This window comes from Podarcis filfolensis (genome assembly GCF_964270895.1).
Source record: "Podarcis filfolensis genome assembly, chromosome: 12".
NCBI lineage: Eukaryota > Metazoa > Chordata > Lepidosauria > Squamata > Lacertidae > Podarcis > Podarcis filfolensis.
In genome coordinates this window covers 8,809,830-9,386,545 of record NC_139614.1, presented here as the reverse complement: position 1 = coordinate 9,386,545, position 576,716 = coordinate 8,809,830, and the positions used below count along the sequence as shown (strand labels likewise).

The window sequence follows — 576,716 nt, the reverse complement described above, 5'->3', positions numbered from 1 at the left end:
ACAAACTGTAGATGTGTCCAGTATATCTGAAGGAGCATCTCCACCCCCATCGTTCTGCCTGGACACTGAGGTCCAGCGCCAAGGGCCTTCTGGTGGTATTCTCAATGCGAGAAGCCAAGTTACAGGGAACCAGGCAGAGGGCCTTCTCAGTAGTGGCGCCCTCCCTGTGGAACGCCCTCCCACCAGATGTTGAAGAGAACAACAACTCCCAGACTTTTAGAAGACATCTGAAGGCAGCCCTGCTTAGGGAAGCTTTTAATGTTTGATGCATTACGGTATTTTTATATTTTGTTGGAAGCTGCCCAGAGTGGCTAGGGAAGCCCAGCCAGATGGGTGGGGTATAAATAATATATTATTATTATTATTATTATTATTATTATTATTATTATTATTATTTATTTCAAGTTCAAATGCCAAAAAGCAAAGAGAAATATGGGAAGAAAAGAAAGCCCTAAGGGATAAAGGAAAAATCCCAAACAGTACAATAAGGACTGAGCATGCTCAGTGGACATAGAACGTTGACAGATCATTGGGGTCGGAAAACCAGGAACTAGAGCGGTAGACTCATAATCTGGTGAACCAAGTTCGCGTCTCCGCTCCTCCACATGCAGCTGCTGGGTGACCTTGGGCTAGTCACACTTCTCTGAAGTCTCTCAGCCTCACTTACCTCACAGAGTGTTTGTTGTGGGGGAGGAAGGGAAAGGAGAATGTTAGCCGCTTTGAGACTCCTTCGGGTAGTGATAAAGTGGGATATCAAATCCAACTTCTTCTTCTTCTTCTTCTTCTTCTTCTTCTTCTTCTTCTTCTTCACACGACAACATTCCTTACTCATCCCCAAAATTCACAATGTTCCAGTCTCAGCCCCCTCTGGCACCTGCAGTTTAGGAAGAATAATACTGTCCTTCTGGAGCCCCAATCCCTTAATCAGTATATGTGGAATGCGTTGAACTCTAGAAAGTGTCATACAGGTGCTAAGCATGAAAGATGAAACATCGCTGAGGAAAGCACAGGAGGATAAGGAGAAGCCTGGCTTTCGTTCTGCTCCCCTACTTTGCAAATAGCATCCATCTTTTCAATAAATATATTTGGTTGTGAACCACATACTTGTCTGTGATGATTTCTCAGGAAATGTAATCTAAGTGTGACTGACTGGAGATTTTTTTTAAAAGAACTAATCTGATAATTATGGTATCTCAGGCTTTTCTTTTCTTTTTCCAATAAAAGAAAATTCACATTTTTGAACCTGTTAGGTGCATTCATCCACAGTTTCAAAATATTTCTGCCTTAAATAATTATACAATCTTTCTAGCTTATTTACTCCCTTGAAATTTATTTGCTTCCTCAAATAATCTAATCAGCCATATCCCTGGTCTGCTTCTGTTGCTACTCCCAAAGTCTTTATTTGATCTAAAAGCTGCTATTTTTTCTAACTTGGTTTTCTTTCTTATTTTCCTCCTTTAAAAATAAAATACAATAAAATAAAAATACTTCTGATAGATCATTTCACAGCTATTCTAGATTACTGGACAACTGACATTTTGCATCATGCCTGTCAGAGCTACCCTAGGTCCCAGCTCACAAAGGACCAACGCTGCTTCGTTGTTAAGTATAAAAGTCTTTATTGAAGTTCAGTTTCACTTCCAGAGCCGCAGCGCGCAGCCCCACGTCCAAAGTCTCAGACCACTGATGCTCCGTCTGAGTCTCCTCCCCCTTGACACCAATTTAAGATTCTAGCCTTGCTCCACCTTCTCCGCTGCTCCTTCCTCCTCTGGGTCCGCCTGCCCGCCGGGGTTCCGCCCTTTCTAGCCTCTTCTCCCGCTGATTCCCCTGAGCCTTCTCCCTCCCTCCGGCGGGCTTTAGGAGCTGGTTCCCCATCCGGGTCTCCTGCTGTTCCGCGCGCCTGCACATTTGAACTTGGCGCGCGCGCCCAGCCAGCAGCTTTCCTCCTGACCGTTCCACTGCTGCTGTCACTGCTTCCCCCATCGGGGGGGCTAGCTGCAACTGACCTCCCCTCCGTTGGAGGCGTGGTCAGCCCTGACTCCCTCTCTGGAGGAGACACTGCTCCTGACACATGTGACTCCTCCCCCCCACTACGCTCTGGTGGGGAAACTGGTCCTGATCCTCCACTGCTGCTTTGGGGTTCCCCTCTGGCTCCTTGTTTCTGGTGCGTCCCCCCTGGGACGCCCCTTGCCCTGACCATCGGCGCCCCCTTCTGGGAATCTTCTGATTCGCTGGAGAAGCTCATGGAATCTCTCGGGCCACTGTCATACTCCCCTACGCTGCCCTCGGATTCTTCCCCTTCGCTCTCCCAATCCTCTCTCCCCAGTGCTCCTGCTCCTGATTCCCTGACAATGCCCATGGGGAAATATTCACTTAAGATTTGATGAATGACATTTACCACCTTTTCTGCAACACATACCAAAAATACAGCCAATGGCCTTTTTTGCTCAGAGGCAAAATATCTCTGATTACCAGACACTGGGGACAAAGCAACAGGGAATGGGTATCTTGGGTGGTATTCAGCTAAGTTTTACTCAGAGGAGACCCATTGAAATGAATTAAAATGACTGTGGTCTATTATTTCAGCAGGTCTACTCTCATCAATACAGTTAGCTCAGTTGGTTGGAGCATGGTGCTCATAACGCAAAGGTCACGAGTTTAATCTTCTGACAGGCTGTCTATATATTCCTGCATTGCAGGGGGTTGGACTAGATGACCCTCGAGGGCTCTTCCAACTCTACAATTCTATGATTCTGTGAATATCACTCCATGGCCTGCTTGTGAGCTTCCAGGGGGGTCTGATTGATTACTGTAAGCTGCTTGGGACACGACTGGGTGGAAAGCCAGAATGTTATGGTTGCTGTTGCTTAGTCGTTTAGTCGTGTCTGACTCTTTGTGACTCCATGGACCAGAGCACGCCAGGCGCTCCTGTCTTCCACTGCCTCCTGCAGTTTGGTCAAACTCGTGCTGGTAGCTTCGAGAACACTGTCCAACCATCTCGTCCTCTGTCGTCCCCTTCTCCTTGTGCCCTCCATCTTTCCCAACATCAGGGTCTTTTCCAGGGAGTATTCTCTTCTCATGAGGTGGCGAAAGTACTGGAGCCTCAGCTTCTCGATCTGGGATCACTGCCTTGCCGTGGTGAAGGGGCTTGAATAACTCAGAGAAGCTATGAACTATGCCGAGCAGGGCACCCAAGATGAACAGGTCATAGTGGAGAGTTTTGACCAAATATGATCCACCTGGAGGAGGAACCGGCAAGCCACTCCAGTATCCCTGCCAAGAAAACTCCATGGACAAAGACAACAGGCATATAAAAGCCAGAATACAAATAAACAAAACAAAACAAGCAAAAGGTGACCTTGATATGATCCAGGAAGGTGAAATGAAGGAACACAAGAGGTTGTTTTCTGCTGAGTCAGACCATTGATCCAACCAGCTCAGGGTTGTCTGCAATGATTGACAGTGGCTTTCCAGGGTAGCAGTCAGGAAGCATTCCCAGTCCTACCTGGAGATACAAAGAATTTAACCTGGAGTCATTTGCATACAAAGAATTTAACCTGGAATCATTTGCATGCAATATACATGCACTATGGCCCTTCCCCATCATGTTCTTACCCATGATGATCCAAATATGCATGCTGTTCTTTGTTAGCATGCAACAATGTTTTAAAAATATCATCCTCACTGTGTATCTTGATGTATATTTGCCACAATAGGGCAAAGGACAGCAGGTTTGCTTGAGCATTAGCAAAGCCCAAAGAGGCTATTCTTCCTTTGGTCTTTGGAAAGGCTGTATGAGCGTCTGACCCATGAATGAATGTAGCTTGATCTCTCAACCTTGACCACAGTTTTGAAATCTGACCTTCTCCAAAAGAACATTTAGGAGACAGGGGAACAGCTTTTCTTGATCATCTTTCCGTGTCTATCATAATAACTGAATTGGTCTAAACGGATTACATATCCATTTATATCTCTTTGGAATGCAGTTATTCCCTGGCTAAATGAACATTGTCAGCTCATATTCTCCAGCCAGTGATTTGACAGGTTATGACAGCCAGCTGGATAGTCATTTTATTGTTGTTGTTATTATTATAGGCTTACAACTTAGCTGCAAAAATGAACCACGGCTACAATCCCGGTGAGGCTGCGTATGCGAATGTGCTGAACAATCGAAGAAGCAAACTTCAACGATTCTCTTTATCAAACAGCGTGAGAAATGGGGAGCTGGGAATTTTATGTACAGCCGTTGTGGGCTGGTTGTTTTTGATTTTGCCTCTGGCTTTTCTAAATGCAAACAAAATGGACACTTTCCTTCCCATTTTTGTCATCTACCTTTAAATTCTAGAGCTACCTCTTTTAAAGGAACAGAGGAAGCACTTCAGATTGTACGGCTGCCAGCCATCATTTCTCCGTGCTTTTTTCATTTGGAATTGCTAGCCTCTAAGAAACTCCAAGATAAAGGAGAGCAAAGAACCATTGGGGAAGGCAATGGCAGAATGAAGGACATGCAGAGGTGGGTGAAGAACATTTAAGATACAACCCACTTATATTGAAGAGGGCAGCAACATTCCCTTGGAATTGAATAGCTTGTTATTGGGCCCCATGAAAGCAGAAGCTGGCAAAAATGTGAATTCTCTTTAAAGTTATCTTTCTGAAAATAGTTCAGTGCAGTGAAGAAAGCATACACACACTAACTGAACAGTATATACAAAAAAGAGAAAGACCAAACCCTGGGTAAAAATGCTTACAAATAATACGAATATTGCAAAACATCGATATCATATTGCAATCCAAACTATTTTGAATCCAGTGGTTCAGGTTCCACGCTCTGGAGCACCAGAATACAAGCTCAGTCCCTTCCAATATTTGAAGCTGGTTATCGCATCACCTCTCTGTCTTCTCTTCTCTAGGCTAAACAAATTCCCTCAGTTGCTCCTCATAACACGTGCTTTCCAGACCCTTGATCATCTTAGTCTCTGCACATGTTCTAGCTTGTCAATATTCTTCTTAAACTGTGGTGTCCAGAACTGGACACAGGACTCCAGGTGGGGTCTGACCAGTGCAGAATAGAGTGCCACTATTATTTCCTTTGATCTGGACACTCCCATTGATGCTGTCAAATTGCATTAGCTTTTTTTTGCTGCTGCATCACACTGTTGTCTCGTGTTAAGTTTGCAGTTTACTAAAACCCCTAGATTCTTTTCACATATACTGCTGGCAAGCCACGTGTCCACCACCCTGTGCTTGTGCATCTGATTATTCCTGCCTCTACTGGTCCGGGGGGGGGGTTACCATGCGGCGTGGTCTGAGTCCGGTCCTGGGTCGAGGGTCTGGAGGCTGTCTGTCAAGGGCGAAGCAGAGTCCAAGGCAAGGAGCCGGGCGTGGTCAGGAACTCCGGAAGAGCAGGTCAGGGTGCTGGCAGGAACAGGTTTCCAGTGATGTTGCTCCCGCAACCTGGGACTGGGCTGACTGGCCTTTATCTCCTCTGGGGCCTAGGGCAGTCCCGGCCCACAGGTGACTCGCCTCTCCTGGCCTGGAGGCGAGCACTCCTCCTGAGAGAACTTCGTTCCCTCCTCCTCTCTGCCCTGAGCCTCTGAGGCTCCGGAGAGGCTGGAGGGTTACTGGACCCAGAGGCAACCTCACCTTCCTCTGACAGGGCTGGGAGAGGAGCACCTGCAGGCAACAGGTCCTTAATCACCTCCGGAGCCAGAGTGGATTCATCTGGTGTCTGCTCCTGAGGATCCGGCACAGGTGCGGGCCCTTCAGATTCAACCCCTGCCCTGGCTCAGCCGGCCCTGGAGGCGGGGACTCCTGTGCAGGCTGGGATTCTTCAGGTTCAGCCTCTGAATCAAATTCCCAGACCATCACACTGCCTAAATGCAGAAGCTTGCATTTGTCCTTATTATAATACATTCTCTTAGTTTGGACTCAGGTCTGCATTTCGTTAAGGTGCAATCCCCACATTAGGCAAAAATATTCCTGCATTGCCGGGGTTAGACTAGATGACCCCAACTCTATGATTCTATGGTTGCATGCACGCTGTCATTGGGTTCTTATGACCCATGAAGGTAACCAAGAAGTATACCTTGGATCAGGACCCTGCTGATGTATGCATCAAAAGCAAATTTCTTTCCTTTTTAAATTTTTATTGCAAAGTAAATAATCAATGCCCACAACCACTCCCCTCTCTTCCAGGGAGGAGAGTCTATACCAAACCATACATAAATAATAATATAAAGAAAGAAAAAATGGAGAAGAAAAAGAACAAATGCAAAGAAAAGTAGTCAGTAAAAGAATAAAGAGAAGTATAATATTTCAATACAATAAACACTATCTTACAAAATAATAGTAATAATAGACTTCCATCACTCTCACAACACTTCCTTTCACATTTCATATTTTATTTGTATTTTGATATTATTTTCATCTTAATATATAGATATGTATATATGTATGTTTTCCCTTTTCCATTCACGAGGTCATTCTAGACGCAGCCAAAGTTTTACATTAGAACCTTGTCTTTCTAAATAATCATTTGTGCACTTTCATTCCTTCTTGACTGTTTTCATTGGCTTTAGTCTTATTATATCCGTCAATTTGGCCAGTTCCAAATATTCACAGAATTTACATAGCCATTCCTCTTTCGTCGGTACCTGGTTACCCTTCCAGTATTTATCCACCAGGATTCTCGCCGCTAATGTCACGTACAAAAGCAAATTTCATAACACACAGTTATGTGTTCTCTGGCCATTTATATCTTTTCCAAAACAAATCACATTTAATTTTTACAAGCAGCAAAGAAAGCCCTCTGCTCTTGGAGTCATTTTTTTTTTAAGGTATGACTGGGAGAGGTGACAATCATTCAGAAAATGTATCTGTGCACACACTGAGGTCTACTAATGTCTGAAACAGTCCACTTGTTTCTGCTTGCCTTCGTTGCTGCCTCCATCCTAAAATCTGGGAAGAGAGAACCTCTCACAGAAGATTTCTCAAGTCTGGTGCAGATCTGAAAAGACAGGGTAACCTATGACTACATTCACTGCTGGGTCTCAAAAGGGCAGTGTCTGATGCTGTGCAAGCAGCCGCTGAGCGGAACAATTAGTCACGACAGTCCCTGCACTACCAGGTGCATTCACCAGAGAAGATTGCCAGACCTTTGCAGTCCAAAGACTACGGGGATGTGGAAGTTACTCTCCGACAAGCAATGATGCACTGATGTGGCATTCTGGGGGACTGCTGCAGGATGACTTATGCAGAAGCAGTTTTAAGGCTTCATTTGTTTGTTTAATGGCACTGTTCTGCCAATAACTACAAGGACAACGAAACAACAAGGGACGTGGGTGGCACTGTGGTCTAAACCACAGAGCCTAGGGCTTGCTGATCAGAAGGTCGGCAGTTTGAATCCCCGCGACGGGGCGAGCTCCCATTGCTCGGTCCAGCTCCTGCCCACCTAGCAGTTCAAAAGCACGTCTAAGTGCAAGTAGATAAATAGGTACCACTCCGGCGGGAAGGTAAACAGTGTTTCCTTGCACTGCTCTGGTTTGCCAGAAGCGGCTTAGTCATGCTGGCCACATTACCCAGAAGCTGTCTGCGGACAAATGTCGGATCCCTCAGCCTATAGAGCGAGATGAGCGCGCAACCCCAGAGTTGTCTGCGACTGGACCTAACAGTCAGGGGTACCTTTACCTTGTTTGCTTAATGGCACTGTTCTGCCGACAACGAAACAACAAGGAGTCCACTTAAATTCAAAGCCTCCTTTGCACCATATTCGCCTCATGGAGCTACAATCCCAGAGTTCCCTAAGGAAGAGGGATTGGTGGTTAAACTACTCAGAACTGTGGCTCTGTGAGGAAAACAGGTTTCCTAGCAACTCTCAATGACAGTTTCCCAGGATTCTTTGGGGGCAGCAATGGCTGTTTAAAGTGGGTCATGCGGCAACTAGAATAGAGTGGATGCAGTAACCAGAGAGATGGAGGTTCCGATCCTATACATTCTTACCTTGGAGTAACTCCCACTGAATTGAACAGAATGTACTATTAGGTAGACATACGTAGAATTCTGCTGCAGCAATGCATGCCATGCTCTTTGGCTCCCAATATTATTAGGGATTTCGTTGATCTCTGTTCAGAATTGGGGTAGTAACTGTCGGAATTCAAGCCTTCAGTCAGAGGAATTTGCCACTCTCCAGGTGCCCGGCTTGGATTCCTTGTTGATCTCCCCCGTCAGCGGCTCCCGGCAAGACAAGGCGAGATCTCTTATCGGCGATCCTTCTCAAACGTGAGAAGAACACAACCACTCCCCCTGCCATCCCCAGGGAGGGGAGAGAGACAGACAGAAATGTATTTACATGCCTTTATTTCTGTCTTTCCAGCAGAGAAAACGTGTCTGCACTCTCTTAACATCAACAGCAGAGAGAGAATAACTCCTCCCATGTACTTCCAGTACAGGGCCATGTGACACTCTGAGCTAACATCCGGTGCTCAGTGCACAGAATAGACTGTCCCTTGTTCCCACGGTACAGTCCCAAAACATCAACATCCTGTTTGGCTTTCCAGCCATCTGGAGCACTCAGCCAGCATTGCTCCTTTTCGTAACATCCTCCCCCAAAAGAATCAATGCGTGTTGCGGCAAGCAAAGCGTGATCCAGAGAAGAAAACAAACAGTTGTTATACACATAACACTCCCCTGTTGTTACAGTTCCACCCTTGGAACTCCTCGCCACTGGTTTCCCCAGTGTACCTCTCTGGTTGTCTGGCTTCCAAGGAATGAGTGCATCTGCATTACCTTGGCTAGCGACTCTCTGTTGTGTCTTTGTCTCTGACTTAGACACAGCTCCAACCTGTCCTCGGTTGTGTACAACAGCAACACATGCAACAGCTAAGTTAGCAAACTCTTTTGAGTACCTTTTGGGTGGTTCACCCTTCGTAACTCTCTCAGATCTGCGTATGAGGTGCTGATCCTCTCTGCTCACTGGTTCAGTCTCAGGACTCTTAGGAGAACCAGTTCCAATAGTAAACAGTGGTTCATCCTTCACCTGTGAAGGTCTATCCATTGTGTGAGATTTCCTCTCAATGACTGTGACAACTGAGCTCTCTGAGCTATCACTGTCGCTCTCAGTACCACTGTAATCTGTAAAATCATCATCATCATCTGAATTGTCCTCTGTGGGAAATGTGTGTACTATCACTCTCTCCTGTTCAGGAGCACTCTCTAGAAATTTTGTGAGAATCACCTGACCAGATTCAGACAAAATTACTCTGTAGAGACCCTTTTCATATCCCACAAAAATGCCTCTGGCATTCTTTACTCCACCTGGAGCTTCTGTCCTCACATGAGACCCAAAAACCTTGAAATGGGCAACAGAAGGTTTTCTATGGAACAGTTTCTCAAAAGGAGAACTTCCCAACTCTTTTGAAACCTTTCTCAACCACGTATAACAATACGACATTAGCGACTCGGTCCAGAACTCATGTGGCAGATGTGAACTAAGCAATTGCGCATTCATCCCCTTTTGCAATTCTTTGTTCACCCTTACACAGACACCCCTGTTCCACACTTCCGCTGAAACAGCAACCTTGTGTCTTATCCCTTTCTTCTGCAGGAACTCCTGAAAATCCTGTAAAAGAAAAACTTGCTTCTCATCTGTTAAAAGACAATCAATGTTAGCATCATGCATATTTTTAACCTTGTCACAAAACTCCTGAAACCTTTCCAAGGCTTCCTGTGGCCTCTGTAACACATAAATCCAGACAAAGTTAGAGAAATGATTCACACACACAAGATAAAATCTTGCATTGCCTCTAGATGGTTCTAGAGGACCAATTACATCAGCATACACCCGCTGAAACGCTCTGTCGACCCTGGCCATCTTCTTGGCGCTCGTTTTGGTCACACCTGCAAGAGAAATCAAGTTGGACTCAGAATTACATTCCATGTAATCACTTTGGTCAAAAGTCAACAAATACAGTCCATCTTTCTCTCTGGCAGAAAGATACAAATCTCCATCTTTGAAGATCTTGCAGCTCTCAGCATCATAGGACAGTTTCAGTCCTTTCTTTGCAATCTGCGAAACACTCAGCAGATTGAACTTCAATTCAGGAACCAAGTAAACATTGTGTATAGTCAGGTTCAGACTCTTAAGATACACAGTTCCAATCCCGGTCGCGTCCAGCTCCTGACCGTTGGCTTGTTTCACAGCGAAGCTTTGCTTCTTAAACGTTGAAAAGAGCCCTTTGTGTGGGGACATATGACAAGTACAGCCCGTATCGATTATAAACGAGTTTCCAACATCTGGCGTTGTTCCTTTCGCCATCAAAGCCTTTGCAGGTTTCACCGAAGACTTGGTATGACCTTTGCCTGCTGCCTCAGGCTTTGCTGAGCGGCCCTTAGCTCCTTTAGGCTGGCGTGGCTTCTTGCAGTTCCGCTGAAGATGCCCAGCCTGTCCACAATTGTAATATCGGACAACGTTCAAAGCTACAGCATTCTCTTCAGTAGCAACATCAGTGGGGGAATTAGAACTCCGTTCCTCCCTCCCCCTGTCCTTAACTTCCAGAGCAGCAAGGCGGTCGTGTTCATTCAAAACAACGGCACACACCCTCTCCGCGGTCAAATCTTGCGCCAGAAGGGAACCAAGCTGACTGGCAACGGTTTTGTAAGTCCGATTTAGGCTGTTTATCATCATGAAGCAAAACACTTCCTCCTGTAGACGGAAATTGCGTTCCACCATCTGTTGGCACAGATATTTCATTTCCGTCAGGTGCGCTTGAACATCTCCATCAGGCGCAAGCCTCAGATTGGTCAGCTTCTCAAAATACAGCAACGCTGAAGAACCAGCATCCCTCTGATGTGTTCTACGCAGCGTTTCCCAAATCTCTTGCGCGTATTCCAAATCCTGAATATGCACAAGTTGATCATCCGAGACACACAGAATTATAGCCGTCCTGGCCTTCACATTCTGTGATTCCCAACCTCGCGTTGGTGCTTGAGGGATGGGGTTCTCAATCACCCCAAAAATCCTCTGATTCTGCAGCAGGGCCTTCATCTTTACAGACCAAGATGAATAATTGTCATTAGTCAGGGGAGGCGGGTAAGGCAAGCCTCCCCCCTTCTTGGCATCCATTTTGAATCCAAGTCTCAGCTCTCACTCTCGAGCCTGTAAAATCCAAAAGTCTCTTTTGGGTTGTTTACTGCCTCTCTGGCAGGCAAAACTGCAAGTTGTCTCAAAGTCCTTGCAAAGAAGCGAAGACAAAACAACTTTCGCTTTCCCAGGCTCTCACTGAGCCAGCCCCATGTGTCAGTAACTTTCCACTTTACTGACTGTTGTTGCCTAGCAACCGTGCATACCTTTCGTCAGATAGGATTTCTTATCTAGCCACAAGTATTCCTGGTATGCAAGCCTTTGCTCTCAGAGCTGTTTTTCCAAACGCAGCTTCTGTGAACCAGAGAATAAATCAATCTGCGTTCACACTTTCAGCCCGAAATTCAGCATACCTTTTTGGGGCTCCGATGCTTGGAAAACACCCCCTCTCGGTGTCCATCCGTCTGTTCAGCTTCTGGCTGCAATGCAGACGTTATCTTCTTTCCTTGGTGCAGAGGATGGCACACGATCCATCAACCTCTCACCTCTCATGCTGATTCCCATGGATCAGATAACCAGAGGCGTCTGCTACCATTTGTCGGAATTCAAGCCTTCAGTCAGAGGAATTTGCCACTCTCCAGGTGCCCGGCTTGGATTCCTTGTTGATCTCCCCCATCAGCGGCTCCCGGCAAGACAAGGCGAGATCTCTTATCGGCGATCCTTCTCAAACGTGAGAAGAACACAACCACTCCCCCTGCCATCCCCAGGGAGGGGAGAGAGACAGACAGAAATGTATTTACATGCCTTTATTTCTGTCTTTCCAGCAGTACAGAGAAAACGTGTCTGCACTCTCTTAACATCAACAGCAGAGAGAGAATAACTCCTCCCATGTACTTCCAGTACAGGGCCATGTGACACTCTGAGCTAACATCCGGTGCTCAGTGCACAGAATAGACTGTCCCTTGTTCCCACGGTACAGTCCCAAAACATCAACATCCTGTTTGGCTTTCCAGCCATCTGGAGCACTCAGCCAGCATTGCTCCTTTTCGTAACAGTAACATCCCCACCATGTCTGGGGCTACTTAAGAAAGACCCACATGCTTGGAGCAAAACCAGAAGGCAGATCCTGAAGTTGGCCTGAGAAGGTTTTGTACCACTTTGTGTTAATATTTTAAATTGTGAACTGCCCCGAGATCTATGGATGAAGGGTGGTATACAAATTTAAATAATTAATTTAATTAATAATATTATAAAGCGATTAATTAATTAATTAATTAATATTATAAAGTGATAGGATACTGCTTCACGTGTACAGTGCAGATGGGGCCTAAGATATAAAAACCAGAAAGCAATGTGTCTGCAACAATGAAAACAAAAGCCACTCGCCCGCCCCCAAATTAAAACACTGGCTTAAAAACAGAATGGCCCAGATTACATACACCTGGGTGCATAGGATGGTCTTCACCTGGTTCCTCTGAATACCAGTTGCCAGTAATCACAAAGTCAGGCAAGTGCTGCTGTGCTGAGGTCATAATTGCAGGCATCCCATAGTCATCTAGTTGACCACTGTGAGAACAGGATTGTGGATTAGATCGGGCCACTGATCTGACCTGGTGGGATTCTTTTAATCTTCTTCATTGACACTGACAGCTCTGTATATCTACCATGTCAGTATGTGATGGATGGTGCTGGCTGGTTGAGACAGACTGGTGTCAATCCATGATATTTTTGGATTTGGGATATTTTTGGAGTGTATCTTCACTATAAATATCCAGTTCTCTATCTGCTAAACTCTGCCATCCAGCTGATGCTGAGATAAATCTACAGTGGGTGTGTTCTTGATAGCTTGACAAGCTGTGGGGGAAATTGGGAGCCCAAGCAGCCTTTGTTCTTTAGTGGGCAGGGCATCTACTTGAACCAAGGATATATGGATTCCAACTTCCACTTGCAGTGCAATCCTAGCTTTGTACACTCAGAAGTAAGTCCTACTGAATTCAAGGCGGCTTCCTCTGAGATAGCTAGGGTTAGGATTACAGCCTCAGTCATGAAGCTCTGGTGTGAGCACACAAGCATCCCCAGATTGTCGTTGATGGTCAGTGAATGCTGGTGCAGGGATTGGGTGGTAGGTGGTGGCAAAAAGAGCATGGAGATTGGGAAGGGTGGGTGGGTGGGGAGAGTGTACAGATTGAATGGGGTGTGTGTGTCCCGCTTTCCCATCCTAAAATGTTTTCTATCCTTAGATGTCATGGTATTGAAGGAGAATGAAGGGAAGGAGGAGAGACAGGCAGAGGAAGGGGGGCAGGAAGTGGCGGTGGAGGAAAGAAGGGAGAGCTAGAAGGAGGAACAGCTCACAGATGTTGGAACAGAGCCTCAACACCGCACAGGAAGTTCTGGCACAGACAGTGAAGCAATGCCTGTTCCGTCTGCCCAGGAAAGGAGAGTGTTAAAGAGGAGGGGACAGAGACATCACATGAAAATTCCACGTCTTTTCTGTTGGAGAAGGGGCGGGCGTAAGGCACTCCAAGAATCTGAGCCGGATGATTCGGATTCATGATTGTAACGTGCTGCTTGTACATATGTAAAATAAAGGCTGTATATATGTATCTCAGAGTGAGCAGAGGCATTTCTTGCGGAGAGCGTTCATAAGCCATCACATTAGATGACACCCCTGACCCAGGCACCCACTGGATGATGCAAATACCTTTCCTGACTTTTTCAGGATTTCTGAATTCAAGCCCTTTATTGTTAATATCCATTTTCCTGGGGATTAAAATCCTAACTGTAGCCACTTAGAAAACACACACATACACACCTGATATATAAAGTAAAGGCAATCACTGTCATCTCTTAAGTACCCATTAATCTTTAAAGAGATGCCTTTTGTTTTATACATTGATTTTCTCAAAGTACACAAATGAAAAACACCAGCCACCGCAGTAACCTCAGCTGCAAGCCAACAGTTTCAGTAGGGATTGTGGCTGCTTAAACAAGAGTAACAGAAGTTCAGAACCAAAGTTGTGTCTCCTATGTGTGATACAGCAGCAGAATAAGATGAGTGGGTGGAGTCATTTTTTCTCCAGAAGTTGGAAGAACAGTAGACGTAATGCAAGAACTTCAGCTCAGCTCCTTGTCTCGTCATCCACCCAGGCCCTAAAGAGAGCTTGAATATTTTACAGAGGAGGTCAAAGGTTTGCTTAGCCTCCATTGCATTTTGGTGCATGAGAGGGCTTGCCCGGTTTTAACCTGCTGTTCCCAGCTCCAAATATTTGTGATGTGAGTCACCGCAACTGAATCAATTGATCGATAAATGCAGAACAGCATTCTTCCCATCTCCTTCCCTCTGACTGTCCCTTCCCATTAGCTAAGGGGGTGGACTAGCCACTGTACCTTTTGCTTCCCTCCCCATTCTTCTTTTCCTTTCAAATTGTGCCAATTTGATGATGCGTCTGTGACCAGGGGATGCTTTATTTTTTTTTTAATACCACTACAGCACTTATAAGGGTTTAGGCTCTTCATAAGTGTTTCAAACAACAACTTACTGGCACAGCATGAATTCTATTGCCAGAAATTCTCTCAAGCCTCCTGCCTCTCACTCACTCACTCTTTTTCTCTCTTCCATTAAGCATTTCTATATTTGAGAGGCAACTGAGAAAGGATTTAAAGCCATATGTGAGTAGAATTCATTTTCATGGTTTCCAAATGTTAATATCGTCCACCCAAGTCACAGAGAGTTCATTTTAAGGATGTGGCTTTACAAGAAAGAAAAAAACAACCACCTCTGGTTCAAAGCAAATAAACAGCAGAGCTGCATTTTTGAGACTAAATCGTCTATAGCAAACCCAGCCATGTGTAGTACTAAAGTATATGGAAGATGCGTGCAGGGAATAACAGTTAGTGGGATCCTCTTCCTCCTTATCAGTGTCTAGATGTGGAATTCTTTTCAAAGGTCTACTATGGCAGTCTAGAAGCCAACGTTGAAAGTTGAGAAGCAGGGTCATTATCTGCATTGCTGATAAGTCAGACTCATCTCGCTGTGAACTGTCATCAGGTATAGCCATTCCACCAGGCTGTAAAAGATGGAGAAGAGGGAAACAGTGTCGCTCCAATGGTACCTCTAGGGTACCACTTCCATCAACCTTCTCCCTCTAACAGCTGACACACAGCATTCCTTCCATCAAGCTGCAACAGAGGGAAAGATGGAAAGCAGTGCTCGTCTCTTTCAGCTGCTTCCATCCAAGCTGGTTGTTCTGTAACTATTATTACGACTACTACAATTAATGTATTAATCACCTCCTAAACTGCCGTCTCAAGAACTAAGTTGACTGAGGTTGCTCTTTTCCTCTTCCCCCCAGATGCCATGCCTCTCAGATTGTAAGCATGAGGACAGGGGCTGTCTCATCATTCATCTTTGTCAGCTGTATGAGTCAGAGACTGGGCATAGGAGGAATGGTGGAGACCACCTCCCCATCCTGACCCTTTCAGGAAGGAGGAAGACAGTATAGATTTACAACAGGGGGTTGGGGGAGGTGGCAGCTCAGAGGCAGTTGAGGGGGAAAGTTGGGAAACCATGGGAAACACAGAACAACACCCAGCTGACATGTTGTCATTAGAAGGCATTCCAGACCCTCCAGCTCAAAGAACCTGGCGAGCCTTGAAAGTAGGAGAGCAAAGAGCTCAAAGACAGAGGGCACGTAGCAGCACCCATAGAGGAGATGATGAGAATGACAAATGAGGAAGTGGGAGAGACTGGGGGTGGAGATTTACTCGGGACAACCCCATTATCCAAGAGGCTGGATTCTATACCCTCTCTCTGTAAAGATTGAAATAAAAAAGGACTGTAAGAAACTTTTCCTTGTCTTTATACTTTCCTGGGTAACCAGCTGGGAGTCGATGACAGCATCCTGACAGTATGGGAACATTTTTTGGCTAGGGTAAAAATGCTTCAAAAAATGAGCAGCACATCAGAATTCTCAGATAGTACAGTTGGGTTTTAAAAAATCATATTTAAGGAAGATGATCTACGTATAACAAAGGCACCGGCCAAACTTTTTAGTTTTACTTTAGTCATTGTCAGGGCCTGTTTAAATATTTTCTCAGCAGTGAAGCTGTTCTGAAAATAACTTCCATGTCGTTGGGCTCCGTGTAGCTGTGAGAAGAGAACATTTGAATCTCCTTCCCCCATGGATCTGCCAGATTGTGTGGGAAGGTGTCCGTGCCAATGCAGCTTCTCCCCATGTGGGAAAGAGAATTCAAACATTCTTGTAGCCACATGGAGTCCTGACCGTGTCGAAGCCATTTTCAACAGCTGCCACGCTAGCGAGAGAAAGTTTGAATTGGGGGCTCAGTTAGATCTTGCCTCAGGTGTAGCTCAGAGCTACGCAGGGAAGCAAAGGGTGTCAGTTTTTAAAATAAATATTCCAGCCTAACTAATTCATGAATTTATGAATATGGTTTCTACCAATATTCTAAATGCCACCTGAAATGCTAGAGAATGATCTTGCTTCCAGGGTAGACCCTGTAACATACAATGCCAGCCAGTCAAGGCTCCCCACAGCAAGTCTGATCCAGGGGTATATAAAGGTCTTGCCTTTACCACAAGAGAGATAAATTAGTTCCTCCTCTGCATGATGCGCAAGAAGCACGCAAGGAGGAAATGGAAGCCACAGTTGGTTTGAGGTCACTCCACACCATACATTTAAAGCACTCCTTTACCACTTTAAGAGCCATGGCTCCCCTCAAAGGATCCTGGGAACTGTAGGTTGTTAAGGGTGCTGAGATCCTTCACAAACTACCACTTCCAAGATTCTATGGGGAGGGGGTAACTGTGACATAAAGTAGTATAAGAGTGCTTTAAACATATGGTGCGGATGTGACTGAATGCCTGAAGGCATTAACAGAGGTGAACAAATCTACTGCCAGTCTGTATCACTTTGGCATGTTTTTACCTACAATTCTGTTCCATTCCATTTCTGCATTGATCTGATTTTTAAAAAAATCAAAATTGGGCAGTGGCAGCAGCCAGATTCCCGCCCCCTACAATTCTTCTGGGAACAATTCTAAATTATGGGGTAGTAGTGTTCGAAATAGGGACGAGGGTGGCGCTGTGGGTTAAACCACAGAGCCTAGGGCTTGCCAATCAGAAGGTCAGCGATTCAAATCCCCGCGACAGGGTGAGCTCCCATTGCTTGGTCCCTGCTCTTGCCAACCTAGCAGTTCGAAAGCACATCAAAGTGCAAGTAGATAAATAGGCACCGCTCCGGTGGGAAGGTAAACAGCGTTTCCATGCGCTGCTCTGGTTCGCCAGAAGTGGCTTAGTCATACTGGCCACATGACCCAGAAGCTGTACGCCAGCTCCCTCGGCCAATAAAGCGAGATGAGCGCCGCAACCCCAGAGTTGTCCGCGACTGGACCTAATGGTCAGGGGTCCCTTTACCTTTAGTGTTCCAAATGGGAAATTTTATAGTTAAAGAACAGGATGGGCTACTCACTGGAGGATTTTCTCCACTTGAGGCTGTTTGGGGGAAATGCTGTAGTTCAACTGCTTTGCATACAAAAGTTCCTAGCCTCAAACCCCAGAATCTCCAGCTTGGGCTGGAAAAGACTCTTGCCTGAAACCTTGGAGATCTGTTGCTGATCAGTGGTGACGATGGTGAACCAGATGACCTGAACTGGCACAAGGCAGCTCCTTCTGTTTCTAAGTGGCGGCGGCAAAGCTGTTTGCAAAAATGAAGGGGGGAAAATGACTTAAACCCTCTGCTGCCTCATCTGTCCCCAGTAAAAAATCACTATAATTAACAAACACCACGATATCTACAAAAATGACTCTATAAAAGTGTGTGTGTATTTTCAGTGAAGCCTGATTACAAAGTCAGCCCAGAGCTACACTATACATTTTAAGTGGTATGATGCCCCTTTAGAAATTCATGGCTTCCCCCAAAGAATTCTGGGAGCTGTAGTTTGTTAAACATGCTGAGGGCTGTTAGGAGACCCCCATTCCCACCCCCCAACAGAGCTACAATTACCAAAACTCCCTGTGAAGAAGGATTGACTGTTAAACCACTGCAAACTGTTACTTGGTGAGCAGAATGGGGTCTCCTAGCAACTCTCAGAACTCACAACTACATCTCCCAGAATTCTTTGAGGGAAGCTATTACTGTTTTAAGCTATTACTGTTTAAAGTGGTGTCATAGGGTTTTAAATGTATGGTGGGAATGTGGCCATGTCTTCTGCACTCTCTCCTTCAGGAAATGTGCTATATACAAGTTGTCCTTAACTCCCCACTATTTTGACAAAAGAGGAGTACAAAAGAAAGTAATGAGGGCCTTTTAATTTGTTTGTTTGTTTGCTTGTTCATTTGCTTTATATATTAAAAAAACCCTATTACGAACCTATTACGAATAAGTTCCATGTAGCTGTTATATACAGTACCGGTATGTGCATTTATTATATCTTTGTATGTTTCCTTGGAATTTGTGTAGCTATTACAGTGGTACCTCAGGTTAAGTACTTAATTCGTTCCGGAGGTCCGTACTTAACCTGAAGCTGTTCTTAGCCTGAAGCACCACTTTAGCTAATGGGGCCTCCCACTGCCGCTGCGCCGCTGGAGCACGATTTCTGTTCTCACCCTGAAGCAAAGTTCTTAACCTGAAGCACTATTTCTGGGTTAGCGGAGTCTGTAACCTGAAGTGTATTTAACCTGAAGCGTATGTAACCCGAGGTACCACTGTATATTACAAAGTGTCTATGTTTATATGATTTAGAACTACGAACAGCTGATGAAGCCCCTTCGGGCGAAACAGGGGAATAGTCAGGAATCCTTGCCTTGTTTGCCTGTGCCAGCATCTACCAGTGCCAGTTTCTTTTGTCTACCAACTTTATCATCTTCATTAGACACTTAGATTATTTCATGTCACTCTTCTAAGGAATACGTCATACAGAAAAATACAAGAGAAGATGAAGAAATTAGAAACGAATGTATTACGGCACTGACAAATAGGATTTGTATTTTGTACATACTGGATTTGGTTGTCAACTGAATAAGCTACATTTCAATATATTATGTCACGATGTTGATTTTGACGCTATGAGAAGCGGTATCTAATTTTCGAGAAGTAGTTTCTAGTAAATAACTTTGCAGTTGTTATCATACAGCCTATTACGTCTATGTGTTTTTTCAATTGGATTTGCGTAATATAGGCATTCTGGTAGCTTTGTTTTTCTTTGTTTTATATGGCAACATAGTGATCTGGCTCCCATGAAATTTGTTTCCACGACAGGGATTTTCATTCCAAACAGGCCAAGGTTGTTACTGAATTTAGCTTATAGTGACATTTGAAGTAAATTTGGGAGGGTCTTCTTTGAGCAGCACATCTGAGAGGTTTTGACAGGGGGAAAAGATCAATAAGACCAGCAAATTTTCTTGAGGGGAAAGGGAGTGTTTGTTCACAACCAGCGGCTAACATCACAGGCCATCCATAATATGAGCAAAATAAACATCTCCAGTGACACTCTGGACTGTCACATTTCCTCCCGCAGAATAGCAATCCAACATGGCTGCTCTTCTACCTTCTGCTCAGAATGTTATCAGCAAGTTATTTTTGGATTGCTAGCGAGGTTACTCTGTGTCTGCATGACTTGTCCATGCAACATCGTTCAAAACAATATTTATTATTCATACGGCAAACATATCTCCCATGAAATGGACAGTTTTTGTTGCAATGGAAGCTTTTTAAGGGTTACAGAGAACGATAACAAAGAATGTCACTTGGAAATGCATGTGAGGAAGAGGAATGGACCTGACGCACATTTCTCTCGCATTTTACATTTATGCATTTCTCCCTTCCCTTCTCTTTTACTCTATCCTCATAAGTTTTGCTTTGGCCTTCAGTGCCAGGAACTGCCTCACAGTCCCTTAAGTTTCTCCTTGCCCATCCTAGAGATGAGTGAATCTGTCAATTTCAGTTTCTCTCATTTCCCCAGTCTTCAGTTTGGTGCTGCACATTTCCACATCAGTTTGCTTTTTCTTTCTTTTTTTAAAAAAGGAAAAAGTCATTGTGGAATATCTCCGGCATTTTAGTGCAAATCCCCTTAGGTGAGTGAAGTTTACACACTAAAAAAACCAAAAACATGCCAAAACTTTAAATCAGCAGAGTTAAAAGCCACCCATATAATCAGTATACAGAAGCAAAATCAAGCACTTCAAAGTAATCCATGAACAGTGTCCCAAATGGCCGTGCTGATTCACCAACCTCCCCCCAAGGCCTACGTGAACTGAAGGCTCTTTTGTATTTCCACTTCTGGAAGCTGTTTCATGCCCCAAATATTGAAAGTACAAAGCTGTAGCACATGGACCTCACCTGCTAGCAAATTCCTACATGAGCATTGCTTCCAGGGGCTACGGATCTGAAAGTAGGTGAGAGCCGAGGGCTAATCCTTCACTTGCTAGCCTTCCCCAGGGATATTGATGCATTAGTACTGTAGCTCCGATACTGACGACCTGGGAAAAGAAAATACCGTGTGTGTTGGCTGTGAATCACTTGTGTTGGCGGCCAGCTTCAAAGCAGAACTGACAGTGATTCCTCAGCTTTTATAGCTGAAGCCTTGCTCATCGCAGTTCTGCTGGAAAGAGTCAGGCACCCAGTGAAGAACATGACCTGCAGCAATCCCAAAGGCTACAATTTCTCAAGCAGGTACATTCTGCAACATGTCCTTAATGCAATAATGGTGTGCTAGTGGTAGATTTATACTGGCCCTTCGACACCCCATTCCACTTTCTTAGTTGTTCCATGATGCTTTCCCAAAGTTAGGGTGCCTAGAAGCGCAGAAATGGCTGCTTACACAGTCTGAGGTGGGTGGCGGTTCATCATCATCATCATCATCATTTTATTTGAATGCCGCCTTTCATAGTTAAAACAATGCTCGAGGCGGCTTACAGCATGATAAGATTTACAAAGCAACATAACAAAAATCACAAAAGTCATAAAGACTCTCCTCGTGCAAGAGAGGGGAGTGGTTGTGGTCGGGAGCCGGACTCTGCCTCAAGCAGGAGGCGTTAGCCCCCTGCCTCCCACTCACCTGGCTGGCGCCCACGCCCACAGGCAGGCACCCAACCAGGTGCCTGCGAGGGGGCGTGTTTAGCAGCCTAAATTGCTGCGGCACCAGCCTTCCGGCCTCACTTTTCGTCGTCCCGTCACGAGTCACCCACCCTCCACTCCCTTAGAGCTCAGGGTCTCAGTTTTCTTTGGGCCTTGTTATGGACCTTAGGTTGGTCGCCCTGGTTGTCCGGGGGGCCTGGTAGGAATTTTTCCATTTGGCATTAGGCTTTTTGTTTTCTTCGCCTACCTCGTAGCAATCGTCACAACTTTCGTGGTATTGGTGGGTAGGTTAGGCATTGGAATAATGTGGTGTGGTGTGTCGAAGGGCTAGGTGTGGTCATCGCCTGCGCCTTCAATTTTGGGTATTCCGTTAAAGGAATCCGGCGGTCGTGTATTCTGTCCGATGCCTGCATGGCGGGAGGCCATGGCACGACCCTCGGTGACATCAGGGGAGAGCTTATAGTTGGATTAGCATCAACAGGCTCCACCTACTGGTGAATAAACCCCCCTGTTTTAGACTCACCCCTCTCTGAGGGGGTGGAGTCAGCTGACATAATCCAATGCCTAAGCCAATACCTTTTCACTTGCTGTAATCAATAAAGTTGTGGCCTTTTCTTGCCCATTAACCTTATATCACGTGTCCTTGCGTTTTCATTCCACTACGCGGGGATCGGGTCCTCAAACCAAAAACAATAAATAAAACACACCAAAAGCTACACAACCAAATGGAAAACAATTTCGACATCAATAATAAAACCTAAAACTAAAAATACAACGTTATCAATTACAATTTAAAATGACATAGATAAAAAATATAAACAATTTGAAAAAGAAGCCCTCTCTGTTGAGCAGCAGTCATTGTGGAGACTGGCAGGCCCTGCCCCAAGCTAGGTAGAGAGAGGCAGGGCAGGGCCCTTAAGGCTCCCAGCAAGTTGCGGCCCATCGCATCCGGCCACACAACCCCTTGGAGCAAGCTGTATTATGTGGCTGACAGTTGGAAATCCCTGGGTTGGCCCATAGCTGTCAACTTTTCCCTTTTCTTGCAAGGAATCCTATTTGGAATAAGGGAATTTCCCTTTAAAAAAAGGGGAAAGTTGACAGCTATGGGTTGGCCTCAAGGCACTGTGGGGGTTCCCACCGAACTCCCCTTCTGAATTTGTCCAACCTGGCTAGGCCTAGGCGGCAAGGCTTGGGAGCAGACTGGACTACAGCGGTTTTCACCCCAGCCCACACCCACACCATAAAAGACGGCCGGCTCTCTGCTCAGCACTGCATTCGGTCATGGAGCGACAGAAGAGGATCAACATTGAAGACAGAAAAATGTTTAAGATAACTTTTGTCAAAAACCCAGAAGCTTTCTTATTAGGAATAATAGGAGATGAAATACCAAAGGGCTTGAAAAGACTGTTTATGTATGCATCGACAGCCGCAAGAATGCTTTTTGCCCAGAAATGGAAGGAAGAGAAAGTCCCAACCAAGGAAAAATGGATGACTATCTGAAAATAGCAAAAATGACTGTGAAGATATGACACCAAGAGGATAAGAAATTTAGTAAGGAGTGGGGGAAATGCATAGAGTATCTTAAATATCACTGTAGATATCTAAAAACATTAGCAGGATTGTTATAACACTTATAATGTAATAAGACTAAAGTTAAAAATGGATATACTGTAAAATGAATTTGATAAATGTAATTAGACGCAGTAAAAGAATAGATAAATACTGGAAACTGGGGTGGGGGTGGGGAGTCCAGGGATTCAAGGAATCTCAGATGTGTAAAAAATTGAAAATGATTTAAATGTATAAGAACACTGTTAAAAAAATGAAAAATAATTTTTTTTTTATAAAAAAGACAGAAGACAGGAAGAGTGCCAGGATAGAAGAGCAGAGCGAACAACACCAGTGCAGCAGAACGGAAAAACACACCATGAGGGGCACTCTTCCAAAAAGAGCTGAAAGCACCAGGACACAGAAATACACTATAGTGCAACAAAAGTGAGATGGCAAAACCAAGCAAAATGGAACATCTGAGGCAGAAGAAGTTGTAGGATTCCAGCAGTAAGTTTTGGGACAAGCACTGACTGGAAACTGGACAAGCACTATGTCTCTCCCCCCAAAAATTTCTGGGGTAAACTATTGAAAGCCAGCGCCAACACAACCATGAGCACAAATAATTTGGATGCACGATAAACAGGATATCTGGAGGAGACCTCATTTGCACCAAAGAGCATGGCCCCTGCTTCTCATCTTGCAGATTGATCTTTTGCCTGAACGTTCTCAATCTTTTTCTATGGAAACTGGTCAAAAAGCTCTTCCCTGTGAGAGAAACACGATCATACCCTGAGCAAACATGACATACCAACCCAGCAGTGTACGCTGACAATGGAAAGGCCTGTCAGGCCAAGTTGAGGGAAGAGTTGCTCCACATGGTGTATGAGGGAATTAAAGGGGGCTTGCGATATAAAATATTAAATAGTGGTTTTAATCAGCAACGAGATACGTAAGTTAGCTTAATTAGAAGTACATATTATTATTTGACTTTAAGGCGGCCAATAAAATATTAAAGCAATCTTTGAGGATATGTAATCAGTGAGGAATAATATGTTGGAAAATGAGTCTGATGTTGTAATTGGTGTATGCAATTAAAATGAATTAATTGGAGTTGGGACGTATGCATACAAATACGAAATCAACCAATTTCCAATATTAAACTCATAATTATAAAGGCTCTAGCAGAAGAGCTTTAAGAGGCAGCAGCATTGACTTTCAGAAGTAAGCTTGGTGTTCAAGTTGAAAGGTGTTTGCATGCAAAACCTGAGATTCTGTGCCATGAGAATGAAGGCAGGGCTAGAGTACACACTTTGCATGTAGAAGCTCCCAAGTCCAGCTTCTGATAACTTGAGTTACAAATCAACAAACTCAGATATGCAGATGACACAACCTTGATGGCAGAAAGTGAGGAGGAATTAAAGAACCTTTTAATGAGGGTGAAAGAGGAGAGTGCAAAATATGGTCTGAAGCTCAACATCAAAAAAACTAAGATCATGGCCACTGGGCCCATCACCTCCTGGCAAATAGAAAGGGAAGAAATGGAGGCAGTGAGAGATTTTACTTTCTTGGGCTCCATGATCACTGCAGATGGTGACAGCAGTCACGAAATTAAAAGATGCCTGCTTCTGGGGAGAAAAGCGATGACAAACCTAGACAGCATTTTAAAAAGCAGAGACATCACCTTGCTGACAAAGGTCTGTATAGTTAAATCTATGGTTTTCCCAGTAGTGATGTATGGAAGTGAGAGCTGGACCATAAAGAAGGCTGATCGCCGAAGAATTGATGCTTTTGAGTTATGGAGCTGGAGGAGACTCTTGAGAGTCCCATGGATTGCAAGAAGATCAAACCTATCCATTCATAAGGAAATCAGCCCTGAGCGCTCACAGGAAGGACAGATTCTGAAGCTGAGGCTCCAATACTTTGGCCACCTCATGAGAAGAGAAGACTCCATGGAAAAGACCCTGATGTTGGGAAAGATTGAGGGCACAAGGAGAAGGGCACGACAGAGGACGAGATGGTTGGACAGTGTTCTCAAAGCTATTAGCATGAATTTGACCAAACTGCGGGAGGCAGTGGAAGACAGGAGTGCCTGGCATGCTCTGGTCCATGGGGTCACGAAGAGTCGGACACGACTAAACAACTTGTTACCGGAAAAATCCGAGGGCTCCCTTGGACAAAACAAAGACACCAACCAGGATAACTTGGAGCAAAACAGCAGCCTGTAGGCTTGGCCTTTATTGAACTGTTGCAACAGGGTGTTCCCCTCACTTGAAGGAGAGAGGAAAGACACAGAAAAATGGTGTGCAAGACCTTATAAAAACTTTTGAAATTCCCATCCTCTAGGTCAAGCCCACCCCCAGAAACACCATGCATATATTGCGTGGACAGGCGGAGTCCCCAGATCCCACGTGGTCCCCCCGTCATGTGGAATAACGACTCAAGACAACGTGCTATGGGATTAAATTGGCCACAACTTTATTAAATTTCAAATGTGGGTAGACCTTGGCTCAGGCATTGGGCGTTCTCCCTCCCCAGTCCCCAGCCGGGGATCTAGGGAGCATCAGGGTTATCCAGTGTGGGGGGGGATGGGCCGGCTCTGGAGAACATATGTTCAAGCAGAGATAGCCGCCCCCGTAACGCCGCCGCCGCAGGGGAGAGCAATGACGACCTTTCGGCGTACGGTCAAAGCCTCCCTTCAGAAAACCCCTTTAACGGGGAACCCTGGTATCGCCGCTGCAAAGAGGAAGATGGACAAAAGGATTCAGCCCAAGGCCTGATACCGCCAAAGTTGTGACGTTTTGCTACGGGAAAGGCGAAACCTGCCAATGCAGGGAAATTCCTTTCCGGCCCTTTAACAGCGACCTTAACGTAGCAGCGCCCGCATACCTGTGAAGAAAAGTTAACCTGCAAAACCTGTGAAGAAAAGTTAACCTGCAAAATAAGACATTAACTGAGGGTGGGTAGGGTGGGAGAAGCTCTGGAGCCAAGTGAGGATTCCCAGGTAAGATCCTCCCTCTATTGTGTGGGCAGGTAATACCTCCCCTACCTGGCCTGGTCTCCTTGGCAACGCTTCCCCCAGGTGGGATTGGACAACTGACTGAGGTAGGCGGAGACCTCCAGGTATCCCACCTGAGGGAAGGCAAAGCCAAGCCTATGCTGATGGAGCCGCTCCAGATCTAGGGGCTGCACGCGTCCACGCAAAGGGCGCCCCCCGTTTTAAGCGGGGAGCGGTCATTACAGAAAGGAGAGGTTGAGGGAGGAGTTGTGGTGGTAACCTGAGTGTCCTGTCACCTGGCTGGTTCCCTTCTCCTCCTCCCCATGAGTCATTTTCTGAAGACAAAAGGTAGTCGCAGTTTCCTGCTCCCTGAGGGAAGATCTGATCATTGTCCTTTGTTCTAGTCCATGCTGAATCCACTCCCATATGCAAGTTCTTTGTGATCTTGATTGTCTTCTGTCTAGGACCATCAGGGTTGGCATAGCAACTGGGCAGGGCTCCTGTGGATGTGCTGGGCTGACCTGTATCAAACCTTCCCCATTTTGTAGTCCTTCCTTCATGGAGTAAAATAAAAGTGGAACAGTGCAAATCCGATGTATAGTTGATTTTCTATGAATTTATAACAGAAGTGTAGTGTATGTAGTGTGTGAGTGTGAGTGTGTGTGAAGTTTGTACAAACTGAATGATTGGGGGGGTTTCCTGCTACAAACTAAACAACAACAACAAAAACAAAGGAAGCAGAGGTGAGAAAGAATGCCTCCTCAATTGCTGAAGAACGGTTGCCAACCGGAGTAGATCATTGATTCCTAAAAAGAGGACATTAAGTTCTCTAGGTCAACTCTACTATTAGTCAGAGTGAGGTCTCTGAATGTCAGAGACTGGCTGGATGAGGAAGAGTGGTAGAAGCCTCCTGACCAAGACCCTCCTCACTGGAAAGCACAGAGGGAGAGGGTTTGGATGCTGGCTCCTGGTGGTGAGAAACCGGACACACCCCAGAGTAGTGGAAGAGCTGGGAAGTACTGGAGGATGGGAGCTTAGAGGATGGTGGAGGAAACAGGCAGGTGCCCCAGCACAGAGCAGACACAGGAATCGGACTTAGCAGCTTTAGTATAGAGCCACCCGGACAGCTTCTCTGCGGACAGTCTGCAGCCGCAGCCGCCCCCCGCTCCCAGAACAAGGTGTCTATTGCATATTACAGAACAGAGAGCCAGGCAGAAACAGTGAGGGTGTAAGAATGTAAGAATGGGGTCAGAGGGGATTTATGTCAGAATGTCAGGGAAAACCCAGATGTGATGGGAAAAGCAGTGGAAACAGCTCCAAAAGATTAAAAATCACAATTTTGGTGGGTTTCTTTTTTTTAAAAAAAACACTCAACAATTTTAGGGTCTTCCTAAATATGGCAAGGGACACGGGTGGTGCTGTTGGTTAAACCACAGAGCCTAGGACTTGCCGATCAGAAGGTCTGCGGTTCGAATCCCCGTGACGGGGTGAGTTCCCGTTGCTCGGTCCCTGCTCCTGCCAACCTAGCAGTTCGAAAGCACGTCAAAGTGCAAGTAGATAAATAGGTACTGCTCCAGCGGGAAGGTAAACGGCATTTCCGTGCACTGCTCTGGTTTGCCAGAAGTGGCTTAATCATGCTGGCCACATGACCCGGAAGCTGTACGCCAGCTCCCTTGGCCAATAAAGTGAGATGAGCTCCGCAACTCCAGAGTCGGTCACGACTGGACCTAATGGTCAGGGGTCCCTTTACCTTTACCTTTAAATATGGCAACCCTACTTGGGGCTCACCGTAGACAGACGGAGGGGTCTGACACAGAGGGCTAGGAGTGAAGGGGGAGGTATAAACCAGTCCAAGCAACAGCTTCATCGAGACAGGAGCAACCCTTAGATGTCTCTGTGTGTTCTCTGTTCTGCCTCTTTAATAAAGAAACTAGCTGCAAGTTGCCAGTGTTTCCCTGTCTTTCTCTGATCTGTAAACACCCTGTTCTTCTTGTCAGCTCTCTGACACTGAATACCAATTGCTGAGAAACATGAAGGGGTCTTTGCTTTTGTCCTCGTGTCCTGGGGGGAGGGGCTTCCCATGGACACCTGGTTGGTCACTATGAGAGCAGAATGCTGGATTAGACAGGACTTTGATCTGATGCACCAAGACTCTTCCTATGTTCTTGTTAAACGAAATCCCTCTGCCCCCTTGGAAAGGATTTCTTGGTCCATCTGAGGCTACAGGTATTTTTTTTGGCAATGTCTGAACAGCACAGATGAATGAGAGTTTCAAAGTTTCTTGCATGACATTAGCCCCCAAAGAACGGTGTGTGGCCAGACACCATGAAATATATATCGGGTTCTGCTTTTCACAGCTCCCACTTCAACGCAATATGTACTTGTCTCAATTTGATGCAAGATTTTCAATAATTCCATATTTTAAACAAATCAATAACAATTACCCGTCCCACATTTGAAAGAAAAACAGCTGGAAATGGAATGGCAATTCTGCAACTAAAATGCACATCTCAGCAGTCCATTGAAATCAGGTCAAAGTTTTCTGCAGCTCTCCTCAAGGCACAGACATCCTGGCTTGCTTCTATGATTCTCCAAACATTTGCTAGTTAGTACATCTCTTCCATTCTGATGGATTGTAAAGAGCAATTTTCATAGGCACAGAAGGCTATTATTGAATTAGGGCATACTTTTTTTTTTTTTTTTGCCTATTATATAGTACACCCACACCTAGAAATAAAGAAGTGATGAACTTGAATGTGGGTTAACTAGAGCTACAGCTTGATTAACTTTCACTGTAGATCTACAATGGATCTAACTGCACTGGTATTTCTCAATGCAAATCACCTCCCCTTAATGACTAAATGAGCCTGACCCAATCTGCATGGTGTTGGAAGTGCAACAGCAGAGCTCATCCTGTTTGTAGCATACGGGTTAATTCTGCTATCAGTAAGTCAGCTGACCAAAAGAGGAGGAGGAGGTGTGGCAGAATGCCATGATGTTCACAGAGATAGCTGGTGCTCTGATTGGTTGTGTAGTTCTGAGGGAGTTTTCCTCAGAATGGGGCCATCCCACAACTTTCCCGTAGGAAAACTATCTGTTTACCACTGAATTGGAGCAAATGTCATTCAGGTTTCCTTCAGATTGACGTTTTTTCCAATTTCACGCTAGAAAGTGAGTATTCTAGGGGAAAGGGGAAAGGCAAAACTGCTTTGATCGTGTGTTAGAAAGCATGGGACAAGCAGAAACCTTCTTGGACTCATGCTTTCTAAGTATAGGACAACTGGAAGTGTGGTGAAACCTATGTTTGATTGACTGTCTCCCCACTATGTACAAGGTCTGAAGTAAGAAAGACAAAATCTTGGGGGGTTCTCCTAATATTATATGGTTTTGTCCAGTTTTTCCTCAAGTAAAGTGTTATCAGGATTTCTTTTCTCCCTGGATCCCATCTGTGTTATCCTACAAATCTGAGCTTGGAGACTATTGGTTGCTGAAGATTCCAAGAGGAGACCAGACCCAATGGGACATCCATTGGAGCCCTTTGCTTTGCTGTTTTACCCACCTGCTCAGCTGTGTTACTCATCAAAATCTATATATCATAAGTACTAAAGCTTTATTCATGAACAGGGTTGCCATGTTTACATTTGAAAAAGAGGCCCTATGTCTTTAAGAGCCTGGCTGTGTGGCTGCTCCTCCCATCTTTGACCACTACTGAACAGCTGTTGAGGAAGGAGATACAAGAGCTGGGTTCATGCTGTAGTGGCCTGGTTAACCGCACACTTGATTTATTTATATCACTGATATCTCTTACATTTCCTCCAGGAGTTCAGGGCAGAACACATTGTGGTTCTCTCTTTCACCCCATTTTATTATCACAACAACCCTACAAAGTAGGGTTTGCAGACATGTCCAAGGTTGCTCAGTGAGATTCATGGCTGAGTCCAGATTTGAAGCCTAAACTATCCTTCTGTCTTCATGTGTAGTGGAGAATGTCTTGTTTTAGTATGATGCAAGTGTGGTGTAGCAAGAGTCTGTGTGATGGAGTGGTAAGAATGTCCTACTAGAACCTGGCAGGGCAGGGTTCAAATCCCAGTTAGCCATGGTCTCTCAGTCTAACCTACCTCCCAAGGTTGTTGTGAGGGTAAACCAACTTGAGCTCCTTGGAGGCAAGTAGGATATAAATGCAACAAATGAATAAATAAGTGCTATACCAATGGGCTCTACATGGAATAATGGGGTGCCATTTTGTCTTTGCAGTGAAATGTCCTGGGCCAGCCTTTGCACGGGTACAGCATCTGGGCAGGATGAACCAGGTTCTTCCTTTTGCCCAACCTTCTCTCCCACTCTGAGGAAAGGCCTTCAAGGTATGGAGGTTCATTTGCATCAAAAGGTGGCATGGCAGAGAGGTGCAGGCATACATACCATACGCTGTTTTGAAAACATCGCCTCAGATTACCTCGGGGCCTAACCTATTCCTGATTAGCTCATTCATTACCCAGGCAGGGCTTGTCAAGACACAAAGGTCAGGAGGGAAAGGGGCTCCAATTGCTTGCTTCAATCCCGTCTTCTTCTCCCTTTGTAGCTGCAAATGTCTTTGACATTTATGGTTTACTCTGCTGACATTCATTTTGCCTTGTTAACATGTATTCTGCATTATGGATTAAATGCAAATGAACATCATCATTGAGAGAGAGAGAGAGAGAGAGCGTATCTGGGGGTGAGAGAAGAAAAATGCTTGTTAAATACCATCCCGACACAATTTCGGTTCAATGTATGCTGGTTTCAAAATCGCAGCGTCCTTTGATGCCAGGCCATGAAACACAACCCGTTTGTCTGAGCCCTGCAACTTTTATCCACCCTGTGCACAACAGCACCGGGGATCAAAGCCGCTAACTTTCCCATCATCTCCAGGACAAAGATGGCTATTCAGACTTCAAGGGCTGTGTGCACACAATCACACCCCTGGCGGCGGCAAAGGCACCAGAAAGAAGCTTCCACAAAGAACAGAGAGAGGCGTCAGCCTGCAAAGAAGAAAAAAAGCAGACCGAGAAGGTGAAAGGGAAATAGGAGTGAGGGGAGAAGAACAGGGATGCGGGCTGGAGAGGTAATTCAAAGGTCTGTAAGTGGAAGGACAAATTCAGTGAGACACTTGAAATGAAGGCAAGAGGAACTCTGAAACATTTCAAAAGCCAAGGGGGCTATCACATAGGTCCAGAGAAAAAGCCCAAATTTAATTAAGGGGACATGAAAGAAGCAAAGGGAAATGGCAGTCTGTGCCATGATGCTGTTTCGCACAATGGGACTGCAGAGACCCCTTTGGTTTTCGTGCTAATTCATCAATGGGGGAAAAAGACGTCAGAATTCATACAAATCTTGGCCACCCTAGCATTTTGGAACATGTCATTGTGTCATTGCAGGGAATCAGGTGATTGATGCAGGTAGATTGACAGGCACATTTTAGCACTTAATACTACTGTTATGGAATAATATCTTCAACAGCCAACCAATGGCCATTTGGTAGAGCCTGGCGCGGTCCTCACTGGATAGCGAAGGCAAAGCTGGGATATTCTGTACCTAATTTTGTCACTGCGTTAATGAATATTCTTCCCTTACACAACCACTCCTCCCCAGGGACCAAATTAGGAGGAAATCCATATTAATTTTTGCAAACAAATCCAACTATAGGTAAACTCTGAAAAGGATACTGTTCGCTTAATGATTGCATTAATGCCATAGACATACTTAACCGTTTGCCTGAGCACACACAGGGTTAAAGTGGCGTTGGCAGAAGGCAGGCAGGCAGGCTCCACCCCCAGCGTCGCCAGACACAATTAACGAGGAGATCTGAAGAGTTTTTAAATGTATTCAATTAAACACTCATAGAAATTATTCCTATGAATGGAAACTCTAGCAAGCCAGGGTTGCCACTCACAAGGAAGTGTCTAAGTACATTTAGTTTTAATGTGATTTAAAACTCTCTTCAGATCTTCCCACTCATTGAAAATCTTAAGAGCAGCTGGCCTGCCTGGTGACACCGGGGGTATTGCATGCATCCTGCCCCCTGTTTAATCCTTTGCATATTCATACAAATGCCTAAACGCAGCTCATCATGACCTGAGATCTGAGTTTTTCATCAGCTGGTAACTTAGTTTAATTTTTGTGAGAAGAGATCCTCTGAACCAACTTGGAGGATAATTTGCTTTAAAATGCACACCCCAAACTCCACCATATACAAATTCCTTCTTGTTTAGAGATCCTTCAAAGAAAACCCTAGCATTTGAAGCCTTGTCGGTTTTGTAACTAAGGTTAGCAAAAACATGTTTGATATCCACCTGAGGGAGGAGGAAAACTTGAGAATGTACCCATATACATCTACAAAGGATTAAATCCTATAAAATGTGATGTGTCTCACTTCAATGCAAAGTTATACAGAATCAGGCAGCAAATGTTGGCTATAGAGTTGCCAACTTTTCCACTGCTCCCCGCTCCTGTTTCTCTCTCACAGCAGATTGAGGGGCAGACATTAGCAGGTGATAACCTAGTTAGCTCATGGAATTTCTTCTGATCAGGTTGTGTCAAAGGCACAGGAACAGGCCACCAAGGCAGTTAACCACCACAAGATGAAACAATAGCCACTAAGATAGAACCGAACTGGATATTATATCAGCAGATGAGTCAGCCCAAGCTATTAGGTGCATTGAGGCAGAGGAGCTCTTCTGAGGAAGAATTGTTGGTGGCGAGGTGGGGCAGAGAGAAGAGGAAGTATGCATAACCCCTAGTGTGCCCCCATATTGTCTCATACAAATCCATGTGCAGTTCTGGAGCTGAACTGGGGAGAAAAAGCAAGAACTTCCCAGAGTGTCATTGGCAGAGCAGAGGCAGAGTTAGGGCAGTGTGACCGGTTCCATCACACTGCCTAAGCCTCCTCCTTCTCTAGGTCCTTTCCAAGCAATCTGAGACTATGCCAGCGTGCCTGTCTTTTCTCCTCCCACTTCATTCCTCTTCTGGTCCTAGGAGATCAGGAAGGGAGGGGAACTGGTTGTAGCAGAAGGGGGAGACACTTTGGTTTCTTCACCATCCTGCCTCTTGGCCTCCTTCCTCTCCAGCTTCCACTTCCACTTCTGATTCTGGACTTCTCTCTGCCACAGACTCTCCCTGCTCACTAAACCCTGTTGTCTCTTCGGCTTCCGATATCTCCTCTTCCCAATCTTCTCCCTCTGACCACTCATTGTCATACCACTACTGATCCCCGGGCTCTGAGCCTTCTTCCCCTTGGGGTTCTCCACCTGGTGTCTACCAAGATTCCTCTGTGTCCAGCCAGTCCATGACATTGCACCTCTAAAATTCTTTGAAAATGGACTGGACAAATCCATGGAAGATGGATCTATCAAGGGTACTAGATGTGAAAGCTAAATGGAGCCTTCTTGTTCAGAAGCAATCTATTGCTGAATAATAGGTGTTTGGGGGACTACCACATTTCTTTCCTGGGTGTTATCCTTCCAGTGAGAAACAGGATACTGGACTACATGGACCTTTGGTCTGATCCAGTGGGCTTCTCCTTATGCAATTCCTGATAGCTGGTTTGACTCTCATAGCTTGTATAGATGTGTTTGTTTCGAACCCAGAATCTTGGTCCAGTCATACCATCCAGTTTTATACCATTTCTTCTCAATCAAGGATGCTTTGCAATTCACCTTAATCCCCCCTTTTAGTCAACAACTGTTGTTGGTAACTGTAGTAAAAACAAATCCCAAAGTGTGAAAATAACATGCTCTGTTTGTTGTTCAACATGGGGCGATTAAAGAAGCAAGTGTGATAATTATTTAATTTTGCTCATTTTAAGCAAATCAGTAATTACTTCATCTGTCCCTTCTCCCTATTGCTCTAAGGAACACTTCTTGGAAAATTTATCTTTGTTTAAGAAGTAGTATGTTCTGGAGAACACACAGAGGGGGGAAGGCATGGTTTTAAGGTTTCTAAAGCAAAAGAGAAGCTAGGCCATCCACACAGTTAAACATGATAACATTAGAAGAACCAACTATACAAAAAGCCACAAAGAAGAATAACATACATGTTAGTTTCACAGCTAGTTGGCTTCCATCTCCAGACAAGGGTCAATAACTGACATTATAAGAACAGGAGACAAATGTGATTCAGTTCACATTTGAAGGTTGAATTTATAAAATTCACAGTTTCTGAAACAGGATGAGCACTGAAACACAGTCATCATTTGAAATATGCACATCTCAAAATTTTGCAATGTTTACACAAATGCATATATATGGGGTAAAGTATGCTTAATATATTAGTGAAAATAGCATACAAAATGCTTGGAAAAATTACTGCATGCACAAATGTGCTTATTTGGAGAAATTTGTTCTAACATGTCATTAAATAGTTTTGGTGAAGTGAGCAGAAGAGCTTTCTGTTGTATCCAGTGTTCGAAACTCCCATTGTTCTAGGCGCATTTTGCGACAGAGAATTTCATTAGTGAGAGCTGTTTCTGAGCTCTGGACGCCGTACTGCGCCTAAGATTTCAGATTAAAACTGCAGAGTGGGAGGAAAAGAGGACCCTTTTCTGCCTCCCCACATCCAGCCACTCTCTGAAGACTGGAGAAGAGACCCTCTTAAGAATATTAGAGAGGTGGGCAGGGCAAGGTCTAGACCATGTGGAAAATGAACATAATATTTTTGCTGCAGTTCATTCATTTTCAGCTTTGTATTCTTGGTATAAAAAGCAAACCTAGACATTCTGCTGCTGTGCCCATAACCTAGGCATAAGGTACCATTTAGCAGCTCCTAGCTTTCATATCTCAGTTTCTAACACTGGTTGCATCTCCCGGGGCACACGCATTCTGTGCATCAGGGTAATGCTCCCTGATGTGCTGCTCCTGCCGATTCCCTACCAAAGTTGACAGGATCACATGCTTGTGTGCAGGATACAGCTCATGAGGCGAGGAGCTCAGCTGGCCCTTTAAACCCATCATACCATATTGTTCCGTTCAACAAAAACACATCGCTTCCACCCCTTCCGATTTAGTCTGAAAGCACTTTTCAAAGATGGCCGGGTGTGGATGTGTTCCTGATCTCAGAGTCAATGTTAATTGACTTTTAACAAGTGAAACAAAAGGAGGAAGAACAACCTGCCTTGCCGCGGGCATTCAGTTGCATCCTCCACTGTCTGTGCTCAACGATTGCTTACCAAAAATGAATGAGAGGCTCCTTTCAATGAAGCCTGTGTGGAACGCATTATATTCATTCAGTTATAGATAGTGTACGTGCAGCTATTATCCTGATGAATGGGTCTCCCCATTTCAGACTTGTACAAAGGACCCATCTCCACAGGTGGTGCTGAATGACGCTCTCATTAGCAGCCCCCTCGATAGAATCCGATCTTCGAGAAACAAGTAAATATAACCAGCCCCCTCGCTCATTGAAACGCTGTTGCGGGGTCAAGGTTGAGACCACAATGGAGCGCCAAATCTACAGAAAGCGCACATATTATACCAGTGTGTGTTTTTAAACAGTGAAACGAGCCGCTAATGGATTACCTCCTTCAGACATGATGTTTCCTGGAAATGGGAACAAATTGTATTAATGTAGCAGTATTTAGCCTTTCCTTAATCATGCTCCCTTGAAGCTGAAATGCCCTTTTGCAAGGAACACTTCCAGAGAGTGAATTGGAAGAGATGGTGGGGGTGGGAGGGGGGGGAGGTGGAACGCAGGAGGGCAGATTACTGTAAGAGGAGGGATTAGCCATTGTTAGGAGAATTGCATTCACAGTGCCTGTAGCCTTTTAAGAGCTTTATGCTACGCCTGCTGCTCCAAAGCTCTTGTTGCACAGAGACGCCAGGGCCCTAAATATATCGAGCTGATTTTCTAAATTCAGCCTCGAAGGGGACAGGCATTGTTCCGATGTGTCTCTGTGCACAGAGTGGGGCAATAATTCTTTCAGCTGGAGAGAGAGAGAGAGAGAGAGAGAGAGAGAGAGAGAGAGAGCGCTTAGTTTGATACTCAGAGACTGGAGGGAGAAAGGGGGCTCTCTCTGGAGCGCTCATCTATTCATTTGGTTGGCACAGTTTGAGACCTGCTTTCAGAGACATTTCCTGCGGGTACTGAATGAATCACCAGAGATCAGCAGCATTCCAGCCTGTCCCCATTCGGAAAGGTATACTGTACGCTCATCTGTGAAAACCACCTTCCTGTTCCCAGTCTCATATGCGAAATACCAGTCTTCTGGTGGTTCCAGAATTGAAATGGTTAAACTCAGTATAGATTTCATTGGTTAATGGTGTAAGCTTAAGCTGAAATGAATAACAGGGTATGTTGCAGCATTCTATAGCCAAAGTCTCCTGTCTGTATACGTATAAGCCAGGGGTTCCCAATCTATGGTCTATGGACCACCAGCGGTTTGCAAGCTTCAGTCAGGTAGTCTACAGTGTGTCTGTGGATTTCTGGTTGATGACAGGAGATGGCACTTCCATTCCATTAAATACTGATACTGATTTTAATAGTATTTCACTGCTCCTTTCCTTTCTTATACTGTATTACAATTTTAATTCCATGGGATACAATAAAATGCAGCCCACTAGAAATAAGATAAGCAATTAAAATGCAATTAAAATCATACCACATCTAGGGCAGTGCAAGAGGCAGAAAAATCATTAAGTGGTCTGCCAAGAACCTTAGCAATTTTCAAGTGGTCTTCTGGGGGGGAATTTGGGGAACAATGCTCTATGCCACTGTTCTGGAAGATCCTACACCCATAGAAATCACGCAAATGTTCCTTGCAGATTTTTTGACCAAACATTTAGGTTCTACATATTGCGTAATAAATGGATGCGTTTCTGAACCTATTTTATCCCAAAACATTCATTTTGGTACATTTTTTGAGCTGGCAACTCTCACACTATTTGGAGAAGGGGAAAAATCTGAAGAATATGTATGCTCTGACCTGCGTATTAGCCTGGTATATGTGAATTAGGTTGACTGGTTTAAAAATACAAAATTATCTTCCATCCCCAAGTGACACATGTGTGTTATGGTTTTTATTTTATTTTTTAAATAAATTTTTATTAAGATTTTACAAAGAGGAAGGATAAAAATTCTCAAAATAAAAAACCATACATTACAGAAAAAACAAAACACACAGAAATACAAAAAAAGAATCACAATTAATTAAAAAAAAAAGTTAAATTAAACAAAAAACACAAAAATAAAAACAAATCCATTATTCCCAATAATCTCAAATTCATATACTTATGTTCTTGACCTCCTCACGCCTCCCCACTTTTGTATTCCCATATAAAAATTTAATTCAGCAAATTCTTACCCTTTTTCAAATATTATAACTTTATACCATAACATATTATACATCAATATTTTTAACCATTTATCAATACCTTTTTTACATAATCTTACTAACTTTTGTCACTAATTACCACTTGTTACCAATCCAAGCATTTTTAACATTCATTAAGTTTATAGTATTTCTGAAGATAGTCTTTAAATTTCTTCCAGTCCTCTTCCACCAACTCTTCTCCCAGGTCTCGGATTCTGCCAGTCATTTCCGCTAATTCCATATAGTCCATCAGCTTCATCTGCCACTCTTCCAGGGTGGGTAACTCTTGTGTCTTCCAATACTTTGCGATAAGAATTCTTGCTGCTGTAGTTGCATACATAAAGAAAGTTCTGTCCTTCTTTGGCACCAATTGGCCGACCATGCCTAAGAGAAAGGCCTCTGGCTTCTTAAGAAATGTATATTTAAATATTTTTTTCATTTCGTTATAAATCATCTCCCAGAAAGCCTTAATCTTTGGGCATGTCCACCAAAGGTGAAAGAATGTTCCTTCATTTTCTTTACACTTCCAACATTTATTGTCGGGCAAATGATAGATTTTTGCAAGCTTGACTGGTGTCATGTACCACCTGTATATCATTTTCATAATATTCTCTCTTAGGGCATTACATGCCGTAAATTTCATACCTGTGGTCCATAACTGTTCCCAGTCAGCGAACATGATATTATGACCAACATCTTGTGCCCATTTTATCATAGCAGATTTAACTGTTTCATCCTGCGTATTCCATTTTAGCAGCAAGTTATACATTCTTGAAAGTGTTTTAGTTTTGGGTTCTAACAATTCAGTTTCCAATTTTGATTTTTCCACCTGGAAACCTATTTTTTTATCCATGTTATAAGCTTCTCTTATTTGAAAATAGTGCAGCCAATCTCGCACCTTATCTTTTAATTTCTCAAAACTCTGCAATTTCAATTTGTCTCCTTCTTGTTCCAGTATTTCCCAATATTTCGGCCATTTGGCCTCCATATTGGACTTTTTGAAGACCTTTGCCTCCATTGGTGACAACCACCTTGGGGTTTTATTCTCCAATAAGTCCTTGTATCTTAACCAGACATTAAACAATGCTTTCCTGACAATATGGTTTTTAAATGCTTTATGAGCTTTAACCTTGTCATACCACAGATATGCATGCCACCCAAAAACATTATTGAAACCTTCTAAATCCAAAATGTCTGTGTTTTCAAGAAGCAGCCATTCTTTCAGCCAACAAAATGCGGCCGATTCATAATAAAGTTTCAGGTCTGGCAGGGCAAATCCACCTCTTTCTTTAGCATCCGTTAGTATTTTAAATTTTATTCTGGGCTTCTTGCCCTGCCAGACAAATCTAGATATATCTCTCTGCCACTTCTTGAAACAATCCATTTTGTCTAAAATTTGCAAGGATTGAAACAAAAATAACATCTTTGGCAATACATTCATTTTTATAGCCGCAATTCTGCCCAGCAAGGAAAGCTTCAGGTTTGACCATATCTCTAAATCTTTCTTCACTTCTGACCAACATTTCTCATAATTATCTTTAAATAGATTTAGATTCTTAGCAGTCATGTTAACCCCCAAATATTTGACCTTCTTTACTATTGTTAGGCCTGTCTCCTTCTGAAACCTTTCTTTCTCGATCGGTGTTAAATTTTTCTCAAGAACTTTAGTTTTTGACTTGTTCAACTTAAAACCAGCCATCTGCCCAAATTCTTGGATCACTTCCAAAACTCTTTTCGAACTAGATTCTGGCTCCTGTAATGTTAATACTAAGTCATCTGCAAATGCTTTCAATTTATATTGCTTAGCTCCGACCTGAATGCCTTTAATCAGACGGTCCCTTCTAATCATGTTCAGTAGTACCTCCAGGACTGATATAAACAACAATGGGGAAATTGGGCAGCCTTGTCGTGTACCTTTCTCTATCTTAAATCCCTCTGTCACCACATTATTAACAATTAACTTAGCCTTTTGTTCTGAATATATTGCACTTATACCATTTGTGTTATGGTTTTTATAGGCATGACGTGGGTGGCGCTGTGGGTTAAACCACAGAGCCTAGGACTTGCTGATCAGAAGGTCAGCGGTTCGAATCCCAGTGATGGGGTGAGCTCCCGTTGCTCGGTCCCTGCTCCTGCCAACCTAGCAGTTCAAAAGCACGTCAAAGTGCAAGTAGATAGATAGGTACCGCTCCAGCGGGAAGGTAAACGGCGTTTCTGTGTGCTGCTCTGGTTCGCCAGAAGCGGCTTAGTCATGCTGGCCACATGACCCGGAAGCTGTACACCGGCTCCCTCGGCCTGTAAAGCGAGATGAGCGCCGCAACCCCAGAGTCGGTCACGACTGGACCTAATGGTCAGGGGTTCCTTTACCTTTATAGGCTCTTTCAAAAGTTTTGGAGGGTGGATGGTGACTAACAGATTGAGGTTGAATCCTGACAAGACAGAAGTACTGTTTTTGGGGCACAGGAGGCAGGCAGGTGTGGAGGACTCCCTGGTCCTGAATGGGGTAACTGTGCCCCTGAAGGACCAGGTGCGCAGCCTGGGAGTCATTCTGGACTCAGAGCTGTCCATGGAGGCGCAGGTCAATTCTGTGTCCAGGGCAGCTGTTTATCAGCTCCATCTGGTACGTAAGCTGATACCCTACCTGCCCGCAGACTGTCTTGCCAGAGTGGTGCATGCTCTAGTTATCTCTCGCTTGGACTACTGCAATGCAGTCTATGTGGGGCTACCTTTGAAGGTGACCCGGAAACTACAAGTAATCCAGAGTGTGGCAGCTAGCCTGGTGACTGGGAGCAGCCGTTGAGACCATATAACACTGGTCTTGAAAGACCTACACTGGCTCCCAGTACGTTTTCAAGCACAATTCAAAGTGTTGGTGCAGACCTTTAAAGACCTAAACGGCCTCGGTCCAGTATACCTGAAGGAGCGTCTCCACCTCCATCATTCTGCCCAGACACTGAGGTCCAGTGCCAAGGGCCTTCTGGCGGTTCCCTCGCTATGAGAAGCCAAGTTACAGTGAACCAGGCAGAGGGCCTTCTCTGTAGTGGCACCTGCCCTGTGGAACACCCTCCCACCAGATGTCAAAGAGAAAAATAACTACCAAACTTTTAGAAGACATCTGAAGGCAGCCCTGTTTAGGGAAGCTTTTAATGTTTAATAGGTTATTGTATTTTAGTGTTCTGTTGGAAGCCGCCCAGAGTGGCTGGGGAAACCCAGCCAGATGGTCAGGGTATAAATTATTATTATTATTATTATTATTATTATTATTATTATTACATGGAGGCAAGAGTCTGCTCCAATCTTTAGATGCAGATTATATGACATCTGCATGTCTGAAACCTCTTTGCTTGCATGACAGCATGATGATTTGGTGCAGGAAGCCTCAAATGTGCACTGTGGTCCACCATGTAACTGAAGTCTCAGGAGGTACCATAACTTAGCAGAATTCAGCCCGCCACTGAAATGAGAGCTTCTTGATTTAGGAGGGTAGTTGAAGTTTGGTGGACACCCAGGTAGAAAAGCCAATCTTCCTGGAAATTTTTGCAGCAGAATTTGAACAAAAGATTGCTTGCCTCTAAACAAGGCTTAGGAGCCCATTCCCTGAAGACAATTAAACTGACAGAGAAGCCAAACATTTTATTATAGATTGACAGTTCTTCTGGTATAATGTTTCCCAGGCCTTTGGATTGGGGAGATAATTAATATGTGGCAATATTTCAGCTGCGGAAAGAGAGCTAGTACAAACCCAAGGACAGGTGGCCCTAATAGATGCCAGAGATATTTCCACCTTTGCATCCTTAATTTGCTACATTCAAGGGTGTTGGTTAGAATGTGAGTGTTGAACGTATCAGTTAACATTTTAATAGGGAGAGGGCAGGACAGTCGTAATTTTGGCTTTCTGTGGAGTTGGCAGAGTTCAATATGGAAGGCACAGAGGCTTGCAGAAATGGGTCAGCATTTTGGAAACAGCCCAAAGTGTTTGTAGCTCTGTTGAATAAATGCCACCAGAGTCTCCACTCTGCAATCGGCTTCCTTTGCTCCAATGTCTCCATTCCCACCCACACACTTGCTACCATCACCTTACCTGGTGCTTTTGAACTATCATGGCCAGACTCTCGGGCACTCAGGTACAAATTCCTGTCAAATGCCTGGAGCAGACAGGTGGCAGATTGGACAAGGCAGAAGGTTAGCCTGGTGCCCCTCCTTCAGTGAAGGAATGCCCAGTGTGGCAGGTATGTAGGAAGCTGCTTTTTACTAGTGCTTTGCTGAGAATTATGGGGTGTGGGTGGCGCTGTGGGTTAAACAAAAGCGCCTAGGACTTGCCGATCAGAAGGTCGGCAATTCAAATCCCTGCGACGGGGTGAGCTCCATTGATTTCAGTGGGCCTACCATGAATAAGGGGACACGGGTGGCACTGTGGGTTAAACCACAGAGCCTAGGACTTGCCAATCAGAAGGTCGGCAGTTCAAATCCCCGCGACGGGGTGAGCTCCCGTTGCTCGGTCCCTGCTCCTGCCAACCTAGCAGTTCGAAAGCACGTCAAAGTGCAAGTAGATAAATAGGTACCGCTCCAGCGGGAAGGTAAACGGCGTTTCCGTGCGCTGCTCTGGTTCGCCAGAAGTGGCTTAGTCATGCTGGCCACATGACCCAGAAGCTGTACGCCGGCTCCCTCGGCCAATAAAGCGAGATGTGCACCGCAACTCCAGAGTCGGTCATGACTGGACCTAATGGTCAGGGGTCCCTTTACCTTTATCTTTGCTGAGAATTTATTCTATGTTTTGACCACTCTCTGTCAATTAATGACAAAAGGAATTACATTCAAAAATTATCAAAGGAGAGGGAATAAATCAGCAAAATTCTCATTGGTGGGGTGTGAGAGCTTTGTTATGCTTACCTTAAGTGGCCAAGGGGTTTTGTAGGTGTCATTTCTTCTGGTCTTCAAGTCATCTCTCTGGTCACCCTCTGCAGCCTCCCTGGGTGCCATGCTTCCTGACGTTCTCCATTACACTTTCCTGTAATTGAAGGACAGCAGGGAGTCTGCCTACAATGCACCCAGCAGCTGTTCATTGTTAAAATTAAAAAATGAAGTCTTTGGGCTTTGAAAGAAATTAACAGTTTTTTAAAAAGAGGAAAAAGGAAAAGCTTTCTTCAAAAACAGAACCGGCAAGCATGTAGATCTCAGCCTCCCAAGCTTCAGTTAAAGCCCAGGAGAGACATTTTGAAGGAACTCTTTCCACAGGACTTTTTCAGATGCAGGCAGGGTGCAGGCCACTGGAGAAATGTTAAAAGGAAAGAGAAAATCACACACTGTCCTCAGCCACCTCACAGCGATAAAATAAACTGAACCCTATGCCCACTAAAACCACTACGAAATTCTGAAGAAATTCTGAAGCACCTTGTGAAAGAGGTAGGGGGTAAAACCCAGAAACCTCATGCACCAAAGAAGCAAACTTTCAAGAAATTGGAGAACAGGTGTTGGCATAGCACTACCTTGTACTGGGTCAGATAATTGCTCCACCTAGCTCATTATTAGCCACACTAAATTGCATATGCTCTCTGGGGTTTCAGATAGGAGTCTCTTCTACCCTATCTGGAAATGCAATGAATTGAAGTTGCATACAAAGCACTGACTCCTAGATTACTTGGATCACCAGGGCCAGGTTTTACTGTTCCTGACAAAATGGCCTGCAGTTATTAATAATGTTAATATTCATAATCATATCTTGTTATGCCATCCTTTCTCGAAGGGTGACATACCGTATTTTTCGCTCCATAAGACGCACTCCCCCCCCTAAAAAGTAAGGGGAAATGTGTGTGCGTCTTATGGAGCAAATGCAGGGGGGAGGCAGGCAGGAAAAGCCCCCAAGAGCCGCACACAAGCTCCGTGATGCTCTTGCGGGCTTTTCCCCAGGAGGGAGAAGGGGCTGATGCGGCCAGTCAGTCCCTCCTCCCTCTTTGTAGAAAAGCTCGCAGGAGCTGCACGCTCCTTAAAGGGTGCACGGCTCCTGTGGGCTTTTGCGGGAGTTGGGGGTATTGCCATAGCCGCGCACAGCCCCTCCGGCTTTTGTGGGAAAATTAAATGGTGACTAAGCCCAGCTGCCTGGTGATGCTCAGAGATCCGGGATGGAGATAATATGTTCAAAGAGGGACTCAGAGTGACCATCAATGATGGACCCTGCCTCAGAATGCCCCAGCATGCTGAGCCCTGAGCCTTCATCTTAAAGCTTTATTGAATCTGGATCTACTTGCCTGGGTCTCATTTGGAATGGAATCCAGGATTAATCTTGGGATGTTCAAGAGTGAGGTACTGTTTCTCCCTCTATTTATCTGTAGCTTGGAGAGCTGAGCTACATATTATATTTTTAGGTGTGCAGCTATGTTTTTTCAATGTGCACCTCAGAGGCAATCTTTGACTAAGACAGTTGTGTATTTGAAAGCACAGGTAGGCGCCAGAGAATGAAGATTGGCTGAAACTGCTTGTTGAGTTGATACTCTGGCAAACCCTGGATTCCTGCCATGGAATGTGTGGAATGACTTTGGGACATAGAGAAATCGTAAAAAGAAGGGGGTGAAATCAAACCTGGGGGGGAAAGCAACAGAAAGGGTTTCCATTTACCTCAAGCTAGAGGAAAGAGGGGGATGCGGGTGGCGCTGTGGGTTAAACCACAGAGCCTAGGACTTGCCAATCAGAAGGCTGGCGGTTCGAATCCCCACGAGGGGGTGAGCTCCCGTTGCTTGGTCCCTGCTCCTGCCAACCTAGCAGTTTAAAAGCACGTCAAAGTAAATAGGTACCGCTCCGACGGGAAGGTAAACGGTGTTTCCGTGCACTGCTCTGGTTCGCCAGAAGCGGCTTAGTTATGCTGGCCACATGACCCGGAAGCAGAATGCCAGCTCCCTCGGCCAATAAAGCGAGATGAGCGCCGCAACCTCAGAGTCAGCCACGACTGGACCTAATGGTCAGGGGTCCCTTTACCTTTACCTTAGAGGGAAGAGGAGACAGGAGGATAGCCTGATGTTTGGACAGGTGGTGCCTCTGTGTTTTTGTGTGTGTGATTTTGTTTTTTAAAAGATTTAGTATTTCCACCTACAGACATATAGAGGGAATGGCCACCTCAGCAAGACAGCAGTGTCAATAATCCTCCTAAGAACATGGCTTTAGGGTTGAGAGGCAGGAGGCAAGGAGCAAGCAGCTCACACTATTGTGCCTTGCATCTTGAGGATATAAATAGCTGGATGCTTTTGTTGAGATTTCTGCATTGCAGGGGGTTGGACTAGATGACCCCCGGGGTCCCTTCCAGCTCTACAATTCTATGAACCTTTGTGAGCAGGCACTCCTGATATGCCTTTGTAGCTTGTAGAGTGTAGAATAATCCTCGATCGATAGAAAATAACAGCCAACATACGTACAAAAACCCGCCTCAAACCTGCCTGGTGTTGTTGCTCTTTTGTTAATCTGTCCTGATGCTTAGGCCTTGATTCTATTCAGCTGGACTGCTGATTTATTTTAATAGCACTCACCAGAGCACATATAGTTTTCTGTCATCAAAAGGACGTGCCCCGCTTTTAATGCTGTGAACAGTCTCTCTCTCTCTCTCTCTCTCTCTCTCTCTCTCTCTCTCTCTCTCTCTCTCTCACACACACACACACACACACACACACACACTGCTTTGTTCATTTGAAAAGAAAAGAAACTTGATGATTTAAGTGTCTTATTGTCAGCTGAAGGTTAATTGGGGTTTTCTACAGGGCATTCATCCTAAGGCAGCAGTGCCAGGTGAGAATATGAAAAAGCACCCCTTTGAAGACACTGACCTGGTAAAACAATGGCCTTTTGATTGGGCTGAGGATCTCAGCCTCATTTTCATACTCCTTTGGAACAAAGGGAGACAGATCCATCCCCCAACCAACTGCAATGCAGATTTCCTTCCCATGTCTCCGCCTGAGCTCAGAGCTCTCTCCTTTTGCACCACTGTGTCCATTTATCACCACAGATCGGATCACTGCAGGCACTGGGGGTCTTAAATCTGATAGAGCTGACACAAGATGCTTCTGCATATACCATCAGAAAGGCAGTATTCCATATGCTCTCTAATTGCTCTGAATTTATCCTATTATTTCAACATTTAAAATGTTGCGGAATGTAATTTAGATGTGTCAGACTCATAAAGTGCGGGCCCTAGTGGGAGTTCATTATTGAAAAAAGATACGTCCACCAAGGCTTCCATGGGCAAGATGCCCAAAGCCTCTTCATTTTGCTTACCTCACGCCTGGCTTTTATGGGTTAGCAATATTCCCACTCCTACACCAGCCTCCTCTCAGTTACATTACTTTTGTTTCCAATCAGTCCTTTATTATTTCCCCCCCATTCAGATTATGCAGATGTTTTCCCCCTTAAAAAGAAAGAAAGAAAGAAAGAAAAAGATCTCCCGAAAATATAAAAACAGCGATCGGGTTAAGAGAAATGAAACCCCTGACGTGAAGATTTCTGGAAGGCAGAGTGGTTTGTTGGAAGCTGATCGTTCTGTTGCCTGGCTGGATAACATAACAAAACCCAATAATTAGTCTTCTCCTAACAGAATGGCCTTGGCAGTGCCAAAACTAATAGAGGCTTACAAGAGACAAGCAGCCCTCCCATTAGAACACTTGATCTTGGGTTTTCCAAAGGGATGAAAGCTTTTCTTTTACTTACATTTTGGCCTTTATTGTGCTGGTTGTGGGAGTTTTAAAATGGTCAAGCCTGTGCCAAGGAGCATTAATGCTGTGTGTTTGCGTGTACATACATACATGCATGCATGCATGCATGCATGCATACAGACAGACAAACACACACCTCATTAGAATGCTCAGTGCACCTCAGCATTCGTTGTCCATCTCACAATCCTTAAGGGTAGGTGAGTGATGATATCCCCATGCACAGATACGGTTTGCCTAAGTTCACCTAGCTAAGTTATGGCCATCATTTGAAACACAAAGGACCAAATTAAGCCATTAGTTCATCTACCCAGTTGCATAGCGTGGGTTGCCATTGCCTGGGGCTGCGTGGAGGGAAACAGACGGAGTACACATGTGCATTTGACTGTCTAACAGTGTCTGTTTCACACGGGAGATTGCAGCTGCAGGGATAAGGAAAGAAGCTGTTGTTCTGTTGTCTGGAGAGGTCCCTTCCTGGTTTGCCTGGAAATGCTGTTTTTAACTGAGCCCAGTGACAGAAGTGCACAGCTGTATTGAGGCAGCAGTGGGAGCTGAAATTTCGTGTCCCCTAACAATCTTGCACCCGGGGCAACTACCCCCGTGCCCCCTCCAATGCTACGCCACTGCTTCTACCCAATCCAAGTAGTGCTGGAGAAAACTTGAGGCTGAAATTTGGACGAACTGCTGCCAGTCAGTGCACACCAGCTTTCCCAAACCTGGTTCCCTCTAACTAGAAGTTTAGAATATTGTACAAGCACTCAGGAAATCAAGGTTCAAATGCCCACTCAGTTAGGAAGCTTACCTTGGGCCAGCCGTTAGTGCTTAACCTAACCTGCAACACAAGGTTGTTGTGAAGATAAAATCTGGAGTGTGTGTGTGTGTCATGTTCATGGCCTTAATTTTCTGGGAGAAAAGGGGGAATATAAATGTAAAATGCTTCAAGGATAGGGCGGATGGGAGTTGCACCTGGAGGGCATCAGGTTGCAGGAAGGCTCATGTAGACAGTGCTTGTGGGATATTTAAAATGCAGTCAAACCAACAATTCATGATTTGCTAGACAGGCACATGATAAGAGCTGAAGCTCACAGAGTTCTCCTGTAAGGTTGCTAGAGAGAACTCTGTGAGAGACACTCCCACTATTCCCTGACGGGGGGGGGTGTAGCTATATACAGTGGTATCTCAGGTTAAGTACTTAATTCGTTCCAGAGGTCCGTTCTTAACCTGAAATTGTTCTTAACCTGAAGCACCACTTTAGCTAATGGGGCCTCTTGCTGCCGCCGTGCCACCGGAGCATGATTTCTGTTCTCATCCTGAAGCAAAGTTCTTAACCTGAGGTACTATTTCTGGGTTAGCGGAGTCTATAACCTGAAGCATATGTAACCCGAGGTACCACTGTATTCCCCTACCTGCCTGGGCACACCTGTCTTCCTTTTTCCATCTTTTTCCACTCTCCCAGCAATGTGATAACACCTACAAAGTCTGAGCTCCGAGCTCAGACTACTGTGCATGTTAAGCTAGACTTAAGTATGTCTTTGCAACTGAATTACCACTGTATATGTACTGAATTACCATTTTAAGCCTGAACAAAGCTGCTGTACAGTTGCAATTATTCAAACACCATTGCAAATCAGGTTTATTATCGAAATTTACAGACTTCCAGCTGCTTTCAATGAGCAAATCAAACCAAAGCAATTGAAATAGCTCAACACAATGGATGCTTCAAGCGGTTTCCTCAAACTCAGCTGAAATGGCAAGGTCACTTCCGCCTTAAGGAGGAGGTGGTGTTGCGGGCTCTCACGAGCCCTCCATGTGCACAGGGGGTGGGTGGCCAGCCCTGCGGGACTGGGGGATTCCTAGCTGCATCACTGGCCAGGCCGACCAATCTGGTTGGTCTGGGGGTGTGGCCTTCCCTATAAACGCAGGACGCAGCCAGGAGATCTCTCTCTTTCCAGCTTCCAGCTGCTCCAGTTTTCCCACCCTCCTGCCCTTTAAGGTTTTCATCTCTTTTGACCTTGCTATGGACTTTGGTTGGTCACCGTTGAGGGGCCTGATGGGAATTCTTCCACTTGGCAAATTGGCACCAGCCACTTGGTTTTCGCCTACCTCTTAGCAAATTGTCACAACCTTTTAAGGTTTGGCAGTTAGGCATTGGAATATTTCTGGAGAAGAGAAGAGGGGAGGTAGCGCCATCACCTGCCCTTCACATTGAAGGGTATTCTGTTAAAGCAGCCATTCTCAACCTGTGGATCCCCAGATGTTGTTGAACTACAACTCCCATCACCCCCAACTAGCAAGGTCAGAGCTCAGGGATGATGGGAATTGTAGTCCAACAACATCTGGGAACCCACAGTTTGAGAACTGCTGCGTTAAAGGATTCCAGGGGTGTGGCCCTGTGCGAAGCCTAGGGAGATTAGGGCCTAAGGCACGACCTCTATCAGTGGCCCCCAGGGGAACTCCTATTTGACGTGCATCTGCAGGACTCCCCCTACTGGTGGTTAACCCTTCCCGGACTCCCTGCAGATGGGCTGGAGTCAGATATAGTCAGTTAGATCCAATGCCTAAGCCAATACCGCTTATCATCTGTAACCAATAAAGTTGTGGCCTTTTTCAGCCCATTAACCTTAAATATTTGAGTCGTGTCTTTATTCAACCAAGGGGGGGAGGGGTCGGGACCTTGCCACACAATTTCTATACTGGGGTGGGGAGAGTTCTGTGGCACCCCTTGACACAAGTAGGGCAAGGGGGCTCTCCAGCTTGATGATGATGATGATGATGATAATAATAGTATGTTATGTACTGAGTTGAATAGGATCCAAACTGCAGCAGTCTGATTGGTCCTAGAACAAAAGGATCCAAAAGGCAGCAGTCTGATTGGTCCTAGAACAATAGGATTCAGAATGCAGCAGTCTGATTGGTCCTAGAACAATGCAGCAGTATGATTGGTTGGCAGGAACCACCCAATCATGCTCCAGATAGAAGTGAATCCACAACCTGATTGGCTTACAGTAGAATTCCGGAATTAGCCAAACATGTGCAGCCCATTGTGTAAATAATGTATATAAAGCAGATACCTTGAGGGGACTTTCATTCATTCCTCCTCACCACTATGAGCTGAATAAAGAGCACGAAATCACTTTGCGACTCTGAGTATATTTCATAGTAATATAAATAAATTTTTATTTATACCCTGCCCTCCTCGGCCAGAGCCGGGCTCAGGGTGGCTAACACCAATAAAATTACAATAAAACATAATGGGGGGGGGACAAACAAACAAACAAACAAACAAAAACCAGTTTATTAAAATACGGGTTAAAATACAATTTAAAATGCAGCCCCATTTTAATAGTAGCCCATAAATCAAAACCATAAGGGGAGGGAAACATAAGAGTCAGACTGAGTCCAAACCAAAAGCCAGGTGGAATAGTTCTGTCTTGGAGGCCCTGTGAACCACAGCATGTATTTTATTAGGACACGTGATTTACATTCCAGTACACTGTAGATCTGAGCTCCTGGCTGTCTTGCCTTGCCCTCAGAAATGAAAACTGGAGTTTCATTTCCATACAACTCTGCATTTCCCCCCTTTCTGTCTGCAGTCATACCCTCCAAAGCTTCAAAAACAAAGCAGAAAGATGATGGCAACAACCCAGCACTCCTGCCAAGCCACCCACCCTGCTCTTGCACATTGTTGAAGGCTCTACCCTGTCTGATGCATGCTTATTGACTAATTTATGTACTTTGTAAAAGTCAATTGTTCACCAATTTAAAAGAGATTGACTGGTGTTACTACTTTCTCTTTCCTAGACAGTAGAAACAAAACTAATTGACTTCCTGGATTAGTGAAACACAAATGTAAACATTTTAAGTAAACGTAGGAGAGATATTTTTAAAAAACAGTTAAGTATCTTGGCACATATTATATTTGATTTATCAGAGGTTTTGAAGCCTTTATGAACAATCATGGGATTTTTATTTATTTAAAGTTCATGGTAGAAGATAGGAAATCAATTAAATTATTGTGGACTGAGAGGATTGCTTTGGTTAAAATGAATATTCTAAAATTATTATTGGATTTAACGCCATTTCAATTTATTTGTTTAGTTTCCTAAATAAAGATTAGGAACAAATTAAGAATGAAAGATCAAAAATTACTGTATAAGAGAGGGGGAAAGAGAATCTACAGCAAGTGTCAAATACTTTATTAGAGGGGGAAATATGATGGTATGAGGCTGTACAATTTTCAAAGATTGTCATGGATAAAGATTATCTGAATTTTGATTTAGAACACGATTCTGTTTCAACTCCTTTAAATAATTCCTTATGGACTATTACAAGATATTCCAAAATGGCAGAGAAAGTGAAGGTAGTAACACCAGGACAATTTTTGATAAGCTGGGAGAAATATCAAAGAATCATTAGTCTTGATGTGTTGAATTATAACCTATCCAGCTTTGTCACACTAAGAGCAGACACATTTAAGTCCATAGACTTATGTTAACAGACTGTACTTAAGTCCATGGATTTCAGTGGGCCTACCATGAATATGGGGACGCGGGTGGCGCTGTGGGTTAAACCACAGAGCCTAGGACTTGCCAATCAGAAGGTCGGCGGTTTGAATCCCCGCGACGGGGTGAGCTCCCATTGCTCGATCCCTGCTCCTGCCAACCTAGCAGTTCGAAAGCACCTCAAAGTGCAAGTAGTTAAATAGGCACCGCTCCAGTGGGAAGGTAAAAGGCGTTTCCGTGCGCTGCTCTGGTTCACCAGAAGCGGCTTAGTCATGCTGGCCACATGACCCGGAAGCTGTACGCCGGCTCCCTTGGCCAATAAAGCGAGATGAGCACTGCAACCCCAGAGTCGGTCATGACTGGACCTAATAGTCAGGAGTCCCTTTACCTATACCATGAATATGACTAAAGTCCCACCAGGATGATACATTTAAAGCAGTATCATACCGCTTCAAATAGTCATGGCTTCCCCCAAAGGATCCTGGGACTGTAGTTTGTTAAGGGTGCTGAGAGATGTTAGGATCCCTCTGTTCCTCTCACAGCTATGAATTATGTGTACAGTGGTACCTCTGGATATGAACGGGATCCGTTCTGGAGGCCCGCTCGTATCTTGAAGTGAACGCAACCCGTGTCTGCGCAGGTCGTGTTTTGCCGCTTCCGCGCATGCGCATGAAGTCATTTTGACCATCTGTGCATGCATGAGCGGTGAAACCCAGAAGTAACGTGTTCCGTTACTTCCGGGTCGCTGCGGAGCACAACCCAAAAACGCTCAACCTGAAGCAACTTCAACCGGAGGTATGACTGTAGTGGCTTAAAAGCAATTTCCTCTTTCAAGGGAACACTGGAAATTATAGTTCTGTGAGGGGAATATTTTTTTTTTTTAAATGAATATTTATTAAATTTTCCAATTTTATATAAAGACAAAAAGAAAAAGAAAAAGAAAAATATTAAAAACAATTCAGTTTCAATATCAGTTTTTCAGTCCCATGTTTCTTTGACTTCCTCATACCTCCCCTTCTTGTTCTCTAGTTCAATTTGTTAATTCAGCAAATCCTAATCTCTTAACATTCCTTTTAAAATATCACCTTATTTTCCACTCAACTTTTTTTTTTAAATTTAGTAACAAAAACCATTATAATCCCCATTATCTTTATCATAACAGCTGGAGACCACCAAAGTTCAAACCAACATCTTTTCAAAGTTCATTAATTTTATAATATTTCTGTAGATATTCCTTAAATTTCTATAGTTCTGTGAGGGGAATAATAACTCTGTCCACTTAACCTACAGTTCCCAGGATACATGGGGGGAAGGTGTGCTTGCTTACAGTGGTATGATACTCCTTTAAATATATTGCGTCAATGTGGTCTTAGTTGGACAACACCCATCTAAAAACGTAGTATAAACACCGACAACTGAGAAACACTGGCCTGCGAGCGCTCCAATTGGAGAGCTGCCTTTATCAAAGGTGTCATGGGCTTCGAAGATGCTTGAATTCAGGACGGAAGAGAGAAACGTGCTAAGAGGAAGGCACGTTTGGCAAACCCTCTCCATGATCAGCTCCTGCCCAGAAACCTATGTCCCCAATGTGGAAGGACATATGGCTCCAGAATTGGCCTCCACAGTCACTTATGGACTCACTGTTAAAACCGTGTTTATGGAAGACAATCTTACACGGCTACGAGAGATCGCCAAAGAAGAAGAGTTGGACAACACCCATAGAGTTGGAGGAGGCCTGGTAGACCACCCAGTATAACCCGCTGCTTAATGCAGGAAACTCAGAGATAGAGATCCCAGACAGATGACATTGAAGATGAAGATCAGCCTAAGGTGTACAGTGACTTCTGCCTCTTTTTACTTGAACCCAGTCATCCTCACAATGTGGCTGTCCATGACGGACAGAAGATTTCTCTGAAACCTTTGTGCTTTGGTTTGGCTAGGGGACTCCTTACTATGAGAAGCAGAAAAGGAGTCACCAATGGAAGCGAAGGCGCAGAAAAAGCTCAATATGGAGGCCAAATAGCTGAAATATTGGGGAATTCTGGAACAAGATGGACATATGGAACTGGCGGAAATGACTGGCAGAATCCGAGACCAGGGAGAAGAGTCGGTGGAAGAAGACTGGAAAAAGTTTAAAGACTATTTATAGAAATATTGTAAAATTAATGAATGATAGAAAAATGTTGGAATGAAGTTATATGGCTTTAGTAGAAAGGTTATAAGGAACTAAGTACAAATAGGTTATTCGTGTATTAAAGGGAAAAATAAGGTTAGAATATGTTAAGATAATTACAGGACAGAAATCAGAGGAAGATGGAAAGGAATTGCTGAAACAATTAATTGAAGTGGAATACAAAAAGGGAGGTGTGAGGAGGTCATGAGGAGCTTCTTAACCTGAAGCACCACTTTAGCTAATGGGGCCTCCCACTGCCGCCACACGATTTCAGTTCTCATCCTGAAGCAAAGTTCTTAACCCAAGGTACCATTTCTGGGTTAGCGGAGTCTGTAACCTGAAGTGTCTGTAACCTGAAGCATCTGTAATCCAAGGTACCACCGTAGTGAAAATGATGTTTTGGGAAAAGGAAGCTGGTGGCTGGATTTAGTTCCCTTTGTGCTTTGTGACATGCATCTCTGTCTCCTACAGATACACTCTGTGAAACTGGAGCCTTTAAGAAAAAGTGTAGGTAATAGCAAGAACAGTGGCTCCATCCCTTTAAGTCTTTAAGCCAAAAAAATTGCCCACATCTCTGCATATCTTTTCTTTTAAAATAGCAAGCTGATTTGTTTCTAAAGACTATAATGTAGGTGGCAACATCAAACACTTGCAAATTTGGAAATGTCATATTTATAATTGTATGTGCGTCTATATTCAGTTGAGCGTACATGTTATGAAACAGAGAACGGTTAGAATGTTTGATTACTTATATAGCTATAAATTCCGACTACTTTTTCTCGTGTTTCTATCTATGAGCAAACTTCATGTCGTCATACAGATTTTATTTTTACTTTCTATGCCGCACTGCATTTTTATTTTTATTTTTTTTTTGAGCAGCAAAACATGAAAGAGGAACGTGGTGCCCTCCTAGCCCATGACCTGAGGACAGTGGTGAGTTTGCTCCAAGCCTTAATGAGGGATGGATCCTGAAGTATCAAAACCCAGCTGCTTTCATGCCAAGAAGGATGATGATGTGGGCTGCCTTAAAAGGCAAGTCTTGTCTCTTCTCACCAAGGTTTCTTTCCTCAGCTACATACCTGCCCAATGGGTCATTCTCGCTCGCCCCCCTACCCAGATGCTAATACAGCAGTGGCGAAGTACCATTATTTTAGGGATGTCTTTATAATTAGCAAATGGAAGTACCATTTTCCTACCTCCTTCATGCTGTAGTATTTCAGGAATGAGGAGAGATGGAGCGAGCAGTACAGTAATTTAGCAGCTTAGCAGAGGACACTGATTCATCGCAGCTTTGAGGCTCAGCATGGTGACGAAGGTATGTGGATGTGACCCTGAGGCATCTTCATTCACCCAGCCTCTCAGCCAGCCAACGTGAAGAGCTCTGGAAACGGAACCCCACTTGGGCCTGGCAGTTTCACACCGAAGCTGCCCAAGTCAATGTGATACAGGGTGGTTGGAGACCTCCACAGTACACCTTTAAGGTGAGCAGGTGTGAGCAAGCATGGATCACTTGACAGGCTGATCTGGTGCTTGGAGCCAGGATGAAGTCACACAGGAAAGGTAGACTGTGTGTGAGAGAGTCTCAGGCACAAGGCCTTCCTGGTCCTACCTGGAGAACGAACATGGAGCAGAGCATGGGTGCCACCACCGTTCTTACTATTCCCACTGAGTGGGGAGATATATTCATATACAAACAACACCCAAGTTGCATTTTGAGTCATCGCGTGAAACAGCAGAGTGCATATAAGCCCGTCTTGCCTCTCCCCGTTAAGCCACTGCCCCACCCCTGCTCTGTCCTATTGCGCCCCCTTTTCCTGCCACTCCTGGGTTTGAAATTAAAATATTTTATTGTCACTTGTAAACTTGTATACAGTGAGATTACACGAGTACCCCCCACTCAGCTCTTAGTCTTAATTACCCTTGTTTACTGACGCACACCCACCAAACCCGAAAGTCAGTTGCCCTGTTATCTTTTCATTCAGCAGTCTAACAGCCCACGGATAGAAGCTGTTCTTTACCCTGTTGGTGCGACTAATCATGCTTCTATATCTTCTGCCCAAGGGTGTGAATCATCCCTGAGAATTTTCCTCACTCTTCTGAGGCAACATTCTTCCGCGATGTAACCCATAATATCTTGTGCTGTATTCACCACCCTCTATAGGCACTTCCTATCAGTTGATGTCAAACCAGCGTACCACATTGTGATGCAGTATGAAAGGACACTTTCTATTGTGGACCAGTAGAAGGATTTGCGGCAGTGTGCAGCGCTTGCATGGTTGCAAATGCTTTGAGCAAGTGCAAAAATGGTTGTTGCCTGTATGCATAAAAATATAAGAATGTTGTCATGCTGCAGTTCACGTGACCGCAAATAAGCGAGGCAGTGTAGCAGCAGAACAGCAGGGAGGCAAGTGAGCAGGTGGGAATCTTGGACAAGCCACAGACCAATGACCAGGATGGGCTGAGGGAATTCTTCGGCAACCATCTTTCTTTGTTGTCACTGCAGCACACGACACATTGTTTCAACCTCAGCTGCATCAGAGGCTGTAGAGGAGGGAAGCTGCAATGGAGCAAGATGGTTGCTGGGGAGTTAGTTCCCTGTTCCTCTGTGGATGACCTGGGCCTTGTTTTCAGTTCATGCAAATTGTCAGGGAAGGAGGGCACAATTTGGGCAAGCTGTAAGGATGGTTTGGGCCAGGTTAAGGGGAGGGAGTTAGTGAAAGGGTGTGGATGTGGTTGGCAAGGTGTAAAACAAGAGGGGGGAGAGTTTGGTGAGGGGTAAAGGGGAGATGTATTTCTGGGTTATTTGTGGGGCCTGCCTGGTGTTTTTACATGAGTGCTTTTATTTAAAATGCATCTCTGGGTTATTTGTGGGGCATAGGAATTCGTTCGTGCTTTTTTCCCCCAAAATATAGTCCGGCCCCCCACAAGGTCTAAGGGACAGTGGACCGGTCCCCTGTTGAAAAAGTTTGCTGACCCCTGATCTAATTGCTCCTTCCTCTTCTCAGTTTTTCACAGCATGTTCTTTTCATGGACATCCAAAACTATAGGGCAGGGATAGTAATATTCTCCCAATGTGGTGGACTACAATTCCCATAATATTGATAATTGGCCATGCTGGCTGGGGCTGATGGGAATTGTGCTCCAACAACATCAGGAGGGCCCCATATTTTCTGCTCCTGTCATCGAGTATTCTGGAAGAGTCTTAAGTTGCAGTCTTCAAGTACATCCCTATGTAGAATGAATTGTCATGTTGGGGCTTATGCCAAGGAAAATTGCAGTTTCTTGGCAAGCCATAAGTAGGCCAAGGTGAACCGCAGACATAATTGTGATGGGGACACAAGTAGTGTTTAAAGTTCCCATAACTCTAATATGATTCTGAATGCTTGTCCTAAAGATAGTGTCATAAGCATTGCCCCTTTTAGAAATAAATCAGGCAAGGGAAGAGTCTGTTGTTATGTGGCTATAAATGAACAGATGAATTAAACATGGATCAGAGATGAAGGTTTTGCATTCCTTCATTTTACACTCATGTCAATAAGCTGCGGTTCCCAAATCATAACGCTTTTGACTAAGGAATTCACGTATACATTAATGAGGTCTCCAGAGAGTGATCATTATATTGAGGAGCCTTTTCTGCCTGGAAGGAGCTTGACACAAGGTTACATCCCTGGTTGGTGTAAATCAATGCATCTCTGCTGGCTTGAATGTTTTGCCTACTCCCTGATCACAGGCCTGAGGCTCTGCTTAACATCACATTGGCTGTGATAGAGCTAAATCCATTGCACACCAACAATGGAAGACATAACCTTTAGTTGAAGATCAGTAACGAAACTGATTTGGTCAAGAGTTAACAGTCCACTGAAAAGTGTGGGACACAGTGATTTCCATTGAAAGAGAGAAAAAGAGAGAGAGAGAGAAGAGCGTTATGCATTATGAATTATTGCCTGGTAATGATGTAATGCTACCAAATTACCTAACCAAGCCATCATATATTGCAACAAAGGTGGCGCTCAACTAACTGACTGCTAACATCCTACTGTTATAAGATAGCCTCTTCCCTAAGTGCACCGACATGTTTGTTAGCGTCCACAGCAGAATGGACTCTTAGCTGCCTGACATTTGTCTCCTCAGTCTGCCCGGCGGGCTTGTGTAATTGAACACAAAGAGTGGAGAAGTGGATTTTGCGCAGCCAACTGACCCTTGGCCGGTGCCACTCACTACCTGATACTTGCTTAACTAGAGGGCTGTCTGAGAGGTCAGGCCGGCTCCCTTCAGAAAGTCTGCTGATGAGCTGGTACCAATTAAACTGGCTGGAGTTCTCCTGCCACTTCTGGATTGACAGTCGAGGAAGCCCCTGCTTCTTTCAGCCAAGCGTCAATCTGTTCACTCTCCCAGCCCCTGCGACTGGAGCGGCCTGGTCCCTTTCTGGCCCATACCAGGGCTCTGTCTCTTTGCTTTCTAGCCTTTCTCCCCACGGTAGTGACATTTGGAAAGCACTGGCTCTCTCGCACCATCTGGCTCCTCGAGCTCTGCTGCGGTCTGTGACAGCAGGGTATGCGCATGAATACAGATTTCCTCTGAAACTGCTGCGGCTGCTACTTTTCACCCAGCACTGCCCTTCTCAGAAACAGGAATCAGAGTTGCAGGTGACTTTTCAAGAACAGGGATGGTTGATGCCCGTGCTTCTAAGGATGAGCGCTGGGGATAGATGATTTCCATTCTGTGGCAGTTTTGCACATGTTCATTCCTAAGTCCCATTGCTGCATAAATCTGTGATTTATTTTAATTTACCGTATTTTTTGCTCTATAAGACTCACTTTTTCCCTCCTAAAAAGTAAGGGGAAATGTGTGTGCGTCTTATGGAGCAAATGCAGGCTGCGCAGCTATCCCAGAAGCCAGAACAGCAAGAAGGATTGCTGCTTTCACTGTGCAGCGATCCCTCTTGCTATTCTGCCTTCTGAGATTCAGAATATTTTTTTTTCTTGTTTTCCTTCTCCAAAAACTAGTCTTGTGGTCTGGTGCGTCTTATAGAGCGAAAAAAAACGGTATTTAAAATTCCATAGATAAAGTTGTACAGTGGTACCTTGGGTTACAGACGCTTCAGGTTACAGACGCTTCAGGTTACAGACTCCGCTAACCCAGAAATAGTACCTCGGGTTAAGAACTTTACCTCAGGATGAGAACAGAAATCGTGTGGTGGCAGTGGGAGGCCCCATTAGCTTAACCTCAGGTTAAGAACAGTTTCAGGTTAAGAACGGACTTCCAGAACAAATTAAGTTCTTAACCCGAGGTACCACTGTATTTCAATTTAAACACCAAACACTTTCTTAATGCATGCCTTTCCAAATGTATTTGATCCCAATATACACATCTGAATGCATTTGCAGTTTGCTTTTTAGCTGATAATTGCATTCCAATCCATGTATTAGAGGTGCAAAATAAATTGGCTTTGCTTAAAAATCTGGACTGAATAAAATTTTAGCAGTACAAATCAGACAAAAGAGAGAACAAGTGGCTCTCCAAGCTTCACACAGCAGTAAACCTGTCCGGGAGAGTCGTGAAGGTGTCAGAGCAGAAAGGAAGAACATAGAAGCTGGGATTGCTTCATCTTGCTCAGTACTGTCTGCACTGCGAGCCATTAGCTCTCCAGAGTTTCAAACAATGGCTCACTAAGCCACAGGTTCAGCACCAGATTTAGGGCCGTCCGAGTGGTTCTGCCACATAGGGTGCCAAGCTGAGGTGGCGCCAAATTGAGAAGATCCATAATTGAGAAGATTCATTTGGGAGCACAAAGTTTTGGGCTAGCACAGGGCGCCACATTATGAAAGATTATGAAAGCCTACCCTGAGAGGTTCCCCAGCCCCATAATAAATAAACATGAAAGAATATTCATTTGTTAAAAATTGGGGAAGCTATTAAAAATTATTTGGAAAAGAAAGAAAATAGCTCTCATTTGCCAGTCACATACAGCGTGGTTTTCAGCTAAGTTTTACTCAGAGTAGACTGGATTTAGCTATGTTCATTAATTTCAGTGGGTCCACACTGAATAAATTTTAGTTGACTACTACCCATAGGGCCTGGAAGGAATTGTGTTCAAAGCACCCTATGTGTTCTTTATATACCTTCAGTACAGAAAACTGAAATTGAGCTCTGCATTAACAAGTGAACGTAGATAACATTGTGGATTAAGCATGGATTAAGTTACCTCCATGCCCTAAAGGAAGAACTGCAAGTTTCGTCGGCTACTCAATTTCCTCATGATTGAATTTCCTTGTATCATTAGGCACAGCAAGAGCTGATTTACGCAGCATGGCTGTGTGGTGGTTCAGTATTACTCATTAATGAATTAATTATTCAGCCCCTTAAATATTTCTCAAGACTTTGGGATGAGTTCCAGAAATTCGGGCCTCTTAGTCAACCAGCGGGTTATGAGAAACATTATCATGTGGCTGCTCATCTGGTGGCATTGTTAGGCAAACTGTGAAGTACTGGAATGTGTGAGGCATCTCAGATAACCCATAATGATGGGCACGATCCATCGCTTGCTCTGCATGTAGTTCTGGAAGGAACCTTGTAGAGCTGAGGGGAGTGCTGTCTCTGCCCCTTCTTCATCCCACTGTCTGCAGAAGGACACGTATCATGCCAGACTCACTTTAATCCATCTGGTAATTACCATATTGGCCTGAATATAAGCCTCACTTTCTTTCCAAATTCTGACCGTGAAAAGTTAAAGTGCGGCTTAAAATTTGCAACCGTACAAAAATTGGGTGTAACGATATGGCTGCTGAAACAGACCTACGGTAAAACGGAACAGGTGTGAGTGCCTGCAGAATTTTAAGGGAGTAGCTTATTTCTGGGTATTGTCTTTCTCTCTCTCCCCACCCCCCGAATTTTAAAGGTGCGGTTTATATTTGGGTGCAGCTTATATTCGGGCCAATACGGTACTGTCAAAATGAGGCCCACATGAACCCCCATAATTAGAATCTGATTCTCCTTGTTGTTGTTTAGTCATTTAGTCGTGTCCGACTCTACGTGACCCCATGGACCAGAGCACGTCAGGCACTCCTGTCTTCCACTGCCTCCCGCAGTTTGGTCAAACTCATGTTGGTAGCTTCGAGAACACTGTCCCACCATCTCGTCCTCTGCCGTCCCCTTCTCCTTGCGCCCTCAATCTTTCCCAACATCAGGGTCTTTTCCAGGGAGTCTTCTCTTCTCATGAGGTGGCCAAAGTATTGGAGCCTCAGCTTCAGGATCTGTCCTTCCAGTGAGCACTCAGGGCTGATTTCCTTGTGAGAGTCCCATGGACTGCAAGAAGATCAAACCGATTCTCCTTAGACATGCTTTATCTCCAGGACTGCAGTTTCACTGGGCATACAAAGAATAAGTCCATGTTCGCTGGTTAGTTTTTGTAACAGAGTAAGGATAGATTGACGCGGGTGGCACTGTGGGTTAAACCACAGAGCCTAGGACTTGCCGATCAGAAGGTTGGTAGTTCAAATCCCCGCGACGGGGTGACCTCCCGTTGCTCGGTCCCAGCTCCTGCCAACCTATCAGTTCAAAAGCACGTCAAAGTGCAAATAGATAAATAGGTACGGCTCCGTCGGGAACGTAAACGGCATTTCCGTGCACTGCTCTGGTTCGCCAGAAGTGGTTTAGTCATGCTGGCCACATGACCCGGAAGCTGTACGCCGGCTCCCTCAGCCTATAGAGCGAGATGAGTGCCGCAACCCCAGAGTTGGTCACGACTGGACCTAATGGTCAGGGGTCCCTTTACCTTTACCTAAGGATAGATTAAGCAGTCCAATTCAGTCCCATTTCACTCTCACTGGTCTTCAATCATAAGTCCATTCCTCCCCATTTTACACTGGTTTTTTTTTTTTAAGAGTGCACATAAAGCATTTAAATTGTGCCATTTTGTGCACCAATGCTTCACTGCAAAATATGAAGCATGTGATCTGACAGAGAGTTGCATTCTAACATGCTGGCAAGTATGAGAGCATCCGATGGCGCTGATCCACTGTGAAAAGTGGATCAGACAAATTCCTCCTCCATCCCCAGCTCAGATGTTCTGGACTGACTCCATCATTTCTGAAATCTCATCATCGTAATAAATCCCGAGAGCCTGTTGATGGCTCCCAGAGACTCACTGGCTCTGAAGAAATATATGGAGCTATGGCCTGGGATGAAAAAGAGTATCTGTTCCACATTAATGTCAGGGATACAGCCTCAGGATATTTGGTTTTCTGCTAGAAAACCTTGGAGGTTTTTGCGTAACACAGTACCTCTAGGTCCTTTGATGGAATTGGTGCTGATTAATAAACTATAAACCAGCTAGGGACATTAAATGAGAGGCTTTATTTGAACAGCACTGCCTCAAGGAAGAGAAATACATGTACCTCAGGATTTGACATCTGCCATTCTTCAATTATCAAATTATTTCTTTTGGAGCTTTTGGGAACAGCAGTGTCTTATTCATCTTCCTCCTTTCTTTAATTCTCTGCTCCTGACAGTAGCTTGAAAAGAGTTGTTGTTTTTTTTAAAATTGCTTGCAGGAAAGGTAGGCACTGTGCAGGCCAGATATTGCTAGATTACTACAACTCTTCTAATCTCTGACCTTGCTGTCTGGAGCTAATTGTCAGGGATCATGCTGAGGATCCTGAATCTTCCCAGGAGCAGTGGGACAGTATAGATTTGGAACAGTGGTTTGAAGAGGGACATAGTTCGGAAGACAGAAGTTGGGAAGAACTGGGTGGTGACCAGCTAAGAGAAGAAGAACTGGAAGGATGAGAGTTAACAGACTCTCTCTCGTTGGAAAGTGTCCATCCACTCAGCCCAAGGTCAACAAGAGCAGATACAACAAGAGCAGCACAGAAAGCAAAGTGGTTGCGAGATCAGGTTGCAAGACATAGAAGGGACGTGTATGACGAGGGAGGAAGTGGGTGGGATCCTTAATTGGGAGCACTTTTGTCCTAGGCCTCGGCCCAGTATACCTGAAGGAGCGTCTCCACCCCCATTGTTCTGCCCGACCACTGAGGTCCAGCACCGAGGGCCTTCTGGCGGTTCCCTCATTGCGAGAAGCAAAGTTACAGGGAACCAGGCAGAGGGCCTTCTCGGTAGTGGCACCCGCCCTGTGGAACGCCCTCCCATCAGATGTCAAAGAGATAAACAACTACCTGACATCCAAAAGACATCTGAAGGCAGCCCTGTTTAGGAAAGTTTTTAATGTGTGACATATTAGTGTATTTTTGGTCTTTGTTGGAAGCCACCCAGAGTGGCTGGGGAGGCCCAGCCAGATGGGCGGGGTACAAATAATAAATTATTATTATTATTATTATTATTATTATTATTATTATTATTATTAATGGATCCTTTGTTCTTTCGCTGTGATCATTAAAATCTCTAAATGGTAAGAGACTCCTTTCACTTTGTTCTGCTTCTCTACTGCCAAAGGGAGGGGGGTAAGCCGAGTCCCTGAAGCTGACACTAATGGGAGTTGGGGTTCAACACGATCTGGAGGTACCATGCCCTCTAATCTTTATTTGCATCCTCCATGGAGTTCGTGCAAAGCAGGCAGGGATGGTGTCATTTTGCTGAGAGCCTGACTCCTGACAAGGAAAACTAGCACATCCTACCTGCTGGGTAACTAGTGAGGAGGTGTAGCTTCTTCATAATCTCCAGCTAGGGGTGCAGCTGGTAGCCAGTCCCCAGCGAGGGGCCATAACAACTTGTAGTAGACCACATGTGCAGGAGGTCCTGAGTCCAGGACCTCCCATTGGGTTGCATGTAACCGGAAATACCTTGGAAAGCCACTGCCCTTCAGAGCAGATAATACTGGGTTAGCTAAGGAAAGAGGAGAGCGCAAAATATGGACTGAAGCTCAACATAAAAAAAACTAAGACCACGGCCACTAGTCCCATGACCTCCTGGAAAATAGAAGGGGAAGAAATGGAGGTAGTGAGAGATTTTACTTTCTTGGGCTCCATGATCACTGCAGATGGTGACAGCAGTCACAAAATTAAAAGACGCCTGCTTCTTGGGAGAAAAGCAATGACAAACCTAGACAGCATCTTAAAAAGCAGAGACATCACCTTGCCAACAAAGGTCCTTATAGTAAAAGCTATGGTTTTCCCAGTAGTGATGTATGGAAGTGAGAGCTGGACCATAAAGAAGGCTGATCGCCAAAGAATTGATGCTTTTGAATTATGGTGCTGGAGGAGACTCTTGAGAGTCCCATGGACTGCAAGAAGATCAAACCTATCTATTCTGAAGGAAATCAGCCCTGAGTGCTCACTGGAGGGGCAGATCCTGAAGCTGAGGCTCCAATACTTTGGCCACCTCATGAGAAGAGAAGACTCCCTAGAAAAGACCCCGATGTTGGGAAAGATGGAGGGCACAAGGAGAAGGGGGCGACAGAGGACGAGATGGTTGGACAGTGTTCTCGAAGCTACCAGCATGAGTTTGTCCAAACTGTGGGAGGCAGTGGAAGACAGGAGTGCCTGGCGTGCTCTGGTCCATGGGGTCATGAAGAGTTGGACATGACTAAACGACTAAACAACAACAAAGTGTTAGGTAGGGTAAGTTGGGACCTGAAAGCCCATGGGCCAGCTGGCTATCCGGCTTTTGGAAACACCAAGCAAAGTATTTTGACAGATGGGTGAGGCAGAGAGATCTGGAGGGCTGGATTCAGACCCCAGGCCTCTCATCTTGCTGGATCTCCCTTGTGATTTCTCTGTTTTCCTTCCTCATTTCATTTATCCCTTACTATTTCATTTCTGTCCTTCAGCTTCTCTTTAAAAAAACAAAAGCCCACCTAAGCAACAAGAATGAAAACAGGGTGAGCTTAGATGAACGATGAATATGTGGGTCTTCTTGGCTAGGAACAGGGGTTGGATTCAATTCAGTTGACATTTAATGGTGAACCTGCCTAATTCTCACTTGCCACAAGGCTATGCAAAGTGAAACACAGACATCCTTCAAAATTTGCAGCTATCTGAATTTTGCGATGCAGCTCTCCAGCCAGGTACTGTATAGTAAAATGCACACAAAGGTCTGCATATAAATGCACATGTTATTGAAAATAGCATGCAAAAATGTGTTAGATTAAAGAAAATTGCTTTGCAAAAATGTGTGCATTAGGCAGAATTTGGGAGAAATTTGCACTAAAATACTGATACGTTTTCACGAGGGCTCGCTTTTTTAAAGTCACAAACTGATGTGGAAATGTGGAAAACTGAATTTGAGACTCAATAAATGAGGAACTGAGAGAAATTGATATATTTGACATATAGACATATTTGTCTGTATACCGTTGGTGCACCAGTTGAAGGGCAATCATTTCAATGGGGGAGGCAGTTGCACAGAACCAAAACACCACTAAAGGTAAAGGTAAAGGGACCCCTGACCATTAGATTAGTTGCAGACGACTCTGGGGTTGCAGCGCTCATCTCTCTCTATAGGCTGAGGGAGCCGGCGTTTGTCCACAGACAGCTTCCAGGTCATGTGGCCAGCATGACTAAGCTGCTTCTGGGGAACCAGAGCAGCGCACGGAAACACCATTTACCTTCCCGCCAGAGTGGTACCTATTTATCTACTTGCACTTTGACGTGCTTTAGAACTGCTAGGTTGGCAGGAGCAGGGACCGAGCAACGGGAGCTCATCCCGTCGCGGGGATTTGAACCGCCAACCTTCTGATCGGCAAGCCCTAGGCTCTGTTATTTTGCATCCCAGATTCCTCATTTGCAGTTTAGGGCTGCCACATAAAGAAAGCACTCAGGAGCACCAAAAGCAAATAACTGATCTCCAGAGAAACACAAACCACCGACCTTCTAAAGTGCCACAGGTGGCTGTAAACAACTTCAACCCCTCAAGAACTGAGTACTGGGATGCAGAACACGTTTGCTGAAGTGGCACTGATTTGGTAGGGATTGAGAGAACTTCTGCTAACCTATTTTTCTCAAATAGGTGAATATGAAGCCGGAAAAGCTTTGGGGTTATTTTTATTTTCCAAAATGGGGAAATGATCAGAACTTCCTGATGTGAAAGCTTGAGAAAAGGCGACCTGGGGAGCTAATTCTCTTGCACTTAAAAAAAGAAGAAGTAAAAAAATCAAAAGCCATCCCAACAACTTTGCGAGCTTTCACTTCCCTTTGTGAGCACAGCAGGTAAAGGAGGTTAATTGTCGCTGCTAAATGTACAGCCTTGGCCTCCGAAACACCGCAAGAGTGAGCATAGAGGCTCTGCTCTGACATGTGCTTTTGAAAGTAGGTTTCAGCAATTAATACTGATTGCTGGAAGTCAAGGGTTCTGGGAGGTAAATAGAGGCCTGCTGGAAAAGTAACGGCTGAAACAATTGTGCACTTGGTAAGCAATGCACTACTTAATACTGCAAAATGACTGACACTACAATACAAATACGTCAGTTTCAGGTAATGTTAGAAATACATTTCAGGACGCAATTGTGTTTCAGGTATAAGGCAGGGGTGGGCAACCCCAGATAGAATGATACTCTCTCTCCTCCGCTGCACACTGTTTTGAAGGTTCTCCAGACCCTACAGAGAAGATTGCTGGAAGCCTTTGCACTGCCTTCTGCTAGCACACCAGGTTAGTTGAATCCAGCCGTTATAGTGGGGTAGGAGAGCTGGGTTGTGTGGAAATCACATCTGTCAACCAATGCATCCCTTTGGTTTCAGATAGCACATGGGTTGATGATTCCATTTTCATGGCCTTCTAGCAGCTATGGTGGCTCATTTGCCAGAAGTAATGTAAAGGTAAAGGGACCCCTGACCATTAGGTCCAGTCGTGACCAACTCTGGGGTTGTGGTGCTCATCTCGCTTTATTGGCCGAGGGAGCTGGCGTACAGCTTCCAGGTCATGTGGCCAGCATGACTAAGCCGCTTCTGGCAAAGCAGAGCAGCACACGGAAATGTCATTTACCTTCCTGCCGGAGCAGTACCCTTTCAAACTGCTAGGTTGGCAGGAACAGGGACCGAGCAACAGGAGCTCACCCCGTCATGGGGATTCGAACCACTGACCTTCTGATTGGCATGTCCGAGGCTCTGTGGTTTAACCCACAGCGCCACCCGCGTCCCTCAGAAGTAATGTATTTACTGTTAACTCTGGAAATGTATATTCAATTCTGACCAAACTCAGCCTCCTAGAGGGTAAGTGCTTGTAGAAACAAGCATTCTGTACAGAAGTAAAATATACATTCATTGCTCCATCATCATCATCATTTTATTTGCATGCTGCCTTTCCATAGTTAAAACAATTCTCAAGGAGGCTTACAGCATGATTACATAATTACCAACATAACAAAAGTCATAAGCGATAAATAAAAGACATCAAAAAGTACACAACCAAATGGAAAACAATTTCCACATGAATCATAAAATCTAAAACTAAGGATACAGTACAGTGGTGCCCCGCAAGACGAACGCCTCGCAAGACGAAAAACCCGCTAGACGAAAGGGTTTTCCGTTTTGGAGGCACTTCGCAAAATGAATTTCCCTATGGGCTTCCTTCGCAAGACGAAAGCCCATAGGGAAATCTCCAGGACAGCGGGGAAGCGCAGCGCGTCTTCCCCACTGTCCTCGGGCTTCCTCCGAAGGCTGGCGGTGGGGCGGAGAGACCTCCTCCCGCCGCCAGCCTTCGGAAGGCTCCTCCGAAGGCTGGCAGTGGGGCGGAGAGACCTTCTCCCCGCGCCAGCCTTCGGATGGCTGTCCTGAAGACTTGCGGTGGGAGGAGGGTTTTCCTTCCCACCGCCAACATTCAGAATGCTGTTCTGAATGTTGGCGGTGGGGAAGAAAAACCCTCCTCCCACCGCAAGCCCCGGGAACAGAGGAGAAGCGCTGCGCGCCTTCCCCTCTGTTCCCGTACCTGTCCTGAAGGCTTGTGGTGGGGAGAAAAGCCCTTCTCCGCACCGCCAGCCTGGCAAGCGGTCTCCATAGGAACGCATTAATTGATTTTCAATGCATTCCTATGGGAAACCGTGCTTCGCAAGACGAAAAACTCGCAAGAAGAAAAAACTTGCGGAACGAATTAATTTCGTCTTGCGAGGCACCACTGTATTAATATCAATCACAATTTAAAATGACTTAGATAAAAAAATAAAAGCAATTTTAAAAACAAAAACGGAGCCCTCTCTGTCGAGCAGCAGCCACAGCAGTCCTTTATGGAGACTGGCAGGCCCTGCCCCAAGCCAGGTGGAGAGAGGCAGGGCAGGGCCCTTCAGGCTCCCAGCAGGTTGCGGCCCATCGCTTCCAGCCCCACAACCCCTTGGAGCAAGCTATATTATGTGGCTGACAGTTGGAAACCCCCAGGTTGGCCTCAAGGCACTGTGGGGGTTCCCGCCGAACTCCCCTTATTAATTTGTCCAACCTGGCTAGGCCTAAGCAGCAAGGCTTGGGAGCAGACTGGATTTACAGCGGTTTTCACCCCAGCCCACACCCACACCATAAAAGACGGTCGGCTCTCTGCTCGGCACTGCTTTCGGCCTTGGAGCAACAGAAGAGGGTCAACAGAAGAGGCAGCTCCACCCACCTTTGTCTCTGGTCCCACCTCCCACTGGCATGTGGCCCGCAGAAGATTGCCCAGAGGGGAATGCAGCCCTCTGGTTAGTGGGATAACTAGCCTCCTATAACCAACATGCTTAAGTCTAATTAGTGCATGAAGGGGTTAAGACCATAGAGTAAGCTGTCCTGCAAGGCTTAGCTCACTTTGAGAGGGACTAGGTAATCAAGCCGTTGTTTCCTTGCATTCTACCTGAGAAGCTCAAACCGCATGGCTCTTACAAGCCTCTACTGAATTCCTATACTATACCTATACTAAAAATTTAGGAATGCTCACCTCTGTAATGAAGCCAAGTTATACTGCCTGTGCAACTTTTTATAAATGCACATGAAAAAGCACATGAATCTGACCTTTGGAGAGTTTGAAAGTAAATCATTTTAACTTACCATATATGTGGTCTTTCTCTGTGCTAGAGGAAGTGGGGAACTTTGGAAGGAACTTGGAAGGGAATGTTTTAAAGGTCCAACAGCCAATATTTCCACACTTAACTTTGCTGCATATTTTGTGGTTTTAAATCTCTGCTGGCGTTCTCTCACCAAAGAGTACTTGCCCCAAGCCTGGATACTTTTTCCCTGCCACCAACATGGTTTACCAAGGTCCCTCATCCCTGGTATGAGGCATAAAAACAAGGCAGGTTTGCAAGCAAACCCCTTGGATTTTTTAACATTTAGAGTCCCGGGGCACTCAAAAGCTTGCACACTATTTTATGACATTTTGTTTGGCTAATAAAGGGGTTGCCCTAATATGGATTCTATGTAGAATGTCAGAATAAATTTCATTTATTTATTTTATTTACATTTTATTGATTCTTTTATTTATATGTTATACATTTATTTACATTTTAAACATTCTACGTTATATATATTTATGTACATGGTTCTCTCCCTTCCCATTTTGTCCCCAGAACCACTCTGTGAGCTAGATTAGGCTAAGAAGCAGTAGCTGATCGAAGGTCACCCGATAAGCTTCATAGCAGAATGGGGATTTGGATGCTGGTCTCCGGGGTCCTAGTCTGATACTCCAACCACTACACAACAAAAATGCATTTTTTTGCACGCATCTTCCCCACAATATACATTCTTAGTATATTTTTCTTGCTGTTGGAGAATTGCATAAATGAGAAAAAGAGAACTTTGATTGTGAAGGAGAGCTATGTTTCCACTATATAAAGGAAACAGTACAATATGGGTATGTCTTTAAGTTAACATCTTACATTAAAAATCTGACAGTACCAAACTATCGAAGGCTTTTCACCAAAGCCAGACTAAACGTCTTTCCTTCTGCAGTGTTGGATGGCAGGTGGAGAGGAGTTCCCTACCAGGACAGACTTTGCTCGTGTGCTCAAGACATCGATTCCATAAAACATATTTTGTTGCATTGTGCAAAATACGAGCAAGCCAGGGCTGAACTGATACTCCCCTTGCTGGTACCTTTCCCAGGAAAATCAGAGGCTCACTATGTCAGGTTCCTATTGGAAGACCGGACAAATGCTAGAACATTAGCAGTGGCAAAGTTTTTATCAGTGGTTGCAAGAACAAATAATCCCTATATTCTGAACAAAATGCTTGTTTAACCTGGAGGTAGGCTGTATGAATTGTGTATTGCTTTGTAATGATTTGTTGGGTCTGTGGACCATAATAAAGATTGATGATGATGATAAAGGAAACATGGAGGAGTGAAAATATGAGTTATGCACAGATAATGTGATGGCCACAATGTCCGTGTTGGAAGAAGCTTCAGTACCCATCATGTGTGAGTTGCGGAATGTATGTATTCATGAAGCACATAAATGGAATCTGAGTGATCAGTTGTGTTCTGTATAAGCCACCAAGGCATGTGCTCCTTTCACTCCCTTGTGGCGCAGCCAGCATGCTAGGTGTGTTCCTTGAGACTCGATTAACATTCTTTCGAAGCGCCTATAGACCTTGTTGCATTTAGTAACGGCATCACTTTTTCTATACAGAGCATTTGGGCTGCTTGCATCATATGCCAGATTTAGCATTTGCTGCCCTGTTTCCATGGTAACAGATTGTGCTTAAGTATAGGTGAGAATGGGGAGTTAATTTTAAATGTGGGGGGGAGGGGGGAAAACATTACAAAAGCATCCATGGAAATGTACTTTACGGAAATGGGAAGGTAGTGCCAAGTGGGCTTTTGTAAGCAAACTAAAGCAAATCTATCACCTTGAGGCCCTGGTCCCACTGAAACAGAAATATCACTGTGGTTCTTGCAGGAGTAGCGTCAAGCCTGATGATGCATTGACTTTTCCTGCATACACGTCAGAGCCAATCCAAACATGACATTTCTTAAGGATGCTTCAAGTTCCTTCGCATTCTCTCACCCTCTCCTTTTTTGCAACCTCCATTGCACCCTCATTTTCACCTTGGCTTCCCCTTCTCTTCCACCTTCCCCCTTGCTTTTCTCAACGCTCCCTTGCTCACAGACCACCCCCATTCTTATGCCTTCTCCTCTCTCCTATTCTGCAGCCCCCTTTGCACCCACGTTCAGGACTGATATATGCTACAAGTATTATTAAGATGGCAAAATGGGAGGCTTCTTTCAGTCCATCAGAAGCATACTTAATAATTAAATCTTTATTGTGGTCCAATATAATAATAATAATAATAATAATAATAATAATAATAATAATAATAATAATTTATTTATACCCCACCCACTCTGGGCGGCTCCCAATCGAGTGTTAAAAACAATACAGCATTAAATCTTAAAGACTTCCCTAAACAGGGCTGCCTTCAGATGTCTTTTGAAAATAGGATAGCTGTTTATTTCCTTGACATCTGATGGGAGGGTGTTCCACAGGGTGGGTGCCACTACTGAGAAGGCCCTCTCTCTGGTTCCCTGTAACCTCACTTCTCGCAATGAGGGAACCGCCAGAAGGCCCCTGGTGCTGGATCTCTTGGCTGAATGATGGGGGTGAAGACACTCCTTCAGGTATACAGGACTGAGGCCATTTAGGGCTTTAAAGGTCAGCACCAACACTTTGAATTGTGCTCGGAAACGTACTGGGAGTCAACGCAGATCTCTCAGGACCGGTGTTATATGGTCTTGGCAGCTACTCCTAGTCACCAGTCTAGCTGCCGCATTCTGGATTAATTTCAGTTTCCGGGTCACCTTCAAAGGTAGCCCCACGTAGAGCACATTGCAGTAGTCCAAGTCCAAAGACCCATCAAACAATTTCAGAACAAAATACAGTTAAGACAGCCAGCCACCAAAGAGTGAAAAACCGAGGTGGTCATTTTGTTTTGTCTCAAGCATGATGATCCTTGTTTCTTTTAACTTCCGAGAGAAACTTTGCCGCGGCCAGTGTAATATCATTAGACCCGTCATCCAAAAGATATTTAATATGGGAGGCTCTAGATTTCCCCGGCAGATTTGCCAGTACAGTGGTACCTCGGGTTAAGAATATAATTCGTTCTGGAGGTCCATTCTTAACCTGAAACTGTTCTTATCCTGAGGTACCACTTTAGCTAATGGGGCCTCCCGCTGCTACCGCACTGCCGACGTGTGATTTCTGTTCTCATCCTGAAGCAAAGTTCTTAACCTGAGGTACTATTTCTGGGTTAGCGGAGTCTGTAACCTGAAGTGTCTGTAACCCGAGGTACAACTGTAGAGGTTTGATCAGTTGGTCCCTTGCTTGCTCGTACTGCCCACAATGCAGTAAGATAAGCTTCATGCAATCAATGTCCTGGGAACATAAACAAAGCCTATTCTGATAAGGGATGCCTCTCAGCCTACCATTTAGCTTTTCCAATGGAAATACATTTAGTCTGGCTTTGGTAAATAAATGCCGATAGGTTGGTACAGACAGAAGCATTCTTTGAAGTCTAATTCAGCATCAGATGTGCCTTTGGTGTGGGAGTCACATTTGACCAGGAAGGAATAATCCCCCTAAAATTGCCCCCAGGCTGCAATTACGTAGGCTTTTTTTTTTTTTGAGAAATATTTATTAAGATTTTACAAAAACAAATATACAAAAACACATAATAAAAGAAACAAAAAAATAAGAATAAACACACAGAAAAAATAAGAAAAATTAAAAACAATTCTTTTTCATAACTTAAAACTCATTTGCTTGTTTCTTTGACTTCCTCACACCTCCCCTTCTTGTATTCCCATTTAAATAATCAAATCAGCAAATCCTTACCCTCTTTCATTTATCTTATCTCTATAACTTAACATTTTATAACTCAGTATTTTCATCCATTATCAATTCATTTCTGCATATTCTCATTAACTTTGTTGCTAATACCACTTATTTCCAATCCAACATCATTTTAATTATGTTTTTACCTATTTATACCCTTTTTCCATATTCTTAAAGCATTACAGCTGGAAACCACTTAATTTCTATCCAACATCATTCTAACATTCATTAATTTTACAGTATTTCTGTAGATAGTCTTTAAATTTCTTCCAATCCTCTTCCACCGACTCTTCTCCCTGGTCTCGGATTCTGCCAGTCATTTCTGCCAATCCCATATAGTCCATCACCTTCATCTGCCATTCTTCCAGGGTGGGTAAATCTTGTGTCTTCCAATACTTTGCAATAAGTATTCTTGCTGCTGTTGTAGCGTACATAAAAAAAGTTCTATCCTTCTTTGGCACCAATTGGCCAACAATGCCCAGAAGGAAGGCCTCTGGTTTCTTCAGGAAGGTATATTTAAATACCTTTTTCATTACATTATATATCATCTCCCAGAAAGCCTTGATTCTTGGGCACGTCCATCAAAGGTGAAAGAATGTACCTTCAGTTTCTTTACATTTCCAACATTTATTATCGGGCAAATGATATATTTTTGCAAGCTTGACTGGGGTCATGTACCTCCTGTATATCATTTTCATAATATTCTCTCTCAGGCTGCAATTAGGCTTGAGGTAAAGCTTTTAATTTGCTACAACAAAAATGTTTCTTTTGAGCCTAATTTCAGCAGAGGAAGGATGGGACAACCAGGAAAGACCTCTGTGGACACATGTGTGGCCAACATAGCAGCATCTGACTCGGTATTGTTGGAAACAGAATGTTGGGCTGGACTGACCTTGGTCTAATCTAGGAAAACATATTGTTATGATGTTTTGGGAAAAGACAACCAGCTCCATAGATGCTAGTCACACAAATCAATTGGCTACCCGCTGACAGTGCAACACGGCCACGGGTATTAGCAATCTTTGTGAAATCCAATCTATAGGTGGGCGTGCAAGATAACAAAAGCATTCTGGGAAATGATATATAATGAGTTGAAAAAAATGTTTAAAATAACATTTGTGAAAAAAACAGAGACTTTTTTACTAGGAATTTTAGGTGCAGAGATACCAAAGGAGCAGAAACTATTATTTATGTATGTGATGACAGCAGCACGGATACTACTGGCCCAGAGATGGAAAGAAGGTAAAGTCCAACCAGAGACAAATGGCTGATGAAGATGATGGACTACGCTGAAATAGCGAAAATGACCGGGAAAATAAAAAACCAGGAAGAGAGAAACTTTAATAAGGAATGGGGGAAATGTACAACGTACTTAAGAGAACACTGTAAAGAACTAAAAACTTTGGCGGGATTTGAGTAACACTTGTAATGTACTAAAGACTAAGGTAAAAATGGACTATTTTAGAGAAAATATGCGAGGCAGTTGAAAAAGATTGAAAATGGAAACCATGGAAGGGTGGAGGGGAGTCCACGGATTCAGGAAATCCTAAATGCTGATGGTGATGTTTAATGTTAGAATTTAAATGTGTAGTGTAAAACGGAATAAAAAAGATTGTACAGATTTGAAAAAAGGGGTGGGGGATCCAATCTATAAACCAGAGACAGGCAGACTTGCAGGATCTACTTAAAAAGCAAAAAACAAAACTAGAACCCTGAGGAACTTTAACTGGAGCCTGGTACAAAGCAGACACACTTAAAATTAAAGAATTCTAAGTTGGAGAATTTGTTCTGAGCAACAGAACCGAATGGAGCCCACAATTCTTCCACACTAAAACCCATTCCTGATTACTGCTCTCTCTTCACACTTAGGGATGGGTGACTCTGTCCATTTATGATTCTTGTCTTTCCAATCTTAAGTTCAGCTCTATGCATTTCCATATCAGTTTGCGATTCCTCCCCCCCCCCCATGAAAATCCATCAGTGCTTTAGTGCAAATTTCTCCTTATTAAAAAATGTTAGTATGTATTTTTGCCTAATATACACATTTTTGCAATTTGCCCTAATATAATGCAGTTTTGCATGTTATTTTCACGAATATGTGCATTTTAATGTGCACTTTACTCCAGTATCTGCATACCTGTACACATTATGTGGCTGGACAACTGCACTGCTCAATTTGAAGAAGAATGAATTTCAAAGGGTGGCTGTGTTTCAGTTTTTGTATAGGTTTGGAAAATGCAAATCAGGAGGCTATGCAAACTAAATCAAAATTCTACCCCACCTCTATTCCTTCCCCCCACTGCTTCCCCCCCCTTTTCAATTTAGAGGGTAGAGATTTTCTACCAATTTTTGTTAAACAACTGGAAGTCAGACATCCTTGCATAGATTCTTCAAACCACCCAAATATCCACAGGTAGCTCCCATTTTAACTTCTGCTCACCCTTCTTGTATCCTCTTCCATTTCCCTGCAATCATCTGCATTAAGGTGCCAACTAGCACTTCTTAGCTGCGTTGAATTTACATAACTGTTCGTTGACACTTGGAAACTTTTTCGTGAACTTCTTAAATGTCTGATCGCAGACTCATTGTTTTAAAATAGACATCCCACTGTAATGAAGCTTCCAGTGCTGGAAGCCAAAAATATCTGCTAAAAAAGACAATATTTATTAGAAGCCGTTTCAACAGTTTGCACATAGCCGATTTTCTAAGAATAGGCTCTATATAGTATAAGAAGGCCATTATCCTCTTCAAGATTTGAACCTGAAATCTGAGAGAAGCTCCCCAGAGTTTCTTTCCCAGGAGAATAAAAAACCCTCAGTCTGACTGCTCCTCAATCATCCATCTGAGAATTGAACCTAGAAACTGTTGTATGTAAACTAGAGATGTGTACAAGCAGTGACAGGCCTTGGCATCTCAATTTTCAGTGGCACCCTCTTCAACCCCAAAATCTGGCACCACTCACCTCATGCCTTCTGTTGTATGTCATAGTTGTGGTGCCTGCTATGGCAGCCCATAAGCTCCATGCCTGGGACCACCACACAGGTACAAGCCCCTTTGATACAAGCCCCACAAATCCCCCAAGTGAGTGTCAGGAGTTCAGCCTACACTTGAGTAGGACCCTGGTAGAGACACATGCCCAACTGGCATGTTCTCTTCCTCCTGGTCAATCGTTCGGGAGCTTCAAAATCTTTCTTCAGCCCGAACATCACAGCGACCGATGCCAACAGATACCGGCACACTTAGGGATCCACAGAGTTTGCGCATCATGCGTGACAGATCTCAGCAACTCAGCATTTTGGCTAATCTACTTTATTTACATATAAACATACATGGATCACTGCAACATGGCTCCCTCTCTCTCTAGCATCAGACAGCAAAAGAGAGAAAGAACAAAGGACAATAGTCCCACTTCACGGAACACAGTAACACAAACATCCTGTTTCTGTCACTTCCCACTCTGTGGAGTCAAAATATATACCATCATGTGAAAGACAACAATCCTATGACTGCAATCATGGAGCAGGAATTCTAACAGTTAGGGCCTGACCTGACCTGACCTGACCTGACCTGGGGATGACCAGGCCCAGGCTCTGCATTCGTTCAAGAGAGAGAGAGGGCAGGTAAAGAAATCACTGCATCTTCTTCACCCATCTTTCTTCCAACAGCATGTCTGATCATGGTTTTAAAGCCCTGATTAAACCTAAAGCCCTGATTAAACCTACAGCTAGGATAGGGGCAGAGGATGTGCCAGTTTCAAACAATTGGCAGTTGGGGTCCTGTATAATATTTTTCTCAGACAAGCTGAAGGCAGCTTTATGCAAGAGATCGTCTACAGCTCACAGTCATCCTCATATTTCAGGTGACTGACATCTTGGAATCTGGAATCTAAAAATGCTCTGCCAGTTCCAACTTCTGGGAACTTCGCTTCACAAGCCAACTTCCAGGCAATCTGAAACTGTATCCTCAGCTGCTGCAGCAAAAAGCTTAGTCACCCCTGTTCATTTTTATTTTTTTAAATTGTCTACAACTGCACAATCAAGAGGTTGCTGCCTGACTCAGGAATGGCATGTAGAGCTTTTAAGCCAGTACTATTGAACAACTGTTTTGTACATAACTGGCTTCTTGCATTTCTCAGAATTGCATCAGTGTTTTCTTTTGATGAGGGAAAATGAATTGATACACGGAGGCTTTACTGGGGCCAAGGCATGAAAGCTTGTGTAAAGTAAACACAAAAGCACAGGGAAATTGCCATTTGCAAACATTTACTGGGCAGCCCATACCCTCCAACATCCTGCTGATGAAAATCAGGTCACAACCAACTTAAAACCGTCCCCTGCCAACCTCCCTGTCCCCTCCACTGTGGTGTTTGCCCTCCTAGGTGTGTGACATCATACTGGGTTCATAAGGAAAGGGTTAACTAATTGTAAAATGACTAACCAATAGGGGAGGAGTTAGAGTTAGGGTGGTTGAGAAGTCAGTCTGGAGTTAGAAGAGACAGAGAGGATAAGTCTGTGGGTTGGGCTAGTCTGATGTGAGAGAGTGAGAGAATTTGTTAAGAGGAGTCAGTCAAACAGTTGAGATAATCAGTCAGAAGGTATTAGGAAGGTATAGGCCAGTAAAGAAACTAAAGTTAAGATACTGGCAGGAATTTTATCTGAGAAACCATAAACTTGTTAATGTTTATAAGATAAACTTGTTTATTTGGTTCAATTTCAACAACTGTCTGGACTCAGTGTTTTACCCGAGAGTTACGGGTTGGTGGCAGCGGGGAAGCGAGCACAGTGGTGGCACAGGGATCAATAGACTGTTAAACGTCCGGCGACCCTGTGTGATCGCCACATCCACAGATACATGCATGCCCCTCTGTGACCCCAAATCCCACAGGACACCTTGGCAGAGGCCCTGCCCCTGTTCACTTGAGCCCCCTCTTGCCCTTGGGGCTCACCACTTCCCCCAACTTTTTGCCGCCACTTTGCCTCTCCACCTCGCCAACTCCCTATCCCACCCTGCCCACAAAACACCCACACACGGGCCACAGTGGCTGCCCCAACCAAAGTTCTGAGCTGGGGTACTCAGGGTGCATTTCCAGAAGCCAGCGCCACTTGAGCCACATGGTGCAGAGGGGAAGAAAAAGGAGGGGTGTGGCATTTGCCCATTCATTTGAAAATGTCTGTACAGGGGGAGAGAAAGAGTTAATAGGTAGACCAATAGAAAAGCCAGAGGCGGAGCCTACCTGTTTATAAAAGGGCTTAGCCCGAGGTTGGTTTTAGTTGGTTGGTTGGGAAAAGGCAGTTGGGAAAGCAGTTGGCAGACAGTTGGAATTAGAGAGACAGTTAGTGCAGTTGGTTCTTGTGTGAGGGGAGGTAGAAGAGTTAGAGACAGGATAAAAATAAGACTAAGAATGTAAAGAGTAACAACGTTTTGAATGCAGTTAAAGTAAGAGCTGTTCGACAGTGGAATTTGCTGCCAAGGAGTGTGGTGGAGTCTCCTTCTTTGGAGGTCTTTAAGCAGAGGCTTGACAACCATATGTCAGGAGTGCTCTGATGGTGTTTCCTGCTTGGCAGGGGGTTGGACTCGATGGCCCTTGTGGTCTCTTCCAACTCTATGATTCTATGATTCTATGTCCGCAATAAACTGCGCTCTTCTTTGTTAACTTAAGAACCTGGCTGAGACGAAGTGATTTACCGGGGAGGACCTGGTTGGTGGCAGCGGATTAGTGGTGTATGGGTCAATAGTCCATGAGACGACCGGGGGCTCCGTACAAACGCCACAAGGGGGAACATGTGGGAGCAAAGCAAGAGCGTGCCACCAAAAGACTTTCATCTTTTGGTCCCACGCTTTGGCGGGAGCCAGCTAACTCATGCCAAAGCGTGGGAGCCAAAGTGAGACATCCCAGGATCCAATCAGAAGCCAGGGTGGCTTCTGTAATTCTGGAATGTCCCGGTCAAATTGGGACTGTTGAGGGGTATGCATGTCAGACTGTTGGTCATGTATTGTCTACTGAGATGTGGATTGATGTTTTGCTGTGTTTATATTATGTGGGAAGCCGCCCAGAGTGGCTGGGGCAACCTAGTCAGATAGGTGGGGTATAATAATAATAATAATAATATTAATAATTGTTGTTGTTGCTGTTGTTGTTGTTGGTACTACTACTACTATTAACTTGGAATCTACTCCATGACCCAAAGTTCTGCCCCACAAAAAAATGCTACCAACTATTCATGTTTTTGTGGTAGCTGCCTAACTTTTGCGCCTAATGTGGCCATATACTTCAGGAAAACTTTAAGATTCCTGGTTGTTTTTATTTGAAGCTGGAGAGAGGAATTGAGGAAGCCATCCATCATTCCAGTTATACCAAATGTTCTTCTTATCCAGGAATTGCTTATTGCTCTTCTCCATTTGACCGCGATGTCTCCTTGACCATAGTTTTGACAGTAGATGTGTAGATTGTAAATAAGTAAGGATGCATTCCTAACCCCTCATCAATGCTGGAGGTAGTGGGGCCTTACGATTCAGCAGGTGGCACTGTCCACTGACCTCTGTTAATCTGGGCCCACCAAGGGCTGCATAGCAAGCAATTCTGGTAAGTTTAATGCATATGGTAGAGCAGCCATGGCGGATTAAGATGGATGACAGTATGTTGTGTCTGTGTTGTTTTTGTGTAAGCTGCTCCCCTGCCATGGCCACTGCCTTCCCTTTTGCTCCCTCATCCCATGCATATCCAGGACGGTGATGCAGCCCTCCAAATCCTTCAATGGGGGCTGAATAATGACTTATTACATTTTTATTATATAGACAGACCATTGTTCACTAAGCTTTCTCTTCCAAAAGACCTCATATAAGCATTTCTTGAAAATCAATGAAAATTAAAGTTAAAAGAAGAAAGAAAATAAAATTAAGTAGGACTCCTTCTAGCAGAGATGTATCACCATAAAAAAACCTAACTTGTATTGGTTCTACTGCAATCCTCCTTGCTCTATTAAGTGCAAAGCGCTTTGCATGTATTTTCTGGTGATACTATTCTGATTATAGTTAAGGAAATGACTGATGCTAGTTTAAAGATGCTTGAAACTTAAGAAATTAGTTTAATGCTTGTAACTTAAGCAATTACTTTTAATTTAAAATATTCCCTGATGCACAATAGAGATATTGTGTTAAATATAAACTGCTCTATTTTCAATCAAATGCATTTCAAATGGTACAATATCTCCCATTATGCCCCATTTGGGAGGAACCTATTTCCTTTGAAAATCATGACGCTATTACTACTAATGTAAAATTCCATATTTTTCTCTTTCTCTCATACTCACTCTTGATAGTAGTTACACTGTCCTCCTAGCAAATCACAGAATTATAAACCATCCAAATTTCAGAAAGTTAAACTCTATGTCTGAGAATCTGAAGCTCTCTGTATCAGGTAGGGATGTTGGCATCATAGGTTTTTATTATCTCTAGCACTGAGCATTGGTAAAGCAGATTTGAAATCTTCTGCTAAGCTGCCTGATCAGTGTGAGAAGTAAATATATCAAAGAGGTATCTAGAAAGTCATGCAGTGCTGAGGAGAGGAAGTTGCTCCACATTACACTGTAGTCTGGTGCTCTGCAGTTCACATCCATGCCCAAAGGATGGATATAATATTAGGAGCTATTATTATTAGGGCAGTGGGTGACACTGTGGTCTAAACCACTAAGCCTCTTGGGCTTGCTGATCAGAAGGTCGACAACGGGGTGAGCTCCGGTTGCTCTGTCCCAGCTCCTGACAACCTAGCAGTTCGAAAACACACCAGTGCAAGTAGATAAATAGGTACCGCTGTGGTGGGAAGGTAAACAGCGTTTCCGTGCGCTCCAGTTTGTGTCACAGTGTTCTGTTGTACCTGAAGCAGTTTAGTCCTGCTGGCCACATGACCCAGAAAGCTGTCTGTGGACAAATGCCAGCTCCCTCGGCCTGAAAAGCAAGATGAACATCACAACCCCATAGTCGCCTTTGACTGGACTTAACCACCCAGGGGTTTATCTTTACCTATTATTATTATTATTATTATTATTAGTATTATTAGTATTAGACACTTTTTCTTGCCAGGGGAACTCAGCACAATTCACAAAATGGAACATAACCACCACCACCCAAAAAACTCCACATACATTAAAACCGTGTGTGTTTGTGTGTATGTGTGTTGATGCATTAAAAACATCCAGCACATGTTAACAAATTGACAGACACAACAAAAATATTAAAACCTATTAAAACTTGAGGCAGTTGTCCATAGAAGAGCTTTTCCTTTTTGAATAAAGTCATGCAAGAACTAAGTATCATTTTGCAAGAGATGGAACAGGCCTACAAGTATGCATGGATATGTACTTCTTTGTGTGCCTCCTCCATGAGAGGTCAGGAGGGTGACAACACAAGAACTGGCCTTTTCTGCAGCGGCTCCCCATTTGTGGAATGCTGTCCCCAGGGAGGTTAGGCTGGCCCCTTCATTATACACCTTTAGGCACCGGGCAAAATTGTTCCTCTTCAACCAGGCCTTCATCATTGAGTCCTTCACTCACCAGCAGAGGGTTCAATCCTGCAGACCAAAGGGAAGGTGCTTGTGAAAAAGCCTGCAGCAGGAGCCCACCCTTGGTCAGGGTAGGGGATTGACACAGCTTTTTCTTCTTCCCCCATTTCCTCCCCAACGTCATGTTTAATTAAGGTTTAAACTGTGTTTTTAATGAGGTAAGGAGGGCTGTGCACAGCCCTACTGTTTATAGCTAGATCATATTCGTATGGCAATGTCTGCCCTTTCTTATTCCCGTGAGTCATTTCAAATGTATGGTACTCACATTCACAATTAAATTGTTTTAATACTTTGGAATTCGTACATTTGGTTCCTGACCTTGGATCACCCCCACTCTTTTGCATTACACTGAGCTGATCTGCAAGACACACTAAGCCAAAGCTTGGCTTAGCGGGATTGCACAAATGTGTGGACTCCTATAAAAGGAGCTCCCAGCTGCTTTGCTGCTCGCTGGACATTTTTGCTGATATGCTAAGCTAAGCCAAACTTTAGTGCAGCGTGTCATCAAAGTAGGACTCATGGTTAAGCTCTCTCTTCATTGGAGGTGCCCACAACCCTTGGCAACAGCTCATGGTTAGTTTAGGGAGAGCTAAATCAGGGTCCTTGAAATATACTCAGAGTCCTGCAGTTATTTCATGCTCTTTATTGCAGCTTGTAAAACAGTGAATGAATTTCCCCTCAATCTTCAGGCTTTTATATACATTATTTACACAATGAGTCCCGTCTGATTGACTGATTCTGCTTCCCTTCTGGAGCCTGATTGGTCTTCTCCTGCAGGCCAATCAGTTGTTGCATTCTATGATCCTACCAGCCTAATAGGCTGATTAACTTCCTCTTGGAGCCTGATTGGTCTTCTCCTGCAAGCCAATCAGTTGTTGCATTCTAGGATCCTTCCTGCCTTTTGTTCTAGGATTCAAGCTTAGTACATAACAGTCCTTGTTTTGGATGACACGTGGCAGCAAAAAGGAGCAGGGGAAATCTCTGGGAGTCCATACATTTTTGTAGCCTTGCTAAGCCAAGCTTTGGCTTAGCATGTCTCATAAACCAGGCCATTGTTTGTAACTTCTTATTCTTTTAGAAGCTTGGCAACCTACTCACACTCAGTGCTATTTTTTCTAGAAAAAGAGTGCTGAAACTCACCATGAACGCCTCCCTTGTTATCTTATAAAGGCAATGGTGGCCACCTGAGAGGTGCCAGAACTGAGTCCCGGTGAGTTCTGGCTGAAAAAGGCCCTGCCCACACTGTAGGTCCTTGTCAACCGCCAGAGGGTCCAGTGCTCAGAATATCTGCAACCTAACGTTGCTATAAATTGTGCTTGGGAACTAGTGGTCAATGAGCCAGCTACCTTGTAAACAAACATGTTATCAACATTCAATAGCTTGAGAGGGGGGGGGAGAGAGAGAGAGAGAGAGAGAGAGAGAGAGAGAGAGAGAAAGAGAGAAATTCTAGCTTCAGATAAAAAGTCTTTATTTACATTGATCCTCCCGGCTGTTTGACGTGAGGATACCTCATTCTGCAGCTTAATTGATATCTGACCTTTTCTCCATCTGTTCTGTACCACAGGGCACATTGTCTCTCATGTAATTACATTTGTGCCATAAAAGATCTAAATAGTTATTGACAATAGAATGTGATCTTTACAACTTCTTAATCCATCAGCCCAAGATGGTTAGCCGATGCTTTAAGCCTAACAGTTTAATGCACCGACAGGCCATAAAGAGTGAGGAGACAAGTCACTGAGGAGTTTTTCTTCTTGTGCTCCACTAAAATGAATGCGAACAGCACAAGAGAATGACTACAGCACAGTGGCATTTTTGTTCAGCTCCCATTTATTTCAGTGGGCTTAGGAAGGATAATAGCCTGGTAGATTGTACCCTGAAAGAATGATGGCTGGGAAGTTATTACTCAGTTAAGGAGTGGTTCCTGGGATTGGTGACTGTTTGCTTCCTATTTTGTACCTCTAATTTAAAAGAGAAAAGGTGTCTTAGGCAAGTGGTAAAACCATTGCAACCAGACGATCGGGGTGCCAGTTTGCTTTAGAGCGGCCTGAGGATTTATTGGATTTCAGAAAAGGATAGTTGATCCCAGTGCTAAACTATCTTTACTAACATAAAGTGGTTGTCCATGGAGTGGTGCTGGTCCCCAAGCAATCGACTTCTGGTCCACGGCATCTCCACCACAGCCTGGGTTGGGTAAGATGCTCAAGGACCAAATATGCTACTGGTCCTTGACACATGGGGAGGGGGCTGGGGGTTGCCAATCCACCACATTAGATAGTTTGAGAAACACTGGTCTAACCAACAGGACAATGCAAGCCGAATATGGACTTGGGTTTGTGTGTTTATGTGCATTAATCTTATTTATGTTATTTCCTAACCTGAAGTAGGACTGGGTTTTCATAACTCTTTAAGGAAACAGAGTGAAATATTTGCACCCATGTTTCACAAAGTATGTGAAATGAAGAGTACATGAAGTGTATCTGGAAAGCTTAGATAAGGCACTAGAAGGTAGGTGGGTTTAAGCTGATCCACATTGTACGGTCAGGCAGTGCAGGATGAGACAATGAATTTCCATGCTGGATTGAGACATGACTAACATGGAGGCAACAGAATGGGTAACCTTAGGCAAATCAATATCTGAACAAACGTTTTGTCCAACAGCATACAACAAATATATAGAAATTATGAGATCATGATGACCTTTAGAGTCAAGGAGTCAAGAATGTCTAATGTTGACAGCAATGATCCTCAGCGCTGAGATACTTAATCAAAATAAAGTTCCAGGGCAAATTATCTGAACTTGGATCCCATTGAAAATCAATGGGGCAAGTCTGTCATGACTAAAGTCCCACTGGTTTCATTGGGAACTCAATGCAACTAATGTAGCCCACTTCAGTTCTTATTACTGCTTGACAAAAAGTTTGTGTAAAGAAACATTGTGCTTGTGAAGTCTAATGCTTAAAAGTTATAGGATACTAAAATTTAGGTTGCCTGTACCAAACCCACTCCAGTCTGGTGTATCTGATGCAGAGGAAATTTCATCTTGAATACCGGTTTAATCAAATAAAGTTATTTAAAGAGAAACCTATCCACAAAATGTCCAAACGTAGGCTTTGTATTAGGACATCTTTCTTATGGCAAGACAAGTGAGATCTTAGTTCAAGAATGACTTGGAGATTCTTTCCTTTTGGGCTGGGATCATTAAGGATGGCTCATTTATTCCTGAGGGACAGTCGAGCTAAAGCAGACTGGATGTAAAATGGCAGAATAGACTCACAGGAGGCTGCTTGACCTGACTGAACTAATAGATGTGCATTCATATCTGCAATGCACGAAGCTGCTGTTAAAAATGACTCTGAGAATTTTCAAGAGGAAAATAGGTTGGCTGCGAACCAAAGATTAATGTGACTCCAAAGAACTTGGAATAAATTTCCCTTGACGACAGTCTTGGAGCCGTGCAATTTTTCATATATTGAACATGTCTGCTATTGTTTGAGTTTGTTTTTGTCAGAAAGCAACAGCAAAAGATCTATATTCTGCTTGGAGCTATTTTCATTGTAAGCATGGGACGGCAAAGCTCTGCTCAGGTATTCAGGAGCAGAGATCTGGAATCGTGCCATAAAGCTTCTTGAGCAGAAGGCAGGTGAAGATGAATTGGAAGCTAATGACAGGATAGCAGTAAGCCACATGTAATTGCTATGAGACAATTTTGAAATATACAAATAAATGCTTGCTGAGCTCAGTCGTAAGGCTTTGAGCCTATAAAGTCTAAAGGGCAAGAAAGCTTCAAGGGGTCTGGGAATTTGCGGGGGGGGGGGGGAGGGAAATCCATTGGACTAATGAAAGTGCTCATTATAGAGTTGCAGCCAGAAGGCAAGGTTGATGCAGTTAAGTCCAAGTAGTAAACCAATTTACACTGATTTAGGTCCATCCATTTGTGGATGAAGCTGGCGTAGTCGACTGTGCTAATAAACAGGTCTGCAAAATCCACATTCTGTTTCAAAGTACCCCCAACGGCTATGGTTCGTGGAGATGAGGAGCAGGGTGGCAGCAATGTCCTTCCAGCTATGGGAAGCTCCAGGTAGACAACAGTGACATCCTGCAGCCTAGAGATCCCCTAAGGCAGGCATAGGCAAACTCGGCCCTCCAGATGTTTTTGGGACTATAACTCCCATCGTCCCTAGCTAACAGGACCAGTGGCCAGGGATGATGGGAGTTGTAGTCCCAAAACATTTGGAGGGCCGAGTTTGCCTATTACCTGGCCTAAGGTCACCACCACCTCATCCTGCCCCATCCTTGTCCCAGTGAGTCCCTGCAAGGGCACCACTGGATCTGACCCCACTGATCATTCTGGGTTGTTACTTGGTAACAACAGAGAAGCAGATATTCTCAGCGATGTTGCCTTCTGAAATGCCCTCCCTTGGGTATTGGTGAGGCAGAGACAGTAATGGTGTTTTAAACACATTTTAAGAACGTACGAGTTTTCCCAAGCTGTGCTGAACTCCCCCTTTTAAATGTCTAATTTGTTTGTTTCATACACTGCTCAGCTTTATTTGTGAGATATAGTGTTGTGTGTGTGTGTTTTAACAGAGAATTTTAATGAATGTAATTGTTTATATTTCTTATTATTTTTAATATAAACCGCTCGGAGCTTCTATTAAGTGGTATAGTTTTGTGATAAACAAATATGAGCTATTGATTTTCAGGGGATCTACATTTGCTAGCTCAGACTGAACCCAACGCAAGGCAATTACCTTCAGGGGAAGCCTAAGGTGCTGCAGAGGTCTGAGTAGCAAGGTGCCTCAAACTAGGATATCGGTGGCATCAAGATGCTATTAAGGCAGACTAAAATGAAAGAGGTTTCAAAAATGTTTGCTCTATTTTTGAGAAATTGCATAGAAAGAAGGAGAAAAGACATATATATATATATATATATATATATATATATATGCACATGGGGTTGAGCCATCTGCTGATTTTCAAATTCTGATGTTTTAACAAACTGCACAAGACATATTGGGGGTTGGTAGAGGTCCCCCCTTTCTTTGATGAATTTTAGACAGGTGCTCAAGACATTTTTATTTTGCCAAGCTTTGAGTGTATTTTAACCTTGCCTTTCGTCAACTCGTCTTCGTTTGCTTTATCTTGCCTTGCTTTAATGCTCTCCAGTTTTAGTTGTAATGAGCTTTTAATTCTTGTCACCTGCCTAGGAGGTAGGTCTGGGCAAATCTGTCCATGTCAGTTTCCCCTGGTTTCTTATTTTTCCAACCTTAAATTCAGTTCTCCACATTTCAGCATCCGTTGTGAATTTTGTTGGTTTTTTAGTTCTCATGGAAATTTTATTGCAGTTTTGTAACATGCACACATTTGTAGAAAGCAGTTTTGTCTGATCTAATGCATTTTTTTCATGCTGTTTTGACAAATATATTCATTTATGTGCACACTTTAGCCTAGTATATGTGTTTTTTGTATGCATTACTTGGTTGGAAAACTGCACTGCAAAATTCAGAGAAGTATAAATTTTGATGAATGTCCATGTTTAGGTTCACACGTTGTTTTTGAAAGTGCAAATTAGGTAGGTTCATCTTTAAACGTGAACTGATTTGAGCTCTGCCCCCTCCCCCCCTACCTGGGAGATCCATTTTAGGGGCATGAGGTAGTATAGAAATCTTTCTGTAAACTTTGCTACAAAGGCTGACCAAATTGTTGGTCCTCATGGAGTTAACATTTGCAGCATTGCCGTCAGAGAGTGTTCAGAATCAAAATGCAAAAGCTGATCAATAATAATTCATTTTAATTTTTAAGTGCCAAGACATTTGTCGCAAGGCTAGGAGATACACTGCAGTTGCTCCTTCTGTTTTTTTCTACAGTGATCTATACCAGAAGTGACTTAAGCACACACACATTTTCATAAATACATATGGAAGGACTGGCAACCCCCCCAACACACCCACCCACACATCCCTACCTTCTAAGGTTCTTCTTTTACTTATGCTGACATACCCAGAGGAATTACGGAATTATTCCAAAGCCTTTCCTATTGTAAGATATTTCATAAAAGTGTTTGGGCAAGATACTACTTGCTTATTAAACAGGTTTCATCTTCCAGCTGAATCATATACAGCAGGCTGATGAAATGCTATCAGGTGGGGGGAAATATAATAAAATACCCCAGCACTATTCACATACTGTTGCACCCAGTGCTGCTCTTGCACAAACAAAACAGACTTTCACTAGCACAAGAGGACTCCCCCTTCCTCTCCCCCTGCTTCACAGACACCCCCCATTGCGCCCTCAAAATCTTCAGAGGGTTGGGGCTGCAGGGACGAGGAGAAGAACAAGAAGTCCCACTGTTTGAGCAGAAGTCCATTGACACAGCATTGGATACAGCCCATAGATTTTACCAGTCGACTGGGGACAAAATACTCATGCATTTGATTGCATCACATCCTTAATCACGGAGGCTAGCAATCACCCATTTTGTAAAGCAAGTGAAATGAAGGTGGTCTTTTCTTCAAAACACACACACACACACGCACACAAAAACAGATAACTAGAGCAAGTGAAATTGTTTTGTCAGCAGAATGATGGATGGAAGGACAGAGGTGAATGCCGGAAATTCAGGAGATGATCCAGTAATTGCAACAAGCGCTCCTGCTAGCTAGGGGTGATGGGAATTGTAGTCCAACAACAGCTGGGTTTGAGAAGTGCTGCCTTAGGCAGTGAAATGTCTTGGGATGGCATGGACCTTTATTGCGTACTGATGTCTTTGTTGTAAGTAACCGAAGGGTGACAGACAAATGAACCAGAATCATAGTGCTGAGTGTGTCGTGACAGTTCTGGGGTGTGCATTTTCCTTAGATGAGCCACAGTGGACACAGACAGTCTGAGCTCTACATAGCCTGGACCTCGCTTGAGGTCCCTGTCCCAATCTGAACTATGGTGCTATCCCAATCCCAGCTGGGCAGTGGTGAGGATGAATGGCGTGGCGAGGCCACTGTTGTATCTGAAGCCTTGCTAGTCACGCTGACTAGGGTGGAGGGCAAGAGCAGGGAAACTGCTGAGCAAGCCTTGCCCATTGCCATTGTGTGACAGCAGTGGGGACAACACAGGAGCCCATAGATTTTACCAGTCGCCCGGGGACAAAATGTTCATGCATTTGATTGCATTGCATCCTTAATCACGGAGGTTAACATCACCCATTTTGTAAAGCAAGTGAAATGAAGATGGCTTTTTCTTCAGGAACAAAAAAAGATAACTAGAGCAAATGAAATTGTTTTGCCAGCAGAATGACGAATGGAAGGACAGAGGTGAATGCCGGAAATTCAGGAGATGATCCAGTAATTGCAACAAGCACTCCTGAGGTTAGAGTCACCGGCACTCTTTTGCTTTCTCTGCCTTTCTTCAAACAAAAAAAAAAGAGAGCAGGAGCTACACCCGCATGAACATCTGCTGGGTGAGTTATGCCACCTCTCTCTCCATTTATAAATTCATCACCTCCCCAGGATCCCAGATGAGTTTTGCTGCTAGATGCAAACACACACACACTTCTTCCTTTTTTTCAAAAGTGAACTTTCGGGAGCTTAACAAATCTCGATTGTCTGTCAGAGTTTCCCTGCTGGTAAACAACACATTTTAGTAAGTGAAAATGTCTTCAAATATTTATATGAGGGGGAAATAAAGCTGGTTTTGTTCTGCTAAAAGGGGAGCTTGAAATGCATGGTGTGACTCATGCATCATGGGCTTCAGATGCTATTAAAGCAACGATAGAGAACCTGTGGTCCTCCAGATACTGATGGATGGCAGTTCCCATCATCCCAAATCATTGGTCATGCTGGCCAAGGCTCAAGGCCAACCTCATCTCGAGGTCCACTAGGTTCCCATTCCCATTTCAAAGTTTAGAGTCCAGATCCAAAGTAGACATTGATGGCGTGAACGCATTTGACATACATGTTTTGTGTTACGGAAATAGCAGCCGTGAAGAAGCTTAAGCAACACCAGGACCATGGAGGGAGGAAATTTTTAACACTCTCTCTCCTGCTGCCCTGTCCTAACTGAAGCTACTAGCTGCGTTTCTAAGGAATCTCTCAGCTGGGTCTTCCCTTGAAATGCAAATAGCAGCTTCAGTTGGGACAGGACAGCGGGAGAGAAAGAGCTAACATTTGGGTTAGGTGAAGCTACATACTGAGGGGTGATGGGTAGAAGAGGAAGGGACCTGCATGAGAGGCCGGCCAGAGAGGTTTCCTCAGAGTGTGAGGCTGAGGGAAGAGGGGAAAGCTGGGAGGGTTCACTCTTCTGTATGTGGAATAAGGATCAATATATATTTGTGATAGAGGGCTTGGTACTATATATATACATTTTCTTTCTTTCTTTCTTTCTTTCTTTCTTTCTTTCTTTCTTTCTTTCTTTCTTTTCTCTTCTTTCTTCCTGTCTTGTTTTTATTATTTTTCTTTAGTTTGGTTTTTACTGTATCTTTTGTCGAAACCTCTCAAAAAAATTTATTATATATAAAAAATACAAATAGCAGCCTCAGAGAGGTGATTATTGTCACTATCATGGCAGAGAGAGACCATCATGCCCCGAGGCTGCTCAGGATTCCCTGCAGTTATCTGCAAAACAAAAATCTTACAAGCCATTGATGTTGCTTACTAGTTTGGCTCTCTGAGGGGCATTCCTGATCTCAGGATCATGATGTGCGGAAATGTCCGGAGCTTATTTAAGGTTGAACAGGGTTTTCTGGGCTGTTTGGCATAAGCATGCCTAGGTACACCAGTCGTGAAAACCTTCCCTCAGTCATTTGCTGTGAGCAGGTGTTGTTGCTGCTGCTGAGCCTGTGATGAGCTATGCCAAGACATGGTCAATCATGGCAGAGAAGTCTGATTGAACTGGAAACTGTAAGCCTCCAAACTGATTGCATGATACAGCCCTTGGCAAAGGTTATATAATCACCAGTGTCTCCAGAATACATCTAAATATTTTCATTGCTACAGTTTCCTGAGGGGCAGCTGCATGCATTAATCTGTTGCAGCAAAAAATGATATCAGAATTCATGAAGATCAAATACCTCAAGAGTCTTTTGACCTGTCTGATGACCAACTAAATCATTATGGAGCAAGCTTTCACAAAAGGTGATCGGATTTGCATGGTCTATGCCATTTTGGAATTAACAAACATGGTTAGGAAATGGGTGCTGAATGACGTTGAACTGTGTGGTGTATTCTAAACATCAGAAATCTAGCTTCTTCCTTTTAAAAAAGGTCCAGAAATACTGCAATGCAGAACATTTTAGGAACGACAAAATTGGCCATAGAGAGGATTTCTCTTTCCCAGTGTGATGATAAAGTTTCTCTAACATTCTTGGATAAAGATTATACTGGGGACGATTCATTTCAACACAGAGGTCTTTATAGTCCTCATTATATCATTTATGATATGTAGAGAAAAGTTGGTAATAGAACACCTGTGGAACACCTGCCCCGATGAAGTTCACAAAAGTCTAAAGGTATGTGTTTGAGGACTCATGCTCCAAGACTGTTATTTATTTCAGTGGGAATATTCATATATGCATGTGGTTTGTTTGTTTTTTGTTTTGTTTTTTTTAAAAAAACTATGATTATCTAAAACGAGCCTTCGGGGTGGGGACAGGCTATACTTTTAAATATTTGGGGCATAAGGAATCTCTTCCAGAAACTAAAATGGACAAGTTTATAATACTGCTTTTTATAATAAATATGAGGAAGTCATATATCTGAATCACATTACTTAGATTCTATAAACATGAATGCTTTTTCTCCCTCGTGTTTCTCATGTGGGGACTATTCATCAAGGTCTGGTTGGATGCCAGAGACTTTTGTTAAAACTTTAATGGATCCCAGGCTGGGAGATGTTGTTGTGATGCTTGTTTTAAGAAGAGTTTCCAGTAGTTTTATTCTTTATAGCCTGGGAATTCACTCTACCATCTCAGCCGAACCACTTGTTTCTGCTTATAAGAGTCCAGTGTAGGATTTTAAACTAACAGGTCAGAAGATGATCCAGCCCAACCCCCATAGTCTTTGAAACCCGAGTGCCCACTGGTCTTTGTTTACAGATTCCTCGTGCAATGGTTGCACCCATGCTTGCCTTGCTGCAGCGATAGGCTATGCACACCTCACATATTGCAGGGGTGGGGAGCGAGCAACACGGAAGTTAGCTTTGCTGAATATCCAGTCCATAGAGAAGATCAGATGTGAGATTACTGCCTGCCCAAAGTCCATTCAATGCAGTTCACACATTGATCTGCATTTAAAAAAAAAACCCACACCAAACAAACCTAAATGAAAATGTATACAGACAACCCCTGATTTTAGCAGAAGTTGTGTTCCTGGCCCCTGCATGTGTTGGCAGGGAGGGCATAAACCCAGCCCAACCTGTTCTGCCTCCTTTCTGCCCCCATTCTTGCCCTCTTCAGGGTCCAAAATGGCTCACACGTCGGCCTGTCACGCATCAACTGAACATGCACAAAATGGTTGCCACCTGTATTTAAATGTCCTTTAATGTGAAATTCTCCCTAATAAGTTTACTAAAAGAATAGCTGTTCTCTGAAGTGTCTTTCCCCCCACCCCTTAAAATACACAAATTTTTAAAAAATGTTGTGTTATATTTCTTTGATGTGTTAGAACATTCACTGCAAAAGGTGGTGGAAAACTAAGTTCTGGTGCTCACATTAGTTTGGGGTGTGTTGATCAGGCCAATTGATATCAGAATTCATGAAGATCAAATACCTCAAGCATCCCTACACTTACGTCTCTCAAACAGCCCTTCCACTGGACAAGAAGAATCCACCAGAGGGCTACAAGCTGCAAATAATGTAATGTTTATTTCCAGGTCTCACAGTATCTCGACTTTAATTTTTCTGTGCAAGATGCAATGTTGTTTATCAGATGCTCTCCTTTCAAATTAAAGTATGAATAATATATTTATAATATACTCTGAGTGGAAGAGGCTAAGTCAATAAGACTCATTGCTGTTTTGATATACCTTTCTCTTTGTATAGAAGATTTTCTCCCATAGCATTGTTTGATAGGTGAGCTTTTCTGCTGATAAGAACCCACTGAATGGTTGTTGTGAGATAGATGATACTACTGCAGAGTCCTCTGTGGTATATCCCAAGCATAGCAGAACAATGGGCATCATTCATTTGTAATTACCTTCCAGTCCTTGGATGAATGATCACTTTTCCCATCGAGGTGTGCAACCATTCCTACAACAATATATAAAGTTGCTACAAGAATCGAGAGTCATCAGTCTTCATAGCAGCCATTTTACTTTGAGAGATGGATGTATATTGAAATACATGACCTGGTTACTATGTAGGACTTTGCAGCTTCAAGAAAAGAAAGATGTCAGTAGTGATGAAGCATGAAACAGAAAATAATTACATCCTGCTTGATTTCTGGGTGACACCAGCTCTCAGGAAATATAAGCTGGTCAGAGAAAATAGGGACCCTGATAGGATTTGGCTTTCAGGGTTATTCAAATGTATCCTTTGCCTAGTAAATCTTATTATACTTCTCCATATTATTAGTAATGGGAGTGGGTTTTCTGGGGGGGGGAGGAAATATTTCCCCTAGAGATTAGAGTTTGTCAGACTACATGATAATATATGATTTCCCCCTAGCTTGATTTAGAACTACTTCTTGAGCCTTCACTAGGCTCCAAAGTCTAAGCAACAGGGACTTCCTAGTGCAAAGATCCTTGGGAATGATAGTTTTTCAAGACTTTCAGATCATTACTGCAAGCTGTGAACATCAGTTCAAAATCTCTTATTTAGATGGAAATCCTAGGTGGGGGTAGAAGCAAGAAGAGTACTTGGCTTAAGCATCTACGAATGGTACCTAATTGTCATAGTTTGACTGAGCACTTCTGATGCCAGTGTCTTATGTCCTTTGATGCTACCAATATTGGTACAGTGAACAACCAACCAAGTTATTTGGGCTTTTAGTCCTTAGCTTCAAACTTTCTTCTTCTCCACCTCGGCTACCTCCCCTCTCTCTTCACTTTGTCCACTTCTGTGTTGGCCATGTGTCCTGGTTTGCAGTACTTTATTTGAAGGTCTGTCGGAGGGCAGTCATCTATTGGAAGGAATCTTCTATTAGAAGAGCTGTCTGGTCCATTAAGAATCATAAGAAGGGAGAGCAGAAGCCTTGAAGTTTCCCATCAACAGTTAGCAGCTGGGAAGCCCACAAGCTCCCTGGTCAAAGTCTTCCCCACTGTGCTGTACTTCTGTTTAAATTATAGCAATTATTTCTAAATTTGCATCTGCACATATACATCCTTATTCTGCACTTTGACAGCCATAACCTGCTTTCCTTCTACACTTTCTGCTCCCAATTAATTCTCGCCTACACACCTGCAGTTATTTCCCCAAGCTTTAGACTTATCAGTTCTGTCAGGGAACTGTCATCAGTGCCGGAGGGAGAGAGCAAAATCCAGAGGGATTCCAGAGAGCGTCCCAGGATTGGGAGAGGCAGCCCATCTTTTGGGGAAGAGAATCAGCGTAGCACCAGTGGAGAAGGGGGGCAGATGGGGGAAGCGGCGAGGCGGTCCCATGATTCCTTGCCGGGGACCAGCGGGGAGAGGAAGGGTCCTCCGCTGCCTACGCCCTCCTTGCGCAGAAGGCTTTCGCGCAGAGAGAGTAGGAGGAGACTAGGCGTCAAAGAGCTTCTTTGCTGGAAGAAGTTTAAGAAACGCCCACTGACGGATTCTGCCAGCGATTGAGTCAGCCACGGGTGAGTGGCTGTCCGGACAGAAAAGGTTCACTCAGGCAACCCAGCCAGGTGTTTGCACCGGCTTACGCACGAGCAACCCCTAGAACCATTACAAGTTCATCTTTTTCTTTTCGAGACGGCGACTTCTGTCTTAAGCAGCTACTGTCTTGTTGGTGCTGAATCACTAAGAGCAATAGTGATGACCACTAGTCAGATATAGACTAGTGTAGAAACAGGCTGTGTTAGACTACCGCGATGTGTTATATGTGGGGCTGCCTTTGCAAACTTCTCAGAACGGACATCTGTTCAAATAAGGCAGCTGCTGAATGGCTCACATCTTTGCCATTCAGCTGCACTGGCAGTCTATTTCCAATCATAAGGTAATTTGAAATCCTGGTAATTGCCTTTAATAGCCGAAATGGCTTTGGAGCAGGCCTCATCTGGAGCACCTCCTTGTTTCACAATCATCCCAATACTGAGTTAATCAACTGATGACCTTCCAAGCTTGCCCACTCTCTGATATTAGGCTGCTGCTAATGGGAGATGGGGTATTTTAATGGGTAGCATACTGCTCTGGAATACCTTCCCCTAGGAGATCCATTTTCCATTGATATGGAGATGAAGACACAGCACCATATCTCTAGGCATGGTTTACTGAATATGGTTTAAACGCTCTTTAGGTTTTCAATCTTATTTGCTTTATTGTGGAAATTGGTGGCAAGGTTTAGAGGACAGGGCTATGTGTTATGGAGCTATGCATGCCGCATGACCTGGGCCTTGGACTCCCTGAACCAGAGGCTGCTCTCAAGCACAGTGGAAGTTGCTGCCTCCTCACCAGCATTGAAGGAAGGATGTCAAGAAAATTCCAGTGGAAACAGAAACAGGAGCAGAAATTGCCGATGTTCAGTTCTTCATCTCATGTCCAGAACAGAAATTAATCCAGTGAATATGATTGGTGCTTGCTGCCACCGTTGCATTCAGTCCACGAAACGATATCTAACAGATTACGTTCTTTCACCATTTCCATTGTGTTTCCTTTGCACTGAAATGAATGAGGTGGAATAATGTAATGACAATGTAATGGCATAATTACTTATGTACATTTTGCTACATAGTGTTGCCATAGTGGACAGTGAAAGATGAACTTCAGAGGAGCAGAAGCAATGCTGCATGTGACAAATAGACGGAGGAAGGGAGATCAATGACTTCTTACAGCCCTACACTGAAGTCAGATTCAAATAATAATAATAATAATAATAATAATAATAATAATAATAATAAAATTTTATTAATACCCCACCCTCCCCGGCCAGAGCCAGGCTCAGGGCGGCTAACACCAATAAAATCACAGTAAAAACATAATGGGGGGGACCAGTTTAAAATACAGGTTAACATGCCATTTAAAATGCAGCCTCATTTTAAAAGTAGCCGATAAATAAGACCACAAGGGGAGGGAAACATAAGGGTCAGACTGAGTCCAAACCAAAGGCCAGGCGGAACAGCTCTGTCTTGCAGGCCCTGCGGAAAGATGTCAAGTCCCACAGGGCACTAGTCTCTTGTGATAAAGTCTTCCACCAATTTGGGGCCAGTACTGAAAAGGCCCTGGCCCTAGTTGAGACCAGTCTAACCAGCTTGCGACCTGGGACCTCCAAAATGTTGTCATTTGTGGTACCCTAATGCCACCCTCTGTCCCCGACCTGAGATAAAGGAGTGCAGCCATTGTTGGACTGTGCCCTGAATCCACACGTCGGCAACAGGCAGCTGTTACATATAATGGACAGCACCATTATGTACTTCTCCTTTGTGTTTTTCAAACTTGGGTCGGTTGTTGTTGTTGTTAGAATTTATATACCGTCCTATACCTGGGGGTCTCAGGACAGTTCACAGAATAAACAGAATAGTTCTTGTTGGACTAGAAGTCCCATCATCACTGAGCACTGGTCACCTGGGGACAAAATGCTCATGCATTTGATTGCATCGCATCCTTAATCACGGAGACTTGCATCCCCCATTTTGTAAAGCAAGTGAAATGAAGATGGCTTTTTCTTCAGAAAAAAAGATAACTAGATCAAGTGAAATTGTTTTGCCAGCAGAATGACGGATGGAAGGACAGAGGTGAATGTCAGAAATTCAGGTGGTGATCCAATAATTGCAACAAGCACTCCTGCTAGCGAGGGATGATGGGAATTGTAGTCCAACAACAGCTGGGTTTGAGAAGTGCTGCCTTAGGCAGTGAAATGTCTTGGGATGGCATGGACCTTTATTGCGTACTGATATCCTTGTTGTAAGTAACCGAAGGGTGACAGACAAATGAACCAGAATCATAGCACTGAGTGTGTCATGACAGTTCTGGGATGTGCATTTTCCTTAGATGAGCCACAGTGGGCAGTCTGAGCTCTACATAGCCTGGACCTCGCTTGAGCTCCTTGTCCCAATCTGAACTATGGTGCTATCCAGATCCCAGCTGGGCAGTGGTGAGGATGAATGGCGTGGTGAGGCCACTGTTGTATCTGAAGCCTTGCTAGTCACGCTGACTAGGGTGGAAGGCAAGAGCAGGAAAACCGCTGAGCAAGCCTTGCCCATTGCCATTGTGCGACAGCAGTGGGGACAATTCAGGAGCCAGCAGATTCTGGGGCAGCTCAGCACCGCCTACAGAACATTTGGTGGACAGAAGGTGGAGTTCAGCATTAAGGGAGTAACAATGAGGTCACTTTATCCAATCCAAATCCAAATCCCCAGTCCTTTTAGGAACTGCTGCTTTTCCAATGCACCTTTCAGTTGATTCAGTCCAAAGCTCACCCATCAATTACAATATCTGAAAAACGAAGAAACCAGCCAATGAGGTAATTATTTTTCCACACTCTTCCTTATATCTGTTTTTGTGATTAGAACAATGACTAATTATGCTAATAACGTTCTCTCGCCCTCCTCTTTTATCATGGTTTCTTCCTAGTCTGAAGAATAGGAGACAATCCCAACAATGAATTAATTACTCTAAAATCCTTGGCTTCTTCTTTATTACTTGCTCACCCAGCTGCACCCCTCCCCTCGATATGAAAAGCGACAAGGATAATTACAGCCAGATTTAATTTCGCTGGCTCTTTTCTTTTCCGTGTCCCTCCATTTCTTTTCTAATTCCTTTCTAACCTTTCTGTTCACTTGCTACTTTTCTTTTGTCTTTCTAAATATATCTCCCCATACTAATCCAGGTTAGGAACTCAGGAGCGGGATTGAGAAAGCCCAAAATAACTAAAATTATGAGCCCAAAATTGCATGGATTCCAATTTATTTTTCAAGGGAGAGGAAAACCCGTATATCTTGGCCACAAAGGACTTGGACATGCTCAATGGGACATTTGATTTCTTCTTCTTGAGCAGAGTCTGACAAATGCGCCATACACTCCCTTTTAATGTCTCTTCCACACACACTGCCATAATTTAGATTTCAAATACCAATCTCTGAGATTGCATTTTGTCTTTTATGCAATGCTGTAAAACAGGGGGCAATAATGTGGCCCTCCTGGTGCTCTTGTATTCTAACTCTTATCCCCTTTGACCCTTGACCAGGCATCCCCAAACTCAGCCCTCCAGATGTTTTGGGGCTACAACTCCTGTCATCCCTAGCCAACAGGACCAGTGGCCAGGGATGATGGGAATTGTAGTCCCCAAACATCTGGAGGGCCGAGTTTGGGGATGCCTGCCCTTGACCATGAGATGATTGATCATATGGCGAGGAAGACTTTGTTCTTGTGTTGCCATTGGCCCTTTCATAAGTTAATTTTGGGTGAAACAGACTCCGTTAGGTGAATGGCAAAGGTCGTGAGAGGTGAGTTTTACGGGTAAGGGGCTATTCTCCTTTTGTCCATCACTGGAGGATCATTATATTTTTAAACTGAATCCATGGCAAAGACAAGTTTGCCTCTTCGGAGTTCTGATATGGCATTGTGCTTTTTGAGGTGGTCTGTGCTGAGTAAGTAGGATTGACTCTGGATGTTGTGAGGTTTGTGGGGTGGAGGAAACAGTTGATCATGTTATTTGGGATTGTGTGTGGCATGCATAAGATAGAAAGTCTCATCTTTCTAGGTTTAGTGATTTGGGTCTCACAAATTTGTCTTGTGGGGGCTGGTCTCTTTGGGACAATAATCTATGGGGCTCAGTGCTGGAGATTTTATGACCGTTTGTGAAAGGCTCTGAGTGAAGTGTGAGTCTGCTGGTGCCTGTAGGTGGTAGTAAGGGGGTCTTTTACTAGCCTTGCTGTGCCATTCAATCCTGAGAAGGAGGAAGAATCATTATTGGAGCAAGGACTTCACTGGGAGCTCTCCATGGTGCTGCAGCTGCCTTATTGCGCCCTATGAGCTTCTCACCAAGGCCAGGCCAGGACAACTGTGATCCTTATACAGTACTCTTTGGTGCAGTTCCTAATGTCAAAAGAAATCTCTCCACCTTCATCTTCTTAGCTGAAAGACACAGCTCTTGTTCAAATATGATAATGATGATGATGCAAATTTATTTGTACCCTGCCCTCCCCAGCTGGAGCTGAGTGGAACACAGGAGGAGGAGGAGGAGGAGGAGGAGGAGGAGGAGGAGGAGGAGGAAGAAGAAGAAGAAGAAGAAGAAGAAGAAGAAGAAGAAGAAGAAGAAAAAGAAGAAGAAGAAGAAGAAGGGGAAGAAGAAGAAGAAGAATTATTATTAATGGTTAGGGCTAAGGTGAAACTCCTTGCCCCCCTTTTAGCAAACATTCAGAGTTCACCCTAGCAGGATAAACTTTAAAGATTGCCTCACTTGCAGGCAACCATTAAATTGCTTTGCAGCTATATGAGTAGCAAGACTCATCTCTGAGCAATATCAGAGTAGGCTCTCCATATTGCTGCCTTTTCTGTCCCTGAAAGTGGATGCAGCCACCTTTTAAAGAGAACCAAACCTCAGGGCTAGGTACAGTCCCATCCAATCATTTACATCTCTTGCTAAGATAGGTAAATCCAAATCCACAGGCGGTACAGCAGTCCCATCGAGAGAGGTAACCTGCAGCCAAGTGCTTTCCCAAGAGACTAGGAGAGATGCCAGTTTGGTAGTGAAAGGTGGCATATCTCTAGCAGAGCATTGCTTTTCCGGGGAAACCCCCCCCCCCGCCCCCCAAAATACTGTACCTTTGGCTGTGAAATCAAACTTGAAGAAGCTTTGGCACAGTGCTAATTCACCTTTATCCTGCCTTTATTCCAAGCAGCTGAACACATTACTTTAACCTTGGAGACACTTGGGAGGTTGGCTAGTCTGTAAGAAAATGAACTTTTCCAATCCACTCATCGAACCTCAAAGCTAGGAATATACTTCAACTTGGGCTTCCTGCTTCAAATCCCAGCCTTCTATCCCCTAAACAACCCTGTTTCTCTTTGGTGCATATATATATATTTCAAATGTTTTACTTTTAACAAAAACTTCATCTATTTCTCCTTGAGCTCTGCGGGAAAGACAGAAAATTCATGACTACAGGTTTCTTTTCCCCAAGCCAGCGTGTATAATATGCATACATTATGCTTAATAGGAAATATTTGTATGCTACCCCCATTGCTATTTCTAGCCTGCAAGCGCCAGAATTAAGTCTGAAATTCATCATTTGAAGATACAGCTCTGACATTTCACTGTGTGAGCAGCAATGCAAACAACCAGGCGTGTGATGCAGGTATGTGCTTTCAGTGTTACTTTGGCCATGCCCCTCCTATCTGCTGACAATTAACAAGTCCCATCTGGAAAGGTGCAGAGCCAGCTTCTCCTCCACTTTGAGTGACCTCAAATCATAGTACCCCTCAGCTCTTGAGAGTACCAGAGCATCACTCAGCATCTTGAAGATGAAGGCGCCCTACAGTTTCCCCCCAGTTTGAAAGTAAATAAAAGTTGCAAGTCACTAAGATCAGAGAAATGGTAGATAGGGGACATGTATCTCCATGCTGACATGAAAGGTTACCCTGATATTGTTCACACCTAGCTTCTCAGCCTTCATATTATCTGTGACAGGGGTGGGGAATCTGTGGCCCTGCAGGTAGACTACAACTCCCATCAATTCCAAACATTGGTCATGTTGGTCTGGGACTGATGGGAGATGGAGTCCAACAAGGTCTGGATGACCAAGGGTATATGGGATTCAGCCCCCCCCCAACACCTCCTCTACGTCTTCTCCTCTATCTGTTTGCCTGCACACAAGTGGTGCTGTGGGTTAAACCACAGAGCCTAGGACTTGCTGATCAGAAGGTTAGCGGTTCGAATCCCCATGATGGGGTGAGCTCCCATTGCTAGGTCCCTGCTTCTGCCAACCTAGCAGTTTGAAAGCACGTAAAAGTGCAAGTAGATAAATAGGTACCACTCCGGCGGGAAGGTAAACAGTGTTTCCGTGCGATGCTCTGGTTCGCCAGAAGCGGCTTAGTCATGCTGGCCACATGACCCGGAAGCTGTACGCCGGCTCCCTCGGCCAATAAAGCGAGATGAGCGCCGCAACCCCAGAGTCATCCGCAACTGGACCTAATGGTCAGGGGTCCCTTTACCTTTTTATGAGGAGATCAGATAGGCAGTCTTAACTCCCAGCCTAGTGTCCGAATGGGTTGGCCATTGTTCCATTAATTTGGTGGGTTCACTAGTGGGAGGGAAGGGCAGAGATATATAGCCCAGTGTTTCAACTGAGGATTAGACTACAACTACCTTGCAACTTTGTGATCATATTAATAATATTAATAGTGTTTCCTTTACATGAGCAGACAATATTTAAACCCAGAATACGGTCCAGGGTTAAAGTATGGCAGACAATCAATAGCATTCTGTCTAAGATATTTTATGTAGATGTGCATTTCAAGAGGTAAGGAGGGGAGGTGACGACATAATTTGCAGGTATAATTTTGTAATACAAAATAATCTGAACAGGAAGCAAAGGTGAAGGACATCCTACCCAGCTTGTTTGTCATTTGATCATCTTTTATTTTAATCACAAGCATGTTACCAAATTAGCATTACCCAGTGTTTTAATTTGAATGAGTTCCAGTCCAGTTAACTGGAAGAGCTAAGCAGATACTTAACACTTAATAGATGTGATTATTCCTCTTGTTTAACATCTTAATCTTTGTAATAGTTCTCTTCCTCAACATCCTCACACTGACACACACACAAAGATTGTTCGTGTTAATGAAAGACTCAGTTAGGTTTCTGCAATGCTCCATGACAAGATTGAAATAAGGATCTTTCACCTATGCACCTATGCTTTCAGAACATGGGTTATGCATATCTTCCTGCAGTGACAATTTACAACGTGTCCCGTAGCTCACTTTTAGAATGCACACAGAAGGTCTCTGGTGCAATCCTTCTGCCGTTAAAAAGGGTTCTTTGTAGCAGTTGCTGGGAGAGGCCTCAGCCCAGGACCCTAAAGAATCATTGCCAGTCAAAGTAGACAATACCGGGATAGATGGGGAAATAGTCTGACAATTTCATTTATTGTCCTTTAATGTAAGATATGAACTGGAATATGAGCCAGAGCCAATTTCCTGCTTCAGAGCTTCTTCGGAGCTGATAACAAGCAAATCCCTATGTATGCAATTCCATGTGTTGATTCATCAGACCTCCAAGAAAGTGATTGAACCAAGAACCAGACATTCTGGAAGACATATGACTTCTGCCCAAAACCAGTAGTCCTCCATCTTCTCAAGTTCCCCCCTCAGTAATGTCTAGTCATTCTGCTTCTACTGTCTGAGGCAATGTGCACTCAGGTCCTGCTCAGGATGCTGGAGTATAGATGGGCCATTGGTCCCTTCTTAAATTCTTTGAATATTCGATGTCACCATGCGGCAAAATTCTCTAGCCTTGCGAGCTGCAGCCAATGAAGTTGGGGCAGGCTGGGGAAACTCACAGGGCAGTGATGTCATTTGCATCTCTCATATTACTGGATGTTCAAGCAGGGAGACAAGGGACTGCTGTCGCTGGTCTTATTCTGGCCTGATTTATGCTGGCTGTCATGCCCCTGTGGTGCTCCAATTCCACAGAGACACTCTGAAAGAGTAAATTCAAGCTATGTTTTGCTTTTCTAACGTAAATTAGGCCCTCTGCCTTCAAGTTCTATTTAACACCTACCTTCCGCACCATATAAATAGTCAGCGCTGTCCCTCACAGCTAGTAAATGTGACACTTTATGAAAAACCAAATCTGATACTTCTTTACATTTATTTAGAGTGCATAAAATAACATACATGATAACATAAAGATTGCATAAACACATGGTAGCGTAAAGATTGCATAACATACATGGTAACATAAGATTGCATCAAATAACATACATGCCAAATATTCTCATCTGAAGAAGGCAAGAGTGTGGAAATCCTACCCATAAACACATTTTCTTCCAGAAACCGCCTTCATGCTTTGGATGCTTGTTTAGTGAGCAAATTATTCGAGATATAGAAATGCCAATAGGCTTGACTTCATTTTTACATAAACTTTTAATGAATATCTCATTTGGTCCCTCCCAGAGTCAGAGACTGTAGTGGGAATCCAGTTCGAATATCCCCTTGACAGAAGATGGAAGGGGCTGTGGTCTGAATCGCCCTATGAATCACTTTCAGCCCAAATGAGAGAACTTTAATTGAAGGTGGCCCACACCTGCCATTTAGAGCCATGCCAGCTTTCACTTATGCAGCCAAGCAGCTCACCCATGTGCTGCAGGGGCTGCCAAATGGTGGGCACCTATGGGCACATGTGGTAGGACTGCCCCAAGATTGCAGATTTCTCTTATTTGGTGCTTTTAAGTTTATTAATTTAATAAAGATAATAAGAAAGCTCAACAACAACAATCACCTGAAGCTAATAAGTACAGTCATACCTCGTGTTGTGTTAGGTTCATGTTGCGTCTTTTCAGCTTGTGAACGCAGCAAACCCAGAAATGTATACTTCTGGGTTTCACCACGCGTGAGTGCGCAGAGTTCTGCATGCTTTGTGCATGTGCAGAAGTGTTCTGTGCACTTCACACATGCACAGAAGCACTCTGGACTCAAACGGATTGAGTCTGTAACTAGAGGTACCACTGTACCTTTAAAATTTGGAACTCATCTCTCACTTTTTGATGGTAGCAAAAATGTCTATAGCAAGGTTTTGAAAATGCTTGAGCTAGTTAATTTGGACTATTGGTACTCAAAGGTATGACTGTTAGCCCTGTTCTCTTGCCTTTTAAATCCCATAAAATCGAAGTCGTTAGGGAGTTTAGTAAATACAGACTTTCTTGTACTCCATAATTAGACATTTCAACGAATGCATAGCTTAATATTAACAGAGACAAGTGTGAATCTTTTCATTTTTTTACTTGTTTTTCCTATTAATTGTATTCTGTCATTTTCTCCCCTGCCCCTTATTTTTCAACATTTAAAAATGAGCTATTCCCCATTGGAAATATCTGGTTAGCATTCTATTGAGTTAGTGATACTTGACTATTCAAAGGATCCAATTCCATCTCCTGTTGACTTCATAGTAAGTTGGTATTGCTTTCAGTATGACTGGTGGTTAACAGTATATCCCAACACCCTAACCCCCCCCCCTGCAGCTCTGTTTGCCTTTAAATGGGGAACAACGTGCCGTAAAGTACTAATATGCAAAATAACACATTCAAAAACCATTTGAAGATGCTACACTTGTACATCTGCTTTTGCAGACAGATGCTGAATATGCAATGTCACTTTTTAACAAGGCAAAGATATCTGTGAAATTCAGAAAAGATGTGTTTGTGAGGTGACTATAGTTCTGTGGCACACAATTCCTACAGTTTGGGCACCATTCAGGCCACCCGACAGCAATTATATCCAACTAAAAGATGGGCAAAGGAACTTGATTAAAACTGGCTATTCTTTTAAGTCAGGCTTATATTGCAATGTGGCCTCACTCTCAAAATAGCCACAGAACTGAAACAAGCATTATAAATTCTTATCAGGATCACATATTAGCAATACTCAATCACATTCTATTAGCATCCTATTACATTATTACTCATGTTCGCTAATACAGTTTCCTGCAGAGAAAATTATATTGTTAAACCACGCTGCTAAGAAGGAATCCGAAGAGTATGATTGAAACTGCAATTATGAAAGACACTTGTTAATCTCACAGACAGCAGGTCCCCCTCCCTGTTCCTGTTACAGGTTTTTAAAGAAGTCCTTTCTCTACTTCTCTCAGAGGACATAGCTAAGTAGTGAAAATGGACTTATGGATGAAATGAAACAACATAGATTCAGAAGATCTTAATTCTATGCCATAAGCTTCCTAGGTACAGCTGTATGAAATTTTACAAATTTGTTACCAAAGTATAATTGACTTCCCTTAAAAGTATTCAAATGTATCCCCTGAGCAGGAATGTCAACATTAAATTTAGAAATCTAACTTTGGAAAATTAGCTACAGGAAATCTAGTTACAATATTCAGTTGCATGCGTCCACTCTGGATTTTGGTAATGGTCTCAGTGCTATTTTTCTTCCGACTTCCTCAGACTATTTTGGTAATTTTACCTGAAAAGGAACCTCCAAAATCATTTTGACACTGCAGTCAAACACAGGGAGTTTTGAGTAAACGTGCATAGAATTGCATAGGAAATTTAGCTTGGGTGACCTGTAAATTGCAACTCCCTTGTAAACTTTATAATTTTTAACTGCCAAGGGTTCTTAAGTAATGAAGGGCAGTTCAAAAATGGGATAGATTAATTAATTAAAGGTAACTTTCTGGATGGGGAGAACTTTTAAAGAAGCCACATGTATTAACTTTCTCAAATGTTCTTTCTTCTGTCTAAATCAACAAGGAGCGAAGACATGAAGAAATGCTGCAGGAATGTTTCTCCGTGGTTTAAGCTGGAAAATCGGAGAGACGATCTAAAACTGTTTGGAGCAATAAGGCCGTTCCCCTTCCCAGGGGGGAGGGGTTGCAGGCTGGCTACATATTCTCTCTGTGTTCAGCGGGGTGTGTGGCAATGCTGCCCGCATCACAGGGAGTCCTGGCCGGGTCATGGCCCCCGGCCGACCATTGGTAAAACCTGGTTTATGGGAGGGGAGGTTGTGGCCTTCACCTGCCTCTCCTCTTTAAGGATACAGTGGTACCTCAGGTTACATACGCTTCAGGTTACATACGCTTCAGGTTACAGACTCCGCTAACCCAGAAATAGTACCTCGGGTTAAGAACTTTGCTTCAGGACGAGAATAGAAATCGTGCTCTGGCGGCGTGGCAGCAGCAGGAGGCCTCATTAGCTAAAGTGGTGCTTCAGGTTAGGAACAGTTTCAGGTTAAGTACGGACCTCCGGAACGAATTAAGTACTTAACCTGAGGTACCACTTTATTCCGTTAAAGGGATCCGGGGCTTTTGATCTTGTCCAAAGCCCAGGTATGGGCTAGGGCCATGCCATGATCCTTTCGAGGTCCCTGGGGGAGCTCACAGTTGATGTACATCAGGCATAGCCAAACCTGGCCCTCCAGCTGTTTTGGGACTACAATTGCCATCATTCCTGATGACTGGTCCTGTTACCTAGGGACAATGGGAGTTGTAGTCCCAAAACAGCTGGAGGGCCAAGTTTGGCCATGCCTGATGTACATCAACAGGGCTCCCCCTACTGGTGGTTGACCCTTACTAGGCTACCTGCATGGTGGGCAGGTATCAGATATACTTGGTTCAATTCCAATGCATTAGCCAATACCACTCACATCTGTAACCAATAAAGTTGTGGCCTTTATTAAACCATTAACCCAAATTCTGGTGTCTGTGTGTTTTATTATCCAAGAAATGGGGGAGGGCTCGGGGCCCTGATATGCAAACACAAAAAAATCCAAGTCAGAAAAGAGTTGCAAAGTACTCCTCTCCCAATTCCATGCGCAGAATTTGCGTGGACAGGCAGCTGAATTTAATCTTTGTAATGCCAGAGTGCAGTGTCTAGCTAAGGGTGTGGAGGGTAGACCACACAACATGGATACCTCCATCCTGCAACACCTGCTGCTGTTCCACATTTCTCAACATTTGCTGACTGAGGTGGCTGCCTCACTGGACTTGACTCCTCAGCTTCTTTAATTGATGCAAAGCAACTCTAAGAGTCATCACCCTGGCCAATTCTGTGCTGCATGAACCCTTATTGGTTGGTATTCATAAAGAAAATTACTGGAAGTGGTTTGGCGTAAGCAAATGTTGTTTCTCCCCCTACACACCAAAACAGCATCACCTAGACATGACTTGACCTAATGGTGTGGTTGGACCATGCTGGTCATAAGTACAGCAAACCAAGCAAGCTGCACATTTTAGTGTGCAGCAGAACTAAAGGGGATGGAGTAGAATTCATTTAAAAATTAAACCTACAGATATTTTTATTGTGGGTGTTGATTCTTGATATTAGTTATTCTTTCCAAGGACCTTAGTCTGAAGATACAGAAAATGGATTTGACCCTAATGCTGAAGACAGAAGCAGAAGACGGTAGAGGAAAAGATGTCTGACTGGGCACCATCACAATGATTTCACATTACTGAGCCAGCCAGGTGGTAACAATTGCCTCCATGGTACCAGTATTAATGTTCATCCATGCATCTTCATCACCCAGTGACTGAAACATCAAGAGATGACTTGACTTCCCAACGTAATACACTCTTCTCTGACAAAACAGAACAGTAGAGCTTTCAAATGATCTCCCTTCATATACCACGGCTTTGAATGGAGCCGACTCATTCAGCTGAGTCACTGACAGATGCGAGATCTTAGATAAGCTTTAAGTGTTGCGAGACATGATTCTGAATGCAGATGTCTGAATAATTTACAGACACTCATATGCATAAGTGAAAGAGGGATGTGGGCATTTGTTGATTTGGGAAATGGGAAAATTGGGAGGGGAGAAGTACGCTGAAAATGAAAGTGTTTATAAAGCTCAGGCTGTAATTCACTGGCACCTTCAAGAAAAAAACTTTGGCTAAGGTAACTTTGAATTATGCAAGTGCTATAGGGGAAGTGAAGAACCAAAAAATAGTGTTGTGTTGTTGTTGTTTTCGGTATAAACATAAAAAAAAAACCTCCAAAATTGATAACAGGGTATTAGGCTAACAAAAATGTCACAAAATATTGTTCCAGTTACAGATAGGTAGCCGTGTTGGTCTGCCATAGTCAAAACAAAAAAAATTTTTTCTTTCCAGTAGCACCTTAAAGACCAACTAAGTTAGTTCTTGGTATGAGCTTTCGTGTGCATGCACACTTCTTCAGATACACTGAAACAGAAGTTGCCAGATCCTTCTATATCTCATTATACATGACAAAGCCATTTTTCACCTTCTCACCCCTTGCTTTTTCCTGTAAGACCTATTGCAGTCATTAAGAGTCGTCAACAGGCTCATCACAGCTATCTGCCAATCACCCATTCCCACCACCCTTCTGAGTAATACCCCTCCCCACCTTCTCACTATATAGAAGGATCTGGCAACTTCCGTTTCAGTGTATCTGAAGAAGTGTGCATGCACACGAAAGCTCATACCAAGAACTAACTTAGTTGGTCTTTAAGGTGCTACTGGAAAGAATTTTTTTTGTTTTGTTTTGACAAAATATTGTGCACACTTTCCTGGCCTTAGGAATTTGGATGGTAAACAGAGCAATGGATGCAGGGAGAACATGAAAGAAGGAATGGGGGATGGGGTCACAAATATTCAAAGAAAACTCAACCTGAGACAGCACAGATTTGAGGTTGCCCCAAGGACTGCAGGAGAGAACGAACATCTGATGATAGACACCAACACACACATATTTGTAAATGAGTCATTTTGTGATTTTTTTCTTGGTCAAATACAGCTACTTCACTAATAGGGATGTTGGAATGTTGCTTATGGACCAGAATTTACCTTTTACATTTACCTTTTGCATAAAACATAAGATACCTTTGTGAGCATGTGCTTTTATAAATGGAAAGGGAATTCTTTTCCTGCAATATATGTGTGTGTTGGCTTAGCTTACATGTATTAAGAACTAATACATTTAATCTTCTCAACATTCCGAAGCTTTCCCTGTTCCATTGTCAAAGCAGCCCCTCACTCGGTTTTAATGACTTTTATAATTCATCATAGATTTGAACAATGAATGCCTGTACATGTGCCTTAATTACAAGAGCAAATTGAAGGCAGTTATATTATGCATGAATAGATGGCATATTAAACTGACTAATGAAAAAGTCAACAGACTGAGGAGCACAATATGGAAGTGGGTTTAGCACATAATATACGGTGCTGTGCTTCTCAAACTTGTTTGGGAATAAGTTGGCGACCTGAGAGGAACTGCAGAGGCTGCTTCTGGGAGGGGCAGCAGTCGACTGGGCAAACTCTGGCTGATACAGGCAGAACAGTTAGTTCTGCTTCAACCCCATCTCTTAGTCTGGAGTGGAGAACCCAGGCTGAATTCCTTCTCAGGCAACATGCCTCAGTGGTGCTGCTCAGCACCCTCTAGGAATCTTTTTGAACTGCAGTAATGCCTCTCGCCTGACTGCATAGATATTGGTGCTGTGTTTTTCTCTGTATCATTTTTTTTTAAAAAAATTCTTTATTATTTTTCCATTTAAACATGTATAATCACATCATTATTATCCACATAACTTCTTTGGCTCTTTAGAGCCTGTAGACTTCCTTCCCTCCCACCTCTTGGCTTTCAAAACTAACCTTTATATAACAGCATTTTATATACAGTAGTACCTCGGTTTAGGGACGCGGGTGACGCTGTGGGTTAAACCCCAGAGCCTTGGACTTGCTGATCAGAAGGTCAGCGGTTCGAATCCCCGCAATGGGATGAGCTCCCGTTGCTCGGTCCCAGCTCCTGCCAACCTAGCAGTTCAAAAGCACACAAGTGCAAGTAGATAAATAGGTACTGCTCCAGTGGGAAGGTAAACGGCGTTTCCGTGTGCTGCTCTGGTTCGCCAGAAGCGGCTTAGTCATGCTGGCCACATGACCCAGAAGCTGTACACTGGCTCCCTCGGCCAGTAAAACAAGATGAGCACTGCAACCCCAGAGTCAGCCATGACTGGACCTAATGGTCGGGGTCCCTTTACCTTTACCTACCTCGGTTTACAAACTCAATCCGTTCTGGAAGTCCATTCTTAAACCAAAGCATTCTTAAACCAAGGCGTGCTTTACCATAGAAAGTAATGGAAAATGGATTAATCCATTCCAGACGATGAAAAACAACCCCTAAAACAGCAATTTAACATGATTTTACTAGCTAACAAGACTATCGATCCCTAAATTGAAGACAATAATCAATGTACCGTGCTATAAAATAAACAAGACAGTATTGTAGATGATAAAAATTAATTTTTTTTTTTCTTACGTGCACTGATGATAGTCTTTGTTTGGATGGGGGACTTTTATCCATTTCTGCAGTCACACAAGCAACCAGTAGCTGAACTGGGTTCCACACAGTCAAAAAACAAGTCAGAAAAATGAAGTAACAAGCCACAGTCACAGAAACGAAGTCAATCAACATTGGATGGGCTCCTTTGCCTGCAAATTTCACCCACTTATGTGAAAAGGGGTTATTATAGCCATTTTTAGATTTCCTATTGTAGTTAAAGGGGGCAAACAGAGTTTCAGATTTAACAGGTTATCTTTGGATCTGAATAATTAATCCAACCTGAATGACACATCAGGCTGCATTTAAACACTTCATACAAGGTGAATATTGTCATTGCACATCCTTAAAAAAACAACACAAATGCTTCTTTCACATTAATCAATGTGAAATGACAGTCACGATGTAGAAACAGGTGTTCTACCAACTATTCAGAAAATTTTGATGCCAAAGAAACCTGCTGCCTAACATTCATTTTTATTTTATTTTTTTTAAAAATGTTTTGTTCGCCGCAGAGTTTGTAGAAGATTTATTTATGATAAATCCTCTTTGGGTATCTTTCTGGTTTGGACAGCTGTCAGCAAGAAGCAAACCTGCCTGGTATTTATCCAACATCTGTTCTGTTTTGCTGCTCACAGGGAGGCTAGTAACAATCTCCTGGCAGGTTCAAGAAATATAGTCCCTTCAGCCTGACAGCAGACTGCAGACCCTTAGATCACTGGACAATTTACAACATATATTCCTGCTGTTGCTGCTACTACCACATTGAAACATTTCTGCAACTGGGTGCATATTCAGAAGCAGACAGATGACTACCCCATACCAGATTAGATTTTCTACTGTGTCACACAGTGTTGACACTTGTATGAAAATTACAAAACTTTGATCCTTTGCTTATATGAGAAAATATGGTTAAGACTACTGGAATTTTAGCTAAGCTGAGATTGCTAAGCTGTCATGTTTAATTAGAGAAAAATCATTACTGTCATTAGTTAAGGACTGGGAATTTCTTAAGGACTTTTTGCATGAAAGAGAAAATGAACTTGTAATATCTGGATTTGAAGACTGAAAAAATACTGGCTTATAGAAGATAGAATGGTTGGATTCTAAAGAATGAATATTATATGTAGCTGCAGAGAGCCAGAAGTCATTTTATTCTACTTTATCTTTCTTTAGTTTGTTCTTTCTTTTCCTTCTTTCTTGCTTTCTCCTTCTTTAGATTTCTATTTTTCTTGTATTTTCTTCCTTCCTACTTTGCATTTTTTGGGGGATTAAGTAGCTGTTTTATTTCAGTATATTATAAAAAGATACTCTAATGTGTACGTATTTTTGTATATCTTTGAATAAGTATCAACAAATGAAATTTTAAAAGAGAGAGAACTGAAATTGGAGACCATGATCATTTGTGGAGGCAGGCATGTTTAAAAGCAATATATAGCGATTTAGGAATTCAACCCAATTGTATTTTCTAACTCTACTCTGTCTGTTTGTGACTGTATCCTGGCCTTTTTTTTTTTTTTTTGATACAGGAATCTTCGTGAACACTACAATAGAACTCCAAGATTTATTATCAAAACAGCCAAGATTCAGTAGTGCAGTGCTAAATCCTGCCCTTTCCTGAGCATTGCAGTGAGAATGATATAGGGTACTGAGTCCATGTGGTCAAGATTCTAACTAACCAGCAGGAGTGCTAGACATATTGAGCATTGCCAGATCTCGCAGCCCCACATTCTTCCACATTCTCTTTATCCATTATGCAACCCACTGCAAATCTTTCTTTCTTCAACCTCAGCTTTTCCATTTCCTCCAGAAGTGATTTTCTGCTACTATTTTCAGCCTCTACGGCTAATGCATTAATCTCTGCTTTCTCTCTTGGCTGAATCCTCACAATTGCCTGGTGTGCAGCTCAGGCTCTCCTAACAGGACACAATGCAAATAGAACATCATTTCTCGAATCCTTTCAGGGAAAGGTGTTTTCCTCAACCCGGCTCCCTTGCTTGAGAAATGCAGCATGTTGTTCTGGGCCATCAAAAATGACTTGCCTGCAGAAAGTGGTTCCCTTTCCAGCCATAATATATAAGGCAATGTTTTCATATATGTTGTGAGCCACTTTGGGTGGCATGTTCTCAAAAAGCAGCCTATAATTATTTACACCAATAATTAAAACAAACTATGCGCCCTATGGGACGCGGGTGGCGCTTTGGGTTAAACCACAGAGCCTAGGACTTGCCGATCAGAAGGTTGGCGGTTCGAATCCCCACGATGGGGTGAGCTCCCGTTGCTCGGTCCCTGCTCCTGCCAACCTAGCAGTCCGAAAGCATGTCAAAGTACAAGTAGATAAATAGGTACCGCTCCGGCGGGAAGGTAAACGGCATTTCCATGCGCTGCTCTGGTTCGCCAGGAGCGGCTTAGTCATGCTGGCCACATGACCCGGAAGTTGTACGCCGGCCAATAAAGTGAGATGAGTGCTGCAACCCCAGAGTCGGTCATGATTGGACCTAATGGTCAGGTGTCCCTTTACTTTTACTTTTTATGCACCCTATGGATTTCCATCACATCCATCACAAGTCTCCATGCTTCCCCTCCCCGTTATGGAAGGCTTAGAGGACGCAGCAGCCAGGAAGCCAGACAAAGACTTTCTCATTTCTCTTGAACAAGAGCGGCGTGGCACAGGAAACTCCTGACTCCACTAAGTCCAGTGCCATCTAGTGACTATAAACTAAATAATGACACTATAGCCACACATAGTAAACTGGAATCATTAAAAGTTGATACCCGCAGTGCAGTACAGTGGTGGTTTTTCAAGACCATTGCTCTGAATTGTCTCTTACCGATGCACGTTATTTATTTATTTCCAGTCTCTAGGATGCATCCCTGATGAAGAAAAGCAAACGACATAGTTACAGATTATCTTCACGTGGTTGCATTTCATACTGTTTAATTGTGATGAATGGTGGCAGAATGACAAAAGCTTCCCAAACAACACGATGCTGTAGCATAGGAGGCTTTTAAATACAGTGGTATCTCCAGTTGTGCACGGGAGCCATTCCAGAGCTCCGGTCGGATCCCGAGGTGTGTGTATCCGGAGGTGTCGCTTCTGCGCATGCGCATAGAGTGCTTCTGCGCATGTGCGCGCAGCGAAACCCAGAAAAATACTTCCGGGTTTGCCGCGCACGTATCCCAAAGGATACGTAACTGGAGGTGAATGTAAGTATTTTGTTTTTCCCAATATTTTTTATTAATTTTTTTCAAATATCTCAAACACAATACAGCTTAACAATATTAATCTCCTTTAAATTTATATCTTACCCGAGTTAACTTCCCTCCACCCCTCTTCTGGCTTCTCTGCATTGTTCTTGCTTAAGCGTGATTACTATATATATATTCTGTAAGTGTCTATAATTCCTTATTAATTTTTGTATTATACTTTAGACAGACATTCCTTGTTGTAATACAGCATTACATCTTGTGGTCTAACCAAACGTTTACAATAAACGTTATGAGTTTTATTTCAGTCCTGTGAGTGTCTTTATTTATGTACAGTTTTCTCTAAGTATACCATAAATCTGGACCATTCTTTTTGGAATTTCTCATCATCCTGCTGTCGGATTCTTCCACTTAGCCTTGCTGTTTCCAAATACTCCAATACTTTCTGTTGCCATTCTTCAATTGTTGGGATATCCTGTTGTTTCGTAGGTGAACGTAAGTAGAGGTACCACTGTGTATGGTTAACTTCTGCAGCATCATGTAAACATGAAAGTGCTAGTGGCAGGGGCAAGAGGACTCCCATCGCTACAAGTGACAGAGGGATCCATCAACGTCGGAGGGGAGGCAAGAATATTTTATGGAGGGGCGAAGGGAACTTGGCCCCTAGGAGCTGACTCCTATGGTTCTATGTATGAATACTGCTTGCTTGCTTGCTCGCTTAAGAAGTTAAGCATTGTCATTCTACAGTGTTTTCAAGGCAACTTAATAAAAAAAGGCCAAAAAAACTTTAAAATATTTTTGAAATCAGACACACTTTTAAAAATAATAATACAATAAAACCAATAAAGTAATAGTTTTAAAAAGTCTCACATATGCATAGTAAACAGCAATAGCATTAGTGCATTTTTTTTAAAAAAACAACAACCCAGGCAGCAGATGATTTAAAGTTACACACTAAAGTTTATTACCCCCAAAGGGAAAGCCTTCTGATTGTTTTGTTTTTTTAATTTTTAATTTTAGGTCTCAACTTTCTGGTGAAACATGGCAAGGAAGGGGGCAAAATAGCCATCTCTAGAGTGCTATCATTTGTACTCTTCCACATATTCGTGAAAACAACATATAAAAAAATGCATTATATTAGGGAAAATGAGTTGTTAAAATGTGCCTGTGGCAAAATTACATAAAAATGTATATATTAGCAGAGGCACTTGTTTTGTTTTTGTTTTTAAACCTGATGTGGAAATGTAGAAAACTGAACTTAAGTTGGGGAAAAATGAGGAAAGGAAACCACGAATGGCTTGATGCAGTAATTTAAACTCCACATCTTAACAAATACATTTTTGTCCATGAGGAAGAGGAGGAAGAAGAATAATCTTATTTTTGCTTCTACAGTTTGGTACATGAGCCTGCTTTTTCAAAGAGCTTTTAATTACACGCTGGGTAAGGTATACCAAGACATTTGGCAGTGTTTCAGAATCATTTCTACATATAGCCAAGAAATGTATACAAAAATAATTTCTGTTATTCCATGCAATTAAAAATAAAGGTTGCGAGATTGGTAGTTCCAAAAAAAGAAGTCTTTGGTGAGCCAATAGCAGTGATTTTGACAATTCTGCTTCCAACGAGCTCTTTCCCCTTGGACCTGATTGCTGAAAAACTCAAATGTACCATGGAACACTTAATTGTTGAAGATCCAAGTGGAGAGCAGAGTGGAAAGCAAATTCTATGAGGAACAATCAAAAAAGTTGGGTTCACATTTCAGTGGCAGGTAAATATCAAAAACAATGCAGAAAACAATGCAACTATTCATGTAACACTTGTGGACTGGGAAAAAGAACGGAATGAATACCACTCATATTCACTTGCATGATTTCTCAGGTGAACAGTCAAATTGCAGCAATTTCTGCTCCCATTTCTAATGGAATTCTCTAACATAGCTAGTCACAGTGCCCCCCAGTATGGGAATATGTGCTTCAATTTTAATTGTTGTTCTTTTTTTTTTTACAATTACAATGTTTGTACAATTACAAATAAAATTATATGCAATCTTTCTTCAAATCTGTGTTCTCTCTCTTTTTTTTTTTTTGCTCTTTTTCATTTGGTTTTCAATTGGCTACCAGGAATGGAAGACCCACTTAACACACATTGCGCAATACCTACGACTTGCCACAGACATAAACAGTTGAAAAATGTTGCACCTGCCAATTTATCCGTTTGTGCTATCCAGAGGTGTGTGTGTGTTTAGCAGGTACTCGGGGGAACTAAATTCCTTTAAAAAAATTTTTAAAAAAACAATTATTTGCCTGAGCCAAAAATCCACTTACAGTGGTACCTTGGGTTACAGATGCTTCAGGTTACAGACTCCGCTAACCCAGAAATACAGTCATATCTCAGGTTGAAGTAGCTTCAGGTTGAGCGTTTTTGGGTTGCGCTTCGTGGTGACCTGGAAGTAACAGAGCGTGTTACTTCCGGGTTTCGCCACTCGCGCATGCACAGACACTCAAAATGACATCACGCGCATGCACGGAAGCGGCAAATCATGACCTGCACACGCGCAGATGTGCAGACACGGGTTGCATTCACTTCAGGATGCGAACGGGGCTCCAGAACGGATCCTGTTCGCATCCAGAGGTATCACTGTAGTACCTCGGGTTAAGAATGTTGCTTCAGGATGAGAACAGAAATTGTGCAGCGATGGTGCAGCAGCAGTGGGAGGCCCCATTAGCTAAAGTGGTACCTCAGGTTAAGAACAGTTACAGGTTAAGAACGGACCTCCAGAACGAATTAAGTTCTTAACCCGAGGTACCACTGTATATCTGTAATCCATAAAGTTGAGGCCATTTCTAATGCACAAAGCATGGGAAATAAACAAGATGAGCTTGAGCTCTTGGTACAGCAAACTAAATATGACATAATAGGCATCACTGAAACCTGGTGGGATAAGTCCCATGATTGGAATGTAATAATGGAGGGATACAATCTATTTCAGAGAAACAGACCAGACAAGAAAGGAGGAGGAGTGGCGTTATATGTCAGGGATGTGTATACCTGCGAAGAGATCCAAGATTTAGAACCTCAAAGCCAAAGTGAGAGCATTTGGGTCAAAATTAAGGGAGAGAAGAATAACAGTGACCTCATTGTGGGAGTTTACTATAGATCCCCAAGCCAAACAGAGGACATAGATGATGCCTTCCTGGAACAGATGGCCAAGCATGCAAAAAGGAAGGGAGATAGTAGTAATGGGGGACTTCAATTACCCGGATATTTGCTGGATGTCAAAATCAGCCAAGAGCATAAGGTCAAACAGATTCCTCACTGGCCTTGCAGACAACTTCATTGTCCAGAAAGTGGGAGAAGCAACAAGAGGAACAGCCATTTTAGATCTGGTCCTAACCAATGTTGATGACCTGGTTAGTGGGGTAGAAGTGAAAGGATCATTAGGCGCGAGTGATCATGCTCTTCTGAAGTTTACTATACAGCGGAAAGGAGCAGCCAAGCATACTAGGACTCAATTTCTTGACTTTAAGAAAGCTGACTTCATAAAACTTAGGGAAGTGCTGGGTGAGATCCCATGGACAGTAATACTAAAAGGAAAGGGAGTTCATGATGGCTGGGAGTTTGTTAAGAGGGAGATAGTAAAAGCACAACTTCAGGCAATACCAATGAGACGGAAACATAGAAGGTGCCTAAAGAAGCCAGGGTGGCTATCTAAAGAACTTTTAACTGAGTTAAGATTAAAAAAGGATGTGTACAAAAAATGGAAAAGGGGGGAAACCACCAAAGAGGAATTCAAACAAATAGCCAGCACATGTAGACACAAAGTCAGAAAAGCTAAAGCACAGAATGAACTCAGGCTTGCTAGAGAGGTTAAAAGCAACAAAAAAGGCTTTTATGGGTATGTTCGTAGCAAAAGGAAGAACAAAGAAACAGTGGGGTCCCTCAGAGGAGAAGATGGTGAAATGCAAACAGGGGACACAGAAAGGGCTAAACTCCTCAATGCCTTCTTTGCCTCAGTCTTCTCCGATAAAGAAAACAATGCCCGACCTGAAGAATTTGGAGCAAATGATTCAGCAGAGGAAACACAGCCCAGAATAACTAAGGAGATAGTACAAGAATACTTGGCTAGTCTAGATGTATTCAAGTCTCCAGGGCCAGATGAACTGCATCCAAGAGTATTAAAAGAACTGGCAGATGTGATCTCAGAACCACTGGCAGTCATCTTTGAGAATTCCTGGAGAACAGGCAAAGTCCTGGCAGACTGGAGGAGGGCAAATATTGTCCCTATTTTCAAAAAGGGGAAAAGAGGGGACCCAAATAATTACCGCCCAGTCAGTCTGACATCAATACCAGGGAAGATTCTGGAGCAGATCATTAAGCAAACAGTCTGTGAGCACCTAGAAAGGAATGCTGTGATCACCAATAGTCAGCATGGATTTCTGAAAAATAAGTCATGTCAGACTAACCTGATCTCATTTTTTGACAGAATTACAACCCTGGTAGAGGAAGGGAACACAGTGGATGTAGCCTACCTTGATTTCAACAAGGCATTTGACAAGGTGCCCCATGATATTCTTGTAAAGAAGCTGGTAAAATGCGGTCTTGACTATGCTACCACTCAGTGGATTTGTAACTGGCTGACTGACCGAACCCAAAGGGTGCTCATCAATGGTTCCTCTTCACCCTGGAGAAGAGTGACTAGTGGGGTGCCACAGGGTTCTGTCTTGGGCCCGGTCTTATTCAACATCTTTATCAACGACTTGGATGATGGACTCAAGGGCATCCTGATCAAATTTGCAGATGACACCAAACTGGGAGGGGTGGCTAACACCCCAGAGGACAGGATCACACTTCAAAACGACTTTGACAGATTAGAGAACTGGGCCAAAACAAACAAGATGAATTTTAAGAGGGAGAAATGTAAAGTATTGCACTTGGGCAAAAAAAATGAGAGGCACAAATACAAGATGGGTGACACCTGGCTTGAAAGCAGTACATGTGAAAAGGATCTAGGAGTCTTGGTTGACCACAAACTTGACATGAGCCAACAGTGTGACGCGGCAGCTAAAAAAGCCAATGCAATTCTGGGCTGCATCAATAGGAGTATAGCATCTAGATCAAGGGAAGTAATAGTGCCACTGTATTCTGCTCTGGTCAGACCTCAGCTGGAGTACTGTGTCCAGTTCTGGGCACCACAGTTCAAGAAGGATACTGACAAACTGGAACGTGTCCAGAGGAGGGCAACCAAAATGGTCAAAGGCCTGGAAACGATGCCTTATGAGGAACGGCTAAAGGAGCTGGGCATGTTTAGCCTGGAGAAGAGGAGGTTAAGGGGTGATATGATAGCCATGTTCAAATATATAAAAGGATGTCACATAGAGGAGGGAGAAAGGTTGTTTTCTGCTGCTCCAGAGAAGCGGACACGGAGCAATGGATCCAAACTACAAGAAAGAAGATTCCACCTAAACATTAGGAAGAACTTCCTGACAGTAAGAGCTGTTCGACAGTGGAATTTGCTGCCAAGGAGTGTGGTGGAGTCTCCTTCTTTGGAGGTCTTTAAGCAGAGGCTTGACAACCATATGTCAGGAGTGCTCTGATGGTGTTTCCTGCTTGGCAGGGGGTTGGACTCGATGGCCCTTGTGGTCTCTTCCAACTCTAAGATTCTATGATTCTAATCCAGATCGTTGCCTGCTTGAATTTATTAATCACATCTTACATTTAGCCACTGCCGGGGGGGGGAGGATGTGGCTCTGCAACTGGGCCCGCAACAAACAAACAAACAAACAAACTTGGTGGTGAGTTCCCCCACCTTTCCCCCCAGAAAAAAAAGCACTGGTGCTATGTCAAACTGAAAGATAATGCCCAGAAAGGACATAGACTTCCTGATTCTTCACTGGTAGATGAGTAGACGTTATTTATTGGGATGGATTTTGTAGCTTCATTCCACTGGATGGGAGTTGTTTTCTAGAATTCATGTACGTATGGCTGAAACATATTTATTTTATACAGAGCACTGGCAGGGCCCGTTCCCACAGTTTTCTTTCTCCCTCTGGCTTTACTTCCTCACCTTTTGTTCCTCCTTCAAGTTCCCCCACCAGCTATTGCTGGTATATCTCCTTGTGCTGAAGCCATATTGTTACAAAATGGGGTTCTTTTCCTCCATTTGCTTCTCTTCTCTCATTTCCCCTCCCGTCTTTTGTTTTTGCTGGGACGGACGGTTGTACGAAACAAATCCAACTAAAGTACCAAGTAATGAAATCACCAACTTCTGCCTCAATGAATGTTTACAACCTTACTGGGTGCTACTTTTCAGATAGTAGCCGTAGCTACACATTACTTTTCAATTTGATTTTAGTATAAATTAACTTACCGTCATGGAAGTGGATTTAAAAAGCTAATAGCCCTAAAAGAATTAAGAGTCCAAAGGAATGGTATCAGCGCCAAAGCACATTAATTGCCTTTTTTTCACTTCATGCTGGTGAACTATAGCCAAGATAATTGGCCTAATTGGAATAAATTGTTTCTTTAGCCAGGTATCCTCTTTCGCTTTAGCCTGATTATTCCAAGGCTTCATCTTAGTCAGATAAAAAACAAATGAAACTGCTCTCTCACTCAATCTGGGCTTTTAATATTTTAGTTTTATGGCTGACGTTGGGCCAAGTAAGTGCTGCTACACCGGGGATGGAGAAATCCAGGCATTCAGTTTCTTAAAAACTGGTTTGGTGCCAGAAAATAGGGCCTGACCCTAGGAAAACCTCAAACATATTCACTACATTTGAACCAAAAATGTCATCTCTCAATAGCACATTCAGGTCACCAAGCACAGGACTTCATTGAGCTGGTATATCCAGTGCTTTTTTCCCCTGGGGGTACGCAGGGGTACGCATACCCCCTAAACAGTCTGTGAATCTCAATTTAGTTTCTTCTTTAGCATGATGAATCATCAGTTCCGACAGCGGGCTCATTTCCTTTCCCAGTGTTTCCTGAGCCTCAGATGGAAGCGAGCGTTTAATGTGTGAAGCAGTGTGGAATGTGGATATGTGGTGTTTTACTGATGAAAGTCTGGCCTCATTGTGGGGCAGTATTTCAATACGAGTAGGAAGATGTTGGGTGGGATGCGGGTGGCGCTGTCGGTTAAACCACAGAGCCTAGGGCTTGCCGATCAGAAGGTCGGCAGTTTGAATCCCCGCGACGGGGTGAGCTCCCATTGCTCAGTCCCTGCTCCTGCCATCCTAGCATTTCGAAAGCACATCAAAGTGCAAGTAAATAAATAGGTACCGCTCCGGCGGGAAGGTAAATGGCGTTTCCGTGCACTGGTCTGGTTTGCCAGAAGCGGCTTATTCATGCTGGCCACATGACCCGGAAGCTGTATGCCGCCTCCCTCGGCCAATAAAGCGAGATGAGCGCCGCAACCCCAGAGTCGGTCACGACTGGACCTAATGGTCAGGTGTCCCTTTACCTTTTAGGAAGATGTTAGTGCACACAACCTCATGCCAATGTGGAAGTTACTGTGAGCTATCAGCTGTGTAATATGAGGTAATCTATGTTCTTTGTACTTTTGTCCATTTACTGTATTTATTTTCCCCAATTTGAACTATAAAATGGTGATTTTCTTGTGTCAAAATGAGAGTACTCTTAAACGTTTTTTTAAGGGGGGAAAAAGCACTGGGTATCTCACACCATGAGGTAATGATGCATATGATTGGTGGAAATTGAAATGCTTTGTTTAAAACTTATAAATACCTCTGCCTGGACCCTTGGGCGGGGTTGCAGTTTTGCAAAAAGATTTGACTGTAACCTATTGCTTTGCAATAAACAACAACGGACTCCTAACTCTTCTTGTCTCTGAGTTTTATAGGGGTAAACTCAGAAGATAAACCATTTTTGGGTTACAAGAATAGCACAAAGTTAATTAAATTTGCCCTTCATCCGAGGATCCCAGGGCAGTTTACAATATAGAAACCACAAAAATACATACCATATTAAGTACAAAACAATAACAATAGCCCTTCACATGGAAACACAGAGTGGCTAACAATCCAGTATTGTATGCATAGCAGCACACAGCAGTAAAATATCACTAACACCACATCATAGCCAGATATGAAGGAGAATAAAGCATCAACAGTAAAAAAAACAAAAAAAAAACAACAACCCATAGAATCGCCCACAAATACTGATTATATCCCAAAGGCTTGGGCAAATAGAAATAGGTTTTACCTGGTACCTAAATGTGGCCAATGTGAGGGACAGTCAAATGTTATTTTGGAGGCAGTTCCAGAATTGGAAGCCACCACTGAGAATGCTCTGTCATGCATCGCCACCCGCCCTGCAGAATCTAAAGGCAGGGCAACAAGCAGAGCACCCCTGGTGGACCTTGATAGTCAGGTAGGACAGTCTTGGAGAAGTTGATTTATCCGGTGCCTAGATCAGATATAGATTTATGCACTGCTTAATAATAATAATAAGAAGAAGAAATTTTATTTATACCCCACCCTCCCCAGCCAAGACCGGGCTCAGGGCGGCTAACCATCAATAATAAAAACAAGTTGATTAAAATACAATTTAAAAGATTAAGACACAACATTAAAACATTAGGGTGCAATCTCTTCATAGGAGGAGAAAGGAAAAAGAAAGAGGGGGAGGGAATCAAACTGATTCCAAGCCAAAGGCCAGGTGGAACAACTCTGTCTTACAGGCCCTGTGGAAAGAAATCAGATCCTGCAGGGCCCTGGTCTCATGAGACAGAGCGTTCCACCAAGCCGGAGCCAGTGTTGAAAAGGCCCTGGCTCTGGTTGAGGCTAATCTAATTTCCTTAGGGCCCGGGACCTCTAGGGTGTTGCTATATACGGACCTTAAGGTCCTCCGTGGGGCATACCAGGAGAGGCGGTCCTGTAGGTACGAGGGTCCTAGGCCGTGAAGGGCTTTAAAGGTCAAAACCAGCACCTTAAATCTGACCCTGTACTCCACTGGGAGCCAATGCAGCTGGAAAAGCACTGGGTGAATATGCTCCCATGGCAGGGACCCCGTGAGGAGCCTCGCTGCAGCATTCTGCACCCGCTGGAGTTTCTGGGACAGCTTCAAGGGCAGCCCCACGTAGAGTGAATGACAGTAGACAGGCCTGGAGGTGACCATTGCATGGATCACTAGATTTTTAAAAAATCTAAGCAGTTTGAATAAATTGGTATGAAATGTTCATTACAATAGCAATAAAGACGGTTTTTAAAAACAGTTTCGGTTCAATTCGTTTTTCAAAATACAAATAAAACCAAAACATTTTTTTTAAAGTGCACATAATCAATCAGCAGGGAGTTCCAGAGAATAGGCCCCACTAATTAGGTAGGTTTCAATTAAAGTGCAACCTGAACAAATGCTTGTATGCACATTCCCACTGAAGACGCCTTAAATCCCTGTGTCACTTATACCTATTTATGCAGCTACAACTTGCTCTGCTTTCTTATTTCATACTCGACTTTGTTACATTCTTTGCATCTTTGGTTCAATTAAGGTGTCCCCCCCCCCAGCTCAAACAAATTCACAGCCTCTTTTGCAGACATTACTTTGTTTTCAGCATTCTGTCCAACCCTTTGGCTTAATCTCCACAGAATTCATCCTCTGTTACTCTTGTGAAGAGGACCCTCTCAGTCCTTCCTCTCCAGAGTCTCAGCATCAAGAACTGTCTTCTTCTCTTTGTCAGAAGTTGCAGTCAGGCAAGTTTTACTTATCCGCTCGTCTGTGGAATGTTTTAAGATTCTTTCAAGAGTTGGGATGCCAATAGGGGGAAAGGCAAGCTGGGGGAATGGAAGCTGACCCGTACCTCAGCAGGAGGACTGAAGAGAAGCCTGAAAGAGATCCCCTCTGGGAAAGATGGCTATGCTCCTCTCTTTTCTTATAAGCTCATTTGCAAGATCTTATTTTGCCTCCTATAAAGTGGAGCCAGAGAAAGCATCCAACCCATAACTTGTCATGGACGGGGTTAGGCAGCAGAAATACTGATGTGATAAACATTATAGTTAGAATGATGCAGAAATGTGTCTTCTAAAAACTAACAAGGTTTTAGCTGACTGTCGTCCATTTATTCTCACCGGTAATGTGTGTGCTTTTGTATTTTATGTTACGTACTGCAGTTTAATTCAATGAAATTATAAAGGCTTGTATGCATTTAAATTTGATCAGTTAGTAACTGAATTCTAGAATTCTAGAGAGTCCTCTAGCAGTTCTCGTGTGATTGGCTAACATTGGTCACATGGGAGGTATCTAGTGAAGGAGCGACTCCATTTTATGTGAAGCAAGATGACTGTGTTTTAGAATCCACTGTGAACACTGCTAAGTTGAATAGAGTGTCGGGATGCTTCTCCTCTGCTTGAAAGAAAGAGAGCAAAGCTGCAGGAGAAGGTAAAAGTGGAAATGTCTCATGGTCTAATTGAGATACAGAAGGCTGAGTGCTGAGCTCTGGAAAGGGAGGAAAATACAGTGGCATAGCGTGGGTTGTCAGCATCCGGGGCAAGGCAAGTAATTTGCGCCCCCTAACCCATGGATTTGCGCCCCCTAACCTGTGGATTTGCGCCCCCTAACCCTAACCCCCAGATGTTGCGTTCGGTGCGGCCGGCCCCCCTGCACCCCCCATGCTACGCCACTGGGAAAATACAGTTGTTTGGAAGTCAGAAGAAGAGACTGTAAGCCCATGCTTGGAGAAGCATGTGACTGTAAATATTATGTTTTAATTCATCCATAACTATGTCTCTGCAAGTAAAGTTTTTGAAGGTTAAAGTCTGGGTGTTGGTTCAATGTCCAAAGAAGGGTGTCAGTCATATACAGTGGTACCTCGGGTTACAAACTTAATTCGTTCTGGAGGTTCGTTCTTAACCTGAAACCGTTCTTAACCTGAGGCACGCTTTCGCTGATGGGGCCTCCCGCTGGTGCCACGCGACTTCTGTTCTCATCCTGGGGCAAAGTTCTCAACCCGAGGTACTACTTCTGGGTTAGCAGAGTTTGTAACCTGAAGCGTTTGTAACCCGAGGTACCACTGTATATGATTTGAGCTTCTTAGCTGTGATTTTGCTACTCTTAATTCAACAGTTTACTCAGAGGAACTGTGGCTGAGGGGGTGCTGAGACATGGGAAACATCCTCAGGACCAGATTGAGAGCCTAGTGGGCCACATTTGGCCCTCAAGTCTGAGATTCCTCACCCCCGTGCAGGTCCATTGGCTTCTGAATATGGAATGGAGTGTGCCGTATTGTCCTTTGCCTTAGGGACCAAAATGTCTTTGACGTGGTCCTGTAGAGAGCCCCCTGTGGCCTCAGTTGTACAAAGATACTCCTATCACCCCACACTGTGCTATCAGCTGCTGGGAAGGCAGACAATATCATCCGGTTACCCAGGGAACCCAAAGATTCTCTTGCTTTCCTTGTCATAGTCAGTGAACTTTGTACATATTCATAGCCCCCACAAAAGGCTCAAGGAAAGGGGGAATTTTAGCATCCTATGACTAAAGCTGTAAAGTGAGGGGGAAATTCATGGTTTGCTTGTTTTTTACTGCCTGCCTAGAACTGCAGAAACAGACAGAATGTCAAGGTTGTACTAGCAGGTCATTATATATGTTTGGTGGGCTGTAATAGCATGGTAGGTTAGAAATGCAGACTTTCATTTGTGAGCAAACCAGCCCTAAGGATGACCACCCAGATACGCTTCAAGTATGAAAGTCTAAATGTAATACAGAGTTTCCTCAGGTTAAGAACTTAATTCGTTCTGGAGGTCCGTTCTTAACCTGAAACTGTTCGTAACCTGAGGTACCACTTTAGCTAATGGGGCCTCCCGCCGCCGCCACACGATTTCTGTTCTCATCCTGAAGCAAAGTTCTGAACCCGAGGTACTATTTCTGGGTTAGCGAAGTCTGCAACCTGAAGCGTCTGTAACCCAAGGTACCACTGTAAAAGCTTCCTGTGTTTGCCTAACCATGTCTACTCAGAGGTTAAGTCCTACTGGATTAAATGAGTCTTACTTCTAGGTAAGTAGGGGTAGAATTGCAGTCTTACATTCTCTTAAACATCTAAACACTGTATAAATATATGCATCGTCAAATGCTACAAATGGAATAGAGCAGAATGATCTGAGTTTCAAAATGTCTGCTTGAAGCTCACAATGGGGCTTTGTTATCTGTCCCTGATTGGAAGAAGTTATTATTAATACTTTAATTCAAATGAGCTATATCTAAAGAGAGCCTGGTTTTTATATCTTTGATTCATTAAAACGATAAGGCTCTGTGCCGAACAATTGTCTTGTAATTATTGCAGTTTTGAAGCACAGCTTTGGGTTGCTACTTGTAAAAGGGTATCAGCAAATCAGACTTGATGAGCTATTGTCTGAGGAAGGGTTGTTTTTTTGTTTTTTTGCTGATAATTTGACGTGTTTGGAGATTTTGTGAAAGTTGCGTGCGGAGCAGACAAAGATATTAGACTTGTGACAGATGTGAATTAGAGCTCAGTTTATTGGATAGATTCAGCCATTGTTTTATGAAGATGTTTGTTTTGGAATTTTTTTCTTACAGCCACAATTTGCCTAAAGTACAACTGCTGTTTCTCATCAAGACATCAGCTACTTTCCTTCCATCTCACTTTGTTTTCTAGTCCTTTCTGTTTCTAAGGTACTGCTTATACATATATGTGCATGTGCTATGATGTGCATCCTATATAGAAGTCACGTGAGCACAAGCCCCTCCCCCCATGTCACATGGTTACTGGGAATCACAAGTGGGGAGAGTGCTCTTTCGCTCAGATGCTTTTTGCAGGCTTCCTACAGGCATCCGCTTGTCCACTGCAAGACCCAGATGTTGGACAACATGGACCTTTGGCTGAATTGAGCACGGTGCTTCCTATGTTTCCTGGGCCTAGTTGTTGTTGTTGTTTAGTCGTTTAGTTGTGTCCGACTCTTCGCGGCCCCATGGACCAGAGCACGCCAGGCACTCCTGTCTTCCACTGCCTCCCGCAGCTTGGTCAAACTCATGTTTGTAGCTTCGAGAACACTGTCCATCCATCTCATCCTCTGTCGCCCCCTTCTCCTAGTGCCCCCCATCTTTCCCAACATCAGGGTCTTTTCCAGGGAGTCTTCTCTTCTCATGAGGTGGACAAAGTATTGGAGCTTCAGCTTCACAATCTGTCCTTCCAGTGAGCACTCAGGGCTGATTTCCTTAAGAATGGAAAGGTTTGATCTTCTTGCAGTCCATGGGACTCTCAAGAGTCTCCTCCAGCACCATAATTCAAAAACAGAGATGCAAATCTCAGGGAGGCTCAGTGGGGCCTGGCCCCTCAAGACTGGAGGGCTCAGCCCTGTCCCCGCAAACTTTGGGGGTCTGAGCTGTCCTCTGCCCCATAGAGTTGGCACATATGCCAGCAAGTGATGTTCAGAGGCATCCCAAGTACTTTTGAATACCTGGGGCAGGCATGAATAGCTTCAGTGCCACAGTGCCAAGGTTGCTTGCAAAAATGCACAGATTACGCACAATTGCATTTTAAAAAATGCATATATTGGGAGAAATGTGCACTAAAGTGCTGGCAAATTTTCATGAAGTGTTTTTTAATTGCACATCGATGCGGAAATGTGATGAACGGAATTTCAGATTGGAAAAAAGAGAAGTGGAAACAAACTAAAATTGACAGAGTCGTTCATCCCTGAGTGAGTGGAGGGAGGGAGGGTCATAGCTCAGTGGTAGAGCATCTTCTTTCATCCAGGTGGAGCTGGGGGGAATTCCCTGTATGAAACCCTAAAGAATCAGGCAGTGTAAACAATACTGTGTTAAGTGAACCTTTGGTCTGGCTCAGTATATGGCAGTTTCCTATGTTCCTTTCTTCCTTAAATGCCTTAGAGTCATAGAATCTTAGAGTTGTAAGGGACCCCTACGCCCTACAATGCAGGAATCTCAGCTAAAGCATCCATGACAGATGGCTACCCAACCTCTGCTTGGTTGGATGAGATGGCACCAGAAAGATGGAGAAGGAGCTGCTACTGTGAGAAAGCAAAGGTGAAATTGTTTATTTATTTATAAAAATCATTTTTATTAAATTTTCCACTTCAACAATCCAATCCAATCACCTTAAATATTCCAAATTATACATATACATATAAAATAATCTGAATATTCTGCCAAATTATAAATTTTTAATAGGACTTCCCATGATTCAAGTTCGGAGGGTTCTGATCATCTCATACTTCTACCGCTTTTCATAGTCACTTCCGATGGTTCCTCTAATTATTTCTGTTGTTAACCTTCCTTCTTTCACAGCCTCTGAGTTGTTCCCACAAGCGAGTTAAAACAAGCAATGATGTGTTTCTGTGTAAATTTTTATGTCACAAAGGTGACATTGTTTAAACCAAGAAGGGAAGAAGGGATTTTTAAGAAAGAAAGAAAGAAAGAAAGAAAGAAAGAAAGAAAGAAAGAAAGAAGGGGAAGGAAGGAAGGTGTGGGAAGGTTTAGTTTAGCAGAGTTAAACAATCCCCTTTATGCAGCCATCAGCTTGTTGCTGACTCGTCTGAGTTCTTCTAATAAAGATGCCTTTCCTGGTTAACAATCCCTTTGAATCCCTCTTAAAGAATACACACACGAATCTGATTCATGTTAATATAAAACTATTTTACTCTCAGATTCATTCAGGTTTACAGAACTGTATCTGAAGGCAGGCTTAGGTTACATAACAAGCAAATAAACCATAGCAGAGGGAAGTTGGTCCTGAAGTGACTGCAACTGAGCAGCTATCCTTCAAAACTACCAGCAACCGACAAACTGGCCGTTAGTTCTCTCTCGGAATGTTGCACTTGACTGCACCTTTACATCCCACAGAAGGGAGGGGGGAGGGAGGGAGGAGGGGAGGAAGAAGAAGAAGAAGAAGAAGAAGAGGAGGAGGAAGAAAGGCAGGCAGGCAGGCATCTCTGGATGCTACAGTCTCTTATGTCTTATCACTAATAAATGAAAAATATAAACCCTTATCCTCAATGCCTAAGGTGCCCCCAAGATGCATTGGAATGTATCCCACCCCCCTTTTCTCTTTTCACCCATTCACCTCCCCAAAACATGACACATACATTTGTCTGAGAACATTCAGTTCAGCCCTCATTTGTATTAATGGATTCTTTTCCCCATTTGCCATGTCTACAGTGCTCTTCAGCCACGGACACATCTCCTGTCTTCCTGCCTTTGGTCACTCCTAAATCACAGTGTTTGAACTTTACTCCTAATCTGCATCCTCCAAATTAGAATAGTCTTCTCAAAGGACATGAAAAAGCATCTCTGAGCTTTGCTTGTGCTATTTTGGGTGTGCACCTGTAGGTTGGAACACAAAAGGCTGAAATCAAATGCATATTTTAAGCAATGTAGCCTGTGTGTTGGAATTGTAGATGTACAAAATCCCACCACTGCAGTCCCAGAAGATCCATAGGATTGTGATTCTAACTTTTCACCATCTGTACTAATGCTTCTGCAAGTGCCTAGAAAGACCACTGCTATTTGTAATATGTGCCATGAGAGAGCTCATATTTATGCTATATTACCAGTAGAATTACTACATACAAAATGTAGTGAGATAAATAAAGCTGTAATCCTATTCAAACTTGGTTTGGAGAGAGTTCTATTGAACTGAGCGAGATTTGCTTTGAAGTAAACATGAATAGCATCAAGTTGCAGACCACTTTTGAAGATGGTGTTGCTAAGAGTGCACCAATACTATAATAAACTAACACATAATGACTATATCTCTAGACAATAATAGTGCTAATGATCACAAAGACCATGGTCCTAAACATATCTACCAGGAAATGTCCCACTGGCTTCATTGGGATTTATGGATTTATGGATAACTAAACATGTTTCAGATTGTTTTACAGTGGTACCTCGGGTTAAGTACTTAATTCGTTCTGGAGGTCCGTTCTTAACCTGAAACTGTTCTTAACCTGAAGCACCACTTTAGCTAATAGGGCCTCCCGCTGCCGCCACACAATTTCTGTTCTCATCCTGAAGCAAAGTTCTTAACCCGAGGTACTATTTCTGGGTTAGCGGAGTCTGTAACTTGAAGCGTCTGTAACCTGAAACGTCTGTAACCCGAGGTACCACTGTACTTGTCTCCTGCAGTAATAGTTGCACAAGTATATTTTGATAGATATAAAAGTGTTTTGGATAGTTCTGCCCCTCTTCCGATTTGCCTTCCACAGTAATATAATAGTAATGCATGCTAATTTGGATAGATTTGAAGGAGAAATGAATGTTACATATTTCTTCAAGGTAGTGATTTAAGATCCAAACCCTGCTTTCTTGGAAGTTTGAGTCCTAGCCTTTGATCTGATATCATTTCCATCAATTCTCTGCTTCAAAAAGTATGATGATTAAGGTGTGTATTTTAGGACACTGCAAGTCTGCATGCATAAACACAATGCGTCAAACACTGCGGGCATAACCCAACTAAAGTTAAGTAATTTGAAGTCACACTGATGTCAGTAGGAAAGACTTGATTCCCTCTTGTTCTTAATTGTTTCATCGCTAACTACGGGCCATTGAAAGATGTAACTTTGGCTGGATCATGTCGTATATATCATTCCCCTGCTCCTGCAGCCCCCCTCCCACAAAAAAAATAATTGCTGCAATTTCAGTGAGCACAGGATCCAATAATTTCTTACACAGAGGGGTTCCTTGGATTAAGACGAGTTTGTTGTGTGCATTTTTAATTAAGTACCTTGAAAGCAGCCAGTCAGGCTACAATTTTCATAACCTTCAAAGCTGCCCTTTTTGTTTTCGTTAGAAAGAAGGAAATGGAATCTGAAGTTTTATTGTAACTGTATGTCACTGCCCAGTCCCTCCCCCCACCCTCTTCTGCATTGTTCATCCATTAACACGTAGATAATGAGCTCATTGCATTGCTGCGGAATACACTTATCGCTAGGATTCATTATTCTGTCACCAACGATGCTATTTTTAGTCCAGACTCCAGCTGGCAGGAGGGGAGAAAGTGAATAAAAAGGAAATTGCCTCAGGTGCTATTAGTGCTACCTAGCTGCATACAGTGTCTAATGTTCAACATGAAGTGCAGCAGAGTGCATGACTCCAGAATTAATTTCTTTAGATTGAGAAACAATATTCCAGTTTGACTTGTTCTTGAAATAAATAAGTGCCACCTGGCTTCTGGGAAGCAATTTCCTACTAATGCATGACAGGGTGGAGGCAGGTGGAAGCTGGTGATGGCTGAAATGCTGAGCCAATCTATTCTCATCCTCGGGTGGGATGTAACGTTAGGCGACTTGGGCTGAAGCTGACATCGCCCTCATTGCATTGGAAGGTGCTCCTCTCAACAATTTGTGTTGGTGAATGTCAGCTTCAACCTCCCCCCCCCCCCTTAGATGAGCTTTGTTTGTTGTTTGTCTTCCCTTGCTAATGACCACTCTGCCATTTCAGGAAGGGGAGAGCAGATTAACCGCATTCCTTCCAGTAGGTCCAAGCCATCGCAAGTCCTTCGAGCTATGTATCTGGGTCCAGAATGATACTACATTGTATAAAGGTAAAGATAAAGGGACCCCTGACCATTAGGTCCAGTCGTGGCCGACTCTGGGGTTGCAGCGCTCATCTCGCTTTATTGGACGAGGGAGCCGGCATACAGCTTCTGGGTCATGTGGCCAGCATAACTAAGCCGCTTCTGGCAAACCAGAGCAGCGCGCGGAAATGCCGTTTACCTTCCCGCCAGAGTGGTACCTATTTATCTACTTGCAGTTGGATGTGCTTTCGAACTACTAGGTTGGCAGGAGCAGGGACCGAGCAATGGGAGCTCACCCCGTCGCGGGGATTCGAACCGCCAACCTTCTGATCGGCAAGTCCTAGGCTCTGTTGTTTAATCCACAGCACCACCCGCGTCCCTACTACATTGTATAGTGGGGTCTTTTTCATATAGATTCCAGGAATTATGGGTAGGAGTTTGATGGTTGTGAGGATTTGTGAATGCAGAAGTACCAACACATATATTCACGTCACCCCAATCTAAGGTAAGCCAACTTGCTTGATTCATTGAGAAATCCCATCCTCCTACTAATATAAAGAAGTCTTTTCATTTCTTCCCACCATGAATTGCTAAAAAATAATAATAAACAAACCCTGAGCTGAAAGTCCTGGCCCAGGTTTATTCCTAATTTAACAGTTCCTCTTGGGAGACAGAACCAAGTACTTCAGGACCTAGAGGCACATAAAGCAGCCATCTTGCTGAAGCTAAGCAGATCCAGCCAGCACCCAGATCGGAAAACACCTGGAAACTCCATATCCACCACCTTCAGTTCCATGATGGAAGAATGGCAAGATATAAATGTAACAAAAGCTCCAAAATCTGAGGAAGAAATCCAGTTGAGGAGCATTTTGGAAGCATCTTAGTTTTGAAGGGGGCTTTTGATGTGCATCAGGATGAGTTTATTCTTCAAGATTCTGTTTCAAAAAATGCCTTGAGGTGACATGCCACATAAGGGAGAACAAATATAGCAAAAATATTGGATTTCTAACTTCTTAAGCAGCCTCAGCAGATGTCATGCTTACCCCCAAGAATAAAGACAGAGAAAATAGATGATCCATTCTTTCTTTTTTTAAGAGCTAGTTTATAACCCAGGCTGGTTTGATTCTGTATATTGGTAGATTGAGGCTGCAGTTCCATAAACACTTCCCTGGGAATAAATCCTATTGAACTTGGTGAGGCTTAATTCTGAGGAGGCCATGCATTGGGTCTTACAATGAGTAGGGTTGCATTGAAGTCCATTGGGGGAGACGGTGGTAGCAAACTATCTGAATATCCAGCAGCTGTGAATACATCAAGGGATCAAGGTTTCAAATTCACATATGTCTCAGAGGCAGTCTGCTAATACTGTGAGCACTGTTTTATCAAGTGACAATTTGCATGTGCGAATGAGATCACACTTTTTTAAAAAAAACAAAAAACACTGCAGGAGAATTCACCTCAGTTTGCCTCACATGCAAACACTTTTCAATGGAGTCAAATCACACATTTAGCAGTATGTCTTCACGTTCAGATATTGGCTGGTTGTTTCATGTAGACAAGGGTGGGGCATCCCAGGCCACTCCTCTCGCTGGCTGCTCCCCTCTTGTTTTTGCCTGGCCAAAAAAGTTTCCTTGAATTGTGATGACACCTCTTGCTTCCCTGGATCATAGAATAATAGAATCGCAGAGTTGGATCATCTAGTCCAACTGCCTGCAATGCAGGAATCCCAGCTAAAGCATCCATGACAGATGGCCATCAAACCTCTGCTTCTAAACCTCCAAGGAAGGAGAGTCCACAACCTCTTGAGGGAGACCATTCCTCTGTCCAACAGCTCTTACTGTTGGAAAGTTCTCCCTGATGTTCAGTCAGAATCTCCTTTCTTGTAACGTGAAGCCATTGGTTCAAGTCCTATCCTCCAGAGCAGGGGAAAACAAACTTGTTCCTTCTTCCATGGGACAGCCCTTGAGATATTTGAAGATGGCTATCATATCTCCTCCCAGTTTACTCTTTTCCAAGAATGGATGATGGACAGATGCCTGTTTGTTGGAGGGGAGGGCAATAGAAGCCTATATCCCTGTGGCTGAATGTAGGCTGTTGTACAGAGGTGAGAAGTCCCTCGTCCTGTCCACTTTTTGCCTCTGACATATAGCCTGGGAAGGTTGCCCAAAAGGAAATGCAGGCCTTGGACTGAACAAGATCTCCCACTTCTGATGTAGTCATGTAAGCATTTAAGGGATGCATTTGCATCCAGGAATGTGATGTCCAATGCAACACATCCATTGTTGCAATCAGCATTCCCTACAATGCTCCAGCAGAAAATTATATGAGCACAGTGATATGTTTTTTGGTGTTGAGTGGAGATATAAATTCCTTACAACCAAATTCTCATAGAAAGAGGGGGGGACAGCAGTGGAGAGACAACTGCCAACTTTAAGGCCATCTGTGATTTATAGGACAAGCAATGAAAGTGTCACATTTCCGCAAGTTTCCCCCTTGATGCTTAATCTAAGAGGCCACAATAGGTATGCATATTGCAGCTGCCTTATTTGCTTATTGATTTCAATGCATGCGTTTTGATTAGGCTGCCAAGGTGACATTAAAATCCTTTTTTGCCATGTGAAATATGATTTATTTTAGAAGCTGCGTAGACTGATTGATCAAAGAGCTCTCTAAGTAGTGTAGAAATAAAACTGTAGATAAAGCTCAGCTAAACTGCACAAAACAATTCTAAAACATGCGCTTAGAACAGTCATCATTAAAAAGACCCAACTTCCAGCAGCAACAAAATTTGAAAGAAGTGGCCTCACATTTCTTCAACATTGTGTTTCATTAATTTGATCACAAACTAGATTTTCTTCATTAGGCTAAGGAACAGGAACCTACCATTTGTAGAGGTATTCCCTGCCCTCCCAATATTTTATATAATTCTGACTTGGTAAGTGGGACCCAGTGTAAAATAAGAGGAGAAAAATGTAGGTACAAACCATTTCTGAAGCAAACATCCTAGGGATGAACTTTTGTGAATGGCTTTTTAAAAAGTAAGTTGATCTGAATTAAATAGCATTCGGTTCTTTGCCTCAGACCTCATTACTTCCAAGCCAGTCTAAAAAAAATGAAGACTATAATAACCACCATTACATCCTTAATTAAGCAGTACAGGACAAAGAACGAAGAGGCTGTACAAACAAGGAACCTCTTTGTGTATGCTGATGTGAGAGATGGAATTGTTTGGAATCACATCCTGTGTAAGGAATATGAACAAACAAAGCTTCATCAATAATTTCAGCAGATAATTTTAAATGAACCGAGCGAATGTGGCATGATCTGGCAGGGATTTGGAAATGGACTGGCCAAGAGTAACAAATGGTGACATTACTGAAACAAAATATACAGGATAACAAAGGCTGTGGTGTAATGAATCAGAACACAAAGTATTGTTCGACTCTCATTATCCCTGGAATCTCCCATATTGGCTTTAAATAATAGATATTAAAACCAAATTGAACTAATCCTTCTTTTGCATTCAGGTACTGCCAGCCTCATTATCCAACATTTAGAGGTGCATTGATTAGTTAAAATATGAAAGAAACATGTAAAAATAAAGCATAGAAACTACAGCTGAGGAAGCATGTAGAAAAACCTTCTTACACAGCTGAATTTCTACACACACACACACACACACACATACACACACACACACACACACAAAACTAGCTGCTTTGAGAATGGGGGAGGGACATTCTGTGGCCCTCGATATGTTTTTGAACTTCAGCTCCCATCAGCCCCAGCCAATATAGCCAGTGGTAAGAGATGATGGGGATATTTAGTACAACTTGCATCAAACACTCTTGGTGGTGCAAAATTCTGCATCCTCTCCTCCTGTTCCATACCACTGGTGGCTACCACAGGGGCACAGAACTGGGAAATGTGTTGGTGTTATGACAAATAGAAAGTTCTGTTAAATATTATGGCAGGAAGAAGAGGAAGAGGAAGAGGAAGAGGAAGAGGAAGAGGAAGAGGAAGAAGAAGAAGAAGAAGAAGAAGAAGAAGAAGAAGAAGAAGAAGAAGAAGAATTTTATTATTTATACCCTGCCCATCTGGCTGCTAAGTACAAGCAGTGTGGCGTGTTTGACGCTCAACAAAGTCAACAACCAGCAGATGGAAAATCTATTAATACGTTTTTCAAATCCCATAATTGCTATTTTATAAGCAGCTTATCAAACTTATGCCACATCTGGATGGCATTCAACACATACAAACAAACATAATTTTCTTTGTATGCCACCTTTCCATAGTTCAAACCATGCCCAAGGCGGCCTACAACATTTACAAAAATAAATACTGCACATAATTACAAGCATAGTAAAATAAATGAGATTCCAGCTAAACATCAGGAAGAACTTTCTGGCTGTAAGAGCTCTTCGACAGTAGGACAACCTCAGAAGGTGGTGGACTCTCCTTCACTGAAGATTTTTGAGCAGAGGTTGGATGTTCATCTGTCCCAAATGCTTTCATTGACATTACTGCATAGCAACAGGTTGGACTAGATGATCCTTGGGGGTTTCTTCTGTTGAGAGAGTCAGAACTTACAGGGTTAAGAGTTCTGAGTGATGACGCCTCACATTCTGAGAGGGCGGGCATAGAACACGGAAGGGGTGTGGTTTCTCTGTGTTCTTTCAGTCTGTGTGTTTGCTCTATGGAGGAAGGAGCAACATGAGTTGCGACTCACCGGGAAGATTTACGATGTGTTGATCTGTACGAGAATAAAGACTTTAAGATAAGGAGAGCTGCGTGTCAGCCTGAGTTATTGCCACCACACGACAGAACGTTTCAAGCTTCTACTTCCGCTGTGTTTTACGCTCTGCTGAGTCAAAGGTCTCCGAAGGGTCAGAGGAGGCGCAGGGAAGTGTGCCGGACCCCTTGACTCACTTCCAATAGGTTATGGGAGATCAGCAATAAAGATAAGCAACGTTCGTGCGTGTGAGAGGGCTGCACCCAGAGGCCAGCTAAGGAGAAGCTGGTGCCAGCAGAAGCGAAGGGAGCTCACTGGGAAGTGAAACTGCAGGCAGAATCGGCTGAGGAGCAGCCAGAGGCCAGCTAAGGCGTAGCTGGTGCCAGCCAGGAGTTCGCTGGGAGGATCTGATCTGCCGGACCGGGAGGTACCTGTAAGTAGGCTGGGCCCCCGGGGGAGAGATGGCAGACAGCCATGAATCGTACTCCGTCCCTTTTGAAGAGGCAGACGGGAAGGAGCCCTGGGGAGAGTGGCAGGCACTGAGAAGAGTGGGAGCCACATCAGAGGGGGCCAGACGCCAGCCTGAGGGACGTCCAGGAGGGGCTGAGGAATGCCCAGAAAGCCCAAAGTGGGCTGAAGCCGTGTCTGAAAGCTGCTGCGATGCTTTGACACGCCAGAGAGATGAGCAGCCGTGTGCTGGGAAGCTGCTGAAAGCTGGAAAGAGGAAAGCAGTGGCAAGCTGTTCCTCTGCAGGCTGTGCACCTAAGTTTGGGGGTGCAGGCCAGAAAGGCCATTCCAAGGGTCTTGAGAGTGCCCAGGCTGTTTGGCAGGAGCTGGAAGGGGTTTGCAGAGAAACCACAGAGCTGGAAGCCAAAAGCCATTTTCCCAACGGCAGAAAAGCCTCAAGGAGGAGGGCTGCTGGAGAGGTTGGGGGGGCAGAAAAGACCAAAGGCAAAGTTGCAAAGTTTTCCATTCGGAGATGTTTTGCTTGCGGTTCTCCGGAGCACCTGCGCAGAAGCTGTCCACAGCGAGACAAAGGGCAGGAAGGTCCCAAGGACATTTCCCATGGGAACCAGCCAGGTTTCCATGGCAACAGACTGAGCAGGCGTGAGAAAGTTTATCAGCTGACTGCTTCTATGGCGGTTTTGGACAGCAACGACACCTGCAGCTCCAAGGTCGGGGGCAGCAGGAAGGCAGTTGCTAAGGCAACAAAGAAGGTCAGCTCCGGAGGGGGGAGAGTGCTTCGTTGGGTTGTTGACTCAGCTGCGAATGCCCATTTGGTATCAGCGCCACCTGATGGACAAATGTGGAACTGCAAGGCTGTTTCAACTGAGAAAACAGTTAGATTTGCTACAGGTTCACAGGGCCGTGTAACCCATGTTTGTAACATGTTCGTCTCTTTTTTACAGGCTGAATTGAAGGTTTATGTTCTCCCTGAGTTAAAACATAGCCTACTGTCTGTACCATGCCTTTTGCAGGAGGGATATTCTGTGAGTTTTGAAAAAAATGTTTGTACAATTTCCAGAGATGGGAAGGAGCTCGTACGTGTTGGAAAGGATCAAAACAACCTCTTTGTTTTAGAATCACCTCTGGAGGGTGAGGGGAATGCCGGGAAAGCCACTGATCACACACATGTGTCGTGTGCTTGCGTGTGGCACAAGAGGATGTCACATGGGTCCTGTGAGGACGTCCAGATGTTATCAGAGTGCACCAAAGGTTGCAAGGTAAAAGAATGTGGTAAACCTTTGAATTGCAAGGCTTGCAGGAAAGCCAGAAACAAGGGATTTAGCCATCCCAGGGTGGAGAGAGTGACCACAAGGCCTTTTGAGCTTGTGCATGCAGACCTTATAGGTATGCCACAGCCAAGTCTGGGCAAGGCCAAGTGGCTGATGGTGCTGACAGATGATTATACTAGGAACGCATGGGTTTTCACGCTGAAAGCTAAGGAGGTAGCAGCGCAACTGATCAAAGATTGGGTTGCGGAGGTGGAACAGAGGTTCTCCACCAAGGTGCAAGGTTTCCAGTTTGACCGTGGTTCTGAGGTCACTGGGTCTGCTCTAAAGGGTTTCTTTCGCCAGAGGGGGATGCGTCACAAGGTGACTTCTCCTCAGAAGAGTGGCGTGGCAGAGCTTAGGAGTAAGGATCTGGTCCGAGCATCCGAGATCTTACTGGATGACTCTGGGTTGCCTCACAGTTTTGGGGGGGAGGCAGTGAAAACGGCCAATTTCACGATGAACAGGTGCTACAATGCAGTGGTATGTGACACCCCATATTTCTTGCTCAACGGACAGAAGCCACATGTGCATTTCTTCCGTTCGTTTGGTTGCAGAGCCATGGTGCCTGTACCAAAGTGGTTGCAGCAAGAGGGTGGTCCAAAATACCAGGAAATGATCTTCTGTGGGTATGAACCCGCGACCAAGGGGTGGAGATTTGCATACCCAGAAGGTGATCAGACCAAGCTTCTGGTCAGCAAACATGCTGAGTTCAAAGAGCAGCAGGGAAATAGGTCAAGGCGCAAAGTCAGCCATGACGCTGTCTCAGATTGTCTGTCTGAATCCGAATCTGAGCAGGAGGGAGAGCCAGATAATGGTGATCTGGTCGATGATCAGGATCAGGACCAGGGGGAGGCGTCTCCACAGGTTGTGAAAGGAGTGTCCAAGAGTGAGCCCTCATCTCCTGTGCGCATAATGGAGAAAGCTCACAGACGTGTCAAGTCAGAGGGGGAGTCTTCTGATGAGGAAGACGCACATGCTGGCCCCAGTGGGTCAGGAGAAGAATCCCAGTTTGTGCCCAGGCGGTCTTCACGGGCAACAAAGGGAATTCCACCTGAGAGGTTTCAGGTCACAAATGCGTGGGTTGGTTTCGCACAGTGCGAACCTGAGGTTTGTGAGGTTCAACAGGTGCCTAACAACGATGCCAGGAAGGGGCGGAAGGCAATGGGGAAGGTGTTGAACACTCAGAAGTCCTCTCAGAACGTGATTCGAGAGGGGGTGTTGAGAGAGTCAGAACTTACAGGGTTAAGAGTTCTGAGTGATGACGCCTCACATTCTGAGAGGGCGGGCATAGAACACGGAAGGGGTGTGGTTTCTCTGTGTTCTTTCAGTCTGTGTGTTTGCTCTATGGAGGAAGGAGCAACATGAGTTGCGACTCACCGGGAAGATTTACGATGTGTTGATCTGTACGAGAATAAAGACTTTAAGATAAGGAGAGCTGCGTGTCAGCCTGAGTTATTGCCACCACACGACAGAACGTTTCAAGCTTCTACTTCCGCTGTGTTTTACGCTCTGCTGAGTCAAAGGTCTTCGGAAGGGTCAGAGGAGGCGCAGGGAAGTGTGCCGGACCCCTGGACGTAATTGACTCGGTGGCCTCTGCTTTTGCAGCTGGAGTCAGTCCAGGTCCTGCCCTCTCAGGCCAGGTTGAAAAAAGCCTGCAAGACAGGGAGCAGGTCTTCTCGGACTCACAACAGCATGAGCCATGCATTATGGTCCACCAAGTTCCTGATAAATCCCCTATTCTGGCACCACCCTGTTTTGTAGTATTTAGAAAGATCTCCACTGAATGAAATTGGCTGCTGTGCAGTGAGAGGATCATCCTATTATGGCTTTACGTCACACGGAGGGAAGCTTCATACATTCACTTTTGCACTTCTTTTATCTCTGCGTGTTACTAGCCATTATTATTACATCTGAAGGCAGACTTGTATAGGGAAGTTTTTAATGTTCAGTGTTTTATTATGCTGTTATATATATTGGAAGCTGTCCAGAGTGCCCAGATGGGTGGGGTAGAAATAATAATAATAATAATAATAATAATAATAATAATAATAACAACAACAACAACAACAACAACAACAATAATACAAAATTTGGAGTATTAATGCCTTTTTAATTTTACCAATCCACTTATGTGTACAATACCAGTGATATAGCAATGCTTCTCCAATTTGTTGGTTAGAGAGAGAGAGAGAGATGGGCCAAAATTGTGTGTGTGTGTGTGTGTGTGTGTGAGAGAGAGAGAGAGAGAGAGAGAGAGAGAGAGAGGTCAGTCTAAGGGCATCCGGACATTCATGGAAGGGGTTGTCAATTTCCTTTTCTGAATACAGCCCTTCATGTCACATTAAATCCTACTATGTAACACCCCCCCCCCAGTCCTTCATGAGAAGCTTGTGAGATATGTAAAGGTAAAGGTACCCCTGACCGTTAGGTCCAGTCACGAACGACTCTGGGGTTGCGGTGCTCATCTCACTTTACAGGCTGAGGGAGCCGGCGTTTGTCTGCAGACAGTTTTTCTGGGTCATGTGGCCAGCATGACTACTAAGCCACTTCTGGTGAAGCCAGAGAAGCGCACGGAAATGCCGTTTACCTTCCCGCTGGAGTGGTACCTATTTATCTACTTGCACTTTGACGTGCTTTCGAAATGCTAGGTTGGCAGGAGTGAGATATATAAGGAGCTGCAAAAAACCAGAGCTCTGGAATCCACAGTGCATGCATAGAACATGGTGTATATCTATTTGTATCCTGAGCACAATGTCCTGCTTCTAACACGCACTGGGTGGGGACCATCATGCAGTTTCCAAAGAAAGCAACTGAGTGCAGCTGCATTGACATCTTTGCCCAAGTGCCTTCTGCCTGTGATTTTAGTCTTCCAAACATTGATCGGTTTTGTCATGCAGTCTTCTCTCGCATCTGAGAGTTTCCTGTACGCTCCATAAAGTTATGCCAAGGTCTCCATGACAGACAGCAGAATGAGTTTTTCGTTATGTGGACATCCTCAGAATTAGATGCACCGGAAGACATATGGCTTCCTCCTCACTCCCTCTGCAACAGTGATTTTTGAAAAAGTGATGAGGCAACATTGCATTGTGATTTCTGCTCCCTCTGCTGGTGGCAGCAAATAAAGCTGATAGGAGGAGGCGAGGGGGCGCAACTGCAATAATTGAGAAGGCTGGGATGAAAGATCTCTGAGAAGAATTTACTGAGAAATCTTTGAAATTATTATTTGGGAGGCTCTTTTTTTCTGCCCATGAATAAAATCGTTTGGCTGTTTATCCACTTACAATTATCTTTTGTTTGTTTGTTTGTTTGTTTGTTTGTTTAGTCGTTTAGTCGTGTCCGACTCTTCGTGTCCCCATGGACCAGAGCACCCCAGGCACTGTCTTCCACTGCCTCCTGCAGTTTGGTCAAACTCATGCTGGTAGCTTCGAGAACACTGTCCAACCATCTCGTCCTCTGTCATCCCCTTCTCCTTGTGCCCTCCATCTTTCCCAACATCAGGGTCTTTTCCAGGGAGTCTTCTCTTCTCATGAGGTGGCCAAAGTCTTGGAGCCTCAGCTTCAGGATCTGTCCTTCCAGTGAGCACTCAGGGCTGATTTCCTTCAGAATGGATATGTTTGATCTTCTTGCAGTCCATGGGACTCTCAAGAGTCTCCTCCAGCACCATAATTCAAAAGCATCAATTCTTCAGCCATCAGCCTTCTTTATAGTCCAGCTCTCACTTCCATACATCACTACTGGGAAAACCATGGCTTTAACTATACTGACCTATTATTATTTATTTTTATTTTTATTTTTATTTTTATTTATTTATTTATTATTATTATTATTATTATTATTATTATTATTATTATTATCATCATCATCATCATCATCATCATCATCATCATTTATTATTTAAATATTATTTGAAGGAAACACTTGGCTTCTTCCAGTTCTTTTCTCTTAGCCCGTTTATCATGGTATGCTTCTCGCAGCTAAGTTATCAAATCCCCCCGTTAAGTAAACTCTGGGTTCCTTGTGTTAAAACAGAATGTGTTAGATTCTCCGTGAAGATCATATACCTGTATTTTCTGGATATTCCAACAGGTATTGTATAGGCCTCAGAAGAGCAGCCCAACCCACCCCCAATAAGCCATGGGGAAAGGGGTTCGGGTGGAGCAGATGGGTATCCCTGTGTCCAGCTGTGGCGTTTGCCCATTCGTTTGAAAATGTCTGTATAGGGGGGAGAGAAAGGGTTAAAATGTGGACCAACAGGAAAGTCAGAGGCAGAGCCTACTTGTTTGTGGTTCGAGGACCCGACCCCGCGATGTGGAAAGAATACACAAGGACACGTTATATAAGGTTAATGGGCAAGAAAAGGCCACAACTTTATTGATTACAGCAGTGAAAAGGTATTGGCTTAGGCATTGGATCTCTCAAGCAAATGGGTTTATTCACCAGTAGGTGGAGCCTGTTGATGCTAATCCAACTATAGGCTCTCCCCTGATGTCACCGGGGGTCGTGCCATGGCCTCCCGCCAAGCAGGCATCGGACAGAAATACACGACCGCCAGATTCCTTTAACGGAATACCCCTAAATTGAAGGCATAGGCGATGGCCACACCTAGCTCTTCGACACACCACAACACATTAATCCAATGCCTAACCTACCCACCAATACCACAAAAGTTGTGACGGTTGCTACGAGGTAGGCGAAAAAACCAAAAAGCCTAATGCCAAATGGAAAAAACTCCTACCAGGCCCCCTGGGCAACCAGGGCAACCAACCTAAGGTCCATAGCAAGGCCAAAGCCCCAAGCCCTAACTCAAAGGGAGTGGAGGGTGGGTGACTCGCGGTGAGACGACGATGAATGAGGCCGGGGGGAGGCTGGCGCCGCAGCAAAAGGCTGCTAAACACGCCCCCTCCGCGGCCCCTGGTTGGAAGCCAGAGCAGGGGGCGTGGGCGCCAGCCAGGTAAGGTGAAGGCAGGGGGCTATGCCCCCTGCTAGGGGGCGGTGCTCGGCTCCCGCCCACAACCACTCCCCTCTCTTGCAGGGAGGAGAGTCTTTATAAAAGGGCTTAGCTCGAGGTTTGGGTGTGGGTAGTTGGTTAGTTTTAGTGGGTAGTTGGTTGGTTTTAGTGGGTTGGTTGGTTGGTTGGTTGGTTGGTTGGGAAAGGCAGTTGGAAAAGCAGTTGGCAGGCAGTTGGAAATAGAGAGACAGTTAGTGCAGTTGGTTCTTGTGTAAGGGGAGGTAGAAGAGATAAAGACAGGATAAAATAAGACTAAGAAGGTAAAGAGTAACAACGTTTGGAATGCAGTTAAAGTTTGTTTGTGTCTGCAATAAACTACACTCTTCTTTGTTAACTTGAGAACCTGACTGAGACTAAGTGATTTACCAGGGAGGACCTGGTTGGTGGCAGCAGATTAGTGGTGTACGGGTCAATAGTCCGTGAGACAACCAGGGGCTCCGTACGAACGCCACACCAGCTTCTGTCAGCAGGAAAGCTCTGTCATTGATGGGAGAGCTCCACCCATGAGGAACACCCCTAGGCATCTAATGGCAGATGGAGGAAGCTGCAACTGGTAGTTTTGCCACTGGTGGCAGCCAGCAGAAGCTTCCAGAATTGGACATTTCAGGGGCAAGGAGGGGGCTGGGCTGACACAGGGTCCTCTGGATCCTGAGCCGGTCTTGCTGCCATCATGTGACAACTGCAGGCACAATGCAGTCTACTGTACTAAGCCTGGGAGCTGGCACACCAAAGGGGGCATTTTTCCTTCCTCCACCTTCCACCCTGGCCAGCGCAGTGGCAGGGCTGTGGATGTGGCCCTGCCTCTACCACTCCATCAATCCCCACCGTTGCCAGTCGGGGGTTAGGATTGCCACCTAAAAGACGGATCAGGTTGCTTAAAAGAAAGGCATTTCTGAAAACAAATTTACTTCAAAATGGCAAATACTGGGGGGCCACTAGGTGGCGCATTGGAAGATGGTTGACAATAACATCTCTCTGACCCACACGAGGTAATTTGGAGGCTATGATGGGGGTAATTAGCCTCCTTAACCCCCCCAGGATTGTGGGGGGGGCAGCCCTTGCCTGCTGTGCCCTATACCACCCCCGAATTTGTGGGGGTGGGGGCACTAGGCACAAAGCCCTCCTGTGGGATTCTGGCACTCCTGGACACCATCCCTGATTCGCGCCGCTAGTTGCAAGCATCTTCAAAAGAAACAATTTGGACGAGATAAATTGCACATGCTTCAAGGAAAAAGGGGAGTAAAGACTGCTGACAGAAGAGATCTCTGATAACAAGACAAGAATAAAATATGAGAAGATACGTCAAGATACGGTATGACTGAGGGGGGAGGGAGGGAAAAACCTGCCTTCCTTTTTCTTATGTGATTTAACAAGAATCCCCTCCCCTAATGAGTCAGAAACTAAGGACTTAAGCTGTGGATTTAAGGCTGTGTGGAGATAAACTTCAAACCAAAGCAATGTTTCAAGATGAAGCTGGAAAGCTAAGAGTTTTGGAATGACGCAGTTAAAAATGCCGTCGCCATTTTGGGAGGCATTGTTGGAGCTCTTGGGTCTGGGAGGAGAAAGAGAGAAATAGAGTTGTTTACATATCGTGGATCAACTTCTCGGTGGGACTTAAGAGCGACAAATGCCAAATTTATGATGGAAAGAGCGATGTTATCTACGAAGGAGATATATGGAAACCATCTGGACTTAGTGGAGGAATGGGAAATCCACACAGGATTATTATTTTGCTTATCGGCTTAAGGAGACTAACAGAAGAGATCGTAAAGGAAAAATAGAAATTATATGAACAAGATATGATGTGGAAACACCAAGATAAGACTGGGTAGAATTATGAATTTTGTTTGGACTGATTGGGACTGATTTGGACATTAACACAGTAATAAGAAGATGATCTGAATCCCCCTTTGGATCTTGAAGTATGGGTTCCCCCAACAAAATTTAAAAATTTGGCTTTGTAATTTGGAATTTATGTGATGTGATTTAATTTGATGTGATTGGCCAGTTAATAAAAATTATTTTTTTAAAAAAATGGCAAATACTATGCACGCCGTAACAAGGTATGGTATGAAAGAATAGGGCGCAGAGAAGAAGGGCAATACTGGTTGCTGCCATAAGCACAAGCACCTCTCAAAAGCTTTCTAAGAAGCTTTAAAGGCCTGGAGCTAAATTTCCAGTGAAGGATCTTACTCAGTTATCTCTCTGAGCTGTCCCACTGGAGGAAAGAGAAAACCAGGAGAAGGTATCCTGACACAAATTCAGGGAGACTCAGAGATGGAGGAACTTGCACAATTTTAGTCTAAGTTATACCCTTAAACTCATGTGCTTTGCTGGCAACATCTAACTTAAAATAACCCCTTTAATAATAGATTAGTTTGTAAGCTCAGTATTTGTTTCATTTTTATGTCTCTTCCCTGGTAATAATATTAATTTAATAATATTAAATTTAGGAACAATCCTTTCTTGTTTGTTGTTCTTAAATAATGAACTGCCTCGATTACATGCCAGCATTTCCTAAAGCTCCGAAGATATTTTCACTATGTCTTCATCATAGCATGTTACCCAGTAATATTAATAATACTAGCTTAACCCGTCTCTTAAGGTCTTTCTTTACTGTTCTGGAAATAGGATTGAAGCAGATGAACCTAGCTGGCAGACAGGGACCATGGGCTTCTCGGTGAAAGGTTAGCTATCTCAAATTTAATATGAGAGTGAGTATAACTGATACTTTTATTCTTTTTCAATATTTCTACGAGATCATAAGCAACAACACAATCACGAAACAAAGATTAATACCAAGCTTTTCAGGCAGCAAGAACTTAAAGGGTTCGTTTCAAACTAAGTGAAATGATGCAGTAGGCACCAGAACATAGATTTCTGGGACTGTACTATCTCTGATGTCCGTGGCATGTGGCTTCCTCCTTCCACCAAAACAATACAGTTTTATTAATTTTCTGAGAAATTTTTTCCCCCTCAGCCAGCCTAAAACTGTTCGAGAATTCTTCTACCCCTCAAAGAATATTTGACAAATCCTGCCCCCCCCCAATAAATGGGATGGAGAATTTTGGGGAGTCCGTTCCCCAAACACAACCCAAGAGTTCACATTTTCTAAACTGCAGCAACACTTCATACATTATGTCTACATGAGTGCCCAGCTCTGTAGTCTTCTTTAAAGCCTCTGGATACTGCTCTGCAATGTTTTGATGCATTAGAGCAAAGGCCTATCTAGTCTGTCATTCTGTTTGGCCAATCAGAAGACTCTGCTAAGTCCACAATTCAGACATGAAGGTAGAAGTCCCCTCCTGCTGTTGTTCCTGATTGACAGGTACGCTGCTGTCATCCCCAAAGCAGCATGCAGCCATCATGACTAGTGGCTTTTTGTAGTGGCTACTGTTCTAAATGAATTTCTTTTGTTGTTGTTGTTGTTTAGTCATTTAGTTGTGTCTGACTCTTTGTGACCCCATGGACCAGAGCACCCCAGGCACTGTCTTCCACTGCCTCCTGCAGTTTGGTCAAACTCATGCTAGTAGCTTCGAGAACACTGTCCAACCATCTCGTCCTCTGTCATCCCATTCTCCTTGTGCCCTCCATCTTTCCCAACATCAGGGTCTTTTCCAGGGAGTCTTCTCTTCTCATGAGGTGGCCAAAGTATTGGAGTCTCAGCTTCAGGATCTGTCCTTCCAGTGAGCACTCAGGGCTGATTTCCTTAAGAATGGATCGGTTTGATCTTCTTGCAGTCCATGGGACTCTCAAGTGTCTCCTCCAGCACTATAATTTAAAAGCATCAATTCTTCAGCGATCAGCCTTCTTTATGGTCCAGCTCTCACTTCCATACATTACTACTAGGAAAACCATAGCTTTAACTATATGGACCTTTGTCGGCAAGGTGATGTCTCTGCTTTTTAAGATGCTGTCTAGGTTAGTCATTGCTTTTCTCCCAAGAAGCAGGCGTCTTTTAATTTCATGACTGTTGTCACCATCTACAGTGATCATGGAGCCCAAGAAAGTAAAATCTCTCACTGCCTCCATTTCTTTCCCTTCTATTTGCAAGGAGGTGATGGGACCAGTGGCCATGATCTTAGTTTTTAGTAGATGGCTCTCCTCAGATCCTGAGACAGCAATTTTCATAGCACAACTGTCCTGAATCTCCTGCCATCATCTCCATTGGAAAGACCTCAGTGAGTGTGTCTAATGGAAAACATTCCTTTCTCTGATCCCCTTTTTATGTTACTGCACCTTTTGCGCTTTAGAGATCCATATGCTTTTTAGTCAAGTATTTCCTATGTTTTATATTACGTATATGGAACCAGCTTGCACAACAATGGGTTTTTAAAAAAAAATTCCTGAGGAGAACAGGTTTGAAAACCTTGTTTTCTCTCGCTCTGAATATCAGACTGGGAGTGAAGAAGAAAAGCACAAACAAAGGGCATATTTTTTAAAAAAAGAAAAGAAAGAAAAGAAAAGAAGGGGGGCGACATAACTCAGATGTTAAGCCAGAGTGTGTGAAAAATCACTTAGAAACCCTTAGGCATCTTTCTTTGAAAACAAGACTGGGAGATTTGAGGGGCATTGGTGTAGCCCTTAGAGGGAATCCAGGATATTTCAGAGTGATTGAAGATCTAGATAAAGGAAACAGGACAGGCAAAAAAACCCCATGCTAAACAGAAAAGCCACAGGCAGGTTTTGGGTTTTTTTCGTGTTTAGAGTTTCAAATACATCTGTAAAAACAAGGAGACTAAAAAGTTTGAAAATGCTTTGACATCTAATATACTTAGGCTACACAATCCTATAGCAATTTTGCTAGGAGTGAGTCCTACTGAATACAAGGGGACATACTGTTGAGTAGACACGTCTAGGGTTGTCTGAATAAGCATTCAGCATCTAGATAATATTGTTAACAGTTTATGGGGGTGGGCTCTCTTCCGAGACTGTGTTTCCCTTCAAGTATTATATCAGAAAGTTTGAATATGATAGAGCTTGGCCTTTAAATGCAAATTGTTCCCCTAATGCCTACTGAGAGGTCAGTAGTAGTGCCTGCGAAAGCTAGTGAAGGAATGGGTCTCCCAAATCTAAAACCTGACTGTGCAGTCAGTCTGAAATGGGCCCCAAAATCCCATTTTTCCTTCTCCAAGGGTGCATTAGCTAAAAATCATTAACTTGAGCTCTTGAGCAAATGTATAACAAGAACACAGCTGTATAAACAAAGCTCTCTCCTTTCTCAGTCCGTGACGCCTAAGGAATGGCCTTGTCAGTTCCAAAGTGGAGCACGGATGACACATCTGGGACTTATCTTACATCCTGACCACACTGACGCACAGACCTTGTCAGCCCCCCGGAAACGGCGCCAGGAGTGCTCTTAGAGTTGGTGACCTTCTTACCCCAAGATAGGTAATACAGGAACAGGAACACCCTTTTATGGTTAAGAGTACAGGAGCAGGAACATCTGTGATGTCAACTTATGTGTATAAGCTTATGTGGCTGGATTCCTGGGGAAGGGGGGAGAGGGTGCCTGGAGGATATATATACTGCATGGAATCTCTCGTTTTTTGGGACTTGCTGTGGACTGACCATGCAAGTGCCTTCTGCTATCCGGAGAGCAGAATAAACTCTTTCTCTGAACCAAACCTCAATGTTGTTTGACTTCCTTCCTCCTGTCCGGGAGCAACGCTTACCCAACCAATTGGTAAAGTCTAATAAGGCTACACTACCAGTTTGAGTCCTAGCCATCTCCAATTTGGACAAGGACTTCTGAATGAAATCCTGGCATTCTGCTGCCAATCAGTGTAGTCAAAGCTGAGTCAGATGGACCAGGGAACTGACTCCGGCACAAGGCAGCTTCCTGTGTCCCTATTATTGTCTAAATCCTTTCAACAACCCTTTAAAGTTGGCCAACCTTTTCATCCCCATATTGCAGAAAGGAGAGCTAAGGCTGAAACATCATGTCTCGATTAGGATCATGTACTTCAGAGCTTTCCAAATTGTGTGTCGCGACACATTAGTGTGTTGGCTGCAGTGTATAGGTGTGTGTCACACAAACACTCTCTGTGCTCCTCCCGGGGCTGGAAAGAGGTTAGTTTAACCTCCGGTTTGCTAGTAAAACTGAATTACCGTGTCGTGAAATGATGCATGTCTAAAAAGTGTCACCAACATGAAAAGTTCAGAAAGCTTTGACGTAGTTTACCAACTGCCGATGTAAAATGTGAACAAGGGCATTCGTGATATTTCACACTTGGAAGGGTCTTACACAATTAAAAACAGGAGGAATATTTCTTCCCTCTCCCTTGCCCAGAGTTAAAGATGGCAGCTGTTTAAATGATACACATTTAGGAACAAAATTCTAACACTGTAGTCCTATGCATGGTTACTCACTGTGTGCAATGGGGCATATTCCCGGCAAAATCTGAAATTAGGAATTGCAGCCTAAGCATGCAGAGAAGTGTCCAATTGAGCACAGTGGGATTTAACTTCCAAAGAAACATATACTTAGTGTCAGGCTGGAAAAAGACAGGGACAGGGAAGAAATGCAGACGAGGAGGTGACTCTGATGTCTTTGGTGACAACCAAAGAGGGAATTCCTGCAAAAGCAGCTTTCCATACCATGGTATTGCAATGTTGAGTCAAACAGTAATCTCTCCCTCTCTCTCTCTCTCTCTCTCTCTCTCTCTCTCTCTCTCTCACACACACACACACACACACACATGAAGTTTTCTTTTGTACAATTTTAAAAACAGCCCAGCACACTCTCACTTTCCCACAAGGGGGAGCCACTACTGCTTTCATGGTAATGGATATTACAAAACAACAACTGGGTGGGGGGGGAGGGATTGACTATAGAAAGACCTCAGAGATTTATGTTTTCAAATGGCTTGAATGTTAAAGCCTAGCTCGTAATTTTTACCTGGCAGGCTCATAATTTTGCAACTACAAAGCTGACAGTATCAATACAAGAGAGACTGGCCAGATTAACTGTCTTGATCTGCCTGGGCTGAGAAGCTGAATTTCACCTGGAACACAGACACCTTTTCGTTGTAGTTTTTGTTTCTTGGTCTTTGCACTTCAGTGTGGAGCTCCTAGACAAGGGAGGGGAAAATTGGCCCTACCACCCGACCAGCAGAATAACAGCAATCTAACAGGCAGCTGCCCTACCAGCCGTTTCCGTGGAGTTCCTTGATGAATGGAGATGACCAGCTCAGAGATCTGGACACCATATTTTGGGAGATCTGAAGGAAATCCACCAGCCATGTCTGCCAGGTGGTCCACTTTGAAGAAGGCAACATTTGGGGGGCAAGTAGCTCGTGTGTGATGATATAGTCTCTCTCCAAATCTTAATTTCTCACCCTTTAATTCAGCACCCACAGTCACTGCAGCTCGTATTTCTCTCTCTGCAGGAACCACCTATGTGGTACCTCTTACAGCTTTTTGTAAACAAAATCTGCCCTTATTCCCTTATGGGATATACAAGAGCCCTTTATAGAATCCATTGTAAGTTGTCCATAGGTAGGAGAAAATAACAGAGGCCAACCAGAGAATATTGAGATGCAAAGCAGCTAGTAAGCCTGATCTTTATTAAAGCTGTTGCAACGGGGTGCTCCCCTCACACACAGGAGAAAGGAGGAGGACCCAGAACAAAGGTGTGCCCGCCCTTATATAGACATTTTAAATTGCCTTCCCTAGAGCTCAAGACCACCCCTCCATACATCATACATACATCACAGAAGGGGTGTAACCCAAGACCACCCCCCACAAACATCATACCTACATCATAGAAAAGGCGGTCTACAACAGAAATTTGAATGTTGTTGTTTTTCCTGTCTGCCAGGATATCCATAGCTGTCAACCTTCCCTTTTTTTGCGGGAAATTCCCTTATTCCAGTGCCATTTCTCGCTGCTTCCCACTGCTATCCCGGATTGTTAGATATCCCGTAGACTGTCCCCGGGACAGGTGAGGCTGCTGATCCCTTATTTTCAAATCTGAAAGTTGACAGCTATGCAGGTTATCTGATAGTGCCTTATCTGATTGCCTTTGCTGGTAGTCTGGCCATTCATTTCAGATGGTGATTACCCAATTCCTGAGACAATGGTAAGATTCCCTCACCCCCTCCCTCCTTGCAAAGAAAACATTGGGTCAGTTTGGGAGTCAAAATGGTTTTGGGGTGGTCTTCCTGTGCTGCTCCAGACATGTGGTCCACATATCTATGTACATGCTTGGTTGGTACATTTATGAACATTTATTATATATATAAGACCTTAAATTTTTTATTACAACTAAAAAAAGTCTCAGCCTATATGCCGTCAAAAATCCACAAATGCATGAGAGACTATTTGCTATTCTTGCTCAATTCCTGCTTGCACTAACTTGGTCTCTTCTACATTCAGCATAATCCTTCAGACATGCCCACACAGCATTGGATGCCAGGGTGGAACATTCTCCCTCCCTTCTGTTTTGAACAAAGAAGTGCAAAGAGCTTCTCTCTGTGGATGAGGTTCTCAGCAATGGCTGGTGCAGATGCCTTCATTCCATTGATGGGTTGGGGGACTTTTGGGGAGCATGTCCACACCCCACTGTGGTCCCGTCTCATTTTTAAGATGTAGCAGTCATTTTGCGCCACATCCTCCCATGAGATCCATTTTATTTTTTTGCCAAGCTCCATGGCACCCATTTTGTGCAATGTCATACCACCCACCCACCCCCAACATGGCATCCATTATATGAGAAACGCTCTCAGCATTCTCTCAAAATTCCCAACATGGCTATTTTAGGGTTTCAGATGTATGCAGGTGTAGAAGAAGGTTGTTTTTTCCCCACTAAGATTTTATTAAGACCTTTCCTAACACATTACGATAAATAAACCTAATCTAAACAAAAGAAAAACACAAGGAGAAAAAGCAAAAAAGAAGAATGCAAAGTCCTCTCTCATAGGTAGACCTTAAGTTGGGTTACACAGAAAGAGGTGAATGCTCCCAGCTCCCACACAGGAGCTTTGATTTCTTCTCCCAGCTCCCCACCCTGGGAGATCTTGCTTGCCTCTCACACAGGGTCCTTCACCAACCATCCATCACCTTCATCTGCATGCAAACCCCTCATTAACCCCGAGCAGAGGACAACAAAATATACAAAAGAACAGAGCAAAGCAGAAGCAAGAACAAAGCAAAAAAAGACGAAAAGATAACAGAGATAAATAATGTTAAAGGAATAAGAAAATAATAAAGGAATTTTTAAAAGAAAGAGAAATAAATAAGTAAAAAGGGGCTTCCAATAGTTTTTCAAAAATATTCAGATGTTCACTCCAGGGTGGCATCTATTGTAGCTGTTCCTCCTTCTGCTAGATGATTTTTCCAGTCTTCAAGTCCAGGCATCTCTCTGGGTTTTTTGAAGATTTCTCAGTTCCACGGCAGAAGAGTAGCCCTTCCACAGCATTGGATAGTAACCCCATTGTCTCTGTTCCTCAGAAATAATATGATAGGCAGTAGCCATCGTTAATCACCACCTAATTATCTCTGTTGATTGAGTCTCGACAGGAGACGTCTAAACAGCCATGATTCCTTCCCAGAAGTACTTCAGGTATAGAAGAGGGTTATGAAGCAGGGTGTGTGTGGAGAAAACACAGCTGAAAGAGGAGGGGAAATAGGACTAAGAGAGTAGCACAGGATAATGGCAGTGAAGCTGAAAGGTAGAACCACAGGAAGACAAGGAAACAGCAATGGAGGCTTCCCAGCTCCACATTATGAAGATCTGATGGTAGGCAGTGGTAGTGAAATTATGTACTGTGCCACTGCATCTAGGTTAAAAGTGGTTGACACCCCCAATTTTTTTTTAAAAAAGGGCATATCCCCAAGTATATTGGAGAGAAAGCTTTAACATAGTCCTCTCTGTAACATATAATATAAAAAAGACATTTTTATATTTGCCATCAGAATTGGTACAGTTGAGAATTCTACCCCCTCTTTTGAGTAGTGTCCAGGGCTTCTCTGAACAGGCAGAAATTAATAGGGCACCAACCTGGAAATTTGGAAGGGAAATGTATCGTCTCTTATTGTACAGGTAAGCAAATAAATAAATGGGAATACCAACTTTTAAACTGTGATGTTAACATCTGCTTACAGGCTAGCACAGATAACAGACTTCACAAAAGAGAACATCTCACCCATGCCTTGCCTTCGTAAAATTAATTTTGACACAGTTTGGGCCAGGAGTTGGGGGGGGGGGAGACCAATAAACAATACTTGGACTGGTGAGAGGTTACTTATTGTTGCACGGAAGTATGAGAGGAAGAAAGCTGTCATATTGGTGCCTAATGTACTGAGTAATGGCCTTCTGTAACGAGTGCTTTTGCATTGTTCACATAATGACAGATGCAGGGAATTAATTTCTTTTAGCATGAAATGTTCGCTGACGATAAGGCCTGAAATAAACGCTGGCATACAACTGTGGAATGCCCTGAAACTGCTCCTTGGTGACAAATGACGGCCAAGGAATCTGGACCCATCCACGCAAGTGACACCTATTGAATTTATTAGGCATCAGGTTTTAGAGAGGGAAGAGCGCCATTCCCTCCACACAGACCCCACTTTCTTGCAGGTCTGATATTTACAGATACAAAATGCGGGTAACCAAAGAAAAATATTGAAAGGTCTAATGTTACTCTGTAGGACAAAACTGAGATACCTATGTGTCAGACTTGCTAGTACAGTGGTACCTCAGGTTAAGTACTTAATTCGTTCTGGAGGTCTGTACTTAACCTGAAACTGTTCTTAACCTGAAGCACCACTTTGGCTAATGGGGCCTCCTGCTGCCGCCGCGCCGCCAAAGCACAGTTTCTGTTCTCATCCTGAAGCAAAGTTCTTAACCTGAAGCACTATTTCTGGGTTAGCGGAGTTTGTAACCTGAAGCGTATGTAACCTGAAGCATATGTAACCTGAGGTACCACTGTAGTTTTCTCTCTCTACATTTTGAGGTTATGGTGAAAAGGAGAAGGATGCATTTAGGTTCTTGTTCATAAGTTGCCCAAGCAGTGTTGAAACCATTTCTCTGCAACTTCATTGCATACCGCTGCAGTTACATGTGGAAGCCTGATACCACATAGACTGAGCAATATCACAAATTGCCCAGCTCGTCAATGGCTACTAGCCACAAGGTCCATGGACTATGCACTGTCTCCACAGTGAGAGGCAATAGCTCTTCTGATTACCAGTTTCTTGAAACCGTGGAAAGGGAGAGTGCTGTTGTGTTCATGTCCTCATGGTTTCCCACAGGCAACTAGTTGGCCACTGTGAGAAGAGGATTGCTGGAGCAGATGGGCTATTGGCCTGATCCAGTGGGCTATTCTTACGTTTCTTAACACCCACTGCATATAAATGAATATTTCAATATGAATTCTCGTGCAGACTTTGTGTGTGTGTGTGTTTAACACAGAAATGAACAGATTTAGGCTTGAATACATACATATGTGACATGGACCAGAAGTGGACTGAAGACCACCACCCTAATGGACTGAAGACCACTAACCCAAATGCCTTTCAAAGAGGTTTAGACAAATTCATGAAGGATAAGTCTCTTGGTGGCTAGAAGCCATGATGGCTACATTGTAGGCCTCTGATTACCCGTTGCTGGGAACTGCAAGTAGGAGAGTGGTGTTGCGCTCATGTTCACCTTGTTTGTGGAAGAGGAAGTAGCAGAACCCCCTTCTCTAATGGAGGCCTTCAAGGCCCATTACTCATGTTGGAAACCAATAATACTTTCCGAAAATATCACGATACAGCCATGGCAGGGCTTGCACGTGTGTGTCTATCTTCTTTAAGCCCACAAATGTGCTCTTGAGTGTCAAAAGTGGGTCTGTGTGCAACTAAATTCTCTTTTATTTCTTTTACTTCAGTTCCCAAGATACCCCAATTTATCTGCATAATATTACGATCCTTGTAGGCATATATTATAACCCCTCCAACCATTGTATTGGCTTTTGACAGTTTCATCAGCATAATCCTACCTCTCAGGTCACTTTTCTAAAAAGAAGAAGAAATAATCAATTCAATAAGCTTTCATATCAATCCCATTGAATTCAGTTGACTTCTGGGGCAGAACCCCTGTGTGCTTGTCTGAACAAACATTAAGTGTAGACCAAAACCTGACTGCTGTGGATGACAGGGAAGCAGCCCTCCTGCCCTGCATTCCCACCACAATTTATTTTTTTGTTTAATTTGTGTATCCCTCCCCGCCCCCAGTGATCTGAATGAATTTGAATCAGCTCATTAGATTTCAGAGTGGTGTTGGACACAATGACTCATCTGTAAATTAATATTGTCTACCCTCAACTACGCTGCTATCTGAAACACTTTAATCACAGGGAAGAATCACAGTCCCAAGAAAGACTGTCTATATTTGAGTGAATTCTGCAACACTTCATTAAGTAATGGTATAATTTATGTGCCCTGGGTCAGCAAATGTTTTGTGGTCCAATTTAAAATGAACTGACCACTGAAGGGCAGAGGTGGAAGAAGGGCAGCTAAGCAAGTACTTCTGTGTGCATATGACAGCCATTTATACACAAATGGGCAAAAAAAGATGATGAGAAGACCTTGGCAGCTGTATAATAAATCAATATTTAGCTCCAAGCTAAGGGAAAGGGTATTTCATAGTCTCGCTGAACATCCTGAAAAATGAAATGGCTTCTTCCTCAACAACAACAACATTTAAATAGCATGCCTGAGTTTAATTGTCAGAAGGAGTTGGAATAAAGGATTTGCTGGGTGCAGGAATAATTGCACATCATTATGAAGCTCTCAGTCATTCACATTAGACTGGAATATTGCAATGCACACATGCTCTCCATTAAATGCTGCATTGAGTCCAGATTCTAGAGATGTTTTCTGTTTGCTTCCCCCTTCCTCTCAGAATGATCCACCAATCGTGCAAACCAGACTACAGGAACTCTAGTCTAAACTCTTGGACTGGATGGGAGAAAAGACTTCGGATTCTTCTACTACTTGGAAAAAAGTTGAGCTGGAATCAACTCAACTTGTACTTCTGTTTCACAGAGGGTTGTCTGAAAGAGTTTGTTCTACCAGGAGGCAGAGTGAGGAAGTCTGCCTCAGGTGGCAGATTTTGACATGCCATTAAAGGATAGCAAATTTGTCAATTATTTAGGTTTGTATTTTTACCACTGTGAGGGGCTCCATTTGGATTTTCTGCCTCAAGCATCGAAACATCTTGGGCTGTCTCTGGTGTCAAGGTTCAGCCTAGAGATGTGTGTTGTGCCTTTTAAATCCCCAGTGAAGCGAGAGACAAGATGATAAAGTTCTGCGTCGCAAACTTAGTTTCAAATACTTTTTTTAAAAAAAGGAATTAACATCAAATTTTATCACAGATTATTAAGTTCCATCAACTCATTTTCTTTCTTTCTTTTTTTCTTTCACTACCCAAATGATAAGGCACCAGGGATATTTCACAGTTCTACTTATTTCCAAGAAAATATGTTGAGAGTTGCAGAAAACATTGGCTGAGATGCAGCCATCCTACTTTAAGTCATTTTTAATGAGTCAAAGGTTACTTTCAACACCACATTTGCCAAAGGAAATTTTCTCCAGCTCCAGCTGACCCAAAAACACACAGACAACTTTCTGCTATTCTATAAATGTTCAAATTTGTGGGTCTAACATGGCTGTGTATAATAAGGGCACAACTAAAGGAGAAAACTAAAGGAAATTCTTTGTGTTTGAAGACTACCCCCATCAAGTAGAAAAATGGGAGGTAGACCAATTTTCAAAACCAGAAGGGGAAGTTGAATGAGAAGTGTAGAAATATACACTACACTGAAAACACTATTTTTGACCTGAGCATGGTCATACATGGAAACGCCTTACAAGGAAATGGCTTCTTGAATGGTTCTGGTGATTTTTGCCACAGCAATTCAAAAAGAGAGATGGTTACAGTAACATGCTAAGTTAACAGGTTTTGCTCCAATGTGCATCACATAGTACTTCTTGTACTTACTTTTTTGGATTGCTTTTGCCATTTATTTATTTTTAAATTATATCCTGCCCTCACCGCGTCTGAACTTAATTGCGATTAAGTCCAATTGAGAGCAATATTATTTATTTACTGAATTTATACCCTGCTCTTCCTTCCCAAAGGAGCCCAGGGCAGCAAACAAATTCACATTAAAAAAAAAAACATTCTAAAAATGTAACAAAATACTCTTTTAAAAAAAATTATTGTTTAAAAGCATCTAAAAGCAGTTACAGCTGAAAACAACAGAAAAACAATTACAATTAAAAACATGGTTTCATCCATTATCTTCCTGTTGCTGGGAGTAGTATTCGTCAGCCACCAAATACTGAAAACAGGATTTTTTTTCAACTATATTTTGAAAGTTACTAGTGATGGAGGGAATGCATTCCACAAATGAGGAGCCACCACTAAAAAGGCCACTGAATAGGACATAAGTTATTAAAAATCAAAGCTCCAAGTAACTTACGCATATGGAGTTATATATTTTGCGTTGTGTTTTTTTTTAAGCATTACATTCAGTGTTCTACAGAGGTCAAGCTGCTCTACATGGGTCAGAGCATAATCTAATATCCAAGAACAATTGCACTAAAGTTGGTGATTTACAAGAGGTTAAGACTTTGAAATGTGTGCAATGGGAGGGGGTGTTTGGGGCTATTTTTTATTTAATGACATCTTGATTCTAGTTTAGCCACTGGCTATTTTTATATGTCACCAACCTTGCTGCTAAATGAGCTTCTTTTCTGTGCACTTTGGTTGACAGGCCTTGGTATTTCACACTGTAGATTTGAATAATCTTAGGTCTTCCTTAGGGGAAAGAAACTGTCACATTTTCTATATAATGAACTGTAGTTTTATGGCACACGGCACTGCATGCAATATTAAGTTGCAAGCGAGAGAAGCCACCTGTTCTAGATTGCAATATGTCAGCCACAGGTTATGCATCTCCTCTAATGAGCAACTGAGGGTTATATTTTGACATTTCTCTTGTTTTATTAAATAGTAGCTTTGTCTAATTTTTATACACCTTCAGCTGATTGCTACATTCTTCTCTAGAGAAAAAAAAAAGTTTTTTTCACCAAATTTAGGGTTTTGTATTAAGATAGGGCCATCAAGTGATTAAAGACCTTTTAGGAGATTAATAATCTTGGAACTAATTGGTAATCAATTCTAATTCAAAACATTTGCATATTAATATCTCAGTATATCTATTGAAACAATTGGAAAACAAGGTACAATTCAATAAGCAAAAGCTGCGAAAGAAAAGGCCTCATTTAATCGTGGTCTCTTTCCTTTTACAGGATACTGTTAGGACCAGAATAACCTTTTAAAATGTGTGCTTATTCACAGCCTCACCAATTATCATTTGCCCTCAGTGATTGATCAACTGAAGCAAGTTTATTCCTAAGTAAGCCACACTGAGTACTTTCTTTGAATGAAGTCAGATTCAGATAGGGAACGGAAGGGATTGTGATTCAGTTAATATTTAAAGGCAAACCTAACTAATCGAAACTCTCCAAGACAATATGTGAGTCAAAACCCAGCCAACTTTTGAATTTTGCACGTCTCTGAATTTTGCAATGCGGTTCTCCAGCTAAGTCATGTGTACAAAACCACACACACACATGAATGAAAATAGCATACAAAATGCATTATATTGTGGAAAGTTGCTTTGCAAAAATGTGTGTTAATGAAAATTGCATGCAGAAATTTGTAAACTGGGAAAAATTCACACTGAAATACTGATGAGTTCTCATTAAGACTAAAAAAACAACAACCGCTTACTGATCTGGAAATGTGGAGAACTGGAGAGAAACAAAAATTGATAAATTCTTCTATCCTGAGATTCAGGACAGACAAAAAGTATTTCATCACACAACATGGCCATAAACTAAAGAATTGGCTCTCACAAGGACTAGTGATGGCAGTCAACAGCTTTAAAAGACGATTAGACAAATGAAAGATAGTGCTACCAATGGATACTAGCTATAACAGCTGTGTTCTACCTCCAGTGTCAAACACAGTATTCCTCTGAATATCATCTGCTGGGAATAGCAGGGGGGATCTTATAGGTTTGAAAACAAAAATGAACAGCTAGCTGCAAAACATTGCAGAAAAAAGAATGGACACGATAATAGCAACATATATTGCAATGATTTTACTGCTCTCCTATGCACCCTTACTTGGGAGTAGGCCCTACTGAACTCAGTGATATTTACTTCTGAAAGAACATGGGACCAAGCTGTAAAGCTTTGAGATCCACCGTAATTAGGGGTATGGAGTTGATTAATCTGCTGCATGCCTTCAGCCTTCCAGATGTTGAATGACAACTTCCATCATCCCTGACTATTGGCCATGCTGGTTGGAACTGAGATGTTGAAGCCCAACATCTGTTGAGCAAATAGTTCCCAATTCTTGATTTACTGGTTTAATGTATTTGATGTGGGGGGGGGTGTTAATGCCCCCAGAACCACATGTAATTCTAACACCATGGATTTGTATATGTTCTTTCAAGCGTCTTTTTCTTCCGGATTCCCACTCTTCAGTCTACTTGGTTTGCACAGCTAGCATCACAGCACACACACACACACACACACTGGTAAGAGAGTTGCCTCTCCATCGTGCTCTCTTGAGAGCCAGTGTGGTGTAGTGGTTAAGAGCAGTAGACTCGTAATCTGGTGAACCGGGTTTGCTTCCCCGCTCCTCCACATGCAGCTGCTGGGTGACCTTGGGCTAGTCACACTTCTTTGAAGTCTCTCAGTCCCACTCACATCACAGAGTGTTTGTTGTGGGGGGAGGAAGGGAAAGGAGAATGTTAGCTGCTTTGAGACTCCTTCGGGTAGTGATGAAGTGGGATATCAAATCCAAACTCTTCTTCTTCTCTTCTCTCATGCTACTGAGAAGTGGTCACCAGTTGCATGAAGGCCAGCTGCGCCAGTCTTTGGGGGCAAAAGAGATGTGCATGTATTTTAAACCTTGGTCCCATTCCCAAATAAAGTGAGGTTTGGTGGGCCTATTTGGTCTTAAAAATAAGAGCATAGAGAGCGGACTGAAACCTGCTCCCACCTTACCTTGCTGTACTGCGTAGCTGTAAGCAATTTTTTCTGTCTTGGCTCACTTCTGCTATCTGAGATTCAGTCTGGGCAAAAGCTGTAAACAGCAGACTCACAAACTAAGCCATGTGCTCAGTTTACCCATTGTCACGGAGGTGCTAACTAGATAAGAAAGGCCTCCATGAATGGTCCCCAGGCGCACGCTTCCCAGTGGCATGTGATAGCACCATAGCAAAGCAATTCCTGTGTCGCAGCTGCTGTGTATGAAAAGGGCTATAGGCTTTTAGGTTGCAATCCTATGCACCCAGTTTCCTCGGAATAAGCTGAATGCAATGGTACTTGCTTTTGAGTAGATGCTACCCTTTAGTGGCGCAATTGCCTGGTTCTAAGATATTGGGACAACAACATATCCTATATTATGATAGGCAGACATATGCGGCTAACAAACTCAGCTAATGCAAACCATTTCTAAGCATTCTTCGTGCTGCAATTTTGTCATTGGATATGACACATTAACAAGAAGTAAAGTTGCAGAACAGAGGTCTTCCTTCAAAATAATTATTCAGATGCAAAGTGCTGACAACCCCTAAGTAAATTTCTTAAAGAATTGCTTAGCTTCCTGGTAAACATCAGCATGTATCCAGTACTTCAATTTATTTCCAAGACATTTCCCCAACATTTCCCCCTGGGGCTAAGATATTATTGTATTCTTTCCCCCCACCCCACAGATGGCCAGAGAAATTAAAAACAAAACAAAACATTAGATATGAGAAATGTTCAAGGGAAATTACAACAAACGTGTACGTCTCAGCAAGAGTTGTTTGGGGCTTGGGCTATAAAAGGACTAATGATTTTGTGAACTTTATTCTTCATTCTTAGTAAAGAGTTTAAAAGATGTGTAAAATTCTCCTTGCTGCACCACATCAGAATAAACATATTGATCGAAGTTTCCAACCAACAATGACAACAAAACCCCCAAACACATTTATCTGATATATTTAACTTGCCTTCTACAAAAGCAGTTCTTCAATCATATAATTTTCTCCTTTGGCAGATTTTCAAAGTTTTCATAATATAGATTGATCTGTAATTTCAGCCCCGACAGCTGTGGTTTGGTGTTAATTCTGTCTGCTCATGAAACCAATCTACATAATAAGAATCTGAAACAATACCTTCTTACTATTCTTTCCTCCCCACACTCACCCCAGGCTCATTTTCTGAATAACAAATGTTATGCCTTACATGAGTACTAGCCGCAAAAAGACAATGATGGCTGTTGCTATGGGGCAAGCAGAATTGTGGAGATTCTGCCCCTTCCTCAGCTTTTATAACAGTTGGACAACTATAAATACATTCACCTAAGTCTGACATTGTAAAATATACTTATTAGGGAGGAAGCCTTCTTATAACTGGACTTGCTTCTGAATAAACATAGGACTGTACTTAGGGCCGGCTCTATCATTAGGCAGTGGGAGGTCACCTCCGGCATCTGATTTTGGGTGTCATGTAAGGGCAGCAAATTGCCAGTTATTTAATTGATTATCATCATATTTTTGCTGCCAGGGAGAAATGCTTGTGGGATTTTATGCCTCAATTGCCAAAATAATTTGACTGGCTGTGAGTGTTATCTGCCTATCTTGACTTGGGAAGCAAATGTATGATACTTCTGGACTGCTTTGCTTCAGAGTACAGGTGGGACATCAGATATTCGGATTCTCTTCCCTCTGTTAAAAGGAGTTTCACTACACATTTAAAAACAACAGCAGCCCTGGCAGGTCAGTGAGAAGGTTCCTTAATTTGCTAATTTTGTCTGTGCAAAGAGTTCGTTTATTTTTAAAAAATGTATACTGCAATTTCATTAAAAAGTATGAAACTGTTTACAACAATTAAAATACAATCAGAGTAACACATAATTAAAGCAGATCACCAGCTGAAGGTTACAGAAAATGTTTTCTTAATTGCCTGCATAAGCCTAAAGGCAGTTACAGGTATATGTTAGATACTGGTATTCATACTTCACCTGAAACCTGAACTTGGCTTCCTTTTGGTGTGTGTGTGTGTGTGTTGTGGGATTGGGCGGGGGGGGGGGGCTGCATTAACTTTCATACTGATTTGTCAAAAAGGTTCTGCCTTCCTGAAAGGGCAAATTTCAATGTGCAAATTGAAAAAGTATGCTCAGCACTAATGGTAATAACAATATTATAGAGAGGCGCTTGGAAAACTGGACTTTGACATTAGAAAAATGTCTGCAAAAAAAGTCAGCTGCAAAAGAACTGTCTAGTTTGCTCAGTCCTTCAACCACAACTTGTTTTCACCCTCGTTTGTCTATTCAGCGTTGGCAAATCGCAGTATGGCAGTAGAATGGAACAACATGTGGCACATTTTCCTTGGCAGGGTCTAGATTATAGATGAGAGGTGGAGAACCCATGGCCCTCTAGAATGCGTTGGGGAACCTCGGGGCTGAGGGCCAAATGTGGTTTTCTAGGTTTCTCCATCTGGCCCCCTCAGAACTGTCCTCAAGTCACATGACCTACTGACCCTGCAAAAGCAGGAGAGTGAGATGAGGAAGTCTAAAAGGCAGAGATGAGTCTGGCTGGTGAAGGGGCATGGATCCCTCTCCTGCCTGCTGTGACAAGGTCCCCTTCGACCTCCCAGAACCAGGAGAGGCATGAAGGGGGTGGAAGGGAAATTAATGTCATGCAGACAGAGTCTCAGATTGCTTGGGGAAAACCTTGGAGAGGAAGGGACTTAGGCAACTGTGGTCTCAACAACTGCTTCATGGGGCAAGCCCTACCAAAGAAGAGTTATTGTTGTTGTCTCTGAATGGGACGTCCCTGTTTTCATCAGAGAAATGTTGAAGGGTATGCCCTTCACTTGCCTGGCCTGCCTCTTCTTCCTCGTCCTCCAGCTCTGAAGCTTCTCTTATCTCTGCTTCTTGCCTCCCCACTGATACAGGTCCCCAAAGACCACTGCCCTCCTCTCCTGAGTCAGACTCCAGCCCCTCTTGCCCTGGTACACACTCATCAGTATCCTGCCAGTCCCTGACATTGGGCAGATGAGATGAGGCAGACTCTTCTTATTTGATGCCTAGTTCTCCCTTCGCCCCATGGATTTCTGTTCTTCCAACACTGTATTCTAGATCTGAAGCAACAATAAAAAAAGCACCCTGTCCTTTGATTCTAGGAACAGTCACGTACAATTTAATACAGGCATTTTTAAAAAATTGAACAAATAAAGAAATGCAATATATAGATTAGTGTTCCTTCCTTCATAACCTAAGAGATGTATATTTTTAATTAAGATGATGGGCCTATGTCTATTACCCTTTCTCTCCCCACTCCAAAAAAAAAACAACGCAAAACAAAACAAAACAATAAGCCTTAAATGTGAGCAACTGATTCTGGCTTTCCATTGTGTGGTTTTTATTAGCCTGCAATTTATGGCTCATCCATTTGCTTTGTTTATTCATGTAGTCTAGTTTGGTCTTGATAAAGATGCGCCACCTCCCTTTCAAGTGATTTTCAAGATATTATTTTAATTGCACTAAATAATTGAACTGTTTTGCATATACAAATAACAATTTATTATTTTGCTGCTGTGCAGAGCTTCTCCTCTCTCTCCCCACCCCCTTCACATTTCCATCATAAGCAACATACAACAGAGATTTGATTAATCAGCACTAGTAACAGATGCTAAGAGTCAAGGCTCCATTAATGCTTTCTGAATCAAAGATGGGCTGTGCTACTAAATATTCATTAAATTTCAGATTCCTAGCATAGTTAAATATTGACGGCTGTTATTTTCCCCATGCCCCCTGCTGCTCTGTACCATCCAGCTTGAGACAGATGCTGTGATGTGCTATACTCTGTTCCCACTGCCTTTCCATTTTTATGTTTGCAGCCTCTCTGCCCTGATGAAGCTCTGCAGGTGTCCTTTCAAAGAAACAGGATGCTTCTTTAACTGTCATGCGCAAGCCTGTTGGCAAAGGTCTCTATTGTAAATAGAAATAAATCACTGCTCTAAGGCAGATGTGTTACAGTACTAAACTAGGAAGATGGTCACCAAATCAGAGGTGTGTGTATCTATGTGCTGTAGCTAAGTAGATGTGTGAGGACCACATCCTGCTGGCTTTGCCTCAGGCTTGTTTTTCCTTCCTTCCTGCTTTGGCAGACTTTGTCCCAGCTTCTCTAATTTCTGCACTGTGATTCAGTTGTGTTTCCGGACAATAGGGATGATTCGGACTCAGGCTGCAGTCCTAAGCACACTTAACCAGGAGTAAGCCCACCTGAACAGCACGGAACTGAATTCGAAGTAGACATGCATAAAGGTAAAGGGTAAAGGGACCCCTGACCATTAGGTCCAGTCATGACCGACTCTGGGGTTGCAGCGCTCATCTCGTTTTACTGGCCGAGGTAGCCGGGGTACAGCTTCCGGGTCATGTGGCCAGCATGACTAAGCCGCTTCTGGTGAACCCGAGCAGCACATGGAAATGCCATTTACCTTCCCGCCAGAGTGGTACCTATTTATCTACTTTGGTGTGCTTCCAAACTGCTAGGTTGGCAGGAGCAGGGACCGAGCAACGGGAGCTCACCCCGTCACGAGGATTCGAACCGCCGACCTTCTGATCAGCAAGCACTAGGCTCTGTGGTTTAACCACCCGCGTCCCAGACATGCATAGGATTAGTTAAATTTTAGTCCCATTGAGAAACCGATTGAAAAAAAAGCACTGGCTAGGTGAATCTGTAAATTTCAGTTTCTCATTTTTCCATCTTTAAGTTCAGTTCCTCACATTTTCACATAAGTTGGGGGCGGGATTTAAGTATCGTATTCATAAAAAAAATCTGCATTTTAGTGCAGATTTATCCTAGAATGCATGTTCTATATGCAGTTTCTCCTAATATGCATATTTTTTTGCAAATCAGTTTCCCCTAAAATAATATGTTTTTGCATGTAATTTTCCTGAGCATATGCAGTTTTCTGGACACATTACCAGAGCGTATGCATTTTAGCACGCATTACTTTCCAAGACAATGTGAGAACCAGAATACAGCAAAATTCTGAATTTGGGAATTTTGAAGATATGATAGCCATGTTCAAATATATAAAAGGATGTCACATAGAGGAGGGAGAAAGGTTGTTTTCTGCTGCTCCAGAGAAGCGGACACGGAGCAATGGATCCAAACTACAAGAAAGAAGATTCCACCTAAACATTAGGAAGAACTTCCTGACAGTAAGAGCTGTTCGACAGTGGAATTTGCTGCCAAGGAGTGTGGTGGAGTCTCCTTCTTTGGAGGTCTTTAAGCAGAGGCTTGACAACCATATGTCAGGAGTGCTCTGATGGTGTTTCCTGCTTGGCAGGGGGTTGGACTCGATGGCCCTTGTGGTCTCTTCCAACTCTATGATTCTATGATTCTATGAAGAAAATGGCTGCATTTTTCTCACATTGTCTTGGACGGTGCACATTAGATAAGTTCACTTTCTAATGCAGAATGGAGTGAATTTTCCCCTCATCCTTAATCATGCCCCTGTCTATATGCTTTGTGGTGAGCATTCTTGAATACCAGGAAAGGCAGGTTACAAATATGGAAAAGACAAGGCAATAAAAGAAAAGAGAGAACGGAAACATACACAATTCCTATAAGAAGGGTAGAGTTGTTGTGTGTCGAGGTCCCCAATCCACCCCCCAAAATAACTCACAACGGACACGTAATTTTTTGTTTAAGATTTTTGGCATGATTTTGGCCATAACTTTATTAAAAGACAAACCGTGAGTGGTTGTTTAGGCATTGGTTAAGACTATCTGTCCCCCCGCCTGGGGACAGAACTGACTTCCGGGTACCACCGAAAGCCAGTGTGGGAAAACAAGTCGTGGAAGAATTGGAGCTGAGTCACAGACCCTCAATTCTCACCCGCCTGCTCCCCGAAGGCTTGCCGGCCCTAGTCCCATTCCAGGGATTGGAAGAATAGATGGCAAGCCCCAGGATTCCTTTAACGGAATTCCCTTTCCGCAGCAACCATGGAGGGGCAGGCCCAGCCTATCCTAACCCCTCCTCCACCAGATTTATAACCAATGCCTAACCACAACCTTACAAGTTGTGACGATTTGCTACGCAGTAGGCAAAAACCACCCAGCCAGCCAATTTGCCAGGTGGAAAAATTCCTACCAGGCCCCTGCTCAAAGGCAGACGACCCCATGACAGGCATAGCAAGGTCAACGCAACAACCCCTTACTCTAGGGCAGGTGGGCGGGTGATCCGTTGCACGCAGCAAAAGAGAAAGTACAAGGCTGCGTGCAGAGTATTTAAACCTTTTACCCCTCCCACCAAAATTGCAACATAACTTTCCCCCCAGCAGCTCAGCAATCCAATCACTGCCCCCTGGCCATCTTGGAGAACTTACCCAGCAACAAAGGGGGTGGCTCAGTAGACCCCACCGCAACACGTGCTCTCCCTGAAGGAGAACACGCTTTGTTAGACACACATCAGCCCCAGCCAACATATAGTTAAGGTGTTAGCAGAGTGGCTAGAATAAAGCAGACGGAGTCTAGAGAGAGAAGAAATTGATAATACTTTACTGATAACAAACTGAAGAACAATATATAACTTGTGGAGAATATTATTTACAGGCCTAGTTGACAGCAAGGAGACATATTCAGTGACACATTCTGAGGTAAACCACCTTCAGAGCTGCCTCCCCCCCCCCCAGCTCCTCCAATTGTCTGGTCTCAACTGTCGTTCTCTCTCTTGGGACAGTTAAACTCCCCAATGACTATAACTTTTGGCCAGAATCTGCTGTCAGTGACACCAGTAACAGAATTAGCCTTTTATGATCCCTGTTGTTGTATTTCCAATATAGCAGACCCTCCAAGTGCCCCTATTTTCCAGGGACGTCCCTGATTTAGAGAAGTCCTCCCGGTTTCTGATTTGATCCCAGAATGTTACACTTTTCCTTAGGATTTTCATGGAGAAAATGTTGTAGGGTATAGTAAGATGTTCCTATTTTCATTGGAGAAATGTTGGAGGGTACAGCATTATCCGCCCCCCAAGCTGTCTGAAGGCAATCCTGTATAGGGAAGTTCTTTCAATGTTTATGTTTTTATGTATGTTGGAAGCTGCCCAGAGTGGCTGGGGCAACCCAGTAAGATGTGTGGGGCATAAATAGCAAAATTGTCATTATGGAATGAGGACATCCCTATTTTCATCGGAGAAATGTTGGAGGGTACGACATAGGGGAGTTGTAGTCCAACAACACTTAGTGAGGGTCTGCACTCTTAGTACCAGATCCTGCACTTCGTTTGCATCCGTGTGAAATAGCAGGATCCATATAGCCCTGGCTGTACGCTGCTTTTGAGAATCTACATTTCGCTTACAGTAGAAGAATAGGCTATATGTACTCTGAATTTACCCCGACTATTGATTGTAGCCTCTGTTGCTCGGATATCATTTTAGTTTTGTGTGATTCTGCTTTGTCCATGAAGGCAGTTTTGCTGGAAGGTGTAGAAGTGAGAATGTTGATATAAATCTGGGGAATGATGCGCAACTGGTGTCTGAGGCAGAGGGGAAAGAAACGTATAGATTGCTTACGGAGTGCTTACTGCCTAGTAAGGTGCTGGTAGAACAATATCAATCCTGCACAGGCATCACATTTACCACATGGTGGTTGCCGACACAATAGACAAATGAGAGGCCAAGAATAACTACTAAAACCCTTTCCCACTGAGACTTAAGAACACAGACTACAGGCATTATCTTGTCTTGGGAAAACGTTCTTCTTCCATCTGTGCCATTCCATTAAAGCACCGAGGTCAACAGCATCCAGGCGGTGAGATCCACCACACAGGGAAATTTAATTCGGCATGTGAACTTGAAACTTTAGAAGTAGTTGGTGACAAATAGGCAGGCTTGTGGGGATCTATTAATTTGGGGTGGGGTGGCAGAAGTGGCTAAAGATCAACACTTAAGCTAAAAAGGTCCAAATCACAATGTTCTGGAGGGCAGTCCTAATGGCTGGAAGTTGCTTCTAATGAGCTGAGAACCAGACTGGTTGTATCCTCCTTAATTTGTTTGTTTTTAAAAGAATAGAAATTTTGGAGATACTGAGTACAGTGGACACTTGGGTTGCGAACGTGATCCGTGCGGGAGGCATGTTTGCAACCCACAGCACCGTGTCTGCACACACGCGGGTTGAAATTCAGTGCTTCTGCGCATGCGCAAAGCACGATTTAGTGTTTCTCCGCATACGCGAGCACAGAAACCCAGAAGTAACTTGTTCCAGTACTTCCGGGTTCGGCGTGGTGCGCAACCCGAAAACACGCAACCCAAAGCATCTGTAACCCGAGGTATGACTGTATTTAAATGGATGTGCAGAACCCTACTGTGAAATCTCCCTGGCATTCACATTGGTTTCTTTCCTCAACATGTTCCAGATGTTCCTACTGAAGGTGAACCTTAATATTTGCCACAGAATTTCCTTCCGGTGAAATGAAGTGGCAGGCTCAGCCCTTCCAGGAGGCTTCCATTTTCATGTGACAGACATAACATGAGCCTCCCCGGTCAGGGCTGAGCTGAAGGCTTCAGTTTAGTAGGAGCCAGGGGGTATGTTACTGAGGTGCCCAGCCCCACAGCCATTTTGAACAGCCTCTTGACTCCAGAAAACTCCTCGTTGCATGGGGAAGGTGTGCAAAGGAAAAGCTTGTGTGGTCAGAGGAAGACAGATACAGCTGATATGTGCTGTCCTGTGCATATATTAATCCACAATGAATTGGTTTTGCTGGTTATGCATGCCAAGGTGAGAATTCCCGAGCATGCCAGTGCTTTTCTTCTTCTACCCAACCTCTAACTAGTTAAGTCATCCCAGACACTTCATGATTTGATCATCCTTGAGCCCTGAAGGAGGAAGCTGCATGCTTTGAAGGACTGCTACTATTGGTAGACACATTAGTTTGATTGCTGCTTCCCTGTTATGAGTGTGGTTTACCTCATGGCAGCCCAAGACTCTGAGCTGAAGACCTGAAGCATGTCTGTTTGGTGTATATGTCTGTTGTGTACATGTGCACAATGAGAACTGGAAACCAGGAGCCAAAAGATCAGGCCAGGGGCCACAGCAGCAAGTAATAAGCCAAGACTCAGAACTAGCAACTAAGTTGCCCAGGCAAAGTTCCAATATGAACAAGAAATCCTGTGAAAACTAACCAGTAGCACCTGGGAATATTTTTTACCAAGGAGATCCAGTAACCCTGGTGGCTCACTATATAGGGCTACTGTGCAGAGAGCTGTTGATTCCTGAGTATAGCCATGCTAGCTCCTGATAGTGCCCATGTGGTTGTGGGGCTAGTAAAATCAGGACTAGTAAAATCACCTCCTATGGAGCTAGCATGTACCAATGACCACTTTAGGTCTCTGATTCAGTGAAACAAATTAAAAATATAATTCCAAAATAGAAATTTTGGGGTGATAAATAGGGAGAAAGGGGGATTGTAATCACAGTTGTGATCACAATTCTGCCTAGTGATTATATCTCACAAATACAAGATGTAATCCGTTCCTGGAGAACTTGATAGGAGCTTTATCAGTGTCATCCAAAGAGGATTGGCCTTATAGGATGCTTACTGAGATAAGACTGACTTCATGTGGAGAGTGTACGTGTCCCTTAGAATCTCTTTTTGATGAAGGACTCTCCTTGTAGAAGGTCTAGGAAGTGGTTCTGTAGACTGTTAAGACCAGCTATTGTCAGCTGGGCTCAGCAGTTCAGTGTATAAGACCTAACTAAGCTGTGTATTATAAAATTGGTACCTCCTAGAGATTTTGCTTTATTGCCTCAGTGATCTTAAGGTTATTACATGTTTAAGCCTTTAAATGGTTTTGAAGTGCAGCCCAGCAGTCCTTGAGAGGAGGCTTTGTCAAAGAAGCCAAACCTGAGAAAAAGGTACAGTTCGAGACTGAAGATGTGGGTTTTAGGAATATGGTCTGTTAGCACTTGTTTTCAGCAAGTGATTGACCTGATCTCCTTCTAAGGCTTCCATCTTTATGGAGGGGCCTCTACAAAGCAAACTGTAATGGTCGACAGCACTACCATTGGACAGAGATTGGGGTGTCAGGAAAAAAGAGCAGCATATAGTTAATTATTTAATTGATTATCATTCTGTTTTGACTGTCAAGAAGGTGGGGTGCTTGTAGGATTCTCTGCCTCGGGTACCAAGATAACTTGACTGGCCTTGAGCACTACACAAATCTTGTATAGAGGGAGTCATTCATTGCACCACCTCAGGCACTAAAATGTTTTTCACCATTTCCATTCTTGCTGCTTTACTGGATAGGGCCCTCCTTCCCTCACAGTGGATAGACAAATTAGAAATAATGGTCTCGGGGCAGGAGAAAAGGAAACAAGTTGGTTTGCTTGTTTCTTTGGTAAAGGGTGATGGGAATTGTAGCTCCTCGATGGAAAATTACAGTTCCCAGTATTCTTGGGTGAAAATGTGCTTTGAAATATATGGTGTGTAAGCAGCCCCTAACAAAGTATGCATTGTGTGGAAGAACGGCATTTTGGCAGAAAGGAAACAACAGGAAGCAAAAAATGCCAATGAGTAAAAAGGTGGTTTGGGGGGTTTTTTAGTTTGCACTCTTTTGTTCCTCAAACCACTCCGACCTAATAATGACGGAGAGAAATGAAACTGCTGTAAGCTCTCTTGAGTGTCTGTGCAGGGTAGGTGTGGGGGATGCGAGAGAGAGAGAGAGAGAGAGAAAGAGAGAGAGAGAGAGAGAATTATCAGATCCTGCACAAGAAGTCACAGGACTCCACATTGCATGGGGAGCCTGTTCTTGTGCCCCCATGCGGGCATGAGAGAGGGGCAGGCCCAGCCACTAAGGTGCATGGCTGCTGATCTCATCTTCAGTCTTCAGTATACCTGAAGGAGCGTCTCCACCCCCATCGTTCTGCCTGGACACTGAGGTCCAGCGCCAAGGGCCTTCTGGCGGTTCCGTCACTGCAAGAAGCAAAGCTACAGGGAACCAGGCAGAGGGCCTTCTAGGTAGTGGTGCCCCCCTGTGGAACGCCCTCCCACCAGATGTCAAAGACATAAACAACTACCTGATATTTAGAAGACATCTGAAGGCAGCCCTGTTCAGGGAAGTTTTTAATGTGTGACATTTTAATGTATTCTTAATCTTTGTTGGAAGCCGCCCAGAGTGGCTCAGGAAACCCAGCCAGATGGGCAGGGTACAAATAAATAATAATAATAATAATCCCCTTCATGGATCACTGCCTTACTGTCTAGAAGGGGCTTGAATAACTCAGAGAAGCTATGAGCTATGCCGTGCAGGGCCACCCAAGATGAACAGGTCATAGTGGAGAGTTTTGACCAAACGTGATCCACCTGGAGCAGGAACTGGCAAGCCACTCCAGTATCCCTGCCAAGAAAACTCCATGGACAAAGACAACAACAACAACAACAAATAATAATAATATTCTATGGCATTAGCTACCACTCCCAGTTTGGTGTCATCTGCATATTGGATAAGCATCCCCTCAATTCCTTCATCAAATTCATTTATAAAGACGTTGAACAACAACGGGCCCAGGACAGAACCCTGCGGCACCCCACTTGTCACTTTTTTCCAGGATGATGAGGAACCATTAATGCATACTCTTTGGGTTCAGTCAGTCAACCAGCTACAAATCCACCTAACAGTTGTTGTAGTTGCAGTTGTTATTTATTAACTTGTATACTGCCCTATACCCACAGGCCTCAGGGTGGTTCTCGGTTACCTCGTCCAGCCCACATATTAACAGCTTCTCCGCAAGAATATCATGGGAGACTTTGTCAAAAGCGTTACTGAAATCCTGATACACTACATCCATAGCATTCCCCTGATCCACCAAGCTTGTAACTCTATCAAAAAAGAAACAAAAGAAATTTGTTTGGCATGTCTTGTTTTTGAAAAACCCAGGCTGGGTTTAAGGAATCATGGCATCCTTTCCACTCTGCCCTTTTTATAATGCTATATATCTTTGTGTGGGTGCAATATTTCTCCCTCTCCCACTGCGCTTAAAATATTCATTTATTGCTAAATCACACTTCCACAGAAAAGCAGCTGGCAAAACATATTTTTAAAATCGTTGCCACAACCATAATCAGTGAACCTAAGAGCATCACTGCAGTGGCATCAAGACCTGCTATCTCTCCCAGCCCATCTAATTCTCTGCTGCCTCATAGGCTGCAGAGGAATATTGATCACTCTTGGTCTCTGAAATCCATGGGAATGGCACAGTTACTGGATGAATTTGTTTTCAACCCTAGAAGCTGAAATGGTTGACAGATGTTTGGAGGATTTCTTGTCTCTGGACCAGTGCTTCATCTGTTCAGAGTCATTCAAAATACAAATACTAGGCTGGCATCCGTGATGTATTCTTGGAACTGGAATGCCAAGTGAGAAATATATTTAGAACGGCAAGTGCTGAGAAAAAAAGTTTTCATGCAGCCTCTAAAAGAAGTTCATTTAAGCAGAGCTTTAAATCTAAATTTTGCACAGCTCAATAAATTGCATGAGATGAGAACATCGCATGAAGACCTTGAGCACTGTGCGAATTCCCCATGGTGGCCAGACAGCGATAAAATGGTCTGACAAATAAACAAGAGTCTCCGCTTCTCCCCATCCTTCTTTTCCATTGTGAATTGATTAATTTTCACTGCACTTAATGCTATACGGTGCTCCCCCCCTCTCTAAATTTGTATCCTAGTGTTGTGAATGTGATGACACTGTGCTGTAGTATTAGCATGTCAGCTGCTGACAGCCCATGAAAAATGCTAATGCTGTCCACAAATGGATCAGTGCAAATGCATTTAGATATGACAACATATGTTTACACAGGAAAATGCTTTGCCCTGCATTTAAATCAGGCCTCATACATACCCTAAAGCAGGAGCAAGGAACCTGTGGCCTTCCAGACCAGTGTTTCCCAAACTTGGGTCTCCAGCCGTTTTTGGACTACAACTCCCATCATCCCTAGCTAGCAGGACCAGTGGTCAGGGATGATGGGAACTGTAGTCCAAAAACAGCTGGAGACCCAGGCTTGGGAAACACTGCTCCAGACGTTGCTGGACTCCCAACTCCCATCAGGCCCACCTGATAGCCAATAAAGGGGAATGACAGGACTTATAGTCCAAGAAAGCTTCTCCTCCTCCCGGAGGGGAGGGGTTGTGAGTGGGAGATGATTCCTGCGTCATGCAGGGGGCATTTGCCCCCTGCTTCAATTCCAGGGCTGGCGCGCCACGCCCCTCCCCGGTTGGGCATCCAGTAGGGAAGCTTGGCGGGGGCGTGGCTTGCCGTTCAAATGCGGCCGCGCCAGCCATCCCCGCCATTGCACACACATTTTCTTCGAGTCATCCACCCTCCACTCCCTTTTAGAGTTAGCTTTCCTGAGACTTTGCTATGGACCTCTGGTTGGTCGCCTTATTTAACCAGGGGGCCTGGTAGGAGTTTTTTTTCCAATTGCCTAAATTGGCCCGGCCTCTTGGTTTTTTTCGCCTACCTCGTAGCAACCGTTACAACTTTTGTGGTATTTGGCGGTTAGGCATTGGAATGTGTTGTTGCTGTTTCGGGGGGCTAGGTGTGGCCATCGCCTACCCCGACAATTTTGGGTATCCGGCGGTCGTGGATCCTGTCCGATGCCCGTGTGGTGGGGGCCATGGCACGACCCTCGGTGACATCAGGAGAGAGCCTATAGTTGTATTAGCATCAACAGCTGGTTAACCCCTACAGGTGGTTAACCCCTCCTCAGACTCACCCCTCTACGAGTGGGTGGAGTCTAAAGTTCCGTGGTCCAATGCCTAAGCCAATACCTTCTCACATGCTGTAATCAATAAAGTTGTGGCCTTTTCCTTACCCATTAACCTTACATACTGTGTCCTCGTGTCTTTATTCACCAAGCGGGGATCGGGTCCTCGAATCACAATAGCTGGACTACAAATCCCATCATCCCCAACCGATATGGTCAAGGGTCAAGAGCCAAGCTTGGAAAGTTCATTTTTAAAAGTAATGCATTCAAGTTCAACATGTCCAAAAAGGAACTAATCCCATTTTACATTTGTCCTGTCTACCAAATTAACTAGTTTGGCTCAAGTTCAGTTCACAGTTCATCCATATGATTCTTGGCCATTTTTTTGCCACATTCAGAATGTTACAAGCTGCTGTGGCTGAAAGCATGAAATATGCTTAAGAAGACTAAAAAAAAAATAAAAAACATAAAAACATCAAAGTGCTTTCTTTAAACACACAGCAATATAAATTTTAGCGTTTCCATTTCAGCAAATTAAACTACTATACTGAACACTCCAGACCCTGGCTTCTACCTTCCGTGTTCTTCTAGTTTCCTTTAACTTTACAGAAAGTCTGGAAGGAATTAAAGCATTATTTATTTGTGCCATCCGCTTGTAGCCACAGCACTAAGGTTCATTAGATAGATTGAAGAGCTGACTCTTGACTTCAGAGGAAGGAAGCAACAATATTTTAAATTAAGCTGTCTACCGGGCCTGCATCCTTCTTGTTTGTATCTCTCCCATCTAAGCATAAATAACCAGGAAATAGAAGGCAGGTAGCATTATAAATTGTCAAACTACACATTTGCCTCATGTTCAGCATTTGTTCTCTTCTTCACATATCATCCATTTTAAATTAAACTTCCATCAGCCTGTAATCTTGCTTCCGGAAGATGCCCGACACTTTTAAACAACAACAGCACCACGCACACAGAGGTGTTTACAAGGATAGCTGTAATTGAAATGTTCAGCACCTAAGGACCAGTGTTATTAGCAGAGGTTGCTATCAAGTTTACAAAGGAGGTTTTGGTTTGTTTTTTTGCTGCTTTTCAGAAAATATGAGAAATGTCGTCTAATAAGGCCAAGAGGGACTGTGATACACTGCAGACTGACTGAATGAGGTTTGTTTTTACTCATTATAAGGTTCAGACATAGTTTGTCATATGTGCACCTCATAATAATGCACATCTATAAAATGAGATAAACAAAGGTTTAAAATAACCCAGTTTACTCATGACTACCAATATTATTCTCCATAGGGCAGTGCTAGGTATATTCTAGGGTGCACTTTCAGTTTACTAAGGTGGCAGTGCAGAGTAAATAAGTGTGCGTTACAGAATACATCCCAGAATCCTCCGGAATTGCTTGGTTAAAAACCACGAGGATGAGATGAGATTATTATCTCACCTCTGAATGAAGAGAAATGCTTTTGATGGATACCTCGGTTTACAGATGCTTCAGGTTACAGATGCTTCAGGTTACAGACTCTGCTAACCCAGAAATAGTACCTCGGGTTAAGAACTTTGCTTCAGGATGAGAACCAGTGGCGTAGCGTGGGGGGTGCAGGGGGGGCCGGCCGCACCGGGCGCAACATCTGGGGGGTGCGCGTTCGCGCTTGCACTCGCAGTGCTAAAATCCACGGGTTAGGGGGCGCAAATTACTTGCCTTGCCCCGGGTGCTGACAACCCACGCTACGCCACTGATGAGAACAGAAATTGTGCTCCTGGGGCAGCAGCAGGAGGCCCCATTAGCTAAAGTGGTGTCTCAGGTTAAGAACAGTTTCAGGTTAAGAATGGACCTCCGGAACGAATTAAGTTCTTAACCTGAAGTACCACTGTGCTTTACTCCATTTCCTCATTTCTAGATTTGTATTCTGGCGACAGGCACGGTGAATAGGATTCTCAGTTCTGAGGTCAAAGTCACAGGTTAAAACACAGTCTAATCCTGTGTTTGTTTACTCACAGTTAACCCCCAATTTGTTGACTGGGCATACTTCCTAGTAAACATGCATAGGATTGTAACCAGTGCCGGATTTACGTATAAGCTAAAGAAGCTATTGCTTAGGGCCTCACTCCCTTGGTGGCCCCCAAAAAATTTAAGGAAAAAACCTAGATGTACATTTCCAAAATATAAGATAGAAAACAAATAAAATAAAACCAAAACAGTGTTTTGTGCTATGTAGGCTCCTGTGAGGTAATAGCTCCCACCTTCTAGCCTGCTCCCTAAAATATCACTGGTTTACTCATTTCTATATATAGGGTGCCTACATTCTGCGTGGACTGGTTGCATGGCTTTAGGTACCAATTAGGTCCATAAATTACCATATAGCATATATTCAACACACAAAAAACAGTGACAATTTGTTGTTGACAAAGGACAGCTGGACATATAAAGGGCCCCATTACCTTCAGTAGCTTAAGGCCTCGTCAAACCTAAATCCGGCCCTGATTGTAACCCCAAAACACACAAACACACATACCCTCCAACATTCCTCAGATGAAAATAGGGACATTCCACACTCACCTTCCCAACCCACCCTCCTTGAACTCCCATTTTTAGTCCCCACCACCACCACCGAGCATTTTCTATCAGCACACACACCCTCCACTGTCCTGAGAAAACCCCTGAATCCAGATTTTATTTAATCTTATTCTTTGGTAGATTTGCAGAAAGAAAAGCACACACCAATAAATAAGTGTTAGAAGAGGGAAAGATCAGATGCAGACACACAAAACATTTTTTTTTAAAATCCAGACTCCTTCACTCTGCTTGCTCTCTGCTTTAATGGCTTCATCCTCCTCCTCGAGCTTGGCAGGGGAAATAGGTACATTCTGGGATCAAATCAGAAGTCAGGATGGGTTTCATAATTTCTGGACTGTCCCTGTAAAATCAGGATACTTGGAGGGTATGAACACTTAGGCCACACCCACACATTTAAAGCACTATTTACCACTTTAACAGTCATGGCTCCCCCAAGAGAATCCTGGGAACTGTAGTTTGTTATGGGTGTTGAGAATTGTTAGGAGACTCCTATTCCTTCCATATACAATTCCTAGAGTTCCCAGGGGAGAGGGGTTAATTGTCAAGCCACTCTTCTTTCATTTATGTAAAGGCAAAGGGACCCCCTGACCATTAGGTCCAGTCGTGGCCGACTCTGGGGTTGTGGCGCTCATCTCGCTTTACTGGCCGAGGGAGCCGGCGTACAGCTTCCGGGTCATGTGGCCAGCATGACTAAGCTGCTTCTGGTGAACTAGAGCCTCGCACGGAAATGTTGTTTACCTTCTCTCCAGAGCAGTACCTATTTATCTACTTGCACTTTGACGTGCTTTCAAACTGCTAGGTTGGCAGGAGCACGGACCGAGCAACGGGAGCTCACCCCATCGCGGGGATTTGAACCGCCGACCTTCTGATCAGCAAGTCCTAGGCTCTGTGGTTTAACCCACAGCGCCACCTGCGTCCCTTTCATTTATAACTGTCCTATTTGTTTTTGCATGATTTGCCATTGTCTGAATATTTTAGGCTGCAAACATTTACACACTTGCCTGTAAGTAAGTCCATTGAAATTAATGGGGCTTATTTCTGAATCAACTTGTATAGAATTGCATCGTCTGTGCATTTTTTAAAAAACACAATCTGAGAGCTTTGTAAGTGGAATGACGGCAGAAAGAATGGAAACAAACCAGGCTCAAGATGAATCCGTCTTAGAAAATTCTGCTCATCATCAAAGCTCCTTTGGCTTCAGACATTTCACATGAGGAGGAACATCTAAATTCCCTTTGAACATTGCTTTAGACAAAATTAAGTGATTCAACCCCATGTACAATTTTATTCCAGCTAACCTTTCTGATCTTTTGTAACTATTGCATTTTGGCAATTCAAGCCACAAATCCATTTTACTCATTAATGCCATTATTTTGCCGTTAACAATAAATGCCTTTTGTTTGGACCCAAATTGGGACTCAGTGGTAGTCCCTGAACCTGTAATGAATATGCAAGACATGTGGGGTTAAAGGCTACCACTTTATTGAATCATAAAGGGTCTGTCAGAGGATGCAACTATTAACTGTGTGGACCGGCTGTCCTCCTGGTTTTTACCTGGGCAGCGCCAGCCCAGCCAAGGGCACTAGATCAGATGGTTAACTGAACAGTGCCTGTTTTTTTGCCTAGTTGCTTAAAATATCACCTAAGGGGACACAGAAGAGGTCCATTCCTCCTGCTGTCTGGCATTCGGAGGGTATCTGCTTCCTCTGCCCCAAGTTTGTCTCCTCCTCTTCCCTCAGCTCTAATTTGTTGGTGATAGGGGTTGGTTGAGTTGAACATGAGTTGATGTTCTTGCAGGCTCGCAGCAATGTGCCCTGCTAATCACCTCCATGCTGCTGCTATTCACAATAGGCAACTCCGCTTTAGATCTGCAGTATGGACTAAACAAACAAACAAAACCAATCAGGGAGCGTGAGTCAGAAAAAATCCTACTACAGGATTGCGAACTTGATCCGTGCAGGAGGCACGTTCACAACCCGCAGCGTTCGCAGCCTGAAGCGCCACATCTGCTCACGCGTGTGACGTGATTCGGCGCTTCTGTGCATGCGCATGGCACCCTTATGTGTTTCTGCGCATGCGCGAGCGCCGAAACCCGGAAGTAACCCATTCCAGTACTTCCAGGTTTGGCATGGTCCGCAACCTACAAACGTGCAACCCACAGCGTTCGTAACCCAAGGTATGACTGTAAGCTGCTGCTATAAAAGGCAACTGGCTAATCCTACATTGCTTGTAGGGGTACCATGCTGGCCATGAAAGAGGAAACGGTGGGAATGGAGCCAGCTTACAAAAACTGTTTGTGCATCCCCATGTTGACATCCCCTGTGAAGTTGTGGGAAGGGGTGTCTGTAGTCAGATATGCCCATTAGAATGAGCAGTAGCAGGATATACTTGCCGATTCCCCAACGTAACTGGAGAAACTAATGTTACAATGCACCTTTCCCACAAGTTGCCAAGATTCTGTATAAAATATCTCAGGCGATTAAGCCTCTGCAGTCATTCACTTGTCCCATCCTGGCCACCTGCAATCTATGCTACGCCACTGAGGTGGTCTAACTTCTAGATATCCCAGCCCCAAGCCATTAACACCAGTACTTAGCTGGAACTGAACTAGAAACCAATGTACTTGGTTGTACTATTGAATACTACTGAGACTTTCTCAAAATGCCCCCTTCCCTGTTGACAGTGTTGTGTCTGTACTTGAACCACTTGAAGTTTCATAATAAACTTCAAGGGATAGCCCCATGTAGTCAAACCTAGTTGTTACCAGAGTATGGATCACTGTAGCCAGGCTCTCTTGGTCTGCAGGCCTAAGGAAGTGAAAGGCTTAACTGAGGTAATCATGGCTCCTCACTTTAAACCATAGGATTTTGATACCTGTAGTGCATGTGAGTTCTGGTTGAAATAAGGTAATATTGTTGATAGTATTTTTAGCAGACAGCCCAATTTCTTCTAATTGTTTTGTACATTTTGACAGAATATTGTTATTTATAATTATTGTAAGCTGTCCCGAATGGTGTATTACACTCAGGGCTTTTTTTCTTCCAGCCGGAACTCTCCGGAACTCAGTTCTGACACCCCTCAGGTGGGAGCCATTGCCATTATAAGAGAACAAGGGAGGAGTTTATGGTGAGTTCCGGCACCTCTTTTTCTAGAAAAATAGCACTGGTTACACTAAAAGAGCGAAATATGAATGCTCTAAAAAGCAAATAATGGGGGGAAATAAAAATTCTTAATGTGTTACAGGCCCAAAGCATGAACAAATGATTCATTTAAGGGGAAAGCGGAAACTGAAGACTCCTCTAGGAAAACACGTAACTGCTTAAGCCACTCAAGGGAAATTTGCATTTTGACATCCCTCATAATACTTTACATTCAGTGCAGGTGGCTATTCCCTGTGTCTAATAATCAATAACATTGTAATGATAAGGATATATCTGTAGCAGGGGTAACCTTCCCCATATAACCAAACTGTTCCCACACAACAAAATTCACTTCAAATCTCACTTTGGGAGAAATTCCAGTTGTAACTTCGGGAGGCGGGTAATCTAAATCTATTTTTCTAGATAGCTGCTTCTTTGCCTTTGTTTTTGCTTCTGCCATACTTATTTTTCTCTCTGTGTGTGTTTATGGATATTTAGCTTTAGCGTCGTAGGGAAAAAAAGGTTCCCGGGGGAACGCTTCTTTATTTCAGGCATGCTCAGATGTTCACACAGCAATTCTGGTTTGGAAGGGAAAATGCACGTAAAAGCACTCTTCAGGGTGATGTCAGTCTCTTTCCCAAGAGACAGCAGCCTGTGTGATGAGAAAGGCTAAAGACTGAACGGCTACAGAGTCTAAACTTTGCAAACCACACTTTTCACCTTTAAAGGCACTTGCGGGAAACAAGAGTGTGAAGACTTTGTGTGGCAGGAATGAACTTTGCTCAGCTGCCACTTGTGAATTTATCTCTACTGTCACTAGCCAGAAGATTTGAGCTACAAGGAGCTTTTTTAATGAGCACAGCACTTGTGAAGTTTAAAAACATAGGCATGTGTGCTTGTGTGCACATGAGGTATAATAATAATACTAATACTAATAATAATTTTATTGTTTCCCCAGCCACTCTGGATGGCTCCCAACAGCATATTAAAAACACAATAAAACATCCAACGTTAAAAACTTCCCTGAACGGGGCTGCCTTCAGATGTCTTCTAAAAGTTGTATAGTTCTTTATTTCCTTGACATCTGGTGGGAGGGCATTCCACAGAGAGGGTACCACTGCTGAGAAGACCCTCTGCCTGGTTCCCTGTAACTTTGCTTCTTGCAGTGAGGGAACCTGCAGAAGACCCTTGGAGGAGGCCCTGGCTCTTACTATAACTTAAGGACTTAAATTTGACATCTCCTAAGATAGGTGGATTCAAGAAGGATGCCTCTGTGTTGGAGAAGCTACCTTGTGCTATAGCAAAATGTGGGGTTATTCACCTGGCTGATGCTTCTGGGTTAAATCACCTGAAAATCCACATCAGGCCATTGGTGGTGGTGGTGTTTTAACTAGAAGGGCTCACCTGTAAAATTTACATGACGTGAAGCAGGGCTTTTTTTCAGCCAGAATTCACCAGAATTTGGTTCCGGCACCTCTCAGGTGGGTACCATTGCCATTACAAGAAAACAAGGGAGGCGTTTGTGGTAAGTTCTGGCACCTCATTTTCTAGAAAAATCACATGGGAAGAAGGGTCTATAAAAATGGAGGACCCAGAACCTACCATTACCATTTCTTAATGAGCCAAACATGGGTGTTAAATGGAGGTGTATTTTTGACACATTCTGTGTTTTCTGTATGATTTTACAGCTCTGGAGCAGAAGCCTGGCTTGATGTCAGTGTGATCAAAATAGGGATGGGTGATTTTTGCTAGATTCCGAATCAGACCTTATGGACAAGGATGAAGATGCTTACTGTATATAGGTCCTATGAAACCCAGTGAGACTAATACAGGTGAATTAAAGATATGCATAAAGAGACAGGGACACACATGCACATGAATACAGCTCCATCGTGTGATGGGAGGAAGGTTGGAGGACAAAGAACTTGAAGTGCTAAAAGGGGAATTTTGTTTCATATGATGCTTTAGCTAACATAATACAGAATCAGGATGTACAATTCACATGCATATCTATTGGCGTCTGTTTCTCTCTCACACACAATACAAACCTATCCACGAAGAACCACAGAAGTAGCTGGAAAGATGAACAGAAAAGTATAGGATGGATCCAGCAGGCGTCTCCTTCTGTTCCTGATGGTGGGAATCTTGAGGGACTGCAAATGGTCATTCTGGCTGGGGTTGATAAGAGTTGGACTCCACCACTGCTGCCTTGTCAAGTCTTCCATCCAGATTATGCCCTTAGGTAAAGGTAAAGGGATCCCTGACCATTAGGTCCAGTCGTGGACGACTCTGGGGTTGCAGCGCTCGTCTTGCTTTATTGGCCGAGGGAGCCGGCGTACAGCTTCCGGGTCATGTGGCCAGCATGACTAAGCCGCTTCTGGCGAACCAGAGCAGCGCACGGAAACGCCGTTTACCTTCCCGCCGGAGTGGTACCTATTTATCTGCTTGCACTTTGAGGTGCTTTCGAACTGCTAGGTTGGCAGGAGCAGGGACAGAGCAACGGGAGCTCACCCTGCCGCGGGGATTCGAACCACCGACCTTCTGATTGGCAAGTCCTAGGCTCTGTGGTTTAACCCGCAGCGCCACCCGCGTCCCGATTCTGCTCTTGCTGCGACCTAATTAGCTGTAGGGGTTTTTTTAATTGATTGGAGGATTATGATGAGCCAACCCCCAAAGAGTTGCTTTTGGGGTATTATTTTATATTAATTTATCAGTATCAGCCCAGGAAGAGGTTGACTTGAGTTCATTAGACTGTGAGCTTGGTACAGTGTGCCATGCCATTACACTTCTGTGGAGGTATGAAATATTATTTCCCACATCAACAGAAGCCAGAAATGACAAATCCTATGAGAGAGCCTGCGGTCAGAAGATGTGTAGCTCAGAATTGCTGGACTGTGAGATTTGGAAGTACAGGCTGCTGAAGCCAAATGCCTAGAAGTTTTCTAGTGCACAAGGTGATTTTGAGGTCCTGAACTTCAAAGAATGAGTGATACTGGCTAAGCAAGACTCCTCCAATTATCAGGCCTTTGGTTTCTTTCACTCATGATAATTTGGCTCAGGATCTGACTGGGGGACAACATCTGTTCCTATGGCCTATTTTATGATACTTGAGGTTCATAAACATGGGGAAGTTAGCTGGATTTATTGCATTTTTTTTTAAGAATTCCATTTACTTTTATTTGTTGGCTTTACATAGGGTGGCCACATGTTCTACTTGGCAGGCAACAATCTACATTGGAAGAGCTGTGACAGGACAATCCTCTGTTTGCAAGGTCTCCTATATCTGAAGAGCTCTCCAGTCCAAGTCCAGCTTAAGCCTTGAATCTGCCCATTCGTCTGCCGTTAGAGTGTGCAGTTAGCACCTGGACAGCAGACTAAGCAGCAGTTGTGCAGGTCACCAGGTAACAGGCCCCTCCGCTACAGTGAGAGGTATTTCTGTTAAAATTACAGCAAATAATTGCAAATTTACAGCTACATGTGTTAGCCTATGCAAACTGTATGCAAATCAGTGTCTTCTTTTGCCACCTTTTTAGGTGATGCATAAAGAACTACATATCTTGGCTATTTGTGTCGCCAGCTGATATTTTCATTTTGTAATATGTAGAAGAGCAAAAAAACAACAGCAATCCAGCAACATCCAGTATTACCCAGCCCACAAGTAGTACTTAATTGATATTTAAAAGGGCATTTGTTTTAGCAAAGCTTAAACTGTATGCGTGTGCATGTGATCATGTGTGTGCATGCTTGTGACTGTGTGCTATCACCAGGAGGTCCCACCCATCTGTTTCCAGGGAGAAAACAATGTGACAGTAAATTCATATGTTAATGGAGCTACTGACTCTTAGACTTGGTTCTGTAGTTCCCCATTCCCTCTTGTTGTCATGATGGCAATCTAGCCACTGCAGCAGGTCTACTTTTCTGGTAGACGAATGTTGCGCCAGCACCGGAGGAAGAAAAAACTGAAACACGTAGGAGAGTTCTCAAAAAATAGGCCAGAGACAATCGTACTTCATCCAGCAGAACTTTACTGGTACTGAAGGCAAATGAGCATAATGGTCACAAATCCAGTACATTCAGGATTGGCACAGTACATAAGAAAATCCAGTTGCAGCACTTAAAACTTATGATACTTCCTTCAGATGTCTTCTAAAAGTCAGATAGTTCCTTATCTCCTTGACATCTGACAGGATGGTATTCCACAGGGCGGGCACCACTACCAAGAAGGCCCTCCTCATGGTTCCCTAAGATCTCACTTCTCACAATGAGGGAACCGCCAGGCTTTCCTTGGAGCTGGATCTCAGTGTATTTTGTATTGACCAGCCAAGGATGCCGAGTGCCTTTGAACTTTTTGTAAACCCTGGACTGAAAATGATGAAGGCTCTGGTGAAATGGAACACATAAAACACCAAGTGGGTTTCCTAATATTACATCACTGGGGCTAGAGACATTTGCTTCTGGGTTGCTGGTTTTTTCCTGGCATGTTGGTCAAAGACTAGCAGTGATTCCATGTATCATAGCTTACTGGCAACGAAGGATTGTATCCAATGCTATAGAGCAAACCCATTGAAATTAACTGACCTAAGTTAATCATGTTCATTAATTTAAATGGACCTACTCTGCGCAAGGCTAGTACTGGATTTGAGGTGGTCTGCAAGAGCCAAAACCATTTTGGTTTTCAAAGAGAGTTACAATGAGATTAAGAATGCCCTCTGTGATAGCACTGCAGCAGAAAATGAAAAGACTTGCAAAGGTTTAAGGGGGGGAATTGGCAAAAAGGTTTGAGGAATGTAAAAATGCTGTCCTTACAGTTTTGTGGAATCATTTGCTGCAAATGATGAATTCTGTTAGCAAATCACTACAGCTGAAAGATGATCACTTATTGATGGTTGTAGAATTTGCTTTCGTTGTTGAAGTAAGAAGTGATTTTCTGTCAATCGAAAAGGAACCATTTCCTTTAGCAGGATATTTAGTCAGTCCTGATGAAGACACAGGCGAGGAATGTTTAAGGAAAAAGAAAAGGCTTTCTGATGAAGTTGAAGACAAAAAAAAAGAGCCTGTTTTACAAGGGAAACAAAAATTAATTGTGGAAATTTAACACAATTTCCAGTTGCGTGCCTAAAAAAAAAGCCTATTCAAATCAATTTTGGACTAATTCCAGGTGCTTTTTGTAAAGCACATTGATGAGGCAAGTCAAGACGACAACGACAACATCCAAAAATTACTGGCTATGTACTCAGAGGACATTGATTCTGTTGCTTTTGAAGATGAATTGTGACACTTCCTGCGTTTTGTCAACAGTAAAGACTTTATATCATCTAATTCTTCCACTGCATCTTACAAGCTTGTTATTAGTGCTTTCGAGTGCCACATTTCCACATGTAGAGACAATTCTTTTTTCTTTTAACATACCCACATCAAATGCAACCGGTGACAGAGCATTCAACACACATAAAAGAGTAGAAACAACAACTTATGTTCTACTATATTTCATAGAATCAGAGAATTGAAGAGTTGGGACTCTAGTCCTGCATCCATGGCAGATGGCCATCCAACCTCTGCTCAAAAACCTCCAAGGAAGAAGAGTCCACCAGATTCCACTGGAGTCCATTCCACTGTTGAACAGCTCTTATAGTCAGAAAGTTCTTCCTGATGCTTAGTCGGAATCTCTTTTCGTGTAGCTTGAATCTATTGGTTTGGGTCCTACTCTCTGGAGCAGGAGAAAACAAGTGCGCTTCATCTTCCATGTTACAGCCCTTTAGATATTTGAAGATCACCTCTGGCTCCTCTTATCCTGGGTTAACATACCCAAGTAGGTATAAGGCAGTTCCCTATGTTCCTTATTTAAAAACCATTGAGCAACAATCTTCCCAGACCGTTTCTGTAATAGTGCCTATGGAGGAAATATCCTTCACCAAATCAGTTGTATAGATTGTATAGATACGGTTTCTAAAGGTTACCATCAAATTATTTGTCAAGTGGCCATTGGTACACTTAGGGTTGCCACGTGTCCAGAATTTCCCGGATATATCTGGAATATATATATTTTCACTGTTTGAAATATGGCGAACCTTGTACACTTGACTTGAAAATGAATGTAGCAAATGAAAAGGATCCCGTTCTTCCATTCAGTCCCCTCCACAGACCTTGGATTTTCAACACCAGCTTTCTCAACAACCTGTTGACCTGCTTTCAAGCTTGCAAGATAAAAAATGTGCAAGATAGAAAGAAAAAATTGTGAACTACAACAATACAGAATGGCAACACCATGGGAAATGAAATGTGGAATAATGGAGAGGAATAGTGGGAATATAATGCAACTGAATCTTTCCTTCACTGCAGACATGCTGTTGTTCTTTTACAGTGAAATCCTGGACATATCTGCTCAGAAGTGAGACCCTTTCAGTTCAGTGGAGCTTGCTCATGGCTATGGATGTTGGAGAATTTTGACAAAAACATAGAGGGAAGCAGAAATCGCTGTAGTTTGCATGTTGATCTGAGGTCAGGAATGGAAATCCATCAAGCAAATGTTATGTGTACTAGTTCACATAATTGTTGTTGTTTCTAAGTTCACAAATGCTACACAACTAATCAAGGGTTTATTTGTTTACATAGTTTTGACATTTCCTTTACATGACATTTCCCTTACAAAGGTAAGTTAAATTGCGGACAGTGAGACGTAGTATTTGGCAGAAACTGAAAGGCAGCAGAACAGAAACAGAGCTGTTTGTGACAACTATATGTCAGAACTGAAAATGCTGCCTTCCTATATCCCTATTTGTGGGTAAGTAGAGATAGTCTTTTCCAAAATCAGTGGGAACCAAATATTGGAGGAAGGAGAAGGAACTGGAATTTGGGAAGAGATCAACAATGTGCCCTTGCTCCCAGGGTTTAGGAACTGCCTTGAGGTATGCTGTGTGTAAGTAATTCAGAGACTACTCTGCCCTTACATACCCAACAGATTGCTCTGTTCTGCAGGAGAGGCCATCCTGCAGATACCATTTTATCAGCAAGATCATGAGGAGACATCCTGAAGGGTCTGGTCAGACCAGCACAGGGTGCAGTGGTGGACACAGGAGGAGTTGCCTGGTGACTCCTGGAAGAGGTCTTGCGAGTGGGGTTGTGCCATGTCCTTGAGAAACAGAGAAGCCACCCTGGGAGGAGATACAGATGAGAAACCAAATACCAGCAAGAGTCCAGGCAGCATAGACCCTTGTAGCATCACCCACTTCACCCTTGGTTCCCATTCCAGCCTTTCTTTCAATCCTGACACCCCCCTCCAGAGCTGCCAATGCCTGCCCATAGTCTGTCCTCTCAGTCTGGTTTAGAACCACTGTTGTTATCACATAGGTCAGGGAGCCACAAACACAGAGCTCAGGTTCAGCCCACCAGAAGGAGTTCCTGTTTGCTTTCGAAACTGAAGTTGTGCCTGTCCCATATCCATATAAAGGGACTCAATGGGACATGTCACTTGTTGGATCAACATTGTATAGGTTGCTGAGCCATGTATAACATCTATTTGAACCCTATTTTGCCTGTGCACCATACTGATTTGACCATTACTTTTGGGGGGCAGAATCCGTACTTCATATCAGAATCAGGCCTTTAGTGTGGTGACACCTGCCCACTGGAATTTGGTTCTTGCTAAAGACAACCTTCTAAATGGAGAGCTTTAATCTCAACTGATGCATGTACTGGATTTAAAGTAAGTTGTTGTTGTTGTGATTGTGTGTGTGTGTGTGTAATCTTGTTATTTTAAAGAATTGTTTGCATACATGCAATATTTTTATACGTATATGTTTTTATTATATTTTAAATCACTCCATAATATATCAAGGGAAACAATTTGCAAATGAAATAAGTTGTTAATGTTGTTTCCTAGAGATCCTTTTCAGAAGCCTTTGCATGCCTCTGGGTGAGTTGTGATTAGTGTGCAGAGGTTGTGGAGTGATGGGGGCAGGGGAGAAATGCAGCAGTTGAACTGGGAGGTATGCTTGAACTGGGAGGGTGCTCTCAGAAGACAGCTTAATTTTTTGATTCCAATTTGAGCTAGCAGAGTTCACCCATTACTAATGTTGCCCATTTTAAATGACCATCTGTAGTTTAAGTTAAAACAATATGGATGTAAACTCTTTTTTTAAAAAAAAAATGTGCTTATCTTTGTGCATCTATACAAATCTGCTTCTCTGTGCAGAGGCACTGACTTCCCCATTTTTTTAAACAGACATTTCATTGGTTAATATTAGCCGAACAGCTGATTGTCAAATGTGTACGAACTATAACAGGTGCTAGATCAACACAGCGCCTGGAATCTGGCACGGCCTGATATTGCCGCTGGCACAGGCCTCCACTATTCTATCAAGACATGCCTTTGCGACTTTCCTCTGGTGCCCTGCCCCTTACATATCTGTCTCGACTGCCGAAGGAACACATGCCATTCATGGTGCTTGCTAAAAGGCGGCCGGTGGGAGAAAGGAAGTCGTAACTCTTTCAAAGATTGGAAACAAGCAACATTTCTTGGTGGAACTCACGTTGTCTTCTCAAAAGGGTAAGGAGGTTCTTGTGAATGGAGGAATGGTGTTGAGGTCATACAAAGAAAGTTTCTGAAAGAGGGGTTGAAGGAGAAATATTAAATGTCGGTTGTGCAATTCTTTGAGTGTAGATTCTTTTTTCGCAGCACATGGAATTCAGTTCATTCTTTGAAAAGCCACGCTGCCTTTTATACCTTTGCATTGAAATTGTGTATTATGCTGCCTCTCATGGTTTGTGAGTTATATGAGGTATCTCGTTTTAGAATGCAAATTCCCCCTGCTATTCCAATGATGACCAAGTGGTGATCATACATTTAATAATGATGAACAGTAATATACAATGATATGAACTAAATGGAAGGGGAGCTTTTTCAAGGGCAGATGGCTTGAAAGCTCTCAGTCCCTTAAAGCCGAAGACTTGAAAGCTCTTGGTGGTGAAAGTAAAAATCATACTGGAGGTAGGGGCATTTAGGTTTGATGAAAACTGGGAGAAATATTGGCATCAGAAGGTGCCATATGGTTTTCACTACGTACATGCATTAGATAGATGAGATAGCTTCAGTGTGTAAACTGACACAGTATAGCTGCCGTGGTATGATTGCTGCAGTATGCAGGCTCAGTTGATTCAATTATTATATTTGTGATTGGTTTTTCAAGGCTGCTTTACATGTGAACGTATATCACTGGATTATGCAATCTAAGATGATTGCCTACTTAAGCAGTGAACAATCTACCCTTGGTGATGGCAGGTGTTTGATTCAGAATGAATCTGTTTAAATCAGATATATTGGGAGGACATCTGGTATGTATCTTAAATAAAGACGGAGGTATGGTAGAGTCGGGAAGCTGATCTGCATTAGGTGTGGAATGGATTTTAGATGGAGTTTCATGGCCCCCGAAAGTCTAGCTTGAGAGTTCTACTGCACTCAGTGCTATCAGGGCTTCCCTAGCTGTAGCCCCATCTAGAGAAAGTGGACTTAGCTGCAATTGTTCTTGACACTATTACATTCATGCTTGGCTACTGTAATGCACTCTATGTGGGGCTGCCTTTGAAAGCTTTGGTTTGTGAAGAATACAGCTGCCTGGTTTCTTGTGGGTTCCAAGTTATTGGAGCAAATAACACAACTTATGTACCAGCTGCATAAGCTGCCAGTGTATTTGCAGGCCCAAATTAAACTGCTGGTTGTTAGTTAATGGTGGTAGTAATAAGAATACTTAAATTGTTTTTGGGGGACGGGGGCGGACACATCAGCAAGTTAAAAAGACTTGAACGGTGTCCAAAAAAGGATAATAAACTTGCAAGAAAGTGCACGCATAAGAGAGTTAGTGTAAAAAGACAGGTGGAAGGAGACTTGAGAAGATCCAGAAGCACAGAGGAGGAGATTTCTTTGCTCCAGGTAGTAATGGATGTCCAGGTGGGTCCTGAATGGCTGTTGGAAGCAGGGCTTGAAAGACCTTATCAAAATGAGGGTTTGTAACCTTGATGCAAAGCCACACCATGAAACTAAATGTAGAGGGTGTGTAGACGGGTATATCTTAAAATCTACCTGTCTCCTTTCATTTTTAAACTAAATTATGGAAGTTACATAATCTTGAGCTTTTAGCCATTTGTTTTTGAGTTCCAGAGACTTAGATTACCTAAATTTTAAAACAATTCATAGACAGCCAATTTTTATCCGAGCCTTTAGCTCAGTTCTAAATTTAAATGGCTGATTACGTTAAGCCAGACAGTGGGTCGTATTCCAGGTTTAGCTGTAACAGCTGAGTCATCTGATCTGACTAACTAGCCCTAGGATTAAGAGTGTGTCTCACCCCCTAGGCTCAATTATTGGCTGCAGCAGGGGGCAGAATAAGCACACTGTGCAGGAGCTTTGGTTATCTGCGTAGAGCAGGGTTTCCCAAACTTTGGTCTTCAGCTGTTGTTGGACTACAACTCCCATCATCCCTAGCTAGCAAGGCCATTGGTCGGAGATGATGGGAATTGTAGTCCAGAACAGCCAGAGAGTTTCCAAGTTTGGGGAGCCCTAGTGTACATGATGAGAGCCGTTGTGGTAGAGCATGGTAAATGGAGAGCATCAGAGCTTTTTTGCTGGGAGAGTTTAACACGCAGTGGAAAATCCATTTCATAAAAAGGGATATTTATTATTATTTTACTGTTCTTCATACCCCATTTTTCTCCCAAGCTGTTCAAGGCTGCACACACACACATGGTTCCTTTCCCTTTTATCTTTAGAGCAACCCTGTGAAGTAAGTTAGGCCATGCTATAGTTCCTGAGCAGGGATTTAAACCTAAGCCAGCCCTGCCCTATCATTAGGAAACGTGAGGCAGCTGCCTCAGGTGGCAAATACTGCACAGCAGCAACAACACTGGAAAATATAGTCAGGAGGTCCCTGGAAACTAAATTCAGGTTGTTCAGTCACCAGTAGAAGACTACTGACACCTTGTTGCAGAGTGAAGTGTCCTGCTTCCGGTGACACCATGGTGAGTGGAAGATATATATAAAGTCAGGAAGAGTGAAGCAATATTTGTTTGCTATAGCAGGGAGGCAGTGCCAGCCGTGCCCCACTTCAGGCAACAAAATGTCTTGGCTGGCAATGCCAAGTGATAATTTCCTGGTAATACCACTTGTTCCATGCCAAGGGCCAACTGGAAAGGTATTGCTACAGGGTTTCATATGTCTGCTGATAATTTGTATGTAAGGGCACAATGAAGTTCATACCAGAGCAATTTTTAAAAAAAATATATCGGTGCTCTAATATCATGCATATACCCATATGAGATTTGATATTGCTATGACTAACCAGGAAGGACAAAAATCGGGGAGGGGGGGCGGGAATGGATAGCTCAATGAAAACGTCAACTTGGTGTGCAGTGGCAGTGAAAAAGGCAAAGTAAATGTTGGGAATTATTAGGAAATAAAACTGGCCGTATTCTTTTAGTGCTATTTCTCTTGTTCTATTGCTTTTATGCCGGACTGTCAGTTTGCAGGGTTTGTTTGTTTTTTTATTTAGCTCTGTTAAATGTGATTTATTTGAGCATGTTATATCTTGAGACTGTGGTTGGACATCTTGCACACACACACACACACCCTTTAAGGTGGAATGGCTGAATATAAATGTTTCAGATATATGAAATACGATGCAGTCACATTTTGGGATTCAATTCTGGTCGCCTCACCTCAGGATTGTTTCCTGGAAAAGACAGAAAAGAACAGCTGAAATGACGAGGGATGGTGCATGCCATGGGAAGCTCTTAGAAGACCACCCCAAGGTGGTTATCACCGATGGAAGCAAAGGCTCAGAAAAAGCTCAATATGGAGGCCAAATGGCCGAAATATTGGGAGATCTTGGAACAAGAAGGAGATAAATTGAAATTGCAGAGTTTTGAGAAACTAAAAGACAAAGTGCGAGATTGGCTTCATTATTATCAAATAAGGGAGGCTTACAATCTGGACAAGAAAATTGGCTTCCAGGTGGAAAAATCAAAATTGGAAACAGAACTGTTAGATCCCAAAACTAAGATATTATCAAGAATGTATAACTTGCTGTTGAAATGGAATACTCAGGATGAAACGGTGAAATCTGCTATGATAAAATGGGCACAAGATGTTGGACATAACATTATGTTTGCTGACTGGGAACAGTTATGGACCACAGGTATGAAATTTACGGCATGTAATGCCTTAAGAGAGAATATTATGAAAATGATATACAGGTGGTACATGACACCAGTCAAGCTTGCAAAAATCTATCATTTGCCCGATAATAAATGTTGGAAATGTAAAGAAAATGAAGGTACATTCTTTCACCTCTGGTGGACGTGCCCAAAGATTAAGGCTTTCTGGGAGATGATTTATAATGAAATGAAAAAGGTATTTAAATATACCTTCCTGAAGAAACCAGAGGCCTTTCTCCTGGGCATGGTCGGCCAATTGGTGTTAAAGAAGGACAGAACTTTTTTTATGTATGCTACAACAGCAGCAAGAATACTTATTGCAAAGTATTGGAAGACACAAGATTTACCCACCCTGGAAGAATGGCAGATGAAGGTGATGGATTATATGGAACTGGCGGAGATGACTGGCAGAATCCGAGACCAGGGAGAAGAGTCGGTGGAAGAAGATTGGAAGAAATTTAAAGACTACTTATATAAATATTGCAAAATTAATGAATGTTAGAATGATGTCGGAATGAAGTTAAGTGGTTTTGGCAGTAATGCCATAAAGGAGTATGTAAAAATGGTCTGTTATTAGGTGAGAATGCGAAGTTATAATGCATTAAGGTAAAGGATTAAGATAAAAACAAGGAGGGAAAGGATTTGCTGAATTAACCAATTGAACTGGAATACAAAAAAGGGAGGTGTGAGGAGGTCAGGGAAACAAGCAAATGAAAGACAAGACATGAAAAGATTGATATGTTTTTAACTGTTTTTTTTCTTTATTTTTCTGTACTTTGTATTTTTTCTTTTCTTTTTTCTTTTTATTACATTGTAACTCTTTTTGAAACTTTAATAAATATCTTTAAAAAAAATAAAATAGAAGACCCACCCGTCAGGAAGCTGGATGAGACCATTGTCGTCTCTCTTAAACAAGACCATAATAGCCCAGGGAACTCCTGACTCTACAAAGGCACAGCTAACTTTAGCGCCACCTGGTGACTCAGCTGTATAATGATACTATCCACTTTGAGCATCTTAACTACAAGGGAAGGGTAATAAAGTGTTTGCATTTTTTTTTTAGTTTGGAGGGGAAGATGATTAAGGAATACACTATAGCAGTTTATAAATTTATCGATAGTATGAAGAGCTTACGGAGGAGAAAGAGATTTCTCTCTATCTCTCTGTGTGTCTCATTATATAGTATTTCAGGCCACTCATTAAAATTGATAGGCAGAAGGTTCAGAATAGAGAAGAAAGAAGCACTGTTTCATACAAAGCATAGCTAACTTTAGAAACTGCTGCTGTGGGATGAGGTTCTGTGCAAAAGCTTTGCTGGCTTCCTTTGAAAGGGCAAGACCAATTTAGAATGGATTGGGCTTTCACCACGATGCTCAAATCCCTAAATATCTGCCAGTTCAAGATAGCAGAAATGGACAAATGGGCAGATGCAACAGTTTTCAGCTTCTGGGGTCTGTGGAAAGTTGTAGGTGCTAGTGAAGGAGTCTTCAAAACTGAACTGGAGGGCCATGAGTTCGGTGGGGCTCCAATCCTGGAGACAGTGGTGACGTACAAAAACAAGAGCAAAAAGGAGCAAAAGAAGGCACAGATTTGCATAACTTTGCATATGTTAACTTTTGTGCCTAGATGCAGATGTAGAAACAAGGACTAAGTTTTAAAGAGAAATGCCATAGTGTGGAAGGTGACTTGTGCACCTGCTCTGTTGGCTGTCCAGATGCATAATAATAATAATAATAATAATAATAATAATAATAATAATAATAAAGGTAAAGGTACCCCTGCCCGTACAGGCCAGTCTTGACAGACTCTAGGGTTGTGCACTCATCTCACTCTAGAGGCCGGCTTTATCTACTTGCTTTCGAACTGCTAGGTGGGCAGGAGCTGGGACCGAACGACGGGAGCTCACCCCGCCACGGGGATTCGAACCACCGACCATGCGATCGGCAAGTCCTAGGCGCTGAGGTTTTACCCACAGCGCCACCCGCGTCCCTAATAATAATAATAATAATACATTATTTATATGCTGTGCATCTGACTGGGTTGTCCCAGCCACTCTGAGCAGCTCCCAACAAAAATAGTAAAAACACAATCAAACATCATCCGTTAAAAACTTCTCTGTGTCTTCAAAAGGCTGTATGGTTATTTATCTCCTTGACATCTGACTGGAGGGCATTCCACAGGATGGGTGCGACTACTGAAAAGGCCTTCTGCCTGGTTCCTGTAATTTCACTTTTCACAGTGAAGGAACCACCAGAAGACCCTCAGAGCTGAACCTCAGGGCTGAATGATGGGGGTGGAGACATTCCTTCAGGTATACTGGGTCGAGGCCGTTCAGGGCTTTAAAGGTCAGCACCAACACTTTGAGTTGTGCTTGGAAACATACTGGGAGCCAATGTAGTTCTTTTATGCTAACCATAGATGGACAGGTTCAAGGTCCTTCCTGCTCTCTCTTCTTATGCTTCTTCATCTTCAAACAGAGAACTCCTGCAAAAAAGAGGATCGTCCTCTGCAAAGTAGGACATGTGGCCATCTAAGCACTAAAAAGGAACTGGACAGCCCTCGTGTGGATCAGGAATGCTGGTTTGAGCTCTCTGTATAGTTTGTTGGGGAATTACGAGTTAATTAAAAACAGCAGCTGATGTTTCCTGTATGTGAAAGAGAAAGCAGAACTCTGTGAGTGCTTTGGGCTTAGCCCTAATTGTGTGTTCAGACCCTGAAACCTCCCCCCCCCCTAAATAAATTCACACATGACTCAATTTTTTGGTTTGGTTTTTGGCAGAATTTAGGCCACAACTTTATTGATTACAGAAAGTGACTGGTTGCATAGGCTCTGGTTCGATTAGCTCCCTGCACCATTGCAGGTAGCGCTGACCCAGGGTTCCAGCATAGGTCAGCCAAGGGTGAACACCTGGATAAGCGAAAAGTCAGGAACGGTCTAACTCTGCCACCCAAATGTCCCCCTGGACTCAGGCACGGGCACAAGCCCCTCTCAGGGGTTGACCAAACCATCGAGTCTCTGGATTCCTTTAACGGAATACCCTTCACATAGGGATGGCGAGAGCATTCTCCCATCCATATCGCCTGAACCAGAGCCTATCCGCAACCTTACAAGTTGTGATGGTTTGCTACATGGCAGGCGAAACCCAAATGGCAACAGCCAATCAGCCAAGTGGGGAAAATTCCTGCCGTGCCCCTGTCCCAACGACAGATGACAGACGACGGCATAGCAAGGTCAAGCGCAAAGCCCTAAAAGTAGGGAGAGGTGGGTGGGTGTTCCGAATGCACGCGCCAAAAGAGGAAGCTCTGGGTCACATGCATGGGCATAAATAGCTCCCTCGAACCATTTGGACTGCGTCCTATTGGCCAGATTGCACCCAGCTTTGAGGGACCTACCAATCAGGTGTTGTGGCTGACCAATCGTACCCACCCACAACACAGGGTGTCGGTTTGCCGGATCTCACCGCAATACGTGCCCTCTTTAAGGGAGGACCTAATTTGAGGTGTACAAAGAATTGGATAACATAGACAAACATGAAGATTTTGTTTAATTTTGCTTAATATGGAATTTCTGGCGCTCAGAGCTTTCAGGGGAGGGGGAATATCACCTGTTTTATGTTCAGTGAATTGCTGATTTAGGTCTGAAGCCAGAGGGCCTATCAAAACAAAGTTTACATTACAAATTCTCGACAGCTCTCTTATTTGATTCTAATGTTTGTTTTCACAGCATTTATTTATAGCTACAGTTTCAGAGAAAATTGATCTTTTAGCCATATAGTTTGTTGCATTATATAGTACATTACACCCCTAACATGCCCTGCCATCCTCTTTTTAAAATGTCCTCGGTATTTAGCTGGTAATTATTCTGCAGCCTTTCATGAGAAAAAGCAATTGCATTTCTGAGCGGTGCTGCTATTCTCCCCTTGCTTCTGTAAACACATTAGGTGGCCAGAATAATTCTAATTTGGTGATAAGCAAAGAAGGGAAATATTATTGCTGAATCCTTTGGTAATGCAACTGCTGATTAACACTGTGGGGGACTGCATCTTGATGCTACCATCTTGAACAATGTTGGGCAAAATAGGTGCCTGCGAGCCAAAACAGGCCAACTTTTATTAAAAGAAAGCCCAAATTTTGAGATTGGAATTGTTCAAACGGGAAAAATTGTGTACATTTGCTTCCCTTCATTGTTTTATTTAAGCTGCCTCTTTTTGTTGCAGAACTTGTGATATCTTTTTGTGCCCCCCACCCTCCTATGTGTGCGTGTGTGTTTGTATATGAGTGAGAGAAAAGGTTTGGATGCACTGGGTTATATTAAATGTCTAGAGCAGGGGTCAGCAACCGTTTTCAGTGGGGCCAGTCCACTGTCCCTCAGACCTTGTGGGGTGGGGGCAGATTTTGAAAAAATATTTTGAAAAAAAATAATGAACAAATTCCTATGTGTGGCGTTTGCCCTCCTATGTGTGTGACATCATACTGGGTTCATAGGGAAAGGGTTAACTTGTTGAGAAGACAGTCTGGAGTTAGAAGAGACAGAGAAGATAAGTTTGTGGGTTGGGCTAGTCTGGTGTGAAAGAGTGAGAGAATTTGTTAAGAGGAGTCAGTCAAACAGTTGAGATAATCAGTCAAAAGGTATTAGGAAGGTATAGGCCAGTAAAGAAACAAAAGTTAAGATACTGACAGGAATATTACCTGAGAAACCATAAACTTATTAATGTTTGTAAAAGAAACTTGTTTTTTTGGTTCACTTTTAACAACTGACTGGACTTAGTGTTTTACCATAGAGTAACTGGTTGGGGGACGCGGGTGGCGTAGGGGACATGGGTGGCGCTGTGGGTTGAACTACAGAGCCTAGGACTTGCCGATCGGAAGATCGGCGGTTCGAATCCCCGCGACAGGGTGAGCTCCCGTTGCTCGGTCCCTGCTCCTGCCAACCTAGCAATTCAAAACCATGTCAAAGTGCAAGTAGATAAATAGGTACTGCTCCGGTGGGAAGGTAAACAGCGTTTCCATGCGCTGCTCTGGTTCGCCAGAAGCGGCTTAGTCATGCTGGCCACATGACCCAGAAGCTGTACACCGGCTCCCTCATCTCATAAAGCGAGATGAGCGCTGCAACCCCAGAGTTGGTCACGACTGGACCTAATGGTCAGGGGTCCCTTTACCTTAACTGGTTGGTGGCAGTGGGGAAGTGAGCACAGTGGTGGCACAGGGATCAATAGACCGTTAAACGTCCAGGGACCCCGTGTGATCGCCACACTATGCCCCACAAATAACCTAGAGATGCATTTTAAATAAAAGGACACATTCTACTCATGTAAAAACATGCTGATTCCTGGACGATCCATGGGCCAGATTTAGAAGGTGATTGGGCTGGATCCAGCCCCCGGGCCTTACTTTGCCCACCCATGCTCTAGAGGTTGGCAAGGGAAGCAGTGAAAGCCAGAAACCTGCACGGAAAAGTAATTGTTTGAATCCAAGACAGAGTCGGATTCATCCACCTGTGGGAGCAGGTGGGAGGTCAGTTTTTAACCAATCCCATTTTGAACGTTGTGCAAAGGGTGCAGACGCTGAAAAGTTTATGGAAAAGCTCCCAAAGATGTCTAGGTCCTCTTTTGCTCCTGATGATGTTATTGGAGGCCCTTGGGCTTAAATTATGTGACCGTGACTGTTTTAAGACTATTTGAAATGCTGCAGAGGGGGCGGGGGTTAGAAAATGGTTTGTTGTAGCTATGTTTACTATCCTGGGCTTCTTTCTGAAAGAATGGCAGGATAGAAAACAACAACAACGTTGTCTTTTTAGCTGTGGTGTCTCACCTTTGAAATGCCCTCTCCAGAGAGGCTCGCCAGGCACCTACTCTCACATCTTTTCAACAGAATATTTTCTCAGGCTTTACCAAGCTGGCTGAATTGATTTTCTGCTACCAAAATGTTCTGCTCTTCTTCTGTTGATTTTATTGTCTGTGACGTTATTGTTTTCTTGACTGTTAGTTGCCCCAGGAGTTTATTAAAAGGAAGTCCAGCATATGATTAATAAAACCATGGGGCAGATGCACACTCAGCTTGCAACATGGATGGAAGCAGGCTTTGATCGGCGAGCCTGTGGCATTATTATTATATAATTAAAACTGCATACACTTATGCGAGAGCTGTATTATCGTTTACAGCTACCATATGGCATGAACTGTGAAGGGGAAATCATCCGGGATGTATAACACATACATACGCAGCTTTCATGAGCCTTATTCAAACTCTTGTAGCTCCCCTCCAAATTCCTCAGTTCCAGCACTCAATGGCAACCTAGGGATGTGTGAAAGTGGATTTTAGCATTCAGTCAAACCATAAAATTCTATTTCTGTCTTCCGGTCCATTGGAATATGTAGCCTTAAATTGGTACATAAGTTTCTGCAGTTCTGTGTTGTATTTCCAAGCTCATTATATCTCGAGTCTTTGGAGTCCAATGCATATAATGATCACATAATTGCTTAAAGCAGCTAATTCCAATATGGCTGCAATTAAGGTTACCAACAGTGTGACATTATTTATCTGGACACCATGGGGAAAATAAAGAATGTGTTGGCATGGCAATAGAGGCTCATAAAGCTTATAATCAGAATACAGGGATGGTTCAACATTTAGGGGAATATGGATAGGAGAGATCAAGATACACACTTGCAGTGGCATAATTTTAGGGTTTTTTAAAAAAAAGAGGGGGAAATTTTGCATTATATGTGGCCCATGATACTGTTAGTATTGTAATGTCTAATTCTCACATTGCATAACGTTGCGGGTTGTCTTTAATTGCTTAATTGATGTATGAGTATGGGAACTATTTAAATGTCTCCTCACTCTCTCTCTGCTCTGCTGAAGAAGATGGATGTGAGAGTCGTCTTGTTGTTTTGTTATTTGCTTTATAAATAAAACCTTTGATGTTACTATTCCAACCACAGTTGCTTCTGCTGCATTCTGCTGTAAAGGACTGAGTTTACTATCTGCAAACAGGCATTTAATTCTCACAGATAATATGTGCAAAGTTTTGCTAAGATGTGAGGCTCCCGCTTAAAATTTAAGAATCTGTTTTTTGTTTTTACTATTTTGTGAAATGGAAATTGCAGAAACTCAATCTTTTTTTCTTCTTTTTTTTTTACAATCCTTATTTGACTTTGTTAAGGAAACTTTGAGATTCCCCAGCAACAAAATATTGCCCTATTTGACCCAGGGGGTTGGGGGGGGGGCAGTGGCGTAGCGTGGGTTGTCAGCATCCGGGGCAAGGCAAGTAATTTGCACCCCCTAACCCATGGATTTGCGCCCCCTAACCCGTGGATTTGCGCTCCCTAACCCTAACCCCCAGATGTTGCGCCCGGTGCGGCCGGCCCCCCCCTGCACCCCCCACATTACGCCACTGGGGGGGGTTTGGATAGATTTCCTCAGTTCAAATTTTAATACAAAGTATCTAATTCATACTTTCCAAACCAATACATGAACTAAAACATAGCAAATCCTTTGAAATTTTCACTTTCCCAGATTAAGTGATCCAGTTCTCTAACCAGAGCATGATTACAGGAGAGAGAGAGAATATATTAAAGGGTAGCACACACATAGAATGCATATATTAGTGAAAACAATGTATAAAAATGCATTGTAGAGAAAATTGCTTGTGTTAACCCTGAACCTTATGCCCACAGTAAGTTCTCACATAGGTATAAAAATGGTAAAGGACCCCTGACAGTTAAGTGAACCCAGAGCAGCACACGGAAATGCCATTTACCTTCCCGCTGGAGCGGTACCTACTTATCTACTTGCATTTTGACTTTGCAAAAATGTGTGCATTAGGCAGAATTTGGGAGAAATTTGCACTAAAATGCTGATACGTTTTCATGAGGGCTCGCTATTTTAAAGTCACAAACTGATATGGAAATGTGGAAAACTGAACGTAAGACTCAATAAATGAGGAACTGAGAGAAATTTATATATTTGACATATAGACATATTTGTCTGTATACCATTGGTGCACAAGTTGAAGGGCAATCATTTCAATAGGGGAGGCAGTTGCACAGAACCAAAACACCACTAAAGATAAAGGGAAGGGAACCCCTGACCATTAGGTCCAGTCGCGGACAACTCTGGGGTTGTGGCGCTCATCTCGCTTTACTGGCCGAGGGAGCCGGCGTTTGTCCACAGACAGCTTCCAGGTCATGTGGCCAGCATGACTAAGCTGCTTCTGGCGAACCAGAGCAGTGCATGGAAATGCCATTTACCTTCCCGCCAGAGCAGAACCTATTTATCTACTTGCACTGGCATGCTCTCGAACTGCTAGGTTGGCAGGAGCAGGGACCAAGCAACGGGAGCTCACTCCGCTGTGGGGATTTGAACCACGACCTTCCAATTGGCAAGCCCAAAGCTCAGTGGTTAACACCACAGCACGACCCGAGTCCCTCACATAGGTATACTCAGTGGTTTTTTTCAGCCAGAGCTCAGTTCTGGCACCTCTCAGGTGGGTGCCATTGCAGACCAGGACTCCCCCTGCCTGCTTCTTGCTTTTACGTACTTTTGAGAAGCCGAAAACAAACATTTCAAGTCAAAATGGAAGCTGGCCAGCGTATGCTACACTTTGTTTTAGATCTATGACTCCACCTAGCTTCTAGCCGCTCCTAACCATGATTTGTAAGCTGCGAGGTGGGGGCAGTTTTTATTTTCTTTTCTTCAATCCATCTCCCATGTGGTGGTGGTGACCTTTAACCTTTCCAGCCAGGCCTCTACCATTGCATACAAGGTCCCTTCCAAGTTGCCCTACACGCCTGTCTGAATCTAAGAAAATGAGAGAGGTGGGGTGCACTTATTTTACCTACACCAGAACCAGGGGCCACCCCCAAACCAGCTAGTGAGACAGCTTGCTATAGTTTTTAGCACCTCCACAGGCAGTGAACACGGCTATTGTCAAACCAGCATCTGTTCAGGGCTGCCCTAAGTCGTCCTGCGACTTACTGTAACAACTTCTTGATGAGTTCCGGCACCTATTTTTCTTGAAAAAAGAACTGGGTAGCCTTTCCTTTCTCCTCTCTCTCCATTTCTAGTGTGGTTTTGAGGCAAAATTGGCATTCACACAGTTCCGTAGGCCTTTTAAAATAGTCAGAGAATCTTTTACTCTTTAACCAAGGTGTGTATGTATTTTAGAATTTGCTACCTGCTTAAATTATAACTTTGCTGTCTGAAGCAGCATTTATATATATTCTGTCACTCCTGTTTTGTACAATGAACCAAGCTTTCTTTATTCCTCTGTGTGGGAATAAAGCTGAAGAGGCAACAGGGTTTAGTGAGCAGGAAGAGGCTGAGGCAGAGAGCAGTCTAGAATCAGAGGCAGAAACAGAGGCTGGGGAGAAGGGGAGACAAGAGGCAGCGATGAGGCAGTCTGCTGAAGAAACCAGGGAGTCTCACCTTCCTGCTGCGACCAGCTCTCCTCTCCCCTGGTCTCCCAGAACATGCAGAGGAATGAAGAAGGTGCAGCACTGAGATGCAAGGTGACAGAGCCTTAGGCTGCTGGGGAAGGAACTAGGCAAGGAGCCTTAGAGAGCAGTGGGAAGGTGGGGATCTTCATCATTGCAACTGCCTCATTGGGGCAAGACCTACTGGGAAACATTGCTGTTATCACTAGCTTGGCACTGTTTTGGTTTCTTTGACTAAAGAGTTGACTTCTCTTGACACTGGTGTTTTTTAACACTGACCTCCTCCTGACATTTTTGGAGCAGAGAGGTGAGAGCTAACGTAAATATGAATTGCTTTCTCTTCTTCCTGCTTCTTAACCCTTCTTCATAAGAACACCAGAGGCCTGTCTGGATCAGACCAAAGGCCTATCTAGTCTAGTGCATTATCCTGTTTCCCAAAGAGACCAACCAGATGCGTCCAGGAAGACCACACGCAGGACAGGAGCACAATGTTCCTCTTGAACCCACAGCAACTTGCAGACAGAGACGTGCTGCCTCTGACCCAAAGCAGCTTGTAATTCAGAAGATTCATTGGGCTACAGTGTATGCGTTCGTGTGTTGGCTGCAATTTGTCCCTGAGAGCAGCATTTCAGCTTTAGCATTTCTCCTTGCTGTCAGAGCAATAACCAGCTGAAAGGCGCACAGTTGCTAGTGTTCTGACTTTGATGCAAATGAATAAGTAAAGTTTATGTGTCAATGACAAGGTGCAGCTTGTATGCTACATCAGCTTTGTAGTTAAGCAAGATGGTGTCTGGTAATAAAAGTGTCACCGAACAAATGTGTGAGGGGGGGAATCAATATTTTAGAAAATGGAAAAAAAATATGATGAGGGTCTTTTTTTGTATACATAGTCTTAGGAGGTATGAAGAACAGTCTTTGTTCATATTTGACTAGCAACTCACTTTCAGAACTTGGGAGGTGTCAAGGAGTACAATCTTGATAGGCTCTCCAAGTTAAGCCAAACCAAAAGAGGGGGAGAAATAGTGTCTGATGTTTTATTGTGTTTTTAATTTTCTGTTGGGAGCCGCCTGGAGTGACTGGGGAAACCCAGCCAGATGGGTGGGGTATAAATAATAAATTATTATTATTATAGCCACCATAATCAGAATGGTTAGGGGCACCATTCCACTCAGATGAAGCCCTTGACAGGCATTCTTGAGGCAACTCGAGTAGCCACACATGAGAGGACAGCAGGGATGACTGTGCTGGCTCCACCACCCCGGACACTGTTCTAGTTGTCCTCCCCAAGTTGAAGGGTGAATGTGTGACACAGGGGGCCTCATGTGCTTTTTTGACCATTTGGCCTTTATGATAGAGCAGTGTTTCCCACTCTTGGGTCTCCAGCTGTTTTTGGACTACAGTTCCCATCATCCCTGACCACTGGTCCTGCTAGCTAGGGATGTTGGGAGTTGTACTCCAAAAACAGCCAGAGACCCAAGTTTGGGAAACATGGCAATGAATCCTTCATCAGTCTTTTTCTTCTTCGGCAATCACTCGTAGCTAAGTCAGATTGTCTTCCAATGATACAGTTTTAACAGTGAGTCCGTAAGTGACTGTGGAGGTCACTGCCTTCCTCTTAGCACGTTTCTCCCTTTCGTCCTAAGTTCGAGCGTCTTCAAAGCCCATGACACCTTTGGTAAAGGCTGTTCTCCAGTTGGAGCACTCGCAGGCCAGTGTTTCCCAGTTGTCAGTGTTTATACTACAGTTTTTAAGATTTGCCGAGAGAGAGTCTTTAAACTTCTTTTGTTGACCACCAGCATTACACTTTCAATTTTTAAGTTCGGAATAGAGTAGTTGCTTTGGAAGACGATAATCGGGCATCTGAACAACATGACCAGTCCAACAAAGTTGATGTTGAAGAATCATTGCTTCAACACTGGTGATCTTTGCTTCTACCAGTATAGGAGACTGTCAGCTTCAGATATTCACCCTTCAACATGTGGGTGGTGATGATTACTGTGCTGGCTCACTTATTCCCACTGCCTTCCCTTGCATGCTAAGCCAAATTTTAAAAGTTTCAAGAAGCTTTCAGTGTTAGCTTGATTGAGGCTAGTGACTGAGGGCCAGGTGTATAATTTTTCAGAGTGATGGATAGATGTTAAGATATACTAAATTAGATGAATGGTCCACCAGACCTATACTGTCTACTGAGTTTGGCAGCAGCAATCTAGGATCAAATATATAGGTTTTTCTCCTTAAGATCCCATGAAGGAAGATGTCAGATATTGAACCTGGGTCCATATATTTGAAAGCACATATTTTGGCAAAAAGTGCCTTTCAATCTCGAGTTATGGCCTTGCGTCCCCACATTTACCTTTAGGAGAACAACTGCTAGGCTGCATGACTGGAATTTTTCATTTCTTGATCATCAAGAGAAGGGTAAAGTGGTTTTCCTTTATTTTAAAAAGAAAAAAAAACCTGCAGTTTTACTCAGAAAAAATCTTTGAAACTTAATGAATTATAGGCAAAGCCGACCTCTGCTGAACCCACCAGGAAATTCTTTGCTTGCTTCAATTGATTGTCAGCTACCGAACCCACAGGTGTATTCCAAAGGGAAATATCAAGGCAAGTATCAATATAATAAACAACTAATCTTAGACACAACATTATTGGAAATAGAGAACGTCAGCCGTGCTAGCAAAAGTGCTGCTTCTCAACAACAAAAAATAAATGAATGAATAATGTGGATCCAAAGTAGCCTAAACGAAAGCATTTTTCTAGTTGCTAGATGTCTTAGAAACATTCAGCAAAGAAAGCTATGGTGCATCTCATGAATGCCAACAGTTTCCATTTCACAAATCCGTGTTCCACAGTGCCAAATACCAGGAATATTGATGCTTGATAATATCAAAAATTAAATGCCAATCCTTCACTGTATCACATTGCTAAACCATGTTCTATTATAGTTTGAACTTCTTAGGGGTCTGCATTGGGTTCAGGTGAATCTGAAATCCTGAGCCTGAGTGAGGTGCCTCAGAGATTTTGGGATTGTCAGAGGCAAAACGGGATCTATATGAGAATGCTTGAAATGTTTCACAAAACCTTAGCAATCCAGATGTCAAAAAATGTATTGTCTCTAAGCTCACCCACATAAGGCAGTGTTCACGAATATGATGCCTCTGGGCATCAGTGTGGCTGCCAGGACATCCTAAGGGACCCACAAAACATCTCAGTAATATCCCTACAAAAATCCACAATGCATAGGAGACAGTTTGCCCTTGCTACTCAGTTCATATTTGCACTGGCCTGGCCTCTCCTTCATTGAGCACCACCGCCCCTTAAACATGATCGTGTTTTATTGCATAAACAGCGATATCAAACCCTGCACCCATTTTGTCTGTAAGCTTTAGCCACTCGGAATGGGTTTTGAATCTCACACAGTTCTGTCAAAACATAAAAGAGTTTTAGCCATCTAAAAAAAATCCCAATAATAGTGTATATGAAGACATGGAACTGCTGTTTTTCCAAAATAAAGTGCTGATTTGGACCTAAGCCAAATTGGACCACTTTAGGAGTTATCAAACTGGTTCTGAATCAAATCTTATATTTGGTGTACAAATATTAGTTTGTAATGTGTTGTTGTTGTTTGTTGTTGTTTACTGCATTTTTACTCCTGGGGAGAGGCAGTTGGGGGTTTTCTGTCCCAGGTACCAAAATAACCAGCTTTGGGTATGATGCACCTTGACCTGAGGAGGACTGGGTCTATTTCTGCCTCAGGCAGAATGATATCTTGTACAGGACCTCCTACCAAGTTCTGAAAGCCCTGAAAAATGCATTTAGTCCACGGATACATAACAGATGAGCTGATTAAGGGGGCCCAAGGCGCAACACATTTTTGTCTGTATCCCCTGGGGTCTTGAAATCCACTCAGTACTTCTGCAAATATAGAAAACAATGTTATGTAATGTGTCTTCGAAACCCAAGCCAGGCATTCAAGATGAAAGAGAATCAGGCAGCTTGACTGCTGTCTTCATTTCTTTTGTGGATATAGCTGCTCAGCAGTTTTCATATAGGTATAATGTTTTGTCAGCTTCCCATCAGCCCAAAAAACACGTCAAGTGGTGCCATGATAAAATCTCAGTGCTTCCTGTGAAAATAACCACCAAATGACAGAATTCTAAACTCTGCATTGTTGTTGTTGTTGTTGTTGTGTATGACTTGCCATTCTTTCCACAGAGCCCAGGGCAATGAACAACAAAGGATAAACAACAACATTGCATCTAGTACAGAATTAAAATGTTCACAGAGTGAGTAAAACCCTGTAGACTGCTGTTCAGGACAAACATTACCCTATTAGACTTTGGTAAACCAAAGTGTCTTTCATGGATGACCGCCTGCCAACAACGAAGGGGACAGATGCAAGGGGACATTGTTCCAAAGTTGAGGCCACACTACAGAAAAGATTCTTCTACAAGTCCCTTCATCAGTCCTCAGAGTCCTTCCCACCACTCCATGGATCATAAGGATCAAAAATGGCTGGTTTTGGAGGTGGCACTCCTGGAGATAGTTGGGCCCTTAGCCATTTAGAGCTTTATAGACATTTACTAACACCTTGAACAGAGCCCGGTAGCTTACCAGCAGCCAATTCAGTCTGGTGTTGCGTTCTCTCAGCTTCCTGCCCCAATTAATAACTGATCTTGTCTGTACAACCTGCAGCTTCTGAACCATTTTCAATAGTAGCCTCCTGCAGATAGCATTGCAACGATCCAAACATGAGGTCACCATAGTATGAATTGCTGATGCCAGGCTCTCTCAGTCCACAAATGGCTGTAGCTGGCAAGCCTATCAGAGTTGGCAGCCCTTCCCACTGATGTCATCTTCACATCTACTGATGGGAGAAGTGTACTCAAATTCTGAATTCCTCAAATTATTAACCTCTCATTCCATTCCAACAGCTTCTCCAGCAATGTCTAGGAAAGAAAGTTTGGGTTTCGTGGCACAGTGGCCCCTGAGGTCACACTAGGCATGATGCAGCCAATGTGAAGCATTTGGAGAGAAGTAAACAGATCTGCTAGGGGACGCGGGTGGTGCTGTGGTGTAAAACACTGAGCCTTGGGCTTGCCAATTGGAAGGTCGGCGGTTCAAATCCCCACGATGGGGTGAGCTCCCGTTGTTCAGTCCCAGCTCCTGCCAACCTAGCAGTTTGAAAGCACATCAAAGTGCAAGTAAAACTCTGGCGGGAAGGTAAACAGTGTCTCCATGCGCTGCTCTGGTTTCAACAGAAGCGGCTTAGTCATGCTGGCCCTATGACCTGGAAAAACTGTCTGTGGACAAACGCCAGCTCCCTCGAACAGTAAATCGAGGTGAGCACCACAACCCCAGAGTCGTCCGCGACTGGACTTAATGGTCAGGGGTCCTTTACCTTTTCTGCTAAGAAGCAAACCCCACTGAGTTCAAGGGGACTTACTCTCAGGTAAGTGTGTCTAGGATTGCAGCATCTACAGATGAGCAACCACATACCCTCCTCAGTCATGGGTGTATCTCTCTTTGTGTTTGCAAGCACCTGGAGATAGGTTAGTGACCTGGGCAGTTCATGAATACAGCAAGCAGAGGTTCTGTTCCAGCCACAGTTGTAGGAGTCATTGTAGCTGTATCCATGTGCTTCCGAGTTCATGCTAGCTCATCGTCCTGTAGTCACAGGTGTATACCTGGCAGCGAGAGGGCCAGGGCCAGGGCCAGCATGTGTGAACTGACAAATCCTAAGCATTAAATTTTGTCACAACCATTTCAAAGGGAACAGTGATTAGGCTCCGGATCATAGCAACTAATAATTGTTCTCGTTCCCCTTTCCCCAACCCAATAAAGTAGCGTTCTGTTTCACTTTTCAACAATGTCCCAATTTTGCTTGTTCATACATTGTTCAAACTTGCTAAAATGCTTCTTGTTTTCTAAATTCCCTCATATGCATAATTACTCAGTCCACGCCGCTTTGTTGTATGGCTAGAAATCAAGTGCGTTTTTCAGTGCTGATTGCGGCTGATAAAAAAACAACCCCAACCTTTTATTGATTTGAAGTTGCAGACAATCCAGACTGAATTCTGAAATGCTACTTTTATGAGGAGCAGGGATATGTATTAGCAGGCATGCAGTGGCATTTTAAATGTACACATTTCCCCCTCTGGGCATCTGTTTCTCTCTTTTTGCAAGTGCCACTGAAAATGCATAGAAGCTTTCATTTGTACCATAATCTGTTAGGAGTTAGTTCCATAACATGCCTCCTTTATTTGTCACAGATTACTGCAAAAGCTCCTGTGCTGGAGGGCATTATAAAGCCCCTGTGGTCATTTGTTTCCTGCCAAGAGATACGGATGTTGATCTGTGATAAAATGCTGTTTTAGTTTTATCTCCCCATTGCATCAGCAGTGCTAATGTCACAAGTGGAGATGGAGGAGGTGATTGAAGAATTGAACTAGAAAATGTTATGGGAGGCATCCAACTTTCTGTGTGTAATGTGCTTGTTGCTCAGATAATTATTGAGATAATTTGGGAAATACACAGAACAATTTCCTCAAGTCTCTCAGAATGATCTATCAGGATTTGGGGATCAAGTCAACTTATCTTGATAAAAGTGTGCATTGCCCAGTCTGCTTTAGACAATATTTCAATGCTGAAGTGTGCATTATCCATCACTGCTTGTGGTGTGAGAACAGGACTCCAACCTCTGCAGTTGATGCCTGTCAAAGGCTGGCTGGACAAAGATGGTGTCTGGATCTGATGAGGGGGCAGAGAAGGGAGGTTGGAGACTGGCTTGGAATAAGGGATCAGTAAATAAATCTACATAAAGTGGACCCTAATGTGCAGCAGGTCATCTTTTGGTATCTAGAATGCATTGTTCGAATAACTGAAGACAGATATATTGAATTCTTCTGATGGCAGTATTGTATTGATAATGAGTCGAACCACACAATAAGCTCTCTACATGGGAGACTGGCTGCTGAAGAATAGCTCACAGCATCCCTGTAAAGATCAAAATCTTATGTTGGCTGCATAGAGCTCAAAACCATGGTGAATGTGAATTCTGGATATAAGTCTCTTGGCTTGTGCTGTTTGATGCAGTTGTCTGCCATCTCAAAAGTAACCACAAAGGAAATGTTTTTATTTTATTTATTTATTTGACAGTTCATTGTATTACTCTGCTTTCACCGTTTCCAGAAGAAGACAATATAAGTCTTTAATATTGTGAGGATGTTTGGGCTTTTTCAGTTGGGAGATGTCAAAAGCAGATCCTACATAAAATGAAAGGAGCTCGTCTTGGCAAATCGGCTGAACTGCTGATGGCTCTTCAATGCTTTTTATAGTATAACAGCCATGGGTAATTAAAGCTGCTGTGTCTATATTGAAAGTATGACTTCTCCTACTTCTCCTAAGCAGTTTAGCTGATTAAAAAAACCACACACTATGCATTATGTTTCACCCTCTAAAAGCCACAGTTCAGTGGGATTTCATTCAGATCTCCCTGCTTCATTCTAAACAGATGCTTCAGAAAATATTTAATTAATGAAGACAATTAGCAAGTTACTGCACTTTGTTATTAAAATGACACATTTACCTAATTGTGAAGACCAACACATGGCGGATTCCAGTGCTATTTTTCTAGAAAAAGAGGTGCCGGAACTCACCATGAACACCTCCCTCACTCCCTTAGAATGCCAATGGTGCCCACCTGAGAGGTGCCGGAACTGAGTTCCGGCCAGTTCCGGCTCAAAAGAAAGCCCTGGTGGATTCTTGGATCGGAAATTTAGCTCCGTCTTTCCTATGCCATTTAAAGTTTGCTCTGACCAGCAGGGAAGCACTTTACCATTGTGATTAACTACTGCTGTGGTTCATCGCCTCTTCTCTTTGGGGCCCTTTAGAAGAGAAGGAAATTGAAACAGGAATGGAAAGAAGTGTAGATAGGCATTGGATCAGCTGATCATTGGGGCTTGCAAATCCCTTTTTGGTCCAGCTGAGTCTTTACTTGCCCCACACCTGATGTCATCTATGACATCAGAGGTAGAGCAACTGGGCTTGTGACTTGGCGAAAATGGCCTCATAGACCAAATGAAGAGGTCTGGCAGGACTTAGTAGGCCTCCTGGCCAGATGTTGCCCACCACTGCTGTACCTCTTCTTTAAAAAGGGGAAAGGGGAAGACAGGGAGCAATTTTGTCAGGAGCAAAGGTCACCAGAGGAAAAGATAAGGACCCCCTCTTCACCCTGTCCCTCCTGCCAGGGTGAATTTAGGTTTGATGAGGCCCTAAGCTACTGGAGGTAATGGGGCTGTTTACATGTCCAGCTGTCCTTTGTCAACAACAAATTGTTGCTACTTTTTTGTGTTGAATATATGCTATATGGTAATTTATGGTATCTAAAGCCATTTGCACATGCAGAATGTAGGCACCCTATATATAGAAATGAGCAAACCAGTGATATTTTAGGGAGCAGGCTAGCAGGCGAGGCCCATGACTTACATCACAGGAGCCTACACAACACAAAACACTGTTGCTGTATGTAGGTTTTATTTTATTTGCTTTTTATCTTATATTTTGGAAATGTACATCCAGGTTTTTTACTTTAATTTTTTAGGGGGCCCACAAGAGAATGGGGCCCTAAGCTATAGCTTGTTTAGCTTATACATAAATCCGGCACTTCCTCCTGCACTCGTAGATGCAACTTCAGTCAGCTGCTTTTCATGTAAAACCAAAAAGCACCCAAGGAACCACTGCACAAAACTCTGCCTAACATGTCTTTTGGCCTTAACTCTTTTTCCTTGGACCAGTTTCTCCCTTCCAGTCTGACTTCACCTATCAGGGTGGTAATGAACTCCTAGAGGGGAAAGGCGAATGTGACAGGTGAATATTTCCCCTGGCAAAAGTTGACAATTGGTTCCTAGAGGTCTTCCACAGCTGGGTGAAGCCCTGTCAAGGAATGAGGAAGGATACTATATCACACCCTGGAAAAGCAGTCATTCACATCCTCTCTCACTCACTGTGTAACCCAGCTATCATTCCCTATTGATGCCAAAGATTTTAAATAAAACAGGAATAAGCAGAAGGAAGTTGATGCAACTTCATGTGGGCCAAGTGTTCATTTTAGCACAAGCCCTAAATTTGAGTCCACAGAAGATCATGTTAGCTCTTCTTGGCTCTATTTTTAAGTAGAATGTGCCCTGTCAAAAGTTTGTGAGTGCCTGCATGTTGAAAACATTGATATTTCACTTGAAAAGGAGGGTGGCTTTCTGAACAGGAGCCTTGAGATTGTGTCAGAAAGTATTTTCCTGAAAGCTCATCATATATTTGCTAAATTGGGATGTAATTGTCTTTGCTTTAACAAAATATTGATCAAAACCCACCTACTGATAAGTTCCTTAACAATCTCATATTTGACAGCATGAAAATTGCCAAGCAAAAGATTCTCTTGTCTTAAGATAATATCAGAGACCTCTTTGTTCTCTCGGCACTATTACAAAGGAGCAGGGAGAGACTGTTGGAGCTGTCAAACAATTAAATTAACCTTGTATCCGAGTTCGATGGTAAAACAGAGGCCGAATCTGACACCCATGTTGCATAATGGAAGAATCCAGGTGAAGGAATCTGTGACAAGAGAAGAGGGGCGCTCCTATTCCTCTAGCACACGAGCCAGGAAAAGCCTGAACGTGCCTCTAGCCAAAACCACCCTCTAGGTTTAAGAATGGTTTGCTGCTTCGGAGGCCACAAACTCTGAGACAAGGGTGGGAAACCCTTTTCAGCCCAATTGGGTGAGGCCAGAGACACAAAGTGGGTGGAGTAATGGCTACGACTTTTATATTTGTATAGTAGAGTACATTCGAGCCAAACTCTCCTGCACCTGTATCCATCACTGCAGCAAGCAAGATGAGGGGCAAAGCATTTAAGGAGGGGGCAGAAGAGGGGCCGTCAAAGGGTATGGCCTGAGAAGAGGGGATGTGGTGTGCGGAGTGTCCCAAAAGCCAGACAGAGGAGCCTGGGGGGGCATATTTGAGATTCCCAACCCCTGCTTTAGGAAAACAGTCATATTTGCAAGCCAGGAAAATCTTAAGTATCGGGTCTAGCAATACCCGATGCCTTGACAAGGATTTGGAAAGAAATGTTTCAAGGAAGAAGGCAGCTGCAGGTTGGTTGTTGCATGAAATGTTATAATCCCAGTCTTTGGAGGAGAGTGCCTAAACCTATGTGGAAAAATGGGAGCACTTACTAAAAATGAGGAAGGAAATTGAGTGTGATTGGTACTCTAATGCAATTCTGCCTGAGTCATACTTCCCCAAACAATATGGAAACCAAAATGAAGCTATTCTTACTTCTCTGAATTTTCTGATGAGATTATCCAACCCCCCCAAAAAAAGATGTTTGAGAATGTGTTCATTAGAGGAAAGTATGCAGCTCTAGCACTTGATTATATGTAGAAGCCTCCTGTTGCATTGACTTGTAAACCGGTTGCACTTTTAAATGTTCAAAAAAGTCCACTTACCTTCATTGGTGGGTGTTTTTGCAGCCTGACCACAGGCTCTGTGGTGATCCAGCAAGGAGCCAGGGTTTGGTTGGCCGCCTGTCAGCGATTGGCCAGGCCGGTGGGCTTGGGTGGGCCTCTCCTAGGGTGCTGGCCCAACTGGCCAGTCCGTGTTGACTGAGAGGGGGGGGTTCCATCTTTCTTGCACCTTGACAGGGCTAAACAGCACTATAAGGTTCGTGTTCTAGGCTGTTGGGAACCTTGAATAGGAGAACTCCTCTTAGAGGACAGGAATTTTGATGGAGAGCCCACTCGTTCCTTTCCCCTGCTCAGGTATCCACTCACCAAACACATCATGCTAATTTTCCTTCCAGAAAAATCATACACTGCCAGCCACCCACTTAATTTTAGAATGCCCCACGCTGGTTGGACTGATCTTATGATAATGAAGGGGTTCGGAGGGGATGCCAAATTTGTCATGACACATCCAGTCAGCCTCTGAGTCACTGTGAAGTGAAACCAATCTCAACAAATCTACCATTAGTATCTTAGAATATATTTGGGCATGCTCAAAATAAGCACAATGAGAAAAGAGTCAGTGCTCAAACCTTGAAAGACTTTCTTTCACTGTCCCCAAGTATATGTACCACTAAACTAAAACTGCATATTCAGTTCAAGCCTATACATGTCTACTCAGAAGTAAGCCCCATGGAGTTCAATCAGACTTGTTTCCAGGTAAGGCTGCATATGATACAAAGATGTATCTCAGGGATTGGAAGCCTGTGGTCTTCCAGATGTTATTAAACTATAGCTCCCATTATCCTTTACCATTGGTTATGGTGGTTGGGGCTGATGGGAGTTCGAATCAAATAAAAACTAGAGGAACACATTCATGATCTATCTAGATTAGGAGTGGGCAGACTTCAGGATTGCAATACCTACTTTGCTTTTTTCTAGAACCCTGAGGTCCTCTCACCGGACCAAGAATTATGGAACTGGGGGACTCTGAGCACATGCTCAGCCCATGAATTTGTAATTGGTGCCTGAACCAGGCTCACGTGTCCTTTCATGCCAATCCCTCATTTTATTCCCTTCAAGTGTTATTTTTCAGCAGCTTAATATAGCTGAGAAGCTGTTTTATTACTGCTATTGTTAGACAATTAGGAATCGGAAACTCTTTCCAATCCACTGCAAATCACCAAGAAATCTACTGATAGATCCTATTCTAACTTCTGCCTACCCATGATCTGCACTAATGGTACTATATCTAGTTCTTACAGTGACCAGCCATATGTGAATCTTACACGCAGCTCCTAAATGCAAAAACCCTCCTCTGTTATTTTGTCCTCAGCACCTGCTATTCAGAGGTGTATTTTACTGAACTTGGAGGTTCCACTTTGCTGCCATTTGTAAGAGCTGATCAATCTAGCTTCCACGAACTCCATTAATAGAATATTGAGAACAACAGACTGAGGAATGTTAAGACTATTCATTTAGAGGTAAATGTTTTCATGGTGCTGATATGAAAAAGGAAGACGAGACAGAAAGAAATGAATGAAGTAATAGTTTTTAGGGACAAGTTATGTGTGAACAGTATTGCAGGTTTTCAAGAAAGATCAGCCAGTGTTGATAAACCGTGATACCTGGGAAGCCCTGAGGTGTGAGATTTGAGGCCAGTCAGATGTAATCTCAGCGTCACATGATTGTTGTGATGATGAAATGTGGGTGGGGTGGGGGAGAACCCGATATGCTCTTGAGTCATTTGTGGGAAGAGCAGGATAAATATGTAATAAGCCTGGCAAGGGCTATTGTGGTCAGGAAAAAAAAATAGACATGCAGGATTGAAGTCCAATAACTGGCTTGGAAAGGGAGCTAAAGGGAGGTGAAAAACCAAGCCAGTTCAAGGACACACAGGAATCTGTCAGCCTTCACTATGTTCTACTATTTTTGCCCATTTTGTTTCTTAACCGTTACCCTGAATTCCCTCTGGAGCACATAGAAGCTTTAGTTCAGGTATATCTACACACAGGGAAAAAATCTTTATCTTTTCACCACATGTCTTTGAGCCGTGGAGTACTGTGCAGTGACTATAGAAAAATGCCCATACAAAATGATTTTCAAGAGTTTTATTTCCATTTAAACCAATTGCAGGTGGGAGTTTAGCTCACGTAAGCAGAGGAGCAAAAAGGTCACACAGATGATTAGAATGGAAAAGCAAGTACTTTTTTCCCCTTAGCGGTATTTCAGACAAAATATTCCAATTTCTGCACTCAGTTTATCTGCATAATCTGAAGTCTGGAGAGGAGACTGGCCTTGGTGGTTTTATTCATTTGAAGCATTTGTGTACCACTCTGAAAAATGCCCCCAGAGCAGCTTACGTAAGATCAACAGAAGCAAAACAGTTCCTGCCTGCAGACCCAAAAGGAAAGGGGGAGGAGGAGGGAAGAGAAAAATAAGCAAACTTGGGCACAGTGTCTTCAAGTTCCATTGTGGTTCTTATAATGAAAAGCTGGAATGGAAATAGAGGGAGGAAGAGTCAAAGGGAACTGGACTTAACTTTATTATTGTTGCAATTGTCATAGCTTTTTCAATTATTGGTAGTCTTTGCACCGTGTCCACGTTTGGGTGCAATCCATATATTTGCTCAAAATGTCAGATTGCCCTCTTACATGTAAATTATTCTAACTGTGTGAAGCTCCCCCCCCCCCCAAAAAATGAAAGAAATGAAGTACAGAAATAAATGCTAGTTCGCTGGATTATTTGGCGGGGGGGGGGGAGAAGGGGATAGACAAGTAGTAACAGGTTGCCTGTAATATGATTTTACTGTATTATTTAAATCAAGGAGAGTAGCCAGTAATCAATAGTCACTTAATTGTAAGCTTTTATTGCATTAGGCATTGATCAGTTCATAAAAAATATCCCATCGTAGTGCATCTTGTGATACTGCTTAAAGTCTTTTTGTAAAGCAGACACAACACTTTGATTTTTCATAAATTTAATATTTAGTATCTTAATGTTACAAAACATTAAGCCTGATTTTATTTTACATATTTTGCATGTCTGATTAAAAAATAAATTAAATCAAAGATAGTAGTCAATAAGTAATCCAGGGATCCTTAATCTCAATCACACATTTTCGTTGTGGTACATATCGATCAGATCCTCTCACAAGCACTTCTTTGAGCCTTGCAGCAACTTTTTTTTTACCAATTCATCCAAACAAGCTGAGTTACAAAGGGAAAAGGAATATGTAGTACAGCATTTGCCCACTGCAGATGGCCCTGAGCCACTCCCTTGCCAGGAGGGATGGGGAGAAATTCCATCCAGTTTGCATTTAAAGCCACATCTAGCAAATTCACAGTTTTCGAAATAATATGTGAACTGAAACACCACAACTATCCTTTGAAATTCCTGCTTTTTGGAATTTTTGGACACAAAAATACAGCAAACAGTTATTGGAAACATAGACATAAGGGGACAGTGTGTATGCTAATGATGGTATTTTCACAGTAATGCATTCTAGGGGAAAGTGAAGCAAAAATGTCCATGTTAGTCAAAGCTCTGTACAAAAATGTTTTTATTAGGAGAAATTCACAGGAAAATGCTGGTGAATTTTCATGATTAATTATAACAATTTTAGTAAGAGTCACGAATGGCCGAATTGAATTTAAGACTGAAGAAATGAGAAACTGCTAGAAGCAAAATAGGCAGAACCTTTCATCCCTTCATACTGGTTGTCTCCCAGTGCTTTAATGGTTATAGGTGCCATCTCTCTCTCTTAGACACAAGGTTTAGTGATGAGCACCAACTTGGATGGCTTAAAAAATGGACTGGACAAATTTGTGGCAGATAAGGTTACAAATCGTGATGGTTATGCTACCTCCAAGACCAGAGACAGCAAGAGAGGGCTGTTAGACTCATGTCCTTGTTGCAGTCTTCTCATAGGTGTTTGGTTGGCCCCAATGAAAGCAGAATGCTGGACTAGATGGACCTTTGATATGATCTAGCAGGGCTCATGTTATGTAATTACACCAAGCCATAGCTTGCCACCCATTTCCTATCAGGCATGGCCAAACATGGCCCTCCAGATGTTTTGGGACTACAACTCCCATCATCCCTAGCTAACAGAACCAGTGGTCAGGGATGACGGGAATTGTAGTCCCCAAACATCTTGAGGGCCAAGTTTGGCCATGCCTACAAAACCTTCTCAGGCAGCTTTGCAGGCTTCAGGTATGGTGCCTAAAATCCCAATATTGTGCGTTAACACCTGTAAGCAGGAGGGATGGAAGCCTGTCAATTGCTTGAGAGACCTCACCCATTACTATAGATCAATTTTTAAAAATAGGGACCAGAGATTCTCAGAAGATTGGAGGAAATACACGAACTATTTGAAAAGTAATTGTAATGAACAGATTACGCTAGTAGGATTGCAAGAAGTTTTGTAATGACGATTATTTGAAATATTGCAAAAAAAGAGTATGAAGAGAAATATTAGTTAATGATAATTAAGAGTAATAGGAAAATTAGGAAATGCAGAATAAGTGATAAAAACAGAAAATCACCAGAGGAGCTGATGGAAGTCAAAAACATTGTATAAGATAAAGAATTATGTTATATGAATGTTGGAAATGATATGTTAAAAAACTAATAAAAATATTATTAAAAAACAGTTTTTAAAAATAATATTTTAATGGTTCCAATCACATGTTTCTAAACTGAGATTCGGTTATTTGTTTGCCCTTTCCTAAAATGGTAGGTGTGGGTGCACCATGCTCAATCCGTAAATAGCCACAGGAAGTCTAATAATGAAATAACTGACTGATTTATTTTCAAAGCTTTTTCCCATCTTGATTGGCTTGCATTTCGTATGGCAAGGTTGGGAGACCCCAGGAGCAGGGCCCTTCACTGGCCCCAGTTCACACCTCAACTCCCTTGTAGTAACAGGTTGCCTGAAACACGATTTTACTGCATTTGTGTATTTTATTTAAATCAAGGAGAGCAGCCAGTAATCAATAGTCACTTAATTGTAAACTCTTATTGCATTAGGCATTGATTAGTTCATAAAAAATCCAATCATTATGCATCTTGTGATGCTGCTTTAAGATTATTATTTTTTAAAGCAGACACAACACTTTGATTTTTCATAATTTTAATATTTAGTATTCTGGGTTTTTTTTCATTTTGCAAAATATTAAAACTGACTCCTGATGATGATGATGATGATGCATCTTTCCTGTCAGGATGGAGGATAGAGAGGGATGTGGTAGAAAGTAGCCTACTGTGCACAGGTAAAATTTATGTTCCTTGCTCTGTTCACTTTTGTATCTTGGCCCGCCGACTGTGGTCACATGGTCCTTGAAAGTTTGCCCAGAAAGCAATGTGGCTCTCAGGTTCCTCACCCCTGTAGCACATTCTCCTGTATCCTGTGCAACTCCATGCATGTTGTGAGCGACTACGGCCATTTTCGAGCCGTGCACCTCATTTTGCCAGTTGAAAACCCCAGTACAATTTTGTACCCACCGGGTTGGCTCTGGGATGTAAGTGCTGGGAAGTGATTCAAAGGAGCTCCAGCTGGAATCCCAATATGCGTAGTGTCCCAGACTTGCCAGTCGGAGACATAAGTGAACATGACAAGGTTGCATATTTCATTAGAGCAGTAGTTCTGGCATCGAAAGCCGGATAAGCAATTGCAGACTCCCAGGACCTCAAAGGAACACGTATGCAAGAAGCCCCTATGATTAATGTTTTTATATTGTTGATTTTAGTGTTATGTCACTTAGGGGGCATTTTTTTAAAAAAAGGAAACAACAGAAAAGAATTTTAAAAAGCTAAGCAGCTTCTGTCTGGATTATCTGGTGGTGTTTGAAAGATTTTGCTTTGCAGACAAGCTCTTGTGCAGCTATTTTTAGCATCTGTTTTAATAATTGAGTTGTAGCAATTGTGTTCAGCAGGCAGAGGAACGGGCAGGAAAATAGCAACTGAAATAAACGGTGCAGAGGGCTAATAATTTAAATCAAAGCATATTATACTGCATCCCCTCCTCTCTTTTTTTGAAAGGTGGAACGCTGCCGCATGCTGAGCACCTGGGGGAAATGAAAAATGGACACGTTTACGGAGTGTGATGCAGCAAAAATCCATCATAGGGTGCTTGGGTAAAAAAGTAGGAAAAGCTACGCTGGGCTAATTGTGATCTGGCAATGGTAATTTGAGGGTTTCTGCTGTGGTGACCTTGGTTGCTTTGCTCAAGAAGCAGGTTTTGCAAGGAAACGCTCAGCCTGGTGTGAGGGTGGGAGGAAGGAAGAGACATGGAAAAGGATCCTTTTGGCACTGGATTTAAAGCACAACCCCCTCCTTCATGTAACTGGAGGGAGGGGGTTAGGATGGTGCATCGCTGGCTCTCTGCTGGCCTCCTGCAGCAGAGAAGATGTCACTGGTGGTGATGGAGGGTGGAATATCCACCATGGCAGAGGTCCCAGCTGTGCCCAGGCTGGTGGAAAGATGCTGCCAGCAGTTCTTCCTCCAAGGACGGCAGGACGAAAGTCCTGAAAGAGGGGATCTGGGGCTGGCAAACCAGTTGATCCAAAGCCCCACAGATTCCTCAGCCAGCCCAGTGTGGGAGACCATCAGCCATACCAGCATGGAGTTGACATAGCAAAACTGTAGGAGATGGGGTTGCCCCATGACTTCTGCCGTAGTTTGGGATGTGCGAGTGGAGCCACCATTTTGCTCCACCCCAATTCCACCTAGGAGTGGTCTGAGAGTGTTTCTATGGGATAGAGGAGGGAGAGAATTGGTTTAAGAATGTGACCACTGTATTTTTTTCTAAGCTGTAATTCTGACTGCCATGACTCTGTGTCAAAACATCTGTAGGTTTTTTCCCATTTGAAGCGTTAAGGGATACTTTTTCTTCATTGCCTCATTCCAGATTTTAAAAGAATGCCTGCCTTTAACCATGCCCCCCAAATTTTGGCCAATCTTAACTCCTGGGAAGTAGTGTGCAAAGACAGAGGGGCTTCTTCAACTCTTTAGGTCTCAAGGCATCCTAATGTCTCAAGGCACTTTATCAGTCTTCTGTAAAACATTGAATCTGACCTAGAAACGTATTGACAACCAAGGTAGATCTTTAAAAATCAGAGTTATGGGACTCCACATGATAGCCATGCAATAGATGGGCCACTGGATTTGCAGTTTCTGAGTATTCTTCAAATGACACTCCACATAGAGTACCCTACAGTAATCCACATGGAGCTTATCAAAGCATAAATCAGGTGGCCAAATTATCTCACTAGCTGGAACAGAGCAAACGTGCTTTGTAATAAATACGAGCTAAAGAGCAGGACCAGGGGGTCAGAATAGGCAGTCAAATATCAGGAAAGTAGTGGGTGGGTTCTCCTAGTTATCTGTGCTGAGACTGGTGCTATTAGCTTCTTCAAAACAACCTGCTGTTGGGTTGGGCAAAGAGGTCATTAAGCTTGTTGATGACACTAAATGATTCAGGGTAGTGGAAACTCAAGCAGACAGCAACAAATTCCACATGTAAATGGGCAAGAAAGGAGCAAATGAGGTTCAATGCTAAGATGGTTGAGGTGACGTAAACATAGGAAGTTGCTTTGGACCACTGGTCCATTTTAGCTCAGTATTGTCCAGCGAATCTTCAGGGTCTCAGCCTCTAACCTGAAGATGCCAGGGATTGAACCTGGAAGCATCTGCAAGCAGTGGCATAGCGTGGAAGGGGCCACGGGGTGGTTGCCCCAGGCGCAAAATTTCAATACCCAGTGCTGCTCCTCAATACAGCTGCATGCTTCCCTCTCTGGGCTGCACTGAAAACAGCTTCTCCATGCGAACTGGGAAACGACTTCTCCAGACAACGGAACAACTTCTTATCTCTGCAGCTGCGATCTGTTGGGTGATGTGGACAACGTTAGGCAGTTGAATGCGCATGCGTACTCCATCTGTTTCCCTCCCACCCATCCACTGCTCCGCACGGCCCCAGGTACTGGCAACCCACGCTACGCCACTGTATGCAAGCCCTGCAAATGCTTTACCTACCACTTAGTGACAACCCTCTTCCATTAAGAATGCATATTGGGGCAAAGTTGTTAGTTCAGCCACACACTGATGGAGTCTGAACTAACTAGGAGATAGGTGAGTGAAAGCATCAATTTCACGTGCAGCAGCTGTGAAAAAGGAAAATTCTATTACAGGGAGTATTAGGAAAGGGATTGAAAATAAAACAGTCAGTATCACATTGCCTTTATATAAATCCGTGGTGGAACAGAATTCAGAATGCTTTGTAGAGCTCTATTCTCTCCGTTTCAAAAAGGTAGAACTGGGAAAGATGCAGAAAGGAGCATCCAGAATTATCAAGGTGTTGAAGAACTATCACTTTGAGTCAAGGCTAAACTACTAAACTTTTTAAGGATGTTTTGGGTTTTTCCCAATAATGGCAACTAAGGGTGACTATGATAGGGATCTATAGAATTAATGCATGATGTGGATAGAGGGAAGTCTTCCTCCTCAATCATAATACTAGAACTTAGAATGGGTGACCTGATGAAACCAATTGTATTGAGATTCAAGACAGGTAATTGAATGTATGAAATTATCTGCCAGCTGCTGTGGTGATGGCCACCAGCTTATCTGAAGCAAATTTATGGTTTCATGCTCTGAAACACTAAATATCACTTGCTGGTGTTAGAGGACTTCTATTTCCTGCTTGTAGGTTTCCTGAAGACATCTAATTGGCCAATGTGTGAATCAGGTTGTTTGGCTAAATGGACCTTTGACACGGCTGCTCTTGTGAGGGGTGTGTTAGTCAGACCCAGTGAGATAGCATCTACCATTGTATCTCAGGGGATACACAGCAGATATTAAGGCTTTTTTCACCTTGCCTCATTTTTTCTGCCTGTAAAATGGAGGCAAACTGTTTCCGTGTTATCATTTCACAGAGAGTGTACTTAATTGAAAATAAATTAAGTGATGTTTATCACCGGCACTGAAAGTGTCGACAGGCTCTATTTTGGCAAAATGCTGTGACAGAAGTTAATGACGGTGAATATGCAGATGAAATGCATTATTAGCTTTATGAGGCAAATGGAAACTCTAAATGAAGTGTTTGATTTGATTGGTAAAGCAAGACAAATTGATAAACCTTACTCCATCATCTTGTCATAAGTCTCATTAACTTTTCTCAAAATATCCATTCTTTGAAGACTAAAGAAGCTTTGGAGAAAGTGGAAGTTTCCGAGTGGTGGAGCTTGGCCTTGAGCCTCAATGATAAGATTGTACATTGAATAGCAATGGACAGATTGGGTTATTTCCTTTTTTTATATATAAAATATTTATTGAAGTTTTCAAAAAGTTTAAGAAAAAACAAAACACACACACAAAAAAGAAAAAAAGCCCAAAACAAACATATACCTTTCAATAACATTTTTCCTTGACTTCCCCACATCTCCTCTTCTTGTATTCCAATTCAATTTTTAGTTCAACAAGTTCCTGTCCCCAAATTTTACCTTATTATATTTAAATCCTTTTTGTTTAACCAATTTTAACATGAATCTCAATCTTAATACATCAAATCTTATTCTTAATACCTTTTTCTAAAGTCGACCCCAATTCCATTTCACGATTTCCCCATTTTAATCTAAAATAGCAAAACAGATTATTTACAAGAAGGAAAAAAAAAAGAATATATTTATACCGCCTTTGGATAACCAAAACCCCCAGATTGGGTTATTTCCATTCTGTTTACCTTTTGCTCCCTGCTCAGTCCATTCTGTCTCTTTTCCGCATAAATGTGCATATTTTCTTAAAAAGAAGTCCAAATCCCCCATATTTTACCCTACTCACAACTCAACATGGTGATTAGAGGGCTGCCTTTAACTTATTTTAATTGGAGAAGCTTTAAAACTGGAACGGGTGCTGTTGCACTGACCACATCTCTTGGAAATGGACCAAAAATGTCCCTTGAACTCTGGCAGATAGGATGACATCCCCTTCCTCCCAGGTACTTTGTATGGAAAAAAAAGTAGCTGCCCAGGCCCAGGCCCAGGCCCAACATTTCAGGCCATAATCATTCTGCCCAACTTTTATGATTTTTCAGACTTTGAAGAAGCTTTCTTACTATTTCTGCAGTAACAGAATTAGCAGTATTAACAGCAATGACAAATACCAGAGTTGACAAGTACTGAAAGAGGTCTGATCAGTCACATGCATCTTGATAGTGGTGAATTTCACAGTTCTAAACAAAAATCCATAGAAGCACCACCAATTCCTAATTTTTGTATATTCCATATTTTTTCATCTTACCTTAAATTCCTCATTGTGAAAAAGAATATGATTAGTATTAGATCTTCTGAACATATCTGTTGTGTAACGTTTCCCCTATTGTAGAATAACATTTTTGCTAACTTAGTCATATCAATATTTTTACCCAGTGTCTCCAATTGTACTACATTAAAGTTTTAAAGGTATTCATAGTCCTGTTGAATTGGGTGACTCCTCCATTTTGTCCCTAATTGTATTTTAGGAATAACTCATCAACAACCCTAATTATACCCATTTTATTTTAGAGAAATGGGAACACTGGAGCTACACGTGGTTTGTTTTTTTTCAGTTGGTGAAAATCTGCATTTGCATCCTACTTCTGATCACAAGGGAATATGTACATGAACATGGAGAGATCCCAGCATATGGTCTGAAGGCACATGTTCTGCCATCTTGCTGAAACGAAGGAAGTCAGGGTTTGGTTGGTGTGTTGCTCTTGTATTAGTAACTTTCAGAATCCAAGATGTCCATAAATATAAGGTGAAGTTTATTAACCATTTACAATATGAAGAGTATGTTCAAGGAAGCCATTGCTTCTCTCTTGCAGTTCTGGAGAGAGTAAGGGGTGATGGAGTTCTGAGTTGCTCCATCTTTTTCTTCTTCTTCCTCTCTCCCTGGTCTTCTGTATTTTCCCCCAGCTTCTATGTTGCTCAGTCCAGTCAATACCTGGACAGGCAACAGCCTTAGAATGACATGCATGTCTCCTTGGGTTCAATGACACAAGGAAGAAATAATGTAAGAGAAGAATAATAGTGAATATTCTTAAAGCTGATGGTAGGGTGACTCAGAGTATGTACCAGAAATTATTTCCATACATTACCTTGCTCATGAGAGGTTTCAGAATACAGGGAAGCCTTCACATGGGGAAGTCAAGACACCAAGACTTCCCTGAAGGGCTGGTTCCATGCTCCTGGCACAGTATCTGCAATGGAAGCTGCCATGCTCCCAACTAGATGAACAAACACAAACCCCCTGTGTTGCAAAATGTAACAATCTACAAAAATGCAAACGCAACACACTGGCTAATAACTGTTAGTGAATATATAATTGGTTATGATGTCATTCAAAATATATAAATATATATTATGACATCATAACCAATTATATATTCACTAACAGTTATTAGCCAGCGTGTTGCGTTTGCATTTTTGTAGAATGCAAAATATTTATATAGCTGATCTTTTCTCCTGATCAAAAGCGACACCACCCCCCACTGCTGACTCCATGAGGAGGGCTGTGAAGGGTGGTACAGCTGAGTTGTTGTTGTTCATCATCATCATCATCATCATCATCATCATCATCATCATATTTATACGCTGCCCATGTCCCAACTGGCTGGGTTTCCCCAGCCACTCTTCCAGCACATATACGAACATAAAACGTCAAACATAAAAAACATCCCAATATAGGGCTGCCTTCAGATGTCTTCTAAAAGTTGCATAGTTCTTTATGTCATTGACACCTGATGGGAGGGTGTTCCACAGGGAGGACACCACTGCTGGGAAGACCTTCTGCCTGGTTCCCTGTAACTTCACTTCTCACAGTTAGAGAACCGCCAAAAGGCCCTCAGAGCTGGATCTCAGTGTCCAGGTTGAACGATGGGAGTGGAGATGCTCTTTCAGGTATACTGGACTGAGTCTTCTTCCAAGCCCTGGGTCCCTCAGCCAATGCCCCACCTGAATAGCTGCTGGTGCTGGGCTTGCTTCTCCACCTTAAGGCCGCTAATGCATGGGTGGCAAGGGCTGGGCCAGAAGTCCAGCCCCTCGGCCCCTCTCTCCTCCCTCTCCACACATGGGACAAAGGGCTAGTATTGTCTGCCATTCTCAACTGGCCAGCATTAAGCTCTCTTTCCACCACCTAATAGGCTAACCAATCAGAACCTTGCCATTTGTGACTTCCACCATCAGCTAAGGCAACCACAAAAGCTAGCGGCCTAGGAAGTGGAAGAGAGTTTGTAGCCTTTTACATAATTTAATGCCGCACTGTAAATTTGTAACTCGTATCGCATCACATCAAGTCAGAACTCCTAATTAGAACCTTATTGCGCCATCTGGGAGCTTTGCAAATGACACAGGCTGTTAAAGACATGCTGAAAGGCCTATATTTAGCTAAAGCCTTATTTCTTCTGTTTGTGTAATTGGAGGCTCCCAGAAGTTTTCACTCCGAGGACTGCCAGAGTCTTCCCAAAAATTACAGGCCCCCCACCTTACAACAGATTGCACAGCTCCAATGTACCTTGCATCTTAATCTGTAAATTGATTCCTATTATAGCGAATTCTTTTTCGACTTGAGGCCTCTTCAGTGTACAAGATACTCTGTGCTCTGTTTTCTCTGCATTATCATTTATTGAAAATCATTGCTTCATGTTGCTTTGCAGGGGAGAAATCCTCAGCCTTGCGTACATTAAGCAATTTCACCGTTACCATCGCTTTATCTGGAATATGTTGTTTCTGCTTTGTAGCTGGTATTATCCTCAGCAACCCCCAGCAGTAATAATAAGTGTGAGGGGTAGGGATGTGGGTGTGCATTTCAGAGTGACTGTGATTGCTGAAGGCTCCATCAGTTCCTTTTCCAGCTTGGTTTTTGAAATGTGGCACTTCCCTTTGAATAAATGCCAATGGCCTGAAGAGTGTTCAATGTTCAGAGCAGCTTCAAAATGTGCTTTTCCACATCTTCAAACTCTGTAGCCTTTCCTGAATGGAAAGATGCTCCAAGCCCTTGATCATTTTAGGGTCATTACATAAAACAGCAGCTGCACATTTATCTATTTCTTCCCAACATTTATGAAATTACCTGTCTTGTGATTAGGGCTGGGTGATATATCTATATCTATATCTATATCTATATCTATATCTATATCTATATCTATATCTATATCTATATCTATATCATCTATATCTATATCTATCTATCTCTATCTCTATCTCTATCTCTATCTCTATCTCTATCTCTATCTCTATCTCTATCTCTATATCTATATCTATATCTATATCTATATCATCTATATCTCTATATCTATCTATATCCAAAACCGGTTTGAAGTCCATTTCGTGATATCAGTTTCATCATTTTTTACCGGGCAATATATCACAATATATATCATGATGTGTGTGTGTGTGTGTGTGTGTGTGTGTGCACGCATGTGCTATACAAAAATCACAATGTGGGGAAAACCATGAAGCCCACAATGCCTCTACATAGCTCCAATCTTATTTCAGACATCACAGTATATTGGTATATCACAATGTTTAGCTGGTGATATATCACAATGTTGCAAACCTGGGCTGGATCTACACTGATATAAAAAAAAGCTATGCAAATGCTATGGAAAAATACATTAAAATATATGCAATTTGTCATTATGCTCTACATCACCATCTGGTGATGTGACATCTGGTGTCACATTTTTATAACACACTTAATAATGTTATAATTGCAGTTGTGTAGCTGAGTCCCAGATACTACCTGGCCCTACTGTTTGCCTCTGCATAGTTCCATCCTTATTTCAGACATCGTGATATATAGATATTTAACTGGTGATGTGTCGTGATGTGGAAAACCAGATATCGCCCAACCCTAGATGTGATGTCACAATGTTCCATGTATTTCTGCTTTGGTGTTGTTTTTTAATTCATATTTAAAACCTGCTAGGCATTTGCTGCTCTGGTTTGCCAGAAGCGGCTTAGTCATGCTGGCCACATGACCCGGAAGCTGTATGGCAGCTCCCTCAGCCAATAAAGCAGATGAGCGCCGCAACTCCAGAGTCAGTCATGACTGGACCTAATGGTCAGGGGTCCCTTTACCTTTACCTTTTAAGCAGAAATAAGGTGGTAACAATTTTGTGTAAGACAGAATGTATAGGGACAGAATGTATAGGTGCCGCTGTGGTCTAAACCACTGAGCCTAGGGCTTGCCGATTGGAAGGCTGGCGATTCTAATCCCCGCGACAGGGTGAGCTCCCATTGCTTGGTCCCTGCTCCTGCCAACCTAGCAGTTTGAAAGCACATCAAAGTGCAAGTAGATAAATAGGTACCACTCCAGCGGGAAGATAAACAGCATTTCCGTGTGCTGCTCTGGTTCGCCAGAAGTGGCTTAGTCATGCTGGCCACATGACCCGGAAGCTGTACACCAGCTCCCTTGGCCAATAAAGTGAGATGAGTGCTGCAACCCCAGAGTCGGGCTCGCCTGGACCTAATGGTCAGGGGTCCCTTTACCTTTACCTTTAGGCATTTAGCAATTCAATAGTGGTGCAAGGCATTAAAACCAAACACAGTAAAACAAATAAAAATATGTATCGAGAAATACACTCTGTGTATACCCTATTCCTTTAAAGCAAATTTGAAATGCATTTTCCACTCTCCAGATCTGTAGGACTACAACTCCCATCATCTCTGAACAATGGCCATGCTGGCTGGGAATGGCAGGAGTTGAATTCAAAAACATCTTGGGGGGCCATGGATTAACCCTCCCTGCCTTAGGCTGCAATTCTAAATATATACTTTCATTAGTCAGTCCCATCAATGGGGCTTACTTCATTTGAGTAGAGAGAGATATAGGATTGCAGTATAACTGGCCCTTTTCTGTCCTGTTTCCACATCTGCTATGTCCTTTTTTAAAAGAGTTGAGCCAAACTGAACACAATATTCTAAAGACCTTCACACCAGACTTTTTAATAGAGGCATTATGATAGAAGTCTGGTCCTAATAAACCATGCATGAAGCTAGAACCTTTTTGGCCAATAGATGGTCACAAAGTAATGGCTATTCAGTTCTCAGAAATGTTTAAATGGATGTGAGCTGTAAAACATGATATGGAAAGGCTGTTGTGGGCTGCAATATTTTTGTTCACTCTGTTCTCTACATTATTTATTTGGATGCAGGCTCCCTGCATTATTCATTGGTACTATGTACCCTGTATTAAAGAGTGCCTGCGTTAATTGGAATGGCAAGGTTATCATATTACCAGACATCTGGCTTTTGAATGCACTGCAAATGTATAGTGGCGAATGATGTTTTTAAAAAGAAAGCAAAAAGCAGCTCTCAGTTATGATACCATTCAGCTGTTTAGTAAGGCAGACAGATGCAGGGTATTAATTAACACTTGAGTACATATCATGATTAAATAAGGGGGAAGGGGCAGAGGTAGCAAATCTTGGCACAAATCCATACTTAATGTACACCTATACATATAAATTAGCATATGCAATTGTTATGCAAATTTGTCATCGTCCTCCCCCCCCCCCATTAAGGGACTTGCAGGGCAGTCAGAACTGAAAGATCCCAGTTCTAGCAGTATGATCATGAACATAGGTAGGCAAACTAAGGCCCGGGGGCCAGATCCGGCCCAATCGCCTTCTCAATCCGGCCCATGGACAGTCCAGGAATCAGTGTGTTTTTCCATGAGTCAAATGTGTGCTTTTATTTAAAATGCATCTCTGGGTTATTTGTGGGGCATAGGAATTTGTTCATTCCCCCCCCCAAAAAAAATAGTCTGCCCCCCAAGGTCTGAGGGACAGTGGATCGGCCCCCTGTTGAAAAAGTTTGCTGACCCCTGATCATGAACATTGCAGGAGCATTTAGATCTGAAAAAAAGAAAACACCCACTATGTTATGTACTGAAGTTCTCACCCTGGGCCAGCAGGGGGATACTGTAGATAGTTCAGGTCCACATATGCAAATAAGGGATTGAAAGTGACGTTCAGTGGTTGGATAGTTACAGAAAGTTGTTACAGTTACGTTGTACTGGAGCTCTATATAAGCAGGCTGGCTGAACCCTTCAGTTCAGTTCTGTCCTGACCTGTGAATAAACAAGAGCTGTTTGGAGAATCGCTGTGTCGTCTGATATGTTCACCCACAACTTAACACACTATATTCCCCTTCTATGGTTTGCTGTATCTGCAGTTTAGCATCATCACTAACCATGGTTTATGCTAACCAAATTCTCTTGAACTGAAGAGGCTATGCTAGTCAATGCCAACTGAGATGGAGGAATCAGGTGCTACACCATGGTTGAAGCAATCCATTTAGGGGCGGTGTTGTGTGAGACTACAGCATGCTCCTGATTTCCTAGCTATGGTTAGAAGATGAGGTAAAGACAGTAGTTTGTCTGCACTGTCCCTCTGTATTGAAAGGCATGGATTTCATCATTAAAACACTAAATCTCATCTCCTGGTTGCCCTGCTGAACATGTCCATTAACATATCATATTTTCCTTCCCGTGTTTTGCCTATATCGGTGTTGTTCATTGATTGGTCAAGACATGTATACAGCAAATGTATACAGCCTGGAACAGAAAGTAATAATAAAAATCACTAGTTTTCTTGATGGGAATAATTAATAGGTATGAACTTTGCCTAGCAGAACCATCAGATATATCAAAAACAGATGATGTTTTTAATTAATTGACAAAAGGTGTGGGAAGAAAAAGAATTAGCAAAGAATCATTCAAGGGGTTCATTTTAAACACCTGGACAAAGGCTGCTTTTCACTTGAAAGAAATAATACGCATAGGCTGTTTCAAAGAGACTTTTATGAGTCATAAAACCTAATGGTGGACATCTAAAATAATAGGAAAATATATTACTGAGTAAAAGTCCTGATATCATTACTAGTTAATTCATTTCTATGCACAGTTATGAGTCAATGATTGAAGACAGATGTCATACTTCCAGCTTTTCACAATTAGCTTAATTATAGTTTGGTGTGTTTTTTTAAAATGTTATTCATTTTGGGAGCAGAGACTAACTATGTAATTCACTGTTTGCTTCACTAAGCACCAAGTTGCCCTTTTATTAGATGCAAAACCAACATGTTGTGAGGAGGGGGTCTAAAGGGTGTTTGTGAAGAATAGCGAAACTACAAATGAATAGCTCCTAATGTATTTTAGTTACGTAAGCAGCTGTCTGATCTACAGTGACCTGGGAGTGGGAATAGAAGGCTCTGCCGGTTTTGGAAGTCGTGAGTTTCTCAATTTTCCAATCTTGAATTCAGTTCGCTACCTTTTGCACCAATTTGTGGACTTTCTTTTCTTTTTTTAATCCCCATGAAGGATGGAAACTGGTGAAGTGGGGCGGGGTGAACAGGTGGAAAGGAAAGATCTAATATGAAGAGAACCAGATTCCTGGGCTCTTAATCAAGAATTCTGAAATGTGGTTATGCCTTCATCAGCATCAGAATAAGCCATTGGAGGTGTGAAGTTTATCTTCTCTTGCAAGGCCTACCCCTTAGCAGCTTGCCATGATGAACTCAAATGTGAAAGGGCTTAACTCAATGCAACACTCCTAGTGGCCGCAGGGAAATCCTAGTGTTGGTTTGCTGAGCATCGTCATGGCAACAGTCACTTCCATAGGGGCCAAGGCAGGTTTGGGCCCCCGTTATTTTTTTTGAGGGGGCCAATATTCTTTATTGAAAACTAAAAAGAATATATATATATATATATATATATATATATATATATATATATATTGCACAGAGTAGAATACAGTGGTACCTCAGGTTAAGTACTTAATTCGTTCTGGAGGTCTGTACTTAACCTGAAACTGTTCTTAACCTGAAGCACCACTTTAGCTAATGGGGCCTCCTGCTGCCGCCGCACCGCCGCAGCACAATTTCTGTTCTTATCCTGAAGCAAAGTTCTTAACCTGAAGCACTATTTCTGGGTTAGCGGAGTCTGTAACCTGAAGCATATGTAACCTGTGGTACCACTGTAAGATGTGAAAAAGGGGAGGGAAGAAAAATGAAAAATAAAAAAATACCCCTATTCAATACAAATAAAGAACCTATAAACATTACAGGATTGTAATGGTAGTTAACCAACATTTAACCTAGTACAGATTTTATAAATTCCAAATATTGTTAAATTTGTCCATGCCAAATCTATGTTTATACACAATTTGTAATGTTTATACCTCCTTTGCATTGTTTTGTTTTGAAATTGGTAAGATAATTTAGTTTCCTCATATGTCGCTTGAATATTTATAGTTTACTTTCTTCTGTAATGTTTTAGTCTAGATTGTTTTATTTGATGTTTTAATGCAGGTTGCAAACTGCTGAGATTTCCCCCCCCCTTAAAAATATAAAGCAGTATAGAAATGAAATGAATAATAATACATGAAAAATCTTCAGCATTTTAGCTTAAAATTCTCTTAAATACATTTTTGTATGCAATTTTGACTAATGTATACATTTTTGCAAGCAATTCCTCCTGACACAATTTTGTATGCTATTTTTTTGAATATACTTTCAGCCTAATGGCCCCCAAAGCAGTAAGTTACAAAAGAAAGGTACAGGAAAAGTACAAGAAAACAACCAGAACAATACAATAAGCAAAGCCAATCACAAAATACTCACCAATCACAAAATACCAACTACCAATTGTGAGCGGCATTCCAGCTTCCACTGCCAGATAACTTTGTTGTTGCTGTTGTTTAGTCGTGTCCGACTCTTCGTGACCCCATGGACCAGAGCACGCCAGGCACTCCTGTCTTCCACTGCCTCCCACAGTTTGGTCAGGCTCATGTTTGTAGCTTCAAGAACACTGTCCAACCATCTTGTCCTCTGTCGTCCCCTTCTCCTTGTGCCCTCCATCTTTCCCAACATCAGGGTCTTTTCCAGGGAGTCTTCTCTTCTCATGAGGTGGCCCAAATATTGGAGCCTCAGCTTCAGGATCTGTCCTTCCAGTGAGCACTCAGGGCTGATTTCCTTCAGAATGGATAGGTCTGATCTTGTTGCACTCCCTTAACTCCCTCAAGTCAATCTGATCTCTCGCCTAGGAAGAAGGCCACCATCACAACCCAAAGGAGCCGCTCAAAACATATATTTTTGTGGCCTTTGGCTTCCCCACCCAAATTTGTTATTGTCTCTCTCCCCCACAAAAAATGTTTTTGATCATCTTTGTAGCCCTCATGTTTGGAAATATGTATGGTTGTGTTAGCTTATTAGTTTGTTTGTTTGCTTGCTTGCATGTTTTGAAATTAGACTTACTGGGCAATATCCAGTGATGTTTGCCCACTCATAACAGAAATCTTCTTGGACAACTGGACTTCCAGTAATAAACGTATGAAATAGGCTTGCTCACTGCCTCCGTTCCACTTGAATCTGCACCCATTTGCATGCTTTGATGAGGAACGTGATGACCTTTACCAGACTGGAAAAGAGACTTACATGCCCACACTTTAGATGAAGTAATTTGTTGTACTGGAGCATGGGTAGGCAAACTAAGGCCTGGGGTCCGGATCTGGCCCAATCGCCTTCTAAATCCATCCCGCGGATGGTCCAGGAATCAGCGTGTTTTTACATGAGTAGAATTCGTGCTTTTATTTAAAATGCATCTCTGGGTTATTTGTGGGGCATAGGAATTCATTCATTTCTATCCCCCCCCCAAATATAGTTGTGCCCCCCACAAGGTCTGAGGGACAGTGGACCGGCTGTGAGTGCTAGTTCAGCTCATCTACATATATACATATGTACTATGCAGAGAGAATAATCATGTTAGCATATTATAAAATACACAGTTCATTGTGTAGTTATTTGATTACACCTCCCAGATTTAAACTGTCATGTACCAATAATTAGTTTCCATAAGACAATTTAAAGCTTGCCTAGTTTTCTCAACAGCTATTTCTCCCCCTAGAGACAGTCGACTGTGTTTATTAGTGTTCCCAGACTATACTCTGGGTTCCCTTTCCTTTAAGAGTTTTTCTTTATTTGCATGAAGGGTCAGGAAATTCAAATGCATTATTAAAAGCCCGCAAAACGAGGAGTGCTGCAGAAACAGTATGAGTAATTTACTGTATACTAGAAGCTTACAGCTAAGGAACTGGGCTGTTGCTTCAAATCAACATGCAAAATTCAGCTCTCGCCGAATCAAATAACTGTGAAGGCTCCTCCCGCCCCCTGTTCTGCCATGGCAGCTGCTGTTGGTGGTCCTTCCTGCGGCAAAAGAGAAAGTCCAGGCAATATTTGTGGAACGCAATAGCTGATAAACTCACCTAACATGGAGACCTACTTTCCCTCTGTTTCCTTTAGTGTCAAAAGTGTGTCCAGAAGTGTAGCCTCAGCTTCCACTCCTGAAAGAAAATTGCTAAGTCATTCCAATTAGGCTGGGATTTGCACCATTTTTTCCATGTCACTCCTTCTCTATGACATTTCAGCTTTTCTTGCCAAGCTCCCCACTTAGGGTTCTTTTACTTACGCACAGTGGCATCGCCACATAGATCCGATTTGATACATAGTGCTCTGCTGTCATACGTTCCATGCTTGGATGGAATCATCCATGTAACTAATTCAAGAAGGAGAAATAACCAGCTTCCTATCGAGCAAAGCAGTTCCGACAGACACCAAACAGTGTGGGATGTGAAACACAGATAGCAGTGAGATACAACATTCCTAGAGTGGACATGAGAAGGGATGTTTGCTCCAGCCAGTAGAAAACTTCCTATTTCCTCCTGGGCTGGGGCAAACTTCCTCTGCATGTGACTAGAGGTGGACGTGACCTTACCTGTCCAGGTGATGAAAGGACCAGGCACACAGCCCTCCTCCTCTCTCTTTGACTCCATTCCTTGCAGAAGCAACAATGCTTCTAGCCAACAGAGCACAAAGGGACTATCTCCTTATGGGATAGATTCCACTTGTATGTACTTCTATAACTAAGTCTACCTTCAAGGATCCATCTGTGAACTGAATGTGTGAGTAAACTTCTTTTATACTTTTTACACAAGATTGTGTCATGTCTATTCTTTTTCAGGGCGAGTAAAGGGGTTTACGGGACGTGGGTGGCACTGTGGTCTAAACCACAGAGCCTAGGGCTTGCCGATCAGAAAGTCGGTGGTTCAAATCCCCATGACAGGGTGAGCTGCCGTTGTTCAGTCCCAGCTCCTGCCAACCTAGCAGTTCGAAAGCATGTCAAAGTGCAAGTAGATAAATAGACACCACTCTGGTGGGAAGGTAAACAGCGTTTCTGTGCACTGCTCTAGTTGGCCAGAAGTGGCTTAGTCATGCTGGCCACATGACCCAGAAACTGTCTGTGGAAAAACGCTGGCTCCCTCGGCCTATAGAGCGAGATGAGCGCACAACCCCAGAGTTGTCCGCAACTGGACCTAATGGTGAGGGGTACCTTTACCTAAAGGGGATTACCGGGAATCCTATATTGAGAAGCTTAAACGAGCTTGCAACAAGCTAACTGCTGTGTATTTAAAAGGGCAATGTTAGAATCTTCTAAGTTATAGAACTTGCTAGTGCAAGTTAGGAAGGATATTATTAAACAATATATCCTCTCCTGCCTCCTTGAACATTCCCAGAAACAGAAATGGGGGGGAAGCATACTTAAAAACAAACAAGCAATGAGGATGAGTGGGGCTTCTTCTTCTTCTTTTTTTTACATTTCAGGAATAACATCAAAAATGATGCTATTTTTCCTATTAGTTTATTCATGGTGCTATACAGGTACCTGTAGAGTTTTGTTATCCTCTCCCCCCAATTCATATTCCATTTTATCTTTCTTCATTTGTTTTCTTTTTCTGCATTGGAAGCAAGTATTTTCAACATATAATGGGTTTGGCTACATATTGTTACAATATAATGTTCTCTTTTTTTAATGAAAATTAAAATGAGGGTGGGGAAATTCTACCCAGAACTTACCTTCTGCAAGAGAATATTCACCTTCAGCAGAGAATATTCAGAATGTTCAGAATGTTCTACATTCAGCAAAGAATATTCAGAGCAGCACCAATGGAAATTCTCTTAGCTTCGTCTCCATGTGTTTCAGCTGAGTTGAACCATTTGCATTGGCCTTCCCTTCCGCTTTTGGCAGAATTTGATGGATTTACATCCTCACCTAAAACAGATTTGCATCTTCACCTAAAGCAACATGCAATGCAAATTCGTAGGTTCCTGCTCAAGTCCTGATAAGCAAGATATTTCAAAGAAAAATGAAGAAGCTCTGATAGGGATTGAGAAATTCCTCGGTTGAGCTCTGCTGCTCCCAACTTTCACCTGAGTTTAAGGGAAGAGGCATTTGGAGGTTCCAGATCAAATTAAACATGTCAGGGATTTTTTTTGGGGGGGGGGAGTAAAAGCGGTTCAGTGCTGGTGACCTTTCAGAACCTTTAAAATGAATTGCTGGCGAAATCTTTTAACAGACTGTGGCTCAAAACTGAAGATAAGTTAATTTAAGGAAATTTGGGGAAGTTTCCTTTCCTTTCCTCCTCCCTACAGCCACTTGCACCCCCTCTGAAAGGTCTGTCTGAAAGATCAAGGGATCCCCTTAAACCATTTATTTTGGGCATCAGGGTTTTCTTTGTGAGGGTGGAATTGCTCAAAATCAGGGTTGGATTCTAAGTTAAAGAAGTTCACCTAAGCCCCCATTGCCATGTTCCATATGGTCTTGGAGAGGAGGGGCACAGCTGGTTGCAGTGGGGGGGGGGGGAGCTTGTTTTCCTTGAGTTTCCTTAAGTTACTTTGTCTTAGGATCCAGGTCATTGATACGTAGAAAGGCAACAGATGGAGCAGTTCTGCAGTCATGAAAAGGACTGTCTGTGTTAAACTTCTGCAAAGCTTCCAACTCCTAGAGATTCTATAAGGTAAAATGGGAGAGTTGATACTGGCAGTCTAGGTTGAAATGACCATCATATTATGTACAATAATTTCAGTCACCAGTTGCAGTAGCAACAGGTTGGGGTTTTTTCTTGCAATAGCTATCCACTGTGAACAATGCGCGGTTTTTACGAAAGCTTTATAATAAGCATTTGGCGAGCAATTAAAAACTGCCAGCCAAGCATTAAAGGACAGCTTTGAAACTGACAAGATCAAATAAGTATAAAGGAGAGTGCAATCCCTAATTAAAAACAGACAGTGTAAAATTTGTATTTGCCCAGAACGGTACGAGAGAATCATTGTAATCTCTTATGACAGATGCTACAATAAAGGTGACATTTCCTATCTTAACTTTCCCAGAGAATACTTAGTGTTGCAGAGTACTCAAAGCACAAAGGTGCTATCTCAAATACGGATATGATGGCAGTTCATTATTTTGGAATTGAATGAGAATTGATCTAGGAGCAACTGCTCAGCCCACAATAAGTAGCTCAAAGCTAATGACATTTATGCTTCAGGGTGGTCAAAGCCCTTGGCATTCAGTATCTCAGTTATCCTTACAACAATCCTCTGATGTAGGCCAGTATTATCATCCTCACATTTGTTTGTTTGTTTGTTTGTTTGTTGAGTTTAAATTTATATTCCGCACCTGACTCCAAAGGAACCCAGGGCAGCAGGACAGTTTGAGAAGGGATGGGCACGAGACAGCGTGGTTTGGCTCATGCCACCTTATGAATGCCTTGCTGAAGCAAACATTCAGCTCAGGACCTCAGCTCACATTATTGTCCATTGCACTTCCTGCATCTAGTCATGGCTGGTATGGTTCTGAACAGGGCCGTCTTAAACATATCCGGCGCTGTGGTGCAAAGTCATGGTCCTCTTTTCCCAGGACACGTCCTCTGTTTTGAAATGAGAGTCATCATAGCGATCCATAGTTAAAAGCAGAAGTCGGCAAATGTGTCCTCTTTTTTCCTCTTCAAAATATGGCAACAGAGAGGAGTCAGCATCTTCCCCTTTATCTCAGGCAGCAAAATATGTTGGGCAAGCCTAGGTAGCTTCTGACAGAAAGGTAAGGACAATAGAGCACACAGATAGCCCTTAACAGCCACAGAGTTTCTGTGCTGAATCAAGAGTCACATCAGAACTTAGGCAAGGAGAACAGTATCTTCACTTCCTGGGGCAAAAGAGTTAATGAAATATAGGCATACATGCAGATTTGGGCTGAATGTTCTGCTGTACAGAGGATGAGCAATTATTAGTCCTAAGCTATTAATTTGCAGCCTTTGGTTAGCTTGTTGTGCACCTGCATAATGTCTCAGCCAAAATGCATTTAAAAAGCACCTTTCCATAACTGCATAATGCTTGGGGTGTGGAAGAGGAAGAAGAAAGAGACCTGAACAAACTGTTCTTTATGAAGAGGAGTTAACAATCATTGATCAAACAGTTCAAGCCACCTGTTGTAGCTTTGTTCTTTACAAGTTCACAAGAAAACCGAACAATCCTTACTTTTAATATTTCCCTTTGGTTCAATAGTTTTGCTCCTCAATTCCCCACCTCCATTTGACATTCCAAGATTGCATTATTGAGACCTCACATGGGCTGGTTTGTTTTCTCAGCAGGTCCATTTAATGACTTGTCATTCATCAGGAAATCCTTTCAAATAGCATGATTGATCCTAGCTTGCCTTGATTAAATTATTAATTTTTTTCCCCTTACCCCAGAAGAGTTGGGTTAAGATGTTTTTGAAAGGATGGTATTTTCCTGTCTTTATCTTACTTAGTTCAGCTAAGGACAGATTGGTAGTTTTGCTAAAGGTCAGGTATTGTTACTTGGTTTGGAAGAAAAAATGTCTAGCCCTGTTGCAGGGGATGGTAGATACAAGTCATTTCCAAGAGTGTGATCTCTGGAAGAGGAAAGAGAGGGTGGGTGATTGGAATCAGCCATCCAACAGTGATCAAAACTATGTATACTACCCTAGGTACTGTATGAAATATGGGGATCTGGCTACAGGAAATACATACGTTTGCAACTTTTTACAAAGTGAGTCGAAGCCAAAGGAATGCGTGTGTAACAAGAACCACACAAAAACCAGGGCTGTTAATTGGCAATTTGCCTTTTTCAATGTGCAGACTACAACTGAGTAGTCTTTTGAATCAACTGGATTTTTATTGTATAAATTGGAATCTGTCTCTGGAAAGGACCTTGATTCTGACACACTTGACAAGATAAATCTAAGTCAGTGAGCCACTGTTGTGATGAAGGCTGAAGTAGGATCCTAGAGACATGGTACCTAGCATCAAGGCCTGTGAATTATTCCCAAAATGTGGCTTGCCAAAGTTGGGCAGATGCAAATAATCTTACTTCAGTACCTAAACATGCTTATTGAACCCAATGGTTTTGACTCAACTTTGGCTAACTTAGGGTACTGGTCTGCTTATTTTCTGTTTCCTCTCAGGAACTAACATGCACTTTGGAACATCTTTTTGGAAACAGAAAGGTACAACCAATACAGTATGAATTTGTCAAGGAAAATTAATTGATTATGAAACTTTGGAGAGTGGAACAAGGAACTGAAAAGCACATGTCTTATGAGCCAGAAGTAGCTCGCCATACTTATAAGCATAATGCTTGTTCACTCTTTGTATTGAATGCAGGCGCAAGCTGTTGTCTACCTGTGTACAAGTGTTTGTGTGAAAGGGTGTATGTTTGTTGTGTTGTACATCTCAACTGTTATGTACATACCTACATAAACTATACACCTGTTGAATGCTACATGTGGGCAATTGTACAAGTGTACAGCTCAACTATGTGTACATAGGTACACAGATTGTACTCTTGTTGAACGTAACAGGTGAACACCCCTTCTTATGCACAAAGGTTTAATTTTCCTTTCCCCAATACCTACATGTGTGCAAATAATGTATTCATTTGTAAATCCCTCATCCTTCTCTCTTTTCTTTCCACCCACTTCTTTTCCTTCTCGATCTCTTAAGCAGGCCAGCAGTAGCATCTGTTAGCATTAAGATATAATACAGCAGTTTTCTTAGTCTAAGGCCCTGTAGCGTATTTGTTAGTAGCAAGGAGACAGGATTTTCCGTCTGCATGATCTATAATGCTCTTCTCTTAATTTAAGATGAAAGGACTATTTTTGGACACTACCAATGACTCAGAATATAGAAGAAGCAATTGTGTAACAGATGCATAACTGAAACCAAGCATTTGCAAACAGTAAGACATGCATCTTGTTTAGCTTGCCGAACACCTTGAATAAAATGAGCAGAGCTTCTGTTCAGCTGGTAGAAGATTTCTCCATTAGCTCCTCTGAAATCAATTCAGATTGTGTACTTGCGCAACTTTTCTTTTGAAGGTAAGTGGTATGTATGACTTTTATCAGGAAAAGAGTTACTGCAATGTGATGTGTAGTCTGCATTATTTCCAGAGAGGTGAGTTTTTCTTGGAGCTGCATGAGCATGTGATGTTGTTGGCTTAATCGACAACCCAAACAACACCAGCACCTCTGCACTGAATTCCCAGTCATTGTGGCAGATTAGCCACATTGGCAAAATTATTTGTATTATTTGCCACTTTCTGATTATAGTATACTGATATATTTACCAGCCCCTCCAGGTTGAGAATCCATTTGTCCATGTATTGTGTGTTTTCATTGAGGAGTGTGTCTTTTTGTACTTGTTAATTGATCTCCTAGTTTTATGTATTGGTAGAAGAAAGAAAGCCTGCATTGCTAGAACAGCTATGAAGCCTACTAGCAATTTCAAAATGACACATTTGGCCAAGTTATCCTGAAGGTCTGAAACCATTTAATTGGGAGGAATCCCCTTTGAATTCAATGTGACTTATTTCTGAGTAGACATGATGCCACAGTTAGTCATTTGCCACAAAGCTAATGCAACTGGTTTGTATGTGTGCATATGCAAATCTGGTACATATGTTTTACCTCTTTGATGCACAGGTTCAGAATTTTCAGTTTGATAAACATCAAGCTTTCTAGAAAACCTGCTTGCTTGCAATATTCACTAAATTGTTCTATTTTACGATAGTGTTGATTTCCACCCCCACTCCCCATTCCTTATTGTTTTATTCTTTTAAAAATCTTGGAGTCTTAGGACAAAGGCAAGATATAAGGTGTTTTAAAATAAACAAATAAACAAAATAAAATAATGAATACTTATCAGTTGATAAATAAAATATATTTAGATTTTGATAGGGAACACATCAAAATTTGAATGCATGCAATAGATGTAATGGGTTTCAATCCTGATAAGAGATAAGCATTCTTGTTTGGATGTCCTGATGATCTCAGATCAGTTGTTCAGCCTGTTCTGGATGGAGTTGCACTCCCCCTGAAGCAAATGTTTCTGCAATTTGGGAGTTCTCCTGGACTCAATTCCACACCCAGATGCTCAGATAAAGCATATCTTTCATCAGCTCTATCTTGTACACCAATTGTGCCCTTCTCAGAAGAAATGAAACCTGGTCCCAGCAATTCATGCTTTTACTACCTCCAGGGTAAATAGCTGCAATGTCCTTTATGTGTGGCTGGCCTTGAAGACAGTAATGAAGCTGCTATTTGTCCCAGAATGTGGTTGATGGTAGTTATCCACTTGGATCATATTATACCCATGCTTAGTAAGTTTTCCTGGCTAGGCTTCTGCCAGTCGAAATTAACATCTAAGAATCCATGTAATAGGGTTTACTCCCTTTATCTATACAATCTCATGGGTTTCTGCAAAGAAATCATAATATTAATGCCAATGTTTTTAGTCTTCCTTTGAGGATTAAGTTTTCTGCAGCAATTTTCTTTTCCCCCAGGTACTCTGCAAACAATCTATGTCCTTCAATCTATGTAGGAAGAGTTTTTTTGGTTTGTTTTTTGTTTTCTTGGGGTATTTTATGTAGTTTGGGTTCTCCTCATTTTGTATTTTTATTTTGTGAACCACCCTATGATCATCAGATAAAGGGTGATATACGGAATGTCAGAAACTGCTTGCAAAAATGTGTATATAAGGCAAAAAAATGCACTTGAATGCTGATGAATTTCATAAGGACTTTCAAATGATGTGGAAAAAGAAGAAACTGGCATTTGCCCATCACTGGCTGTGAGCCTAATACACAATGCCCCCCCCCCCACAAACAAACTGGTTTCAGCAACCCCTTACAAAACAGGGCGGGTTTCCTTAGAACAGCTTTTTCCCTTACATTTTTCTTCTTACCCAGATCACCCCATTATTCATTTTCTTCATTACATGTCCCCACAGATCTCAATTATTACTGAACGAAGGCACATTTGGGGACATACTTGAGAGGACAAATACTTTGTGCTAAAGAGCTTCCATAGCACAATGAAAATAATGCAATCTAATGACATTTTATTGAAGACTATGCAAGATGCATAGTGAAGCTTGCAATTCTGCATGCACAGATCTGTGTTTCTAGACACTCACACAAGCAATCCTTCCCTCAAATACAACTCTGGGGAGCCACCAGAGCTCTTGTAGCAAAACATCCCATGCCATGTTCAGTTTCTCTTACTCTGTGCTTGACGGCTGGTATCTGTTGTAGGTGCAGAAGCTGATGGGGATTCTTCACCTTTAAGAGTTATGTAGTAAAAGGTGAAAGATTTATACAATCTGAGGAGAAGCCAGAGTATGGAACCTTGGAACATATTTTCATGCTTGGTGGGAATGCAAAATTGTTTATATGTTTTGGACCAGGGTCTTCTATATCACATCCAAAATGGTTAAAACAACCTCTCTCGCCAAACCCAGCCTTAGCCCTGCTTTCATTAAACCCAGATTCCAACCCTACTATCCAGCAGAAAGATTCGATTCCCCCCCCCCTCTTTCTACTGGTAGCCACATGTCTAGTGATAGCATCTCACTGGAAATCCCAGGCGGAGCTACCGCTTGAGATCTGCTTCCATAATATTTGGGACATAGCTAATTCAGAATGACTAACTGGGCTTAGAAGAGTTGCAAATTGGATTATAAAGGAAAATACCTTGATGAAACCTGGTCTTCCCCTCTTTTCATACGTAAGGGGGGGGGGGAATAAAGCTCTCCCACCAGCCCCACATCCCTGTCAGTGGGGAACCTATATGGACTGCTAATGTTTTAAGACCATGTAAAATGACACCATAAACTTAATGCTATGTTGCTTTCTCTGTGGAGACTGTATTGTATAATAAAAATTATAAAATGGTGGGGGGGGGGGTTAAGTAGAAGAGGGAGTTTCAGGAAGTGTAGTTGTGAGACAAGATTGAAATTTTCTCATTGGCACAGTTATCAAAGGTGCAAGAGCCTAATCCACTTTTCCCAGTTATGATGTAAACTTCATGCAACTTGAGTGCAAACAAGTTCTAGTTTCAGACTTTTTGAAGAGGCTTTGCACAATGCAAATTTGAGATTTCAGGGTTTCCCGGAGTATCTTAATCTCTCTGCCTTCTATTCTCTTCTACTACTAATCAATATATTTTATATGTCTTTCAAATTCCAGCTTTCTGACTGACTTGGAGGTATCTTAACCATTGCAGAGTGCTTACGAACTCCGTATTTGGGGGAGAAGTATTTCTGCAAATTTTCTGTTTCCAGACTTTTATAGAAATCAATGTCTGCAAGACTTCAGCTTTCCTGGAAGCTGAAAACATTGTAGCTGTTTTTGCAGCGCAGTCTGAATCCCCCATCTTGATGGATAAGTGCAAATATTCTCCATGTCAGATTTTTCTAGTAATGCTGCACCAAATTTTAGGGCTTACCGAGACGTGGATTTTGACACCTTTCGTATTCATGCAGTAGGCTAGCTCTGCCTGGGAAATTAGGGTGTTCTGCCAGCTCTGATGTGTGCCATAGCATTGTAAATGTGATTGAGTTCCTACGGCAGAGTAAAACATGGGACAGGTGGCATTCTCTAACATATAAATCTGTTTAACTGCCTAACCACAATGGCTTTGTTCTGCCTCCACTGTTGAAGGCAGAAGGCTTCTGAATACCAGTTGTTGGAAACCACAGGAGGTGAGAGTGTTGTTGTGCACAGGAGGCAAAATTGGTTGGGTTTCATGCATCCCAGAGGAATCTGGTTGGCTACTGTGAGAACAGGATTCTGGACCAGACGGACCAAGTGGCCTGATCCAGCAGGATATTCTTATGCTCTTGTTTTGCACAGCAATGCACAGCAAAATACTTTTGGGCATCTCCCTGGATCAGTTTTATACTTTTACTAGCTTGTTATTTTGACTGTTGAGGTGAGTGCAAATGGGAGCCTTGTATAATACAATGACTGCTGTATCCAATATGACATGTGAAGGGTTTTTACACGGGTATAACCATGTCCCCAAGTGCAACCTTTGCTTTTCTCCCCATCCAAGTGAATGGCAACCATTCTTAACTAAAAGGAAACTGTCAGGCAAAATTAAACGTGTTAAGAATAGGCATTATTGCTTTGTGCGCTACTAATTTAGAGAAATTTCCATTTCTCCTGGGAAGCCGTTTGATATATATTTGTTTTCAATTAAATTAGCATATATACTGCTTTAAAGAGATTTGATATATCTCTGTGTTTGGTGATTTTCCTGAGGAGAAACGTACCCACTTCTTCTTCTTCCTTTATTTAATTTACAACTCTGCGAGGGGCTCAGATTGTGGGCACATTACGAAGAGGTATTAATGTAGGCTAAATCATCACGAGCTTTTGTGCGTCAGAAAGCTAAAATCCATCTGCCTTATATCTGGGGTAGTGGAGAGAGCGAGAAAGGAAGAGAATGTTATGAGTGAGATGCAAAACCTTATAATTAAAGAAGCATGTAAATAATAATGGAAGTCATTAGTGCTATTCAGTTTGAAAGAATGTTACAAATATAATTGGAGCATTAAAATGAAAATCCATTATGACAAAACATTCATGATACAGGAGAGTGAAAATGTGTGACTTTTATTTTGATAAATGTCAGTTCTCCCCATCTCTAAGGCACCACTAGTGAAAAGTAAAACAAAATTTAACTTAATTTAAAAATGCCCTAAACAGTTTCATTTTATGTTTTTAATACTTTTTGTTGCATGCTACTTGGGAATTTCATTGATACACTTGAAAGAGTTTTGCACTTGTGAACCTAAGATGACTTGTGGATCCAGAAAGTTTAAGATTTATTGAATGGAAGAGCAGATATGAAAAGTTTGCACACAGAGGAGATATTGTTTTATGGCTCTGTGATTCAGTGGCATAGTGCAACATGCAGTGAGACAGTCTTAGCTTTATTAAATCTCCTGTCTCTTTTAGTTGTGCCTCCTTGGATGCTTCCTTCTTCTTTAAAAAACAAGAAATAAAAAGGAAGGGTGGCAGAAGAGGAAGAAAATGATTTAGCAATTATGGAGGAAATTATATGATGCTAAAATTACACCGTGTTCAGCTATTTGAATGGAGGGACTTGCGCCTTGAAAGGGCTGTAATTTTAGGGTGTGAAAAAATGTAGATTACAAAACAAAGGGAAAATTTAAATATGTCTAATGGATAAGGCAAAGTTGGGGGGGAAGCAGCAGCTGGAGGAAATTTTGAGGCAATTAGGGGTAAAGGAAATGTGTTATTGTTGAGGGCACTGAGTTGATAAATAAGGCTGCTTGGCAGTCAGGTTTGAGGGCCCAGTGGCAGCAGAAGCTAAATATCCCTCCTTCGGTGAACTGTGTTGTGCTTTCATGCCAGTGTCCTTTGGTGCTAAACGGATGAAAATTTAAGATTAGCAACAGTTCACTCTTTATGGAAACTCCTTTATAACAGATGAGCATGAATATGAGTCTCATGCCAAACTTCATGAGCAAAAAAGTATGAACTGACAGACAGATACCGATCAAGTCCATCTTTGTGTTGAACTCTTTGGAATGAGGGTAGCAGGAGAAGTCAGGCATTCGGAATGTCCTCTATGGCTACAGAATGACTAGGGCAGCTTAATTTGCTTGTTAAGAGAAATGGGAAACATTCTGGGAAGAATGGAAAATATTATACAACCCTAGCAAAAGGGGGAATATCTGCAACAGTAATTATCTACGGCTGGTTAACCCATGCTTACACATCATCTGATCTCTGTATATTCAGTTTCTAGATACTTGGTGTTAGGTAGCCAATGCTGTGAAGTAACCAGGTTTGAAAAGTTTTGTGCTCAAATCAATGGAAGGTGATATCTGTGATTACCCTTTCACACATTCGATATATTGTGGTTAACAATATTAAGTGATGACTATGCAAGTGTGAAGTAACAGTTTGAACCAGATTTAAAGGGCTCAGGAAAGCAATTCACGTCACAAGGCAGGCAGGATCACCTATGTACTAGCTCGTCCATAAATCAACACGTATAATCCAGACCAGAATTTGTCAGCCTTGCGAAGTAAATTTTCTGTTGGGTAATCCCAGTAGAATAGTCAAATAGCTCCGTACGTTTCAAGCAACCAAACCAAGCCAGATGCTCCAAAGCACTAGGGACATCAGACAGTCGAAACTAGTTAAATGATTTACTGTGTTTCAGCTATATAGTAACTTATCTTAAGTTTTTTAAAAGGAGGAAAGTCCTATCTTTGTAGGCAGGAATTCAAAGGAAGCCATTTATTTGGGTTCCAAGAAGAGCTGAGAGACAAATGCAGGATGCAATGGGTGGCATCTAGAAGAATCCAGATGAAGGTGAAAAGTGGAAAAATAAAGGCAAAATAAAAACAGCACCTGGGAACAAGCAAGAATAAAAGGCAACATATGTTCAAAATGGTTTATGGGCCATATCCCCAAATGTCCACAAACAGCTTCAGAACTGAAGGAGAGACAAGTTCAAAGCAAGAAATCTCTTCTTTTTTAAAAAATAAAAACAAAAGGCAAACGAACAAAACTCTATGGGAAGAACACGGAGCTCACAAAAGCCCAAAAATTAAGCAAAGAAACGGAAGTGAGTTCTTCCATGGAGTACAGTCTCTTTTTGATCTTCTTTGACACTCTAAAGTTTCTGAAATTTTATTGGTCCTTTTCTCTCTCTTTTATTGGTCCTTTTCTCTGTTGGTCATGGGACAGACTTGTGCAGAAACAGTTTTGTGTTGTTTTAGGGACAGACAGGAAGAGTCATGAAAGTCACCAGCGCTGCTAGCCACATAGAGAAACAAACCTTGTACTTTCTTCACACAAGTGCATTGTCTAAACTCATCTAAGGCCTTGTCAGCCAGCAAGAAAAACACTAGTGCCCCTCAAGACAGGCGTTCAGGAGTATGTCCATTTTGAGCCAAAGTCTCTTGACCAAAGTTTTCTTCCATTCCATTCTGGGGTGATCATCTTCACCATCCACACAGATGTATCCTCAACCCAATTTTGCTGATTAATACCTCTTATAGCACAAACTTAACTATTTGTACTGAACTCATAAGTAAGGCCCAGTGACTTCAACTGGCCTTAATTCCAGGTAATAAAGGTTTGATGATGCAGCCCTAGTTTCGCTGGAGACAGAAGGTGGCTTTTGGTGTGACAAAACACAGAAGCCTGAGAAACTCATGCTTCCTCTCACCACAACTCCATATCTTACTCAAAGCTGAGAAATATGCATATATTCACTGGGAAGGTTCATGTTCTCACCCTACATCCTGACTACATATGGAGAAGAAATTCAGAGGATCCACATTCCAGAGTGGAAGCACATAATCTCCCCAAGAGTGGCAGCACATCACCATGTGCCATCACCCCCTGGGGATTTGTGCAGTACATAATAGGATCCTCACTTTCCAGCTAATATCAAGAAGAAACACATCTTATACAATTAGAAACATGAAGATTTTAAGGATTTTAAAAGGATTATTCCCTTAACATTTGTGCAGGGATGGAACAGACCAAACCCGCCTAGGAACATTTATGAAAGGTTCAGAAGACATCTTAAGTCTGTTTCACCCATGCATAGCCCAGTTACACATTTATATCTCCCAGCTTCAGGCAAATTATGAAACTATGATGTGGGGAAGCATCACAACCAGAGAAGGCTACAAAGCAAGCAAGCAAATACATATCATGTCATAAATTGTAATGACATTTTAATGACATTTTCAAGTTGGCAAGTTGCTGAGCTGAGTCATGGAAAGAAGGTAATACTACAAGATCAGACCAGGGGTTTTTCCCTCATCCCACTTCTGCAGAATAGTATCACCTAAGATTATCACTGAGTTAAGGACAAATATTTGGGTCCAAATCCCCAAATCTGGTTTCTCAGCATCCGTATCAGTAACAGGAACACAGGAAACTGTTAGCTGTGAACACTTTTCTTGCACAATGCATAAATATCCCATTCTTACGGTGTCTTATAAATTGATGGTTTCAGAAAACCTAAGTACAGTTTTCATTCCAATACTTTACAGTTCTTTGGACAGAATTCAACACCCTTTTGCAACAATAGTTAATAATACCTTGAGGAACAAACAAGAATGTTACTTTTCTAGGACCAGGGCAGAAAATAATATACTTGATTTTCTTTCATATCAATTCTCATTCGTAGACTGGTTTTATCCAGAGTCACAGTGATGACCACTATTTGAACTGCTTTGTGTTCTGCTAAGCAAACAAACCAGAAGCCTTTTTGTTTTCTAGGACTAAGAGGGTAATGTTTAATATAATGCTCAATATTAATTTTAATTTATTTATTAAAGCAAATTATTGTCAGAGGTTCCTTGTTGATTTAAGATTAATCATATTGGTCTCTGATGTGATATACAGTTGAACAGTGTTTTTTCTATAAAAAAAATGTTTCCCAACTCATATTGAAATACTGCCCCTCAATGAGGCCAAACTTAGATTCACAAAATGTTTAGGGATATGTGTACCCCAGCATCCCCCCAAAAAAGCACTGCTATTGAGCCATTATAAGGCAATTCTATGGTAGCAATGTTACATTTGTAAGCTTTTTTACCTAATAGTTTGTCTTTCAGCTAATATTATTTTACTCCAATTAACATTAAAGTATTTGTTTCTTAACTGCCTTGATCTTCCTTACAAAAATAATTCAAAAAGTATGACACAGGTATTTTAAGTGCTCTCTTTTTATTGTTTTTTTAAAAAATATGTGACTAATGTAACAGACTTCAACCTCAAGAATTTATCTGTAGCTTGGAAAAATGTTTTCTCTAGAAGTATGAATCATCCCCCCCCCCCCATATGTGGCAAAACGTTTCATGGGCAAGCGTCAAATTCATGATAATGTTCATTGGAAATGGGGGATAAAATGTTTTCTGGCAAATGACCTGTGGCCAATGTAGCATGTGATTATTCCTTGATAGACACCCACAAATATAACAAGACCTTGTGCGTATGACATTTTACTATGCATTCACAAGGTGCAGATCATCATCATCCTCGTGGGAAGTTGTAACGCCAACAGGAACTTACACCTAGCTGTGGCAGCATCCTAACGATTTGGTTTTTTCAACCTACATTTATCACTTGCAGGCATGACAGATGTTACTGCAGTCTCCATATTTTTAAAATAAAAAATAAAAAAGAGGATTCCATACTAATAAATACCATCTCGCATCACCTGGCTAACAAATTTTATTTTCAATTTCCCAATCTCAAACTTAACAATAACAAAGTTGCAATTTGACACCAGTACTTCAATGGCTGTTTCTTCTTCAGCACTTTATTACAGCACAATCACATTTCCCAGAGTCCTAAAAAGAGGTTTAAACGACGCATGCTACGTAAGTTGGACCATTGAGCTGTTTCTTTGATCACAATAATTGTAGTGTGTAAAGCACATTTCAGTTAATATCTCACCACATTTTCTTAAGGCTAAGAACCCCAAAGAAGCGAATAAAATTAAAACACATACAATTTTCTTTTCATTTGTTGAAGGAGGGAAAATATCCCACCCCCAATGTAACACACTCATATTTTGCTTTCCTAAGCTTATCTGATTTTGTTCCAATGCAAAATTTATTGTCATTTCACCAAACGGGAAAGCAAAACAAATGGGAAACAATGAACAGTCATTAACCCATTATGTATTTTCTTGGAGAACTCTTTAACTGAAATATAGAAGAAGAAGAAGGAACTTAAGAGAGATTCAGAGTCATCTTGCATAGCACACTGTGGGGCTGGATCGAGACACATCAAAAAAAGTGTTTCAGGAAAATGCGTTGTAAACCTGGAAGTAGGAAATCACATTGGCAAAAGACAGAACTCCACAGCGCCATCTGGTGCCACAGCGTTTTAACGCATATAAAACGCTTTTTCTTTACTAAGGTAGCTGAGTCCTGGGTTGTTTTATTCATCTGTAAAGTGACATTTTGAAACTTTGGGAAATTATCTTTAAAATGATATAGAACATGTTAACTATATATGAAAATGAAAAATGAGGTTGACATTTTCATGGAATTACCATATATACTATATGTATAGTGTTCAAAGAGCTTTGCATACATTATTTTGGTCAGTTCTTACAATTGTAAAGTAATCCTTACAATACTTTAGAGAAGATAATTATTAATTGTCACTATAATGTAGCTATGGTATCGATGCTGCAAGACAGTGCTTTTACCTAAATCTAGCTAGTGAAATAATGGATGAGACAAGATTTTAATTATATATTTTTAAATTGCATTTTGGCTTTCAAGTTGGCTACACAGCATTTGACAACATCAGTCCCTCATTAATGTTAGACTTCTCTGCCTTGCATGCCATCCTCCATTAGAATAGCTTCGTGTGTGCGTTTATGTATGCTTTTGAGCATAAAAATAGCCAGCAGAAAAAGAGTTACACAGCTCCTTGCACCCACTACTGTTCTGCTAAAAATTGCAGGTCCTGGATTCATTAAATGCATTTTTGTGTAATGTATAGTTGCCTCCAAATTTTCCTAATGGTGGTGTTTTATTACAGAGCAATAATAATAATAAAAAGTTTGTAAGCTTTTATTGATTACTTAAAAATTAGGGCAACAGAGTGCAATCAGTTTGAGCAGTCAATCACTGAAAGTGTGAATGGCAATTAGACTTGCCCTGTGAAGTCATAACTGAAGTGGACCATAACAAAAGCCTCTTGGACTACAGAAGCATCCCTCATAGGTGCCCACCCAGATTCTGATTAAAGGCCTTCTTTGGCAGTCTGTTCCACTGCTCAGAACGATCTTCTAATTGTTTAGTATACATTTTCTATACATATAATTTTGAACCGATTCATTCATTCATCCTCATGCGCAACAGAAAACAAATCTGCTCATTGACCTAAGTGACATCCCTTCAAATCTTTGAAGATGACTATGTTATCAGCCATGTTCATAATCCATGCGCCTCCCCTCCCCATTCCTTCTGCCTTTTCTCATAGGACTTGCTATCCAAGTATCTCACCATCTTTGTCACTCTCCTTTTGACATATTCCAAGTTGTCAGCTGTGGTGCCCAGAACTGGACGCATTACTCCAGGTAACATTTGGCCAAAGCAGAATAGATTAGTGCCATTACTTCTTGTTACAGGGATACTATTATTCCTCTACACTGTTGATGCAGTCTAGAATTGCATTAGCCCTTTCAGCTACTGTGTTGCAGTGCTGACTCCTTTAGCTTATAGTCTATTGAAACCCCTAGATCTTTTTCCACATCTACTGCTGTCAAAACTCATCTTGTATTTGTACATCTGATTCTTCCTACCTAAATAAAGATTTTTAATTTATCTCTTTTTAATTCATCCTATTAGTTTTTGCCCCAGTTCTGCATTCTGTCCAAACCATCTTGAGCCTTGTTCCTATATTCCAAGACAGGGGTTCCCAAACTGTGGTCCACAGATCAGTTGCGGTCCATGAATTTCATTCAGGTGGTCCACAGTGTGTATGTGGATTTGTCTTTGAATATGAGAGATGGCATGTCCAGCACATTAAATATTCACTGCTTCTTTTATTTCTTATGTTGCATTTTATTGCACTGCAATTTTAATTCTGTAGAATACAATAAAATAGATAAGAAATAAAATAAGCAATAAAAGTGCATTTAAAATCATTGCTACAATTGCTACAACAGGCAAAAAAATCACTACATGGTCCAAGACCCTCAGCAATTTTCAAGTGATCTGTTGCAGGGGGAGTTTGGGAACCACTGTTCTAAGATATTGGATACCCCAATCCAGTTTGATGTCCTCTGCACAGTCCAGCTCAGTCCTGCTCTTTCACACCCAACCACCTTTTCCTGCTGCTGCTTCCCATAAGAACACAAAAGATCCAGTATGGAGAAAGAAAAGTCAGTGGTGTTATCAGGGCAAGACTTTGAGGGTGGAGGTCCAGATCCCCACTCAGCAGAAGTTTTTATTATAATCATTTATTATTTTATATACCACTTATACGCCAAAATGGCTTCTAAGTTGTTTGCAACAATAACATAAATCCATAACTAAACTACACAGTAACAACACATCCTTAACTAAAATATACAATAAAACAATTAAAAAGCACATGAATTACAACTGTTGAAAAACAGTTAAAACCATCAAATCACAAGTTCAATGGAATGCTTGTCTAAAAACCTATGCGTCTTCCAGAGCAGGTGGAATGCCAATACTGATTGAAAGGTAAAGGTAAATGGACCCCTAACCGTTAGGTCCAGTCGCAGGCGACTCTGGGGTTGTGGCGCTCATCTTGCTTTACTGGCCGAGGGAGCCAGCATACAGCTTCTGGGTCATGTGGCCAGCATGACTAAGCCGCTTCTGGCGAACCAGAGCAGCACACGGAAACGCCGTTTACCTTCCTGTTGGAGCAGTACCTATTTATCTACTTGCACTTTGACGTGCTTTTGAAGTGCTAGGTTGGCAGGAGCAGGGACTGAGCAACGGGAGCTCACCCCGTCGCGGGGATTTGAACCACCAACCTTCTGATCAGCAAGCCCTAGGCTCTGTGGTTTAGACCACAGCGCCACCCGCGTCCCACTGATGTGGCCTCTCTTATTTCAGCAGGGTGTCAGCAGTGAAAAAGGCCAGCTCCGTGTCACCACAAGCATCATCAGGCTGTGGCAAAACTAACCAGGTTCCATTAGCCGATTGTCGTGCCCTTACTGGACATGGAAAAAGACTACTTGTTTTGGATAACCTAGTCCAAGGTTATTTAAGGCTTTGCATGCAAGTAGCCAAACCTTTAAATTGTCTCGTGGTGAAGAAGCAGCCATTGCAGATGCCTTAGGCAGGTGCCCAAAATAAGCAAGCATTTTAAAAGAAGTGAAAATATAGTCCAAAGAGCTCTCCAGTGATACCATGAAGCCCATAGTCTAACATTATCTAACTAGGGGGAGTAGGTAGCAGGTGGAAAATGATAACGTTTAACTGGGAAATTATGTTATGTGGATGTCTTTTCCCACAGGGGGTGATGATGCTTGTAGCCCCAAGGGCAGGAGGGGGTAGCAGGCTGAGGAAGGCTACTTACAACATAAGCAAGGATTGTTTATGGTCACTTCTTTGTTGCAGTTTACCCACAGAAACAAGCCTCCTCAGGAGGTACGGTACATTAGTTAGTATAGGCCACTTTTGGTGTAGTTGGCTGAAAGCCTCCAATCACTTGAGGTGTACACAGTTTGCTAATCCACACTCGGTTGGGGGTCATTCTTGTACAAGACTGTTTGAAAGGCAGGTGTTGACTTCCAAGAATCCCACAGGGAGATTCCAATGACTTTTTTTTAAAAAAAAAGCTTCATAAAGGATGTAATTGCCGCCTCCTACTGCATTTATGTAGTTCCTTATTGGTTTGTGGTCTCCTGCATTTTTCTCAGCTTTGAAAAGCTGTGATCCTTCTGGAAACACACAATTGTAATATACAAATGTGTACATGTACAGAACACACACACACACACTTACATTTTACCTATTTATTTTTAGCAAACTTAAGAGCTATCAGAAACGTACCTTTCCTTCTGATTCATCTGGGCAGAAGAGGGTGAAAACATTTCCTTACCTTAGTGTATGCAATATGCCTGTTTCCTCTTTCTCGTTGCTGTGATGGGTTTAATAACTGCAGCTAGTGGTATTAAACGTTTCTGCCTCCTTTCCAATTATTCTAGTGGGGTGTGTTGGTGCGACAAGGCACTCACTAAAACATGCCGTTTCCCAGCAGCTGGCTCTCTGGGACTGCTGGAAATGATCTATAGCAATTAGATCTGGGGCTGCAACAGCTATAATTTTGTTACATATTAATATCCACCTAGCAAAAAAGAGGTGAATGCCCCTTCTTTGGCTGGGCAGAGAACGAGCGCTCTGGATTTATTCAGCTGGGCAAATAAGTGGTGCATCAGCAAGATGAGCGCCAATTATCACGTTTTCATATTGTGTGTCAGGTTTGCACACAGCAGCATGCTTAAAAGAAACAGGACTGAAGCCAGGTACTGAGACGATGGAGGGACGGAAGGACTGATGATGAGACCGCCAGTCGAAAACTTCAAAAGTAAGGGAATATCGAGGAGCTGTCCTATTTGTTGCCTCTTCGGGATCTGTGGATTTGGAATATTTCAAAACAAGACATGCTCATTCCATCCTGCTCAGATTCTCTGCCTTGTATTTGCATTATTAAGGGTTCAGCCCTACACACACACACACACACACACACACACAGAGAGAGAGAGAGAGAGAGAGAGAGAGAGAGAGAGAGAGATAGAGATACATTCATGCAAACATGTGCACCCACCCACATCTTGCATCTCTAGGGTGGCCAGGTGATTTTCGCCTCCCTCCCCAAGCCATCAGTCCTGTGGGACTCCAGTGTTTAGATCTGTGGGCTGCTATGACAGGGCTGCCAAAATAAAGAGCATTCGTTTTAAAACAGGGCAAAAAGAGAAATGTAAATTATTCCCCAAATGAATCTTGGGGGGGGGGGGAGGAGGCTTCATACAGAATCTCCCCCACAACCCTGCTTAAAACTTAACTGCTGAGGTAAAGCAAAACCCTGCGGTGGTGTTGCTGTTTTAAAATACATAACAACAACTCTACATATGAATGGTTGGGGGCATATTTGGGGGCTGGAGAAAAACGGCCAGAGATTAATGAAGCTTCTCCTTATTAGCGCTGTTCGTGTGCTTTTGTGTCTCACAGCTACAGGCTGAGGATGGGCGGGCGCGAGCGCTTGAGGGGGGGGTGCATGGCGGATGGATGACACAACGTGCCGGCAAAAACACACACACACACACACACCACACACACACATTTATGAGGGAGCCCGGAGCCCGCCGTGCCGCGCGCGCGTCTCTGCTCGTGGAGTTAGGGAGCAGGAGGGGAGAGGCCAGCAGGCAGCCGCCGCCGCCGCCGCCGCCCCGTGATAAAGACGGCGGCGGCAGAGTCAGCAGCTCTCCCGCCGCCGCCGCCGGCAGAATGAGCGGGAGCGCGAGAGGCGCTAAGAGCCGAGCCGGCGAGGAGGGCGAGCGCCTGGCACGTTGTCTCCGGTGGGCCGCGTGGGCGGGGAGAGGCGAGGCTGAGGGGGAAGAAGAAGAAGAAGAAGAAGGGGAGGCAGCAGCAGCAGCAGCCAGTGCTAGTTGAACGGAGGGGACGGCGGGGCGGAGGACGGCGAGGAGCCCGCCAGCCGCCGAAGGGTTGGGCCACAGGCTGAGGCAGCGCGCGAGGGGAGGGGTGGGAGACGGGCAGAAATAGAGGCGGCCGACGCGGCGGGAGGAAAGCGACCGGAGGCGGCGGGAGGACGGGATTCGTGAGGGGGAAGGAAGGCGAGGCAGGCGAGCGGGCGGCTCAGTCTGAGGGGAAGGGGAAGGGAGGCGGGCGGCGCGGCGGGGCGTGAGGGAGCCGAGCGGCCGAGACAATAAAGGCGAAGTTCCGCGGGGAGGCGGAAGGGGCGCGGGGCGTGGAGGAGCCATGAAGCCGGGGAAGTGAGGGAGGGCGAGAGAGAGTGAGGCGAGCGGAGGACTCGCCGCCCCGGGAGCCAGAGTGTGAGGAAGAGGAGGAGGAGGAAGGCAGAGGAGGAGGAGGAGCAGACCATGCCTTCCAGGAAAGCAGGCGCTGCGCTGTAGCGGCGCCCTGCCCCGCAGCCCGAGCAGCCCCAAACTCCGCCAAGAAGCCGCTGCCGTGTCCATTGCAGGTAAACGCCAAGCGACCTCCCCCTCCCTGCTAACCGCCCCCCTCCCCGCCTACGTGTGGACGCGTGCGCGCGTGTCTTCGTTGCCTTCGCACCCGCCTCTTGTCTCGCTCGTCCCGAAGCCTCTCGCGCGTCTGCGATCGATCAGCGCAGGCAGGCAGGGTGGGTCTAGCGCGCGGCCAGATGGTTGTGTGGAGCTTCTGACGCGTGTCTTTTCCGTGCTGGCTTTCGGAGGGACCCGAGGTTTGTAGCGAGGGGTGCTCGGGCTGAGCATTTTGAGGGAGTTCTTCTGCACAGGTCGACACGAGGTTCGGGAAGATGCCTTTTCCACGCAGGGGGGCTGGTGGGTGGTGGGGTGTCGACACCAACCTTGTATCTGTTATGCGTGTGTTTTGGAAAGGTGGGCTGGGTTTCCCGGGGAGAATAAATACAGGCAGGCGCTGAGAAAGTTTCCCCACTGAGCCGCGATCCTCTCTGCCAAATCCACGCGCCCCACAGACACGCGTCTCGCGTGTTGTTGTGAACGTGCTGCTTCATCTCTCCCTTTCCACTTGCGCAGTAAATAACAGATGGCGGATAATTTGGGAGCGAGGCTGGAAGTGACTGGCAGAATTGCTAGCGATGGGGAAATCGCACAGGTTTGGGTAGGTGGCTTGAAATCTGTTGGAAGCATCGCTTCCCTGATAAGATTCAGGACGCATTGGCAACTTGGGAGCATTCTCAAAATGACAGCTCAAGACATCCCACCCTCACGCCAGAGATTAGATCCCAGATGATAGGAAAACTTCAAAAAAGATGCTTTGATTTGACAATGGAGTTGGAGAAGCATGGTAATTTCAGCTGTCTTTTGCCATTATGATTATCGGAATATTTACTTAGCACCAGTGGTTTCCAGATAGTGTGTAAAAGAAGGGGGGGGGGATAATGCATAAAACTTTCTTAAAATTGTCAGAAAGATAGTAAAGCATCTTGTGTTGTTTTCAGGTATTCCTAATGCTTAGCTGCTGTGTTTTGATTTGGTAGAAAGTAGTACATTTGGGTTAGCATCCATATGATGTCATGGAAGAAATAGCTTTGCAGCTTGCTGTGTCTCATTTAAGTATCTGAAATTAAAAGTCAGCTGTCTGAACTCTGCTGTGTTCATTGATTGCAGTTACTTCATTGCTATTATGTTACACTTTTATCTGAACATTTGTATCCACCAGATGCTTTGTTTTCTTGGGGATAAACAAAGCATGGGTTCATTCTACCATTCTTCTGTTCTACAACCAGGTTCATGTTCAGAACAACTTTTTCTTCTTCTTCTTTGTGAAAAGTACCATTTCATCCAGAACTCTGTGAGACAGAAGCATTTTTCTGAACTGTATGCTTTCTCCTTTTCTGCTGCTGTGTTTAAATCCATCAGTGTTACAATTGTCCATATTGTGTAAGGCAACAAGAGAACTATATTGTTTTATGACTAACTGGATTGGCTTGTCTGTTGTGCTGTACATTTTTTTTATAAAAAAAAACTTTAAAATTTTATGTTGCTTTAAGTATAAGAATGGTAAAATTTGTGTTGTCTGTTTGTTTTGCTTTTTTATCTGCATTGCTTAAAAATTTAACTGAATACTGTTCTTAAGAGAGTTCATCATGGATTGAGGCAAGCTGCAATGTGCAATTAAGGCTTGCAAATAACTAATCTTACATTGACTTTGCTCTCAGTTTCCAACTGAGCCTGGTTACCTTGAGAACTGTAGCCTTAGCTTCGTTAGAGCATTCTCCACTTGGGAGTTTGGGTGTGTTCTATTTGTAACACTACTTAATGAAGAAGCATCTCACTCTGCTATAGAGAAGCATAATGGACGAGGAGAGCAATGATTGGCTGTGGCTACTGGGGGAAAAAAAGAAAAAGATTGCAAAGGTAAAAGCGGTCTGCGGGTTGTGGTGAATCATCATTCCCAATTCCATTTATGTTATTATGCTAGGCAGTATTAAGACAGTATATTTTTAACAAATATTTTCAGTGCTTGGGGAGAGTGTGCGGGATAACTTATATGAAAGATATTTTGAAGTTGTAATGGAAAGTTGTTGCTCCATCTGGGTTATTTTATGTTGTACAAACATATATTAACACTGTTTCCCCCAAAATTTTGCTAACAAATATTTTCTGGAATAGCAATGTTAAATAATTTTGTTAATATAGGCAATTCTATATGTGTCAATTGCACTATCATGCTATGATTGTGTAAGACTTTGAAGTTTATTCAATTTCTGTCATTCATAATCATTGCTTCTGGTATTCGCAGAAGGTAACAGCGGCAAACCTCTGGTGGTATTTATGGATTAAACAAAATGCAAATTGTAAATTTGCATGGAAGGTCAACATAATGACATGTGTGCACATTGTTAGAGTATCATTTCATAAATCTGATGCATGCATCTGAAGTATTTTCAGAAGTTCTGTCTGTTGTATAAATAGGCTAGTCTGTTTCATGTAAAAACATTTTTGTTCTGTATTCTCTACCTAAAGTATAATAAATGTTTATTCTACATAATGTTTAACATTTCAGCACTGTGAACCAGTGCTAATGTGCATCTTAATTTGTGTGTGTGTTATCTTTGTTGACTAAATCTGGCTTAAGTGACATAAATAAGCGTTACCTGTCTAAATCAAGTTTCGAAGTCTGTTGGGTGTTTACTTGAAATAAAGTGTTAGTTAATTAAATGGGGCTTACTCCCTATATGTGATAGTAACTCAGCCTTCTGCAATATGAAGGCTTGTGAGTGTCTGTGTGTGCTCACAAGAATATTAGTGTTTGTACATTACAGGGCAGTCCTAAACCTTGGGTATCTGCAGATATGATTCAGGTGAAAGGATATAAAACGGATCAGAAAATTGTATATGGAAGAGGTATTGGGATTTGACTGGGCAATTCCAGAGTAGCCAACTGGGATAAATAATTACTTGTCTCAGATCATCAGACAATTACATTGTTTTCAGATAACGCATTAACACTTCTCCATTTGCCCAGGCGTAAGGATGTATCCATTTTTGGAGGACTGGCTACTTTATGCAGTATTTACTATAAATTGTGTAGAGAATGAGTTTTAGATCTTTTAAACTATCGACCATGATTGTCAAGGAGAAAGAAGCTACCATATGTTGTTCTTACCCATCCCTTCCAAAATGGGCAGTTATGCTAAAAGGAAGGAGACAGGTCCTTGTGTTAATTGGGGACAATGAGAACAGCTTAGTTAATATAAAAGGAGAAGGGTGTCTGTCATAGTTCTAGAATGTGACCTGAACAGTCTAGGTTTGGAAATTTGCTATGGGCATCAAAGTGCCAGAAAATGCCATAAAGTCTAGGAGCTAATAATATGTGACAAGGTTATCTGACTTTGCAATAGGTTAGTTGTCACATTTTATGCACACCAAGCTTCACAACAATGGACAATAAAATCTACTTAAACAATCTGAAATGTAATTTTGGCAGTTTTTTTCACTGGATCAAGAACTGATCTTTCTGGGAGTTTGCTAAATGAGTGAAATGTCCCTTGAGTATCAGTAAGTCTAGATAGGGAACACAAATTGATTTCCCCCCTTTTCTTACTAATATTCAGACATATTTTTCATTGTTTTAGATTGGAACTATGGGTTTAAGAGGAATCCTGTTTGGACTTACTTTTCAGAGAAAGAGCACAATTCAATAATTTTTTTGCCTGACATTTTGCCCAAAGAGTAGGTGATCTGGACTATAGATGGTTTCTGCACCATGTAAGAACAGATGAGTAGTCTTGCAGGATCAAATCAAAACCCTTCTAGTCCAATATTCTCTTTCTAATAGTGGCCAGCCAGATATTTCAGGAACCAAAGCAGGGTATGAAAGTGATAGCCATGTCCTGTAGTTTTCTTCCACATTTATGTGTGCAAAATTACACTGCTTCTGAACATGGAGTTGCCATTTAACTACCATGGCTTATATAGATGCTATTAGTATGAAATATTTTAAGATACGATGAGCTTGGAAATCTATGAGCCACTTCACTGAAAGCAGGAGATTGGTCCGTCTGTCTCCTTGGTGTGTGTACTATTTTTTTTATTAAAAATATTAAATATGAAACTGTAAAGATGTGATATGGGAAATATATGCTCTAGGAAGCTGAGACTGGCCAGTTCTCTACCAAACAGCACAGCAAATGGTAAACCTCAGTACTAACAGATCTGTTCCACTGTTTATAATTACTTGGACTCTGTTGAGCCACATCTGCCTTGGGCCAAGTGATATTGTTTACACTGTTCATAGTGCAAGACATAGTGAAGTGAGAATAAGAGTGGCATAATATAGCAAGACTGCTTTCTGAAGGGATAACCAAAGCATCTTGGAGTGGGAATATTTCCAGCCAAATATGTTTTTTAAATGATAATTTTGATTACTTTATAGGATAATATTCTGAATGATTAGAAAGAACTGCATTACCAAAAATAATCTCTTACAGAGGATTGCATTCATGTAAAGCAGTTTTTTTGGGGGGGAAGGAATCACTAAAGGTTAACTACAGTGATTAGAATACTGTGAACTTTTTTCTCTCTCACTCTTATTGATTAGTTGAACATAGTGTTTCATGCAAAAATTCTGTGATGGCATCATTTCAACTGTCATAGTCATCTAAAGAATGCATACAAAATGATAACTGCAAAAGAAACCTTAATGTTTTAGAAGCATTTACATTATTTCCACATTAGGCACTTTTAATTTTCCCTAAGATGTCTTCAGTGTGAATCATTGCCATGATGTAAGTACAGTTTTCCAGTACTGTGCAAGAGATGCCTGAGTATTATGGTTTTGTATATGGATGGTTGAAATTGTATTTTGAGTATATCAGCACCCAAAAGGATGTAAACACAAGTATGGTCTCTTCCAATAAGACTTGATTTACTTTGGATCACACCCTGGTTTTTATTGTTTAAAAAACAATGGTCTCTTATTTTAAGAAAGCAAATAAACCTATAAACAGTTTGTCCAAATGTGAGATATTCTATTTTAAATAGCTGGCCTCGAGACAGGTAATTTGACATAATCCTAAGCAGTATTTAGTGGAGATATTGCATTAATATTTGGACTCATCTTTTCTCTCTCTTTTTTGGCATTTTGGCAATTACCTCTTTAAATATAAACCCCATGTGAATCAAGATGAAAATCAGGCATCAAGAATCCTTTTTTCTTTTTCTTTTAGTTTATTCATCGTTCTTGATCATGTATTCTTTAAAATCTGTGTATAAAGATTATATTTTTTTCTTCTCATCAATATAACTCAATATTACTTGTGCTTCAAGCAAAATACACTTCTTTTGAAAAGCAAATATTAATTTGTTTTTCTCATGATTTTCATATTTTGCTTGAAGCACAAGCGAATTATGCCAACACAATAAAGGACAATGCAGCTAAGCACTATACCAAAACTGCATTGACTAAGGATGTTCACATCTTTGGCATGGTAAAAGGAATATGTTGTCAATGAATTGGACACAGTTATCTGCAGAGGAGCACCTCCCTTCACTTCCTTTCTCAAAAATGAGTCACAGGTGTTTTTATTTTTTATTTTTAAAGAAGGCAATAGAAAAGCTTTACATTTTGCTTGTTAATATGCTTCCATTTTAGCCTGTTGCCCACAAATTAGCTGCAGGTACATTATAATCATTTCATAAATATTACATCTGCAGTAGAATGGAAAGTCTTATTAGGCCACTGCCTTTTTCTAAACTAAGGCTTTTGGAACTTGGGAGCCTAATGAGCAAACTTAAATGGTCATTTGGGAAAGCTTCCAAAACACAAAAAGATCACTTAGGAGGGTTTTTTGGTCTCTGTCTCGATTCTCCTCATTGTAAAGAAATGAGTACAACAAAATCGTGCAGCTCCTCTCTGCCTTCCAGGTTACACAACACAGCTGTATCTGGTGTTTGTGCCAAACATTAACCCCCAAAGCCAGATAACTTCTAGTCTCAGCTAATATTGGAGACATGACTACATAAGGAAAAAGAGTAACCTACAAAATGCCATCATTTTAAAGAAAATTTCTTAGGATCATAGAAGGTGACCTTATATCAAGTCAGATCAGGAGATAGCAGGGACTGAATTTGGGACCTTTTTCATGCAAAACATATGCCTTACCCGTGAGTTACAGCGTGTTCCTTTCCTAGAAAGGACCGATCACCATGCCTCTAGTGCAGGCATCCCCCAACTCGGCCCTCCGGATGTTTTTGGGACTACAACTCCCATCATCCCTTGCTAACAGGACCAGTGGTCAGGGATGATGGGAATTGTAGTCCCAAAACATCTGGAGGGCTGAGTTTGGGGATGCCTGCTCTAGTGCTTGGCCCCTTTTCTCTCTCCTTTGGTTTGCCTTCTTCTACTTCTGTTGATCTTCTACTTTTCTTTCTTTTTCTCTCTGGTTCCCAGGTGCTTTTGTAACTGGATTGGGGTAACAAAGAGGTAGTACCCATATGCAGAACAGGTTTCCTTGCACCTAGCAACTTAATCAGAATCCTGGCTCAGTAGCGTGCACCCTGATTCCTTTGAGAGGTTCCAGCATGTGGTTCGGTATGCTGAGTCTATACTTCCTACCTAGTCTTATTGTACCTGCAATCTTTCTCATATGAAGATGTATTTGTCTTTAAAATATGTCTATGGATTGTATCCAATTGTGTCCCTCCACTGATGGAGAACTCTTTGATCCAGTGGAGAATTTGATGAGCTAAAAGGGTGTGTGTAGAAATTATGGAATTATGGAAATTCCACAATTCCCACCTCCCACACTGTACTGAAGGGTCTCCCAATCCCCTTGAACATATTTGGGATGGGCGTAGGAAGCTGCAGAGGGAAGGGGGATTCAGGGAAAATAGCCCCCTTTCCACTAACTCTGCTGGATCAAAGAACCTTTAGAGGAATACAACTTTAATACAATCCTTTAAATCTATTTCCCACCTAAAAAAAATCTATCACTGTTCATAATTATTTATGTTTTGGACTTAGCAAGTGAAACTTTAGTTAAAGTTGACCTTTAGCTTGGCTTCTAGCAAAACCTACATTAAATCTTCTCATAATCTAATTCTTAAATAAGTTCAGCAAAAAATGGGCAGTGGAGAATGAGGTGCTTGTTTGGTGAAATCTACATTTTACCTGCCAGCAGATGCTATGGCCTTTACAGTTTGAAAAATAAGTGGTTGAGATCAGCTACCTCATTTAGACCACCTCAGTCTTAATGCTGTCTGATAATGGGTTGACCTGCAGATTGGACACATGTTGAATAAATCATTCTGAGGACTGAGCAGTCTGCAGCTCAGGAATGTGGCCAAAGGTGTAATTTCAATCACAAAAAGTTATTTGATCCATCAAAGGCTTCTGTGAATGAAAGGAGGGAGGCATTCCCCCTTTCCCATTCAGCCCCTCCCCATGCCCTGCGGCCCCTCCCCCTGTTCTACTATACCAGAGGAACCCCCAACTTCCCAGGGCAGATTTTGGGGAAGGGCACAGGGAAGGGAAAATAGCGAAAATCACCTTCCTCCTTCTGTTCACAGAAGCCGCTATTGGCTATAACCCTTAGTCATATGGTGACTGCCACTCAGATGCTACCACTCTGTGGGAGGGGTAGGGGTGGGGAATTGAAATTTGAAATTTACAGGATGCATTTTTACAAGGTTATCAATCTGTTAGGTTTTAAGAGGAATGGCTTAGTAAGAGTGATTTTTTTTTTTTTGGCAATTTCCCCTGGAAGAAAAATATACTTGCCTCACTCATTGAAACAGAATGTTTGAGCCGCTAGATGTGTTTTTATGTGACATTTAAGGGAAACAATCCAAAGCCTGAAATTCAGGCAACTCCCCACTTACGTGCTTTCTACTTAATGCATGACCAGAAATGTGTGAAAGACCAGCTATTAAGAAATGCTGGAAGCCTGGTTTGTAGGAACAGGAAAAGGGGGAGCAGGTATGCCAATCTGCCTTGGCAGATACATCTTCCTGTGGAGGCATGCTTCAGTGGAGGCTGGGAAGGGCTTTGATCTGCTGTGGAAGGAGACAGAACTAAAGGCAGCAGCGACTGAACAGGAGCCTGAACAGAAGGGTGTTGTCTTCTCACCTAGAACCAGGCATCCTGCTCACCCTGATAGAGTGTGCATTTTAAGACTAGGGACTATTTCATGCTTAGTTGTTCATCGCTTCAAGTCGCTTCAAGCAGTGACTTGCATGTGTGACCAAGTCTGCAATCCTGTTCTCACTTTTTTGGGAGTCTGTTCATGTAAACCAGGACTGTCCAACAGGTCGATGCTGATGTACTGGTCGATCGCGGCATGTCCCTGGTCGATCCTGGTTGATCGCGCGATGGTGATTGATCGACCAAAAAAGTAAAGGTCAACAACTCTGGTCATCCTCCCCCCAAAAAGCTGAACAACTCTGGTCAATCCAATGGGTAGATCACTCTTGGAAGTTTGACACCCCTGATGTAAACCAATCACCAAATGCCACGGACAGATATTTCATTCATACATCAAACTCTATACGTCTCATTTCCACCAAACACAGCCTTCAACGTGTGGCATACAAGAATAATAAAGTCACATTGTAAAACAATATAATACAGTCAATTGATAACAATAAAATACAATTTAAAACATGTTGTTGTTTTTAAAAAATGGAAACTGTTAAGAGCAACAAAGAGCTGGAATACAGCACACTCCCAAGAACATACACAAGCTTTCTTGAGAGCTTGTTCCATGAGGATATCAGAGAAATAAGTGAAAATACTCTATCTGTGTCGAGGAGAACTTCACTTCTGACACTAGACAAACCTGAAATAATTGTTCTCCAAGACACATCCCAAGGGGGTATGTTATATGGGAGAAACATTTTCCTATGATATTCTTCTCATGGGCTTTTTTATGTGGAATCCAGTATCTTGGACCTAGTAGGGAAAAACCATGAATACAATGCAGTGCTCTTTAGTTGACTTGCTTCAAACCCTCAACTTAGCGCTGAAATGATGTCAAATCAAGCTATGTATGTTTATGTGCATGTGCGCCAGCAGGGGCACATTTAGGGAAGGGAGATACATTGGAGCACATGGGATTATTTGAGAGGCATGCCTATATTTCTGGCCAACGTACTGATTGCTTAGTGACTTTTGTTATAAATGATGAAACAGATCTATTCAGGAGGTATGAACATTGACCCTTGTTGATAACATTGCTGTAGTTATGGGATATAAAGAAGTAAGTACAACAGTTGCCCTCCCCTTTGATATTGATTATCTCTAAAACTAGGACTTTCCTGCACTGCAGGAAGTTGGATTAAATGACCCTTGGGATCCCCTCGACTACAGTTATATAATCCCATGACTTCAGATTTTGCTGAGACTCTTACTACTCTTAAAACATTTTATACTCCTGGAATATGAAATGATACCCGTGATTGCAGGAAAGAGGAAGCATACAGAAGACACTGGATTATGCAGTGTTGTAACATGTTTATATGCACATCGATTTACTGCAGCAACAGTTCCCATCAGGGATTGCTCCCAAAGAGAAATGGGACCGAAACCTTTTCTTCAGGGAGCTGGTTTAGAAGAGAGGGCGAGCACAACTTATCAAGATGTGCTTATTTATGACTCACAAAGTATTATATTTAATTCAACTTTACAATGCAATTTAACCAAAATATTGATGCTATGGCTGTAACCTATGCAGTTTGCATATCTTTGGCCCATAATGTCTGAACCATTACTAGCTCTGCTGAAGTAAAAATTGGAATCTGACAAATCTGCTAACTTCCAAAGCATCATTCTGAACATAAACATCTTATGGACTCATTCTGACACGGTGAATTTTAGATTTTCAAATTTCTAGTTCATTGTTCTGATTTATATATATATATATATTCAAAATATCACTTCAAAATTACAAATCTACATCTGATTATATAAATTCATTTCAGTTCTATAGTCTATCCTGCAAAACAGGAGGGATAGTATGTTGCAGTCTTATATCTCTTTCAGTTTCAGATTTATTGATGTGTTTGTTACCTCCTGTTCATTTTAATGCAGAAATGAATGCAAACAACAATAAAAAACACATGGCACACTAGTTCATTTATATGTAATTTCAAGATGAAAGGCAAATGCATTTACTTTTACATGGCCTTGATCTAACATATGTAATTTCCTGAACACTATCTGAATTTTCTTCAACAGTTTTGTAAGCCCCCCGCCCCATATTCTAAGTGGGGTTTTTTTGAGAAAAGGTTAACTCTTGATAGGATACAGCAAGATCATACAAAACTAGCCATCTCTAATTACAATTCATATTGACAGATATTTTAATAGCCCAGGAGGAGTGCTGCAGTATGATGGGCTTCCATTGACACAGGATTTTAACAAGGGCAAATTGAAAAGGAATGCTAACATTTAATTTCTGATGTAGATTAATAGGAGATATTTCCTAATGCGAATTGTAACTTACAGCAGCAACAGTAGTGCTTAAGTGCCTCCAAGATCTAAGAAAGTTCTTGCTATATTTGGAGCTATAGGAAATATGTACATGGAAGGATTTCTGTTCATATGAATATGTAGTGTAAGACAGGGCAGGAAACAGGAAAGATATCCTCCTCCTTAACATAAGGAAGGAAGGAAGCATCAAAATTGTGAAAACTGAAACCAGATTCTTTGCGTTTAGATGATTTTGTATTTTTTGACATAATGAGCTGTCCTGACCCCCTTAATAGCTAGTCTGTAACTTTAAATGTCCTCAGACATGGAGAATTAGAGACCTATATTCAATTTATCTTCTCTGTATATGTGTTGGGAATGATATATAGATCATATGGGTGACTTCTGGCTTAGAGGCATTGCCAAATACTAGCGATAAAGGCATGTGGGAATTCAGCAGGGTGTATGAAGGAGCATACAGGTGGATCAATTTGCCTCACTGTGGCAAGCAGGTGTTCAGAGTTTGTAGGATAGGCTAAGAGGGTTCAAGTATAAGCAGGTGTGCAAGGGGTGAGAGTAGAGATCTTGTAGGAGAAACAAAGGTGGTACAAGAAAGCAGTTTTCTACCAAAGCTGAAAGAAGATAAACTGCTGGTAGAGACGATGCGGCCACAAATAGAAAAGGTGAGTAAAAAGGCAAGGCTAAATTGCAGCAAATTGGAGGTATGATATTTCCCATGTACATGGAGCAAGCATTCAGACATAAAACCAAGTCACAAACTGTGGTTTGTTTAGGAATGCAACTCAGAGCACTCTTGCCTTCCTCTTCCTTCAGTCAAACAGGTAAACAAGGTGCAGAGCAGCTAGCTTGGCGTTATATCCGAACCAGCACTCGTGGTTTGTTTCTCCCAGACAAACCATGGTCAGTAAATAAAAAACTAAACTGGGATTCAGACTGTGGTTCGGAAAGAAACAAACGGGCTGTCAATTAAGATTTAACACTAAGCCAGCCATTGTTAGGTTTGTTTCTGTGCTTGGGAAAGGGAAACGTGAAGTTTGAGAGCTTGAACATCATGCACTAGCATCCAACTTGTGCACAGTATCATTAAGCAAACCATACATTTTGGCTTAGCATGACATTTGATCACTGCCAAACCTCAAGCTGGCATGAGGTGCGTCTAGAACTTGGGGATAGGTTGAAAGACGGAGATATACGAAGCCTACTGGAGAAAGGTCATCAGTGTGAATCTGCAGGAAGAGAGATGCCTGCTTTAAAGATGCAAAAGACATTCTACTTTCCCTTCACTTCTAGGAGGACCATCCAGCACAAAGGCACATAGTTAATTGCTGGTCTTGACCCTTAAAAAAACAACAACCCAAAATGAAGCCGTTTATTGGGACCTCAATGACTACCTAGGCTTCAAGGCTCATACCCTGGCTTTATTGCCAGCAATAGTTTACATTTCTGCAGAACACTTGAAAGTTAGATTTTATCCAGCTGGCAGTGGTCTTGACCGTGTTGACATGACATTACATTACAGGACATTTTCCCAGCAATCCTGTTTCTGCCACCAATACATTAATCTTATCCAGGCATAGGCAAACTCAGCCCTCCAGATGTTTTGGGAATACAACTCCCATCATCCCTAGCTAACAGGACCAATGTTCAGGGATGATGGGAATTGTAGTCCCAAAACATCCGGAGGGCCGAGTTTGCCTATGCCTGATCTTATCATTATCCTTCTGCACCTCTCCCCATTTTAAAATGTTTCTTATTGTAGAATCCAAGAAGTCCTTGTCAGATAAGGCTCCTACTCCTACATAAGGATCCAACACCTACATAAAAACCCTTAAGGGAAGCTGATACTATTAAAATTCCACTGTGTGTGTGCATTTTCAGATGCATCTAAATTTCCCATTTGCATGCCCTATTGTAAGAAGAAATGAAGTAAAACAACTCTTAAAGCCATTTTCCCCTCCAGTGTCTCATTGCTGGGTGGCAGCTAGATTATGGTCGATATGCAAAGTGTGCAGAACTCCAATAGTTTTTGTAAAGCAAAGTTGCATTTCAAAAGCCTACGAAGTCTGAATGATGGATCTACTAACATGTACAGTTCAGTGAGAAAAGGAGGACATAATCTAAAGCTGAGGATGTGTTGGTAAGTGCCCTAGACATGTGGTGTTTAATAAGCTGAAGTCAATTTGAAGCAGGATTTTAAAAATGTGTCAACTCATGCAGTCAATAGAATATCAAACAGAGTGTCTGGCCACTTAATTGACATAATGATCTTGACAAGTGTTAACTGCAGCGCTCCTTGTCAGCTTACTGAGTCTGTTAACTTGCGAAGACTTGCGTGCCTTAACATCCATTTGTTTGCTCTTAAATAAAAGATAATAGCTATCTGCAGGAGCCATTATTCATAAAGTTCTTGCCTGTCTCTTATTCTGTATGATTTAGAATAGTCTAGAAGTGGCAGAATGCAACAACAATTTGTATGTGGGAATGATAAAGGGCTTTCTGCTGGAATTAGTTCAAGAAACCACCATGTACTGGCACTCCCTGTACAAGGTATAAATATATTTCCTTTTACTTAAAGAAGGGTGGATGGGGTTAAAGGAAAGTATTTTCAAATAAAAATGCTCCCCAGTGCTTTTAGAAATTTTATGATTAAGAATGCCCCTCTCTGTGGGAAGTCTGTCTTTAGAGGGGACAATAGTAGTGACGAGAGAAAGGTTATCCGTATGAATGCCTGCAAGAAGACAGACCTTGAGCTATATGAATACCTTAAAAGCTATGGGCATAGCTATGTTGTAGCCCCTTAATGCCTTCAAAGGGTATGTGTTTCTTTAAAGGTCAGGGGTTCAGCAACTGAGAACATCTTCGCTAAGCGTCAATCTCGCAAGCAGGCACCCCACGAAATAGTTAAAAAGAAAGTAAGTCTTAAATGGAGAAGAGCCCAAGATAAAAGAGATCTCAACAATTCAGTCTTCTTCCCATCATAAAGAACACACCCCCCTCCCCAAATTCCATGCTCCCCACGAGAACCTTCTGGAGGCTTGGTCATACACAAGCAACTAGAGTAGCAATATTTCCACTTTATTTTTTGCAGCATGGAGCATCTTGTCAAGAAGGGACTATAGCAATAACACCCTAATTCCAAAGCAGAAATGCATCATTGGTATCATCAGCACCTCACAGACAAAAAAAATTGAGTTGTTTCTGTAAAATATGAGCATTTTCTACAATAGTAGACTAGAAGAACAAAATCAAGTCTAAGGGTGATAATTTCCCCTGATATTTGGGAATGAAATCGTCTCTGAGTGCTGAAAGGATGAAATGACATTTACCATCATTTCTCTTCCTAGTTCAGTAGTTATCATGCTGAGATGGAATTGAAACTTTGCATCCTATTGCATTGCAGGAGAAACATGATAACGCACACAACACGATTCCTAGGGAAATATTTTATGGCTGAAGTCCAAGGATTTATGACTGCAACAAAGCTTTGATTATGTCATGCTTTCAGTTGGTACATAGAAAGAAGAGAAATTAAACATATAACTACTACATCCCACAAAATCTTGCCACTTGGCGTAGGTGAACTATGCTTCCAAATAGAATTATGTAACAAAATGACGTTTATGTGACATCTGTGGTATATTAATAAGTATGAGCAAGCAAGGGAACAACTGATCAAACCCTTACTAGCAAATTTGCCGGGAAAATCTGAAGCTTCCCATATTAAATACCTTCTGGAGGATAGGTCAAATGATATTACACTGACCATGGCAAAGTTTCTTTCGGAGGTCTCAAGAAACAAAGATCATCATGCTCTAGACATAACAAAATGCCTACCTTGGTCTCTTGGTTGTGTTAACTGTATCTTGTTTTGAAACTGTTTTGTGGGTCTACGGACATATATATATATATATATATATATATATATATATATATATATATATATATATAGACAGAGAGAGAGAGAGATAGTTTTCATGATAAAATGATATAAAAAATATTGTCTTAGTTGTCATCAGATTGCAATTCCAAGCAGCTGCTTTGCAACTGCTGCTCTCCTTTCAAATAATGAATCTGATAATTTAAAAGACAATTAGGAATGCAAATCTTATTTACTTTTTAAAAACAGATTGATTTTTGAACCCCTTAGTAGCTTTAGATACCAATTATAATTTTTAAAACCAAAGTATATATCTGAGACAACTGCCTCATTGTGAAATAATGCATTTGTGGAATATATTCTGGCATTCTTTTTAGCATTTATGAATAAAGCTAGGATATTGGCACAGATGCGTTTTCTTACTTTGATTTCTAGTTTACGCAGCATGTGTTTATTTGGAAGTTCCACTGAGATGCATTCCCAAGTAAGCAAGCAGAGGACTGCAGCTTTAACACCCTCGTCTTAAACATTTGTGATACTGCATTGGCTGCAACCCTGAGAAGTACTTGCATAATAGCATAGTTCTGCTCCACGCTGTTGCAGGCAAACTAAGCCTTAGGCAAGTAGGAGACATCATAGCAGGGGTCAGCAAACTTTTTCAGCAGGGGGCCAGTCCACTGTTCCTCAGACCTTGTGGGGGGCTGGACTATATTTTGGGGGGGGAAATGAACGAATTCTTAGGCCCCACAAATAACCCAGAGATGCATTTTAAATAAAAAGACACATTCTACTCATGTAAAAATAAACTGATTCCCGGACCGTCCAGGGGCCGAATTTAGAAGGCGATTGGGCCGGATCCAGCCCCCAGGCCTTACTTTGCCTACCCATGCATTATAGGGTAGACATGGGGAATTTTTTTTTTCCTGCTAAAGGACCTCAGAGATAAGCTCTTAGGGCTGCATGCTGGCGGTGGGTGGAGCTAGAACCAAAAGTGGGAAGAGTTTGCAGTGGGTCCAAAGTACAGTGGTACCTCGGGTTAAGAACTTAATTCGTTCCAGAGGTCCATTCTTAACCTGAAACGGGTCTTAACCTGAAGCACCACTTTAGCTAATGGGGCCTCCTGCTGCCGCTGCTCTACTGGCGCACGATTTCCGTTCTTATCCTGGGGCAAAGTTCTTAACCTGGAGCAACCACTTCCTGGTTAACCGAGTTTGTAACCCAAAGCATCTGTAACCCGAAGCATCTGTAAGCTGAGGTACCACTGTATCTAGAGAGCTGTATTAAATGAGGCCATGTCAGAAAGCTGTATCCCATGACTTCTCTGCATGATACAACATCACTGTGTCACAAATTTCCCCAGCTCTACAAGACAACCAGTCAAACTGGACAAGGCTAGGGAGAATCTCGTGTTGTACATTTTAAACTGTTGATGTTGTCGGGCTGCAGAAAGGATATATTTCTTTCACAGCAGCCATTTATTTCACATGCCCTTCTCCAGAGCTTTATTAAAAGGGGTACTCAAGGGTACTCAGTACTGGAAGCTCTTTTCAGTAGGTGGTTTTTTGTTCTTTTTTTGTTTTGTTTTTGCTCTGGCACTCTGGTTATGGGAGGCCCACCTGGTACAAAGGTTGATTTTAGGCACCGAACACTGCACCCACTTTTTTCTTCTCAGGCTTTCAATGCACATTTTAGTTAAAAGTTTTGATTGCTCTTTTATGCACTGGCCTCAACATTTATTTGAGTAGGTGGGGGGACACACTTGATCACAGGGTCTGTATCAGCTCATATGGGAAAGCCAGTCCTTGAGGTATTGGTATTGATAATCTTAATTAAATATGTTGCAAATAAGATTTTAAAAATGGCTTGTTCACATTATCTAATTGAGGACATAAGAAGAGCCAGTTTGTTGTTGTTTAGTTGTTTAGTCGTGTCCGACTCTTCGTGACCCCCTGGACCAGAGCACGCCAGGCACTCCTGTCTTCCACTGCCTCCCGCAGTTTGGTCAAACTCATGTTCGTAGCTTCGAGAACACTGTCCAACCATCTTGTCCTCTGTCGTCCCCTTCTCCTTGTGTCCTCCATCTTTCCCAGCATCAGGGTCTTTTCCAGGGAGTCTTCTCTTCTCATGAGGTGGCCAAAATATTGGAGCCTCAGCTTCACGATCTGTCCTTCCAGTGAGCACTCAGGGCTGATTTCCTTCAGAATGAGTTCCTTAAGAAGAGCCAGTTAGATCAGGCCAATGTCCCATCTAGTCCATCAAGGGCCAACCAAATGCCCACAGGATGTCTTCATCAGCAGTTGTTTCCCCAAAACTTTAATTTGGGCTTCCTTCCATTGACACTGTGTTTGCACCAAGCCACATTTGATTTGGAAGTTTATTCAAAATTTTAGCCCGCCCTTCAACAAACAACTTAAACATCAGCAACATAAAAATCACAAATTAAAAAGAACACAAAGGAGAACAGCAGCAGCAAACAAAAATGAAATAAAACCAATGAAGGCAGTCTAGTGATGCAAAAGCTGGCCCTTTGAGTCTCCAGACTCTTCATGTAAGGATCAGCACTCTGAATTTTGCCTAAAACCAGACTGGCCGTTAGTATAGAGAGAACTGCTATATTCTTTACTAATAGAGGTTTCTGAGAAATCTTCAAAGTCGGCCCCACATACAATGTGTTATGGTTGTCTAACCTGGAGATTGCCAGTACATGCAGGGTCCATGTACTAATTTTGCTTCTTATGCTCTGTAGAGACTGCCTACTCACATACTATGGGGCTATCCCAGGCATGTGGTATCAAGGGTCATGAAATAAAAAGTTTGTACATTCTGAAATTACATCCTGGTCCACAAAGGAGCTTTTCTGCCATTCTTGTGTGGTGATAAAATTTGAGATGTGGAAACGGAGTGACTATCACACAATATTTAAAGAAATGAAGAAGGTTTGTACAGATTCCTGTGGCTCTTACAACATTTGATATCAAATAGTGATTGGCATCAATTTTTGAAGAACTTAGCAATCCTACTAATCAAATAAAACTGAGTGTGCTGTCAAAAAAACAGGGATGCACTTTGTATGAAACATTAATTCTTAAAGCCTGTGCTCTGTGTGAGTAAACCCTAAGGGATGAGGAGAAAAACAACAAGTGTGCATCAGTGAAAATATACGCTTTAATAAAAGCAATTAACTTCTTTTTAGATTGATTTTGAATAGCTTAATTTGGGTCCTTACAAATCAAAGTAACTGAAAATTAACCAAGGTTATGGCTGTAAACTTATTTTGATACAGAACAAACTAAAATACTAAATCAGCAGTGGCAAGTCATCACTGCTTGTAGTTAAGTTTCTAAGATATCCTCTTCCTGATGTATACCCATAACCCAAGAGGCCTTCAATTGCAAAGAAGCCCACTTCTGCCCATACAGTGGTACCTCGGGTTACATACGCTTCAGGTTACAGACTCCTCTAACCCAGAAATAGTGCTTCAGGTTAAGAACTTTGCTTCAGGATGAGAACAGAAATCGCGCAGCAGCGGCACAGCGGAAGGGGGAGGCCCCATTAGCTAAAGTGGTGCTTCAGGTTAAGAACAGTTTCAGGTTAAGAACGGACCTCCGGAACGAATCAAGTACTTAACCTGAGGTACCACTGTATCTATAAATCCCCATGGCTCCTGAACCAGATGACTTGCTGTCCCTAATGGTATGGCCAACTGTCCTTTGGAAATTCAAAAGGAGTACATGTGTGCAATAGCACTCTCCTGTTGTTGTTCCCTGGCAACTAGTATCCTAGAGATTGCACAGATCCATTGATTGATTGATTGACTAACTGACTGATTTCATGTATAAGCCACCTTCCCACAACAAGCTGTGCCTAAAGTAGCTTACAGCAAACATTCAAAACATCAAAATAGAGAACATTGGAAATACAAATATACAAAAGCATGTTAGTAAGTTCAAAATAGCAAAAACTGACAATTTACAAGCACAGAATAAATGCGATACTACACACAAACCCCCACCTCCAATATTAAATACATAAATACAAAGAAAAAAATGAAAATTAACCAAAAATAACAGTACCAATCTTGCTACACTCCAAGGTAGGTAAAGGTAAAGGGACCCCTGACCATTAGGTCCAGTCGTGACCGACTCTGGGGTTGCGGCGCTCATCTTGCTTTATTGGCCGAGGGAGCCGGCGTACAGCTTCTGGGTCATGTGGCCAGCATGACTAAGCTACTTCTGGTGAACCAGAGCAGCACACGGAAACACCATTTACCTTCCCGCCGGAGTGGTACCTATTTATCTACTTGCACTTTGACGTGCTTTCGAACTGCTAGGTTGGCAGGAGCAGGGACCGAGCAACGAGAGCTCACCCTGTCGTGGGGATTCGAACCGCGACCTTCTGATCAGCAAGTCCTAGGCTCTGCGGTTTAACCCACAGCGCCACCCGCGTCCCACACTCCAAGGAGCCTGGCTTAAATACAGTTAGGATGGGAGGGGTAGATGAGATACACCTGGCATGGCTCCCACATCTTTCCTTGAGAGGAGGCTGACAGCACAAAAAGGCAAATGTTGAGGAGAACAGTGATTGTAAGTCTCTTCCTCAGCCTTCTGGAAGTACCAGCTGCTAGTATCTTAATGTACCATTGCGATCAGTAGCTATTAAGTGTAAATATATTAAATTATCAGTATTAAATAAATGATATATCTGAGCCTGCATCAGCCCAAGCAGCAAAAGCTCATTAAAAATAGAGAGCAAAAAAGCTCTGTTGAAAAAGGAGGGTAGATGAGAGATATCTTCTGTATTTATTTTTTACATTTTAGTTCTTTGCAATTTAAGCTAGTAGTTTGGAATGATCGGACGGAGTGATTACCAAAAATTTGCAGACTACAACAATGAAACTTTGCATTTCCCAAGTCTGGGTTTTAAGCTGGAATCCCTGTTTGCTTTGATAAAACTTGCATAGGTAAAGTAACTGAACAAGCCTTCTCCTACATTCAAAAGCACTACAGTGGTACCGCTTCAGGTTACATACGCTTCAGGTTACAGACTCCGCTAACCCAGAAATAGTGCTTCACGTTAAGAACATTGCTTCAGGATGAGAACAGAAATTGTGCTCCGGCGGTGCGGCAGCAGCAGGAGGCCCCATTAGCTAAAGTGGTGCTTCAGGTTAAGAACAGTTTCAGGTTAAGTATGGACCTCCAGAAGGAATTAAGTACTTAAACCGAGGTACCACTGTATTCCTTACCTGTAGACTGAAGTGCTACAGTCCATTCTACTTCCTCAGGATTCTTCTTCATCATCACCACATTATTTTGTAGCATGTGTAGACCAAGATCTGATACTATCTATATCACACTCAACTGAGACCAGTGTTTTGCAGTGATCTGCACTGTATCAGTGCACCGATCCTCTCCGGATCACATGCTTGGGCGAATCAATACTGTGGCAACTGCTGCTATGAACACAGAGTAATATAATGAGCATAGGCAGCACTGCAAATGTTGAATCAAAACAGAGAGAGTTCTGCTAAGCCCTTGAAACAGAAGGTAACATTTTCTGAGGTGCTTCCATTTGTGCTTTTGCATTAGTGCCATCACAGCTAAGAGCAGAGTTGAAGCCATCCTGGGAGATTCATTTTATGCACCTCGTTCTTTTAGAGGCATCTGAACCCAGCACCACCACTGTGGTAAACAACCCTGTATTAGGAAATTGTTGATCTCCGTGTCTACAGTGCTGTTCTGGTATAAAAAGTGCACAGTTTGAACTGTTCATGATGAAAACTGTTCCAGGACACTGATGCTAGCAATCTTTATTAGCCCATTTTGTTTTGTTTCTAAGGCTATTCCTCAGCAATTTTATCTTGTCTGAAAGTTCTTCTATTAGTCTCTTGGAGATTCAGTGTTCTTTTCTGGGCTTCCACAACTCCTAGAGGTATGGCACTCGGTTTAACAAATGTTGTGCGAAGATCTCCCTAAGGTTTTAAGTAAATGTGATAGAAGAGAACAGCTTCTGACTGCAGAGGCACTGTTTAAACCTGCAAGGCACTACTTGCGTATATTGATTGCCTGTAAAGTAAGAACACAAATTAATTTCAGCAGAATGGAGAATAAGTAGTTGTTTTGGCATTCTAAGTTGGTAAGCTCATTTCGTGAAAGGAAAAACGTGAATTGCATATTGTAACCTCGGTGGTTGAGATTATTTCTCGGCTGCCTTGTCACTACGAAGGGCAAGTGTTTCTAAAATACCTTATCTTGGCTGAATATTCTGTATGCCTATTTTATTTTGTCTCACTCACACAGTGTCTGTAACCCTTGACAGTAGGAAGTTCTGGTAGAGTTTCTTGTTGCAACTATTGCCTGCCGTCATATTTGGGCTAGGAAGTCTGCAAAGGTGGGTTCTCATTGCAAATGGAACATGCAAGTAGGGCAAGTGTCTATTTGGATTGTTGCATTGACCCAGCGATGAAGATCCTCTACTTATGTAGATATGACGGGTTAGCTGCAAAATAGAGCAGAAGGTTCGTGTTTTGTTATGATAGCAAGGGGCTCTATAATTATTGTTGTTTAGAACAATATGGTTAAATGGCATATAAAGTACACATAATCCAACCCTTTGGCAGGGATCCTCTGCATTGCACCTCCGCAACTTCGAACCAATTAAGATGAATGCAGCCTGTTTGCTCTGCCAGGTGTTTGACTGCCCTTGTGCTGTAGATTGAAACAGGCAGCAAAACAAAAGGACATTTACTGAGCGCCAGTAAGCCAACAAATTTGGCTGGTTGGATATGTACCTCCTGGTAGGTCACTAATTGCCCTACATGTTTTATTTATGCATTTGTTCATTTTTTATGTCATTCTTTGTTGGTTGGTTTCAGGGCAGTTTACAGTTGCATAATATAGAATCAAACTTCCACAACTACACTAAAACAGCAGAATAGAGTCCAGTTGAAATTAGTCAACATAACGGAAACACTTGACGAATGAAAAAGTCTTTACTTGTGCCTAAGCAACAACTTTGTGGGGCTACCCTTTAGGTTGGTATAGAGACTGCTGCTAGTGTAGAATGTGGTGGCTAAATTGCTGGTGGGGTGGGTGGGTGTGGCAAACTTCACCCACCATATAATACTTGGTTTTCAGGATTTGCACTGGCTACTTGGTCAAGTTCAAGGCCCTAGACAGCTCAGGTCTGGGATACTTGATAAATTGCCTTATCCCGTATATACTTAGTAGCTCACAGAATGCTGTGGCAGAATTATCAGAAACCTTCTCCAATGTAACTCTAAGCAGGGCCTTCTTTGTGGTTGCCCCATTTTGTGGAGAAGCACTCCTATCTGTACTTTCCAGAAACAATTGAATAAAATTGTTTTGTTTTTTTTATTTGACAAGCTTTTTCTGGCTGGGTGAAAATACGCCTTTCGTTTTTAAACTTATCTTCAGTTATTTTTTCCTCTCTGTAAACCATTTTTTAGTTGTGATATGTTTATAAATTAGTTGACACGCATGTAAAAGGTGATTCCTAAATAATCAGAAATGAAGACGATACTCAAAACACACTGGAAAGAGGATATTGCAGATGGGGTGATAGCTGCAAATGCCCTTTTATTCAGTGCAACCCATCTTACTGCTCATAGTGGGAACACTCTGTGAAAAGTATAGGTAGATACCCTCAGTTTACTGGCCAGTTGTTAGGAGAACAGGCATCCCTTAGGTACCCAGGTCCCAAACCACTGAGGACTTCTTTTTGGCAAGCCAGTAGTTTCAGTTAATCCCAGAATTGGACTGGTAGACTGTGAAGCTCTTATTACTGGAGAGATATGGTCCCAATGTGTGATTCATATGAGCAATCTGGTGCCACTTTTTGTACTAACTGCAATTTCTGAACAGTCTTCAAAGGCAGCACCATGAGTAACGCTTGGTAGTAGTTCAGATAGGTTCACATGGGAAGTTGTCAGAGCCTGGATGACATAGCAGCTTAAGCTGGTAGAAGATGCTCTATGCTGCCAAGGTCATTGGCCTCTTGTGATAAAGCTGGATTCTGGAGCAGGCACAGGCTGCACAGCTAATCTTTTGGAGAGATTGAGACCCTGTGCAGGCACACTGAAAACTGTCCTCCTAAACTAGGAAACTTTCCACTCACAGAAGCATCATCTTCTCAGGATTGAGTTTCAGTTTACTGGTCCTCATCTTTCCCATTTTTGAGTCTTAAGTACCTGTTGAGCACTTCTCTTACTGCCTCACCTAATTTAGATGAAAACAGATCACAGAGCCGGGTGTTCATTTGACATTTCACTCCATCTGCTATAGAAAAAACAAAGGAGGCAAGATGGGAGAAGATGCCATGGGACTGTGGGGCTGAGCAGAAGACCCCAAGCAGTAGATGGAGAAATGGCCTACTTTGCAGAGGACAGTTCTCCATTTGAAGGCACCTTTCTATTTGAAGTGCTATTTGACGCAAGTCTACTTTAAAGATAAAGAACCACAAAAAGAGAGAGAAGTTGTCCTGAAGTTCCATGTGAACAGTTAGTACTTGGACAATGGACTTTGTTGGCACAGAGGTCATTTCATCACAGCTTTCCCACTACAGTGGAACCTCGGGTTACGTACTGTCCTCCTTATGAATACTTTGGCTAAGGAGCTCCACTAACCCGGAAGTAGATGCTCCTAGTTGCAAACTTTGCCCCGGGATGCGAGTGGAAGTTGTGCACCGGCAGCGCAGCAGCAGTGGGAGGCCTCATTAGCGAAAGCGCGCCTCATGTTAAGAACGGTTTTGGCTTAAGAACAGACCTCCAGAACATATTACCGTATTTTTCCATCTATAAGATGCCTCCATGTATAAGACGCCCCCTATTTTGGGGGACTCAGATTTAAGAAAATGGGAGGAGATGTATCCATGTATAAGATGCCCCCTAAATTTTGACATTATTTTTTTAAGGAAAAAACCTAGTCTTATACATGGAAAAATACGGTAAGTTCATAACCAGAGGTACCACTGTATAATGTGATGCATTCTGCTTTTATTCACATTATATTTAGAAATAATTACTACAAATCAGCTTATTCAAATCCATGGGGTGTGTGTGTTGCATTTCCTTCTTTTTGGAGATGTGCAATTGATCACCTGTTTGAAAGTGACCCATGCAAGTAGGACCATGACCATCATGCCTCCAACTTCTAGCTCACACAAATCAATTCACATTAAACTGCATCCACGTTACATCCCCTTCCCCTTTCCAACACACATGTACACATTATCCTATTATAGGGTATCAAAAGCTGAGCGGGGAGGAAGTAACATGATGCTCTATGCAAAGAGATACTTGGATCATTGAAGAGTCACTTAGGGCCACAACTAAACTAAGTTAATACAACTAGGCAGCACTTATTTTGCCATGTGATCATAGACTTGGGTACACAACAGCACAAAACCATTTAATATGAACTGGTTACTGTGGCTACAACCATTTTGTGGGTGTGGAAGCTACACAAAGAAGATTGCTGCCCTAATGAAAGCAGATATTTCAGATAAAGCCTTTTCATTTAAGAATATATATGAATACATGATGGAGAGGAGAAAACAGATAACGCTGTTGTGGTTCTATTTTTGGCAAATGTGCATAATTTTTTAATAAATAAAAAAATGGTGCCCTTGAACCAAGTTTCTTATTTATAGGAGAGAAAATAAATAAATAAATAAACTCAACAATTAAGTGGCAAATGTTTTTCAGTGCAAAATGTATTCCCTACCAATTATAGGTGGATATGGTAGCTGTTTCTGAACAATAAAATGGAATTGAACAGCAACTTGGTTTTCTGCTTTAAGAAAATACTAACCTTCTTTCACAAATCGGTTGATCTAACATCCTTGTCCCAAGTCTTAGGAATCTGTGCCCTAGGGGATGATAGATGAAAGCAAGATCATTTGGGAGGGAATTTCAGTGTAAAGGTAATAAAAATAGGCTTTATTTTTTCATTGATCTATACTCTTCAATCTTGCAGTGATAGAAAAGAGGATGATTAAAGGAAAAAGAGAAAATTTGAACAAGAGCTTGTGCCTCCTACTCAACCATAATGTTTTCTCTACAGCTTCATTCATATGCTGACAGCAAACACCCTTGCGATGTGTGTATCCCTATGATACACATACTTGAAAACATGCGTTTATAAAATTCATGTGTTACATTTTTAGATACATGTGCAGGTAGTTCTTTGGGTGTATAGTGCAATCTTTGGGTGTATAGTGCAATCTTTGGTTACACTGAAATGTGTTTGTGTGTGTGTGTGTGTGAGAACAACATTGCCCTAATCTTGCTAAGAGGAACCAAATCAGCCAGACATGGAGGGAGAGTTGCTTTTACTTAAAAAGTTCACTTTATGTAAACAACACAGGTGAAAAATTAGGTATGATTTTTATATCTTCACTCAAGTGATCTTTCATGCTAGGATTATCCATTTTTCCAGACCCTCAAGTTAAAAATGAGCTCCTTAGACGTGTCCATTTAAGACATTTATCACAAGACCTGAATTGCTTTACCAGCCTCCAATACTATTAATCTCTCTTCATCTCTGCACTTCTTATCACTTCATCACTGCTCAAGGCTTGCATCGGTTTCCACTTTGGAACACTAGTTCCTCTCCTGCAATCTGAGTTCATCTTTTGTTGCTGATCATTGATGGATAAGAATTCTCTGAACACACCCAGTAGTAAAATCTGTATCGCACTCACTTTTATCTCCTGAAATGTAGAAGGATTGCTGCCATCACGTAACTGTAGTTAAGAATTTAAAGGATTGGAATGAAGAAGAAACTGGCTCAATGTATCCCAACTTCTTTTGCAGTAGCAGGCAACCACAAGGATGCTCTACAATTCGCCTTTACTAGCAAGAGCAAAATAACTTGTTTGTACACAAAGTAGCATTTCAGACATTGGGACTTGTTCTCTGCCATTCCTTCTGTTGCAGAAGCTTGAGCTGCAACAGCTAAATCAGTACCATGTCCAGCTCCTTGTTCTGTTGCTTCTAAAGAGCAGCTGAAATCTCCTTATGAGAGATTTCACTTCACTGTGCTGGTACTAGGAGGATGGGCATTTGGGATGCAGTGGAAAAATCTCATGCCCTCCCCATTCTCCATCTTCTCCTCACTTCAAAAAGTTACCTGCATGACCCCACCCAGCCATACTGTGACTTTGCTAGAGCGCTTGTGCTGCAGGGTGCAAAACCAGAGTGTAAGTCAAATAGCATTCATACCTGGTGACTTCAGATGATGAGTTTCTACTGAAAAGACCCATGTCACATTCTCAGAGGCCCAACCACTCAAGACATCTTATTGTCAGACAAAGGTACTCATTGTGGAGGGAGGCAACAGATCGGTGGTGTGCGGTGAAATTTTTTGTAGGGGAACAGTTAGGGTCAGAAGCACCAGTTTTTGAGGGTGATTTGGGGTGGGGTGGGGACACACACAACATGACAAGACAGTCTATGACTTGTTAGAGCTGCATGAGGGAAAGAAACTATGTGGGGCAATATTCACAATTAAACCATGATTTAGGACAAACTGGCTTATTCTGATGCACAAAACAGGCCAGCATGTTTTACTTTATGTGAGCTGCTTAGAGAGACCCTGGATTATAATCAAAGCATACTTCAATTTCTGTATTTTGACTCACAACAGCTTTCGAAAATCAGGCATGATGTGAGCAAGATGTGAGAGAGTAGGAATGACTGCTTACCTGCTTTCCTAGGTGGGTAGCGGTTGGGGCCCCTTGTGATTAGCCACCATCCCCGGCAGCTCGGACAAGCAGACTTGGCCGGCCATTGAGAATCTTTCTGGCCTGTCCTGCTGCAAATCAGGACTGTCTGCAAATATCTTTAATTTAAAAGATTCTTGCTGGAGGCTGTGAGTTGGCTGCTCCCACTCTGGTCTGCCATCCTGAGCCAAAATCCACCTACATCTGGAATCAATAAAGTTGTGGCCACTCCTATCGCAGATCATTGTCTGCTTGACTTTGTTCATCACACCTTAGCTATAGCCCCTGCATGGGGAGTGTGGCACTGCGACTGGGATTGCAATCTACACCAAGCATTGCAAACTTATTTAGTGTGAAAATGCTTCCATTTCACTGCAGTGTTCTCCTTAACATCACACAAGATCCAACATTTTAATGTGGTTCCATATTTTGAATAGCGTAGCTGCTTTAAAATGTGATAAACATTTTCAGCTTCTTGCTTGCTAATGCAAAATAATAATAACAATGATTTTTTTAAAAAAAAAAATCTGTCACTGAAAGTGCCAGTTTTGCTTTATGAAGGTACAGTGTAATAATTCTCCACTGTCAGCCTTATCACTCATTCCTAGGGCATTTAAACAAGAGAAATCTGTTAAAATTAGATAAGGATTCAATGACAAATTCAAATGTTCCTTCAATCAAGAGATGTCATTTCAATGTCATGCATTATTAAAGCCCAAGGAGTCTCTGAGTTGTAAGTGTAGGATTACTTTTGTGTATTCTTTGCTGAATTAGAATACATGTGAGATTGTTTGTATTCAGTAGATGCAATAATTAGTAAATCCCATGGTATATAGTTATAATAATTTGGAAAAAAGCTCCATTAATTATTTTATTCCCCCTAACATATGAGCACTAAATATGCAAAACAGTTTTGTTGGGTTTGTCTTTTAGTATTTATAGAAATGTTAAATCCTTCATAACAATCCACATGTACTGCCATTTGTAACCTGCTGCACAATGAAAGCAGTGAGTTACACATAAAACCACTTTCATATATTGTGTTTTGGAAGGGGGTGGTGGCAAAGGTATAAATCAGGTCTTCATATTGCCGAACCACTGAGTTGAAAGCAGTAGCAGACAACATGGTGGAGCGCAGTGCAGTTCACAGCTCACCTGACTTCTGGTTAGTTGTACCATTGCTGTTTACCTGGAAGCAGAGCAAATGCAGTGCAGTGCACATACTCTGGCCATTCCCACAAGTGCATTTGCACTGTACCAAACTCCCCACTTCCTCACACCTTTCCTTTTCCCTTCCAGTAAGCAGAAGCGGCACAACTGCCTGGAGTTCAATGCCATATCATCTGCCATGGGACAAAAGTACTAGCCATATATGGCAGCCCACTAGAGAGCGCGCTAGACATTTTGGTGTCTGAGGCAGGAAATCCTACTGTTTCCACACTCTGAAACCCCAGTGGTGATACAATATATTAATACCCTCCCTCAAAAGAAAGACAATCTGCTATCCTTTGAAAGGCGACCCAAAATCTACTCCCTGAGCCAGGGCATGTCACTCTCTCTGTCAGTTTGTGTAGCCAACTCAGTCACCCAGTAGATTAGTTCTGTTGCCTGCTTGAGATTGCCATATCTAAGAGAAGGATTTCTCAAACACCTGGTAGTCCCCAGTACATGGCTGGTGATCTCTGCTTACGTTGCCGAGTGGCAGGTTCTGTGTACGCTATATAGACGTAGAAGATCTCAACTGAATGGCTCAGAAAAAATTATCCTGCCCGTCATTACAGACCCCAAACATACCGTAGTTTTCTGTATAGAAGATGAGGGTTTTTTAATTAAAATATTATGTTTAAAATGTGGGGTCGTCTTATACACGGATAGTGCATAGGAGGGACGTGGGATTCATTGGCAATCCCCCCTTTAAAAAAGCTCAACAACTCTGGGTAATCTCCCCCCATGTTATTAATTTTGAATCCCCCAAAATAGGGGGTGTCTATTTTTTTACATTTTATGTATTTTATGGGACGCGGGTGGCGCTGTGGGTTAAACCACAGAGCCTAGGGCTTGCTGATCAGAAGGTCGGCGGTTCGAATCCCCACAACGGGGTGAGCTCCCGTTGCTCGGTCCCTGCTCCTGCCAACCTGGCAGTTCGAAAGCACGTCAAAGTGCAAGTAGATAAATAGGTACCGCTCCAGCGGGAAGGTAAACGGCATTTCCGTTCGCTGCTCTGGTTCACCAGAAGCAGCTTAGTCATGCTGGCCACATGACCCGGAAGCTGTACACTGGCTCCCTCGGCCAATAAAGCGAGATGAGCACTGCAACCCCAGAGTCGGTCACGACTGGACCTAATGGTCAGGGGTCCCTTTACCTTTACCTTTATACATGGGGGGGTGTTATACACGAAAAAATATGGTATTACCTTCTTCCCTTTTCTTGCCTTTCCTTCTTGTCTGTTATTCTGATACGCCAATCAGCAGTGTGTCAGGGTGCCAAAGCCTGGGTAACTACAGCAGATGTCATTAATCCATTGTCCCCCAGGTTTTTGCACCCTGTATGCTGCTAATCAGCACATGATGATGAAGGGCAATAGGGGCGAGAACCCTCCCTTTTCTCTCCTTGTGTATCATTGCTGCTACTCCAATCACTGCTATGTGGCTAGTAAGTAAAGGGAAGGGGATGTAGTTGGGGTTTGAGGTGTGGAGGGGTTGTGGTGGGGATGGGTAGTGCAGAAGTCATGTGTTCTTTTCATGGCTCAGATCCTCACCCTAGCTATAGAAGAATTTTGGTATTTGTAACAGCCTCGTCTCATTTGAGGTGAGGTTTATTGGGCACTTGAAGTTCACTTCTGAGCCTGTTTTCAGAGACCTTCATTAGCCTCAAGGCAACAAGTACAGATGATAATCCCTACAATATCACAGTCCTCTGTGCTTTAAGACAGTAAATTGGTCGTGTACACAAACAGCTGTATGAAAGGAAAAGAGGTCAATAAAGCATTAGCCGGGAAAAATTGTGTAAGAAGGTTTGATGGACATAACATAAATGGCAGGTAAGCAACTGACATAATATTCTTTCATTTACTCTGATAGACAGATGCTCTGAGTTTTAGTTCTAGAAATCTGAGTCAGCTGTTGTAGGGTTAAGACTGAATTTGGGAAATTGTAAATAAGGGCACCCTACATGACAATCCATGTTTGGGTCACCCTAAATTTTTTATTATCTTATTTAATAGTAGCCATGGGGGCAAACTGGACTGGAGAAGGAGGAGGAGGGTTAACTATTCTCCTGCACTGGTTTCTATCTTCAGGACTGCAGTCCAATGCACACTTATCTGAGGATACACATTTCTGTCTAAATATGCATCGGCTGCACGCTCTACCTAAATAGCTGCTGTTTATCCTTCCTGGAGCAGTGTGAAGAGGCATAACTCTATATATGATGGGGAAAATAGTTAAATGTCCACTTTCCCCTAGTGTCCAATTCAAAGTCCACCACATCAGTTTTTAAGGAAAAATTGAAATGTTAGAACTGTTTATGGATCACCCATGTTCAGTTCTAAAGATGTGCAGGAATGATGTTACAGAATCTGATGCTAAGTCTTGCCTCAGTGAGGTGTCTCCAAGTTCCCTCTTGATGTTACTGGGTTCAGCATTCGAGAAGACAACAGCCATATGCTTCAGTTGGTTATACTGCTTTATTCCTCACTTGCACATGCAGAATATGACTGTTTTCCAGTGTGGTTGCTTTTTTCCCATTCAAAAGATAAACGGTGTTGCTTGGCCTAGTTCCCATTAAGGTCTCTAGCAGACAGGCAGGTATAATGGAAATTTGAGATGCCCTCTGAACTGCTGCTGATGCTGCATTTGTTACGTTCAGATCCACAAGTCACTGGGTTTGGATGGCATTCACCTGAGAATACTCAAATTAACTCAAATGTGAAATTGCTGATTTTTTAAAAGAAAATGTAACTTCTCCGTAAGACCATCCTCCATACATAAGAACTGGAAAGTAGCCAATGTAACACATTATTATTATTATTATTATTATTATTATTATTATTATTATTATTAAAGTGCGGATTGGGTGAGGGAGGGATCCTGGAAATTACAGGCTCGTTACCTTAATATCTGTCCTGAGGAAACAGGTCAAAAGTATTGTAAAAAAGAAAAATCACCAAATAATAAAGAAGAACAAGCCTTGCTGTAGCAGAACCAGCATGGCTTCTGCAAGAGTAAGTCTTGTCTCACTAGCCTATTAGAGTTCTTTGAGAATGTTGGCAAGCGTATTGATAGAGGTCATCCAGTTGACATAGTATACTTAGGGCTTATTCACACTTCCTCTTGTCCCACAGCTTTCCCCTAGGGGAAACCACTCTTTAGTGTTCAGTTGGAGCAAATGGCAGTCTATTTTTCTGAGGATTGCTCTTTGTTCCGATTTAAAGCTAAAGAACAGGTTTTCCCTGGGAAAGGATTGGAGCAAGGGAGAACTGCTCAGACTTGCGCTTTCTATGCACAGAACTAGCAGAAGTATAGAAAAGCCCTTAGACTTTCAAAAAAGCTTTCAACAAAGTACCTTACTGAAAATTCCTGTGTAAGTTCAGCAGTCTTGGAAATAACAGGCAGAGTCTTCTAGTGGCTCAGAAACTGGTCAAGTGACAAGAGCATACAGTAGGAATATATGGACATTTCTCCCAATAGATGTAGAAAGTGAAGTCTTCCCCAAGGATTGGGACCTGTGCTTTTAAACATTTTTCACAAATAATCTAGAGTTAGGGTTGAGCAGTGAGGTGTCCACGTTTGCTGATGATACTAAGTTGTTCAGGGTCATTAAAATGAAAAGGGATTGTGAATAACTCCCAAAGGTCCTTTCCACACTGAATGAATGGTAAAATGACAAAACTAACTCAGTGTTGTAACAATGTACAAAGTGATGCATGTCACGCAAAAGAATCTTCACATATACATCCAAGCAGTCTGAATTGGCAGTTGGACGAAGATGTCAGTCCAGTGTGTGGCAGCTGTGAAAAAGGCAAATTCCATGCTAGGGATCATTGGGAAAGGAACTGAAAATAAAACTGCCAATATCACAGTGCCATTATACAAATCTATGGTGTGACCACACTTGGAACACTCTGTACCGTTCTGGTCACCTCATCTTCAAAAGGATATCATGTAATTGGAAAATGTTGAGAAAAGGACAAACAAAATTATCGAGAAGATGGAGCAACTCCCCTCTGACGAAAGTTTACAGCACCAGAGGCTTTTTTGTTTAGAGAAAATGAGAGTAAGATAGAAGGGGCTACCTTTGAAGGTGACCTGGAAAGTACAATTAATCCAGAATGCAGCAGGTAGACTGGTGACTGGGAATAGCCACCGAGACCACATAACACCAGTCCTGAAAGATCTACATTGGCTCCCAGTATGTTTCCAAGCACAATTAAAAGTGTTGGGGCTGACTTTTAAAGCCCTAAATGGCCTCGGCCCTGTATACCTGGCCCCTGTCATTCAGCCCGCACCCTGAGGACCTTCTGGTAGTTCCCACCCTGCGAGAAGTGAAGCTACAGGGAACCAGGCAGAGAGCCTTCTTGGTGGTGGTGCCTGCCCTGTGGAACGCCCTCCCATCAGATGTCAAGGAGATAAATACAGCCTTTTGAAGATATCTGAAGGCAGCCCAGTATAGGGAAGCTTTTTAAGGTTTAATGTTTTATTATGCTTTCATATATGCTGGAAGCCGCCCAGAGTGGCTGGGGCAACCCAGTCAGATGGGCAGGGTATAAATAATAAATTAGTCAGGACAGACAAAGCAGTGTATAGTTTAACTATGGAATTGGCTGCCTCATAAGGAAGCTTGAATGGTTTTTTAAAAAGGATTAGACAAATCCATAGAGGACAATGCTACTAGCCACAATGGCCGTGTTCAGGGGCATATGAAGGGGGGGGGCGGAGGCAGCTTGCCGCCCCGGGCACTGTCTGGGGGGGTGACAAGATGGCCCACTGCCTCCCCCCAGCTGTAGAGTGGCAGAGGGCACACAGTCAGTGTGGGCACCACTTGCGCCCCTCACACAGTGACCGTACAGGCTGCCACGCTTGCGCAGTCTGCACGGGCTGCTGCTCATGCACAGCGTCCATACAGGCGTCTGTACAGGCTCCTCGCACACAGCGTCCATACGGGCTGCCGCTCGCGTGGCAACTGTATGGGTGTCTGTATGGGCTGCCTCTTGTGTAGCGACTGTACAGGCTGCTGCACGTGCGCAGTCCATGCAGACGTCACGCATGCGTCACCGGGCTGTTCGACCTGCCCCAGGTGACGGAGAGGGTTCCTCCGCCACTGGCCATGTTCTCCCCTCCCTGTAAGAGGCATCAGTTGGTGGGAATCGCAGGTTGGCAAAGTGCTGCTGCACCTCATGTCTAGCTTGCAGGCTTCTTGCTGGCCATAGTGAGAACAGAATCCTGGATTAGATGGACCATTGGCCTGATTCAGTAGGCTCTTCTTACATTCTGAAAAGTACAAAACATGTGCAAATTGCACCAGTAATGAATGGTACATGCATGCATACATCACTGCTTTTTCTTTGTAAAATGCTTGTGAATGGGGCCCCGTCCTTTTCCATTACTACTTGTGAATATTTTAAAGGAAATTCATATTTGCAATGCTATACTTGTGTTTTGTTCTTTTATCTTTGCCCTCAGTATACCACCGTATGTTACAATTTACAGAATTTGGTTTGAAAATTTAATTCTTTACTGCAATTCAAAGTGTAGTCATTATAGCTGTGCATTACAGATGTCTCTTTTGCAATCTAAATGTACTTTACTTGACCATGTTAAGTATTGGGTGGCAATACTTTTTCCTGACTGCCTCTCAGTAACTTTGTTCAAGGACTTTGTGTGCACTTTGCAGTTGGATTGATGCTTGATCTTATATACTTAGAAGAGCAATGCACAGTTAGTGATGATACGGGTTATTTCACATAGAAATGGAATGTTGTGGATTACCTAAGTTTCTTTCTGTATATTTCTTACACTTTAAATCTCAGCATTATAGATGCTTTGATGCAGTTAGCTTGTTTAATACAAGACAGATTGTTTCACAGAAAGTAAACAAAGTTTTGATAATTTAATTCTCTTATTTTGACACCATAGCTGAAGCTTTAGAGGTTTCTGTTCGGGTAATAAGATTTAAAATATTTTTAAAATGTTTTTCTTTCTCCCCTTTAAACTAGATGGATATTTTTATGTGTTAAATTTTCAGTGGCTTAGATAGAATTAATCCCTTTGGGGATGTTGATTGGATTTCCGTTTCCCAATTTTCTGCAGTATATCCAAGTTCCCAGAGGTGCTTTGAGTAGCCATTTGACCAAATTTGCTAAGCTTTCTTTTTAAACCTGTTAAGACTTCCAGTATAATATTATGTTCATCAAAGTTTTATTTGGATTAGGTTTGGGAAACTGCAACACTATTTAACAACCCGGGTAGTTTTGCCCACAGACTACAGCTGAATCTCAATAATATAAAGTGCCTTCATTCAAAGTACCACAGGCCTCTTCTTATATGGGACATCTTGATATGAGTGTTTGTTATTAGCAGCAAAGACCTAAAAACATGTAACATTGGAGAGGGTTGGACTAGATGACGCTTGGGTCCCTTCCAACTCTTAAGATTTTATTATTCTATGAACATTACTCACATCCGTCTATGAAATATTATACGTTTACCCATTTTCCTTGATGGTGTAAGCATGCTTCATTGAACTTGATTATTATGAATCATTTTAGCAATGCCAAACTTTATTCTTTTGCAGTGACCTATCCTCAAGACCTCTTTGCATAGAACCATTAATTCAGACAGGTTAATGTCACTTGAACTCACACCAACCTTGGCTTTGTTTATGAGAAAAGCTGGCTAGACAGTGGGCTGTGCAGGCTCCTAGAGAGGAGCTCACAGCTGCATCGCTCCTTCCTGATCCTTTTTGATGCCAGGCCACAGCATGAAACAAAGGACTTGTCCACACTTACCTTTCTTCTGCTCTTTCCAGGGACGGTCCACCATTTAAAGCTCTGTGTCTGAGCATCCTTTTTTTTTTTTTTTTGGCTCTGGACCTTTACCTGCAAAAACCTGCTCTTTAAAGCTCAGTCGGAGCAAACATCAATCCATGGAAAACCCGAAGTGATTGAATTTTAAAGACTGGTTCTTCATGGGGGGAAGTTCGGGGCAGGGGGGAAACACTTAGACATAGAGTATTAAAGCTCTACCTGGAAAAAGGTGAGTGCAGAAAAACCCTCAGCCAAGTTTTGGTTTTGTGTGTCATCCAAATTGGAACTCGTGGTGAGGAGAAAACTTTGGGCTGCAAATGGGGGTGAAAGCTCAGGCATTGGGCTGCAGCTTTGACATTGCTGTCAGTAACTTCCCTGTTCACCCTCCATATCTTACTATTGTTATTGCTATGGTCAGAAATTACTGTATTTTTGCTCCACCAGACCATAAGACGCACCTAGTTTTTGGAGGAGGAAAACAAGAAAAAAAATATTCTGAATCCCAGAAACCAGAACAGCAAGAGGGATCTGGCTTCTGGGATAGCCTCTTGCTGTTCTGGCTTATGGGATAGCCGCGCGCAACCTCTCCCGGGCAGCGGGATGAAGGCTCCCCCTGCCCAAAAGAGGCTGCGAGCGGCTAAGGCAGAAGGCTCCCCCAAGAGCCGCGCTCCCTTTAAAGAGTGTGCGGAGTGTGTGTGTGGCTCTTGGGGGCTTTTCCCCGAGGAGGGAGAAGGGCAGCCCTTCTTCCTCCTCAGGGAAAAGCCCACAAGAGCTGCACACACAGTCCATGCGGCTCTTTAAAGGGAGCGCTGAGCAGAGCCTCCCGCCTGCATTCGCTCCATAAGACACACACACATTTCCCCTTACTTTTTAGGAGGGGAAAAGTGTGTCTCATAGAGCGAAAAATACAGTACCTAACAGTTGCTGGGGCCAAGATGGAATTTTATACACAAATGCAATTGTGATGGTCCTGCTATCCCTATAGCAATTGCAGGATTTGGACCTGATGGAGCTCTATATCAGGACTTTCATTGCAAGTGGGGTGGGTGAGCATTGGGCAGGATCCATAGTTGGGGTAAGTGGGGAGGAGGAATCTGTTTTCTGCTTGAGAGATCCCCATAAGAGGTCTGGGGGTGTCAGATTATGGCCTCAGTCCCAGCTTAGGGTGCTGGCATGGTTGCTACACTCCTATGTTGCTTGGAGAGCCCATGGTGGCTCCCTGGATATTGATCCAGCACTCTTAACTGGGAGGGTGCCATTGTTCAGCAACCGAGCTGCCTGATAAGGGGGCAGTTGCCCTGGGCCATGCCAAACTCTGGTAAGCTGTAAACAGTAAAGCGGCCAACTTTAAACCCATGCCAGCCTTATTGAATTCATTGTTCCTGCACGATTTGCTTCACTGTGTGTGGGTGCAGAATTGGATTGCGAACATTCTGACAGCTTTGTTCACTAGCACTTGGCGTGTTTGTGGACATTCCAAGCCTTCGCAGCAGCTGAGCCAATTGGTGTCTGAGCCTTCCTCATTACCAGTGCAACACGGCCATCAGCTGGGTAGCTCTGTCGGTTAGAGCCTGGTGCTGATAAAGAGGCTTTGCATTCATTCACTCAATATTTGAGGGCTTTCCTTAGTCAAGGAAACCTTGAGTCACTGTGTAACATTTTATATGGAGCATTTAGAATAATACCTTGCAGAAGAATTAAATACTATGGGATGAATACTGTTGTGTGATCAAGGCCTGAAGGTTGCTTTATGAAGCAATTCTGCCGTGAGGTTTCTTCCCATTATGTGCATACACTTGATCCCCGGCAGAGTTCATTTGCCGCTAGTTGTGTCAACGATGAGATCTAGTTCCTCCCTATTGACTGCTTTAGTGGCAACCCTTCTTTTTTTATATTAAAAGGCCCCTAAACACTAGCAGTGGAAAATCAGCTGGTTAGTGTTGTATCTAAGGGGAAAATAAGAGATTATTTCAGGGACATCTTTTTCTGAATTTAGTTATGCTGCTATGATTGGCATCCATCAGAGGAAGGTATGTGCCATGCAGCCGGTCTAAAACTGAAAATTTACATCTTAAATTTTATGTTTTGTATGATTTATGTGCCTTATGTGTTTTATCCTTGTCTATCATAATTGAGAGATTGCATATATGTACCCCTTATTTTGACAGTTGCCCTGTCACCTATTTAGCATGCTCTATTTATGTATGTAGATGCTTTTACCATATGCTAGCCTATGGCCGTAATAAGGATTTGACTTGACTAGTTGGAGGAATGTACGAGGAAGAGTATAAAATATTGGCAAAACTAGTCAACGTCATTCAGGCAGTTGCTGAGAACCCTCTTAGAATTCAAAGTGACGCAAGGGTATTCAACACAACAAGCTCCAACTGCTTCTGAATCATGCCTATAATTGCTGCTATATTTCATCAATGAGCTAGCATTATCGTCACTTGTCTAAGCTTTTTCATCCTATTGTGATTTTTCGGTTGTGTGGGTGTGCAGTGAAGGCTTCTGTTTGTAATTGGTGATATTTATCACTTGTTGCATTAAGTGTGAGCAAAGGGCAGCAGAGGAAGTTTATGTTCAGTAGTCTTTCCTCCAATCTGGCCAATGCAGGGTTTTTTTCCTTTTCTTTTGCAAATTCAATGAGATCCAAACGATTCTCTTTTATTATTAGTTATTTTGTTCATTAGTACTGTTATACTTTAGTACTGTCACTTGAGCAGTGACAGCCTTAGTATACAGACCTTAGTATACATTCATCACTTGTAAGTAGTGAACAGAAATATGGATATGATCAATTCAGTTTCTTGAATTGCATGAATCTTTTTCTTCTAGCACACTTCTTCCCTTATTGTGGTACATATTGGTCTGGATTGCATGAATTGATTTCTTGGGTGCTGGTGGGTGATCAGCCCTTCTTGTGTTAGCGAGTGTTACAGTTTCATAAACTCCGAGGGCTGGTTCATATCGTTGGCAGCACTGTCACCTGAAGGATATGTGGATCTCCAGATGTGGGTGCCTGGAAGAAATATGTCTTCCCTTCCCCATACACACACTTGGAAAAAGTGCTTTCACCGTTGCAAATACTAGCAACAGCAAACTGCTCTCTTCCATGTAATTGGAGGAATGCACTGCTGATGGTGTGGGTTGCATCATATGCGAAGTACTTGGAAATTGCGACATGCGGTCAGGAAACCACTTCCTGCTTTTCACCTATTTCCAAAAGAGTGATTAAGCTCAGCTATTAGCATTGTGTTGTATTCATTTCAAAGAATGAAAGGGAGGAAAAAAACAAAAAAGCTTACTGACATTTCCTAATCATCTTTCAATTAGGTTTAGAACAAAATTAAAATAAGCATGGAACCTTAAGTGTTTTGTAAAAGTTGCTTGCAAATCTTTTATAGAAAGGGATGGTAACTTAGCAAATTTGTTACATATTGTGTGCCCATGAACTAGAAGGCAATGTATGACCTGTATCCTTATTACTGTGTTTGAGTGGTATGAGAATAATCCTATAATAGTGGGGAAATATTTTTGCATTTTTAATGTCTCCAGGTGACACCTCCAGGGAAGTGAATGTTTTTTTAACCTGTTTTTAAAATTAGTATTATTAACTATCCAAATATCTTTATGAAAATAGAAGTTACGAAACATCACTCTGGAAAGCCATTTCCATACACGTTGCCCCAAATGGAAGAAACCTGCTGAGAACTTCAAATCTATTTATCTTACTATTCTTATTTGATGTTTCAATATAGCACTGCAGCAATCATCTGAATATTGTCTAAAATACTGTAAGGGAAAACACTATTGAATTAACCGACCTTGCAGGATTTGCATTGCCTTAAATTGGAAATTTTATGTTATGGAAACTGAGTAAGGTATATCTAACAATTACTAACTCAATAATTTTGTTGCAAATACTTTTGTTAGCGATCCTCTGAAACCTTCAAACATTGTGTATAAATTGACAGTTCTTAACATGCTCAGATGTACTATATGATCTCCCCCCAGCTTAATATAATATGTCAATAAGCATTTGAGCTATGATCTCAAACACAGACCACCTTCTGTACAGAAACATACAGACTTTGGTGTAGTAAATGCACATCTGAAGGTGTCCCAGTTTTGTATAATTTTTGGCAGATCTCTTTTTTTCTTCAGTACCTCATGCCCACCTGCATGCATGTTGACTCTTGATAAGAACATAATCAGAGCCTGCTGGATCAAGCTAATGCCCATATATTCCAACATCATGTTTTCATAATGGCCAACCAGACAGATGCTTGTGGGAAGCCTGCAATCAGGGCATGAATGTGACAGTGCTCTGCTCACCTGCTATTCCCAGCTGGTATTCAGCGAAGGTAGAGCATAGTCTTTGTGGCTGGCTAGTAGCCATTGATACCTTTTAAAGCTTGTGTTAGAAGAGAAGAAATCCATCTCGCAGTCAGAGATGTGTCATCACATCTCTGGTATCACGATTCTCTGGCTCTCCCTGTGTTATTACTTATTTGTTGTGAAGAATTTAAAAAAACTCACTCCGATTTTGAAATATGACTAACGAACAGTTTTTAAAACATTCTTAGTCATGCAGTCTTTCAGGCAGAGGTTATTTAAATAAATAGGTTTATCTGATATCTAGATACAGCCAAGAGAGTGTGAAGATTTTCTTTTTTTTTTAAGCAGCAACATTAGAATGATCTCCAGCCCACACCTGAAGCTTGGCCCAACTCTTAGACACTTCCGAAATGATATGCCGGTTTGGAATCCTGTTGAGGGTTTGGGGAGAAATTCTATACCTTGCAATGTAGTGAGAACTTGGCAAAACTGATGGGTTTTGGCAATTGCAATGGGACACAAGAGGGAGGTGGGATCAGGCCTTATTTTTTTCCAGCTGGAATTTGCTGGAACTCAATCCTGGCAGCACTCAGGTGGGCGCCATTGCCATTCCAAGAGAATGAGTGCTCATAGTGAATTCCAGCACCTCCTTTTTTTCTAGAAAAAAACAGCACTGGGTAGGATCCATATGTGCCCTTGAAACAGCAGGGTGGCAGTCTGTGTGCCGGAGCAGTAATGTAGTATATTTGTGGTATCTTCTCCCATTGTGTCCTACAAAACTTGAAGCTTCCAGAGAGCATCACAGGCATTCAGGTGTGCAGTGAGTAGCAGCACTCTTAACGATGGGCAGTTGATGTCCTAAATGGTGGTTTCCAGGGTCTCTGCATTTGAATAGAAGTTGGCTACTGTTAAGTTGTGGGCGAACATATCAGACGACACAGCGATTCTTCAAACAGCTCTTCTTTATTCTGAGGCCAGAACTGAACTGAGCTGAAGGGCTCAGTCAGCCTGCTTATATAGAGCTCCAGTACCTTGTTACTGTAACAACTTTCTAAAACTATCCAATCACTGAACGTCACTTTCGATCCTTCATTTGCATAACTATCTACAGTATCCCCCTGCTGGCCCAGGGTGAGAACTTCAGTACATAACAGCTACACCAGCAATATGGACAACAACTGGTTTTATTTATTGGTTTTGGGTTCACAGTTTTCAGTTTGGCATCCATCTTGGAACGGTTGCCAGGATCACAGGTCTTGATGGCGCTCAGCTCCAACTATTTCTTGAGAGACCACTTTTGCCTTTTGGCCACTAGGAGGCAACCATAGAAACATATTACATCATCCCTTTCTGTCACTTGGGCTTTTGGAGTGAAACTATAAATTCAAGGGTTAGCCTGTGTCAAGTGGAAAGAGGCAAACTCAGCCCAGGATAGGAGCCCAAAACCTCTCAGGAATATATATTTCTGATAATATAATATATATTGCCTTTTATTCCTAATCATTGAATATTTACTGTTCAGTGGATGAGTTGACAGTGCAGACTAATTCGCATTGCACCAAATTGTATGGATTAAGAACAGAGCTGAATTACTGTATGCTATGAGTTTTAAATTCAACTTCTTTAAATGTATTTGATGTGAATAAATTTTCATTCACACACATACACACACATACTTTTTTTATTTTAAGCCACTTTTCTGGATTACTATCTGCCCAGAATGGCTTACAAATGAACAAAAGATTTTAAAAGGTATACAACAGTCCAAAATTTGAAACTTTAGAATACTGCAAATCAACTTTTGACTAAAAAAAAATACAGAACCAGAAGGAATATAATTGAGACAGGCTGTCACCCAGCTAACAACCATCATGCCTGGAAGGAAAGATGACAAATTAGCCTTAGGGTCTTCTGAAAGCCTGCAGCACAGAGCTTTGGTTTAGGCCCAGCAGAAGGAAATTCTAATGCAATAGGGCCACCATAGAGAAGGATCTCTCATGGCCACCCCCTCCACCAACCTAGGGGGTGAAAATACCATGGGATTCTCTGAAGAGGATCTTAAAGTGCAGGCTGGATAATATGGGTATGAGTGGTCCAATTAATCACTTGGGCCCGGCTGGTTAGAGTTTTAAAGGTCAAATCCAGCACTTTGAATTGGGTTTAGAAATACACTGGTATCTAGTCCAGCTGATACAGTAATATAATTTGAATGGTGAAATGAGTGATTTGGGGACATTTTTAATATTTGTACAAATTAATTCCAGCAAAATAATGCAAATGGAAGGGAAGTAAACGTATCAAAGCAAAGTTCAAGCCGGAAGTTCAAATGGGGAAAGTGAGTGTAGTTTTTCAAGCAACTGCCTTTGATTCTTTCCACTCTTGTCTCTTTGGGTGTGTATTGGGCTTGGTTCTTCAGTTAGCTGAGGAAATAGCTGCAAACCACTGCTGAACTAGTAGAAAGAGTATCTCTTTACTTGCAGTGGCTATGTTTTAGTTCCACACCATACCAACCGAACCTTGAGCTCTGCTGTGCTGGTTTTATCAAAGGGTAGTCCCAAGCAGTTTTTTAATATATAAATACTGTGGTGCCTCTGGTTACAGACGCTTCAGGTTACAGACTCTGTTAACCCAGAAATAGTACCTCAGGTTAAGAACTTTGCTTCAGGATGAGAACAGAAATCACGCGGCGGTGGCGCAGTGGCAGTGGGAGGCCCCATTAGCTAAAGTGGTACCTCAGGTTAAGAACAGTTTCAGGTTAAGAACGGACCTCCGGAACGAATTAAGTTCTTAACCCGAGGTACCACTGTAGCATAAAATCATTTCCCCTGATAAAGCACCTACTCAAACTTGTTGGGAGCCACACCTGCTTGTGCAACTGTCTTTTTTGACAAAAGCCATCTTCTTTCACTGTGTTGGGTTAGACATACCTAACAAATATTGTTAAGTTGTGGGCGAATATATCAGACGACACAGCGATTCTTCCAAAGCAGCTCTTTATTTGTAAGCTGGAACAGAACTGAACTGAGGAGCTCAGTCAGCCTGCTTATATAGAGCTCCAGAACAATGTAACTGTTGCAACTTTCTAAAACTATCCAATCACTAACAAACAAACAAAAACTATCCAATCACTGAACGTCACTTTTGATCCTTCATTTGCATACAAACTATCCAATCACTGAACGTCACTTTTGATCCTTCATTTGCATACAAACTATCCAGTCACTGAACGTCACTTTCGATCCTTCATTTGCATAACTATCTACAATATCCCCCTGCTGGCCCAGGCTGAGAACTTCAGTACATAACAAATATTACTTCTGTTCGGGCATGCAAGCAAGCAGAGTGAACGGAGATGAGCTTGCTAAGCTCTGCACCCTTCCTTCACAACATCACCCTGCTTTTCACTACCTACAAGTCATTGTTTGAAGTCTGAAGTGGGGAGCTGCTTCTTATTCCTAGAGGCTCCCTGCATGTTATAGAGCCTCACTTTCCCAGGATTCTGAATCACTCAAGAGAATCTGTATGAACAGAGGAGTCTCCCTGCTTTAGACTTTGCTCTCCAAGCCATGGCAAACAGTTGAAATGTTCAGCCTTTATATGCAAGCAACATGACCAAAATAAGGCTATATTGTATATCTGAACATACTCTGTTCCAAGGCTGAAATTGTATATAACAACAACAACAACTTATTATTTATACCCCGCCCATCTGGCTGGGTTTTCCCAGCCACTCTGGGCGGCTCCCAATCGAATATTAAAAACACAATACAGCATTAAACATTAAAAACTTCCCTAAACAGGGCTGCCTTCAGTTATAAAAGTCAATGACAGGAGAATTTGCTAATGGGGTTGGCAGATTAAATATTTAAAGGACAATGGTTGGGAGGAGTTTTGTGTGCAATAAAGAATATCTAATAGGTTGTACGGCAAAATGTATTAAAATATGGATAATACTTTATGTTGTATTGTGAGGTAATATAGCCTGTATATGTATAAAGTTCAAAGTACAGAAACTTGGAAATAACAGGCTCCCTTCCGCTACTCATGTACAATTAGCAGAATATAGATATATCTCAAACTTGTAGAGTGAATGGCATATATGGTAAGCCTGAAGCTTGCACACATTTAACTTGTGCACATTCAGCTTTACACGTTTGGTTTCTTTTTTAAAAAAGAAATAAATTAAAAAGGGGACGGAAAGGGGATGGGTGTCTGGGGAAAAGGGGTTTGGCTCAGTGTGTTTTGACTATACAGTGGTACCTCGAGTTAAGAACTTCTGGAGGTCCGTTCTTAACCTGAAACTGTTCTTAACCTGAGGTACCACTTTAGCTAATGGGGCCTCCTGCTGCCGCCGTGCCACCACCGCACGATTTCTGTTCTTATCCTGAAGTAAAGTTCTTAACCAGAGGTACTATTTCTGGGTTAGCGGAGTCTGTAACCTGAAGTGTCTGTAACCCAAGGTACCACTGTGAAGATTTTGGGTTTAGACACCATGCCTGGAATGTAACCCTTGCATAAGTTGCGGGCTTTCTGTATAATGAAACTTCATATCTAACCAGAACCTTTCCCCCAAACACTAGCAACTGAGACAAAGTACCACTGATAACACTAAACTGTGGTTTAACACTAAATCGTGCACTGTCCTCTCCCCCTTTCTTTGGTCCAGCTGTGAGGAGACTGGGTATTTTTGCTTCTGTTGTAAATTAAATGCCATTCATCATTATGTCTGAATCCTAAGATGTGTTTATGGTAATTTCAAATAAAGTTTAGAGGAACAAAGCAACTTTGTGAGCCCTGCTTTAAAACTGCTGGCCGTGCTGGAGGAGAGGTGAGCTGGTTGCTGATGAGCTTAAGGTTAATTTGTGTAATGGTAAATCATAGTGTAGCATTACACCCAAATGAGGCCACTGTTTGGATGATTCTTTCAGCTGAATTAGGTGCATGGGTTTTCTTTGATCTATGTAGCTGACATACGTGGAATCATACCCCACAATATACTGGTGACCCTGAGGTGTCTTTATGTTTTCTTCTGTTGGGCTCACTTGTTTGAGTCACCTTTTGAGCAAGAACTACGTTAGACATATCATTTCTGCTGCCTGGGCATGGCACCATTTCAGTCTGGATTAACAGGTGGGAAGATCACTAATGGAGAGGCAGGATTCAAATTCAATCAATTGAATTTGAAGGGGGTTTTCTATTTAATCATTTGCCATTTCATTGCCCGAGCAGGCATATTATGCAACCCAGAGCAGCAGCAAACAACCAGATGTTGGGGTGCAATCAGGCCAAAACTTTATTGACTGCAGTAGGCAGGGGTTAAGGGTTGGCATGGCAGCATGGCCAGGATCAGTTTATCAATCTACCCACCCCTTGCTGGTGAAATGTGCTCCACTGTGGCTGGACCGCATCATACCCATTTCATAGGACTCGCCCAGTTCTAAACCCCGTCATGGTGCAAGCCAAGCTTCCAAAGTTTCATTGGGTGATCAGGGTGAGGAGTCCAGCCAGCCAGAGACCCCAGCCTGAGCTTGGGACATGCCATGGCCAATCCTCCCCTTAGACCCCTTATGGGCTTCCCACTTCACTGTGTTAATCCTGCCCAGTGCACTTATACATAGACAACATTATTCCACCTAAGGAAGCCATAAATGTTCCTTGGGGAGAAGGCAAAACAACAACAACAACCCAACCAAGGTTTGAGAGAGAAACTTCCTTTCCAGCCCTGTCAACTAGTGATTGGAATTGCTCAGTGAAGGATCTAACATGAGGGTGGGTAGCTCACAGGGCAAAACCTCCCCCAATCCAAAATAGCCTACAGGAGAACTTTCTCATTTGCTGCTTGTCAGGCCCTGCTGGGTGTGGTGGTTAAGAGTGGTAGACTCGTAATCTGGTGAACCGGGTTCGCTTCTCTGCTCCTCTACACGCAGCTGCTGGGTGACCTTGGGCCAGTCACACTTCTCTGAAGTCTCTCAGCCCCACTCACCTCACAGAGTGTTTGTTGTGGGGGAGGAAGGGAAAGGAGAATGTTAGCCGCTTTGAGACTCCTTAGGGTAGTGATAAAGCGGGATATCAAATCCAAACTCTTCTTCTGCACCACTGGGCACAGCTGCCCTGCCCCTGGAAGGTGACTAAGTGCAACTGTCTTTCCCAGACATTTGCTTTAACATGTAAAATTCTCCCCCTAATGGGCATGTAGACCCCACCCCCCCGAAGAGGATGTGTCTGAGAATTCCCGGACTTATGGCAACCCTATCTTATGGTGGACTTTTCTTTTTCAAAGAAAGAACTGTGGGGGAAATATATTTATAAATTATCATATTGCACAATACAGTGGAACCTCGGAAGCTGAACGCCTGTAAACTCGAACATTTCGGCTCCTGAAAGGTCAAAAATCGGAAGTTATTCTTCTGGTTTTCAAATGATTTTCAGAAGCCAAACGTCCTGCAGACAATCAGAAGCCGCACCTTGGAAGTCGAATGTTTTGGAAGTCAAACAAACTTTCAGAACGGATTCCATTTGACTTCCAAGGTACCACCGTAGTTCATTTGTTCAGTTCATTTTGTTTTTATATATGTTGTAAGTCACCCAGAGTGGCTAGGAAAACCCAGTCAGATGGGCTGGGTATAAATAATAAAATTATTAAATTATTATTATTATTATTTGCTTATGGGGGCAAGTCCCTACAGCTGTCACCCTGAACTACCTGAACCTAGACAACACAGTTATGTTCCATCTCATGGAGACAAGTAGTCTTCCCATTAATGTCTAGTAACCCTAGCTGAGATAATTTACCTGTTTTTTGAGGTAAGGCAAGACAGGGCAGTTGTATGACAAAAACATTATTTAATAAAAATTCAATTATTATTATTTGCTTTATACATGGCACGAATATGGGTAATTCTAATGGAGCTTGACATTATCATTAGCATTACTAGCGCAATTCTATGCATGTCTACTCAAAAGTAAGCCCCATTGATCTCAATGAGACGTACTCCCAGGAAAGAGGGTAAAAGATTGCGGCACATCCCCAATTTGTGGATGATTTACCACTTCCCAAGTTTGCTGTGGCCAGGACAGAAGATGTTGGGGGTTATCAAGGAAATTTTGGATTCAAGGCCACCCTAGATAGATAGATCCATTGGGATATTGTGGTCCATGTCACCAGTAGGAAAACCACTAGAAGTAGACCTGTGCCTATCAAGCTTTCTGTGGGTCTACCAGTGGCCATTGGGATGAATGTACAGAGTACATTCACCACCAATGGAGGTGCAGATATGCCTCATTCTAGCTCCCCTCCGCCAGCCTTCAGCAGGAGTTTGAAGGATTGCTTTAAAACTAAGCAGTATTTTGTATATATTTATTTCAAAATTTGTAAACATAATGATAAGCATTTAGCAAATTTGTAGTGAACTTTCTGAAGCTGTATAAATGCACTTTTAAGCTTTAAATAAATGTGTTTTAGGTTTATAGCAAGCAATTAGTCTGCACTTTTACTTAGTAAGAATCTAAATAATAAATGGATTTTTTTTATTTAAATCAATTATTTAAATTGGCCTTTTTGCTTGGTGATTTAAATCAGTGATTTATACCCTAATGAGCTTAGTGCTGGGGAAATCAGGATTGTTAAAATAAATGTGGAGATTATTTATATTATTTTAACTGATATGAATATTTTATTTTTATATTGTTGTAACTCACCCTGGTGCACTATGGTGAAGGGGGATCAAGAAGAAGCAACAACGAATTGATGGTGATGATGATTTGTGACCCATTGAAACTCTATTCAGTGAGGTACAAAGGTAGATGGGTGTAATAGTGTGGTTTTGGAAGATAGATCTGAGTTTTAAAGGGGGGAAAGTTGGTAGGTTGCAAATAACTGAACATTAATCCAGATTCACAAAACCAAATCACTATGGCAAAATTCTCTGAAAAGTAAGCTATAAATAACTTTACCACATTTTAAAAAATGTGTGTGTGAATTGCCTTCAAAGCTATATCTACTCCAGACCAACAGAATTCAATGGCACTTAAACTGATTTTTGGGCAGCCATGCCTGCTTATGTCATTTTTAAAATCGCAACTCAATGTGCTGATCTTAAATTCGTTATTTAGAAGCAAGCCCTATTGATTTTAACAGAGTTTAGTTCCAACTGAGGTACAATCTGATGTTTGTATGCACCACTTGGGAATAAGCACAGTGGGACTTACTCCCAGGTAAAGATGGATTTTATCATTCTACATGGTTGGTTGAGATTGAAAGTACCAAAACTCATGAGAAGTTTGATCCCATCCCACCTATAGCTCCTGGGGCACAAGTAGAAGCAAATTCTTAGCCAGAGAAAGTGACACATTGCAGCAGTGTGAGCACTAGGGATAGGATATCATGGAAATAGAAGTGTTGAAGGATGGCATGTTGATCCTTACAAAACAGGGAATAACTCTGTACTTGCTGCTTGATAACCTAACTATTTGGAAAGGCCATAAGATTAAGCTTTGAGTTTCTGGATGGTTAAAGAAGCTAGTTCACTTAAAACAGATTTTACAAGCAGTTTGTGAATGTATGTTTCATATATGATTCTTATACATGATACTCACTTTATGTTTTCCTCCAGTGAGAATTGGGGAAAGATAGCCACAGTGGAAATAACATATTATTTTCGCATGAAACAGTGTATATTTTGGAAACTCATTGAGGAATCTGTTTCTTGCATAATCAAAGCATTTAAATGCAGGTTGAATTGCAGTTCATATCAGCAGTGCATGTTTCCCCATCATGAAATACATGTGTATTGTTGTTGTTTTAGGTAACAGGGTTCATCGTATTTTGAAAACTGGGCCCTGAAAATCTTAATAAAGCCTTATCTTTAAAAAACAAAGCAAAACGTGCAGGTATCCAGACTTAGTAATATTTTTACCTGATGCACCACTTCGTGTGTTTTCACTGACATGGATCTGTGGAATGCCAAAATAGAATGTTTGCTTCTTCTCCAATATTTTATATGCTTTTGAACAAGTCAAGGTGTCTTTCTGGTTAGAAGGCAGTGTACTCTGGGTTTGTAGTCCAATGAATGGCTCGACACTCATTCAGTCCTAACGTTTTATTATACTTCTTTCAAGCAAAACAGAATTGTTTTATTTGGCGCCATGAGCAGCAAACAATCAACAGCTTGTAATGTCTTTGTGAGTTTATAAGGAGGCACTAGCACTTTTACAAAGACCTTTGAATCTTGGATTGGTTTATTAAACGGCTCTTGAACAAACACTCCTTATTCTGGTCCAGCATGGAAGTCTGTTGATGGATTGTGCTTTTTGCAATTATTTTTCTCTGCCTCTTGTCATAAAATCAGGGAAGCACAATGCGGATTTTATTTTGTTTTCTTTGGAGCTGGTTTCCAGTTCATTTTCTTACTATTTGGTAGGCTGGTTTTTTTGTTTTGTTTTTTAGCGAGAAAGGATAAGCAGTGATGAGTTAATCTGTAATTGGTTTGTTCTCAAGGTGCTGCGGCCACTCCCATTGCTTCAACATTAAGGTTTTTTCCCCTTCGAGGACAATAACTGTGTTGCTACTAATAAGTTTCAGCCAAGGAGGGAGTAGATAACATTTATACTGTTGTTTGCATATAAAACAGAAGAGTGAGAGAAGCACATTTACTTCATGGCCATTTGTTTGAGAAGCTCTCAGCATAATAAGAGATTAGAATATGGATTGGGGGAAAATAAAAACTCTACTTTGTAACAGTTATTGAAATAATTTTTTGCGCTTTCTTTGGACAACAGAACTGGTGCATCTTACAGTTGTTGCCACTGTTCACAATTTAATCCTGCTCCAGAAACTGCTGTGCATTAGTATTACCTGGCTCGTGACATCTCTTTTCCTAAAGATTTAATGAAGGTTTCAGTGGTTGGGTTGTCAGATTTTCAGTCCGTTGCCAAATCCAGCTCTTGAAAAGGCAGCCATGATATTTAAGTACTTTGTAAATGTTTCTATTTTCCTGTTAACCTCTCACTTTTCTTTTTAACCAAATGCCCATCTGGTAGCAACATTCGGTATAAACATAGCGTAATGCATTTTTGAAGCAACTGTGCCTTCTGTCTCTCTCCCTTAGCAATCTCCCCCCCTCTTCACATCCCACTTCTTCTGACTTTCCCCTAATTTCCATTGCTCAGAATTGTTAACTCTCTCTTAGCCATTTTTAATGGCTCTATCTTATTACAATCAGCTCATTTATACCTGCTGCTGAGGTCACTTTAGGAAAGAACAGAAAAGGAAGAGTATTAATTCTGAAAATTGAAGCTTTAGTTACAGCAGAGACATTATTATTTTTTCTTTTGTGACAATATTGGTTTCCATTGAGGCAAAGATGAGCCCTTTTTTTAAATGCAAAGTGCTAGAATTCACTAAAAAGGTTAAAACTGAAGTGAGTAATCTTCGGCACATAATATGCAATTGTTAATTTTAGCTCCGTGCGTAGGAGCTGTTATGACTTGAACAGCCGGCTCTAGCCTTCATTAGAGGAGAAGCTCACAGTTTTTTGAGACAGGTGGAGCCGGATCAAGCTGTGAAACTGATTTGCTTGAAGCTGGTCATTAGTGTTAGAAATCTGGTCTCTATTTTATCTTTTAAAACCCTACCATGATTATATCTATTATTATTGGTATTTACTTTTTGTCTTCCCTCCCCCTCCTCACCAGGTTGATGACGATGATCTGTCAAACTCTTTAAAGGAACAGCATGGAGATTGGCACTCTGAACTGTTAAATGGGGTCATGGGACTCACATTGTCATTGATCACTTGTGTGGATTTAACCAGTGAGGAGCAGCATCAGCAACTGATAGAAAAGCGTCCAGAATTAACACAGCACTGAAGGTAAACAGCTTCTTTTTGTTATGTACCCATTGGCAGAAGGAGGTATAATTTCTGTGGATTTGTGCCATGCCCATACAGCCACATCAGGTCTGTGAGCATGTTGCTTTAGGTGTACATCTCTGGAGTGCATACCAAGCAACAGGGATAATGGTTAAGATTCAGGTAACATATGGTGTTATATTTGAATTTATGAGAAAGAATGGCTTCATTTCAGATATGAATGCTCTGCAAATAAACGGATCAGCTGTAGGGGAAAGTGTGTGTGTGTTCCGAGAAAAGAAAATGTAATAACATGACAGTATAACACAATAGCCTAGATAAAGAATGGGTTTATTTGATTGTTACCAACCTCCTCTCTAAATCATGCAACTTTTGCCCCAGTGTTCACATATAAAGAAACAAAATATATTGTAAGTGGGGGTTTTTTGGGGGAGGGTTAAAAAAACAAAAAAACAAAACATTCATTGTTCAAAGCCCCAATTCTTTTCACAAATCATGTTCCCCTTGAAAATTTAATTATGGAACAAGACCCTTTGTGATCTTTCTGTTAAACTTGACAAAGTAAATGCAGCCAGGATAAATGTATACCCAGTTTTCTGATTTTCTTTATTTAAAAAAAACAACCCTCAATGCACATTGTATTTTCCTTTTGAAATAAACAAAGAAAGGCGGCATTACAAAGATCTATTCAGTATTAATTGCAACCTGCGAAAGAAACAATATGAAGACTCGATTTATCTAATAACCGTTATTAAATTGTGAGAAGGGCAAATACTGAAACCTGTTTTGAAATAACTCCTCTTCTCTTCCACACTTAATTTTCTTCTTAAGATTTCTCTCTCCAAAAAGTAAAATAAAAAAGGCAAATTGGGGGGGGGGGATTTAGGAGAAGAACAAAAAGTGCTAAATTATTCATGAGATACATCTGACAACTGATCAGTAGCGGAGGTGTTCGGAGCTGAGGGGGTATTTCATGGGGAGGAAGAGGGAAAATAATAATAGGCTTTAACTTTGAAAAGCCGTATTGAGCTCCTGTGCAGCACACTAATGTGAGCTGAGACCAATGCAGTTAAGATATCTTCATCAGAGCTTAACTGCCAAGGGCTTCCAGGAGGATTTTTACTGTGCTGGAGAGTGACATGGAGTTTGGAGGAGGCTCGTGATTTTTTATAATGGAGCTGTCAATTTGAGGGCTTGAAATGGTGACAATGAGGGTTTTATTGCCAAATTTAGAATTAATGTTTATGTTGAGTTCCTCTTCATCCCGGGCTTAATTTCTCCCTTTCTTGTAGGGAGTGCTTATAACCTTGTTGTGTGTACACAGGGGGGGATGACTGACTGGTAGAGGTGTGGATTAGTTTTTTTTCATTTTCCAAAAAGCGATTGACAGTCTAGCGGAAGGTCTGGTCTGCTTGACGCCTCCCCAACAGAAAAGCACGAATAGGTTATCGTTTATTTGGTCCATCACCTACGTGGTAAAAGAATTCACTTCCATCCCACATCCCTAGCTGTGGGACGAAAAGGGCAGGGGGAGGAATTTCACGTACGCATTTTCTGCCACAATGGGTACTTGAAAGCAAGCTGTTCTACTTGTTAGCTTTTACACAATTCAACGTTCACCTAGAATACCACTTCAGTCCATTGCCGTCTGCTGAATTGCACTGCCCTAATTCTTGAGTTCCTTGCTGTGCTTTGTTAGTTCATCATGGAGGAAATAAAAATCTCTCTCGTGGGAATCAGATGGCAAATATCACCTCCTATTTTGTTTTTTAATGTCTTGACCTTTCAGGTCATCAAATCTTGTTCTATTAATTTCTACCTGGGAGAATGTCTGAGCAAGGTAAAACAGAAGAAACTGGAAGCGAGCAAGACTCAGCCATCTCCCAACAAGAGAATTGCATCCTTAACTCAGAGGTAGATGAAAAAGATGAAAATGGCAAATCAGACCAGGTAAGAACAAAAAGCGACTATTCTGTTAAACTACTGGACTTTTTAAAAACAATTTTGTCATTCTTTAATTTTTAAAGACCTTCTCCGCACCCATTTTGAGTAGGTATTGCATGTCTTAGATTTTCCCTTTCAATTCTGGAAGATCTGTATTTCTGTTAACTGAATTCGTCATTAAAATTGCTGCGTTGTATGAACACAAATAAATGCATATCAGATCAGTTCCTAGCTATGCAAAAAAGAGGAAACTGCTTATATTGTCAGAAACCCATTGGGAAACACTTATGAAAGTGGAAAGGAGGAAGAAAAAAATAGTTATCAGCACCACTGTGTATAGATAGAACTTTTGCAGTGCCTATTGTCTCTGGCTTCAGATTGCTATGAAAAGAAAATTTATTTTTTTTAAAAACAACAGCAACAATAAAATGCCACACTGCTTTGAATTCTCAAGGAGAGATGAAAACAAAGGGGTTTCAGAGGGTTTCTTTAGTCTTACATTGTAAAAATAATGCTTTTATGTGCATATGAAAATGGAAATGATTGTGGCTAGTTACCACCAGTGATATTAATGCTAAGGCTCCTTAAGGAGTCATTTTAAGGTCCACAAGTTACCAAGTTACCTGACAATCACCACATGAACCTGGTACTTCATGAATGATTGAATGAACTTGCTGCTATTCCTGTTATACATATTTTCCACCCATAGACATGCATAATTTGTCACTTGCTGTTTGCAGAAACGAGGTGCTAACCAGAACCAGCAGAAAAAGAGACTCAAGGTAGAGATTTTGAATACTTTCTCAGAGCCACGACAAACTAGCTGGGGGTGGAAAGGTCCATGTATATACTATGAAAGCGTATTCCTATTTTATTCATTCGTACAATAGTTAGTTACAATAAGGTCAGTGGAATTCCTTGAGTTATTAGCTATTTACTTTATACAGTGTAAATGCTTAAGATCCTTTTTCATTTGAATACCTGCATTTTGGTGGGAACTTCCATTTTATATTAAATTATGCATAGGGATTACATTATTTGCAATCTTCACTATATCTGTGTTCTATCTCATGCCATCCCAGCAACACAGAACCCTATGTCCGTGAAACAATGTTTTTCCCTACTTTGAGGTCTATCTCTTTACTTTTTATTTTTTGAAACACAGTGAGGAAGGCTAGTATACACACACACACACACACACACACACACACACAGGTATTCAAAAGTGATTTCCTTATTCTTCTATATTTCAGTCAGGAGGGAAGGGTAAACTGGTCCGAAGTCTCGCTGTCTGCGAAGAATCATCCCCTCGTCTGGAATCAGAGAATGACAACCAGGTATCTAAGACCAAGCCCTTAACTGCATGGTTAACTTTTCATGTGCATGATTGCATATTTGGGCTTTAACTGCATTTACTGATTTTGGGAAACCAAAATCACCTTTCACAAGAGCATACTTTATAATTACTATTTTAGAAGTTGTCTGGTTTTTAGCGTGTACTTATTTTGAAATAAATGAGTAGCTCTACAGTATGTCACAGGGTGTTATTTGCTCTCTTTTTTTTCCAGACCCCCTGAAAAATTCAACAAATGGAAAAGAATTCAAAAGAATTCAGATTAATTATTTTTTAAAAAATTCAAAAAAAAAGATAGAATTGTTATTTTCTCTAAGGCTATCTCTTGTAAGACTACACCAGACATAGTTCTGAGTTCACTCTGGCATCTAAGTCATGCAAGGTCCATGTATCAGTTCCCCGGAACCAATTTCATAGTAACATCCAAATTCTTGACACTTTTAAGTCAGAATGATCTAAAAGACAGTGCATTGTATTCCATATGGTTCATTCTTCTGATTCTTGGTGCCATTTTTCCAACTGCAAAGCATGTGTTTGATTTAGTCTGTATTGGTGTTGTATACCATTTATTCCAAAGAAATAAATATATGGATCAAATCAGGAAAATTTGATCTGAGAGACTTTAGAATTTTGCAAAACCTTTCTTCTACACTTACTGCAAAAAAGAAACGAAAAAGAAAGAAAAGCTTACATTGTCTGCTTATAAAAGCAAATTTATCAAGAACGTAAACCAAAAAAGTAAGCTTCTTGCCAGTATTTCTTACTTGAAGACTCAGACATTATTTGAAGAATGAGATCAGCCATAGAGAGGGAGAGGAGACAGAAAACGAAAGATGAACTTTTGTTAGCACAAAATAATTCTCACATTTAAGTGTACTTTCTAAGACTTTCCGCTACTAACTTGAAATGAAACAAATCAAACTCTCCTCTTTGGACTCTTTACTACGGAGGGTTTTATTTTTTTGAAAGACCAAAAAACCCACCACCCCATATCTTATTGCGCTGTGGGGTTTTTGTACTTTCTCGCTGCTCTACAATGACAGTTTATGCAGTAGGATACTAGATAGATTATTTTATGAGTTGTGGGTAAATATTTTGAGAGGGGGGAAAACAATACTATGACACATTGACTCAACTTGCATATAAGAAATGTATGGCTTTTGTTCTGCATTTTATTTGTGTTTTCTATCGTTTTAAATGGAAACCGAAAGGAGGAGAATATAAATATATCGCAGTATATTCAATGTTGCATGGTAGTTACTGATGTACTCTGCAAAAAAAGAAAAGGAATTTTATACACGTCAGAGGCTAGCAGGTTTGGAGGTAAAGACTAGATACCTCTTCTAATGGTGCAATCCTATGCATGCCTACTCAAAACTAAATCCCATCGAGTTCGATGTCACTTCTAGATTAAGTGTATATTTAGGAATTCAGCCTAAGCTGCCCACAATGCAGGGCAGAACAAGGCTGGGATTCACATTTCTTCTGGTTCCTGCCACTGTTTCGTCCAGTACTAGGGAGAATGATTTGAGTATAATGTAAAGAATGCAGGGATTAAAATACTTTCTGCCACCAAAGTCTCCTCTTTAAGGATTATTGGCTTTTTATGATTCGATGGGAAGTATACTTGATTTAAAACTTTATAATGATTACCTTTGCACTAGGAAAGTTAGAGCTGTGCTCTCATTTTTGAGCTGAATGAAGGATACTGGAAGGGTTGGGCCAATGGAAATTGTTTCTTTCTTTCTCTCTCTTTTTCTCTAAGTTAATTTGGATTTTTTTTCTTTGTTAGTTTATTTTAGCTGTTTACAAAGCACAGGGTCTAAATTATCAGAGAATGTATGGTACATTGCCAGTACTACAGATTGTACTACAAACCTAATGTTTGTATTATATTTAAAAATTTGCCTTGATTTTCCTGTGTAGGAAAAAAAAATCTTGTTACCTGTATTACTTGATCATGAAAGCTTATCTGATCGCACACTTTGTCCTTACTTTAAAAGAATGTTGCCTCTAATGTTATGATATTGGTTTATCAGTGTATTATTGCAAACTGAACATCTTCTGTTGTTCGCTAAACTTTTCCTGTATGAATGTACTTATCAACGTTGTAATTTTACTATTGAGTAAAAATATCAATAAAAAGTGAATATAAGAAAAAACAATAGATTGTTTTCACGACTCTGCAGCACTTCTGTGTGTGTTTATTTCAAATGCAATAAATATGTAGAAATGGTATGTTATATGTACGGCACAAAGTATATATGCTGTATGCTTACATGTCTGTTTTAGACTATATGTAAAGTCTGTCTTGCTTTCCATCCCCTGTAAAAATGCAAGTGCACTATAACTATCATTTTGACTTCAGGATAACAGAGTGTACATAGCAGAAGCAATTCTAATTGTTTCCCTTAATTGAACAACACAATTGCACTTTTATCAGCTTGCCAGATTACTTGCAGGGAGTTTACCGCAAATTCAGACAGAGCTACTAACTATAAACCATGCATTTTCACTATGTATTTCTCCCCAATAATCTTCAGTTCAATTCATTATACCTTCAGAGTCACGGATCATAAGTTAACATAAAGCTATGTCCACTTAAGCTCCAGTGATTTCAGTGACAATTATGTGCATAATTTTCTACTGTATTGGGTTCATAAACAGTTAACCTCCCCTGCCACCATTCACATTTTATAACATATTCCCTAAGAACTACACTTTGGGTTATATTGAATGCTGGTCCTACTCAAAGTAGACCCATTGAAATTAATGAACATGGCTAACCTAGGTCCATTTCAATGGGTCTACTCCAAGTAGGACTGGCATTGGATAGAGCTCATCCAGATATATTTTAATGTGCTAGTTGATGGATCTAGCAGTATGAGATTAATGTTAACATTATTGGGACCCCATCAGTAATACATATATTTATAGAAGGTGTGGACATTTGAGTTATTTGTAATCTAATATGCAGACTTAACTGCTGCACTTGACCAGCAGCAAGTTCTAACTTTTTAATTCTAAGTAGGCATCACCAATTTCCTTATTTCAGTTTTAAACAGAAATAAATTAAGTGTGCTTAGGTTTTAGGTGCCTCAGTCCTCAGTCCATTTACTTTGAAAGACATTACCTTGATACCAGTGGAACATATTTTATACCTAAGCTTTTGATCCTTAAGATTTTAGTTGTAACCCCCTCACTCCTGAGTACTTTTCCTTAGGCACTTTTACTTAAAAGTGCTTCCCACTGAGTCCAGTGGGATCTGCTTCAAGGAAATTATAATTAATCTGAAGCAAATAAGTTAGGATATATTCAGAATTAAATCCTAATCCTCTGGGGTATATAAACGACATAAACTATATAAGTAGCAGGAGGCAAAATAAATATCGGGAAGCAAAATTTGTCCCTAAGAGTACAATATTTTTTTCCTAATATTAAGTTCACAGAAGACAGTTTGGCTTCAGCTTTTCTAAGCATGCACTTCATAATGCATTTTGGAAGCCAAGTTTCCTGAATCTGGCCCTAAATTATTATATTTTTTTCAACAGGAATCAATACAACTGCAGCTTTCAAGTTTCCCCAGCCTACAAGAAGAGGATAAATCTAGTAAAGATGACTCTGAGAAAGAAAAAGAAAAGAATAAAAACAAAGAGAAAGATAGAAACAGTGAAAAACCCAAGATAAGAATGTTATCAAAAGGTGAACAAAAATATTTAAGTCGTTATTCAGTCATCTATCATAGTCTTGTATGAAGACGTTTTTGAATGCAAGAATGTATTTGCTTGTTTTCGTTGCTTATATATTTGATATTCTGTATACGTCTGTGGGATTGTAGTGTATGTATTTGTTTATGCATTGTTTGTGGAACATATGCAGTATGTCTATATTATCTAACGAGCCTGCACAGTTTCTGACCCACAAACTCAAATGCAAAGCCAATCCAGGGGGCTTCATTAAACACTCTGGTTTGACTTGCTGCCTGGAACTGCAAAGCAAGGGAACTGTGAAGAACTCTGCTGGTCCTAATATGTGGCCAGTGGTCTCTGTTCAGACTGGAGGGTCACACATACTGCTAACTTCAAATTTGGATAAGTGACTGCATTAAGAGGGAGGATTAATTATTCTGCTTTGGGGAGGACAGTACACTTTTTCACTCGCCTCTTTCCCCCCACTCCCACCCCATATCCCTGGAATGAGATCAGTGTTGGACCTTGGGTTTGGGTAATAGCTCCCTCCCCTACTTCACTGTAGAGAAAAAGTAACCACAACCAAACCATATAGGGACAGCTTTCATTCAGTGTGTGTTTGTATGTGGTGCATGTACACAATTATTGTATGTGATTGCAAGGAGCCCACTTCAAATACTGCATGAAAATGGATGTAAGAATAGCTACCCAATTTTGCTAACACATGCCATGCCATATAATTTGTTGTTAGCGGCACACTACACTCTAAAGCCAATGTCCATATTTTCATGCTGACTCGGATCCATGATCCTTATCAGCAGTTGGGTGGAAGGGCAGGTGGCTACAATGAGTTCTTCCCAATAAGTAGCAAGGGGAAGAGTGGGAGCTTTTGCAACTGCAGATATTTCTATCTGTGCAAATAACCAGAGTTGCTGTATGGAGGGGAAGTTATCACTGCTCTTGCAGAGTCTTCCATATGTGTTAAGTGAGGTCCAAGCACAGAAACCTGTTGCTAACAGAGCCCTTGTCTTTTTATATTTTGTTCGGAAATGGACTTAAGTCTTAAATATGAGTTAATATACAATTAAATTGCCTGCCGCATTTTAAATGTCACGCATGAAATGTGCAAGTTTATCAACAGATGGCTGGTTTATTTGTGGTTATCCAATCTTGCCCAGCTTATTTACAATAGGTTTTTTTTGAATGAAGTTTTGTTCTCATCTTTATGGACAATGTTAGAAATCCATTGTGAATACATATACACACACTTCATTGCTATCTACACATTCACACACGTCACTGCTTCCCAGTGTTGCACGATGCAGATTCTTATTCATATCCAATATCATTCTATTGATACCATGCAACAAGTGGCTTGGAATGCAGTCTGCAAAGCACTTTGCCAGTGTAATGACATTTAAATGCATCATGTGATGTTATAATGGGTTCTTTATGGATTGTCAAAAAGGGTGTATACATCAGTGAATGCAGTAAAATGAATCAGTCTGGCTGAAGCTGGACAGAATATTAAAAAAAAACACCCTGCTGTCTTTGGGTATTTGGTGATGTGAAATATCCCTAGCGCTAGTCTTTTTAAAAGATTTCTGTTTTCTTCAAAATTCAGTTCCTTGAGCAGAAGTCTCCACATTCACACTGAAATTTTGCTCAAAGTGAAATTCAGCACAGTTCTAGATGAACACATTTATAAAATGGTCAGGAAAAAAATCCCACATAGTGTCCAATCAAATCCCCAAAGTGGTTCTGATTTGCCATTTTGTCTTTCACATCTGTTTTGATTTTCTATCTCACTCCTGGTTGCCCAAACAAAACTAATTATGTCCAAAACTTGCCTGGTATTTCACACACACACACATGCACAATATTAACAGTTCAAATAGTTGGAAAGGCTTTTGGTGGATCTATACATCCCTTGTATTATTCTAAAGCAGAGCACTTTAAATTAATATCCACTTGTACTTGGTGCTTGTTGGTACAGTGAACATAAAGAACGGGTACCCTCCCACTGTTCTGTGGGGTATTTTTTCCTAATGCAAGTCACACCCTGCATGTGTTAGGTATTCTTTCAGACAGCTGGAGAAGGAGAAAACTTTCCTCCACACAATGGCTTTAATTTTTTTTTACCTTAAAAAAAATGAAACTATTAGTAATGTATGTTTTTTCAGACTGCAGCCAAGAATACACAGACTCTACAGGCATAGATTTGCACGAATTTCTGGTTAACACATTAAAGAATAATCCCAGGTAAGTAGGCCTTTTTGTGTGTGGCTTGAGAACTTAGCAATTGGGAGCAATGTGGTGTTAGTCCTAGAGTGGTCATGGTGTGGAAAATAATACGTATGCTTCTATGAAAGCGTATTGATTTTTAGCATAAACCCCTATAAGTACTCCATAAGCCTTCCCTTTCCCCACAGTTTAATTCCTTTCTCAGGGAGTTAGCCACGTCCATCCACACCCCTCTCTTCCGAGACATGCAACACAGCATCTAAAAACCCACGGCCATCTATGTCAGTGTTTCTCAAATATAGCCATACTGCAAGATGTGATGTGGGCACTGTCATGGCAGCTCCTCAATGCTCTGTCATTAGTTAGCCAAAATCAACATCGATCACAACCATCAGTGATCATGCAATCACACATTTTTGACAATGTAAGGCTAATGCCCAGTGAACATAAATGGCTAGTGATAAGGGGAACCAAGTTTTTTAAAAAAGCACACAGAATTATGCAAGGCTTGTGTGTTTGGTGGAGTTAGGATTCAGAGACCTGGTGGGGACTGGCAGAGAGGCTTAGAATACAGATACCCAATAAGAAGGAGCCCAGCTTAAAATAGTTGTTTCAGATCCCAGGATAAGCAGAAATACTGACTATGCTTATGCTGTCTGTGTTTTGTCATAAAACTAAATTCTGGTTTAGTGCTACAGGAACGAGTCTTGGGCACATGCACCACACACCCCACCCTCAGTACAGCATTTGTTTCCTCTTTGGTCAAATCATAGGTGAAACTAACAGCAACAACCATTTCTACCCAACATTTCCTATTTTGGACATGATGACAAACTGTGATTCATTGAGAAGTAAATGCTTTCAGTCTCCTTGTGGTCACACAAGATGATAAGGATTTTTTTGGGGGGGGGAGTGAATAACAAGTTCATGGACTGAACTACGGCTTAGCTTAGCATATGTTTTCTGCCATTGAAATGGTTAATCATGCTTCAGTCTGGTACCAGCTCTTGAGAGAGAATATAATAATCTGTTCCGGCTGCAATGCAGACTAGGTCCTGTGAACATTTTCAGTTTCTTAACTGCTACACCTTAGACACTCTTACACATCAGTTTTATGGAGAACCACTGGCATAGGTAATCAGGTATCCCTGCATTTAAAGCTCCTCTTTTTGTTTGGAAGAGTAAAATGTCTTGTCCCCACCCCCATCCCCAGATATCACAGTCCTGTAGAACTCCAGTGAGTTAGGAAATCTTATATCATATGACTCTACATCCAAAGAAAAGACCAATCTGTCTTACTTTTATATATGATCAAAGTTAAAAAAAACCTCTGTAACTACTATTTACTCTATTAATAGTCCTATTATAATTATTATATTACTATACATTTTTATAGTATATCCTAATGCATAATGATGAATGAATAAATAATTTTGATGGCTTCTGATTTGATGCAGATTGCAATCTAATCCAAGAAAGATTAGAAAACAATATCTAGTTCTCATTTTCTGACAATTATCAAAACATCACTATAATTATCATTATCATTATCCCATGGATAATCCCTCTAGATACTGCTGAACTATAATTCCTGTTGGTGTCAGCATGGGCCGTGGTCAGTGATTATGTGAGTAGTGATTTGGAGGGCCGTAGACTAGCCCCGCCCCCCGGCTGTAATACATTATTTCAGAATCAAAATAATGAGGGCTTGGGTGCAAAGGACTATGCACATAAGGAGAAAGTGTATTCGCATTGTTCTATGGACTCCTGCCACAGGTGGCGCTGTGGGTTAAACCACAGAGCCTAGGACTTGCCGATCAGAAGGTCGGCGGTTCGAATCCCCGCAATGGGGTGAGCTCCCGTTGCTCGGTCCCTGCTCCTGCCAACCTAGCAGTTCGAAAGCACGTCAAAGTGCAAGTAGATAAATAGGTACCGCTCCGGCAGGAAGGTAAACGGCGTTTCCGTGCACTGCTCTGGTTTGCCAGAAGCAGCTTAGACATGCTGGCCACATGACCCGGAAACTGTACGCCGGCTCCCTCAGCCAATAAAGCGAGATGAGCGCCGCAACCCCAGAGTTGGCCACGACTAGACCTAATGGTCAGGGGTCCCTTTACCTTTACCTTTATGGACTCCTGCAGAAGAGGTATTGGGAAACTACGATATGTCAGTGGTTCTAGTACAACATGGTTGGCCACCATGAGCCACTCACGAAGCTGGGTTCCCAACCCATCAGTCACCACCACCATAGCCAATGGTCAGAGATAACGGGGTTGTACTCCAAAAGTTCCTGGAGGGCCACAGGATTATCAGCCTCCCACCGTCAGGATGTGAACTGTAATATCTTTACATGTCATAAGCAAGTATTTGGGTTTGTTGTAAAGGGACAGAGCAAAGAGACATCAAAATTATTTCAGTAGTTGTAGTCCTCTGCACCCTTCCCTCCCCCAAAAAACCCTGAGTAGTGATTTTCTCATTATTTTCTTAACAGGGATAGAATGATACTGTTAAAACTGGAACAGGAAATTATTGATTTTATCAGTGACAACAGGTAAGTTAATTTTCAGTATTGATTTCTTGTTTGCTGACTCTTGTCTACTATACCAGGCACTCATAGACTTTTGTTTTGAGCAATATTATTGCAATATGAAAATACCAAGCTTTTAACAAAATGAATGTCTTTAGTAATTATTCATCCCTAAGGAATTAGATAAACGTCTTTAGTATGGATCCTTAATTGTGTTGTGCTGGTTTCATTGGCAAATGCCCCCAGACAGTCCTATGTTTTCAGAGCTAAGGATGGAGGCAGGAATTGCTCCAGACCTACAGACTTTTCAGAGACTAAGGTTCAAAATGCTCCTCTGTCCCAGTGCAAACTTTGGGCATTCTCACCCCACAGGGTTGAAATTAAGACAAAGGAGATAACTTCACATATACCCACCAGAACCCTTTGGAGGAAGAACAGGATACAACTAAATAATTACTGCTAAATATTTATTTCTGAGCTCTACTGCTCAAATTATTTCTGATGTACAGTTACCATTAATTTCAAAGGAGTTTGCATAAGCTATTTGAAATAAAAAGAGATTGTTTGATGCAATTGTTTGTTTGATGCTAGTTAGAATATACCTACCTGCCTGTTTGGGTGACGCAGCATCACACTAAACAATTCAATTTCTTCCCTTCAACAATTTTAATAAAACTATAAGATAATGCAGGTTGTTTTGCTCATAAAAAGCAATAACTTAAAACATTTTGCATATTTATATTTTAAGCACACTTGACACATGCAGAATATTGGGATGAATGACTAGGAGAGTTATTGTTAAAGAAACTAATGAAAATAACAGACTTGGCATACCAGATCTGACAACTGCCCATTAACTAATGTTTTAAAAGATCGTGGGTGGTTGTTGCTGTTGTTGTTTTTTTTAAAAAAAGTGGACTGCTATTGTTCCATCATGTCAGAGGCTGCATCATATTGAGCCCTTTGACGTTTTGTTCCAGTAATCATTATAAAAAGTTCCCCCAGATGTCGTCATATCAGCGAATGCTAGTGCACAGAGTGGCAGCTTACTTTGGCATGGATCACAACGTGGATCAGACTGGGAAATCTGTAATTATCAACAAGACCAGCAATATGAGAATGTAAGTGCCACCTCACTGTTCTCCTTCTATTTCCCTTTGCTAAGAATCAGTTGAAGTGCATTCCCTTTATCGCATCCCAGGTGTTTTCCTCCTTTGTTCTTTCATTCTATTTGAGTAATACATATTTTTTTTAATATTTATTTTACCATTCATTCTCATGTGGAGTCTCATTATGCCTGTCCTTGGAAGAACACTGAGGACATGAAATATGTTGAAGCAAATCAATCTAACTGTTGTTTGTTGATAAGAAAGCTGTGCCGTGCCTCTGGAATGGAATGTTATATTTCCTAGCCCCTCATTACCGCTGTAATGTTGGAGCGTAGAAAAAGTAAATTGTGGGCTATTCTTTTTACTTGGAGTACTGGAAACTATTACGTGTAATACTTCTCGAAAGGGTAAATGTATTGTGTGGCATTCCCCTCCCTATTTTCTTTTTACAGGACTCTCCTTTTGAACAATGAGTTCCTTAACTGGTTTCCACTTTTGTTCTTCCAATGCAACGTTTTTCCATATATATCATTACCCTTTCACAGTTGAGAAACTGTCTCTGAATTAATTCACTTTGCATAATAAATGAGCTAAGAGCATCTGTTGTGTAGAAAATGGGCATCAGAAAATGCAAAGAGTTGCTTCTTATATCACTGGGTAGGCAGGAATGCATTCATTTATTTCTTTTTCTTAAAAAAATGTATCTGCAGTTCCACCTCAATAGGTACCCAAGGCAACTCACAACAAGAAGGCACAGACAACCATTTTAAAATGACAATACCACAATACACACTAATGTCTGGTGCCTAATGGTACAATCTTAGAGTGCACTCTGTTTATAAGAGACACGTCAGCCTGATCAAGCTGGTTTGCAATCGCTCTGTTGTGTGTGCTGAACTCTGGTGGATGCAGGTTCTGTTTATTTCAGTGTAGGGAACTGGAAGCTGCTGTTTGATTTGCTACTAGAATTAAAATAAATTAGGCACCCCATGAAGATGAAGGAATTCTGGATGATTTGGTGTCCCTGCTTCTCTTAAGAAATCACTGGATGAAGCAAATCATGGAAACTTGTTTTGTCCTGCATGAAATTTCAAGTCTGCATCGAAAGAATGGGAAGCTTGGTTCAGATCAATGTCTGAAATATAGCCCCTATACCCCCTTCACTTATTAGCTCTTTATTGCCTTAGTTCATTAGTTCCTGTTTCTTAGTTCCTATTTCTTAATTTCTTACCGTCTCTGCTCCTTCCTTCATACTGTTTGCCTCTGGCTCCCTGTTCCTATTTTCTCTGCTTCTTCAAAGTTTTCAGCCTGAACTACTAAGCTCTCCTGTCCCTAGCTCTGAGTTTCTAATGCAACCCAAACTGACAACTTTCTTTGCAGGACTTAAGAGAAACTGGACTGCAGACATTCTGACAACTTGGTTCCCTGACCTTTGAAATGTGCATGAACATTCTGTAACCATGAACATTCTGCAGCTATGTCACTGGCTCAGCTAATCAAAGTCAGGATAACTGAGGAATTCAATATTTGCACATTTCTATATGAAATGCCCTAGTTTCTCACTTCTCTGAATGTTTCCTTGCAATTATTGGCAGTTCTTGCCTTGCGCACACATGGAAATATGTATTTAAGAGAAAACACACATTTAAATTACTTTGAGAGAGAAAACACACATAAAGGCTTATTCAAAAAAGTTTGTAAATCTGCATGCATTGCAAATAGTTGCTTCTAGGTTAAGTAGCTTGCAGATACGACAATTAACAGTGCATAAGAAGCAGGAGTATACTACCGTATTTTTTGCTCTATAAGACTCACTTTTTCCCTCCTAAAAAAGTAAAGGGAAATGTGTGTGTGTCTTATGGAGCGAATGCAGGCTGCACAGCTATCACAGAAGCCAGAACAGCAAGAGGGATTGCTGCTTTCACTGCGCAGTGATCCCTCTTGCTGTTCTAGCTTCTGAGATTCAGAATATATTTTTTCTTGTTTTCCTCCTCCAAAAACCAGTCTTGTGGTCTGGTGCGTCTTATAGAGCGAATATACGGTATGCTCTGGGCCCAGCAATCATACACAACAGCTCTTCTTTTCCTTCACCTCCATGGGGAGATGGATTATCTGGGGGAGGTAGCAGCAGAAAAGTGTCCGATAGGGGACGAGTTAAGCATTCCCCAAGTACTTTTCTGTTACCCCCTCCGGAAGTTGCTTTGCAAAGAAGAAGAAGAAGAAGAAGAAGCCTTCAGGCTTTCATCTGCGTCTAACATGTAGTCTTGCTCTAAGAAAGTCAGTTTTGAAAATGGTTCTTAGCATATATCCAGTATATTCAATATCACATATTGTAGCCATAAAATTTAGATGGATTGCTTCCCAAACAGCACTATTTTCTTAGGCTTTAAGGTGACAGTAATGTTTTTGGCTAACCGTTGCATAGACTCAGCAGCCCAGGTTTCTTTAACCTTGAAACCTGTTCCCAAAGAACTGCTTGTTTAATTCAAAATTAATGATGTGATATTATCACATACTCACAATTCCTTGACCTAACAAGTAGTTGTCTTTTGCCTCCCTACCACTCTATTCCCCTTCTGTGTTAGTTTCACAATTTTCATGCGACACTTGGAACAGGAAATGATACACAGATTCCATGGACTCTTCATTAACGAGGGTCAACTTACTATTATAAGAATGCTACCCAAACACTTTTCATACGTTTCCCACAGTTGTATTCACTAAACTTATAGGGAGAAGAGAGGGACCTGCTGGTTAGCCCATCCGCAACATACATACATTTGGCTAAATGTGTGAACCATATTCACTTATGGGCTCCCTTTGGCTGTGCATGTATAAGCCGTGGATTGACGTACAATAACACTCTTTTATGCGCATTCAATCAACACATTTATGAAGGTTTGAAAGAGGCTGTAGTGAATGAGGAGTTCACCTATTCTTCAAGCATAATGGTTTTTGGCTAGTGGCAGACATGCCCCCATTCAACTGACCTGTGTACACTGGAGCTGATCCAAAACAGAGACTGTAGCTTTGACTTCACGCCAAAGGTTTATTGGAGATTAAATGGGTGCTCAAATCTAGGAAGTGGATGGGGTGGGTGGGTGAGCAAATGATACATACCCATAAGCTGAAGGTCACTCTTCTTGAAGCCTTTTTTGTTTTGTTTTACTGTCACATGTGTGCTGGCAATATCAAAAATCCTACAATATCCACACCAAGCACTCACATTTCTTTCCCATTATTCTCTCCCTAGAACATTGCCCTCCTTAAAATGATTCATGAAAATAACTATGTGAAAATAAGTAACCCTCCTGTTTTGCCAGGCATGAATGGGGTGGAAAATTTGGCCGCCATTCAATAATATCTCAGTGTGTCTGGATTTATTTATTTATTTACTAGTGTGTTCTCCCATACATTTCATGGAGAATTCTGGTTAAATATAATCCTTCATTTGAAATGAATAAGAAGCCAGTCTCAGAGGGTAGGTGAGGTGTCAGGTGCAGCGCCTTATAGATTTCAGAGCCCTAGTGTCCAGAACATATTTGTATTATGCTCAGTTTGACTAGAAGTCATTGGGCTGTGAATCCCTTATCCCGCCCACCCCCAGTCAACAAAACATTAAGGAAAGGTCTGTGGTGGCATGCCATAAAGTACGACAAGCAAAGGTTGTGCTTGCATGGAAATCCTTTGTGCTTGTTCACAGGTCTCTTTTGCATCCCGGACTTTGGTGTGACTGTATGTTGCATTATCACACAGGCTCTGGGCATCCTTGATGCTCCTCCAGCATCCTAATGCAAAATTAGAATGCATAAGAATTATGTTAGCAGAATGTTACATATTCCGTTGTGCCAAATATGTCATAGCTGAAATATAATGTGGGTAGTACTGCCCACACTGAATCTGTTATCCCTTGTGTCAGCAACATAGGGGCTTGATTCACTGCTAACATCTTGTACCAGTTACATGGGTGCAGAAGCCATCCGTTATAGCTATACAGATATATCTAAATTATTCTTTAAGAAATTCAGCACCAAGCAGTGGGCCAGTTCAGATGTATTGATTCCACTCTGGTAAATCTGTGGCATCTTCATCTCTTCCCTTCCCTCCTCCCACCATCATAATCATTCAAGCCACAGTTTCCTGTGACATCCGAAACAGGAAACTCTGGTTTAAGGACACCCTCCAAACCAGACGCAGGTCCTTCTTTCTTATTTCGGCTCTTTGGGGCCCTGAAACTACAGCTTCCTGGTTTGGACATCAGAGGAAAGTATGGCTTAAGAAATGAAGACTGCAATCCTTTGCCCAGTTATTTGACCGTAAATATAACGTTGAACTCAGTGGGGCTTACTTTTGAGCAGCCATATATCAGATTGCACTGTAAGATAAATTTTCTGAAGCTGGTTACAAAAGAAAAGGAAGGAAGGAAGTTAGTTTCTGGCCTTGTGCTGATTTTACCGTATTTTTCGCCCTATAGGGCGCACTGGCCCATAGGGTGCACCTCGTTTTTTTGGGGGGGGGAAATAAATAGAAAAAAATTTATTCCCCCCCCCAGCCACGGGGCTGGGGGGGGAACCCAAGCTTCCCCCGACCCCAGCCCCCAGAACAGGCTGCTATCCGCAAGCCTTGTGAGCCTGGCGGGAACTCCTGCTGGACTCCCAAGGCTTGTGGACATCTGCGCGAAGCACGGGGCGCGCTCTGGTGCGCGCCCGTGCTTCGGGCTGCAGGCTGCTGCCCGCAAGCCTTGCGAGCCTGCGGAAACTCCCGCTGGGCTCCCAAGGCTTGCGGATAGCTTCCTGAAGCCTGGAGAGGAGAGGGGTCAGTGCGCACAGACGCCTCTCGCTCTCCAGGCTTCAGCGAAAGCCTACATTCACCCCATAGGATGCACATACATATCCCCTTCATTTTTGGAGGGGAAAAAGTGCGTCCCATAGGGCGAAAAATACAGTATTTTTTCCATTTTCCACAAGTGCTATTTGCCACTCTTTGTTGTACCAATTTGTCCAAGCAGCACCTTCTATGTTGTCCCAGCATCTTGTTGTTATGAGTCTTATTAAAGGTTTAAGTTAATATTATCTCCCATGAAAAGATTGAGGAGAGCCAGCTCTGGACGTTTAGATACGTTTTGTAAGGTAATTGCTTTTATTTGGACAAATACTTCTTCCCATGACTTACTGATCTCTGATTGTTACATCTGAACAAGTACTAAGTTGGTTTCCAAACAAATAACAATGTACAATTCCTTTATCTTTTCTCTATATGTACCTAGATAATATCTTTCAATCTGCCATAAACAACCCAGCCTTGATAACTTGATGTCTTTAAAACCAATTACGGTAAATTTGCCAAAAGTTTTCCACTAGAACAAAATAAAGTTATTCTAGAAAACCTCTTAATTTCACATTAACACAGCTTGCATTCTCTTAAAGCTCTGGTCATTAATAGAATGATTTCTTTAAAATGCAAAATAAAACTATAATTTTGTGGAAGCTGGAGCTATGTGGGCTACAAGGTATCTCCCATTAGGTGTTGATTGAAAACTTCAGAGAGCAATTACTAATGCCATTGTGTCAGTCAGGTAGGTTGTAATATGTGGGATCCTCTAGCTCTTTTTCTTGTGCGGCTTGCACATTTTTCTTAATGATTTGAAAGAAAAAAATGGTTTCCAGATCTACAGATTAAACAAAACTGGGAGGCAAAGGACAAAGTAAGGTTGAAAATGATTTTAGCAAACAACAGGAATTGAAAAACAGCGACGTGGAAATTCCCAAAGATAATATATTATATTTACAGCTCAGTTTTGAATGTTTGCTCTGAAATAAGTCTCAGAAGTAAATTTGCATTGGATTGCAGGTTTAATTTGTTAAGAAGTGCAATATGCAAGCATGGGAAATTAGGTAATAGCAAAAAAAAAACAAAAACCCAAACCTTAGGTTTGTGCTAGAGAATTTAGCCTTAAGGATCTCATTTTCTAATCAAAGCAAAATATATTTTGGGTTTCATTTGGAACATAAGTTCAGGTGGTCTGTTGTGGCATGTTATGCCCTATTGGTCAGGTTTGCAACATGAAGTATGAGTGCACAAGGGGTAGTCCCAATAAAACCATGGCTATTTTGCTCCTTCCCTGGTTCTCCTGGGGCTACCTGGAGCTAAACTAGTTTGGTTTGCAGTCATGTCCAAACCTCGGCATGTAATTTGTTTCTCTCCAAACAACCCACTGCCTATAACTAAGGTTTATTCTTGGCTTACTGCTTGTAGTTTATCTGGGGGAAGCAAACGATGAGTTCAGATTCAGACGTAATGCTCAGTGGGCAGGGTAGGGAGAGGTGATGGCAGCACAACTGGGTGAGGAGCAAAGCAGCCATGGTGTTTATTGTGAATGCCTGTGCACTTGTACAGTGGTACCTTGGGTTACATACACTTCAGGTTACATACGCTTCAGGTTACAGACTCCGCTAACCCAGAAATAGTACCTCAGGTTAAGAACTTTGCTTCAGGATGAGAACAGAAATCGCGTGGCGGCAGCAGTGGGAGGCCCCATTAGCTAAAGTGGTACTTCAGGTTAAGAACAGTTTCAGCTTAAGAACGGACCTCCAGAATGAATTAAGTACGTAACCAGAGGTACCACTGTATGTTCATGCTTAGCTATGGTTTGACTTGGCATCACATGCAAACTGTGCCACTGTGTCATATGAGCAATGTAATAAATTTCACATATGTTCAGACGTGATGGCGTATCATGGTTTGGTGCTATGTGAACTAGCCTTTAAGGACTCGTGAGCTTGTATGCTTTGCTCTCTTTTGCACACTGTTTTTGTGATTTGTTAGGGGTGCATGGGGTGTTAGGAGAGGCGTAGTACCTCTGGTGGTGGACACACCATACTCCTTGTGGGATAGTTTGTCCACCTTTGGTCCCAATCCTGCACTCAGCTCTCACCTGTGGCTCCTAGAAGCTGTCAGCATGCAACAGCAGCTGTGCCCCGGGAAACAGCTTCAACTGACTGGCTAAACCAGGTGAGGGTAGCCAAAGAGTCGTAAATCCTCCATGAGTTAGGGACTTCCCTTGTATGTGAAGACAGGCTCCAGTGGATTGAATGGACGAGACCAGTGATGGGTCCAGGAGTTAAGAAGGTGGTTTCTGCACATGCTGTAGAGAGAAGTGAGGGGCAGATGGGGCTCATCAGCCTAGGAAGGTTGCCCATCTAGGAGAGGGAAAACTCTGATCCTAATCCTCCATTGCCTTGTGGGATATCTTCAGGAGAAGAAAAGGCTAAGCACTAAACCCTACACAAATCTGGAATGGAGTCCCTAAGATGGTTGGATGGCATCATGTGCTCCTCCTCCTGGCAACTCTTGCAGCCAAGCTTCTGCTAAATGTATTGCTTTGCTTTCCTTTGTTCCACAACAGCAAGGCCAGGAGAGGGGCCTTGTTGTCTAGGCAGCCCAGGACCTCCATACACAATGCCCAGGCTTGTGCCCCAGGGAGGTCACTTTGGTTCCGCTAATACAATGGTTTGACTTCACCCCCAGAGGCGCACTCCATTGTCTCTCAAGACAGATGGATGCCAGCAACACCAAGGGAGCATGAAACTATGATCCTTGGTCAGATATAACAGGAAGCTGTTTAAGTTGCTTGTGCTAGAGGTGGAACAACGGGGGAGCAATTGGGCAGTGTACACCAGCATGCTGCTTGTTTACAGTAAATCATGATAAGCTTGAAAGTCTGAGTTATTGTGCTAAGCTAAGGGAACACAGCCAGAGTTGCCAAGCCAATGTGCAGACTTAACAAGGACACACTGGAAGAAGATGAGTGGGACTGGTGGAGGTTCCACATGCCTAAATCCGTTTGAGTAAGTAGTGTTTTGCCCCATAAACGTTATCCATAAATAATATACCCATTTGCCTAAGAGGGAATGAATCATCAGGCTCATTTATACATGAGAAAGGAGGAGCTCAGAAAAGTGTGTGCCTTTCTCATTTCTAAAATCCCACAGAGTAGTCAGTTTATTAATTAACTTGGTAGCGATTCCAACAGTATGGCCGCAGGGGAGCCAGTGCTGGCCATAAATGTGGTAGTGAGCCATAAATGTGGTAGTGAGCCACCTGAACATTCTGAACTCACAGGAGTAGCTGCCATATGGAACTGTGCTCTAACATGAATGCACAAAGTCACCTTCTGGCATAAAATGTGTCTGTCCTAAGTTATGAGGAATAGGTGTTTATTTTTGTTCCTTTTACAAAATGTAATCTATTGATCCAGTAGCTAATGTGATTCCGTGGATTTGCTCAGCACTGATATTTGCTCTGGGTGATTAAGATTATGATCTGTTCCAGAATAGCACTCCAGATATCTTTAGCAGGTTGAGGGAAGATTTGTTGTGGATACAAAGTGTTGAAAAGGCATTTAAAAGAGAAAAATGGAGGGACTGCCATTTTATTCATCATTGCACAGAATTGTAACCATTTTGACTCTGCAGCTATTATGGTTATATGAAAGATTTTGCTTCCCTCTGGGGTTTCTTGTTTCTTCAACTTAGCCCTGACGTATAGCGCTCCCTCACCTTCCAAAAAGTTATTCTGCATGTATCCAAGAACAGAACTTGGGAGTAATGAACCATCTCTAATGTCCCCGATATTAATTTTTCAGTATAATGTAACATCTAAACTAATTTGTTTGGAATTAGGGTGGCCATGTACTTTATAACTATTACACCGCAATAAAATGTTAGTTAAATATTAGTCAATCATTACAGTCTTTGTTAAACACTGCAGTCTGACAACTCAAGGGTATAATCCTGCCATAAATAAAATTAAAATAATTAGTATTTAGTCTGACCTTGGAAAACGGAAAACTACCAAAGGAAATGTAATGTACTGTAACATAATAGTGCAAACTTCCCTAAATTGCATTATTTTATGAGTCAATATTAAACTAGTCCATGGCATACTTCCAAGGACACTTCTTTGGGAGTGCAAGCTTGCACATCATTGGAACTGCCATTCATTGGCCCAGTTTGCACATAATGCTAAGCCAAACAATGGCTTATCGCGAACAAGCAAACATACAGGTATCTAGAGTGAAGACTGCAGCTGCTGTGCTGTTCCTTGTGCTACCTTGGGCTAATTACTGTTTGACTCATCATCATCATGTCCAAACCTAGGATTGTCGTTTGTCTCACTAGAGACAATCCACGTATGATAAACCAAGAGCAAACCTTCGATTGCACCTTGTGATATGTCTGGACTGTGAGAAACCATGATAATTACCGTATTTTTTGCTCTATAAGACTCACTTTTCCCCTCCTAAAAAGTAAGGGGAAATGTGTGTGCGTCTTATGGAGCGAATGCAGGCTGCGCAGCTATCCCAGAAGCCAGAACAGCAAGAGGGATTGCTGCTTTCACTACGCAGCGATCCCTCTTGCTGCTCTGGCTTCTGAGATTCTGAATATTTTTTTTCTTGTTTTCCTCCTCCAAAAACTAGGTGCGTCTTGTGGTCTGGTGCGTCTTATAGAGCGAAAAATATGGTATTTCATTCATTCATTCCCCACCCATCTGGCTGGGTTTCCCCAGCCATGAGCTCAAGCTCAAATGTAACCCTAAGCCAAACCTGAGTTGTGTGGAAGCAGCTAGACCAAGGGAGGAGTGTGGCAGCTGCAACTGCAGCATTCGCTTTGGGAACCCTCACATTTGCTAGTTCTTTCTAAGCCATGGTTTGGCGGCTTAGCATTCTATGCAAACCGGGTCATTGTCAGTGCTTTTAAAATTACTGTCATGTGGATTTCCACCTGTGGTGTGAAATGTCCATGCCACATCTATTCATAAAATGGTTTCTATTGTCGTTAGTTGAGAAGAAAAGTTATTCATGGGTTATGAGAGAGAGATTATACAATGCAATATTGTATATAATACTATATTACTGGAGAAGTTTTGGTTTCTAAAATTACCAGTTTTGGAATAAAGTAGATGCATTCTTTAAAAGAGCAGTGGCTAACCCTAAAACTTTCTTTGACTTGCCCAAGGCCTCCCAAATTTGTAATAGTAGTAGTAGAAGTAGCAGCTCCCATGGATCTTGCACTTCAATGCCATCATTACACTTTTTTGTGTGTGGGTCAGCTGTTCTCCATTTGATCTTTTAAAGAAAAGAAACATAAACATTTTTTTACAACTGCTCCCATGGGTCTCCTGCTGTGATACTGTGATGTCAAAAAGTTTTTAGTGCCATCCCATCCCTCTTTCAAATTCATTGATTTAAAGGCGTTGAAAATAACAATATATTTTTTTACACTGCACGTGACTGTAGTGATTCTGTGATGCTGAAAGTTTTTTGTAATCCCATAAGACACCCCCCCCAATTTATTCCCTTCTCCCAGTTCTCACTCAATACACATATGTGCATTAGAAAGGTAGAGGGCTGATGCAAATAAACATACAGAAATAAGGAAAGCAGTAAAGTTTTGTTTATAACCATGCATATGCAACCCCAGGTAAGTCAGAACTCTGGGTTACACTACGATGGGTATTTTCGGGGGCTTTTCAACTCATCAATGATTGCCTCAGTGGTCCTCATCTGTTTCTGTTGCATCTTAGCTGCTCCTGGGAAGACACAAGCTAGATTCAAGATTATCTTGACAGGGTGGAGAACTGGCCCCAAACTTACAAAATGAATTTCAACAGAGATAAATATAAAGTTCTTCCTTTAGATAGGAAATACCAAGGACACAAATACAGGATGTGTGACACTTGGCTTGGCGGCAGTACGCATGAAAATGATCTAGGAGTTTTACAGACCACAAAGTGAACACGAGTAGTGCAGAGGCTTAAAAAACCCACCTTTTTAAAAAGCTATAAACAGAAGTATCATGTTGAGGGATTCATATGTGTGGGTGCTAAGGAAACAGCTTGAGCCCAGAGGTCTTCTCCTTTCCTGACTTAATTGCACCCCATAAACTGGTTATATCAACAAAAACCGTTCTCAGAATATCCACTCAGGCAAGATATGCAACAAGGCACACCAACCAGTAAAAAAATAAATATTACTACATACTTTAAGCAGTAGTAAAGTAGGGAATTAGATGGGCAGCATAACTGAAGCCTCTCAGATGACAGCTAAGAATAAATATGTGGGTAAAGGAGATACAGCAACCCCTGTTTCTGACTCACTTGAGATGGTTTCCAGCCAAATTGCTAACCTGCATGTTGAACTTATTAAAAAGAGGCAATATGAGTTCATCACATAAAATCAAGAAATTAAGAGGTCGGCTAATAGACATAGAAAAAACAGTGGGCTTAGGTCAGGCAAACTCGGCCCTTCAGATGTTTTGGGACTACAACTCCCATCATCCCTAGCTAACAGAACCAGTGGTCAGGGATGATGGGAACTGTAGTCCCAAAACATCTGAAGGGCCGAGTTTGCCTATGCCTGGGCTAGGTTTTAGTGACCAGAACAAGCCAGATTAAAAAATTAAAACCCAGAGAGAACTAATTTTAAAGCTTGCTGATCATGAAGATTGGGTGAGAAGACGGTTAGGACCTGCAGCTAGAAAATGATAACATGATTCCCACCTACCTGGTAGAAAGATTGGGTGCCAAATTTGACTCTCTTCAGACTGGGTATTGAGAAAGCTCACCGAAGCCTCAGCTTGAAGCCAAAAAACCCACCCTTCAAGGGATGTAATAGTAGCATTTGCTACTATTTGCTGCTACATAAAGATATCCTTATGCAAACCCTTAGGAACAAAGGCCACATTCTCTTTTTGCAGGATTTGAGTGCAGAGATGCTAAGGAAAGGCAGGGCTTCCAAGACTGCCACCAAACAATTAAGTGAAGCAGGGATAAGGTATCACTGGGGATTCATTCTCACTGTGAATATTGATGGTAGGAGCTGTTTGACAGTGGAAAGATGGTGGACTTTCCTCCCTTGGAGCTATTGAAGTGGGGGCCTTGTGGCCACCTATCAGGGGTGCCGTGGTAGTGAATTTCCTGCATTGGCCTGGTTGTGGCGGAGAATAAATGCATTCACTTTGCATCATAATGCAAACCTATTTAATTCATACTTCCCAAACTAGCATGTGATCTCAAAATACAGTTATCCTGGGAAATTCACACTTTTTGAAATTTTGAGATGCAGTTACCCAACCAAAGATGCGTACATAATTGTGTCGAATTGCATACAAAAGATGATATTAGGAAAACATCCACATGCAAATGCGTATGGATTTCTGTGTAAACTTTGTTTTAAAATCTGCAAGCTGATGTGGAAATAAGAAAAAACTGAATGTAAAAGGGTGGAAATGAGAAACTAAATGGGTGAAATTAATCTGTACCGGAGTTGAATTAGATCATGGGTAGGCAAACTAAGGCCTGGGGGCTGGATCCGGCCCAATCGCCTTATAAATCTGGCCTGCGGACGGTCCAGGAATCGGTGTGTTGTTACATGAGTAGAATGTGTCCTTTTATTTAAAATGCATCTCTGGGTTATTTGTGGGGCATAGGAATTCGTTCTTTTTTTTTTCTTCTTTCTTTTCAAAATATAGTCCGGCCCCCCACAAGGTCTAAGGGACAGTGGACCGGCCCCCTACTGAAAAGGTTTGCTGACCCCTGAATTAGATTATCCTTTAGGTAACACTACGATTCCTTATTGTGACAATGCATTCAAACAGCCAGTCACACATCCCAAAGCTATGCTTCATCAGTTCGCCACCTCTGCTTCATCATACGAATGCATTTATGGAGTGGTTGTCATAGAAAATATGCCCACTGCTGCAGCGATGTATTTCACAAGTTTTTAATTGCCATTAACATTTTTTTTAAAAAAAAGGATGAGATCACCTTGCATTCTATAAAAGCATGATTCATGGGCACAAAAATAATGTAAGAAAATGAGCTATGCTATGCCACCCTAGTCCTTGAAAACAGAAGGCATTATGATGAAAAGCTGACTGGAATTAAAGACAAACAGAAAATTGGGAGGCGAGGGAGGAAGGGATGAATGCAGCAAACCCTCATAGTAGTGCTTTAAATCTGCACAGTACTTTTCCATTCATTTGAATTATATTTGTAGCAGCAATTTTCTAACTCCTGGGGTGGGGTGGGGGGAACATATATCAGCTGCATTAGCCGCCTGTTGGTATATTTTTATAATTAAATTTGTATTTGGGATGTGTATGTGTTTTGTGGTGGTTATCCTGTAATCACACTGGGCAGCTGTTGTTCTCTTTCACCAGTGTTGCTTCTAAAGGTTTTCCTTCGTTCTGCAACCAATCTCACTGAAAACATCTAGTGTGCTCGCCTTCCACATCCAGTGCATTCTAATAACACATTTGTGTATTGAGGTTTCTGAGATCTCTCATCGAAGTATTGCAGCTCTCTAGAAATAATGTACTCTTAATTGTCACCGAATGGCACTGCCATCCCAAGTATTTTCCAAACAGTTCTAAATCTGGGGGGCTCCGTCTTTCTTCTCTGTCCTTTGTAGTGCTGAATATCCCTGTTAAGCATTAAGGAGCCTTTTGGAGGCAGCTCTCCATGAGAATAGGTGGTCCATGAGATGGAGGCACATTGGAGCCTAGGTGCATTCAGCTGGATGCATAGAGATTCTTCCTTCAGGCCTTCTGCGTCAGTACATGAATGTCAGGAGCAGAGTTTAGTGTATACAGAGCTGTTGGGGCAGGGTTAGAGCATATGCTGAGGTGCATTCTGTATGCAAGACTAGTGTGTTCTGAGAACTTATGGAGGGCATGTTTGAACAGGGATCTTGTATTCTCTTCATTTTTGTCCTTGCTTCTCTTTTCCATCTGCCCTCACTCTCCTGCACATTAAAGGTAAAGGTAAAGGGACCCCTGACCGTTAGGTCCAGTCGTGGCCGACTCTGGGGTTGCGGCGCTCATCTCACTTTATTGGCCAAGGGAGCCGGCGTACAGCTTCCTGGTCATGTGGCCAGCATGACTAAGCTGCTTCTGACGAACCAGAGCAGCACACGGAAACACCGTTTACCTTCCCGCTGGAGTGGTACCTATTTATCTACTTGCACTTTGACGTGCTTTTGAACTGCTAGGTTGGCAGGAGCAGGGACCGAGCAACGGGAGCTCACCCCGTCACGGGGATTCGAACCGCCGACCTTCTGATCGGCAATTCCTAGGCTCTGTGGTTTAACCCACAGCGCCACCCGCGTCCCTACTCCTGCACATTGGGCCCTGCCTATTTGAAATGACATATGCATTATGATTTGTCAGCAACATCCCACCGCCATATTGCCCTTCCACAACATGTAGTGCTTCGGGTTCCAAGCCATGGCTAGTTTTGACGTAGAACATACGCACACGATACAACTGTACAACCTGGTGACATCTCTATACATTGTGGGGAAAGGAGGCAGCAAGTCTTCATGTGAACCCCATTTCAAGTAGTCTGGGGTTGACAGGGCTGACCCACTTATGAGGCAAGGTGAGGCAACTGCCTCGGGCGGCAGGATCCACAGGCGCAGCATATCCAGCCTCCAAGAAATGCATCACCTGCTGCTCCTGTTGTGTTAGCAGCAACAGCTGTGGTGTCTGCTTGGAAGCTGGATCTGCCTCAGTGGCCCACCCCATGCCACATCTACAGTGGCCTCTTGATGGCTAGGAGGTGCTGCTGGTCTCCTCCCACCCTTGTTCCTGGTGTAGATCTTCACCCCAACTTCCCTGTATGAGGTGGTCACCATTTATGGTTCCAAAATGCCTTGGGCAGGTCTTGTTGGTTGATGATTATAACATGCAGGTTGTGCCTCTATTAGGAAAATCAGGCCCCTCTGTCCAACTCCTGGAGCACCCCCAGTGCCAATCTGATGAAGTCCAAGCATCTTATTCATTGTTCTATCACTCTACTCAAGAAGTGTGGTGTGAGAAGTGGACCTTGATGGTTTTCATGGTCACAGGGCACCACTTTTGGATCTAGATGGGGGTACACAAGATATTTCAAGAAAGGGTGATCCAGGGAAAGCTGTTGGGAAGGTATCCTTCCATTTTGTGTACAGTAAGCTTAGAGGATTGCAATTCATTTCCCTCAAAGACGTACCTGATATCCGAATTCTTTAAAATGACATGCTGAGGCAGCAGCTGAAAGAACTAGGCATATATGGATCCCTGTACTGACTGTTCTGTCTTCTTTTCATCTCTCCTTTTTCATATTCAGGTACGAGTTTCTTTATCTTTTCCTTTCATCCTTACATTGAGCACCACTTGGCACAAATCCCGTTCTGTTTCCAACTGTGGCCAATACAAGTTCATGGTATCTTCTTCATCTTCTGCTAAACAGTCTTGTTCCTCTTATCTCATCCATGCTCCTTTTCCTCAACCATGTTGTCTTTTTGCAAGCTTTGAGTCCCTTCATTCTTCCATCTTTCTTCAAACCTTTGCCACGTACATTTAAAATACATTGACATGGTTAAAAACAAATTAGATAAAGAAGACAATGAAGGAAAAGTGAGCTTTCATCAATTATTAGAAGAACACACCTCACTTATTTAAGATAATGAACAAGTGCTCATTCTATTTTTATGTGGGTACATGTAACATGCTTCAGTATACTGCAAATCAATAATATTATATGTATTATTATTATTATTATTATTATTATTATTATTATTATGAAAATGAATTAGGGTCTAGGTTTTCCCCCCCTTAATAGTTCTAGCAATGCTAGAAAAGGAAATATATGGTAAAATACACATGCTTCCATCTGGTTGCCAATTTGAAGGAAGAATCAGAGCAATCTGTAGCAAACGTAACCAACAACTTACCGAATAATTTTGCTTAATCATAACTGACTTATTCCTTCATTTGCTGTACTAGAGGAATCAACTCTACAGAGTGATAATAAAGCAAACTTGTTCAATAAAGATGCAGAATTCACTTCCTAGAGCACTGACCTTTGAAGGATACATTGAAATAATGGTTCTGCAAACATGAGATAGGCCTCCCTCATTCTACCTCCCACCTGCAATGTCTTTTTTCTTTGCTCGGGCCAGAAAGAAGAATGGAAATAGGCAACGGAAATACTGGATAGCAGCTTAAAAGCATATTGTGTGGTAATTTCCCCCACCCAGAGAGATAAAGCGATCATCTATAGTCTCTAGCTATATGATAAGTAAGGACTGTCCCCTTATGCTGCAGCTTGACCATCTAGGAAAGTGGGGACCATGATGGATATTGCCTGACTGTTTGGTCAGCAGCTCTCCACATGGCAGTGGCGTAGCGTGGGGGGTGCAGGGGGGGCCGGCCGCACCGGGCGCAACATCTGGGGTTAGGGCAAATCCATGGGTTAGGGGACGCAAATCCATGGGTTGGGGGCACAAATCCACGGGTTAGGGGGCGCAAATTACTTGCCTTGCCCCGGGTGCTGACAACCTACGCTACGCCACTGCCACATGGTTAGAAGTATCGCATGGTTGTTGTTGTTCTTGTTGTTTAGTCGTTTAGTCATGTCCGACTCTTTGTGACCCCATGGACCAGAGCACTCCAGGCACTCCTGTCTTCCACTGCCTCCCGCAGTTTGGTCAAACTCATGTTCGTAGCTTCGAGAACACTATCCAACCATCTCATCCTCTGTCGTCCCCTTCTCCTTGTGCCCTCCATCTTTCCCAACATCAGGGTCTTTTCCAGGGAGTCTTCTCTTCTCATGAGGTGGCCAAAGTATTAGAGCCTCAGCTTCAGGATCTGTCCTTCCAGTGAGCACTCAGGGCTGATTTCCTTCAGGATGGATAGGTTTGATCTTCTTGCAGTCCATGGGACTCTCAAGAGTCTCCTCCAGCACCATAATTCATTGCATGGTACCACATGGCTAATGCTTATTGGCCTCCAGTGCAATTCTGTACATTCTAGCCTGTGAGATACATAGCACTTGGACCTTTTGTGCTGATCTCAGAAGAGCTGAACATCAAATGTACAACACTCTGGGATTTTCTTTTCTTTTTTACCTGCAAGGTTGTTTATATTGAGCCCTTTCCCTAGGGAATTTAGCTCAAGTAGTTGGACGTCTGACCAATTACTCCCCTTTCTTTGTGAACTGCTTATTTAATAATTACCTGCAATTGTTTTCAGAGTGAATTCATTCAGGAGAATTTATTCAGGGTTTCTCCCTCCCCCCCCCATATCATGATCATTATTACCATTATCATTACTATTAATAATAATGATTAGACCACACCTTTATTCTCACAAGAACCCAAGTAATTGGGCAAAAATGAGGTCTGCAGTGACACAATTATCTACATGAAATAGTCTGTATATGCAGAGAAGATTATTTTCATGTAGTTTGAATTTCTTAACATATGTGTGCACCGTGGGAAGTAGCTCACTCATAAGCAAGTGTGTTGCTACATGTATAAAAAGGAGTGCTAGAAAATGTATAGTTGAATCAGTATACTAAAAATTGTGCACATGTGCTTTAAGATAAGATAAGATAGAGATATATTTCACATGCTAATGTATTCCATCAGTGTTTCATCAACTTCAAAATTTTAATTCAGCTATATACTTAAATGGAAGGCCACGCTTTTAGTTCTACCAGTGGCGTAGCGTGGGTTGTCAGCACCCGGGGCAAGGCAAGTAATTTGCGCCCCCTAACCCGTGGATTTGCGCCCCCTCACCCATGGATTTGCGCCCCCTAACCCATGGATTTGCCCTAACCCCAGATGTTGCGCCCGGTGCGGCCGGCCCCCCCTGCACCCCCCACGCTACGCCACTGAGTTCTACTGCTGTATTCTAGCATCTTCTTTCCCAGTCACTGCGCTACTGCAAAAAGTTTTTTTCCTTTTATGCTTAGACTTACCTATCTCTTAGAGTGGAAATGATGTTTTTGTTTACATGCTGTAATAGATAGATAGTTGAAGGTCAAGTAGCTAAAAATAAAAACAATCTCCTGTGCAACAGAGAGAATGATTACTGCTTTGTTAGCCAACACGAATTGAGTGAGAATTTTAGAGTCAGACTACACATTGTTCAGAGTGAGATGGTTGACTGAGGTAATCAAATTGGGAACTTTGCCACTCCGTCTGCAGATATGGTGTTATATTTTAAAACGCCCCCCACGTAAAAGTGGAGAGAAACCCTCACTGTACGTTGCAAAACAGGAACGTGAGGAGGGAGTTTTCATGCAGCCCTTTCCCCCATGAACTTGTTTAGTACATGCACAGAACTTATTTACATGGGAGAAATGTTCAGATATAAGACCCCCCGCCAAAAAAACCCCTGCAGTTTGAAGTGGTAAAGTTCAACATCTGAAGGAACATCTCCAACCCCACTAATGTTCAGTTCCAAGGTCCTTCTGGCATTTTGCTCATTGCGAGAAGTGAACTTACGGAGAACCAGGCAGAGGGCCTCCCATCAGATGTCAAAGAGATAAGCAATTATACGAGTTTCTGCAGACATCTGAAGGCAGCCCTGTATCAATAAGTTTTAAATCAGGCATAGGCAAACTCGGCCTGCCAGATGTTTTGGGACTACAATTCCCATCATCCCTGACCACTGGTCCTGTTAGCTAGGGATGATGGGAGTTGTAGTCCCAAAACATCTGGCAGGCCGAGTTTGCCTATGCCTGTTTTAAATGTTTGATGTTTCACTATGCTTTTTGAATTCTGTTGGAAGCCACCCAGAGTGGCTGGAGCAACCCAAACAGATGGATGTGGTATAAGTAACAAATTATCATCATCATTATTATTTATAATTCCAACTACTAACTCCTGCTGGATCAGACCAAAGGACCAATTATGTTTTTTTGCCAAATCATTTTTTATTTATTTTCACTAATTGAAACATATTAAAACAAATTTAAGGACCATTTAGTCCAGCATCCAGTGGCCAATGAAATCCTTATGGGAAGCCCTGAAGGAAGACCGAAGTACAACAGCACTTTCCCCACTTATAAATCCCTTAAGCCAGGCCTAAATGATGGCGTATTAATGCACTCTCCTGGAGCTTTTTATAACTAAGACCTTGGTATTCCAGGAAACACGTTCTTAATTTTTCATCAGCAGGCTTTGCTAGAAGAGAATACTCACAGCTACCATGAAATGGATGGAGTTTCTGGGATTTGAAATGCAATGCACTTTAACATTATTTTAAAAGCGGGTGGGCGTGGGCAAAGAATGCGATGTGGATGAATACCCTCCGAATGAGTAAAAATGAATGGCAGAAACATTATTAATTTTGGAGTGTTGTATCAAGTGCCCTTCATGTAAATGAATTTAATGTCATCAATTGTTATCGGCAGCATGTGGGCTGAGATGCGTATTACATTTATGTTAGGATTTTGGCTGCAGCACGATGAAGTGGGCTTATGAATTGCAGTCGAAATGGTCACAGGTTGGCATGCATGCATTAACATATTGCCTTTACATTTATTATATTGAGGTTAAGGAAGATTATTTATATATGCCTCAAGTGTACATGGTAACCTTCCAATCAGCAAGCCCTAGAGACTCAGTGGTTTAGACCACAGCGCCTAACCGTTGACATGGTAACGTACATATTTATCAGCAAAATAAAAATAAAAATTGTCAGGTCCATATCCCAAGAAGCTTACACTCTAAAGGGGGGTGGGGACTGCAGAGGGACGAGAGAGAAAAGTAACAGTAAGAAAGGATGCTCTCCTTCAATGCTGGGCGTTAACAATGTATTTACTTTGGAATCCCTGTTCTTCTTTATCTTTGTAAAGGGGAAGGGAGGATAACATGTTTTTGAAAGGTGTGCAAATCTGAATTTTCAAATTTTTGGCAAGGAAGCTATTTCTAACGAGACTCCTCCATCCTCCCACTCCCCCACAATGTTTGTCATGCTGTTCGTGTTGAGAGGAGATCTGTGCACAGATTGGATCCATTACTGTGCTGTTTATGATACTCAGGTTCTCAGTTCTTCCTTGACAGTCCTGTCTGTCTCCTGTGAATGCTTGTGGAAGTAACACATGTGCACTGAGCAGAGAAAGAATCCTTCTGTTCACACTTTTCCTTCCATTTTATAAATGCTCCTGAATTAACAACGCACACGTTATGTGACAACATGTGATTCTGTACTTTTCAAACCCAACTTGCTGCTCTGGCAGAAAAAATGCAAAATCTGGGGTGCTAATGACAGACTAAGATGCACAGTGTCCTGGGGATTAAAACGTTCCCTAAGTCTGCAATTATGTCAATTGTTAGCTCAATGTAAAGAGACACGTTTCTCCATATCCTTTTTAAACAATGTCATAGCAGAGCACAGAACAATTTATTTCAGTCTCTGAACCTAGAAATGTGAAGTCGTCAGCTGGTAATGTCTGGCTATTTAATAACCATCTGGATGGATTTTAAATCAATTGGCAAATCAATACAATGTGACAACTTTGATCTCCCCTCCCCAATTTCCCAACTGTTGGATAATTGTTTGTTTAAAGAAAATACTACTGGACCCTTCCCCTGGCACAGTTCACCAATTCAATGTATTATGAGAAGTTCTGTAGAAGACCCCCATCAAATTTGTCTTTCCCTTTCAATCTGTATAAGCCTTTATTAACTTGCAGCATTGCTGGAGGTCATGATAACTGGAAAAGTCAATTAATATATTGTTTGCTGGCTTGCTTTCTTATTATTCAGTCGCTGCAAACAGACTGCACAGGCTGATCATTCAAATTCACCTTGCCATGCACACAACAGCAAAATATATTTATAGCAATAACAGCAGCATTTGAACAGATGCTACATATTGTTACCAACATCAGCAGCCTCAACTGTTGCACTAAATGCCTCCATTAAAAAAAAAAAAGTGCTGTCAAATTCAAAGCAAAACAAAATAGATTTTTTATTGATATGTTTTACTTTGCTGGCAGACCAGAGCAAAGGTTTTCTGAACATTTAAAAGATGAAAAAGGTGAAGATTCCCAGAAGCGATTTATCTTGAAGCGAGATAACTCTAGTATTGATAAAGAAGACAATCAGGTTGGTTCTTGGTTCGAGAGTTGCTGAAATTCATTTTTTTTATTTCCTTTTTTTCTTTTTGGAAGTGGGCTGACTGGTGTTCTTGATGTTCCTTTGTTGTTGTTTATGCTGCTGCTGCTGCTGCTACTACTACTACTACTGCTACTGCTGCTTTTCCTTCCTGCTCATCTTCCTCTCCTGCTCCCCTGTTTTTGGCACACAGTGGAATAGCATCGGCCATAAGTGTGTTTGCTTCAGCAGTGGCAGTTTGCATGGGCAGTTTTGCTTGGCACAGGACATGCTGCATGCTGAGGAGTGATTTGGAATGTTCAAAAGGCCCCCCCCCCAAGCCCATTGGGGGAAACTTTTGTCAGCTGCGCTTTGGCAAATGTCTTTGTGTCTCTGTGGGACTTCTTCCAAACTTCTAGAGTCATGCCAAGCTGGTTAGAGATTAATACGGACTAATAACAGCCATCAACGGGTAAAATGGTACGACGAGACCAGATTGACTTTGCAACCATCAATACATGATTTTTCACTTGCGGGGGGGAGGGGTCTCTTTGTAAACCACTTTGAGGTCTCCCCCCCAAAATCAGTGTATAAATGTCATGAAATAGCAAACAAACAAATGATTGAAAAATTCAGGACCACCCCCCTTATCATAAATGGAACCTGTTTGCTTGTTTTTGCATGTATGTGGCAGAAATCTCCCCTTCTGTGTGCTGCTTGTTGTGTCCTCCTGCACCACTAAAGGTAGCCTTATGAAACATGCTAATATATGAATATATGAATGCTAGGTAGTTTAACAGCCTTTGGGGGGCGGAAATAAACCTGTGATGGAAGTGAAGGTTTTAATTCAAAAGAACATTTTAAAAAAGGAAGAATTGAAAAGGGTTTTTGATTCTGAAGGAGTTTTTAAAGGAAAATTCGTGAAGGTAAGCTAATGTGTATGTTCTCGTTTATTTTGGGTAAATCCAGCCGCTTGACACCAGAGAGCATCTTTCCGCCTCCTACAAAAGATGCTGTTTCCTTTCCCATTTTTCTTCTGCAGTTTGTTGCTGCACATGGTAACACAGCTGGTTTTCAGAAATGGAGAAGAAGGGTTTAGGGAGCACAGATTGCAAGCAAGGAAGGTAAAGGAGTGGAGGGAAGATACAGCGCAGTTAAAGGAGGAAGGCGAGAGAATTGCAGCTACGGGCTAACAGCAGATATGAAGCTTTGTACAGGGCAATATCTTCCCCATTAAGCACCTTAACATGTTTTATTGCTTTCTGGACTTCACTGCAATGAAAGTCTGCATTTCCTCTCCAGTTGACGGTAACAGCCTAAGGATTACTACAGAAATGATTAGAACTCTTGTGCACAATATTCTCAGAATCATTTCTCCTCATCTGTGAGGCTTTTTCAGCCTTTGATATCACTCGCCTTTCCACGTTCTTTTCCTTCACTTGATTTGATAGCTGCTGCTGCTGCTTCAATAAATTAACAAGGGAAGTTTGACAAATGTGCTTTCCCCCCTCACTAGCTGGGAGCATCCTGAGGGGAAGACGCCAACACACCTCTACTCTAGATTGCGGATTGATTTCCAAATCAATCATGCTACCTCATCTCTTCTTATACAAAAGAGCTCAGTGGTAGAATGCATACTTTGCAAACAGAAGTTCCTGGGTTCAATACCTGGCAATTCCAGCTGACAAGGTCTCAGAAAGCAAGAGGGGGCTAAAACATCATTTAAACCAGTATTTTCCAACTGTTTTCAGACTACAGTTCCCATCATCCCTGACCACTGGTCTTGCTAGCTAGGGATGATGAGTGTTGTAGTCCAAGAACAGCTGGAGACCCAAGGTTGGGGAACACTAATTTAAATTATTATCCAGTACACCTTTAGTACACACATGTTCCCAGTGTAGCTAACTATGAAAAATAAAAGCAGTGCAGTAAATCAAGGCGTGCCAAAGACCTTGGAGTGTTGTCTGATAGAGCAGATAGGACTGATCTAGATGGACCAACAGCGTGGCTGAGTATAAGGCAACTTCATATGATCAAAGAGAAGAACCCATCAAGCCAATGCAAAGCAGAAACATTCCAGTAGCATCTAGATTGATGCTGTAAGGTACATAGCATAAAACCGTGAGTCGCATGCCACTTTAGGAATGAGACAACACAATCATTCTCGTGCCTCATTTGTTTAAGTGAACATTTATTATTCTCGGCTGACAGTTACTTAACTGCAGTTTTTAGCAGCTCAACTTATATAATCCTCCTGGTTTTTTTTTATGCTCAGCAAAACAGAATTCATCCATTTAGAGATGACAGACGAAGTAAATCAATTGAAGAGAGAGAAGAGGAGTATCAGAGGGTGAGGGAGAGAATATTTGCACAAGATGTGAGTAGTTGTTTTAATTGCCTCTTTAGTGCCATATCTTTATCAGTAGTCAGCCAGTAGCCTCCCACTCTGACACTGTGGCAAGATTGCACTTTGTGGCAGGAGACAGTGGAGGGATGTGAATTGAGCGAGAGGGGGAAAAGTTTGATTATGGATTTATTTATTTTTTGCTCTTTTTTTTTTTTTAAGAGGACAGAAACTGAAATGATAGAAGAGTTATTAGATAAGATTAGCTCCAATAGGGCAGGCGTGCTGAACTTGGTTTCCTTTAATTTTTAAATCTCAGTGCATAGGAGTCATTCTGTAACACCCAGATGCAGAACATGGATTTAAATAGGCACTTTCGTCCACCATCTTGTTTCATTGATCCAGGAGTGTTTTTTAAAAAAGTTGTTAGAACTATTCAAATGGGAGTGTGGAATAGTAAACGTGTGATCTAGCAGCCATTTTGGGGGAATATATAAATCCATCATCTTACAACAGTATTAGGATAAATGCCACGAGGTACTTCACTTACCATGTTTCTGCCAGATATGACTGTTCCTTTCTAGGGCTGACATTGAGGCAGCAGTTCTATAAGTTGGAAGCAAAGGCCAACTCTCCTATGCTCATTGGCTGAGATCTTTGGTTTCATGATCCTCTGCCCACCCTTTGAACAGTTTTGCAACTTAAAGAAAATGAAAATGCTTTATGAACTTTTAATTTAATGAATGCATAAGTTGTACTTAAACTAAAAAGAAAGAAAGAAAGCAAAACAGACTATCTAAAAACGGGAGAAATATCTCAAGCAGAAGCCGATATGTTTTTAATTGCAGCATGAATTGTCCCAGCAGAAAAAGTCCCCGCGATGAGCTCCTATTTTTAGGTATATCTGTATCCACCCTTGAAGATCATGCCATCGTTTGTGGATGCTGAAAGCTCAGTCCAAAAAGTAATCTCAAATGAACAAGCATTTAACAAAAATAGGAAGGGTAGTTTTGGTGGAAGGGTGGCTTCAGAAATATTTTGAGAGCTGGTGTTGGGCTGAATCTAGTTTCTAAGGCTAAGTTCCTGTTGAATATTAGCCTACAATGGATCAAAAGACTTTTCAGAAGGACAGCCACCCATCCCCATTGCAGTAATCCAACCTTGATGCAACTAAGGCACGCTTTAATGTAAACAAGTCTGAATCCTCAGGAATGAGTGCAACTCACACTGCAGCCAAAGCTCAGCATAGGCACCCCAGGAACACCTGCCCCCTGAACCTCCATAAGTGTTCCTAAGCTGTGAACCTAATTTTTCATGGCAAGTCAAACCCCATCCATAAAAGGCTAAAACCCTCTTCCAGAGTCTTCTTCCTGATCAGGAGCAGATACGTCTTGTCTGGATTGAACTGCAGTTTTATATTTTTTTAGCTCCCATCCAACCCACTGCCTCCTTCAGGTACCAGTTCAGAACCTCTACAGCTTCATTGATATTAGATGAAAAAGAGAAAGGGGGCTGTATATCATTCATATTTCAGTGAAAATGCAGTCCAGACTTTCAGACTACCATTCTCGGTGAGGGACAGAATCAGTCCCTGGCTGACACCATCTAGTACAACAGTGACCAAGGTACTGAACGGAAAAACTCCATCACCATCTTCTGGAACCAACCCCTGGGGAAGAACTGGAACCACTGCAAAGTAGTAACCTTCAAACCCATCTCTGTCAGATAGTTCAGAAGGATGCCATGGCCAATGGTACTGAATGCCACTAATATATTCAGCAGGAGCAAAAGAGAAATGTCCTACCTCTCTGGTTCCCAGTGTAGATTCTGTACCAAGCAACCAAAGGTATTTCAGTCCGCAAACCAGACATGAACCCGGATTGAAATAGGTCTAGATCAGGGTGGTCCAACTTCTCATGCCAAGTGGGCCAGAAGCGTACTTCAACATGGAACCGATGGGCCATGGGCCCACTGCTTTGTCATCACATGGGGACGCAAGGCAATCATTTGATGCCCCGCCCAAGCCCTCACCCCCAAGCCTATAGTTTGAAATACTAGGCTAGATAGACAAATAGTTTGGTTCTGGTATGAGGCTGCCTCCTATGTACTTAAGAGTTTGGTTGTGTCATATAATTTCAGCTTGAGACCCAAGCTAGTTGTTACTCAGGTGAAAACTTAAAGTCTCCCAAATGTTCATTATTTTAATGAAAATGAAAAGCATAAGAAGTTTGTTTTTGAGCAGAGGAAAGCTGAGCTGAGTGGAAGGCTGCTTAACTCTTTCTTCCCATTTGTCTTCTCAAAATCACCCTCTCCAGTCTACTTTTCTCCAGACTTCTGCCCAACTCAGTTGCTTAGAGCATGGTGTTGATAACTAAATACTTTTTGCCTTAAACATTCTGATGCCCATGCACTACTTCTTATAAAGGTCCTTTTCTTTTGTACCTATGTGCTTTCAAATGATAGTACATGCTAAAAGGTCACAGATCGTGCATCAGAAAAGTTAAAACCCGAATTAAATCTGTTTCTTGCAGTTATATTTTTGCTGCAATGTGTTTTCCTAGTTGGGAAATTTTGGCCCGCGTTTATCCTAAAACTTCATTGAATTATTTTTTGGTCCAGATTTATTCTGATTGTTTTTTGCGCTATTTATTGAATCCAATTTGAACTGCTGAGTTGATGCCTTAGTCCAGTTTTCAATTTTTAAATGAGAGACAGGCACTGAGTTTTTCAGTTACTATGATTGAGAGTAGAAGATAATACTAGGCATTTAATAGGCATTTGGGATTTTCCATTCAGTAGAATCAAGAGAGCAGCTTGGTCTATTTTAGCCTGTATGAAAATGATGAAATTGTGACTAGATATTTTTCAAGATTAGCATTGCAGATACTTCTCCTCCAGTCTCTTATACATTCAGTTGATTATGAAATCAAACTAATCCCATTTCAACAACACATCAATAACTATCAGGATAGCTTTTGGAGGGGTTTTGTTCAAAGTGTGCAGTAAAGTAAGCCAATCCCACCATCATTGTACAAATATTTATTCATTTAGATATAAACTAAAGCAAAAACATTTTTTCAGCCTACCAGGTAAGAGCACAAACATTTTAATCTTAGGCAACCCAATCGTATAGCTACGGTAACCAATTACACCTTTGTAAAAATTCAATATAAAAGTATTGTCAAAGCAATAATTCTTTACAACCCTTCTGTGAGGGATAAATGAATATTGTAGTAGGTTTAGAAAAGGTATTTAATAAAGTATATTGTAGCTATGGCATTCCCTTTCCTTTTGTGAAAGTTGGGCTGCCATGCTGATTTGAATCTAATATGCTACATTAGAAACATGTTTACAAATCAAAATTGCCCCCTCCAATGTAATGAATGATCACATGATGTTATGCTATTCAAATTAGAGGTGAATTAAATCTTATAACTAGGGCTGCCATTTCTGAATCTCCCAAAACAGGGCATTGTATATTATGCAAATCAAATATGCAGTTGAGCAAATTAGATTAATTATGCTACTGTTACTACTGTTTTCAGCTGGTGCGTCACCTCTTCTCATGCTGTATGCAGCAGAGGCAGTGAGGAAAGGGATATGGAAGTCCAATCAAATTTCACTGCCTGAGAAGTAGCATTTTTCATACATCATCTGAGGGAGGGGGTAGCTGCCTCCGTCCTTCATTAACGGGAACATAAAACTGAAGACTAACAAAGTATAAAAAAGGAGATCACAATGCTGTTAAGGCGCGCTATCAGATATCTGTGTTCTCCAATACCTATCTCAAGTGTACCAGCAAGTCATATTTTGGAAACTCAGTGGTGGAGCACATGCTCTGCATGTAAACAGTCCAAAGTCCAGTCCACATTTCCAGATAAATGTTCAGAAGTGAACCAAACTAAGAATTTGCAAGAGCAGAATGGCTTCCGCTTGCACAACAGAATTTCCATTTACCTGCTCTGGGTGGTTAGGGTGAGGGGAACCAGAGCAGATCTGAAGTTGGGGGGGATGCAAGGGAAGTAGAGGGGAGGGAAAATCCATTGCGCAAGCAGAGGTTATTCCATTCATGCAATGACTTACCGTATTTTTCGCTCTATAAGACGCACCAGACCATAAGATGCACCTAGTTTTTGGAGGAGGAAAACAAGAAAAAAATATTCTGAATCCCAGAAGCCAGAACAGCAAGAGGGATCTGGCTTATGCGATAGCCTCTTGCTGTCCTGGCTTATGGGATAGCCGTGCACAGCCTCTCCCGGGCAGCGAGATGAAGGCTTCCCCTGCCCAGAAGAGGCTGCACATGGCTAAGCCAGAAGCCAGGACAGCAAGAGGGATCGCTGCGCAGTGATCCCTCTTGCTGTCCTGGTTTATGGGATAGCCTCACGAAGCCTCTTCCAGGCAGCGGGAGGAAGGCTGCGCTCCCTTTAAAGAGCGTGCGGAGCGTGTGTGCGGCTCTTGGGGGCTTTTCCCATGCTCCACAGGGCTCTTTAAAGGGAGCGCTGAGCAGAGCCTCCCGCCTGCATTCTCTCCATAAGACGCACACACATTTCCCCTTACTTTTTAGGAGGGGAAGAATGCGTCTTATAGAGCGAAAAATACGGTGTACTTCAATACAACCCAGAAGCAGCAAGTGCTGGAGAGAAAACAATATTGGGCTATTTGAACTAATGGACTGACTCTGTAAAATGTGCAGCTGTATATGACCACATGACATTCACGCCCTTCCCAAGTCATCTACGTGCTGTCGTTCTACTGCCATTCCTCCTGCTTTGGAGAAGAAACTCTTTGTTTGGTGCTTAAGCATGGGACAACTTCCACTCATTTCAGGAACCTGTTTGTGGGTCAGTTCCCCTCCCTCCAGTTCTATATGAAATCTGTTTTGCTGTGGAGTACAGAGTAGATATTTTAATAGGTCCTTCCACATAGGATAGTATCTATTTGGACTTCTCGACTTTCTAGATTTTAAACAATAATTACTGCATCCATTAGGTATTCTCCAAAGCAAACTTCTACAACCTGTGGTATAATTGCAGAGATGAGGTTCACAACTGTAGCTGCCCACGTCTGAATGTTTTAACCCACAACAATAACTTTTCTAAACCCCCTTTAAAAAAAAGCCCCACCAAGAACAAAATCTGGTCTAGGTGTGGCGTTGAGAGGGGGAGTGCCTGCAATCTGGGACATCTCCAGGGAATCTGGTTATACCAGTTGCAAAAGTTCACACTTCATGGATGCAAATATACAGCTCTTGTTCCAGCTCCAACTTACCACGGGGATGATGAAAGGAATCAATAACCATTAGATAGCTTGTGCTAAAGTGCCCATGTTTGCTAAATATATACGACCCTGTATCCGTGCTATTCTCCTAGAAAAAGAGGTGCGGTAGATCACCAAGAACAACTCCCTTGTGCTGGAACTGAGTTCCAGCGAGTTCCAGCTGAAAGAAAAGTCCTGTCCTGTATTTATATTACATTTGCCAATATAGACCCTGAAACTGGCAGTGAGATATCTCGATTAAGGACAGCAGAGCAGAAATTACACACAGCAGCTTTTTCATTTCATTTTAATTGGAAATTTGCAATGAATAAATTATGAACATGAATAACACCACCGTAGCAACTTCCCTTGTTTTTTTAATTATAAATTGTGTTTAATTTATGCTGTCCCCACCCTTCTGATACGCCTCAAATATCTGCTTTGGCATCACTACAAGCAGATGTTGTCAGGAGAAAATTGAACAGATTGGCAGCTGTGTAAACAGAGAGGCTTGGGTTGCTAAACAGAAGATACAGGGGTGGGTGATAGAAGAACTGCAGAAGAAACATACAAAGGACACTCTTTTGCAAGGAGGGAAATAGGCAAGAGTAGCAGTCTGGTTTTTCAGCAGAGATTGTGTGACACAAAACCCTCTGTTATTAAATGTGTGTGCACACGTTTCTCATGAGTGTCCTATCACGGAATGTGTAAATTTATTTTAAAAAACTGTAATGCCTCAATACCTCTTAAGGAAAGCCTTTACTACTCTGCTATTATTACTTAAATTTACAGCCATGGCACATCATCACAGCACTATTAGAAGGCAACATTAATAAGATCTATTCCCATTGTTTCCATAAGAATCTCGATGTACTGGCCCGTCTTGGTTTTGTTAATCAATAGTCACATTTGAGGGCAGCATCCAGACACGGCCTTCTTTCAGAAGGATGCTACATTTTATCATAGAGTGCCCACCATACTTCTCATGCAGCACCCATTGACAAACCAATCCTCCATGAAATTATCTATTTATTTTGTTTAATCGAACATGTAATGAATTTGATGTTGTTTAGGATTTTTTGTGAATAAATACATACCTTGAGCAGAGTAATGTAGCAGTCACATGAACGCTTTAAAACACAGTTCAGTTAAGTAATATGAGTGAATGTGGTCTCCAGAAGAAGGAAGGCTCAAGTCAGAAAGAGAGAGAGACCATGCACAAAGGGAAAACAAGAACAAGCAAAGGGGGAGGAGGGGCAGGCTACTTATTTGTGAGTTTGGAGCAGAGATGTCCATACCATTCTGGCAATCCACCTTGTCCCAGTTTCATTCAGCTGGATAGATAGATAGATAGATGATAGATAGATAGATAGATAGATAGATAGATAGATAGATAGATAGATGATAGATAGATAGATAGATAGATAGATAGATGATAGATAGATAGATATAGATAGATAGATAGACAAACGCATACACACACTATATACCATAATAAACATATTAGAAGGTTGTGCTTCAGTCTCACTGAAATCAATGGTGTTTAAGCCATGGCCAACTTGATTCATTGATTTTGGTGGGATCCAGCTAAGTCTGGATCCAGGTAATAATTTTTTAAAATCATTATCTCTAGATTTGTGATAGCTGCAAGTTCAGAATCTTGATTTTACGATACATATAAGCACTTTTCTGTTGTTTCCCCCCATGTGGCTACTACTGCACAAGTCGCAGGGGGCCAACATGCCACCATCACCCATGCCCCCATTGCCAAAGTATTGGGGACTGACCTTCTGTGGTGGGTAGTAACAGATAGACTCCCAATGTAAGGTAGGATCCTACAAGATCAGGGTTCTAAGTCCCATAGGGCACCTGTTCAAGTATAGCAGGTTTCCTGCCACAGTTGTTCAGGCTGCAGCGCATTGGGTCCTGTGGTCCAAAGGATAGTAACTGGGACATGGAGGAACAGGCTTCCCCCTATCCTCTCCTTCATACAGTGGTAATGATATTAGGGAAAGGGGGAGAGAATGACTAACTGAACAGGGAATTGCTTACTTAAGCTACAGTTGAAGGCCACCTGAACCCCAGCTCCAAACTGAGTTCTTTATCCACACTGCTTTCTACATAGCCCCTGGTTATTGTCTGTGCCGGCCCCGCCCAAGCTCTTCTTAAGCCATTCAAATAGTTTCACAAGGTTATGTTAACGAAGCACTTGATTACAGATAAAATAGCTTACACATCTTCCAGAAATATTAACACTGGATTGGGAGGGAAATGGGAAATTAGTGTCAGAAGAAAAGACTTCTCACGGGAGATTGTAGGACGTTTTCAGCATGTAGAGATAGTTCAGCGGGACTTGAAGCAAATGCATTTATGCATTTGCATACTGAGGTTTTTTGTCCTGCATTCATTTAAATTTGCGATTGGCGGGCAAGTGAAACATTTAAAGGTAGTGTTAGCAATTGCTATGCTATGATAGCACAAGCATTAAGCAAATGGAGCATTGCATATAAAAGAGCCAAGTGAAACTCAACATGATAATAGCTAACTTGCTTCCCCTAAAGCTTGTCAGCGCTTTCTTTCTTAAAGACAACAACAGCAAGGGTAATGTAATAAACTGTGTCTGTCTTTTGTGCCACGGAGACCCACATCAGCACTGATAAATGCATATTCCAGGAGATGGCATGGCCTCGTGCCAGCTTCTGCAGCATGGAAGATGAACGGAGCTATTATTGAGAGTTTATCCATAAGACTGTAATGCTGATCACACCGATACCCTTCAAGATACTGAAGAGGTAACAGTCATCTTACACTTTTCAATAACTAATTTAGTGCTGTTTACCCTTATTCCTGACATGAACAACAGCAATTTTCATAAGCTATGTTCCCTCCGCAAACTTGACCTCATATGCACATCTGAACTCTTCTAGTCTTCTCTGACACAGATTTCTGAGCCGATTTTTACATCCAGCATGTAGTGCAGAAACACAGACAACACGCTAATACATTTACACAACTGACAACAAAACTATGGCCTCTCTGAAAATGAATGCCATCAAAGGTGGAGAACTATATTGCATGTTTTTGTTTCATCTTAGGAAATGCAAATTAGTTAATTAAATGAAATGGGCAGCTTAAGATAAGTAAAGCAGCAAAATGGGGAAAATATTGGGGTTTTCCCCCACATGAACATATTTGTTATTCTCTCCATGCTGTAAACTATGTGTCCTTACAGCCTTGTTTTCTTGTGTGAAATTTGTGCGATCAACACTGAACAGCAAACGAAAGTTTTAATGAGTCAGGCTCATATACTCCATGAGAGACCCTGTATTATTACATTGGAAGTTGGGATCATCATCACTATTACAGCTTGTAAATGAAATGTTACTGTAAATTGCCACAGCCTCCTTGGCCTCAGCCAAGCAGCAGCTGAGTTTATGCAAAATGCTTCAGCCATATGTATTTCATGAGGAAAAACTAGAAATGAACATGGATGTCTGTGATTTATCACTACAGTTTTCGGAAGCCCCTTTCTGAACATCCTGTAAAAAAAAATGAAAATGAAAATGTACACAGTAGCTGGACTTTCATAGCACTAGAATTTGATGTGGCTTATGATGTAATTTGAATCATCTGCAGTTTCATAGTTGTGGAAGCAATGGACCTGATCTATTCCTTGCTTCTCTCGCTCTCTGTCTCTTATTCATTTTCACTTCTTTTTCACTGCAAGTTTGGCTGAGGGTTTTTTCTTTCTTTCTGAAAACATCCATTGTGCTCGTTATGAACAAAAAACAAATGGGAAATGCAGAGTCAAAGGCAATGAGAATAATTCATGGATTCAAACAACATTAAAATGATAGATTCTTGGCAATGGAATTTATTTCTTGTCAAATTATTTTCCATCCAGGACACGTTAAAGTACCATTAGCTTTCTTAAATTTGTTTCTTATAATTGAACCATGCAGGATTAAAAACTATTCTACCTGCTTCAGCTTCACTCACTCTGTGTTTTATTAGCTCAGCATATTTTCCTTCCATTTGTCTCTCATTGACTTCTTGGCTCCAGTCAAGAAGTTAGCTGTTCTTATGCCCCACTGAAACGGATAAATTAGTTGCAACATACCTGTTCCTCTGATTTCAGCAGGTTTTAAGCACTTCTAAACATATTTGTTTTGGGATTGTTGCTTAAACACCTCCTATTCTTCTCAAAAAATATCTGAAACCTGTACTCCTCTGAACTCATCTGAGATAAGAAATATTGATATATGGTTACACCCACAAAAACAACCTGTTATGAATTCCTTCTTAACAATTGTTTGAGCATTCATTGTATCCATGATGCATGAATATGGAAAGTAATTCTAGTTTCAACCTGGAAAACTCGGATGTGAAGGTTACCTTGTTTACCAACCAAAATGCTTTTTTATTTGTTTATTTGTTTTGTCTTCCAGTCAGTTTGCTCCCAAGAAAACATTTTTCTGGATAACAGGTAAAAATGTGCATATGCATTGTATATATTTTGGGTTATTTACTTATTTGGCATATTTTAGACAGGCCTTCAACTTGAGTTCTCAAATATTGCAGTGAAAAAACAGCGTAAGCCACAAAATGATCTAATTCACAGGTCAGCCACAAAATAGCAGCAACACCAAAGTCACAATAAAGGGGAACTGTCCAACTAACTCTTACGTCCCCCAAAGCCAGATGAAACAGATATGCCTTTAAGAGCCGTCAAAAAGATGTCAACAAATGTATCTCTAATGGAAGGGAGTTCCATAACCCAAAAAGGCCATTCTACAAGTCGCCATGGAATTTGCTGTGGTTATAGATGAAATTATCAGCAGAATTTAAGGCATGTGTTGGCAAGTAATGGGAGAGGCATTCCTCCTATGACCTGGGTCTCAAGCAACGGTTGTGGAGTTCAGCTCAGAATGATCCCACTGGTATTAAAAGCCTTTCTCCTGCAGCCTTCTGTGCTGCCTCCTGGAAGAGATTAGGGGGTGGTCATAGGATCTTCATGGGGGGGGGGACAAATGAAAATTACTTCTTCACCCTTTTCTCTCAGTGGGATTCCTCCAATAGATCAGGAGCCTTCCACAGATTCCTTCTATTCATGGGAGGCGAAATCTGGCCCCAAGTCAGTATGTTTTAATAGCCTCAATTTGTATTCTAATGCTACTTTGGCTGAGGGATCAGTTAATTTGTCCCAACTGAAAGTAGCTAGCATGGAGTATATCAGGCATAGGTAAACTCGGCCCTCCAGATGTTTTGAGACTACAGTTCCCATCATCCCTGACCGCTGGTCCTGTTAGCTAAGGATGATGGGAGTTGTAGTCCCAAAACATCTGGAGGGCCAAGTTTGCCTCTGCCTGGAGTATACGCAAACATTAGAGCAGAGGAATACATAGCATTTGGCAGAGGTTTTCAGTTTAAATATAAGCAAAGGGGTATTAAGATGATATATCATTTAACTGATGGGATGCACTTAAGTCACTAATTTCTTAGGTGTGTTACATATTATATTAGTGATTAAAAACAAACAAATGCATGCACACACACACACTGGGGAAATGTAACTAGTTTTTACCGAATATCCAAGGCTGTCGCAAGACATCATAGTGACTGAATTAGAAAATCCAAATAGCTCTTTTCTCATTCCACTAATTAATGTGAGGAAGAATTCACTAGTAAGGTCTCCAGTGCAAGGAAACGTCACTGGAATAAATGGGAACTTCACAAATGGACAGCCTCAAGGGTTTGATCTGGATCTCTCCCACCCTTAATGACAGGTAAAATCTGCCACCAGTGGTGGCCATTTCACCTTAGAACAACATACAGTATGTGAATATTTTGAGTTTCAGAGGAGAGCTCATGCTGTCTTTCTCAGAGATATAAATGCTCTTGACTTGTGGAAAATGGAATTATTCTGGCTGCAATTACATTACTGGAAAATAATGAGTGTCTTAATGTTATCAGAGCCTACTCTAGTGTCACATTACGGAGTGATGCACTACCATAAATATATATATTTTTATAGCAAACATGTTGCAACCAATGCAAAAATAATTTATAGAAAAGGGACTGCCATTCAGTGTGCACAAATCAATATCAAAGAAGAGAGTCCAAAATCATCCTTGTGGCTCCTGCACTAAAGCTGTTGTGCCTTTTACTGCAGTCTTATTTAAAAAATAAGGAGCATGATAAAAAAAATATGGCTATAACAGCTGAAGCATCAAGTTAAATCCAAGTTTTCAAAATGCCCTGTTTTTAAATGTGTTTCCTTCCTTTTCATCTTCATCAGGCTCTTGGAGGATAGCATATGCAATGAAACCCTTAAGAAAAGGCAGCTCTTCAGGTATGCACAATGCAGATAATTAAAGATATATTTGTAATTTTGCATTGTTTAAATGTTTAGCTTTGACCTTGGAGTGGGCTGTGGGATTAACAAAACCTGAATGAAACCATTGAAAATATTCAGATAATCTTCAGAAGATCCCAAATTGATCCTCCACACCACACCCCTGCAAAGCTTTCAGAAGCGTCTCAAGATTGAGTCTTAAATTAGTCTCCAAAGGGACAGAGTTACACAGTTGAGAATATATATATATATATATATATATATATATATATATATATATGGATCTAATTGTTGTTGTTTAGTCGTTTAGTCGTGTCTGACTCTTCATGACCCCATGGACCATAGATAGTATACCCAGTTGTAGTTGAGACTGTCAGTTGATTTTAGGGATCATGGTAGGGCAAAGGGAAGAGAAGTCTTTAGTTTTATAAGTAACTAGGGAGTCATTTCACCATGGTGACATGAAATTTCAGCATCTGTTATTGAAATCTCTAAATATGTCAGTGAAATCAGAGAAACAGGCCAGGATTTGTGCTGATTTCATATCTGCACCCCCTTCTACCCCTGTTTTTATTTGTTTATATTTATTTTTAGTATTTTTAATATAGTAGTACCTTGGTTTACGAACTTAATCTCTTCTGGAAGTCCATTCTTAATCCAAAGCGTTCTTAAACCAAGGCGTGGTTTCCCATAGCAGCAGGGGACTCAATTTACAAATGGAACACACTCAACAGGAAGCGGAAAATGTTCTGCTTCCAAGGCAAACCAAAACACCTACTTCCAGGTTTGCAGCGTTCTTAATCCAAGTTGTTCATAAACTGAGCTGTTCTTAAACCAAGGTACCACTGTATTTAGAAAGCACTTTCTACACAGGTAGCTCATGGAAGCAGTGGGTTTGCTCTTCAATGCTCACATCTGCTGGAACACTGAGATGCATACAACAGTCTGCAGTAGTGGTGGGGTTGGTTTTTAACATCATGATATATCGCCAGCTAAACATCACGATATACTGATATATCACAATGTCTGAAATAAAGATGGAGCTATGAAGAAGCACTGGGTGGCTTCATGGTTTTTCCCACATTGTGATTTTTGCATAGCACACACAGACATAATGATTCACAATATATTGCCAGGTAAACAATTATGAAACCGGTATCACAGTATGGACTTCAAACCAGTTTTGGATGATATATCGTCCAGCCTTAATGTGTACAGGAGCTCTTTGTGTACACTGGAACCTCCTGTACGTGGGATGGATCTCTGGATCTTGGTTTGTGTGCTTAACAAAAGGAAAATTATAGCCAGGCTTCCCTGAGTATTTAAAAGGCAATTTCGTTGCAATGCTGGTTTTAAAAAAAAGAAAAATCTGCTCTCCTCTGATTTGAGATGCACCTTCTGCTGCTAGCATGTGGCAGCAACAAATATGAGACCCTTAAGAAGAAAATAGTTTTAATTATTATGTTTTAGAGGTAAAGGGTCCTATTTTAAGCTGAGTGAGTTGAATGTACTTGGTGCGTATGATATTCAGTCTCCTTCTCTGTGCCTCAAATTGAAAAACAGCAAACACTGTATAGAAATGTAAGCCTCAGCTACATGTGGTGAACTGTAATGTTTACTGGATATGCCTATTAGAAGGTAAGGGTGTAGTTTTGTTTTCTAACGTGTAAGTGTGAAGTTCCGGGTAACAATTTGAGAAATGGCACACTCCCTATTTTGTGGAGGGTTTGGTATTGGGTAGAATACCATATACTTAGTCACCGTTTGCATTCAATGAGCATATTTTGCTGATTTCTTCACAAACGATTCAAGAAAACAACTTCTATATTAAGGAGCTCAGAGAAGTACTAATAGATGCTTGAGTTCCAGGAGCATTGTCAGAAGTGTCACGCTAGGAAATATGAATAGACGAAGGGAATGTTCGTAGAAGTTGTACGGAGCACATGAGGCCTGAAGGCGGCAGCGAGGCAATTATGTGAGGAGTGGATAAATAGGCAGGTTACTGAAGAGGGTAAGAGCAAAGGGCAACTCAAAGTTTAATAAGAAAGGATAATTATAGCAAAGCAGAATTAAGAGGTTTAAGATTACAGCAAGAATCTAGTTGATGGGCTATAGAAGAAGAGAGAGCCAATGAAGGGCTCAGTACAAGTGTGTGGTGAAATATCCTGAAAGGAGTTGAAAGAAGATATATTTGAAAAATTCCAAGTTGGCCCAGGACAAACATTGAAGTACATAATACATTTAATATGTCTGTACTGAGGGTCCTAGCAGGACTGCAGCAGACAAGAAAGGGCATTTAACATTGACCTCACATGCAATATTCTTCCACTCAAAGCTGTGTTTCCCACCAAAGTGGGGCAAATAGGAGCTTCAGGGGAAACATTTTATTTGAATTACTGCACCTTAAATACCCTTCCCCACCCAATATTCCACATTACCTCCCCCTACCAGTTACTATTTTTAAAAAACAACAACAAAGCACATTAAATGCATTCACACATTTAATGGTTCAACTCGTTTGGCCCTCAGAATGGCAGTTTTTGACAACAAAGATGAGGGTGGAAGGAAGGTTTTAGGGGTATCTATTAGTGACATGTAGCACTCAGGTACAGAGGTGGACTATCACTGCTATGTGTATTATTTTTTGCAAGTGCTTTTGACTGTATGTGGAACTTGAATTAATTGAAACCGAAGTGAAAGTAGGTTTCGTGGGAGAAGTGTCAAACTACAGGGAAGTGTAAAGTAAAAAGAGGCCAGCCTCTCTGATTGCATGGTTGTGTTGTTAGCTGTTAACATGGCATTCTGAAATGCAGAACACGGTGTTAATTCTATAGGCTTCTAAATTGTGCAAAGAGACCACAACTCCCATCTCCCAAATCACTGGCTATGTTGACTGGGAGTTGTAGTTCAAAACATCTGGCTGCATCTCATCCTGCTGTTCTTTCAGCATAAATGGTTTTGCGTCCTCAGATTTGCTCTTGCATTTCAAACTCGGCAAAGAAATTTGTTGGGCTTCTTGCTGAAGCATGCACAACAGCAAAGGCAAAGATAAAATTTCGACCTACTTTTCCTCCTGCACATCTTGTTATCCCTCAGCTGAACGCAGCCCAACGGCCCTTTGCAGCAGCCCACCAATCACTCAATAAATATCCTGACTTTTTTGCTCGTGTGTATTCTCATGTGTGTACCAACCTCAGATCTCTTTCAGATTTGCAGCAGCTTGAGCAAAAATGGATTCTGGCCTGATACATTTGTTTTTGTCTCTCCCCTCCCCACTTTTGCATGGTAGGGGTAACAGGGATAGTACGGGGAAGACATCTGGCAGCCGGCAAAGCAGTACTGATAATGAGCTAAAATGGGCAGACCACCAGAGGCCCTGGAGCAGCACAGACTCGGACAGCTCCAATCGCAATTTGAAGCCAGCCATAACAAAGACAGCAAGTTTTGGTGGAATAACTGTTCTGACGAGAGGAGACAGCTCATCAAGCAACAGGAGTACCGGCAAACTGTCTAAAACAGGTAGCTAGTACTGTATTGGGTTTGTCAGAAGGTTTGTCTGCTAAGAGGATGGGTGTTCTGCATGATTGTTCTGCATCTGAGCTGGCTGCGGTAAATATGCTAGCGCTGCGTCTTTCACCTTCATTCGTGGGTGCAATGCCAACTTCTCCAGGGTTTTTATAATTAGTGGGTAAAATGGATTTAAGAAACCTGGCCAAAAAGGGCACAAAACATACAGGTTCCGTTAGTCTCTTTCCATGTAAAATGGGATGCATGCAGTGCACTCGGTGTTCGCATGTTGTTTTAATTTCTCATTCTGGAAGCACAAATAAAAAGAAAGCATAGTTTTGATTTTAACTATAGCTATGATTTGGAGGTGGATCTACTAATTTTGTACACGGGAAGCAAAGAGGCTTCTTTAGCTGCAATATTACATGTGCTTTTAAACATACGATCTTAAAGGAAATACATATTAAATTGGAATTAAATCTGTTCTTCGTATACATTGTATACAAAAAATACACCACAGCTTTACCTCTTTAGTCTCAGCTGCCCAAAGCCAGATATAACAGATATGTTTTAATGCTTTTCTACAAGATGCTTAAGTTCAGGATTCAGTGGCCTTCAGGTCAAACGAAATCTACAGTTGTGGGATGGAAGGGCATGTATAGGTTCAAGGTTTGTGCTTATAAGACTACTATTATAGGATGTAATCGTTAATAATGCCATGCCTAGAAATTGATTTTAGCATTTACTGCTTTTGACTTTCTGAGGGCTGTATGGACACAAACTTAAACTCGGTTTACCAAACCTTTGTTAGCAATAGCTCACGAAACTCCGACATATTGCAGTATGTTCTTTACTGTGCTTCAGATTTTGTTATTTGTTCAGTGGAGAACTGTCAGTAAATTGAGTGGAAGAAGAGTGTCCACTGAGATATGCAGATCATATTGTGATACAAAGGAGCAATCAGTTGAACTCCCACCAGTTCAAATGCAACACAGGAGAATCTAAAAATGAGTTTTTGCTCATAGGTCCATAAGCTGGAAGAAACACATTAGTTTCCCCACTTGCCTCTTTTTCAAACAAATGTTCTGGGTCATATGTGGAATACAGAGGATCTCATTCCTTTGTGGGGGAACCTGGGGGAACCTAGCAAAGTTAATTAAGCTTCATTAATATGCAATTTTAAAGGGATGCGGGTGGCGCTGTGGGTTAAACCACAGAGCCTAGGACTTGCCGATCAGAAGGTTGGCAGTTCGAATCCCTGTGATGGGGTGAGCTCCCGTTGCTTGGTCCCTGCTCCTGACAACCTAGCAGTTCAAAAGCACATCAAAGTGCAAGTAGATAAATAGGTACCGCTGCGGCGGGAAGGTAAACGGCGTTTCCGTGCGCTGCTCTGGTTCGCCAGAAGCGGCTTAGTCATGCTGGCCACATGACCCGGAAGCTGTACGCCGGCTCCCTCGGCCTATAGAGCGAGATGAGCGCCACAACCCCAGAGTCGGTCACGACTGGACCTAATGGTCAGGGGTCCCTTTACCTTTACCTTTACCTTTAATATGCAATTTTATCTTCGGAATCGCTGCCTCTTCTCATCTTATGGTGTGTCCATGCTTTGCAACCATCAGGGCTGATGCCACTGCCCTAACCTAATGACCTTCGCAAGCAGGCTTGTTGCGGGGTTTTATGGGCCCTTGAGCCCAGGGTGTTTGTGGCCCCTTTACAGTGCAGCTCTCCTCCATCCTTTCACACATACACCCCACAATTGTTGTGCACACAATTTTTAGCCCTAGCATTGCTGGTGGGGTAAAGCGAGCATGAAAGAATCGCTGCCCTGCTTTCTCCCGCACACATTTCAGCAGGAGATCATCCTTGAGCCCCTTGCCATGAAACAGGTGTCCTTTAAGTCCCTCAATAATTTTAGGGTCAGAAGTGCTGCCTCCTCTCATACCTGGAGACTGGGGTCATCTTCAGAGGCCCTTTTCCACGTGTCCCCATCAAATGAGGGACAAATGAGCTTTGAGAGGTGATCACAGAGACTCCTGCAACATCACAGCTGCTTCTAGGGTGATCTCCCTTTTCCCACTTCATTTCAACAGTTGCCAGTTACTTTTCCCATTAAGAAATGAGAGATCTTCTCAGTTGGCAGTGGTCTGTTGGCAAAGCCACTGGCCAGCCCATGCCATATCCAAATCTGAGGCCTGTCCTGGCCATAACCTCTGCTTTTTATAAGAGTTTTAAGGGGGAAATAAATACTCCCTCTTTGACCTCATACAACATAAGGCCCAAGATTCCAACCTTAGGCTGGCAGCAGAGACAGCAGAAAATATTAACCAGACTCCTAAGTGCATGTTCAGTTTTCTGAAAGTTAGGGAGCCTTAAAACTTGTAGCAATCAGCTGCTCCTTGATGTAGTATGGTGTGATAGAATAAAACACCATTGCTTTTCATCCAGATATGAACTGCTAGTGTGAGAAGTCCAAATTTTCTTTCTTTTCTTTTTCTCTTTGCACATCCAGGAAAAGTTGAGGTGAACGTTCCAAAAAAAAACCTCTGATCATTCAGTTAACTTCCCCTGTTGTGACTGAATCACTAATATTTGGAGTGGAAGAGCAGGTTACAATTTTTGAATGGGCTTTGCACAGTCATTCATGATCCAAGTTATTAGCTTGGTATAAAAGCTATGCCAACCAGCCACATGATGCATTTTTTAATAAAGTACATCCTCTTTTTTAAAAAAATTGATATAATAATAAAAGTAACATTCTTCAGTTTTTAGAAGCTAACTAAAATTAAATTTCTGAAAATGTTGACTACCTTATACAAGTTCTGATAATGTTCTGTGCTTTAGATGCAGCAGCACAGTGAATTCTAACAAGGTATCGATCCGCAGGTTCACACTTAGAATTACTTTACTTTCAAAAGACATTATTAATAGTAGTGATATAGCATCATCCATCACTGACATTCAATCACATTCCCTACATCCAGGATTGACAGGAAGTTCCAAGGGCAGCATTTTACAGCATCTCTTTCCTTGTTACTTAAGAAACAAGTAAACACTTTTTGTTGTTTCTCCAAGAGCTTGGTTGAAGAATTTCCTTCCTTCCTTCCTTCCTTCCTTCCTTCCTTCCTTCCTTCCTTCTTTTTTTTGTATGCCACCTTGGGCTTGATATTGGAGGAAAGGTGGAATGGAAGTCTAGCAAAAAATGCATACATACTGGAAATTTTTGGCACCCTTTTAGTATGTGTTTATTCCTGCCCTTTTGTCCAGGGCATTTGTCTGTGACATCAAGGAATGGGGATCCCTGCCTTATGGGTCGACGCTTAGCTTGTTAGGCTCGAGGTCTACTCCAAAATTCCAATCTAGGTTCCAAGGGATCCAAGCTGGAGTGACTTCCATTTCTGCATGGTTTGAGATAGTATCAGTGGAAAGCCCTCATCACAGAGAGTTTCTGCTCCCTTTGTAAGGGAAGCTGCGGGAGGTTATCTCTAGAAGTGATTTGTAGGACTGCATCATGAGCTTTGGTCCACACAGAATCATAGAATGATCATTAAAAGGAGGATTTAATGATGTGACTTTTGAATACAGAATTCTGCAGTAAGTTTCTGATACTTTTAAGATGCGTCCTGGTTTTACCAGTCCTATGAAATGAATATGCTTTTCTGAACCCCCGAGTTAGGGACTGCTCTCTAGAGATAGGGAAGGGAAAAGGAACTTCCCACTTTTCCTTTTTTTAAAATATAATTTTTATTAAGTTTTCCATATTTCATTACATTTCAGAATAAAAAAATCAAAGAATTTATAACTTAAAGCATTGCTTAAATTGCTTAAAGTGGAACTTCCCACTTTTCCATGTGTCCTGAGGGCTGCCTGTGCATACAACTTTGCCTTGTCCAGGTCTGTACTTAGCCACGTGTGGATGAGGTAGGGGGTTCTTGCTTTCTCAGCTTCCATCTTGTTACCAAATATTTTCTTGTATTTAGGTATAGTTTATGGGCTTCTGCTGTCGGTTCTGATCTCTGAAGCCAGGTGTAGCTCTTTTTCTCCAGCCCAAAACAGAAACTCTTCTAGTGTTGGACACTTCCCTCTTGACACATTTAAGAATAGAAATTTATAAGATGTCCCTATCTGCAAGTTGAACAAAGGGAAGCAGGCAAGCACCCATATCGCTACATTTCCCTCCAAAATAGCAGCATATTCGTGGAGCCCCCAAACACAAGGCTCTTCTTGAAATCTAGCTGCAATAACACAGAAATCTACTCCATTTTAATGTCTAAATGATTTCCTTCCAGCTAACTCCGGCAGATAGGGTATATCATCAAAGACCTGTTAGCTACCAGGTATCCAAAGGCATCAATGCTCATTTAAGCAAGCATCTTCTAGCCATTAATATCCTCTGAAGAAACATCTTTAGCTATTAACTATGCAAAAGGCTAAAGAAAATCCTTAATATCATTTTTAATTTGATTTATACATTTATATCTGACCTAAGCAAGAGTATTCCAGGTAGCTTATATAAAATATGGGAAACTATGGTCAAAGTTCCTATTAGGCTAGCCAAACATTTAACCAACTGGTGCCTAAGATGCTACCCAGGGATGCAGATTAATGTTGAACCACCCACGGGATCTTTCAGATTCAACAGCTCAACATCCTCCTCCCCTCTGATACTCCTAACCTGGTGCAAAACACCCACCCATCCCACTCACACATGAAAACAAAGATCACCACAGCCAATCACAAACAAACAACCACACCCTAGGCCAACCCCAACCTCTCTCACCACCAAAGGAACACAAGTGAATAGCAGAGAACCTGACACAAAACCCCACATATATTAAGTAAAATAGAAATATCGCCACCAGACCCCCACCCCCACTCACCTTTCCCCTCTCCACCTCTTTCCCCCTTTTCTTCCTAATGTCTCAACAAATGAAACTGATCTGTAAAAAATGTTACTTGAAAAAAAAGAGAGAGAGATTGCACATACTTTTGTAAACCAAGAAAATCTTTAATAAAAATACAAACAAAAAACCAACGATCCATTCTCTCTGCTCATGGATGGGCATGGCGCATAGGTTTTTATGTGCAGAAGATGGGTAGAAGCAGGATGGAAGGTGGAGTGAGCAGGTGTGGATCTAAACATAGGTCTTAGTTCACATAGATGTTCAAGGAAAAAGCATTCCATTCAGCTGCAGTGACTTAATGGCAAAAGACGGAGGATTGGGAGTGGGAAATAAGTCGGCCCGACCACTCCATTCCTCCCAGCCCTTTCACTCCCCTGGCTTCCCTGCATCCAGACTTCACACATTAAAGGATCTTAAAACTTGCATAACATTTTGGTTGCTAAAATTATACATCAACCCTCCCAAGAAGAAGAAAAATACATGAGGAGCACCAGTAATTCAAGTTTATCTACCCTAGGTATTCGCCTAACCTCCAAATGAAATCTCTTATGACACATTTAAAACCACTTCAGTGATAATATCCTCTCCATTGCAGGGTGATTAGAAATGTTGAGTGCTCCCCTCCCTTTAAATTTTGAAAGCTTGTCAAGACCCAGAACAGGGGGGGAAATCTGCAGTAACTCAGTGAAAGGATGCAGGAAGGGGGGGTAGAGCAAGACTGGTTGTCAAAACAAGCTTGTGGTTTCCAACGCCAGAACATAAAGTGAAGCTGTCAGTCAGCCTGGGGAAGCCAGGAAAAATAAGGCTGTGGGGAATGGATTCAGAAGAGATTGCTGAACCAGGAGGAGGATTATTCAAAGTGATAATAATAATAGTAATGATAAATACACACTGTCCCCCAAATTCTACTTCATGCTTCTCTGCAGTAATCGAAGCCTGTAGGTGGAGGCACATGTCTTTCAGGTTATATAGGGACTGTTCAGATGTTTAAATTCTTAAAAATACTGATGTCATTGAAAGGGATTGGACCAGGGATGGAAGAATCTGTGGCATTGCAGATGTCATTGGACTTTAACTCCAGCCAGCATGAGCCAGAGTCAGGGATGGTGGAAGTTGTAGCCCAACGGGATATGGAGGGCTCCAGGTTCCCCATCCCTGGATTACACATGTGCATGTAAAATAGGTCCACGGCAGCTGAATGGAACCTTCCTATTTAGAGGTCGCAAACTGCTGCATATCAGGTTCTGGAAACAAACAACAGGGGGTGGTTGTAGATTGTTGGCTTCATCCCTTGCCTGCAAACTTGCAAGAGGCATGCAGTCATAAACAGAATGCTCGGCTAGATGGACCTTTAGTCTGAACGATCAAAGAAAGTGTGTCCCTGCTACAGCATACTGCAACATTCTTGATAGTGTAGGAAAAGTTTATAAGTGGGGTTCATGGGGTAAAAATCTGTCATCCAGCAAACACCAATACTTGTCTTCTGTTTGGAACTGTCTAGTAGTTACAGATGGTAGACAAGTTAAGGAGTCAAACTGGTTTTCTGTTTACGTATGGCCAGCATTCGTTATCAGTTTCCAGGAACATAAAACTGGTTCCCAAACTTTTGCTGAGGGTCTTGGCAGACCACTTACAGATTTCCCTGCTTGCTGTAGCAATTGAAATCCGTAGGGATATTTAATACAATGGATGTGTCATCTCCCATCTTCAACCACAAATCCACAGACATGTCACAGACCATCTAAATGAAGCTGATGGACCACTGATGGTTTGTGGACCACAGTTTGGGAACCCCTGCCATAAAAATCACCCATCACAGTACCCTTTGTCATATTTAACCTACTGGTCTTTGAGAATTACAGTGGAACCTCGGGTTAAGTACTTAATTCGTTCTGGAGGTCCGTACTTAACCTGAAACTGTTCTTAACCTGAAGCACCACTTTAACTAATGGGGCCTCCTGCTGCCACCGCTCCGCTGGAGCCTGATTTCTGTTCTTATCCTGAAGCAAAGTTCTTAACCTGAAGCACTATTTCTTAGTTAGCGGAGTGTGTAACCTGAAGCATATGTAACCTGAAGTGTATGTAACCCGAGGTACCACTGTATGTTTAATTTTGTGATAGCTAACATAGCCCTGGTAAGCACGGGCTGCAATCCAATACACATTTACCTGGGACTAAATCCCACTGAATTCAGTAGAGCTTACTCATGCAGAGGATTACTTGCTGCTTTTGAGATTGCTTGGCTGTAGTAGTGAAAGGCTAAGTCGCTTCCAGTAAAAGCATCTATTTGTGGTCACTGACAAAGAGCCTCAAGTTTTTTCTGTAGACAAGCATCTGTTGCAAGATTGTATCACTTCAGGCTGTAGGTGAGGGGAGGATTGAATGAAAAATGCTTCCCCATATAAAAATGGTTCCCATTCCAGTGTGATAGGTTACCTAGGTATGTGCAGAGAGTTATTGATGTGGAAGAATATTCAAACAACCAGTTCCTCGCCTGCACTCTAAAGAAGTGCAAGTCTGTAACTGATTCGTCACAAGAGTCTACTAATTATGGATGATTTAGAAAGGTAGAGCAATTCAACTGCTGATTACATCAGTTCCCTGCCGAAGCACACCTATAGACACTTGTATACTTCGTGTGTGTTAGTTCTTATATATCAAATCATTTTAAGGAGACTAATTTATTTATTTATAATATATATTTGTAAGACTCCTCATAAAACAAATACTTTAGACATCATAAAGGAAAAGTGCTAAGTCTATGCAGTCTCTTTTAACAGGAAAGAGTCAACTCATGATAACTTTTCCCTGTTATTCTCCTGAAGTAGTGTGATTTATATGTCACTATATTTTGAAGTAACTAAATTTTTTCCTATGATATTTCCTGCAAAAGAATATAGTTGCTTGTCATGATGTCCCTTTGTCTCTTATTGATGTTTCCTGAGGCTACCAGATGAGGTTTCGTTTGAAACCTTGCATCTTTAAAATAGGTATAGGGTGATGGAATCATAGAATTGTAGAGTCAGAAGGCACCCAAGGGTCAGCTAGCCCAACCCCTTGCAATTCAGGAATCTCAGCTGTTAGAATGGAACACAGCCAATACCCATGTTAAATTGCATATATCAGTAGCAGCTGCACAAAGCCAGATGCCTAGCCAACCTATGCATATGCAGTCATGAATATTTTCTTTAACTAGATCAGTTCTTACACTCCAGATGATAACAAGAAAAACACTTCCAAGAAGAACAGTTGGCTGAAGATTATGATAATTTACAGGCATTGAAAGTTGACTGAATTATTTCATCTCATACAAATACATTAAGATTTCGCTCTTATGCACTCTTTAAAAAAAATGTGTAAATTATACAACAGAATGTGGTGAACCTGCTGCCCATGATGTAGCTCTCCAACGCGCAGCAAAATCCTCCTTCTTGTATGCCATCATGGCTAGAAGATTGGAGTGTTCCAGAGAGAGGAAAGAGTGAGCGTACTCTGCTTTCCTGGGCACTTTTATTCTCTTCCACTAGCAGAATGCATGAGATAAAAGGCACTTTTTCAAAATAATCAGAGGCTAGGGGGAGAATAACCTCTCTGCCAAGCTCAGTACTGTGATGGGAAGGATGATTCGCACCCCACTCCTCTACTGATGGGCACAGATTGACAATGGAGCTGGGGGTCTGTATGCCTCAGTGTGTCTGCCTGCCTGCCTGCCTGTGTGCATCTCTAACTCCCTGTGTAGGTCTGCCTACATAACATTCATATTTCTGTGCTCAAACCTGGGTTAGGTTCACTTTCGCGTTGGCCATGTGGCCCTCAGAAAGTTGGCCAACAGCAATTATGGCCCTTGGGTCCTCCTATATGGCATTCATCATCCTGAATGTTCTGCATCAGTCCACCACATTCATTTACTACTTTGTTGGTCCCCACAAAGCAAACAACAAAGAACTCTAGTAATATGACAGTACTCAGTCACCACAATTAGCTGAGCATCTCTAAACGTTATTACTAACCTCCCTTTACACTTTAATCACATGTTGTTGTGCTGACCCCCCCAAAAAATCCATTTTAATTTAAAAGCATAGTTTATCCCTTGCCAATATTATACTACCTTGTTGCTCGCATATTGTGAGCTATAATGGATATGGAAGGATGCATTATTAAAGCTATAAATCAATACCGAGGCTGGGAAAGTTAATAATTTAACAAATCACTTGGGCTGCACTCCTGCAATGTATGACATCATCAAAATATTCAGTTAAAACGATGTAAATGTAATGCAGCTATACAACTGCAATGTTTGCATCACATGGGGTGGGAGCATTAATGAGAGCTAAAAATTTTGTTGGTGTTTCCCCCTCCTCTTCATAAACAATAGCACACTATGTCAAAGTAACTATGGACACAACTTTAGTGTAGTTATATGAATAACAGCCTGATTTTGGCCACAATGTACCACACAGTGACCATTGCTAGTGTTGTAGTCTGTAACTGTAATCTGCAGCAGAGGCATCTTAAAACCTGGAAATTTAAAATAAGGAATGGTAAAAATGTTGAGTTCTGGCTACAGTGTGGATTTGCCAAGGCTTTCAACCAGTGTGCCGTGGCACCTTGGGGTGCCTTGAAAGATGGTCAGACATGCCGTGGGCCACACTGGCCTTTGTCCCTCTTTCCTTCCCTCCTCTGATGCCCCCTTGCATCTCTGCCCCCCAAAGGCTTGCACAGCTATTTGTTGCAGCAGCCCTGGCTGCAAACTCCCCAGGCAAATGGTGCCTCTGGGGCTGGCCAGGGGGTGCTGGTTGCCAGGAGCTGAGGTGGCTCAGAGACCAGGGGTGGCTGCGGCAGCTGCCTGGAGGAGTCTAAAGGAGGGGGGAACAGAGAGAAGGCTGAGGGAACACTCCACAAGGGAGGGTGTTTGAAAAGGGGTGAGAGGCTGCTGGCTCTACAGGCAAGGGGTGACGTAACTGGGCTGCTGAGCCCCACAGAGGTGCTGCAGAAAGAAGGTAGTTTGTCAAGGGAGCTGTGGACTCAAAAAGGTTGAAAACCTCTGTGCTAAGGAATAGTGCTGAACTGTAGCTCATTTAACAGCAGGTGATGAACTGCGTCTGCACCGAAAGCACCCACAAACTGGTGAAGGTGCCTAGTAGTGCCAACTGTCAGAGTTTTCTATCTCCTCTCACTGCTTTTATATTGGAGTTTGTATTATGGGTGTTTGCTTTACTGAATGCAGAGTCTTTTTGAGCTGAAAAATTGAAACACCTTGTTTCCCATTGACCCAACAATGTGATTTGCTAGGCAGTGCCACAGGATGCTTCACAATCTCGCCACTCTTTGCCAAACCTTATCCCTGGCTTTGCTCACTGACTTTGGATACCACAAGGTGTTTTTTTGGGGGGGGGCTGCTTTGACTCTGGATGCCCTGTGCAGATCCGGCTTCATGTTGAACAAGCCCAGAATCACACCACAACACCGACCTTGGCTTGCCATTAGGAAGTCAGCTAAAGTTGCTGCATTCTACTAGTAATGTTATGACTAGTTTAGATCCAACCCCATGGGTAATACCCAGTGCTGTGCAAGCAGACTTCCACCAGCACAATGAGACTTCCCCTTCCTCTCCTCCACCCTGTAGCCTCCTGCGCTTTGAATATGCTCTGGAGGGTCTCCCAGCCTTCCAGAGCTGATTTTTGGGTGGTTAGCAGGGAATGCGGGAAGGGGGAGAGAAAACGAAAGTCAGTTGCATGAGCATAAGTCCGTTCTACAAACTAGCTGACTGGATGTCATCAAATGCATTTTAAACATACACACACCTGGTAGAGCATAGCCATATTATACCTGGTCAATGATCATGAGTTAGCTCTCATTTGTAACATGAAATTTTCATCGGCAATATATGCCACCCACAGGCTTCTCTATTCCATGTTGGATGAGGTGCTTGCACTGTTGCATGTCACAACCATGGTCCCCAAGCGATACTAGCAGGCTTTGCAAACTCATCCAAGATTGCAGTTGGGGGAAAATGCTTTGGATGAGGTTACAGATAAATAATTTGCTTTGTAGAAGTTACTTAGTAATGTGGCTGTTGCTCAGTCCGTAAGCCCCGTCTATCCTGTGGATGTAGTGTTTATTACAGTAAACCTGGCTTTTTTTTTCAGGTTCAGAGTCTTCCAGCAGTGCTGGGTCCTCAGGATCTCTGTCACGAACACATCAACCTCTCCAAAGTGCATCAGTTGTCCCTGGAGTTACAGCCACCTCTTCTAGCAATGTTCCCTATACAGACAATGGAATAAGTGGCCAGGTAGTAGCAAACAACACCAGCTACATCATACTTCCACTTGAAGCTGCAGGGATTCCACCAGGAAGTATCCTGCTCAATCCACACACAGGTCAGTTGGTTTCATGTTTCCTAATATTTTGGCAAACCACAGCCCATAGAAAAATCTGGGTGCTGATCATTACTAAAACAGAAATTACAGTTTCCAAGAGACAGATATCTTGCAGTGAGAGACCACATCTTTCCTTGGGGATCCACAGGTGAAGTTACAATCACATGAAGGGCAATGTCCAAACAGGGTTCCTGCTTTTGGGCAAAGAAACTACCTCATCAGTAAACTATGCGCTGAATAGGTATTTCATGAGCAGTGAACAGCGCCATTAATAATGTACCACCAAAAGAAAAATGTGGAGACCTAATACATAGCATGTCAGCACAGAGGGAGCGAATGGATACCTGGAGTTAAATTTTTCATTAAGAACCCTTAATGCATTAAGAGCTTACTGGAATGCAGTTATTATTTGAAAGAAGATCAGCATGGGTCATAAGCTCTCAAAAGGAAGAAAGCATCTATCTATGCTGAACTAATATCTGATGGCTTCAGCTAAAGATCAGTTAAAGTTCCACATTAGGCTACAATCTTATATACAGTTTTCTGAGTGTAAGTCCCTTTGAATTTGGTCTTACTGCTAAGAAGGCATGTAGGATTGCACTCTTAATCAGTCATTTGAACTAACTGATATGTGTATCTGAAGAAGTGTGCATGCACACGAAAGCTCATACCAATAACAAACTTAGTTGGTCTCTAAGGTGCTACTGGAAGGATTTTTTTTTATTTTGTTTCGACTATGGCAGACCAACACGGCTACCTACCTATATCTCTAACTGATATGACCATTCCTTTATAGAATCCCAGAATGAAGGAGGCATTCTTAACTAATTGTGCACTCAATTCATTTGTCTTAGAGAGGAACAAGCATAGTGAACTTAACAATTTATTCAGATTCTATAATTTCTGATTTAGTGCACGTTAAGAGAAAACATTGGCTAATGGCTGACAAAGTCTCAACGGCAAAAAAACAAAGATCTAACCTTGTTGCTTTGAACTTGGAACATTTCCATTAATCAGTACTTAAGGGTTTGGGGACGATATCCATACATTTGTAAGAAAATTAAATGTCTTGCTCTAGTTCTTTGTTTGGTGGTTGCTCTATTTTTGTAAAGTTGTCTTGAAAAGTACATTAAAGATTGATTTGCTCCAGGTCAACCATTTGTAAACCCTGATGGTACACCTGCAATATACAACCCACCCAGCAGTCAACAGCCTATTAGAAGCCAGATAGTTGGACAGTCTCAGCAACCGCCTTCATCCCAGCAACCTGTGCAGCAACCACAGCAACAAATTACAAGTCACCTTGTCACGCAGGTAAGGAGGAAATGTCTGCCTATATGATAGCAGCTATGGATCCAGTGTGAGTCTATTAGAGCAGTATTATTTGGTGCTGCCTTATTCTTAGAATCATAGAATCATAGAGTTGGAAAAGACCACAAGGGCCATCGAGTCCAACCCCCTGCCAAGCAGGAAACACCATCAGAGCACTCCTGACATATGGTTGTCAAGCCTCTGCTTAAAGACCTCCAAAGAAGGAGACTCCACCAAGCCAGACAAGGAGCAGTTAAGGCACTGAAGTAGCACATCATGCAAGATTTGCATCCAGTGACACCTTGAAACAGTGATGACTCTAAGGCACAACTTTTACAGATGACACACAAATAGTTGTTTCCCTCAGCAGCTTTGCAAGGGGTCATCCAGTGCACCCCTCTGAGCCTATAAAATATAATGGATTCTCCTCCTCACTGTCCCCAAACCGATATAATTTAGGAGGTTTGTTTGCATTACCATGGCAGCCTTCCAAGCTGTGCATTGCACCAGCCACATGTACCTCCTCCATAGGTAAACAGCACTTCTGTATATAATGTCTCCCATCCACAAGGCCAATTCAGCAGTGGCTATGCATGTTCTTGAAGGGGTCCTTTATTGTGAGCCATCCGTTTGTTTGAGACGTTAGCGCTCTCTGCTTCCCTTGCCTCCCACCCCACCCCATCATCATCTGAATCCTACATAAATCCACTCAAAGTGATTTACATTAAAACCTATTAAAACCAACAATAAAAACCTAAAAGCAGAATGATTCAAATAAAAACTCAAAAATGCACAGTTAATGAAAACACAGTGCACTTAGGAGAGGCCAAAAGCGCAGGGGGGGAATGGTATTTGCATGGCATTTAAATCTATGGTGCCAGGTTTGCCTCCCCGGAGAAAACATTCCACAAATGGTGGGCCACCATTGAAATGACCCATTCTCTTGTTGCCAGCCTCCCCCCCTACCCCAATGGAGGGGGGCACATAATGAAGGACCCTAGCTAGAGAGCTCCTGTGAAACTGGAAGGGGGGGAAGTGATCTCCATGCTAGGAAAAGATTTGCCTGCTCTGCCAAACAAAAGAAAAGGAGGAGGAACAATTCTATCTGAGATACAAATTTGCTTTGGAATTTAATTGTCACTGAATTTGGCATGATGTAGCTAACATCCTTTCTGATGCTAATAATGCCTAGGAGACATGCAAATTATTCGCACGCATATCTCCAGATACTGAGGCAGATGGTGGTGGGGAACTAAACTTGTAGAAATGCAGAGTATATGCAGAACCTTTATTTAAGTGACCCAACTTTTTCTCCTAATGGGCATGATGGCGATTGCATCCTGGTTGCTATGGCTAGGTTGTGCACAGTAAAGCTAATTGTTAACAGGATCCTTGCTAGTTTTCCCCAGTAATGTAAGAGACTCACACCAAGAAAGGACCCACGGTGCTAGGTACACATTTTCAAAGGACCATTTCTCTGGCTTGCTCCTCAGCAGTAAATGCCACATCAGTCCCAATGCCAGCACAGTTGTACAATCCCTCACATCATCCAAGTAAGAGCATTACATCAGCATTGCATTGGAAAGTGTTGTGTTTCTAAGTGTTAAATCAAACCAGCTTTTCGCCACTGAGTTAGTATTGCAGGCATGCAGGAGCGGGGAATGCAGTCTTAAAACAACATTATCTGACCTATTGCGTCCTATGCTAGATGAGCTGGAAGATGTCATCTTTATTTGCAGGCTATTGTTCCAACCTTGGCTCAAATTAAGAAATGTCTGTCTTTGTCTGAGGACAATAATTGAATCTTTCCCTTCCCTGCTTCTGTTCTGTTTCCTTTCTGCCTCAGCCAGTTCAGGCTCTGCAGCCTTCTTCTCAGTCAGTACAGTATCCAGCTGTTTCCTATCCTCCTCAGCATCTTCTGGCGGTGTCTCCAACACAGCAGTTTCCTGTGGTACTACAGATTTTATTACTTTTTATGTGGATTGATTACATCGTCTGAGCTTGCTTTCTGTTTGGGGGCATTGCTATCTGGAGAACTGGAGAGAAACAGAAGATAATTGCTGTAAATCTCTTGTCTTACTCAGTGATGCTGGAACTGCTTGTCACTTAGGCCTGCACAGCCAAAAAAAATATATCTAGAAAACGGTGCAAGATTCCCGGAAGCGTGTGTTTGTCTGCGTTTCCAAATTAATGATTGATGAATTATTATTCTAAGGTGGTTGCTTTTTAAACCTCCTGGTTCAATTTGTGCTATTTTCATGTGAGTTTAGAGTGCTAAAGATACAGCATCACTAGCATGACTAATTCCTCCTTTTTAGCATTTACAGTTACACCTGTGTTGTTGTTTTTTAGCTACTTGTGTTTTGAGTGCATAGACATTGGTTAGGAAGTAGTTCAGGGTTTGTTTTGTAAGAGCTTGGACTGAATTTCAGGATTCAGTAAGGCTTCCACAAGATGTTGTGGTTGGCGCAAAGGATATTTGCATGAATCTTGTGATTTTTCTTTTCAAAAAGGAAACATGGGGTCTCTTGCAGCCATGTGAAAGGGAAACATACTTTGCAATAGGAAATGAATGCCCATACATACTTTGGTCCAGCCCCTACAGTGCAGTGACAGGAGTTGCAATACCTTGGGATTTACACTGCTGGTCTGGAAGGATCCCAAGATCACAGTTGCACTGGCAGGACCTTCCTCAGTCAGAAAAGGAGAGAGGGGTAGGCAAAGAAGCTGGAAAGGTCAGTTGACAAGGAGAAGTCGTGGTCATCATCATCATCATCATCATCATCATCATCATTGCAGGAACTTCAGAGGGGAGTTAGGAACCAGGTAGCAGAGAACCAACCCTTCCACATTTCCCCCCAGCCCTCTGGAGGGGATCTGACTTTGGTTGGTGAAGGTTACTGTGGAACAGGTATATCAGGCAATCTAGGCCAAGCAACTGGCACCAACTGCGGTGGGGTGAGTCCGAGTCATCTCAGTAAATAGGGGCTTGGGGCATATGATTGCTTCTGTTAGACTTCTAGCTGTCTCCTTTGGAGCTGTCAATGGTCGCAGGCAGAGGTAGCACCACAAACGACAAAGTGCTTCCTGACGAAGAGCTGCGTGTGAATGCATGTTGTTGTACATGCAAGTGTAGTGAAAATCTTGTGTGGGCAAAACCATAGCAAAACAAGGTGGTAGAGAGTTAGTGCCCTTTGTATCTCTTTGAAGACACATCAGGTTTCCCACAAAGAATTTCGAAAAGATACCTATCTCAGGGACAGGATTTCGGAAGAGGGACAAAGAGCACCAGCTCTCTTTGGGGTATGTTCTGTGACATTCTCCACAAAAAACAGCTGCTGCAAATAAATCACTGATTAATAGCAGAGAAATATGGTGAGGCTTACTGTATCATGGCAAAGCAAGAACAAACTTGATTTATTAGTAGAACGCAAAATAACCAAACACACTTGAGGAGACCATGCTTATAGTGGGAAGAGCTGGTGAATGCCTGAAAGGGCTTACAGACTCGTACAAGGTGACCTTGACCATTTGCTGCTGGAAGAGGTTGCTTCTTTATTGTTCCCCAGTACAGGCGTATGTACTTTTGCTCTTGTCAAGTTCAGTAACTTCCCCAACTCTTGTCTGATCTGCCTAGACAGCCAAATAGACTTCGGCATTTTCTTATTCTCAGTCTAGGTATGCTAGCCAAGCGATTGCCCAAGGTAAAAACTTGAGAGGATGCAAAGAGGAACTAAGGGAATGAGCTACGGAAACATTGAGGCAGCTAGGGCTCTGCACTGGTTAGAGGCTTGTGACATAGGGCATCCCAAATGTAAAAGTCAAACTGCCCGTGTGAAGCTAACTTTGACATGCAGTTTAAGGATTGCAATTAAGTTACTGTTGATTACAGTTGACATTTTAATAGGTTAGGTAGGCTGGCAGGTGTGTTTAGACCTTCATCCCAGCTGTTTCTTTCCCTTCATTTTCTAGGTCATTCTAAAACAACACATTTTCTCCAGTCATTTAATGAGACAAAAGCAACAATAAATAAATAACCCTTTAGGGTTTAAAATCAAAGAGAAAACCAGTACTTATTTTTTTTTCTTTTTAAAGTTATTTATTTTTACTGACAATGTCCAATAAAAGATTTTCTCAGCAATGTGAGATACCATTAACTGCATTTTTAGCCTTCTTGAGAATTATTTGGAAATACACTTGATAAGATGAATGTTTGGTAGATTGTCATATTTTTATAAACCTGCATTCATTAATTGGTTTCCCCTGCAGTCAGCTACAGTATGGAGCTACTGTTGAGTACAGGCCTCAACTTTCATTGCTCTGCTTATGAAATAGTTTTTCCTGAGGCGTTATCATTGACACTGAATTGATGAGGAAGCACATATGTTTCCATAGCCAGATGGCCATTGCAGGAAACTTCTATGAATGAGGCTGATTAGCTGGGTTCCTTAAAGGAGCTGGTGGCTTTAGTGGCCCAAGTGTTTGTGTATTAACAGTGGAACATCCAGGCCCCTTAAAACCCTTAGACTGCAGTCCTATACACACTTGCCTGGGCGTAAGTCTCGTTGAACCCTGGGGCTTACTTCTGAGTAAAAACAATTAGGATCTGCTGGAGCCTTTTTTTAAAAAAAGTATGTTTGTAAACCATTCATCTTCCTTTGGGGGTGGCTGGGAAACTGTTCTTATTAACTTTTGCCATCAGAAGTTATGGGGTCAAATCAATACCAGGAGAGGAGAATCTTTTCAAGGTGTCATCAAGACTAATGTAGAATTCCCCATTTAGATTTGGGAAGGGGAATGGTTTAATGGGGGGTGATGGAGATGTTTTTACTTGCTTTTAGGATTATGTTTGTTTGTTTTCACTTAATTTTGTGTTTGTGTGCGTATGTGCTTAAATGTACTTTTCCCCTGCTTCTTGTGCATGCTTGTTTGAACCCATTTTTTTTGTTTTCTAAATATCCGCTGCAGAGATCTCTGTTGATCATTTTCAACTGACTTTTGCCTCACAGCGAGATGACATGACAACACAGTTTAGCCAGATGAGTTTAAGTCGTCAGTCATCAGGAGACAACCCTGATTCGCCTTCTGGTCCTGTCTACCCATCACCTATTATACAGCAGTCTTCCCCACAGACTGGTTACGTCATGGCATCCAGCCAACAGCTCCCTCCCGGAGGTTTTGCAGGTTCAGGTCCACCCGTATCCCAGCAAGTACTGCAAGCTGCACCTCCACCGCAGGGTTATGTACAGCCGCCACCACCTGCTCAGGTAATCATAGATTTGTGGTTTCTTATGCCTCCCACCCCACCCTTGAGCCTCCATTTTACATTATTTCAGTAGCACAGTCTTGAAGGAAGTGAAGACAGCCAAGGAACATTTTCAGAGGTACGTCACCACTAAATGCATAAAATCTGAGGCAGTGAGATTTTCATAAGGTCAATTTACATAGCAGGACAGGACGGAGTTTTCTATCCCATGGTTTGTTTGGTTTTTGGACATTACATTATCACATGTCATCAGCCTTCTCGTTGCTTAACAAGGGGGTGGAGGGGGTTCATGTGGACAAGCAAATGCATTAACTAGCCATGTGGACTGAGCTCACTTTTAAAATAATAATAATCTTTTTTTAATTCTTGGTTTACAAAAGAACATGTATTGTCTCTTTTTTCAGGTTGTAGAGTCTTTTTTACATTTGATGGGAGACATTAGTGTTGCCTACAGAATAAGTTTGGGGTTGAAGAAGATGGGGGAGAGAGGGGGAGGGGTTTGGGCTGGTAATACTTAGTGTGTATGTGGGGTTTTGTCAATGTCACTTGGGTAGGTTCTCTATTTGTTTCACTTTTAATGTATTTCCTAACATTTATGCACTGCTTGATTGTGTAGAAGAACCCCCTCAAAGCGGTTCCTTCATTTCAGCAACTCTTCTGGAATAGCTCTGTTGGTAGAGCATGAGACCACGGTCGTGGGTCTCCCCCCCACATTGGGCAAAAGAATCCTGCATTGCAGAGAGGTGGACTAAGACGACCCTCGGGGTCCTTCCAACTCTGCAATTCTATGATTATGGTCAGGTCCACACCTATGCCACAGCTCATGGACCATAGCATCATGTAGCATCTTCCATGCATGAAGATGGGAATACAGTTATGTTAATGGAAGGTCCCACACAGTCATCTGAGAGCTATCCTTGCTGAATCTTACAGTGATGAGCATGGGAGCCATCTCCCTTTGGTCCCCCCCCCCAATAAAATATTTGAGAGGGCAGCCCCACCCAAGTTGATCGGCATTGCCATTCAAATGGTGTGCATGCACCGCATCTTGTGATCAGTTATGCAGGGCAATAATAATAATAATAATAATAATAATAATAATAATAAATTTTTATTTATATCCCGCCCTCCCCAGCCGAAGCCGGGCTCAGGGCGGCTAACAACAATCAAATAATCAAACAATCAAATAATCCAACATTCTAAAAATATTTCATTATAAAAATTAATTAAAATCAAGTTGATGGCAACCATTAAGCAAAATTCTGTGCAGGTTGCCAGAGGAGGGAGTCAGGCTGCGCCCTGACCAAAGGCCTGGTGGAACAACTCTGTCTTGCAGGCCCTGCGGAAAGATGTCAGGTCCCACAGGGCCCTAGTCTCTTGTGACAGAGCGTTCCACCAGATTGGAGCCGCAGCCGAGAAGGCCCTGGCTCTAGTTGAGGCCAGCCTAACCTCTCTGAGGCCTGGGACCTTCAGGATGTTTTTATTTGCAGACCGTAGGTTTCTCTGTGGGGCATACCAGGAGAGGTGGTCCTGTAGGTACGAGGGTCCTAGGCCGTATAGGGCTTTAAAGGTTAAAACCAGCACCTTAAACCTGATCCTGTACTCCACCGGGAGCCAGTGCAGCTGTTATAGTACCGGATGAATGTGGTCTCGCAGCGAAGACCCCATAAGGAGTCTCGCTGCGGCATTCTGCACCTGCTGGAGTTTCTGGGTCAGTCTCAAGGGCAGCCCCACGTAGAGCGAGTTACAATAATCCAGTCTGGAGGTGACCATCGCATGGATCACAGTGGCTAGGTCAGGGCGAGAGAGATAAGGGGCCAACTGCTTAGCTTGGCGGAGATGAAAAAATGAAAAAAGTAAGGGCAAGGCTTACTTGGTCTCCCCCAAAATTTTAGTCAAGTTTGCACCCCTGGTGATGAGAGCTCAAGTGATGTATGTGCATGAACCAATCAGTCTTGTCAGTCCAGGGCTTTGGACAGACGCTCTGCTTCGTGATATTTCTGCATACTATTATTAATAAAGATAATGCATCCCTGGTTCCCCTTCTTTCCCGTGTATGAGCTTCTGCATAGCTTCTAGCGGAAGCACTAGCCGTGAATCATATTTAATTAACTTGAACATGTAAGGCACTGCAGATCTCTAATGTGTTCTGTCTTCTTGATTAGGCTTTATTGTTTGCCACCAAAGTTCCCTGTCTGCATCCTGAGAATCCTCACAGAAAAAGGAAAGGGAAAGCAAAATGTCCAGGGAATTTTCTAGCCAACTCTTACCATATGCATTTTTTATTAGAAGGCTAGATTTCAAAGCTTAATTACAGCAAATGGCAGCCAAAGAGCACATCTCTCTTTCATTCTCTCAGTTTAATGTCCAGAAACATTGGAGGGGGGGTTGTGGTGTTTTTTTTTAATAAAGAAATATGACAGTTCTCCCCCTTGCTTTATATATGTTAACTATTTCCTTTGACTAGGACAGGTACAGTTGTCAGCTATGTTGCTGTTATTATCCCTAGGTGTTACTTCTAGGAATTCATGCTTGCGCTAAAGGCAGTATTCTCTCTATACCTCCAGTAATTGTGTTAATTTTTTCTCAGTGCCTGCTGCTCACAGATTAATTTTTTTGGGGGGAGGTCATTCTGAAATAAGGAGCCTAGTTATTAGAAGACAGCAACAATTTTTAAAGTGGTATCAAAAACCCCTGTCATTAGGACAAACAGAGCTTGCTAATTGTGTGGGGGGAGCAGGAGCAGAGAATTTTGTTGGGTTCACATTTTTAGCAAACTGACTTCTTGGACTAATACACAGATAAGAATGTAATTACATTATGAATTTTACAGTTCTCTGGACTTTGCAATTCAGGCATACCAGAACGCATTAAAACTGGGTATTTTAGGATAAAATATGTTTAGAAATACGTACATTGAAATAAAATATTATTTTAATATACATCGAAGTTCATATTTAAATACAGATTTCTGTACTTAAAAAAACAACAACATGCAAATTAATGCTGCAGTCAGACAGAATGGACTTGATGAAAAACCACATGTGAATTTGACTTGGACCAGAATAGACTGATCTGTCCATCACAAAGATGTTTACATATTGCAAGTGTTGTAGTGCTGTCAGTTAGGCCCAGGCTACCCAGTGTTAGGGTAGTGAGGGGTATATTTTGTGCTAATCACTACAGCATCGCAAACTGCTTGGACAGGCTAAAACATCTAGCAAGTCCAGCCTCTAACAGACATACCTTCTGTATTCATAGTTTCATAGAATTGCAGAGTTGGAAGGGCCCACAAGGGTCATCTAGTCCAACCCTCTGCAATGCACGAACGTGGGGCTTGAACGCACAAGCCCGTGATTAAGAGTCTCACACTCCACCGACTGAGCTACCCAGCCTGGCTTCCGTTTCTTGGTCATTCAAGTGTATGAGGGAACTGTCATAAAATTATAAAGTGTGAGAGCAATTTTTTCACCTTGCTCCATATTAACTTGGTCCTTCATAATGCTTGAGGAGATAACATTTTTCACTGCCTCACTGAGCGCTGTCAAGCCACACTTACTTGTAGTAGGGTTTGCACAATAAGTGCTGCTGCAGTCTGGTCTGGTCTTATTGCTGACAGGCTGAACCCCCACATTTCAACTTACTCTTTGTTCATCTCAGGACACCCCATGCTTCTACCATTTCTATTTGTCAAAGGTTGTGAGTCAGAACTGTAGCATTTTGGTACTTGTAGGTGGTGGCTGCATCAATTGGCTTTCTAGTGTAGCAACTTTGCGTATGTTAATGCAGTGACCAGAAAAATCTCAAAATAAGTGTTTTGTATGTGTAGAGGGCTGATAGGCAGAACTGTGTTCCTACACCAATTTTTAATAGACTTCTTAAGTGTGGTACTGAAGTATGCAAATTATAAGACCATTAGCAATGTGGAGTGAATCTTTATTCTTTCTCTCCTTTCTGCTCTATCCTGGTATAACAAAGCCCCTAGAATGGACCAGTCTTAAAGGGAAACATTCTCAGTTGATAGAACAAGTATAAGACTGATACACAATTAGGTTTTCATGGAAGCTTCCTTCCTGTGGCTACATCCCATACCAAGGACTGCCAGGGTCAAAAATCGGCAAGGTACGAATCCACTCCAGGTACAAAGTCCATGGACATGGACGTCAGATAATGTGGGGAAAGCCATATTAGTTGCTTTCAATCACCACCTTCCAATCCGGCTTCTGATACTAATGATATTGATTGTCCATTGTATGACTCACCCAGAGTTAATTTTACCTCCTCTTTTCAGATCTCCTTAGAAGGTGAACCAGATGATTTGAAAATTAAATGGCTGTTGGCAGATGTCAATAAGTGCATCAGCTATAGGGAGCTGCTGTTTGCACTAGTGACAAGAAAGATAACGGCAACCTTTCTGGATAGTGCAAGTGCCAAACCCTAGGGATGCTAACTAGAAGGAGTGTTTTTAAATTCTGGACATTATAGATTTGTCCTGGTTTGGTGCATGTAGTGTATTTCACTCTGTAGTTGTGTGATTTGTGCTCATACTGTATTGTGGTTGTTATTGGGCATAAACAATAACATCTACTAACTGACTAATGTTTAGCACACATTTTGAGGCAGGCAAGGAGTGCTGATTTTCTCTTTCAGCCTCAATCTGCTGGAAAGTAGAAGCAGCCTAAAAATGATAAGATACTTGATTTAAGGCTGTATGTAGGATCTGTAAGCCCTCTTAGCCAAGAGTCCTGATCAGTACTGACCTATCTTCACTGTATCTGTCCCAAAGCCAGTAATGTTTCCCTACCATCATGAAAAGTTAACAAACATCACAGATGCATTTCAGTATCCCACAGTGGCCGAGCTGTGACAGATAGGATAGGGGGAAGGGAGAAAAAGAGCCAAAGCAGCATTTTAAAAATTATTATTATGAACATTTGCCGCTAAGTGGTTTCTCAGGTTATTTTCACGCTTCACTGCAAAACGTTCACCTTCACTCAGAACCCTGCCAGCTCATAGACTAAGTTGGCATCAGTTTTCACATTTGTACTTACATCAATTTTGCTTGGATGTTAGACTTCAAGTTCTAATAGCCACAGTTGGTGAAGAAATTACGAAGAAGTTTTGAAGCTTGCTTGGAATCCCATTATGTTTATGATGCATTTTATGGTGTTCCAGGCAAAGCCCAACACACACCATATTTTGGTGGAAGATCCCATTTTGGAGTCTGGCTGTGAGTGTGGCATAAGTAGAAGGCAGGATTTATGCACATGCAATTCTCGCTTTGAATTTTTCATACCAAACTACATTTTGAGCAAAGGCCTGAGGCAACAGCTTTTCTCAAAAGTATTGCTGCTTTTTATAGGGTCAGCCGCCATAATCTGTGGTTAGAACTGTGGAGCGTGCAGGTTAGCAGACAATTATTTACACTGATCAAGATGCCATATATAAATACTAGATCAGGATCAGCAAACTTTTTCAGCAGGGGGCCAGTCCACTGTCCCTCAGACCTTGTGGGGGGCCGGACTAGATTTTGAAAAAAAATAAAATGAACGAATTCCTATGCCCTACAAATAACCCAGAGATGCATTTTAAATAAAGGGACACATTTGACTCATGTAAAAACACACTGATTCCTGGACCGTCCGTGGGCTGGATTTAGAAGGCGATTGGGCCAGATTCGGCCCCCGGCCTTGGTTTGCCTACCCATGTGCTAGATCAAAAATCTTTCCAATCTGTATGTTAATGAATTGATCCCAGAGCAGTAGCAGCCAGTGGGGTGGAGCAGCATTGCTCAGCTGACTTCCCAAAACAGGGGTTGCTGCCAGCAACAGATAGGAAGAAGGGAGAGAAGAAGAAGAGAGAAGAGGAGAGAGAGAAGAAGAGAGGTGTCAAGGAAGTTGACACAGTGTGAATGGAGCATTGGCTCCACTGCTGTACCTGCAGCACATTCTCCTCCTTTTCCCTTTCCCTCTTGGTTACTGGCAACAACCTCCATGCTGGGGAGGCAGTTGAGCAACACCTCCCAACACTGCTGCTGCTCTCCCAGAGATATAAAATACTTCTGGCTTCCCCGTTTCACATTTGGTCTTATTTTTGTGAACCTATTGGTATATGCTGATGACATGCTGCTGTTGTCATTAGCGCAGAGAGAGCAGCTAAGTTGGTCTCCGAGAGACTAAATGGGAATCTGCTAGGCAGAACAGCTGAGTTTCAGTTATGCCAAAACTCAGTACAGTGGTACCTCAGGTTAAGTACTTAATTCGTTCTGGAGGTCCGTTCTTAACATGAAACTGTTCTTAACCTGAAGCACCACTTTAGCTTATGGGGCCTCCTGCTGCCACCGCACCGCCAGAGCACGATTTCTGTTCTCATCCGGAAGCAAATTTCTTAACCTGAAGCACTATTTCTGGATTAGCAGAGTCTGTAACCTGAAGCGTATGTAACCTGAGGTACCACTGTAGTGGCTTTGAAGATCACCCCGCACAACACAAGTGGTCTCGTGATAGCCGTTCTGCTAAATTAGTTTGCAACCTTTAACGGTTTGGGAACTGTGCTTTTCTGAAAGCATTGAGATCTTCACCTGCTATTTTGGCATTGCAAATTACCAGGCTAAGGGAGCCCAGTTCAAAGTGCTGTTGTTTAAAATCTGCACGTGACTAAGATGCTTGTTGCACCATTTTCCTGCATCAGTCATGCTAACCACAAAGGCCATCATCTGAGGCTCTCCTCCTCCTTCTGAGACAAGTGGAGAGAAGGCTTTTTCAGTTACAGTGTCTTGCATGTGGAATACCTTACCTAAGGAGACTCTTTTTTCTCCCCCCCCCCCATGCTCTTTATTGGTTTCATTAGATATTACAGTGGTGCCCCGCAAGACGAATGCCTCGCTAAACGAAAAACCCGCAAGACGAAAGGGTTTTCCGATTTTTAGCGGCTTCGCAAGACAAATTTCCCTATGGGCTTGCTTCGCAAGATGAAAGCCCATAGGGAAATCTCTGGGGACAGCGGAGAAGCGCAGCGCGCCTTCTCCTCTGTTCCCGGACCTGTCCTGAAGGCTTGCGGTGGGAGGTCCGGGAACAGAGGAGAAGGTGCGCAGCGCTTCTCCTCTGTTCCCGGGGCTTGCGGTGGGAGGAGGGTTTTTCCTCCCCACCGCCAGCCTTCAGAACAGCATTCTGAATGTTGGCGGTGGGGAGGAAAGCCCTCCTCCCACCGCAAGCCTTCAGGACAGGTCCGGGAACAGAGGGGAAGGCGCGCAGTGCTTCTTCTCTGTTCCCGGACCTGTCCTGAAGACTTGCGGTGGGAGGAAGGTTTTCCTCCCCACCGCCAACATTCAGAAGGCTGTTCTGAAGGCTGGCGGTGGGAAGAAAAGCCCTTCTCCCCTGCCAGCCTTCAGAAGAGTTCCCGCAGGGCTGCCTAGGCTGCGTATAGCAGCCTGCTACCCCTATCCGCAGCTTGGAGAGCCCTGTGGGGAAGTCCTGCAGGGCTCCCCAAGCTGCGAATGTCTGCCCTGCGCGAGGGGCGCTCTGAAGCAGAGCGCCCCTCGCGCGGGGCAGCAGGCTGCTATCCGCAGCTTGGAGAGCCCTGCGGGGAACTCCTGCAGGGCTCCCCAAGCTGCAGATGTCTGCCCCGCGCGAGGGGCGCTCTGCTTAAGAGCGCCCCTCATGTGGGGCAGCAGGCTGCTATCTGCAGCTTGGAGAGCCCTGCGGGGAAGTCCTGCAGAGCTCCCCAAGCTGCGAATGTCTGCCCCGCGTGAGGGGCGCTCTGAAGCAGAGCGCCCCTCACGCGGGGCAGCAGGCTGCTATCCGCAGTTTGGGGAGCCCTGCGGGGAACTCCTGCAGGGCTCCCCAAGCTGCAGATGTCTGCCCCGCGCGAGCGGCGCTCTGCTTCAGAGCGCCCCTCGCGCCAGGCAGCAGGCTGCTATCCGCAGCCTAGGCAGCCCTGCGGGAACTCTTCTGAAGGCTGGCGGCGGGAGAAGGGCTTTTCTTCCCACCGCCAGCCTTCAGAAGGCTGTTCTGAAGGCTGGCGGTGGGGAGAAAAGTCCTTCTCCCCCCGCCAGCCTTCAGAAGAGGTCCGGGGACAGACTGTCCCCGGACCTGGTCTGAAGGCGGTCTCCATAGGAACGCATTAATTGATTTTCAATGCATTCCTATGGGAAACCGTGCTTCACAAGACGAAAAACTTGCAAGAAGAAAAAACTTGCGGAACGAATTAATTTCATCTTGCGAGGCACCACTGTACAACTCGTCATCAAAAGCAAAATAGGATACAAAAAAGATAAATAATCATGCAAAAACACCCATGCATAATAAAAATATTCAACACCCTGTATCTCCGGAACCTTAAATAAAAAATAATTAGTCTTCAGCTTTTTGAATATGACTTCCGTCTACCTCCCTGCGGGTCATTCCCCCCCCTTTTTTAAACTGTGTCCTTTTTTTTCACCTTATCAATCATCCATATTGTATGAGATACATTATCCATCTGTCGTTTAGTTTGCGAAAATTAGTCAAAGCATACTAAAGATTTTACTTGGGAACAATGTTTTTTAAGTACCCTCTATAACAATCCCACTCTTTTATAAACTTGTGGTTGGTTTGATTCCTGATTATTTTTGTCATCTTTGCAAGTTCCAAATATTCAGAGTGTTTTATCTGCCATTCCTTTTTCGTTGGAGTTTTCTCTCCCTTCCAATCATTAGCAATCAACATTCTCGCTGCTGTTGTTGCATATAGGAATACCCTCCCTTGGAATATCTGTTGTCAAAATGCCTAGGAGGAAAGCTTCCGAATTTTTTGCAAATGTTTGTTTAAACATTTTTTAAAACTCCTCGTAGATGATATCTCAAAAGTTTTTGATTTTTGTACAACCCCACCACATATGTTACATTGTTCCCTCAGCTTGCTTACACCTCCAGCATATATTTGATTTTGTTTTGTACATTTTTGCCAATTTGCTGGGGGTCATGTACCATCTATAAAACATTTTCATGAAGTTTTCCTTTAATGTATAACAAGCAGTGAACTTTAGATTTTCCCCCAAGCAGCCATCTGAATGGTATGACCAAAATATTTGGACCATTTGATCATTGCTTCTTTAACTTCTTCCTCTTTTACTTCCCAATCTAGCGGGAGTCTATACATTTTAGATAATAGTTTCTTTATATTTTGTATTAAATCTTTTTCCAGCCTCGAAACTTCTGTCACGAACCCTTTTCTTCTGTCTAGTTTACAGGTGTCATTTATTTGGTGGTATTGCAACCCATCCGTGAAATGATGTCTAATTTCTTGAAACTTGCTTAATTTTAATTGTTTTTCTTCCTCCTCTAATATTTCCTTATAGGTTGCCCAGTAAACACCTCCCCCAATATTTTTCCTCTTTACTGAAATTGCCTCTAGGGGGGATAACCACCAGGGTGTTTTTTGTTCTAATAGGTTTTTATACCTATCCCATACCGTATATAGTGATTTCCTTAACTATGTGATTCAGAAGACCCCTGTGAACCTTGACTTTTTCATAACCTAGATAGGCGTGCCACCCAAATCTATTGTCCCATCCCTCCAAATCCAATTTGTCTGTATTTTGCAAAATTATCCACTCTTTTATCCAACAGGATGCTTTATAGTAAAGTTTCAAATCTGGCAGTGCAAAACCCCCTCTATCCTTAATATCTCCTAATAGTTTATGCTTTATCCTAGGTTTCCCCCCCTGCCAAATGAAATTTGATAAATCCTTCTGCGATTCCTTGAAGCGCCCTCCCCCTCCCCCCCCCCCCCCCGCTTACCACTGGAATCATCTGAAACAGAAACAACATCTTTTGGAGCACATTCATTTTGATTGTTGAAATTCTCCCCCAGAATGAAAGATTAAACCTATTCCAAATTTCTAAATCTTTTTTGATCTCTTTCCAAGTCTTGATATAATTATCATTGAACAAATTGATATTTTTTGCTGAATCCAGATACCCAAATATTTGACCTTTTTAGTTATTGTCAAGCCAGACATAGTCTGCAGTTCTTGTTTTTCTTGATCTCGCATATTTTTTGCCAACAACATGGTTTGGTCTTTATTCAGTTTAAATCCCACCACCTGACCAAATTCATATATTCTTTCAAAAAAATATGTATACTTTCTAGTGGATTTTCTTCTAGTGGGTAGTTATTATAAGGTCATCTGTGAAAGCTTTTAGCTTATAAAATTTGTTTCCCAATGTAATTCCTTTTATTTCTGAGTCAGTTCTTATTGTCATTGCCAGTGTTTCAAGGACCATAATAAACAATAATGGGGAGAGTGGGCAACCTTGTCTAGTTCCTTTCATTATTCTAAAGCTCTCTGATACTTCATTATTTAGGATCAGTTTGGCTTTTTGATTCTGATAAATCGCCTCTATACATCCACAAAAAAATTCCCCTAGGTCCATTATCTCTATAGTTCTTTTCATAAATTTCCAACACACATTATCAAATGCTTTTTCAGCATCCACAAACATTAGTATTACTTGTTTATCCGATCTCATTTCCAAATATTCTAATATATCAATCACATTCTTATATTGTTGTTCATTTGTCTTCCTGGTAGGAAACATGCCTAATCTTCATTTAGGACCTCTTTTAGTATTTTCTTTAACCTATTTACCATAATATCCACAAATAATTTATAATCATTATTTAAAAGAGATATTGGTCTGTAGTTTTTAGTTGATGTTAAATCCATCCCTTGCTTTGGAGTCAGTATTATAAAGACTTCTTGCCATGATTCTGGCAGTTTCCCTTCTGATCTTGTTCATAACTGTCTTGAGCAGTATTGAAAGTGAGTCTTCCAATTTCTTGTAATAACTTGCGGGCAATCCATCCGGTCCAGGTGATTTTCCTGGTTTAACATTAGATATTGCCTAATGAATTTCCATCATCGTTATAGTGGAGTTTAAATTTCAATTTTATCCCTTACAATCTTTGGAAATTTACTTTGGCTTAAATATTTTTTTCTATTTTATCTTCCTCTTCCTTTCCTGCTTGGTATAGATCCTTAAAGTAGTTTATGAAAATTTTTCGTCTTTCCTCTGGTTCATCAAATTTCTTTCCTCCTTCTACCAACTTTCCTATCATCTTTTCTTTCTGTTTTTTCTTTAACTGCCAGGCTAGCATTTTCCCTGGTTCGAAACCTTTCTTGGACCTTTTTTTATTTTTTTAAGTCACTGCTCCTTTGCTTCTTTATCATCTTATTTCTCTATCTTATTTATTAATTTTAGTCATTGGTTCTATTTGTTGTTGGTTTGTTAGCTACCTTGACGTTAAAAGTGCAGGATATGAATATAATAATAAATAAATTGTAAAAAAAAAAAAAAACTCCTTAACTAATTTATGGAATAGAAGTGTGGAGAATTGGAAATACCCCAAAGCAAATATTAAAATACATTCTGCCTTGTACCTGATACTCCTCCTCCTCCTCCCCTTGCCCCTTCCGCAACCATTTCCTGATCTTGTCATCTTCCCAGAATCTATCCAGTTTCATTTCCTTCTTATCTGAGTTGGTTTCTCCTGGTTGTTATCCCACACAAACATACTCCCCATACCTCTATGATCCAACTTTTACTTCCTATGTCCTAATACCTAACACAGTGCAGATTCTGTGAGCATTCAGAAACGTATGGTGTAACTTTAATTATGGAGCTGAATTATGGAGCTACATGATAATGTGTAGTGATCAGTAAATATGTATTTGCCTGATCTGCTCCATTTCTTCCCTTTTGCCACTTGGAAATATGCAGAGTCTTACTGAGGTTATAGCTCCTCCACCACATCCCACTCCAAGTTTCATTTCAGTAAAGTATGAAACTTTGAATCATGTAGGGCCATGCTTTTCATGTGACAACTTTCCATGTAGCCAATATCATGGAATAAACAGAGTGGTCAGCAAGACCCCATGTGCCTCAGAACTTCCTACTTATTGGAAACAAAGAGGTTCTGAACTATGAGGGCAGATATGATACTGCCTTGGTAATTTGAGAATCAGGTAGCAGTCACCCTGAGAAAATTTATTCTGTGTTTCACTGCTGTTTTCAACTGGTCGAGCGAGACAAGTAGCTTAAAGTAGATCTGAATAAACTTTAGGATTCCTCAAGTTGATTTTTGTTAACATTGGGTGCGGAGGACAGACAGGGAGATTTCAATGTACAGTGGTACCTCTGGTTAAAAACTTAATTCGTTCCAGAGGTCTGTTCTTAACCTGAAACTGTTCTTAACCTGAAGCACCGCTTTAGCTAATGGGGCCTCCTGCTGCCGCTGCGCCGCTGCTGCACAATTTCTGTTCTCATCCTGAAGCAAAGTTCTTAACCCGAGGTACTATTTCTGGGTTAGCGGAGTCTGTAACCTGAAGCGTATGTAACCCGAGGTACCCTTGTACTTACTCTACTTAGCCTTGCAAATTGTTGTGATGCAACCATCCGCAGAATATAATCAATGTGAAATCATTTTTATTTTATCTTTTTGCTCCATGGTGTCCTGCTGTCAGATTTGGTCTCATAATGGGGCGGCTTGTGTGTAAATGTCTAATTAGTTTCTGTAATTGTCGCAGCCCAAGAGGCTTTTCTTCTGTCGGATCCCATAGCCTTGAATGCAGCTGGCAGTAGGCAATTTGTGAGCATGTCCAGTCAGTGTGGGATTATCTTTGAAGGAAAAAGACGGAAGTTAGCTGAGCCTGGGAGTCTAAAGATATCACACATTAATATATTAAAGTTTAATTAAAGCTGCCTTTGCCGCTGCCTTCTAAAGCTCAGTTTCCCATTTTTGCATCAAAGAAGGAGCGGATAGATTTTAAAAGTGGCACATCTAAGAGGAGTGGAAAGCATTTGTTCTTCACTTGCTTTTTCCTCCTGCCCTGCATTGTCTCGCTCTGGCTGAGACATCCTTTTAGAACCTTAACAGGAGTTCTCTTTTGCAGTCCAGCCTCTTATCTGATTGTTCTGTGACAGTTCTCTGTGGCAAGCTGATGACTAGAAAATGCCTAGAGCAGCCTGGTTTTTATTTTCAGTGGGAGAATATTTCCACTTTACTCTCCCCACTTCAGAAAAATGTGCTGCACATCCTTCTGATCTGCACTTCTTTCTTCACATGTTCCTTCGTAATCATGGCCAAGAACATTATGTCAATAACCAGCATCACTTTTCAATCAGAGATATCTGACCAGCAGCCAAACTGACCTTATTGCTGCTGCTGTTGTTGCGGTGGCTGCTGCTGCTGCTGCTAATTTTAATAAAATCCCAGGGTGGTTTACAAAATAGAATCAATACCATAAGAATTCAATGAAACATCTGAAATATAAACACAATAACATTTAAAGAAATTACTATAATCCATCACTAAAGCACAGCATTAAAAAATCACAGGCCTTGAATTTCTCAATCTGTCCCCAAGGCCTAGGTGAAAAAACGTTTCTTTAGACTGCACCAAAAACTCCATACTGGAAGGTGACAACCAGACCTCTCAGACAGTGGTCCCTATTCTCCATCACCACGCAAAGGGCTACCCCACCAGGAGGACCACAAGAAGGTGTTTGAGACAGCAGATATCGAGAAAAGTGCTCCTTCAAGTATTTGAGACCTAAATCATCCAGGGCTTGAACTATGATAACTTCCAAACCTTGAATTGATCCCAGAGCCATATTGGCAGTGCAGTTCACACAGGATAGGCACTGTCTAATTAAATATGTTGCTTACCAGTCTTATGTCCACATTTTGCCCTAGATGTGACTTTCAGAGGCAGCCTTACATAATGCATATTACTGTAGTCTGACTGCAAGGTTACCAGAACATTCAAGGTTTCTCTGGCGAGCTATCCTGATCCATAAACAGTTAGAACCAGCTGGAGCTAGAAATATGCCACCCTTGCCCTGATGCCACCTGGGCTTCCAGTTACGGTGCTGAATCAAGCTATGAAGCTGCTTCTTGGGGCAGAGGGAGAAAAACAGGATTTATCTCCAGTTCCCAGACACAAGAACCACTGACCAACAGTATCTCCATCTTATCAGGATACAACATCAGTTTATTGGCCTTTGTTCAGCCAGTTATAGCCCCCAGACTCCAGTCCAGCAACTGCACAGCCTCATCTTGTTCAGATAGTATAGATGTCATTTGCATAACGTAAAAAGTTGCTCCATCAATCATCCCAAACGACATGTTTTTCCCCACCTGATATTATATCCAGCAAATGGCATTCTTTTGAAAGATCAATGGCAGCTCCAGTGTCACTAAATGGAGTCTATAACATATGCTTTCTCTTGCAGTCAATTTAAAAAAAATAATTTCCCTGTGGCTAAATCCAGATAAGAGTATCTAAATTCTACAGAGATAAATTGATTTATGTCTCTATAATACTTTGTAAATATAAATTGCTAAATGTAAGCTACCAATTTATGATTATCCAAGAAGGTGTGTTACGGTTTGCGGGATGTAGCTTTGCCACCAAGCTTTCCTTTCAATATCAAAGGTGCTATAATTTGTTAATAATGATTACAAGGTGGAGCAAAGTCATCTTTTAAAACTTGTCCATTTCCCTCTTCATTTTTCATTACTCTTGGCTCTATATTCCTGGCCCGAGGAGGCTCTGAATACAGAATACAGTGGTACCTTGGGTTAAGTACTTAATTCGTTCTGGAGGTCCGTTCTTAACCTAAAACTGTTCTTAACCTGAAGCACCACTTTAGCTAATGAGGCCTCCCACTGCCGCCGCGCTAACGGAGCACGATTTCTGTTCTCATCCTGAAGCAAAGTTCTTAACCCGAGGTACTATTTCTGGGTTAGCGGAGTCTGTAACCTGAAGCATATGTAACCTGAAGCGTATGTAACCTGAGGTACCACTGTACATAAAGCAACAATGGGAAACCTGTGGCCCTTCAGACCCCTATGAGACTCCAGTTTCCATCAGCCCCAACTGACAAAGCCAATGTTCAGAGATGATGGGGACTGTAGCCCAAAAACATGTGAAGGTCCAGAGGTTCTCTGTTCCTGATCTAAGGGGTGGTTAGGTCAGAAAACACTAAACACACTGCTTTATTTCAGCCTGAGCACAGTTCCTGAACCTCTGAGGTGTGTGTGCCATTGCAGACCAGCATTCCACCCACCCGCTTCTTGCCTTTGCGTACTTCTGAGAAGCCCAAAACAAACATTTCAAGTCAAAGTGGAAGCTGGCCAGCGTGTGCAAGTCTACACTTTTTTAGAACAATGACTCTACCTAGCTCCTAGCCGCTCCTAGCTCCTCCTAGCTATGATTGGGCAAGCTATGGGGCAGAGCCAATTCAGATTTCCTTTTCTTCAGTCCATCTCCCATGTAGCGATGGCAGGCTTTAAGCTTTCCTCCAAGTCTCTAGGATGGACCTGCAGTTTTCTGCAAAGAATTCATGTCATGTTTGCAGACATCTTTGTAACGATAATCAAGGCATTCATTTTGTGCTGTCACCTGATGAATTAAAAGCTGAACTTTGTGGTCCTAAACTAGGAAAGATGTGCTAGGTCTCAGTTGCTACGCTCATTGCCAGAGCTGTAAAGGAAGCTGTTAGCACACTTCCTGTACAAAAAGAATCAGCAGCGAATTTCCATGCCCCTTTCTGTATCCATGCCCTGGCACACCATAATCCAGGTGTGTGCTGAATGTGTGGTAGGACTTGTACACCACTTACATGTTCCTCAGTGTCCACCCACGACTGCACCAAAAAGCGGCATGCATATTGAAATAAACAGAGGCTCCCACTGGACTCCAAAAAACTCCCCACAAAAAACAGCACAAAAGGCTTTGAAAAAGAAAGAGCAGGCAGTGTTTGTTCATAAACGTTTAGAGGATTTGTCAAACTGATGAACTTGCTCTTCCACAAGCTACCTCTTGTTGTTGTAATTTTCCTGGTCCTGGAGATTTTTGTTTCCTTTCCCCATTTCTGCAGTGAGTCATCTCAGGGGCTGCATTCGCTCTTCTCACCTGATTCCAATGGTCTCTCCTGTCCCTTCTCCCCACCTTTGTAATCATCCCTGTTACATGAAGTAGTTTTTGCCTTGCAGTTTTCTCTGTGATGTTATATTCTTTTTATATAACTGTATCTAATAGTGCTGGTGATTTGCAGGATGTCATTCTGAACTTGTGATGAATCCAGAGAACAGCAAGTCCCTTGCTTTCTCTAGGTGGTTGGCATTACACACACACACACACACACACACACTCACCTGTGGATTAGCCAATATTCCACTTGGTAGACTATTTGATGTGCTTTTAAAAAATTACAATTTTGCAGCTTTTCCTAATATTATCAGGAGACTTTTAAGCTCGAAAATCCTACATTTCATGAATAATTCTGTACATGATCAAATTGATATGCTTGAGCTGTGTATTGATATGGTTGAGCTGTGTATGGCTTTACAATACATTTTTCCTCTTTCCTGTTTTCCACAGATGCCTGTGTACTATTACCCCTCTGGTCAATACCCTACCTCAGCAACTCAGCAGTACAGACCCATGGCCTCTGTTCAATACAATACACAACGGAGCCCACAAATACCACAGACTGCACAGCAAGCAGGTATTTTCATCTACTACTTGATTCTTCAGCTAGATCTTCCAAGTTATGTGTCTGGATGAATTCATAGGTGCCGCAGTCTAGTCAGTGTGCCTGTGTATGAAGAGAGGAAGCAGCCTTGGCTCCCAAACTTACATCCCCGGCCCCACTTATACCCTTAACTCTTTACCCAGCTGAAGTCCTGACCCAAATTTGTTTCTTCAAACAATATTCCACAACAATGTATTGGCCAGTCAAATCTTTTCACACAGACCCTTCTGTCAGAGCTCAGCTGGACTCTATTCAGTTTAAACATGTACAAATACATGGTTCAGGGAGAAAAGTGTGGCAGTAAAAATCAGAGATAAATGGTGGCCCATTGAGGAAAGAATACCTTCCAATCTACACTGGGGATGAGGTGGGAAAAGCATATTCCCTTTCTGCCTTGACAGGCTTATTGCGTCTTATTTTTTTCCTTGACTTATGGAATAGTTTTCTAAATCCGTACCGTTCCTTCCCTTTGCAAGGGTCTTAAATATTTAAAAATGCTTCATCCTAAATAACTAAATATCCAAAGGATATTCATACTTTTTTGCTCTGTCGCTGCAAGTCTGTATGTCCTCAAAGCATCAATTCTTAAAATGCTGGATCAAAGCTAGGGCATGAAGTATATTACTAGAATTGTTAATATTTCAGTGATAACTTGAGTAGCATCATTATAATGAGGTGCCTGGATCTTTTTAAAGTAGGTACTGGTGGAGAGAAAGCAATGAAGGGTGATTGCAATGTGTACGGGCCTGAAACTCTGAAACAGGGAGACAGCCACCTGAAATATTCCACTTGTCTTCATAATGCTATGCTGTTTTCCAGTTCTCCATCTTGAGTTAGTCGTGATGAGCAAGGGTCTCTAGAGTCTATGTGGTGCCCCGTTGGTCTAGATCCCTGCAGTGATGAGCAGTTGGAAGGGGGGCCGTTACACTGTAAGAGAGTGAGTAGCAGGTCTCACAGTGAACCGGTCTCTTTTCCTACTGTGTCACATCGCGCCTAATAATGGCAATTGACACAAAAAGAAAGAAAGCTGCTGATGTGTGTTTGCACTGGTCGGTGAGATACTCACTGTGTTGCTGTTAAACAGAACTTGGGAACGCGAGAGTAAGAAGAATCATTGGGTTCTATAAGTTTCCTGTCCTGTTCAAGTTATTCAGTGTTAATCCAGTTATAAAAATATGTGTGCTGCCTACCAAACTACTACTACTTTTATCAGAAGTTCTCATGAATTCACGAATAAATTAAAACTGATCTTAGAAAGGTTGTGATAACATAGCGCTTATAAGTTATAAACGTATTACATACTAAATGTTCTGAGATGAGAAGGGCCTCCATGTCTCTCTAATATAATAGAGATAGAATTGTCATCCTTCCATTATCATTCATGTTACTCTAGTCCAGCAAACCTTTATAACTGACTTGTATGATTTATCGTGAACAAATAATGATTTGCTATTTACCACGAGCATATCTGTTTTGTACCATTTTCTTGTTTCAGTAACTTCCAAGCTCTGCCATATTGGTTTGGATGAGCATTCTCAATATTGGTGACACTCTTTCCCTCATTTCATACCTTTTTAGCAAATGCAGTCACTGAAAGGGAGAGACAGAGAATTCATTTACGCAAAAACAATGGCTCGTTTTGCTTCATTTGTCCCGACAGCATTGCTCCATATTTATTACTGATTTACATTAAGGCTTCCAACCAAATGCAAAATATATTGTATGAAATTATCTTCTTCTGCTCTGTGATTCTTAATCCATATTTAACCTATTAGTTAAATTGTGCATCGGTAATGTGGAAATCGCTTTAAAGAAACCATATATGGAACATTCTGAACTATGCCAGCTATGTTCTGGGAAGTTATTTGATCATAAGAAAACACTTCTTATTTTTACCCATTTTATTTTAGTTTTAATTATATTTTGTTTTGTTTATTTAAACAAAAATTATATACCACTTGATGGTGGTAAAACCTCTTAACACTGCCAGTTCCACAGTTAATATACTGTATGTTCAAAAGACAATTTTCAGGCTGGATTGTTGAATATCCTGAATTCTGTTGTGTATATTCTGAGTATTCTTTGCTGTGCTAGTTGACCGATTCATTAGAGCAAGAGAAACACTGTCATTCATTTGTTACAATAATATGTAGCTCCATTCTAGTATTTCTTCCATGTAAAATTACCACTTTGATCTCTAAATTATATGGCTCATAATTAATTGCTTTTCACGGTATCTGTATCTTTGCAGAGGGCATACGATGACATCTTTTATTGGGTCAACCTTTCTGAAATGTTCATAGCACTGAAGCATGTAATATGTGATGAAGAGGTGTCCCAAATAACACATTGATCTTCTCTGGGAGTTCTGGATACCAAAAGCTGCTGTATCTTCTTTCAGGCTGTAGTTTCTGCACTCTGTTCAGAGGGATGAACTAATCTTTAAGCATCCTTTTTTTATTATTAACAAACATATGATTTCCACAATTTAGTATAGGAAAGGTAGTTCAGAGGTTTGAACAAGTCTTGCAAGAAATCTTTCCCTCCTATCAGGCTGTGGATATGGTAGACCACCTCTCAGTGGCTGTGAGTAGAAACATACATGCCAAAGGGTTAACCACTTTTATAACATGTATAACATACAAAATGGAGCCTAGAACTACAGAACTGGAATCAGGGCTGGGGACTCTAGCAGCTATGCTAAATCAAAATGGTATGATTGAGGAAAGCTACAAATCCCACTAGCAAAGAGGGGAAATGTTTGCTCAGTCCAAGAATTTGCAGAAGTTTTGAGATGTTCCGTGTGTGCACGTGCATGAGCCTGTTCACCTGCTTGCATGCAACGTATGAGCAAAACAGAAGCTGAAACAATTTAGTTGACGTGAATGGCTTTGTGGATAGTAAGAGGCATACCAAGTAGTAAGACTTCAATAAATATATATCACATAAGAGGTGGTTGTGGAGCTGTGTGTAGATGGATGACTGTTTCTGAAGCAGCTTCCCTAAAGATTTAGTAGCACTCTTTGTTGCTGCAGCAGTATGGCAAAACCCATGGGAATGTTAGCAGTGCCTACCAGCAGAATAGCAAATGCAATGAATGAGAATTTCTGAGCCTTAGGAGCTTACACACTGTAGAACAAAAAGAAAGTTCACCTGCCCATTGGGGTCTTGGAAGCTTTCATCTCTCTTGCAAGCTTGTTAAAGCATATGGTTTTCCCACTGTGGGATATAGAGGTCAAGGCAAGCTCTGATACAAGCAATTTGTTTTTGTTGTGCTCAGAAAAGGTCTGCTTAGGAGTAGAGCAATATTGATGATTTCTAGAGCAATTGGCTGAAGCAAAATGTCAGGATAGCATCCTTAATGCACGAGGGAGTGTGTATCTTTTCTTCTTCATGGCTATGGTAAGGGAGCAATATGAAGTTAAAATGGCTCTAAGGCAGTGGAGGGGGATGAGCTCACCTAAAATTAGATTACAATCTGACAGCAATAAATCATTTTGCAAGAAGGATGAGAACTCGTGTGTATGTGCTTTTGGAGAATACAGCTTAGCTGTTAAAAAAGTGAGACACATTTCCAGAATACTCTGCTTCACAAAATATTCATCATAGGAGCACCTTGTTTAAATTATTACTCAATGAAAAGCTTTGTTACACAACTTCATTCAGTTTTCTAGACTCTGATTTAGTTCATTTCATCAGCAGCATTGTAATTAAAATAATCTGTCTACGGCAGATCTGCATTATCCATAGTCAATGGAAGATTTGTTTATTTTTAATCTCCCCATTGGTTAGCAGGGACTTTATCAGGCTTGCAGTTAGGGTGCAGCACAGTTGTTTTAGCATTATTGCACAGACTTGGACTCTAGCAAAAACTAAATGGATGGGGCTACAGAGGAAGGGTCTCCAAGTATTTTCCCCATTCAAATCAAGTCATGGCATGAGTAGGAAGTTGAATGGTGTTGACCATATTATGGAGCAAAGGTGAAAAACCTTTCCTTTCCAAGAACCTTTCCCTTCCATGTGCTTCATATGCTGAGTGGGGCAGCAGCAAAAGTGGACAGCACAATAAAATGTGGGTTTTACCTGTGTAAGTAAAGGTAAAGAGACCCCTGACCATTAGGTCCAGTCGTGACCAACTCTGGGGTTGCGGCGCTCATCTCGCTTTATTGGCCGAGGGAGCCGGCGTACAGCTTCCAGGCCATGTGGCCAGCATGACTAAGCCGCTTCTGGCGAACCAGAGCAGTGCACGGAAACGCCGTTTACCTTCCCGCCGGAGCGGTACCTATTTATCTACTTGCACTTTGATGTGCTTTTGAACTGCTAGGTTGGCAGAAGCAGGGACCGAGCAACGGGAGCTCACCCTGTCGCAGGGATTCGAACTGCCGACCTTCTGATCAGCAAGTCCTAGGCTCTGTGGTTTAACCCACAGCACCACCCCGTCCCTTACACCCCGTCCCTTTACCTGTGTACTGGAGGCCAATTTCCAATTTCACACATGCATCTCTAGCCTCCATCCAAGCAGGTGAGGCATTATCAGAGTTCCAGGGTGCATTTAACTGAGTTAACTCCAACTGACTTACATAGAAGTATTCTGCATATGCTTATGTCTTAAACCCACTGGCATTTAAAGGATTTATCTTTGGCCAACCCATGCTCTGCATTTTTCGTCATTAGCTCAGTTAGTGTGCATGTGTAGTATTAATAACATATCCGTTTCCCTGCTAACATTTCTATTTGAAAAATCAGAACTAAAAGATGTGTCTGGCCTTAGATTAACTTTTTGGTTAGGGTGCTTTCCCCCGCAGATGAGGCCTTGCTCTGTGTCTGGCCATTTATTTATTCTATTTATTTCTGAAATGTGAACCCTGCACCTTCAATGCCAGCTTGCCATTCGCTGGACAACCTACAAACAAAATACAAAAGTTTGTTCTGTATTACAACTACATCATTCTCCCAAAGCTCTTCACCCTTCCCTTGGGGTTCTTCCACACAAAAACCCATGCGCTCACATGGGAAGGCATTTTGGTCTTGAGCAGCCATTTTAGCAGCTTGATTTTTAACTTGGAGAATTTTTTTTCATACATTGCTTTTTAATTCTTTGTTAGTTAAATCCATTTACTAAGAAACATAACTTTAACATTCATATGTAAACAAAAATTAAGGACAGGCAAGAATATTCAATACATTTTTTTTAACTAAAGGGTTATGATAATAGGAAATGCTCTTATATAATTTTACATGGAAGATAAGAGATGAAACTTCTGATCTCCCTGATTCAAATAACTAGATTCCTACGATGAATTTATTGTGACAATTACATGTGGTGTTGACTTTCTGTAATATTTACCAGTAATCCCTTGAACTGTGGCACTCATCTTGGTTTCCCTGCATGTTGGTTACTTGATTTGACCACATCCCCCCAACATATTCTGTTTAAGGAATAGCATCTAGTTGAGCAAATAAATCTGTCAAGCAATGCCAGGTTTCTTGACCAGAAAAGATAAAAACAATCTTGCATTCTTGTCAGGCTGCACTGTACAAATTGCATTTCTGCCACTATCAGTATTTTATTTTTGAACTTTGACTTTTCCTTGTGAGTAGTTCAAAACCATCGGAGTCTGGCTTTTCTGGCTGCATGATAAAAATGAGTCTCTCTTCCCTCCCCAGCCCCCTCCAACTCCACAAATAGATGAAATCAGCCCTGGGACATGATTTAGCAGCACTTGTCTTCAAAACGTTTTCCGAATCTAAACTTTGAAGCCCTTCCGTATACCCCTTTGTAGTAGGCAATTGGTCTTGTGTTCACCTTCCCAGATGAAGAAACCAGAGACGGATGAGTCATTTAACTTCTCTGGTACAAATAGCTTCACAGTGTGATAGAATTGTATGTTTACACCTTCTGGTTATGTTATGTTGGAAGGTGGGGGAGGCAAGTGGCGGGCTGGGATAGTTTTGCTTGCATGCCTTAGTGGGGAAGTCTATGAACAGTCAGAGTTACATAGTGTGGGCCCAAGCCCTAGACTGATTGCTGAAAGGATAGACCGGGGTTGTAGGTGCAGGCCAAGTTACTGCAGAATAAAATTAAGTTACCTGGTGCAGTGGAAAACTCTGGCCCAGCTGGGGCTTGATTGCCCAGATTAGGAGCCCTAATTGGCACAGGTGATGGTTGTGGAGACACCCAGCTCCACCTGGTTGAGACAGGTACAAATGGTGCAGAGCAAAATAGTCAAGTGGGAAGATGGGCCAAACACTGATGAGCCTTCCGATGGCTGGATCTGGTGCTGTATGTGGATGAAGGTGGTCTGGTGGGTAAATTGTTTCTTTGGGGTTATTTCTCAGTGTAAGAGGGTTTTTTATCGCTTTTTAAGAAGGTTTGCTGTTTGAGGGGGGTTTTGTGGCTGTTTGAGGAGGTTTTCCTATTCTGTTCAAGTAGAAATATATTTTCCCTGCTATATTGACTACCAAAGATCTTTTAAAGAACCTGCAGTGTTAATTGGCAAAACACCTGGTGGGTTATGTTCATAAAGAAGCAAGAGGGGAGAGCTGACATTTGCTTGGTGTGGAATAGTGACTTTGCCATATGGCTAACCTTGCCATTTCTAGAGATGCAAACGTAGTCCTTTTTTGTCTAGGCATTGAGGTCTAAGGGTAGAGAGCCATGCACGTGGAAACAGGCAAAACAGCCCTTGGGGCCTTCTACTTGCGCTGCCAGAATTCACACCCATTCTTTGGGGGTCAGCTTGCTCCTAGAATTCTTTCTCCAATGCGGTATACATATAGTAGACATGTACCTATCAGTGTTTCCTAGGATGAATTGTAGCGGTATGAACCAGAACCAGTCTGAGTGTGTAGATTATTGCTACTCAGCAGTGGCACTGTGGGTTAAACCACAGAGCCTAGGGCTTGCCGATCAGAAGGTCGGCGGTTCAAATCCCTGCGATGGGATGAGCTCCTGTTGCTCAGTCCCTGCTCCTGCCAACCTAGCAGTTCAAGAGCACATCAAAGTGCAAGTAGATAAATAGGTACCGCTCTGGTAGGAAGGTAAACGGCATTTCCATGCGCTGCTCTGGTTCACCAGAAGCGACTTAGTCATGCTGGCCACATGACCCGGAAGCTGTACACCGGTTCCCTCGGCCAATAAAGCAAGATGAGTGCCACAACCCCAGAGTTGGTCAGGACTGGACCTAATGGTCAGAGGTCCCTTTACCCTTTACCTTTACCTATCACTGTTTCCTAGGATGAATTGTAACGGCATGAACCAGAACCAGCCTGAGTGTGTAGATTATTGCCACTCAGAGTGTCACAAGCTCAGGGCAGAATTGGGCTGCTGTAAAGGAGGGTGGGGCAGGAAGCAACTTTGATTCAATACTATGGGAATGAGAGGAGGTGGAAGGAGCAAGATTGACCATCCATCTATTAGTTCATGCAAGCAGTCACCTCATACTGACTCAAGATCCAGAATAGCTGCTGCATGCTAATCTATTCAGAAGTTACTCGCTGAGGTGAGGCTTATGACACTCTCCTTACTACACTGGGATGTTATCAGCCTACAATGATGCACAGGCCAGCAGCTTGTCGCTCCTGCTTGTAATGGTTGGATTGTGTCCAAAATAACTAAATCTTACAGAATCTGCTTTAGATCATTCATGAAAACAATCTACTGAACAAAGAAAGACTTAACAGTATTATACTCTATTGGTTGAACCACAGCCTAGAAGGTGTTCAGGAAGATTAGCACAGAAATTTAGAAGCAGAAAATTCTGGCATTTTAATTCATTGCTGTGTTCCTATGACCTAAGATAGGTTATTCTTATTCAAATGTGCCTGTGTTACTCAAACACATTATCTTTCTCCTTTTAAAATAATCTCTGCTTTTTCCTGAGAACAGAGAACAATTGACTGCATACAATAGCATCTCTGTCAATAGGCTGCAATTACCTGAGGCAGATACATATTTAAAATATACATAGTTCCTTCCATGACAGGCATTTGCGCGTATTCTACAAACGCCAAACGTTTTTCCTCAAATGAAGGGCAATATATCTGTCTTAATAATGTACAGTTAGCATTTATAGCCGCTGCTCAGGGGGTGGAAGATTATTGCCTTGATACTCTTATTCATAAACAAGCTTTCAAAGAGGCAAGAGATGTATTTTAATGAATGGGCTTAACTAAAATGACAGAAACAAAGTGACAACAAGATCCTTAGTTTAAGAATTTGCATGTCTATATAACTGAAGTGTTTATAGTCTGATTCTACTAAGCTTTAAAAATGTGTGTGTGTGTGTGTGTGTGTGTGTGTGTCTATATGCATTGATCACCAGTGCTTAATTACTGCAGTGAGGCAGGCCTTATCTAATCCCAGATATAGAAACCTGGATTTGCTTATTCAGTGGCGAAAGGAATACACTTCAAATACTTTCCCAAACCATTCTCTAATTTTACAATTAATCTATATGGTACAAAGATGAAACTCGCATTATTGTTTCAGACCCCAAAGACGAAAGAACTGGCACCACCGTGTGTTTGGCACTGTGACATTACTTCCAAGAATAAATTCTAGATATGTCACCCCCCAAAAATAGGCATTTTTCACAATTCCTCTAAGGTTGTGGATTTCAGACGTGTGTTGTTGTTGTTCATTACACTTTTATGTACTATAGCTTATTCCATTACTGCACAGGCAGTACAAGCTTTGGACAAAAAAGTGAAGAAGTTGCTCATATATTCATTCCTGATACATAATGCAAAGGTACTGTGGAGTTGGAACTGCATCTAGCTTCTCATTTGCAGCATAATGTGGCCCACTGGGTAAATATAGACTACTATGATTTATTGAGGAAACAGGTGTGAGCACGTTAAAAGAATGGTTTGCCTCAGAGAGATGCTTGTAATTGACTAGCAAAATGGCATATGTTGCTGTTTCGAGACAAGTTGCAATTAATCAACCAGCATTTGCTTCGTTTTCAGGAAGAAAGTAAGGAACAGACTTGGTATCCAGCCAGTGGCATTTGAATAGATATTTTATAGAAAAAAGGGGGGGAGAATTGAGCCACTCTCCAATAAATTCTCCCTATGGTGGAAACTTACAAAGGACAGAGATATGCATGAAATTCACATATGCTAATTTATATGTACAGATGCAAATTTAGAAATAACTAGCATAATTTAAATGGAAATCCAGTACATCTTACCATAGTGGTGACCTATATTCCTGCTAGTGATAACCTTATGCATCATGAAAATGTACCACACTAAGGCTTCAATCCTAAACTATGGAATAGGTAAAGGTAAAGGTACCCCTGCCCGTACGGGCCAGTCGTGTCCGACTCTAGGATTGTGCGCCCATCTCACTTAAGAGGCCGGGGGCCAGCGCTGTCCAGAGACACTTCCGGGTCACGTGGCCAGCGTGACAAAGCTGCATCTGGCAAGCCAGTGCAGCACACGGAAACGCCGTTTACCTTCCCGCCAGTAAGCGGTCCCTATTTATCTACTTGCACCCGGGGGTGCTTTCAAACTGGTAGGTTGGCAGGCGCTGGGACCGAGCAACGGGAGTGCACCCCGCCGCAGGGATTCGAACCGGCGACCTTTCGATCGGCAAGTCCTAGGCACTGAGGCTTTTACCCACAGCGCCACCCGTGTCCCAAACTATGGAATAAGCAACATTTATTAGTGTGACTTCTGACGACTGCACTTTAAAAATAGATTTCAAGCAATCAACAAAATCTCAACCCAGTATTAAGGCCAAGGTTACTATAGATGCATTTACCTAGTAATGTAGGTACCATAAGTAATGTAACCCAGCATGCAGTTAACCAGATGGCAAACCACTTTGCCACATTGCCAGTGTGAGGTGAATTTGTGCATATGGTTGGATTACCACATATACAGTATGCCATATAGTTATATTACAACTTGGCAAATTTCTGCTTTACACACCTATAGTTATAGAGATCAAAATCCTATGCTAAGCAAGAGGAAAATTATCTGACAGAAGTGTAATGCTGATGAAATAATATCTATATGAAAATGTAGTATGGAACAATAGCTTTCAACATGTAGTTTTGTCAATATGTGGATCTATATATATATTGGCCATGTTTGTGCAAATATATCGATCCTGGGGGAAAGCATTTACCTTTATATTGCAACATAAATTGGGGAGGGGGAAAAAAAACAAAAAATACAAAATACAGAAAAATAAAAACAATTAAAAACATTTCCCTCTTTCTATGTCTTGTCTTTCATTTACTTATTTCCCTGACCTCCTCACACCTTCCTTTTTTGTATTCTAGTTCAATTAAATATTCCAGCAAATCCTTTCTAGCTTGGTTTTTATCATAATCCAATCTTCTTTATCCTAATAATTTATCTTAATATACTGTAATTTTACATTCTCTTCTTTCACCAATTAGGCATCCATTTTTACTTCATTTAATCTTACTTCTCCTTAAAACTGATATATTTAAACTTAATCTCTTAAGACATTTCCCCTAGGGTCATAAAAATTTCATTCCACAATTTTTCCAACTCTCATCAAAAAAATTTTTTTTAAAAAAATCTCCATATATACATTTTAAACTCCCAGTTTTCTTCCACCGTCCCCCCTCCCCGGTCTCGGCCCCTGCCGTCAGTTCCATCAACCTCCAACAGTCCATCAACCTGGAGATCTTATGTCCGAGGCTCTTAACCCTTCTTCATGTCCCATCTGCCGATCTTCTTGATAATCTTTGGTACTAAAAAGCAGATCTCGGGGGAGCTCCAACCCATCGATGCTCATATTCCTTCTTAACAGGTCTGCCAAATTTCCATAGTTGAGACTAGGGCCCATAATGTATTCCAAATCTTGTTTCACAATTCTTCCAAATCCAAAGGCCCCAAAAGCTCCAATCACCTCTTGGCTCCAATTCATATCCCAAAAGTCATTTGATCCCCACATAAGGGGGTCTCTCCACCTTTCATTTTCCAGATCAGGCCAGATTCCCATCTTCAATGACTGGCTTCTCCTAATTACAGTCATATAAGGCCTCATCTTGTAATCCTCCATTTGCGTCTGTAGGGTTAAGGCTCCCCCTTGTATTACTTTATACTCCACAACAGCAACTTTCTCATTCTCTAATTCATCAATATGTTCAGTTAAGAAAGATTCCTGTGCCGGGTTCTTGTCGACTTCTATGCTGATGCCCACTTCTGTTCCCAAAATATCAATACTGGTAGCCATAGCATCCATCTGTTTATGCAGCTTTCCCAACAGATAAAATGTCCGATTCAGTACAGACACTACTTCTTCCTTAACCGACATTCTTGAGATGTTCAAGGTCAAAGCTGGTTTCTCACAGTCTTTATCTTTGTCTTAAAGCCAATATCCCAGCTGCACTCTTGTAACAATGTCCCAAAACTCCCTCTAGAGGGAAACAGTCTCCATTTGTCAATCCTTTCCAGCACAGTTCCAAAAGTAAAATAGTAACAGTTCCAATTACCTTTTCTTCTTTTTTAAACGCAGAGGCGGACGGTAGAAACAATGTCTTCATTTATGTCTTGACAGCTAGCTGTCAAATTTATCCTATTTAACGTCGATGGACTTTTTTGCAGACCGTTCCCGGGTTCAGAGACGTGGTGCTTCGATTTTTAATTTTCCAGCTTCTCCTACAAACTTCCCCTGCTTCCAAGGGGAGTAGTAATAGTAGTTTCAATCAGTGGAGTTTAAATCTTTTACAAAAGACTTTCCAAGACCTTAGTTAACAACTTCTTTGCTTCAGTCTATTTACAGAAAGGGAAGGTGGACTTCCTGCTTAAACCTTCCCCGTTCGGTGCCAGATTAAATTATTTTACAAGTCCAATTTCCCGTTCTACTCATGGGTTGTTGTTTAAAATCCAATTGTCCACAAAAAGAAGCCAGCGCTCTCCGACAGCGGCAATGCGGCTTCGCTCCGTGCAAAAAGCGGACGATTCAAAGCACCGCGCCGCTCACCACCACGTCGCTCCGGATTCCCGATATCGGGTCTCCTCGCGAGTAGGGGGCACAAAAGGTGCCAGCTGAATCCCAGGTTCACAGGCTTCTCCACCTGTGATTTCTAAGGGTCTCCGCCTTCGCCGTGGCGGTCAGACCCTAGTTTTCACGGAGCCGGTTCCTCCGATCGGGAGGAGCTCCGCCATTGCCGGAGGCGCCAATCCGGAAGTCTATACCATCACTGCCACCACAATATACTCAGAAATCCCACCAAAGTAAATTGCACTTACTCGCAGGTAAGTAGGTATAGGATTTCAGGTCAAGTCTTGCCATTTTGCAGCTGTTTACTTACCGGTACATGCCCCAAAGGCAACTAGACCCCAAGAAAAGTTTTTTCTCTACTTTGGCTCTGTGCACTGGGTAAGAGCCTAAAATATTCTGTATGTTTTTGGAGGCAGGAAGTATCCCCTGGAATTGATTGTTAGCATTATGACTTGATTCAGAAGTATTTGCTCCTAGTTTGTCACTTTGGTGTGATTACTAGTTTTGGAAAACCTTGATGGAAGCCCATTGGAACAAGGGGCAAATTCTGTGAGCTTTATTGTGCTTAGGCAGTCCTGCATTAAGCACTGTCTCTGTATCTTCAGCATGTGGGTTCGCTTCCACTGTTGTGTACGAAAGGAGGAGCTGGGCTCATAACTTTTCAGTCATTGGATGCAAGAGTGCTGTCTAAAATCCAGCAACTTAGATTGCAGCCAGGTTTATTACCCCAATTAGAGATGTATTGAACTCTGAAATGCTTTGGGATCCTGGAGTCCAGAATGTCCAGGCTCCAGTTTGATCTAAAATGGATCTAAATTCACCATAGCATCCAATGGTGCCGAGAACCAGGGAAAATGGAGTTTGAAAGTGGATCTGGGTGGTTCCACATGTTATTCCCTCTAAAACTGGATTCCTAACAACTCTTCAGTATAGGAGTACATTTTTGCAACAGTAGTATTAGAATATCAGTTTTAGCATACATTACTTTGAGCTGAAAGGGGGGAAGTGTGAAGGTTGTCAATGGTTGCTACATGAAGCTCAACAATGACTGATGTACAGTCCTATAATACTCAGTTTAGGCTATGCTCCTCAAAAGATTTGGAGCAAATCCCCCAAAGTGATATATATTTTCCCCCAACAGTAAGAAATAATAATAGTATAATAAAGCAGTATAAATAAGAGGTGCTTCACATTGTTAAATTGTGTATTAAATGGGGGAACTGAGCAAAAGAACTAAGCGAACATTCCTCCCAGGCTTTTATGTCTAGTTGTCATTTTGAAAATATCATGGTAACAGCAGCACAGTTTTGATACATCTATAGGAAACATGCCCTGTGTTTTGTAATTACGGGTTTTTTAAAAACCTGAAAAGAGTTAAATCATTGCTGCCATCTGTTCATAAATTCACAGATCTGAAGGGTGTGTGCATGTTTCAACTATGTTTGAAAGAACTGAGGTCCCATTTGTGATTATTTTGAAAGAAAAATATGAATTTAAAACACACACACACCTCTTTAATACCTGTTACAATGCCTGTGCATTTCAGACACTGACATTTGTACTTGGGTACAAAAAGTGGCCCTTCATTTTGCCCTGGGAAACCAGAAAATGCATGTCCATTTACATGCTGTACTACTGTATTTTCTTTTCTAAAAGCTGTTGTAAAGTTCATCACAATAATGGTATATTAAAGTAATTCTTTTCACGCTGCACTGAGCTTAAAATAATGCTGGATGCATCCAGTTTTCATTAGCTAGCAATAAAAAGTCTGTTAAAATAACACTTTACATGTACTCGGTTAAATTCCTGCAAATGCATCTAAAACCTAAAAGATGCTTTGCAGCATGAAATAAATGCAGCTTGATAGCAAGCAATGTCATTGCGTATTATGTTCCTATTTACCTAATCGTTAAATTAGATCCATAAAATAATTTGACAATGGAACTGAAATGATATGAAACTATAGTTGCAATTCTGAGCATGCTTTTGTTGAGCTTAGTTGTGTTTAACTATGTATACTTCCACATAATCCTATGTAATATTGAGGTGTAAATCTGGCTCAGTTCTTCTCGGGATACTGTAGATGATCAGTTCCAAAATCAGCAAATGAATTATTTCGTGATCTTATACCCACTTGCCTTGTTCTTGAGTATATTAATTGGGATTTTACTATTACAGCACAATCCTATACATGTCTCATTCCATGGGATTTATATTCAGAGAAGTGGGTACAGGATTGCAACCTTAGTCTTTTTTTAAAACTATGGCACATCACAGTTGCCTTCGTACATAAAGCTCAATTTGTTCGTTCTCCTGAATGGCACATCAGGGCAGATTTTCCTTTGGTGGCATTCTGTATCCTTATGCTTTTAAGATCTGATTATTGTAGTGCTTTCTTCTTTTTGGTTTCAAAGACAGGGCACCGTCTGTGACCTCAGAGGTCGTGTTTAATTCCAGATGCCATTTGCAAGCCATTGTAAATGTGAAAATGTGACTATAGAGGCACAGTTGCTGTCATAATGTTATCTTCCTTTCCCGCCTTCAAAGCACAGCAAAGATTATTCTTCACTTATTCTGGATGCCACCAAATGTGAGGCATTATCATGAAAACCACATTATCGCAGTAATTTGGGGCCTTTGGGCATCTGATGTGGCAATTGCCTTCACTGGGTCCTGGTACGTCATTTATCATTGGAGTGGTCTACCCTGCTGAAACGTGCCCTTTGTGGGCAGAGGCAAAGCTAATATACTTTCAAAGTGTATTTGAATTGCCTCAATAAATCACAGCTGTCAATGTCAGCATTCTGATCATTTGCCGGGACAATATGTTATCTTCCTGCTTTTGGGTGCCTGTCGGGACTTTTATTTGTGCAAATTGTAATGCATCATAACATGAAATTATGCAAAGCACATTCTGATGACTTCTTTTATTATTTCATTTTAAGATGGAAAGTTTGCTTCAGAATAAAGAAGGCCCATTTGTGGGGTTTGTTTTATAGTCGTAATTAGGGTTTTATTTTTATCAGTTGACTATAAAAGTGGTTGAAGCCTGTTTTTAATGTGTTCATTTTCATCCTCTTAAATAGTTTATGTTGCAGACTGTATTTTCATTTAGAATCTGAAGCTTATATGCATCATTCTTTGCTGGAGAAGGCGATGCCAAGAAACATTACCCATCTTCCTACTAACTAACCCCTAACAACTCCTATGCTGTAAATTGCTACACAAACAAAATTAGTTAGATACCATACAGGGGATAAAAGTGTCTTTCTCTTTCAATAAGCAGGGTATGATCTGAGAGTCTATAACACAGCCACTTTGCTAAACATAAGCAGGTCTGCGACTGGCCAATTCCTTAATGGGAGACCATATGAGAACCTCATAAAAGTTGCCTTTCATTTTGTGGTGGAAGGAAAATGAGGTATAAATGTGCTAAATGAGGGGTAGCCAACGTGATTTCCTGCAGTTGTTGCTCTACTCCAAGTCCCATCAGCCCCAGACAACATGGCCAATGGTCAAGGATGATGGGAATTAGCTCAGCAACATCTCACGCAAACAGTGCTTAACTGTGGTTAAGGAAAGAAAGCCATGCTTAAGTCAAGGCATGTGGACAAAGAGCAAATGAGCTCTTTGAGGTACTAAGCATCCATTCATTATGAATATTATTGGTTTCCAATTCAAGAGCTTTGCTACATTCTAGACATTTCCAATGATTAAACATTAGATTTATCTTTTCCCCCCTTTAAACATTACCATTGCTATATACAAAACAAAAGCCTTGCTAAAATTCTTATGGAATATTTATTTGTTCATTACTTGCAGCCTAATTTGCTTACACTTTTGCAGAAGTTTTTGTGAGAGTGAGATATTGAAGAAACAAGCTCTAAAGAAGGCAGCTTTTGAAGTTAGGAATGATATATTTGCTAGGAATATATATCTTAACTTGAGGATTAAATTGCCATATCCTTTTGTTTTAATAAGTCACATTAATCACCAAAATAGGACAATAACTAAAACCATAAGGAACATTTTATTCTGCATATTACATTTCCTTGTCATTAGGAAAAACATTTGTTACTTTTAATTACATATTGTGGTGGTGATTTGTTGTTTGGTGGATCTTGGTGGGAGCTGATCTTTCTGCAAATGCTGTCCAAGCTTTGGATGAATTAATATAATCACATACCACCACCCTCCTAAAAAACCAAAGTGCTTTTTTTGTTAACTATTTTAAGTGCTTTTAATATTAGTTTTTGCAGAGAATAAATTCATTGACTTTGTCTAAATAATCATATCTCAATAAGCCAAAAATATGGACAAGCCTTTTAGCCATTCACTCAGCCTTTTTGCTTCCTCCCAGGAGGTCTCCATTAAATATAGTTTCCCATTCCATCTGATACTGATAAACTATGGCTAACAGCTTTAGAGCAAACCCAGAATATTAAACCATGTTTTTTAGTTGGTTTAATATCATGAAGCTGTTAACCACAATTTTCCAGTTCAGACGAAACAAAAAAACTATTGTTAATGGGAGACTTCATGGTATTCCTGCTTGCATAAAGGGAGTTGTGAAGGATCTGTATGTGTGGCCAGAAGCAGGGGCGTCTTACCCATAGAGGCTAGTGGCACCGGGGTGCCAAGTTCTGGAGGGCACCAGGGAAAAGGTGGAGGCTGGACGTGGCGCCTCCCAGCATCAGCTCGCTGCCCTCGCCCACCTCCACCATGCCGTGCCAAAGCAGTGCCGCGCCTGGAGCCTCTGTCTGCTGTGGCCACCGCGGCACAAAGCGGCCAGCTGAGCTGGGAGGTGCTGAGTCCAGCCTCCGCCTCTTCCCCGCCGGAGGAGCCGCCCTCCAGCTGCTGCCCACCTCCTCCAGCCCCGCCAGCAGTGCCGTCCTCCCTAAAAAACTCTGGGAAACGGGGGCGCCGGCACTGGAGGGAGCTTTGCACAACAGCGCCGGATATGCTTAAGATGGCCCTGGCCAGAAGCCAAGATATAAATGACTAGGCTCTCCCATTGCTTAGTTTCACAAATGGTTTTACTAAAGCCAAGCAGGTCCTTGTAAGTCCATTCCACTGGGTCGCCACTGGTGCACGAGTGGCCTTGAGGACATTTAAGAGCACCCCTTGTTGTCCCCTTTGTGGTGTTATTAGGGTGGTTACCTTTGAAAAGGTGGGACGCGGGTGGCGCTGTGGGTTAAACCACAGAGCCTAGGACTTGCCGATCAGAAGGTCGGCAGTTCGAATCCCCGCGACGGGGTGAGCTCCCGTTTCTCGGTCCCTGCTCCTGCCAACCTAGCAGTTCAAAAGCACATCAAAGTGCAAGTAGATAAATAGGAACCGCTCCGGCGGGAAGGTAAACGGCGTTTCCATACGCTGCTCTGGTTCTCCAGAAGCGGCTTAGTCATGCTGGCCACATGACCCGGAAGCTGTACGCCGGCTCCCTCAGTCAATAAAGCAAGATGAGCGCCGCAACCCCAGAGTTGGCCACGACTGGACCTAATGGTCAGGGGTCCTTTTACCTTTGAAAAGTAGATAAAGGTATGGGAAGGGAGAAGTTGGAAGAGCTCATTCCCACTTCCTCTTGCAGCTCCAATGTGCTTTTCAGTGTTCAGACTGGTCCCTTAGTAGCTGAACAGAAAGTTGAATGACAGGAGGTAAGGAAAAGTGAGTTGCTGCAGGAATCGGAGAAGGAAAGAGAGAAAGCCTGTGCATACAAGCAAGTCAGTTCTGATAAAATAAATATCCTTAAAATGGCAAAAATGTTGTACCATTTTCCCATCACCACCAATGCCAGATCATATCTGCCCCCATTGACTCGATTGTGAAAATAACTGATCCAGGGCTTCCAGGGCGCAGAAACGTGGAGTCTAGTGGGGAGGAGGGACAAGGTCCTTGAACCCATTGCCTGCCACTGTTATCCAGATTCAGATTGGGGGTCCTGTGCATAGAGGATGGAAACCTCCCATTGAGGCAAATGGGAGACTTCATCGCAATGTAAATTGCAGGTGTGCCCTCCCCACCCCTGGTCAGAAGCAAGACCACTGCAGGGGGCAATGCGCTAAAGCCCCCAACCCACGATCCCAACCCAGATAAGGAGAACCATACTGGCAATTTGAGTACCGTATTTTCCCCTCTATAACACGCAGATTTTTTCTCCTAAAAAGTAAGGGGAAATGTCTGTGCGTGTTACTGAGCGAATGTGTGGTCCCTGGAGCCGACTGGTGCGAGTGAAGGCAAAAATCAGGCAAATATCAAATCGTCCGGAGAAGGGAAGCCTTGAAAAGAGGAAGCTGCTGCTTTCCTGCATTCTGCCTCAGGGTCTTACTGCCCACCCTTTTCTGTTTCGTTACTGTGTTTGCTCAAACGGAACAAAGAGCAGAGAAAACCCCTCCCCTCCAGGCAAGCAGAGGGGAAAGCAGAGCGTCCTTCCTTCTAATTCCTAGGGACTCGCAGGCAACATGCAGGTGGGAGAGAGAGAGAGAGAGAGAGAGAGAGAGAGCTGGCTTCGGTGGGTGGGTGGGTGGGGACTTTTGCCTTCCTTTCCTCCCTCCGGTAAAACCCCTCCCCTGCATTCTTAGCCAGCTGCTTCTCCGCACACCCCTCTCGTGCTCCTTGTCCCTTCTATGTTTTTCCTTCCCTCCCCACTTAAAACGTGGTTACAAAGCACGGATCCACATGGATCCTCAGGATCTTTGCATTGGGTCACCCCAAATTCACCATCAGATCACATAGCAATGATCTGATGCAAAAACAGGGCTGCAATGGTGCAAAAACGTGGTTACAAAGCATGGATCCTCAGGATCTTTGCATTGGGTCACCCCAAATTCACCATCAGATCACATAGCATGCCGATGGCTACAGCCTGCACCAAAAAAATCACGCACCCACTGTTGCCTGGGGCTGCAATGGTGCAAAAACGTGGTTACAAAGCATGGCTCCACATGGATCCTCAGGATCTTTGCATAGGGTCACCCCAAATTCAACATCAGATCACATAGCATATCCATGGCTACAGCCTGCACCAAAAAAATCATGCACCCACTGTTGCCTGGGGCTGCAATGGTGCAGAAACATGGTTACAAAGCACAGATCCACATGGATTCTCAGGATTTTTGCATTGGGCTACCCCAAACTCACCGTCAAATCACATGTCTGTGGCCACAGCATGAAGCACAAAAATGATACATCCACTGTTTCATTCAGAATTTTTTTTTCTTGTTTTCCTCCTCTAAAAACTATGTGCGTGTTATGGTCAGGTGCGTGTTATCGAGCGAAAAATACGGTACCTTGTATTTAAATTTAATCAGTTAGTGTGTGTTCTAATAAATTCTGGACAGCCTCATGTGGTCAGTAGATTGTTTTAAGAGAAAAGTGTGCTGCTGCCTCTTCCCTGCCTACCATGGGGTGGTTCGCAGCATAAAAACACAAAATACACAATAAAAGCACAAACAAGAACAAAACAAATCCATAACCTGCCCCCCTTTTAAATGTATTCTTCAAATGTGGCTGCAAAGACCTCTCTCTCTCTCTCACCCCCAAATGCATAGACATTTGCCCACTGACAAATCTTCCTCTGATGATAAGCTTGAGTTAAATACAAGTTTAAAATCAGATATCATATTTTGGGGACATAGCTTACAGAGACTGCATTTGCCAATAATGCAAAATTGTTTTTGTTTCTCACAATGCTGGCTTTGGTTGAAACATCTTTATTACCCTCATCTCCACAAAGCCGCAGACTGTCCTTTGGCGTTAGCGAGCTCAGCAGCATGAAACGTTTTTCTTTCTTTCACTCTGTTCTTGCTTGTGTCATTTATTGGCCGGGTGACGCTTTTGTCTCTCATAAAATCCAAGGATTTCAGAATACTGAAAACGTCTGCCTAGGCAGTGTTCGAGGGCTGTGGCTCAGTGCTACAGCATCTGGTCTGTATGCAAACATTCTGAGGTTCAGTTCCTGGCATCTCCTGGTGGAGCTGGCAATGTTTCCTGCCTCAGACGCTAGAGGGCTGCTGCCAGTCTGTGTAGACAATACTGAGTCAGATGGAACCAGTGCCCTCACTAGCTTTCATTGTTCCCATGTAGATGTTTGCTTGGAAGTCAGTTCCTCTGAGCTTCATTGTGCTTACTCCTAAGTTGGTTGACTTATTCCAAGTTGACCTGGAATGTTGTACTCATTTAGTTCCGATATCCATGCATGGATTACACTGGTAATGCATTTGCACCTGGTTTAGGGCTACAGATAGTTTCCAGGACTCTAGGCAAGCCGATTTGCCTAAATTATACTGCTATAATTGAAGCCCCTGATTTAGAATGTTTCAAGCAAAAATAATTGCAGTTGCTTCGCCTTACGGTCACAGCCCCAGAAAGGCTCGTTTTTAAATAAGAAACAAAAATGAATGTTTCTTTTCAGAATTCTGTGGCTGCCTTGAGTTTCACGTTATATAAAAGGTACCCTTAATATTTAACTTAATAAAAAAAAGGTGTGTTTGAAAAAGCAAGGGGTATTTTGAAGCATAAAAACAGAAGGGTACCTGAAGGAGCATAAAGCCCAGAAACAGCAGGCGCAAGGTTGGATTTCAATAGGAAACCATTTTCCAATATCAAGACATTCTCAAAGCTGCACTGTGTTTTGGAAGTGCTTTTTTGTATGAGAAAAAGAACAGACGAGGTGCTTTCTTGCACTGGGGAAGTGGTTCCCTGGCTTGCTTGAATCCGTATTTCTCCATTCAAATACCTACTCAGATACAATTGTGTCAAATGAAAGCTCTCTCGCGTTCCGTATTCTGATGGCAAAAAAAACCCAAAAACCCAAGTGTGATCATTTATCTTTAAATTGCTCAACTGTGCCCTGTTTCGTGTTCTTGTTAATAATGCCACATCTCCTAGGAGCCATCTCTCATTCAATTTCCTCACATAAGCTACAGGATTGACCTTACCTACTGTTCCCTTGGAGAGAAAATAGAAAATAAGCTGAAATGCCAACCTACCTTAATTAAAAAAAAATGGTTTCAAATATATATGTTTTTATTACGCAAATCATGGACACATACCACAAGTGCATTTGTTTTGGCTTTTTCTGTTGGTAGAAATTAAGAGTGAAATTAAGACTAATTAAAACTAGTTTACCACACAACAGTGTATGTTTTTGTTTGAATGGTAGTTTGATGAGTTAGCATGACCAAAATATTTTATTCATGCCCTGCTGAAGAGACTGAGGTGGAGCGAAATTACTGTGTAATTAAGGTTACCAGGTTTTTTTATTTATGGTTACTGTATATTAATAAATAGCAGACCAGCAGCGGCTGGTGGGGGGAAATGGAGAATTGAGAATTATCCATTTTGGTAATGGATAATTCTTTGGTAATACTGCAATATTGCCATTTTTTTTTCTCCAGTAGGAAGAAAGCACCATTTATTTCAAAGGACTTACTGCCCCCTGAAACAAAGCCAGCCAGCTGTGTCTAATTCTGTACAGGCATCCCACCTGCAGATTGAATGAAATAATGTAGGCATAAGGAAAGTACATAAACAAGCAAACTCCGCTATCCTCCTATGTCCAGCTTCTTCTGCTTTTTCTGCTGCTCTGGCCTCCTCCTAAATCCCAGATGGGGATGTTCAAAATTCCTTCCTCTTCTTGCTTAGCAACAGGAAAAGCGGTTACCTGTACTGTACTTGGGAATGCTGCTGCCTGCCTGCCAAGTGCCAAAGCCTCAGAATTGTCATGTTTTGCTTTATAACTTTCTTTAAAAGTGTCTGGTTGACGTACTTAAAAAAATTAAATAAAGCTAAGAGTCTGGGGGCCCTGTTAGTGGTCCTGGTTTAAATTGCGAAGGAGACAAAATTTCACTAGGGGGAGGAGGCCGGGATTATAAAGGCCTTCTTTTGCAAACATTCGAGATTACATGGCCAAACTTTGCAGTATGTTTTAAGGCTACTATACTTAATTTTGCAATCACCACTTTAGTGTATTGTTGTGGTTAGCAGAAAGGAGTTTTCTCAGTTGGAAGCAAGCTAGCAGAAAATGCTCTAGTTTTGCTCTATTCATCGCACTGCAGCACTACACAGCTAAGCTTACATCCCCCTAGAATGATGTAGTTGCATCTTGGGTTCAGTAAGTGCAGATGAACAGAGCCCTTTTAGTGACAGTGTTGCTATAAATATACCGCTGCTTTGCTGAAAACAAGTCTTGGGAGGTTGGGATTTCTATACCAGAACTAAAGGGCATTTTAAAATCAATAGCATTAGGAGATAATATACCAACAATAATAATCTACAGAGGATACTAGTTCAAAGCTCTGCTCTTGTGCAGCTCTAGCTAAATAGAGGAATCTTTGACATAATAATTCTAAGACTATTTGCCACACTTGCTATGTTCAGTGAAACTAAGAAGAGTGCCACCAGCTTAAGAGTGTTTTGATCTTCCGCAATTTGAGAGAATACTGATATCATTAGCACCAGAGAAAATTAGCCAAATCCTGCATTAATGACAAGCTTCATTGCAGGGGTGTGGTATATTTTAAGATAAAGGGAATTTTCCCATTGAAGTAAACAAAGACCTTCCCAGGCTTTGTATTTTGATTGAGCAGCTCAGGAAATTGCATGCATGCTGCATGTACAGTGAGGGGAGGGAAGTATTTGATCCCTTTGCAAACGATGACTTAGTACTTGGTGGCAAAACCCTCGTTGGCAGTTACAAAGGTCAGGTGTTTCTTGTAGGTGGCCACCAGGTTTGCACACATCTCAGGAGGTATTTTGTCCGACTCCTCTTTGCAGATCCTCTCCAAGTCAATAAGATTTCGAGGCTGATGTGTAGCTACTCGAACCTTCAGCTCCCTCCACAGATTTTCAATGCGATTAAAGTCTTGAGACTGGCTAGGCCACTGCAGGACCTTAATGTGCTTCTTCTTGAGCCACTCCTTTGTTGCCTTGGCCATGTGTTTTGGGTCATTGTCATGCTGGAATACCTATCCTCGATCCATTTTCAATGCCCTGGCTGAGGGAAGGAGGTGCTCTCCCAAGATTTGGCGATACATGGTCCCGTCCATCATCCCTTCGATGTGGTGAAGGTGTCCTGTCCCCTTAGCAGAAAAACACCCCAAAGCATAATATGTCACCCTCCATGTTTGACGGTGGGGATGGTCTCTTGGGGTTGTAGGCAGTATTCTTCCTCCTCCTCCAAACACGGCAAGTTGAGTTGATGCCAAAGAGCTCGGTTTTGGTCTCATCTGACCACAACACTTTCACCCAGATCTCCTCTGGGTCATTCAGATGTGCATTGGCAAACTGCAGACGGGCCTGTACATTTGCCGTCTTGAGCAAGGGGACCTTGCAGGCTCCGCAAAATCTCAGTCCTTCACAGCATAGTGTGTTACCAACTGTTTTCATGGTGACTATGGTCCCAGCTGCCCTGAGATCATTGATAAGTTCCCCCTGTGTAGTTCTGGGCTGCTTCATCACCGTTCTCATGATCATTGCAACTCCACAAGATGAGATCTTGCATGGAGCCCAAGACTGAGGGAGGTTGACAGTTATTTTATGTTTCTTCCATTTGCGAATTATTGCACCAGCTGTTGTCACCTTCTCACCAAGCTGCTTGGCAATAGTCTTGTAGCCCAGTCCAGCCTTGTGCAGGTCTACAATCTTGTCTCTGACATCCTTGGACAGCTCTTTGGTCTTGGTCATGGTGGCTAGTTTTGAATCTGCTGGATTGATTGCTTCTGTCGACAGGTGTCTTTTGTACAGGTACTGTAACAAGCTGGGATTACAGGTAAGACCTCTCCCTTACAGCAGGTGCTTCTAATCTCAGCTCGTTACATACAGTGACATCCTGACATCTGGCTGGTTGCTAGGGGATCAAATACTTCTTTCACTCATTACAATGCACATCAATCTCTGACTTTTGTCATCTGGGTTTCTGGGGTTTTTCCTGTTGTTAGTCTGTGTCTCACGCGGGCAAATTTAGCAGGACATCAAATACTTCCCCCCCCCCTCACTGTATGCAGCAGTCATGGCAGCAGGTGTTTACTTTTAAAGAAGAACTTTTGAGTAGAAAACAAGTAGTTGTGCCGGGTCCTTTTCATGCTGATCACTTTCCCTGTTCTATATCTCCCTGGCCTGTGTTGGTTTTCCCCTGCAAGGCTGCAAACACGTGTTTTTCTTTGTAAATATGCATCTGGAAACTTGCAGAAGAAACTAGCTGGAGAGGAGCTTTACAAATCCAAACAAAATGGAACCAAGGTATAGGTTCCAAAATAGATCCTGATACAGTCTGTGTTCCTGGAGTATTTTTTGTATCTTTGGTAATATGTAACAAACTGGAACCATCTACTTAAATACTGTGCATCTTATTTATATATCTGAAAGCTTCTGCCTCTTTTACCAGTACCAGTAGTTTAATAATAATCCTTATGTCTTTTGTAGAATTATGCTTAATATGCATGTAGCAGGAAGAATAATTGAATTGTCTTTATACTCCCTTCAAATAATCCCCTCTCTTCCAAAATAACTATATGTAGCTCTTCCTTTGTCTGATGGCTTAATCACAATATTGGAATTATTTTTCAGTGCTTCCAATGCCAATGTTGCTTTTAACATACAATTTAACAAACTGCCAGATGCAATATTTCTTCAAACCTCCTTTTCGAAAATATGAATATTTGGATAGGGTGATGACAGTAGTACATACCTGGAGGTTCCTGAATCATAATCTTGGGAAATGCCAAAGACCTTTTTCAATTTTAGAAATCATACTAATTCTAAAACATCTCTTCTAGTGTAGTGTGTATTGTTGTTAATGTCACATTGTACATATTATCTCTTTGGGACTATCAGGACTAAAATTCTTTGGCATTTGAGGGTGTGAAAAATAAATTCAAGATCTCTTAGTGCTGTTGCCACTCTACTGTAAATCTACTCTGAGGGTATATGTATACAATGTTAATGTACTAGTTTTTAAAATCTGTGCTAGGTGTTTCACAAGCCTTGTTTAATCGCGCAGTCATGACACTATTAAGTGGCTCATTATTCTTGCTTTACCATTGAACAACGGAAACTGAAAAGTAGCGAGTATCCCCAAGCCAAATCATAAATCTTTAGCCAAGCAGAAATCTCAAAGAGGGCATCCACTAACACACGCTGCCCTTTGCGCTGGGACTAAACACATTAAGGCTGCAATCCTGCACTACTTCCTTGGGAGTAGGCACAATTAATTAGTTATGTAATTGAAGAAAGTTTATTTTAATCCTGCTCTTCATCCCCAAAAAAGAAAAATCTCCCAGAGCAGCTTACAAATCACCAAAGAACGTCCCTGTCCTCTATCTTGCAATAAAATAAGACATTACAGTGAAGGCAGGTGGGAAAGAATCCACATTGAAGTGGATATGTATAGGATTGCACTGTACATGGATAAATCAGATGATTAGCTGGTTAAATGTGTTTATTCAACGGTGTATATGTAGGTTATACTTAGAGATGTCTTACAGCAGTGCTGGGGGGACCTTTGTTGGGGGAACACATTCCCTTTTGGGCAACAGGGTCTTAATGGTGGGTGAGGCCAGAGGCAAGAGTGGGCAGGACAATGAATGTAAATGCTACCTTTGTACAGTTAGGCTAGTTTCTCCATCATCCCACCCAGGCAAACAAGAAACAATGTCAGTTCAAGGACACATTCCAGCAGGCAAAAACACTGAGTGCAGAGCAGGTAAGGGGTGTGGCCTGTGGAGGGCATGAGGCCTAGAAACAAAGACGTAATTAAAAAGGTAAAGGGACCCCTGACCATTAGGTCCAGTCGTGACCGACTCTAGGGTTGCGGCGCTCATCTCGCTTTATTGGCCGAGGGAGCCGGCGTACAGCTTCCGGGCCATGTGGCCAGCATGACTAAGCCGCTTCTGGCGAACCAGAGCAGCGCACGGAAACGACGTTTACCTTCCCGCCAGAGTGGTATCTATTTATCTACTTGCACTTTGGCGTGCTTTCGAACTGCTAGGTGGGCAGGAGCAGGGACCGAGCAACGGGAACTCACACCGTCGCGGGGATTCAAACCGCCGACCTTCTGATCGGCAAGTCCTAGGCTCTGTGGTTTAACCCACAGCGCCACCCACGTCCCTAAAGACGTAATTAGGGGAGTGCAAACTGGGCAGTTGCCCTGGGCAGGTACAGTGGTGCCTCGCAAGACGAAATTAATTCGTTCCGCAAGTTTTTTCTTCTTGCGAGTTTTTCGTCTTGCGAAGCACGGTTTCCCATAGGAATGCATTGAAAATCAATTAATGCGTTCCTATGGAGACCGCTTGCCAGGCTGGCGGTGCGGAGAAGGGCTTTTCTCCCCACCGCAAGCCTTCAGGACAGGTCCGGGAACAGAGGGGAAGGCGCGCAGCGCTTCTCCTCTGTTCCCGGGGCTTGCGGTGGGAGGAGGGTTTTTCCTCCCCACCGCCAACATTCAGAACAGCATTCTGAATGTTGGCGGTGGGGAGGAAAGCCCTCCTCCCACCGCAAGCCTTCAGGACAGGTCCGGGAACACAGGGGAAGGCGCGCAGCGCTTCTCCTCTGTTCCCGGGGCTTGCGGTGGGAGGAGGGTTTTTCCTCCCCACCGCCAACATTCAGAACAGCATTCTGAATGTTGGCGGTGGGAAGGAAAACCCTCCTCCCACCGCAAGTCTTCAGGACAGCCATCCGAAGGCTGGCGGTGGGGCAGAGAGACCTCCTCCCGCCGCCAGCCTTCCGAGCAGCCTTCCAAAGGCTGGCGGTGGGGCAGAGAGACCTCCTCCCGCCGCCAGCCTTCCGAGCAGCCTTCCGAAGGCTGGCGGTGGGGCGGAGAGACCTCCTCCCGCCGCCAGCCTTCCGAGCAGCCTTCTGAAGGCTGGCGGCGGGAGGAGGTCTCTCCGCCCCACCGCCAGCCTTCGGAGGAGGTCCGAGGACAGTGGGGAAGACGCGCTGCACTTCCCCGCTGTCCTGGAGATTTCCCTATGGGCTTTCGTCTTGCGAAGGAAGCCCATAGGGAAATTCGTTTTGCGAAGCGCCTCCAAAACGGAAAAACCCTTTCGTCTAGCGGGTTTTCGTCTTGCGAGGCGTTCGTCTTGCGGGGCACCACTGTAATTTGAATAGAGTCAGTGTCTCCCCCAAAAAGCTTGGACAAGGCCCTGGAACCAGCAGCTGCCAGAATGGTCTCATGGGTTGTTGGTGGGGAGGTGGAAATAAACTTGCTGCACCAGCCAAGGAAAGTTCCTGCCCCCACTCTGAAAGAGGAGCTGGGCCATGTTCAGCAGAACCTCTCTGAGGCAGAGAATGAGAAAGCACACTGGCAAAGCAGGAGATAGAAGGGAGGGGAGTTGTGCTCAGAACAGGTATTGCTGCTACTTTGTTCCACATTCTCTCATGTGCCTTTGCTGCTCTCCTCGCACTCATCAATCTTCACTGCAAAAGCAAACTTTTCACTGAGCCTTCCTTCCACACACATAGGCTGTTCCTGCTAAGAAGGGCTTTTTCGTCCTCTTCACCTTTGCTTGTGTCCCTCTCTCTTTCCCCATTTGCTGCCGCGATGGGGTTGTAATGCACGTGTTTGGTGCTGTGTCCTCTGGGACGTATGCTCTACTCATGATGTAAACCCTGCAAAGCTCAAAATGGAGGGATGTATGATCGCAGCTTCCTATATTCACATGCATGTTTTATTATTGAAGGTGGGGCAATGGCAAATTTCTTCTGCCCAGGGGCAGCAGACACCATAAATACAACACTAGTGAGAGAGAGCAGGGGCTGCATTTGACCCCCAGGCCTAAAGTTCCCCACCCCTCTCTTAAAAAACAACATTTACAATGTTTTGAGCACTGAAGGTTGTGTGTGTCTTGTTTTGTGTATTAAACAAATCCTAGTGAAAATGGGTTTTGCCATATGGCTACTGTCAGAAGGACCTAAAATAGTATCTGTAACATGTATATACAGAGCAGTTTGGGAACATCCCAATGATATCGTCATAATCTGGATCACATGTGCCTGGAGCAATACTTTGGTAGTTTTCTGGCAAAAGGGGGCTAAGAAGGAGTCCCTCTGTTCATGGTGTTCATGGCCCCATGGCTTGTTCCAAGGAAGGAAAACTAGCAATATAATTGGGGATGTGTAAGGCAAGACTGTCCGTACGTGTCTTAGAGCCTGGCAGCCCATTTACAAATATAGCACATTTGTATAGAATGACTTATGCGAGGCTTGTGTGGTGGACACTTATAAGTGGAAGAAACCAGAGGCCCTGCAATGCTTCGGTACTTGTGGAGTATTTCTGAAGGCCATGGTGACAGCATGGTACTAAAATTTGTAAATCACTCTTGACAATGGGTTATCTTTTCCTAAGCCACTTAGACTTGAGGGAGCAGGATTTTACTGTTTTGTGGCACGGACATTTATATGAATAGATTAAAAAGCCTCAGAATCTGCCCCAGGGCTAAAGTCAAAGCTAAGTCTGCTAGTCTGCAAAGGCCAGTAAAATCCTTTATCTTAAAGGAAAGCAGAATTCAGGCCTGGGATTTTGGGCTGACATTTGCCTCCAAATCTAAGTCTAGAAGAGGAAGGGGAGCCTGGCCCTTCCAAAATAGACTTGTTATTTGCAAAAGGATCTAGATTGAGATAATGAAAGCAGCAAACCTATTTTAATTACACTCCTGGGTTACATGGCTGGCAGAGGTGTGCAACTGCTGTGCTTTGTCTTTTAAGCACCATAGGCTCATTAAGAAATTAAAACAGTGGTGAGCCTTTCATACAGCAACTCTCCCTCTGGGGATGCTTTAAATTTTCTGACTGTCTGCATAGTGATACGGATCATAAAAGTTCAGAGAATTACCTCAATAAGATGACAGCCTCGTCCATTTACACGGGAAATCCAATGCTCCCTTTTTCCTCAGAGGCATTCATTGAAAATCCATGCACGGCTCATTTCTCTGGCCATTTAACAATGTGTCTCATGTTTGCCCTGATTAAGGGGGGGAGACACCCTGTCTTTGTAGCAGATATAACATGGAGGATCATATAATTGCAGTAAAGAGGCCCCAGAGCTTGCGGTAATAGGGTGGTTCATCTGATGTGTGCTGCCGTTGGGAAAAAAAGCCCTGTATGTATGTTTTCGGGGGATAGTAAAGAGGCTTTCAAGGAGTACACAAGATGTAGTATGAAAGCTAATGAGGAACAGCGAAAGCATGGAGGAAAACCTGTTTCATACTTCTGCTTCTTCCACTATACCCTGCTAGTTTTTCCTGAACGTATAAGTACTTTGAATAAGTTTCATCCTGCCTTTCCATTTTGCCCCTGTCCTTTCCTTCCCATACTGATATCTAGGCTACCTAAAAATAGGAAACCGCAACGGCATGCAGGGTTGAGCATGCAGAACAGGGGTCGGCAACCTAAAGTCCATAGGGCACAAGCGGCCCACAGGGGTTGTTTAACCAGCCCACAAGCCCCTCCCGAACTGAGCCACCTACTCGGGTCCCCACCTGCTGCGCTAACCAGCGTAATGCAGGGATTCGCTTCCATGGCGCTGGAAATTGCAGGCGCACGCACTCTCTCACACACACACAATCTGGCCCACGAACAGATCTCTGCTGGAGTGAACCAGCCCAGGTGAGGTCAACCCCTAATGCAGAAGAACCAGTGTGGTTCAAATGCAGTTCCAATTGGCTTGTGCCTCACCCCTGCCTCCTAAATGGCATCAGTAATGTGGCAAGCAAAGAATGTTCTTAAGGCTGTAACTGGTGGAGAACTGTCCTAGTTCCAACTTCACCTTTCTTTTATACTCAGCCCAGTGTAGTGGCGAACCTTGGGGTCTCACACTTCAGCGGCGCCCTGTGCAGTGCCAAAATTCATGGTCCCTTGCCTTCCATTCTACATCATAGTTGCAGCATAGTTAGTTTGGCTTGGTGTTACATCCCAACGTGGCCATAGTGGCACTGAAACAAATTATGTGCACAGGAGTTTAGAATGGATATGTACCAAGCTGGAATGTATCTAAAGGCTAGTGGCGTGCGGTCAGTGGACTAGTCCCCTAAATGTCCCTGGTAAATTAGAATATTAAAGCCTGTCACCTCCAAAGCCCAAGAAGCTTCTGCCCGACTTAGGGAGGGAACCATGATGTTCATGTGTGTGTGTCCCCCCCCCATTGCCCTCGCAAGCTGGGTCCTCTGTCCCTAACTATTCCCCTATGAAAAAATTCACTGCACACCACTGCAGAAGACCACCTTAAATCAGGATTTTCTATACACCATCCCATATGCTCTCATATAATCCAATCACACATTACCCTCCAAACATAAGAAAACACTAACACCCATGTTACCGTGCATCACAAGCGAAACATTGTGATGACATTAAACATTACAACTGAGTAAAATAGATACATCTTCCCAAAATATGATGCAGGGACATGGCTCAGTTCCAAGAAAGGTACCCCATTGTATTGTTTAAATACAGGAGCGCCGTGGAAGTATGCACATAAATGAGAGGTGGGAAGATTATTTAAATCTGGATACTGCCATCTTCTAAAATAGGTAGCCAGAGAACCAAGGACAGCTTTTTCACATAAGCACTGCTCATCATTTAATATGTGATGGTCTCTCTCTCTCTCAGCCTCTTTTTGTTTTCAATTATGCACAGTGCCATTCTATCAACTTTGTGGTGGCACTCAGAGAATAAGCTCACTTCAGGCAAATAAGAGTTTCTTCAGCAAGCAAATAGTGTGCTATTTCCATGTGAAAGTATATGAGTGTCATGGCGGCCCAATTTCTATTCATGAGCAGTTTGTTGTTCAATATACCTCACGACTCGGCGATCATCTGCTAGGCATCTCTCCATTGTGTGAGGAAATAGAAAGCAAACAAAATCACTGCAAATGTCACTCCACCGAGAGCTAATAACTTTTCTCTGAAGACTTGTGTATGTACAGCACATCTGGCTGGGAGTACTGGATTACCTCATATTAAAAAATATATCTCTGATTGATATTGTAAGGTCACTTCCCCCCACCCCAAAATAACCTCACCCTGATTGACAATTCAATTGAAAAGTCTGCATCTAGAACAGAAGTGTCACTTCAACTGTTGTTTTTCTGCCTAATCATTTTCTCTCTTTATCTGCCTCATTCTTTCCCTTGGTGATTTTCATTTTTAAAAATGCACATCTCAAACAAGGAATATTCAAGAAAACACAAAATACACTACAAATAATAATACCACAATATAATGCACGAAGATGAAATCCAAAGCCTAAAATTATGACCCAGATACATTTTTCTAAGTGAGTAACTACATCTCCTGTCCTGAAGGAATCCCTGCTTCAACTTAAAATGTAAGTTTCTCCTAGGCATATTATCAGTCTTCCACAAGAAGAACAGGAGTTTGGATTTGATATCTCACTTTATCACTACCCGAAGGAGTCTCAAAGCAGCTAACACTCTCCTTTCCCTTCCTCCCCCACAACAAGCACTCTGTGAGGTGAGTGGGGCTGAGAGACTTCAGAGAAGTGTGACTGGCCCAAGGTCACACAGCAGCTGCACGTGGAGGAGTGGGGAATCGAACCCAGTTCCCCAGATTATGAGACTACCGCTCTTAACCACTACACCACACTGGCTCTCACAAGAAAGGAAGGAACCCAATAGAGCAGGCATGGCCAAACTTGGCCCTCCAGATGTTTTGGGACTACAAATCCCATCATTCCTGGCCACTGATCCTGTCAGCTAGGGATGATGGGAGTTGTGTTCCCAAAATATCTGGAGGGCCAAGTTTGGCCATGCCTGCAATAGAGCAAAGACTGTACACTGGCTGTTGAGTTATCTTTGGCTGATGGCTATTTTCTCCCCCTTTAATAGGTTTCTTTTCCCCTGACATTGCAGGACCTGGGAAAGAAGTATGAGAGCCTATTTTGCAAACTAGGTTTGCCTTTCCTGAAGTGCAACTCTCATCTGAAACTATGTATTGTCGTTTCTGTCTTTCAGGTTACCAGTCTGTCTTACCTAATCAACAACAAGGGTTCCAAGGACTCATGGGAATGCAACAGCCTCCCCAAAGTCAGAACCTAATGAATAATCAACAGGGAAATCAGGTGCAAGGCATGATGGTCCAATACCCCACCATGTCGTCGTATCAGGTACAAAGCATCTATATCGAATGTCTTCATTTGGGGCATGTGGATTGCTAAAATAAAGGCTGCTACCATTCCATAAGAAGTCCATATGTGTCCCTACATAAAATTATTTAAAGCTGAAAATTTGGGAGTAAAAATCACCACCACTGTACAATTCCTTCAAGTAATAAATTGGAAATTTCAATTGATCTGTATAATTTTTTCCTGTTGTTACAAGAGGAAATAACAGCAAAATTGACACAAAACATACACATAAAAACATGCTATTACAAATACTGAAATATGCTTAATAAAATTATTGCAGTACAGAACAAGAACTGTGTTTCTAAATAGTTTCACATTTGCCACTCAACTTAGTTCATTTAACTTTAACTTAACCAAATATTATCTTTTCTGAAAGTGGGAAAGCAGCAAAATACCTGCCCTTTACCCCTTGTTTAAAACTCTGGTTTAGAGCCCAATGAATCTAATTGTAATTTTCAAATGATGTGTAAAAAGTATTTGTTATTTGACTGGCGGCTTTAATACCAACATTTGAGGGCCATTTATCTTATCAGCCCTATTTCAAGCCATTCTGTCAATGCCACATTTCCATTCTGCGTTTTGACTGGGAGCTACAAAAGTTCATTCCATCAGATAAAACACCTTTCTTGCCCTTGTGCCACATTTGAGATACAGAACCACCAGCGCCTCCTCCTTTCATTTTTCATTGTATGGTGGGGAAAAAGAGCCCTGCTGTTAATAATGTCAATCTACACAAGCAGTAAAAAGACAAGGGCGTCGGGTAATGGAGGTTAGGCATCCTCCATTTAGGATCTGATATTTTTTATCATTTAAATGTCAGAAGAAGTCAGAACATGATTTAATTCTCTGGGCTCCGCATGTTTCCTGGACCCCTCTCAAGTTCAAAATAACAGAGATTGAGGTATTGAAAAGTAATTTGTTGATTCTGCATTTGAGAACTGCACTAAAACATAGCGGTGTGATATTCTGCTTCTACAACTTTGCTTTTGTGTCACACTGCCAACAAGATAGCATCTCCTGGTCAAGCAACATCCCACCTCCCCAGACACTTGTTTCAGAGGTCAGAGGTGGAAAATATTACACAATCTGAAAAGTAGAGCCTAAATGGTTCATTTGTGTCTATGCTAAACATACAGTAGAGGGAGGAACTTGTTTCCTGATCTCCTAAACAATAAAATTCAAAAAAATCCATAAGTCTAGAACCATCACCTGTGTGACTCTCTCTCATCCAGTGAGAGAACTGCACCATTTAGAACACTCTACCAGTTCACTAGGGACGCGGGTGGCGCTCTGGGTTAAACCACAGAGCCTAGAACTTGCCGATCATAAGGTCAGCGGTTCGAATCCCCGCGACGGGGTGATCTCCTGTTGCTCGGTCCCTGCTCCTGCCAACCTAGCAGTTCAAAAGCACATCAAAGTACAAGTAGATAAATAGGTACCACTCCGGCGGGAAGGTAAACGGCATTTCCGTGCACTGCTCTGGTTCGCCAGAAGTGGCTTAATTATGCTGGCCACATGACCCGGAAGCTGTACGCCGGCTCCCTCGGCCAATAAAGCGAGATGAGCGCCGCAACCCCAGAGTCGACCATGACTGGACCTAATGGTCAGGGGTCCCTTTACCTTTACCAGTTCACTAAACTGATGTCTAGTCCAGTATTCTGATTTTAAAGCCATATTCTAAGTGAATGAAAGTCTTTTCCACTTCAGTGGGGCTATAAGAGGGGCTATTCCAAAACTAATTAGTTCTGAATTGAATTCTTATGCAAAGAGAACTGAGTTATTACAACTATACATACTGGACTACATTTTAATCATCTCAGCTCAGCACTATATATCAATACACGTTCAGTTTCCCGTCTCTTCTGCTTCCCTCTCCCTACCTGTCAGCCCAAACATACAGGAAACAATATGTTCACTTCTTAAATTCTTCAGCTATTGGTGAACTAGCATGCACCCCAGGCTAAAGACCGGGCATTTCATAGAACTGGAACAGACATGAGCGAAAGGTGGAGACCAATTATGAAAGAAAACAAGACAGAAGGAACGAAAGCTTGTTAGGAATTTTAGAGATGAGTATGAAGACCCTAAATTTGCTTCTTGTCTTTTAGGTGCCAATGACCCAGGGTTCTCAAGGACTGCCACAACAGTCGTATCAACAGCCACTCATGCTACCTAATCAATCAGGTCAAGGAACACTTACAGCCACTGGAATGCCTGTTTACTGTAATGTCATACCTCCGTCCCCACAGAATAATCTCCGATTGATTGCACAACACTGTCCTTCTAATAATGTTCCACCAGTTATCTCTGCCAACTGCAGGACAAACTGTGCGAATATTAACAATGCTGGATGGCAGGTCAAGTACTGAAACTGTGAATCCTTAGTACCAATATATAAAAGGTAGCTGGTTTTTTTTGTTTTGTTTTTTTAATGACAACTATCTCATGGCCTTCAAACAAAATGAGGAACACAACAAGAGTTATCAGTTGAGGGCATAGAGTCAGTGCTGCTGGAAATATGTAAAAACAACAACAAAATGTAATAAGTTGTTCTCGCTGGTTAATGGTGCATATTTTTGTCATGTCTGCTAGGTCTGCCTTTATAGCTTAGCTAGTGACATGAAATCATTGAGGTAAGATTTTTTCCTACCACTGAACACCACTGTGTAGATTATAATATCCCTAATTCAGATTAGTTTTGTACTTTGTGTTGAGTTTGTGAAGCGAAAAGTATTTAAAAAAATATAATAAAACCACATTGTACCAAAGTTGTAATGGACATTTAAAAAAAAAAGCTGAATGGAAGGAATAATTTATATACACTATAGAGTTTTTTATGGATATCTACTGTATTGTAGTGTTAAATCACAATAAAGCTACTTGACCTCATGAAGAAAGGTCAGCTTTCTACTATCTGCTTGACTATTTCTTTCACGCCTTTCCACTTAGGCTTCTTGATTAACTAGAAATATGAAATATAGCTATCAGTAAAACACCTTGCTATTCTTTTGCTGATAAAACTACATTGATATGAGATTCAAAGGCAAATACAAATTCCTTTGTATTTTGAAACAAATGCACAGATCTTGCCAGTACTGCTTCTCATGTTGATTTTGAGAGAGACACTCTCTGGGGATTTTGGGGAGAGATGCCTTTACCTGAAGAACTGATGAAATCTCATGCACAGGAGAAAAGTTGCTCAGTTTTCTGCTTCTACTTCCCTTCCAGTCATGTCTAACAGTTCTGAGATATATCAATATGTTAGAAACCTCATCGTCACACAAATCAGATTAGGTGGTAAAAGCTGTGCCTCAGTTTTATGCTGCAGGCAGGAGGGGTTCAAGTGAATGAATTTCCTCTATTTAAAAAGTGGGTGGGTGAGAGAAGGCAAGGTTATAATTATACCCTGAAATCACAGTTGAGAATTGGGGGTTCTCCATTCACGCAGAGCAAGTATCCCTGCCTGACATTTCACATGAACAGGCCAGATATCCAGAATCTGCTTCATAATCTTCTTCAACATACATGGATTCCTCAACAAACTGTACATTCAGGGTCCTCTGGAAGTAGAAAGTCTGCAAACCACTGCGCTGTCTGATAGAAACAAGTATCACTCACAGTAGGATTAGGTTTTCTATCGATGGGGGTGTGGGGAGTGAGACACTTGCCATGTCACCATGACAATTCAAGTGCCAGATGTAATGCAGAGCAAGGACTGTACTCCAGCCAAAGTAAACAGCACCACGGGGGCAGGGAGAGAGAATGTGGTTGCAAGTACACATATTCCTTCTGCAAAGTCACATTGTCTGCCTCAACTCTCAAGCGAAGAGGTACACTACTTTGAAAGGAAAAGAGCTATTGAGATTACTTCACAAACACACCATTTTTTTAAAGGATATGTGATTGGTGAGGGGTTCGTTAAAGCTAAAGTACAAAGCTTGGGGTTTGGATAGGGGCAAGTCCCAATTAGTTCCCTGCTCAGCCATGAAACTCTGCGACTTGGCCTTTGGCATAGGATTTCCATGAGAGTGAGAATGTATATATGTGTACTCTGAAGTCGGCCCCATTGAATTTATTGTAGGTTATTCCCAGGTGAAGGGACACGGGTGGTGCTGTGGGTAAAACCTCAGTGCCTAGGACTTGCCGATCGTATGGTCGGCAGTTCAAATCCCCGTGGCGGGGTGAGCTCCCGTCGTTCGGTCCCAGCTCCTGCCCACCTAGCAGTTCGAAAGCACTCTTAAGTGCAAGTAGATAAATAGGTACCGCTTTATAGCGGGAAGGTAAACGGCGTTTCCGTGTGCTGCGCTGGTGCAGGCTCGCCAGAGCAGCTTTGTCACGCTGGCCACGTGACCCGGAAGTGTCTCCGGACAGCGCTGGCCCCCGGCCTCTTGTGAGATGGGCGCACAACCCTAGAGTCGGACACGACTGGCCCGTACGGGCAGGGGTACCTTTACCTTTATTCCCAGGTATACCCAGGGGGTATACAGGGCCAGCCCAATACGTTCTCCTGCTTGAGACAGAATTACAAAAGGCACTTTTCCTCCCCAATTAAAGCTGCCTAGTTTAGCACCTCCTAAAATCTCATGGTGCAACTGCCCCAGCAACAACAAACATGTCTCTCCCATATTGGTCTCTATGGCCACTGCTACCAAACTTCCCAATAGTTTGACTTCACCCCCCATAGGCACACTCCTGCATTGCCTCCCGAGACAGATGAATGCCAAGAACAACAACAACATGCCCTTCAACATTCCTCAGATGAAAACAGGTGTCATGGGCGAGAAATCAGCTTCACCTGTTGAGCAGCAGCCTGAAGGAGGAGAAGGCAGAGAGACTCCCCCTGCTTCTTGCTCCTGATGGAAAGCAACTCGTTCCAGTTTTCTTAAGCAGAGTTTCCAGCCTCAGTCAGTTGCTAGAAACAATATTTGTCATTCCTGGCCAGACCGTGCTGCTCGTGACCTTGGACTCACGGCTTTCTTGACCCCTGGACTATCTGACTACGTAAACCGAGATATTCCTCACCTTAGGACCGGACTGAACCTTGAATACACACTCTGCCTCCAGGCATGTCCGTCCCCGTCCCCCCGAAAACTTGGCTGGTTGTGCATCTGTGAGGGTGATGAAGTGAAGACAGTGTTTCGGACACAATATGGGCACTTTGAGTACACCGTAATGCCCTTCAGCTTGACCAGCGCACCCACAGGCTGACCCACAGTCTTCGGTGCTCTTCCCCTGTGGGTACTACTCCTGAAAACTTCAACCACCAGAGCGGAATTATGGCATTTGGGACAAAAAACAATTAGCTATCAACGTGGCCTTTGAGACATGGTGTCATTTGTTGCAAGGGACCCATTATCCAGCTGAAGTTCAGGCAGACCATGGGAACCTAGAACATCTCCAGTCAGCCAAGAACCTGAGTCACCACCAGATCCACTAGTCCCAGTTCTTCTTCCTCTTCGATTTTATTGTCACCTATATTTCCAGCAGCTAGAACCAGCGAAGCTGGAGTATGAGCGGTCTGACGATGCATTACATATGGCCACGATCTTGCCTCCTGCCATCTTTGCTATGGGCCAAGTTCATGGAAACTTTCTGTGGGAGCTGCAAGAGGAGCAACAGCAGGATACCTATGTGCAGCACCAGCAGCAAAAATTGTCTGACCGGACTGGACACACTCCTCGCTATTGAACAGTGCACCTGCTGCAGTTTTGGAACCGTTATTATGTGCCTCCTGGTCCACTGCGGGGAACTGTTCACTGGTTATGCCATGACAGTCTTCCGGCAGGGTATTTCAGATGCTTCAACTCTTCATTTGGTGTGCAGGGACTTTTGGTGGCCTCATCTTTGGGTTGAGGTGGAGCAATATGTGGTCTTCTGCCCTGTCTGTCGGGTCAACCTAAACGGCCCTGGTAGACCATTTCCCTGGACTTTATCATGGACCTGCCTCAATCCCAAGGCGCGACTACCATTGTGGTAGCGGTGGGTACCTTGACCAAGATGGTGCATTTTGTCCCTAGCACTGGCCTCCCCTTAGCCCAAGAAACTGCCAACCTCTTCTTGAGGGAGGAGTTCCACTTGCACGGCCTGCATGTCCGACAGAGGACCACAATTAACACTGCACTTTTGGTGGGTCCTTCTGAAGGGTTTGGGGGTGCAGCTCCATCTCTCCTCTGCCTACCACCCTCAATCGGATGGGCAAACAGAGCACATAAATGGGATCCTGGAACAGTATCTGCAGTGCTTTGTAAACTTCCATCAGAACAACTGGATCTCGCTCCTGGTGGCTGAATTCCCTTGTAACAATGCTCTCCTCACTTCGACATTCCTGTCCCTGTTATGGGTTCCACCCCCGCTTCTTCTCCCTGCCATCATCTCCTTCCACACTTCGGTGGCAGATCAGTTTTTGCAGGAGCTGCGGGCCATCCACCAGGTTCTTCATGAGCAGGTCCAACGGGCAATGGAGATTGCAAGCATTTCACTGACCTACATCAGCAAGCTGGGGACCCCCTGGCTTGGTCTGGCTCTCCACCCGGCATCTGCCCATCCAGAACCCTTCATGGAAACTGGGGCCCCGCTTCCCCGGTCCCTTTCCTGTGGAGGTTGTGATCAACCAGATGGCCTACCCGGTCAAGCTCCCAGCTTCCTACAAGGTACATTCGGTTTTCCACCACGCCTTGCTCATCCCTGTGGCCCCTGCCAGTGTGCGCCAACCAGATGCTCCCCCTCCACTGCCCATCCTGGTGGAAGGGGAACCAGAATTGGAAGTGGCACAAATTTTGGACTCCCGTCAATGGCAACAGCGCTTCCAGTATTTGGAAGACTCAAAGAGCTATGGCCCTGAGGAACACTCATGGGAAGATGCCTTGCATGTCCCTGGTTGGTCCGGCAGTTCCACCATTGGTACCCCCATAAGCTGGCACCGAGCCAGTGGGTTGGGGGGCGCTTTGGGGTGGGGGATAGTCTCATGAGCCAGGAATCAGCTTCACCTGAAGGAACCAAAGGCAGGGTGACTCCCCCTGCTGCTGATCAGCCTTCTTGCTCCTGATGTGAAGCAGCTGCACCCAGCTTTCTTAAACAGGGTTTCCAGCCTCAGTCAGTTGCTGGATACAACATTTGTCGTTCCTGGCCAGACCTTGCTGCTTTTTGCTTCTCGTGACCGTGGAGTCTCAGCTTTCTGACCCTCTTTACCCCACACCCCGAGCATTTCCTATCAGAAAAAGGGCGAGTGGAACCATCACACCAATGAGACAGAGCACACACACCCTTCACTGTCTAGAAAAAACCCCTTAACCCCAATTTTATTCTATTCTTTGGTAAATTTACAAAAAGAGAAACACAAATTTTAGAAAGGGGTGAGATTAGACGCAAATGCACAATATATATTATATTAATTGCGCTCTGTGCCCCCTTTTTTCCTGTCCTGGACCTCAGTGGCAGCAGCCTCACCTCCTCCTTGCCCATTCTCCAGCAACTGCGATGAGCTGCCCAAGGGAGGCAGCCAGCAGCAGTGGCCATGGAGAGGCAACGGGATGCCCCCTCGCAGCCACAGCAGTCGTCTCTCAGGACAAGTGCCGCCTCATCCTCCTCTCTGAGCTCGGCGGCAGCAATACTGGCAGGGGAATTAGGGACATTCCATCATCAAATCCAAAGCCAGAATGGCTTTCGTAATTCCAGAACTGTCCCTGGAAAGTCAGGACACTTGGAGGGTGGGGCGATCACACAGGGTCCCCAGACATTTCACCGTCTATTGATCCCTGTGCCACTACTTTATTTCTCGCTGCCACCACCCAGGCCCTACCTGGTACAATACTGAGTCCAGTCAGGGTTAAATTGGAACATAAACTTCTCTTTATTTATTGCAGTTTAACAAGCGTGTGGTTTCATAAACAGTATCAGTCCATTACAATCATGGGGTGCCTATCCAGACCTATAACTTCTGCTACCTGCTCTCACTCACTAAACCACCTCTCAGATATTTACTTGTCTTCCTAGCTCCTAACTGTTCCTGACTTAGCTTATTTCGCTACACTAACTCAACCTGCCCACAAACTCTATCCCAATTCACTCCCACACCAACCAACCTCCCAACGAACTCCTCCCTTTCCCCCTCCCAGAGCTGGTTTTATAGTCCCTCTGACTCCACCCCCTGGGTTCTGATTGGGTAACCTGTTTAACTATTTCACCTCCAGCACTCTCATATGTTAACGTCACAGAGGGTATGCAACAAATCCCGGTAGTCTCCCTCCCAGCACTTTCAGGAAACACTTCTTTGTTAGGAGTGTGCCTAGAAGGGGTGCTTAACATTTTCTCCAGTCACCAATTCTTAGCCCAAAATTGCTCTGTGCTACACACACACACACACACACACACAGTTTCAAACACATAAATTTGAAACTGCTGGGGAGGAGCTGCTTGAGGGTGGAGGAACTAGGAGCACAAAAACAATCTACAGGAAAATGATTAAGCCTAGACATCCCTCCTCTGATCCAAATATCTTCCTTCCAGTTCTGTGTGTGTAAAAAAGGATCCCCAGGCTCCCATTACACATGTTTGCATGTAATGTGTAGTTTGGGCCTAATTAGAAAGCAGCCTGATATTTTCCTCATATTTCCACACAAGGAGATTATTACTCAATGCTCTCATTTCTTACTAAAAATTTTCACAGAACACAGAACAATTTTTTAATCAAGATTTGTTAACTAATTTTCACAGCTATGCCTATGTCTGTTCAGTCTCTAAGGGCCAAACCTATTTTTATGTTGGACCAAGTATCAAATTGCACTTGCTGAGGAGAGGTGGAGGGGAATGGAGGAAGAGAGAGAGAATCTCTTGGGAGCTTAAAAAAATGGAGGTGGAAATGACCCCTTTAAAACTGCAAAGCCAGCATAAAACCCTCTACTCCAGGCAATAAAAGGGCAATAAAAGCTAAGGGCAATGCAATAACAAAGTGAAACGCTTTACAAAGTATAAATAATCCACACTGAACTGTACTAAAGAAGTCTCCGGAGACCCACTTAAAAAAGACCCTCTCTGTTATGGTTCTTCCCCTCAGGATATTTGGCATGGTCGAAAGTCACCAAAATTTGTATTATTGCTTCTTTGCTTTGCTTTTTTTAAATGCAGAATGAATTGCAACAGCCATAAAACAGGCAGAACTTGCTACTTTGGCTTGCAGTATTTCCATGATGGCAGTCTCCTGGGAGAGATTTGAGTAAGCGACATAGGCAATTTGAAAACCTATTGATTCACATTTTCATTAGGCTGATCCAGTTTGAGAGGGCAGAGGTTGCTTTTGATATTTTCTCACTCTTGTTGATCTAACTACATGTAATCATTTTTCCAGAGCTCCTGTTTGTTTGTTTGTTTGTTTGTTTCTGGTTTCTGATTTGATCCTGGAATATCCCACTGTTCCTTAGGACATCCCTACTTTCATTGGAGAAATGTTGAAGGTTATGGAGTTTTCTTATCCCCAATCCGTCAGAAAGCAATCCTGTATAGGGAAGGTTTTTTTTTTAATGTTTAATGTTTTATTATGTTTTTATATATGTTGGAAGCTGCCCAGAGCGGCTGGGGCAACCAGTAAGATGTGTGGGGTATAAATAGTAAAATTATCATTGTGGAATTGGGACGTCCCTATTTTCATCTGAGAAATGTATGTGACTGATGAAGGAAGGGAAAGCCTCTGAGGGTGGAAGGCTGGGAAGAAATGGAAATGGTCAGGTGAGAGCTGGGAGGGTCCACACCCTTTTGTGTGAGAAAAGGGTTAAGATCTACCCCTGATAGAGGGCTCTTTAATGTATTTTATTTTTCTCTGTCTGTCTTTCCCCTCCTATTTTCTTTCTCCGTTCTCTTCCTCCCTCTCTCTCTCTCGTTTTTTCTTCTCTGCTTTTATCTAGTTTAGTTTAGCTTTTATTCTATTGTATGTTGAAAACTTTCAATAAAATCTCAGACTCTCCAAGTGTCCCTATTTTCCAGGGACAGTCCCAGATTTACAGAAGCTGTCCTGGTTTCTGATTTGATCCCATAATGCTCTGCTATTCCTTAGGATGTCCCTATTTTCATCAGAGAAATGTTGGAGGATATGGCAGAACGTCCCTATTTTCAGTGCTCATGGAGTTACGTGACTCCTGAGCCAAGGAGATGAGTAACTATACAACCTTTAGAAGACATCTGAAGGCAGCCCTGTAGTGGGAAGGTTTTTTAATGTTAAATGTTTGATTATGTTTTTATATATTCTGGAAGCCACCCAGAGTGGCTGGAGCAACCCAGTCAGATAGGTGGGGTATAAATAAAGTTAGTAGTAGTAGTAGTATTGAATAGGACATCCCTACTTTCATAGGAGCTCCCTGGAAAAGACCCTGATGTTGGGAAAGATGGAGGGCACAAGGAGAAGGGGACGACAGAGGATGAGATGGTTGGATGGTGTTCTTGAAGCTACCAGCATGAGTTTGATCAAACTGCGGGAGGCAGTGGAGGACAGAAGTGCCTGGCGTGCTCTGGTCCATGGGGTCACGAAGAGTCGGACACGACTAAATGACTAAACAACAACAACAACACTTTCATAGGAGAAACATTGGAGGGTATGGGATGGCTGAAGCATTGCCACATAGATAGGGTGATGAAGTTGCAATGGGCAAGTCAAAGCCCACAAATTGTTCTTCCTAAACTGCCTTGGTCCAGTATACCTGAAGGAGCGTCTCCACCCCCATCATTCTGCCCGGACACTGAGGTCCGGCGCTAAGGGCCTTCTGGCGGTTCCCTCACCATGAGAAGCCAAGTTACAGGGAACCAGGCAGAGGGTGTTCTCAGTAGTGGTACCCGCCCTGTGGAACACCCTCCCACCAGATGTCAAAGAGAAAAACAACTACCAGACTTTTAGAAGACATCTGAAGGCAGCCCTGTTTAGGGAAGTTTTTAATGTTTAACAGACCATTGTATTTTAATATTTTGTTGGAAGCCTCCCAGAGTGGCGGGGTATAAATAATAAATTATTATTATTATTCCTGTGATAACACTCTCCAAGTCAAGTGGTTTAAAACAGAAGTAATTTCTGTACCAGAACTTTGCATGTGATGCCCTGGCTCTTAACTAGACTACTGTAGTACACATTACATTGGGCTGCCCTTGAAAATGATTTAAGAACTGCTGGCACAGCAATGCCAAATTTAGGTAGTTCCCCACACACAGGGCACCGAGCTCAGAAGACGCAAAATTGAGAATATCCATTTGAGGGTGTCAAATGTTGGCCTTTCACAGGACACCATATTACCAAAATCTGCCCCTGACGGCAGCACACTTCTTGGCATGTGCGGGCAGGAAAAGGCATCAGGGAACCAGCCAAGATACAAGGCAGAGCAATAAGAGACAGAAGAGCAGCTGTGACAAAACATTAGCGTTGGTGTGTCAGCAATGTGCTTTCGTCACAGTGAAACTGCTGGCCAGACAGGACAGATAATGTGAGCACACACACGAGAGGCACGATTGCCCAGAGTAGGGCAAAGACTGTGGCAGCAAAGCCCAACAATCCCAAATCTGGAGTCCATAATCTAAAATAATATCCCAGTCAAGAGGACAGGAATGGCACCTGGCACTCTGTCAGCTAAGCATATAAACGATGACGTAAGGAGATGGCATTCTTTCCCGCTCAACCTCTCCAAACATAGTTTCTGTGTCGCCTCCAGCCAAAGCTCCATAAACAATGTTGGGTGAGAGTTTTACTCAGAGTACAGACATTGAAATTAATGGACCTAACTTTAGTCAAGCTCATTAATTTCAGTGGGTCAGCTCTGAGTAAAACAGTCGAACATCACCTTTCAGCTTCCCAAGTTTGTCTCCACCTGGCTGTTATAGACAACTCTTTCTACAGTACAGTGGTACCTCTGAATGCAAACGGAATCCGTTTCGGAGCCCCGTTCACATCCTGAGCAGAACGCAACCTGCGTCTGCGCATGCGCACAATGTCATTTTGAGTGTCTGCCCATGCGTGAGCAACGAAACCCAGAAGTAACCCATTCCGTTACTTCCAGGTCACCTTGGAGCGCAACCCAAAAACGTTCAACCTGAAGCAACTTTAACCCAAGGTATGACTGTAGTAGATATGACTGGAGTCCATGTGACTGAGCATGCATCCCATTTCAGGGGGCCGTATCCATTCACCTAAACGAACGCAACGGAGTGCTTTCCGTTTCTAATAAATTATGCACATAGAAAGATAAAAAGAAAACACTTCTCTTCATCCAAAAATGAACATCATTTAAAGAAACAAAATGAATGAAAATTTAGTCATAGAAATTATAAATGTTTTCTTCAACATTTCTACCACACACAAATTGTTTGTAGTCACATCTCTGAGGTAATGATATATATACTCAGGGACTCGTCAACCACACGGAGCCCCGCTTCTACATTTACTACAGGTACCTCCAAATCTGCCACCGTCTACGTTACACGTTTAGAATCTTCTGCTAAGTTCTCCTGATATTAGGAGATTTCCAAAGAACTACTGCTTTTGTTAAAAACACATATTGCCCCAAACCCACTGACAAATCCACTTATCCAGAATCCACCATTGATGGATAAGCTCAACGCACATAAATCAGTTCACATGTGGGACACCTTCTCACACCTAAGGCACTTCCCCACAGTCACCAAATGCATAACCAGTGGAGAATGTGTCCATCAGGCATACCCACAACTCCCACACATGCTTTTAATGTGCTGAGAGGCCATTTTTGGACAAGAAGCAGCTCTAGTCAAGGGCTAGGGAACCTGTGGGCCATTGTCACTGACCATTGGCTGTGTTGGGTGGAGCTTATGGGAGTTGGAGTCTAGCAGTATCTGTTCCCCATGCATGCTCTTGTCTAGGAGAGCAGTCACTAAGGCTTGGTTCACACATGCATGCTCCTGGCAGGATGCCTAACTGCAACATCAAATGATGACTGACATGTGTGAATGTCCTATCACAGATCTAGCACCCAACTCAAACCTTTGAAGGTATCCAAAATTACCTCAAACATAATGCTTCCAGCATTAGATTAGATAGATGGAGGATCCAAAAGTTGCTAGTAACGGTCAATTTGGCTCACACATGTCACTTTAGGTGATGTGTAATGAAGTACTATATATGACATGATATATTGGTGAAAGTCTCAGATTATGCCACCAGACTGAGAGATTCCAGAAATATATATTTCGTAGGTCTAAGAATGACCAAAAATATGAGTCTCCCTAACATACCTGACTCACAGGCCTAGCTGGTATCTGGGACTCAGAAAATGTCATTTACTGTCAGTGACTGACTCAACAGATGTACATTCCTGTCAGTCACTTTTTTGTTTACATCTACCCTTGGTTTGCAACTGGCTTGTACTGACAGTCTTAGGTAGGCAACTATGTGACCTTACGACCATTCAGAGATGGCTTTCGCATGGAAGCATCTGTCACAAATCCAGCCGGGATAAAATAAGTCCGCAGCTCTGCAGCTTGCCAGGCTGATGATATTTGAGACAACATTTGTTCCCAAGTCACGCACATTCTGGACTCTTGTTCTCATGTGGGGAATGGGGAGAAATATATTTGATGAGACAGCACTGGACCATCATACCTCAGCTGTGAGACTTATTTGGCCACCTTCCAGGGCAAAAGATATGGTAAAGGATTAGAATACACATAATGGGTGCAGCTCAACTTTGAGGCGATAGGATCTTCCTACATAAAGCATGTGGGGCAGCTCTGTCGTATTGTTTTCTCTGTTCTAATACAGTTTCCCTTGGGAAACGCCAATGGATTAGCAAGTCCTAGAATGCTTACAGCTGACCCACCCACAGAGGGAATCTCTAGTGTGCGGGGAATGTGGGATCGGACTCGAGACTGATTTTCATGGAGATGTCATGCATCACTTACTGTCTTTAACATAGAAATACCAAGACAGGCAGAGCCAATCAGAATAAAGCAATTTGAACAGAAATTAGAAGCAAACTATCCCCCCCCCCAGTAATTCTAGCACTCTTGTTTCTCTCACACACACCCCAGGCAACTGATGCTCATCTCAGAGATGAGAAAAGCAACAGCCTGACCACTACTTTGTATATATTGTTCTCGGATGAAAGTAAACGACAATCTCTGACAAAATTGTTCCTATTGCTAGCATGCCCTGGGTTTAATGCACAGATTAAAACTTGGCCAGTTTTTAGTCCCCAAGTATCACATCAAACATTAAACAAGCAAGGCAGAATCTGCTGGTCCAATACAGGCCCGGCGTCAGCATTTGCTTGCTGGCAGCTGCTGGGGCTCCAATGCCCTGGCTCATTGCACCAGGCAGCTGGGACTGGGAGCCATCCATCATTTTAATTATGCCCACAATGCCTCTGGCATAGCACTGCTCCAGGGCATTGTGAGAAATGAACACGGCAGCCCCTGCGAACGTTGGCTGGTAAGCAGGCCTATGTACAAGGGGGAACCACGGGAGGGCACTTTGCTGCAGACCACCTGAAACCAGACAGCCCCGGTTCAAATCCTGTTCACAAAAGCATTTCCACAGTCCTAGGATCCTAAACCTTGTCTAGCAAGAAAGGGACTTAATCAACAAAGGGACGCGTGTGGCGCTGTGGTCTAAACCACAGAGCCTAGGGCTTGCCAATCAGAAGGTTGGCGGTTCGAATCCCTGCGACGGGGTGAGCTCCCATTTCTCGGTCCCTGCTCCTGCCAACCTAGCAGTTCGAAAGCACATCAAAGTGCAAGTAGATAAACAGGTACCGCTCCGGCGGGAAGGTAAACGGCGTTTCCGTGCGTTGCTCTGGTTCGCCAGAAGCGGCTTAGTCATGCTGGCCACATGACCCAGAAGCTGTATGCCGGCTCCCTCGGCCAATAAAGCGAGATGAGCACCACAACCCTAGAGTCGGCCACGACTGGACCTAATAGTCAGGGGTCCCTCTACCTCTCTAATCAACAAAACCCTCTAAGCAGTTTACATAAAACAAAAGGAGGACATAAGGAGAGCCCTGTTAGTCAGGCCCAAGGCCAAATGCGGTCCAGCCTCCTATTTTTACAGAGATGCCTGGAGGAAGTCTTTATTTGTGCAGCTGGTTCTTCCTGTCCAAGTGCAGAACCTTACATTTGTCCCTACTGAAGTTCATTTTGTTAGCTTTGGCCCAGTTCTCTAATCTGTTAAGGTCATCTTCAATAGCACACGGCACCATCACGAAGCCTTTCAACAGTGGCCATATTTGGAGACTAGCAAATAGATGTTGCTTGTGGTTTTCCTCTCCAAGTTAGTGGGAAGGGTGTTTGAGTAGCCATCCCTGGCAGCTATAAAGTGATCATAACTGCCAGAAATATTGGGTTACATCCTGTGAGGTGCTGAGATGTGCTTGCAATGTATGGTGCACAGCAAAAAGCTGTGGTTGCAAATATCCCAAACTACTGTATACTGCAATGTGTGCAAACTGCAAATTGTGGAATTGATTTGTGTATCGGTTCATTTCTCTTGCAACACACAAACCAATGTTCATCACAAAATGTTCAGAAAATGGAATTCTATTGACTTAAAGTGATCAATGTGTGTGTGTATATATTTTTAAAATGTGCTGTGTTATGGCACTTTATACATAGAATTGCATTTTATATGTACTTATAATGCCCAAATTATGAAGGATTATTCAATAATCAAAAGGATTATTGTAATAAGCTGAATTGCATAGCTTGCATAGCTATTGCATAACTTGTCCTTCTAGTTTACTGGGGTGTAGAAATATTGCACACGTTACATTAAAACCACCAGGTAAAGGTAATAAACCTGCTTCTGTGTTACTCATTACAGATCACAATATTCACAGATCAGTTCCTTGATCTAAAACACCATTCCCATTCTCAGATATGATAGGGGAAAGTCTAAAAATGAAAAACTGTTTTAAGAATCCACTACATTGAAAACTAGGCATTTTCCAAAATGGTTCTACAGCCATCATGTGTGTAACGTATATACAGTCACTTAAAAGGAGACCTCATCACATTTTACCATTTTCTTATCAATAACATCATTAAGCACCCCATAAGGGATGCGGGTGGTAGAGCCTAGGACTTGTCGCTCAGAAGGTTGGCGGTTCAAATCCCCACGACGGGGTGAGCTCCCGTTGCTCGGTCCCTGCTCCTGCCAACCTAGCAGTTCAAAAGCACGTCAAAGTGCAAGTAGATCAATAGGTACCGCTCCGGTGGGAAGGTAAACAGCGTTGCCTTGCACTGCTCTGATTCAGTGACGTAGCGTGGGTTGTCAGCACCCGGGGCAAGGCAAGTAATTTGCGCCCCCTAACCCGTGGATTTTAGCACTCGAGTGTGAGCGCCCCCCCCAATGTTGCACCCGGTGCAGCCGGGCCCCCCTGCATCCCCCACGCTACGCCACTGCTCTGATTCACCAGAAGCAGCTTAGTCATGCTGGCCACATGAACCGGAAGCTGTAGGCCAGCTCCCTCAGCCAATAAAGCAAGATGAACACTGCAACCCCAGAGTCGGCCATGACTGGACCTAATGGTCAGTGGTCCCTTTACCTTTAAGCACCCCATGTTTTAAAAGACTCAAAACTAAAAGTATTGTCCTGATCCCCTGGCCTACCTGCCAAAACCAAGTCCAGAATCTGAGGGTCAATCAGCATCTGCAAAGTCCACAGTCAAGATTCAAAGGCCAAAGGTCAGGAAACGAGGTTCAGGGTCAATGCAATTCCGAAGTCAGGATGCAGTCCAGAGTCACGCCCAAAGAAGACACCCATGGCGGTCCAAGAGTATTCAAGCAAGGTCCTTCAACATGGGCAGTTGAGCTGACAAAGCACCTCAGCTCTGCTTCCCCTTTGTGCTTTGCCTGCTGATTGCAGCATCTGGGCTTGATGAGACAGGTGACCCTCACCTGCTCTCAGCTTGCTCCACCTGAGGAATCACAGGCCTCCTTCCCCACCTGGGGAACTAGGCTGATGGCCCTGGTCTGCCCCTGCTTCCAGGAGTGTCCTGCCTGCTGTTGCCTACGTCTCAGCACCTGCTGTGTACATGGGGATGGGGGCCTCTCTAGTTTTGGCGAGGGGTACCGCTGCTCAGCTTCCTGTGCACCGGCCCCTAGCCCCTCATCATCCTCTGTCACCCCATGAAAACCTCTAGGGGGGAAGTGGGGCAGATTGATACAGAAAAATTCAATCTCTATATTTTATGTAACAAAAATGAGTCAAATAATTTTAATTTTTTTTTTTTGCTTGATGCGTGGCATAACTAATGGATATTATAACAGCAATCAGAAGAACCATTAAAGTTAGAAGATAACGAGCATACAATGACTTCAGTAAAAAATGGCTTTTGTATCATTCTGCCCCACCTAAGGGGCACTTTGATACATTGGACAGGTCACTTTGATACAAATCATAAATTGTATGAGAATGGTAATTATTTGCAAAAAATTCATGAAAAAAACAATTTTTATTGTGAGAGATCATAATCAGCCTTACAATTTGTTACTTGAAATCTAGATTACGCATCAAAACTAACAGTGTTTCACACATATCATAGACTTTATGGCAGGTTTTCTTAACAAAACATCAAAACTTATATTAGTCTTTCCTCAAACACCTATCCATTTAAGAAAAACTTTGGAAAAACTTAAAAAGTGTAAGAACTCACATTAGGTAGTAAAAAAAATAGTAATTTAAACAAAATGCTTATAAAAAATAAGATAATTACTTAATGTTTAGCTTCTACTGCACATTATATCTACTTAAGTCAATAGAAAAAGTATAAAGAGATGGTGTTTGAGATGTGCCCTTTGGGAAATTTGATTTTGGCAACAGCAAATCAACATCCTTGAAATCAACGCTTGCCTTACCTTCTACAATGGGGAAGACAAACACACAAGATCCTGGTTTTGTCTTGAGATATGACACTTGATAATCGGTCATATTATATTTAGAAATGACTTTGGCCATGTAATAAACAACAGGTTTTTTTTTCTTTTCAAATTTAATGAGTTTAGAGATTTCATGCAAACTTGTATATTGGGGCACTATTGTACACTAACGGGGCACTTTTATATGTCTCAAAGTGCCTCAACGGACATTTTCAAAAAAACCTAACAATTATTAATAAAACCACTGAACTTATTTAAAAATCACGTATAATCCTGATTATACCTTTGGTATTTTGGTATTTTGATAATACCTTTGGTATTTTGGTATTTCTAAATCTTAACTAAACGACGTAAAACAGCGTTGGAACACTTTTACATTTCACGTAATCTTTTAGTTGGCCGTGCTAAAAACACACCTACTCTTGTCAAACGCCAGCGGCTAATTGGCAGGCGGCGCAGTTGCAACTGTTGTACTCACATATGCATGGACACGTTTTCGTGATGTCGCGACACGAATAACATTTCCCGATATTGAAATATTGTTGGTGTATCAATGTGCCCCGTGCATCAATGTGCCCCGCTTCCCCCCTCCCCCCCAGCTCCCAAAGTTCTGCCAGTTCATGACAAGTATAAATTGACAGGTTCTCCTTGGAACTTCATGGCTGCCATGACAACCAGGGGTGTCTCAATACATCGTGGGCCCAATTCATGTGGCAACAGCAAGTGGGACGGGGCGGGCCTACATGCGTCCTGATGTTCACGGTGCCTCAGAACCATAGCTGTCAACATTTCCCTTTTTTAAAGGGAAATTCCCTTATTCCAAATATTGAGGTTCCAAGATGGCGACAGCTTAGCAAGCAGGCTTCGGAGCTCCGCAGATAACAGGACTGTAATTAGCGTTGATTGCCACCCAGGGAAGTAATTTTTTCTTTTTGTACTTCTCTACTTTTAAACTTACCAATTCATGTGGTATGACACACCCTAGACCTGCTTTCTTTTCTTTTTGTTTTGTAAATGGAAAACTGGAAGATGAAGATATGTGGAACCCACGGGACCCCTGAGTGCTCTTAGAGGACTTCCCAGCTGGCATGAGGTCACGGTCTAACTGTGGAAAGGTGAGACAGAAAGGACCGCTGAGTGCATCACTCCCAAGCACTCTCTCTGGGTTTCTGGAGGTTGTAGAGTTCCCTGGTTCTCAGAGGAGCTCAGAAGGAAATGGCTGTAACTCAGTGGTAGAGCATGCAGGAAGTCCCAGGGTGGGCTGGAAATGATACCTGTCTGAAACACTGGAGAGCTGCCCTTTATCTTCCACCGTGAAGGCAGATGAAAGAAATTGATTCAGTTTCTCTGCAATTTCGTTACCCTCCTTTGTGTTCATTCCCTTATGATTCAAAGGTTCAGCCACCTCCCTAGTCAATCTCCTGCTACATTTAAAGAATTTGTTGTTTGTAGCAATGCGCTCCTCAATTTCCTTTCTCACATCCCTTACTGTCCGCTTGCATTTCTTTTGCCCAGGTTTGCGCTCACTTTTGTTCTCCTTATTTGGACAAGACTTCCATTTTCTAAAGGAAGCCTTCTTGTCTCCGATAGCTTCTTTGACCCTACTCATTCACAACATAGACACCTCTGCCTTGCCCTCATTATATCTTTTTTGATTTACAGCATGCATTGAAATAAAAGTTTAAATGAGGAGCACTTGTTGTTTATCATCTTATTACAATATTTGTTAATTTTGATGTCATAAAATACAGTCGTAGGGACGCGGGTGGCGCTGTGGGTTAAACCACAGAGCCTAGGACCTGCCAATCAGAAAATCGGCGGTTCAAATCCCCGCGACGGGGTGAGCTTCCATTGCTCGGTCCTGGCTCCTGCCAATCTAGCAGTTCGAAAGCACGTCAAAGTGCAAGTAGATAAATAGGTACCGCTCTGGCGGGAAGGTAAATGGCGCTTCCGTGTGCTGCTCTGGTTCACCAGAAGCAGCTTAGTCATGCTGGCCATATGACCCGGAAGCTGTACGCCGGCTCCCTCAGCCAATAAAGTGAGATGAGCGCCACAACCCCAGAGTCGGCCACAACTGGACCTAATGGTCAGGGGTCCCTTTACCTTTAAAATACAGTCGTACCTTGGAAGTCAAACGGAATCCGTTCCAGAAGTCCGTTCAACTTCCAAAATGTTCAGAAACCAAAGCACAGCAGGAAGCTCCTGCAGCCAATCGGAAGCCGCAGAAGTCCTGTCGGACGTTCAGCTTCCCAAAATAGTTCGCAAACAGGAATACTCGTTTCCGAGTTTGCAGGATTCAGGAGCCAAAACTTTAAACCTGCAAGGCGTTCGCAATCCAAGGTACGACTGGGGCTGGCTTGGGGACACATTTCATGTGCCCAGATAGCTAGTTCTACCCCCAACTTCCTGTTCCTCCTATCTGAACCCGAAAACAAGTCTCTCATTTGGCAGTGGGTTCTGCGATTCATTGTTTCTTTTGTCTGAATCTCAGGTACAGGACACCTGTTCAAAAGCAAAGAACAAAGACCTGGCTGATGAACACCCAACGCCTGGTCCTTTATAAATATTCTTATACACAGCACATGCTCTCCAAGACAGCTAACAGGCCTCCCTTGGTAGTGATGCTAAAATTCTGGGCAGCAAGCAATGTCTTTTCTGTGCATTGTAAAAAGTGACTTTTTGTAGTGTCAGCTTTTTTCAGACCTTGTCGGGTTACAACTGAAAAAAAAAGTTGTCTCAAGAAGAAACCTGGGAAGACTGAGAAATCTTGAAAAAGACAGACCGCAGGGACTCTTCTCTCATGTCCTAGTATAACCTACTGTAACCCTGAAGGAAGAAATCAAATGTAGCTTTCAAACTTCTCCAGCCAAACATTTTTACCCCCCCCCCCTTTCCTGATCCCTCCCCTACCCATTTTTGCTGATTTGCTGAGAGATCAAGATATTAAATTGTTATCAGTTGATTCTCTCTGACAGTATCTCTTGGTCTCATATCAAGAAATGGCTCAGCACATTCAGCAGAGACATTCAAAAATCAGTGTCATTATGGGTGATCAAAAATAAATAATGTCACATCAGCCATTTTGCTTTCACTCAGCAGTGAAGTGGGGAAACTGTAGTTGAGTTGGCTTCATCCGGTGGCAATCAAGCTCATGGCCTCTTTCAGCTAGATTTGATGGAGTAATTTGTTTTACAATGCATTTCATTTGAGTCCAAAAGAAATATTTTTATACTTCAACACAGCTCACTGGTAGACCACAGATATTCACTGGAATGAAGGCATGAGAGTGAGCTTGGGTGAATTGACCACAGTTACAGTATTAACTTGCAAGTCTCTTCAACAAGCATCGATATTCCCTAATTTTCTTAACTCCTGTGTGGGTACCCTAAAGGTTGAGAAGACAACTGTCTCTCCGTTTCAGACAACACCACTCTAGCTCAACTTGCAGGATCAACCATCTTATTGATCCATGTTTTCATTGTGTGCTTACCTCAAAAGTGAGCCGGGGCCTCCCTGTCTGCTCTACTGCACTCTGCAGGGCAGCATAAATTGAAATTGAATTGAAACTGAAATACTTTATTGTCACTTGTACAACTTGTATACAGTGAGATTACACGAGTACCCCCCACTCAGCTCTCTTAGTCTTAATTCCCCTCGTTTACTGACACACACACACACACACACACCAAACCTGAAAGTCAGTTGCCCTGTTGTTATCTTTTCATTCGGCAGCCTAACAGCCCACGGATAGAAGCTATTCTTTACCCTGTTGGTGCGACTAATCATGCTTCTATATCTTCTGCCTGAGGGCAGGAGATCAAGAAAGTGCCGGCCAGGGTGTGAATCATCCCTGAGAATTTTCCTCACTCTCCTGAGGCAACGTTCTTCCGCTATTTCATCAAGTGGATTCACGGGACAGCCCATAATATCTTGTGCTGTATGTATTCACCACCCTCTGTAGGCACTTCCTAACAGATGATGTCAAACCAGCGTACCACATGGTGATGCAGTATGAAAGGACACTTTCTATTGTTGACTGGTAGAAGGAGATCATCAAATGTTGATTGACATCGTTCTTTCGCAATATTCTGAGGAGATGGAGTCTCTGTTGGGCTTTCTTAATCACCTGGGTTGTATTTATTTTCCAAGTAAGGTCTTCACTGAGATAAACTCCTAGGAATTTAAAGGAGGCGACTCTCTCCACACAACCCTCCCCAATGTATAGTGGGGCTAGTTCTCCTCTCTTCCTCCGAATGTCCAACACCATCTCCTTTATCTTGCTGATATTAAGCTGCAAGTTGTTCCCTAGGCACCATGTAGATATTTTTTGGACCTCCCCTCTATACACTGATTCGTCTCCACCTGTTATTAAACCCATTATGGTGGTGTCATTCACAAACTTAATAATTGCAGTAGACGGGCCAGATGATATACAATCGTATGTATACAATGAATACAGGTAGGGACTTAGCACACATCCCTGTGGTGTGCCAGTGCTGATTTTTAAGGAATTAGATGTTACATGTCCAATCCTCACTGTGTCTGATCTATCAGAAAGTCTTTAATCCAATCACAGGTGGTAGAAGAAAGGTTCATGTCAGTCAGCTTTTTAATGAGGATGTCCAGAAATGGAGGGGTCATCAACTTTGGCGGGCTAGTGGGACATAAGAAAGTACAGTGGACACCAGTCACAAAATGGGTGCAACAAAATGGCCGGGAGGAGCTGAATAGAAAGATGGAACCATCTCTCACACACTGTGGTTGTTTTAGGGGATATTTACTGACACATTTCATAAGCACAATAGAAGGTCCTAGTCTAATCCTTAGGCTAGACTCTTCAGGAACCAAGGGAAGCTTTCTTTCCACATCCACCCCAAGCTGTCCAACCAAGGAAAGTAGGTCGGAACACTGACATTATATATTTGCATCAAGCCTTTCCATACCCTCCAACATTTCTCTGATGAAAATAGGGGTGTCCTACTCTAATAATCAGATCGTGAAGCTGAGGCTCCAATACTTTGGCCACCTCATGAGAAGAGAAGACGCCCTGGAAAAGGCCCTGATGTTGGGAAAGATGGAGGGCACAAGGAGAAGGGGACGACAGAGGACGAGATGGTTGGGCAGTGTTCTCGAAGCTACAAACATGAGTCTGACCAAACTGCAGGAGGCAATGGAAGACAGGAGTGCCTGGCGTGCTCTGGTCCATGGGGTCACAAAGAGTTGGACACGACTAAACGACTAAACAACAGCAACTCTAATAATAATAATACCCTGCCCATCTGACTGGGTTGCTTCAGTCACTCTGGGCGGCTTCCAACATATATAAAAACGTAATCAAACATTTAACATTAAAAAACTTCCCTATACAGGGCTCCCTTCAAATGTCTTCTAAAGGTTGTAAAGTTACTTATCTCCTTGGCTCAGGAGTCACGTAATTCCATATCCTCCATCATTTCTCCAATGAAAATAGGGACGTCCTATGGAAAAGTGGGACATTCCAAATCAAATCAGAAACTGGGATGGCTTCTGTAAATCTGGGACTGTCCCTGGAAAATAGGGACACTTCGAGGCTCTGCCTTTCATGACTGCTTACATTACCATACTATACCCTTTTCTATCTTTGTTGCAGCCCTGTGAGCTGGGCTAGGCTGAATTAATATATGTACTTAAGCAGCACTTCTTGCCAGTAGATTGTGGGGTGGTGGAGAAAGGGCCCCAATCCACTTGCAGCATACTAAGCCCAAGAAATCCTGTTGTCATTCCTGCCTTTAGCCATTATTTGGGCTGAAAGGATTTAAACAATCAAAGTGAAGATTGAGAAACTGACAAGATTAAACTCCCAATCACAAAAGGGCATGTAAACACAGCCGTTGTCACTTTCCATGCTAGTCCATGTCACCTGTGCAGGTGAATCTACCTCTGGTTCCCTGCCTGGGCCCTGATTTCCACCATGGGAAATTGAGCAAGGATGGGAGGGGGATTTTTGTGGGTGCTGGTCATTTCTCAAAGGAAATGGGTTGTTGACACAGCGGAGCAAACAGATTTTCTGGTGTGATTTCAGACCTCAGATGTGAAGCTGGGCAAGTTAGCTGACTGAACCTTAAACATTCTGAACTTCCTTCACACAAGTCCCCTGAGAGAAAAGTGAAAACAGAGTTAGCATCATGCAGGGAGCCTTGCCTGGCAGGAGACAATCTTCCGCAGCGTATAAGGCGGTGATGTTAGCACACAGAAAAACAGAGGAACACAAACTTTCCCGGATGAAAAATACAGCACTTTAAAGAGGATGAACAAACTCCTGCTGATTCCCCATGCTCTGTGCAGCACTTCTGACCCTAGCCAGCTCTGCAAGCACAAAGAAAAGAAATAGTGGAAATAAACTGTTTATGCGCAGGGACCAGGTCTCATCGAGTAAGTTTGTTCAGAAAGAACAAGATGGAGGCAATAAGAAAGGAGGTCTGCTGTTTGCGAGGAACAATATTTCTAAGGCAGGAATTCCTATTGAGCAAACATTGAAGAGCAGTGAAAATACAAAGGGATTTCCCAGTTATTAAAAGTGCATGTTTATTTTATCAGATTTTGAACAAACTTGGGGAGCTGATGAAAGAGGGGGAGGAGGACGAATCCTTGAAAGATCAGTACAGTGGTACCTCGGGTTAAGAACTTAATTCATTCTGGAGGCCTGTTCTTAACCTGAAACTGTTCTTAATCTGAAGCACCACTTTAGCTAATGGGGCCTCCTGTTGCCACTGCTGCACGATTTCTGTTCTCATCCTGGAGCAAAGTTCTTAACCCGAGGTACTATTTCTGGGTTAGCGGAGTCTGTAACCTGAAGCGTATATAACCTGAAGCGTATGTAACCCGAGGTACCTATGTATTGTATAAGGCTGAGGATTTACAGATTTATTCTGTTTACTCATGTTTGGACAGTATGATATGTCTACACTAAAGTAAGTCTCATTTAATTCAGTGAGGCTTCTCCCCATATAAATTGGTCTAGGATGGCTGGGGTGGGTAATTTTAGGACGGCACATAATGTCCTCTCTGCCATCCTCTGCTGCGGGTGAGAGTGAGGCAAGGAAGAAGGGCTACCCCTATGCTATCCATATAATCAGTTATCAGTAATCAATATATTCATATATGCTCACACATAATCAGGGCTTACAGTATTTTATAATCCATTTTGAATCAAAGGGAAGCTGTGCCTTAGCTAACTGCATATTGCTTGAAACAGCAAAATTAGGAGCCGACCTTTCCCCTACAAACATCTGTGTACCCTGGACAAGGGGAAGACATGAATCAGAGATTCTGGCACAAAATCCCCTCAGATACAGGCTAAATTAATCCACAGAACAGGAAGAGCAAAACCGCAAAATCTCCAAACTCCCTGTCCTGTCATAACTAGGGGAGAGGTTAGACAGAGCGTCACTGCAAGCATCGGAAAGCAGAACTAGAACTCCGTGCTTGACCAGTGCTTGACCAGGAGCTGGTAGCATGGCAAGAAGCTTGCTAATTGGCTAATTTTTGCTGACAATATCGTGACTGTCTCATGGTTGTCTCATGATCTATGATTTGCTGTGATCTGCTCAGGTATAAAGACCTCTGGATTTCTGTCAATCGGGGTCCCAGTTCCTTTTGGAAGAGATTCCAAACTGGGTCCTTATTGCCTGGCAATAAACTTCACCTTCTTATTCTCCATTGCTGAGTCTGCCTGATCCTTATTTAACATCAAGCAAGTACCTGCTTGCGTTCACGTGCTTCAAGAGAAGCTCTGCTGAAGGTGTTTGGGGCAATCTTGTGCGATGGTTAAAGGCTCTGCACATTGCCTTTGTGGAAGTTGTGGCTTGAGAATTGCTTCCTGGGTTGACAAAATCATTTCATGCCGTAAAACGTTAAACTGCTTTTAAATTTGGCATATTCTAGGAAGCAGCTGTTGCTAGGGAGGTGTTGCTACTGGTGCTGGCCTGCTTTAGGAAACAGCAGGAGGCATTTGTGTCTAAGGATGCTGCTAATGGCCTGAAATGCTGTATAGAACCTCCTTCATCTCCTGGCTCAAAACCTCAAAAGCAGTGCAGAGACTACACCCTTCCAGGTATAATAAAGAACTTTGTTTTTGGACTCAAAATAGCTTCATTTGGTCTGGGAATTTTGCATGGATGGATGGAATCATAGAATCATTCCATGGATGGGTGGAATCGTGGTGAGTTCCAACACCTCTTTTTTATTACTATAGAAAAACAGCACTGAACATAATGTATGTTTTCTAAGCAACAATGTCAAATTATACCCAGTGGTTGAATCCTGACAAGACAGAAATACTGTTTTGGGGGGACAGGGGGTGGGTGAGTGTGGAGGACTCCCTGGTCCTGAATGGGGTAACTATGCCCCTGAAGGATCAGGTGTGCAGCCTGGGAGTCATTCTGGACTCACAGCTGTCCATGGAGGCACAGGTCAATTCTGTGTCCAGGGCGGCTGTCTACCAGCTCCATCTGGCACGCAGGCTGAGACCCTACCTGCCCGCAGACTGTCTCGCCAGAGTGGTGCATGCTCTAGTTATCTCTCGCTTGGACTACTGCAATGCGCTCTATGTGGGGCTACCTTTGAAGGTGACCCGGAAACTGAAATTAATCCAGAATGCGGCAGCTAGACTAGTGACTGGGAGCGGCTGCCAAGACCACATAACACCAGTCCTGAGAGATCTGCATTGGCTCTCAGTATGTTTCCAAACACAATTCAAAGTGTTGGTGCTGACCTTTAAAGCCCTAAACAGCCTCGGCCCAGTATACCTGAAGGAGCATCTGCACCCCCATCGTTCAGCCTGAGATCCAGCACCGAGGGCCTCCTGGCGGTTCCCTCATTGCGAGAAGTGAGGTTACAGGGAACCAGACAGAGGGCCTTCTCGGTAGTAGTGCCCGCCCTGTGGAACGCCCTCCCATCAGATGTCAAGGAAATAAGCAGCTTTTAAAAGTCATCTGAAGGCAGCCCTGTTTAGGGAAGTTTTAATATGTAATGCTGTATTGTTTTTAACACTCGATTGGGTGGCTGGGGAAACTCAGCCAGATGGGTGGGCTATAAATAACAAATTATTATTATTATTATTATTATTATTATTATTATTATTACTACTATTACTGTTATTACTATTATTATTATTACAGTGGTGAACTCCACAACTATAAAATACAAAAGTCTCAGAACCTAAGTTTCAGAGTTCTGGTGCAATGCAATGAACTCTATGATCCAAAAGGAACGTGAAATATGGGCTCCTTGGAAAGGAGTTTCCCTATGCTAAACTCCTTTTGAAAATTAAGGGAGATTCAAAAGCAGATTGTGATATGACCTGGATCAGCTGTTCTAAGAAAAAAGTCAACCCGAAGCCTCACTGGGCCGGCAGAAGTCATTGGCCTCAAGCAGCTGTTTGGATTCCATCCATTGTATGCTGTTTATTAATAGGCCTTTCGAGCTGCTTCTTAAGCCTTGTTCATACATGTTTGGACATAATTTCATTACTGTACAGTTGGTGGCTGGCAGCTGACTTTACTGGAAAATCTGGCGTTTGAAGAGATCGAAAATCTCTATCTGCAGTGTTGATGCAATATGGCCAATCCACACACAAGCCATCTGTTGAGGATGTAGCCATGTGTGTGCTAGCTGTTAGTTTCCAGGTCTAGTGCAGATTGTAAAATTTTCTTTGAATTGTGAATTCCTTTTTTAAAAAACAAAACAAAACAAAACTCAACACCTGTTTTTACAGAGAAGAGAAGAGACATGCTAGAATTATATCAACTTGGGTCTCATTTTTAGACATATAATTTTGAAGTCTCTCCTCTTAAACTCCCCTGCGGTGAGCTGGCTCCAAAAATTGTAATGTTATGTGCAACTACGTTCTACCTGAGCTGCGTGACACGTCTGCTTGATGAGCAAAATCAGAGAGCCCTAAAAGACAGTGTATCAAGAAACGCCGCCTGCTGTCATTGAGGCCACCCACTGGATCTCAAGATTGTGGCTTCTTATTTTTGTGACTCACGTCACGGAATAGATAATTGACAGCATATATTATGCAGTTACCATATGAGTTCACACCAGTAGTTCCCCAATTATCCCACATATTGAAAAGATATATAGATTGTCGGGCAGGGATTCTTTTTTTTTCTTGCTAAAAAACTTTTTCCAACAGCAAATGTAACTTCAGGTAAGTGAAGCTCCTACTTTATTGCTCCAGAGGAGAGTGTTTTGCACTTGTTTCAGCAACTTTGGAACAGTGCTCTGAGAGATAGGAGGGATTTGTCCAAAGGTGAACACAGATTAAAGAGGACCCACCAATTGTAGGGATCAAGCTGGCAAGAGCAGACCAGCTGAGATGGATAAAAAGACCACAGGGTGCAAAAAGACAAATGGTGCTTATGGAACAAAGTTGGGTTCAGGTGATAAACATTTTCCTACGTGAAACAACCCTATGTATGCAGACCATGGAAGGAAGGGGTATGTCCACAGTTGCAGATATCACTTCAAACAAGTGATGGGTATGAGTGTGGTAACTCAAGAACATCCAAAGCCCTACCAGTTCTAGGTCAGATTCTACTTATTCAAAGAGACTATCTTAAAAAGCAGAGACATCACTTTGCCAACAAAGGTCCATATAGTTAAAGCTATGGTTTTCCCAGTAGTGATGTATGCAAGTGAGAGCTGGATCATAAAGAAGGCTGATCGCCGAAGAATCAGTGCTTTTGAACTATGGTTCTGGAAGAGATTCTTGAGAGTCCCATGGACTGCAAGAAGATCAAACCTCTCCATTCTGAAGGAAATCAGCCCTGAGTGCTCACTGGAAGGACAGATCGTGAAGCTGAGGCTCCAATACTTTGGCCACCTCATGAGAAGAGAAGACTCCCTGGAAAAGACCCTGATGTTGGGAAAGATTGTGGGCACAAGAAGAAGGAGACGACAGAGGACGAGATGGCTGGACAGTGTTCTCGAAGCTACCAGCATGAGTTTGACTAAACTGCGGGAGGCAGTGGAAGACAGGAGTGCCTGGCGTGCTCTGGTCCATGGGGTCACGAAGAGTCGGACACGACTAAACAACAACAACAAGGTGGAATCCAGGATGAATGTTTTAGTACCCTAAGGCAAAAAGGTTGGAAGAAATGGATTTACTTAATGACATTTAAATAAAAATGTGTATTACCAGTAGCTCGGTCAACATGCTTTTTAAGGCAAAAAAATAAATTTGAGGTGACTTTTAGTTAAATAAAGAAAAGCTGCAATTAATTGTTAAAAAGAAAGACCATCTGGAATGTTTCCCCTTTTTTATCTCTTATTACAAGTAATAAAAAAGGGCTTTTAAGAACACTTCAAAGCATAACCTTCCTTTTTAGCCCACAAATAAAGGTTTACCCTCAACAGTCAATATTGGCCACTGCTGAGGAATCAGCTAGGCTGAAATCCCCCACCCCAATAGTGATCTCCACCAGGGGAGAAGAGTGCTACTGGTGGGGGATTCCAGCAATAGATTCCTGAAAAAGGTCATTCCAGGGGTGGTGTAGAATTGGGCTGGTCATGAATGTGCTGGATCCAACTTCTGGAAAGGGGCCCAATTAGTTGCATAATCCATTAATTTTGGCCCTCATTTTCACTGCATACCTACTAATGTTGTAAAAAGATACCAGCAGCTTCAGATAGGAGATAAACCAGGGAAATACTGCCTGAGTCATCTGAAACTTCCCTCTTATGTAAATTTAGGATGTGAACAATGGATAATTAATATATTTCAATGGGTGGAGATTGGCACACTGTAGAATTTCCATCTCAGAAGATCTACGTTTTTAGCATTTTAAATCGACACCAAAAGTTGAGATTCTGTTGAGAATCTGAAAATAGAGTTCAGTGAGTTTTTCAGCCAGCAATACTAGAAAATTACATTGACTATTACTGAAGTCAATTTTATAACCGTTCCTTTAGTCAAAATGGCTATTTTGAACGAATGAATACATTGCTTTCCCTTAAATATTTCTTGAAATACAATTTCATTTCAAACCAGTTGTGTTTTGCCCATTCACAATGTAAGCCTATCCATGCCTACTTAAAAGTAAGCCACATTGAATTCAATAGTATTTAGACCCAGTTAGGTGTATACAGGTTTGCAGTCAGTCTTTCAGTCACCCTGAACCAGCAAGAGCAATTCATGGTTGTTGTTGATACAGATGTGAATATACATCTTGATGGATCTCCCCAGTTGGATCACTCTGCTCAGCCTAACCTCGTTGGACCTGATGAAGTTGTCTTCTGATGCAAATGGGACCACTAATTGGTAAGCATTACCTGTAACTATGGCCAATGTCTAGTGCAAGTGAACCTTTTTCATCTGGTTGGTTCTACTGCCTTCTGAGAAAAATGGCTACGTGCCAGAAGCAGACGAGGCCAGAGGCAACAGTGAGTGGAACAAGGTATCAGAAGATACCTTTGGACACTGGGCTAGTTTCTAAGCACATCCATCTCTATCCTCCACCCAATCAAGAAGCATTATCAGAGTTCAAGCACTTGAAGAAGGTGCAACGCAGAGTCCATGAGGGGTGTGGCCTGAGAAGAGGCTGTGTGGTCCGGGGAGGACCCCAGTTCCCCTTCGCCATTTAGCTTCTCTATGATACAATGTCTATTTACTTCTTTTGTCACGATATCTGTCCCTTGTTTCCCTCGGCTTTTTGTTTTACTTTTGCCCACAAGAGAGACAGAGGAGTCAATGCATGACAGAGTTAAGTTCTGAAGGCTGACTGTCAAGCTGTTTTATGAACAGGAAGGTACTGATTGCCTGACTCCATCAAATCATCCCTGATAAGTGGCCAGGTGAGATTCTATAATGAATGACTTCGGGTGGCGGGAAAGTGCGACAGGGTAAACGTAAAAGGAAACAAAATGGATTAAAGTCTGAAAGGCTCTTTCTGTACTCGGCACTTTTAAATTAATATCCCTTATTAGATGTCAAGTATATGACAAACATGCTACTGGGTTATTTATATGTTTTATAACATGGACCATTTGTAGAAAAATGTATGTCTGAGATCAGGCATTATGAACCATAAACTGTGGTCTGCGGAAAGCAAGAAAGACTGCAGCTGGTAGCCTTCCTATTATTATTCAGTCCATCTCTCAGGCCCTGATGTTGTGCTTTCATTAATTTTTCTATTAACTTTCCCCATCAATGTGATTAAAGATTCATTAATCTGAAGCAAAGGATAAAAGTGAAATAAAGATTGGATCAAACCCATTTCATGCACTCAGATTAGAGCCAAATATTCGGGCTTTATAAAGATGTCTGGTGTGGCCATAAAACAGATGTGTGTGCAAAGGTTTTTGTTGCTGTTCTAATGTTCAAGCCAAAGATGGCCCAATTAAATCTCCACTTTCACTTCATTTGCAACCGCTCGGCTCAGCTCTCTTCAACCTCATCAGCAGGATTTATAATTGCATATATTGCTTCAAATAAAATAAAGTACTAGCAATTAACTGAGGCTGCAGTTCTGTGCCCGTTTACTTGAGAGTAAATGTGGATCCAATGGGGCTTACCTGAGTAAGCATGCATATGATTCTGTTGCATGCCATGGACTCCTTTGGTCTACATCAGGGATGGGGGAGCTGTGGGCCTCCATGAGATATTCTTAGAGCGCAACTGCCATCCCTGATCATTGGCCATGCTAGCTGGGGCAGATGACGATTAAGAGTCCAAAAGTATCTGGAAGGTCACAGATTACTCATCCCAAGTGTACATATTGGTGGAGTTTTCCCAAGATACAGAATTTTACATTATTAGTTTAATTCAGAATTTTTCTTAATCTTGTTCAAGACATTCATTGACATTTTGTCAAGGAAAAATCCTGATTCTTCCCCACTTTGAACTATTACGGGTGCGGGCTGTGAAAGAAATGAAAGAAATGACAATTTCTGGGGTTGACTGGGAGAAGCCATGGCAATTAAAGTTGCATAGAAATCGATAATAGGCATGTAATAGCTGACAACTGCTCCTATATCACTGTGATGTAGGAAAGACTATGGAATTGTGCCAGAATCCATAACTGCATACATTGAGAGACTGGGGATGTGCTAGGTTTCTCTATTCTCTGTCACATCCCAGTCATTTAGCCTCACAGTCCTTCACATGTTGGAGAGGCAAGGTCCGTCGAATGGTGCAGAAGACATTCTCTAAGACAGTTTAACTTCTTACAGAAATTTGACAGCAATCTGGTGAATGGGTCAGTTTTAATAAGCTGCTGAGGAGCAGAGGCAGGCAAATGGAACTCTACCCACCTCAAAGCCTGCTGACGGCAGCAGGCTGCCCAGTGATGGTGTGACACCGGTGGGGGTCACCTCAAGGGGGAGACAGGAAAGTGGGTCATGCCCTTGATGTCTTTCCTTCTGGGGCACCATTGCATCCCATAAAACTGGCAGACCCTGGTTGAGAGAGGCAGGAAAATGGAGATATCTCAGGGAGAGAGACTCAGAAAGGAAAGGAAAGCTTTCAGGTGAGAGCTGGGAGGGTCTGTCATTATCTGGGGTAGAGGGATTACACTCTAGTTTTGTACAGGGAGATATATGCACTTGTATATTATTTCTGCACTTTAGCTTTCCTGCTGTTGATTTTCACCTCCTTGATTGTTCAGGAGCTTATTGTTATTAGATACATACTCTGTTTTATAGGTGCACCTGAAATAAGTAGGTAATTACAGTGTCTCATAATTTTAAGTTTTTCACAGAGGTTATAGAGTTTATTGTTGGGATATTCTACACAATTTCACATAGCTGCTTAGTATATATTCATTATGGGCTATTATGTATTTGTATAACTTTTAGATATTGGTATTGTATAGAGATTATATTTAGAGTGACTTTTTTTTTTTACGTTCTATGTTGTAAACCACTCTGTGGTTTACTGTAGAAGGTGCGAGGCTATATCTCCACCAGCAGAGGTAAATAAGTAACAGTCTTAGGTTGCAATCCTATACTACTTCCCTGTGAGTCAGTTGCATGGAATTCAATGGCATTTACTTTTGAGTAGACATGTACTGAGTTGTGCTGTGAATGTAAGGTAGGTTTGTGGCGCTGGTGGATCTAGGGATCTTTATGCCTTAATTTTCAGTCAGCATGACTAAAAATCAGATTTATGGCTCTCTGGTGAGGGTTCAAAGTAGATTTAGCCAAAATATTTGCTTATGAGGTGCTGCTGAGTAAATCCTTGGATCTGAAAAGGGTGGGGGAAATGAGACTGTGGGCATGAGACCACTTTTCAGCACCTTGGAGAGCAAGCAGGCCATGGGAGTATGACTTATGTTGCCACTTGGCACTGAAGATAAAAATGAATGGAAGCCACTGGGCCCCATGGTGGCCCATTGAGAAAGCTTGCTTTGGATAAATTCTGTGTCCCTTATCCAATTTTGCCACTAGACCTATCATCTTCCCCAAGGCCCAATAGGATTCAATATTTTAAACCGAGCCTTCACTTTTCTTTTCCTTTATGTATACAATTCTGTTTTAATAGGGACAGCAAAGGTGAAAATATAAAAAAGGCTGGTATGTGTTGGACAACAGAATGAGTGACTCAGTAAGGTAGGTATACAGATGTTGATTGGATGTTTCTCTGCAAATCATTTATTATGAATATAGTTCCTTGAGTACCATTGTTAAAATAACATGGCTAAGGAAAAGTTATTATTTTTAAAGTGGAAATTGATAAAAACTGTTTTAAAAGAAGAAATTCTGTCTGACATGAGTGTGCTGTGAGCACATGAAGAATGCCTCGCTATTTGATAACTCTCCTTTGTTTGGTATGAAATAAAAGTTACTGCTTCTGTGAGGACACCTGCACAGCTGAATGTGCAGCAGTATTCAGAAAGAGGAATCCATTCACAACCTCTTTGGAGTGCAAGTATTGTCAAATTTGCCAAAGTCATTTTTAAGGCTTGGCATTTGGCTGAGCTTTATATAGTGTCCACCACTTCCCAATGTGAGCATAAATTGAGCTGGGAAGACTCAAGGCTTTATAGACGATTCCAGTAGCTGATACTTCAAGGTGCAGACTTCTTGTGGCTTCAATTGTTTTCCTGCAAGGGTTCACAAGGGAATGTCATCTCCCAGATAATTACTGTGCTGCAAAAAAAGGATACAAATCCAGATGAAGTCTGGGAAATGGTCCTTGCTTCTCTTCTTTGCATCTATGGTGGAGATTGCCATTACAGCATCCGTTAGCTAGATAAACATGCATCTGAAACTACTGGCATAAAACTAGCTTTTTCCTAGTTTGCACCAAGAATGAAAGGAACCGTGTGGAATTCACAACGAGATTCTTTTTGTATTGCCATCAATTGAAAGCAAATTGGTGAAACCGCGATTCCAGTTTATTAATTAAGTGAACTGACCCCTGAAGGTTGCTGTTGAACTGTTGGACGTGTCAAGCAAAGTCAGCAGAGGCATAGCAACCTTGAGGGAAAATGTGTAAAAGCCCTTAGAGGCCTTAGTCCATAGTCGCAGGAACCAATGGAAGGATGAGCCTGTTTTTGGACTGCATTGGTTCTGGATGTGTTCATTCATGAATCTATTCCATAACACTGGGCCGATAATTGGTCTCACCCTTATTGCGTTTCAGTTTTTAGAGCTGGAAGTGGTTCAGAAAGGGGCAAACAGAATGGTAGAATAGCCTCACCACCACCACCAAGGAAATGTTCCAACACTGGTGTTGTTGTTTAGTCGTTTAGTCGTGTCCAACACTTCATGACCCCATGGACCAGAGCACGCCAGGCACTTCTGTCTTCCACTGCCTCCCACAGTTTGGTCAAACTCATGCTGGTAGCTTTGAGAACACTATCCAACCATCTCGTCCTCTGTCGTCCCCTTCTCCTTGTGCCCTCCATCTTTCCCAACATCAGGGTCTTTTCCAGGGAGTCTTCTCTTCTCATGAGGTGGCCAAAGTATTGGAGCCTCAGCTTCACTATCAGTCCTTCCAGTGAGCACTCAGGGCTGATTTCCTTCAGAATGGAGAGGTTTGTTCTTCTTGCAGTCCATGGGACTCTCAAGAGTCTCCTCCAGCACCAGAATTCAAAAGCATAAATTCTTCGACGATCAGCCGTGTTTGTGGTCCAGCTCTCACTTCTATACATCACTACTGGGAAAACCATAGCTTTTACTATATGGAGCTTTGTTGGCAAGGTGATGTCTCTGCTTTTTAAGATGCTGGTACTTTTTAGCTAAAGGAAAAGGCAAGCAAGAGGAGACATGGCAGAGGTGTATAAAAGTATCCATGATGTGGAGACAGTGGATAGAGAAAAGTTTTTCTCTGTCACTTATAAATACGATAACTTGGGGGCATTGAATGTTGGAAGATTCAGGGCAGGCAAAACAAAGTTCATATTCACATGGCACATAGTTGACAGAACCACAGGAGGTACTGATGGCCACCAACCTGGATGGCCTTCAAAGAGAAGAAGACAGTTTCATGAAGGAGAAGGCTATCAATGGCTACTAGCTACAAAGGCTACCCACTGTCAAAAGTAGTATACCTCTGAATACCACTTGCTAGGAACAGCAAGAGGAGAAGGCTGTTGCACTCAGATCCTGTTTTGTGGGATTCCACTGTGAGAACACAGTGCAATGCTTGATGGACCTTTGGCTTGATCCAGCAGATTTCTTTAAAACGCTCGTTATTTCTGTACATATTTTTTTCACAAAATATGCACTGTAAAAAAAAGAGAGAGAACCTTGAAAACACTCATATTGGTAAACACTTTGGTGCATTTTAAAACCTAGAACTATGTGGCAAAATTGAGAGAAGTGCAAAACCGGAAGAGAACTGTGTTAGTTCAAGAAACATGAACCAGGTCGGTTTGCTTTAAAGGCCAGGCCAAACAAAACCCTGAAACACCTCATGCCGCAGGTAAGAAACAGCTCAAATATGTCTTTATAGCCAATATTATATGAAGAAATGTTTTCAAAACTCCAAGGAAAATATTTTCTCCTCTCCTGCTGTTAGCTTATTTTCCCCAAGTAGCAAATTAGAAGGTTTGGGGAAAATGGGTGAAGAAAGATGTGAAGGAGGAATAAAATTCTAAAGTCGAACCTCAGTTTATTATATGGAATATGGTTTTGTTTGATGGGTTTCTTTTCATGCTCTCATTGTGATACATTTCTGTCAGAGACAATGTAGACAGGCAAAGAGTATTTTCTGAGAAAAGTACTTCCCTGAGCAAAGGAGGAGAACTAATTTAGACAGGCTCTACAAAGAGCTCTATGTGGGCAGGCCTTTGCTGGAGTCCAATTAGAGTGAGTGGAGTCCTGCTAATCCACCCACATGCTAGCAATTTCAGGATTGCAACCGCAATTCCTTGCCTGTGTTTTATTTTGGTGGGTTGTTGTTTTTTAGCATGGCCGTTTCAATCAACCAGCCTAAGGTCTAGACCTCAATAAGGTTTCAGCCTGTATCTGAGCAGCACCACTTTAGATGCATGAGGACTTTCATGAATAACTGCTCTTCTGTATACTAAAATAAAAATAATTCCCAGAGTTACATGTTCAGCAGATGGGATTTAGTCTTCCCCCAGAGGTGCTGGTTTTCTATATGGAATGATTTCACCCTATGAAGGAGCATTCAATCACATATGTCCCTACTGTCATTTGAAGGAGTACAGCCCAAGACTATATCAGTGAGAAGTAGGATGGATTTTCTTAGCATTTTTGCTTCTCATATTGCTGAGCCTTCCTGATACCACCACCCTCGATTCCCTTCCTTTGACCAGGCAAACTGTCCCAACTGCATGACTTCCGACTTGTAGCTAAAGCCTTCATAATAGTCACTGCAGTATACCAGCTCTATAAATGGTGCATTTTAAAATGCACACTTAAAAACTAGGAAAATACTGCCCTCATCCTATTATTGTGGTAGCAACAAAATAAATCTGCCATGCTAGTATTTGTCTGTTTGATAAAACAAAGTTTCTGGTATATTTTCTATGTATCTATGAACCCAGCAATCTACCCATTTAAATTGGCCAACTCTGTGACATTAGACCATGCAAACATTTTTGCTCCTGACTGTGGAATGAAAACACACACACACACACACACACACACACACACACACACACACACATATATAGGGTGGCACTACAACCAGGTACTTTGGCCACCTCATGAGAAGAGAAGACTCCCTGGAAAAGACCCTGATGTTGGGAAAGATGGAGGGCACATGGAGAAGGAGACGACAGAGGACGAGATGGTTGGATAGTGTTCTCGAAGCTACCAGCATGAGTTTGACCAAACTGCGGGAGGCAGTGGAAGACAGGAGTGCCTGGCATGCTCTGGTCCATGGGGTAACGAAGAGTCAGACACGAATAAACAACTAAACAAACAACAACAACCAGGTATCTGCAGTAAACAGGAACATACAAAATGAACTGCATTTTCTAAAAGACAACATCCTCCACAACTCCTCAGTATATAGTACGGAAAGGGGGTCTGATTTTTTATGATATGGCATCTGTCAAAGTAAGGTGACAGTATCAAATTCCCAAACATTAATAGTCTTCTGACTTTATCTTTCCTAATCTGAACTTGGTGCTTCATACCAACACTGGACAAATGACTAACAAAAGAAGAACGAGAAAAAAGAAAGTGAGCTTGACTGCTTGGCCTCCACAAATGTGTCCTGCCATAATTGCTTTATTGTTGCTCCTCGTTTGCACACTTGTCACAAGTGTTTGCTTAACGTTTCTTATCGTCCATTTATTAGCAGAAAGGAACCATAGATTTCCCTGCCTGTTTTCATTGTGCGGATGAAGTCTGTTAAGGAGAACCCATTTGTAAGGGCTGTTCTCTTCCCAAGTCTCAAATGCTTACACTTGACCACATTAATTTCCGTTTTAACCTGGCAACTGATTTATTGACAATGTGGCAAAGCAATTAGCAGGGGACTCAACCTAGTGTTGCTTTGGTGGTAAACAGTATTTAATCTGCCCGTTTCTATTAAGCAAGGCCAATTACACGGTTACATGCTGGAACTGAGCACGGCAGGTATATCAAGTCCCAATGCTTTTATGTTGTTCTGGTAGCACTGCCCTGGGGTATGCTTAATGGGAGTGCCAACACAACCCCGAGCCCAGAGACATCTCTGTGATGCCGATAAGAGTCTGAAAATGTAGCTGTGAAAGGAGAGCCAGAGAATAAAGAGCCGAAGGGACGGAATAAGTATCACAGACAAATGTGTACAACAAAGTTTCAATGGCTGCTTCTTCAAGGCAAAATGACTTCTGTAGACAGCAGTTTTCAGCAGCGGTGGGAGAAAGGTGCTTTGACCTCCCACCATCCACTAATTTTATCTACTGCAGCTCCCCCCAACAGCGTTCCACATATTCAGGAGGCAAACAAAAGTCCGAAACCCTGCAGGGAGGAAAATGAACCGTGACTAGAGATGGACAAGCATCCAGGATAACCTGAGATTACCTCAGAAACTACTGACATTCTAGAAAGAAAGAAAGAAAGAAAGAAAGAAAGAAAGAAAGAAAGAAAGAAAGAAGGAAGACTTCTTATTTTGGAAGAACTCAGGCCATTTTTATAAGCCAGTTCAGGCCTCTTAGAAATGACCTTGTCCCACTAACTCCCTGTCTCTGCCGCCTAACTTCCTAAACTTCCTTACCTTACCTCACCAGACAAGCAGCAGCAGGACCAGGAAATCTTGGCCACCGTAGCTCATGCAGTGGTTACTTCAAGATTACATCCCTGCAATTTGCTCTTTGTAGGGCTCCCCTTTTGCTTGCTCCGGAAGCTGAAGTTAGTGCATAATGCTGCAGCGTGGTTGCTGACAGGAGTGAGACCTTGTCAGCATATAACATCCTGGCTCAGAGACCTGCACTGTTTGCCAATTTGCTGCTGAGCTAAGTTCAAGGTGTTACTATTAGTACGCGAAGGCCTTTGGTCGGGGTTCAGTCTGATTTTTTTTCTTTCTGTATGAGAACAAGCATTAAAGACACCTCCTAGCCTGCTCACAGGTCCTTTATAAGACCAGTGGTAACAGTTGGCCCTGGAGAATATTAACCACTCTCAATTTTACCCGTGGACTGCCATCTGTCCAGATTTTAATTTGTTCTGAACTAATTTTAAGATGTACAGTCATACCTCGGGCTGAAGTAGCTTCGGGATAAGTATTTTCGGGTTGCACGCTGCGGCGACCCGGAAGTAACGGAGTGCATTACTTCCAGGTTTCACCACTCACGCATGCGCAGTCAAAATGACGTCACACGCATGCGCAGAAGCGGCAAATCGCGACCCACACGTGCACAGACATGGGTTGCATTCGCTTCTGGATGCGTTCGCATCCAGAAGTACCACTGTATTTTAATTAATTGATAGCCTGTTTTTATGTTCTTATGTTCTTTGTATACTGTGTTAGTTTTATGATGTTAGCCGCCCTGAGCCCAGCTCTGGCTGGGGTACAAATAATTTATTATTATTATTAATTTATTATAACAACTTGGTGCCATTTTACTTGCAAGATGGTCTTGCCCCCACTTGCTGTTACAGGTGATGCATAATACTTATTCCACATTTGTAAGAAGCCAATCTCTTGGTGTGGCAGCACTCACACTTTGGAACGCCCTGCCTACTGACCTTCACTGTACTCGTTTTGGTACCTGCTTAGGAAAGCCTATGCAGACATGCAGAATTTTGACATTTGTTTTACTCTGATTTTTAGCTTATTGTTGATTTTAATTATGTTTTGAATAATTGTTTTCAACTGTTCTTCACTGATTATTTTATTGTTCCATTCTTTTTTGCAAACCACTTTGAGGGTTTTTTTACAATCAAGCAATACACAAATCTTGTGAAATAAATAAATTCTGCATGATCAATAGATAAGATGCAATCAAGATATAACACCTGGGACACTGAACCACGAATGTGAGGAAAGTAGAAAAACCACAGTTCAATATTATGCTTTTTCACTTTTTGCCCGTTTATGTTCGTTCAATATCCCAGGTGCTGTTTCTTGATTTAATATGATTGGCCTAGGTTTCGTTTTACCTCACTGCAAAAACTCTTCAGGAGTGCCTCATTGCAGAAGATTTACAGATTATAAAATATTTAAGACATTGACTCAGATTTCCCAGAGTTACTTCTATTGACGTCAATAAAGAAAGGGTGATTTTGGCTTGGAAATAGGTTTTCTGCTAGGAAGTAAATAACAGGACAATAAACCTGCCCTTGGAGATTCATATTAGCATACTGAGGTTTGTAAGTAACTATGTTATGCACTTAAAAACATATTTGAACATCCAAATATAAGATCTCATTATTTTTTTAAAAAAACACAAAAATTTCTATCTAATCTTTTTTTATAAAGTTTTAATGTACTGCATAGTGTTTTTCACATTTTGTCCCAGCACAGCTTAAGTTGGAGAGGTGCAAACTCTATACAGAGAATGCTCTTTTGAAATCCTGGCACAGAACAACTTCTGGTTTTCTCTCCATCCTCCTGCCTTGCAAAGATACAGTGGACACTTAAGGAATTTTCAGGCGCAAGCCCTAGATACTTAAGGTTGAGGGGAGAAGTTGGAGACTAGAAAATTTTACATTTCTAGGACTAAGCATCAAACAACTAGATCGTCCTATGTTTTTTCAGTTCTGTTTATACTAAGAGACAGGAAGTCTCTGAATGACAGGAAATTTAGGGCTCAACATGTTATGTACTGAAGTTCTCACCCTGGGCCAGCAGGGGGATACTGTAGATAGTTACGCAAATAAGGGATCGAAAGTGACGTTCAGTGATTGGATAGTTTTAGAAAGTTGTTACAGTAACATTGTACTGGAGCTCTATATAAGCAGGCTGATTGAACCCTTCAGTTCAGTTCTGTCCTGGCTTGTGAATAAACAAGAGCTGTTTGAAGAATCGCTGTGTCGTCTGATATGTTCACCCACAACTTAACACAACAGAACAAAGGACAATTGCACTCTAGCACTGGATTTTAGGTTACAGGGAAAAAAATAATGATGGGCAGGGGTGAACTTTGGTCTTTCCGATTCCAGTGGTGCCCTGTGCAAGGCCAAAATTTCGTACTTCCCACCTTGTCTTCATTCTGTTCAATTCACTATGTCACAGTTACAATGCCCTCGTGAGTGGGCAATGGTTCACCAAGACTATCAGTCTGGCCTGATACAAGGCAGCTTCCTCTGTTCCTACACGACTCAAATGAACTGAAAATAAATTCACCATTAACTTCTCTCTGTTATGTCTACAGTAAGTGTGCCACACAAGGACATCGTAAACATTACTGAAACATGTTTCAATTTGCAACCGCCTGCTGGCTTACTGGGATAATGAGAGGAAAGATCTGCATGGCAGATGGCTCAATGGATGACTGTCTCTCAGCCATCCAGCTCTATCCATCCCTAGATTAATTTCGCTGTTGCGAGGGACAACGGAGGTGCTGAAATCTAATCATTTCGACTTTGAAAATCTTCCTTCTTTCAAGAACCCAACCCAACCTGCATGGAAAGTTATTTGGCTTGAAGACGGCATAGAAGGAAAGTCTCTTCTCCCCAGCTCCTTCAGACTCCAGAACCTAAAAAGGGACTTGCATCCTTTACACCACTAATGGAGTGCTCCCAGCTTATCCACCCCACCTCTGTCAAAAAAAATAAAAATACAAAAGGAGTGGTGGGATAGGATTAAAGAGATTTCTAGATGCAGAAGAAGAGCTATTCTGGACATTTGTTATTGTTTAGTCGTTTAGTCGTGTCCGACTCTTCGTGACCCCATGGACCAGAGCACGCCAGGCACTTCTGTCTTCCCCTGCCTCCCGCAGTTTGGTCAAACTCATGCTGGTAGCTTCGAGAAAAGCTGGACCATAAAGAAGGCTGATCGCCGAAGAATTGATGCTTTTGAATTAAGGTGCTGGAAGAGACTCTTGAGAGTCCCATGGACTGCAAGAAGATCAAACCGATCCATTCTGAAGGAAATCAGCCCTGAGTGCTCACTGGAAGGACAGATCCTGAAGATGAGGCTCTAATACTTTGGCCACCTCATGAGAAGAGAAGACTCCCTGGAAAATACCCTGATGTTGGCACAAGAAGAAGGGGACGACAGAGGACGAGATGGCTGAATAGTGTTCTCAAAGCTACCAGCATAGCGGTCAACATTTCCCTTTTTTCAAGGGAAATTCCCTTATTCTGAATAGGATTTCCCCTTAAAAAAGGGGGAAAGTTGACAGCTATGATTCTGGATCAGGCCAAAGGCCCTTCTAGTCCAGCATTCTGTCCTCTGAGTGGAAAACCAGATGCCTGTGGGAAGCCCTCAACAAGACATGAGCACAATAGTCCTCTCTTGCTGTAGGATTTCTGTAGCTGACAGCAGAACCCAAACAAGTATTACAAACATCTAGCAATCATCAGGAAAATTAATCAATTTACTCCAGATGGTGGGATCTCCCTCATCTTTGGAGTTGGGGAGTGGAGATAGAATCACAGAATCATAGAGTTGGAAGGGACCATGAGGAACATCTAGTAATACACATTGCACCCTGTGCACTAAGTTTCACCACTTATAGTTTACAGTTGTCTCACAGTACATCATATATTTAGTCCCTGGTTGACGCTAAGGCAAGTGAGGGCAAGTGAGATTGAAAGGAAGGAAGGGGAAAACAAGTAAGTGATTGTTTTCTGGGAGGAGTGCCAATAAGTCACTGGCAAAGGGAGGCTCTGACACTCTCTTTCAGCTCTAATTGTCACCCACTATGTGCCCAATATTTCTCTGTGATGTTCATATTGGCAGATTGCACCATGCCATTACACACACACACGTTTATTGGTTTTTTTAACATATCATTTTCAACAATCATATAACATAACTTCTTATCTTATACAATATTTTAGACTCCCGTCAACTCCTCTGATGATTTTTCATTCTCTATTACGTATTCTGCATTTCTTAATTTCTCTATTACCCTTAATTATCATTAACTAGTAACTCTCCTCATAGTCTTTCCTGCAATATTTCAAATAGTCCTCCTTACAAAACTCATTGCAGTCCTCCTAGCATAATCTGTTCATTACAATTACTTTTCAAATAGTTCATATATTTACTCCAGTCTTCTAAGAATCTCTGGTCCCACAGGTTTCGAACCCTTCCAGTTAATTTATCTAATTCTGCATAGTCCATGCTCCGTGCCATTCTCAACCCCTGTATGCCCACCTGCATGTGCCAAGGGAAAGGTGTACAAAGGGAAATGCATCTATGAAGATCAGAACAACACTGAGATGCCATCACTTTCCTTTCCTCTCTCCTGTCCTTGTCTTTTTGCAGTTTTTCTCCTTCATGCGCTCTGGCAGTGTGGCTGAATGTTGATGAGCCAAAGGGCCAGATAAAACTAGGAGATAATGAGCAAATATTTTCCCATTCTTGGTGGCTGTCCTTAACAAGCATTGATTATTTCTTACTCATCTACTCCCCTAATTTTAATAAATGGCCACTCTGACAGGTGCTGAATATTTATCATTGTACTGCATTTGTTAAACCATAATATAAATATTCTGATTAATCTTTCTGCCCAATTGACTTTCAGAATGCAAATGGAATGGAAATGGGGGAGAGATGATTGGATGTCACAAACTGCTTAATTGATAATGGTGACATATCTGGAGCAGCAGTACAGGGAAAGAGAAGAATATTCTGAAAACAGTCATTTGGGAATATTTAAGATAGGAGAACAACAGCAGAGGTCATTGCCAGGGAAACAAAAATCTTGTGCCACAACACTTTCCACAATGCAAAAATCCACAGATCCTGTCCTATTTTTATTACTGGGAAAGGTAAACAAAGTTTTTAAAGGGCAGTGGTAATTAATTGATTTTTAAATATTTATATGCCACTTTTCTGGGCAAAGATCATGCATAATGACAAGCTCTGAGCATTCTTTAAAAACTAACTTAAAGTTACTCAGAAATTTGAGAGGATTATTTAAACAAAATTACTGCTTTTCCACCTACCTGCCTAACTATATATATTGGTTTCTGTTACTCAAAAAGAAATTGATAAGTATAATCTAATTTTCAGACAGATGAATCAAAATTTTGCTTGATCTAGCTTGGCTTTTTCATCTGAAACCACATAGAATTTCTAGTCTACCCTGTTATCCCAGGTAATAAAGCAAGAATAACCATTGAGGGCTGTTGATTATGGTGGATCTGTTGACTGGAATTTGGGCTAAGTGTCATGCGCTCTTGAGGACTGCAGCTCATCTGTGAATCTGGTTTTAACAAACCTCTGCCCGCTCACCCAGCTGGGTTGAGCAATTTCCTTTTGACAGGTGAATAAAACATCATTAATTTATTTCATTCTTGCTGTCAAGGCAAGAGTGTTGGCGAATATAGCAGGCTTTGTGTCTGGGCTGTTTACATTTCATGACAATTTTGCTGTGCTAAATTAAACCCATACTAGCAGTGAGCGGAGCAGCGCTGGAAATGACCCTCTCTGTCTGAAGCTTCTCACGAGCCTAATAATCTTGTTATCTCTGCTAGCAAGCAGCTGCCGTAAATTTGATCTAGGACATAATTTGACCAATAGACACTTGAATCCTAAAAAGTTATGCTTCATATAAATTTGACAAAAACTGACCCCCGAGTCCAATTTTGCCATTCCTGTTTGAACAAAAATCCCACAGTAATACTATGGTTGGAGAAAAATTTGAGGTGGGTCTGTTTCACCTGGCTCTTTGTATGGCCTCTATAAAACCCCTGTCTCCATAAGGGCCTCTCACCATCTTGTAAACATGTTCCTGAAAACTACAAAAATATATATATATTAAAAATGGCCCCACTCTATATTGCAATATTTTCCCTTCAGTTAACTTTTGGAAAAGTAATACGTTGTCTCATTTCTGTAAATCTTAATAAACTGTATTACACCTTGCATTTCTGGAAGTTCTTAATTTAACTTGACTAAAACGGCTAGTTAAAATGAACTACTTTCTCGGTTGTTTCATTTTAATTACGCCGATAATTCATACCCTTCCCTCCCACTTAATTCTATTCTACCTCATATCTAAAAGCATTCTTCATTTCAAAAAGAGGAATAAACTTTTAGTTTGGTAAACTGTGGAATGAGGGATGTGACACGCTGAAAAATCAACTCATTAAGCTTTAATGCTACTAATGCTCTTAACACTAATTACCCGTTCATTAAGTTGATTGTCTTAGCAGAAAATCTGCGTCCACTTCTCTGCTGGTTCATCACATTAATTTGCATGTTCCAAGAAAGAGAGAATCAACAAAAATTAACAAAGTTAATTCTAAAAGACTTGAGAGGATATGACACTGTTAAAATTATTTATTGGTGGGAAGTTACTTAATGCTTCACCGCTGCTCTGAATGTTGCCATTTCATATCATGTCTTGAAAGACAGATGTATCACGCTGCTCAAGTAATCAAATTTATTAATATGAGGACATTGCGTCCAGGGAATTTGAATGTGCAGAAAGATGCATTTAAGTCCATCAACTACTTGTGGAAGAATAAACAAAAGATTGATAGTTACACTGGGATACAGGGTCCAGGTAACATTGCAACAAGGTCTCTAAATAGGAGATAGTATTTCTTATCCATAGCTGCTCTTGTACATAGTTTTCATGCCAGATGAATTGAGATTTTCCATTGGCACATATATTTCACATAGGAATCAGCTCCAAATGAGCTGATTGCCTGGTGTAAATATTCCGAGGTCTCATTGACTTCAATGAAAGAGTTGTACAATCCAGAACAATCAAATGTGTGGCTTGGGGCAGAACTCAATATTACAAAAACAGCAAAGCTTTAAATGACAGCTGCCACCCCCTCCATAATGTGTGATACAGCTTCTTCCATCATTCTCAGGTGCGATTACACTGTTTGTTTGCCCAGCCGCCGTTAGTGATGTGGAGTAGAGATGGGCGATTGTGCAGTATAATAGTGTTAGGAGGAGAATGGGGAAAATCTCCACCATGTTTCAGTGGCAACTCCAAATGACGCTGTCAAATAACTCTGAAAATTAAGCACATTCAGCTTGATTCATTTGTTGCAATTAATTCCCATTGAAATCAAAGAAATTTAACCCAACTTTTTAGACTGATTTCAGTGGGAACTAAAGGCAACAAACTTAGTCCAGATCCAACCCATTACACCAGCCCATTTTAAAGATAATAATTGCAAATTATCTGAAAAGTGAGTTTCAGCTGAAGAAAGACGCCAAAGATTATGTGTAGGACCCAAAATTTAGCATTTGGAGGTCCCACTGATTTCACAGAAAGAGACAGCTTCCAGTTGAATTAATTGGAGTTTAAGTTTGGCTGGACTGTGGAATATATTTCTAGCTCCAATTCGTATTTGTTACTATACTTTTGAATACTTTCCCCATGCTTTCACTTCAAATTGCTATGCCTCTCATTGCCCAGTCTGTGTAACTACCCCCCACTTTATGTAAAACTTACAAAGTACTTAATTAGCTATTAACTCTGGAAGAGAAATAGTGTCCAATGGGAAGGTAACTTATAATTATATAGTGTTATGATCAATTAGTTTCGCCACAGAGCGTGTGTGTGTTGGGAAGGTTGCTCAACACCTGCCCTTGGAAGACTGACAATTGACCATCCATCATGATGTAAGGAGCATGTCCCTGAAAGCCATATGGCCAGGTTAACAGCGGAAAGTCTATGTCTACGAGCACATAATTAATGAGTGCAGATAATTATTATCTGTTCTGTAGAGATGAGATTATGTAATACTGAAAGAAGATACAGTCCAACTCATTTGCAGGAAAATGGGAATGATGATATTCCTTATCTACAGACGTCTGATTGTGGCTTAGAGATGAAGATTAGATGTTAACACAAGTTCAGAATTACTGGTTTTTAGCATCAAATGGCATGCGTCTGAATTCAGCTAAGCCTGTAATAAGTTTACAATGCATAATGCTGTATTTGATAAATGAGAGCATTCATACTAACACTAATAGTATCTTATTTTTTGTGTTGAGAAGATCAACTTTTCACTGAGATAGTTTTCTCTTAATCTCTTTCCCATCTAATTTTAGATTTATCTCCCACCATGTGCAATTTCATCCAGATCTTGAATATTAGATAATAGTCCAAATATTTTCACACACACACACACACACACACACCCCACCTGTGGGAGAGGCTAATCACAGATTTCTCATCTGTGAGAGAGAGACATGAGAGAAATTTGGAAACAAAGCCCATCCACAGGCTAGGCTGAGCAAAAGAGCTGGTAAACACATCTTGGGGTGGAAAAAGAGTTGGTGAGCATGGGCTCCTCTTTCTCCTCCCGTCAATTCATGGCCTGTACATTTTCATTTATCAGCGTAGGGATAGAAGATTTAAAATAGATGCAAGCGCAAGAGACCTTGCACAATTTCCGGCTAAGCTTTTCTATGATATTACCTTGGATTAAAAACTCATAAAAATGAGATGGTGGGGACGGGGAGAAATACTGACCAGATGGCAGCTCTCATTTTCAGGTTTTGCCACTCTACTCTGACAGGATTGTGCTGCTTTGTGGTGAGATTCATTAGAGTTGAATTGGCTGTTTTTAGAAAGAAGAACCAGCTAAATTGCTGAGGTGTAGAAATTTCTACTCATATCATAATTACAGGTGGGCAGTGGAGTGTGTAATTAGTAATTTAGGTAAAGAAGGATGTTTTGAGAGCAAGCAACAGTGATTTCCCTCTGCTAGTTTTTGTTGCCCTGAAAAAGCCTTTTAAAATATTGTAACAACAAAAATTAAATCTGTGAGGTTGCCCTTTTATGGGTGTTCTGTAGGTATGTTTTAATCATTGTATTTTAATTGTTGGCTTTTTCATGGTTTTATTAATATTTTGCTTTGTTTTGTTTTGTTTTTTAAAAAAGTAACCAGTGTTTTCAATTGAAAAGGAAAGCGTTCCCACACCATGTTATATGGAAAGGAAAAGAGTAACATGCAAAAATAGGAGAACTGAAACATGGTTGGAAATATACAGCATTCATATATCATTATGATGTGCTTTATCCCATTAGAATGGGCATTACACCACACTCCTATGTATCATTGTACACCTCCCTAATCGCCAATCGCCAGGGGTTCCAGGCACTTACCCAGGGTTTGGTTTCCTCGCAATCAAGGATGGCAAAGACTGTGGTGTATTTAACATATAGGGTTCATTTACACATATATACAATCTGAGGACCGTATAGTTAAAGCTATGGTTTTCACAGTAGGGATGTATGGAAGTGAGAGCTGGACCATAAAGAAGGCTGATCGCTGAAGAATTGATGCTTTTGAATTATGGTGCTGGAGGAGACTCTTGAGAGTCCCATGGACTGCAAAAAGATCAAACCTATCCATTCTGAAGGAAATCAGCCCTGAGTGCTCTCTGGAAGGACAGATCCTGAAGCTCCAATACTTTGGCCACCTCATGAGAAGAGAAGACTCCCTGGAAAAGACCCTGATGTTGGGAAAGATGGAGGGCACAAGGAGAAGGGGACGATAGAGGACGAGATGGTTGGACAGTGTTCCCGAAGCTACCAGCATGAGTTTGACCAAACTGCGGGAGGCAGTGGAAGACAGGAGTGCCTGGCGTGCTCTGGTCCATGGGGTCACGAAGAGTCGGACACGACTAAACTACTAAACAACAACAACAATCTGAGCCTATGATGGAAGGGATCACAGTATTAACATCCTAAGAGGGTCTTTCTTATCCTATACCTGCAGTCTTGTATTCAAGCAGAAATCAAGCATATCTCTCTCTCTCTCTCTCTCTCTCTCTCTCTCTCTGGCTTCTACCTCCTTCTAGCTTCTAGCTCCTACCTCAACTCTGGCCCTTGTCTTTCTAACTACCAGCAAGTTGAGGGAGACATTTGGTACAGAGCCACAACCTTTGTTGCCTTGTTACCAAGTCAACACGTATCTGGGCCTCACCAGGAAGTTGGCCTGACTATGCCATGATTTTAAATCCTTGCTTAAATTTTAACACTTGCTGGATCCAGGAATTCAAGGGATCTTAGCATAGAGCCTACCCCCTGCCCACAACTCATAACAGTGTTAAGTATAATTGTTTAATTGCACACTGAAATGAAAAAGGCATGTATGGGGTTTAACATTGGGAAAGATCTATTGAAGCACACTGAAGCTCTTGATAAGTTTATGAGTTTATAAAAGGATGCTGGCAATTAACTGTTGATGTTCTCTGCTATCTTACACATTAGTGTTTAACCTTAGATCATCTGATTAAGGCATTCAGTTGCAAATCTCCATTTTGAAAGGGAGTTGCCTTGTCTTTTGTTCTCGGGTACAGTGAGAGAAGGATATGATAATGAAGCCTCTCCAAGAGCCGCATAGCCTTAGGCTGGATGTAAGTTATGGGAAAGATAGAGCTTTGATTTTTGCTCTGATTGTTATTATGTTATATATTTAAGAAGAAGAACCTATGCTTGAATATGCATTTGCTTTATTCAACTTTCTGGGTGTATGGTTAATGTTTTAGTACCTATTTTGAAGAAGTTCTGGTTAGCAAAGCTTTGAATCATAATAATTATGGGTCTGGACAATTTTTATTCCAAAAGGAGCCAGCTTTGAGGCATCCAATTGCGTCATGCTGTGCAATATTAATATCTGCAATAAACAGTATGTTCACTCAGAACATACAGAGAATGTGTGCTTTGGATTATAGCCTATCAATGCTTAATTAGGACGAAGTGTCACTGAAGTCAACAGTCCTTACTTGTGAGTATACATATATAAGATTGCATGGCACATTTTCAAAAACTGTCAATAAGCATGACTGGCCACAATACATTTTTTTCAGAAGGAAAACATAGATGAATGCATGCCAACCGTCTCCTCCTCTGAATGAGTCCAAATCATTTCACATTAGAGTTTGTTCTGTTTGGCTTATCCATTCAAACCAAGGATCACATTTACCTACACTTACCATTGTTCTGTTCTTGAATGCTTCCCAGAACAATGGGGACCCTGGAAGGGTGGCATTGAAATGAAATAAATAAAGAAGGCATCCATTGCTTAGGCTCAGTGGAGATGCTTGAAAAGTACAAGGACACCAGCTTTCTCCTCTTACATAATGGGCCATTAGCTAGCTTTATAGTACACTTTGTACCCGACTGCAGATGGGTGTCCTCAACAACAGAACGACAAGACCCACTTTCATCCTCACTGAAGAGACAGAAGAGACAGGCAAGAAAGGTGGGGGTGTCTTGCTACAGCTGGAATATGCAGCTGCACAGCCAAAAATGCCAGGAAGAATCATCGTTTCCAAATCAGAAAAAGGTGCGGAGCCATTTCCCTGCTGCTCTGAATAATGCATAGAATAACTCTGCAAACATGTCCAACTGGGCTGCTTAAAATAGCTAGGAAACCAAGAGTCTTTGACCTTTAAAATATCCCTCATGTTGCGGCTGCTGCCAGGATTGGTTTTTTTTTTTAAGGGGGAGAGGACTTGTTCGTCTCCACAAACCAACATGTTATAGCAAATAAGTTTGGGTGTCCCCAACCACTACATACTGCTCATGATCTTAGGCTGCAATCCTTTGTTGTTGTTTAGTCGTTTAGTTGTGTCCGACTCTTCGTGACCCCCTGGACCAGAGCACGCCAGGCACTCCTGTCTTCCACTGCCTCCCACAATTTGGTCAAACTCATGCTGGTAGCTTTGAGAACACTGTCCAACCATCTCGTCCTCTGTCGTCCCCTTCTCCTTGTGCCCTCCATCTTTCCCAACATCAGGGTCTTTTCCAGGGAGTCTTCTCTTCTCATGAGGTGGCTAAAGTATTAGAGCCTCAGCTTCAGGATCTGTCCTTTCAGTGAGCACTCAGGGCTGATTTCCTTCATAATGGAGAAGTTTGATCTTCTTGCAGTCCATGGGACTCTCAAGAGTCTCCTCCAGCACCACAATTCAAAAGCATCAATTCTTCAGCGATCAGCCTTCTTTATGATCCAGCTTTCACTTCCATACATCACTACTGGGAAAAACATAGCTTTTACTATACGGACCTTTGTTGGCAAGGCGATGTCTCTACTTTTTATGCACTAACTCGGGAGTGGGGCTGGGTGAGCCTGTCAAGTTCTGGTTCTCTCCTTTCCTTATTTTTCTAGCCTGAAGCTCAGTTCCCACGCTGATTTGCCATTTTGTTGATTTAAATAAAGTACTTACGAATATTTGTCAGCGTTTTAGTGCATTTTCTCCTATTTGTAAGCAATTTCACCTAACACACACATTTCCCCCTAATAGAATACAACGTTGTATGTTGTTTGTATTAATATGCACACTTTTTGCACACTTTATCCTGGCTAGAGAACTGAATTGCAAAATTCGGATAACTTCACATTTCAAAGGGCGGCTGTGTTTTGTTTAGGAAAGTGCAAACTAGGTCAGATCATCCTTTAAATGTGATCGGAATCAAATTTCTGCCCTATGTCTATTTGGCAGTAAATTGCATGGAATACACTGGGACTTATTTCTGCATCGAGATGTATAGGATTGATACAAGTAGAACAAATCATTACAATGGTGTATAATTATCCCCTAGTAGTTAGAAACAGTCTTCTGTCTGCCCCCCAGTGCTTGATACCTAAAGGCCATTTCACACATTAAAGGTAAAGGTAAAGGGACCCCTGACCATTTGGTCCAGTCGTGACTGACTCTGGGGTTGCGGTGCTCATCTCACTTTATTGGCTGAGGAAGCCAGCGTACAGCTTTCGGGTCATGTGGCCAGCATGACTAAGCCGCTTCTGGCGAACCAGAGCAGTGCACGGAAATGCCGTTTACCTTCCCGCCGGAGCGGTACCTATTTATCTATTTGTACTTTGAGGTGGTTTTGAACTGCTGGGTTGGCAGGAGCAGGGACCGAGCAACGGGAGCTCACCCCATCGCGGAGATTCGAACTGCCAAGCTTCTGATTGGCAAGTCCTAGGCTCTGTGGTTTAACCCACAGCGCCACCCGCGTCCCAATTTAACACATTACACAACAACAAACCCATGATATGCTACCAGGCACACTCAAAATATATAGTACATATTTATAATATATGTATATATATTATATACATTTTGCCTCTATCATACTTCCTTGACTTGGTGCCTTCCAGACATCATTGGACTACAACTCCCATCACCCCCAACTATTGGCCCTGCTGGCTAAGGCTGATGGAGACTGTAGTCCAAAACATCTGGAGAGTGTCAGGTTGGGGAAGTCTGGCAGGGTGCTCAGGTACAGAGCTTTAAAGATAACACTTTTTATGCCGGTTCACCACCACTAAGCTGTGACTCCTTCCTACACCATCATGGCTTGAATCCATTTATCAGGGACCAATTTAGTGTTTGGTTCAAACCCAACATGAGCACATTTAAGATGGAGAGATTATGCACAAGTTTCCTCACTGAAATCAATGGGAGCCAAATGTCCATAGCTGTGAAAAGTCCATAGCTGTGGTTGACTGTTGTCCAATATTTCTAGATATTTTACTGTAATTATTGTTTAGAGATGACATAAGTGGGAAGAAAGTGGATATTTTAATCAATAGTGCTATATTCAACAGGTTCCGCCACCGGATGATAACAGCGGCAAAATGATGGGTTGTTTTGTAACCTTTAACACTTTTGATAGATACTAGTGTGCGGGATAATAGGCTGACATTTGGTTATATTTCTCTGCGACAAGATTTTCTGTGTATTCATGAATAAGTAATATCAACAAGTTGGTGTATGACTGGCATGTGTCATAAATTATACATGTCAGACCTGCTGGTCTTTGTATGAGGATGTTTTATGCATCACATTTTTCCAGTTGAGATGGATGGCATAATAAATCAAAATCACTTTCATTCATTTCTGATTACTTTCTGTGTCTGATCTGTGTTAAAGATTGTTGACATCTCTTGAGGACACTGGAAGATCAACAGGTTTGTGTCAGAAAGTGTGCCTGTCGTACCAATGTTCTGACATGGGAGAGAAAAATAATCTTTCTGAAGACCCCAACTTTCCCATGGTACATGGTATAACAAATTGAACAGTATTTTATCACTGCTAGAACACACTGACAGCAATGTGGATGATTTTAGAACACAAATGGGTGTATTGGGTGTACTGCCCAGACCTTGAGTTCATCATCAAAAGTTTGCCTCCAAGTTCACCCGCCTAAACAAGTGAGGAATATGTTAATTATGAGAGGGTCTTTTTGGTGGTGGTGCCCTGGTTATAGAATGCTCTCCCCAATGTTGATCACCCGGCACCTACATTAAGATCCTTTTAGTGCAAGGTGAATGGCTTTTTTGCCTCCCAGTTTCTTAGCACCATCTTTTGCCCTTGGAGCAGATGATTTCTGCTGGGTTTTAAATGTTGTTATGCTGCTTGTGCCAGCATAACAGGGTTGTTTTAAATGTTTTAACTAAAGCTTTAATATTCAAACTATATATTGTTTGAACTCTACCCAGTGGAATTTGTTGACTGGGCTGTCAGCAAGTGTTCTAAATTAATTAAAAAGATAAATAAATTGGGGACTCACGCAGCACCATTCTCCTCTCTCCTCACTAGAAATGGTCTGGGTTACATAGAACAGCAGGGGTGGGGAATGGTACTTGATGCCATAATGATTAGCACCTGTGACCGACAACTGTCAAAGTTCAAAGGCGGTCACTGTAACTGCCAATCAACTGATTGTCAGTTAGAGCAACCTCCTTGGAAGATCTGCTTTCCCCTGATTGGTTCAGGAAGCGTGCCTTCGAAGAGGTTCCTTTTAACTGATAGTCAGTTGATCATTGCCTTTAGGGAGCCTCTTTGAAGTCTCTGCAGAGAGGAAAACACTCACTAAATTGTAGCATTTTGTCCTCTGCAGAGAAATCAGTTTGTAGTCAAAGTGCTGTTCAAAAATATTTTTGTGTATAAAATAATAACCTTCCTAATGCTTTAGATCTTCTTAAGATATGGAGTGAAACAGAAGAATAAAAAAAAGCACTCAAGGTGAATTCAGAATATTTTTCTTAGTCTAATTTCTATAATCATTCTCTTCTCTCCAACCCCTCCCCGTCTCTGACAGCAAATATTTCTTTTCCCATTCTTCCCATTTCTCTCAAAGAGAAAAGTGTACCTTTTGGCAAAATTCAAAAATAGCTATGTGTGCTCCTTGAAGTCTTTGACACCTGCACAAACTGCCCTGTTTTAAATGAACCCATTTTAGATTAATCAACTTGGAAGGAGAGATTAAAAATCATCAAGCTGGTCTAACAGAACATTGTGCACAGAACTGTTTGATGCTGCAGCCTGTATAGAGGATCAACACCCGCTATTGTGGAAAGCAGTCTGAAAAATATCAGCTCCTTCCCTGTAACCTTTGAAAAGGGGTAATTTCTCATTTTAACCTTTTTAATCCCCCCCCCCCGACACTAAGTGCAGCTTTTGCATGTACCAAATGGCATGCTTCATCTAACCAGCAGCTCATTAAGTTGCCAAGCAAAATTCTGTCCTGATGATAGCTTTGCTCCTTTGCTGCTGCCGCCCTCACCCCCTCGCACACAGCCAAAAGCACAAAGCCCAGTGAATCTCTCTCTGTGTGTGTTTCATTTCCAGTGTGAACATGTGTGTCTGGTGCACCAGTTGGCACAGTCACAACTCCCTGAATGTGGCAACACTCAAAAGGGCAGCAACGCCATCTCCTCCTTAAATTGCAGGCAGGCCAGTGCATTCTGATGTGTAAAGGTTGTTATTTATTTATCTGGATGAATGACCACCTGCTCCTTTTCCCCAGCAAGCCTTCAGACATGTAGACTTGCCTACAATGCACACCTGGAGTGCTCGATTTTTAGGAGGATGCTTCTCTGCCTGGGCACCTTCCACATGGGTCACTGGCAGGCAGCACAGCTAAGCCTCTCACAGCTTGTGCATTGATTGATTGATTGATTTTGCACTATGCATTCAGGGGTGGCCAACTCCCAAGAGACTGCAATCTACTCACAGAGTTAAAAACTGACAGGTGTTTAGGTCAAAGTTGTTGAGCTTTGCTTAGGAAGGAGGTAAAATGTTGAGCTTTTTTTTAGGGGAGCCACAGTTGTTCAGCTTCTGTGGGGAGAACCAATGATCTACCAGTGATCTACTGCAGACGTCCAGTGATCTACAGGTAGATCACGATATACCTGTTGGGCATGCCTGCATTAGATCATTAGAGGTAGCCATTATTCAAGAGCCTGGTGAGAAGGGTTAAAGGGCTCTGTGGGTGAAAGAACAAATTTAGTTTTTATCCGTGAGTCCTCTTTTTCTCTTTGATCTAAAAGAAACTCACTTCAAATGCCAGTTCAGCGAAAGGAAAATATGGGAATTAAAGAATTATTCCTACTGGGATAAGGGCCAATGGCAGTGTTGGGGAGCAGGCTGCCTGGGACCCCTTCCTACCTGGGCATCTTGCAGGTGGTGCCTCAAATGGTCATGGCTGGAAGCACCATGTTAATTTCCCCCCAATGCAATGCACATGCTAAGTAAAAACATGGCACAGGCAGCTTTTTACTCACAATGCATTGGAGCTGAAGCTTCAAGCACATAGATTTCCAGCTCCCCCACCCCTAAAAAAAAAATAAAGATGGCAGCTGCTGAATGGTACAGAACAGCATCATCAACAAGGGTTCTTCTCCACTCACCAAAGTACTGTTTGCAGGTACTTTACCACAACACCTATTTAGTACTCTGCTTCCAGAATCATTCAGAGATCCTAGCACTCTGATCACGTGAGTCCCCTCCTTAAATCCCCGCAACAAAACACTCCATGGCCTTGCTCCCATTTCTCTGCCCTTATATCCCAGTACATCCTTACTGTGATCCTTACTTCTCCATCCACAGCTTTGGGTTCCTGCTTCCTCAAATGACTTCATCCTTTCTCCTTTGCTGCCCTTTACGCTTGGAAGGGCCTCTCTGAACATCTGGATGATGCCCCCCTCTCTGACTTTTCTCAGTAATACTCTGAAAAGCCACAGTTCTCCTGAAGACTTTGTCCTGGTCACCTAGATTTGTGTAGCTGAAATAGCCAAGATTCCTTCCCTGCTTATTCCTGTATTCACTTTCTTCTGTTTTATTTATACAGGGTGTTTATTAATAAATAAATAAATAAACAAATAAATAAATAGTTTTTATAGTATCATTTTATGAACTATGGCTGCCAACTGCTTTGATTTTTTTAAAAATGAAATAGCCATATATAATATTTGAATAAATAAAAATTAAATAAACATGCTATTCCAAGACAAATGTATATATATATGAAAATCAGACCTGAGGAACAGCTGGATGGAATGAGTGCAAACACTGACAGACTCCTAAACTCAGTGAAAGGTTAGCTAAAGTACATCTTTTCTCTAGATTATCCTACTGCTACTGGCATTAAGCTGGTGCTAATGTATATATATCATCCAACAGTATAAGACATCAACAGCTTTTCATTGAAAAAGTTTTTTGAGTATTTCCACATGAAGAACAGAAGGTGGAGCCATTTGCTAACACTAAACCCATATAATTTGTGGATGTCTGCTATTACCTATAGAATACCCTCACTGTGACTCTGTAAGGTACAAATTGTAGCTGATGTGTCTTGATTTCACTCCAGTCATCCCACCAAATTCTCCAAATTCATGGGGAAGATTGGAAAGGACACTCCTTCAAACTGAAAGGCTAAACTTGTTACAGTCTAAGCATTTCTCAACCATGGGTCCCCCAATATTTGTTGGACTACAACTCCCATCATTCCTAGCCAGAGTAGCCAGTGGTCAGGGAGGATGGGACTTGTAGTTCAAGAACATCTGGGGACCGAAGGTTGAGAAAGGCTGGACTCAGTGGCGTAGCGTGGGGGGTGCAGGGGGGGCCGGCCGCACCGGGCGCAACATCTGGGGTTAGGGCAAATCCATGGGTTAGGGGGCGCAAATCCACGGGTTAGGGGGCGCAAATTACTTGCCTTGCCCCGGGTGCTGACAACCCACGCTACGCCACTGGCTGGACTAAGTGGAACTTGTGGCCCTCCAGATGTTGTTCAACTACAACTCTCATCAGCACCAGCCACTATACAGCCAACAGCTACTGGGCAGACCATTCTTCATATCTTGCATCTGGCATAGCCAATGGCCGCAAATCTAAACATTCTTCATAGATTGCAGGGAGACCAGGAAAACAGTCATCTTCTGTGGCATCTTAAGGGCTGTTCCAGCAGAGGTGTGTGTTTGCATTAGGTATGGCACTGCCCTTCCTGATCTTCTAATCAAGGGGTTGGCAAACTAAGGCCCATGGGCCGAATCAGGATCCAACCCATGGACTGTCCGTGGATCAGCGTGGGGATTCTGTTCATTCAGGCTGCGCCATATTCCCCCCTGCGCCGTTCCATTTTGACATGCACACACACACACACACACACCCCGCAGTGGCACCTCTTCCCTCCCTCCTCCTGGCTTCTCCCCGCCCTGCCTAGAGGAGGAAGGGGGCTGGGCTGAGCTGGCCGAGCGCCATTTTAAGCAGTCTCTCTCCGGAGCCAGCCCTTTCGCACCGCTCATCTTCCCTCCACCACCACTGCCGCCCTGGTGCTCCTGTGGGCCAGAGAGTGGAGCGGACAAGCTCACTCTGCCTACCCACGAGAAGCAGCAGCAGCAGTGGCGGCGGCGGCGACAGCCCCAGGGAAGGTAAGCGCAGTGGCTGGGGGCGGGGGAGGAGGACTACTTGCCTCCCTCGCCTCTTCTTCCAGCTCCCCCCCCCCCACTGCTTCTCCAGCCCACCACAAGGTCTGAGAGACAGTGGACTGGCCCACGGCTAAAAAAAAATGCTGGCCCTTGTTCTAATCTTCTAATTTTCTGTCCATAGACTTCTAATCTTCTAAACTTATATCCATAGACCAAACCACTGTTTTCACCAGGGCAGCTGAGCAGGTTAGTCAATATAGGCAGCTTGGCGGGGTGAGAATGGCAAAGTACGAAATCTCCTTGCAGATTCCCCCTTGCATCTTCTTCCCAAAAGGAGACATTTAGAATATTTCAGACAGACCAGCTGGTCGCTATTCACAAACTATCCGCAAACTGTCATGCATAAAGACATTTTTCTGCCACAAATTTATGCTAGTCACGGGTACGCCGCACCTGTTGCCAGCAGAATTGAGAATGGCTCATGTCTCTTGCAATAAAGAAAGGAAACTACTTTTTTTCCCACCCAATAAACTTCAGTCATATTAAATTAGGGAACAGTATATAAATATTAGATACATTCATATCCAATTTGTTCCTTTAACAAGCAGGACTTGCTTTATTAATCATGGCAAGATAAATTGGTTCCTTAGCTGGGATGTTTCATAAATAGGAGAAGAGGACATTTTTGATCGCTTGGAAGACTTTGGCAGTTCAGAAATCCAACCAATGATTAACAGCCCAGTCCTAACCAAACCGACTCAGATGTCCTACTGAATTCAGTGGGGCTTGCTCCCAGGTAAGTGGGGCTTGGATTACACTTATTTCCACAAATTCACTATATAGTGACAACAATGTGCATATGCATGCGCAAAAGTGTGTGGTGTGAGGAGCCATCTTTCAACTTGTGAAGGTGATACAATGATACAAAATAGAAATCCATCTCTTGTTTTGCTACTGGAAGCTGCAAGGTGGGCTATCTCATCTGGGAATAGGGGGGCTGGGGTTTTATTATCTTTCATTTCATTTGAGGGATAGGATCTTCGTAGGATTCTGGCGTGACCTGACCTACCTCCTGGCCTAAGGTGTGTATTTGGAAAGGTATCCACTTTCCAAATATTCCGACACAATTTTCACTTCCTAGACATCACCTTAGAGGGACGCGGGTGGCGCTGTGGGTAAAACCTCAGCGCCTAGGACTTGCCGATTGTCAGGTCAGCGGTTCGAATCCCCACGGCGGGGTGCGCTCCCGTTGCTCAGTCCCAGCGCCTGCTAACCTAGCAGTTCAAAAGCACCCCCGGGTGCTAGTAGATAAATAGGGACCGCTTACTAGCGGGAAGGTAAACGGCGTTTCCGTGTGCTGCGCTGGCTCGCCAGATGCAGCTTGTCACGCTGGCCATGTGACCCGGAAGTGTCTTCGGACAGCGCTGGCCCCCGGCCTCTTGAGCGAGATGGGTGCGCAACCCCAGAGTCGGACACGACTGGCCCGTATGGGCAGGGGTACCTTTACCTCTACCTTTTAGACATCACCTTGCCGACAAAGGCCCACATAGTTAAAGCTATGGTTTTCCCAGTAGTGATGTATGGAAGTGAGAGCTGAACCATAAAGAGGGCTGATCGCCGAAGAATTGATGCTTTTGAATTATGGTGCTGGAGGAGTCTCTTGAGAGTCCCATGGACTGCAAGAAGATCAAACCTCTCCATTATGAAGGAAATCAGCCCTGAGGGCTCACTGGAAGGACAGATCCTGAAGCTGAGGCTCCAATACTTTGGCCACCTCATGAGAAGAGAAGACTCCTGGAAAAGACCCTGATGTTGGGAAAGATGGAGGGCACAAGGAGAAGGGGACGGCAGAGGACGAGATGGTTGGACAGTGTTCTCGAGGCTACCAGCATGAATTTGACCAAACTGCAGGAAGCAGTGGAGGACAGGAGTGCCTGGCGTGCTCTGGTCCATGGGGTCAAGAAGAGTCGGACACGACTAAACGACTAAATGACAACGAAAAGGAAAAGCAGGGCATTCCAGGATCAAATCAGAAACTGAGATGTCTTCTGTAAATCCAGGACTGTCCCTGGAAAATGGGGGTACTTGGAGGGTCTGCAATAATGAGCCCTAAGTGTTACTATGAAAATCATAAAGAAACATAGATAGAAAATCTGTTAGAAGAAATAAGAGAATTGCAATCTTAAATGAAACCTTGTATATATAATATAGTAACTTGCCTTTGGCCAATTCAGTTGTCTCCTCACAATGTTCTGCATAAGTAGCAAGGCCTTGAATGCTGCCAATCTATTGTGAGTGTTGGGACTGCAACTGTAAGGAAGCGAAAAGCAAAATACAGTTTAAGATGTTTATTTACACTAATTGCAGCCAGCCATTGTATTAATAAATCCTCAAACAGACACACATCCCTAACCCACATGGAATGGAAGCTGATAATTAGGAGTGCTAAATCCACTACTAATAATCTCATTGCCTATATGGAAGCCATGACAGCAGCAAGGAGTAGTATTGCAGATCACTCCTCTACCCTCACTCTAAACCTGTTAGTAGAAATAAGCCAGCAAATGCCGTTCAGGCCAGAAGTAGGGTTGCAAAACAACCCAAATTCTACAAGCCAATTAAAGATTTTGGCTTTTTAGGAAAGAGCAGCTTAAAGAAAAGCAAGCAGAGATCCCAAAAGTTTTGGAGAAGTATGGGTTGAGTAGGAAGTAAATGCGATGGATTGGGGCATCAAGTGGCTCTGCTGTAAAATTCCACAATGAATTTTAAATACGACGACTTAGCAAACATAAAATAAGTTGAGCAAGCATAGTATTCTGCCTTTTTCCTTCCCTTCCCTCCCCCATTCAAACAGCCAGCTCTGCATTGACTCAGAAACTTGCTTCCAACATTTTTAACACAAAGGATTCAAAATTAAAAAAAGATACTGCCTCATTTCCTCGGCGTTTCTTACTTTGTGGAGCCACGGAGACTTTGAATTACAAGAAACAAGGCAGATATGAATTAATTCCTCTCCTTGTCATTCATTCACAGATTCTGCCAAAGTGGCCGGCATTGTAAAAACCCATCTAGGCCTTCCAGGCACATCTGCTTCATGGATTGTTGATTCTTACTGCATTTGGCTGTTATCACCAGAGCACTTGCAGATGGCGCTGGGATTTGCCTCCTGCCAGGTTTGTTACTGGCCCTTTTTACCACAGGGAGTGATGAAACTCTCTCTGTTTCAACAGTGTAAGCAGTAATGAACAGGGTTGTCAGGGTACATTTATGTACATTGCGCTCTCTCTCTCTCTCTCTCTCTCTCTCTCTCTCGATATGGCTCAACAGAATAATTTACAGCGGGGTTAAACTGTGCCCTCTGTAAAAAAAAAAAAAAAGGTTGAATATTTAGCAAGGTGGGGTCTGTATGATTTATTTATTTACGGTACTTATTTGTAAAATGAACCTTTAATATCCAAGACCATAAAAAAAAACACAGTTTTAAACAAGCAAGTTAAAGATCAGTGAAACCTCATCTTCCTCAGGGCTCCCAGGTGTTTGGGAAATTAATCCAAACTCTGGACTAGGTTGAGGACTAGGTCTCAAGGCCCTGTGTTAATTATATCCTAATTACCACAAAAGAAAGTGGAGAGGGAGACGTTATTTCCTAATACTCTCATTAAACCCAGAGCCATGCAGTGATGCCGAATGCTGGAAGACCGTGGAGGGGCAAACAAAAGTACTTCCCCACACAGCTCACCATTAAATTACTCCACAAGAAGTGGTGATTAGAGGTTGGGTGAGTTGGTCACGTTCAGTTCTCCACACTTAGGCAGGAGTTGCGGTTTTTTAAAAAAAGAAAGTCCTAATAAAAACCCACCTGCATTTTTAGTGTGCATTTCTCTGAACATGCGCATTTGTGTGCAATTCAGCCTAATGTACACATTTTTTTGCAATGCAATTTCCCATGAATAGTGCTTTTTGTAGGTTGTTTCCACTGATATATGCATTTGGAGGGACACTCTGTCTCAGTACATGGATTTTATTATGCATTAGTCAGTGGAATAAATTAGCATAGTGATGGCCACCAACTTGGATGCCTTAGAGGCAACTAGCCACAATGGCTGGGCTCTGTCTCTAGTCTTCTCTGTATACTGGCTGCAAAGAATCACAAGAGAGAAGAATGCTGCCACACTCAGATGCAGCCTACAGGCATCCCATGGGCATCTGACTGGTCACAGTAAAAAGACAAAGATGAACTAGATGGGTTTTTGGTTCTTCTTAGGTTCTTGTTGGGCCACGGGTGGTGTTGTGGTCTAAACCACAGAGCCTAGGGCTTGCCAATCAGAAGGTCAGTGAATCAAATCCCCAAGACAGGGTGAGCTCCCGTTGCTCAGTCCCTGCTCCTGCCCACCTAGCAGTTCGAAAGCACGTCAAAGTGCAAGTAGATAAATAGGTACCGCTCCGGCGGGAAGGTAAAGCCATTTCCATGCACTGCTCTGGTTTGCCAGAAGCGGCTTAGTTATGCTGGCCACATGACCCGGAAGCTGTACGCCGTCTCCCTCGGCCAGTAAAGCGAGATGAGCGCCGCAACCCCAGAGTCCGTCATGACTGGACCTAATGGTCAGGGGTCCCTTTACCTTTAGGTTCTTGTTACTATGTACCAGCACTTCGGCTGCATTCACAAGGCAGTTCATTCCAATTTCCTCAAACTGTTCGTTTGTTACAATTTCCGAATTATATTTGAGCTTCACATTACGTAAAAGCCACCTCTGGAAATCTAGCAGACTATAGTGGAAGTTTAGCGTCCACTTCTGTCTTAATTGCTTCCTGGGGGGGGGGGGGATATGTGCCACTCCATTAACCCAGAAAATCAGTGGATGAAATTTGGGGTGGCATACACAGTTCTTTTCCTGCCATCTTCATGGGTGAATCAGAAGTGTGCATGTGCAGAAAGGGGGTGGGAGGAGGGAGTGGTGAGTGACATTGCCTGACGATGTTCATTGTGTGTCACACAATGTGCTCTGCTGTCAATGAAATTTAGCACGATGTGCCAGTGTATCGGTCAAAAAGACACAGTTCCATAATGCAATAGCGTGAAAGGAGCATTAGCAAACAGGACAAAGGCACTAACATTATAAACAGGTAAATGAAATATTTCCCATGTCTGACTGCATCCCAATAGTGGCCACAAACAGAGTTCTCTTTAGGCCTGGTTTTTTTAAAGGGCACCTAGATATGAATGGGGTTCACTGAGCCCAGACCTCTAATCTAACATCCAAACTCTGCTTCCCATTTCAGACTCAATGGGGGGAAACCTGCAGAAATAAAAACACAAAAATACACAGAGCAATAGGTTTTAGAAGCTCTGACCATGGTGCCCTCTTGGATCTGTCTCTTGCAATTCATTTCTCTGTACAGCCATCACAATTTCCTCTCCCTTTTTTCTTATATTTGTCTGAGGGTGTTTTCAACCAATCCCACATGCAAAAAATCAAGTAAGCAAGGAAATAATGATGTCTATACAACTGCAAGATTAGCTTTTATTGTGCTCATAATAGGCTATTAAAATATCATTGATAATAAAGGCAATAAGAAGCATTGTTCTCCCATGAAATGAGTTAAACAGATTAGTAAATTAATTGCCTGGAACAAAATAATTTAACACCTTCTGAACAGGAATCTGCCCAAAAGAAAATGAGAGGGTGCATAAAACTAGAAGCAAAGCCAGCCTACCATTGACTCACTCAGTCTCCTGCATTGCAGCAGTATCAATTAAACTTTTCAGTCAGGGACAGTTTAGATGATGAAGTGATAACTTCGCCCAATTACCCATTTTAGACATTGTGTTATGACAAAAATAAAAAGCTAGCTTCAGCTTATATGCCAAAGCACTTCTCACACGAGCAACAGTTGAAAAAATTATGGTAATATTTGCAGATCGGAACCTGGAAGCTAGTTTCCTAATTTATTCCCAGAGGAGGGCTGAATTCTGCATAATGCTTTAGGTGTATAGTCTATGTACTTACCCAGATAAATCAAAACATATAAAACCTAGAAGCATTATATAACCTGGGGAAAGTATGATGGTTTGGAGCTTGTAATAGTTTGGAGGCTTTGACACACTTAGATGGAGAAGCCATTGTTTGAGGAGAAACAGATACACTCCTACAGGCAAACAGAGGCTACAGTCTTACCACATATCTAAAGCACCATGATACCACTTGAAACAGGAATGGCTTCCCCCAAAAGAACCCTGGGAACTGTACTTGGTTAAGAGTGCTGATAGTTGTTAAAGGTAAAGGTGACCTGACCATCAGGTCCGGTCATGGCCGACTCTGGGGTTGCAGCGCTCATCTCGCTTTACTGGCCGTGGGAGCCGGCGTACAGCTTCCGGGTCATGTGGCCAGCATGACTAAGCCGCTTCTGGCGAACCAGAGCAGCACACGGAAACACCGTTTACCTTCCCGCTGGAGTGGTACCTATTTATCTACTTACACTTTGATGTGCTTTCAAACTGCTAGGTTGGCAGGAACAGGGACTGAGCAACGGGAGCTCACCCCGTCGCAGGGATTCGAACCACCGACCTTCTGATCAGCAAGTCCTAGGCTCTGTGGTTTTACCCACAGTGCCACCCGCATCCCGCTGATAGTTGTTAGGAGACCCCTATTCCCCTTGCAAAGCTACAGTTTTCAGAGTTCCCTGAAGAGGAATTGGTTGCTAAATTGGGGGCTTTTGAAAGTGGATCAGTGCTTTAAATGTATGGAGTGGATGTTGCCAGAGTGCATGAGAAGGTTAGTAGAAATCACATTCTACTATTCAAGTAGCAGCAGTTATCACTTGGTTAGTTTAACTTGTTAAACATAATTCATAGGTCATTATCAGCCATTTTCGATTAATCCAACTTATCCCATTAAACCTCCCCTCCCCGCAAAGGAGGAGTAAATTTATCCTGAGTGTGCTGTCACCTACCACATGATTGTCACTTAAATATATATAATCTTTATTGCAGTCCAACGACCCTTAACATGGATTCAGAATAAAATACAGATTCATACAGACGAACCCCCAGGGGAGGCAGACCTAGGCATTATTTGTTTAGTCATGGGTATGTTGATCTTTGATTCATATGACTACTGAAAGAAACTTTGCTACGGTCGCTGTGATATCATTGAACTTGTCATCCAGAAAATATTTGGTATAGTAGGCTTCAGGTTGACCCGGCCGATTTGCCAATAGTGGTTTAATCAATAGTTCCCTAACTTGATCATATTGTCCGCAATGGAATTTACTTAAACAGAATGCATGCAATCTCCCTTTAGAGATCTTTAAATGATATTTCAACTCTTCCTTAAATACCTCTTTCAAAAGGGTGGCATTCAAATCCCAAAAAAGAATGTTTCAACTTGAAACACGGTTGAATCTCCATCAACATCGTCTTTAACAAGGGAACAATACAATAGTTATAATACAAGTTTTCTAAACAAAATAAAATTTTGGCATTGTTAACTAACTCCCTAACTCCGCTTCTGAATCACATAGAAGGTTGCTAAAAATGCTCTTTACTTATTTTAGTGTATGCACCCGGTTATGGCAGAGGTGTTTCTTTAAGAGGAAAAAAAAACAGAGTTGGCTGCTAAATCCGGGGGGGGGGGGGGGTTAATAGATTATGAGGAGTGGCAGAAGCCTACATTGATAGGAAACTGCTTCTTCCTTCTCTAAAACTTTATTTAGCCTCTCCACTTTTTTTCTACACGTCAAGTAGCAAAAGTATTGAGGGGATGCTCATCAAATTTGCAGATGGCACCAAACTGGGAGGGGTAGCTAATGCCACAGAAGCAGAATTCAAAATGACCTTAACAGATTGGAGAACTGGTCAAAAGCTAACAAAATGAGCTTCAATAGGGAAAAACATAAGGTTCTGCACTTAGGCAGGAAGAACCAGATGCACAAATATAAGATGGGGGCACTTAGTTAACATGAGTCAACAGTGTGATGCAGCAGCAAGAAAAAGCTAATGCTATTTTAGGCTGCATCTACAGAAGTCTAGTGTCCACATCAAGGGAAGTAATAGTACCACTCTGTTCTGCTTTGGTCAGACCACACTTGGAATACTGTGCAGAGGAGGGCAGCCAAGATGATCAAGGGTCTGGAAACCAAGCCTTGTGAGGAATGGTTGAAGGAGCTGGTTATGTTTAGCCAGGAAAAGAGGAGACTGAGAGGAGATATGATAGCTCAAGAACTGCCACATGGAAGATGGAACAAACTTGTTTTCTCCTGTTGTGGAGGGTAGGACTCAAACCAATGGCTTCAAGTTACCAGAAAGGAAATTCCAACTAAACATCAGGAATAACTTTGTAAAGGACCAGGTGATGGTCCAGCTCTGGTTTCAGTATACATCGCAGAGACAGAGAGAAACAAACTCTACCCACTTTGCCACACGCACTGCCGCTGCAGAATTCCCAAAAGGTTTAAGGTATGATTGAAAAGATCAGTCATTTCCATTTAAGAGAATTAAAGGCACCTAGCACAAAAGTCGTTGGACATATTTGCCCATAATTCGCAATTATCCACAGGAGAGGGGGTTAGAATGCTTGCAAATTCCATACACTTCTGTCCAACCCCTGTCCCGAGTTATTGTTGAATGGTCACTTTAAAATGTGAAGGTTCATTATTGCTTCACAAGTTGTGTATGTCTTTCAGGGCCAGGGCAAATAACGAGACCCAGTCTTACAGCTGTGAAACATAGCAGGTGCTGCTGAGTTGTGCTAATCAAGCTGTGTCAGCAATTGGGTATAGTATATAAGGAGCAGCACCTAGCTCTCCCATTACCCTGGGGGATGGGTTGGTGGTTGGGTCTGGTTTGTTGTTGATGTATTTAGTGTATAAGGAGTTTTTGTTTTTGTTATTAAAATCTTGTTTAAGTTATTTTTGAGTCCCTTTTAATGCATGGTCTCCCCAGCAAGCTCTCTGCAGCGCTACTAAACTGCAAATAGTCAACAGTTATAACCTATAGTGAGTGGGGTAAAATGAGTGGTCCCAATAAGGTAGCAGCTCCCTTTGCAAGAAAACCACTGAGGCTATGCTCTCTGATACTCATGCTCTCAAGAAGGTGTGGCCTGATCTGAAAATTTCACCCACTTCTGTCAAGAGGAAATAAGTTATAGCCATATTTTTAAAATTTCCTGCTAATTAATGAGGGGATAGGTTCTAATGATGGGATCAGGCAGCCTTAGACTGACGTGGGCAGTTTCCAAAGTGCCAAAATGGGGGTCTGTGCACACTCCAGCATCTAATAAATTTATTTTTCGCAAAAGTGTCCAGGGAAGCCTCCACTTTCATCTGAATTATTATCAGGTTTCCTCATAAACGGAAAAGTTCCCTTGGACTCTGTGGTGTTAATTTCTCCCAAAAAAGAATTTATGAAACTTGCAGACAAATTGGAAAATGATAAATGCACCTTCAGCATCTACCAACCTTGAATAGATAGTGTATTTACCAAACAAGAAAAATCTTTCTTTTTGAAAACAGCTCTCCAGAAATGCCAATGTGTTCCAAGATCAGACCATGGCAAATGTAATGAGAAAATATTCTCTGCAGAGAACAGAACTTCCTTTGAAAGAAGCTTTCCTTTATCACAGCATCATTCATGTTATGGCTGCTTTTGGCTGTAAAGAAGCACTTGAAGCACATCGTGGCTACATACATCCCGCACATTTAAAGCGCATTACTTCCCCTCCAAGAATCATGGGAACTGTCATTTACCCCCTCACAGAATTCTGATTCCCAGCACTCTTAACAAACTACAGCCTGACTGTCACAAGTTTTTCCATATATAATGCCAGTGAGCATTCACTAGCTTGTTCCCACTCCGTAGGGAACAAAGAACTGATGAGGCTACCAAGCCCATGTGTGTATTAAACAAATCCTATGGACACATCTCAAGCCTGCCTCTGGGTAATAGATGGTATCATTGTGGAAGGGGGCAGCATGTCCCAGAGCTGACAAAAAATAAAGACACCTTGCCAAAAATAAAGACATATTCCTGTCACAGTGTTTACAACACAACTCACTGTTGTTAGGTATAGTAATTTAATTCACTGAAATTGTAAATCAGCCTTTCTCAACCTTGGGTGGGTCCCCAGATGTTCTTGAACTACAACTCCCATCATCCCTAGCTAGCAAGGCCAGAGCTCAGGGATGATGGGAGTTGTAGTCCAGCAACATCTGGGGACCCAAGGTTGAGAAACACTTTAAAATGCTTGCATTACTATGTGTTTAAATTAGATTGGTTGGCAGCTGAATTCTCTAGCAGCTCTCCAGCAGTTCTCATGCGATTGGCTAACATTGGTCACATGGGAGGTATCTAGCGAAGGAGAGACTCCATTTTATGTGAAGCAAGATGACTGTGTTTTAGAATCCACTGTGAACACTGCTAAGTTGAATAGAGTGTCGGGATGCTTCTTCTCTGCTTGAAAGAGAGCAAAGAAGGTAAAAGTGGAAATCTCTTATGGCCTATTTGAGATACAAAAGGCTGAGTGCTGAGCTCTGGAAAGGGAAGAAAATACAGTTGTTTGGAAGTCAGAAGAAGAGACTGTAAGCCCATGCTTGGAGAAGCATGTGACTGTAAACATTATGTTTCAATTCATCTATAACTATAAGTTTCTGCAAGTAAAGTTTTTGAAGGTCAAAGTCTGGACATTGGTTTAATTTCCCAAGAAGGGTGTCAGTCATATATATGATCTGAGCTTCTTAGCTGCGTTTTTCTCCCCTACTTCAACAACTGTTTCTTATGTTATGGCTCTATTAATCTATTGCAGAAATCCACAGCCCTTGAGACATTGTTGGACACCTTACACCATCAGCCTGAGCCAGCATAGCCAATGATTAAGACTGATGTGAAGTATAGAGCCACAGGTTCATCACTCAATATCTATAGGATTGGGTTGCCCAGGCCATTCACATTATACTAGACAAAATGAGCTTGCATCAGTTCACCCAGCATTCAAATAAGACTGCATACCATGTTTAGTCTTTCAATTTCTGGATCTGCTTACAGGCCATGTCATCTTCAACTCTTTATGGTTTCATCGCAAGAATTAGCAATGGTGAACATAGGGCTGGGGGTGGGCGGAAATGCACTTGCATCACAAGAATACACTATGACTCAGAACAGAGCGGAAAACTATTAAAAACCTGACTTGATACCGAACTTTTTGATGTCAGTAGGTTTATGCGAGTGCCATCACTGTTTCCATGGTGACAAACACTGACAAAAGGGGGAAACACAGAGCAGGACTATTAAAGGCGAGATGCAAGCAAACTAAACACAACAAAATGGCTTAAACAAATATGGGATGGCACAGAGAGACATGAGTCTAGGTCTCCTTTTTTCTTTTTTTAACAAAGTGGCAATAAATTATATAACCAAGAAATACTATAATATTATTTTCCTAAATCAAGTGTGGGGAACTTTTGGTCCTCCAGAGGTTGCTGGATCACAACTCCCATCAGCCCCATGGCTAGGGAAGACGGGAGTTGAAGTTCCCCACACTTGACCTACTATTATCATTATTTAATAAATTTGTTAGTTGCTGTATCTTGCCCAAGGCAACTCAAATTATACAATACCATCTGGCTGTGTTGCCCCAGCCACTCATTAATGACCACAGTGACTGCACCAATATACTGTATATGGGGTATGCTAATCTCTTGGCTAGGGACGCGGGTGGCGCTGTGGGTAAAACCTCAGCGCCTAGGACTTGCCGATCGCATGGTCGGCGGTTCGAATCCCCGCCGCGGGGTGCGCTCCCGTCGTTCGGTCCCAGCACCTGCCAACCTAGCAGTTCAAAATAACCCCCAGGTGCAAGTAGATAAATAGGGACCGCTTACCAGCGGGAAGGTAAACGGCGTTCCGTGTGCTGCGCTGGCTCGCCAGATGCAGCTTTGTCACACTGGCCACGTGACCCGGAAGTGTCTGCGGACAGCGCTGGCTCCCGGCCTTTAGAGTGAGATGGGCACACAACCCTAGAGTCTGTCAAGACTGGCCCGTACAGGCAGGGGTACCTTTACCTTTACCTTTAATCTCTTGGCTGCCCTGGTCACAAGGGCTTTATAAACCAAAGCCAAAAAAATTAAGCTGGCTCACTACCACATAGGCAGTCATATGAGCGTTAACAGGTTGGTTATGCTGTTATTTGTTGACCAGGGCTAGACTAGATGGATAGTTGGCCTGATCCAGCCAGAAGAAGAAGAAGAAGAGGAGGAGGAGGAGGAGGAGGAGGAGGAGTTTGGGTTTGATATCCCACTTTATCACTACCCGAGGAAGTCTCAAAGCGGCTAACGTTCTCCTTTCCCTTCCTCCCCCACAACAAACACTCTGTGAGGTGAGTGGGGCTGAGAGACTTCAGAGAAGTGTGACTGGCCCAAGGTCACCCAGCAGCTGCATGTGGAGGAGCGGAGACGTGAACCCGGTTCCCCAGATTACGAGTCCACCGCTCTTAACCACTACACCACAGCAGGCTCTTCTTATATTCTTAATACATAAAATGGCATTAACTTCTTAAGAAGTTAAAGCTGGCTTAGTTTCTTTACTTGTTCACATTCCTTTTGTTTATTGTATTTGTAGCTAACCCTTTGCACTCTGTATCCTCTGCGCTTTATATTCCACTTTAATATGGACAACCCCTTTCATGGTGGGGACCAGGAGGTTATCTACATTAAATTGCAAACTAGTTTAAGACTCATTCGCTCACCCTAGGGAAGCCTGGCAACTGTGGTTTATGAGAGTCACTACAGATCTCTGACAGAATTATCAATATCAAACAACATGCCACAGAACTCTTTAGGGGATTCCACAGCAATTAAAGTATGAAATGACTGCAAGTTTGTTGTGTACTTAGTTATACCCTAGAACGGCAACTTTCCTTTCTCTTTTTACAAACTCACCAGTTGAGTCAAGCGACTCAGCAAGCGTTCCTTCCTTTACATCTTACACCTGCTGTGTGTGACATTTCACAAGTTTGATGAATGACTTTGTTTCCCCCAATTATAAAGTCGAACGCTTAACCTTTCTCGGGAGCTCTGCAAGAACAAAAGTATCATTAATTATCACCCTTTTTGCATATCCACGAATTGCTCAGCCGCAACATCTCTAACACAAAAGCTGAGCTGGGGGGGGGGGGAATCTGAGACAGCTATATCTTTTGCCCATCAAGCTCATGCCACTTAATATTTGGAAACAGTTAGAGGTAAGCCAGCCCCCTGATCCTGTATGCTCAGAAATTATGAAGCATTCCTCTGCATGGGAGAATCGGTATGGGGCAACACATGACACCACAAGGACACACACACTGGTGTCCAGTATACCTGAAGGACCCCATTGGTCTGCCCGGACACTGAGATCCAGCTCCGAGGGCCTTCTAGCGGTTTCCTCATGGCGAGAAGTGGAGCTACAGAGAACCAGGCAGAGGGCCTTCTCGGCAGTGGCGCCCACCATGTGGAACACCCTCCCTTCAGATGTCAAGGAAATAAACAACTATCTGACTTTTAGAAGACATCTGAAGGCAGTCCTTTTTGGGGAAGTTTTTAATGTTTGATGTTTTATCGCTTTATTATTATTATTATTACAGTGGTACCTCGGGTTAAGTACTTAATTCGTTCTGGAGGTCTGTTCTTAACCTGAAACTGTTCTTAACCTGAAGCACCACTTTAGCTAATGGGGCCTCCCACTGCCGCCGCGCCGTTGGAGCACAATTTCTGTTCTCATCCTGAAGCAAAGTTCTTAACCTGAAGCACTATTTCTGGGTTAGCGGAGTCTGTAACCTGAAGCGTATGTAACCTGAAGTGTATGTAACCTGAGGTACCACTGTATTATTATTCTGTTGGGAGCTGCCCAGAGTGACTGGGGAAACCCAGGCAGATTATTGGGATATAAATAATAAATTATTACAGTGGTACCTCGGGTTAAGTACTTAATTCGTTCCGGAGGTCCGTTCTTAACCTGAAACTGTTCTTAACCTGAAGCACAACTTTAGCTAATGGGGCTTCCTGCTGCCGCCGTGCCGCCAAAGCACGATTTCTGTTCTCATCCTGTTCTTAACCCAAGGTACTATTTCTGGGTTAGCGGAGTCTGTAACCTGAAGCGTATGTAACCTGAAGTGTACGTAACCCGAGGTACCACTGTATTATTATTAAATGTCCAGGGGCAGATCTTGCCCATATTCTTGCTACTCTCTTCATGAGTTCAGTATCCATGGGTCTCCCTCATTTCCTTTTTCTTCTCAGCACTTCAAGGAAGACTGCATATGGTAGAATAAACCATCAGGAAAGGGGGGGGGGACTTTGTCCCTCCAGATACTGCTGAACAAGAACTCCCATGAATCACAGAGAGCATAGCCAGGATTATGCGAGTTGTAGTTCTTGAATTTCAGCAGTTTCCACTCCTGTTCCTGTGTTTGTTGGAATTCACCAATGTCCCAATGTGTTAAGCTACCTCCCTCTGTGACAGGCCAGTTGTCTCTTCCTAAGCTAGCACCAAGTTCTGAGAGAAGATTTCTCCAAATCAATGTCCATTTCTGCTCACTGTTGGAGTTGTGTGAAATTCCATCCAAACAATTAACCTCCTGCTTTTAAAAAATGCTTTTTGTATCCCCTTTCTTCCCAGACTTTTTATTTCCTTCGAAAATATTGTTCAGACAACACTTTGTTGCTCTTGATCCCCCCTGCTGTGGCTAATGAGCCATTGTGTTTCTCGGTGGTTACATTTTACTCTCATTAATCAAATGCTGCTGTGTTTAAGTTTTCGCTGCTATGTTTTGCACTAGGAGAACAGATCTCTCGGTGTGTCTGCACAGGAAGTTAAAGATGCAATCGTCTTCAAGGAAGAAAAAGTACATACAAATAAGCAGCTTGTAAATTATCTGCTTGTTGACAACTTTCTTATTGCTCCAGTTTGGACAGTTGCTGGCATCCGTCTGTCTCAGGAGACAATGGAGGAATGTGCCTTTGGGGGTGAAGTCAAACGCTTGGAAGGTTACAGCGCCTGCTGTGGCCGTAGAGACCGATACGGAGGAGACATGTTTTGTTGCAGCTGGGGCAGGTGAGGGCATCTGGTTCTGCTGCTGCAAATACCCCATGGTGTTTCTTCTCTCTGTGTTCCTCCCCCCCTCTGATCACCGCTGCAGATACACAACCTGTCTGTCTCCAGGCTAATAGCTCATGTTTTTTGCTCTGAATTTTAGACAGAACTCATTAAAGGTTAATATCCACTTCATCTACAAATGAAACACGGTACAGTAAAACCTTGGTTCTTGAACTTAATCTGTTCTGGGAGTCCGTTCGACTCCCAAAACCATTCGAAAACCAAGGCACGGCTTCCGATTGGCTGCAGGAGTTTCCTGTACTCACACGGAAGCCGCATCGGACTTTTGGCTTCTGAAAAACGTTCGAAAACCAGAACACTTACTGTATTGGACTGAATATAAGGCTCAGTTTTTTTCCAAATTCTGACCATGGAAAGTTAAACTGCAGCTTAAATTCGCAACTTTACAAAAATTGGCTTTTACGATATCGCTGCTGAAACAGATATACGGTAAAACAGAACCGGTGTGAGTGCCTCTGGAATTTTAAGGGAGCGGCTTATATTTGGGTATTGTCTTTTTCTTCTTTTTCCCCCTTGAATTTTAAAGGTGCAGCTCATATTCGGGTGTGGCTTATATTCGGGCCAATACGGTACTTCCAGGTTTTCAACGTTCGAGGGCCAAAACATACGAGTACCAAGGTATTCAAGAACCAAGGTATGACTGTAATGGCAAATTGATCCCTATGATTTATTTTGCCTTTGATACAAAAAGGAGATGGGCGGTGGAGGACCTACGTTTTGGGGGCCCTGAAGCTTGAAGCTTTCACAAAAAAAGCAATGAAGTCTGGGCAACCACTATGACCTTCTTCAATGGGGTTGTTTACAACAACCTTTACTACATCTGTGATACTGACTCTCAAACTTTGGGGTTGTTGAAATATAGATGACAAAAAACCAGACTGTGTCTACTAAACTTATTTTTAAAAGCAATGTGGACTAAAGTGGCTTCTGGGGCCCCTCCGGGATTAAGGGTCTTGAAACTAAAGCTTCATCACTTTCGTGGTACAGTGGTACCTCAGGTTAAGTACTTAATTCATTCTGGAGGTCCATTCTTAACCTGAAACTGTTCTTAACCTGAAGCACCACATTAGCTAATGGGGCCTCCCACTGCCGCTGCGCCGCCAGAGCATGATTTCTGTTCTCATCCTGAAGCAAAGTTCTTAACCTGAAGCACTATTTCTGGGTTAGCGGAGTCTGTAACCTGAAGCGTATGTAACGTGAAGCATATGTAACCTGAGGTACCACTGTATATCCACCGCTGGGGATGAGATAAGTGAATTTGTCAATTTCAGTTTCTCATTTCTCCAATCTTAAATTCAGTTCTCCACATTTTCACATTTAGTTGTGATTCTTTTGAGAACTGAATCGAATCTCTCCCCCAACTATATGAATTGAGCATGAGTTTGCTTGAAATAAAGGTAAAAAGAAAAAAAGGTAAAGGACCCCTGGACAGTTTCCAGTCAAAGGCAACTATGGGGTTGTGGCGCTCATCTCGCTTTCAGTCCGAAGGAGCTGGTGTTTGTCCACAGACAGCTTTCTGGGTCATGTGCCCAGCATGACTAAACCGCTTCTGGCACAACGAGGCACCGTGACATTAACCAGAGCGCATGGAATGCCATTTATCTTCCCGCCACAGCAGTACCTATTTATCTACTTGCGCTGGCGTGCTTTCGATCTGCTAGGTTGGCAGGAGCTGAGACAGAGCAACAGGAGCTCACTCTGTCGTGGGGATTCGAACCGCCGATGTTCCAATTGGCAAGCCCAAGAGGCTCAGTGGTTCAGACCACATCGCCACCCGCGTGCTTGAAGTACAGTGAACATTTCGCATGGGGGTTCCGTTCCTGGCCCCCACATATGACAGCAGAGTTAGTATAAGCATGCCCCACCCAGTTCCGCCCTGTAACACCCTGCCCCCCATTCTGCCCTTTTCCAGGTCCGAAAAGACCCACGCGCCTGGGGTCCCGCCTCAATTGGATGTGCCTAAAATGGTCATCGCTTGTATGTTTGACATCCCATAACTTTGGTGACATCTTTGCCCTCCCAGCATGCTCTGCCTCTGCTGCCAGGGTTGAGGCTGGGAGAGTCACCCAGTGAGGAATTCTAGTTCTGAGTGTGACTATCACCTTTCTGCTTCCAAAGTCAGTTCCAACCTATGAGACTCGGCTGAAGAATGGCATTTGTTGGAACACTGAAGAACAAAGGAGAGAACCTATATTCTTGTTTTTAATCTGTAAGCTGCCTTCAGTCTCTGGTGGAATCTAAAGACATATAAAAAATGCTGTGAGAATGCTTTTTTAAAAAGTGTTTAAATATATATATTGAATTTGCCATAAGCTCACCATCGCTATCTAGTGTCCTATTTGTATAATGCACTTAAAACTCACTTAAAATGTTATATTTGCTGCTGTACTGGTCCCCTCTCTGGGAAAAATGCAGAGTTTACATAAATAAGATGTTGTTGTTGATGGTGATGATGATTTGCTCCGCTGTAGTGACTAGTACATCATTGTCTATTGTATTTTAAATATATTTTAAGCCACCTCAAGTACTTGGGTTAGTCGGCAGGATATAAAGACTCCCAATTAATTAATTAATTAATTAATGACTTACATTTAGCTCCCCAGTTCAATGTGGGACAACTGGAGGCAGCTGTCTGTTTCAAGGAAGGCTTTGTTGTTGCCTTTGTTGTTGTTGTTTAGTTGTTTAGTTGTTTAGTCATGTTCGACTCTTCGTGACCCCATGGACCAGAGCACGCCAGGCACTCCTGTCTTCCACTGCCTCCCGCAGTTTGGTCAAACTCATGCTGGTAGCTTCGAGAACACTGTCCAACCATCTCATCCTCTGCCGTCCCCTTCTCCTTGCGCCCTCCATCTTTCCCAACATCAGGGTCTTTCCCAGGGAGTCTTCTCTTCTCATGAGGTGGCCAAAGTATTGGAGCCTCAGCTTCACGATCTGTCCTTCCAGTGAGCACTCAGGGCTGATTTCCTTCAGAATGGAGAGGTTTGATCTTCTTGCAGTCCATGGGACTCTCAAGAGTCTCCTCCAGCACCATAATTCAAAAGCATCAATTCTTTGGCCATCAGCCTTCTTTATGGCCCAGCTCTCACTTAAGGCTGTATATTGTCTCCCTGCTTATTTAACTTATATGCAGAATTCATCATGCGAAAGGCTGGGCTGGATGAATACCAAGCAGGAATTAAAATTGCCGGAAGATATATCAACAACCTCAGATATGCAGATGACACAACCTTGATGGCAGAAAGTGAGGAGGAATTAAAGAACCTTTTAATGAGGGTGAAAGAGGAGAGCGCAAAATATGGTCTGAAGCTCAACATCATTTGCCTTATATAGTGCTTAAAGCTAACCACCAGTTTGGTATTCTGACACATGCTTCTTTTTCTACTAGATATGGACTTAACACAACCCATCTAATGCCATAAATCAACGTGGCACTGCACACAGTAGATATGACATGCAGCCCCTCTGGAGTAGCAGAAATGATTTTGTACAGTCTTGTGATACTTTCACATTTCTATCAAGGAAAGAACAATATGGGACTGTATCAGCAGATGGCGATCTTACACACCTAGCTAATTATACATTTCAGCGCAAACTTTACGGTATTCGATATAGAAGCTATGACAAATGTAAATGGGGTGTACCCAACCTTTTTACCCATTGGCAGCTCACCATGTTTTACTTGTAACCTTTTGGCAAACCAGTTATCTGTAACATCCTGGGAGATTAGTGAGAATTTTACCATAACCTGCACCTGCACCCAATCGGAAACCCAGGCAAGACAGGATCTGATACAATTCTCCTATCGATTGTCAGCTTAAAAACGGGCTATATTACATGCACACCACTTGGTACCTGTTCACCTCCACAGGCCATTTTCTAATTACTGTAGATGAAAGGAGAGGGACTCTTGTTTTTTAGCATAACTGTCAAGTAATACAAGTAATACTTGCCAGACTCGTTTGAAAACTATTATGTTTCCCTGTACCTCTAAAACAATATTTGTGTGTGCATGCACAAACCTCATGGCAAAACAAGAACAATATTTTAACAATCCTTTTCAAAAAGGTCAGATTTAACATCAGCTATTTTTACTTACGGTACCTTTTCTGTCTACTAAATAAACTCGTGTGTGTGTGTGTGTGTTCTATACACAGATGTAAAATACAGAGGTTTGATCAAAAGTATAGAAAGCATCCCATGGGACGCGGGTGGCGCTGTGGGTTAAACCATAGAGCCTAGGACTTGCCGATCAGAAAGTCGCGGTTCGAATCCCCGCGATAGGGTGAGCTCCCGTCGCTCGGTCCCTGCTCCTGCCAACCTAGCAGTTCGAAAACACGTCAAAGTGCAAGTAGATAAATAGGTACCGCTCCGGCAGGAAGGTAAATGGCGTTTCCGTGCACTGCTGTGGTTCGCCAGAAGCAGCTTAGTCATGCTGGCCACATGACTATACGCCAGCTGTACGCCACATGAGCTGTATGCCGGCTCCCTTGGCCAATAAAGCGAGATGAGCGCTGCAACCCCAGAGTCGGTCACGACTGGACCTAACAGTCAGGGGTTCCTTTACCTTTACCTTATAGAAAGCATCCCACTTCATCAATTCTTCTGAAATAGTTGTTGATATTTTACAAGTGAGAAAATGAATTGGTTCTAAAGCTCTGTGGCTCAAATCCTAGGTGTTTTATCTTGTCTGGTGTGAATAACAGGGTCAGCTCCTGTTTTGAGGTGCTGGGTCACCTCTGCCACGGGTAACCCCTCTCAGTGGGCTTGCCTGCTAAGCAGCAGTGGCCCCCAGCATTTTTGTCAAAAGAGAGGTGCTTAGAGCCTTCCAACATTAATAGTTTCTCCGAATATTTTTTTCTTGCTATATTTGGGTAAGAATCGCATGTGGATGATGGTGATGTACAGTCTCCCTGTGTGAGAGAAAGGGAAAGAGAGATCTCTCAGGGTGATGGGCTAGGAGAAGAGAAGGATGCTCTCAGGTGAGAGCTGGGAGTACACATCCTTTTCTGTATGGGACAAAAGTTAAGATATATTTGTGAGAGAGGATCCTGCATTCTCCTATCTCTTCTATTTCTTTTCTTTTCTTCAGCATTTCTCCTATGAAAATAGGGACATCCTAATAATAATAATAATAATAATAATAATAATAATAATAATAATAATAATTTATTATTCATACCCCGTCCATCTGACTGGGTTTCCTCAGCCACTCTGGGCAGCTTCCAACAGAATATTTAAACACTATAACCTATTAAACATCAAAAGCTTCCCTAAACAGGGCTGCCTTCAGATGTCTTCTAAAAGTCTGGTAGTTGTTTTTCTCTTTGACATCTGGTGAGAGGGCGTTCCACAGGGAGGGTGCCACTACCGAGAAGGCTCTCTGCCTGGTTCCCTGTAAATTGGCTTCTCGCAGTGGGGGAACTGCCAGAAGGCCCTCGGCACTGGACTTCATTGTCCGGGCAGAACAATGGGGGTGGAGACGCTCCTTCAGGTATACTGGACCGAGGCCATTTAGGGCCTAAGGAAAATCAGGACATTCTGGGATCAAATCAGAATCTGGGACAGCTTCTTTAAATCCAGGACTGTCCCTGAAAAATAGGGACAATTGGAGGATCTGTATCATATACTTCCCAGGCCAACCCAAACAGTTTCCCCCACCCAATTCAATATAAGACAGCTCATATTGCATTTTAACACAAGTAGTGGATTGTTGTCTGATTCTGGTGTCTGTCATAGGCATCCCAGTCAAATTATTGTGTGAGGCATTTCATGATGTACAGTACCCTTTAGCATATAGGCATCTGTAGTTTCACCAAAGGCAATAATCAACTTTTCAAAAGTGACTATGTTTTCCATTTCTCATACGAAACGATACAATACGATAATCTTTATTGTTATTGTCCCAAACAGAACAACAAAACTGAAAAAATCTGCATCAGATATTCAAAAACCAACAAGCCTGCTATCCCAGCTCTCCCAACCTGGTTAGCCCCCTAAAAACTCTGATACCCCATAATTAAATACAATATACTCCCATAGAGACCCCTTACACTTTTAAAACCAAAATCGCATTTCGATAGAAACTGTTTCTCAGGCGGCTAGTCTTTATAACCCTGTACCTTCTTCCAGAAAGCAGAAGCTGAAAGAGATCATTTCCGGGGTGCGCACTATCCTACGCTATCTCTGCAGCTTTCTTATGGCACCTGGAACCATAGATTTGGTCCAAGGTGGGAAGAGTGCATCCAATTATTCTCTCTGCAGTCTTTACAACCCTGGACAGCATTGTTTTTTCCCTGACCGTGCAGTTCCCAAACCACACTCACAGACCATAAGTTAATACACTCTCAACAGTACAATGGTAAAATGCCATCAACAGGTCCTTTGAGAGATTGTTTTTCCAGAGGATTCTCAGAAAATATAACCTCTGCTGTGCTCTCTTCATCAGGTCTTTGCTGTTTTCTACCCAGATTAGGTCATCTCTCAACTCTATTCCCAGAAATCGAAAACCAAGACCTGTTCCACACACTTCCCCTCAATAATAAGTGGCTGAATATTCAATTTACATTTCCTAAAGTCCACAATAATCCCTTTTGTTTTCTTTAAGTTAAGGAGTAAGTTCATTCACAACACTGCAACGGGAGCTACATTCAATGACCTTAGTCTGCATCAAACTCATGAGAGTGGTTTATCCAAAGAGTAACGATTATACAATATATCATTGTGGGTAATGGTAAAAATCTGCAATATATCACAATCTCAAAACACAAACTTGCAGTGCAAACCTATATACATTTTCTTGGAGGAAGTGAGCTCCATCATGTTTAATGGGACTTATTCCCAGGTGAATGTGCATAGGATTGCTTCATCAACTAAAAATAAGTTAACTGTATCCTTGCACATCCATCACAAAGTATGAATAGTTTTCTCAAAAATAAACTGAAAGCCATCTAAGCATAGAAATTGGCTGACCTCCAAAAATCACAAATTAATGTAATAATGCAAGAGACTTGGTGTAGAGAGTCAGTGTGCAGCACAGAGACAAATAGTTGTCATAGAAACTGTAAAATAAGAAACCAGTTTCCTGGCTATTGGTGCTTGTCTGCTTTTGGAAGAGCAAAAATTAGACACACCACATTATTTCCCCCCAAATTCATGTGTATATGTGTCGCTCTTATATAATTAATGACCGCTTTTAATAGATTGTATCTTGCTCCACTTTCTGATTCAGTTTCACAGTTTTAAATGTTACTGTTTCCTCAGTAACACTACTGATCCACTTTCAATCATAAACACCAAACCAATAACAATTAGCTTTCATTTTGCTTATAAATATTTGTGATATGCACATTTCTTTACCAGGGGTGCATTTCAGCAGAAAAATATTCTGGTGCAAGCCCAACTGAAAATAATGGGAGTATTTCTATGGGGTGGGTGCAAGGAAAATGTCCCAATGTGAGAACGGTGAGCATGTGGTCCTCCAAATGGCACTGGACTACAAGGTCCATCATCCTTGATGATTTTCCATGCTGGCAGGGGGCTGATAGGAGTGGGAGTCTAACAAAATCTGGAAGGCCACAGTGTCCCCCACTCCTTTCCAAATGGATTGTGCCTTGTGTGAACAGGAAAAATACTCTACATGTGACATGTGCATCTGGTGAAGTCTCAGATTTGCTTGGATGATAGATGCACCAGTTACAATGGAACATTCATATGTCAGTGGCAGACATTTTCAGAGGTCTTTCGTCAGGAGAGGTGCAGTTGGTGGGCATGCAGAACAAAGTATTTTCAGTGGCAGCTGCACTCCAACTGAGGAACTCTCTCCAAGAGAGAGGCCCTTTCTTCATGTGGTCTTTTAGGCAAGTGATTAAAAAGGTATGACAGGCTTTTTGCATACCCTCCAACATGTCTCAGCCTAAAAACTGGGACTCCATTAAGACCAAATGGCAGTATTCCCCCCAAAAAATATGAATACAAAACTAAATGTAGTGAAATTAGCCACAGATCAACCTATTTGTATGCACCAAAAATGTTATGTAAAAGGTAAAAGGGTTTTAAAAAAAAGAGGTAAAGGGCCCCTGGACAGTTAAGTCCTGTCAAAGGCAACTATGCGGTTGCAGTGCTCATCTCACCTTCAGACCGAGGGAGCCGGCATTTATCCACAGACAGCTTTCCGGGTCATGTGGCAGGCATGAATAAACTGGTTCTGGCACAATGGGGCACCGTGATGGAAGCCAGAGCGCCCAGCAATGCTGTTTACCTTCCTGCCACAGCGGTACCTATTTATCTACTTGCACTGGTGTGCTTTCGAACTGCTAGGTTGGCAGGAGCTGGGACAGAGCAACAGCAGTTCACCACGGTTCACAGGGATTCAAACCACTGACAAGCCCAAGAGGCTCAGTGGTTTAGCCCACAGCGCCAACCACGTTTCATAATGCTGAGTAGTTGTTGTGCAGGGACTGAGGAGAGAGAACAAATAACTGGGTGAAGGATGGGATTGAGTGGCTGTAACCCAGAACACAAGTACTCCATGCTACAACCTTTTGGTGCAGGACACAAGTTGTAGAATAGAACAGAAGGCAGGCTATCCTGAGGAAGAATCACATGTGATGTGAACATTTCACTAGTTCATACCCATCAACTGTTGTGTTTTAAGTGGGACATCCTGGAATTATGGAAGCCATCCCAGCTTGCCTGACAATGCCAGCATAGCCTCTTCTCCTTGAAGAAATGTGCTAGCATAAACTCTGGAGAGAGAGTGGGCTTCCTGGATTTTCTAGTCCCTCTCTTGAGACCCTCGTTGGCATTTCACATAGATAAAATGGAAACCTGATCGTTTTGTTTTCAGTAACCAAAGGAAGCAAGGGAAAGGACAGAAATCTTCTGAAAAGCGTTGAGATGCTTTGAAATAATTGCGCGTCTATCCAGAAAGCAGAGGGAGATTCTCCTCAGAATTGGGAGTGAGAGCTTTTTGCTATGTATAGCTCTATGGAGCATAGATCTACGTATCGATCTTTCCCTCCCCTTTCTATGGTTGACTGTAGGACCCTCTGAAGCCCCTCGCATTCCCTGCCAAAAAGATTTTGGGAAGTAGGGGCTTAGGTGAGCCAGAGAATGGAGGCGGCTGTGTGGTGGGAGCATAGGGTTGGGGGAAGCAGAAAAGGAGAGGGCTGAGGATTGAAAGTGGGTGGCAGTTGGAGAGAGTGAGAGGGCAAGATGTGGGGAGCAGGAACTGTTACCGGGCTTGTTAAGAGGGAGAGAGGGACAACAACGTCCCCATGCACAGGAGAAGGAGGCTGTGAGGAGAAGGCACACCCTGATTTTGCTCTGCCTAATGTTGCAGGTTTTGAATTATGGTGCTGGAGGAGACTCTTGAGAGTCCCATGGACTGCAAGAAGATCAAACCTATCTATTCTGAAGGAAATCAGCCCTGAGTGCTCACTGGAAGGACAGATCCTGAAGCTGAGGCTCCAATACTTTGGCCACATCATGAGAAGAGAAGACTCCCTGGGAAAGACCCTGATGTTGGGAAAGATTGAGGGCGCAAGGAGAAGGGGACGACAGAGGATGAGATGGTTGGATAGTGATCTCGAAGCTACCAGCATGAGTTTGACCAAACTGCGGGAGGCAGTGGAAAACAGAAGTGCCTGGCGTGCTCTGGTCCATGGGGTCACGAAGAGTCGGACACGACTAAACGACTAAACAACAACAATGTTGCAGGGCATGCTACGTAGTTCTGCACACCAAGTGGCTGTTATACACAATTAAATGGCCCTTGGAACTAAATGCCAGGCATAGTTTTCCTGCCTTGAAAACATTGCCACGCTTATTAGGCGGCATTAAAAAGTAACCCTGACAAATCATCTTTAAAAGGCACTTGAGCTATGCATGTGGCTGTTGTTTTCAAATGCCACATGAGCCCTCCCACTAAATCTCTTTTTCTGCCCCCCTCCCCCTGCAATTTGCAACATCCCTCCTACTGTGTGTGTAAGCTTTCATGCTTACGTTACCGCTTAAAAATAGGATTATTGTTTTTTATTGCTTTTGGCAGCACACAGCCTATTCTGCTTTACAAATGCCAGCAGGATTCCATTCTGTCCTGCTCATCTCAACAGCAAGGCTTGCAGATAAATCCTGACCATGGAACATCTTCCATTGCATAGTACACATTACATAAAAAGAATCGGGCCTGATCTTTCACACAGCACTCTCCTTTTTTGAACAAAAACCAAAACTTAATTTTGTTGTTCATTACATGCTGAAAAAAGGAAGGAGGGATGGAATATTTTCTTTGTTGCTGCTCACGGGGCACTTCCCCCCAATTTCCTTGGGCCACAATCCACAGACATAACTTCTGCTACACAAACTGGGTTATTCAAACCAAGCTGGAAAAGTAGCCCAAGAACATCAGGGGTGGCACAGCACATCAGAAAGCCCTTGGCATGGTGCTGATAATTCCCCTCCCCCCCACCCCCCCCTTCTGAACAGGTAAGGGCACAAATAGCTGCAGTTTCGACAGGTTTCAGCTGCTTCTATGCTTCGTGAGAGCAGCACCACTCCTTGCCCTTCGCTGAGCCCCTGAAGATACTTCAGTATTGGACAGGCAGTGGAGCTTTTGAATGGGAGCTTAGCTCTGCTTAAGTTACCCATCTCCATTTACCCAAAATGCAATGCCCCAGTCCACAGATCAATGAAACTGATAATGTGTGGACTGGTAGCTTGAAATGCTGGGTGGCCCCTGCAGCTGGGAAGGAACTTGTCTCCTGTTTCAAAGTAGCAGCGCTGCCGCTACTGAAAAGCATCCAGAGTAGCGAATGGCAGCCCAGCCAAGTCAAGACACCATGCATTGCTGACCCCCTTATTTGTTCAGTTCCAGGAAGACGGCAGAAGACAGCAGATTTATTGAGTCCCTGTGGGCCATGACACCTGATTGATGAGTTGTGTTTGGTGTAGTGGGAAGCAAGACTTGGTTGTCCCACAGATGCATTAGCAGCAACAAAGTGAATTCCCCAGGGCACAAGCCTGGATAGTGTGTATGGAGGTCCTGGACTTCCCAGATGACAAGACCCCCTTCTCAGCACTACTGATATGGTCCAAAGAAAAGCAGAGCAATACGTTTGGCACCTTCTTGGCTGCAGGAGTTGCCGGAAGGATGCTTGCAAGATGCCACCCAACCATCTTAGAATATGGATAAGGAAATAAGTAACAGAACCGTCCTCCGTAGCTTCTCAAGGACAGACTTGTCATAATGCCAAGGGTAGCCAACCTGGTGCCCTCCAAATATCATTCGACTATAATTCCCATCATCCATGACCATTTTTAATGCCAGCCTGGGCTGATGGGCATTACAGTCCAACACCAGTCCTGCCACTCATCACCTGGCCCAGGGCAGGGCCTGACAGGCCTATAAGAACTGCTGCAGCTGCTACCACCCAGGAGGACTCCCCTGCTCAGCGCCTGAGGGCCCCAGTCTTGCCACTCACCACCTGGTCCAGGGCGGGGCCTGATGGACTCTATAAAGGACTGCTGCCACTGCCGCTGCTGGGCAGAGAGGGCTCCATTTTGTTTTGTTTTTGTTTTTTGTTTAAATTGCTGTTATTTTTTACCTATGTCATTTTAAACTGTGATATTAATGCTGTATTCTTAGTTTTAGATTTTGATTTATGTGGAAATTGTTTCCTATTTGGTTGTGTATTTTTTAAAATGTGGTTTATTTATTGTTTATGACTTTTGTAATTATGTAAATCTTGTTATGCTGTAAGCTGCCTTGTGGATTGTTTTTTTAACTGTGGAAAGACGGCATACAAATAAAAAATGATGATGATGATGATGATGGATTGCACAGCCCCTGCATTAGGCAGAGCAAAGTATCCTTCATAGGCAACAGATGCAGAGGAAGCAGGAAATGGAGGCAAGGGGCTGGGGAGGACAGAGTTCTGTCTGCTGCTCTCAGGTGACCGGTCCGGTGGTGTCCCTCAGGCGGTGTTAAGATTCAACTGCCGGTCTGGTTTGCTTTAATACATGGGATGGGGAACTGCCATCTTGTCCTTTGCCACAGGCAAATGGAATGTCTTGGGCCAGCCCAGAGCCCCATTCATATCAGTAAGGTTGGCGCAGCAGAAGCTCCCAGCAGATTTTGCTCATTAGTTGCAGCTTTCTCCCTCTTCACAGTCTTGATCTGGGAGCAATTCAGTTGTCATTGGAAAACTGAAGTGCCAGGAAACTATTATGTGTCACAGATAAAGCCCCTACTTGAGTTCTGTTTCTTGAATGACTGCAGTGCAGCCCATCTCTCGCTCTCTGCATCTCTGCTTGAAACTGAGATTCACATAGTAAGAGGCTTACTTATTTTCACATTTTTTAAAACCCCATGGGACTAATTTGTAACTTCTACCACACAAATCCTTTTCTTCCCATTTATCTGCTTGGCTGATGTGGTTATACTAGTTAAAAAGTGTCAGCAAAAATCGTGTGTGTGTGTGTGTGAGAGAGAGAGAGAGAGAGAGAGAGAGAGAGAGAGAGAGAGAGAGAGACCTCTGGCTGGTTAAATATCATTTGGGGGGTGTACGTAGATATATACACACATATATACTGAAACACACGAAACCATAAAATTTGGTTTGCATCCCAATTGGATACCTCAGAGCAGAGAATAAAACTTCATGGCTTCCCCTTCAATAGTATGAGGAAATTGTTTTCTAAAAACAAAAAAAAACCATGTTCAGGCACATCAGACATCAAACCTTTTCTTTTCCCAAAGATATCGTGCAAGCCAGAGGAGGTTTTTTTTTTTTTAATCCTAGATGGGCTACCGCATGGGTAGGCAAACCAAGGCCCAGGGGCCGGATCCAGCCCAATCGCCTTCTAAATCTGGCTCGTTGACAGTCCGGGAATCAGTGTGTTTTTATATGAGTAGAATGTGTGCTTTTATTTAAAATGCATCTCTGGGTTATTTGTGGGACATAGGAATTTGTTCATCCCCCCCCCAAAAAAAATATAGTCCAGCCCCTCACAAGGTCTGAGGAACAGTGGACCGGCCCCCTGCTGAATCCCGTGGGCTACCAGGTCTCCCCAGCCACTCTGGGCAGCTTCCAACAGGATATTAAAAACACAATAAAACATCAAACATTAAAAACTTCCCTGAACAGGGCTGCCTTCAGATGTCTTCTAAAAGTCAGGAAGTTGTTTATTTCCTTCGCATCTGATGGGAGGGCATTCCACAGGGTGGGCGCCACTGCCAAGAAGCCCCATCTGCCTCTCACGTCCCTCTACAACATGTGCAGAAAACACCTTCTTGACTGTTCAACCCACTATTGGTCTCACCCACTCAATCCTCCAGAGCCAGTTTTTGCATGCAGTGGAAGACCCTAACTCATCAAGGGTTTGAGACCCATCAGATACCCACACTTGGTTTAGCTGGCTAGTTTAAGCCATTTCCCTGGATTGTGGCTGCTGTCACCTGCTTCTAGGAGTCACAGGTGAGAGCTGAGTGCAGAATCGGGAGCAAAGATGGACAAACTACTCCAGAAGGAGCATGGCGTGTCCCCACCAAGGGTACTACCCCTCCCCTAACACCCCATACACACAACAAAAAGAATATGAAAGGAAATAAAACAGGGCTTCACGGGGATTTAAAAAACAGGGTCCATTCTTAGGGGTCAGAGAAAGTTGAGCATTTGCTTGAGAACTTCTCTGCTCAACTTCATTCCAGCTCCTGGCAGCAGCCGGGTGAAGCCACCCAAACTGTGTTCTACAAGCTAGCCACTTAGGTCAGAAAAGCTGTTTTCATAAACTCCATTTCACTTTCAAACCTCAGCATCAGCTACCACATAATGTTATGTCAGGAGCAAGCCGGAAGCAACACCTAATGGTTTGCTTCTTTCTGCATTAAGTATGGCATGATTGCTTTTAAATTTAAGTGGTCTGACCTTGTAGCACGGTAAATGGAGCGTTGATTTCCCATTACAGGAAGGGCAGCAGAAAGCTGTAATCACACATTTAGGGATTCGACAGAGATTTGTGGGAGTCGACGGAAGCAGCCGAGTGACTGAACTAGTGTATTATTAAAACCTTGAGAGATCTGTCTTCCATTTTTGCCCATTGTTTTCCACACAGAAATAAAGAATAGACTTCAGGATGGTCCCACAAACACCCGCAAATTGTAAATAATCCATACATTATCTTTTTTTAAAAAAAAATAATTTTTATTAACTGGCCAATCACATCAAATTAAATCACATCACATAAATTCCAAATTACAAAGCCAAATTTTTAAATTTTGTTGGGGGAACCCATACTTCAAGATCCAAAGGGGGATTCAGATCATCTTCTTATTACTGCGTTAATGTCCAAATCAGTCCCAATCAGTCCAAACAAAATTCATAATTCTATCCAGTCTTATCTTGGTGTTTCCACATCATATCTTGTTCATATAATTTCTATTTTTCCTTTACGATCTCTTCTGTTAGTCTCCTTAAGCCGATAAGCAAAATAATAATCCTGTGTGGATTTCCCGTTCCTCCACTAAGTCCAGATGGTTTCCATATATCTCCTTCGTAGATAGCATCGCTCTTTCCATCATAAATTTGGCATTTGTCGCTCTTAAGTCCCACCGAGAAGTTGGTCCACGATATGTAAACAACTCTATTTCTCTCTTTCTCCTCCCAGACCCAAGAGCTCCAACACTGCCTCCCAAAATGGCGACGGCATTTTTAACTGCGTCATTCCAAAACTCTTAGCTTTCCAGCTTCATCTTGAAACATTGCTTTGGTTCGAAAGTTTATCTCCACACAGCCTTAAATCCACAGCTTAAGTCCTTAGTTTCTGACTCATTAGGGGAGGGGATTCTTGTTAAATCACATAAGAAAAAGGAAGGCAGGTTTTTTCCCCCTCCCCCCTCAGTCATTTGTCATACCGTATCTTGACGTATCTTCTCATATTTTATTCTTGTCTTGTTATCAGAGATCTCTTCTGTCAGCAGTCTTTACTCCCCTTTTTCCTTGAAGCATGTGCAATTTATCTCATCCAAATTGTTTCTTTTGAAGATGCTTGCAACTAGCGGCACGAATCAGGGATGGCGTCCAGGAGTGCCGGAATCCCACAGGAGGGCTTTGTGCCTAGTGCCCCCACCCCCACAAATTCGGGGGTGGTATAGGGCACAGCAGGCAAGGGCCGTCCCCCCCACAATCTTAGGGGGGGTTAAGGAGGCTAATTACCCCCATCACAGCCTCCAAATTACCTCGTGTGGGTCGGAGAGATGTTATTGTCAGCCATCTTCCGATGCGCCACCTAGTGGCCCCCCAATAATCCATACATTATCATTCAATGACAAAACTGATTGACGAAACAAAATATGCTAACCATATTCCAGATAGAATTCAATAAATAGCTCCCTTGCGCTCCTGGAAGCAAGAGGAGGGGTGATCGTTTTTGTCAGTTTGCCCTCCCTGCAATTTCCACAGGCCAACTTTGACACCTGCCTCTTGTTCCTGCAAGGACAATTTAATTTTGAATACATTTGTATTGTACAAAGTAGTTCTGCACAAAAGAGCTGTTTGAAAAATTAAAAAAAAATGTGGCAATGCGCTTTCAGTAACGACTGATTGGAAAAGGCAGACTGTATCCTTAGGCCGATGGAAACAAAATGGAAGTAGGGGGTGTGGTGATAGACAGCACCCCGTGAAATATCACCAGACATGTGGAGAAAACCCACCCACCCAGTGCATATACTGTCAGGTACCACACAATTTTCATGGGATCTTCTTCCCTTATCAGATTTTTTTGGGGAGGTATATATTCTTTATTGAGTTTAATTATTTGTACAGTTATTCCATTTGTTATTCAAGACATAATGAGCTACACACATAAAAAACCCAAACTGATTCAACATCAGATAATACCGCTACGTTAAGTCTTAAGGTCTTTAAGGGAAACTTCCCGCCATCTCATTGCGACTCCTTACTTCTTCCTTATTATTTTTTTTTTACTGTGTCCTTTTTTCTTTTAATTCATTGGTCTTACATAATATACATTATCTTTCTGTTATCTACTTTGGGAAACTTCGTCAAGGCATATTATCAGATTATGCAGAGATTGGGACAATCAAAATTAGCATGGATGTGTGAATTTCCGCCTCCCAGGAGAAGGAAGTTTGGAAAAAAGGAAGCACAAGATTATCCTGCATTCTCTGTCATTGCTTCCATGCCATGCAACCCTTAGTCTGGGCAAAATGGGAATGTGGCAAGTATCTCTGGCTGTGGGCTGTTGCGTGCTGGACAACATCATGCTCAAAACAGAAATCCATCCATAAAATGCCGTCGGTGTCTCTCAACCACTTCTGCATCACATATGGAAAGCAAACTGGTTTATGCATACGGCAAAAGTTTGATGCAAATAAAAAAGCACAACCGCACCACTGAGTGAACCCGGCATTGCTATTCTGCAATGTTTCATTCTAGCAATGGATGTAATGTCATTCCTTTGCTTGTGATGTGAGCCCAGCCGAATTCGTTTGGGAACTGTGTTTGGTATAATATGCTTTTCTTTCCATAATTCAGTGTTAACTGGCTGTATAAAAATACATCATTTTCTTTCCCTTCCTGAACATTAAATCTAAACCATCGAGGGGGGAGGTGTTGACAGATTAGAGGAGGAGGTAATAAAAACAGTGGGCGCTACCAAACAAACAGAAATATTATATTTCTTGCTAAAACAACTTTGGGTGAATAGTGTGTGGGCAGGAAAAATTAAACATAGCACTTAAAAGGGAAATGAAGCTTTTATTTAAAAATAATTCATCCATTAGCTTTGGATACTTATCTTCATCTAAAAGGCTTTCAATCAATCATAAGGCATACAAAATAATTGGTAATTCAAGCAAGCTCTTGCCTCTAATTATTAGAGCTGCGTGCAGCATCTCCCCCCCCCCTTGCCAGATTGGGTTGATACACCCTGTGCCACCCCAGGGACCACCCACCCTGGATCCGTCCCTGAAACAGTATGGGGATAGGGCTAAGGATTTTTTAAATGCTATTTTAACACATGTTCAGAGGGAAGAAGGCGGAGACACTGCATTGCCTCCCCTCACCCCACCAACATAGGGAAGGTGGGTTTAATCCTGCAGGATGCTGCTCCCTTTCCTGCATAGAAGCCACTTGCAAAGGAGCAGTGACCAGTACCACACAGGATTATATCCTCTCGCCTACCACTGGAAATGATGCAATCCTGCGAGGTGCTGCTCCTTTGCAGATTGCCTCCCTATGCGCAAGGGCAGCTACTCATGAAGGGGCAGTGACCAGCACCATGCAGGATAATAATGATAATGATGATGATGATAATAATAATAATAATTTAAAAAAATATTATTTATACCCCGCCCATCTGGCTGGGTTTCCCCAGCCACTCTGGGCGGCTTCCAACAAAACACTAAAATACAATAATCTATTGAACATTAAAAGCTTCCCTAAACAGGGCTGCCTTCAGATGTCTTCTAAAAGTCTGGTAGTTGTTCTTCTCTTTGACATCTGGTGGGAGGGCATTCCACAGGGCGGGTGCCACTAACCGAGAAGGCCCTCTGCCTGGTTCCCTGTAACCTCACTTCTTGCAGTGAGGCAACCGCCAGAAGGCCCTCAGCGCTGGACCTCAGTGTCCGGGCAGAACAATGGGGGTGGAGATGCTCCTTCAGGTATACTGGACTGAGGCTGTTTAGGGCTTTAAAGGTCAACACCAACACTTTGAATTGTGCTCGGAAATGTACTGGGAGCCAGTGTAGGTCTTTCAAGACCAGTGTTATGTGGTCTCGGAGGCTGCTCCCAATCACCAGTCTAGCTGCTGCATTCTGGATTAGTTATTGTTTCTGGGTCACCTTCAAAGGTATCCCCACATAGAGCACATTGCAGTAGTCCAAGCAAGAGATAACTAGAGCATGCACCACTCTGGTGAGACAGTCTGCGGGCAGGTAGGGTCTCAGCCTGCGTACCAGATGGAGCTGGTAAACAGCTGCCCTGGACACAGAATTGACCTCTGCCTCCATGGACAGCTGTGAGTCCAGAATAACTCCCAGGCTGCGCATCTGGTCCTTCAGGGGCACAGTTACCCCATTCAGGACCAGGGAGTCCTCCACACAAACACACCCGCCTCCTGTCCCCCCAAAATAGTACTTCTGTCTTGTCAGGATTCAGCCTCAATCTGTTAGCTGCCATCCATCCTCCAACTGCCTCCAGACATGCACACAGGACCTTCACTGGTTCTGATTTGAAAGAGATTGGCTCATGTGGGGTGCTGCTCCTTCGTGAGGGGGCTTCTCTACATGTTCATGAATCCCCAGCGAGCAGCACTGTGCAGGATCACACCTTGTTGCTTACCAGCTGGTAACTAGAAGTATATAATCCTGCAAGAAGCTGCTTCAAGGGGCAGGGAGGAGAAGAGGCCTGACTGTAGATGCCTCCACCCTTCTTCCATGAAGATGCAGCCACCTGGTAGGTTCTTTGGTGGTTTCTCCTTTTTCGTGCCTGGCACAATGCCCCCCTGGCAGCCCCAGAGCACACTAGGCTGCCCAGCCTATCTCACAGTGATGTGGAACTGTCTCAATGCAACTCAGCTGATGTCCAGAATTTTATTAGCACAGAAGTGGAAACAAGAGGAGTTACCAATAAAGAAGAATAGCAACTGAAGTTAATGGAGTATGCGGAACTGGCCAAAATGACGGGAAGAATCCGAGAACAGCGGGACCAGAAGTTCATCAAGGACTGAACTAAATTATTTGCAGTTTATTTGAAAGACAATTATAGTCAATCAAACACATTGGTAGGATTGCAAGAAGCTTTGATTTAGATAAATTTATTGTCATTGTCCGTATATACACAGTATACACAACAACGAAAATCAAACACCCCCCCAAAGACCGGGTTCACATACACATTTACACGTATCTCCAACACTCTCATCCTATTCAGACATAATCTATAAAACATAACATAATCCAGAATATAACATAACCTATTTAAAGGCATAACATAACCTAAAACCTATCTCATTCCTTCCTACTCCCTGCTTGCTATTTCTTGCAACTGGCCCTGAGATCATTATTTAGTGCAATCAGAGCTCTTGGATAGAAACTATTCAGAAGGCGTGTGGTTCGTGTTTTCATTGTCCTATATCTTCTGCCCGAAGGCAACAGTTCAAAGAAGTTGTGAGCAGGATGGGTGGGATCTCTCAGGATATTGTGTGACTTCTTCAAAGTGCGAGACGTGAAGATCTCATCCAGGGTTGGTAGTTGGAGCCCAATAACATTCTGGGCAATTTTAATTATTCTCTGTAAAGCTTTTTTATCCGTTTCGGAGCTACTCCCATACCACGATAATACACTATAGGTTAAGACACTCTCGATGGTACTGTGATAATAGGACAGAAGTAGGTGCTGAGATAGATTCAGTCCCCTGAGCATTCTCAGGAAATACAACCTCCCCTGCACCTTCCTCACAACCATATTAATATTTGCAGTCCATGAGAGGTCCTCAGAGATATAAATGCCCAGGTATTTAAAACTACCAACCCTCTCCACCTCCTCGCCATTTATGTACAATGGTAAAAATACACTTTTCTTTCTCCTAAAGTCAATTATGAGTTCTTTGGTTTTTTTGGTGTTAAGCATAAGATTGTTTTCTTTACACCATTGAATTAACCCCTGTACTTCTTTCCTATAAGCAGTCTCATTGTTCTCACTAATGAGCCCCACCACTGTTGTATCATCCGCAAATTTGATGATTGTGTTGGACTTATACAGTGGGGTGCAATCAAATGTGTACAGGGAATAGAGAAAGGGACTTAGCACACATCCCTGAGGGGCTCCTGTGCTTAATACTAGAGTAGAAGAATAGTAAGGTCCCATTCTCACTGTCTGCGGCCTATCAGTCAAGAAATTCCTTACCCACAGACAGATCTTCTGATGTATACCCAAATTGGTCATTTTAAGAAATAACCTGTCTGGCAGAATTGTATTGAAGGCAGAACTGTAGTCCACAAACAACAGCCTTGCGTAGGTTCCCTGTCGTTCTAGATGACTCAGTACAGTATGGACAGCGATGGAAATAGCATCATCAGTAGATCTGTTTCTTCTGTATGCAAACTGGAACGGGTCTAGAGTGGATGGAAGACCAGCCTTAATATGATCTAGCACCAATCTCTCAAAACATTTCATAACAACAGATGTTAGAGCTATTGGTCTATAGTCATTGAGAGATACCACCACTGACTGCTTGGGGACTGGCACTATAATCGATGTCTTCAGGCAGGTAGGGACAGAACCCTGCAACAGGGATAGGTTAAAAATGTCCGTAAATACCCCAGCTAATTCTGCAGCGCAGTCCCTAATAACCCGTCCCATAATTCCATCCGGTCCAGCTGCCTTCCTAATGTTAATGCTCCGAAAGGCACGTTGTACGTCAGAGGTCTGTAATAAAAATGGTTGTCTATCAGTAGTAGTTTCTGATGATGTGCTGGTAGCCAATGCTGTAGTGACGGTAGTTCCAGTTCCCACCTCGAAGCGACTAAAAAATTGATTCAGTTGATCAGCCAGGTGCGCACTGCTACTGGCCAGTTCGTTTTTAATATTTTGCCCTGTGATTTGTCGCAGGCCTTGCCATACTCGACGAGGGTCGGAGCTCTCAAAATGTTTTTCAATCCTCCGGCAGTACATAGCTTTGGCATTCCTAATGCCCTTTTTCAATTTGGCTCTGGCTTCTCTATACTGTTGCGCATCACCAGAATGAAAAGCAGCATTTCTTGCCTTTAACAGAAGATACACATCCCTGTTTAGCCAGGGCTTGTTGTTAGGGAACACCCGTATTTGTTTGGTGGTAGTGAGGAAAGGTATAAAAATCCCTGCAGAGAAGACTAAGAAAATGTGATGCTTTGATGTTTTTGATTTGAAAGCAATGGTTAAGTAGTGAAAATGCAGAAATTTGAAATGAATGTTAGAAAATCACAAGGGAGGTTTGAAGGAAGTTGTGGCTCTAAAAAGCCAAAATGTTTAATATAAGAAGAGAAATTGTAATGGAGATTATTATTGTAAAATTAATAAAAATGATATGCCAAAAAAAGATGTCCAGATTTCCCCAAATCAGTCCAAGGTGGCTTGGACCTGAGCTGAATCTGATACACAGCCCTGCTTTGTCTCCCGGCCTGAACAGAACCAACTATACAATATTAAAGGACAAATGCTAGTCTAAATATATATGTGGTGAGATTTCAAGGCAACTGTTTGAGGGTGGGTGTATGAAAGAAAGGAAGAGAGGTTCAAGTAGCAGATGTGCATCTAGCAGCCCAATTAGGCTCATTTAAGCAAATAGGCCAGGAGACAATTAATCCAAATAATCTGGAAGGGAAAAGTAAACAGAAATGAAGTTTACAGATGGGAGCAGGGCACAGGAGTGGTGCAAAGGGCAAGGCTTCTACATTGATTCAAAATAATTAAGAAAAACTCATGATTGAGTAATGAAACATTAGTTCTTGCTGTAATAAAGACATTTCCCAGCTATGTTTATATCTAGATAAGCGACACTGTTTTTAAAGTACAATTTGGATGGTTCACACAGGAAACATTCACACCATCGATTTAAAGTACGTACTATGATATCAATTCCCTAAAATAATTCTGGGAGTTATAGTTAAATTAAGGCTGCAGAGCTTTGTGGGGAGACTCATAGGTCCCTCACAGACCTACAATGTCCAGAATTCCCTGTGAAGGGGGATTGATTGCTAAACTACTCTGGGAATTTTAGTTGTGGGAGGGAATAGACATCTGGTTATATTTTAGATTCAAGTACCTCCAGACAAAGGGACGCGGGTGGCGCTGTGGGTTAAACCACAGATCCTAGGACTTGCCAATCAGAAGGTCGGTGGTTCGAATCCCCGCGATGGGGTGAGCTCCTGTTGCTTGGTCCCTGCTCCTGCCAACCTAGCAGTTCAAAAGCACATTAAAGTGCAAGTAGATAAATAGGTACCGCTCCGGCGGGAAGGTAAACGGCGTTTCCGTGCGCTGCTCTGGTTCACCAGAAGCAGCTTAGTCATGCTGGCCACATGACCTGGAAGCTGTACGCCGGCTCGCTCGGCCAATAAAGTGAGATGAGCGCCGCAACCCCAGAGTCTGCCATGACTGGACCTCATGGTCAGGGGTCCCTTTACCTTTACCTTTACCTCAAGACAAGTATGAGCATTTGTTTTGGAATTCATAAAGTTACATGAGCACATTTAGAGAGCAAATTAGAAAGTCATTTTGAATTTTCAGGGTGGGATATAGAAGCTGGGAAGATATTTCTAAAATTCAACGAAATAAATATGTACATTATGAACATTATGTGAAGATAGATATAATGAATATATGTACATTATGTGAAGAGTAAAATAGATAACAATAACTTGGGATGAACTAAATGAAACAGGCCACACACTGAACTTTAAGCAAGCTCCGGAGACCATACGTATTCTAAGGGGAAGCTGAGGTCGGGTTGCAATCCCTGACTTCAGGGAGGGGGGGACAAAAAACTAGCAATATTTAGACTGTCTGATTTGTTTTTGTTTTTTGAATGCAAACATCAGCAAGATTGTATCAAAAAGAATAAATGAAAAGGGACCGCAAGTTGGAAAAACAAATGGGAAAACTGTACAGGGACTCAAAAGTACACACAGCAGCAAGATTAAATCAAAAGGAATAAATAAGAATAAGAACTAAGAACTGTAAGGATTTGGAAGGAAGGGGTGAATAAAGGGGCTGGATAGGATGTGCACACAGAAGTGTTCATGCACATGGAAGCTCATACCAATAACAAACTTAGTTGGTCTCTAAGGTGCTACTGGAAGGATTTTTTTTAATTTTGTTTCGACTACAGCAGACCAACATGGCTACCTACCCGTAACTAAAAAATGTCCAGCTGCTCCACCTCTTTTAATAACATTTCTGCTTCTCTGAGGCAGAAGTTGAAAAAGAAAGCAAAATTATTTATTTATTTTGAGATTATTCTTCCAAAGCCCTAGGATTGGATAGCCCTAATACAACTACCGTATTTTTCGCTCTATAAGACGCACCAGACCACAAGACGCACCTAGTTTTTGGAGGAGGAAAACAAGAACAAAAATATTCTGAATCTCAGAAGCCAGAACAGCAAGAGGGATCGCTGCGCAGTGAAAGCAGCAATCCCTCTTGCTGTTCTGGCTTCTGTGATAGCTGCGCAGCCTGCATTCGCTCCATAAGACACATACACATTTCCCCTTACTTTTTAGGAGGGAAAAAGTGAGTCTTATAGAGCAAAAAATATGGTATTCTCTCGGGTTACAAACTTGACCTGTCAGTCACAACAGAACTCTTCCCACTCCCTGCCGCTGCCCCCCCCCAATGATTGCTGTCCCTCCTCTCTCACCCCACTCTGGTATTTTCCTTGTATGGTAAGCTTAGAGACATTAGTTTTGCTTTTAGCAGACACTTATCTCCACCTTTTTCAACTGTCTGAATCACCAGGGTGCACCGAAGTGATTCAGGTGGTCTCTGCTTCACTTTGGGGCACCTCACACATGTCCCCTTGCAGCTGGGACAAATGCAGAATTTTTCCAAAGCCCAAATCCATTGCATAACCCTAGTTCCTATTTTATGTTTTTCTGTACCCTGACTTGGTATCAGAACAATAAGTTGTGCATCTTTTTAAATAAATAAAATAATAATAATTAAGTTGATGGTGTGTGAGAATAAAACACTGTCTTACTTGAAGCAGCATCTTAGTAGGCTGAGGGTGCCTTTGGCATAAATAAACCAGAGATGGGGAAGCTTTGAGCCTTCCAGATGTTATTAGACTACTGCTGTCAACGTCCTTGACAATTGGCCATGCAGCCTGGGACTGATGGGACAATCCAACAACATCTGGAAACTCGCAGGCTCTCTATCCCTGGCATAAATTTTACCATTGGGGGTTTGTTCCAAGACTTCTTCTTTTTTAAAAAATCATTTTTATTGATTTTCCAATAAAAAACATCCAATTAAATATCCAATCATAATGCTTCAATTAAAAATAAAAAAACTAAAATAAAAAGATCAAGATCAAATTATAGTCCAATGTTCCAAGACTTTTCATAAGATTGCATGGGAATGCCAGTTCGATAACTAATTTGACTGAAAATGATACAATATATATTGAGTATGGATTCAGCAGGAAGTAAAAGTAACACAAATCCATTTAATAGCTTCATTTGTTTGTTTGTTTTGCTGCTTAAATAAGTTTAGGCAGTCTCTTAGAAAAGGAGTCGCTGGATTATAGTAGACAGAAATGAATGGGAAACCGGTGGAGTTATTGTTTAGCATGGGACTTATCTAATTACTAATATGGCGAGTAATGATTGCCTAGATACCCAATTTGCATCTGTAAATTCACACTGCAGATTGCAGAGCCACAGATTTTATATTGCAAAGAGCTCAATCCATTAAATTTTGTCCTTCTGGTTTACACATGTGGCATTTTAAAGAAGGATCTAAATTGCAAGGTGTTATTTTCCCCAAGTTCCAAATAATTCATTTATAGTAGTATGTAATGAATGCAGTTCAAGCCTCTGAAAATAATTGATCACCACGTGTTAACATCATTAATAAATACATAACTTAGAGCGCTGTCATTACAGTAATATTAATATGTAATAATAAGCCATTATTCACATAGCTGCTGAAAAGGTGGTGGTTTCTGATCAACTTTAAGGTTGTGCTTGTGTAATTCATTTACAATTCTTAAAATTATTTCTACAGGCTGAGTGAACTTTGCTTTTTAAATTTGTACTGTTGCTGTTAAGCCTCCTGGGACAGTGAAATCCTATTAGCAAAGCAGTCAACAACATGGATGGGAAACACACCCTGTAAATGATTGAAAAGTAATCACCATCTCCTCTCCTGGAACCATCAACACACTTCCATAAAAGTAAGCTGTGTAGTAAGTAAGGGAGGAGCAACTATCTGCCATACCTTAGCAGGAATGTATCTCATATGATTAGAACTATAGAGAGGGACCATTGCTCAGAGCCCATAGCAGACACCATGGTGAGACAGTGGCTTCTCTGGGACATTTGCATGGCACTGACCTTGTCGATGCCTCCTCTTCTACCTCTCAGTAAACAGCAGCAACACAACCAACCAGAAGTCAAGTGAGTCATCTGCTATTGGTTAAAACGCATGCATTTCACCCACAACATCCCACATTCAACCCCTGAGATCTCTAGTTAAAGGGATTAGAAAACAGGTGATGGAAAAGCATCTCCCAGAGAAGCTTTAGCAACCAGAGTAAACAATTAGAAAAGGGATGAAGAACCTACTGCCCCTCAGTTGTTGTTGGACTTCAGCTCCCATCAGCCCCAACCAGCATGGCCAATGGTCAAGGATGATGGGATTTGTAGTCCAACAACATTCAAAGAAACACTGATTTCTCATCCCTGCCTTAGAACCAAGCATGTGAAGCTTGGTTTCAGTCAAAGAGAGACATAGTTTTTGTTAGTTGACTAATATCACATGTCTCTAGAATCATGTACCTAGAATTTTCTAGTGCTGTATCCTCACGGTAACCAAATTCTCCATATTTACATTTCCCGGTGACTGTTGGTGCATTCATTAATAATGGAAAAAGAAGCAGGATGCGGGCCTTGCTTGTACCAATCATTTGCCTTAACAGTATTCTAAAATTATAATTCTTCTACAAACTTGAACAATCCAGGTCTTTCTTTGTCACTGAGCAGGTCAATGTTCTCCCTTTTGGAGACAAACCATGTCTAAAATAATGTGAAGATTGTATCCACTGGGGAAAGAAAGATGATTTTCCAGAAAGCTGTAATTCATTTTGTTTACCTCCACTAGCCCTGGGTGTGTTTCGTGTAGAGAGACTTACAATTAAACCGCAGTGAGTGATTACCATTACCGTCACTCTCAGCAGGGTGGATCATTTAAAATATATACAACAGTGGCTACAATCGGCATGGATTAAATTAGAGCATAAAGTTTCTCAGTGGGTGCCAGGCAGAATAGGTAAAGAAATGATGAGTGTGTCTATTGAAGAAGAAGTTTAAAGCTAAGATGACAAACTGGACATTGCAACTGTTTCCATATTAAAAGTATTGGTTGTGTGCATCTGAAACGGCCAAAACCAAATCTATGAATGAAGATGTTTTAGTAATTGTCTGTTAAAGGAATGTCAGATGATAAAAACAAAATCCCATTGCTTTCAAGGACTTAACAGCAATATTCTATACATGTATATATGTACAGTAGAGCCAGTGTGGTGTAGTGGTTAAGAGCGGTAGTCTCGTAATCTGGTGAACCTGGTTCGCGTCTCAGCTCCTCCACATGCAGCTGCTGGGTGACCTTGGGCCAGTCACACTTCTCTGAAGTCTCTCAGCCCCACTCACCTCACAGAGTGTTTGTTGTGGGGGAGGAAGGGAAAAGGAGAATGTTAGCCGCTTTGAGACTCCTGAAGGGGAGTGAAAGGCGGGATATCAAATCCAAACTCTTCTTCTTCTACAGTAGAACCTCTACTTACAACCGTCTCAACTTGTGGATGTTCCAAGTTGTGACCATGGCAAACCTGGAAGTAACCGGCGGGTTTGCCACCATTTGCGCATGCGCAGTAGCGACGATCAACATTCACGCACGCGCAAGAGTGACGCTCGCTGCGCATGCCTGCGCACAATGGCGCCTCCCCCAGCGACCCATTTCGTCAGAAGGACGGGGCTGCGGAACGGATATGTGATCATGAGTAGAGGTTCCGCTGTATGTGTGTATGTGTATTCAGTGGGGTTTACTCTCAGAAAACTGGGCATAGAGTTGGAGCCTAAAGCAAGGGTGAAGGAGCATTTCCCCCTACTTGTTCTTTTTCTGCTTCAGTCACCCCAAAGTACCGTTTTTTCTGTCTATAAGACGCCCCCATGTGTAAGATGCCCCCTATTTTGGGGGACTCAGATTCAAGAAAATGGGGGGAGATGGCCCCGTGTATAAGATGTCCCCTAATTTTTGACATTATTTTTTTGGGGGGGGACTAGATTTATACACAGAAAAATACGGTATTTGTTTTCCCCCTCTATGTGATTCAAAGCACAGAAAAACACACTTTTTGAACCATGTTGCTTAAAGAGGCAAATTGGATCATAGAAAAAGTGGTTGAGGAAAAGGACAATCTCTTCCCTTTACCTCTTCTCAGTTCTAAATCTCCCTCCTCCCAAAGCCATGTTAAAAGAAAAACTTTTGTTTGCAAGGCTCATTTCCACCCATTTGCTTGTAACATACAGCTAGCCCCAAAGCCAGGAAACTATTAACATGGAATGCTGGAACTATCCAGGGTGCTGATACCCCAAACTTTCGTTGCATTAAAAAAATAATTCAATATTACTGTTTCTCTTTGGGTGATCATTCCTAAGCTATGGTTCAAGATAAACAAATTTTGATTGTATTTTGTGTTTTAATTGTTTTTCTTTTTAAGTAGCTCAAATTTTATATCGCTTTCTATCTCTATAAACATTTTTTAAGTAAATAAATTCTTAATTGAATTTATTTTGATAAGCTGGAGATACCCTACCTTTTATTGCTTGATCTGCCCTAATGGAATACAGTTTTCAGGAGTGTTGTGGGAAAAAATCTTGGGCATGGATTCTTTGCCAGTATTCCTCGTGGCTATTTTCCTTGCTTTAATGGTTTGGGGTGTGGAATGCCATGCCGCACTGAGGCAGTAATTGATGCAAAAGGGGCCCAAACCAAGTACTGAGTACATATGCATGCTTCGACTTCTCAGAGGTCCATTATTGCTCTATTTGCAATCCTTGTTTTGCTGATTTCATTTAATATTCTAATTTTCTGAGATTGTTAATTGGGGTTTTCATCAGCTGTACGCCATGAACATCACAATTATAACAAATAAAGGCTTGACATATCTCGCTTTGCATGTCATGAAACTAATCTCATATATTAGTTTCACCTTTTAAGTTGAATTACTGAACTAAAAGAACTTTCCCACGATATTCTAATTTTCCGAGTTTCACCTGTAAACTGGGGTTTTGAAATGAGCAGTGGAGGTGAATTGCCACCCAGGTCTATGTTACAAGATGTGAAGAGGGAGAGATGGAAACAAGATCAAAGTAATTAGCTATTCTTAAAAACAAACAAACCACAATGACACAAAAACAAGGAAGTCTGAAAGCTTTTCAACTTACTGTGGAAAAAACATGAAATGAACAGATAGATATAAAGCTGATAGATAGATAGATGGTAGATAGAACATAGAGGAAGAGGTTGAAAGGAGGGGTTTGTTTCTTACAGAATGTAGCCAGAAGGTCAATCAATGAAAGTAACAGTGGTCGGTGTGTGACATTAGTATGCAGACCACAAATTAATCCAGAATCCAATCAAGTGGATTCAAGATCCAATCAGGGTGGGTGTAACCCACCCCAGACAAGCTAGCCGCTTGTGATGAATAGGTATGGCAAGATCAATAGTGTAATAACCACCTAAAGAGGAACAATTGTTTTCTGCACTCAGCTAGCCATTCACAGGATTTGTCGTGACTGAATTCTACAGGGTCACATTTGCTAATGGATTTCACAGTTAGGGTCTGCTACAGAATATCGTCTGAGATTAAAATGCTTCTTCCACTGAATTCTGGGCTACCATTTAAAAAATATCAATTTCTGTCGGTTTTCAGATAAGCAAACAGTTCAGAAAAGCAAACAAACAAACAAAAAAACCCAAAACCCAACCCTCAAAAGCAAAATTAAAAAAATAGCAGTATTTATAGAATAGTATTCATAAAGAAAGGAGACCATAAGCAGGAGTGTATTGAATTGAATAGGTCCCTTAATAATTTTAGAGATTTGTTCAAAAGCTTCAGACCAAGATACATTTACTAGTGAACAGTTCCAGCGTAAGTACCATCAGCGGAATACAGCACCATTACATTTGCCACTGTTCATGTCTTGGGTCACTGCCAAACTTTTGCTATTTGTGGGTGGAATTCAGTCACACACTGGCAAATTAAAGTTGCAGAAGAAAAGTGGATTTTGCACTCCGATGCTCTTGTGCAGCAAACCCTTTAGAAAAACCTATCTTTTGCAGTATAGAAAGTGATGGGGAAACGGCCTTGTAAGTATGAGATGATAATATCCTGATGCAATATTGTATAACTTCTGAGCCCAGCAATGAAGAGCCCATGCTGTATAGCCTCCATGCAAATGTTCTGCCAACAAATCAGAAGGAATGCTCAATAAATAGGTAATCTGGAAGCAATCTTAGACCTATGGGTTCTTAATAGTCTGGATATGAGTTCTAAGGAGTTAATGGAAGAATTAACCTCTGTGTAAGGATATAGTTTCTTAAATAGCTGCCTCTTTTCAGGACTAAAAAGTTATAATGCCATTCAGGCAACAGAAGGAAGCAAATTCCGCAGAGACTGCAATGCCACGAAGAGTCATTTGTTTGAAAATGGCATTTCTGCTGGGAAGGAGAAGGCAACATAAAGCAGGATTAAATATAAGAGGGAAAACAGATGTGAATCAAGCTATAAACTTGCACTGACAATAATTGTAAATTGCTTTGAAGTATCTTACTCCACCAGCCTTCTCTTCAGGGGAAGGTGCAGATTTAAAGAGCAGCAGAGAAGCCTTAATTTCTCTCAATATCATATGTTTTATTAATCCACAGCATAGCAGCCTGGATATAATCGCTTCTAAAACAAAACACATTGCTTCATAAATGTTTGATAAGAAACATCTCCTTTTGAATAGGCCTATACTTTAAGATGAGGGGTGTTTCTTATGCAGCTGAAAAAAGTTTGCTCACAGAAAGCAGTGATTACAAGTACAATATAAGATGCAAAAATGTTTCTTTCTAAACTTTGCCATTTTCAATCTCTCTTTAAAAATGTGTATTAGGAAACACATCATCTGTCCTAATCTGTGCAGAGGATTCAGCATGCAACATGATGTGGCCCTAGTGTGGGGATGGAGAACCTGGTGCCCTCAAAATTTTGGACTCCAAGTCCCATCAGCCTCACCCAATGTAGCCAAGGATCAGGGAGAATGGGATCTGTAGTCCAACAGTGCCTAGAGGTTGCCCATCCTTGACCCAGCAGCACCATGAACACTACAAAACTCTGCCCATTAGAATAAAAGGCCTATGCATGCGTCACACTCAATCACCCAGCCATTGAGGGCCCCCTCAAGACCATACAGGCCTACAGGGTACAAGAAATCTTAGTTACCAGAGGCAGGAGATCAACAGCGGAATGATTGTCAGGAAAGCGTACATTAATAATAATAATAATAATAATAATAATAATAATAATAATAATTTATTATTTATATCCCGCCCATCTGGCTGAGTTTCCCCAGCCACTCTGGGCGGCTCCCAATCAAGTGTTAAAAACAGTACAGCATTACATATTAAAAACTTCCCTAAACAGGGCTGTCTTAAGATGTCTTCTGAATGTCAGGTAGTTGTTTATCTCTTTGACATCTGATGGGAGGGCGTTCCACAGGGCAGGCGCCACTACCGAGAAGGCCCTCTGTCTGGTTCCCTGTAGCCTCACTTCTCGCAATGTGGAGAAGGCCCTCGGCGCTGGATCTCAGTGTCCGGGCTGAACGATGGGGGTGGAGACGCTCCTTCAGGTATACAGGACCGAGGCCGTTTAGGGCTTTAAAGGTCAGCACCAACACTTTGAATCGTGCTCGGAAACATACTGGGAGCCAATGTAGGTCTTTCAAGACCTGTGTTATGTGGTCTCAGCGGCTGCTCCCAGTCACCAGTCTAGCTGCCGCATTCTGGATTAATTGCAGTTTCCGGGTCACCTTCAAAGGTAGCCCCACGTAGAGCGCGTTGCAGTAGTCCAAGCGGGAGATAACTAGAGCATGCACCACTCTGGCGAGACAGTCTGCAGGCAGGTAGGGTCTCAGCCTGCGTATCAGATGGAGCTGGTAGACAGCTGCCCTGGACACAGAATTAACCTGCGCCTCCATGGACAGCTGTGAGTCCAAAATGACTCCCAGGCTACGCACCTGGTCCTTCAGGGGCACAGTTACCCCATTCAGGACCAGGGAATCCCCCACACCCATCCGCTCCCTGTCTCCCAAAAACAGTACTTCTGTCTTGTCAGGATTCAACCTCAATCTGTTAGCCACCCAGTGGGATAGTTAGGTAATTTTAGAGTCTGGTCTTACAGGTCTTACTGGGGCAGTTAAGTATTGTGTATCACAGAATTTAGTTCACTTCAAAATGTGGAAACTCAGTCCTGCTGGGTTTGGAGGTCCTCCTTCTTGTTCTGCACTGTGTGGAGTCCAGGATATCTGTCCCCCAATCCCTGCCCTGATTCCACCACTAGCCAACCAAAGGAAGAGGGTTCAAATTAGATGAGCCCTAGTGGTATGGTTGAGATGCAGGTGGTGCTGTGGGTTAAACCACAGAGCCTAGGACTTGCCGATCAGAAGGTCAGCGGTTCGAATCCCCGCGACGGAGTAAGCTCCCGTTGCTCGGTCCCTGCTCCTGCCCACCTAACAGTTCAAAAGCACGTCAAAGTGCAAGTAGATAAATAGGTACTGCTTTGGCAGGAAGGTAAACGGTGTTTCCGTGCGCTGCTCTGGTTCGCTGGCCACATGACCCGGAAGCTGTACTCCGGCTTCATCGGTCAATAAAGCGAGATGAGCGCCGCAACCCCAGAGTCGGCCACGACTGGACCTAATGGTCTGGGGTCCCTTTACCTTTACTGGTATGGTTAAAGGACTTTCTTTTTGTATAATTACTATATTTGGCAGGTCTGCTAGGTAACAGGGTCATAAAGCTACATATACTCAAGCGGTTATGCCATGACTATTCAACAACTGCTTGAACAAATAAACAAAAAAGGATCAGGACTTCTGTGCTGTTGGATTCTGGCCCCAATTCCTGATCAGGACTTCTGCGCTGTTGGATTCTGGCCCCAATTCCTGACACCGAAAAGTCATTCTGCCCCTTTAAGAGCCTAAACAATAGGAAGCTGCTTCTACTGAGTTAGACCACTGGTCCATCTAATTCAGCATTGTCTACACTGATTGGCAGCAGCTATCCAGGGTTTCAGATAGGGGACTCTCTCAGCCTAACCTGGGAATGTGATGGATTGAGCCTGGGACCTTCTGCAAGCAAAGCATGTGTTCTACCGGGGGGGGGGGGATAGCAACTATCCAGACTTCCACAGTGCTGAACAAGATGGAAGGAACTTCACCATGTTTGAACCATGTACTGGCAACCTTAGCATAAATACCACATTTGCATCTCTTTGATAAGGAACTGATCAGAAGAATAATGCAATAAAGCTTTATTTATTTTTTGCTGCGCTGTATTTTTTCAGAAAGCAGGTGAGGGATTCCATGTTTTAATGTACCTCTCTGAACATCGCAATCTAGCATGGATAAAGCTAGCCGCCTTCTTTCTTCTTGGGTCTTTCATTTGTACTGCTCCACATCAGTAAACTGCTGGCATACTGGTGCCCCTGCTGATAAGTTTCTGCAACTCACTCTAAGTCCTCGATCACTCCTTGCAAACCACTTTGTTAAGCAGAGATGTGTTACAGTTAAACACAGGATGGTGCTAATGTGTCACAATATGGGCACAGAAGATGTACTTTTATGTGTGCATGCGAGAGAAAATGGACTGAAAGTATAGGAAACACTCATTTCTCCTCCCATCAGAAGTCCGTGTATTTAAATATATGCAGATAGTGTGTCCTACAAAAGTCTCTCTCTCTCTCTGGATTTCTCTCTCTCCCTCTGATTCTGATGCCTCTTTATTCTGTACATCTGCACCCCTACTGCTGAACAATTAACCCAGGCAATTAAACAAAAACAGAAATATATAAATCTAGCTGCATTGGATCCATGATAACAACTCACTTTCTTATGTTCTCTGGAGTTCTAGAATTCTAGCGCAAAAAAACAAGTTGGCTTCTGTAAGCAAGTTGTCTTTGCAGAAAGCAGAAGAACGGTAAGCTATCGTTCAGCGGGGGGAGTCACTGTATTAGGAGGAGATTAGAGCTAATGCGGTTCACAAAGCAAAGCATAATGAACCCTATAAATCTAAGGTATTAGAGTGTATTACTCCATGAATGATTCAGTTTGACGGTAAAGAAGCAACTTAATCCGGTTTAAAGAAGGATGTTTATTTGACAAGGATAAAAATAAAAGGAATGAATTTGCAGTCCTTTTTCTTCTGGGCAACTGTCTACCTGTACTTCACATGCTGCAGGAAATTGGGGTTGAAAGAAGTAATTGAAACACAGTAATTAAACAAATGTGACGTATTATTAATCCAAGGGAAATCAACAAACCACAAGGCGCATGCTCTATTCTCCTTGAAGAATGGGACCTGGGCTTGGATTTCAGTCTCGGCTGAGGACCAAAACAGTACATGCATCCATGTTTTCATTGTACAGAAGGATAGAGAACCTGCAGCCCATTTGCATGACCCCTAACCTAACTTCATGAAGCTGGCAAGGAAAAAGCAAAATGGGGAGAGGGGAGAAGGAGGGGGATAGAGCTGCCCATTTGGGACTCTGGCCCTGCCCATCACTGGGATGCATTCTCAAGAGATTACCATGAGGGGGAAAAAGGGGGTTCTTCACCTATAATATAGAAAACGTATCTTCAAAGCAGAGCTTTTCAGTGTGGTTTGGCAGACAATTTTGTGAAAGCTGCTGGGAAGAATGAATGAATGAATGTCTACCTTTACAGTTGAAATCGAGGCATCAGACCTGCTCAATCATAGCTAAAAGGCAGTGGGTTTTCACCAATGTAATCTGACAGAGTTCAGCTTTCATTACACGGTGTGAGAAACTAATCCCATTCAACTGGCTTTGAACCCACTCAAAATAGAAGCTCTCTGCTAATTAGCCCCCCTTGCATATTTACATCTCATTGCTTCCTTCTGTATACTTAACACCACACAATTGCTCTTTCCTGTGATAAATTAGAAAGGGGGTGAGGGAAAAGACACATGTCAATGTCAGCAGAACTGAACTTGGTGGGTTTCACAGTTGGCACCAAAAGGGAAAAAAGAAAAGGCAATTGTCTCCAATTGTTCCCAGAATACTCCTCATCAATCTCTTTAAGTGAGGCCTTGGTAACTGGTCCATAAATGACCCCCTACTGGTGGGCTTAATCACCAAGAAACAGTCCAGAGTTAGTGCAGGTTTTGTGTCAAACTCTGCCAGAAAGTTGCATGAATTTGGGTCTGGAGTAGGGAAGAGGAACAGATGACAAAGGAATATGTTAGGTAAACGCTCGTTATTTGCATAAGGATTTTTCCCTCCCGTGTTTGGTGCTAAGATGATGTTCTAACCAGTTCTTTTAATCACACAAATGAATAGTGCCTGCAAATGCCTTGACATTTTATACACCTTCTTTTGACATTAATCAAGATTAATCAAGTCACGATAATCCGAGAGATGACACTAATCATGCCAGCTCTCTGCCTTCTTCTTCGGGCTTGTGTAAATATGGCAACAGCTGTAGCTCCCGCCACATTCTTATTTTGTGACAATAGCCTTCAAAGGGCAACAATCCAATTGGTATCCCCTTAAAGGCCAGCTGTGAGGCCCTGCTGTGGCAGAAGCTGCCCCACCCCTGGTTTGTGCCAGTGTAACATAGCTATGACTCTGTGCTCCTCCAGCATCAAAGCAGAAAGCACAAGGGCAGCCAACTGTCAGGATGCTGTCAGCGTTCCTGGCTGGTTGCCCAGGAAAATATGAAGACAAGGAAAAGTTTCTTACCGTCCTTTTTTATTTCAATCTTTACAGAGAGAGGTTCTAGAACCCAGCCTCTTGGATAATGGTGTTGTCCCAAGTGAATCTCCACTCCCCATCTCTCCCACTTCCTCATTCATCACTTCTTCTTCTTCTTTTTAAATATTTTATATTGTGAATATACAAGCATACAAACATAGTCACTCATCACTTCTATGGGTGCTGCTACATGCCCTCTGTCTCTGAGCAATTTGCTCTCCTACTTTTAAGGCTCACTGGGTTCAGGGAGATGGAGGGTCTGGAATGCTTTCGAATGACAACGTGTCAGCAAAGTGTTGCTTTGAGTCTCCAAGTTTTCCCAACTTTCCCCCTCACCTGCCTCTGAGCTGCGACCTCCCACAAACCCCTGTTGTAAATCTATACAGTGGTACCTCGGGTTACATGTGCTTCAGGTTACATACGCTTAAGCTTACAGACTCCACTAACCCAGAAATAGTACCTCGGGTTAAGAACTTTGCTTCAGGATGAGAACAGAAGTTGTGCTCCAGTGGCGCGGTAGCAGCGGGAGGCCCCATTAGCTAAAGTGGTGCTTCAGGTTAAGAACAGTTTCAGGTTAAGAACGGACCTCTGGAACGAATTAAGTACTTAACCCGAGGTACCACTGTACTGCCTTCCTCCTCCCCGGAAGGGTAAGGATGGGGAGGTGGTCTCCACCATTCCTCATCTGCCCAGTCCCTGACACCAACACTGCAAAGCCAGCATCCACAGAGCCCCTGGTAACTCCATCAGTAGTCATGAGCTCCCTCACTGAAAACACTCCCATAGGACCACTTGTCAATAAAAGCAATTGGCACAAATTAATGGCAAATTAATAGTCACAATGGCTATGTTCTGCCTGCACTGTCAGAGGCAGAATGCCTCTGAAAACCAGCTGCCAAAAACCACAAATGGGGAGCTGTTGCACCCAAGTCCTGCTTGTTGTTGTCTACTTGGCCACCTTGAGAACAGGATGCTGAACTAGATGGGCCTTTGACCCATCAATGTTCAGCTGTAGAAAATTCAAATGGCACACATTTATGTGCCAGGCATGCCTCTGTATATACATGAGTAAATATAGCTCAAAGTTGTATTTTAAAGATTTGCCTGAAAGTCTAATCAGTCTAAATAAAAGGTCCAGAGATATGCATCATCTCATCAAGGTTAGGTCGTGGACAGCAGTCTGAGGCATCCAGGAACCAAGTTTCTGAAGGTGTGGCAGAAGCCAGGACTCAGGACCAAATGGCAAACCAGGAGACAGGAGCAAGGCAGGCCTGACCAAAGATACTGGAGCACACTGGAGCTCAGGAGGACAATATTATTCAACCAAGACTCAGTTGAAACAGGAAGCTTTCATACTCCTTCCTGACCAGGATCCAGTGGTGAGTAGAGCCAGTCTTGGGCCTGAAGGTGTTTTAGTGATATTTCTGCTACCCGCAGTCCAGTGGTTCACCAAAAGAGGCAGCTGCTGCACACAGATCCTGCAGCTCATGCTATATCCATACTCAGAGGAGGAAACAATCTAAGCCACAGATTCATAACGAAGCCACATCTTCTCAATGTGAGCATACCCTGGGCAGGATAATATCACTGCAAAGATGAAAGGGGAGCTTGTTTGCCATGATAAAGCTTAGGGAGGTACGGTCAGCCCAACTGATCTGCCAACAAAGCTTATCTCTGAGAATGCACACAACTCACTTTAATGAATTGGCTGGTCTAAATACATTTGCATCTCTAAAAATAGCATTTTGTTTTGCAATTAGCATATTTTCAATTAAGGCTCCATGGCCTATGATGAAATGAGAAACATGAACATTAACCACTAATAGCTCCGTCATGGCAAATTACATAAATGAAACTGACAAATGATATGAACTTGTTTCAAGTACAGTATCTTGCCTTGTCTACTGAAGAAAGAGATAAAAAACAAACAAACCAAAATAAAGATAGACACATGCAAATACACATGCACTGAAAGACATCTAGGCACAAGAGACAGGTGATGCCTCTTCCCATGAGACAATTTGGATGATACAGTTTGACTGAGAAGTTGGTGGTCTTATTTTAGTTATTAATTTATATTTTACCCTTCCTCTCAAAGGAGTGCAGGGTGGCAAACAAATCATAAAATAATAAAAAAAAAATCTTAGAAACAATTCCAGACAAAGAATGGGAAGCTCTCAACCTAAGAGGCTTGTTGAAAGAGGAAGATCTTCAACAGACACAGAAAGGACAAGACATAGATGGTGCCTGTCGAATATTCAACGAGAGGAAATTCCAAAGGCTGGAGGCCACAACATTAAAGGCCTGATTTCTGCATTGTGTGGATTGGCCTTCCTGTTAAGATTGTCTCATCCCTTATACACCCAATCTTTCAGGTATTCTGGTCCCAAGCTGCATAGGCCTTTGCCCAGGCAGGTGCATTATGTGACCCATGAGAGAAGCAAAACAACAGGACTGTAAAACGGTGATGGGATGAAATCAGACCAGGATACGGATTCCAACCAGGCAGACACCCAACACCAAGCTTGGGGGTGCCATGGTTAATCTTCTCCTTAGACCCCTTATGGGAGCCTCCCATACTATGTTGATCCTGCCCAGTGCCACTTCCATCTTCATACAGACAACATTCTTCGCCTAACAAAGAAGGCCATCGTTTCAATGAGGGAGAGGTGAAAAACCCTTCAACCAAATGCCAATCAGGTTGAGAGGGGGGGAAATCCTTTCCTGCCCTGTCAACCAGCAACCCAAAATTGCTTAGTGAAGGCTCCAAACCAAGGGTGGGAACTGGAAAGCTCTCAAGACAGATGGCCCTGAGCTCCAGGGGAAGCAGTCTTATATAGGCTTTTCCCTCCCCTTTGCAAAGGCTCATGGGACAGCTTTTTCCCATGAGCCCACCACACAAACACGATGCTGGACAAAACCTTGCCCAGTATTTTGCTGCAGTCTATGAGCCACAGAAGATCAAACCTATCCATTCTTAAGGAAATCAGCCCTGGAAGGACAGATTGTGAAGCTGAGGCTCCAATACTTTGGCCACCTCGTGAGAAGAGAAGACTCCCTGGAAAAGACCCTGATGTTGGGAAAGATGGAGGGCACAAGGAGAAGGGGACGAGAGAGGACGAGATGGTTGGATAGTCTTCTCGAAGCTACCAGCATGAGTTTGACCAAACTGCGGGAGGCGGTGCATGACAGGAGTGCCTGGCGTGCTCTGGTCCATGGGGTCACGAAGAGTCGGACACAACTAAATGACTAAACAACAAAAATGGGCCACAGCACTGCTGGGCAAAGGCGGCCCATGCTTATTGGGAATGGAACAAGGCTTATACCCCAAAACTAGTACCTTGAACTTAGCCCAGTAGCTAATTTGCAGTCTTATTTGTTGCTTGGTTCATATGAAGCCACTTAACAATTGGTCCCTGTAGCCCAGGGCTGCCTTGCCAGGACTCTGGCTGGTGATGGTTCTCAGAGGCCTCCGACAGGAGTCTTCCCAGCACTCTTATCTGAGAACCTTTTAATTAGGACAAGCCATCCTTAACAGAGATGCCTGGGATTGAACCTGGAGCCGCAGCTGTGCAGAGCATAAGCTCTGCTGCTCAGCCTTCTCTTCTAAAGCAAGGCATTACAATATTGTTGCAGTCTAATGGCATAATTTCCGTTGCCAGCTAAAGTTCAGATAATAGCATTATCATCTCATCTTCACTGTCCAGTAGTCTGTAATTGCTACAGCTTTCCCAGAAATTCTGCCCATGATTTAATACTCCCCTTGCTTGCTGATTTACCTCTCTGGAGATCTGTCTAACCTGCTTTCTCTGAACCAAACCAGACACATGTAATGTATTTTATTTATACTAGATGCCTAGCCTGCATTCTTCCCTTCCAATCCAAGGCACCTAACAAGAATACAGAAAAGCATTTATTACAGCCATCAGGGTTAAATAAAAATCACACCATAAATAAAGGAATAAAATAAAATAACTCCATAAAACTGCTGTAAAAATATGCGAGAGTATTGTAAAAAATAAATGTTAAAAAATTCAAAGGTTCCATCCAAATGATTACGAGCATGATAAAGTGGAGTAATATATTCATTGTAATGCTGAAATTGGTTGTTTGCCTTCCTGGTACAGTGTTGGGCTCAAGTGGGCTTCTCTCAGAAGAGAACACTCTTCGGAGATGCAAGGATTAAATCTGGGACTTTCTGTATGCAAAGCAATCTGCTCTACCAATATGCAACGCCCATTCATTTTCAATACCCAAGTGTTGATTTTCAGGAGATCTTCATATTCCTGCTATCGAGTGTTGGAATCAGGAATATTTGAATTCAGGTTGACACCTTCTAAGCCTGACACCACTGGAAACATTATTTGTTGCAAATTATTTGCTGCGCTGTAATGATGAAGATAACCTTTCAGATCTCTCGGAATGCAAATACATCGGAGACAGACACCAACTGTGGGGAGAAACTTGCCTCCAAAAGGTTAATCTGTTTCCTGAGTTTAAAAAACTCATTAGTACGGAGCTGTCATTCTAAATCTCTACTCACAGGAAAAGTTGAGCAAATCGCTACATGGCCCATCGTGTTTTAGTCATTAGCCACTCTTCATTTACTGATTTCCTTTTCCTTCCACTATTTATCTGGGGTCTTGTGTAAGCCCATAGCTTATCTGGTCTATCCCTGTTATTTTCACATTTGATCTCTCATTTCTTGGTTGTCTAGTTTACCATCAATACCATCAATACATTTTAGCTGAAGCTTGATCTAAGATTTGGCAGTTTGGCTCATCTATGCAAATATTCATCATTTCCTTCGAAAAAGAAGATGGGTGAAAATGAAGTGAAGGTGAGGAGCATTGTGTGTTTTATCTAACAGTGGAACTAGCATTCATTACCAGACTGCTATAACGCTAAGGGTATATGTTTCCTCCACTGCAGAAGAACAGGACTAAAGATGGGGGAGAAATCCATTTCAGTTCATGTTTAAAGGTGAATCTAACTAATTCACACTTTATTAAACAATTTGCAAACTGAAACACAGCTATCCTTCAGAATTCATGCGTCTCCGAATTTTGTGATGAAGTTCTCTAACCAAACAATGCACGCAAGCATGCATCTATTAGGGGAAAGGTTGCATAAATGCATATATTTGTGAAAATAACACACACAAATGCATTATATTGGGGAAATTGCTTGCAGAAGATATGTATGTTAGGCAACACTGCATACAAGTCTGTGTGCATCAGGAGAAATAAGCAGTAAAATGCTGTTGCGTTTTCACGACAGTCTCAAACTCAGCCGGTCAGTTCTGATTGAACCCCAGCATCCAAGAATCTGGAGGAGAAAATCTGGGGCCCAGACCCTGTCTAGCCACTGTCTAGCACCCAGGGATCCCTGTTCCCCTATTAACCCATAATAAGGGACGTGGGTGGCGCTGTGGGTTAAACCACAGAGCCTAGGACTTGCCAATCAGAAGGTCGGTGGTTAGAATCCCCACCACGGGGTGAGCTCCCGTTGCTCAGTCCCTGCTCCTGCCAACCTAGCAGTTCGAAAGCACGTCAAAGTGCAAGTAGATAAATAGGAACCGCTCTGGCGGGAAGGTAAACGGTGTTTCCGTGTGCTGCTCTGGTTCGCCAGAAGCGGTTTAGTCATGCCGGCCACATGACCCGGAAGCTGTACGCCGGCTCCCTTGGCCAATAAAGCGAGATGAGCGCCATAACCCCAGAGTCGGTCACGACTAGACCTAATGGTCAAGGGTCCCTTTACCTTTACTTTTTATGTTTTATCCATTTTCAGCTTTTATAGGTATTTCATTGGTGTTCTCAGCACAGGGCAAATGAGCATCAAATGTGAATACAGTGGTACCTCGGGTTACATACGCTTCAGGTTACATACGCTTCAGGTTACAGACTCTGCTAACCCAGAAATAGTACCTCTGGTTAAGAACTTTGCTTCAGGATGAGAACAGAAATCATGCTCTGGTGGCACGGCAGCAGTGGGAGGCCCCATTAGCTAAAGCGGTGCTTCAGGTTAAGAACAGTTTTGGGTTAAGAACGGACCTCTATAACGAATTAAGTACTTAACCCGGGGTACCACTGTACTGAAAAGACCCTTACAGCTTAGCTGCATGAAAGGGAGCCATTTCTCTCTGATGTCATGCAGAGTTGGAAAATTATTATATTTTTACTTTTATCAACAATGATATTTTCTTCTTGTGACAAAGTCTTAACAAAAACATCTCTAGATCTCTTGTTCTACAAATAAACATACAGCAATTTCCCCAGTTTTGGAAAATGCATGGTCTGAAAACAGATCATTTGCCCCTGTTTTACATTCACCTGCATGTCACATACCTCTAAATGATTGTGCAATTAAATTTTAATATTCTTTTCTGTAATGCTAGCAAGTCTGGAGTTCTGGAAAGCCACAAAGCGTTTATCAAGGCTCAAAAGGTATAAATATGCATATTTATACAGACTCTCACCCCATGAACCTCTCAGGAAAGGCCTTTGATCACAAAATCAATACAGAAACATGGTGACAATCAACTTCAATGCAACACATGAAATCTAAGACTCGCACTTGTAGTTCAAAGTCCATGTCAATCAAACGTTTGCCTCCTTTTTACTTTATGGCAGGAAGACACAGGGTTCAAGAGCATACTGGGGTGGGAGGAAACACGACATGAACAACTGGAAAATGTAGCCACAATTGCAAACTGTGAATCGGGGGTAGTATTCACCTAAATTTTACTCAGAGTAGTCACAGTGAAATTAATGAGCAGTGAAATTTAATGACTACATTAGATCAGAGCATCTTAAAAAGCAGAGACATCACCTTGCCAACAAAGGTCCGTATAGTTAAAGCCATGGTTTTCCCAGTAGTGATGTATGGAAGTGAGAGCTGGACCATAAAGAAGGCTGATCGCCAAAGAATTGATGCTTTTGAATTATGGTGCTGGAGGAGACTCTTGAGAGTCCATGGACTACAAGAAGAACAAACGTATCCATTCTGAAGGAAATTAGCCCTGAGTGCTCACTGGAAGGACAGATCGTGAAGCTGAGGCTCCAATACTTTGGTCACCTCATGAGAAGAGAAGACTCCCTGGGCAAGACCCTGGTGTTGGGAAAGATGGAGGGCACAAGGAGAAGAGGACGACAGAGGACGAGATGGATGGACAGTGTTCTCGAAGCTACCAGCATGAGTTTGACCAAACTGCGGGAGGCAGTGGAAGACAAGAGTGCCTGGCATGCTCTGGTCCATGGGGTCACGAAGAGTCGGACACGACTAAACGACTAAACAACAACAACAACACATTAGATCAGGCTTCCTCAAACTTGGCCCTCCAGATATTTTTGGCCTACAACTCCCATGATCCCTAGCTAGCAGGACCAGTGGTCAGGGATGATGGGAATTGTAGTCTCAAAACATCTGGAGGGCCGAGGTTGAAGAAGCCTGCATTAGATCCATTTATTTCAATGGATCTACCAGAGAGTAGTCACTAAAAGCCCTACCTACAGTATGTCAATACTAATATGTCCCAACAGGGTTAGATCAGAGCACTCTAGACTATAAGAAATCCTATACATGCTTATGTGGGAGTAAGTTCCATTGAGTGCAAGAGGACTTATTTCTGATTAGAAAATACAGAGGATTGTGCTGTAGGTGCAGCCGGATTCAGAGCCAAACCAAATGCTAGATGCAAAACTGATTTCTTTTTAACAAACAGGCACCCTAGGGAGTCTAAATCGGGTTGAAACCATGGAGGGGGAGGCAACCACTTTGCCCCACCACAATTCTGGTTAGCAATATTGTCCCACAATGGCAGGAAAGTGCCTGCAGGTACTTAAGGACCACTTCTCCCCATATGAACCCACCCGAACCCTGAACTTGTCATCCAAAACTCTTTCTGTGTCCCCCCCTCCCCTAGATGTTCAGATTGTGACAACAGGAGAACAGGCCTTTTTTGTGGTGGCTCCCCATCTGTGGAATGCTCTCCCCAGAGAGGCTCACCTGGCGACATTACGTGTCTTTAGGCACCGGGTGAAAACAATCCACTTTACTCAGACCTTCGGCCATTAAACAACCTATGACCTTTTGAAAGTTGGGGGGCTGTTATTATTATTTTTTCTACCTTTGTTTCATTGGTTTTTATTATTATTATTGTGGTATGTAAATTTGGTTTTTAGTGTTGTACACTACCCTGGGATCTTCAGATAAAGGGCAGTGTATTAATTAATTAATTAATTGAATGAATGAATGAATGAATGAACGAACAAATGAAGAAATGGCAGGTAACAGTAGGCTTGGGGGTAACTGTAAATGTTTACAGGATTAGTAAAGGTAAAGGGACCCCTGACCATTATGTCCAGTCGTGACCAACTCTGGGGCTGCAGCGCTCATCTCGCTCTATAGGCCGAGGGAGCCGGCGTACAGCTTCCGGGTCATGTGGCCAGCATGACTAAACCACTTCTGGCAAACCAGAGCAGCGCACGGAAATGTCGTTTACCTTCCCGCCGGAGCGGTACCTATTTATCTACTTGCACTTTGACATGCTTTCGAACTGCTAGGTTTGCAGGAGCAGGGACCGAGCAACGGGAGCTCACCCTGTCGCGGGGATTCGAACCGCCGACCTTCTGATCGGCAAGTCCTAGGCTCTGTGGTTTAACCCACAGCACCACCCGCGTTTACAGGATTAAATGATAATAATTTGGCAAAAGTTGGAGTGTGGAGGCCAAAACTGCCCAATGAAGACTGAGCATGCTCAGTAGCCGTGGAATGCTTAGTTATCATTGTACTGCTAGCTCCGCCTGCTGAAACTCCTCCTTCTGCACAGCAAGATCTCTGTTTTCTCTTGCATGTGGCCACCCTAGTAGGAAGCGGACCCTTGTGAGGACTCTACTTCTGGATTTGGGCCGAGAAAAACCAGTACTTCCTGAAAGCAGAAGAACCGTTTCCTATTATCCTATCATACGTTGCCCGTGTGATGCTAGTCACTTGAAATTTTAATCAACGCATAAGCTACTTTAGTTAGGGGTAATATTTGATTGTGTAAAAACCTACCATAATCTTCCATGGTACATGCCTCTTATCAATCTTCTACGCTGGCTAAAGGTCATCACTCTGCCCTGTTTAAATATACTCTGCAATAATAGCTTTCCAATCACCATCAACTGGAACGTTCTCTCCCCCCCACCACGAGTACTATGGGATTGACTTTGCCATGAGTCACAGGTTCATTTAACACACAGTCAACAGCATCTGGCTTCATGTTGTTATTAAAAACACAGGGAGAGTAATATGACGCAGCCCCTGTTGTTGTGCTGAGCATATCTGGCATCTGCCTTTCTGGAGTGACTAGGCAGCTTCCTATTTGGAGAGAGGAGAGAAAGAAGAATTAAGACAAAAGGTGGGTTATTATGCCACTCTATAGCTAGAGAGCAAAGATTTGGTTGAGTAAATAAGGCTGGCTGAGATGAAATGCATATCCAGGGCCATTAAAGCAGGATCATTGCTTCCTTGTTTGAACACACTTCGATGCTAAATTGTTTTCATTGCTCAGCCTTTCTGCAACGCCACCTGCCTTTCCCCCCATTACATCTTTCCTCCCTGCTTTTATTGATGTCCAAAACTGCTGCCTCTTCAAGTGCAGCAGGATTTTGAGGCATGCGGAAGGACTGGGCGTCTTAAAACAGTTAGCAAATAGAAAAGAAAGCTTATGAATGCCCAAGAAGAGTTGCACCGTGATCTAATTTAAGAGGCACTTTAAAAAAAAAAAGAAGAATTGGAAACATACAAAAGGTATGCTTTGCATTTGTTGTTTCAAGTGCGGTTTTATATCTTGAGAGTTCACAATCCTAAAATGTGAAATGCGACCCATTCAAAATCCACTGCCAATATTTGCAGCTTATTAGAGGGGAAACGTCATTTGATGCAGGAGAGAAGATTTCAGCCTGTTTATTGTTCTTGCTAGAGATCATAACACAATCAAAAGCCAAGTAAATAAATAGCAAAAAGGACAAAGTAATTACCTGTATAAACAGTATAAACAGTATTTTAAAGTTACTGTTTAGATAAAACAATCTTCCACAACAAATAATATTGTCTGGTTCATTGGCCTTCATCTGGAAGTTTGAGGGGGGGGATGACTGAATCGTGAGATTTGCAGTACTTTCAGACTTTTGTTGTTGTTAAGGATTTATTTTTAAGAGGATGGGGAATGGGAAAATTAAGTAGAGAGGCTGAAGAGGCCACTGTGGGGATAGAGGGGCAGGGAGAGAGAGAGAGAGAGAGAGAGATGTATGGAGTCATCATAAAAAAGAGAAGTTATCTGGCTAAAAGAAGAGAAATAATGAAACAACAAAAGGAAGATATGCCAGCAATGAAAATATGAGGAAACAAATGTTGGGGTGTTATTTGTTACTTGAAATGGACATATCTTGTTCAATATAGAGAAAGTAAAAAGAATAGGAAGTTTGGACCCCAGAACAGTGCAGCAGAATTCTGGCAGGCTAAAGTAGACCTTTCCTCCTCAGTCCAGACTTGTAGGGTGCAGAGGGGCATGTCTCTGGTCTGGCTAACTGCAAGAGGCTGCCCTTCTTCCTATCTCCCTCACTTGCTGCCAATCCAAGAGTACAGAAAGAAAGAAAGAACTAAGAAAGAAGCCGTTATTGAAACAAATGCCAGTGATGACACTAATGCCTAAGAAAGAAGTTTTGACAAGAGAAGTGCTATGTACTAGAGAATTCCTAGCTGTCAAATAAAATCTGTGCTGTTTTTCTCTCAGTTTTAAATGGTACAGAAGAACTCTTCCAGGCCGACACTGCTTCAGAACAGAACAGCCCACTTGATCATTCTAACCAGTTACACACTTTGAATTTATTTGCATGAATATCTCAGTAGCTGTTCAACGATTTACACCTTCACCAAATCTAGAGCCCGCTTTTCTTAAAATTCAAAAGAACTCCAGGATCACATTCCCTAAACAACTTTACTCTAAGATCCCAGAGATCAAGATATGGAGGCAAGTTAAAGCACAGGAATTGTGGTTTGTGGGCTTAGCAACCAGAGTAGAATGAGAAACCAGCCCAAACTGCTCCTCAAGGTTAGGAGTGTCCCTACTGACACACACTGACCACTCAGCATTGCAACTGCCTGTGGAGTGGTGCCAATAATGACATCACTGACCCATGTTCATGACATCACTGTCGTGATCTGAGGAAATGCCAGTGGCACCCTGAAGCTGCTTGGACAACCCACTTTGGGTCAATTCTGTGAATGGTTGACTATACTCAGCTACTAGGATACAAATGGTCCAGAAAGGAGCTGGAACTGAACTAGCGGATGCAAATGGTCCATTAAGGCAAATAGGTCACTGACCCTCCAGCCTTTTCTCAGCCCCACCCCCTGCTTGCCTTCTTACTTGCTACCAATCTGGGGTGGGAGTGGGGAGTGGCATTGCCTATCATCTTCCCCCTCCTTCGGCCTAGTGTTGTTCCTGGAGAATTTCGTGGGGAGGAGGATGGGGTCAAAATTAGAACGACCCATTGGCACAGTTTGCCATTGGCTCTGGTTCCACCTAGTGTTGGTGTCTCTGCCTTTTGCCCTACTGGTTTCAATGGGCAACAGTCACCACTGGGATGAATATTGAACATATGAGCCAATGGCAGAAAAGAATCCATCCATTTTTCTGAAGAACTATTTAGGATGCTTCCTGAGGATCTCGTACTAGTGTGGTGCTGAAAATTTCTTCTCTGCACCCCAAACTATTCTCAGTCAATAAATTCTCACAGATTCTCAAATGAGGTGTGGATGAGATGTGGAATTTTTATATCGCTTGCCTTATTTTCAAAGAGGCTCAATGGATTTGTGAGCATTCTGTTTTTCATTCTGCAAGTCATTTTTTCAGGTGGTCATAATCTTGCAGCCTTCTTGAGAGCCAGCAGTTCCTGAAAACCCCATGATGTCCTAGACTAAGCTTTTCTGGCAGCTGTTATATTTTAAGGCAAAGTCTTTTGACTTCCACACAAATCAGTGATGGAGGGAAGGGTTAAAATTAAAAGAAAGCACTTCCTTTAAAAATAAAACCAGTGAGTGCAAAAAAATCTCAGGCACTTGGTAGATCATGACCATCTTCAGCTAAAACCTAGAGGGAAATGTCACGAGGTACCTTCTCCCAGGGTAGAAGAGGGTGTGGGCAGCTGGGGAGGCTGCAGTATGCCAGGTGATCTCACCTCTACACACACCAACTATATAAATTGATAACTTTATGAACTTTCTAATGTCCTCTGTGAATTAGCAGAAAAAGGGAAACCTCTCTCATGGAGAAATAAAACTTTTGATAAATAGGAAGGCAGGTTTCAGTTCAGCTGAACTATCTCTCACACCACTTAGGAAGCATAGAAAAGGCTGGTCCCATTATGGAGACAGACAGACAGAAAGGTCATGCATCCATAGCAGTGGCCAGAAGAGGAATGACCGCTGGGAGGAGCGCATAGAGAAGAAATATCATGGTGCATCTGCAGCTACCCAACTGGACAACTGTGTCTCTACAGCCACAGCAGGCACTGTAACTCTCCAAGGTTTTGACTTCACCCATCTCCCATCTCTTGCGGGGGCACAATTAGTGCCAGCACTGTCCGTTAAGAGTTTGGGTGTAATCTTTGACACCTCCCTTTCCATGGAGGCGCAGATTGCAGCTATAATAAAGGCAACATTTTTTCATCTCCACCAAGCTAAGCAGTTGGCTCCTTATCTCTCTCGCCCTGACCTAGCCACTGTGATCCACGCGACAGTCACCTCCAGACTGGATTATTGTAACTCGCTCTACATGGGGCTGCCCTTGAGACTGACCCAGAAACTCCAGCGGGTGCAGAATGCCGCAGCGAGACTCCTTACGGGGTCCTCGCTGCGAGATCACATTCACCCCGTGCTAAACCAGCTGCACTGGCTCCCGGTGGAGTACAGGATCAGGTTTAAGGTGCTGGTTTTAACTTTTAAAGCCCTATATGGCCTAGGACCCTCATACCTACGGGACCGCCTCTCCTGGTATGTCCCACAGAGAAACTTACGGTCTTCAAATAAAAACATCTTGAAGGTCCCAGGCCACAGAGAGGTTAGGCTGGCCTCAACTAGAACCAGGGCTTTTTCGGCTGTGGCTCCGATCTGGTGGAACGCTCTGTCACAAGACACTAGGGCCCTGCAGGACTTGACATCTTTCCGCAGGGCCTGCAAGACAGAGCTGTTCCACCAGGCCTTTGGCCAGGGCACAGCCTGACCCCCTCCTTCGGCAGAGCTCTGGCCCAATAGTTGCCATTGGTTTGATTTGAATTAATTTTATAATGAATGATTTTAGAGTGTTGTGTTGTGTTGTGTTGTGTTGTACTGTTGTACTGTTTTATTGTTGTTAGCCACCCTGAGCCCGGCTTTGGCTGGGGAGGGTGGGATATAAATAAAATTTATTATTATTATTATTATTATTATTATTATTATTATTATTATTATTCCTCTTGTGTCTTCTGAGACAGACAGTTGTCAGCACACAGGATAGCTAGGTTATTTCACATCATTGGCAAATGCAGGACAACTGGCTGATGGCAGAAAGATCCTTCCGCTGAAAGAAACCCCTCAAAAGTATAAAGTACAGTGTGCTTGGGTAATCAAGATTTTGAAAGCAATTAGAACTGAAGCAGTCTTCAGGCTGGCGCTCCAATGCCTTGCTGGTTTTGCCCAAGTAAGGCGTTGGGGATGGTGCTATTTTTCCAACAAACAGCTTTAATTGCAAATACTTTTCCTTGGATGGTGGCAAAATGATTGCTACCATTTTGACAGCTTGAATCCTTGCAGTACATAGCACCTTTTCCTGCCAAAATAGCTCTCTTGTGTTCTAATATCATCAGTGATCTCAGCGGAACTCCGGGAAAAGGGTTAGCTTGCTAAAATAGCAAGTTTTATTTTTAATAATCTGCTCTCCCTGCTCTCCGTCTTATTTCCTTTGTAGTAAATTATGTCTAGACAGGGACGGTGCAGCGGCGGACCAACATTTGGGGGGCTCTGAAGTTTGAACTGTCATGGGGGTCGCTTCAAAACAGCAACAAGGTCTTGGTAACCACTGTTATCTTCTTCAATGGGGTTGTTCCACAACAAATCACCACAGTATTGGGGGTTTTTTATATAAAAAAAATAACTACTACATCTCAGATTTTGATTAAAATTGCAGTAATGTGTTTATTACATTGCTGTGTGCATTAATGGTGCTGCATAAATCATCATAATGATACTACAGTGGTACCTCGGGTTAAGTACTTAATTCGTTCCGGAGGTCTGTTCTTAACTTGAAACTGTTCTTAACCTGAAGCACTACTTTAGCTAATGGGGCCTCCTGCTGCCGCCGCACCGCTGGAGCACGATTTCTGTTCCCATCCTGAAGCAAAGTTCTTAACCCGAGGTAGTATTTCTGGGTTAGCAGAGTCTGTAACCTGAAGCGTATGTAACCTGAAGCGTATGTAACCCGAGGTACCACTGTACTGGACCCTCAGAGTGCTCCCCCCCCACACACACACCTTACTTTCTTCACCTGAGGAAGGCACTAGCAAGTCCTTTCTACATTACACCAATAGTGTGTGCTGCAAAATTCCTAATTTTACAGTTCACAGATCTTTCCTCTATAACGACATTAAAGCCAGCCCATTCATTTTTTAAAGGGTCCCTGTCCATTTTGAGCCAATTCATTAATTTGCAAAAGTGCAGGTGTTATTAATTTATAAAGACGAGCAACTTAGCCCTAAATAGAAAAGCAAAGCAAAACATCAAGTGAACATGGCAGGCAGTTGCAGCAATCCATTTCCTGGATGTGCAACCATAAGAAAAATTAATCTTGCTGAGATTGCCCTGTGCTGCTGTTGTTTTTTATCTCAGTAGGAATTCTGGCTTCTTAATAATTAAAATATAAAAAGAGTTCCTCAAATAAAGCTGACATATAATGAACATTAAATTGAACCAAAGGATCATCTGTGGAAGAGGAAGAAACAATTCCATCTTTCTTAATAGCATAAGTACCTACTTTATTAACAGAGGAGAATATATAAAGATCTCAAAATCCACAGTATAGCAATTCCTTCAATGTCCCCCACATTGAGTGCAGTGTTTTATCTGGAGTTGCCAACGATGGTACCACCAATCCCTTGTTCCACTGGTCAATCTTTGTTGTTGTTGTTTAGTCGTTTAGTTGTGTCCGACTCTTCGTGACCCCCTGGACCAGAGCACGCCAGGCACTCCTGTCTTCCACTGCCTCCCGCAGTTTGGTCAAACTCATGCTGGTAGCTTCGAGAACACTGTCCAACCATCTCGTCCTCTGTCATCCCCTTCTCCTTGTGTCCTCCATCTTTCCCAACATCAGGGTCTTTTCCAGGGAGTCTTAATGTAATTTAAGACAAATCCTACCCAAAAGAAAGCTCCAAAGTCACAACATGGAACAGGCTTCCTCAACCTCATCCCTCCAGATGTTTTGAGACTACAATTCCCATCATCCCTGACCACTGGTCCTGCTAGCTAGGGCTCATGGGAATTGTAGGCCAAAAACATCTGGAGGGCTGAGGTTGAGGAAGCCTGGCATGGAATAACACCGCGTCATATAGTGATGCACACAGCCCTTCCCAATGAAGTTTCAAACCCTTCAACAACTCCGGGGATATGAGTTCCCTCTGGACTTTTCCAAGCAAGACAAACCAGCCATTTTACTTCTTATGGTCCCATCCAATAAGTCTTGTGCCTTCATAAGATACCCCATCAGTGATACTCTCCCTATTTTCTGAATATGGAGGATTTCCCACCTGCCTTGTCACCCTGAGTGCTAGGATTGATGGATAACTTCATAGATAGATAACTTCACCACCTTCTCCCAGTCTGCTCCCTCTTCTCCCTCGGACCACTCATTGTCATCCCACCACCAACCCCCTGGCTCTGAGCCTTCTTCCCTTGGGGGTTCCCCTTTGGGGTTCCCCAGCTGCTACCCCCACCACTCTACTGTATCCAGCCAGTCCATGACACTTAGGGTTCCTAGATGTTAATGAATCAATTGCCTGAATAGTGGCCTGATTCTCACACCATAAATGAGCAACATGTTGGCCAGATTGTTTACCTGCAAGGAAACTGCTACTACAATGGGGAAGAATTCAAAAAATGCCAGGTTTCTTGTTAAATCTTTCTTACTCCATGCCTAAGGTCACTTCTCAACACAGGAATGAAATAATTTCCTGGCAGATGATGTACTAATCTGAATTCCCCAGGCTCCTTCTTTTGGGCATGGTCACAGCATCCATGTTAGGTGTTCCTCCAGATCTTGTTGGACTACAATTCCCATCAGCCCTGGCCAGCATGGCTAACAGCCAGGGATAATGGGAGTTGTAGTCCAACAATATTTGAAGGGCAGCAAGTTTCTGCAATGTGGAGTTAGAATAAAGCTTTCTTAAATGTGACTATTGACCGTTACAAATGTTCTATGTTTCTCCTTTTCATTTGCAACATCAAGCTTGGGTCAGTTCAGGCAGCTGTGCAAGACAGATTGAGTTTATGCTGAATGTACTAGGAAATAAGCAACTATCTAACTTTTAAAAGACATCTGAAGGCAGCCCTGTTTAGGGAAGTTTTTAATGTTTAATGCTGTATTGTGTTTTTAATATTCAGTTGGGTGCTGCCCAGAGTGGCTGGGGAAACCCAGCCAGATGGGCAGGGTATAAATAAATTATTATTATTATTATTATTATTATTATTATTATTATTATTATTATTATTTAAGACTCACCTGCCATGAGGACAAATTGCTGTAATAAGTAGACTGGTCTTTTGTCTGTGTACTAAATTCAAGTCAACTATAGGCCATCAACTAAAAGGATTGGCTGCCACTGAATAAAATATTTCAGAATACATTAACATTGCTGATTTTTAAATGAACAACACAAGAGCATTTCTTTGAGGGGAAAATATTTATTTTTAATTTATATTAGAGTTTTTTATTGTAACCTCTGTACCCTTTCACTAAAATAATTATTCCATGAAACTCTAAAAATAGGCTGAAGTTTTGATGGACTAATGGAGAAATGGTATGTCTGCCTTATTTTTTTTTAATTATTAAAGTATTTTAAAAAAATACTCTCTATGAATAACACTGAGATAATTATTGAGTTCAATTAAAAAGTAGCTCAGATTGGTTGGATTTTAGGTGACCCTGAGCAGAAGATGACAATCTCAATGGACTAATTAGTGTTTTAATAATACGTAAAAGTAATGGAACAGTTCGAAAAAGTTCTACTTGTTCCATATTCTTTTTGAAACCTTAATAAGACCCTATATTTGGACAGAGTTGTCCATTCATTACTGCATCTCTCTAACATGTATATTGGTCATTAAACCACTTTTAATAAAGTACTTAAGATGAAACTTTGCTACTCAGAATTCCTACTGATATTAGTTGGATCTAAGCTCATCATTTGGATTTAAGAGCACTTCAGTTAAAAGTGATTCCAGTTGAAATCAGTAAAATCCACTTCCAAGTAAATGTCTTTAGAAGAAGCCTGGGTGATGATAATGAAGAAGAAGAGTTTGGATTTGATATCCCACCTTTCACTCCCTTTAAGGAGTCTCAAAGCGGCTAACATTCTCCTTTCCCTTCCTCCCCCAGAACAAACACTCTGTGAGGTGAGTGGGGCTTGTGACTGGCCCAAGGTCACCCAGCAGCTGCAGGTGGAGGAGCGGAGACACGAACCCGGTTCCCCAGATTACGAGTCCACCGCTCTTAACCACTACACCACACTGGCTCTTCAACATTGATGTCGGCTTTTCAACATTGTGACGTATATCCAGCCCAACATCAAGATTTTGAAAAACGGAAGCCTATTGAGGCACCAGAGCGAAAACACCTCAGCTTTCTCAGTGGGAGCAGAGGCAATTTCACCTTAGTGCCTCACGGAGCCGGGGCCAAGGCAGCTTGTTCCTCCCTCCAGGCACCGGGTGCTGGAAGCCGAGAACATCAGGTGCAGGCAAGCCTCCCCTGTGATAGGGTGAAGGCGCCATTGCACCCTGGCCCTCAAACTGGTCCTGGTCTACTTTAGAATCAGCCACACAAGTCTATGGAGGTCTTTCCATTAATTACATTAAAGGTAAAGGGACCCCTGACCATTAGGTCCAGTCGTGGCCGACTCTGGGGTTGCGGTGCTCCTCTCGCTTTATTGGCCGAGGGAGCCGGCGTACAGCTTCCGGGTCATGTGGCCAGCATGACTAAGCTGCTTCTGGCGAACCAGAGCAGCGCACAGAAACGCCGTTTACCTTCCCGCCAGAGCGGTACCTATTGATCTACTTGCTTTGGAACTGCTAGGTTGGCAGAAGCAGGGACCGAGCAACGGGAGCTCACTCCATCGCGGGGATTCGAACCGCCGACCTTCTGATCGGCAAGTCCTAGGCTCTGTGGTTTAACCCACAGCGCCACTCATTAATTACATTAATTACAAGTTAAAATTATTATGTTTTCATGTCAGTCTGAAAATTCAACAAATGATCAAACTAGAGTGGCAAATTGTCCCTTGTGATAAAAAAAGAAACATTAAGTTCTTAGGTGTGCAGATTCCAAAAATGTAAGTAGATGCAGGGAGTGCAACTTTAACCCTATTAGAAAAGCTAAGGCAGAGGTTAAAAGGTGGTCCTCCAAAATTGATGTATTTGCTACTGATGTCACATCAGTAAAAAAAATCACTCCTCTCTAAGCTTTTTGTTTCAGGTACAGAATCAATGGCACATGCATGGCAAGTAGCATTTACGGTAATAGATAAATCTCTCAAAGTAAAAGACCATTCCTTTCTAAGGTCCTGACATCAAGAAAAGCCTAAGAGGTTTTGTGGGTACAAGACATTCCAGATTTGTAGCTTGTTCACTACTTTGCAAAGTTTTGATTGGGCCTAATTAAAATTCTGTCACTTTGGAAAGTAGATAGCTTTTTGTAAGCATGGTTTGTGGATTTCATTCAAAAGATCCGTACAAAAAAACCAAAAGCAAATGCAAATTTTAATTTTGCTTTTTATTTTGAAATCCTTGCCATGTAAGCAATTCCCACTGCATATATGGCTGTCAGCAAGGAGAATAAATATGCACAGTCACAATGAACGGAGGCTCCGTAAAGTGTAGGAGGAGGAATGTCATGAACTAGAAATGTGTTGAGTGCGGTGTTTTCCTCAGGCAAGTGTACACCCAGCAATTTCAGTCATTTGCTTCTATGCCCTAAATGCTCTAGCCTAATTAGATTCTCCTTCTAGTAATTAGTTCTACAGAATAGAATACAGTCCTTGCTGTAGGTTGTTATTTTTTATGCGCTCGGGGAAATCTTACATATAAGCTTGGGGATGAGTTTTGCGACTTCAGGAAAAAAAGGGGGCACAGATATTTAGCTAAATTTACGCTTTGAGAGATTGGGGGAGGAGGGATTTAGGCCAAACTCTCATCCTGGCAACCAGGACATCCAACTCTCCTCTGTTTCTTATGAAACAGCCTACTTTGATATAAAAGGCCAGGTGATTATCTCCGCCTCCCCCCAGCCGCCTTGGCAACTTCATGATCTTCCCTCTGCTATAGCTTTGTGCCGATTTCACTCTTGCAGAGACTGCTTTCCTCCCCTTTTCTAGAATCTCTGTGATCCGCTGAGATGTGTTACATTTACAAAGCAATACTACTGTGTATTCAAGACCTCTTGACAATTAAGGCACAACTAATCTGTGTTAAATGATCCCAAGGTTGCACTCTTTCTTAAGGCCATCAGATGTGTTTTGCTGGATCAGGCCATCTTTTGTGAGAACTCTAGCAGCCAGCAAGTCCACTTGAAGTTGGCTCATAAAGGTAAAGGGACCCCTGACCATTAGGTCCAGTTGTGGCCGACTCTGGGGTTGCGGCGCTCATCTCACTTTATTGGCCAAGGGAGCCGACGTACAGCTTCCGCGTCATGTGGCCAGCATGACTAAGCTGCTTCTGGCGAACCAGAGCAGTGCACAGAAACACTGTTTACCTTCCCGCCAGAGCGGTACCTATTTCTCTACTTGCACTTTGTCCTTTCATACTGCTAGTTTGGCAGGAGCAGAGACTGAGCAACCAGAGCTCACCCCGTCGCAGGGATTCGAACCGCCGGCCTTCTGATCGGCAAGTCCTAGGCTCTGTGGTTTAATGCACAGCACCACCCGTGTCCCTTGAAGTTGGCTCATAGTCCACCACAATCTAAAAGTGAGTGGGCAAAGGGAATGTCCATTTCTCTATTTTTCTTACTAAAAGTTGCATTCCCCCCCCCCCAATACTCATTTGTTAGAATGACATTTATTTCATTAGTGATTCAGGAGTAGCTTTTGCTACTCCCAGTCATTTTTATTTCAAGGGGAGACTTCATCAGTCTTCTGCTTTGGTGTTTTCTATTCAAATTGCGTACCACTTTCAAACATTCTACTACTCCCTTAAGAACAAGAATGAAAACCCATTCTTCTTCTTAATTTTGGAATGCATTCCTTTCATTCCCCATCCATTTTTGTAACTTAACAGATGAAGTGGGTGGCACTCAAGGCACATCCCAAATGTTTGGATCCCTGACACTGAGCCTTATTACCATCCCACCAACACTTCTCTCCATGATGCTGTTATCTTATGTACATGAGCATTATGAACGGCCACTACACAGAAGCAAATAAGGCAGTGTCATTTTAAATAAGCATAAGGGTTGAGATGGGAGGCAGAAACTAGGAAGATGGGTCCATGGACTATCACACACACACACACACACACACACACACACCCCAGTGCATAGCCATAATTGGGATCAATGAGACAACTTATTTTGCCACAGACCTCACACTAAGACAGAAATGGAGTGAGGAGAATATACCTGTCCTTAAGGTGAAGCGGGCATGTGCTAATTCCTTGGATGCTCTGAATAAGTTCCTTTCTGTTGCAGCTATAAGAGCTAACTAGCTTGCAAATCTAGGGGTTTCTTAATCCTAATTTCCACCACGCTTTCTAATGGAGAGGTTAGGGAAGCCTTGAGGTGAGAATTTCCATAATTATTTCCATAGTTATTGTGCTATTATTCTAGAGTTTCCTGCCTACCTCCGATTCCATGTGTTTTGCTTAACGGAAGGTTGAAAGAATATGTTCCAGTGACCAATTGACTAAACCTGGCTGTTTTTTGCCTGCCTCCTGCATTAAAATTATCTTGATGCCATCCATTCAGGAGTTGAACAGACTTTAGTGGCAACTTGATTTACATGTGCTGACCTTTACGAAGTGTGAGGAACTCAAGATATTCCCCGGATGCCTTCCAGGACATGTTTTGAGCTCAGACTAGATCCAGGGTTCAATAAAGTTCATAATAGTCACCTGACATATTTAATTATGTCAATCTTCTTCCTTATGCCATGATATAGTACAATAACAAGCCACAGAATAAGTTCAGATTGACACACATACCTTTTTGCACAGGCAGTGAAGTGACCTCACTCATTGAATAGCAATCAGAGATAGGCTCTAGCTGAAGACACAGAAGAACCCTTGGGTACAGGAAAGAATATCATGGCCAAGATTGCCATAGGAATACAGTGGTACCTCGGGTTACAGACACTTCAGGTTACAGACTCCGCTAACCCAGAAATAATACCTCGGGTTAAGAACTTTGCTTCAGGATGAGAACAGAAATCGTGCGGCGGCAGCAGGAGGCCCCATTAGCTAAAGTGGTACCTCAGGTTAAGAACAGTTTCAGGTTAAGAATGGACCTCCGGAATGAATTAAGTTCTTAACCCGAGGTACCACTGTACAGCTGATGTATTCCCTATCTGAAATTTTGGTACAGAATGGGTATATCATTTATGCTTTTATCCACGCTCTCCATCCCCGTCACCCTCTGGATAAGTACAGAACAAAGTTGTGCATTCCAAATAGCAGAATTGTTCATTTTTCTTTGTTCTCCCAGGGCTCTTAATCATGCAATACATTTGTATATGTCCCGTTAGATGTGGATAATGAGATTAATTGGATGAAAGAGATCTGGCTGCCAAACCCCTGGGCACTGGTGACACAAGCTGGTTTGGACACAAACGTTTTGCTCCATCAACAGGAGATCTGCGCTTATGAGAGGACACAGAGCAAAAAATTAGGATCCAAGCCTATGTCATGGGGATGAGGAACCTGTAGTTCTCCAGGTGTGGCTGGAGTCTCCTCTCCATCTTCCCTGATCATTGGCTATGTTACCTGGAGTTGAAGCCCAACAACTTATGCAGGTTTAAAGATTCCACATCCCTGTTTTAGGGCCATATGTTCCACATACTGCATCTACCTTGTGAGACCATTATGGTCCCATGTGAGTAGTGGTATGTTGGCTTCCACAGGGATTTTCCTCTTATCTCACTGCTTTTGACAGCTGTTGATAGTAGTGTGGAGACGGAACACCAGAGCTGCACGACAAGCTTCCACAGACAGATGGCTCATGATTTGCAGCATATTGACATATGGGGCTGTTTAAGCGAGCTTCTACCTGAAGACCATAAAAATGTGCGTCAGGCTTGGCTGAGAGCCCTTCAAACCAGGATGGAGAGGCTGTCTTAGATGGGAGTCCTGGAAGACCTGTTTCTATCTGGCATGGGAGGGTGGGGTCCTGACTGACTCCAGCTACAAAAACTGAGGCTACTGAACAGACTCTGGGATATTGTTTAGGGAGTATTGTGTGGGGCAGGGGTTGTTGCTGTTATTTTAGATCTTATGATTTACCGTATTTTTTGCTCTATAAGACTCACCTTTTCCCTCCTAAAAAGTAAGGGGAAATGGAGCGAATGCAGGCTGCACAGCTATCCCAGAAGCCAGAAGAGCATGAGGGATTGCTGCTTTCACTGCGCAGCGATCCCTCTTGCTGTTCTGGCTTCTGAGATTCAGAATTTTTTTTCTTCTTGTTTTCCTCCTCCAAAAACTAGGTGCGTCTTGTGGTCTGGTGCGTCTTATAGAGCGAAAAATATAGTATGTAATATTTGTTTGATTTGGTTGTATGCTTTTTGATGTTTTATTTATTGTTTATGACTACTTTTGTTACATTTGTAATTACCATATATATTTTAAAAATCATTTTGTAACCTACCTTGAGCATGGTTCTAACTATAGAAAGGCAGCATACAAGTAAAATGATGGATGGATGTAACTTGTAGTCCAGCAACACTGAGAAGGCCACAACTCCCATAATTCCTGACCATTGGCCATGTTAGCTGGGGCTGATGGGAAATGAAGTCCAATAACATCCAGATAGCCAAATGGTCCCCACCTTTCCCTTAAAGCGAGGGACCCAACTTACTTCCTTCCATCTTGCAAATATAACAAAAGGAAACATTATCACTTCATGTCAACAATAAAAATAATCCAACAGTCCTGATTTAAGCATGCATGCTAATATAAGCAGTCCATATGTCCAAATAGATAGTGACATGAGATAGACAAATATAAGACTCTTTAAAAAAAAACCAGTCTGGAAACAAAGAAAAGAAAGTGCATAAATAAAGGCATGAATTGTACTCAAACCAGGGCAATTTACACTCTTATTGGCATGAATGTGTCATTTAGCCAGTCATTCAAGTCTGCAGCTGGTTCACATCTGAACTGACAGAGACATATTTGGGGAACTGAGAGCCCATTTAATCTGAATCATTCCCTGTGATAAAATAATTGAGCGAATTGTTTGTTTTCTATCTATAGTATGGTATGTTTTATAAATATTTATTTACAATTTCCAGCATAGCTGAGCACAGCAGAGATATGGAAGTCAGCAGCTCTGTTTAATTACTGTTAGATGAGTTGCATTTCAATTAGAAGCATACACAATGACTTTGGAAGAGATGTCTGTGTGTGTACCCAAACAACAAACCCATCACAGCAGGGATTTCCAATGAGCTATTTGCTTACCCTTTATAATCACGCTAATGTGGAAAATATAGGCGAGAAGGGTACTTTTTAAAAGATAAATATTTAACACTGTTGTTGTGGCTCCCTTTATATAGCTATGAGATGCAGGAAATCAAGGCTTCTCGCAGCTTCCAGCTGCTGTGTTATGTTTGAGGGCTTCAGATCAGTCGCATTCCATTTCATAATGGGGAATGTTTCTGAGTCTGAGGAATGCATTCACTGTGGGGCACCCTGATGGAGCAAAAGTGAGGAAGCAATGAGTGCAAATTATACCTTTGTACAGCAGCCTAGCTCCTACAGACACTCCCTTGCCGGATGATGCCTCCCTCTTGTATATGGGTGGGGCCACTGCAGCTCTGTAAGCAATGACACTCACCACCTGAATGCTAGAATTTGGGGGAATCACAGTAGCTACCAAAGAGCAGGGCACAATCCACCGCAAAGGTTTCTTGCACAAACCCTGTTGAAATGAATGGAGGCACACAAGAGCACTGGGATTTCAAGCACATTTGCAACATCTCTTGACCAACTCCCATTCATTTCCTTTTTTTTTTTTATAAAATTTTTATTGGTTTTTTAACACATAATAATAGACAATACAAAACAATACAAAAACAAACAAACATATAAACACGTATAAATTCTTCACATTTTTTCTTAAACCTTCTTTCATCGACTTCCTCATACCTCCCTTTTCTGCATCCCTATTTTGAAGTTTTCCAGCAAGCCCCAATGTCAACTTATAACACTTTTTTTTTCTTTAAGTCCTTTTTCTCATATCCAATTGTTTGTCCCCGCAATTCTGTTTTGCCTGACCCAAAACATTTTAACACTCATTAATTTTGCAACAGTTCTTGAGATAAACTTTAAATTTCTTCCAATCTTCTTCCACCGTCTCTCTCCCTTGGTCACGGATTCTGCCAGTCATCTCCGCCAGTCCCATGTAGTCAATCACCTTGGTCTGCCATTCTTCCAGTGTGGGTAGTTCTTGTGTCTTCCAGTACTTTGCCAGAAGTACTCTTGCTGCTGTTGTAGCATACATAAAAAACGTCCTATCTTTCTTTGAGACCAATTGGCCCACCATGCCCAAGAGAAAGGCCTCTGGTTTCTTCACAAATGTGCATTTAAGCACCTTCTTCATTTCATTATAAATCATTTCCCAGAAGACCTTAATCCTTGGGCACGTCCACCAAAGGTGGTAAAAGATACCTTCAGTTTCCTTACATTTCCAGCATTTATTATTGGGCGTGTGGTAAATTTTTGCAAGCTTGACTGGGGTCATGTACCACCTGTATATCATTTTCATAATGTTTTCTCTTAAGGCATTACATGCCGTAAACTTTATACCGGTGGTCCATAACTGTTCCCAGTCAGCAAACATAATGTCATGACCAATATCTTGTGCCCATTTAATCATAGCTGATTTAACCGTCTCATCCTGTGTATTCCATTTCAGCAACAAGTTATACATTCTTGACAGATTTTTAGTACTGGGTTCCAAAAGCTCTGTTTCTAATTTTGATCTCTCCACCTGGAAGCCAATTTTCCTGTCCTGTTTAAAAACTTCATTTATCTGGTAGTAATGCAGCCAGTCTCTTACTTTAAATTTCAACTTCTCATAACTCTGCAATTTTACTTTTCCCTCCTCATGTTCTATAATTTCCCAATACTTCGGCCATTTGGATTCCATATTAAGTTTTTTCACTTCCTTAGCCTCCATTGGTGACAACCACCTAGGGGTTTTGTTTTCTAACAAATCTTTATACCGAATCCAAACATTATATAATGCTTTCCTGACAATATGGTTTTTGAAACCTTGATGGATTTTTACCTTGTCGTACCATAAATATGCATGCCAGCCAAATCTGTTATTGAACCCTTCCAGATCCAAAATGTCTGTGTTCTCAAGAAGCAGCCAGTTTTTCAGCCAGCAAAAGGCCGCTGATTCATAATACAACTTTAAGTCCGGCAGGGCAAACCCCCCTCTTTCTTTCGCATCAGTTAATATCTTAAATTTTATTCTGGGCTTTTTGCCCTGCCAGACAAATCTAGATATATCTTTTTGCCACCTCTTGAAACAATCCATTTTGTCCAAAATCTGCAATGTTTGAAACAAAAACAACATTCTCGGCAAGACATTCATCTTAATAACAGCAATTCGGCCCAACAAGGAAAGTCTTAAATTTGACCATATTTCTAGATCTTTCTTAACTTCTGTCCAACATTTCTCATAATTGTCTTTAACTAAGTTCACATTCTTAGATGTCAGATTAATCCCTAGGTATTTCACCTTCTTTGCTACTGTCAAACCAGTTTCACTCTGAAACTTCTCCCTTTCAACAGCTGTTAAGTTTTTATCCAGTACTTTCGTTTTCTGTTTATTCAGCTTAAAACCTGCTACTTGACCAAATGTTTGTATTAATTCTAAAACTCTTTTCGTACTAGTGTCTGGCTCTTCCAGAGTTAAAACTAGATCATCTGCAAATGCTCTCAGTTTGTACTGTTTAGCTCCGACCTGAATCCCTTTGACCAGCTGGTCCTCTCTAATCATGTTTAATAAAACCTCCAGGACCGATATAAAAAGTAGTGGGGATATTGGGCATCCCTGTCGTGTCCCTTTCTCAATAGCAAACTCTTCTGTAACCACATTATTTACAATCAATTTTGCTTTTTGTTCAGAATAAATTGCACTTATACCATTTTCAAAACCTTGGCCTACCCCCATCCCTTGGAGGTTCTTTTTCATAAAATTCCAAGAAATGTTGTCAAAGGCCTTCTCCGCATCCACAAAGATTAACACTGCCTTGGTATTAATATTAACTTCCAATAACTCCATAATGTCTATTATGTTTCTCACATTGTCTGACAAATGTCTTCCTGGAAGAAAGCCCGCTTGGTCTTTATGAATCTCCCCCACCAAAACTCTTTTCAGTCTTTTTGCCAAAATGTCTGCAAAAATTTTGTAATCCACATTGAGTAATGATATTGGGCGGTAGTTCTTAACCTGGTTCTTTTCAGTCTCTGTCTTTGGTATAAGTGTAATATAAGCTTCTTTCCACGATTCAGGTGCCTTCTTCCCCTCTATAATTTCGTTACAGACCTCCTTCAACGGTTGCATAAGCCATTCTTTCAAAGCTTTGTAGTATCTGGAGGTCAGTCCATCAGGTCCTGGAGATTTTCCCAATTGCATATTCTGAATGGCTCCCTCAATTTCTTGATCAGTTATCTTCTGATTCAAAATCAGTCTACTTTGTTCAGAAATTTTTTGTAATCCATATTTTTTAAGGAATTCTTCAATTTCTTTTTCGTTCACCGGCCCTTGTGCGTAGAGTCTCCTGAAATAGCTCTGAAAACAGTTTCTAATCTCATTTGGTTTGTAGATGTTCTTTCCCTCCACTTCTAAATTGGTAACCGTATTCTGTTTTTGTCTCTTCTTCAGTTGCCATGCCAAAAATTTCCCACATTTATCTGCCGATTCAAATGTCTTTTGTCTCATTTGTTTTATTTTCCATTCTATCTCTTGGTTCATCAATTCCATATATTGTCTCTGATAAAACTTAATTTCTCTCAGAATTTCATGTGACTTTGGTTTAGATCTCAGTCTTTTTTCTCCTTCTTTTATTTTTCCCAGGATCTTATCCTTTTGCTCATTCTGTTTCTTCCTTTTTATGGCATTCTGTTGTATTAAAAATCCTCTCATGATGGCTTTACTTGCGTCCCAGATTACTCTTTTTTCCACTTCTGTTCTCAGATTTATTTCAAAGTAGTCCTTTATTGCTTTCTGGGCCTTTTTGTACACCTCTTCATCTCTAAACAGGGAGTCATTCATCCTCCATCTAAAGGAGCCAGCTGTTGTTGGGTTCATCTCCATCTTTACAGCATTATGGTCGGAGCAAGTCTTTGGGCAGATTTCCACTTTCTTAATCTTTGGTGCCATCCCACTAGATACCCATATTTGGTCAATTCTGGTCCAAGTCATTTTTGCCTCAGAGAAAAAGGTTCCCTCTCTCTCAAGAGGGTTCCTTGTTCTCCAAATGTCAATCAGGTTCATATTGTCAGTCATTTCAAAAAAGGTCTTAGGTAGTCTCCCATCCTTGGAGACCACCTGTCTTTGTGCTTTGTCCATATTTGTGGAGACCACTCCATTCATGTCTCCCATTAAAATTACATTATAGTCCAAATAGTCCATTAGTGTCTCATGCAATTTCTTAAAAAATTCTGACTTCCCTTCATTCGGTGCATAAACTCCTATTACCAATAATTTTTCTCCTTGAACTTGGATTTCGATTGCCAAATATCTTCCTTGTTCATCTTTAAATATTAGTTTAGGGGCTAACTTTTCCTTTGCATAAATTACCACTCCTCTTTTCTTCACTTTGTCAGATGAAATAAATTCTTGTCCTAATCTTTTATTTATAAGTAGTTTTCGATGTATTCTGGTCACGTGGGTTTCTTGTAAGCAAATCAAGTCCAATTGTTCTTTTTTCAAAATATGAAACACCTCCCTCCTTTTTCTAGGAAGGTTCAGTCCATTACAATTCCAGCTTAGAATTTGCAGAGACATCTTGTTATTTACTTAGATACTCCTCCAACTGCTCCAAGCAAACCTTCTTCTGTTAATGTTTTAGCTCCAAAAGATAAGTTTGAAATATCTGGTATTTCTGCTGGGTCTGTAGCATCCACCGTTTCCTTGCAAAGGTCCTCCTCGTTCCTTGCCAAAAATTGTTCTTTGTCTTGCACTGTTTTTATCTTAATTTTCTTTCCTTTGTAATTGAAAGACAGGCCTTGCGGGAACTCCCATCTGAATGGTATACTGTTCTTTCTCAGTAAAGTGACCAAATCCTTGTAGTAAGTCCTCACTTCCAAGATATATTTGGGGATATCTTTAAAAAATCTGCAAACGGAAATCTCCAATCTCAAGAGCTCTTTGAAAATGTAAGTTTAATATCTTGTCCCTCTCCTCCTGAGATCTCAAAGTTATTAAACAGTCTCTAGGGCTCTTTCTGTTTTGTTTCCTGCCCAGTCTGAAAGCAGTTATTATCTTAAACTCCTCTTCTTTCAAGCTGTCCTGCCAAAATTCCAGAAATTCTTTTGTAATATAGTCTGTCAAATTATCCTTTTCATTTTCTGGAATCAATCTTAATCTTAGATTCCTATTTTTCCTCTGTAATTCCAGTAAAGACAGGGCAGCATCATGTTCTTCTAGCTTTTTACAGACTGGCACCAACTTTTCCTGTGTATTTCCTGCAGAAACTTTTGCTTCTTCTGCAGAGATTTTCGCTTCCTCTGCAATCTTTCTAGTTGCCTCACTTTCTTGGACTAATTTATTTATTGTCTCTGTGTTTTTATCTATTTTTGTTGACAGTTCGATCAGCTGTTTAGAGTTTTCAGTGCTCTGCTTTGTGAGTGCTTCCAGGGATTCATTTATTCTCACTAGTGCATTAGCCACTGCCGCAGTATCCATGGGAAAAGTTGTAGTAGGTGCAGTTGGATTTGTTACTGAGGCCCTTCTCTTTTGTTCAACTTTACCTTTAGCTCTCGTTACTCTTGCTTCTATTGGGCCACTCATGTCCCAAGGTCATTCCCACGGGAATAGCTTTCAAATGGGAAATTCCACAAGCCTGTTTCTCACAATAAGAATTGTAACAATTGTAGCAATTTTCCTACGGCCTCTAGAGGGAGCCGCTCAAAGTTCCAAGTACCAAAAACAAAAAAGTTCCCTTCAAAAGTAACAAAAGTCCAATATTTTCCAAATGGTATCAAATGTATCTTTCCAGAGTACCCTATTTGTATCCGATAAAGTCTTTACTTGTTGCAAAGATATAAAAGACCAACTTTGTTGCAAGTCTCTAAGTGACAGCTCTCCGTCCCGGTGGCTCACTTTCCAGGCAGTCCTCCCCAAGGGTTCAAAACGGCAGAAATTTCCCCTTCTATGCTTCTTCCATGCAGGTACAACAATTCACAAATCTTCCCCCCCTGCCCCTGCCTGCTACGGGGGGGAATTAAGTCCAATGTCTGAGTCTGTTAAATTTAAAGCTACTTCCTGTCAAATTGCAGCTTCCTATTTCGTTGCTTTGTTTACATGCAGTCCGAGGAAGGCAGACTTCCTTATTTTTTGCCTTCTCCGTTTTCAGCCAAATTCTTAAAATTTTCTTTTAATGTTATCTTTCCGTCTTACTCACGGGTAATCCAATTCAGTCCAAATGGCAGGAAGAAATCGGCGCTCTCCGTTAATGGCGACGCGGCTTCGCTCCACGGGCTGGGTAGCGACTCTCAGCACCGCGCTCACCCGATGCCGCTCCGGAGCCTTTAAAAAGGCTCCTTTGCGATAAAGGGGGGGCGCTTAAGGTGCCCACCGAGTCTCCGTGTTCACAGGCTTCTGCGCCTGTGATTTTAAGGGTTCCCACTTCGCCGTAGCGGTCAGACCCGAACTCGCGGAGCAGTCTCCCTGAGCAGAGCTCAGCGGGAGACCACCATTAATCGCTGGCGCCGACCGGAAGTCCAACTCCCATTCATTTCCATTTGGCTTGAACAAATTTCCAAATGGAACAAGAGCACTGTTGTAGATATTTGTGACATTCCTGTCACTGGATCTTGCACATGAGAGAACTGCTCCACCTTTCTATTTATTTAAAGCAACTGAGCTCCATACTGGGGGGGGGGGGGGACAACCCAAAGACACCCCGGCTGGTTTACAAATATTAGTCACAAGGCAATCCCTCGTCCCCTCGGGCTTACAATCAAAAAGACACAACAGAAAAGGAAAAGTAAGTGAGTGGTCAAATGCAAACTGAGGCATTCGGTCTTAGTTACAGAGATCGTGCAATTGCCAGCTGGAATGCAGGAGGAGCCAAATGGAGCAATCTTCCAGGGGCCACATGCCGCTTATGGGAAGGGCCAGATGGAGGGGCTTCAGGCTCCTCACCCCTCCTTTAGCTTGGTGCCAGATGGAATAACATTGAGCCTGATGAAGCTGGTCAGTCGTGCCCCTTAAGTGTGCTTTCATCTCAGCAAAACTAGCCATGGAATGTTCTACCACCTCTAGCTCAGGGACTGGCCCAGAATATTTTGCTGCCAAAGGTAAAGGGCAAAGTAGCAACCCACCCTCCCCAATCCTATTCCATGTATAGACTCCAACGAGACTGGCAGTTGAATTTATTTCAACATTGTTGGTAGGACAGCATCCTGAGATCCTCCAAGTCTTCCTATTTTCCAGAGACAGCCCTGGATTTACAGATACAGTCCCGGTTTCTGATTTGATCCTGGAATGTCCCATTTTTCCTTAGGACGTCCCTATTTTCACTGGAGAAATGTTGGAGGGTATGGAGTTATGCGACCCCCGAGCCAAGGAGATAAGTAACCATGCAACCTTTAGAAGACATCTGAAGGCAGCCCTGTATAAGGACTTTTTTAATGTTTAATGTTTTATAATGTTTTTATATATGTTGGAAGCTACCCAGAGTGGCTTGGGGGGTGCAGAACTGGTCACATGGCATATAACAGCTCTGTCCTCCAACACCTTGCCACTGCTCCCTGTCCCCTTCCCAAAATCCCATGCCTGTGGCAGCTGCCTCATTCTACATAACAGCGCAGCTGGCCCTGCGGCCTTGCCACCACTTCTGCATACATAAATGTTCTCTAATGTTCTTGGCTTATTTTGAAGAAACACCTAAGCACTTAAGTTGTCTCTCATATCAAATAGTCCCATACCCACAGCAGTCTATATATTATGGAATTCACCGAAACACAGCTTTTATTTTTAGAACATTGATCTGGGAACTTGGTCATCTCCCTTCACTTCCATTTGCTTGGCAGAAATTACTGTTTGCTAGATTAAAAAACGAGCTGCTGAAAGAAGCTTGCAAAACCAATGCTGACAAGTATTCATTGCAGTATAAACGCATGCTATCAGCATTCTGCCCCTAAATATTAACACCTCATTTTGTGAACTAAGTCTGCCATCCAGCTGTTGATCAGTTGACACAGGCAGAATGGTGAAAGCATATTTGAAAAAAGAGGCCCTCTCCCCATTGTTGACTGCCAATGCTACAAGTCAATGGTAATACATATTTGTAATTTTGGGGGTATATTATTGGGCCCAGCGATCCTCACTCTGGGTGCAGGGGGAAAAAACTACCGTATTTTTTGCTCTATAAGACTCACTTTTTTTTAAAAAAAAAAAAAGATATTTATTGAAATTTTCAAAAAATAGAGAAAAAACAAAAAAAAATAAAAAACACACATATAATTTGCATTCCTTACTTTCAATAACATATTTCCCTGACTTCCCCACACCTCCCCTTCTTGTATTCCAGTTCAATTTTTAGTTCAGCAAGTTCTTATCCCCAAATTTTACCTTATTATATTTAATTCATTTTAGTTAACCAATTTTAACATAAACCTCAGTCTTTATACGTCAGTACTTATTCTTAATATCTTTTTCTAAGGTCGACCCCAATTCCCTTTCACGAGTTCCCCATTTTTATATAAGTAGCAAAACAAAAAACAAAGAAACAAAGTATAATTGTACACCCTTTGGATTCCCAAAGCCCCACTCCCCGCCTTTCCCGGTTTCGAACTCCAACAAACGTCCATCAGTCTATCTGCTGTCAGCCTGGTGACCTCACGTCCAAGGCTCTTAATTCTCTCTCAATTCCTCTCTGCCGGTTTTTTTTATAGTCCTTTATATTAAACACCAAATCTCGGAGAAGCTCTGTCCCAATAAGGTCCATGTTTCTTCCAGCCAGACCTCCATATTTAAAAGTGTAGTCCAAATCTTGTTTCTTACTTCTTTTAAGTCCAAATGTCCCAGAAACTCCAGCTTCCACTTTAGTCAAGTTTGTAATCCATAAGTCTTCAGATCTCCACATGAGATCTCTCCATTCCTCATTCTTCCATTCAAACCAGATTTTCATAATCCCATTCTTATTTTCCTTTATATCCATCTTAGCAGGCCTCTGGCTATAAGACTCACTTTTTCCCTCCTAAAAAGTAAGGGAAAATGTGTGTGCGTCTTATGGAGCGAATGCAGGCTGCACAGCTATCACAGAAGCCAGAACAGCAAGAGGGGTTGCTGCTTTCACTGCGCAGCGATCCCTCTTGCTGTTCTGGCTTCTGAGATTCAGAATTTTTTTTTTCTTGTATTCCTCCTCCAAAAACTAGGTGCGTCTTGTGGTCTGGTGCGTCTTATAGAGCGAAAAATATGGTAATTCAAATTGCATTTTCAGGCAAATCTACCTGATACATGCTTCCTGAACCAATGGGAACTAAAAATCAACCAAGATTCTCTGAATTTTGCAGGGCAATTCTCCAATCCCAAATGTGTAAAAAAGAAAAAATCCATGTATTAGGGGGGAAGTGTGCACAGAAATGCATGCATTAAAGATAATACCATGGGAAAATGCAATATATAAGGCAAAATTGTATACAAGACAATTTTATATTAGGAGGCATGTGCACTAAAAAGCATGTTAATTTTCATGCGGACTGTTCAAAAGATTTGCAAACTGATGCAGAAATGGAGAAACTGAATTTAAGATTGGGAAAATGAGAAATGGAAAAACCGAAAAGTGACAAGATCCATCCATCCCTCTCTCACTCCTTCTCTCTGCTCATTTGAGCCAGTCAGTTTCAAGTGATCTAGTAGGAGCTTCGGAGAGTAATCAATTCTAGGGCTGTCTTTCAAGTGTATCAATATAAAATAAATAAAATAAAATAAAATAAAATTAATGGGGGAGGGGTGCTTCTGTGAACACTTCATCATGGTTTGCCCAGTCAAGAAGCAATTCCTGTTACTTTTAAATAGTGGAAGAAATGAAAGAACAAAGCCATCTCTGGGGTTTCCAAATCCTCAGCAGTTTACCCTCAGGCACCGGAAACAAAAAATGTAGTTCTCAAAAATGTACTTTTACAGGCTTAGTTCCATCCTGGATTTTACAGGTACATTCCCAGCCCAAGAGTACAAAAATAGCTTTTGCACATAAATTATGCATGGCAGCCAGCTATAAATTACACGCTCATTACAAGAAACCCCATCTATCCTCTATGTAATATGCATGCATAAGTCTCTAATAGGCAAGGTTCTGTTATATAATGGATGCAGTTGCTGGTTTTGACAGTTTCATACCTTACAAATGAAACAAACAACAGATAAATCTTCCCCAGCAAAGTAACTTTATTTGGTTAAGAGTAAGTCAAGTTCTCATCCAGTTTCCGCACAAACACCCCCTTCCTATTTTGCCATGTCTGTCAACTTGTCTCACTTCCAACTCCCATTGTGTCTACTTTCTCACTCACTCACTTTGTGTAAGATTGCTTTTTGATACCAAGCTAATGACAAGCCCACATCCATCAGCCAAGTGGTTAACAAAACAAAACAAACAAAAACCCCAGAAAATCAATATTGAGACTAATTAACTGTAGACACATCCATCCAACCCAAGATGATGGTCTGCTGGCCTTATCTCCATTTCAAAGCAGCAGCAACGAACAACAAGCAGAACATCCCACGCCACAAAATTAATCTGAGCAAAATCAATAGAAGCCCTGTTCCAGTGAAAAGGAAAAGCAATATATTTCCAGCCAATAACGGTGGCTGCTTTTACAGAGACACCAATCTTAATTTGGGGAGTTCATTGCTCTAAGAGATCACCAGGGTCAAGATTCTTCCACAGCAGGAGCTGATACTGTGGCACCTCCATTGTCTGTGAGCTCGCAAGTACGTACCCTCCAACCTTTCCCCAGGCAAAAATAGGGATGTTTCCCACTCTCCTCCCCCATCACCCTCCTTACTCCCCCATTTTTGTTCCCCTCCCCATGGCAGATAATTTCCTATCAGAAGAAGGGTGTGTATCATCATCACCACCACACCAATGGGGCACAGCCCACACACCCTCCACTGTCCTGAGAAAACCCCTTAATCCTTATTTTATTTTATTTTATGCAGGCTGAGACCCTACCTGCCTGCAGACTGTCTCGCCAGAGTGGTGCATGCTCTAGTTATCTCCTGCTTGGCTGCTGCAATGCGCTCTACGTGGAGCAACCTTTGAAGGTGACCCAGAAACTACAACTAATCCAGAATGCAGCAGCTAGACTGGTGACTGGGAGCGGCCACCGGGACCATATTACACCAGTCCTGAAAGACCTACAATTGGTAGTTCTTACCCATTTAGGCTCAACAACACAGAATGATTTCTCCTCATATTAATGACCAGCAAAAACCTCAAGATCGTTATCAAGGGTTAAGAGGTTCCTACCCAGACTTCCTTACCAAGATCCAGCAATGGAAGCACTCACATTCTTCTAAATGTTGCTGTTAATTCTGGGCCACATGATATATACTGATAAGACAAGAATATAATAGGGACATTTATGGGATGAGTCAGTCAAAGTGAGTTAACGTCCTTTGATTTCATAAAGAGAGGAATAAACATGTACCCTTTGGGAAATGTCATCACCTACTTCTCAACTCCCAGTTCCCATCCCCAATGGAAAATATAATCATTCCAAACACACTGGTAGCAAATAGCAGCAAATAATGGGGCTACTCAAACCCCACCCAGAGGATCTGAACTTATCTACTGTGAGCTCCTCTGTCATCAACAGCGATGTAGAGGAAGAAATTTTGACAGGCACCAGCTGCTCTCGCCTCCTGCAGCGCCGTGACACAGATCGCTGCCCCTGCAGAGATTTCCCTTTTCTGTGCAACTGTTAAAAGTACAAGATCTGTTCTCTAGTTCACCTGGACCTCAGCCAACCGTCACTTATCAATTTAATTATTTAATTTACATAATTTTATGGATGGGTCTTAGGATGAACTAAGATCTCAAAGGGCAAGGATAGGGAGGCTGTGGCCTCCCAGTTTTGGGTGAACTGTGACCATAGCTGTCAACTTACAGATTTGAAAATAAGGGACCAGCAGCCTCGAAAATAAGGGATCAGCAGCCAAAATAAGGGATTTTCCGAACACAGGTATGTTCAACTTCTGAGCCCCTCTGAGCCAAAGGCAGAAAGCCCAGACAGCAGCCAAACGAAGCCTCAAGCGGTGGTTCCCATAGCGCAGCAACCCGGCAAAGGGGATGCAGCAAGGAAAATCACCGTCACCTCTCCACTGGGAAGCGCTGAGCAAAGGTGAGTCCCCAGGCAACGCGGCCAATTTGATCGGCACAAGGCATGCAAGCTCCACCCCCTAGTCATTCTTAGACTCCTTATTGGGTGAGCAAGGCAGCCAAGCAACACAGTTGGAGCCTCCCTCCTCCCTGGCCGGCAGGGAGGGAGGGAGAGGAGCTGCTTCCTTTGAAACCCGGGAAATTTAAAGGACATCATCAATAAGGGACAGCAGTGGGACACAGCGCTGGGATAGGGGACTTTCCCACCCAATAAGGGACGGTTGACAGCTATGACTGTGACTTCCTTCACTGTTGACCATGCTGACTGGAGATTCCTTCATCCCTGTTCTACAGCACAGTGCCGTCTCCATCTCACCTAACCTTTGAGTCACAACATTCTCATTTGGATATTTCCTTTTGATGGCTTGTTTCAGACACTTAGAAGAGAAAATGCTATTCCTGTCTTTCTTCTAATTAGGTTCTATCACTTGTATGTTTTATTAAAACCACCTCTCCAAGGGAAGGACGGGATTTATATTCCTACACTAATTGCCCTTAACACTTCCTTTAATTGGAGACAGTGGGGGGTTATATTGCTGGCCTTTTATTTCCTACGTATCTGGAAATCAGAACATATTCTAAACCACCACACGGAAAAGGACGTGTTGATAGTAAGCCTAACATTTTCCGTGAAATGCACAGCAACAGTTTTAGAAATAAGCAGAAGTTTGCAGGAGACAACGGGAGAAAATGTTTCTCTTCCAATCAATGAGGAAGATTTGATCACGTTCATTCAGATTTCCCCTCTTAAGAGCTTTTTTCAAACGCTTCCACTTTATAAATCTTACTGTTCCCATCACCAGACCAATAAAAAGTTACTGGCAATGCAGTCCCATACATATAAACGCCGAAGCCCTGCTGAGTTCAATGGAACTTAATTTCTGGTGTGTGCTCCCACAGTCCATATCTGTTCTGCATCTATTCTTATAAAATACGGTTTTTATTCCAAAACCAGCTTCAATCTGAATTGAGAAAAAGAGCATCCTCGCTGTGTTTTAAGCTGGGAATGTGTACACAGCTTTAGTCGTACCTAGAGTAGATCCGCTGAAACAAATGTGCCCTAAGTCTCACTGATTTCAGTGGGTCTACTCTGAGCATGACTAGCCTGGAAAAGAGCAGACTGAGATGAGATATGATAACCATCTTCAAATATCTCAAGGGCTGTCACATGGAAGAGGAAACAAGCTTGTTTTCTCCTGCTCTGGAGGATAGGACTCGAACCAACAGCTTCAAGTTGCAAGAAAGGAGATTCTAACTAAATCTCAGGAAAAAAAACTTTCTGACAGTAAGATCTGTCTGACAGTGGAACTGACTCCCTTGAGAGATTGTGGACTCTCCTTCCTTGGAGGTTTTTAAGCAGAGGTTGGATGGCCATCTGTCATGGATGCTTCAGCTGAGATTCCTGCATTGTAGGGGGTTGGACTAGATGACCCTTGGAACCCCTTCCAACTCTTCGATTCTATGAAAATTAAAATCCTAATCCCATTTATCTTGGAGTAACTCCCATTGAGTTCAATGGGATGTACTTCTGAGGAGACAGGGCTAGAATTGCATTGTAAGCCTGAATTTTTGACATGCAATTTATTCACCCTTTTGCTTATCAGCCAAAATAACAAGGAGACGAAGACTTCGGAGAAGCCGGAAGTGGTGAGGAACAGTGTGTGCGTGCTTGTGTGCACAAGTCTGGGTGGGGGAGAGTCATTCTGCGGTAAGTGGAATGCTGATGTTTTTAAACTGCAAAGCATCTGTTTTGATAATAAAAAAGGACCATGTCTTAAATAGCATATCTGCTTCCTTTTCTTTCTCCCTTTCTTTTTGGACTGTAAAGTATATCTGGATCTATGATTCTAAATACATGCAAATATAGCTGAAAACAATAGGATTTAAAACACGTACAGAATCAGGACCAACACATCTAATTGACAAAAGAACATCTGGAAATATACCTCTCTCAAATTCTATCTTCCTCAACAAAAGACTAGGAAACAAATTATGTGTTCATGCATTCATGCATACATTTGGTTTCTTCTTAAAGGAGCACAGGATGGCAAGCAACAAAACAGCAAAGCAATGCATTTTTTTCAACAATAAAAAATGACAACAGTTGAAAACATTTAAAATAACCACTTATCCTCACAGCTAATTACTTCAAAGTTGCTAGGAACAGCATATTTCAGCTATCTAATGGCCGGGTGAACAGGAGAGTTAATAATGTGGGAGATGGACACATCTTTCCATAAATGAGGAGTCACTACCAAGAAGGCTCTGTCATGAGTCAATGTCAACTGGGCAGGAGCACCAGCAGGGCTTCCCCTCCTGAGCTTAAAACAGGAACAGGAGCACACCCTGGTATGATCTCACGTTATAAATTATAAAACACCCCCACTGTTCCATATCTATTTATAAATATATTCACCATTCATCTTTACTGCCCACTTCATCCAGCTGATGACTAGAATAGAATAGAATCTCAGAACTATAGACCTGGAAGGGACCTTCTATGTCGCCTAGTCCAAGCTCCTCTACTGTACAATGCAATGTGCAACCAATCAACAAGCCTTCCTTCCTCTGCTTAAATATCTCCAGCACTATCCTGAAGTATCCTGGTTGGATCTTCTTATTAGGATGTTCCTCCTACCATTTAGCCAGAATCTGCTTCTCTGCATCTCTGGAAGATGGAGCACACTTGCTTTCTCCTGCTCCAGTGGGCAGGACTTGAACCAATGGCTTCAAGTTACAAGAAAGGAGATTCCAACTAAACCTCAGGAAGAACTTTCTGGTGGTAAGAGCAGTGGGATGGTCTCCCTCAGGCAGTTGTGAACTCTCCTTTCTTGGAGGTTTTTAAGCAGAGGTTGGATGTCCATCTGTCCTGGATGCTTTAGCTGAGATTCCTGCGTTCAGAGGGTTGGACTAGATGTCCCTTGGAATCCCTTCCAATTCTGCAATGCTATGATTCTGTGATCTTCCACCCCCTGGTTCTCACCAGGTTTCTGAAGCAATAGAGAATGCAGCAGCACAAAAAGCTGCCTTATATGTAGTCATATAGCTTAGATTGTCTACACTGGCAGCAGTTTCTCTCTGAAACCTTCTACATGCAAGGCAGATGCTCTACCTTCCAAATACAGTGGCACCTCACGTTACGTACTGTCCCCCTTACGAATGCTGCTGGTTACGCACTCCTCTAACCCGGAAGTAGATGCCCCTTGTTGCGACCTTTGGCCCGGGATGCGAGCGGAAGTCGTGCTCCGACGGCAGGAGGCGCCATTAGAGAAAGCCCGCCTCATTTATGAGCGGTTTCCTGTTACAAACGGACCTCTGGAACGGATTAAGTACTTAACACGAAGTATCACTGTAAATCTGCTTCATTTTCTGCATGACAGCTTTTTAAATATTCAAAGATAACTACAGTGGTACCTTGGGTTACATACGCTTCAGGTTACATACGCTTCAGGATAACCCGCTAACCCTGACATAGTGCTTCAGGTTAAGAACTTTGCTTCAGGATGAGAACAGAAATTGTGCTCCGGCGGCACGGCAGCAGCAGGAGGCCCCATTAGCTAAAGTGGTGCTTCAGGTTAAGAACAGTTTCAGGTTAAGAACGGACCTCTGGAACGAATTAAGTACTTAAGTACCACTGTATTGCATCTCCCTTTAATCTTTCCTTATATCTAGCCACTGTTTCAGCTATTGGCCATAAGACTTTGTCCCCATCCTCAGAACAACTTTTGAACCGGCTGCTGTAAATATCTGCCTTAAATATCTGGAACAACGGGTAAGCAATGCTCAGCACTAGGAAATGCTTCCATCTGTAGATTCCCCAGTCTCAAGTTGGACTTAAAGATATAGCTATAGCTTGATTCAAAAACTGGCAACCCTGGCTCTGAAAATGCAGGCCATAAATCAACTGTTGTCAAGGCTCACCAATGAACATGATTGTGATCCTTTAGGATTTGGACATTTACCCTCAGTTGAAGCACCGAGCTGGGACAAAGGAACTAATCCATCTGCAGTTATACCGCCCCAGAGTCCTCTTATGGCCAGCACAGAATCTGTAGACAGAGGTGAGCAGGCGACCCAAACTACTGAGGGGAACCACTCCTCCCAAGTTCGACAGATGTTGTGTCCCAAAAGAGAATGGAGTTTAGTCCTAATCCCACAAAAGCTTGTCTTTGCTAACTACCCTAAACCGCATAAATTTTATGCAGGGTTGGACCGTATAGACCACTTTTTGTCCATTATAAGTGGCATTCTACCGGGGGTAGTAAAAGCAACTGACATAGCCGCTATAGAGTATCTACATCAAGATGATTGCTCGGTACGAGCATTGATTACTTTTTTAGATCATAATCTGGCCAGTTTCATCTTTAGAGCTAAAAACCTATTCAAAAAAGAAAGAATAGTCCTATTAAGAATATTTGAAAATAGAGCACCTGCAACCTCTCTGATGGGGCCCAAGAGCATAGGAATGGAAGTTCACAAAGGGGAAAAAACCAACCACCAAAACCATCGAAATAGAAAGCATAAGCTCCAGCAGGATCATCCCCACCAAACAGCACCAAATGAAAAAAAGGAAACCTCACATCCAACTAGCGTCGGGCCTCTCACGTGGGATAGTGAGGACTCCGCTTGGGAAGAAGAACTCTCGCTGATAAAGCGATTCTGGTCACTGCATTCCCCAGCTCAAGCTGAGATCCTGAAAAGACTTGATTTACTTCGAAGCAGACTAGAAAAAAAGGATGATCAAGGTGAGACAATGAAGGACCCTTATGTGCAACCCATATCTCCCAAATGTCTGGTGGATAAGAAGACAGTGGGAGGCACCTTTAAATGTGTAGACGTGGAATTACAATCTGAGCCCCCTGTGATGTACAATAAAGTAAGACCAAATCAAGGTGTGAAACCTCAAAGCTCCTGGCACAGCTATCTCAAATTGTCTTCGAATGAATTAGCTTCCCCCCCAACTCCAAAAACTAGCCCCAAATCACCAAGAAAAGAGGACCACTACACTCTCTCCAAGCAGTCAGCCCCGAAAAGAGCCAACGGGTGTGTTTTTTTAGACACCAAAGAATTGCTGGACATGGTGGTGTCATAGATCCAGCTCCCCGAAGGGCCCGGGGCCTAAAAGTGCTGTCTTGGAATATCGCGGGTTGGCACGCCAAGAAAAATAATCAACAATTTTTGTGTTACCTTAAGCAATTTGACATCATCTTCTTTCAGGAGACATGGCAGAATGACCCTATATTTCTTAATGGGTATAACTGCCACTACCTGCCTGCCTCTCCATCTCTGAGGGGCGGCAGATCTAGTGGTGGCTTAGCTTGCTTCATTTCCACGGAGCTGGCGCATTCTCTAACAGCCCTACCTAACTGCAATTCTGTAGCAACAGCCGCTCTTCTTAGCTTCAAGAGAACTACTCTCTTGCTGGTCAATGTCTATATTCCCCCAGGCCAAAAAAACCCCGTTGTCAAGGCTACATGGGCTGAGCTAGAGGCGTTCTTAGAGCCTCTCGAATCTACTTACCCGTCTGCCCTCAGTTGAAGTTTGTTTTTTATCTACCCGGTAGATTTGGAAACAGATGAAGAAAACTTGTCAGGCATTTTAACTGCCACTCTAGGTGAGCAGGGATGGAGAAGCTGGAGAGGTCTTCCAGATGTTGTTGGACAGTGCTAGGCTGATGGGAGTTGGCATCTAACAGAATTTGGAAGGTCCCCAGGCTCTCCGCTCCTGCCCTCAAGTCTTATCAGTTATGTCAGTAATTGACAGAATGTGTGACTCAGCTTCATTACATCATTGTCATCAGAAATTAACAAGCTGGAAACAAAAGATTCTAGTCTAGTCTTCTCCCACACAAGCCTCAACTCTGTTCTGTTTTTGAAGTGCAAAAGGTTGGTTTTTTAGAAACAAATAAGTGGAGGAATAGTCAAATACACAATCTCCTGACACAATCTGAGTAGATGCCGCTGCTGTGAGTGCTGGAAGAAAAACCTGCTCCCTGCTGCAAGGTCCATTTCCACCTGGCCTAGGGGGCAGAGCCCACACTCACCCTGAACATCTAAAAGGCTCCTGGGAGGCCACTGGGACGTTGCTGGAACAACTCTTGAGTCGGGGCAACTGGCTAAAATGTTTTAAAATGTTTTAAATGGTTCAAATTTTGGTTCCTCTCTTTCATTTTTGTTGGGTTGGTGTTGGTTAAGTGTTTAGTTATGGTTGGCTGTTATTTTAATTTGGGTATAACAGTAAACTAATTGTTATTGTTGTCATTGTTATTATTGTTGTTGGTTTTTATTGATTTATTGGTTTGTTTGTTGCTTGTATAGGATATCTTGTTTTTTAATGTTTGATATTTTGTTGTGTTTTATATGCTGTAAGACACGGGTGGCGCTGTGGGTTAAACCACAGAGCCTAGGACTTGCTGATCAGAAGGTCGGCAGTTTGAATCCCCGCAACGGGGTGAGCTCCCGTTGCTCGGTCCCAGCTCCTGCCCACCTAGCAGTTCAAAAGCACATCAAAGTGCAAGTAGATAAATAGGTACTGCTCTGGCGGGAAGGTAAACGGCGTTTCCGTGCGCTGCTCTGGTTCGCCAGAAGCGGCTTAGTCATGCTGGCCACATGACCCGGAAGCTGTACGCCGGCTCCCTCGGCCAATAAAGCGAGATGAGCGCCGCAACCCCAGAGTCGGCCACGACTGGACCTAATGGTCAGGGGTCCCTTTAGCTTTATATGTTGTAAGCAGCCTAGTATGGCTGGGGAAATCCAGACAGATGGGCAGGATATAAATTAAAAAATAGTATTATTATATATTATAGATGGCCTGTGTCTGAGGTATTCAAATGGAGGCCCTCTCCCATCTTAAACTGCCAACATAATGAGATCATATATGGGGACTCTCTCCAAATGGCCCCACCAATGCTGGGTGGTGATGCTCATCTGTCCTCCCCAAGGTGGAGCCACTGCTGCTTACCAGGATGGACAAGATGGCAGGGAACTCAGCGCTGTGCAAACACACTAGCAGAAGTGAAGGAATGGGTTTCCCAAACCCAAAACTGACTGTGAAGGCAGTTTGAAACTGCACCAAAATCCCTATTTTTCCTTAGCTAAAATCCATTAACTTGAGCTCTGAGTCAATGTATAAACAAAAACCCGGCTGTGCTCAGAGCCCTCTCCTTTATCAGTTTGTGATGGCAGGAATGACCCTGACTGCACCAGCAGAACAGAGAAGACACATCTGTGCCTTATCTTATGTGCTGGCCACAAAAGACACACAGACCTAAGTCCGGAACAACGCCAAAAGCGTGTTCTTGGAGATGACGACCTCTTTCTCCAAGGTAAGAGTAGGAAGAGGAAGATCCTTTTATGGTCAGAAGTACAGGAAGGAATTCCCTTTTATGGTTAAGAATACCAGAGCAAGAACATATGTGATGTCAACCTGCGTACATAGGCTGACGTGGTTGGATTTATATGGGAAGGAGGGAGAGGGTGCCTGGAGGATATATATACTGCATGAAACTCGTCATTTCTTTGGACTTGCTGTGGACTTGATCACGCAAGTGCCTTCTGCTATCCGGAGAGCAGAATAAACTCTTTCTTGGAATCAACCTCGGTGTCATTTGACTTCCTTCCTCCTGTCCCGGAGCAACGCAGACCCAATCGGTGAACTCCAATAAGGTTACAGAAGGACTGGCTCTGCCAGTGCACTTGCACAGCGCTGACCTCTCTGCTGTCCTGCTCCTCCCACTCAGCTTGGTTACTGGGAAGCTTCTTGTGTACACAGAATGTCTCTCCCCGTTCTCAAATCCGTAAAGAGCAATATACAACACTGTCTACCGGCATGGAGGGAGAATGGATATAATTTGGATTAAATCGGCAGGAAAGGGCAAACAACCGTCTTCTGAGGATGGAAGCTGTGCAGCAGCTCCTCAGTTAATTGAGGAGAGCTTTGAGTCATTTTATTCTCTCACTAAAACAATTGATTTTCCAGCAAGATCCCCCCCCAAGGACTCCCAAATTTGTTCTAATCATATTTTCAAAATGTGATGTATAGCCAAATGTCTGTTATTGTGGTCTAGGAGTGCTTTAAAGGAGGCAGGAACATTAAATCAATGTTCCTAAAGAAAAGGATTACAAGCTCAAAAATATTAGACCGCAGACACTACATACAGAATATTTCGAATCTTTACTGTCACTGACCTTTAAGAGAACTGGCAGTGTCAATCTAAACAACACAGTACTCCTTTTTAAAATGCTACATTTCTTTTTAAAAAATAAAATGAACTTGAGAGATTCCTTTTCATGTTGCTACCTTTATAAAACAGATATTGACTTTTTGGGTGTAAGGAAAAATTCAAGCATCACCAGTTTCAGCTTTGCTGTCACATATTCTAAGGCACAGTTTTGACCCATTTAGACATACTATAGCAAAAGTTCTATCCAAATACTTCTGGGAGTTCCTGAGTAGAGCAGATCCCAGTAGGCAGGTTTGAGGGAATCTCAGGTTTAGCAGAAGCACAATAAATATTTGAGGGCAACACCTGAGAGAGCCCCCCCCCTCCATAAAAAACCCCAGTGAGGGCATAGAGTAGATAGACGCTTGGGTGGGGAGGAATTAAATGAAGTGGCTGAACAGAGAGAGAGCTCCATACTGCAACATTTTGTTGCTGTTCTCATTTGTTCCTCACTAATTATCAAAACCTGCATTATTGAATTGTTCGGGGAAGGTACCACTTCTTTCACCAGCTTAATCTTGTTTCACTGCCGCTCCTTACCATGTCTTTTCAGAAATAAGCAATTTAATTCTGCCAGATAGCTGCCAATTAGGTTCCGGACTAAATTCAAGGTGCTGGTTTGGGTGCATAAAGCCCTATACATCTCAGGGCCAGGATGCCTGAAAGATAGTCTCATCTTTTATATACCAGAAAACCCCAAATTAACAATCTCAGAAAATTAGAATATTAAATGAAATCAGCAAAACAAGGACTGCAAATAGAGCAATATTGGACCTCTGAGAAGTAGAAGCATGCACATGTACTCAGTACTTGGTTTGGGACCCTTTTGCATCAATTACTGCCTCAATGCAGTGTGGCATGGATGCTATCAGCCTGTGGCACTGCTGAGGTGTTATGGAAGACTAGGAAGCTTCAATAGCAGCCTTCAGCTCTTCTACATTGCTCGGTCTCATGTCTCTCATCTTTCTCTTGGCAATGCCCCATAGATTCTCTATGGCCAATCAAGCACAGTAATCCCATGTCCATTGAACCAGGTTTTGGTACTTTTGGCAGTGTGGGCAGGTGACAAAGTCCTGCTGGAAAATGAAATCAGCATCCCCATAAAGCTCATCTGCGGAAGGAAGCATGATGTAATCAGTTGGTGTTGGTCCACTGTGCTTCATTAAGTCCAGGGTCAACGCAGCCATCTACCAAGAGATTTTGGAGCACTTCATCAGCTGTATGCCATAAACATCACAATTATAACAAATAAAGGCTTGACATATCTCGCTTTGCATGTCATGAGTCTATCTCATATATTAGTTTCACCATTCAGGTTGAATTACTGTAATAAATGAACTTTTCCACAATATTCTAATTTTCTGAGTTTCACCTGTACATTGGATTTGTTTTAAAGAAGTTTGTATTACGTTATCACTTGCTGTTTGCCATCCTTTGCTCCTCCAGGAGGAAGGGCATGATAAATGGAATTAATTAATTCAGTGGTGTTTACTCCCAAGTAAATGGGGTTAGGATTGCAGACTCAATCTATTAGGGAAACATAACATTTCCAGTTGCCTCCAAGCATGCAAGAATTGAAATGCACTGCAGTGATCTGTGAAGGTACTATACTTAAGTAATAAATCTCATTTGAATGCAGAGCAACTAGTGCTTATTCCTCACCTAACAGAAAAACCATCGCTCATGAGGAATGATCTATATTAAAAAAAAAAGGTTGCATTCGACATGGAGCCAACAGAAAGGAGGAACTATTCTGTGTCTTTCATTCTGCCCTATTGATCGATCAAGCCTAAATGCTTCCTGTGACTGAGAGACGTCCAACACAGTATAAATAATAAATGGTCCAGAGATTTATACAAAGATTATATTTTTAACGAAAATATTCGTGCTGCAGGTGCTGTTAGGAGTAGGAAACTTTCTAAAGGTAGCACAAGAAGAAAAGAACCACTTCCCAGTTGTTCAAAAATAAAATTAATTTGAGGGAATTAGTTTTCATTGTTCAAATGAGTAACAGCAATTACCTGATTTAACATATCCACCCATGAGCCCTTTGTCTGTGTCAGAAAGAAAAGCAGCTAACTTAAACACAAAACTTAGCAACTGCCATAGTCTTTCTATAGAGAGAGACAGACAGACAGACTTCATTGCATGTTCATTAAGAATTATTCCCCTTTCACATCTGCAAGGCCTTTAGTCTCAAAGGAAAGAAGCATAGAAATCAGATCTGGCCTTGACCAAACATGCTCTAAACATCTCCAGGTTGGATTAATGCATTGCACTTTGGGTAGAATTTCCCCAAGAAGTCAGTCTGCAAACTCCATCTGGTTCAGAATACTGCCTCTAGAGTTCTCCCAGAGGTCAGCAGGGTAGACCATGTTATGGCAATTTTCTACCAGCTTTGTTGGCTGCTAATCTGCATATAGTCAATATGCTGACTATAGCCTTTAAACCCCTAAAATCTGGGATCAGGGTACCTCAGGAATGTCTTCCTCCCATATGAAAACTCTGTGAAAGCTCTGCTCAGCAAGTGCAACCATTGCAAAAATGCCGCAGTTGACAAAAAGCAGACCTAGCCAGCTCTCTGAGCCACCAGATTCTAGTGAGAGGCAGCTGAGGGTGTCTGCTGGGTTGAGAAACCGTGATTGCTACTGGGACCAGAAATCAAGACACAAAGGAACTAGGGACACAATTTTATGTAAACTACAGTGGTACCTCGGGTTAAGTACTTAATTCGTTCCGGAGGTCCGTTCTTAACCTGAAACTGTTCTTAACCTGAAGCACCACTTTAGCTAATGGGGCCTCCTGCTGCTGCCGTGCTGCCGGAGCACGATTTCTGTTCTCACCCTGAAGCAAAGTTCTTAACCCGAGGTACTATTTCTGGGTTAGCGGAGTCTGTAACCTGAAGCGTATGTAACCTGAAGCGTATGTAACCCGAGGTACCACTGTATATCTGAAGGGGGAACAAGAAGACCCAGAACCTCACTTAGCATCTCCCTTGGGTGAGCCAAACCTTGCCTTTTCCAAGGGCCATGACAAAGCATGTCCCCAAAGCCTGGGCCCCACCTTATGATCTATAAAATCATAGAGAGGCTATCCTGCTCCACCCTCACCAGTGCTTCCCAACTCTGGGCAGATGCCACAGGTGAGCCTCAAGAACATTCATTATCCTATCTAAGCCCTACAACCCAGAGCAGCTGGTCTCTGGATATGCCCTTCACTTTCCAATGTGCCTAAGGCTGTTCACCTAGCCTCAGGGCCGGCCCACCCATGAGGCAGACTGAAGCAGTCAGCTTAGGCAGCAGAAGTCCGTGGGGCTGTGTCTCTGTGGGCGCCACCCAGCTGCAGAGGCTGCAGCTTCCAGCAAGATCTCGTGAGAGTGCCACAAGTTCTTGTGGGATCTCACCAGAAGATCCAGCAAGATCTCGTGAGAGTGCCACAAGTTCTTGTGGGATCTCACCAGAAGCCACCTTCGTGTGACCCCAGTAAGTGAGGCTTCGTGGGGGGGGGGCTCAGGCAGCGAAACAGGACCAGCCTTAACCTTTCCTGCACTACCTTGACCCTGCAACCAAACTGGCAAGTTTAACAGCATCATCTCCTAAACACCAACGCCCCCTGAATCCAGAACAGAGTAGGTGAAAAAACCAGCTTGCCAGAATTCCTATTCTGTTCCAAAGCAATGAGCAAACCCAAACTAGAGGGTGTGATTGGTGGGTGAAAGAAATGGCCCCAAGAGGCCCCGGGAGTTTAGCTAAGGCTTATCCCAGCCGGCCACAGCAACACTCCCAGACACAGCAGGAGCCGACTTCTACTCCTGTGTCCTCAGCTCTCTGGAAGCCTATTAGAACACCATTAAAAAGCCAATAGCTTTATAGGTCAGCCAGTGAAAGCTCCTGCTTTCAGCCTGAGAGGTCACTAGTTCAGTTTCATCTCCTAGCATAGCCATGGGATTTACCCACGGATATGAGCTCATTGATTTTCCCAATGGAGCAGCTGTAGAATTACTGGCCATACATGAGTTCTTATTGCAGCCGAAATGACCCAGCTGAAATTTATGAGAACTTGACCACACATACACACCCTGTTAAAAAATATTACTTAGTAGGCCTAACACTGAGGGGAGCATGTTTGTGGGAACAGGCCCACACTGAAAATGCCAGTAGGATGTGGGGGGGGGGAATCAAGTGGTAAATCACCAAGGTGACTAATTAGCTTTAAAGCACTCAAGCTGATTTCCTGCTCTGCGGATGGCACAATTTCAAGGACGGTCATGAGTCGGCGAAACAAGGACGTGGGCTTTAAGCTTACCCAATTTGCCCTAGATTGTGAGCGGAACATTTTATATGGGACAGGCTTTTTGGTTTTTTTTTAATGACAAAGTGTTTGCTAAAAACAGGAATTGTCCCCACTGAACAGGGATGGCTGACATCGCTGCGTGAAATTGCTTCAGCACTGAAATTTTAAAATAGTAACAGGTTTGTGTGCCGGGCTTTTCCCTAATGCGTAGACATCCATACAAATGAAAACAGCAACCTGCTCTTAGTGCCATTTTGACAATGCTGGCTCGGTTTAGAATCATCGCTCCAAATGGAGCATTGTAGATCTCTTTGGTGATCACTTGTAGCCGAGTAAGATTGTCTTCCATTAACATGGTCTTTATAGATCATCTAGGTCACATCCGCACCATAGATTTAAAGTACCCTTATACCATGGTTACCCACCACCACCCAAAAAGAAGAAGAAGAAGAAGAAGAAGAAGAAGAAGAAGAAGAAGAAGAAGAAGAAGAAGAAGAGAGAATCCTGGGAGCTGCGGTTTATACTTGTTAGGAGCTACAGTTCCCAGCACCCTTAAGTAAACTATGTTTCTCAGGATCCTTTGACTGTTAAAGAGTGCTTAAAATGTATGGCACGGCTGTGAGTTAGGCCAAGTGATTTTAAGGCACCTCCCTCCCCCCCCCAGTGATGTTGGTTCACCTTGTATCCTGACCTAACCATTCCCTTACTGGTACAGCAGCAGTTGAGATCTGGGCCTCAAATATTATTTTGAAACAGGTGAGATATACTGTATATACAGGCAGGATGGGAATGAGGGGAGGGAGGAAATGTTGGACACCCCGTGAATAATTATAACCGGGAGTTCAGTTTATCCCATGAAATATTCAGGAGTTACTTTGAGGGAGAAGAAAGAATGGTTATTTATTTAAGGGCTGGTATTAATATTTCAGTATTATCTCTTTTAAAACGCTATGCTGAATTAGTTGTTTAGCGTTAACTGTAAAAGGTGGCAGGCAAAACTTGGACAGTACACCGTTCCGTTCTGATATATTTGAAAAAAACATCTAGAGGGTGGGGGTTGCCTCTCCCTTGTCCCAAGTTGCACCCCAACACTCCAGTTAAGGATTTGAATATCATTGTGGTCACTAACCAAAGGCCTTTACCAAAAGCGTCATGGGCTTTGAAGACGATCGAACTCAGGACAAAAGGGGGAAACGTGCTAAGCGATCCTCACCATGATCAACTCCCGCCTGGAAACCTATGTCCCCACTGTGGAAGAACGTGTGGATCCAGAATTGGCCTCCACAGTCACTTACAGACTCACTGTTAAAATGAGTGATCACCAAAGGAGGAGGAGGAGGTCACTAACTGTGGTCACTAAAAGCTTTCACATAAAAAAGACACTTCGGGTGCAGCCGTACGCCCCCCAGGCAGCCAGTGTGATGCCTTCCATTTGTGGTTGGACCACAATTCCCATCATCCCTGAGAATAGACCGTGCTGCTGAGGATGATGGGAGTTTGAATCCGACAAGATATGGCAGGTGCCATATAGGATCCCCCTTCTATATCCACTTACATGGAAGCCCCAATACTTCTGAGTGGTCATGTATTGTAACATCAGAATATGCCTGCACCATCCCACACCTGTGTAATGTTTTGCACTTCGCTGATGTACGGCCTGCGTGGCAGCCATGCAGCTGTCTCTGTATTGGTCAGAGTGTGGGCTCTGTGCCTTTTAAGCAATCCACAAACTCCATGGAGTGCTTCTGCAAGCGAGTGGCACGTATTATATTTCATTTATCAGAGCAAGTAGGATGCGGGTGATTCCAATGAATCTGTTAGAGCTACAGTTTAAGGCAAGCCCCACCCCATGCAAGACCCTAATAAAAGGGTCATCGGGTGGCGCTGTGGGTTAAACCACAGAGCCTAGGGCTTACCGATCAGAAGGTCAGTGGTTCGAATCCCTACGACAGGGTGAGCTCCCGTTGCTCGGTCCCTGCTCCTGCCAACCTAGCAGTTCGAAAGCACGTCAAAGTGCAAGTAGATAAATAGGTACCGCTCCGGCGGGAAGGTAAATGGCGTTTCCGTGCGCTGCTCTGGTTTGCCAGAAGCGGCTTAGTCATGCTGGCGACATGACCCGGAAGCTGTACACCAGCTCCCTCAGCCAATAAAGCGAGATGAGCACCGCAACCCCAGAGTCGGCCACGACTGGACCTAATGGTCAGGGGTCCCTTTACCTTTACCTAGTCATCTAGTCCAACCCCTGGCAATGCAAGAATCTTTTGCCTAATGTAGGGCTCAAACCCACAAGTCTGAGATTCACAGTCTCATGCTCTACCAACTGAGCTATCATCCTTCATATAATTTAATGACCTTGCCCAGGGCCGAGCAATCCCATTTTGCCACCTGAGGCGAAACAGGAATTGTCTCCTCCCCTACTTCCCACTCCACCACCACTGCAGCCCAGCTCTGACCTTCTTATCTTCTTTGGCGATCACTCCTCATCGAGTAAGATTGTCTTCCATAAACACAGTTTTAACAATGAGTCCGTAAATGACTGTGGAGGCCAATTCTGGATCCACAAGTCCTTCCACAGTGGGGACATTGGTTTCTGGGTGGGAGTTGATCACGGTGTGGATTTGCCAATTGTGCCTTCCTCTTAGCACGTTTCTCCCTTGTGTCCTGATATTCCGAACTTAAAAATGGAAAGCATAATGCTGGTGGTCAACAAAAGAGGTTTAAAGACTGTCTCAAGGCAAATCTTA

At 42.6% G+C, this 576,716-nt stretch overlaps 1 protein-coding gene and 7 long non-coding RNA genes across 34 annotated transcripts; 4 read left to right on the top strand and 4 right to left on the bottom strand.

The window, feature by feature from the left end:
* Nucleotides 1-6,552: 6,552 nt before the first annotated feature.
* On the bottom strand, nucleotides 6,553-13,045 carry LOC310745616. Its single transcript, XR_014540232.1, has 2 exons — nucleotides 12,519-13,045; nucleotides 6,553-7,006 (listed from the first exon to the last, which is right to left on the bottom strand). It is a non-coding gene; the product is annotated as an uncharacterized lncRNA (long non-coding RNA).
* Nucleotides 13,046-14,472: 1,427 nt separating this feature from the next.
* LOC310745584 lies at nucleotides 14,473-18,167 on the bottom strand. 2 transcript variants are annotated; one of them, XR_014540183.1, is made up of 4 exons: nucleotides 18,100-18,167; nucleotides 17,566-17,790; nucleotides 14,531-15,144; nucleotides 14,473-14,487 (listed from the first exon to the last, which is right to left on the bottom strand). It is a non-coding gene; the product is annotated as an uncharacterized lncRNA (long non-coding RNA). The 2 variants fall into 2 exon arrangements; XR_014540184.1 differs by lacking the exon at nucleotides 14,473-14,487 and having other exon boundaries at nucleotides 14,511-15,144.
* Nucleotides 14,666-19,218, top strand: LOC310745614. Its single transcript, XR_014540230.1, has 2 exons — nucleotides 14,666-14,746; nucleotides 18,838-19,218. It is a non-coding gene; the product is annotated as an uncharacterized lncRNA (long non-coding RNA).
* Nucleotides 19,219-140,122: 120,904 nt separating this feature from the next.
* LOC310745640 lies at nucleotides 140,123-153,292 on the top strand. Of its 2 annotated transcripts, XR_014540262.1 has the most exons (4): nucleotides 140,123-140,292; nucleotides 142,638-142,746; nucleotides 147,096-147,319; nucleotides 152,925-153,292. It is a non-coding gene; the product is annotated as an uncharacterized lncRNA (long non-coding RNA). The 2 variants fall into 2 exon arrangements; XR_014540263.1 differs by lacking the exon at nucleotides 152,925-153,292 and having other exon boundaries at nucleotides 147,096-147,556.
* A 31,627-nt stretch (nucleotides 153,293-184,919) lies between these two features.
* ARPP21 (cAMP regulated phosphoprotein 21) lies at nucleotides 184,920-420,735 on the top strand. 24 transcript variants are annotated; one of them, XM_083577765.1, is made up of 21 exons: nucleotides 184,920-185,129; nucleotides 299,828-300,003; nucleotides 301,793-301,953; nucleotides 302,688-302,729; nucleotides 303,201-303,284; nucleotides 306,853-307,003; nucleotides 309,174-309,252; nucleotides 311,723-311,782; nucleotides 312,739-312,879; nucleotides 333,700-333,808; nucleotides 336,072-336,173; nucleotides 345,845-345,882; nucleotides 347,695-347,748; nucleotides 351,041-351,273; nucleotides 362,309-362,539; nucleotides 363,690-363,853; nucleotides 365,697-365,801; nucleotides 368,860-369,117; nucleotides 385,544-385,670; nucleotides 417,650-417,801; nucleotides 419,931-420,735. In XM_083577765.1, the coding sequence occupies exons 3-21, from the start codon at nucleotides 301,831-301,833 to the stop codon at nucleotides 420,189-420,191; spliced, it is 2,514 nt and encodes an 837-aa protein (XP_083433891.1). In that variant the 5' UTR covers nucleotides 184,920-185,129; nucleotides 299,828-300,003; nucleotides 301,793-301,830; the 3' UTR covers nucleotides 420,192-420,735. The 24 variants fall into 24 exon arrangements, with proteins under 24 accessions (XP_083433891.1, XP_083433883.1, XP_083433880.1 ...); XM_083577766.1 differs by lacking the exon at nucleotides 184,920-185,129 and adding an exon at nucleotides 234,703-234,991; XM_083577767.1 differs by lacking the exon at nucleotides 184,920-185,129 and adding an exon at nucleotides 248,961-249,045.
* LOC310745662 lies at nucleotides 228,849-248,858 on the bottom strand. The gene is made up of 3 exons (XR_014540291.1): nucleotides 248,560-248,858; nucleotides 230,671-230,866; nucleotides 228,849-228,963 (listed from the first exon to the last, which is right to left on the bottom strand). It is a non-coding gene; the product is annotated as an uncharacterized lncRNA (long non-coding RNA).
* Nucleotides 317,832-319,940, top strand: LOC310745676. Its single transcript, XR_014540305.1, has 2 exons — nucleotides 317,832-319,249; nucleotides 319,486-319,940. It is a non-coding gene; the product is annotated as an uncharacterized lncRNA (long non-coding RNA).
* LOC310745613 lies at nucleotides 381,563-462,970 on the bottom strand. 2 transcript variants are annotated; one of them, XR_014540228.1, is made up of 4 exons: nucleotides 462,891-462,970; nucleotides 420,981-421,065; nucleotides 382,309-382,419; nucleotides 381,563-381,774 (listed from the first exon to the last, which is right to left on the bottom strand). It is a non-coding gene; the product is annotated as an uncharacterized lncRNA (long non-coding RNA). The 2 variants fall into 2 exon arrangements; XR_014540229.1 differs by lacking the exons at nucleotides 420,981-421,065; nucleotides 462,891-462,970 and adding an exon at nucleotides 403,209-403,303.
* Between the last annotated feature and the right edge of the window lie 113,746 nt (nucleotides 462,971-576,716).

What these genes read in the sequence shown, in the direction of transcription:
- ARPP21 (XM_083577765.1), top strand. Translation starts at nt 301,831, where the DNA reads ATGTCTGAGCAAGGTAAAACAGAAGAAACTGGAAGCGAGCAAGACTCA. An exon ending in AGAGAATATTTGCACAAGAT is followed by an intron (nt 336,174 to 345,844) that starts GTGAGTAGTTGT and finishes TTTGTCTTCCAG; the next exon opens with TCAGTTTGCTCCCAAGAAAA. An exon ending in ACAGACTGCACAGCAAGCAG is followed by an intron (nt 385,671 to 417,649) that starts GTATTTTCATCT and finishes TCTGTCTTTCAG; the next exon opens with GTTACCAGTCTGTCTTACCT.